At 36.8% G+C, this 552,854-nt stretch overlaps 2 protein-coding genes across 2 annotated transcripts; one reads left to right on the top strand and one right to left on the bottom strand.

The window, feature by feature from the left end:
• Positions 1-329: 329 nt before the first annotated feature.
• On the top strand, positions 330-39,641 carry LOC150091337 (uncharacterized). Its single transcript, XM_090383265.1, has 3 exons — positions 330-429; positions 19,917-20,043; positions 39,204-39,641. The coding sequence occupies exons 1-3, from the start codon at positions 356-358 to the stop codon at positions 39,588-39,590; spliced, it is 588 nt and encodes a 195-aa protein (XP_090239391.1). The 5' UTR covers positions 330-355; the 3' UTR covers positions 39,591-39,641.
• A 49,713-nt stretch (positions 39,642-89,354) lies between these two features.
• LOC150091336 (mitogen-activated protein kinase kinase kinase 4-like) lies at positions 89,355-439,729 on the bottom strand. Its single transcript, XM_090390030.1, has 25 exons — positions 439,572-439,729; positions 433,576-434,125; positions 407,240-407,419; positions 376,706-378,061; positions 368,928-368,981; positions 368,450-368,692; positions 353,681-353,833; positions 337,233-337,394; positions 327,528-327,553; positions 327,134-327,155; positions 286,229-286,312; positions 253,756-253,798; positions 243,358-243,563; positions 228,968-229,117; positions 222,547-222,708; positions 211,530-211,663; positions 204,529-204,614; positions 178,530-178,700; positions 168,993-169,063; positions 139,560-139,676; positions 130,783-130,942; positions 116,251-116,370; positions 107,173-107,279; positions 89,781-89,960; positions 89,355-89,399 (listed from the first exon to the last, which is right to left on the bottom strand). Exons 1-25 carry the CDS (start codon positions 439,706-439,708, stop codon positions 89,355-89,357), a joined length of 4,719 nt encoding a protein of 1,572 aa, XP_090246156.1. The 5' UTR covers positions 439,709-439,729.
• Positions 439,730-552,854: the final 113,125 nt, after the last annotated feature.

Genomic DNA, 552,854 nt, shown 5'->3' with positions numbered 1-552,854 from the left:
AAAGTAGTAGTAGATTTTAAGTTCTAAGTCACCATGTATTAGTGACCTGGAAACATGCAATTTTTTATTTTTTTTTGTTTTAATAATAAATTGAAAATTTTTTAATTTCAGGAATTTTGTAAAAGTTACTGTCTCAGTTAATCAGTCTCTTTTATTGACTGAGTATTTTAAAGTTATTTTCTTTCTTTGTCTTATTATTTTAACTAAGAAGTCCATATTTTGCTTAATTTAGTACTTTATAGGACACTGGTTTAAGCTGAAAATAGTTAAAATGTTAATATTTTAAGTGTACAAATTTATTAATATTTCTTAATATTTTGTAGTTCGAACAGCATTATTGGCAATTATAGGTTTCATGCCTACTCATGGAAATGGTGCTATTGGTTCATTAGATTTTACCAGTGAAGAGCGACAGTCATTAGCAAACAAGTATGTTTTCTTTTTATACATTTTTTTTTTTTTTTTTTTTTTTTCATATGTATGAAGTAGAGTCAGAAAGTTCTAGAACTTGTTCTCTGGTGTAGGATTGCCTATTGTGATGGGGAGTTTTATTGTGCACCACCTTTAAAGTAGTTTGCTGTTGTTAGATACTTCTTTGGGGAACTATCATTGTTAAAAGAAATGTTGCATGCAATTACTTTTTTGTTTTTCGTGATGTCTCTCTTAGTGCCTTTGTTGTTGCATATTTTGACTTCTGCAGAATTGAACCTACTTCCCTTTAGGAGCTGTTGCATTGTGGGGCACTTTTAGTAATTTCTTATGACCTATTCATCTTGATAAGGGTGGTCATGAGGCAATCTTAGCATGGGTTTGTTAAAGGGAGAGCATGCCTCACAAATTTTATTAGCTACTTTGATTTCACTGAAGCACTTTGATACTGCATCATATATATGATTATTATATAAATTGAAGCAGTAGGTGTTAGAAGGGGATTACTACTATGATAAAGTTATGGTTAAGTGGTAGGAGATTATAAGGGACCACTACTTTTCATGGACTAATGTGATGAGTGGAGTTCCACCTAAGTTGATGTTTTGTGCCCATTACTGTTTTTGTTTATTAATGACATTGATATAACCGTTTCTGGTTTTTATGTCTAAATTTGTTAATGATAGTAATTAGGATATATGCTACTTAAGAGGATCTAGATGAATTAAGAAAATAAAATGGCAATTGAGGTTAAACAGTAATAAAAGCAAGGTTATTAATATTAATGCATTTGGTTAGCAGTAATTCTAGAATAATATGCCATTTGGGTGGTATAAAACTGAAAGTAGTGGAATATGAAAAAGATCTAGGGGTAATTATAGTCTGACATGAAATTCTCTCTCTGCAACGCAAACAAGTGACTAGAACAGCTCATGGGTTTCTGTTAGTATTATATATAGTAATGTATATTAGTATATATACAAGAATTTTTCCAGCAGGGACAAGGAGGTGATTATCCCATTGTATAAGGTAGTTTCCCAAACTTTTGCTTGCAGACCCGTTTGGCTTCAAAAATAATGACGGATCTCACATCATAGCTCACTTAAATATGGGGTGTCTGGATGATGATAGATATCCAAAATTAAAAATTTATATCTCAGAACTGATTCATTATATTCTACCTTTAGATTTTATATTTATTTTATATTCATTACAGTCTACCTTTTTCAGACTGACACAAAAAATAACTGAATAATAAACTGTCATTATTTGAGTATACAATCAATTGTACCTCATAGGCTACTAGTGTGAAGAATGGTGTTATTTTTCCATCTCACAAAGTCCTTTAAAGTTGGGAGTGACTGTAGACAACTGAATTCTCACATCAGGTATGACATCCAGTCTGTAATGATATCTAGATTTTGTTTAAAAAATAAGAAATTCAAAGTAGCCATTACAGAAATTATCCACGGATCTCCTGGGAACTGTTTGTGGATGCGTTGGGATTTGGGGGGGGGGGGGGGTTCAGTTGGGAACCACTGGTATAAGGTAGTAGTTAGGCCATATCTGCAATACTGCATACAGGTTAGTTCATTTTAGAAAGGATATAGATCTGTTGTAAAGGGTACAGAGACAACTAACAAGATTAGTGGGAGCACAGAAGGATATTCTCACTAAGAAAGATTGATTTTCTGTAAATTGCAGTCTGGAAACTAGGCATCTGCTTGGTGATCTAATTGAAGTGTATAAGAGTTTAAAAGAGCTTAGTAAACCAAATGCTGATGGCATATTTACTTTTTCTGAGATGAAACACGCAAGGCAGATACATTTAAATTGGAAAATAATAGCTGCAGAATAGATATACAGAAATATGCATTCTGATAAGAGTAGTCAATTAAAGGAAGGGTTGAACAAATTATTGGAAGGAATGGGAAAGGAAATTATTTTTATTTATTTATTTTTTTTTTTGTGTGCTTTTTAAGTGATTCTTCCATGTATCATGTTGCCAATACTAACATTAATTGGTGAGAGCTACCTGATTAATTAGGGCAGTCACAGAATAAAAGGAATGCCATGTTTTCTCAGGAATAACAGTCACAGAATAACAGGAATGCTATGTTTTGTCAGGAATAAAATAAATTGATTATACAGGGTAATATATTGATAATAAATATTGCAAAGCAATTAGCACTCACTACAGCCATGGGAAATAAACTGTAAAACTATTAAGAAGAGTAAAAATAAAGCATAAAGAAATAGAGAAATGACTGTGAATGTAAGTGGCTGCATACACACTATTCAACAACATGTCACAAAATATATAATGTATGATAGGCAATAAAGAGGTGATATGGAAAATGTGTGGAAAAAAGAGCGAAGAAACAAATAAACAAGGACAGAAACAGTATCATATTTGTAATATTTCACACTTTTTTCTTCTGGTTATGAGTGCATATAGTGAGAAAGCAATATACCATATTAAACACTACTTACAAATTAAAAATATAAATTATTATTTTTTAACAGTTTGTTCTGATATCCATGTATTATGTCTTTTATTTTGTCTCTAAAATGGATTATTTAATAAATCCATTTTTTTTTTGTCTATAAAAGTGTCTTCGTGAGCCAATTAACATGTGTGCATTTAAAAACCCGGAATAACTCACAGGGAGCAAACCCCTAACCCAGAAACCATCTAACACTCTTCAGTTCCAGTAACCAACAGAAAACTGAATCCAGACCTCTCGAAATGAATGGCAGATGGAAATGTATTGTGCCAATTAAGATGTCACAGAAGACAGTTTAGTGTTCCAAACATTTCAAGGTCTAGGCTTCTGTCTGAGCAATACAATTGTTGTTTTCAAAAATTATCTGTACATGCAGATTTGTCACTTTGCCATGGAGTGAGAACAAGTGTTGCAATTCTCATCATGGAAGATTCTGAAGAGACCTTGTATAAAAAAATTACATGTTGTAACATGCAATTTTGACATTAAATGTTTTTACTGACGTTATTCCAGAAATTTTGTAAGGAAAAACTGTCGTGCGAAAAGCGTTACAGACATGGACTGGTGAAGACATATCCAATTCGATTACTCTTTGTGAATGAAAGGAAAGAGATCTTTAAAGGTGTATCTCTGGGGAAATGTTATTGCGGGAGGGCAGCTTTCAGCGATAGCAGCACCAGTGACAGGCACATTGGGGTGTGTGTGTGTGTGTGTGTGTGGTTCCCTGCTGAAAATAAAAATAAAAATCGTGATTAACAGGAGAGATTGCTTCTACAGAGATGGGATACACTTAAATAGAAAGGGTGCAAGAATATTTGCTGATGCTATCGAGGCAGTGTTAGGTGGGTCGGAAAACTGCTAGCTTGGGGGGAGACAAAGACCAATAGATTGACAGTAGCCACTGGCAGAGGTGAAAGAGATTCTTGCACTGCTTCTATTGGAATGAGCAGAAGCCTGAAAAACAAGATGCAGGATATTTCAGAGACTGCTGGGAGTCATTGCAGTACAAGTAAACACATGGGTTGTGTTAGGGTAGCTAAGAATAGAAATAGGTGCATGTATACTTGCGTGTACACCAATGCTAGGAGTTTAGTAAATAAATTTGATGAATTTGAGGTATTGCTCAAAACATCAAAGGCAGATATTGTTGGGATATCAGAGACGTGGTGTCACACAGATATAAGGAATGCAGAACTGGAATTTGGGGAGTAAAACGTCTACAGAAAGGATAGACTGGATAGGAAGGGAGCAGGGGTTATGCTATTAGTTAAGAAATACATAAAATCCAAGGAAGTGAAGCCAGTGGACATCACTGGACAGTGCAGTGTCGATTCAGTTTGGTGTGACATAAGCATTGGGAGATCAAAATTGAGAGTAGGAGTGTGCTATAGGCCTAATGACTCTGATGAGTATAATAAGAAACTGTACAGGGAAATAGAGTGGGCCAGTAAATCAGAGTCTCTTATAATGGGAGATTTTAATTTCCCAGATATTGACTGGAATTTGGGGGCTGGTCACTCACACACTAGCAAGGCTTTTGTGGATTTATTGGATGATTGTTTTCTACATCAGCATGTTCGGGAGGCAACTAGAGGGAGGAATACTCTTGATTTGATTATCAGCAGTGATTCTTCATGCATTAAGAATCTGCAGATAAATGAACCACTAGGTGGCAGTGATCACAGTGTGCTGAAGTGGGATTTACTCAAAGAGGTAACTACCATTAGGGGTAAAGGGAAGGGGTATTGCTTTCGTAAAGGTGACTACGATGGACTGAGACAGTATTTAAATTCTATACAGTGGGACCAACTGATGATGTTACCAACAGCAAATGCAAAATGGGAAGCATTCAAAGAACTTATCTTGGAAGCTACTAGGCTTTACATACCAACTAAGAAATATAGTTCAATGTTTAGGCCTAAATGGATGTCAGATGAACTAATGAGGCATATGGCAGAGAAGAAACATGCATGGCATACATACAAATTGACACATGACACAGAAGCCTATGATAGATACAAGTTGATCTGTAACCAAGTTACAAAGGAGGTTAGGCAGGCGAAGGCAGATTACGAGAAATCACTGGCAAGAGATGCAAAGAAAAATAGCAAAGAGTTCTTTACTTATGTAAACTCTAGAAGGAAGGGGATGAATCAGATTGGTCCACTTGATATCGATGGGTCAACTGTTGATGATCCTGCTCAGGTAGCTAACAAACTAAATGAATATTTTGCATCGACATTCACACATGAGGAGTTATTTAGTGAGGGGAATGCCAGAGGTGTATTCAACTCTAGCAGTAAGCTAGAGAATCTTGTAATAACTGAGAGTAAAGTGGAGGAGAAATTGTGGAAGATAAACACAAGAAAGGCACCCGGGGTGGATGGGATCTATCCAGTTATATTAAAGGAGTCAGCAGAGGAAGTAAGCAAACCCTTAGCCATAATTATGAGACTTTCCTTGGACTCAGGGGAGGTACCCACAGACTGGAGATGTGCAAATGTGACCCCAATTCACAAAGGAGGATCAAAGGCTGACACAAGTAATTATAGACCTGTTAGTTTAACTTCTGTTCCACGAAAATTAATGGAGGCACTAGCTAAAGAAACACTGCAGGATCATTTAGACAAGACTTCAGTTATAGCTTGGACACAGCATGGTTTTGTTAAGGGGAAGTCTTGCCTGACCAATTTGATTGGATACTATGATGCAGTCACAATGGAACTGGATGCAGGGAATAACTTTGATATTATATACTTGGATCTTAGAAAGGCTTTTGATACTGTTGCACATGGAAGACTGCTGCACAAATTGGAGCAGTGTGACATTGGAGGCAAATTGCTGCTGTGGATAAAGGAGTGGCTGAGGGGGAGAAGACAGTGGTAATCAATGGACACTGCTCGTCGTGGACTAATGTTATTAGTGGAGTCCCTCAGGGCTGGGTCCATTATTGTTTTCTGTATTTATAAATTATATTGATGATGGTATATCAAGCTTAATGTCGAAGTTTGCAGATGATACAAAGGTAGGCAGGGTTGTCAAGGACACTACTGACACTATGCTGCTTCAACAGAATCTGGAAAGGTTGAGCAGATGGGCTGAGAGGTGGCAAATGAAGTTTAACATTGACAAATGTAAAGTACTACACACGGGAAACAGCAACCCCAGAGCAACGTATCAACTCTGTGGTACTATACTGACAGTGGTAGAGAATGAAAAGGACCTGGGGGTGGTTGTGCAGGCAGATATGAAGTTCTCTGAGCAGTGCAGATGGGCTGCAAGAGTAGCTCATGGTGTATTGTCAATGATATATAGGAATTTTTCTAGCAGGGATAAGGAGGTGATTATTCCCTTGTATAAGGCAATGGTCAGGCCACACCTAGAGTACTGTATACAGGTCTGGAGGCCTCATTTCAAGAAGGATATAGAGCTGCTGGAACGAGTACAGAGAAGGGCAACAAGATTAGTGAATCGAACAAAGGGGTACTCTTACGAAGAAAGGCTTAAGTTTTGCAAATTACAGTGTCTGGAGACTAGGCACCAGCGAGGTGATCTGAAAGAGGTGTATAAAGCCTTGAATGGTTTGAGCATGCTCAATGCTGATGGGGATTGTTCCTCTCGCTCAGAATAATCACCTGAGAGGGCATAAATTCAAATTGAGGAAAGACAGATGTAGGATAGACGTGCGGAAATTTGCCTTTAGCCAGCGGGTGGTTGGTTGGTGGAACAGACTTCCATCCCTTGTCGTGGAAGTTGATAGCCTAAATAAGTTTAAGGCTCAGCTGGACAGGTATTTCGAATGAACAGACGGGTGAAGTGGAAGTGGTGTTTTTTTTTTTTTTTTTTTGGCTGATGCTGCATAAGCTTGCTTTCTTGCATCAAATGCCTCTACTAATGCTAATGCTAATGATGTTGGTGGCCTACATGTGCATATGTCGTAACCCAGTTTACGGTGGTTTTGTGTAAACTGTTGCTGTGAGCTTTGACACAAAGCTGCATTTTGAATTCCATTTTAATTTATCTTCTGCTAGACCAAATTTAATGAAATTTTGCACAGAGCTTCATCTTAGCTCTATACTAGAGGGAAAACTTACAAACCTGTGAATGCAGTAGTTTTTTCCAGTATAGTGGAAAATATGAACATGTGATCAAGGAAAGTATCCCGTTTATTACGTGAGAAAATGTGGAAGCATATTGTTGGAAATCTAAGGAATTTAGAAACAGAAATAAGTACCCCACATATTTGCGCAACATACAAATAGCAGTTCATTGACTGCTGTATCAGATAAAGTTTGAGACATTTGTGGATCTGCATGTAACCTCATTGAGGTTACATACAGATCCACAAATGCCTCAAACTCCAGGAACATTGCTAGCTGATATTTGTAAATTTATATACAGAAATCTATTGCCATATTCAATTGAGAGCTTAAATTACTAGAAGAACCATTGGATCGTTTACCTTTTGTTCTTGCTGGTGATTTCAATATACAATTAAACTCTGATGCTGGAAAAGAGTTCTGCACATCTATGAAAACATTCTTCAACTTGGATGTATCATCAGATCTTTTGATAAATACTACACACAATGTAACAACTATAGATGGTGTGTTTAGTCGTGAATTAAATATTTTCAATGTAAAATTATATATCCTACTTTAGTCATCACAGACCAATACTTTCAGTAACTGATATGTAATTATTATTAATAAAATAGAAACATTGTTATATTATTATCCGTGAATTTTATTAATATCTATGAAAATTAAAATGCTTTTAATGTTTACCAATGACTCTTAAATGTAAAACACGTTAAATATGCTAGTGGCAGGACACATTATGTACCTGATACAGAATTTTTTTATGCTTTTTTAATATTTCTAAGCTTAAAAAAACCCCTCAATTAAACTGAACAGATATGTGGAAACAATTAAACAAAAAATTAGATGAGGCAGCTTTTTGCATTTTTGAAAATTGATTTTGAGAGATGCTTTCAACAGGGGCAAAGAGGATAGAATAAGTTGTTCATGCAAAAGGAGCCTACTGCAGAAGGGTTAACATCTGTTCCTTTACACTTCTTGATTGACTCTCATATACTTATATTTATAGATATGTAGTTTCAGAAGTTTTGAAACTTTTTGACTCTGCTTCTTTTTTAATTTTATGGAGTTCATTCTAAATTTGTATTTAATTGCCATAGTGGGTTTGGCCTAATGATTTAGAGCAGGCACCAAATTTGTGGCTAGCTGTAAACCATTTGGCTACCAGTGAAGCAACCAATACAGTCAACTCTTACAGTAAACCATTGTTAAACTTATATAAAGGCAATGGTAAATGATGAAACTTAAAGAAGATACATTAATATATAATAAATTATATAAACCTTCATGATTGTGTCCAGTTACAAGATTATATATATTTGTGAATTAGAAAATGTGAAAATATTTAATGATATATAATATTTAATAAAAAAAAATATATATATTATTTATAATATATATATATATATTATTTATATTAAAGATATTTAATGTTTTTAATATACTAAAGATATATTTGACATTACTTTCAGTAATGCAACACAACAGTGCTGTGATAACCTCAACACAGTAATGCAACACAACGGCATTAGCATTAGTAGAGGCATTTGATGCAAGAAAGCAAGCTTAGCAGCATCAGCCAAAAAAAAAAAAAAAAACACCACTTCCACTTCACCCCTCTGTTTGTTCGAAATACCTGTCCAGCTGAGCCTTAAACTTATTTAGGCTATCAACTTCCACGACAAGGGATGGAAGTCTGTTCCACCAACCAACCACCCGCTGGCTAAAGGCAAATTTCCGCACGTCTATCCTACATCTGTCTTTCCTCAATTTGAATTTATGCCCTCTCAGGTGATTATTCTGAGCGAGAGGAAGAATCCCATCAGCATTGAGCATGCTCAAACCATTCAAGGCTTTATACACCTCTATCAGATCACCTCGCTCGTGCCTAGTCTCCAGACACTGTAATTTGCAAAACTTAAGCCTTTCTTTGTAAGAGCAACCCTTTGTTCCATTCACTAATCTTGTTGCCCTTCTCTGTACTCATTCCAGCAGCTCTACATCCTTCTTGAAATTAGGCCTCCAGACCTGTGTACAGTAATCTAGGTGTGGCCTGACCATTGCCTTATACAATGGAATAATCACCTCCTTATCCCTGCTGGAAAAATTCCTATATATCATTGACAATACTCCATGAGCTACTCTTGCAGCCCGTCTGCACTGCTCAGAGAACTTCATATCTGCCTGCACAACCACCCTCATGTCCTTTTCATTCTCTACCACTGTCAGTGTAGTGCCACAGAGTTGATACGTTGCTCTGGGGTTGCTGTTTCCTATGTATAGTACTTTCACATTTGTCAATGTTAAACTTTATTTGCCACCTCTCAGCCCATCTGCTCAACCTTTCCAGATCCTGTTGCAGCAGCATAGTGTCAGTAGTGTCCTTGACAACCCTGCCTACCTTTGTATCGTCTGCAAACTTGTATATTAAGCTTGATATACCATCATCAGTATCATTTATGAATACAGAAAACAATGGACCCAACACTGAGCCCTGAGGGACTCCACTAATAACATTAGTCCACGACGAGCAGTGTCCATTGATTACCACTCTCTGTCTTCTCCCCCTCAGCCACCCCTTTATCCACAGCAGCAATTTGCCTCCAATGTCACACTGCTCCAATTTGTGCAGCAGTCTTCCATGTGCAACAGTATCAAAAGCCTTTCTAAGATCCAAGTATATAATATCAAATTATTCCCTGCATCCAGTTCCTTTGTGACTGCATCATAGTATCCAATCAAATTGGTCAGGCAAGACTTCCCCTTAACAAAACCATGCTGTGTCCGAGCTATAACTGAAGTCTTGTCTAAATGATCCTGGTGCTTCTTTAACTAGTGCCTCCATTAATTTTCCTGGAACAGAAGTTAAACTCACAGGTCTAGAATTACTTGTGTCAGCCTTTGATCCTCCTTTGTGAATTGGGGTCACATTTGCACATCTCCAGCCTGTGGGTACCTCCACTGAGTCCAAGGAAGCTCTCATAATTATGGCTAAGGGTTTGCTTACTTCCTCTGCTGCCTCCTTTAATATAACTGGATAGATCCCATCCACTCTGGGTGCCTTTCTTGTGTTTATCTTCCACAATTTCTCCTCAACTTTACTCTCAGTTATTACAAGATTCTCTAGCTTACTGCTAGAGTTGAATACACCTCTGGCTTTCCCCTCGCTAAATAACTCCTCATGTGTGAATGTCGATGCAAAATATTCATTTAGTTTGTTAGCTATCTGAGCAGGATCATCAACAGTTGACCCATCGATATCAAGTAGACCAATCTGATTCATCCCCTTCATTCTAGAGTTTACGTAAGTAAAGAACTCTTTGCTGTTTTTCTTTGCATCCCTTGCCAAAGATTTCTCGTAATCTGCCTTCGCCTGCCTAACCTCCTTTGTAACTTGGTTTCAGATCAACTTGTATCTATCAACTTGTATCTTGCATGACACAGAAGCCTATGATAATAGGCTTCTGTGTCATGTGTTAATTTGTATGTATCCCATGCATGTTTCTTCTCTGCCATATGCCTCATCAGTTCATCTGACATCCATTTAGGCCTAAACCTTGAACAATATTTCTTAGTTGCTATGTAAAGCCTAGTAGCTTCCAAGATAAGTTCTTTGAATGCTTCCCATTTTGCATTTGCTCTTGGTAACATCATCAGTTGGTCCCACTGTATAGAATTTAAATACTGTCTCAGTCCATTGTAGTCGCCTTTATGAAAGCAATAACCCTTCCCTTTACCCCTAATGGCAGTTACCTCTTTGAGTAAATCCCACTTCAGCACACTGTGATCACTGCCACCTAGTGGTTCATTTATCTGCAGATTCTTAATGCATGAAGAATCACTGCTGATAATCAAATCAAGAGTATTCCTCCCTCTAGTTGCCTCCCGAACATGCTGATGTAGAAAACAATCATCCAATAAATCCAGAAAAGCCTTGCTAGTGTGTGAGTGACCAGCCCCCAAATTCCAGTCAGTATCTGGGAAATTAAAATCTCCCATTATAAGACTCTCTGATTTACTGGCCCACTCTATTTCCCTGTACAGTTTCTTATTATACTCATCAGAGTCATTAGGCCTATAGCACACTCCTACTCTCAATTTTGATCTCCCAATGCTTATGTCACACCAAACTGACTCGACACTGCACTGTCCAGCGATGTCCACTGGCTTCACTTCCTTGGATTTTATGTAATTCTTAACTAATAGCATGTTGTGTTGCATTACTGAAAGTAATGCAACACAACAGTACTGTGATAACCTCAACACAGTAATGCAACACAACAGTGCTGTGATAGTGTGGCCCACAAGTTCCTGAGAGCCATTGGTTAACCCTACAAGCACTTTTGACATCCTCTGTTTTAAAACCCCATGGTTTAGATATTAATATAGATTATTTTCTATCTATCACCATTAACAACTCAAATTCAAATGATCACCTACAAAAACTTTGCTCCATCCAGATCTACCGAGAAAGTCTGTTAATGAGCATTATAAACTGACTAGACATTTCATTAGGTGCACCTACCATTTTCTCAAAATGGTATGCTATAAAGTAGGTGGTAGTAGTAGTAGTGGCATGTGATGCAAGAAAGCAAGTGTATGAGCTTATGCAGCATCAGCCAAAAAAAAAAAAAAATCACACCATTCCCTCCAAATGCCTGTCCAGTTCCTCCTTAAATTTATTCAACCTATCAACTTCCACAACAACAGATGGAAGTTTGTTCCAGCAATTAACCACCCGCTGGCTAAAGGCAAATTTCCGCCCTTCTATTCTACATAACCTTTTCTTAATTTGAATTTCTGCCCCCTTAGGTTCGTAATCTGAACAAGTGAAAGGATCCCATCAGAATTCAGCGTGCTCAACCCATTCAAGGCCTTATACACCTCAATCAGATCACCATGCAGGTGCCTAGTCTCCAGCCACTGCAATTTGCAGAACTTAACCCTCTCTTGGTAAGAGGATCCCTTCATTCCCCTCACCAATCTTGTTGTCCTTCTCTGTACACGCTCAAGTAAATCTACATCCTTCCTAAAATGACGCCTCCAGACTTGTACGCAGTACTCAAAGCGTGGCCTGACCATTGCCTTATACAGAGGGACAATCACCTCCTTCTCCCTGCTAGCAAAATTCCTATATATCATTGACAAAACCCCATGACCTGCCCCTGGCAGCCTGTCTGCATTGCTCAGAAAACTTCATATCTGACTGCACAATTACTCCCAGGTCGTTTTCATTTTCTACCACCTTAAGTGTAGTACCATACAGTTGGTACGTTTCTGTGGGGTTACTTCTACCCAAACGCAGTACTTTGCATTTGTCAAGGTTAAACTTCAGTTGCCACTTCTTAGCCCATCTGCCCAAATTATTTAGATCCTGTTGCAGTAGCACACTGCCATTACTGTCATTAACAACCCTGCCAACCTTTGTATCATCTGCAATCTTCGACATTAAGCCTGATATACCTTCATCAATATCATTGATAAATATACAAAACAACAGTGGACCTAACACTGAACCCTGTGGGACTCCACTAATAACATTAGTCCTAGAAGAGCAGCACCCATTGATTACCACCCTCTGTCTTCTCCCACTTAACCATCCTTTTATCCATTGTAGCAACTTACCCTTACTACCATTCTGCTCCAATTTGTACAATAAGGTGGACAGATATGTAGTGGTGCTGTATATGTACACAGTGCAAGATTGGCAAGACAACAGATTTAAGTGACTTTGAACATGGCATAGTCATAGGCACTAGATGCACTTGTATGAATATCTTGGAAACTGCAACCCTGTTGGGGTTTTCGCATGTGACTGTGCCTTAGGCCTAACAAGGTTGTGCCAATAAACAAATAACACACAGCCAACAGTGACTCTGATCAGAAACAGCTTGTCGATGAAGAGGCCAATGGAAGCTGACAAAATTTAACACAGTAACAGAAAGGCACGGTCAGTTAAATAACAGTCCAATAAAACAGTAATCAAGAAGGCATTTTAGAATGCATTCATCTTACCTTGTCATAGATGAGGTTATTGCAACTGATGACTGAATCAAGTTTTACTTCAGTTAGCTGATAACAAGGTATAGTATGTTTCATGTGGACTCAGGAATTCCAACACCAGCTAGTGGCAAATTAGAAGAAAGTTTCTTTCTGTTTCACACTGATGGGATTAGCAAAATATGGCAAAAACAGCACCAGTTCATGGACCCATTTTACCAATTGTCAATAGTGCAGACTGGTGGTGACAGCATAATGGGGAATGTGTTGATGGTGCACATTGGGCTCCTTGATAGCATTTGTGATGAGGCATGTCCCTTTATGGCTGCATTGTATCCATCTCTGAATAGATTTTTTCAACAAGGCAGTGTGCCATGTCATGAGGTCGTCAGAATTGTGCAAAAGTGGTTCCAGAAATGTGAAAGTGAACTGAGTTGGCCTACTGCAATGGCTTCACCCTATCACCAGATCTCAATCCAACTGAATATCTGTGGGATGAAGTTTAAAAAGCTCTTTGTAGTAAAGATCTGCAACCATCCAGTTTACAACAACTGTGGGAAGAAATTTAGTCAGCATGGACCAGTCTCTGTAGTATGCTTTGTACACCTCATTGAGTCCATGCTACAATGAATCTAAGCTGTTCTGGAAGCTAAAGGGGGACCTTAATATTAGCAATGTACTGAATAAGGTGGCTTCTGAGCAGAAAAAGAAACTTTTTTTCTTTTTTTTTTTTTTTTCTAAATTCACATTTCAGCTTGGTGAATGTACACTATAAAATTATTTCTCTAGTGTATTCTATAAAATTTACCAAGATCTGCCATCCTGAATGCTTTGAATGGACTTGGCCAGTATTTAGGTTCTTCTCATCCGCACTGACTTTCACAAATTTATAACAACCATCAAAATAATAAAGCATATTCTATTTCTAGATAATTTGATTACTTGACTTCAAGACTCATTTTTAACATTTATAGAAAGTAAGTATTGTGTATGACATACATGAGTAGTCTATGCATGTACTAGGTCATTTATTGAGTGCACAATGTTGTAACTAGAAAAAGTGGACCCCAATGCAAAGTTTAGTGTGGGGTCCCCCCGAAAATTTTTGTTTTTGTAAAAATAAAAAAATCCTTTAAAACTGCCCTGGAAGCAGCAGCTATGCTAATACCATTTCATCTCTATTCACTGCAGTTTCACTTGTGTTAGTTAACAATAAACATGCTTCATGTGAAAAAAAATTATTGTTCGTAGACAGTAAATTTTATCATAAACATAACTAAAAAACTTAAGTTTTTACTCAATTTTTTTCTGTTTTGGGCAGGAGGCCAGTGGGCCCCTCCTTTTGGTTGTGGGGCCCCCAATGCACTGCATTGGCATAGTTATGCCACTGATATTGCATGTGTAGTGTACTGTGTTCTATAAATGGCAGTATAAATAAATGGTTTGAGCTCATGTGACTGCTAATTAAAATTAAATAATATTGTCAGAATGCTTACTTAAACTCCTCTGATCTGTTAAGTTTATTTATTGAGGTGGCTGTTAAGGCTTAACAAGCAGGATCCTGTTTTCTCGGGATCCCATGATAAAATTGACAACTCATTATCCCCAGAAAATGTCAAATCCCAGGATAATCATTTTTTTGCATAAGGTTAATTTACAAATTATTTTTTATTAATAATTTAATCAATCAAATTGATAAAATGAATTTAATTAATTAAACTGAGAATAAATGAATTTATTTAATAACTTACACAGGTTAAAGGATTTTTGAGGATAAGTGATGAATAGTATTAGATCAAACAAATACAGTTATTAACTAAAATAAAAATAAACCTTTACAAGAAAAGCATGTGCATTTTAGCTGTTACAATGCTCAATCCGAACCCTGTCCTTTTTAGGTGACATTAACATACAACACAAAAGACAAATTGTGCAAATGCAGCTATACAAGTTTAAAGGTTAGACACTTGCCCTTTAGCCTTTTAAGCAAGAACAAAGCAATTATACATTGTTATGTATTTTATAATTATAAAATATTAAGTTTAACCCATGTCAAGTGCAATAAATTGGAGTGAATTTAAAGCATGGAAATGCTTTGGATGAGGACATCATAACCCCATTATATCCAAGGCTATTGTTAGACCACACTTGGAATACTGTTCTTCTTCCAGTCACATAGCTCCCTGAGTAGCTGTTGTGGCCACCAACGAATTCCTCCAACTGCATCGATCGTGTGCTATGCGAGCAGCATCACAAAGTGTCATGCCCAGAAGTTCACTAATCGCATCCTTCCACCTAGTTGCAGGTCTTCCTCTGCACTTCTTCCCCTCGGTTTTTCCTTCCATTATATTCTTCAACAGAAAGTTTTCCCTTCTTACTGTACGACCAAAAAACTTTTCTTTTGTTGGTGCTATGAAGAAGAATTTTAGGCCTGCCAATTTTATTCAGTACCCACTCATTTGTTCTTCGATCCAAGTAAGAAATACACAGTATTCTCCTATAACACCATGTTTCAAATGCCTCAATTTTCTTCCTGCCAACTGTTTTCAGATTCCATCCTTCACATCCATAAGTGGCAACTGGAAAAATTAATGAATCAGTGATTCTCAGTTTCGTCTTTAGGAGCAGATCATGATCTCTCCATAATTTAATCAGATCAGCAACCAACGTTTTAGCAATTGCCTGTCGTCTCTTTACATCGTTTGAGCAGTCACTATTTTTATTTATTCTTGACCCTAAGTAATCAAATTCATCAACTTCTTTGATATCTTTGCCCATTAACCTTCACCTTACCGGAATCAAGATAATTGCCATAATTTTAGTTTTACACACGTTCAGAAACAATCCTTTTTTCTTACTTGCTTCACATACTCTCCTCAGAGTTTCTTTAAGATGATCCTTAGAATTACAAATTAGCACAGTATCATCTGCATAACGAAGGTTGTTTATCTTCAGTCCTCCAAGTTTGATGCCAGTCTAAATCTTCCAAATCTTCATGCATGATATCTTCAGCATAAAGATTAAAAAGGTGAGGTGACAAAATACAGCCCTGCCTGACACTTTTACCTATTGTAAAAAAGTATTTCCCATGTTCGTTCTCAGTTCCTTCCTGTTCCTGGTATAGTAGCTTAATCAGCTGAATTATGTGGATTGGGAAACCCATAATAGTCATCGTTTCCCATAATTTCTCATGTTGAACACAATCAAATGTTTTTGCATAATCTATGAAACACAAAACGACTGGAACATTGAATTCTTTGTATTTTTCTATAATCAGTCATAGGCTTAAGATCTGATCTCTGGTTCCTCTACCCCTTCTGAAACCTGCTTGCTCTGCTGGCATTTCTTCAAGTTTTCTTGAGATTCTGTTCAATATGATTTTAAGAAGAATCTTGCTAGTGTGAGAAATTAGGCTAATAATCCTGTAATTTGAGCAAATTTTCAGATTCCTTTTTTTGGTAAGGGGATGAAAATTGATTTATTCCAATCTTGATGGCCACCTTCCCATTTCCCTGGAATACTGTACTGCACCTAAAAAAAGAACTTAGAGCTTCTTGAAAGGGTCCAGAGATGGGTAACTCGCCTGGTGAGATCGGCAAAAGGGCATCCATGTGAGGAAAGACTTTGAATGTGGGTTGCACAGCTTAGAAACTAGGCACCTTAGAGGAGACTTGATTAAGGTGTTTAAGGCTCTGAGAGGTAAAAGTAAAATGAATGAGGATGAAATTTTCAGTTTTATAAATGATTCTAGAACTAGGGGCCATAAATTCAAGTTGGGGGAGATGTTTAGACCGGATTGTAGGACGTTTTATTTTAGCCAGCGAGTTAAGTTAGCTACATGGGTGGTTGAGGCTGACAGTTTGGGGAAATTCAAAGGTCAGCTGGATAGTTGCCTATGGGAGGAGAGAAATGCATAGGTTGTATATTTCCTTTTCTTTTATTAATTATTTATTTTGTTTAATTTAATTTTATTATTTTAATCACTTTTTTTTTTTTTGGCTGGTGCAGCATAATCCTTAGGCTTCCTTGCATCATGTGGCCATTACTAATGCTAAATATTTTGTACACTCAAAAGGAAGTGTACTACACTAAATGTTACTTTTAACATGCTGCAGTTTCTGCAACATGTAAAAGTGTAACACCATAATACAATGTAAAGGATCTTCTAAGAGCGGACTTTTTCATTTAAGAAGTACTCATAAGGAAATAACAAAGTGAATTAGTAAATCAAAAAGACCACATGAAGATTGTGCATTGGAAACAAGGTAAATGCAACTGAAACTAACATGCTTTATTAAAAAATGTATAGAAGAAATCATTGCAAAATTGGTTTCTGTCAATAGATTTTCTGTTGATGTGATTACAAACAGAGTTCATAAGAAAATTGCTGTCTGATAAAGGTTTGATTTTGCCCAAAAACCCATATGACACAATGATTATGGTACACAAGCATTATGCAATTGTGAAACAAATTGTAATAAAAAAAATAGCTAAGAAAATTTGAGTTAGTGAAAGATTTACAATTTCATTGGATCACTATACATCTCTAAGAAATCATCGGCTACTTAAATATCAATGTGCATTCGAATGCAAAATTATGAAATTTGGGTATGGTGTGAATATTGGGGTTACTTCCAGCAAAGAAAAGTCTAGATATTTTAGAAAATAAATTGGCCAAGTTTAATCTATTTATGAAGAAGCACATTATTGCTGTTGTAACTGTAATTTTAACGTTGACGGTGGTGCAAGCATTGTTAAAATTTTGTAGCATAAGTGGCATTCATCACCAGCTGTGTTATGCACATGGGTTTCATTTGGCTCTATGCTATATTCTTTAAAAAGAAGTATTTAAAAAGTTCTGAATTTGAACATGAAATGAATACCGAATTACCAAGAAATGAAACTAATGAAGAAGAAAGTGCAGATGAAATAACAGAATACAATAAATTTGCAACTGCTATAGAAATAAGCAACAATGATTTAGATCAGGGGTCCCCAACCTACTGCCTGCGGGCCGGATCCGCCCTGCTAGATGATTTCATCTGGCCCAAAAGACTATTTCATCCGCCTCGTGAAATTTATTCTATAGAAATCTTTTTTTTGGTTGCTACATATCATATATAAGGATATTTTTAATCAAAATATGATGTAAATGCGTCCAAATATAATTTTGTAACATTGTTGCAACTCTGTGCGCTTCCACTTGGCAGCAGTGTTTCTTGCGATGTCGGAAATCCCAACAGTGCAAGTGCCCAAATCTATAAGTTTATAGCCTTGAGTATTTCCGGTGAACACGAGTTGTCAAAAAGTGAAATAGTAAAGTTAAAATAAGCGACTGTTAAAACAGTTGCTAAACACTAATCTAAATATTAATCAAGTAAGTATTAGTGAAAGAATTGTGTGCAATGTGTTCTTTGCAGTTTGCAATGTAAAGACGAGTACGCATATTAATCTTTCTCCTGGTCAGTTATTCTCATTCAGACCGTAGTCATCGGGCCGCTGCACCGATTATCATGTGCAACAATTTATTAGTGCTATTTGTATAAATGCATATTATTTTTCATTTTATTTAACTTTGAATTTTTAATTTTAATTTTAGTGAATCAAGATGTTAAGGAAAAGAAAAATTGATTCCGAATGTTGTCTTCAATGAACTTTGGTCGATTAATTATTTTTTTATAAGGGACAATAACCAATGTACCTGCCTTATATGTAAGGAAGCAGTTTTTGTGTTGAAAAAATATAATTTGAAACGGCATTATATGACAAAACATGCCTCAACTTATGATAAACTTCAAGGAGATTTGCGAAACAAGAAATTACAAGAGCTGAGCTTTGATTTCAAGAGGCAACAACAACAGGTGACATGTTTCACTAATCAGAATTTAAATTTAATTAGAGCTAGTTTGCGAGCATCTCAAATCATTGCTGAAGAAGGGAGGGCTTTTACTGATGGCGAGTTTGTGAAAAGAGTGTGCCTATCAATTGCAGAAGAAATATGCCCTGATCAAGTTAAGCACTTCGCTGCTATAAGTTTATCAGCATCAACTTTAGCAAGAAGAATCAAAGACTTGTCTGCTAATGTTAAAGATCAGCTGAAACAAAAGTTACAGATTTTATAAATTTTTTCTATTGCAATTGATGAAAGTGAAGATATTACCAACACAGCACAGTTACTCATTTACATATGCAGTATAAATCAAAATTTTGAAGTCACAGAAGAACTGGCTGCACTTGAAAGCTTGAAGAATAGAACCTCTGGTGAAAACATATTTTATTGCGTATCAAAAGTGCTTGATGACCTGCAGCTTGATTGGGAATTGTTGACAGCAATTACGACCGATGGTGCAAAGAATATGGTTGGAAAAAATTGTGTTATTCACAAGCATCGTTGTGCGGTAAATTTTTGTCTTTGAACTCAATCATGTCGACTATAATTAGCATTGTGAATTTTATACGCAAAAATGGCCTGAACCATCATCAGTTTAAAATTTTCTTGGAGGAAATCGAAAGTGAATATGGTGATTTGTTGTATCATAAGGAGGTGTGATGGTTGAGTCGTGGTAATGTGTTAAAAAGGTTTTTTCAACTCAAAATAACTTTAACAATTGAAGTTATTTTGTTTTTAAAATTGTTTAAGAATTTCTGTTTATTCAGTTTTAGAATTTTATCTTTGTTTCACACTCTTTTGAATTCACTTATTTCAGTTTGGTACATGTACACTATAAAATTATTCACTTATTTTATTAGATTTTGTTATGGACATTATGAAATATACTTAAAGTGAAAAGTTTCTCTTTATTCCCTCTTTTTGTAATAAATTCTCATGAAAATAATTTTACATTTGAAGCAATCCCTGTAGTAATTTCATTAACTATAGATCACACTGGTGGAAATGTCAGACCTGTGGACCAGTTGACCCATTATTATTAGAAAGATCACAAGGACCTGAAACAGCTGCAACAAACCAAGAAGCTAAGGAATTAGCTTTACAGATATCCTTTAAAGTGAGTGAAAAAGTTTCATTAATCTGATGGTAAAGCACATTTTTAGTGTTATTTATTTTACTTTATATTCAATAAAATTCCATTACAGTGGATTTTGGAGTAGGGATTACTTTGTTACTGAATACTAATTAGAGCATAGATTCATACCAAATTCATACCCATTGGCATACTGGGATTACTGCTTCCCATTGGTATATGCAGGTATCTTGCGTTTACCAATATTAAACCTCAATTGCTACTTCTCAACCCATCTACCTGATTTTTCTAGGCCTTGTTGGCACAGTATGCCTTGATTCCTGTCATTAACCACCTTGTCAACTTTTGTATCATCTGCATTAGTCAGTAAGCTTGATATGCTTTCATCACTATCATTAATAAATATTGTAAACAGTGAAGTACTCAGTACTGAACCATAAGGGACATCACTAGTAACGTTAGTCCAAGAAGTCTAGTGCCCACCTATCCCCCTTATCCATGGCAGTAACTTGCCATTAATGCCACACTGCTCTAGTTTGTAGAACAGTCTTTCATGTGAAATAGTGTCAAAAGCTTTATTGAAATCTAAATGTGATGTCAAAATTATTTGCATACACTTTTGCTGTTTCATAGTAGCTAATTAGGTTGATCAGACAGGATCCTCCCTTAACAAACCCATGCTGTTTGATTTCCATATAATTCCGTTTCTTTTAAGCTAGTCCTGAAATACTTCTTCCACTGACTTCATTATTTTCCATGGGAGAGAAGTCAAGCCTACAGGTCTATAATTGCTCATGTCACCCTTTGATCCTCCTTTGTGAATAGGAGATACACCTTACACCTCCAGTATATAGGAATTTCTTCTCTGAATCCACAGATACTTTCATAATTATGGCATAGGATTTGCTTACCTCTTTTGCTGCGGTTTTAATATAACTGGCTAGATCTAATCAGTCCCAGGTGGTTTATTACTTTACTTTTGCAATTTCCCTTTTGTCTTATTCTCAGTCATAATAAAATAATTCAGCTCCCATTTATAACTTGGTGTGATACTGTAGATGCAAATTATATATTTAGTTTGTCAGCAAACTGAACAGGATCATCAATAGTTATACCATTTCTGTCTTGTGGGCAAATGTTGTTCATCCCTTTTCATAATATATTAGCATTAGTAGAGGCATATGTTGCAAGAAAGCAAGCTTATACAGCATCAGCAGAAAAAAAAAAAATAATAAATAAATAAATTTCACACAACCATTCACTCTAAAAGTTTGTCCAGTTCTTCCTTGAATTTATTTAAGCTATGAACTTCCACAATGACAGATGGAAGTTTGTTCCATCAATCAACCACCTGCTAGCTAAAGGCATTCCAAACATCTATTCTACAATTCTTCTCTTTGCAGAGGTTAGCTGTCATCTTTTGCAATGGATGAACATGAGGTAGACGCCCTAAACAAACCCTCATTACTCTGATTATACCACTCTGAAGTTAGCTAACAAAGATTTCCTTCTACTTCTTTTTTCTCTTGATCTTGCCTTAGATTATCAATTGCAACATCTTATATTTGTCATTCCTCATCAAATGTCTTAAATATTTTTGTTGCCTCTCCTTAATGGTGTTAATTATTTCTGTCTTTTTCTTCATTCATCTCATGATTTCATCATTCTTTGCCTCATCAGTCTATAACACTCTTAATGTTTGTGTAACACCACATCTCAAAAGCATTTAACTTATTATGGGTCTTTTTCAGTGTCCAGGACTCAGCTCCATAAAGGAAGACAGACAGAAAAGACAAAACATCTATTTTTGCTCTTAAAGAAAGTGTAAGGTCACTGTTGCATATATTCTTCATTTTAAGGAAGGCTGCCTGTGCTTGTTCAGTTTCTTGAGCATACTTCAATAGACTGGTCCCAGTCCTCACTCAGCATACATCCAAGATAGCAATAACTTTTAATCCTTTCAATTTCTTCATTATTGATTGTAATTTTTGTTTGCACTTCTTTCTTACTGATAATCATCAGTTTTGTTTTCTTGATGTTTAACTTCAGACCAAAATTTTTGCTTATTCTATTAACTCTATCCATTAATGCTTGTAAATCCTCCTCAGAGCTAGCCAGCAATATAGTATCATTTGCACATCTGATCATATTTATTGTATTGCTGCCATTAATCTTTATCCCTTCTGTACATCCCTCTAAAGTTTCTTTAAAAATTTTTTCAGCATACATGTTGAACAATATAGGTGATAGAATACAACCTTGTAATTTCTATTTCTTCCGATTCTTCTCCTTCTATGCATACCTTTTGCTGATTGTCATGCATACCAATACAAATTCACCATTATTCTGATGTCTTTGCTATCAATTCCAATCTTCTCTAAGATTTGGCAGTCTACAACTGTCCTTCTTTGCCCGTCACCACCAAATACGGAGGATGCGGAAAGGTCAGGGAATGACCACCGCATATCCCGGAGCAATATGGCCTTAGTTGCTAATGCTCCTAAAAACCACATAACAACAACAACAGCTGTCCTTCCTCAATTTGAATTTATGCCCCTTCAAGTTTGTAATCTGAGCAAGAGGAAGAATCCCTTCAGCATTGAGCCTGCTCAACCCCAAGGCCTTATATGCCTGAATCAGATCACCTCGCCTCGCAGGTGTCTAGTCTCCAGAACCTGCAATTTGCAGAATTTAAGCCTTTCTTGGTAAGACCACTCCTTCGTTCTCCTCACCGATCTTGTTGCCCTTCTCTATACTCATTCTAGCAACTCTACATCCTTCCTAAAATTTGGACTCCAGTCCTTTAAGTATTCAAGGCATGGCCTGACCATTGCCTTATACAAAGGAATAATCACCTCCTTCCTCTACCAAAATTCCCGTATATTATTGACAAGACACCATGATCTGCTCTGGAAACCTGTCTGCACTGCTGAGAAAACTTTATATCTCACTGCACAATTAGATCTTTTTCATTCTCAACACCACCCTGAGTGTAGTACCACACAGTTGGTACGTTTCTCTGGGGTTACTTCTACCCATATGCAGTACTTTGAATTTGTCAATGTTAAACTTGTTGCTACTTCTCAGCCCATGTGCCCAACTTTTCTAGATCCTGTTGCAGTAGCATACTGTCATTAAAAACATGCAATCTTTGTATCATCTGCAAACTTGGACATTAAGCCTGATATAACTTCATCAATATCATTGATAAATATACAAAACAACAATGGGCCCAACACCGAACCCTGGGGAACTCTACTAATAACATTAAGGCGCCTCTGTAGCCAGGTGGGAAGGAGCAGCAGTGCGTAGCACACGCTTCTTGATTAGACCGGGGCTCGAGCCCGTCACCACCAAATACGGAGGATGCAGAAAGCTCAGGGAATGACCACCGCATATCCCGGAGCAGTATGGCCTTAGTTGCTAATGCTCCTAAAAAAAAAAAAAACCAAATAACAAAATAACTAATAACAGTGGTCCATGAAGAGCAGTGTCCATTAATTACCACTCTGTCTACTTTGACTTAACGATCTCCTTATCCATAGCAGCAACTTGCCCTTAATGCCATACTGCTTCAATTTGTATAGTAGTCATTCATGTGCAACAGTATTAAAAGCTTTCCTGAAATCCAAGTACAGGTAGCCCTTCCTGAAATCCAAGTACAGGTAGCCCTTGATTCATGCAGGGGTTAGGTTCCTTGGGGGACAGGCGCAAATGGAACACTTTATATCATGGAGTTAATGGGAAATCACACAGTTAGGTTCCAGGCACCAAAAAATTTTACCTACCCTCTTCAATACTGGTATATTTAATGCAAAGAAAAACTTTTTTAATTAAAAAAGTGTTTTATTTTTAACCTTCATAAATATAATTAGTACATACATGTAAATAAAAAATAAATTAATACATACATAAAACATTTTGACAGTGGCATAATGTTTTAGTTGGCTCTTTAAGGTCCTGGTTGAGGATCTGCTGTTGATGGCCCTGGTTGAGAAGATTGCCTTTTTTTGAAGAAAGGATCAAGTGTTGATTGCCTGGATTTCTTCCTCCTTTCTTTAAGAATTTCAAAATATGGGCTCAGGGTTGATATGACACCCCTTTTAACTGTGGCACTCTTCAAGTTGTGATCAATGTCACAGAGCTCATTACTGAGGGACTCTACACTTGTAAGGATCTGTTGTAGATCACTGGTCTTCATAATTTTTAGAAGAGTCTTCTTCTGTCTCTTCCTCCTGCTGTTGGCTAAGTTTTGTAGCTAACTCTTCAAGGTCTTCTTCAACTGTAACTTCTAACCTGCCTCTTGTGCCAGCCTTCTGATGTTTTTTACAACATTCTTTTGTGGCTTGAATCCTCCAGAGTCATGCATGAGATCTGGGATAAGTTTACGCCACACTCCGTTTAGACAATTGACAGTCACTTCTTGCCAGGCTGTGTTAATGTGATTAATGCCCTTTAATACATCAAACAACTGCCAATATTCTCTGATGGTAATGTTGGACATGGCCAAAGCTTTCACCATTTCTGTAAATATTTGCTGCAGGTAATAAGCTTTAAAGGTGGCTATTACTCTCTGGTCCATGAGTCTGATGTTTTATTAGGGGGCATGTAGACAATATTAACTTTAAGAGGTGTTCTGACTTCACCCAGATTTGCAGGATGTCCAGGGCATTGTCCAAAAGAAGAATAGCCTTAGTTGGTAAATTTTTGTCATTGCAGAATTTGAGAACAGTGGGGCAAAAATAGTTGGTGTACCAATCCAAGATGTCCTGTGTCGCCTAAGCTTTCTTGTTTGACTTCCAGTACACAGGCAACATGGCTTTGTTTAAACATTTCATAACACGTGGTATTTCTGAATGGTACACCAATATTGGCTTCAATTTTAAATTGCCTGACACATTTGCTCCCAACAAAAGCGTCAGCCTGTCTTTTGATGTTTTAAATCCAAGCGCTGACTTTTCTTCATGGGCAATGAAGGTTCTTGAGGGCAACTTTTTCCAATAAAGGCCCATTTCATCGACATTGAAGATGAGATCTAAGAGCAATCACCTCCTGTACTATGGCCTGAAACTTTGCAGGTAATGCGGCAGCCTCCTCAACATCTGCACTTGCTGCCTCGCTAATAATTTTCACACTTCTGCATTTGGTTCTTGCTTTAAATCTCATGAACCATCCCTTGCTAGCCAAAAAATATTTCATTGCACTGATCTTTAAAAATGGACAGTTATTACAGTTTGGGTCAAGGGAATGTTTTTTTTTGGTTCAAATCATTGACCCAAAGTGTCAGCAATTGCTCCATTTTTTTCCAAAAGCTTATTTCTGCTGTACTTGTGTAGCTGGCACTGACAACTTTTCTGCTGAGATTCTGAAGGAATTCTTCAGACACTTTCCTGACTTATTATTGTCGCTGTATAATGAGTGCCTCGAAGAGTGCATCTTTCCACAGAGTTGGAAAGAAGCCAGACTTGTCGTACTCCTGAAAGGAGATGATCGTGAGAGGATGGATCCGTCTTCTTATAGGCCGATTGCCTTGCTATCTGTCTTGGGAAAAACATTTGAGAGACTCATAATGAGTCGACTGAATGCAGTGTATAGAGACAAGCACCAGGAGTCCGATCGGCAGTTTGGCTTCAGACAGGGCCGTTCTGCTGAGGATGCCGTGGTGAGACTGCTCTCGCTGGTTCGTAGCTCTGAGAGCAAATACATCCTGGGCATTTTTCTTGATTTTAAGGGAGCTTTTGACCGCCTCTGGTGGGAAAGCATCTTATGCCGATTGAGACTTGTGGACTGTCCGAGCGATATCTGTCGTCTCATGCGTAGCTACTTTCAAGATCGAAGAGTGGTGGTCTACAACCGCTTCGAGAAAGTTTGTCACATGGTCTCCAGAGGAGTTCCACAGGGCTCCATTATAGGCCCTTTTATGTGGAACTTCGTCTTGGACGAGTTATTGAATCAAGACTGGAATGGTGTGGAGATTGTAGCTTACGCAGACGATGTTGCCGTACTTGTGTGCGGTGATGCCCGATTAGAACTGGAGCAAAAAGCCAGTTGGGTGTTAGATCGGATACAGACTTGGGCCTCGGTTCACAAGTTAATGATATCGCCGACGAAGTCGCAGTGCATGATGCTGAAAGGACTTTTTAGTCCTAATAGACATCCCACAGTAGGCCTTGGTGGGCTTTCCTTGGGTTTTGTGCCAGTGATAAAGTATCTGGGAGTCAATCTAGATCAGAGACTGAGCTTTATTCCTCATGCGAAGTTCATGAGGGATAAAATTAAGAAGCTGTATGGGAAGCTTAGGAGAATCACCCGAGCTGACTGGGGTATCAAAGGAAGGAACTTGGACATGCTTTACAAGTGCCTCTTTGCCCCTGTAATTACCTATGCCTGGGGATAGGCTATAGACAGATGCTTAGTGAGGCGCCACTTGATGGCTGCTCAGCGGTTTGCATTGTTAAGTGTGACCAGAGCTTGCCGCACTGTCTCCACAGAAGCCCTACAGATTCTTGCAAGTGCGGAGCCAGTTGACTTGCTGATTCTGGAGAAACTCCTACGATATCGAACCAAGAACAACTTACCTATGGAGTTGATGGGTGTCCGTTGTTGCCCCGATGCGGGAAGAGTTTACGGCAGACCCGACTTGAAGGTTCTGGCAGGAGCGTTGGACGACGTCCTCTAAGGGCAGAGTGACGTATGAGATGATGCCTGACATCTCACGCTTAGAACAGATACGCAGGTGGCCTAAGCTTGGAGTTTTCCAGGCTATGGTTGTCACTGGACATGGACTTCGGTTGCGGCTTCATTAACTGGGCCTTGCGGGCAGATTGAGGATAGCCAGCATGTAATTTTTCAATGTCAATTATATGACGTCCCAAGGCAGAGGCTGCTTGGCCAATTAGGTGTATCCTCTCCTCATGAGATGCAGAAGCATTTTTGAAAATGAAAGTATATATAAAGTTTTCATAATGTATCTTAAAAATGTAAATATCATACGTAGTGCTCAGGGCACTACTTGAACTATTAGGTTCAATTATTCCTGCATGCTTGCAGATGTTAGTTTTATATTGCAACTGCTTGTAGTTGCTGAATTGTATATTATGTACATGGTACTTTTGATCTCAAAATTGAAATATAAACTTTTGATTTTAAATTGTATAGATTTTGATTGTGGTTTTGATCAAAGCAATCAGAATTCTACTCACTTAGAGTGTTGTAAAAATGGTGCATATAAGGGTAGTAGCGACCTGCCTCCACGGGGCTAGGGATGGTAACTTCCTAGCAGTAAGGAGAGTCTTTACGGCTTGGAAGGCTAAATAGGTCGATGTAAATAGTTAAATTGCGTTGTTGAGCTTTTGCTCGGGGAACGTTTCAATGAGTGTAAATATGATGATGTACTTGTGTAGCACTTACTCTTGTAGCACTTTGAATCGATTGTTTTATTTTATCAGCATTCATAATTGTGGTAACAGTTGATGGAGGCATATTCATAGCTCTACACACATTAGGGCAGCTTTCACCAGCTTCCATCCTCCAAATAACCTCCATCTTATTTTCCAATGTGATAGATTGATGTGCCTTTTTCATGCTTTCATCTTCACTAGTATTTATTGAACTTCTTTTACCAGACATGGCATCTCTTTATTCTAATTAAATTAAAAACTTAATAACACGACTGGCAAAAACTGCACGCAGCTATCACGATTGGCAAAAGCTGCACACTGCTATCACTATTACATAATGAAAGGGATTACCATTACCTTCTTGGGGCATACAATAGAACCGGAAAACGGAGAAAAACAAGAGAAACACGATTGCAGACACACCTGAAACAAACGTGGCAGACCAGATGGTCCACCTCGCACAAGGGCGAGGTAACGAGGAAATTCATCCCCCTCAGGCCTCTGGGTGGAGCCAAGAGAATGAGGTAAGCAAAACCACACAAGGACAAGACATCCCAAGAGACATTGAGTACGACTCGACTAAATTATCGATTCTCCTGAGCCCTCAAAGACATTGAGATAACCCAACCCAGCTAAACAATGATGGTGGATGCAGCGCCTGCCTGACAGTGATTTGTCATCAGCTGAGACAAATAAGGAACCAATCTCTCCAAAGAAAACACCTAAAGCAGGAATAAGAAAACACAAGGATGGGGCTAACCCCATAAATGATGCAACTAGAAACGACAAAACAAAGTGTAGCTTAATTGCCAATTGCCAAATGGTGACCTGAAGAGGGCACCCTAGCCCCCTTCATCTTTGAATTACAATCCCCCCAGGTTAATTCAAAGATGAAGGGAGGGGAGGGGACGGGTTTTTTCCCCTCGCCACCCCCACTTTTCCTCTCTAGTGGTGCATGGGCCTGCCCCACTGAACCTGGGGCCACCTTCTCTATTGGCCCCATACTTCTGCCTTTCTCCCTCCATCCTTCACTCTCCATCTGTACGCTAGCGAAAACCCCACACACCTAAATTTAAGCATGTCAAATCACCTTTCGCCATATTTTGGCCTTTTAAAATTCAAGCAACACCACCATCTCGCAATCGATTAGTTAAAAAAAATTTTTTTTATTTATTTATTTTTTATAGGTCCTAGCCGCAAAAATCTCAGGAAACTACGCAGCAGACCTGCCAGAGTAAATGAGTCTACTGGTTCCTGGTCTGCCTCCACAAGGCAAAAGTGGTGCAATGTTGGGCCTCAGCAGAGGACCAGATGAACAACGGTACACGACATCAAACAGATACAAAGCGCACACACTTTTTAAATCTCTGGCATTTCCCAGTGAACTGGTACACCCACAATGAAAGCAAAGCGGAGATGGGGGAAACCCCTGGTGCTGTTAGACATCAATTCACTTCAACTGCTATCACTACTATTAATGATTTTTTAACTTATTAATAGCACAGTTAGTATTAAACAACCAACTGAATGCTTTACCTCCTGCTTCCACGAGTGGCTACTTTGAGGGCAGGAAGTTTTCTCGTCTTTGATATGGACATGCTAATTGCTGATTAACTCAATTGTTCTTGATCATGTGAACAGTGTATGATACATAGTACAGTACGATTCCCATAAATTTTGTCTGACGATTTTAAACTTTCAATTTATAAAAAAAAAAAAAAAAAAAAAAAAATGGCCTTGTGGTTAGTGACTGGCGCAAAACGAGGGCTACCTGTATATGATATCAAAATTATTTTTTGCATCCAGTTCCCTTGTAACCACATCATAGTATCCAATCAAATTGGTCAGACAAGACTGCCCCCTAAACACATCTATGCTGTGTCTGAATTATTACTGGCGTAGTCTTGTCAAGATAATCCTGCAATGCTTCTTTAACCAGTGACTCCATCATTTTCCCTGGAACAGAAGTTAAACTAACAGATCTATAATTAATTGTCACCCTTTGCACCCTCTTTATGAATTGGAGATGCATTTGCACATTCCCAGTCCAGGGGGACCTCCTCTGACTCTGAGGATGCTCCCATAATTATGGCTAAAGGTTTGTTTACTACCCTTGCTGCCTCCTTCAATATAATGGGATAGATTCCATCTTCTCCAGGTGCCTTTTTTTATGTTTAAATTCAACAATTTCTCCTCCACTTTGCTCTCAGTTATTACAAAATCACTTAGCTCCCTGTTAGAGTTTGATAAACTTCTGGCATTCCCCTCCTTTAATAACTCCTCGTGTGAATGTAGATGCAAAATACAGCCAGGCCTCTCATAACGTGAGTTTGATTAACGCGATTTTCAGTTAACGCTATTTGAAAAATTATACCACTTTTCACTTTACACGATGCAAATTTCCAGTTAACGCGATCAATCTTTTTTTTTTTTTTTTATGTGATAGTTGGAAAAGATTTGTATCACGCATTAAGCTTACTGTGAGTCATACGGTCAATAAACAAACGTTTGCCTGCTGCCCGCCTCGGTGTGTTCCATAAACCATCGGAAAAAGACGTGTTACTTGTTTTTCTCCTGCTAATAAAGTCAGTGCAGACTTGCATAAAAATTCAAATTTTTAAATGAGCCAGATAAATGTTACCGCGAAGGAGATAACAGTAAAAGAATTAGATGAAATCTTTCATATCGCATAGAACCTCAAACAAAAGGTTTGAAGTTATCTGCTATTTATTTTGCCAGGGCCCAGAGAAGATTGTTGTTGGCTATCGGAAATTGATTGATGAAAAGAGAAAGTCAACACTGTTCAAATATTTCCACAACAGTCATTTCTTCATTGTGTATTTTATGCCAGAGGTTCCCAAACTTTCTCGGTTTACGGCGCCCTTAGTGTCTCAGTAATTTTTTTCAAGGCGCACCCAGACCAAAAGAAATACCTATCAGTTCCATTTAGTAGTTAGGTCCAAACAACTTAATAAGAAATGCTGAAATTGTGAACTACCTCGAGCTAGTAGTTCGTGCGGTGTCCGACAGATGTCGAGTATCGCTGTGTTTCCCTCAAAAATTTTAAATATTCCGCAGCACACAGTTTGGGAACCGCTGTTTTATGCAATAAACATGCAATAAACATTTAATTCCATAATTATTTTCATTATCTTTTACATTGTATACAGTTAAAGTTATTTAAAAGGTATTTTTAAAATTCTTTATGGACATTCCAGAAGGTCAAGGACCAATTATAATTTTTCCTATTGATTATTATATTCGATTAACGCGTTTCCATTTTGCGCGATGCGCTTGCGGGATGAATTAATCGCGTTAATTGAGGCCAGCCTGTACTCATTCAGTTCATCAGCTACTTGAGCAGGATCATCAATAGTTGAACGATCTATGTTAATTGGACCAATCTGATTCGTTCCCTTCCTTCTAGACTTTACATAAGTAAAGAACTCTTTTTGCTGTTTTTCCTTGCATCCTTTGCCAAAGATTTCTCGTAATCTGCTTTTGCCTGCCTTAACCTCCTTTGTGACTTGATTACAGACAAGCTTCTTATATCTGCTTCTGAATCACCTGATAATTTATATGCATCCTATGCATTTTTCTTTTCTGCCAAGAGTCTCATTAGTTCACCTCATCCATATAGGCCTAAATCTTGAACAGTATTTCTTAGTTGGTATGAAAAGCCTAGTAGCCTCCAAGATGTGAAGCCCCTGAAGGCTTTCCACTTAGGTGTCTCCATAGCCAGGTGGGCAGGAGTGGCAGTGCGTAGCACACGCTTCTTGATTAGACCGGGGTTCGAGCCTATGACCGCCAAATACGGAGGATGCAGAAAGGTCAGGGAATGACCACCGCATATCCCCGGAGCAATATGGCCTTAGTTGCTAATGCTCCTTAAAAACCAAAATAACAACAATAACAATAGCTTCCCATTTAGAATTCACTGTTGGTAACATCATTAGTTGATTCCACTGTATAGAATTAAACTGTTTGAGACCACTATAGTAACCTTTACCAAAACCCTTGATGTTAGTTACATTTTTAAGTAAATCCGACATCAATACAGTGTGATCGTTGTCACTAGTGGTTCCTTTATCTACAAATTCTTTGTGCGCGAACAATCACTGCTGATAATCAGATAGTATTACTCCCTCTGGTTGCTTCTCGAACATTCTGCTATAGAAAACAATCATCCAATAAATCCACAAAAGCCTTGCTAGTGTGCAAGTGACCAATCTACAAGTTCCACTTAATATCTGGAAAGTTAAAATCCCCCATTACAAGACATTCTGATTTACTGGCACACTATTTCTCTGTACAACTGTTCTTTGTACTCATCAGAGTCATTAGGCCTATAACACATTCCTACTCTAATTTTCCTTTTATCAGTGTTTGTCACACCAAACAGACTCAACATTGCACTGTCCACTCATGTCAACTGGATGCACTTCCTTAGATTTTGTGTGTTTCTTAACTAACAGCATAACCCATTCTCCCTTCCTACCCTGTCTATTCTTTCTGTACACATTGTACTCCCCAAATTCTAATTCTGCATTAGCATTAGTAGAGGCATATGATGCAAGAAAGCAAGCTTATGCAGCATCAGCCAAAAAAAAAAAAAAACTTCACCCCTCCGTTTGTTCAAAATACCTGTCCAGCTTAGCCTTAAATTTATTTAGGCTATCAACCTCCACAACAAGGGATGGAAGTCTGTTACACCAACCAACTACCTGCTGGCTAAAGGCAAATTTGCACACATCTATCCTACATCTGTTTTTCCTCAATTTGAATTTATGCCCTCTCAGGTGATTATTCTGAGCAAGAGGAAGAATCCCATCAGCATTGAGCATGCTCAAACCATTCAAGGCTTTATACACCTATCAGATCACCTCGCTGGTGTCTAGTCTCCAGACACTGTAATTTGCAAAACTTAAGCCTTTCTTCGTAAGAGCAACCCTTTGTTCCATTCACTAATCTTGTTGCCCTTCTCTGTACTCGTTCCAGCAGCTCTACATCCTTTTTGAAATGAGGCCTCCAGACCTGTATACAGTACTCAATTTGTGGCCTGACCATTGCCTTATACAAGGGAATAATCACCTCCTTATCCCTGCTAGAAAAATTCCTGTACAGTAATACCCCGATTTACGCGAACTCGGAGTTACGCGGTTCTTGATTTTTTTGTTTGGTGTATATCTAAAATTAGCTTACCAGTGATTTGGAAGTCAAATCATAAAGCTTGGGTGATAGCTTCCGTTTTTTGAGGACTGGTTTGGTCACCACTTCATACCCGAAGTCGAACGTTATTGCAAGTCTAAACAGATTCCATTTAAAGTGATGCTTCTTATTGACAATGCACCCGGTCACCCTCCTGCCACCCTAATTAATTTTGACCCACGTGTGAAAGTTGTGTTTTTGCCTCCAAACACAACCAGCTTGCTTCAACCGATGGACCAGGAAGTCATCAACACATTCAAGGCTTACTGCACGAGGCATTCGTTTGCATGTCTGAATGAAGCTATGAGACAAAATAGTGAGATATCTGTTAAAGACTTTTGGAAACAATTCAATCTTTTAGATACCGTAAGAATCATTGAAGAATCTTGTGATGAAATTCACAAAAAACATTTAATAGTCTCTGGAAAAAACTTTGTCCATTTTTTTTCAAAACGAGACGAAAACAACGCCAGAAACTGATCATGTCGCTCATGTGATAGAAGAAGTTGTCAATCTTGCCAGGCAATTAGATTTGGAAGTCAATGGTGGTGATGATGTCAACGAGCTGTTGGATTCACATAGTCAGGAGCTGACAATGAATGAGCTCATAGAGATGTGTGAGCAAAACGTCAGTGAAGTATCCGACACTTCAGATCCAGTTCCACCAGAAAAGCACATGACAATTGCAAGCTTGACAGAAGGTCTCAGCTCAATTGAAAAGGGCTTAAAAATTTTAGAAAACATAGACTCCAACGAAGAATGCGTTATAGCTACAAAGCAAGAAATAAAAAAATTATTAGCTTGCTACGAAGAAATTCTGCGTGAATAAAAGAAGGCGCTGTGTCGTCAGACGAATTTGTTAGATTTTATGAAGCCATTGACATTGAAATAACTTTTTTACGTAACTCATTTATTTTTTAATACATATTTTGTATTAATATTTATAAAGAACTACAATTTTATTAAATATTTTTCTTCTAAATTAGTGTTTTTGTTAGTCCTTAGTCCCAATTAAACAAAATTTATATGTATTTATATGCAAAGTTGTACCCCGACTTACGCGAATTCGACTTAAGCAATTTTCATTGGACCCACCTATCGCGTAACTTCGGGGTATTACTGTATATCATTGACAAGACACCATGAGCTACTCTTGCAGCCCGTCTGCACTGCTCAGAGAACTTCATATCTGCCTACACAATTACCCCCAGGTCCTTTTCATTCTCTACCACTGTCAGTGTAGTACCACAGAGTTGATACATTGCTCTGGGGTTGCTGTTTCCCATATATAGTACTTTACATTTGTCAATGTTAAACTTCATTTGCCACCTCTCAGCCCATCTGCCCAACCTTTCCAGATCCTGTTGCAGCAGCATAGTGTCAGTAGTGTCCTTAACAACCCTGCCAACCTTTGTATCGTCTGAAAACTTGAACATTAAGCTTGATATACCATCATCAATATTATTTATAAATACAGAAAACAATAATAGACCCAACACCGAACATTGAGGGACTCCACTAATAACATTAGTCCACGATGAGCAGTGTCCATTGCCACTTTTTGTCTTCTCCCCCTCAACCACCCCTTTATCCATAGCAGCAATTTGTCTCCAATGCCACACTGCTCCAATTTGTGCAGCAGTCTTCCATGTGCAACAGTATCAAAAGCCTTTCTAAGATCCAAGTATATAATATCAAAGTTATTCCCTGCATCCAGCTCTTTTGTGACTGCATCATAGTATCCAATCAGATTTGGTCAGGCAAGACTTCCCCTTACCAAAACCATGCTGTGTCCGAGCTATAACTGAAGTCTTGTCTAGATGATCCTACAGTGCTTTAACCAGTGCCTCCATTAATTTTCGTGGAACAGAAGTTAAACTCACAGGTCTATAATTACTTGTGTCAGCCTTTGATCCTCCTTTGTGAATTGGGGTCACATTTGCACATCTCCAGTCTATAGGTACCTCCCCTGAGTCCAATGAATCTCTCATAATTATGGCTCAGGGTTTGCTTACTTCCTTTGCTGCCCCCTTTAATATAACTGGATAGATCCCATCCACCACAGGTGCCTTTTTTATGTTTATCTTCAACAATTTCTCCTCCACTTTACTCTCAGTTATTACAAGATTATCTAGCTTACTGCCAGATTTGAATACACCTCTGGCTTTCCCCTCGCTAAATAACTCCTCATGTGTGAATATCGATGCAAAATATTCATTTAGTTTGTTAGCTACCTGAGCAGGATCATCAACAGTTGAACCATCGATATCAAGTGGACCAATCTGATTCATCCCCTTCCTTCTAGAGTTTACAAAAGAACTCTTTGCTGTTTTTCTTTGCATTCTTTGCCAAAGATTTCTCATAATCTGCCTTTGCCTGCCTAACTGCCTTTGTGACTTTGTTACAGACCAGCTTATATCTATCATAGGCTTCTGTGTCACATGTTAATTTATATATATTCCATGCATTTTTTTTCTCTGCCATGTGTCTCATTAGTTCATCTGACATCCATTTAGGCCTAAATGGATGTCGGATGACCTTGAACAATATTCCTTAGTTGGTATGTAAAGCCTAGTAACTTCCAAGATAAGTTCTTTGAATGCTTCCCATTTTGAATTTGCTGTTGGTAACATCATCATTTGGTCCCACTCTATAGAATTTAAATATTGCCTCAGACCATCGTAGTCACCTTTACAAAAGCAATAACCCTTCCCTTCACCTCTGATGGTAGTTACCTCTTTGAGTAAATCCCACTTCAGCACACTGTGATCACTGCCACCTAGTGGCCCCTCTATCTGCAAATTCTTAATGCATGAAGAATCACTACTGATAATCAAATCAAGTATATTACTCCCTCTAGTTGCCTCCCGAACATGCTGATGTAGAAAACAATCATCCAATAAATCCACAAAAGCCTTGCTAGTGTGTGTGACTAATCCACAAATTCCAGTCAATATCTGGGAAATTAAAATCCCCCCCCCCCATTATAAGACTCTCTGATTTACTGGCCCACTCTATTTCCCTGTACATTTTCTTATTATACTCATCAGAGTCATTAGGCCTATAGCACACTCCTACTCTCAATTTTGATCTCCCAATGCTTATGTCACACCAAACTGACTCAACACTGCACTGTCCAGCGATGTCGACTGGCTTCACTTCCTTGGATTTTGTGTTTCTTAACTAATAGCTTAACCCCTCCTCCCTTCCTATCCTGTCTATCCTTTCTGTAGACGTGTACTCCCCAAATTCCAGTTCTGCATTCCTTATATCTGTGTAACACCACGTCTCTGATATCCCAACAATATCCGCCTTTGATGCTTTGAGCAATACCTCAAATTCATTAAATTTATTTACCAATCTGCTAGCATTGGTGTACACGCAAGTATACATGCACCCGTTCCTATTCTTAGCTACCCTAACACAACCCACGTGTTTACTTGTACCGCAGTGACTCCCAGCACTCTCTGAAACATCCTGCATCTTGTTTTCCAGGCTTCTGCTGATTCCAATAGAAGCAGTGCAAGAATTACTTTCACCTCTGCCAGTGGCTACTGTTAATCTATTAGTCCTGGTATCCCCCCTCCAAGCTAACAGTTTTCAGACCCACCTAACACTGCCTCGATAGCATCAGCAAATATTCTTGCACCCTTTCTATTTAAGTGTATCCCATCCCTGTAGAAGCAGTCTCTCCTGTTAACAAGTACAGACGAGGCAGAAAATTCTACCCCTTGAGCCTTGCACAATCTTTCCAGGGCCGAATTGATCGACAAGGCTCTAATCATACACTCCCTCCTATCGTGTCTAGTCAGAATTGCAGACACTTTCAAATTCAACCCTAATTCAAGGTTTTTTTTTCAACAGTGACCTGTACTGCTTATATCTGTGTGACACCATGTCTCTGATATCCCTGCAATATCTGCCTTTGATGTCTTGATAAGCACTTCAAATTTATCCAATTTATTTACTGTACTTCTAGCATTACTGTATATGCAAGTATATATACCTGTTCTTACTATTAGTTACCCTAACACAGCCCACGTATTTACTTGTTTCATGATGACTCCCAGCAGCTCTTGAAATCCCCAGGAACTTGCTCTCTAGGCTGCTGCTCATTCCAATAGAGCAGTGCAAGAATCACTTTCTCCTCTGCCTGCGGCTACTGTTATCTTTTAGTCTGTGAATCTCTCCCAAGCAATAATTTTAATATATAACAAAATTATCCAACTAATGCTGACCTAATTGATTCAAACTTTAGAGCTACCTATATACCACAATTAAAAATTTGAATTCCCATACCACTCACTCTATACTATAACAATGGCAACAAGATTCAAACAAAACAGTGGTTTTACTTATGTGAAGTAGTAATCTACAAGATCGCTAGCTAAATTTAAAATATAAAATAACGAGAGTGACTAGGATTATAAAGCTACTTATAGAGTACGATTTAATATGACAGTTAATTCAATAAAATGGCCAAAGTCTTCAAAAACTTATGATTTCTTGATACTTATGTTTTTGTAACTAAATTCTTACCATAAGCAAAGATTTTTTTGCATTCTTCTTGTGATCTGATTTCAGACTAGTTTGTATTTTCTGTAGGATTCCATATCCCCTGCTAATTTACAATCGTTTTTCATTTTTCTTTTTTGCCACTAGTCTCATCAGTTTGTGATATCCATTTAGGTCTAAACCTTGAGCAGTATCTCGGTTGGTATTAAAAGCTTCTATGATTACATCCCTGAATGCCACCAATTTAGATTTTGCAGTTAGTCCCAGTGAAAACAAATTGAAAAACTGTCTAACACAGCTGTGGTCACCTTTACTAAAGCAAAATCCCTCCCTTTTAAAAATTATCAAAAATATTTAATGAAATTCAAAATTATTTCATATGTATAATCTAACCTCAGCACAAGCAAAGAAAATTGTATACCAAATCTTTATGGTACATGATTGGAGGGAGGGAGAGAGAGAGAGTGAACAAAACAAGGGTTTCAAATAGTTGCAAATAGTGAATGATTTAGTCAGTATGCAGTGCATTCAAGTTACAAGATCTCCAAATTTATTTCTCACAAAATAACCAAAAGTATATGCTTGAGACTGATTTTAGTCCAACTGCCAGTTAGTTTTTAAAGTTTTCAAAGGATGGCAGCATAATGCAGTACATCACATTGATCGCACCACCCCAAATGGTATACCATGTTTATAATACTTAAAATGGCATTCTTCGCTCATCAAGGACATGTCATCCAATTTTTGTATCTTACCAGGAAAATTACAATTGAAATCCATTGGCAAATGTCAGAAACGTCCTGTAGGCTTTATGGATGTGAAAAATGTTTGTAGCTGGATATGTAAGTTTCGTGAAGGATGGGAGCTCTGCAAGAAAGGAGAACATAACCAAGATGTTAAGCCAGTCATTCTGAGGCTACAATGTTGATCTCCTTTGAGGATCCCCATGCTCCTTGAAGATCTCAAAATGAGCAAGATGTCAGCTTGATGGGTTCCAAGGCATCTTTCCTAGGAACAAAAAACAATCCTGTCAACTTGTGTGTGTTGCAGTGAATGGATCTTTCTTTTCCTCTATCAATGGATGAAACGTAGGTTTCACACTTCAATCCAGAAATGAAACTTCAGTCTGCCCAATGATTCACTGCTGATTTGCCACCACCCAAAGTTCTGTGTTGCTGCAAGTTCAGAGAAAATGGTTGCTGTTTTCTGGGATGTTGATGGAATAATCCTTACACATTGTGTAACAAGGGCACTGTGGTGACAGGAAACTCGTATGAAGATCTGAAGAGAAAGTACCAGCACTTCAGAAAAAACATCTACACGGACCGTATCACATTTGTTTCCTCTAAGACAACGCTTCACCCCCATTCATTATTTTGGAAATGTGCAAAATTTTTATTTAAAGGAAATGTTGAGGTTATCCCACATCCTTCATACTTTGCTTGACCTTGCACCTAGTGACTTTTGATTGTTCCCAATGAAGGTTGCTCTTTGTAGCAGAAAATTTCCTAGATGACAAGCAGCTGCTTCTACCATTTACCAGCCAAACATACCTTTAAAGAAAGCTTTGCTGCAGCCGTCACAGCTTGGAAGAACAGGTGTGAAAAATGTGTGCAGCTTCTAGGAGACTTGCAATGAAGAGCGAGGCAAATATCACCTCTGGTCCTTGTGTACTTTATGAGAAATAAATTTGAAGACCTTGAACTTGAACAGTTGTTAATTTCATGTGTTTTTCCTTTTACAGCATTTTTTTATTAAGAATGAAGGCATATATGCATCAAGTCAAATTAATTTGGTTTTATTTGATTCATACACGTACTAGCCACAGCGATTGTGTTAAAATGAGCTTTTAAGTATTATAACTATTTTCTGCATGACCAAACACTGGCCTACAGCTTCATGACATTGTTTTATAGTTATCCATATGATTAAAGTAATTTACAGATAGTGTAAAGCTTATATTCTTATTCGTAAATTAAGTATTTTATGAAAATGAATATTTGCACAGTATTTTTAAATAAAATAATATAGAAAAATTAACAGTTTTCTCTAATGAACCAGGGGGAAATAGAAAGACCAAATTTTACAAATGGAATCCCATCATCAAACTCAAGCTCATTTGGTGCCTTCAAATCTTCAGTGGAATTGGACTCTCCACCTTCTTGCAGTTCTTTGACCGGTACATCGTTATCTTCAAGTATGCCAGATTCATCCCAAAAGGATACTGTTGCGTCATCTGGTGACTGTGATGAGAGACTGCATAAGTCAGATATGAGACAGAGGCATGTGAATGTACAAGAAACTGAAATTTCTCAGAGCTCAGAATATCACTCAGTAAGCAGCCCTGTAAATGAGTCATCATCATCCAGCATGCTGTCTACGTCCCTTATTTGGATTTTAAGTCTTACTATTATCGGTCTTCTGATAAGGAGATTATTTTTTTTATAGCCAAAATTTGTCAACCTTTCCTCCCACACCCTTTTACTATTCTTGAAAATGTTTTTGCAACTAAATACTATTGTATATGCTGTTCTGAGAGTTGAAATGAACATATAAGGTAAAAGAACTGTCCAGAAGAGGCTTGTAGGATACTTGTCAGATTTCTTCCAGCTGTGAAAAATGTTTATTTAAAGGCATATATAATCTGTTATAGATATGTTCTATTATGTGTGTATTGTGTGTTATTATCTTTGACTGGCAACAGTAATTCAAGAAAAAAGTGTGCAATTTACTTGGCATTTGGTATTGCCCTGACTTCAGCAAAGAATTTGAGCAGCATAGTCACTTATTTTTATTATAACTCTGATTATTATAATATTTTTACTTATCAAAGGGGGGGAAACAATGTGTGACAGTCTTTCAGAGTTAAACATTTGTGGATTTAGAAGTATTTACACAGTAGTATTATATCCAGAAGCAAATACTCTAAAGAGAAAAACTTGTATTTTATAATATAGATTTTTTTTTTCTTCCCCCCCTCTCTGAAAAGTGTTTTATTGAACTTGGAAAAGTTCAGTTTTTACTACCAGAATTCTATCTGTTGTGTCTGAATATGTTTCAGACATGTTACTGGAATTTTAGTATTACATTGAGCTATCATTTTTTCTTTTAATTATGAGGGATGATCATTTAATTTGTGGTGCAAGATCTTAATTGTCATCATCTGAATTTTCTGTGGATTTCTCCTTGAAATACTCTTTCTTGAACTTTACACACTTTCACCATGCATTAAATCAGTGGTTTTCAACTGGGGTGCCATGTAATTTCAGTTTAAGTTACTTAAAGTTATTATTATTATTTTTTAAAATTTATACATTTATTTCATTCTAAAAAGGTGTACAGTATCCATTGTACTGTATCTTTTTAATTTTGTGGTGATCTATAATTGATCTTGGTTTAGTACCTCTATATAAAGAATAAAATTATTATATAGGTATATATTAAAAGGTCAAAAACCACTGTGTTAGGTATTTCTTTTGGCCTAGGGGTGGCGTGAAAAAATTACTGGGCCACTAAGGGCACTGTGAACCGAGAAAGTTTGGGAACCTCTGCATTAAATGCTTCTTGTAAGCCATTTTTTTTTCCAAAAGACTGAAGTGCTTCTGTTGTGGCTCTACGTGCATCACTGTTGGATGCAAAATGCTTGCCTTTCAGTTTTCTTCAGACGTGGAAACAGGAAGAAATCACACGGGGTTTAAGTCCGGGGAATATGACAGAACCTCTGCATCTATGGCAGTGATCACAACTATGAATAAGTATGCTTCCTTATTTATAGTTGTTCCACAAGGCACAAAATGTGTAACAAGAATGCCTTTTATGTCAAAAAACACAAGAACCATTTGTTTATCAGCCGAACAAGAAGCTCAATTTCTTAGGTCTTGGTGAATCGGAATGCTTCCACTCACTCAGTTGTTTTGTCTCTGGATCTTAAGAAAAATCAAAAGTTTCATCACAAGTTACTATTTGATTTAAGAAGTTTTGACTCTGTTTCAAAACAATCAAACATTTCTTTGAACAAGTCTACTCTTTGCTGTTTATGTTCTGTAGTCAAATTGTGTGGAATCCAGTGGGCACAGATTTGTGACATTTTCAGGTGATTTTTCACAATATTGTGAGCACTACCATATGAAGTGGATATTCTAATAGGTAATACGTGAAGTGTAATTTGCCTGTTTTCGTCCAAGATTTCCTGGGCTTTTGCGATTTGCTCAGGTGTTGTCGAGGAGGAAAGCTAACTAGGTTTTGAGTCATCTGCAACAGACTCGCGGTCTTCACTGAATTGCTTGTGCCAAATATTTAAATATGGCCGTCCTACCAAGACACTCAATACCATATGCTTCGTTCATCTCTTTTACTGTTTCTGATGCATTTAAGCCCCATCTGACATAATAACAAATCACATGTCACTGTTCAATCTGTATGTCCAACATGATACTTGCTTCAAAACAATCGCCTGTGACATGTGGCTAAAAAACTCTTCACGCAACGCTAGCTCAAAAGTACTGGCATGCACACAGTCTGTGTAGTAAACATAGTCTTGCACCAGTCTGCGAATTAAATCATCACTCCTTGTAAATTGTGGATGTATGCTAATTTAGTGGATATTTAGGTTGCAGAGTATATTACTTTCAGAGTAGAAAAGTTACTGTAGTTTGTACTTATAGAAGTACATTTGTGCATATACATGTATTTTTAGATTCAGGAGTTCACCAAAATTAATGTAGAAATTTTTTATTTTTGGAATAATAAAAGGAAAAAAAATCTATTTTTATATGCCAACATAATCTTAAATTTTAATTTAAACGAAATAAATTAATTATGACAAATATATATGGGCTTGCTCGTGTAATAACATTTTCCATAACAGCATTTAATATTTCATATGCAGTGATGGCATTGATTTCAGATCTTCTGTCATCTCTGAATTCATTAAGTGTTAATTTTTTTTGATTGTTATATCCCCTCCTTTAGGTACCATTCATAAGAAAATTCAGGTCAGGTCAGGTCAGGTGTTGTTAAATCTGGAGATTGGGCAAGTTAGTTAACATTGCAGCAGTAGGGCTTGACCTATGAGGTTCCTATCGAAAATAACGAGCCCATGTTGATTGGTTAGCTAACCTAACCTGGTTGAAGATAAAAATCAGATTTTCTGTACCTTCCTAAATATAAACACTTTTTACTTGACATGATTTTTGCAATTTGTTTACACAGTCATGTGTGTGTAAAGCTATCCAGTTCCGTGCCACAACATTTATTTTGCTTTTAATAACACAATGCTAGTGGGAACCTGATGGGAACTGGAACTATAAAGCTGAGAATTGATTCTAGTTAAAGTTATTTGTAAAGCTCTCCCATGTGATCTAGCAACAGTTTTATTGGTCTTACATGAGTTATTTTTGAAAGATAACAAATATATTAGTATTCAGCAGGGAAGGCGTATTCACTTATGATGGAAAGTTACATGTCCATAGCAATTTTGCATGCTTCCTGGTGTGCCACGTTTGAAATAAATTTTTAAAAGATTTTAAAATTGAAGTGAATAAAATAAAATTGAATTAAAATTGAAGTGTATAGAGTTGTGTATTTACAAACTATTTGTACATGCATTTAACAATTCTTTAAACTGATTAATAGAAGAGGCTAATGGTTGATATTTTAATTTTCAGTACAATTAACTTTTTTTTGTTCTTTTAAAAATACATTTTGCTAAATCAGAGCATTTTTTTTAAAATATTTATTTTTATTGTAAATTTAAAAAAATAATATACCACAAATATCCTGCACAGCACTGATAATTGGTACTGAAACTGTTTCGTGTTATGTGATTGAGGTATAATTATAATGGGTTTTAATTGAATGCGTACCAGAGGAACAGTCTATAAACAAATTATAAAAGATCTATAAACAATTTGTGCTTGATAGTCAAAAGGATTTGAAACAAAAAATATTGCAAAAATTTTTTTTTGCAATATGAGAGAAACTTTTAGATATTTCAATAATAAAGTCTGAAGTTCTCTTCTTTTTCTCAGTGTACAAGTCTTTGTAGCATCGAATCCCATCTTGTAATATTTGCCATATCTTGATGCTACTTCAACATCCGGATCTCCATCCATAATTGCCTTGCAGGCCATGTTAACCTCCCGAAAAACTTCCAATTCTTCTGTTGAAAATTCGTTTGGTGTCACTTCAGTGTTATCCACTTCAGAATTGTTTTCCTCTTCTCCATATGCAGTCTGCTTGTCAAGTTCAAGGAGAGTTGCATCATCAAGTCTTTGCATGTGAGTCAATGCAGTCACATACGTTGGCAGTGTCCAAAGTTTCAAATCCCAAGTCTTTTCCGATCTTCACGATGTGTTCAGCAATTGGCGATTCAAAACCAGTGAAATCATTTGCCGAATGGGGCAAAACATGCTGCCAAACAGAACTCCTGCTGTTGGCAATGATTTCTAGCCAAGATGCAAATATATTTTTGATCATATTTAAAGGGGTCAAAAATTAAATTGTGAAATGAAAAGCTATCATGTAGTCTTGTCATAATGGAATTAAGAACACTGTTGCTCGTTGCCACTGACTGCCTGAGGGGAGCTATTGGTACATGTTTATGTGAAACAATAGAATTGGCACCACAGCATATATGCACGTGTCTAGGTTGTTGAATGAGTTTTAATATGTGCAGTAACTTTTCAACTTATACTTAATTGAAAACAGTTATGGTGAAACCTATGCTGTTTGAAGCCATGCTAAGCGAAGTATTGTTGTACATATATGCACATACAGAATTATTATTATTATTGGCCATATAGTGCAAGGAAGCTTGAGGCTTATGCTGCCCCAGCCCAAAAAAATTGAGTTACCCTGAGAGAGAGAGAGAGAGAGAGAGAGAGAGAGAGAGAGAGAGAGAGAGAGAGAGAGAGAGAGAGAGAGAGAGAGAGAGAGAGAGAGAGAGATGATATCCAGCTCAGGACCCTATGGGTGTGCCATACCCATACTCACCAGATGTGAGCCTGTGGGGGTTAGTAATAATTATTGTAGTCCATTACAAAAACATGAAATGTTTGTATACTCCAAGCAGAATTCAAAAAAACCCAAAAGCTTTTTCCAAAAATTAAAAAGAAAGTTTGTCACCTGTCAGGTTCTCTGCCACTACCTTTGTTTTGTTCTGAAGTGCAACTGCTGCAGGGTTAATATCTCCATAATGTAAAATTAATTTTTTGAGAAACATTTCTGTTAACATATTAAAGACAGCTCTTACTGTGTAGCAGGTGGTTCCATCTTGTTGGAACTAGTGTCTTCAAATTCTGGTTGAAGAAACTGTTTTTATCATGTTCTGGTGTCTTTCATTGTTATCACAACCCAGTTACTCTGCTTTGTATAATTCTGTATCACAATCATGTTTGTTCACCAAACTACTTTGAAATGAAAATGCACCTTATCAGGTATTATTTTGAAATCCCATCCTCTGGAGAGTTCCAGTTGACTCTTTGTAAATGATAACCAAGTAACATTTGCCATTTGGAAAAATTTCTTGAACAAGTTGTACTACTAGAGATTTTTTTCATCTCAGTGGAATTTCATTGATTTGAAATTCTGTCAAACATCTAACTGATTTTTGCAGGCTGTTCAACCAAAACACTGGTATGCAAGCTGAATATTGCCTCTATTCTTGCAGATCTCTTTCCTTCCTGTTCATTGACTGTCACCATACATTACATTTTGTTGAAAACTTGTGTTCAGAAGGAGCAATAGTCATACCATTTTCCCTTTATGCTCTTAAGTAGCAGCAGCAGCAGTACAGCAATTTTTAAAATTGCTTTTCCATGATAGAAATTTCATAGACCAATTTATTTCCAGTAATGTCTGTTTATATATAAATTGTCTCAATTTTCCATTATGGCGCTATTATCTGTTAACTAACTAAATTTGGTTTTTAAAGTGATTGGATTGCTGAAATGTTGCACTACATACAGCTCATATTAAAAAATATTGGTCCATAACACCTATATCAGAGGCACAATTCAAGCCTATGACCTTTATTTCTTAGGCAAGCACCCTATCCACTGAACCTGTCTGGCAGCACAGTTTCACATTTTGGCTATTGCCCTGTGGAGATAGAGAGCAGAGCACAGCTACTGTTTTATCTAATAAAAATATTTGATATGTTTTTCATTGTTTTTAGATTATTTAGTTAGCAAAAACCATATGTACTTCATTACGCAACTGTGAAGGTTCTCAATTCATACTGGCAAAATTAATTTTGTCTCCAATTATGTGGCTGCATTAAATTATGCTGTCAATTATAAAATACATACATATATAATATAAATGACCCCAAATAGCTAGGTGTATAACTTTAAAAAAATGGAATTTAATTTTTTTAGAATGTTCTATGGCCCAAGAATGCCACATTTTGACATTCTACTGTATTTAACATCACTGCACTAATTTTGGTGGATCCTGTATTTGTATGTATCTGAAAATAACAGTTAACTGTTTATAATTTTTACTAAGCTTAAAATAGGAAATATCCTTTTTTTTTTTTTCAGATTCTAATGTCATTCATAAATTCAAAGCTTATTCAGATCTTAAGTTATGCCTAGATCATACTATCATGATAACTTAGATAGGAGGAATCCAGAATGTGAAAATAAAGTAACTTGCTACCACTTTGTAAAACTATTATTAAAGATGAATAGCTGATATAAAAAAAAATTGTTTTGTTTCAAATTCTGACAAAATCTGATATGTAGAAAGATGAAATTTTAGCAACAATTCAAATGATGGATAAATAAAATTATCACTTCAATTAAAATTCAATGATCTTGTATATGCCAAAATAGTATCATTATTTATTCATACTTATTTTAGCATATACAGAGCACTGGATGTTAATCAAAGAGATCATTTCATTTATCCATTGTTTGAATTCTTAAGCTCTTCAATCAGAGCTGTAGTTAACTAATCTCAAGCAGAGAGAAGATCTCCCCCATTAGTTATTTTGGGTTTTCAAGCCCCTCACAATATGTAAATCAGTCTGTGAACACACAGTAGAACATTGCCCTAGATGCTAATGTGCTATATAAAAAACAAAAACTGGATATTAAAATATGAATAAAAAAAAGTATTGTGTATATGGTATTGAGAAATATATTCAAGGTGGTAGAGAATTTTTGGGAGACTTTTTTTTTTTTTTTTTTTTAAATAGAATTATTTTATTTTTTAAAATAGCCAAGTCATTATTTGAGACACCCATTGCATGGCTGTGAGGTCTTATTACATTGAAAAAATGGATATAGTTTAATACTGATGAGTTAATTAATAAAATATTACCTAGTTTGCATATCACATTCATAAGAGCAAATTAGAAAAAAAAAATTATACTTTTTTTTTTTGACAGTTTTTGGAAGGTTATAGTGCTCCCCTCACAGGTAGTACAGTAGTTATGATCACTGGTCTTAGACTTCAGTGGGAAAATGGGTTTATTCAAACATAAGGAGGAATTTGCTTTCCCCCCTCTTCACTGAGATTTTAGAGCTAAATTAAAACTAAACTTTGTGATGGATATCTGATTTGTCTGCAAAACCCAGGCTGTGGTTATATTTAAATGTCTACATTGAAATATAACCCTTGACGTTTTCTCCTTTGCTTATCAAGTAAATATGGCCCAGTAATAGGGATTTAATGTTTGCTGCTACTGCCACACATCTGAGAGTGCCATTATTCAGTGTGCCGTCATTTTCGGAACATTGAGAAATAACATTTTGAAAATTCATAATGGTTGAAAAGTAAAAGGCTATAGTTCATAATTAAAATTGAACACTTTTGAGCTGGGTGCTTTAAAGCAGAACAAAATTCTAAATTTTATATGCATATAAACTAACCTGATCACAAGCAAACACCAAATAATAAAAAATAAACAAATGAAATAAATAAAAATAAGTTATAAACAAGTCTGCTCAGAGTTCAGCAGTGTGCTGACAGAATTGAGCAGTTCATTTTGTGTGCCTTTACTTTTTACACCATTTGTATATTGGCTGCCTGTATTCAGTATGGAATGGCACTTGGTTACTGCTGAATGCCTATAAGCATCTATGCAGTGAACGTGTTAAGGTGCGTTTAATTGGAAAGGTGATTTCTTTCATACACCACTTGGCTGCTCACTTTGACTTTGCATTATTTATTGCTCAGCATAAGTTTGCTAATTGAGGCTGTGTCAATTGGTTCAAGACTAGCAGGTCTCTAAATAGTTATCACGGTGCCTAGGTTTTTAAATAGTGTATTCACATTTTGGCATTATTTATATTAAAACAATTTAGGTAACTTTCTGCATAATACTTTTATATCTAATGAGCATGGCTGAAAATCTGTCTTATACTGTGGAGGACCTAAAGTGTGTCCAAGAAAGATATTGAACCCAGAAATGTGTAAAATTTTAAAACTGTTTTTAATAGTTTTTATTAAAATCTATACATCTTGAATTAAGATATGAATAAGCTTTGTTAAACTTAGAGGTTGTATATTTTTATTATTGGGTTCAGTGAAAAGCATTACTAAGCATTGTTGCCTCTGATCTTTTATAAAAATTGGAGATTTCCAGGCTAAATAAACAAATTTCACATAATTGGAAATGTTATATGAAAACTCTGGGTTACTATCTCTTATTTTAGGCATGTCACAAAAAGTAGTTCAACCATTTAATTTACCCTAAGGTTGTTCGGTATGGAATGAGTTTTAAAATATTTACTTTAAAAACATGCGTAGATTTTGGTTCATTCATTGATTCTTATCATTAAGAATCAATAAAAAGATTTTTTATATCAAGACTCCAGTCTGATATTATAATGCAAATGTTTTGCTCAGTGATCAAGTAATATTTTTCTTATTTCTGCTGATGGGTAGAAGGCTCTTTTAAAAAAAAAAAAAACTAATTATTCTATAGAATAAACAAGTTGTGATGGTTTCACAAGGCAAACAAGCAAAAATATGATCCTATACCATGATTATAATTTAAGCAATAACAGCAACTTTAAAAATTGTAAAACAGCTTCCACTTTAGTCTTCTTGAGAAAAGTTCTGTTAAGTATAGCTTAATATGTTTTATAAACAATATTTTTATTTATAATGCATATTTGGAAATGATTTTTAAATATAATGGTTTTATTTATAATGCATTTTTGGTAGATTGAAATATGTAACTTCATTTTGTTTTCTTTTGAAAAACTAATTTTATCCTTAGATCTTGTGTTTCATTAATAATAGAAGCAGCCACAAAGTTTGTATTTCAAAACAACGTAATATATATTGAATAGTAAAGTTAATGACAAAATTTGTTTTTTCATTTGGATATTATTTTGCACACATTGAATAATATGCAACATTACATTATTGGAATGGATGTTTCCTTCATATATTCATTACATTTAATCAATGCTGAGGATTTTCTTTTTTTTTTTTGTGTGTGACCACAAATCAAAACATTATTAGAACCTGTGGCACTTTAATATTGTGAATGGGTAAGTAAGTGTTCTTTTTGTATATTTGTTCTAAAAACTCCATGTACATAAGCATTAATGTATCCAAATTGTGTTCATAACTTTCTTTTCTGCTGAAAGCATAAAAATTGTAATTTTTTACTTCTGTATTTATAGCATTGCAAAAGTTATGATTGTGAAGTATTGTTGTGTGGTTGTTTTTTTTCTAAGATAATTATAATAATAGTCCTGTCAATAAGAGTACATGTTATGTTGACACATTATTTTTTACAGAGTAAAACTTTTAAATGTTTATTTTTCTCACCTGAGCATGATACAACAGTGTCTGTTGTTTACAATACAGGTTGTGAAGTGTAAGGTATATTTCTGATGTTATCAGTAATTAGTACTTCAATATATAAAATAAGATTACTCAGTCTTATTTTCCGAGTGACCATTGGTTTCCTACTGGCTGATGCTTCCTGGGTAAAAATAAAATTACCACTAGAAAAACGAATAACTGGTTGTAGATGCAAAATTTATAGTAGCAACTGTTGTGTATTTTGTTTTTTAATACTTCTGTTACAAATGGGAAATTTAAAATGCATGACATATTAGATAGAAATTGATTATTTTTAATTAAAAAAATAATTATCCTATGTGATAAATTCAGTTTATTCACTTTCTTGTTTCGAGTACATGATTAATTATTAACCTGTGTCAAGCCATGCTGCCTGCCCATTATGAAAACCATCTCGTGCATATTAGTTTTTTCACATAAAGCATCTGCATAAAGTTTTCGAGAATGAACTTGAAACGGGCTGAAAAAAAGTTTACTAATTGAGAGCTGTAGTGGGCTAACTTTACTAGGAAATTCAAAACACTATTTATCACATGGGTAGTTTCTTAACTTAAACTCCCATGTAATGTTATTTATTTTATAAATATATTAGAATGTGCTTCTAATATAATTATGTCATAATATAGTAATAGGGCTTAGATCATTAAGCTTGCTCTTATTAAAAAGTAAATGTTCTAATTTTTGTTAGAACATTTATTTTTCAATCCTTTCAATGTCATAAAGGAACCAAAAATTCTGGAAAACATCTTTGGAGAACAATTAGGAAATGGATAAACTGAAAAAAATAGTAGTTCCAGACATTAGACAAGAAAAACTTATGAAATTCCAATTGCCACCACAGACAACTTAATCCCGATACAGTGTGTGTCTGAATATGTTTTCTTATATTCAGAATCAAAGTTGCATTACCACAACTGTATAGAAAGCAATTAAACATCTTTACATGATATAATTTTCTTAACTTGGTTTTGAAATCAAAATAGTTTTATTATTAAAAGAACAGTATTTAAGAACACTACAATTTCTTTCCACATGGTATTAGTATCAGTTGATATGGTAGGTAACTCTGCAGTCTGCATTATATGTATATCTGCTGGTTGTATGTGACATGGGTGCATAATTTATTCAATGTACCAAATATTAATACCAAATCACGTGACACTTTCTCTGATGCCAAAAAAGCTTTCAATTGTGTTCAAAGCACAAAGAAAGCCTAGCTTGTTGCAGTCTATCTGATAGAATTTCATTCACTGTATGGCATATGGCTTGCAACAGGTGAAAGGTAAAAATACTTCAGCTATCTCTTAAAAAATAAGTACAGGCTGGCCTTGATTAGCACGATTAATTCATCCCACAAGCAAAATGGAAACGTGTTAATCAAATGTAATAATCCATATGAAAAATTATAATTGGTCTGTGACTTTCAGGAATGGCTATAAGGGATTTTAAAAATAATTTTAACTGCATAGCATGTAAAAGATAATAAAAATAATTATAGAATTAAATGTTTATTGCATAAAATACATAATAAAGAAATTAACTCTTTGCTACAGAAATATTTGAACATTATTAGTTTTGGTTTTCTTTGTTTCATCATACAATGATAATAGCTGAAAACAAGCTTCAATAGGCAAAAATAATGCTTCTTTCGATGTTAGGATCAACATCCATTACCTTTTTGTTTAAGGTTCTCTGCGATACGAAATATTTTGCCTAGTTCTTTTACTGTTATCTCTTTTGTGGTAACATTTTCACCTTCGTACACGTGTGTGTCCTTTGTTTGAAGGAGATCATTGTCACTTAGCTGTTCTGAATGTGAATTCAGTGATTCTCGAACATTAGCCATATCCAAGCCTTGAAACAAGGTCATTACCAATATTAGTTATGTCTTCAATAACTTTTTGAAGCCAGTAAAATCTTCCCATTATGCATGAATGTTTTCAATGGCCGGCCACTTGTATATTATATTTTTTTTCTGGTACAGAAATTGCATTATCTCCTGTTGTAGCTTCAAGTGCCTGTGCAAATGTTTTACAGCGATAGTAAGTCTTGAAAGTTGCAATCAATCCTTGGTCCATGGGTTGCAATAACAAAGTCGTATTCGCCGGTAAAAAACAACTTAACATTTTCATTTGTCACCAAGTACAGAAGGATGTCTAGGTGCATTATCTTACAGCAATAGAGCTTTAAAAATAAGATTTTTCTTGCAATGGGCTTCAACTGTTGGACAGAAATAAGATGTAAACCAGTCTTCAAATAGGGCTTTGGTCATCCATGCATTTTTATTTGAATGCAAAATGACTGGAAGAGTTCGATGGCTGTATCCTTTTAAAGCCCTAGGATTTTGTGTACAGTACACAAGCATAGGCATCACTTACTTCCTAATAAAAGTGTTAGTTGATCTTTTGAGACTTATACCCAGGTTGTGATGCTTCAGTTGCAGCCAAATAAGTTGGCATCCGTTTCCAAAATAAGGCTTCGTCTACATTAAATATTTGCCAATCATCGTATTCACCATCCTGAATGATTTTTTGCAATTCTGCAGGAAATTTGGCTGGAGCATTGTCATCAATACTAGCAGTTTCCTCTGTTACTTTAACATTATGCAGTCCTGCTCGATTTTTGAAATCTTCAAATTAAACTGAACTAGCAAACGGTTCAGTCATCCCTTGATATTTTGTTTCTTTGAGCTTAGTAAAAATGTTAATAGCTTTGCTCTGAATATTGTCCTTAGATAATGAAATTCTTTTTTGATTGCAATCTTCTATCCAAATTGATAAAATACTTTCCATTTCAATCATTATTGGACTTCTGTTTCTGGAATTTTGTAAAACAAAAGTTGAAGCTTTACCTTTGTCTTTATATTCGTCCTTACAGCTCAAGTATGGTTTGTACCACTTTGTTTTTAATAACTTCAACTTTTTCAGCTAAAGTAACAACTTTTAGTTTTTTTTTTTTTATTGCAATCAACTTGTTTTTCACTCTTTTATCAATAGAAAATTAAAATATTTAAATATGGAACGTGACTTTATTAGCAGGAGACACACACGTAACACATCTACTTCCGATGATTGATGGAACTTTCCACAGCAGGCAAATGCTTGTTTATTGGAGTCAGATGCTTAGCGCACGATTAGAATCTTTTAAGTATCACAAAAATAAAAAATCGCATTAACTGGAAATTTGCATCCTGTAAAATAAAGTGGTATAATTTTTTCTCAAATCATGGTAAGTAGCTCCGTTTGGTTTTTAGGAGCATTAGCAACTAAGGCTATATTGCTCCATGAAAGACACGCTAATGAAACTCTCATTATGTGTGAGGCCTGACTACACTGATCGACTATTAACAACTACTGATTAAATTTATAAAGAAATTCTAAATCTCAAAAATTTAACAATTAGATCTTTAAAGTGAACAGCAACAAGATGAAGACCAAAAAAAATTGTGCCGTTTTAAAACATTTCCTGTCAGATATGTCACTCACAGTAGTTGATTTGAACATTCCTTACATAATTATAGGACATAATGTGTTCATTTTAAATTACATTTTACATGAAAATTTGATATTAATTTTGTTCACAAAGAAAAGTCAGACTTTTTTTTTTTTTTATATTCAAGAGATTGTGCTGTTGCTAATTTTTTCAAAAAAAAAAGGAAAAAGAGTATTTCAAAGTATGTAACAAGAAAATGGAATGATATTAGAATTTGAAGAATGATATTCAGGGTTTTTTTTTTTTTGAGATGAAGTGCTGAGCCACTCTATCAATTGCACAACTTCAGATACAGCAAACTACAGTCAACAGCACTTGTTTCATGAACAACACATTTTATTTTTAACTGATATGAAAATCAGAAATAAAAAAATTATTAAACTATCCAGATTTTTCTTAACTGGTGTAACAGTTTCATTATGATCAGTTATGCATTGAGGGAATGAAAGACAGTTGCAATCAATGACATTTGATAAAGCATTAACAATGTCTAACATAATATTTTAATTACTTAAACCAGTCAAATTTGTTCTGTATATTTTGCCCTTTAATCTTAAAAATCATGAGTGATGGCTGTGGAATGAGGTGTCCACAATCAGAAACTTTATCTTTTTACTGAATGCACTTCTTAGTGTCTGCATTATGTGATTCAAAGTATGTTTGGCAGCAGACTTCATAGAACTTTTTCTTCATCTGTTACTTCCTTAAAAAATGTTTCTCTCTATCTACAGTTTCTTATTGCTAGAACTGGAGAGAGAGAAAAAAAACATGCATTTTCTATAGATACTTCCATAGACACTGTTCTTCTGAGGTGGCTTCTGGAATTCCTGCTCTCTCTCTCTCTCTTCCAAAGCAGTCCAAATATGTGTCCAAACAACCAGTCAACATTCTTTTACTATCCAACTTCAAAATCACAGAACCAACTTTTCTTATCTCATTTATTCATTCAACTTCTGTTTTCTGGAACAACTTCCTACATATGTATTTCCTGAAATTTACAATCTACAGAAATTCAGGTACTTGGTCCTATGTACTTGGAAATGTACTTGGTCCTATAAGTTCTAGTATCTCTCATGTTTGGGGTTTCATAAAAAAGCTGACACAATAGTACAATGGTGGGCAAATGCGGCTCTTCGTTCAGTTAAGTGCAGCTCCCATTGAAAATTAAAATTTTTTTTATTATTATTTCAGAACTTTTTTTTACTGAATCTCGTTAAATTAACTAATATTTTGTTATAAGGGTTTTATGCTGTGTTTATTTTTTTTATGTCTAGATATTTTGCTATTTTTATTTTGAAATTACAAGTGTAATTTTTCTGCACTGTAAATTAATTTAATTATTTTGTTTCAATCAGACTTTGGAATTAAATTTATTTAAATTTTTTGATAACAGACCTCAGAAAATATCAAAAAACGAAAATACAAACAAGAAAATAGAATCTTTCCAGAAGAATGGGTAGAAAATTTTGCTTTTATTGACAATAATAGAAAGTCGTCTTATTTGTAAAATTCTAATTGTAAACTACAAAGTAAAGAAATGTTTGAGGAACATGTAAATAGAATCATTTATTCAATTTTTTATTTCATGTGCAAGAAAAATTACAAAAGTGTACGTATTTCAAAATTATAAAAGAAAGAGAGGAGACAGGCATAACGTCAGCAAGTTTTGCCTATCAAGTATCGTTACCAGCATTAACTGTCCAGCGGATAAGCACACAGCTGCAGAAGTTTACTTGAACCTATTAAACCATACTTATCCTTAATATTTTCATAAATACTTCTTGCTTTTGCTTGAATGGCCATTAGATTCAGGGATACTCACTTCTGAATCTGATTTTCCATCCATATTAATAGCTTTTCTATCTTCGAAATAGCACCTGAACGGCATTTTGTGATCACTGTTGATTTTAAATGCATTGATCTTTTAACATGTTCATTCATGAATTAACATGTTCTTCCGAGACCTAATTCCGTGCAATAGATGACAAACTTTGTCCTGCTTTGTACTTAATTAATCATCTTCATTTCTAAATCAATTTTGTTTTGTTTCCTACCACTGCCAGCAGTTCCACTTTCCATTGGTCCCTTTCTCTTCACCATTGGAAAAAGGAAATAGGAATGAAGAGAAGATTTTGAAAATTTGTTTTTTTTATATTATTGAAGATTTCAGTGAAGGGGAACTCATTTCACCATGATATCGTTGTTGTTATTTGGTTTTTAGGAGCATTAGCAACTCAGGCCATATTGCTCCGGCAATATGTGGTGGTCATTCCTTGACCTTTCCGCATCCTCCGTATCTGGTGGTTACGGGCTCGAACCCCGGTCTAATCAAGAAGCGTGTGCACGCACTGCTGCTTCTGATCATGGCAGTGCCACCATGATATCGTAATGTAAAAACCCAATGAATTCCAGTTATTGGTATTATTGCAAATGCAATAAGATAAAGTTTACCACACAACTAAGATAAAGTTTACCACTGTTTATAATAAATTATGCTAACAGAAAAGCCCAATAAGCTAGAAAGTGCAAATTGTTTTATGGAAGTAATTACCGCCAGAAATGTGTTTTAGAAAAATATCAGAGGCATTCAAAATTGATTCTTATAACGGAACATGTGATAACGACAAAAGTGTAGTGCAATTTCCATTATAAAAATGACCTTTTACAGAGTTATATAGCAAAAATTTCACCTTCCAAGGTTACCAAAGGAATTACCAAAAACACGATACCTCCATTTATTCCTATGGGATGCAAAATACGTTTCCACGATTTTTTTTAAAATTTGCACCAGAAAAAAACTTGTAATTTCCATCAAACACACACAATACAGAGTGAAAATAGCATTCATTATTACAGAATACACAATTTTAGTGGATTGTCAGTGTGGTCACGAATTAAATATTCTCTAGAGGAGTGTTCAATTCAGACTGTAAAACTGAAACCAGTCTCATTTAATCCTGTAAAAGTTGGAAGGACGCAGGCCAGATTGGAAAATATCCCATGATCAATTTTGATCACTTAATATCAGGTGCTTCTACATTGCAAGTAAATGAGCCTAGAACACACGATTTAAGGACATATGCTATTGATGTCTCATGGCTACAGTTGTCTTTATGCTTACCTTAAACAGTACATTCCAAGCTGTCTGTCTGCAAAGAAATCTGGAGACTTAGTTGTGGCCTGTTATGTTAATGTTTCTTTTCCTCAGAAAAACTAACAGACAGTAATGTGGTATCACTGTTTTATCTTTTATTCACTTTTTTAAAGCAAATATTATTCCTAAGTTATGTTGTGAAAAGTGAAGCTATTTAAAAACCAGATGAGTTTGTATATATATATTATTTCTAATACATTTTTAATATGTGGTATGCTAAACTTAAACTAATCCACATGTAAATGCATCAAATGTAGGTGTAATGTATATGGTTCAGTGGCACAGTATGAAACTTATAAAAATCCCAGTTTTACATATTTAGAAATAAACCTAATGTCGTGGGCTATGCATACAATGTTATTTCTTGGATGTAACAATCAAAAATAATCTGATTCATAGAAAGGCTAACAATAACCTGCTTGGAAATTTTTAAAATCAGATCTTATTGGTATCTAATTAGAATGACTAGTTAGTAATTTTTTTAGTCAAAAAAAAGTAAAACAATTCATGTAATTTAAATTAGTATATACTTATTGCAAGTAAATATGCTGCTGCTATTTTTTCTGGTCAAATACAATTAAAAAAAAAAGTTGCTGTAATAATATTTTTGAAAAGTTTTAAATATAAATAAAAGACAATAAAAAGTAGCAATTTTTGACCTGTTTGAAAAATACAGTAAATAATAATTACATCTAGTTGTCTAATAATGATGCAATAAACTTATTAAAAAAGTGTAAAATGAATTTAGAAACATTTCCATTGTGATATAATTATACTGATAAGTAAAAGATTTAATAAGAATAAGTCTGGTGGAAAAGACTTCCATCTTACGTTGATAGCCTAAATAAATTTAAGGCTGAGCTGGACAGGCATTTTTCAATGAAATTGGAGAGTATTTTTTTTTTTTTTTTTTGACTAAAGCTACTAAAGTTTGCTTTCTTGCATGGTATGCCTCTACTAATGCTATTTGGAGACCAGACTGAGCTACAAATACAAAAAAAAAAAGTGTGGACTGCAAAATTTTGGTCTACAAATATAAAACTGCATTATCTCAAATCCATGGTTGGGAAAGGATTCCTGCAGAAAAGATGTAAAATGAAATCAGTTATTTGATTTGATTTGGGTTTTATTGGCGCAATAGCAACTTAGGCTATAATGTGCCAAGAAATCAGTTATTAAAAATATACAAAACATAGTATGGGAAGGAGACAGATTACTCAAGTTCTTAATTTGATTCCACAAAATATGAAATAAAATCCATCTCCCCCCCCCCACCCCCTCTTTTTTTATGGTAACTCTCAAAGACCATTGTTGTTATATTCAGGATTTTTGGCACAAGGGCCTCCTGGGCCATATTGTTTCTGTTCAGTAGCATTAGTTGAGGCATATGATGCACGAAAGCAACCTTATCAGCAAAAAAAATAAAAAAAATAAACCAACCTATTTCACCCATCCAGTCACTCCAAATCTTTGCCCAGTTCAGCCTTAAATTTATTTAAGCTATCATAGTTCCAGCAATTAACTACCCACTGGCTAAAGGCAAACTTCCACACATCTATTCTACAACTATCTTTCCTTAATTTGAATCTATACCCCCTCAGGTTCTTAATCTGAGCAAACGGAAATATCCTGTCAGCATTGAGCCTGCTCAAACCATTCAAGGCCTTATACCTCAATCAAATTACCTTGCAGCTGCCTAGGCTCCAGAGGCTGCAACTTGCAAAACTTAAGCCTTTCTTTGTAGGAGCACCCCTTTGTTCCTCTCACTAATCTTGTTGCCCTTTTCTGTACTCGTTCTAGCAACTCCACATCCTTCCTAAAATGAAGCCTCCAGACTTGTATGTAGTACTGATTATAAAAAGTTTTTCTTCTTCAGTTTATACATTCACAGGTTCTTTTGATCACATAGTTACTTTAGGCTAAGGATTCACAGTGAAACTTCTGGTTTGGGAAAATAGAAATAATGTAACCTGCGACAGAATCTGTGCTTTTTTTTTTTTATTTATTTATTTAACTCTTGCTCCATTAAAATTTAGTGTTAATTTAAAAGAAAACCCCGATCACCAAAATCAAAAAATTTTAAAAACATTTGTAAATAAGAGTGTAAACACTTATTACTCATATTTACAACTCACTCACTCTTATGAGGGAGTTGTATATATTCAGTTATTTTGATAACTATCAAAATTATGTTACCTTTTAAAATGTTAGGAATTGAAGAGGAGTTCTCTTTCAAAAAGGTGACCCATTAATGGTTTACACTAAACATTAATGCTGTTTCAATTTTTTTTTTTTCTAAATAAAAATCAACTGAATTCCAGACAACTTTTTTTTTTTTTTAGTTCTTTTACACTCTAAAACTAAATGTTTGCTCATTGTAAACTCAATTTTATTTAGTTTTACATAAGGAGATCTGGGAAAAAAGGTCAAAGATCATGTAGTTAAGTTTTAAAATTTTAAACTAAATTGCCAGTTTTTTTTTTCGGGTGTGCTACCACAGTGAAATGATTTATACTTACATGTTAACACACTCATATCAGACAAAGAAATATTCAATGAATGCAATTAAAATGATCTTGCATGATTTTGTGGACAAAATTTGACCTTCCCAACATTCTTCCATTTATGTAAATGATATAAAATTTTAATGAATTTGGAGGAAGGAAGGGAAGCAAGTACTTTATTCTAACTTTGTAATTGCACATTTTAGGGAAAGCTAGATGATTTCCTTTGCAGCTTGGTCAGTCAGGGGAAGTAAAAGGGTTTATACACATATATATATTATTAATGAGAAAAAAAAATTGCATAATCTTGTAATTTCACCTACAAATGGCTGTATTTATGACATTGTAATATCTGATAGGGGTTGCCAAAATTAAAATTTTAACAAACATACCCATTTGTGTTTGTTATAATTTTAACAAGCACTAAAATTTTAATGTATCCTGCTCTATTTGTGGTAGAATTGGAGAATTAATGGTAAGTATGATGCAATGTGTATGAATGGGGCTTTTGTCTTTTCTATTCATAACATGCTTTGCCTGTACGTGTTGGTTTTTATTCTGAACTATTTTTTTCTCCAAAAGTTAATAAATCTCAATCTGTTATAACTCTCCTAGAGGTGTTTGGGGTAATGTGAGGAATAACTGTATCTGGGAGTCCTGTAAGGGATGTTTAACAAGTTTATGGCTTGGGTGGCCGACCGGGCTAGCCGGGTGGGTAAAGTGCCTGCCTGGCAACCCAAGGGTTGCAGGTTCGAATCCCACCTTGGGCTTGGATCAAAGTACTGCAAAAAACCTTGGGAGGTGCACTATGGCCACAGAAGCCGATGTGCCAACAACTACCGAAAAAAAAAAAAAAAGGCTTGGGTAAGATGTTTCTATTTGGAAGGATGTGCAATCTTTTTTTTCATCATTTTTGGTAGAATCAGCATGCTCTATTAGTGGAAAAGATGTCAAGTTCATTTTTACTTGTTTTGGCCTGTGACACCGTCACATCCAGGATGCCATATGGCAGCGATGGCTTGACTAGTGAGCAGCTGGGTAAAAAAATGTTGATAGTGAGTGGCAATGTATTGCAAGCAGACTTTGAAAGTTAAAAACTGTGAAAAAAAAAATGTTGGGAAAAATCACTGTTTTTTGGCACCTGGGGCAGAGCATTATTAAAGGAGTCCTTTAATTCAAGAAACTGATAGGGTCACCTTTGACCTGCACGATAACCTCAGTCATAGCTGTTAATGGGTGTTAGAACTAGGCAAATGGGTGAATTCTTTTACTTATGCAGTTCTAAGAAGATAAATCCAACTCCCACTAACATCTGTATAGGTGTTCATTTCCAGCCCTTACCTCAATCCTCCTGAACATAGTTTCCATCAACTTCTGGTAGGTGCCAGGCCAGAAATTACAGTCATTCCTCTTGCAAACCATCAGAGCTGATTTGAAAAGAAGGATATCTTGGCTGCAGTCTAATCCACACTAATTTTTTTTTAGGACTGAAGAAGATCAACCATCCAACCCAATCTAGCACCAGCAAACTTTTTCCTGTTTCCCAAGGTTAAAAGTGGCCTCAAAGGAAAGATTTTAGGATGTTGAGGACAAATAAAAATGTAGCCACCAAACTAAACACAGTCCCTTTTCAGAAACTTTTAGAGTGGAGTATTAACCCCTTCATGGATTATCCCGAGATATCTCATTTTTAGTTTTAAGTTATTTGGAACTACACGAAATATCTTGGGATAAAAGCAAACAAAAATATCTCCAAATTTAGGACTGAAACGTATTTTCTTGGGCATTTATCTGGCTAATTTTGCAATAGCCAGATAAATCCAAAGATTTCTCAGGATTTTCTTACATCTGGCAGCAGACAACTGGCTTTCATTTTACTTATAGAATATAAGTAAAATGAAAGCCAGTTGTTTCATTTTACTTATATGCTACTGTTCTGACAGCAATGTCAGAACAGTAGCATGCGTTCATATGTGCTGCCAGTAAGCAAAATAAAATTTGCCTTGCTGAATACTGATAAGCATCAACCAATCAGTAAACAATATTGAAAAATATCGTGGGGCCCTCTTGAACTGCCGCCTGTATGCGAGGCTTACCTCGCCTATCCACTTGCGGCAGCCGTGTGTCAGAATGAAGTTAGTTCATGATTATTGCTTGTACGTAGTCCACTTGATTTTTTAAAAATTTATCTATATAATGAGTAGTGAATAAGAGATTAGTGATGATTCATATAGTGAATTGGAAATTTCTGATGAATCTGTTTCAGGTTTTGATTCAGATGAAGATGTCAGTGTTTTAGAAGCTAGACAGTGGTGCAAACTTTAACTAAACATCAGCACACCCTTCCTTATCAAGAGTTAACAAAACTAGGTGTCAATTTCGTTGATGTTCACATAATAATTAAAGAAATTGAGGCAATTCATGGCAAAGTGTCTCCACAATATGAGGTCAATGCACCAAGTATCAGACCCAGTTTTCTTACAGCTATGTACAGGAGGCTATACCTTACATGTGTAAAGTCACACAGTAAAGTGAAAGAGAAGCTGTGTAACCAAAAATTGTTTTAAAGAATTCAAAATAGATAAAATTAAATAGTGTTTTGTAGTATAATTTTATTTAAGTACTTTTAAGTTACAATTTTTTAAGGTAGTGTTACAATTTTGTTACCTGAGGCTCTTTAACACATTACAAAATACTTTGATTACAAGGTTACATATAATGTACCACAAAAATTGGAGGCACATAATTACATTAGCAATGTCCAATGCATTTTTCATAAAAGATGCAAAAAGTGCATACAATCATATACACATAAACATGATTGAACATAATATCCATTTTTAAAATATAGCATATATAGATCTATGATGGAGTTGCTCATGAAATATGAAAGACAATGGTGCACAACCTGATACATCACAGTTATTTAAAAATAAAATTTTGCACAACTTCACCAGTTGTAAAATCTTTGAACAATCACAGTGATGAAAATTTGCAACAAATGTACAATAATAAGAATACTCTTATAAAAGATTCCTTAATGTGAACATAACAGACAGTATGTCACCAAAACAGAAGACACTATTGAATAGCATATTTGATGTGAATTGTTCATGATGAAAATATTGTAGAGTATAGTGGGACAGTATATAACCATAAATGAAGCTGGAGAAGGTAGAGATAGTTATATCTCTCCCACCTATTTTGCATATCCTTCCCAGTGGTATACCACTGGGAAGGATATGCCAAAGTTGCCAAAGAATCATTCAAGAGGTACAGGAATGTACAAAAACTATTGTCAGCACTATACACATGTGATTGCATCAATCAACTGTTCCATGGATGAGATTGCTGCCCATAAACTTTTATTCACAGAAGTGATGAGTGCAATGACATTATGGAAGAACTGGCCTCTGCAGGAATGGAAAAGAATTCTCTGCAGTGACAAATCTCATAGACTATTTCCATTAGATATAATTTGTGGCAATCTTTTGCCTTGGATTTTTTTTTTTTTTTTGGTATGGTGTTACATTATTTATAATTAGCATAGAAGCTACCCAAGTCCAAGAAGTATCAATATGACATCTGTAAAGTGTCTTCAATCATCAGTTTTTAGCTAGTTTGCAGGAATTTTTTCATACCATGGTGAATAAAAGTCCATAAATGTCTCCAGTTGAGATGAGATTTGAGCCAAAGCCTTTTCTATAGTGTAAAGGAACAGTTACTGTAGCGATTATTAACAGGTTTGTGTTGGATTGCAATTTTTATGAATGGGATCTTCCAAGAGCAATACTGTGACAATCATGATAAAACTAATATAACAGTTTATTTGCATGGTCATAACACATTTCAAAAGGACAGTGTTCTCTGTTACAATTTTTACTTTGGTATGGCTCAACAGAACCACCATAAGATGCATAAGTTAATGGCAGTGGACTGGCTTGACAAGGGCTCATCCATAACCTAAAAACTGTTCTGCTGGAGGAATGATGAACTTTTTCTACTGATATGTCATATATTGGAAAGTATTTGTTGTAGATGCACATGGCTGCCATGTGCATCTACAACAAATCAAAATCTGATTCTTCAATAGTCTTACTTTTTGGTAACATAATGTTGGTATGCTATGCTCCTGAGGTTTGTTTCTTTGTATATGTTTCAGTATTAATCTAGCTAAGCAAAATTCAGAGCTTCACCTCAAGAACATTTATAACAGCACTGAGGAACCAACTTTTCATAATTCACTAAGTACAAAAATGCTATAATTATAATGATAGATAGTATGGTTTTTAACATAGTGAATAATGGAACTGTCCTGTTAATTTGTCACTAAGTTCACCATTCCTGTTGTTCATTATGATAATAAGTTTGTTGAACTGAGCAAATATGCAAAATTAGGAAGAAGTGCCAATGCTAAGACTCGCTATACTGCAAGTTTTGATTAGAAAAAGATAATGGCTTTGACATCTATATATTACAAACCTCATATTCATCAACTCAAAATATACAGATACAAATATATTTACCAAGGCAGTATGAACCAGCACACACTACTGATTCATGCTGAATATGAAATTGCAAATTTTTTTTTAAAATCAACATTTTTCTTTCACATGCCAAGAAAAAATTTCAGTGGTGTCCAAGACTTTTTTCCTTGCTATAATTTTTGATGCTGTTGCAGGGACCTAAAATTTGAATATTAATTTTTACACAGGTCTGTCATTAACATAAAATGGTACTTTTATGACAGTTACTGATGTGGTTGGTCAATTCCTCCATCTAACACTTTTATTCATTCCAGGAAAAACTATATGAAATTTTTTTTTTTTTTTTTTTTTTTTTTTTTTAAATTTCACATGAAAATCTCATTTGATTTCTGCATTTGTTGCTTGTCTGACTTCATTATCTGATGATTAAATTACAATAAAGCTTCAGTTTAGTGTGGACTACAGTATATGGGGGGGTAAGATAAGTATAGCATTTTAATTACAAGTTACTTTTGTGGTCTTAAAAAAATACACACACAAATGCTTCATACAGTGTTTATTTTTTGCATTAGCTTATTCTATATTGATATATGAAGGCAAGGCCAGCCTTGGGTTAAATTTTTAATGCTTAATAAATGCTTTAATGTTAATTAACTGCTGGTAAATGCCATCAGACTGAGGCATTTATGTAATGCAGTCCCATACACACGAAAAGCCTGATTTAGTAGATCTTTTATTCCTGAAATCCATTAAAGCAAGGGTTTACTGTATGTAGAATATATATAAATGCATATACATGGGTGCCACCTGTAAGTTGTAAAAATGGTATATAAATGCTCCTAACAATAGTAAGACCTTTTCTCACCAGGTGGATCCACCCACACACAGTAATTTTTATCATATGCCATTCTACATTCAATATGTTTGTATTACTGAATGTGTATAATGTGCTCTACACTATTTTGAAATGATTTGAAAGAAAGCAAAAAACTTCAGAAAGACATTTTATGAATAGTCTCTGAAGATGCTTTATCAAAAGCAAAAATGCTCAGGTGTTAAGATTTTTTGATATCAAATTCAGAGCACTTGCACTGTTCTCTGACAGTTTATGACCAAGAACCAAATCTCCCATCCCTTTTAGTCTCCAGAGTTTGTCACTAAGTTTATTAAGATGACAAGTTTGTTGAACTGAACTAATGCTCCCTGCAACTTGGAATTTGAAGCTGAAAGGAAAGATTTAAGGATGTCCTGGATATTCAGTAAAATCTGAAATTGATATTTGACAGTAATAATATGAAAATTTCTAGAATGCTTCCACTGATGGCAGAATCATCAGCTTCACTATTCTCCCTCAGCTGTGAGGAGTACTGAAACTAACCAAAATTAGGCAAGTTAAAGAAATCTTTATTTTTAAATACAGTCCATAGCTTTTGGGTATTATCTTATATAGACAACACGGCTTTGAGCAATTTTATCTAGGACCTCATATACAAGTCCTATGGACTGAATCAGCAACTGGTATCTAGCACTCCTGCTGCTTACTTGAAAGGGGGAGAGGCACTCTGTTATAAACAAAAATTTAAACGTTTGATTTTAATTAGTGGGATAAATACGAATATATTTTGCATCCATCATGCAGAGATAAATTTACATTCGCTTTTTGCATTTTACACAAGGGCAAAATATTGCAAAATCCACAAATGGATTAGTGCTAAAAGAATACTGACCATAACATGCCTTGTATAATAACCATATGCACTAAAAGTTACATTGTGAAGTGGAAACTTCACAATGTAATTTTGTGATTCGAACTCTTCTTTTCTTGGTAAACAAAGTGCATTCTTTTGAGTGTAATATTATTTAGAGTGCAGTATTAATCAGGTTGGATAAATTCTCCTGCTTTAGAACAGTAGGAATTATCCACCAATTTTGAAGTATAAGTAGCAATGCAAGCATTCTAGAAAATCTTCTGCCAACAACCTGAGTGAAAAAGGTGTAGAAAAAAGGTTTTTTCCTGGCAAGAGGAAAAATTTTTAAAGGAAGGCATTTGAATTTTTCAAGAAAGGCTTATAGATTAAGAAAAGAGAAACAGTAAATGGTTTATAAATAATACTGATAGAGTTCTTTGGATTCACATTAAACATGATCAGTGACAAAGCTTTTGTGCTAGCAACAACTGATCAGAGGACTGTACTGTTGTTTATTTGGGAAAGGGATAAACTGCAATAATGTTTATACAATGCCCAAGTAATATCTCCAATGTAATTAATTTGAGATTCCTATATTAAAATAAAGTTAAATTAATTAACAGTAGTTAATTTAGTTCTTGGCATATGAAAATTTAACATGCTTAACCCTGTATATAAGTTCAGTTCTGTTATTTTCTAAGCACCTCTTCTGGTGGATAACACTCAACATTCATTCATCTATTAAGAGACTAATACCTTAGGGATATATGTTCTTTGTTAGAAATAGAGAAAATTGCATTTCTTTCAAAAAAAAAATAAAAATTTGGCATCTTTCTCCATTGTGCTCAATTGAATTTTCTACCAGAAAGTACTCTAGACGAGTACCACAATGCTTACTGCTTTTGCAAAAAAAACAATTATTGTTAACTACTATTGAATGGGCTATACAAAAATATATAAAAAATTCATTTATTAATTGCAGAAAAATTTCAAAAAGTCATGAATACACTGTTTTCTTTTGTATTGTTTAGTGTAGACAATGTTGCAGCCCTTTTATCATCCTCCTCTCTTGGCAACAAAAGATGACTGGGTGGTTATATATTTTTATTATAATTTGCTTGAATAAGAAAATAAACTGTGGTAAATGAAAAGGATCCAAGTCTATAGAGTGGAAAACCAAATTACAGTGACCACATATTTTTGTTTGTTAAATATTGTGCATTCAAACTTGCTACAAAAATCTTCTTCATGAAGTTCTCTATAATTATATTTAGTGAGTTTGCTTCCTTCAAAACAAAATACCAGGTCACTTAATATGCTACAGCCATATGAATAAAGCATCTTCATTATCCATACTACTCTTCCAGGCTGTTATGAAAGATTCTTGCCTCCACTTATCCAAAATATCAGTTGAATTTGGTATGCCCTGCCAGCCTCAGGAAGAAAAGTTAACATAGAGTAAAATATCATTTTCCAACATATGAAAAAAAAAAAAAAAAAAAGGTATTCAAAGTAACACATATATGTGTTACTTTGAATCTTTAATTGCTATCCTTAGTCCTGAAAGAAATGAAATTCACTAAATATGAGATTCACTAGGATGCTTTAATACATACATTTGGAATGCATAACTGAAGTTCAATTAACAAAGCATAAGATTACAAAACAAAGAATAACTGAAATTAAGAGTACATAATTTCTTGTGAACTTTTTCACTTTGATTAAAATTTAATTTAATTATTCCCCATGTTTTGCAATTTTATGCTCAGTTAATTACATTGAAAGTATGCAGAATGCAGTGAAACATTTTTTAATACTAATTTGAAATGAGTTTCTTCCCTATATATATAGGGGGGGGGGAAATATATATATATATATATATTTTTTTTTTTTTTTTTTTTTGAGATCAGTTACTTTGGGCTAAATGAAAGATTGTACTGTATCATAATCGCACAAAAAGCTAAAAAATTTTAAACAGTTTATACACAAATATTTGACTGAGATTCATTAATTTGAGTTATTCTAGGTAAGTACTGAGGCAGCTAAGGGCAGCATTATCTGTTGGCATATTGTATATGCCAACACATGTTAATTGTGCAGTGTGTGGGTAGATGACTTTCCAGGAGAAAAATAACATAACCTTAGAGCCAAAAAAAAGAGTTTTATAAGGATCTTCCAGTTTGAAATGAGAACTGAATCCAGACCTTTTCCAATGGGCAAAAGAGCTTTTCTACACCATTATAGAAGACAGAATCACAAAGCCTTCATGTATTTTCAGTCACGTATTTGTTAGATACATTTGATTTTAGAAAAATATCATAAATAAAATATTACTCTGCTTTAGGTCGGCTCTGCAATTAATATTTTTTTTATAATATTATCACAAATGAACTTTGTATACAATCAGACTCAAATTTAACTGGAATTCGACAAAGACTTTCAACATCCTTAAATACTAAGTGTTTCATAATCATTTTGTAACTTATTAAAAAGTTGGATTTGGTCTCTTAGTGAAAAATTAACTTTCACAGAAACTTCATGCCATATAGTAAACATTTACTCAAAAGCAGCTGCTAGTGCTGATCTTATATCATATATATGGTAAATACACGGGACAAACTTGATATGTGAAACTTATCAAAAATAACAGAATAAACTGTATTATGATAACAAAACTGACTTTTCTTATTTGTCAAAAGTATTTACAAATTGTCTAAGTGTACTTCAGCTTCTAGCTTTCATTATTCTTTTGAATTTCATTTGTAAAAAACAAAATCCCAATAAAATTAAAAGGAGATTGGTCAAAAATTAATAGGAATGCATAACAGAGAATCCAAGCCAGGATATAGAAATATATCTTTGGTTTCTACAATTGACTATGTTAATTTAAAAAAAAAAAAAAAATTTTAAAGATAACTCATCAGAATATTAACCGTATAGAAAGTGTATGTGTTTATATTTTTACAGTTTACTACTAAATTTAAATCTGAATTAACGTTTCTAAATTTACAAAAATATCTTTATACAACCTAAAAATAGTTATATTTTGCTATCTTTGCTAGATATATGAAAGATACCTCTTTTTTTAAAATATAAAATTAAGGTATTTGTCAAATAGAAACTTGACCTTTCTGGAAGGAAGATTTTTTTTTCCCTTTTCCTCAACCTCTTCTTTCTCTTTTGGGACCTTTAAGAGTATGCTGTTGAGCCTAACTAACAGCTTACCCTCTCTGTCAAGGAACAAAAATTAGCTACCACTTTTGATATACACGTCTGACTGCTTATAAATTAGATCATTTGTTACTTCAGTGATGCCGATGTCAGCTGTCTTCATCTTCATTTACCTGAAGTACAAAATAATTCTAAATTTCTATTTTATGTTATATGTAATATACAAAAGATGCAAGCAACGGTTTAATAAATCAGTTTCTTAAAAATATTTGAACGATGTCCTAAAAACAGCAACAGTAATAATTCTCATTAGCCTGGCATTGATACTGAGAATTATTACAGTTCACACAACATTTGGCTAAAGTGTGATTACAGTGTGAAAGATTTTATTAGTATCAGCAACAAAATGCAAGGAAACAAATGCACCTTTGCAACATCAGCCTTGGAAGAGGGGAGGGGAGGTCCTGATATAATTAAGAATACAAATTGTTTGTTTGTTTTGTTATTTGGTTTTTAGGAGTATTAGCAACTTAGGCCATATTGCTCCGGTGATATGCGGTGGTCATTCCCTGACCTTTTCGCATCCTCCGTATTTGGTGGTCACGGGCTCAAACCCCGGTCTAATCAAGAAGCGTGTGCTACGCACTGCTGCTCCTGCCTACCTGGCTACAGAGGCACCAGAATATAATTTACTGCTGATATGTGGAATATTGTTTTATAAGTATAAATAATATCTTTCAAATTTTCTTGAGTGATCACAGTAATAGCAAGATGGAACCTAAAGGAAGTAGTACTCCAGTAATGCTGTTCCTTTAGTGTGGCTAAAAGTGATAAATGATAAAAGTGCTTTAGCAATGCACATAATATCTCACTATGGATGTTTTTTTTATGGTTTGGCCTTTATGCTGTTACTTCGGAAGAATGCACTTAAGCATGATATCAGATACAAAGCCATGTGGTAGTTATACTTACATAATGTAATATTTGAAGCATGACATGTGAACCTGCCTCTGAGAAATTGAGAAAATTGTCTACATAGCATTTGAGAAGACAGTAATTTTTTAAGGTAGAGTGGTATGCTCCTGCTTTTCCACTTCTAACCAACAACAAATAAATTGGAATGTAAGATCAAAATATAATCATAATTATTTCTGGAACAGCATGGCATATAACCTTGTAAGAGAACTGTTTCAGCATCAGTTGAAGAATCTTTTATAGACAGTGAATTACCATTGCCTATGATTATTGATATAAGTATCAGTGTTTGAAAGTGAGCCAAACCACCCATATCATGGTTACACATGAATTTTTTTATCGAAACTGTATTCACACTTGAATGTGAACTTTGGTGGAGCCAATGTGGCCTCATATAATATTGTTGTAGTATTTCCATTAGTATTTTAATCCTAAAGATTAAAAACAATGTTGTGTAAAACTTAGGTGGGGAGAGATGTCTACCCCCCTCTACAAGCATAATTGTAAGTGGTTGTGAATTCAGTGTTAAGGAAAAGATTCTCTTTTTGCTTATTATTACAATTATTTATCTCTTGTTTTGTCAGACCACTAAGATACCATTAAATAATGAAATGACAATCTTAGTGCTGGGTATTTGGTGCAAAAGGTGATATGCCAGTCCCTCCAACTTAATTGTTAAAGCTATTGTTTTAGTAGCAGTAGTTGTGAATTTAGGGTTAGTAAGAAAAATTTACAGCTTAAAATATCATCATTACAGTCATATTTTCCCCCAGTTTATCTCATATAAACCAGTGTTTAAAAAAAAAAAAAAAAAAAAAAAAACCTTTCCCCCCCCCACATGGGCAACAGAGGAGAGGCCATGGTGCACCTATAAAAGTGAAAAATACAATTTTCTTTTCTATACATATAAATGTATATTGCTATAAAAAAAGAGCAAGTTTTATAAAAATTTTGAAGTTTTGTGTCTAATTTTGATAAATAGCAAATTGTATGCATACCCCCTTTCTCCCACAAGGTCTTGTAGCATTTACTAATTAATAAAAATATAAAGTTTAAACAGCATCACATTTTCATAACAAATAACATGCTCTCTATGCATCATATGATTATATTCAATTACTTTAAATATATAATTACACTGATCCACAAAATATGGTAATATTCTTGTATTTTCCATCTTGTAAACTCCAATTAATTAATTTTTTTACACAGTTACATAAATTAGCATTAGTTGAAGCACATGATGCTAGAAAACAAGCTTATATAGCATTAACAAAAAAAAAAAAAAAAACACAACCCTTTCCCATTTTACCCATCTGGTCACTGCAAATGTTTGTCCAGTTCAGCCTTAAATTTATTTAAGCTATCAACTTCCACAACAACAGATGGAAGTCTGTATCAGCAATCAAACTACCTGCTGGCCAAAGGCAAACTTCTGCACATCTATTCTACGACTGTCTTTCCTCAATTTGAATCAATGCCCCCCTCAGATTCTTAATCTGAGCATGTGGAAGTATCCCAAGAGCACATTGAGCCTGCCCTGCTCAAACCATTCAAGGCCTTATACACTTCAATCAGATCACCTCACAGGTACATAGTCTCCAGATGCTGCAACTTGCAGAACTTAAGTCTCTCTTGGTAAGAGCACCCCTTTGTTCCTCTCACCAATCTTGTTGCCCTTCGCTGTACTCATTCTAGCAACTACATCCTTCCTAAAATGAGGCCTCCAGACCTGTACACAGTACTCGAGGTGTTGCCTAACAGGGCCACATCTTGAGACAAGGAGGGATAATCACCTCCTTGTCTCTGCTAGCAAAATTCCTATATATCATTAACAAAACTCCATGAACTGCTCTGGCAGCCCATCTGCACTGCTCAGAGAACTTCTTATCTGACTGCACAATTACCCCCAGGTCTTTTTCATTCTCCACCTGCCTGAGTGTTGTACCACACAGTTGGTATTTTCTCTTGGGTTACTGCTACCGATATGCAGTACTTCACATTTGTCAATTAAACTTCAGTTGCCACTTATCATCTACCTTACTTTTCTAGATCCTGTTGCAGTAGCATACTGTCTTTACTGCCATTAACAACCTTCCCAACCTTTGTATCATCTGCAAACTTGGACATTAAGGCATATATATACCTTGGACATATATACCTTCATCGATATCATTGATAAATATACAAAACAACAATGGGCCCACCACAGAACCCTGGGGGATTCCACTAATTACATTAGTCCACATTAAGCAGTGTCCATTTATAATCACTCTCAACCATTAACCATCCCACTCAATCATCCTTTTATCCATTGTAGCAACTTGCCCTTAATGCCATACTGCTCCAATTTGTACAGTAGTCTTCCATGTGCAACAGTATCAAAAGCTTTCTGAAATCAAAGTGTATGATATCAAAATTATTTTTTTGTATCCAGTTCCTTTGTGACCACATCGTAGTATCTAATAAAATTATTATTATTATTAGCTATATGGTGCAAGGAAGCCTGAGGCTTATGCTGCACCAGCCAAAAAAAAAAAAAAAAAATTCCCGTTACCCTAAGAGAGAGAGAGAAAAGTAAAAGGGACTCACCAAGAAAGGGAAGAATGACGATATCCAGCTCAGGACGCTGGGTGTGCCAAACCCATACTCACCAGATGTGAGCCCCTAGGGTTAAAATTGTTCACACAAGACTTCCCCTTAACAAACCCATGCTGTGTCTGAACTATTACTGCAGTCTTGTCTAGGTGATACTGCATCACTTCTTTAATCAATGACTCCATTATTTTCCCCAGAACAGAAGATAAACTAATAGGTCTATAATTATTTTTGTCATCCTTTGTGAATTGGAGATACATTTGCACATCTCCAGCTCACAGGGACCTCCCCTGAATCTAAGGGTGCTCTCAATATTATGGCTAAGGGTTTGCTAACTTTCCTCACTGCCTCCTTCAATATAATTGGATAGATTCCATCTGCCCCAGGTGCCTTTTTTTATGTTTAACTTCAACAATTTCTCCTCCACTTTGCTCTCCGTTATTATAAAATCATTTAGCTCCTTGTTAGAGTTATTAAACTTATATCCTCTCCTTCCTTACAGAATTCCTGATTTGTGAATGTCGATGAAAAATACTCATTCAGTTTGTCAGCTATCTGAGCAGGATCATCAACAGCCAAACCATCAACATCAAGTGGACTAATGCGATTCATCCCCTTCCTTCTAAAGTTTCCAAAAGTAAAGAAGTGTTTGTTGTTGTTTTTTTTTTTTTTTTTTTTTTTGCATCCTTTGCCAAGGATTTCTCATAATCAGCCTTTGCTTCCCTAACCTCATTTGTGACTTGATTACAGACTAGCTTATATCTGTCATAGGCTTCTGTGTCACCTGATAATTTATATGCATCCCACACATTTTTCTTCTCTGCCATGAGCCTCATTGGTTCATCTGACATACATTTAGGTCTACATCTTGAACAGTATTTCTTAGTTGGTATAAAAAGCCTAGTAGCTTCCAAGATTAATTCCTCGAAGGCTTCTCATTTAGAATTCACTGTTGTTAACATCATTAGTTGATCCCACTGTATAGAATTTAAAAACTGTCTGAGACTACCTTTATGATACCAAAAACCCTTCCCTTTAACCTTGATGGTAGTTACATCTTTAAGTAAATCCGACATCAGTACACTGTGATAACTGTTACCTAGTGGTTCCTTTACCTTCAAATCCTTAATGCATGAATAATCACTGCTGATAATCGGATCAAGAGTATTACTCCCTCTGGTTGCCCCTTGAACACGTTGCTGTTGAAAACAATCCTCCAATAAATCCACGAAAGTCTTGCTATTGTGCGAGTGACCAATCCACAAGTTCCAGGCAACATCTGGAAAGTTAAAATTTCCCATTATGATACATTCTGATTTACTGGCCCACTCTTTCTCTGCATAAGTGTTCATTGTAATCATCAGAGTCAATAGGCCTATAACACACTCCTTCTCTCATTTTCCCTTTCCCAGTGCTTATGTCACATCAAACTGACTGAATTGCACTGTCCACCCATGTCAACTGGATGCACTTCCTTAGATTTTGTGTGTTTTTTTAACTAACACCATAACTCCTCCTCCCTTCCCACACTGTCTATCCTTTCTGTAGACAGTGTACTCACCAAATTACAATTCTACACTGCCTACATATCTGTGTGACACAATGTCTCTGATATCCCAACAATATCTGCTTTGATGTCTTGATCAGCACTTCAATTTCATAAAATTTATTTGCTATCATAATTTGATAATTTGATGAGCTACATGATGTTATGTAATGTGATTTAAAATTTTAGTTGGTATAATTTATTTACTTAGTTACATAATTTTACCAATTCCATTTGGTGCCAAGAGCTTATGTCTGCCATGCAAATTCTTTAATAGGTAATTTGCAATGCTTATCTGATAAAGTGATTCATTTCTAAAGTTTCAGCTTTTTCAAGCAATAACTGGGAAGACATTATTCACACAAAACCATTGTTATTATAATAATTTCATATAAAGACAAACCTGCTGTTCAGGGATAATTGAATTTATTTTATAAAAATAAATACAGGCAGTTCATAATTTTCAGACATTACATATTAATACCCACAATCTACTTCTGAACTAAGCCTTCAGTCTCTCAGACATTGATGAACCAATGAATGAACCTTGCAAACAGTTCACCCCATGTCACTAAGCCCACCTGCCAACAATTTTGGCATTGTCATCGTTATGGTCTGTACAGTAGTATTTATGTCTGAAGTTTTAACAATTTTAGTGCACTCTGTCCTTATCTTATGAAATGAGTGGTAAAAGGAAAGTGCCAAGAACAGTGATAACAAGTATAGGTCTCATAAAATTAATACATTCGAGGGAAAGCTTGAAAAGCAACATATCTTTAGCCTAAACTGAATGCTCGGTAGACTTAAGCTGGTTGACTATGTATTTGAATACAAAAGAAAGGATAAAATTGAAGGCCATGTACAAAGCACTGGAAATATGCAATCAATAATGAGAGGAACAATGATTTAGGAAATGGAAAGATCTTTGAAATTATGGATTTAGGGCCAAATAAAAAAAAAAAAAAAAAAACACCTTTCCAGCAAGTCTTTCAATCATTCAAGGTAAAGCTATGTTTTTGTATAATGGCCACAAGAAATGTTTGCAGTGAAACTATCAAACCAGCTTTTGCTTGCATGATTTGCAGAGTTAACTCTAGAATTTCATGCAAACAAAAGCTGGTCTGATGGTTTCAAGATTAGGGCTAAGTTGCACAATAGAATTATTTTGTAAAATGACACTTACATGACCTTATCTGGCAAAGGTGGAGAAAACTGAAACTCGACGCAAGGTAGCTAAGAACAGTTTATGCTGCTTAGTGGCAACGCAGTAGGTGGCTTTAAACTCAAACCTACATTAGTCTATGAATCAGAAAACCTTAGAACTTTGAAGGGAAAGGACAAAGGTACATTTCTGGTTATTAATCCAGTTCTGGTTGGAAATCCAGTTCAAATGCCTGGGAGTAATTTTTCAAGATTGGCTTAGCCTTGATTTTGTTCAGCAGTTAGACCACGGGTGTCCAACTTTATGAGCGAGGGGCAAGATTCAGAAATTTAACTCTTTGGGCCAGTGAGAAAAATTTACAAAGATATATTGCAACTATCCAGCTATATTCTCATAGGTATGCCACACCAAGATGCCTGTGATGGGTCTTTAAAAATATTTATGTAAATGGACCTCTAAAAATATTTTTATCATTAAAATTACAAATGCAAAGAAAAAAAGTTTAATGCGTTATTATTTATTCAGTATGCAAACTCGCAAATTACATTTTTAGTGAGATATTTGATATTGTTTTTGCTTGTACAAAAATTCAATATTCACTGGCACACCTGACATAGTAATATGTACATTGCATAAATGCTCATCTATCAATAATGACCATAACTTTGGTTGAGAATATCATTCTCAACAAAAGCTCTCCTCAAATTACTGCTGGCTTGAACTTCAAATTAATTCTAGATGAAAGGTATTTTCTATTTCAACATTTATGCTAAATGGATCAGCAAAAATTAACTTCAGTCTATGATTCCTGACATTGAAAATTTCTGATTGAATTCATTAATGAGTTATTATTTATTCAAGGCAACTAATTAGTGCTAAGTATTTTTTAAACTTTTAATCATCTCAGTACATCTTACCGAAAGTGTTATGAAGTGGTTAGTTTTCTTTAAGAAGTAACTGTTTATGAAACAGCTTTAATTTCTCGGTAAAAGTTGTAACATGATCATAATACTAAACGATCTACTAAATGATCCTTTCCTTGTAGCTTTATGTTCAATTCAGAGATATTTGGTCGCATCTACTAAGAAGGCAAAGAACTGGTGGAGATGTTTCTTCAACACCTATTTGCGAATCCAGTAGCCACTGAGGGTATCACCACAGGTAACAGCTTGCCACTGAGGCAATGCCACCTAGATATACGGCCTGCAGATTGAAATGGATTGCATTAGTGAACTAAAGTAATCTATTTGGCACTTACGTATTAGCTGCAGGACCAAAAGGCACTGAACTGCAGTACGACCAACGTAGAATGTCTTTAATGAGCTATACTGGTTATATAAACGCATAAAAGTTTTTGTACTCTAAATTTATCTACCACATTTAAGGAAGGTTAGCAGGCCAGATGACAACCTTTAGAGGACCACATTCTGGAATGTGAGCTGTATGTTGGACAACCCTAAGTTAGACAATATTGCAGCAGGACTGATTTAATTGGACAATGCTCCTGGGCATCCTTATCCTGCAATTTATTTAAATATACCCCTGCAATATTCAGCTTGTGGATCAGACAGTCATAGCAATCTTCAAGTGGTAGCTATGACTGGAGTAGTAGACAAGTGATAGCTCTACATTGAAGGAATTCTTGAAGGAACAATACTGGAAACCCTTGGGTTGAGATAAAGAAATAAATCATGAATGATTGCTGGAAGCAGTTGTGGCTAGAGGTAGTTACAAATTTTGAATGTTTTAAGGAGAGACCCCTAAAGTGCCTAGTTTATAAATCAACTGGACTTGGAATTCAACACTGAAGATGCGAATGAAATGACTGCATCTCATTCAGATCCTAATCGGATGTCCAATGAAGGTCTGCATGCCATGCAAGAGGCAAATAAGGCATCACTATAAATCATTACACAAAGACTTAATCATTAAATGTGTTTCTTCTATAAAAGGAGAAACACATTTAATGACTGGAGTGAAATGCTGAAGCGTGCAAAACACTTCAAATTTATACTATACTTATGGATTTTTATTTATTTTTTGGTTCTCTGGGAATAGATCCCCCCTTACAGTGTGTAAGTCTATTACTCAACTTTTGGACATACGGCAGACTCCCGATTTTCCAGGATAGATGGTAAAAAAACAAATCTCGGATAACTGATTTCCCAGTTAATCCAAAAATACAGAAGTCTCTGACACACATAAGAGATACATTCCAGGACTTCTTACTTCGTCGAGTTTTACGTAACTCGGGAATGACTAGTAATATATTGCTACTGTATTATTATTGACAAATCTGAATTCAGCGTGATACTTGTTAATTTTTGACCATTTTTATGCATTCTTATTAGTTTAATTTTCTGATCCAAATCGATCACTTTCCTTTTCTTGGTAGATTTACTAGTACCGCTGTCACTTAATCTCTTGGTCGGCACCATGATAACGGTCAAAATTAATTTCTGAAAAGAACTTTACAGGGTTAAGGCGAAAACTCACTATTATCACCCCGTGCGAGCTCACATTTTACTAAAGCACATTTCTGGAGGTCAACAAAAAACAATAAAAACAATTTGCACTTTCCGTTTTATTGGGTTTTCTGTTAGCGCAATCTATTATAAACGGGTAGTAAACTCGATCTTATTGCATTTGCGATGATACCTATAGCTGGAATTCTGTTGGTTTTTACGTTATTATGGTGAAGTGTGTGTCCTCTTCACTGAAATCTTCAGTCATATAAAAAAAAAAAACCATAAATAATTGTAAGAATCTTCTCTTCATTTCTATTTTTTTGCTTGTTACTCTGATCTCACTTGTGCAATTTGTGTGTGCCGTGATCATCGTTATTGATTGCTTATTATTTTTTTGTTGTTGTTTTAAATTTTACAATCCTAAAAAAAAAAAAAAAAAAAAAATTGAGTGAAAACAAATTTAAGTAAATCTGTAGTTGCGTAAGTCGGGGAATTACTGTATCAAAAAATGTTTGGCGACCTACGTAAAAAAGTATGGCGATAGATAAAAAAAAAAAAAACTTACCACGTACTACTCCTGTGCCAATACGCTGCTTCCCTTTATTTTTTGCGATGTCAACTTTAAATCTAATAGCTTCCCTTTATTTTTTACAATGTCGTGTATGGTTTGGTCATCAACATTATAATGATTCATTACAGATTTAACGGATACACCGTTTACACACTTTTGAATAATTTCAAGTCTTTGTTTAACTGAAAGTGCAACTCTTTTGTGATTTCTAAGCAAAAAAAAGAATATATTTACTATAAAAAAAAAATTAAACATCCCTGACATAAATAACGAAACAAAATTTGTCTTTTTGCAGTGTGACAGAACACAACAATTGACGCAACACACTAAAACAAACAAACTAAGCATTTTTTTCTCTTTTTTTTTGAGCGGTGGATGTGAAGACAGTGGGAGTTGCAAGATAATAGGCACATTAATCTTCCAATGACAATTTATGACGCCGCTTCTTGTTGCTTATTTCCGACTTGCAAAATATCTGTTTATACCTATTCTAGTTATTACTTGAATTTTATGATTTCTGGTTGATTTTTTTTTTTTTTTTTTTTTTTTTTTTTTTAAATTTGGGGTCTTGAAGTGTCCCGGTTAATCCGCTTTCCAGTTAATCAGATCCCTGTAAATTGAGAGTCTGCTGTATTTTCAGAATGTTTAAAGAATGGGCAGGCAGTTCTTTTGAAAGAAGATCGCATTAGATGTATTACAACAGCATTTAAATATTGGTAGTAGTTTACAGGTTGCTTGTTTGTTCAAGGATTTTTACAGGTTGCATGCATAAAATAATACCCACTGTTTATTTATTGAGTTGCTGGTAGGTTTACTGAAAGATGTTGGGATTTGCTGTAACGTACGATGCACATACTGTACATGGAATCACGACAAACAGCTTTCAAGTTGTAAGCTTGAAAACAGCAAGCTCTCATCTCACAGCAGCCATTAGGAATAGGTGTGATTTAGATACAAGAAAAAAGAATAACTTAATAAGCAATTAATAAGCAATTCTTCTTTCATTGTTTTTAATCTCAATGAAATCCAAAAAAAGTTGGTTAGAATTTTTTGAGGACAAAAGAAAACAGACTAGTGTTGTACCATGTTTTGACAAATCAAATGTTAAAAATTTAGAGGTAATGAAAGATGGAATCATGGAACTGAGTACTGATAACAGAAGATTAACTATCAACAAAATTTAAATCTTGAGATCAGGTTGGTTACAAATTCATTGGAAGAACTCCAAAAAATCATGATGATGATAATACATGTCAAAAGTAAGTACAAAGCAGTAGTAAGTAATAAGTGACTTTGAAAAAAGTAAGCTTGTAATACATGATGCCATACCCAACTTCCAGCATTTTGCAGCTTCAGATTTACTATGATACATAATTGTATGATACATGTACAATCAATGCAATTAAAGTGCCAGAATTCCCTGCCAAGGAAATTGTTTTATAGTATTAGTGATGGAAAATGATGTAAGAACAAGTGCCTATACATCAACAACTATAAAAAAAAAAAAAGTACCTGCATCATTTATCCATCATCCCATGTAATAATTTATCTAGCCATTCCCTGAAGTTATTCAACTATCCACTTACTTCCACAATATTAGATGAACGTCTGTTCCAACATTCAATAATTGAATGTTAATTCCTTTTTCAATTTAAGTTTATGTCCTCTTGTGTGTTGTTCAAGCAAGTGATGCCAGCATTTATTTTATTCAATCCATTTAAATGCCTCATATACTTTAATTAAAATTAAGGTTAGGTTCAGGATAACCATTGATACAATGGAGAAATCCAAGAAGAAGAAGATATAACTTTTATTAGGTCTCTTCTCACAGGTGTGTAGTTTTCAGATATGGTACGGTACTGCAATTTGCAGAACTGACACATTTGCATCCATTGCAACAGATCCATATCCTTTCTGAAAGGAAGCTTCCAGACCTAAATGCAGCACTCAAGATCTGTTCTAATCATTGCCTTATACAATGGGATAATCATCTCCTTCTCCCTGCTGGCAAAATTCCTGTATAACATTGCCAGAATCCCATACGCCGTCCTAGCAGCCTTTCTTCAATGCTCAGAGAACTTCATGTCAGACTGTACAATTACCCACGGGTCTTTTTCTTTCTCCACTACCTTGAGTACGGTACCACCCAATTGGTATGTTAAAAGTATTCCAGGATTACTGCCAACCCTTGCAGTGTTTTGCATTTATCAATGTAAAGCCTCAATTTCCACTTCTCAGCCTATCAGTTTAATTTTTCTAGCTCTTGTTGAGTAGCATACCCTGATTCCTGTCATTAACCACCATGCCAACCTTTATATCATCTGCAAATTACATCAAGCTTGACATGCCTTCATCAATATTGTTAATAAATATTGAAAACAATAAAGGGCAAAGTGCTAAAACCCTGACAGACTTCACTAATAATATTAGTCTAAGAAGAGCAATGCCCATTAATAACCATTCTGTCTTCTGCCACTCAACCACACCTTTAACCACAACAACAGCTTGGCCACAGTGCCGCCGCATTACTCTAATTTGTACACAGCAGTCTTTCGTGTGAAATAGTATCAAAAACTTTGCTGAAATCCAGCTCTGATATTACAAATCAGATTGGTCAAACATGATTTCTCCTTAACAAATCCATGCTGTGATTGCATATAACTGTATTCCTGTCAAGGTGATCCTACATCACTTTTGGTCCACTGACTTTCATTATTTTTCCTGGAACAGAAGTCAAGCTTACAGGTCTACAATTACTTTGTCCTTTGATACCCCTTCATAATTAGGGGAAGCATTTGCACATCTCAATCTGAATAGACCGCTCCTGAATCCAAGGATGCTCTCATAATTATGGCTAAAGGCCTACTTACCTCCTCTTTTGTTGTTTCTTTTAATATAATTGGATAGATTCTGTCAGCCCTCAGGTGCCTTATTTACTTTTAGCCTCAACATTTTTTCTTCACTTTACTTTCAGTTATCACAAAGTCATTTAGCTTCCAGTTATAACTTGGTATACTTCTGGTATCCCCATCCCTAAAATATTCACACACGAATGTAGATGCAAAACATTAAGTTTGTTAGCTACCTGAACAAGGTCCTCAATCTTGTTGAGATTGCTGACCAACTGAAGATTATACAATAAATGTAATGTAGTTTAATAATGCATTTTTCAAAATAGAAATGGGCATTACATTATGAATGTACGTTTTTTATGCTTTCCTTCGTGCATACAAGATACCGCACATACCCATGTGGGTATGCGAGGCTGGTGGTAATGCAAGGACAACATTACAGGCACATACTGAAGAAGTGGTACAGGAAGTACCATGAAAAGTCTGAGAATAAACTGTAATTCATTAAAAAATTAAATGCAGATTACACTCTATTCGGGTTTAAGTGCTCATAATTTCACCAACTTCCAGGTTAGTCTACTGCTGGAAAAAAAAAAAAATGTAGATTGGAATATGGAAAAAAAGGCGTTTGCTGCTTCATTAATAAGGGTGAGATTAACTTGATCTATTTCTTGCTCTAAGTTCACCACACAAATTTATTTCAGGAGGATCCCCACAATAATGTTGTTGTTGGGTTGGTTTTAGGTGCACCAGCAACTCAGGTCATATTGCACCATATATAATATGTCTGTAAACTGCATGTGTTCTGTGGTTGGTTTGCTGGACAAAAAAACCAGAGTTTCTGAGAGAGAAAAACCATGCTGCCCTTGTCCACGACTGATTAACTCAGCCATGTTGTGAAAAAGACTAAAAAGTTCCTCGCTTCATTGATGGGATTCAAATCCAGGTCTTTTTCACTGGGTGTGGGGAGGACAGTGATTATACCAACTGTGCTACCCATGAGGGCTTCCCACAATGTCTGTTAAAGTCTTCTAATGTGCATAAAAGGGTTAAGACCTGGATAATAAGTTTATCAGTTCCCAATGGTAAGAAACAAAACTTCTAATCACACAGCTACTGCTTTTAAACTGCCCTCAGACCTTCTAGGGTCTAATTACAAAGCAAAAAAATATACAAGTATACAAGTATCACAACACTAAATATGTCAGATAAATTGTTAGAGACCTTTTTTTCCTTTATAAAAGAAGTATGTGTATCAAAGCAATTGTGTATACAGAGAAGAGGACAGATTTTTAATTTCATTTTTTAAATCTGCATACTTCAAAATTTGGAAGGGCAAATTTGAAGGTGGGTTAAAAATATTTTTGTTTTTTGATCACATTTTATTACTGAGAACAATAAAACAAAAACCACTAGTAGCAACCACCTCCTCAAAATGACCACCTCTATAAGTGACCAAAATTTGATGAAACAGTTTAAAAAGATACCATATTCATGCTAGTTATCCTCTCTAAGCTAACCATCAAGTACCTAACACCCTGTCTCCACAGCCACTATTCTCACAACCAATTGAAGAAAAGGTTGGTTTAGATGTATAATTTGAGGGATTTTTCCAGGTATAAGCGGTGTGGCTGGGGAAGCTAGCTATTGATTATGTTACTATTTATCGTCTTATTGTTACTAAGTATTGGATGGCCACATTGTCCACTGGGGGGGGGGGGACACATGTAAATTGCAAATTAGAAATGTCAAAAAAAATAATGGATAATAACTAAGACTGTACTTTATATTATTTGCATCTCATCTTTCAGGGTCCATGGATTTTTGATGTGTTTTTATCCAAAGTATTCTCTTTGATTGTAGTGTCAAGGCATTAATTTCACGTACTGGACTAAAGGGAACGAAACACTCGTAATGTAATTTACGTTACATAAACAAAAAAAAAAAAAAGTCACGCCACAGTTTACAAGTATGGAACAAGACCTCCTGTTTATGCTGCAATTTGCAAGTATCCTTCTCTAGATCACTTGTGTCAGTTTTTGCTAAGCAACTAGTTAGCAAATATCAAAGATATCAACAAACAAGAGAGTGAACATGTTAGAGTTACAAACAAAAATCAAAGTGATAGAAGATGCAGAAAGAGGACTGTCTCAGAGAAGACTGGCTGAAAAATACCAGTGCTACAATGAGGTAAAAGTAGAAATGGTTTGAAAATGCCAACAAATATTCAGAGGGACTATCATCAAACCTTCAAAGGAGATCAACAATATGACTGTTCATGGTTCAACAGTGCTCGTGCAAGAAATGTGTCGATAAGTGGATCAATATTAAAAGAGAAAGCAAAGAGTTTTGCTAAAGTACTAAACACTGATAATTTTACAGCTAGTAACAGGTGTCATGAAAAGTTTTGTAATAGGAACAATATTGTGTTCAAGTCTGTTTATGATGAAGGTGCATCAAATAATCCAGACACATTCAGGATTGGATTTCAAGATTAACAGATTGGACTAAGAACTATGAACCAAAGAACACTTTTTTTTTTTATCATTCTTTGCCCACAAAATCATTAGTTTTAAAAGGGTCTAAATACCAAGGTTTTAACAGTTTACATTTACAAATGCACAAAACAGTGCATTTGTACACAATTTTGTTGTATACAAATGCATGAAGTCTTGCTGCTTTAAAAGAATAAACAAGTCCAATCTTGGAGTTGAATGATGCAAAAAAAAAAAAAAAAAAAAATGCTTGGATGAGTAATAAAATTTTCACTCAGTGGCTAGAAAGCTTTAATGAGATTAAGAAAAGGGAAAATAAGAAAATGTTACTTTTCTTAGATAATGCACCATGCCATCCAAAAATGTATTGTCAAATATTACATTTGGTGTTTATACCTCCCAATACTTCAAGTTCCCTATAACCTTTGGACCAAGGTATCATTCAAATATTTGGCTATCATTCAAACATTATAGGAAACAGATTTTGACAACATTAGTGGTGAAAATGTACCTTTTGGAAAATTTAGAACTGATAAAACAAATTAATCTTTGTGATATTTTTGAATACATCAAAGAGGCATGGTAAGCAGCTTCAAAAAATCCTATCAAAAAGGTTTGAAAATCATGGAATTAATATGGAAATTGACATACAAGAGATATCATCCCTTGAAAAGGAATTAATGCAGCTGGGAGAAGTGGCAAGTTTCTAAGTAAATTTAACTTTTGAGATTGATGCAATAATAATCTTAAAAACTGGAAGACCTGAAGATAAACTTTGACTGCCAAAATATGGAACCAGATGACAGCAGACAAGAGGTCAAGCATAAAGATAATGAGGCAAGGAGTGAAAGTTTAACAAATGATGATGGATAAAAGGATTTGTCAATGCAATTAGGAAATGAATTAGGAGTGCTGTGGCTCAGAAAAGAAATGAGGAGGGCAGTTGTCCTCTGAATCACAGCCTTTTCAAATGTACTGTTTGTTTGATGTTTGTGGGTAATCAGGAACAGGACATGACATTGCCAGGGGGGGGGTCTGTGTGGCAGTCTGTGTGCATGTGCAATGTAAGGACTGTGAGAAAATCAGGCACCATCTCAGCATTGCTATGAGCCTATATGAGAGATTGAAGGACAGGGTGGACGCCCCCAAATGATTTAAATTGTGGGGCTCATCAAGCTCTCAGCTGCCCACATGAATGCCAGAGCTTGCACTTGAGCATGCAACACAGCGGCAACCCCCAAGGCAGAATAGTTCCAAAAGTAACTACACTGGTGTGCAAAACTTAAGGACCAACACTATTTCTAAAGGTTACAACCACAAAATCAAACAAAACAGCCTGTGGTGATTTGCATAACTGTGGCCGTTCAGTAGAAAGCTGGTGCACATGCAAAAATTTGAATCATAATGAGAGAGGGCTAACATAAACTGATAAAATCAGCAGTTCAGCAGTTATGTGCAAATTACCAAATGGTGAGCACGATTGTTACAGACGTTCGATTGGTTTCATACAGTGCTACAGATAACGAAATGGTCAGTAGGCAACATCTGGATGACTTTACCCAGGGTTGAATAATTGGAAAGCTCGAGGAAGGTTGAAGTGTGAGGAGTGTAGCTGCAGAGTTCGATATCGCACATAGCTTCGTCTCCCGTGCGTGGTCGGCCTCCAGAACGACAGGTACAGCTGTTCGAAGGACCAGTGGTAGTCATCCACAAAAAACAATGCCCAATGATTACTGCTATATACTCCTACAGGCCAAGAGGGACCGACACCAGACAGCGGGATCCATTGCAAGCCAGCTGCACAGGATGCAGGATATCGTGGTTTACCATGGCCAGGCGACTCCACAAAGGTGGACTGTTTGCCCGACAGCCAGTACACTGCGTCCCTTTAACACCTGCCCATTGGAGACACCATTTACAGTGGTGCATCGAACACAAGAACTGGACAGCAGCGCAATGGGGTAAGGTACTCTTTATTGATGAGAGTAGATTTGGCCTCAGCAGCGAGAGGTTGGCACACAGTATCACCCTGCAAACATCACTGAAAGGGATCGATATGGCAGTTTAGGTGTTCTCCTCTGGGAAGGCGTTATCTTGGATGGACAAACACAACTCCAGATACTGGAAGAAGGTACTGTAACAGGTGCACACTACTGTACTGAGGTAATCCTTCCCATGTGTGTCTGTTCCGAGGTGCAATTGGCCCCGAGTTAGAGTTTATGGATGATAACGCCATACCCCATCGCACTGCAGCTGTGATATGCTTTTGGAAAGTGAGGACACTGTTCGTATCGATTGGTCTGCCCGTTTCCCCTGATCTAAATCCCATCGAACACATATGGGATGCTCTGGGGAGATGCCTAGCGGCATGTCCACACTCACCAGAAAATATTCACCAGCTGAAGATGACGCTGACAGAGGAATGGACAATGTTACCACAAGAACTTATCAACAACATTGTTCTAAGTACGGACAGGCGGTGCAAAGCCTGCATCGACATTAGGGGTAGCCATATCTCCTACTAAGGACTACCTCTCCCCTTTGTTCCATGTTTGGCAGTGATATGTTGCCATTTTTGAATAAAGTCCCTCCGTACCATTTTGTTTCTGTTGTGTCGGTGTTGTTTCCTTCATCATTTCTATATCCTTCATTTTCCTATATCCAGGCCACTCCTATGAGAGCTACAGGTGAAAATCTGACTGTTCCTTAAATTTTGCACACCAGTGTAGTTGTCAGTGACTATTGTCAGGGAAACGGGGAACATATTTTGCAAAAAGGATAGGTGGAACAGGACCAGGGTATGTCTGCCAGAGGCAAAGGTTGATGACGTTGTAGAGCAGATATCATCTTTTAAGGGCACAAAAGTTGTACACATTGGCACTAATGATATTAAGAGTAGGAGACCGTCAGAATTATTTAATAAGTACAGGTGAACGTTGAAAAAAAGCCGTGAGTTAGGGACGAATTTAAGTGTCTGCAATTCTGCCAAGACACAATAGGAAGGAGTACATGATGAGAGCCTTGTCGATCAATTTGGCCCTGGAGAGACTGTGTAAGGCTCAAGGGGTAGAATTTTTCTCAGCCTGGTCTGTGCTTGTTAACAGGAGAGACTGCTCCTACAGGGATGGGATACACTTAAATGGAAAGGGTGCAAGAATCTTTGCTGATGCTATCGAGGCAGTGTTAGGTGGGTTGATAAACTGCTAGCTTTGGGGGATACACAGACTAATAGATTAACAGTAGCCGCTGGCACAGGTGAAAGTGATTCATACACTGCTTCTATTGCAATGAGCAGCAGCCTGGAAACTAAGGTTCAGGGGTTTGTTATTTGTTTGTTATTTGGTTTTTAGGAGCATTAGCAACTAAGGCCATATTGCTCCGGGAAATGCGGTGGTCATTCCCTGACCTTTCCACATCCTCCATATTTGGTGGTGACAGGCTCAAACCCCGGTCTAATCAAGAAGCGTGTGCTATGCACTGCTGCTCCTTCCCACCTGGCTACGGAGGCGCCCTAGGTTCAGGGGATTCCAGAGTCTGCTGGGAGTCATTGCAGAACAAGTAAATACATGGGCTGTGTTAGGGTAGCTAAGAATAGGAACAGGTGCATGTACACCAATGCTAGGAGTTTGGTAAATAAATTTTATAAATTTGAGGTGTTAGTCAAAACATCAAAGGCAGATATTGGGATATCAGAAATGTGGTGTCACACAGATATGAGGAATGCAGAACTGGAATTTGGGGAGTATAATGTGTATAGGAAGGATAGACAGGATTTGTAAGGGTAAAGAACTTCTGTTTTTCCAGTGTATGGTTTTCTTGTATGTTCTTTGCAAATATTTCTAATATTGTTTCTTCAGCTGCTTGTTTTCTTTTATTTCTCATTTCTTCTAAAGGGGCTGATGAGGTTGATGGTTTTTCTTTACTATGCGGTTTAATCCTTTCACAAGTGAGTCTTTCAAGTGTGTGCATGTTCCAAGCAGTGAATTTCTGATAATAGTGGCCTTTATGGGGGTGCATAGCCACCACTAAAGTAAAATTGTCAGAAATAAAATCAGAATAGAAAAAAAAAAAAAAAAATTATATATTGTCCAATTTTATTTTATTAACTTTTGGATCTTAATTCCATACCATATCTTAAATTTAAGCTTTTGTAAACACAAATGATATAACTGAATTCTGTATTCTGTGTTTATAAAAAGTTTCTTTAATTCGACATACCTCTGTCCTACGTATGGAAGTGAATTAATTTTTTTTGCAATATTGTTATTTGTAGGAGTGTTATTTCATAAACAGTCTATTACTTGGTCCTTTATTTTATTTATAAGATAAGAGGGGTGATCATTTAATTTGCAGACTGGTGCAAGAACTTATCTTAATTGTAATCATCTGAACCTTCTGTGGAATTTTCCTTCTCGAAAACAGGTGAAATCTTGCCCCCAAATTTCAATATTTTTGTGCTGCCATCTATTATAAACTGTATACAGTAAGTTGGAAACACAGAAAAGAGAGAGAAATATATACTGGAAAAATTAAAACGATTCATAGATTAATGGACATGTTGTCTGAAGAACTCAACTCTTCAAAATGTAGATCTAGGTATTAAATTAAATTGAATGAAGAGGCTTACCTCAATATTTTCTTACAAACCCTTCAATTCTGATTCTCACTATATTACTTAAGTTAAAATTTTAAAAATTACTTAAATGAATTTTTTCAACACTGAAAAGTAAATAGATCTACAATATCCGGTATCAACAATTGAAGACTGCAATTATTTAATGAAATGAAGAAATAAAGCTGACGAAGCTTTTTCGACTTAGTGTCATGTTTACAGGTAGTATAGAAGCATAATGCGTACAATATTTAAAAGGAGAAGAGAAGAACACATAAACGACCAGAAGTCCAAAATGAAAAAAAGGGCGACAAATATTAATGCAGTTTGTGAAGTTTCATTTCAATGGTTTTGGATGTGAGTATTTTTGTGTAATTACATTGAATAAGGATTTTGGCCTCAATAAGAAGAAAGGCGTGTTGTTCAGTAATCATGATATGCTAATTCGGACACAGTAGAATGTGAAGGTCACACTGACACAGAATGCTGCTTAACCCTTTGTTCTAAAGTATACATGTTGAGTAGTGATATGAAGAATTACAATCCATGCATGAAATTTTATAAACCAGATCATTTATTTGTAGCAAATTATGACCAGAATGTTTGTTTAAAACAGAATGTAACTTTCTCATAGGTTTAAAAACAACTCTGTATTCTCTGTTTATAAAAAATTTCTTTAATTCGACATACCTCTGTCCTACATATGGAAGTGAATTAATTTTTTTTGCAATATTGTTATTTGTAGGAGTGTTATTACATAAACAGTCTATTACTTGGTCCTTTATTTTATTTATAAGATAAGAGGGGTGACCATTTAATTTGCAGACTGGTGCAAGAACTTATCTTAATTGTAATCATCTGAACCTTCTGTGGATTTTTCCTTCTCGAAATACTCTCCCTTGAACTTTACACATTTTCACCATCGTCATACCCACACATTTAAATGCACTTGCAAGCCATTTTTTGAAAGACTGCAAAGTGCTCCCATTATGGCTCTGCGAGCATCACTGTGTTGGATGCGAAACACCTGCCTATTAGAGCTTTCTTCAGACATGAAAACAGGAAGAAATTACATGGGGCCAAGTCTGGTAAATAAGGGCCATGTGGCAGAACCTTGGCACCTATGGCAGTGATTACTGCCTGTGCAATATTAGCCATATGGGGCTTGGCATTGTCCTCATGGAGACACCACTTCACACCGGAATATGGCCACCCTACCAAGACACTCATTACCGCATGCTTCATTCATCTCTTTAACTGTTTGAGGCATTTAAGCCCTGCCTGACACAATAATGAATCACATATCACTGTTCAATCTGCATGTCCAACATGATACTTTCTTCAAAACGATCGTCAGTGACACGGGTAAAAAAAAAAAAAAAAAAAAAAAGCTCTTCACACAACACTAGCTCAAGTACTGGCATGTGCACAGAGTCTGCTCAGTAGTGATCAGGGAGAGCACCTCTAGTGACAGTGATGGAAAGTTTGCATGGTAAACATCTTGCACCATTCCGTGAATTAAATGATTACCCCTTGTATAATGATCACCCATTTATGACACTTAACTCATTTAGGAATATGTATATATTCCTAAATGAGTTAAGTGTCATATCCTTGATGAAACTGAAATATACATATTCACCACCTGTTCTTTTTTGTCAAGTTGTGGTGGATTTAATAAGCATTGTTTGTACATAGGAAGGGAAGCATTTAAATGGTGGTGTCATGTTTGTGTACCTCCAAACATTTTCTTACTAGTTGGGCATATGAGATGTTTTTTTTAAGAGTAGATGGCTGAAGGAGTTCTTTGCCTCTTTATATGAGATATTTATACTCCTGTATATTTTATTTTCATTTCCCTCAACATGAATCATTGAGGAGGCTTCCATCCTGCAGTGGGCTGATAATGGCTGCAGTTTACTTTTTTTTTTTTTTTTTTTAATATTTTATTTTCACATATTTGAGAATAGGCTGGGTGTTCCTTCCAATTAGGATATGTTGGTCAGAAGGCTGTGCATCTTTTATAGTAGTAGTGCTCTTAAACTGGACACAGATGGATGTACTTCTCCAAGCCATTTGAGAGTGGTTTTTTTGACATCTGTGCAACATCTCAGTAGATATATAGCCTCATTGGACAATTTAAGTACGTTTCTTGCTTTTATATCAACTGGAGACGAGAGGCATATTAAAAGTGAGAATAAGATTTCTGATAGGAATGATATTTCAGCCTCTTCATATTAAGTATGCCAAGAACCAGACTGACTGGATAACATATATTCCTTTGTATGAAGAATCAGAAGCAAAACTTTAATCCATGCAGTAAAGTAAGTCTGAGGTCAGTAAGCAGTAACCTTTTATTTTTTTATAAATCATTATTAAGGATGAAATATTAAATCAAAAATAAAGATTTTAACAGCAGAGCAAATCAGGAGGTAGATGCATGGGTGATGTATGTTTCTTTGTGTGTGTGTGTGTGTGTGTGTGTGTGTGTGTGTGTGTGTGTGTGTGTAACTGGAAGAAAAACAGTATCATCTAATAATATGGGTGGCAGTTTGCTTGTGACAAAGTGAACTGTTATAAGTCAATTACCACCCATATATACATTTCTTTAACCCTCAAATGAACAATGACTCATCCACTCAAACTTGTACAGCTATTTAATCGAGTAAACAGTTATTTTAAAATAACTTTTAAAATAAACAGTTTATAAATGTTAAATTTTTAAGGAAAAAACTTAATTGAGTAAACAGTTATTTTAAAATAACTGTTTACTCAATTAAGTTTTTTCCTTAGAAATTTAACATTTTTGAAAGTGTGAAACTTATTTTTTGTAGGAAAAACAACTTTTAATTTGTAAATTAAAAATTTCTTCCTAATGCTCTGGTGAACCAAGAATCACGAGATGAAATGGCACTGTTAGCATTGTCTTTTTATGGAGAATCAAACCAGTGGTGATCTTTTAATGATTTCTACACAGAAATATTTTAATAAGTTGTGCCTCATGTGATGGTCAATGTTTAATTTTATTTCTTACCTTTGTAAAGGGATGATCAAGAAGCTGACTAGCGGTCCACCGTTGTCGTGGATCATGTTGTAAACAGTGATTTAGAAAATCATGACCCTCTTCACTGAGAGTATCTGGAATATCTGGAATTTCTCCCATTCCTACTCTAAACATGATTTGATAGCTGTTTTCTAAATCATGCCAGGGTCGCTAAAGGTAAAAAAAAAAGTGATAGTATTAAATGGCTAATTAATTATAAGACTTGTACAGCTATTAAGTAATGTGCATACAAGAAAAGTAGTGTAGTAATAATAATACTAATTTATTATTTATATATTAATATGGAAGCCATTTTCTTGAGATGGTCACTGTGAATGATAGGCCTAACTGATTGGGCTGAAAGTGGCCTCAAATTGAAGATATTTCTTCCTAGATGTGCAGAAAGAAGGTAAAATTTAAAAATTCCAAATAGTTTTATTTTACAGAATGGGCCAGTTTTGTCTACTAGTGTTGCCTACCATAGCCCCGCTACGGCGCCATACTAACTGGTCGTGTTTGAAGATAGCTTCTGGAAAAGAAGAAACATGCATTTCCGTGCTCCTGTAAATGCATCCAGGATCAGTCTGAAATGTGCATTTAAGGATATCCAAAAAATTTAATATGTCCATAGCCCCACTATGGTGCCATGCTACTATAACTGGTCGTGTTGAAGATAGTTTCCAGCAAAGAAGAAACGTGCATTTTTGTGCTCCTGTAAATGCATCCAGGATCAGTCTGAAATGAGCATTTAAGAATCCAAAAGATTTAATATGTCACAGTATTGGCTTACTTAGTGAAAGGTGTGTTCATTGTCAAATGTGAAAAGGTTGGGAATCATTTTATTTTACTGCGGAATATGGAAATTTCTGAAGGATTAATCAATGGAACGAGACTTATAAGTCAAAGTTATACATCAGAATTGTTTGGATCTGGAAATAACAGGAGAAGCTAAAAGAAACCAAGTACTCTTACCACATGTAGATTTGATTCCATCCGATTCGACTTTGCCATTTTCTTTTAAGAGACTGAGTTAATGTACCCGCTGTGAAATTTTTGCAATGGGTACAGATAGTTAGTATTATTACTATACCAGTTAGTTGAATATCAGGTTACGGTTTCACTTTCCTGTATCATTCATAGCATTCATAAATTGTCCATTTACTTACAAAACTAATTAATTAAAGATCATGATTTGTCTTTTTTATTCAGTCAGAGAAAAGTCTCAAGCCTGCAGCTGAAGAACTTCTTGATGTGTATAAACAAAAAAAAAAAAAAAAAAAAAAAATTTCAGGGATGAAACGAATATTTAGCAAATGAAGCTCACCAACTACTCAGCTGAATCTGCCTTGAAGTAGTCTCCTCGACACTGCATACACTAACTACAATGCTTCTGCAACTTCTAGAAGCATTTCTGATTGGTTTCTTTGGAAGTGCTAAATTCCTGTCACATTCTGAATAATTTCTACAATCATTACAAACCTCTGACCTTTCAAGGTCACAGAAGTCCAAGTCACATTATGAAATTCTGAACAATTTCCACAATCACCTTTAAAGGGAGCATTATGGGAAACAAAAAAATAAAATAAAATTAATACCACAAGGCTACATAGAAAGCAATTAGCATGCTTTTTTTTTTTTTTTGATTTGGTAGTTGTTGGCGCATCGGCTTCTGTGGCCATATTGCACCTCCCAAGGTTTTTGCAGTACTTTGATCCAAGCCCGAGGCGGGAATCGAACCCGCGACCTTTGGGTTGCCGGGCAGGTACTTTACCCACTCGGCAATTAGCATGCAGGTGTGTTCCCAATGCAAGCTCCAATTCCCTAAAGCCCACTTTTCTGGCTATTTTTTCCAAATAAGATTGTGCAATTGTCTTTACAGCTGTTTTTTTTTAGCATTCCTGATTCATTGTTCAACCATACAGGACAAATTCATAATGAATAATGCCCTGCACGTCAAAATATACAATAAGCACAAACTTCACATTTTATCGAAATTGTGTTACATTTTTTTTAGGCTTGAAGACAGTCTTCCAATGAGAGGATTGGGTCTTTGTTTTCAGATCATAGTGCACAATAATGATTCATCATCAGCAGCAGCATATTGACAAAAATCCTGACATGCAATTATTCACCACTCTCTACGATGAGATGAAATTAGTGATGTGATCATTAGTAAAGGACGTGACGCACAAACATGGCTGAAATGCCAATTTCACTAGAAGTTTTGCAGATAGATATCAACCACTCCTCATATCATACCATAAACATGAGAAACTGAATCACTGGCTCTTGAAACTGAAGAGCAGCTACAGTGAGGTAATCTTTGATGGACAAGGAGCCCTCTTTACACTTTGAGAATCACTGAAAAGCCTTTGAATGACATATGGCATCTTCTCCAAAAGCTGTTTTTAACATTTTGTGGTTTTCCTAAATTGAGACAAAGTTTGATGTAAATTTGCTGCTCAGTAAAAATGTGATGAAACGCACAAAACACCTTCTACTCAATGCCCACAATGCAAATTGATTGCACATAAATGGCTGAGTCATGCATTATTATGATAAGTTATTCATGCATTATTTAGATAAATCACCAAACATGTTGCAACAAGTTACAGCTTGTTAAAACACTCAGTTTCAAGATAGTTATTCACAAACCTTTTTGATTACACCCCATATATATTTAAGTAAGAGCGAGTATATATATATGAACACATGCACAATGTAAAATTAAATGCATAATGGAAACAATGAAAAAACTGCAAATTAGAAAACTGTATTGGATGCTGTAATATAAAATAAAACACTATCAAATAATAGATCTTTAAGTGTGAAAAAGTCAGGGATCATCTTATTTTACTGTGGAATATGGCAATTTCAGAAGGACTGATTAATGGTACAAAACTTATAGTCAGGCTCACAAATCTTATTTGCGAGGTTTTTATATAAGTAATTTGCACAACTACTCATCTATCTTGCAACTGGCTGAATAGACAGAGCTAGTAAGTGTGTATATATATATATATATATATATATATATATATATATATATTTATGTAAATGTTGTGTATTATAGTTAAAAAACTTTTTAGCTAATGAGAGGCAAAATTAGGATAGAAATAGACACTCCTGCCCCTGTATTACACTGATATACAGTAATGGTATGATAGATCTATGCATTCAGGAGTGGTTGTCTGTATATCTATATGCACCAAAATCTTATACAGGTAACCCTTGTATAACACGGTAGTTAGGTTCCTATAAAATGTCATTTGCGAAACAGTGTTATAAGGGAATAATAAAAAGTACAAAAAGGAAGGTTACGTTCCAAAAGCTAACAAAAATACACTATTTCGTTAACAAAACTAACAAAAATACATCATTCTATATTTCGTGTATCTTCTGCTCTCTTTAAAAAAAAAAAAAAAAAAAAAAAAAAAAATCGGTAATCTGGGTTTGTTTTCTTTTGCTTGATAAATCTTTGTGAATTTCATCACAATGGAACTAAGCATTTTTGAAGCTCCCTTTTGAACTTTGGGTTCCTTTCATTCAAGAATCTGCATTCAAAAAATAAGATTCTAATTGCTTGGCTAACTTTATGCATTCCCATATGCTTTTTAGTGTAAAATTTGGAAGTTTAGAATTTTCATCTGCACTATCATCCTCTGAATTGATTTGGTTTTACCTCTGATGCCATTTCCACCAAATCTGCTTCGCCAGCCTCTTTTTCTACCAGTAATTCTTTAACGTCTTCAGTAATCATATGTTTTTTTTATTATTATTTTAGGAGCATCGGCGACTAAGGCCATGTTACTCTCTGTATATTGTCTATAAATTGCATGTGTCCTGAGGTCGATTTTCTGTTTTGCTGGACGAAAAACCAGAGTTCCAAGGAAAAAAAACATGCTATCCTCGCCTGAGCCCGATTAACTCAATCATGTTGTGAAAAGACCCATAAAAATTTCTCCCATCATTGACTGGATTTGAACTCAGGTCTTTTCCACCCAATGTGGGGGAGGAGGGCAATTCTATCAACTGTGCTACCCACGAGGGCTTCAGTAGTCATATCATCAAAACCTTCCCCTCCTACTGACGTAGCAAGTTCTACTATCACACCAATTCCGTTTTCTGTGGTTCGGCCATATTTCCTGAATGAACTGACTCTGGCCATACATTTTCCCATGCGCATTTAACATTGACGGTTTTACTTCTTTCAGCAGTAAAGCTATGGTCCACAATTGAGAAATGTTTCCATGCCTCCATTATTTCAATAGATTCGGAATAAATGTTTTCCAAAATCCATTGTAACAATTTTCTGATGGAATGAGTTTTAAAGATGGATATAATGTCTTGATCTAATGGCTGAATGAAAGAAGTATTACCCTAATACAACTATGGTGGTGGGAACAAAATTTCAACATTTGGATGACTTAAATCTTTTGGATGGCCTGGTGTGCTATCCAATAGTAATAAAACTTTGGAATCTAGATTTTTCCACAAGTTAACAAGCACAAGTTCAATAGCACAAAACGTAACGCAGCATTTCCCAACAAAATAAAATACAAGGATTTATCAATAATTTTTTTTGAATAGTGAGTCAACAGTAGGGACTCAAAAAGAGTGGAAATGTTGAAAAATTACATTCAACATAATAGCAGGGTTTCCCCACACAAAACCTCAAAAATACCCTGTTATGCGAGGTTTTCCGAAATTTTCTAACCATGTTAGAGCGAAACTATGTTATATAAGTACTGTGTTGTGTGAGGACAGCTGCAATTTATCAATTGTGTTAGAGCGAAACCGTGTTATATGGGGGTTGCCTGTACTTATAATTAAAATTATACTTCAAATTAAAATTCTATTTAACATTACTGTATACTAATAGCTCTGAGTGTGGAAGAATTTTAGTTGTAGGAAAGTAAACAGTATATGATGAAGAATATAAAGCTGGTGCTCAAGGTTATCTGAGAGCGCGATTTCCTGTCCATATTAGCAACGGCCTTGGACATGGTAGATCTATGCATTCAGGAGTGGTTGTCTGTATATCTATGTGCACAAAAATCTTATACTTATAATTAAAATTCTATTTAACATTACTGTATACTCTTATACTTATGTTGTTATAATTTTAAACTTAAATTAGTGGGTAAGCGGCTGAATATGTGAAATAGTCCTTTACGTATACCTTAGTGTTGTAGCCAAAAAATTATTAAAACAAAATGATTTTATTTATATATGTACAGATAACTGTGGCATCTACGTTATGTTACCTTTACTTAAAAAATAAAATCAAATAATTATAATGTGAACTTTCTTAAAAATAAAAATTAATCAACAGTACTAGTCGAAAATAATATCAACAGTATTATTTAAAATTAATTAATAGTTATTAAATAAAAATGTGAAATGTCGATATATGATATCCAAGCCACAGCAGGGACTTACCAGGCCTCACGCTGCCGACTGTACCTTTTTGGTTCAGTCAGCATACAGATATACAGACAACCTCTTCCAATGCATATATCTACTATGTCCAGGACCATTACTAACACGAAGGGGAAACTGCTCTCCCATATAATCTGGTTTATATTCTTCAATCATATACTGTTTACTTTCCTACAACTAAAATTCATCCACACTCTGAGCTATATATATATATATATAGTTCAGACCCATATCTGATGACAGCTATCCCACCTTTTATTTTATTTGTTTAATTATTTGATATTAATCATTTTACTTTGCAGTTCCCTTACATCTAATTGATTGGCTTTGCAATTCAGCCTATAATTCTCTTAATTCTTACAACTTATAGGATATTCACATTCTTTCTTCTTTTACAAACCTACATTACTTGTTTTTTCTGCTATCCTCACCCTTCTAGTACTTGGCACTTTGTGCATTTTTCACTTCCATCTATGCAAACTTTATTAGGCTTTTCAATTATTACATACATGTAAAGGATACTACTGCAAAGATAAAAAATAAGTATGACAAGTTATTATTTTTCATTATTTTTTTTAACACAATAGGCTCTCACAATACCCAGAGCTAGGTTCCTGGTGCCCCTGCATAAGTTTGTTTGTTTGTTATTTTGGTTTTTAGGAGCATTAGCAACTAAGGCCATATTGGTCCGGGGATATGCGGTGGTCATTCCCTGACCTTTCTGCATCCTCCGTATTTGGTAGTCACGGTCTTGAACCCCGGTCTGATCAAGAAGCATGTGCTACGCACTGCCGCTTTTGCCCACCTGGCTACCCACCTGCATAAGTGAGAATTCGTGTGAGTTGGGTTCTCCCCTATAAATCTTGTGCATATGAACTTAGTGTAAATTGAATGTATACAAATCTTAAAGTACAGCCAGGACAAGTACACCTTTATACAGGGTGCACCTTCATATATTTAATCCTTATTAAGGTATCTTAATTCAGGTAGAGAATTCTTGCTCATCTAAACAAAAAGGTAATACTATGCATCTGCTATGACATTGACCTTTCCTTTCTATTCCTTCACTTCCTCTCGCATGCATTGCCAATCGTTATCACAGAAAAGACAAACTAACTAGACGTCATGAACATAAGTGTAAATTAGGGTGTCAGCTGTGTATAAGTGGGGCTGAGCACTGAGTTTGCTTATTTTGCACAAAGCACAAGACTACATGCAAGATTCACTAGTGAACGGATTAGTGCCATTGTACCATGTTTTGTTTGTAGTGAACTGCTGAAGTAGACAACTGGCATAGTTTTAATTGTATCTCATATTGTGGATACTTTCACAAGTTTCCATGGTATTGCACTACCTCGAATAAGTAATGCTTCACCAATGGAGAAGACTAAATAAATTTAGCCACTTATTTTCAGCAGGTACCACTACCCAGATGGCACTGTTTCAAGACTTGTTGGCCTCTCCTCAGTTGGCTGGTAGGTATTCTGGTGTTGCAATCGTGACAATCCAGTTATGAATTGTAACTCCACAACATTGCCTGATGGTGTGCAATAGTATAAACTAAGGCAATTATTTTGCATAAAGCATGATACTATGCATAAGATTTGCTAGTGAATGGGTTAGTGCCATTGCACCATGTTTTGTTTGTAGTGAACTGCCGAAGTAGACATTTGACATTGTTTTAATTGTATCTCATATTCAAGGTAGTTGCCATGGTATTGCACTACCTCGAATAAGTAAAGCTTCACCAATGGAGAAGACTACTGTTACTTATTCTCAGTGGATACCACCACCCAGATGGCACCGTTTCAAGCTTGTTTCTCCATGGTGGGCGGAAGGTACCCTGGTGTCGCAATCATGACAATCCAGTTATGAAGTAACTCCACAATATGAGTGATGCCTGATGTGTGCAATAGTATAAACTAAGGTGATTATTTTGGACAAAGCAGAGTTTGCATATTTTGAGATCCTACTGTGCTTTCTTACAATTTTTAAATGAAATTTTTATTTCTTTTTGATAATAACATCTAGAAGAATTTATATACACAGCTTTTCAATTACTATAAACTTAATTCCTTGAAAAAATTCATTCTGGTCAGTGTGCATGGTCCAGAAGATCACTTGCAAAAGAGTTAACACAGTGATGTGCACAGAATCTATACACTGCTCAATCAATAGCTTATGTTGTTCAAATTCTGAAAGCTTCAAATCTCCTGCATTTATCAAGTCAATTCACCTTTCGTGGCAGGTATGATAACATACCTTCAATCTTCTGCAAATTTATCATCAGAAACTGTTATGACTATGGAATAAATCTTTACCATTGTTGAATTTTAGATATGTCAACAACTCAGCTTATTGTGATACTGTGTATTATGTCTGTAGAAATGCATGTTAACTGATCTGCATGACAATCATGATGTGCAAGATTAAAAAAAATTACTCCTCTATCCGAGATCAGGTAACTATAGCCCCGAATGAAGAGGCCTTTAGAAATTCCTCAGTCTATAATGGAACTCAATCTGTGACCTCTCCAAATGAGTGAGAACTGGCAAACTCTACCCTCACAAAGGACCATAAATTATTAAATCTGTATCATCACTGCCAAGAGTTGAAACAGAAATGGTCACATTACAAACAGAGCACAGCACCAGAAATTATGTCGGATGCAATTTCATTATAAACACAGCTTTTGTCTTGACAGGTATTTTTGTTTTGTTGACACCTTACACTGAGCATGTTTTGTATACTTTAGATGGTCAGTAATATCAGCTTTTCTGCTATCTGCAATATAATAATTGTCAGATCAACACACACACACTACAAAATCTGTATCATCTGTAGCAAACCTACTTCTTTTTTCTGCCTTGGAAATAATATTTATTTTTTTTATCACCTGGTATTGTTGTTTATGCCGGAAGTAATGCAAATGTCGACAAGCACAAACCATTTCTTTGTTGCATGAAGTCAACCAGCACTCCAGCTAGAGAGTTCAAATCAGGGCATGAATTCTTAATACTCGAAACAAAATTGATCAAAATTGTCAAGATCTGTTATTTCCAAAAATGTGTTCATCAACTGTGCAAATTCTCTCAATGTCTGAATATTTAGATACTTGAAATGAGAGCACTTTACTGTGTAAAATTTAAAATCTATTTATTAAAGACCAAACCGAAAAAAATCTGCAAAACATGATTTTTTGACTTTACTAGCATAAAAAAAAAGATGCTAAACTAATTTATTCTAAATTTTACACAGGTGAAGTGATTTTAGAACACAGTGTGCAGTAGCATTTCTCTGTGGTTTTAGTTTCCCAATATTTTGATCAAGGTGAAGTGCAATATGCCACACTGCACTTCATCTTGAATCAGGCCACCTTTGTTTCGAGTAACAGCAAGTGTGTGGTGCACCATGGATTCTATAAGGTGTTTTAGTCTAATTGTAACCATTCTTCCAGCAAAATATTGTGTAGCTGTAACAAAGTTGAAGGAAGAGGATTTTGTTGTTGAATAGCTTCAGGTCCGAGATAAAGTGAATGTGGGGACCTGGGAAGATTGTGGAAATAGATGTCATGTTCCCCAAACAATTCTTGCACAATTCTGGGATGATGTGCTTCCATTGTCAGACACATTGCAGACCTGATACAAAATTCAGGCACTCCCTAAATGACATTCGACTTTTTAATGGTATTAATGGATGTCCATGCCAAAACATTCTCCATACAATGATACCACCTCCAGATGCTTGGGTTGTCTTACGAAGGCAAGCAGGATCCATTTCTTTGTGAGGTTCTCACCACACACTCTGCCTACTATTAGTGTAAAACAAAAAGTCATCATAATTCATCTTCACATAATATTCTTCCACTGTTCAATCATGACATTTTTGGCAGCACTGCAAGTGGATTTTCCTGTTTTTCTCTGAAACAAGTGGCTTTCAAATAGGCAAGCAACTGCCAACACCCAATTTCATCAATTCTTCGTGCCCAGTATGGGTTGAAATAGGGCAGTTCTGGACTTGACTGAATTCAGATGTTATTTGTTGCACACTGGATGTTCTATTTTTCTCCATACTGTCCTCCTTAGAGTACAATGGCTTCACTCCTGGAGTACAGTTTTTCTGCCACATTTACACCTTTGAAATATGGAAGAACCACTTGCTTTCCAGTCATTAAAAACCTTTGAGATGGATGCTTGTGAAAAACCACTCGTCTTTAATTTCTTGAATCATGGCTCCTACTAAGCATTCATCTACAATAAGACCTTTTTCAAAGTCTGATAGATCACATGTTTTCCTCATTCTGGAGCCAAACAGTCTGTATACTCAACAAGGCAATATCATCACTCCATGTCACAGTTTTCTTTGTACATATTTGCATTTATTTAAATTTCTTCTGTCTGTAACTGCCTTAATACAAAGGCTCATTCTTTTTGGCCAGCATATATTATCTGATTATTTATTACTAAATGTCTCTTGGAATTGAAATCAATTCAGAAGTATTGATAATGGAATTTGTCTTCCATCATTCACACAATTCTAAATTCATTTGTTTTATTTTTTAAATAACTTGATTTAATTGATGAATAAAAATAACTGCTCAAAATTTAGAACATATTGAATCTCTGCATGTTCTTTCACTATGCAAAATTTATAGTGCAGAAAAATTCCACTTAAAGCATAGAAAATTGTATAATCATATAGGCAACTGCCAAAAACATTCTTTTGAAAGCTTTCACCAAGCATTAGTGAAATATGCAGAGCTATCAGCTTCCTCATTTTGATTTTCTCTAGCTAACAAGGCTAGGGAAGACCGAATTAATTATACTATTTACATACACAAACAGAAATGTGCTATTATGTACAAATCAATTCTCCTTTAAATTATAGGCATAAAGTAACAAATAATTATGTAACTAAACACTTATTACAGGATGTAAAACATATACTTCTCCCTTCCCAGTACACTAAACAAACAAACAAACAAAAAAAAAAAAAGCTTGCAATTCAGTATAATATTTAATACATTTCCAGTTATTTCAAATATTACTAAGAATTAATTTATTGATGTATTAATGTAATTTCATTTATTTGCGTGTGTTTCCCAAATTAGCCCTCCTCTAGTAGGGCTAATTTGGGAAACACACTTCATAATACATAAGGGTACAGATTAAGTACAACTATGACCAGACTGAGAAGTACAGCAAATAGAAAAAAGAGGCCCATTCATTTTAAAGCTATAGTTTTTCATACTTTTAGTGATTTTTCTCCTGCATTTTTATTTTATTTTTTAATTTTCTTCTACTAAATTCATATTTTATAGACAGTGTTTTACTCATCTTTTAATGTATACAATTGAAGAGAATAATGCCTCTTATAACCTCAGAACTAGATAGTGCAGCAAGTTTTTGAACTAGGTTCCTGAACGTAGATAAGTTTCTAGCTAGTATTTGTGCAGTAGTATTTCTGTTAGTTTACAAGTTGCACTGTTTTTAATGGTAGCAAATTCAAATAGCAGAAGACTACTATAGAGAATTATACAAGGAGCGAGGGAATGATACCAGCAGTGGGGAACATGGATTGCAAAGTAGCAACACATACGACATACCCGATATTCTTCCTGATGAGGTAGAACATGCATTGAAGAAAATGAAGAATCGGAAAGCCCCAGGGGAAGATGAAGTTACTGTAGAGTTGTTAAAATTGGGAGGAAGAGACATAACACTAAAACTGGCAAGGCTCTTCACAAAGTGCATTAGAAAAGGTGTGATGCCCAAGCAGTGGAATAATGCAATCATAGTTTTGCTGCATAAGAAAGGAGATAAATCAGAAATTGGAAATTATAGACCAATTAGCTTGTTATCCCACATCTACAAGTTGTTCACAAGGGTCATTACTAACAGATTAGAAAGAATACTTGATGAGAATCAACCGAAAGAGCAAGCTGGCTTTAGGACAGGATTCTCAACTATGGATCACCTTCACGTAATATCACAGCTAATGGAGAAAGCAAATGAATATAAAACACCATTATGCCTGGCGTTTGTGGATTATGAAAAGGCATTTGACTCCATACAGCATAAGGCAATGTTCTGGGCACTGGAAAGACAAGGCATAGATACTCTTTGCAGATGACATTGTGGTCATAAGCCACGATCCCAAAGAATTAGAGGAAAATCTTAATCAGTTATGCACAGTTAGTAAGGATTTTGGACTAAAGATGAATATGGCTAAAACAAAAGTAATGATGAACAAGTACGCCACGGAAAGGGAAATAATGATTGAAGGAGCAGTAATTGAAAAGGTGGAGTCATATACTTATCTGGGACAAGTTATTAGCTGTAATAATGATAAATGGCTGGAAGTCAAGAGAAGAATAAATTTTGGATGGATAGCATTCAGGAAATATAGTCACATACTGAAGAGCAATATCCCAGTTTGTCTGAAACGTAAAATAATGAATCAATGTATACTCCCCACCATGACTTATGGAAGTGAAACTTGGGCACTCACCAAAAGAATGGAAGAGAAACTAAGAACTACACAGCGAAGAATGGAACGAATTATATTGGGAATCAGACTGTTAGATAAGAAGAGAAACACATGGATTAGGCAGCAAACTCAAGTAAAGGACATTCTCATCAAAACTAAAGAACTAAAATGGTCTTGGGCAGGACACATAGCTCGAAGACATGATGACAGATGGACTAAGAAAATAACAGAATGGTACCCAAGAGGAGCTAGAAGAAAACCTGGAAGACAAAGGCGGAGATGGATAGATGAAATTCATGAGTTTTTGAGTAGTAAATGGATGGCCAGTGCTCAAAACAGAAGGAACTGGAAAGTTGCTGGAGAGGCCTTCATCCTGCAGTGGATTGAAAATGGCTGATGATGATGATGATAATGGTAGCATCTTTAACTAATGGTTTGGCAGCATCTTTGACTAATGGTTCAAAGAATAAGCAGTTAGTGAGTTCTGGGTGTTGTATTATAAGTATTATTAATACTAAATTTTTAGGAAAAGGGACCATAATCAATTCAATCTGGTACAATTAAATAGTGGGAAAGCTCTAAGCAAGAAAGAATTCAGTAAAGATCTGGCAATACAGTTACTTCAATACGAAAACATGCAGTCTCACTGCAATCAAACAACATTAACAAGAATTTCACCACTGCGATTTGAATGCAATTTCATTATAGCCCTCATTTGGCCTAAGCAACTTATGACTCTAATGAAGAGCTGTTCCAAAAGTAGCCAGTAGTAGTATTCAAGGAAGGCTCAATGCTGTTCAACATCATGCTAATCAGTAGTCCTGAAAGCTGAATATTGTTTTTGCAGAGAAATATTCATTTATTCAGCATAGCACCCACCCCATTTCTGCTATAACCATGAAATATAAGTGAAGCGCTAATGATGGGGGGTTAATTTATGGCAAGAAAAGTTAGAATATTGTCTAGGGCCCATAATTTGGTAAGGCCCACAATAACAACCAACTCAGAGCAATAACTTGTCAAAATTACTTTTGTGTAAACAAAACCAGTTTATGGTATCTACAATGTAAGTGAAATCTGAAAAACATCTTTCTGAAGGATGAGCTGTTAAATTAACAAAAGAATAAAAACTTTTTATAAGTTGTTTATGTACACTCCCTTGCTCTCCATGGGATTAAGGTTAGTTGCAATTGTTATACCAGTTCAAAGAGTCTTTTGCTACAGTATACAATAATCTATTTTTTGTGTCATTTTATCTGCGTTGATGTCTATTTTGAATCTTGTGTCTTTATATTAATTTAAAGTTTGTTTATATTATATCTCATCTAGCAGTGTTATGGCGAAAAAATGTAAACGGACGGAATTAAGCCTGGAAATTAAACTGAAAATTATACAAGAGGCTGATAGTATGAATCGAATTAAAATGGACATTGCAAAGGAATACAATATCCCTTTACCTACTTATTCTACAATACCGAAAATGTTTGTTTGCTCTTGTTTATTTGGTTTTTAGGAGCATTAGCAACTAAGGCCACATTGCTCCAAGAATATGCGGTGGTCATTCCCTGACCTTTCCGCATCCTCCGTATTTGGTAGTCACGGACTCGAACCCCGGTCTAATCAAGAAGCGTGTGCTATGCACTGCTGCTCCTGCCCACCTGGCTACGGAGGCGGCCAATACTGAAAAACCAAAAAAAAAAAAAAAAAAAAAACTTGAAGAAATGCATGACATTGGAGCAGCGATAAAAAACAGGAAACGAATTTGTGGTGCAAAAAACAAGGAGCTTGAAACAAAACTTTAAGTGGTACCGACAAATGCATGCATCTAATTTGCCAATATCAGGTTTGATTTTGCAAGAAAAGGCAAATTATCTAGCTCAGCAACAAGGAATTAGCGACTTCAAATGCAGCAATGGCTGGCTCCAAAGATTTTTAAGACAGGAATAACTTGGTTTTGCGAAATGTTTGGATTAGTCAATGAAGAAAAGGGTACAGACAAATTGTGTTCTGTACAGTCCATTCTTGAAAAATATGAGGCAAAGGATATTTTTAACCTTGTCGAGACAGGTTTATTTTATAAGTTGCTGCCAAACAAAACATTTGCTGTTCGAGCAGACTCTTTTCATGGTAGATAATTAAGTAAACAAAGACTCGCTGTTTTGTTATGCTGCAATTCAGATGACAGTACAAACTACACCCACTTGTGATTGATTGGTAAGTTTTCCAAGCCGAGATGTTTTAAAGAAGTTAACCAACTTCCCTCTGATTTATGAGGCCAATAGCAGTGCTTGGCTTATGGTCAAAATTTCTGTCTTGGTTATCAAAAGTGGGCAGAAGAATGGATTCAGAAAAAAGGAACATTTTGATGATTCTAGATCGTTGTACAGCACATTCTGCTGAGACACTTAAGATGACAAATATACAGCTATTCTTTTTACCCCCCTTTCTGTACAGTCCATTCTTGAAAAATATGAGGCAAAGGATATTTTTAACCTTGTCGAGACAGGTTTATTTTATAAGTTGCTGCCAAACAAAACATTTGCTGTTCGAGCAGACTCTTTTCATGGTAGATAATTAAGTAAACAAAGACTCGCTGTTTTGTTATGCTGCAATTCAGATGACAGTACAAACTACACCCACTTGTGATTGATTGGTAAGTTTTCCAAGCCGAGATGTTTTAAAGAAGTTAACCAACTTCCCTCTGATTTATGAGGCCAATAGCAGTGCTTGGCTTATGGTCAAAATTTCTGTCTTGGTTATCAAAAGTGGGCAGAAGAATGGATTCAGAAAAAAGGAACATTTTGATGATTCTAGATCGTTGTACAGCACATTCTGCTGAGACACTTAAGATGACAAATATACAGCTATTCTTTTTACCCCCCCCCCGTTTTATGCAGACACTGGATCAAGGCATTATTTATAATCTCAAGAGAGCACATATAGAGCCGGCCTAATAAGGTACTTGATCCGCAACATAGGAGGGAACAATTTGCAGCGAAATTGGAATGTCTTGGATGCTATCCGCAATCTTGTTATTGCTTGGGACAGTATTGCATTAAGTGTAATAATCAACTGCTTCAGAATGAGTGGCTTTTGTGAAAATATCATCGAAAAATGGTCCAGAAGTCGAATGTGATAGCAACATTGAGGAATTTGAAGGAGCATATGGATTTTATTGGCGAATTTGAAGAGTTTGTGAAGGTGGAAAGCAACTAAAATATTGTATATATAAATATTGTACAATATTATCATTTCCATTAATTGCTTTTCTCTTAGTTTATCTTACAATTTAAATAAAATTTTTAAACTCGTTATTGCAAAAGGTGAAAATTTAGGCCCCTTGAACTTTGTATTAATGAGATTCGACTGTAGGTAGAAGTGTTTAAGTATTCATTCTGTGACATGGAATACTGTATTCAAGCATGGGCACCTCATCTGAAAAAAGACACTGAGCTTCTTGAAAGGGTCCAAAGATGGGCAACTCACATGGTGAGATCAGCAACCATGTGAGGAAAGACATTATGTGGGCTGCAGAGCTTGTCAACTAGGCACCTCAGATATGACCTGATTGAGGTTTATAAGGAACTGAAAGGGATTAGTAAAATGAATGAAATTGGAATTTTCACTTTCACTGTTACAGAGAATTCCAGAAACTTGTGGGCATAAATTCAAATCACACAGGAAGAGGTTTAGACTAGACTGAAGGAAGCTTTCTATTAGCCAGCAAGTTTTTTATTGTTGGCTAAAATTTTATTTTATTGCTGGAACATGTTGCCGAGTCGGACAGTTCGAATCAATTCAAAGGTCAACTAGATAGTTACCTACGCAAAGGAGGGAAACAAATAATTTGTATTTTCCTATCGACTTTTTTTCCTTTCCCCTCTTTCTCTCTCTTTTTTTCTTCTGGCCAGTGCAGCAAAAGCCTGTGGCTACCTCGCGTAATATACAGTAAACCCCCACGAATAGCGGGGGTTATATTCCTGAGAAATGCCGCGAATACCGAAAACGCGAATACTGAGTTATGGCTCCCATAGTAATAAAGGGGTTCTGTTCCAAAGTATGAAATATATAAGAAAAACTAGTCTAAAATTTTGTCTATGTATGTATTATATGTACCTTCATAATATGACTATGTACATAGACAGTACATAGTGAAATGCAAGCATATGGCATCGAAATGAAAATAAGAAACAATTTAATATTAAATGTAATTTATTAGAAATTTCAAACAAATCTTTCAAACCAGCGCCTTTGCTAGCTAAAAAACTTATCCCACCAGTGCTATCACCAGTTTCGCTAAAGTGTTGATAAAGGAGTTTTGCCTTTTCATGAATGATGAGTGAACTTAACGGAATTTTATTTTGAGTTCGGTCTTCTATCCACAGATATAAAGCTTTTTCCATTTTTTCTAATTTAACATCACGAGTTACAGAGCAAATTTTTGAAGCAATTAGAGCATTTTCACGGACACTAAGGCGAATTTTTTCTTACGATTTTTTGATTGATCGTACGGTTGACTCATTGATTTTATAATGTTTTGTCACTGAGGAGACACTTTCACCATTAGAAATTTTGTCTAATAACTCAATTTTATTTGCTAATGTCATCACCTTCTTTGATCTTTTCACATTTCCCTTGTTATTCGCAGCCATATTTTTGTACAGGTTAGAAAGAACTTGTCCACAATAAAGTCACTTTCTTCCGTTAACACTCTCGAAAAAGTCTGTTTTACACCGCAAAATGGTAGATTTATCACTTTTGTATGCATATCAATTTATAAATTGATAAATTTATTCAATTTATAAGCAAACGACGAAACCTTCCATGACAAACGCCTAACACATACTGAACAATGATTAGCTAGAAACATCCACGCTCGTGATTTTGTCACCCCCTCTCCCCCACCCACTGAGCGCTGTTTTGACAGGGAAAGATAATTTTAGCCACACCCATGTGTTTTTATGGCAGCAAATGTTCACGGCGCTTTAAAATTCACATTTGTTTAGGTTTCATTTTATATTAAATCAGCAACCGCAAATAGCAGGGGTTTACTGTAGTTATTAGTATTACTTTCAGTATCTTACAGCAATTACCTCTTAACTTGTTTTAATAAGTGGGAGGGATAAACCTAAATGCCTGGCATTTAGGACAGTGATTTTATTTTTTGTAAATCTATGATATATCTGCACTATATTAGGGATTGAGCATATCCGTTTATATTTCACTTCTTACAAGATATTCGGGGTGTGTGTGTGTGTGAGAGAGAGAGAGAGAGAGAGAGAGAGATTTCTATGCTAATTTTAACTACTGGAAACATATGCACTGGTAATGGTATAAATTGAATGCCAAGCTATTTAATATCCTTTATGATCAGTCATACATTTATATTTTCTGGAAATTTATTATTACTCTTCCCTAGAAAATTACGATTTTTTTCCCAAAAATCAAATACCTGTCCAGAGGCTAATTCCAGCACAACACAACCTATGCTCCAAATATCTGCTGCTCTTCCATGTCCCTCCATTATATTTCTTGTAAATACTTCTGGAGCCATATAAGCTATAAAAAATAGACATGTTTTAATTAATAAAATAATAGTCATTGCCAAAATTTTATCCTTCCCTGGGATGACTGAAAGTTATTTCTCCCTTCACGTATAAAAATGAACAGACATGAATAATATATAAAGAGATTCAAATGCAGTAGAACCTGGATAAGAAATTCCCACATAAGAAGTTTTGCCCCGTACTAGGTTTGGTTTCTTAAGTCCCAATTTCACCTCTATATACTGTAACGTATTATTTTCCCATGTAAGAAGTTTCAGGGGTAAAATGTTTACCCGGGAAAAAGTTTGTGATAAAGAAATCAGTGTATTTATTATAATATTTAATATTAGATAAAAAGTATTTAATATTAAATAAAATGTGTATTTAATATTAAATAAAAAGTTCGTGATAAAGAATACACAGTGTATTTATTATAATGATGTTTTCCCATTTAATACATTTAATTACAAATATAAATATTTGGTAATTCGAACAAGTTATTGCCAAGCATCATTTTAGTTCGTAGTAAACCACCGAAGTATGCAAAATGGCATCATTTTTTACATCTCATATTGTGAATGCCTTCACAATGAGTTTGATATTGAACTACCTATTATAAGTAGTTCAATATCAAACTCATTGTGAAGCATTCACAACATGAGATATCACAAAACAATGCCATCTACTTCGGTGATTTACTACAAACTAAAATTATGCTACACACTAACTTGTTCGATTAGTCAATTTTCCGTAGTCTGATGCTTTCAGCTTTAAAACCTTTTTAGTATAAAAATTTGAATATAATGTAAGTGACATATTGCAATTGTTTTCATCGATATCCATAATTGGATAGATTCGACTACGTGAAGCACAGTGAAGCATTTACCATTAAGTTCTGATTTTTCTGAACAGTTCTGAATTACTTATTGGATTGCTCTCTGTCTTATTGTAATTGTGACCTTTTAAGGTATGTTGAAACTCCAAAGGAGCTCGTCCCTCCAGCTTGGTAATGAGTTTAATGAACAGAATATTTAGCAATTAGAAATCCTCAGTTTTAAAATGTTTCCCATAGATAGAGTAAAATATTTATAAATTCTGAAATAGTACTTAAAATCATCTTTAACTTATGTATGTGTATCTTTTCATTTTTATTTGGTAAGTTAATATTTCATACTCTTAGGTTATTTTCCCTTCTAAGAAGTTTTCCTGCATAAGAAGTTGTAAAAGTCCAGTCCCTTGGAAAACTCCTTATCCAGGTTCGACTGTATTTATAATATTGTACAGGGTAAGCCACAAAGCCATGAAACACTTTCTTTCTGATTGGCGAGCAAAAATTAATTGAATACTTCCTTATGTTTGATTTACTGAATGTTTTCCATCATTATTATTATTATTATTTATTCATTTTAACTTTTTTTTCACATAATGTATTATCATTGTTAACCCCTGGCCTGCTAGCTGTGAAGGGCAATATTGCAGTGTTTTGTATCTATTATTATTATTATTATTATTAATTAATAGATATCAGAGCTGCAAAGGCTCACTGTGTTCTACATTATATATCAATTAGGTAAGAAAAGGAGGAGTTACCTCTATGAGGTCTTGTAGAACATTTCTGTGGTGATACTCTCCATTGTTGAATCAACTATACAAATAGTTTTCACGTATTTCCTCACACTCACAGACAAAATCAATGATCAAATGCACCCCGGAATCGGAGGCCCACAGACCCCAAAATACATCAAAACCACCAACCTTTATCTTTGAGTGAGGGAAGACATGATGAATCCATTCTTTTAACACTTTAAAAACAAATATTAAAACAAAAAACATTAAGAATCCACTGAGACATTAAGAAACTAAAAGAATTTTGTTACTTCCCTGGAGTGGATGGGGCTTTGACTAGATGTCTTTTGTCCTTTCAATTAGATTTCTAGTCAAAGCCCTGTCTGCTCCAGGGAACTAACAAAATTCTTTTAGTTTCTTATTGTCTCAGAAGAGGATTCTTAATATTTTTTATGTTTTAATATTTGTTTTTAAGTGTTAAAAGAATGGATTCATCATGTAAATTGGTTTCAAAGCAGTTAATTTGTTTTTAAAGTATGGACTTTATTTATTGTCTTCTCTCACTCAGATTAGGGCTGGTGGTTCGACGTATTTTGGGGTCGGGCATGGGGTCGGCGGGCCTCCGATTCCAAGGTGCATTCATTCATTGATTTTATCTGTGAGTGTGAGGAATACATGTAAACTATTTGTATAGTTGATTCAACAATGGATATATCAGCACAAAAGTGTTCTACAAGACATTATAGAGGTAATTCCTCCTTTTCTTATCTATTATTATTATTGCAATAAAATTTTCTTAATCGTGATATTACAATTTTAAAATAATTCAAAATTAGTGTGTTAAAGCTATGTGTACGGGGAACTAAATAGTTGTGGTGATATTAAGGTGTTCGTGGTAGCACAGTGGGCATGCTTGTTCTGGAATAAAATGTTGCTAATATTTGGGATTTTTTTTCTTTGAGTTAAGCAATGGATTTCACAGAGATGGTATGCACTCTACTCTTTAGGATGAGGGAAATATAATGCATAAAGCAGTAATTGGCACATCCAACAGTTATTCAAAGATTCACAGCCAATTTAAAGAAGATGGGGCAGCAGCCCCAGATCCAAGCTGTGGTAGAAGTGTCTCAAATTTCATTTATATTATTTAAAAAAAATTAATAAATAAAATAAAATAGAAAATTTAAAAACAAAAAATAAAATAACATACAGTAAAATCTGATCTGATTGTATGTCTTAATGACTTATATAATATCACAGCCTCTATGTTAAAATATTCTAAAAATTTTTTCGAGCAAGTGGACTTCAAAAAAATTCTCAGGATTGGCCTTTTGGTTTAAAACTTGTCCCACTGGCTGAACCATAAAGTCAGACATAATGACTATATCTTACTGCATGACACTGAAATAATTCCAAATAATCTAAAAATCATACCCAGTCAAGGAAGTAAGCAAATATTTTATTACTAATGTGCACATGAACATGAACAAATTAAAACATGTGCATCTCATTCATATAGGGATTACATCGTTTCAGCTGCTGAAACAAAAAAGACTGCCTGTGCAGTCTCACATAAAGTAATGTGTTCCATCCAAGCAGCTGTTATAGGCCTAATGACTCTGATGAGTATAATAAGAAACTGTACAGTGAAATAGAGTGGGCTAGTAAATAAGAGTTATAATGGGGGACTTTAATTTCACAGATATTGACTGGATTTTGTGGGTTGGTCAATCACACACATCTATTCCATTGGACCCACCCACCCACTTTAAAGGACTTTTGTTGTTTTTTAAAAGTAATTCTATACACAATACAGAGTTTTCCTGAGCTTTAAAGTTTTTGCAATATTGTTTTTTTTTTTTGGTCTTTAGGAGAATTAGCAACTAAGGTCATATTGCTCCGGGGTTATGCGGTGGTCATTCCCTGAACTTTCCGCATTCTCTGTATTTGATGGTCATGGGCTCGAACCCCGGTCTAATCAAGAAGCGTGTGCTACGCACTGCTGCTCCTGACCACCTGGCTACGGAGACGCTTAGCATTAGTAGGGGCATATGATGCAATAAAGTAAGCTTATGCAGCATCAGCAAAAAAAAAAAAAAAAAAAAAAATGCTCCCATTTCACCCCTCCGTTTGTTCCAAATACCGGTCCAGCTCAGCCTTAAATTTATATAGGCTATCAACTTCCACAACAAGGGATGGAAGTCTGTTCCACCAACCAACTATCCGCTGGCTAAAGGCAAACTTCCGTCCTCTGTCCGGCATCTGTCTTTCCTCAATTTGAATTTATGCCCTCTCAGGTGATTATTCTGAGCAAGAGGAAGAATCCCATCAGCATTGAGCATGCTCAATCCAATCACGGCTTTATACACCTCAATCAGATCACCTTGCAGGTGCCTAGTCTCCAGACACTGTAATTTGCAAAATTTAAGCCTTTCTTCGTAAGAGCAACCCTCTGTTCCATTCACTAATCTTGTTGCCCTTCTCTGTCCTCGTTCCAACAGCTCTACATCCTTCTTAAAATGAGGCCTCCAGACATGTATACAGTACTCAAGGTGTGGCCTGACCATTGCCTTATACAGTCTGTCCTCGTATAGCACGATAGTTGTGTTCCTAGAAACTCTCGTGCAATGCAAAATCGTGCAATATAAACAACAGGCCCTATGGGAAAAGTGGGATTAGGTGCCGACCACCCAAGATTGAACACACATTTGGAACCAAAACATTACCAAACACAATAAATAATCGGGTAATTTTAATCGTTATAAAATACTTACGTATTTTATAACGATTAATATACGTAATAAAAAATACAATATATTTTTTATTATAATATAATAAATAATAAAAAATAAATATTTTTTATTATATTATAATAAAGTATTTTTAGTATTTTTTAATACTAAAAAAGTATTTTTTACAAATAAAATACGTATTTTATTCGTAAAAAAATTATTTTTTTAAATAAAATAGTCGTAATAAAATACTTACGTATTTTATAATACGTAAGTATAAATTATAATACGTAAGTTGTAATAAAATGGTTACGTATTTTATTACGACTATTACGTAATAAAATATTGCTAACGCTTTTGCTTCTATCGTAAGCAAACTTTTTTTTTGCTTGATTTTCTATCCAAACAGATGACAGCCGTTCCATCCCTTCCAATTCTTGTGTCTTAATCTAATGGATTTTAATTACACTTTGAGTTGTTCCCGCTATGAAAGTTGTTTTTATTTTCTCCGCATTCTTTGTAATTCTCGGCGTCGCCTCATTTAGGTCTGCAGCACGTGCAATATCACACGGTCTTTCATTTCGCTCAAAGCGTTTCACAATTTCATATTTTTTTCTCTATCGACAGAGGCGGACTGGCCATAAGCCTTACCCGGGAAATCCCGGTGGGCCGGAGGCCGGTGTGATTTTGGCCATAAACCGTAGTATGAGGCCACTATAAATTTTCCCGGGTAAGAATTTTTGACCCAGTCCGCCTTTGTTTATCGATATTGCTTTTTTTTTTTTCTCTGAATCTGCAGTGTCTTCACCAGGACGCTTCCTTTTCACACCTTTTAAGTATTTTACTAATTTTTAGGGAATAAAGCACAATTACAAAATGTGGAGGCACGCTTGATACACATAAACAAAGCTGCACGCGGGTAGCAACTGAATAAACAACACCGTAAAGGCCGAGATACACTATTAACACCCCACATTTTACTAAAGCACATTTCTGGGGGTTACTACCATAAAACAATAAAAACAATTTCCAGTTTTGTTTCAGCTAGTGGAATCTGTTATAAACTGGTAGTAAACTCCATCTAATTGCATTTGCGATTATACCGATAGCTGGAATTGTGTTGGTTTTTACATTATTATGGTGAAATGTGTTTCCCCTTCACTCATATAAAACACATAAATACATTTTCAGAATCTTCTTCATTCCAATCGTGTTGCGTTCTGTTCGGGTGATTCTGCGTTCGACTGCCATTTCTTGTAAACACAAAGGCGAATTGTGCATAAGCGAATTCGGTTCGTGTTATATAAGATAACGTTCCCCTATTTATAAATCGTATATGATCGAATTCGTGTAATGTAAACACGTGTTATACGAGGACCGACTGTACAAGGAGATAATCACTTCCTTATCCCTTCTAGAAAAATTCCTGTATATCATTGACAAGACACTATGAGCTACTCTTGCAGACCGTCTGCACTGCTCAGAAAACTTCTTATCTGCCTGCACAATTACCCCCAGGTCCTTTTCATTCTCTACCACTGTCAGTGTAGTACCACAGAGTTGATACATCACTCTCGAATTACTGTTTCCATATGTAGTACTTTACATTTGTCAATGTTAAACTTCATTTGCCACCTCTCAGCCCATCTGCTCAACTTTTCTAGATCCTGTTGCAGCAGCGTACTGTCATTAGTGTCCTTAACAATCCTGCCAACTTGGATATAAGCTTGATATACCATCATCAATATCATTTATAAATACAGAAAACAACAATGGACCCAACACTGAACATTGAGGGATTCCACTAATAACATGTCCACAATGAGCAGTGTCCATTGATTACCACTCTGTCTTCTCCCACTCAACTATCCCTTTATCCATGGCAGCAATTTGCCTCCAATGCCACACTGCTCCAATTTGTGCAGCAGTCTTCCATGTGCAACAGTATCAAAAGCTTTTGTAAGATCCAAATATTTGATATCAAAGTTATTCCCTGCATCCAGGTCCTTTGTGATCACATCATAGTATCCAATCAAATTGGTCAGGCAAGACTTTCCCTTAACAAATCCATGCTGAAGTCTTGTCTAGATGATCTTGCAGTGCTTCATTAACCAGTGCCTCCATTAATTTTCCTGGAACAGAAGTTAAACTAACAGGTCCATAATTACTTGTGTCGCCCTTTTGATTCTCCTTTGTGAAATGGGGTCACATTTGCACATCTCCAGTCCATGGGTACCTCCCCTGCATCCAAAGAAGCTCTTGTAATTATGGCTAAGGGTTTGCTTACTTCCTTTGCTGCCTCCTTTAATATAACTGGATAGATCCCATCCACACCAAGTGCCTTTTTTATGTTTATCTTCAACAATATCTCCTCCACTTTCCTCTCAGTTATTACAAAATCATCTAGCTCACTGCCAGAGGTTAACTCACCTCTGGCATTCCCCTCCCTGAATAACTCCTCTTAGGTGAATGTAGATGAAAAATACTCATTTAGTTTGTAAGCCACCTGAGCAGGATCAACAACAGTTGAACCACCAATATCCAGTGGACCAATCTGATTCATCCCTTTCCTTCTAAGTTTACATAGATAAAGAACTCTTTGTTGTTTTTCTTTGCATCCTTTGCCAAGGATTTCTCATAATCTGCCTTTGCCTGCCTAATCTCCTTTGTGATTTGGTTACAGACAAGCTTATATCTATCATAGGCTTCCATGTCACCCATTAATTTATATGCATCCCATGCATTTTTCTTCTCTGCCATATGTCTCATTAGTTCATCTGACATCCATTTAGGCCTAAACCTTGAATAATATTTCTTAATTGGTACGAAAATCCTAGTACCTTCCAAGATAAATTCTTTGAACTTCCCATTTTGAATTTGCTGTTGGTAATATCATCAGCTGGTCCCACTGTATAGAATTTAAATACTGTCTCAGACCACCGTAGTCACCTTTATGAAAGCAAAAACCCTTCCCTTTACCCTTGATGGTAGTTACCTCTTTGATTAAATCCCACTTCAGCACACTGTGATCACTGCCACCTAGTGGTTCCTTTATCTTCAGATTCTTAATGCATGAAGAATCACTACTGATAATCAGATCAAGAGTATTACTCCCTCTAGTTGCCTCCCGAACATGCTGATGTAGAAAACAATCATCCAATAAATCCACAAAAGCCTTAGTAGTGTGTGAGTGACCAACCCACAAATTCCAGTCAATATCTGGGAAATTAAAATCCCCATTATAAGACTGTGATTTACTGGCCCACTATTTCCCTGTACAGTTTCTTATTATACTCATCGGAGTGATTAGGCCTATAACACACTCCTACTCTCAATTTTGATCTCCCAATGCTTATGTCACACCAAACTGACTCGACACTGCACTGTCCAGAGATGTTGACTGGCTTCACTTCCTTGGATTTTGTGTGTTTCTTAACCAATAGCATAACTCCTCCTCCCGTCCTATCTATCCTACCTGTACACATTGTACTCCCCAAATTCCAGTTCTGCATTCCTTATATCTGTGTGACACCATGTCTCTGATATCTCAACAATCTGCCTTTGATGTTCTGAGGAATACCTCAAATTAATCAAATTTATTTACCAAACTGCTAGCATTGATGTACATGCAAGTATACATGCACCTGTTCCTATTCTTAGATACCCTAACATAACCCATGTGTTTGCTTGTACTGCAATGACTCCCAGCAGTCTCTGAAATACCCTGCATCTTGTTTTCCAGGCTGCTGCTCATTCCAATAAAAGCAGTGCAAGAATCACTTTCACCTCTGCCAGTGGCTACTGTTAATCTATTAGTCCTTAGTCTTTGTATGCCTCCCAAGCTAGCAGTTTTCCGACCCACCTAACACTGGCTTGATAGCATCAGCAAATATTCTTGCACCCTCTCTATTTAAGTGTATTCCATCCCTGTAGAAGCAGTCTCTCCTGTTAACAAGTACAGACCGGGGGGGAAAAAATTCTACCCGTTGAGCCTTGCACAATCTTTCCAGGGCCGAATTGATCGACAAGGCTCTCATCATATACTGCCTCCAATCGTGTCTGGGCAGAATTGCAGACACTTTCAAATTCAACACTAATTCATGTCTTTTTTTCAACAGTGATCTGTACTTGTTAAGTAATTCTGCCGGTCTCCTACTCTTAATATCATTGGTGCAAATGTGTACAACAATATCACATTTTGTGCCCATAAAAGATGATATCTGCTCTACAAAGTCATCAACCTTTGCCCCTGGCAGACATACCCTGGTCCTATTCCAGCTATCATTAAACCTATTTTCATTAAACAAAGGCTTTCCATTATTAACAGCTTTTACAAAGTTTATTTTAAGGTTGCACTATTTGCTGCAGGCCTGAAAAGAAGCATTCTACTTAGTGTATGTAAGAAAAAAAGATCATAACTTGGAATTACGTAAACTATAATTTTTAAGAAAATTCTTCTAACATCATTAATTAAACAAAAAATATAAAAACTGAGTGAATATACTGAACAAAGGAAGATAGCTTAATTATTATCATCCTTTTCTATGATAATAATTTTTATGATAATTTGACTTCTTATGATCAAAATACGCTTCATATAAGTAATTTTTTGGTGAAATTTTTTTATAGTGTAACCCAAACCAGTTAGTAATTTCTAACTTCCACTATTGATATAAAAAACATTACCAGGAGTTCCGACAAATGAGCACAGTTCTCCAGGCATAGTAGAATGATTCTTTAATTTTATACTACAGCCAAAGTCTCCAAGTTTTAGTCTGCCATCTGATGTCAGGAAAATATTGGCACCTAGTGACAGAAAACACTAAGATTTTTATGTAAACATAAAAATTATAAATTTATGATTGCTTTAATATTAGATCAAGTGAAATGTAGAAGCTGAACAGTGAAAGTTCCTAACTATTACTGTAAAAAATTGTTTGGAGTTTTTAGTTAAAAACCAATTTTGTTGCTTATAATATTTCTCCTAATTTTTTTTTTTTTTAGGATTAAATATGAACAGAGAAATTCTTAATTTTAGACCAATTGAATTATGTATAGTTCACAATATCACAAATGATATTATTTCACAGATACTACAGAATATTCAGGAGAGAGAGAGAATAAGCTTCTCTTTACAATGCTAGAAAGAAAACCTCTCTATACAGCTGGAGATAAGGTGTGCCTATTTTCAATAGAAACATTTCATCCAAAGATATTTGTATATTTTCTAATTCATAAATAATATATTTATGAAATATTTATTGATAATATTTTTTCCTAATATCAATGATCCATCAGTCTCACTTGAAGACTTATGCACAGCACAAATCAAGTAGTAGAGTAGTAATGGGAAATGATGCAAGAAAACCAGCTTATACAGAATCAGAAAAAAAAAGAACACAGTTCACTGATCTGTACACTCCAAGAATTTGTCTAGTTTTTTTCTTGAATTTATTCAACTCATCCACTTCCAACAACACCAGATGGAAGCCTGTTCCAACAATCAACCATCAGCTGGCTGAAGGCAAACTTCCACACACACATCTATCCTACAACCATCCTTCCTCAACTTGAATTTATGCCCCCTCATGTGTGTAGTCTTAACAAGTGGAAGAGTACCATTAACATTCAGCTTACTCAATCTGTACAAGGTTTTAAACATCTCAATCAGATCTTCCTGCAGGGGCCTAGTCTCGAGATACTGAAGCCTTTTTAAGTAAGAGAACCCTTTTGTTCCCTTCACCAGTCTGGTTGCCCTTCTCTGCAGAAGATCTACATCTTTTCTAAAGTGAGGCTTCCAGACCAGTATATGGTACTCAAGATGTGGCCTAACCATGGACTTGAACAAAGGGATAATCACCACCTTTAGCCCTGCTAGCAAAATTCCTGTATATCATTGACAAAACCCCATGAGCTGTCCTGGCAGCACGTCTGCACAGCTCAGAGAATTTCATGTCTGACTAGGGCTTACAATACCAGTCAAAATCTTAATACCGCTATTTTGGTATTTTTAATTTATGAAATCGGGATACTGGTATTCCAAAAAAAAAAAAAAAAAACCATTTTTCGCAATAAATTTTTATGACAATTAGGTGCAGTAAAGTAAGGAAAAAACAAGTAATTACTTGAATTCACATTTTAAATCAAACTTTTATTACAATAATAAATATTCTAGCAAAAATTAGTGAGCTCTTAAGAAACTCAATAGCGTTATTGTTCAAACTGGATCTAATTTGGGTAGATATTTAAGTAGCGACAGAAAACGTCCTTTTGGATTCTGTGCTGGTGCTCTGTACTGAGATAATCACAGACATGTTGCAGTTTAACCCTCCCCCCCTTATTCCCTCATATTCAAAAACATTTTATTTCCTTTTTGACATTTTATGGCACTATATCCACATTAACGAAAGAAAGTGACTGACAGTTAAGCTTGGTGAGGAAACCAAATCTAAGTTGTGTGTGTGTGTGTGTGTGGGGGGGGGTTATTTATTTATTAATTTTAATAAAAATTGTACAAAAATCATAAGCTGTACAAAAATCATAACAATGGTCAGTGGCCATTGTTATGATTTTTGTACAGCAGCTCCCCTCAAGCACTAAGCCCCACAAGCTACCTGACTGCATTAAAAAATGAGAATTTCCAGGAGCTGAGGGATATTCCTCACCTCCACGAGTATATATATTATACGTGAGCTGCCAGTTTCTCAAGAGTAATGGCACAAATATAAAACAAAAGTCATTTATCATGCAAATCTACTAATAATACATAACTGATGTTCATTTACATCTAATCATTAATTTTTCTCATTTAATCTGTTAATACATGCTATCATTTCCATAAAATCTCTCAATTAACAATTTCAACTCTATCTCTACAGATTCAAACACTAAATAATAACACATACAGTTTACTCACCTCAACCTACCTTTAACACGTTGACTGCCAAGCTAGTTTAAGAAAAAAATTTCCCAGGGGCCAAAAACTATTTAGCAATTAATTTGATTAGTAATTCTAAAATAAATATTGTAATGTCAGTGTTGTTTTTTCACTTAAAATATATATATATATATATATATATATATATATATATATATATATATATAAAAAAAAAAAAAAAAAAAGAGTATTTTTTTATGTCGCATATATGTGACCCAGTAGGTTACTTTATTTCTTGAGAAGCCGTGTCAGCCACATATGTGTAACACTATTACGGCATACATATGAAGGTCGTTTGTGATTAGTTTATTGCATGCACGGCGAGTGCTGCAATAAAACTAATTGCAATAAAATAAACTCTCAAATGTCGCAATAAGTTCATTAATGCACTATATTATCCATCATATTGTGTTGTGTTGTGTTTTTCCGCAAGTTTGTACAAGTGTGTTGTAAAAAAAAAAATAAATCTAAAAAGGAATGGCTAAAAGAAAATTACTAAAATAAGAGGAACTGAGAGAAATTGCTGGAATTTACAATTAAGCAGAGTTAAACTTCTCACAGACACACCGCCATTGAGTTTTTTCAGAAGTTCAACTTTATCTGTTATGGACAATGTACAGTATTTGTGCTTTACACCACGAGAGGCACTTCCTTTATGCACTGGAACCATGGCTGGGGCTAAATGTGAGCAGGTTATAATAATAAATGCAGAAAAACAAGTGGGAATGGCTTGCCAGTGTTTATGAGTTCGCACCAACAGCTGATGCTGCAATCAACGCCACCAAAACAGTAGCAGCAGGTCGGTGTGCCGACCCAGGAAATTATGTCCAAATTAGCGGTGGAACTGGATTACCGGTGGTCAACCTGTACTGTCTTATTTCGAGATTTCGAGAAGAGTTCTCTGTTAATACTGAAGGAAATTACCAAAGCAGTAGTAGAAGCCAGGGCACTATTCGACTGGTTTGTTATTCAACTTCCGGATTAACTTCTAGCAAAGGAACATGCCCGGCAGACCCCTTCACTATATAGCTGGACACTCCCAGAACTGGACCCAAACTGAACCCAGAACTACCACTGGAAGTCTGCAACTCCTAACAACCACAAACCCCTCTTTTGGTGCGAGCACCTTTAAACTCACTCTTCTTCCTTTGGTGGGAAAAACAGAATATTTTTCCCACACAACGAAACGCTTTCATCTTTTACCTCAAGATCATCTGTTCGCAATACCTTTGAACTGTTTCATACTGACACCCTTTCCCAAAATGCATTAAGTGTCTCATCCTCAAGTAGTGGTGTAATAGAGGGATTAAACTATTGTTCAGAAGCTTTTAATTTTAACCCTTCCGCACCTGTCATACCATTGTTCACCATATTCCTTAATTGCACTACCAGGCTTACTGCCACTAATCCGTAATGATGTTTTCGTTATTCCTTAAGTGCTTTACTTCCACACATTATACTTACTAAGAGAAATATATTTGTAAGATTATGTCTTACAGTTTCATGACGTTTTCAGGTTTCCGTTGCATTTGTATTGCGTACAACAATTCCTCATTTGCAAATTCAGCAGTATTAATGATTTAATGTTGTCGATTTTATAACTTTTATGTGACTAAATCATGGATAATTATTTTTTAAATTAGTACTGAAATCCAGTATTTTTGTATCAAGATTCCGGGATCTCAGAATATTGTAAGCCCTATGTCTGACTGCACAATTACTCCAGATTTTTTTTCATTCTCCATTACTCTGAGCATAGTATCACATAGTTGATAAGTTACTCTGGGGTTACTGCAATCCATATGTAGTACCGTGCATTTGTCATTGTTAAACTTCAACTGCCATTTCTAAGCCCACTGAACCAATTTTCCCAAATCTTGTTGCAGCAGCTCATCCTGATTACTGTTGTTAATCGCTCTGCCAACCTTTATATCATCTGCAAACTTTGATAGTAAGCCTGATGAATCTTCATCAATATCATTAAAAAAATATTGAAAATAACAATGGGCCCGGCACTGAAACCCCAGGGAACTCCACTAATAACATAAGTCCACAAAGTGCAGCGTACATTGATAACCACTGTCTTCTTCCACTTAATCATTCCTTTATCCATAGCAGTAACTTTCTCTTAATATCACATTGCTCAGTTTATACAGCAGTCGTGTGTGTGTGTGTGTGTGTGTGTGTGTGTGTGTGTGTGTGTGTGTGTGTGTGTGTGTGTGTGTGTGTGTTATGGGGGTTTAACGGTGCATAAGCTGTTGTGGCTATAAGGCACCTAGCAGCAACAGTCTTTTATGTGCAATAGTATCAAAAGCCTTCCTGAAATCCAAGTATATGATGTCAAAATTATTTTTTTCATAGTAGCCTATCAGATTGGTCAGACAACAACAGCTCCTTAAGAAATCCATGCTGTGATTGCAGTATAATTGCATGCCTGTGCAGATGGTCGTGCATTACTTTTTTAACCAGTTTATTTTCCCTGAAACAGATGTTAAGCTAACAGGTGTGTGGACCTACAGGCGATGTGTAAGTATACATGTCGCCTGTTGATCCACCTTTATGAACTGGGATACATACATGCATCTTCAGTCCATACGGACCTCCCCCCTCAATCCAAAGGATGCTCTCATAATTATGGCTAAGAGTTTTCTTACCTCCTTTGCTGCCTCCCTTAATATACTTGAATAGATTCCATTCACCCCAGGTGCCTTTTTTTTTATGTCCATCATCAACAATTTCTCATCCACTTTCCTTTCAGTTATCACCAAGTAATTTAGTTCCTCGTTAGAGTTCGTAAACTTCTGGCATCCCCTTTCCTAAAGAATTCCTCATGTGTGAATATAGATGCAAAATACCTATTTGTCTGCAACCTGAGCAGGGTCATCAACAATTAATCTGTAGACATCAAGTAGCCCAATGTGATTCAACCCTTCCTTCTACTGTTAATACGAGCATAGCAGTTTTTCTTTGCATTCTTTGCCAGAAATTTCTCACAATCTGCCTTAGCATGAATAATCTCCTCTGTGACTTGCCTACAGACCAATTTATATCTACTATAGGCTTCTGTAATCAACTGATAATTTACATGCATCCCATGCACTTTTCTTCTCTGCCACATGTCTCAATAGTCCATCTGACAATCATTTAGGTCTAAGCTTTGAACAGTATTTCTTCATTGATATGAAAAGCCGAGTAGCTTCTTTGATTACTTCCCTGAATACTTCTCATTTAGAATTTGCTGTTGGTAACGTCATCGGTTGGTTCCGCTGCACAGTATTTAAAAATGTCTGAGACCCCTGTAGTCACCCTTATGAAAGCAAAAGCCTTTCCCTTTATCCTTGAGAGTAGATATGTCTTTAATTAAATTCCACATTAGAATACTTTGATGACTACCACCAAGTGGGTCTCTTATACATGCAGATTCTTAATGCATGAAGAATCACTGCTGATAACCAGATTAAGAGTAATGCTTCCTCTTGTTGCCTCTCCAACATGCTTCTGTAGAAAACAGTTATTTGAAAAATCCACAAAAGTCTTGCTAGTCTGTGAGTGACCATCCACAAATTCCATTCAACATCTGGAAAGTTAAAATTTCCCATTATGATACATTCTGATTTACTGGCCCACTATTTCTCTATTTAGCCGTTTGGTATTCTCATTACAGTCATTAGGCCTATAACACACTGCTAGTCTCAATTTTGTTTTCCCAGTGATTATATCATACCAAACTGACTCAACAGCATACTCATCACCCATGTCAACTGGGTGTACTGCCTTACATTTAATATGCTTCTTAACTAAGAGCATAATCCATCCACCTCTCCTGTCTATCCTTCCTGTATAGAATGTACTCATCATTTTCAAATTCAGCATCACTTATGCCTGAATGACACCATATTTTCACTTACTTAAAAACATTAGGATGTGGATGAATCACATTGGTCCACTAGATAGGAATGGCTTAATTGTTGATGATCCTGCTCAGATTGCTGACTCACTGAATAGTTATTTTTCATCTACGTTCAGACATGAGGAATTTTTTAGGAATGGCAATGTCAGCAGTTTTATGATAACTGAGAAGAAATTGGAAGAGAAATTGTTGAAAATAATGTATAAAAAAAAACCTTTCGGTTGGATGGAATCTATCCCTTTATATTAACATAGGCACCAAAAGAAGTATGTAAACCTATAGCCACGATTGTGAGGGAATCCTTGGATATCTCTATAGATATCCGAGCAGTAATCCCAGAGTAACTTATCACCTCTATGGTACCACACTGACAGTGGTAGAGAATGAAAAGGACCTGGGGTTAATTGGGCAGACAGATATGAAGTTTTCAAATGACCACGATTTTCCTGCTCACAAATACAGGCTCTTTCCACAGCATTTTCCATGACCGTACGCAAGGTTTCAGGTCGTAAACGTCGGATTTTGGCTAGAATGTTCTCCTTAAGTTCTTGAATTGTTCGAGGTTTATTTACGTAAACCAGTTCTTTCAAGTAGCCCCACAAAAAGAAGCCTGGAGCCATGAAATCAGGTGAACGCGGAGGCCAAACAAATTCAGCATTTTTTGAAATTATTCATTCACCGAAAATTTCTTGCAGGACGTTCAATCGTCACCCTGGCAGTGTGCGCAGTAGCTCCATCCTGTTGGAACCAAAAAATCCTGATTATCTTTGACCGCTGGGCGTAAAAGATTTTCAAGCATTTTCCTATACAGGACCCCGTTGATTCTTTCTGGGTGACCTTCCTCATTTTCAAAGAAATAGAGGCCATTAACTCTTTCAGTCATAACACCGCACCAAACAGTGCATTTTTGGGGACGCAATTGATGCTGATGTAATTCCCTGGGATTCTCAGTATCCCAAAATCTGTAGTTTTGTTTGTTGATGTACCTGTTTAAATGAAAATGGGCCTCATCACTCATTATCAAGTTATTCAAAAAGTTATCTCTGTCTAGGTGTTGAAATCAAATGGCGTACTGCAAGCGCTGCTGAGTATCTTGGGGTAGTAAAGCTTGGACCATTTGGATCTTGTATGGAAATATTTTTAAATCCAGTTTCGGAATCTTCTGAAGCAATGTTCTGGCAATGCCTAGTCGAGAAGAGCGACGACAGGTAGAGGCAGATGGATCCTCAAGGACACTCTGCCGTACAGCTTCCGCTGCTGCATCAGTGCGCTTAGGACCTCTTCCCGGAAGATCGCCGACTGATCCAGTTCTTTCAAAACGGGCGATTAGGTTCCGAATCATGTTATCACTAAGAGATACTCTTACTTTAAAATGTTGCCGGTATTTTCTCTGAGTTTCAATAACTGATCTTTCACTGGAATAGAAAAACCCAATCAGTTTTACTCGTTGCTGGACATCATACATAGCCATTTTAATCTCCAAGGGATCCTCTATAACCTGCAAAAAAATAAAATAAAAAAGATTGAAAATGAACAAGTTATGACTTTTTCAAACCCTTCAGTCTTTCAGTGGCCACCCTGTGTAAGGAACTGGTCAGGCCACACCTTGAGTATTGTATACAGGTCTGGAGGCCTCATTTTAAGAAGGATGTAGAGCTGTTGGAATGAGTACAGAGAAGGTAACTAGATTAGTGAATGGAACAAAGGGTTGCTCTTATGAAGAAAGGCTAAGTTTTGCAAATTACAGTGTCTGGAGACTAGGCACCTGCGAGGTGATCTGATTGAGGTATATAAAGCCTTGAATGGTTTGAGCATGCTCAATGCGGATGGGATTCTTAAAATGAGGCGTCCAGACCTGTATACAGTACTCAACCTACACCTTGAGTACTGTGTACAGGTCTAGAAGCCTCATTTAACTTGTATACTTGGTGATGTTGAACTAAAGTCAGTAGTGGAAGAAAGGGACTTGGGATTTATGATACGGTCAGGCATGTAGTTCTCCGAACATTGTAGACAGGTTGCAAGGAAGGTCCTTGGTGTCTTATTGATGATTTATGGAACATTTGCTAGTAAAGATAAGGACATTATAATCCCATTATATAAGGTTATTGTTACACCACACTTGGAATACTGTGTTCAAGGATGGAGACCGCACCTAAAAAAAAGATATCACGTTTCTTGAGAGGGTACAAAGGATTGATAGCTCTCTTGATGAGATTGGAAAAAGGGCATCCATATGAGGAAAGACTTCGAATATGTGGGTTGCAGAGCTTGGAAACTAGGCACCTTAGAGGAAACTTGATTGAGGTATTAAGTCTCTGACCAGAAAAAAAGTAAAGTGAATGAGCACAAAATTTTCACAGTTATAAATGATTCTAGAACTAGCTGCCATAAATTCAAGTTGGGGAGGGGGGGGGGGGCAGTTTGGGAAAAGTCAAAGGTCAGCTGGATAGTCACCTATGGGAGGAGGGAAATGCATAGGTTACCTGTTTGATTTTCTTTTTTTTTTTTTAATTAATTATTCATTTTATTTAATTTTTCTTCTTATTATTATTTTACTCTTTTTTTTTTTTTTTTTTTTTGCTGGTGCAGCATAAGCCTTAAGCCTTCTGGCACCATATATGGCAGTGCTTCTGTAGCCAGGTGGGCAGGAGCAGCAGTCCGTAGCACACGCTTCTTGATTAGACCGGGATTCGAGCCCGTGACTCCACCAAATACAGAGGATGTGGAAAGGTTAGGAATGACCACCGCATATCCCCGGAGCAATATGGCCTTAGTTGTTAATGCTCCTAAAATAAAACCAAATAACAATAACCATATATGGCCATTACTAATACTAAATAATTTCCAATCATATTGTGTCCCACTTTGCAAATACTGAAGAACCTGTGATAAATGTGTATGCCTCTGTGCAGTACGAAGTTTCAATGCTGTATCTAATTCTGTTTCCGAATTGGATACAGCATTGAAATAGCTATTTCAGCATTTTGATTGCCAAGAACATGAGTTTCATCATACTCTTGATGAAATACAAGTTATCTTTTAATCTTTTAACTGCTAATTTTATATTAACATAAAATTTTATGTTAGCATCTGCAGTTAAAAGATTTACTTCTTTGCGGCATAGCGCATCTACTGCTAACTTTATACGAATTAATGTAGATATAGCCGCAGCTAATAAATTAAATTCATCCTCACAAAAATAAATGCTTGAATCTAAATCAATTAAAGCTATCTGCACACAATATCTCAACTAAAAAAGCTTTCAAGCACGGATGATAAACTGTTCCAACGAGCTTTAGAATCTAATTGCATAACAATTTATTTGCCAAATTCTGCTGCCGTATACTTTTCTAAATATTTATCATTTTTATGATTAAATCATTAACAATTATTTTTTAAATCAGTACCAAGAAACCAGTATTTTTGTATCAATACTGGTATTTGAATACCAGAAAAAAATTACCAGGATCCTGGGATCTCAGTTTTGTAAGCCCTGAGAGAGTGATAATCAATGGATACTGCTCTACATGGAGTAATGTTATTAGTGGTGTCCCCTCAGGGGTCGGTGTTGGGCCCATTGTTGTTTTGTATATTTATCAATAATCTTGATGAAGGTATATCAAGCTTAATGGAAAAGTTTGCAGATGATACAAAGGTTGGTAGGGTTGTTAATAACAGTAATGACAGTATGCTGCTGCAACAGGATTTGGAAAAGTTGGGTTGATGGGCTGAGAAATGGCAACTTAAGTTTAACATTGACAAATGCAAAGTACTGCATATGGATAGCAGTAAGCCCAGAGAAATGTACTGACTCAGTGGTGTTACACTTAGGGTAGTGGAGAATGAAAGAGACCTGGGGGTAATTGTGCAGTCAGATATGAAGTTTTTTGAGCAGTGCAGACAGGCTGCCAGAGTAGGTCATGGGGTCTTGTCAATGTTATACAGGAATTTTGCAAGCAGGGATAAGGAGGTGATAATCCCCTTGTATAAGGCAATGGTCAGGCCACACCTTGAGTACTGTGTAAAGGTCTAGAAGCATCATTTAATGAGTACAGAGAGGGGCAACAAGACTGGTGAGGGGAATAAAGGGGTGCTCTTACAAAGAAGGCTTAAAGGCTTTTGCAAATTGCAGCTTGTGAAGACTAGGTACCTGAGAGGCGATCTGATTGAGGTGTATAAGGCCTGGAATGGATCGAGCAGGCTCAATGCTGATGGCATTCTTCCTCTTGCTCAGATTATAAACTTGTGGGGGACATAGATTCAAACTGAGGAAACACAGTTATAGAATAGATGTGCAGAAATTTGCCTTTAGCCAGCAGGTTGTTGATTGCTGGAACAAACTTTCATCTGTTGTTGTGAAAGTTGATAGCTTAAATAAATTCAAGGCAGAAATCGAGTTTGAGTACCCAGCTCAGACCGCCAAATGGCTTGTCGGCAGTGGAGCTGCAGTAAGTCTCCATCAATGATTGTTGTCAGGTCTACGTAAGTGTTGAATCCAGTAGGATAATCAAACTGCCCATCCTACCCCAGGAGTAGGATATGTAACTGGTAGTGGGGGGGAGATTACTCCCCCCACTTCCAGGGGTGGGTGGTAGAGACATTTACTACATCCGTAATCTGCATTCTCATTCTATTTGCATTCTATTTTTATACTTTTTTCTTTTATATATATATATATATATATATATATATATTTTTTTTTTTTTTTTTTTTTTTCTGTTAAGTTTATATATATATATATATTTTTTTTTTTTTTTACTCACTCATTCATCCTTTTCTCACACACCAGGGGGAATGCAATGGTGTGTAATGTTAATTTAAATACTAATGCACAATAGCTAAGCTAAATAAGCAAGAATATAAAAGATTAAAACAACTAGAGTTAGTGTATACTTAAATGTAACATTTATGATTTGTATTCTTTCTCTCATACTCTTACACTCTCGTTCATTCTTCCGGCATCTCAACTTACTGTTATTCTTCAGTTGTGGTGCAGGCCTAGCCACAAATTTTTTGCAGGCCAGAGGAGAATGCAGTGATAGTGTTTGTGCTGTTAGTAAATGTTTATTAGTATATATAAAGTAATGTAAGTTATTATTAACTTTATATTCTTTCAGCCAATTACATTTGCCCTTCCACTCATTCCCATTCACCATAACACTCATTAACTTTCTCTTTCCCTCATGCTGAGTCACTCTTTCTTTCACCTAAACTGACATTTATTCCCTTTTACCATAATTCCTATTTCATTCTTTCACTCAGTGCCCAGCCTATTCATTCTGTCTTTCATTCTCATTCATTTTCCTCATTCATTCTACATTGCATCCCCTTGCTACTAGCTTACTGATATTTTTCAGCTGATCTGCATTACAGTACAGCACAAGCCCAATACTCATAAAAATAGTCTAATTAGGGCCCTATTGGATAGAACTGGGTTCTAATGCAGCACCTTCAAGGATAGCTTGGAGGAGATTAGATGTATCCCAGTGGAACTCCAAAAATGCTGCTAGCCCAGATTTTGGACAAACATATTCGGGAAGCTGAACATGGGCAGAGAGAGAGGTTGTCACCTGCTGATACCACATACATTCCCTACTATCTAGGATGAACAGAACAGATCTCAAGAATATCATGGACTTGTCAGACACAGTGTGCAGCAACCAGGGGTGGAGACCACACACAGTACAAGTGGAATCTTATATGAGATCAAATGTCCAGATTGTGGGAGTGTTGTGTGTGTGTGTGTGTGTTGCGGAGACAGAATGAGGGTTTAAAGATCATACAGGGGCGTGGACGTACTAGAGCAAGAGAGACCGCAAATTATGGGAAATATACCGTGGCTAAGCACTTATTGGAAGAGAACCATCAAATTTCTCCAGGCAATGATGTCATGGTCAATCGTTCACATGGGTATTGGCAGCAGAAATGGCTCAAGAGTTTGTGGATTTTTTCTTTAGAATATAATTCCATCAACAGAGATAGGGCAGTCCATATTCACCCCCACCCCTTTGATATCATAATTCGCTGCATTTCAATCGCTATACAAATCATCACAAAGGTGAAAAGATCTAAGTACCAATCCACCCTTTCCCCTCCGATCGATCCACCAATGCAGATGATTTGCACGGCGGTGGTCCTTATGCAGCGAAAAATAAATTATAGAAGACAGCACTCTAAAGCAGAGCCACACCACTGACATAATGTGAGCTGAACCAGCTTATATAGAAGAGAAAGCAAAATAGATGGCGGCACAGGCGCTGCTCAACCCATTACTACCATTGAATTATATTTAAATAATGACAAAAGTTAAAATATAATAAAATAAATAAATATTGAGCTTTTATTAGAGGCAGCGACACGCAAATGCTCCATATAAAGCCAAAATATATCCAATATTTTAAAAAATAAATAAAAAATAAAACATAAGCCAGTAGTATGGCAAAAACTGTAGAGCAAAAATTAACATAAAAATAACCCAAAAAAAAACAAACGAACGGATTCCATGACCATTATTGGCCTCATGGTCCTCTATCGATATGGGGCATAATGGTCAGTCTATTTTATTTTGATTTTGTTATCTTTTAGTAGTTCCTTTAACCCTTTCTGGTGATATTTCACGTCTTTCGGAACCGGTACCTCTCGGGGGGTACCGCTAAATTATTATGTAATTGGCATTATTTTAAATTTATATCGGTTTTTTAATAATTGGATTTAAAGTGCGAAATTATATAAGGGTTTTTCGGCTACTGTTTACATCTTACCTTTACTCTCCTTTTTCTGTTCGTTTGTTTTATTTTGGGTTATTTTTATGTTAATTTTCGCTCTACAGTTTTTGCCATGCTACTAGCTTATGTTTTATTTATCATTTTTTATTATTTTTTTAAATATTGGATATATATATATATATATATATATATATATATATGAATAAACAAATGAGTAAAAGATATGACTGCATATGGGTATGTGTGTGTTTCCTGTTCATGCTGGGTGGGAAATGTGCCCAATTAACCTGCAACAATAACAAAAAAAAAAGGTTGTGTGTAAATGAAAATGAATAAAAGGAAAGGAAGTAAGAAAGTAAGCTGATGCAGTCCCAGGCAGCCAATGCTGAATTTCAATAATGGAGAAGAAAAACAAAGAAATAAGGGAGAGAAAAAGAGCAAGTAAGAAATAATGAGAAGAGATAAAAAGGGAAAGGGGAAAGAGAGGAAAAAGGACAGGTAAAAAAAAAAAATGTAAAATACATACAAAATATATACATTTAATCAAGAAAGGATGTTGATGTACAACTCACAACCCCAGTGTCTTCATCAGGTGTCAACCACCAGAATTGCAAAAAATAACAGCAACATAGTGTCTATTTCTAATGTAAAATTCATGCTAATAAGTGCAAAAAACCTATTCTATATATATGGAATGTATTTTGACAGTTGACACAATAGAGACAAATATAGATCTGAAATTTAAATAAAAAAATTACAGTGGTAAATGTGTGAAAGATAAATAAAGATGGAGTTAGAGATGAATATAGAATGAAAATTACATAAAGATATAGTTCTAAATTTATATTAAGTGAAAAGAAATGAAAAGAGAACTAACATTACATTGTTGTAACGGTGCAAACAGTAAATAAGTTAATGGAAGTCGTAAATGCACAAAACATAAAAAACCTAGAGATGAATACAGATCTGGAATTATATAAAAAATGTAGTTCTGAAATTATATAAGAAGAAAAAGGACTAAACTTACATCACAGTGAATGTGCAAATTATAAATGAATTTAGAAACATCAAGATAAATAGAGTTACATTTTCAAGACATCTAACAAAAAAAGGGAGGTGGAAAAGAATCAGAGAAATCTTAATCATTTCATAATGGATGTCTTGTGGTCAAAGAGCACTTATATGGTAAATGGCTGTTTTATTGGTAACAAACTCTATGATGTGAAATTAAATGTTTGTTTTTGATTTCTCTTTCAGGACCAGGAACTCTGGAGAGTAAGATGATGTTGCAGTTTTGCTACAATGGCATGACAAGATTGATTGCATAAGATATCCTATGATAGCTCCCTGTTGGAAGTCACCATGCTACCATATATTGTATTTCAATGATCTTACTCGTAACATAATTGCAATTGATTTCAAACCTATTCTTGACAAATGAATAAGGCAGATGATGTTCATTTTTTTCAACTACCAGGGGTGTTTAGATACTTTTGTCATATAGCACATATTTAACAAAACCTCATGTCACTCGAGTATACTAACAATTGCACAAACGTAGTATTGAAAACAAACATGTAATATGTTATTTTTGATTCAAATTTGGGGAGGTCATAATTTCATTCAAAAATACTTATGCTTACTTTTTATATCTCTGTGAACAATTCCATGCTCATGAAGTACATTAACAGCTTCCAAAATCTGCCTAGTGTATTTGCGAACAAGAGACTCTGGAAGTTGTAGCTGTGAAGCACTTTCTAATGATCCTTCATTGCAGTATTCCATAAATATAAGCATTTCTGCCTAAAATGATAAATATATAGAATTAAAACAAAAAGTATGGGAACAGAAGGAACCTAATGATAGATAATATCAAAAGATGTTATGCTTTAAAAACATAAAATTAGTCAACATTTTCAAAAATTACATCTTTTGATGTTAGTTTGATTTTAAGACAAGTGGTATTGTAACATTTGTAGACTTTATGTAAACCGGTTACATAAGGAAACTAGATTTGGGGTAAACAGCCTACTGCACAAAGTTATGCAGTTTGCAGAATAAACCAGAAGACTGCCCACAGATGATGGCATTACACAACATATCCATTAAGTAAGGTTTTTGATATTACAACCCTTCCAGCTTTGTTTTGAAGGAATGCATAGCTATTTCTCTTTGCTTGACAAAGCAGTCTTCACTCTGAGAGTCAAGCTTTCACTTAATGCACTTGTTCTATAACTATGTGGGGGAAGTATTCACTATTTAATGACTTTGCTACATTTAGTGTCCTCTGTAACTGCTCACAGATGACCAATGATGTAGTGTCTCAATTAGCTAATGTCAGGTTAGCAACTCCAAACAGTCAGTTTTTTTGAGGATGCTGATAGACATAAGCAAAAGTAACATCAGGGGGAAAAAAAAAAAAAAAAAAAAGAAGAGTACCATAAATCCAGTGCTACCTTCATACAATGCCTATTGTGTCTATTTCTTTCTATATTTTAGTATTTTCAAGTCTCTTTTATAGTATATTATATTAGCTCCACTCATGGTACCATAAGATCACCACATCATGGTAACATACTGTAAAGGTGATCAGTCCATTTAGTAACAATAACTGGACATGAATACTTTGACAAGACTACAATTAAGCATTTAACCTTCTGAAATAACTATTCCTCTAGTGTTTATACTATTGGGAAAAAAATAACACAAATGTTTTGGTAAATATTTCCTACGCCTTCTTTGGTGTGACAGTAATGATAATTACACAAATTTCTTTCAGCCTAGTCTATGCTTGTTGACAGGAGAGACTGCTTCTACAGGGATGGAGTACACTTAAACAGAAAGGGTGCAAGTATATTTGCTGATGCTATTGAGGCAGTGTGAGGTGAGTTGGAAAACTGCTAGCCTCGGGGATACAAAGACTAAAAGTTTAACAGTGGCTGAGGCAGAGGCAAAAGTGATTCTTGCACTGCTTCTAATAGAATGAGCAGCAGCATGGAAAGCAAGGCAATGGAGATTTCCAGGACTGCTGGTAGTCATAGTGGAACAAGTAAATACATGGGCTGTATTAGAGTAACTAAGCAAGAAACAGGTGCATGTGCACCAATGCTAGGAGTATAGTTAATAAATTTGATGAGCTTGAAGTGCTAGTCAAGACATGAAAGGCAGATATTATTGTTGGGATATCAGAGATATGGTGTCACACAGATATAAGCGGTGCAGAATTCGAATTTGGGGAGTACAATGTGTACAGAAAGGGAGGAGGGGCTATGCTGTTAGTTAAGAAACACACAAAATCAAAGGAGGTACACATCCAATTGATGGTTTTTTTTTTTTTTTTTTTTTTATGTAAACCCCAAACACTAGAGGTATTAGAACCTATAGTACTTATTATCGTGCTTGGGTTGGAGGTTGAGAAGATGAAAGAAGATATTTGTTGACATTGGACTCGAACTTCTGTCGATTGTAATTTTCAGGAAATACGTATGAGCGAAGGTTGTTCCAGAAAACGGCAGTTGAATGAATAAATGAAGAAGATGAAAATGGATGTTGGCTGGTGGCTGCACGTGTTTGGACCGTTTTGAAAGGGAGAGCGGGAATTATAGAAGCCAATTCAGAAGAACAGTGCCCATGGAAGTATCTGTAGAAGAGGCATGCAGCAGAAACAGTACGTCTATGAGAGAGCGAGTGGAGAGACTCTGTTAGAGATGAATCATTAATTAACCTAACTGCCCTCTTCTGAATGGAATCAAGAAGCCTGACAGAGGTTTTGGGGGCACCACCCCAGATGTGGGAATAATATTCCATGGCAGGGCGGATTTGCGATTTATACAGAGTGAGCAGCTATTTGGAAGAAAAGTAACGCCGAGAGCGAAAGAGAAAACCAAGTTTTTTAGATGCAGAGGAAGCAATATTTGTAATGTGCTTGTGCCAAGAGAGATTAGAAGTCAGGGGGGTAATCCCAAAATGAGATATATCATTTTTCCTAGAAATCGGAATGTCACTAAAGATAAGCATAGGAGCAGAAGAATCCTTTTTGCGAGATATAAGACAAGACTAGGTTTTAGAAGGGTTGAAATCAACTAAGTTGTCTTTGCCCCACTGGAGAATTACCTGAAGATCGGCATTTAAGGAATTGGTAGCAGATTTTCGAGAAATAGAAGCTGATTGAGCAGGACAAGGTTTCCCAAAATGGAAAGTGGAATGAAATGTGCTATCATCGGCAAAACTATGGATAGGATTTCCAGTCAATGGAAGAAGGTCATTAATAGTAAGAGGAAAAGAGTGGGGGAAAGAACAGAACTGTGGGGTACACCGGCATTAGTGGAGAAGTTAGAAGACAGAGAGCCATCTACCATCACCCTCAGTGAGCGATCACAGACAAAACTGGATAACCAATTACTAAAAACAGTTGTCAAACCATAAGATGGAAGCTTGTTTAGAAGACCTTTATGCCAAACACGATCAAAAGCCTTTGAGATGTCAAGAGCAGCTACTTGTGTTTCACCGAACATTTCCATTGAATTAGTCCATAAATGGGTAACATAAGCAAGAATATCACCAGTGGATCAACACTGACGGAATCCATACTGGCGACCGTTGATCAGACCGAAGGTTTCTAGGTAGTTTAAGAGTTGGCAGTTAATTGATTTCTCCATTACTTTAGAAAGAGTAGAAGTAATTGTAATGGGACGATAATTGGATGGGAGGGATTTGTCACCCTTTTTAAGAACTGGCTGGATATGAGCAAATTTCCAAGCAGAAGGAAAAACTCCTTTGGAATAAGAAAGTGAAAAAAGGCGGCAAAGAATAGGAGTAAGTTCAGGAGCACAGGTTTTGAGAACAAGTGGAGAAATACGATCGGGACCTGGAGCTTTCTTAGCATCAAGATTCGTCAAAATCCTTCTGACATCCTTTTGACGGAAGACGACAGAAGGCATTGAATGGAGTGTGTTGGGAATGGTGGGAGGTGTTTTACCAAGATCATTAATACATGAGTTGGAAGAAAAAATGGGATGCTAGCAGGTCAGCTTTATCCTTGGCTGAAGTGGCAACAGAACCATCTGGTTTGGACAGAGGTGGGAGCAGAGATGGGCAAAAGTTGCGGCCAATAGCTTTGACAAGAGACCAGAATGCTCAGCTACCATTAGGGCAAGAAGCAAGTTTTCTACTCTTAGCCTGTTCAAACTCTAGTTTGGACTGTTCAATAACTGCTTTACAATTGTTCCGAGCTTTGGTGTAGGCAGAAAATGAAACTGGAGAATTAGAAACGAGCCAATTACGATATGCAACATTCTTCTCTTGAACAACCTTAGCACATTTATTGGAAAACCAAGGTTTAGTTAAAGGACGAGATTTTAAAGTGGAGTGTGGGATAAAGGATTCCATTCCTGCAAGAATAATTTCACTGACACGATCTGAGCAAATGTTGACATCAGAAGTTTTGAAACAGTAATCCGACCAAGGAAAAGAAGAAAAGAAGTCTTGAAAGTCATCCCATTTTGCATTCTTGTAATGCCAAACAACACGAGGTTGGGAATAGCCATGAGATAAAGGTTCCATTGGAGAAGAGACAATCACCAAGTTGTGATCTGAAGTGCGTAAAGGACCTCTCACTTCGACCGTGTACTTAGAAGGGTTGTTTGTGAGAAAAAGATCAAGCGTATTGGCTGTATAATTAGGATTGTCCGGTATACTTGTAGGTAAATGAACAATCTGTGCAAGGTCATTAGTAATTGCAAAAGCCTCAGCATCTCGACCTGCTGGGTCGGTGTGACTAGAAAACGGAAGCCAGCTGGGGTTGTGAACATTAAAATCACCAAGGAAAATTACCTCACTGTTAGGAAAGTTGGACTGGAGAAAGTCGAGTTGCAAAGAGAGGAAGTCAAAGAGCTCCAAGTGATTAGTGGAATTGGGAGAACGGTAGAGACAACAGATGAATTTGACGCAATGAGGCAGAGAGATTTTAAGCTAGAGAAGATCAAAGAGAGGAGATTCCAAATTGCCAAGTCTCCGGCAGGGAATATCAGAACAGACATATGCACAAGTACCACCTTTGAGACGAAAGGAATCATAAAGCGAATAATTTGGGCATCTGAGATGAGCAGTAGTTGAATCAACCGATAACTGAGATTCTGTCAGAAAAAGTACATGGGGTTTGGCAGACTGCAAGTGGAAATGGACATTGTTGAGATTAAAATCGAGACCATGTATATTTGTGAAATGAATCAGGAAGTGCTTGGGAGGTTTAGATCTCTTCGCAGATAAGCTTGCTCTATTAGTTTGACAATTCATGGTGTATTCAATAGTAAGAAAAAGTGGGTGGGACATGCTGTATGAAGTAATGAAATTTTTGATATGGCGTAGATAGGGTAAGAATATACCCAGATCCTTGACATAACGTGGCCTCGACAATGCTCCCCGCATACACACTACTCGGACTCCCTCCAGTCACTATCTGGCAGAGTAGAGGTAACAAGATTATACAGTAGCTGATCCGGAAGCCTCCTAGAGAGTTGCCAATAGGTTAGGTCCAGTTTGGGCCGGCCTGCGAACTTGCGGCCGGCCTGCGAACACCGTTTTAGAGCTGTACCCTCGAAATGTAAAGAATACTGGATCACGCCACGATGTTCATCAGAATCTCAAAAGTCATCAATCAAACTGCATGATGGAAGAGATAGGGAATGGTTGACCGGAACTTAGCTCTAGAGACTAAACATGGGTTCCACCACTTCAAGCCTCCAATAAGCAAAGTGGTGGTATTGCACCAGTTGATGAGAGTCTTCTACCACCTAGTACTGCCTGGTAACATAGAGAGGCGGCGTTCCTCCATGTGGTGTGGGCGCTACATCTCGACCCCTGCTTACGTTGGTTCACACCTGGGTGGTCACTCACTATGTACTTGAGCATGGAGGTTATTCCCAGGATTATTAACAGCCCCACCATCGTGAAGGTGCAAGCAGAGGATTTGGTTGTCACAGACTGTCCAGACTTCGCCGAAATTGGGTCCACTTGACTTGAGTGTCACCCGAACGTTGTTGGACAATGCAATGTTGAGTCTTTTTGGTGTGACATAAGCACTGGGAAAGGAAAAATGAGAGTAGGTGTGTGTTATAGTCCCAATGAATCTGATGAGTATAATGAGCAATTGTGCAGAGAAATAGTGGGCCACTAAATCAGAATGTCTTATAATGGGGGATTTTAACCCTCCAGATATTGACTGGAACTTGTGGGTTGGTCACTTGCACACTAGCAAGACTTTTCTGGATTTATAGGATGACTGTTTTCTACAGCAGCATGTTCGAGGCACCTCCGTAGCCAGGTGAGCAGGAGCAGCAGTGTGTAGCACACGCTTCTTGATAAAGACCGGGGTTCAAGCCCGTGAACACCAAATATGGAGGTGGCGGAATACATAAACAAAAAAGAAATGTGAGATGTCATCTGTTTCTATGAGCAGCAGGAAATAGAGAAAAATCCAAAAAGAAATTATGATTGTGTGGAAGCAGCAATATCTGAAAAAAAAAGTGTTAATGAGTGATGCTGACTGTTTGAAAAAAGGGAGAAGTTTCATGTTTTTAGAAATTTTTAGCATTGGCATTAGTAGAGGCATTTGATGCAAAAAAAGCAAGCTTATGCAGTATCAGCAGAAAAAAAAAAAAAACCCACTTCCACTTCACCCGTCTCTTCGTTCGAAATACCTGTCCAGCTGAGCCTTAAACTTATTTAGGCTATCAACTCACACGACAAGGGATGGAAGTCTGTTCCACCAACCACCCACCCGCTGGCTAAAGGCAAATTTCCACACATCTATCCTACATCTGTCTTTCCTTAATTTGAATTTATGCCCTCTCAGGTGATTATTCTGAGCAAGAGGAAGAATCCCATCAGCATTGAGAATGCTCAAACCATTCAAGGCTTTATATACCTCTATCAGATCACCTCGCTGGTGCCTAGTCTCCAGACACTAATTTCAAAACTTAAGCCTTTCTTCGTAAGAGCACCCCTCTGTTCCATTCACTAATCTTGTTGCCCTTCTCTGTACTCTTTCTAGCAGCTCTACATCCTTCTTGAAATGAGGCCTCCAGACCTGTACAGAGTACTCTAGGTGTGGCCTAACCATTGCCTTATACAAGGGAATAATCACCTCCTTATCCCTGCTAGAAAAATTCCTATATATCATTGACAATACACCATGAGCTACTCTTGCAGCCTGTCTGCACTGATCAGAGAACTTCATATCCGCCTGCACAACCATCCCCCAGGTCCCTTTCATTCTCTACCACTGTCAGTGTAGACCCACGGATTTGATACATTGCTCTGGGGTTGCTGTTTCCCATATGTAGTACTTTACATTTGTCAATGTTAAACTTCATTTGCCACCTCTCAGCCCATCTGCTCAATCTTTTCAGATCCTGTTGCAGCAGCATGTGTCCATTGATTACCACTCTCTGTCTTCTCTCCCTCAACCACCCCTTTATCCCTAGCAGCAATTTGCCTCCAATGCCACACTGCTCCAATTTGTGCAGCAGTCTTCCATGTATCACAAGCCTTTCTAAGATCCAAGTATATAATATCAAAGTTATTCCCTGCATTCAGTTCTTCTGTGACTGCATCATAGTATCCAATCAAATTGGTCAGGCAAGACTTCCCCTTAACAAAACCATGCTGTGTCCGAGCTATAACTGAAGTCTTATCTAGATGATCCTGCAGTGCTTCCATTAATTTTCCTGGAACAGAAGTTAAACTCACAGGTCTATAATTACTTGTGTCAGCCTTTGATCCTCCTTTGTGAATTGGGGTCACATTTGCACATCTTCAGTCTACGGGTACCTCCCCTGAGTCCAAGGAATCTCTCATAATTATGGCTAAGGGTTTGCTTACTTCCTTTGCTGCCTCCTTTAATATAACTGGATAGATCCCATCCACCCCAGGTACCTTTCTTGTCTTTATCTTCAACAATTTCTCCTCCACTTTACTCTCAGTTATTACAAGACTCTCTAGCTTACTGCCAGAGTTGAATACACCTCTGGCATTCCGCTCGCTGAATAACTCCTCATGTGTGAATGTCGATGCAAAATATTCATTTAGTTTGTTAGCTACCTGAGCAGGATCATCAATAGTTGACCCATCGATATCAAGTGGACCAATCTGATTCATCCCTTCCTTCTAGAGTACTTGTACATATTACATAAGTAAAGAACTCTTTGCTGTTTTTCTTTGCATCCCTTGCCAAAGATTTCTCGTAATCTGCCTTCGCCTGCCTAACCCCCTTTGTAACTTGGTTACAGATCAACTTGTATCTATCATGGGCTTCTGTGTCACGTGTTAATTTGTATGTATCCCATGCATTTTTCTTCTTTGCCATTTTTGGTAATCATTTTGTCAGATCATGATATGCTAACTCCAATGGTAATCTATATCATATGATTTTCCATGTCCATATAACTGTGTCTATAGGCCAACTTTCATTGCCCATTAATTATTTGAAAAAAATCAAATAATTAATCGGTTTCATGGAGCATCATATCAGAAAATATGATGCTCCATAAAATAGCTCTTCTTCTATTATGTCTATATAAGAGAAAGAGTATGTTTAGGGGTCAATTTGTGTGTTTTGCAGTTTAAAAAATAAGGAATAAGTCAGGAGGGAAAAATCTGCTCCTGAAAGTGGCTAACCACAGCTCTGAGTGACAAGGCCTTTAAGAATTCCACTGTGCCAACAGGATTCAAACCCAAGCCTCTCTAAAAAGTGGCAACTTGCAGAATGGAAAATGGCCTGGTTGCTAGCAAACACTGCTGTTAAAGCTGCAGAAGCTGAACACATAAAAAAAAAAAAAAGAAGTGTTGTGTAACTGTAAAAGAAATTAGAGAAATGCTTGACATTTCTTATGGTACACAACACAATTTTTTCCCCCTCTTAAAAATAACAAGTATCTATCAGTAGCATAATACTGGCCTTACCTATGTCATAACACATTCCTGCAGCAAGGTTTCAAAACTTTCATCAATGTTGGGATAAATATCTGAATATTCATATTATGCTGACTACATCTTTCTAATTACCCGATTTTATTTTATTTTTTGTATCTCACTACCTTTCGAAAATGCAACACCAGAGATCTTTTCCAAATTGCTCTCACACATAATTTTATTGTTCTTGGAAGACTGAGTTTTTAAGTGGGATATTTTGGATTAAAATTATGATCTTGTGTCAGTGGATTTGTGTACATTTTAAGTTACTCTGATGGTTTGTTTATTGAATTCTGTCATTTCTAATAAAAAAAAAAGACAATTTTAAATATTTTACGTATATTTAAAAAAGTAAGTCATATTTTCAAAAGTTATATACAGCCACTTTTTTTACAATAAGAAAAACTATCTTAAAAATGAAATGAACTAATTCATCATGAAGTCCACATACCCTATGAACCTCTACTCCATAGTACCGGACCAAATTGGGATGCTTTATACCTTCAAAAGTACATATTTCATCAATTGCCTCTTTAACAGCTCTGTGGTCATTAGGCTGAAGGTGCATCTGCGTCATATAAAAAGGTAATTATCTGATTAGATGTCAGTGTACTGCAATGAAATAACATAATTTCAAAAAAAAAGTTAAGTTGAATAATAATTTCATATTATTTGTTAAAAAATCCTTCCAATTCTTTTGAATTAGTATTGTATGTTCAATGACATCATACCAAAACATGTACCTCTTACAAGTTTAGTAATTCCAAATCTTCAATTTTATTTGACCATTTACAACTTATTTTCATGGTAAATACAAAAGAATGTTGTCAAGACCAAAATCACTTAAAACCTTTTATTCTAAATAAATTAATTAAGAATAAATAGAAAGTAATATAACCATGTGGATGATTTTAGAGTAAATGACTATCAAAAGGGCAAGTAAATAAACTTCCCACAATACATTACTTTAATAAGCAGTGATTGCTGAGTTATGTTAAATTTGAATGTTTAATTTACTAGGGTCAGCTTCTTTCTTTATTTCATATCATAGTTATTAATTTTGAACATTCCTTTTTAATTTTAGTGAATATCTAATTTCGAAGAAAGTTTTTTCAAACTGATTCTCATTCCAATTTCAGTTTTATACAGCTTTTATTGACATGAAGGTTAATGCCTCTTGACTGAATCCATTATTTCATTTTATGACTACAGTCCAGTGGTCAGCAAGAAAGTACAGAGTTATGCACACTGCATGTTCAAATCCAATTCCATTAAAAAAATATATATATTCTTGGAAATCACTGTAGTTGTAAGCTCCACTGACTTTTTCTACCCTAGAATAGAGAGAAAAATTTTAATGCAATAATCTCAAACAGTGCAGTTATTTTTAATACAAAGATAATCACAAAAAGGAGTGAATTTATTTAAAAAAAAATATATTACTGAATAAGAAAACTATTTTAATTTATAAATAGTAGGTGGTATTTTGATTTAACATGTGCAAAAGTTTAGTTTTATCTGTTGTAGACAAGTAATTTTCCAGGGTTTTTTTTTTTTTTTCACTTTTTGGGGGAAAAAAAAAATCTATGGTTAAATTGTTTTTGAACAAAGATATCCATAATTTGAATGGTTCAAATACTTTAAAAATTGGCACAATATCACTGAGGATAATACCAGATGTGGAAAAACTGGTATGTCAACAAAGGACAGACTTGTCATCTAAGCTGGCATTATTTGAGCTGATCATCCAATAAGAATTTGAAGCTAGCTTCTTAAGTTGGAATATCATATGATAGTTGCCAAACCTTCATATTTGATATTTTAAACACAACAAGATTATGCAACTTCTTTGTTTCCAAGTTTTTAAAAGCAGATCAAACAGAATCAGGGGATGAACTTTTAACTGAAGAACTAGCTGAATTTATGACCCACAGACAAAACACCAATTCTAAAAAAAAAAAAAAAATTCTTGTTTATACTCCAGCACAACTACCAAGTCAGTGGAGTTTACAATAAATCATGAAATACAATTGTCAATCATATTTAGCAGTCACAGACTTGAACCATGGTCCACTACTCACTTGCTCCTGACCACTCAGCTACAGTCTCTCAATGGAAGTCTCCTAATGTTTCCAAGAATGAAATAAATAAATAAATAAATAAAAAAAGCTGTATTAACAGGTCTAAAGATAAAGTTATGCCAGAATTATTTTTTTGACTAAAGGACAAAACTCATTATGAATTTAAACCAACTGATAAAAAGTCTATGTACTTAGAAATCATTATGCACTTGAAATATGTGATCAGAAGACACCTGATAAAGAAAAAATTGGAAATTAACCTTGAATATGGTGCTCCTGCTCATCAGGAAACAATTTCTGAATACCTTTCCAAGGACCGTAACTCTCTTAACAACATTCTCCTTATTTACCCAAGATTTGCACTGTTAAAAGAATAATAATACAGCGTATCCAGTGACAAAATTTAAAAATTTTCTCACTGGATATGCTGTATTGTTACCCTTTAATCATGGAATCCAGTACCACAGGCCCATTTGACTTCATTTGCACTATTTCATTATTTTCTCAAAATAAAGAACTCATTAAAAGGATGACAATATTCTGGTGATGCACAAGTTATGGCGGCTATGATAACTACATCCAAGGAAGTTTAAAAAAGATTATTGCATAGAAGCTCTTTTGCAATTATAAAATTGAGAAGAAAAATGTGTTAATACCAAAGTCATTATTTTAATATGCTGTGTAACTGTGCATAAATATTATATTTATTTAAATAAAAATTCAGTATTGGAACTTTTTATATCCTACTTTTTAAATGTTTAACTGTTTCATACAAAAGTGGAGTTTTTAAAAACTAGGATTTGCTAATTTTTCATGCATTTAGAGAAGTAGAGAAAAAAAAAAAAAATATATATATATATATATATATATATATACAGGCATACCTCGAATAACGAATAGGATGCATTCCACGAAATTACTTCGTTAAGCGAAACTTCGTTTTCAGAGGTAAAAATACTATGGCCAGAATAGGGATACGTTCCCACTTAAAGAAAATGAAAAGCTTTTTTTTCGAACAAAGAAAAGTTTTATTAAATAAACAGTCAACTTACATACAAAGTGAAATCTCATTTTAAAATATGAGTCTAAAGTTGATTGCTTATGCTTTTTTTTTTTTCATTTAACAATTACCTATACGGAGTTACTGCATTTAACACTGATCGCTTAACAATAAAACTTCTTCCTAAATCAGGATCATTTTCACTAAAAAAATTTAAAACCTTTTCAATGTCATTTAAGCACCTTTTTAAATCTTTGGTTGTTAACACTTTTTCGGCAGGAACTTCTTTAACTTCGTCTTCATTATCTTTGTCTTCGTTGCTAACAAGATTTTCTAAATCTTCCACTGAAAAACCATCATCTTCTGCATTCAATAAATTTCTAACATCCTCTTCATCGACATTTTCGAAACCTATTGATTGAGCCATCTGGATAACTTCATTTCTAATTTCTTGGATGTTATTTTCTTCTTCTAGTACAACTTCTGGACATATTTTGCGCTAAACTCCATTTAAGCATTTCTTAGTGACTTCTTTCCAATAACTATCAATGTTTTCAATTGCGTTTTTAATGGTGTAGTTTTTCCAAAAAATTTTAACTGTCATTTCCTCTTTATCCTCTAGTTCAGTTAAATTGCTTAATGTTCGACGCAGATAATAAGCTTTAAATGATGCTTTTCCTCCCTGATCCAATGGCTGAATCAGGGAAGTTGTGTTTGCTGGAAGAAACACAACTTTGACAGGAATGCATGTGTCCAACGTGTTAAGATCAGTAGGATGTCCCGGAGCATTGTCTAACAACAAAAGAGCTTTTTCTTCAAAGTTGTTTTTTTGACAATACCGTTTTACTTCAGGACAAAAGTGGTTAACAAACCAATCAGTAAATAACTCTTGGTAACCCAAGCTTTTCTATTTGCTTTCCATATTACAGGTAAATTCATTTTTATGTTACCTTTTAACGCCCTCGGATTTTCTGAATGGTAAACTAATAACAATTTTAATTTATAATCGCCAGAGGCATTTGATCCAAAGAGTAACGTTAAACGGTCTTTGGCTGCTTTGAACCCAGCAGCTGATTTTTCTTCAATAGAAATAAAGCTTTTTGTTGGTAGCCGTTTCCAGAACAAACCGTTTTCGTCAACACTGAACACCGAATTTGGTGGAAAATTTTCACGTTCAGTTATTTCCTTTAGTTTTTCTGGAAACTTATTTGCAGTTTCTCCTGTTAATTTTACACTATGAATCCTGGCCCGTTTTTTAAATTTCTCGAACCAACCACGAGAAGCCCCAAAGGTTTCCGTAATTTCTTCAGTTTGTTTAGATTTCAGGTGATTAAACTGGAATATTTTTTTTTATGTTAAATGGGGCTTGAAATTGCGGACTTCGTTATATCGAAGCTTCGTTATCAGAGGTAACGTTAACCGAGGTATGCCTGTATATTGCAATTCAACATTTGCACGCATTTACTATAGCCTGGGTAAATGCCTAAAAATGACAAATCTCAATTACTTTTATCAATTGTTAACTACTGAAAGTTTTCTAGACTTCCTAGAAATACATACCCAGAATGGTCACTTATGACTCAAGTTTGAGAATATAATTCAAATGTGCAGACAAAGGATTTTGATTTGGACTTTACTTTCGGTCACATAATCACAATACAAAAAAATCAGGAAAGGGAGCATTTGGAACTCATTTAGTACTGTCTACAGTTACCACACAGTAAAGCTATAAATTATCAGAGGATCCTTTTTCTAGCTCCTTAATGTGAGCCTTGATATTTTACTTACACATATTTATAACCGATAGTGTCGTTTTATCACCCAGTAAAACACTAAAAAAAATAATAATAAAAAAAAAAAATAAATATATATATATATATATATATAGGGCTAGTCTTCAATCCTAAACAGCAGTCATGATTTATGTTGGGAAGCTCTGACTTATGAGTTGTCCATGGATGTATTATCTGGCTATAGAATTTACCTTTGACATCAGAATTGGAAGGAGCTGCAACAAGAATAGTACAACAGCCCTTCACCAACTGCAAGGGATATATTCTTGAACAGTATCGCATTCAGAAAAACTGCAGTTAGTAAGACTAAGGTAAGACTTCTACAGAAATTAGGGGAAGGGAAAAAGAATAATTATGACAAAAAAAAAAAAATGAGGAAAAAAAAAAAAACCATAGTAAATTTTATTTTCCATTTATACAAAAATACAATAAGACTGTCAATATGACAAGAAACAAAAGTTAAGATGAAGGTGAGAGGACAAGATATAAATAAACATATAGTAGAACCTGGATAAGAAATTCCCGCATAAGAAGTTTTGCCCTGTACTAGGTTTGGTTTCTTAAGTCCCAATTTCAACTCTATATGTTGTAATGTATGAAGTTTCCAAGGTAAAAAGTTCATGATAAAAAATACAGTGTATTATCATGTTTTCTCACTCAATATTTTAAATATAGAAACTATTTATTTTTAATATTACAAAATATTAAACAAAATAAACATTTGGTAATCGAACAAGTCCTTGAGGTTGTCACAGACATTCTCTCAGATATGCCAGACAAGCTGTACTTGCTACCTGGAAGTCTAAAACGCTGAAGGAACTGATATTCGGGTGACACTCAAGTCAAGTGGACCCAATTTCGGCAAAGTCCGGACGGTCTGTGACAGCCAAATCCTCTGCTTGCACCTTCACGATGGTGGGACTGTTAGTAATCCTGGGTATAACCTCCATGTACAAGTACATGGTGGGTGACCACCCAGGTGTGAACCAACGTAAGCAGGGGTCGAGGTGTGGCGCCCACACCACATAGAGGAATGCTGCCCCTCTATGTTACCAGGCAGTACTAGGTGGTAGATGCCTCTCATCAACCAGTGAAATACCACCACTTTGCTTATTGGAGGCTTGAAGTGGTGGAACCCATGTTTAGTCTCTAGAGCTAAGTTCCGGTCAACCCTTCCCTATCTCTTCCATCATGCAGTATGATTGATGACTCTTGAAGTTATGATGAACGTCGTGGCAAGATCCAATATTCCTTACATTTCGAGGGTACAGCTCTAAAACGGTGTTCGCAGGCCGGCCGCTAGTTAGTACACCGGACCGAACCTATTGGTAACTCTCTAGGAGGCTTCCGGATCAGCTAGTGTATAATTTTGCTACCTCTACTCTGCCAGATAGTGATTGGAGAGAATCCGAGTAGTGTGTATGCAGGGAGCATTGTCGAGGCCACGTTATGTCAAGGATCTGGGTATATTCTTACCACGTGTACGCCATATCCAAAAATTTCATTACTTCATACAGCATGTCCCACCCACTTTTTCTTCCTATTGAATACACCATGAATTGTCAAAATAATAGAGCAAGCTTATCTGCGAAAAGAGCTAAACCTCCCAAGGACTTCCTAATTCATTTCACAAATATACGTGGTCTCAATTCTAATCTCAACGATGTCCATTTCCACTTGCAGTCTGCCAAACCCCATGTACTTTTTCTGACAGAATCTCAGTTATCGGTTGATTCAACTACTGCTCATCTCAGATGCCCAAATTATTCGCTGTATGATTCCTTTCGCCTCAAAGGTGGTACTTGTGCATATGTCTGTTCTGATATTCCCTGTCAGAGACTTGGAAATTTGGAATCTCCTCTCTTCGATCTTCTCTGGCTTAAAATCTCTCTACCTCATTGTGTCAAATTCATCTGTTGTCTCTACCGTTCTCCCAACTCCACTAATCACTTGGAGCTCTTTGACTTCCTCTCTTTGCAACTTGACTTTCTCCAGTCCAACTTTCCTAACAGTGAGGTAATTTTCCTTGGTGATTTTAATGTTCACAACTCCAGCTGGCTTCCGTTTTCTAGTCACACCGACCCAGCAGGTCGTGATGCTGAGGCTTTTGCAATTACTAATGACCTAGCACAGATTGTTCATTTACCTACAAGAATTCCGGACAATCCTAATCATACAGCCAATACGCTTGATCTTTTTCTCACAAACAACCCTTCTAAGTACACGCTCGAAGTGAGAGGTCCTTTAGGCACTTCAGATCACAACTTGGTGATTGTCTCTTCTCCAATGGAACCTTTATCTCATGGCTATTCCCAACCTCGTGTTGTTTGGCATTACAAGAATACAAAATGGGATGACTTTCAAGACTTCTTTTCTTCTTTTCCTTGGTCGGATTACTGTTTCAAAACTTCTGATGTCAACGTTTGTTCAGATCGTGTCAGTGAAATTATTCTTGCAGGAATGGAATCCTTCATTCCACACTCCACTTTAAAATCTCGTCCTTTATCTAAACCTTGGTTTTCCAATAAATGTGCTAAGGCTGTTCAAGAGAAGAATGCTGCATATCGTAATTGGCTTGTTTCTAATTCTTCAGTTTCATTTTCTGCCTACACCAAAGCTCGCAACAATTGTAAAGCAGTTATAAATCAGTCCAAACTAGAGTTTGAACAGGCTAAGAGTAGAAAACTTGCTTCTTGCCCTAATGGTAGCCGAGCATTCTGGTCTCTTGCCAAAGCTATTGGCCGCAACTTTTGCCCATCTCTGCTCCCACCTCTGTCCAAACCAGATGGTTCTGTTGTCACTTCAGCCAAGGATAAAGCTGACCTGCTAGCATCCCATTTTTCTTCCAGCTCATGTATTAATGATCTTGGTAAAACTCCTCCCACCATTGCCAACATGCTCCATTCAATGCCTCCTGTGGTCTTCCGTCAAAAGGATATCAGAAGGATTTTGATGAATCTGGATACTAAGAAAGCTCCAGGTCCTGATGGTATTTCTCCACTTGTTCTCAAAACCTGTGCTCCTGAACTTACTCCTATTCTTTGCCGCCTTTTTTCACTTTCTTATTCCAAAGGTGTTTTTCCTTCTGCTTGGAAATTTGCTCATATCCAGCCAGTTCCTAAAAAGGGTGACAAATCCCTCCCATCCAATTATCGTCCCATTACAATTACTTCTACTCTTTCTAAAGTAATGGAGAAATCAATTAACCGCCAACTCTTAAACTACCTAGAAACCTTCCGTCTGATCAACGATCGCCAGTATGGATTCCGTCAGTGTCGATCCACTGGTGATATTCTGGCTTATGTTACCCATTTATGGACTAATTCAATGGAAATGTTCGGTGAAACCCAGGTAGTTGCTCTTGACATCTCAAAGGCTTTTGATCGTGTTTGGCATAAAGGTCTTCTAAACAAGCTTCCATCTTATGGTTTGCCAACTGTTTTTAGTAATTGGTTATCCAGTTTTCTCTCTGATCGCTCACTGAGGGTGATGGTAGATGGCTCTCTGTCTTCTAACTTCTCCACTAATGCCGGTGTGCCCCAAGGTTCAGTTCTTTCCCCCACTCTTTTCCTCTTGTATATTAATGACCTTCTTCCATTAACGGGAAATCCTATCCATAGTTTTGCCGATGATAGCACATTGCATTCCACTTTCCATTTTGAGAAACCTTGTCCTGCCCAATCAGCTTCAACTTCTCGAAAATCTGCTACCAATTCCTTAAATGCCGATCTTCGGGTAATTCTCCAGTGGGGCAAAGACAACTTAGTTGATTTCAACCCTTCTAAAACCCAGTCTTGTCTTATATCCCGCAAAAAGGATTCTTCTGCTCCTATGCTTATCTTTAGTGACACTCCGATTTCTAGGCAAAATGATATATCTCTTTTGGGGATTACCCTGACTTCTAATCTCTCTTGGCACAAGCACATTACAAACATTGCTTCCTCTGCATCTAAAAAACTTGGTTTTCTCTTTCGCTCTCGGCACTACTTTTCTTCCAAACAGCTGCTCACTCTGTATAAATCGCAAATCCGCCCTGCCATGGAATATTGTTCCCACATCTGGGGTGGTGCCCCCAAAACCTCTCTCAAGCTTCTTGATTCCATTCAGAAGAGGGCAGTTAGGTTAATTAATGATACATCTCTAACAGAGTCTCTCCACTCGCTTTCTCATAGACGTACTGTTTCTGCTGCATGCCTCTTCTACAGATACTTCCATGGGCACTGTTCTTCTGAATTGGCTTCTATAATTCCTGCTCTCTCTTTAAAAACAGTCCGAACACGTGCCGCCACCAGCCAACATCCATTTACTGTCCAACTTCAAACCCACAGAACCAACTTTTCGTCTTCCTCATTTATTCATTCAACTCCCGTTTTCTGGAACAACCTTCCTTCATATGTATTTCCTGAAAATTACAATCTACAGAAGTTCAAGTCCAATGTCAACAAATACAGTGGTACCTTGGATTACGAGTAACTTGGTATGCGAGTGTTTTGCAAGATGAGCAAAAATTTTTAATAAATTTTAACTTGATAAACGAGCGAGGTCTTGCAATACGAGTACAGTCAGTCCTCGTATAATACGTGTTTACACTACACGAATTCGATCATACACAATTTATAAATAGGGGAACGATATCTTATATAACACGAACCGAATTCGCTTATGCACAATTAGCCTTTGTGTTTACAAGAAATGGCAGTCGAACGCAGAATCACCCCCAACCGAACGCAACCCGATAGGAATGAAGAGAAGATTTTGAAAATGTATTTATGGTTTTTTATATCAGTGAAGGGGAAACACATTTCACCATAATAACGTAAAAACCAACACAATTCCAGCTATCGGTATAATCGCAAAAGCAATTAGATCGAGTTTACTACCAGTTTATAACAGATTCACTCGCAGAAACGCAACTGGAAATTGTTTTTATTGTTTTATGGTAGTAACCCCTAGAAATGTGCTTTAGTAAAATGTGAGGTGTTAATAGAGTTGTCTCGGCCTTTACGGTGTTGTTTATTCAGTTGCTACACGCGCAGCTTTGTTTATGTGTATCAAGCGTGCCTCCTCGTTTTGTAATTGTGCTTTATTCCCTAAAAATGAGTAAAATAATTAAAAGGTTTGAAAAGAAAGCATCCTGGCGAAGACACTGCAGATTCAGAGAGGAAAAAAAAAAGCAATATCGATAAACAGAGGCGGACTGGGTCAAAAATTCTTACCCGGGAAAATTTATAGTGGCCTCATACTACAGTTTATGGCCAAAATCACACCGGCCTCCGGCCCACCGGGCTACACGCGTGCAGCTTTGTTTATGTGTATCAAGCGTGCCTCCTCGTTTTGTAATAGTGCGAGCGATGAATCTGATTTCCGTGAAATCCTCAAAAGGAGGCAAAAGCAAGTGTCATTGGAAAAATTCCTTGTTAAAGGCGCACAAAAAGAAAAAATCAACAGATAGCAGTGATTCCGTTAGAGACAGTGAAAGTCGTCCTACCTAATAATTAATAAATTCGATTGCTTTATGTATATTAAATTTAAATATTAAAAATATAAAAAGGTATGTATTTTGTATTAATCATTTTTACAGTATATGAATATTTTTGAGTTTTGGAACAAATCATCTGGGTTTCCATTATTTCTTATGGGGAAATTCGCTTTGATATACGAGTGCTTTGGATTACGAGCACGTTTCCGGAACGAATTATGCTCCTCCAACCTCCAACCCAAGCACGGTACTGAGTACTATAGGTTCTAATACCTCTCGTGTTTGGGGTTCACAAAAAAAAAAAAAAAGTTAGGTGCCAAGCATCATTTTAGTTCGTAGTAAACCACCAAAGTAGGTGAAAGGTCATAGTTTTTGATATACATGTATCTCATATTGTGAATGCCATCACAACGTGTTGCCCTGATATTGCACTACCTCCAATAAGCAATGCTTTGCCAATGGAGAAGACTAATGTTACTTATTCTCTAATGTTACTAATGTTACTTACCACCACCAAGGGGGTGGTGGTATCTGCTGAGAATAAGTGGCACTAACGTTGGATTAGTGAATTTGTCGAAGTCTGAGGCTTTCAGTGCTAAAATCTTTTTAGTATAAACATTTTGATATAATGGAAGTGATATATTGTAATTGTTTTCATTGATATCCATAACTGGATACATAGACCATGTTAAGTTCTGATGCATGTGAACAGTTCTGAATTACTTAGTGAATTGTTGCTTTGTCCTATTATAATTGTGACCTTGTTGTTGTTATTTGGTTTTTAGGAGATTTAGCAACTAAGGCCATATTGCTCCGGGGATATGCGGTGGTCATTCCCTGACCTTTCCACATCCTCCGTATTTGGTGGTCACAGGCTCAAACCCCCATCTAATCAAGAAGCGTGTGCTACATACTGCTGCTCCTGCTCACCTGGCTACGGAGGCACCAATTGTGACCTTTTAGGGTATGTTGAAATTCCAAAGGAGCTCATTCTTCCAACTTGGTAATGAGTTTAATGAACAGAATGTTAAGCAATTAGAAGTCCTCAGTTTAAAAATGTTTACCCATAGGCAGAGTAAAATATTTATAAATTCTGAAATAGTACTTAAAAATCATCTTTAACTTATGTATCTTTTCATTTTTCTTTGTGTAGTTAATATTTCATACACTTAGTTCATTTTCCCTTCTAAGAAGTTTTTCCGCGTAAAAAGTTCTAAACCTCCAGTCCCTTGGAAAACTTCTTATCCAGGTTCTACTGTATAAGTGGAGAAAAAAAAAAATGATTGCAAAATTTTGGTATACAAATATAAAATCATTCTATCTAAAATCAGTAGTTGGTAAATCCATGGTTAGGGAGGGATTCCTGTATAATATGAATTTTGACAACTTCCAGGTGGATATTAGGAGACAGCACTGTTCCTCTTCCCACAGTGAACAGCATTATTTATACCTTTATCCTCAAAGGTATACTTGGATGCTCATGATATGCCTAATGTACTTTATCGCACAACTGTCTACAACCACAATATGTCCGCTTGGGCAAGCTAACTCAGATGCCCACGGAACTCCCACATGTAACCTCAGCATAGCAATGCAGTCCTCCACTAACCACTTCTGCCCCCACCCCCAGGGGGTGTAGAAGCAAACAGATGACATATTTCCTACTAAATCTGCCAAAAATGTTATATCTAGGGTGTGAGAATGCATTTCACTCTTCCTTTTACACATATACCACTATATAAGTAAAAGTTCTCAACCTGAGAGCAAATACAGTAAACCCCTGCTAATCACGGTCGCTGATTTAATATAAAATGAAACCTAAAAAAATGTGAATTTTAAAGTGCCTTGAACATTTTCCGCCATAAAAAACATGGGCATGTCTAAAATTATCTTTCCCGGTCAAAACAGCGCTCAGTGGGTGGGGGGAAGAGGGGTGACAAAATCGCGAGCGTGGATGTTTCTCGCTAATCCTTGTTCAGTATGCGTCATGTGCTTGTCATGGAAGGTTTTGTCATTTGCTTTTAATTTATATGCTTAGCATCATAATACACAGCCATTTCTGAATAAACAGAAAATTTTTAAGGTGGCATCGTTTTAGGTTATATCTCATATTGTGAATACCTTCACAGCGAGTTGCCATGATATTGCACTACTTCGAATAAGTAACGCTTCACCTAAGGAGAAGACTAATGTTACTTATTCTCAGATAGGTACCACCACCCAGACAGCACCGTTTCAGGGCTATTTGGCCCTTCTTCAGTGAGTGGGTAGGTACCCAAGTGATGCAATGATGGCAAAAACAGTTATGAAGTATAACAGTTATGAAGTACTTGGGTACCTACCCACTCACTGAAGAAGGGCCAAATAGCCCTGAAACGGTGCTGTCTGGGTGGTGGTACCTATCTGAGAATAAGTAACATTAGTCTTCTCCTTAGGTGAAGCGTTACTTATTCGAAGTAGTGCAATATCATGGCAACTCGTTGTGAAGGTATTCACAATATGAGATATAACCTAAAACGATGCCACCTTAAAAATTTTCTGTTTATTCAGAAATGGCTGTGTATTATGATGCTAAGCACTTTATATACATAGTCTAAATTTGTTCGCAGCTTGAGGCTCTAGCCCTAAATGTGCCTTAGTCTTTATATGCTTATAAATTGAATAAATTTATCAATTTATAAATTGATATGCTTACAAAAGTGATAAATCTACCATTTTGCGGTGTAAAACAGACTTTTTCGAGAGTGTTAACGGAAGAAAGTGACTTTATTGTGGACAAGTTCTTTCTAACCTGTACAAAAATATGGCTATGAATAACAAGGGAAATGTGAAAAGATCAAAGGTGATGACATTAGCGAATAATATTGAGTTATTAGACAAAATTTCTAATGGTGAAAGTGTCTCCTCAGTGGCAAAATATTATAAAATCACTGATTCAACGGTATGATCAATCCAAAAATCGGAAGAAAAAATCTGCCTTAGTGTCCATGAAAACGCGCTAATTACTTCAAAAATTTGTTCTGTAACTCATGATGTTAAATTAGAAAAATGGAAAAGGCTTTAAATCTGTGGATAGAGGATCGAACTCAACATAAAATTCCATTAAGTTCGTGAAAAGACAAAACTCCTTTATCAACACTAGCGAAACTGGTGATAGCACTGGCGGGATAAGTTTTTTAGCTAGCAAAGGCGCTGGTTTCAAAGATTTGTTTGAAATTTCTAATAAATATTACATTTAATATTAAATTGTTTCTTATTTTCATTTCGATGCCATATGCTTGCATTTCACTATGTGCTGTCTATGTACATAGTCATATTATGAAGGTACATATAATACATACATAGACAAAATTTTAGACTAGTTTTTCTTATATATTTCATACTTTGGAACGGAACCCCTTTATTACTAGGAGCCATAACTCAGTATTCGCGGCATTTCTCAGGAACGTAACCCCCGTGAATAGCGGGGGTTTACTGTATATGGAACTATCCCCCTTCTTTCGCTCACTGCTCCCTTGGCTGTCTCTCCACCCGACAAGAACACACAACTTGATATATCCATTACTAGAAACAAATAAGTGAACACAGCCAAAAGTACAAATCAGTAAGCATCACTAAAAGAGAAAGTTTTCTCTCATATGAAATATTCAGAGTAGTAACCAGAGCAGCAAAAAAAAAAAAGGCTCAAGCTAATGGGAGTGCTGTGGCTCAGGCGAGAAGTGAGGGTGGCGGTTGTCCTCTGAATCACAGCCTTTTGAAATGTACTGCTTGTTTGATGTTTGTGAAGCAATCAGGAATGGGACATGATATAGCCAAGGGTGTGTGTGTGTGTGTGTGTGTGTGTGTGTGTGTGCGCGCGCGCGCAATGTAAAGAGTGTGAGGAAATCAGGCAACAACTCAGCATTGCTACAGGCCTACACGAGAGCTTGAAGGACAGGGGCGATGCCCTCAAAGGATTTAAACTGAGGGGCCCATCAAGCTCTCATCTGCCTGCATTAACGCTGAGCTTGCACTTGAACATCACACAACACAGCGGCAACTCCCAAGGCAGAATGTGCTGGTCCCACAGGAACTAGTTGTTGTCAGTGAACCTATGTCAGTAAAACAGGAAACATTGTGCAAAAAGGATAGGTGGAACAGGACCAGAGTAGGTCTGCCAGCGGCAAAGGTTGATGACATTGTAGAGCAGATATCATCTTTTAAGGGAACAAAAGGTGATATTGTGGTACGCATTGGCACTAATGATATTAAGAGTAGGAGACCAGCGGAATTACTTAACAAGTACACGTCACTGTTGAAAAAAAGCCCAGAATTAAGGTTGAATTTGAAAGTGTCTGCAATTCTGCCCAGACACTATAGGAGGGAGTATATGATGAGAACATTGTCGATCAATTCAGCCCTGGAGAGATTGTGCAAGGCTCAAGGGGTAGAATTTTTCTCAGCCTGGTCTGTGCTTGTTAACAGGAGAGACTGCTTCTATGGGATGGGATACACTTAAATAGAAAGGGTGCAAGAATATTTGCTGATGCTATCGAGGCAGTGTTAGGTGGGTCAGAAAACTGCTAACTTGGGGGTGGATACATGGACTAATAGATTAACAGTAGCCACTGGCAGAGGTGAAAGTGATTCTTGCACTGCTTCTATTGGAATGAGCAGCAGCCTGGAAACCAAGGTGCAGGGGATTTCAGAGACTACTAGGAGTCATTGCAGAACAAGTAAATACATCGGCTGTGTTAGGGTAGCTCAGAATAGGAGCAAGTGCATGTATGCCAATGCTAAGAGTTTGGAAAATAAATTTGATGAATTTGAGGTGTTGGTCAAAACATCAAAGGCAGATATTGTTGGGATATCAGCAATGTGGATGATTTCTGCATACCTTATATCTGTCACACAGATATAAGCTATGCAGAAATGGAATTTGAGGAGTACAATGTGTACAGGAAGGATAGACATGATACGAAGCGAAGAGGGGTTATGCTATTAGTTAAGAAACACAAAATCCAAGGAAGTACAGCCCGTCGACATGGATGGACAGTGCAGAAAGTACGGACACAAAAGCCCTTCCCTTTACCCTTGATGGTAGAGAGAGAGAGAGATAATCTTTATTACCCTTCACGACCATAAAGCCAGGGGCTTACAGTTTCCCAAACTTCCGGGAAAATTGAACAATTATTTACAAAAAGGTAATTTTACAAAGAAAACATTATAATACAAAGGAGAGAACTCCTTACGAGAGTTAAATCTGATTGAGCTGGCTTAACATAGAGATAAGAGCACCAGCTCAATCAGACAGGAACAGATGCAAAGTATACATCAGTCATTGCTGATTAGTCCTACTTGTCATAATTTTTTTCCGGTAAGTCCAGTCAGCAGCGAATTTGTTCAGGTCGGCGTCCAGTGCCTGGGTTTGCTTGAGCATCTGCTGAGGAAGGAACCTGTCTGAGAGATGGAGTCGTGCTGAATGCAAGTGGAGCATTCAGTGACGAGTAGGACTAATCAGCAATGACTGATGTATACTTTGCATCTGTTCCTGTCTGATTGAGCTGGTGCTCTTATCTCAATGTTAAGCCAGCTCAATCAGATTTAACTCTCGTAAGGAGTTCTCTCCTTTGTATTATAATATGTTTTCTTTGTAAAATTACCTTTTTGTAAATAATTGTTCAATTTTCCCGGAAGTTTGGGAAACTGTAAGCCCCTGGCTTTATGGCCGTGAAGGGTAATAAAGATTATCTCTTTAAGTAAATCCCACATCAGTACACTGTGATCACTGCCACCTAGTGGTTACTTTATCTGACAATTCTTAATGCATGAATAATCACTGCTGATAATCAGATCAAGAGCATTATTCACTCTGGTTGCCTCTCACACATGTTGCTGTAAAAAACAGTCATCCAATAAATTCACAAAAGTCTTGCTTGTGTGCAAGCAACCTATCCACATGTTCCAGTCAATAAATGGAAAGTTAAAATCCCCCATTATAAGACATTCTGATTTACTGACCCACTATTTCTCTGCACAATGACTACATTCCTTCCGTAACCAATCCTCTAGTAACAATTTCCACATTAGTGACCCAAAAACAGATCCCTTCGGACATCCTCGAATAGCAGATCTAGTTACCGAATTCCAACTAGCCTTAACTGTAAAAGATCTTTCCTTAAAATAATCCACTATGATGATACAAAGCTGATGGGAGCATTATGCGAGGCAAAGCATCAATAACACTGCCCCAAGAGATATTATCAAAAGCCACTTCAAAATCAATGAAAATGGCAAGAAAATATTTTGCATTTGAATTTCTAATCAATTTAACCAAAGATTTTAAAGCATCCTCTGTACCACGACCAGGAGTAAAGCCATATTCTTTATTTGAGAATCCCAAATTTTCTTGCATATATTGCAATATTTGCTGTGAAAGCATGCATTCATAGACCTTGCCCAAAACCAAGTGCAATTGGAAGATAAGAAGAGGGCTCAGTTTTAGGTTTTTCAGGTGACTTCGAAATTATCTTAAGAAGAGCATTCTTCCAATGCGAGGGAAAAATTCCTTCAAGTAGGCATTTAAACAACAAGAAGATGCTCAGTAAACAGTTCCATTGAAAATGGTTCCTCTTGAATATCGCTAACACATCCACAATCTAACCAATCAGTACTATCAGAATGCTCCACCTCATCCATGTGATGATGAGATCCATTGACTAGGTCAGTGGTTTTCAACCAGGGTGCCGCAACACCTTAGGGTGCCACAACAACATTCCAGGGGTGACATGTAATTTTGGTTTAAGTTACTTAAACTTATTTTTTTTTTAAAATTTATATATTTATTTCATTATAAAAAGGTGTACAATATCTTTTTAATTTTGTTGTGATCTATAATTGATGTTTACTGAGTATTTCTATATAAAGAAAAAAAAAAATACTGTATATATATAATTTTTATTATGAAATGTAATTTTTATAATTATATTGTTGTAATAACTATCATATAACATATATATTTTTTAATATTTTATATATATATATATATATATATACAGAGAGAGAATCGGATCTAACAGGCAGAAAATTGAGTAGGGGTGCTGCAAGACAAAATAAATTACTTAGGAGTGCCATTATTAAAAAAAGGTTGAAAACCACTGGACTAGGTGATCAAGTATAACATTAATACTGCCAAGCCAATCTATAGTTTCAGTCTCCACAACACATAGAACTTATCACAGCCCCAGATGGCCTTAATTTGTGCAAACACAACTTATAAACAATACCCCATGGATCTTCATTACCAGCTGTTTGTACTAAGTTTTTCCATGCATCAAATTTCCTTTTAGCTATTAAATGGGTATATTTTCTTTTGATTAATTGATACTCAATTTCAACCTAGCAGTAGATAGTTGAACAAAATCAAATGCATTAATCCTTAGCTAACGACATTTTGCCAAAAATTGTCCTAACAAATCTGTCAAACTTACCCCAGTCTGAGTGCTTAATCACAAATCTTCAAAGTTGTAATGAATGAGGCTCAATAAATCTACTTCTAGCACAGCCTAAGTTGAAAGTAATCGCTCTGTGATTGCTGTTAATCTTATCTGGTTTAACCTGCCAATTAGATATGATATTGAAGGCCATACTATTGGCTAACATTACACCTATGTTAGACTCACCATTAATAGTCCAAAAAGTCAGTTCATTACCAGGCTTATTAATGATCTCAAGTTTGGATGAGGATATTAGCTCTTCCAATAACCTGCCTCTGGCATCTGTAAATCTTGAATGCCATAAAAGATTTTTAGCATTTGAATCCAGACATACAATCACTTTTCTGCCTTTCAATCCGAATAATGCCTCTTCCAAATAGCTAAGAGAGCAATGAAGGTCAGCATCAGGCAGACAATACACAGATATAATGAAAAATTGTCCCCGACTAGCTTCAATACCAATACAGACTGCATGCGATGTACATAAGGAATCAATTCTGGTCACAACCAGATCAGAGCTGAAAATTAGTATAGCAGCCCTTAGTTTGTCACACTTCTTCGAGAGAGTTCTAATAGAGCTGGGATATCCAGTTAGCTGACCCCTATAAACATAAGGTACCTGAACATAAACAATGCCAATCCTTTCACATTCACAAATTAATCTTAGTTCTTCTAAGATTAATTTGTGAATTAATTATGAATTTACCCATAGAAGAATTAATCTTCTATGGGTAAGAGTGCTACTGCTCATTACCATAAAGTGTTGAATATGTTCTTTCCTTAGTAACTTTCAGTGCAAATATGTATTCAGGACACTTCTTATCTCTAACCGAATGAGAGCAAATCTATTTTTTGCACTACAATTGGAACAATGCTGAGGTTTGTTTTATCACACCACAATGACTGCAAACCGGCCTATCACTTCTACATGTCTTAGAAGTGTGCCCGTACCTCTAACAATTATAACACATGGTAATCAAATGAAATTCCTTAAACCTGTAGGATATCAATTCAATAAAGATCCATGTTTGTTTATAAAGAAACTTTTTAACTCTACAGGATATTTCCAAGATCCAGTTAATTCCATTTTTGTTTTTGTTTTCATTAGAAAAACATATTTTCACCTCATCACTGATATCATCTCTGCATAGACCCATATGTATTAGGTTTCTTTCATAACTCATTAAGTAGATCTTCTTTATGTCCTTAATTACATCATATAATATTATTTTTAAACCACGTTTCTTAGGCTTAGTAATATTCAATCTCAATTTCTTTATGAAGTCATCTGTCCTAATAACCTCAAACTCCTTGTTAGACTCAGTCTCAATTGCAATACCCTTGTCAGGTAGTCTTCACATTCTCCTAATTTGTACCCTTTTAAGTGAATTTTCCATGATTTTAGAGACTGCTTTTTCTACATCCATGCTAGACTTAAATTTAGAATCATGCTCAGGCCTCATCAGAAGTACATTATTAGATCTAACATTATTTCTAAGCCCATTATTCTGCTTTGCATAGCTGTCATAATTAGTTATGTTATCCTTCCAATTTTCCTTAACACCTTTTTAAAACCCCACTGTATAGCTTGCCAGTGCACCCCAAACCAAAGTACACCTCAACTTCAAGGCCAAACTTTCCAGATAATCCCATCTAGCCAATATTTGAGAGATAGCATTATTATTGATTCCGTGTTCTTTAGCAAATAAAAATTCTTCTAACTTTCTTCTCATATATGTAATGACAACACTGACTGGTTCATTATGGTGTTTGCTGTTGGTGTCAACGTTGACAGAATTATTAAAATTGTCAATACCCTCAACAGAACTCATATATTTACTGTCAATGTTTAAGTCCATTTCGATATTCCTGTTGACTTGTCTCATTCCTTCATCATTATCCTTAAACACCTCTACTTTATTTAATACATTAGTCAGATTTTTCTTATGTTTATTGCTACTCCTTTCTCTCCTTCTCAAAACAAGAGATTTACTCTTAACCGAAGTAGGAGTGCCCACGGAACTCTCTCCATCACAATAAACACATCTACCACTTCTTGTCATAATATAATTCTCAAGGGTTCTGCCAACTGTGATCTTGAAATTGCAAGATCACAATTTTCTAAGACTGACCATGGGATGGCAGAAGCAGTCTCAACACATTTGGCAATATTCAAGAATCTGGGCCCAACTATCACTCTAGTATTAGGTGAATTCACAACATCAGTTTGAAGCAGGTATTCAGGAATGCAAGGATAAGATCCAGTTGGCTGTTAACTCTGGTTGGGTGATCATCAATCATTTGTAAATCTATGCAAGCTAGGTAGGAACTAAAAAAAAATCTATGCAAACTAGGTAGGAATGCAAGCTTTGATAGGAACATTTGCTGACAGTCAGCTAGCTGGGGAAAGTGCAAGGTTGAAGGATGAAGCTGATTAATGATCTAGTTTGATATCTCATGGATGGTTATATATTTATGAGAACTCTATGGTAGCTGAGAGGTTCATATGCTGGTGTTTTGCTGGAAAATTCATGAACAAGTGAGGCCTGTGGGCATTTAAAGAAACTGCAGCACCACCTCTCCTTCACCTAACTCTAGAAGTAAAAGGAGAATTATAGCTTGCTGGAGCACAGGATATAAACAATTCCTGATCAATATCAAGACAGGAGTCGGTGACACAGGGATTTCAATATCACTAACAAGGATTAATAAATTTGTCCTTTACAGCAAACAGTATCTGGTTTGTTGCAAAAGCTTCTAACATACTGGTATAAGACTGATCAATGTAATCGCTAGGGATTTTTTAAGGCAAGGACCTTTAGTAATTCTATTCCAGGCAGGCTTTCAAGTTTGTCAATTCATGACCCATGTTGGGACAGGCATCCAAGAACTGTTTATTACTGGTGACTGCAGGCTGATGGTATCAGTTTGGTAATTATGCCAATGGGAGCCTCCACTGGCATAACTATGGATTATGCTGTGCACATTTTGAGATAATACCTAGAATGTGGGTATTCATGCTTGTTTCCTTGAAGCATTAATTGCTATTGAGTAGAGTGGATTAGTTGGGGTTATTGATGTGATGTGATGGTCTCTATTCCACAGAATAGGGTCTGATTACATGCCTTGGGGCCAGAAGGTGGGATCTACAACCAGTAGACAGCGGTTGAATACATTATAAGAAAGGAGGCATAGCCTGTTTGCAAAGTTTTAAGTTGGTTAACCTCAACTAAGATACTGTGTTCCTTAATAAACATTCTCCTAATAGATTCAGGAAGTGTTTTAGGTGCAAACTGGGAGGTAAAAACCTTGGTTCCAGTGGAAACTATAGAGATGTTATATTTCTTAATTAGTGTAATGAGATGAGGTATGTTGGCTGTTACTTGCTGGGGTATGCAGGTCTGGCTAGGAATAAGAGGGGGATGGTGAAGGAAATCAAGGTTGGAAGTTAGATGGCATGCTAAGGTACTGTAGGTGGGGCTGGCCATGGTAATCAGGGTATTTTGTATATTTCTAGGACTGTTGGTAAGCATATTGGTACATTAGGTTGATGGAGCATGATGGGCATTAGTTGAATTACTGTTTAGTTCTTAGGCTGCAGGGAATCTTTGTTACTTCCGGGTGGGTTCTTTGGTTAAGACAACTCTTCAAGAGAGTGTAGCCATGGTTGGTCACCCAGCTTCTAAGGGTGTGAGGATGTCTCTCTGCTGAGTACACAACTGGGCCATGCTAACATGATCGTTCAGAGTGTCTGCAGACCTTTACTACTTTATAGCGTTAGAAGCAATTTTTTTTTTTTTTTTTTTTTTTTGCTGAAGCTTTATAAGCTTGCTTTCTTCCTTCATTTACCACTATCAATATACGCAGTGTAGTGTTATCCCAAAAATTTAGATTTCTATAAATAATAGCTGTCAATGCTGCGGCATCCACAGTATCCAACACTTTGACAATTATTGCCAGTTCTTTCATTAGAAAAGATTTGCTGTTCATCAAGACTTGTTTAGTTTGAGTACTCTAATGTAACTAATGTAATTATTCTATAACTGAAGTTGAAACAAACTTTCTTTGAGCAGTGCAATTAAAGAGGTCGAGGAAGTTCAGTTTAAAATAAATTTTTTTTTGTTTTCTTATTTTGTTTCCTATGTCCTGGAGACATAGGAAACAAAATAAGAAATAAACCAATAATGCTTTAGAAAATAACTCTGGATTTTATATTTTAAGAAAAATAGATGACTTTGTTAATAGAAATGAATAGGAATTTCCATTTCAAGCAGAGCTTTGAAGGCTCACAGCCCAGTCACTTCCACTGATAAGATCATCCACTGCCTTTAAAATGTTTTTGGGAGATAAATGCCACTGAATTACAATGGACTACAGGAAACAAGAATAGCAGATTAAGATGGTCTTGTGCCCTAAGCACCAAGTCTTTTGGGTGGCATCATCAGGCCAAAATGTTCGGAAAGGTAGTGTGGAAGCATAACAGCTTATGATATAGTTATAAATAAATTTGCATGCATTAGTCAGCAGGGATCAGTTTCATGAGTGGACATGTTTGTTTGTTATTTTGTTTTTTTCTTTAGGAGCATTAGCAACTAAGACTATATTGCTCCGGGGATATGCGGTGGTCATTCCCTCACTTTTCCGCATCCTCCGTATTTGGTGGTCACGGGCTCGAACCCCGGTCTAATCAAGAAGCGTGTGCTATGCACTGCTGCTCCTGTCCACCTGGCTACAGAGACGCCAAGAGTGGACATGCAACAGACAAGTAAAGCAGGTGCCAGAACTGTACTGGTTAAATCAGATGTCAGAATTATATGCAGACATTATTGTATTAATTATTGTATTTCAAATAGTTAAACATTTCACAATGTCTTTAATTTATAAAACTTGTCTCAATTAACAACTCTATTTATTTCTTCTTTTTGCTTTCAATTACACAGGTCCCCTATGGGAATGTAGCAAACCCCAGGTGTGTCTACTGTGCCTATTGGGCAGTGAGGAAAAATATTGTTTACTGTACCAAAAGTTATTCCATGTGGTTGGTTGAGTTTTATTGGCGCATCAGCAACTTAGGCTATAATGTGCCAAAACCTTGTCAAAAAAATAAGTAAAACTTTCAGTGACCTAATGAATTAGGTCACTAAGTCAGGGTATAAAAACAAGTATAAACTGTAAAAGACAAATATCAGTAAACAAGTAACAATAGTAAATCTTAAAATAATAAGATTTTTTTTAAATATGAGTAAAAAGGTTTACTGATTTTAGGAAGCTAAAAATAGCAGACACATGGTCATTGTCGGATAAAATCTGACTGAGTGTATACGGCTCAGTCAGATGGTTAAAAGCGGTAAAACGAGCATTTCTAAAACTGGTACAGTCACATAAAATATGTTGAACGGATAGAATGGTGTTGCACTGCTCGTACATAGGCGGGTCATCAGCCCTCAGCAAAAAGGAGTGTGTAATATGACAGTGTCCTATGCTGAGCCGAGCAAGAACAACTTCCTCTTTGCGATCCCTGCGTAAGCTGGACCGCCAAGGATGGATCACAGGCTTAATTCGACATAGTTTGTTTGTAGTAATCAGTCGATGCCACGAATATTGCCACTGAGATTGTAAATTATTACGGATCACTTACCTGTAGTCTGTATAGGGGACTAGCAGATCAAGATTATCCATCAGGGCTGCCGATTTGGCTGCAGTGTCAGCCAAATCATTTCCTCTAATCCCGATGTGACTGGGGATCCAGCAGAAGCGGATATCGAATCCACTTACATAGAGGCTGTATATTATCTGCTGAATTCGGGACAGGGTTGGATGATTAATGTGTGACATCGCTGATAAAGCCTGTAGTGCACTCACTGAATCAGCATATATAATACACTGTTGGTAACGGTGTTTTCTTATGTGATCTAGAGCTAACTCTATGGCATGCAGCTCTGCAGTGTAAATGCTGCAGTCAACGGGTATCTCCTCTGATATGGTATTATTTTGAAAGACAGCAGCAGATCCCACATACGATTCTGACTTCGAGCTGTCTGTGTAAACTGGCAAGAAGTCAGAATGTTCTGCACGGTGTTGTGAATAGAGCTGAAGGTAGACAGAAACTGGAGTATTAGACTTCGTCGCAATCTTGAGCGAGAAGTCACATGCTGGTGTTTGTGCATGCCAGGGTGGAAGGGGCTCCTTTGGTGATCGAGCAACCTTGTCTACCGAGATGTTAAGCTCATTGAGTAGCTCTTGAATACGAATGCCGAATGGGCGATTGGCGGTCCGTCGTGTGTTATAAAGATTTTCCCATCGTGGCTCGAAAGCGGATGTCCACGTGGGATGGTCTGGCAGGGACTTCAGCTTGAAGGCATATTGTAGAGACAACTGCATTCGTCAAAGCGATAAGGATGGTTCGTTTGCTTCGACATACAGACTTTGGACAGGTGATGTTCTGAATGCACCAGTAGCGATACGAATGGCTTGGTAATGGATGGGGTCAAGCCAACAAACAGCGCTATTTCTGGCAGATGCATACACCTGAGACCCATAATCTAATTTTGAGCGTACAAGTGCATGGTATAGACGTAGTAGAGTGCATCGTTCTGCACCCCAAGAGGTAGAAGAGAGAGAGCGGAGGATGTTAAGCCCTCTTGTGCACTTTGTACGTAGCTGATGAATGTGTTGAACAAATGTAAACTTTTTGTCAAAAAAGAGTCCGAGGAATTTTGCCCCTGATACAACTGGAATGGTGTTTTGTCCAAGTCGTAATTCAGGCTCGGGGTGGAGGTTACGTTTGCGACAAAAATGGACACAAATGGTCTTCTCTGGTGAGAACCTGAAACCATTGGCCATGGCCCAGGTGTTAAGATGGTCAATAGCTTGTTGCAGTTGTCTCTCAATAACCCTCATATTGCATGATTGAGAGAATATGCTGAAGTCATCGACATAGAGTGCACTGTTTATAGTTGGAGGAAGTTGTTCTGAAATAGAATTTATTTTAATGGCAAAAAGCGTAACACTTAAGACAGATCCTTGTGGTACCCCCTCCTCTTGGCAAAAAGGCCGCGAAACGGAGGATCCTACACAAACTTGGAAATAACAGCAGGATAAAAAATTTTTAATAAAAATGGGAAGGTGGCCTCTCAGACCGAGGTTGTAAAGGTCTTTTAAAATACCAAATCTCCAAGTTGTGTCGTACGCTTTTTCCATGTCAAAGAAGATGGACACCAAGTGTTCTCTTTTTAGGAAAGCATCTCGGATTGATGTTTCCAGTCTAATTAAGTGGTCCAGTGTGGACCTGTTTCTTCGGAAGCCGCACTGAAAGAGGGAGAGAAGGTCGTTCGATTCTAAATACCATAAGAGACGAGCATTGACCATTCTCTCCAATATTTTGCAGACAGCTGGTCAGAGCAATAGGACGATAGTTTTTTGGACATTTAGGATCCTTTTCTGGCTTAGCAAAAGCAAGAATAGATGCCTTGCACCAGGTATCCGGAAAGTGCTCTTCAAGGAAGATTCTGTTGTGCAGGAAGAGCAAACAGTCCATGGATTCTGGTGAAAGATGTTTGATCATTTCATAATGGATGTTGTCTGGTCCAACAGCGGTAGCCTTTGTACAGGCAAGTGCCGTTTTCAGCTTGTGGATAGTAAATGGCCCATTATATGGGTGGGAACCCTTCGATGTGAACTTAAGGGCCTGTTTTTCAGTGTTGCGCTTTAAGACCAGAAATTCTGGGGAATAAGATGATGTTGCAGAGATGTTAGAAAATGTTTCCCCAAGAGCATTGGCTATTGCAGTAGAGTCTGTAATAGTACATCCATTATATTCAAGGACCGATGAGGGGTGTGCTGTGTATTTTCTCTTCATTTTCCGGATTTTTTCCCAGATCACCTTAGTACAAGTGGACTGAGTAATTGATGAAGTAAAACGGATCCACGATTCCTTTTGACTCTGACAACGGATGTAGCGTGCTTTGGCTCGTGCACATTTAAAGGCTATAAGGTTGTTCGTGGTAGGATATCGGTGAAATATCCCCCATGCTTTGTTTTGAGCCTTTTTTGCTGTTGTGCATTGTGAATTCCACCAAGGTTTGGGAAATGGTGGAAACCGGGCAGATGTTTTTGGAACAGCATTCACAGCTGCTTGGACGATAATTTCTGTGATGTATATTACTGCATCATTGATAGGCTCCTGACTGACGGTACTGAGGTCAAAATTTGCCTGATGTTGGAAGGCAGACCAGTCAGCCTGATCAATCTTCCACCGTGGTAACCCGAAAGGAAGAGAAGGTCTCGCACTGTATAACGAGGTTATCACAGGGAAGTGATCACTTCCGTATGGGTTCTCCTCCACTTCCCAAGTGAGTGAAGGGAGTAGAGAAGGGAAGCAGATAGAGAGATCAATGGCAGAAAACGTACGGGTAGGCATGTGGAAGAAGATATTTGTTCAAGTATTTAGAAGGGAGAGGTCACTGTCATTTAGCATATGCTCTATGACTCGTCCCCTTCCATTGATGTTAGCACTACCCCACAGGGTGTTATGTCCATTACAATCCCGAAAAGTAAGAAAGGGGGAGGCAACTGCGTTACAAGATCATCAAGGTCTTCCTGGGAGATGTCAGTCCCAGGTGGAAAATAAATAGAGCACACGGTTAATAAAAATCCCACTGCAAGGCGAATTGCAACAGCTTCTATGCTAGTTGTAATTAGCAAGGGCTGAACTGGGGTCTGGTTGCCCACAAGGATAGCCACTCCTCCATGAGCAGGATCATCCGCAATTCTATCCTTACGAAAAATTGTGATGTTAAGCATTGTGGGATCATCATTTGCCTTTAGACAAGTCTCCTGCAAGCAAAAGCAAACTGGCTCGTGCTTTTGCAGGAGGGCCTTGATGTCATCAGTATTTCGCCGGAATCCACGACAATTCCACTGTAGGAATTTAGCCATTATTTTGGCTTGATGGGTCCATCAGGCGGCTTCCGAGTTGCTGAGGGCTTACTTTTATCAGTCTTGGGTTTATCTCTTTTGGGGAAGTATGGACGCTGTCCAGTGTCCATTTCCTCCTCCACGAAGAGTTCCAAGACTGATTCGTCCGTTACCTCCTTGTCCTCTACATCCATTGTTTCTGTTATTATTGGTTTCTCTTTTTTACCACTTGGTTTTGGTAGTGGTGGAGCACTAGGAGGTACGGATATAGGAGTAGCAGCTGACTGCGTTTTTTTGGTGGGCTTTTGTGAACTTAATAAATAGCGTGCAATCGGCGTGAATGACTCTCTTGGTGGTACAGTCATCTCTGTTTGTGTACCGATAGTGCACTTCGCAGAAACCTTCTGAGCATACGAAGGCTTCCCGCTATTTATTGGTTGTATGCGTTTTCTAGCCTCTGGGTAGGAGATGTTTAGCTTCGTTTTTAATTTTTGTATCTCTTTTTTGTACTTCCACCGCTGGCATGCTCGAGAGTATGCAGGGTGGTCTCCTTGGCAGTTAATACAATTAGGCTTAGGAGCTATACATTCCTTGCTCTCGTGATCTTTAACACCACATCGAGCACAAGCAGGGTTACCACGACAAGCTGTTTGTGAGTGGCCGTACTTTTGACATTTAAAACACCTCAGTGGGTTTGGAACGTAAATCCTCACTGGGCAGTTTAAGTACCCTGCCTTGATGGAACTAGGAGGCCGTGGGGTGTTGAATGTTAGGATGAGAACTCTGGTAGGGACGAGATTCCCATCCTTACGCATGGATATTCGCTTGACAGCTGTTACTCCTTGTTCGTTTAATTCAGAGCAGATCTCTTCTCCAAAAACATGAAGATCCCACTCTGATATGACACCTCGTGAAGAGTTCAAAGTTTTGTGAGGGGTTACGATGATGGGTATTCCCTCTATAGATGTGGCTTTCAAAATTTTTTCTGCTTGATTTGTGTTTGATGCTTCAATTAGAATATCTCCAGAACACAGCCGTTTTACGGATTTGGGTGAACCTGCCATCCCTTCTAATCCTTTCTGGATAAAGAAAGGTGACATTTTCCCTATTGACTGCTCTCCGGTGGAATGGAGAATGAGGAAAAGAGGTGTCACAGATGGTGTTTTCTCCTCAGTTCTGGCTCTTTTAGCAGAATTGCTCTCATTTTCATCCGACGATCGATTAGGTAGGGACCTTGTTGGGGCCTCAGAAAAAGAGGGATTTAAATTACCCATCAGAGTAAAGAGAAAGTGTCTGATGCCTAAGTACCTCACCCACCACGGAGCCCTACGAGGGGACGCCCACTCGTGAACTAGCAGGTACTGTGTATACGAATGGGACGCTGAGTTCGCTTAGGAGCACCATACCCACGTTACCAATAAGTCTTTATCCCGTCCCAGGACCAAAGGGAGGGAGACTTATTGGAACACAGTTGATCCTAGCAGTAAAAAACCACTGATCCCAGTCAGACCGGTCCGGGACCTCCCGTCTTGTCGAAGCAGAGGCCAAAGTGGTGTATTAAGGCTGGGCCCCTCAACCACCAGGATCCCCCTTTCCGAAATCCATGGATCGCGGCACACGGCTGCACACGCCGGATTCCAAAGATGTAACCCTGGAACCAAGGTATGGGCATTAGATCCCAGTGATGCTAGTCTGGAAGTCCAGCAGCGTCACTGGGAGGTCCCCTCACCACGTACAGGTGCCCACATAGAGGGGTATTCCATGTGATTTATAAAATGACCCACATTCTAAAACTTTTCTTCAATGGTTTTATTACTTTTAAATACTGAATACATTGTAATTCAATTAACTGTGATAAACTGGAAATAAATGTAAAATGTTATTGCACATAATAGATCCTTGGTAGTTATTTTGATTTATTTTACTGCATATTATCCAATGTTTATTAATTATAATTCTTGTACCAGAGCCAGATAAGTGACTGTCGGGCTGGTGTGTTTTATCTTATCTTCACTAGAGAACAACAGTGAGTTTATTCTATCACCATCAACATCCATATTTGGTTGAGGTGGATTGTTTACATTTGTGCCAAGGAAACAAAGACCACAAGTCATTGTATGTCATCTGTAAATTGTGAGTATTCTGTAGTTTGTTTGTTTTATAGGATGAAAACCAGAGTTTTCAGGAAACCATGCAACCAAAAAAAAATCAAATAATTCAGCCATGGGAGGGGGAGGGGGCAATAAATTTCTTCTATTCTAATATGAATAGCCTGAACTTCAACAGGTAATGGGAATAAAAACCAGGCCTTTTCCGCAGGGTATCAAAACAGCAGCACTATCCACTTGTGTTTCTTGCACGGAATCCAAACCTTGTGAATCTCTGCAGTAAGGCTTATTTCAAATGTTGAAACAAGCCACATATAACCAAATATTGAAATTTTGTTGATGAGGTCTAACTGAAAAAACTGCAGAATTTAAATGGAATGTTGTTTACCAGAGTTTCAGTTAAATTTGGGCAAACTTTAGAGAAGTGAATATCACCCAGAAAAGTTAATTAGGTATAACTTATTATGGTCTTATGTCTTAAGTTTTCTAAGTCTGAGACAGTGGTTAGGTATGCACTATGGAAAAAAGTTAACTGTTTCACAGCACGAAATATTTTTCTAACTATATATCTATGGAAACTTTCTGAGAGTTCTTCTGCAGATTGCATTCCTGGTCATCCATTTTAATCTAATAAACCTTTTATACACTTAATTGTGTATGAGACAAAAAAAAAAAAAAAAAAAAAAAAAAAGAAGAAAAAAAAGAGTGGTTTGGCTATTCTTCTAGTCCTCCCAAATTCCTTCAAGTTGAAAATGGGTAATATTTTATCCCTAACCTATTTTCCCCCTTATCTCTGAATTTCATAATTCCAAAGGATGTTCACAAGTGACAGTTTGGAAAAGGATTTTAGATGGAAAGCCACAAATGCACTACTGCATGCCCAGGACAACAGCTCTACAAGTAGAAAAACCATCTGTGACCCGTATGATTCCAATAAGTCCATACAAAAAATTTAATACTCAAAAGCTTATTTTGTAATTCATGACTGCAACATTTAAACTGTACACAATCTTTAATTGTCATGAAACCTACCTCTTTCATTGCAATTAGCTCTCCAGTTAGGTTATTTACAGCAGTATACACCTTTCCAAATCGACCCTCACCTAAAGATACAGATAAAACAGATCATTATTTAAAGAACAAGAATAAAGGAAAATCTCTGGTAATTTTGGTGAAAAATTACATGCAGCCTTGTTTATTTATTTATTTTAGCATTAGTAGAGACATATGATGCAGGAAAGCAAGCATATCCATGATCAGGAAGGAAAAAAAAAAAACCCTTCCCATTTCATCCATCCATTCCATCCAATTGTTTGTCTGGTTCTGCTTTCAATTTATTTAAGTTATCAACTTCTACAACGACTGATGGAAGTTTGTTCCAGCAATCAACCACCAAAGGCAAATTAAGGCACATCTATTCTACAACTGTCTTTCCTCAATTTGAATTTATGTCCCTTCAGGTGATTAATCTGGGCAAGAAGAAGAGTCCCACTAGCATTGAGCTTGCTCAAACCATTCAAGGGCTTATAAACCTCAATCAAATCACCTCACAGGTGCCTAGCCTCCAGACACTGCTATTTACAGAACGTAAGAGCAGTACTTTGTATAATTTACCAATCTCGTGGACCTTGTCTGTACTTGTTCCAGCAGCTTTACAGCCTTCCTAAATTAAGGCCTCCATACCTGTATACAGTATTCAAGGAAAAATCACCTCCTTATCCGTGCTAGAAAAATTCCTATATATCATTGACAAAACACCATGAGCTACTCTTGCAGACTGTCTGCACTGCTTAAAAGACTTCATATCTGACTGCACAATTACCCCCATGTCATTTTCATTCTCTATCACCCAGTATAGTACCAAACAGTTGACATGTTACTCTGTGGTTTCTGCTTCCCATATGCAGTACTTTACATTTATCAATGTTAAACATCAGTTGTGACCACTATACAGTATAAAGTCTTTATTGTCATTAACAACCCATGCACACTTTGTATCATCTTCAAAATTGGATACTAAGCCTGATATACATTCATCGATATCATTGATAAATACACAAAACAATAATGAGCCCAGCACCAAAATCTGGGGGACTCCACTAATAACAACAGTCCATGAAGAGCAGTGTCCACTGATTACCACTCTGTCTCCCACTCAACCATCACTTTATCCACTGTAGCAATTTGCCCTTAATGTCATACTGCCCCAATTTGTACAGTAGTCTTCCTTGTGCAATAATATCAAAAGCATATCAATAACATCAATAACAATATAAAGGAACCATTAGGTGGTTCCTTTATATTGTTATATAAAGTGCGATTTACTCAAAGACGTAACTACAAAAGTGGTAAAGGGAAGGGTTATTACTTTGTAAAGGCGACTACGATGGTCTGAGAAAGTATTTAAATTCTATACAGTGGGACCAACTGATGATAAATTCAAAATGGGAAGCATTCAAAGAACTTATCTTGGAAGCTACTAGGCTTTACATACCAACTAAGAAATATTGTTCAAGGTTTAGGCCTAAATGGATGTTAGATGAACTAATGAGACACATGGCAGAGAAGAAAATGCATGGGATACATATAAATTAACACATGACACAGAAGCCTATGATAGATATAAGCTGGTCTGTAACCAAGTCACAAAGGAGGTTAAGCAGACAAAGGCAGATTGTGAGAAATCTTTGGCAAAGGATGCAAAGAAAAACAGCAAAGAGTTCTTTACTTATGTAAACTCTAGAAGGAAGAGGATGAATCAGATTGGTCCACTTGACATCGATGGTTCAACTGTTGATCCTAGTCAGGTAGCTAACAAACTAAATGAATATTTTGCATCGACATTCACACATGAGGAGTTATTCAGCGAGAGGAATGCCAGAGGTGTATTAAACTCTGGCAGTAAGCTAGATAATCTTGTAATAACTGAGAGTAAAGAGGAGGAGAAATTATTGAAGATAAACACAAGAAAGGCACCTGGGGTGGATGGGATCTATCCAGTTATATTAAAGGAGGCAGCAAAGGAAGTAAGCAAACCCTTAGCCATAATTATGAGAGATTTCTTGGACTCAGGGGAGGGACCCGTAGACTGAAGTGTGCAAATGTGACCCCAATTCACAAAGGAGGATCAACGGCTGACACAAGTAATTATAGACCTGTGAATTGAACTTCTGTTCCAGGAAAATTAATGGAGGCACTGGTTAAAGAAGCACTGCAGGAAAATCTACACAAGACCTCAGTTATAGCTCAGACACAGCATGGTTTTGTTAATGGGAAGTCTTGCCTGACCAATTTGATTGGATACTATGATGCAGTCACAAAAGAGCTGGATGCAGGGAATAACTTTGATATTATATACTTGGATCTTAGAAAGGCTTTTGATACTGTTCCACATGGAAGACTGCTGCACAAATTGGAGCAGTGTGGCATTGGAGGCAAATTGCTACTATGGATAAAGGGGTGGTTAAGGGAGAGAGAAGACAGAGTGGTAATCAATGGACACTGCTCATCGTGGACTAATGTTATTAGTGGAGTCCCCCAGGGTTCAGTGTTGGGTCTGTTATTGTTTTCTGTATTTATAAATAATATTGATGATGGTATATCAAGCTTAATGTCCAGATTTGCAGATGATACAAAGGTTGGCAGGGTTGTTAAGGACACTACTGATGCTATGTTGTTGCAACAGGATCTGGAAAGGTTGAGCAGATGGGCTGAGGGGTGGCAAAGGAAGTTTAACATTGACAAATGTAAAGTACTACATATGGGAAACAGCAACCCCAGAGCAACGTATAAACTGTGGTACTACACTGACAGTGGTAGAGAATGAAAAGGACCTGGGGGGGGGTAATTGTGCAGGCAGATATGAAGTTCTCTGAGCAGTGCAGACGAGCTGCAAGAGTAGCTCATGGTGTCTTGTCAATGATATACAGGAATTTTTCTAGCAGGGATAAGGAGGTGATTATTCCCTTGTATAAGGCTATGGTCAGGCCACACCTTGAGTACTGTATACAGGTCTGGAGGCCTCATTTCAAGGATGTAGAGCTGCTGGAATGAGTACAGAGAAGGGCAACAAGATTAGTGAATGGAACAAAGGGTTGCTCTTACGAAGAAAGGCTTAAATTTTGCAAATTACAGTGTCTGGAGACTAGGCACCGGCGAAGTCATCTGATAGAGGTGTATAAAGCCTTGAATAGTTTGAGCATGCTCAATGCTGATGAGATTCTTCCTCTTGCTCACCTGAATAATCACCTGAGAGGGCATAAATTCAAATTGAGGAAAGACAGATGTAGGATAGATGCGCGGAAATTTGCCTTTAGCCAGCCAGTAGTTGGTTGGTGGAACAGACTTCCATCCCTTGTCGTGGAAGTTGATAGCCAAAATAAATTTAAGGCTCAGCTGGACAGGTATTTTGAATGAACGGAAGGGTGAAGTGGAAGTTTTTTGTTTTTTTTTTGGCTGATGCTGCATAAGCTTGCTTTCTTGCATCATATGCCTCTACTAATGCTAATGCTAAAAGCTTTCCTAAAATCCAAGTATAGGATATCAAAATTATTTTTTGCATCCAGTACCTTTGTGACCACATAATAATATCCAATCAAACTGGTCAGTCAAGATTACCCTTAACAAATCCATGCTGTGTCTGAACTATAACTCCAATCTTGTCTAGATTATTTCACAGCACTTCTTTAACCAGTGTCTCGATTAATTTCCCTGGAACAAAAGTTGAACTAACTGGACTGTAATTACTAACATCCCCATTTGATCCTCCTCTATGATTTGGGATAACATTTGCATATCTCCAGCCCATGGGGACCTCCCCCGAGTCCATGGAAGCTCTCATAATTATCACTAAGGGTTTGCTTACTTCCTTCGCTGCCTCCTTCAATATAACTGGATAGATTCCATCCACCCCTGGTGTCTGTTTTATGTTTAACTTCAACAATTTCTCCTCCACTTTGCTCTCAGTTATTACAAAATCATTTAGCTCCCTGTTAGAGTTTAGTAAACTAATATCCTCCTCTTCCTTTCAGAATTCCTGATGTGTGAATGTAGATGCAAAATACTCATTCAGATTGTCAGCTATCTGAGCAGGATCATCAACAGTCGAACCACTGATATCAATTGGACAAATCTGATTCCTCCACTTCCTTCTAGAGTTTACATAAGTAAAGATCCCACCTGATCATTTATATTAATCCCATGCATTTTTATTCTCTGCCACAAATCTCATTAGTTCATCTGACATCCATTCAGACCTAAACCTTGAACAATATTCCTTAAAGAATTAAATGGGAAACATTTAATTCTTTAAATTCTTCACATTTAGAATTTGCTGTTGGTAACATCATAAGTTGGTGCCACTGTATAGAAATTAAAAACAGTCTCAAACCATCATAGTCACCTTTACGAAAGCAAAAACCTTTCCCTTTATCAATGATGGTAATTACATCTGAGTGTTTGCCATTTTATTTACCTAATTGTTATTTTATATTGAACTTTTTTAATTTAAGTAGCCATATAGTTCTAGATATGCTGGTTATTTGTATTTTAGATAACAGTTTTTGTAGATTACTACTTAATATACGTAAAACCGTTGTTTCGTTCAAATCTTGCAGCCATTGTTTTTGTATAGAGTGGTAGGGAATTCAAATTTTTGATTGTGGTAACTAGGTAGCTCTAACGTAAAATTATATAGCATAATTCACATCTCTGAATTTAGGTTTGTTGTTGTTGTTTGTTATTTGGTTTTTAGGAGCATTAGCAACTAAGGCCATATTGCTCCGAGATATGCAGTGGTCATTCCCTAACCTTTCCGCATCCTCCATATTTGGTGGTGACGGGCTCGAACCCCGGTCTAATCAAGAAGCGTGTGCTACGCACTGCTGCTGCTTCCCACCTGGCTACGGAGGCACCTCTGAATTTAGGATTCTATTAGATAGTGTAGTATTGACAATTACTTATTTAAATTTATTGACCTTATTAATTTAAAATATCATGCCCCAGACTAGAGCAGAAAAGCAATGGGCACAAAGTGGCAGGAATGCTGTTACTCGGGGGGAGAACTGAGTGGGGTGGTTCTCCAACACATCACAGCCTAAAAAAATGTGCAACATGAAATGTTTGCCAACCTCTCTGGAATGGAACATGATCTAGCCAAGGAGGATGTCTTTGTGTGTAGTAGGTGCAGAGAGTGTCTAGAAATTAGGCGTCAACTCAGCGTTGCTATGGGCCTACATGAGAGCTTGAAGGACAGGGAGGATGCCCTCAAAGGATTTAAATTGAGAAGTCCATAAAGCCCCTCAATTTAAATCCCTTGAGGGCATCCTCCCTGTCCCTCTGGCGCTGATGTGGGCATGGCATCTGCCCACATCAATGCCAGAGCTTGCACTTGAACATCATGCAACGCAGTGGCAACCCCCAAGGCAGAATGTGCTGGTCCCACAGGAACTAGTTGTTGTCAATGAATCTATTGTCAGGGAAACGGGGAACATATTGTGCAAAAAGGATAGGTGGAACAGGACCAGAGTAGGTCTGCCAGCGGCAAAGGTTGATGACATTGTAGAGCAGATATCATCTTTTAAGGGAACAAAAGATGATATTGTGGTACACATTGGCACTAATGATATTAAGAGTAGGAGACCAGCAGAATTACTTAACAAGTACAGGTCACTGTTGAAAAAAAGCCGTGAATTAGGGTTGAATTTGAAAGTGTCTGCAATTCTGCCCAGACACGATAGGAGTTTTGTCAATCAATTCAGCTCTGCAGGAAATGTGCAAGGCTCAAGGGGTAGAATTTTTTTCGGCCTGGTCTGTGCTTGTTAACAGGAGAGAGACTGCTTCTAGAGGGATGGGATATACTTAAATAGAAAGGGTACAAGAATATTTTCTGATGCTATCGAGGCAGTGTTAGGTGGGTCAGAAAATTGCTAATTTTGGTGGGATTCACAGACTAAAAGAATAACAGTAGCCACAGGCAGAAGTGCAAGTGATTCTTCATTGCTTCTATCAGATTGGAGGGGTGGGTGCTGGAGTTATCAGGGATTGGTGGGAGTCATCACAGAACAAATAAATACATGGTCTGTGTTAGGATAACTAAGAATAAGAACACATGCATGCACACTAATGCTAGAAGTATAGTAAATAAATTTGATATTTGGGATACACTTAAATAGAAAGGGTGCAAGAATATTTACCGATGCTATCGAGGCAGTGTTAGGCGGGTCAGAAAACTGCTAGCTTGGGGGGAGGGATTCACATACTACAAGTAGCCACGGGCAGAGGTGTAGTAGGTGACTCTTGCACTACTTCTATTAGAATAAGCAGCAGCCTGGAGCGAGGGGTGTTGGGGGTTTCAGGGACTGATGGCAGTCATCGTGAAACAGGTGGGTATATGGGATGTGTTAGGGTAACTAATAATAAGAATAGGTAATGTATATTTCCATGTATACCAATGCTAGAAGTATAGTAATAATGAATTTGAAATGTTGGTCAAGACATCAAAGGCGGATTTTGTTCAGATAGCAGAGACACGGTGTAACACAGATATTAGGAATGCAGAATTGAAATTTGGGGAGTACAATGTGTACAGAAAGGATAGACAGGATAGAAAAGGAGGAAGTGTTATGCTGTTAATTAAGAAAAACAAAATCAAAAGAAGTGCATCCAGCTGATATAGATGAACAGTGCACTGTTGAATCAGTTTGGTGTGATATAAGCACTGCAAAAGCAAAAATAAGAGTAGGAGTGTGTTATAGGCCTAATGACTCGAATGAGTACAATGAACAATTGTATAGAGAAATAGAGTGGGCTAGTAAATCAGAATGTCTTATAATGGGGGATTTTAACTCACCAGATATAGACTAGAACTTATGGGTTGTCACTCACACACTACTAAAACTTTTCTGGATTTATTGGATGATTGTTTTCTGCAGCAGCATGTTCAAGAGGCAACCAGAGAGGATAATACTCTTGATCTGGTTATCAGCAGTGATCATTCATGTATTAAGAATTTTCAGATAAAGGAACCATTAGGTGTGGTGATCACAGTGTACTGATGTGGGATTTACTTAAAGATCTAATTACCATCAGGGGTAAAGGAAGAGGTTTTTCTTCCGTAAAGGTGACTACAGTGATCTCAGACAGTTTTTAAATTCTGTACAGTGGGACCAACTGATGATGTTACCAACAGTAAATTCTAAGTGGGAAGCATTCAAGGAATTAATAGTGGAAGCTACTAAACATTTCATACCTATTAAGAAATATTGTTCAAGGTTTAGGCCTAAATGGTTGTCAACTGAACTAATGAGACTTGTTATTTTTGTTTTTTTTTAGGAGCATTAGGCCATATTGCTCCGGGAATATGCAGTAGTTATGCAATAGGATCTTGAAAATTTGGGCAGATGGGCTGAGAAGTGGCAACTGAAGTTTAACATTGAAAAATGCAAAGTACTGCATATGGGTAGAAGTAACCCCAGAGAAACGTACCAACTGTGTGCTACTACACTTGTGGCTACTTAAATGAAAAAGACCTGGGAGTAATTGTGCAGTCAGATATGAACTTTTCTGAACAATGCAGACAGGTTGCCAAGGGCAGGTCCTGGGATGTTATCAATGATATACAAGAATTTGCTAGCAGGGAAAAGGAGGTGATTGTCCCTCTGTATAAGGCAATGGTCAGGCCACGCTTTGAGTACTGCGTACAGGTCTGAAGGCCTCATTTTAGGAAGAATGTAGATTTGCTTGAGAATGTACAGAGAAGGGCAACAAGATTGTTGAGGGGAACGAAGGGATCCTCTTACCAGGAGAGGCTTAAATTTTGCAAATTGCAGCAGCTGGAGACTAGGCACCTGCAAGGTGATCTGATTGAGGTGTATAAGGCCTTGAATGGGTTGAGCACGCTGAATTCTGATGGGATTCTTCCACTTGTTCAGATTACGAACCTAAGGGGACATAAATTGAAATTGAGGAAGGACAGATGTAGAATAGATGTGCGGAAATTTGCCTTTAGCCAGTGGGTGGTTAATTGCTGGAACAAACTTCCATCTGTCATTGTGGAAGTTGAGAGATTAAAGAAATTTAAGGAGGAACTGGAAAAACATTTAAAGGGGATTGTTTTGTAAATTTTTTTTTGGCTGATGCAGCATAAGCTCATATACTTGCTTTTTTTGCATCACATGCCACAACTACTACAACAACATCAGGACACTGTGATCACTGCCACCTAATTGTTCTTTTATCTGCAGATTCTTAATGCATGAACAATCACTGCTGATAATCAGAACAAGACTATTACTCAGTCTGTTTGTCTCTCAAATATGCTGCTGTAGAAAACAATTATCCAATAAATTCACAAAATCCTTGCTAGTAGGGAGTGACCAACCCACAAGTTTCCAATCAATATCTAGGAAGTTAAAATCTCTCATTATAATACAATCTGATTTACTGGCCCATTCTATTTCTCTGTACAATTGTTCGTTGTATTCATTAGAGCCATTAGGCCTATAACACACTCCTACTCTCAATTTTTCAAAAAGCAAAATATAAGATTCATATTTACAACTGTCTTGTCCAACATGTTGTAGTATCAAGTTTGAGACAACAGGATTTCCATAATGTTTTATGTGATGTCAACAAATTAATCAGATGACTAGAGCACCCTTATTACCACCAAGTGCTCAATCTCCTCTTTTAGGCCTGACATACTAGGGAATAATCTATACCAAGTGCCAGTCTTTTAAAAGAATCTTATATGCTTCCAGGTTGTTTAGAATAAGATGACCAATACTGTATCTGTAGCATCAACAGTACTCTCTCAATGGCTCTGAGGAGGAGCGAAGCTCCTTTTGATTTAATTTGTGTGTGTGTGTGTTATAAATTTAAAGCAAAGGTCACTACAATGTGATAAATCTTGGGATCACTTTGATTACTGCCATCTGTAACAACTGTAAATCACATATTTTGAAGCAGTGACAATGCAATTATTTTTAAAATACACTTCCATAGTTTGAGAATGATATTAGACTGTCCACATGACAGAAAATTCATTCTTCACTTTTTTATCTGGGGGGGGGGGATCACCAATTTAAGAAATATAAAATCATCACTACACTAATTTTAGACATTATACATTTAATCTGCTGCCAGCATCAATGATGTGTTTTAAAACTGACCACTCATATCTTATATGAGTATGCTCCTGAACCATTAATGTTTATGAATGAATAACCCTATGTTTTCTTAGATACAAGATGACCGACCATCCACATTAGAGAACAAAGAGATTTCATACTGAACTTCTAGACACACGGATTACATACCTATTTTAAATCACCAATTTAAGAAATATAAAATCATCACTACACTAATTTTAGACATTATACATTTAATCTGCTGCCAGCATCAATGATGTGTTTTAAAATTGACCACTCATATCTTATATGAGTATGCTCCTGAACCATTAATGTTTATGAATGAATAACCCTATGTTTTCTTAGATACAAGATGACCGACCATCCACATTAGAGAACAAAGAGATTTCATACTGAACTTCTAGACACACGGATTACATACCTATTTTAAATCCTCTCTGCCAAGGAAAAGTAACTCTTCGTGCACTAATATGAAATGGAGTCTGTTGAATAACAGAGCTGACTTCTCCAATTACATTTTTTTCCTTTAGTTTAATTTGCTGTTTTTCCTCAAGGCTTTGAATGGCCCTCCTCACACGAGATATAGGAAGCTCTGCAAAACAAAAATAGTCTGTAAAAAGATTTCTTCTAGGAAGCTAATATTTATAGTAAGAAATAATATATAAGAATATTTAAGTTCCATTTTTACATTAAATATATGAACTGAATTATGAATGTAAAAATTATCCAAACAGTAAATATCATTTGTGTTCTTTTATGTCAATATTATTTTCTAACACAAGTAACTACTTTCCTCTAGTTCAAGAGGTTGCAATTAAACATTTTAATTTGTTCATTTATTTTTACAGAAAAATGAATTAATTTTTTTGCTGTAACATAATTACTGAAATAATTACTGTAGTATTCAAAAATTATAAAGTAAACATAATTATCTGCAAATAATAAAAACAATAATTAATTGTTTTTATTATTTACAGGGCAACAATTAATAAGGGAAAAAATGGAATAAAAATGCATGCAATTTAAAAATAAGAACAATAGGTTTCAGTTTAAAACATATACCTATACAAATTTCCAAAACTACAATTAACACATTGCCGCTGCATGCAGAAAAAAGTGGCACGTGTTACCTACAAATTCTGCATAAAGCTAACGAGATTATTACTTATAAGTGGATAATATTCATACTTAGCACTTTAGTATTCCTGATATTCTAAAACAGGTCTAGAGTACTTTTTCCTGAGAAAATTTTGACATGATCTCTGCCAATGCACATAGCAAATTATTCATTTTTAACATCTTCACTGCCTTGATGCATGTAAGCATTCACCAGTACCCTAACTGTTATGCTGTCTTGCATATAGGGTAATTCTTAAATGATCAATATAAGAGTGGTACAAAAGTAAAGGCACATGAAATGAACTCTTTGATTCTGTCAGCACAATGAACTCTGGGCAATTAGTATCAATGATTCATTTTTCTTTATAGCTTGGTATTTAAGGGCACAAAAGGTGATATTGTTGTACATGTTAGCACTAATGATATTAAGAATAAATCAGAGGACTTATTTAACAAGTACAGGACAATGTTTGCAAAAAGTTGCAAGTTAGGATTGTATTTGAAAGTGTCTGCAATTCTGTCAAGACATGATAGGAAGGAGAATGTTGAGAGCCTCGTCAATCAATTCGGCCATAGAGAGGACTTGTATACTTGCATGTACACCAATGCTAGGAGCTTTGTAAATATTTTGATGAATTTGAAATACTGATTAAGTCACTGAATGCAGACATTGTAAGAAAAGTCTGGGGACAAACGATATTAAACGTACATGATCTGACGATTTGTTGGAAAAATACAGGACCATGCTGAGGAAATGTCGCGAGCTAGGCCATAATGTCTATGTGTCTGCAATTCTGCCCAGACACGATAGGAGGGATTATATGTTAAGAGCCTTGTGGATTAACTCAAGACTTGAAGGAATCTGCAAGGCTTTAGGGGGTAAATTTCTATCAGCATGGCCCACACTTGTAGGTAGAAGGAATTTGTTTTGTAGAGACGGGATACACTTAAACAAAGGTGGTGCAAAAGTTTTTGCCAGTATTATTGAGGATACCTTAAAGGCTCAGGGAAACTGCTAGTTAGGGGGGATGTGGGTAATACTGACACGCGTTTATCTGATAATATTGGTAAATGTAACTCTTGCACATACCTTAAGAGTTCTTATCTGTTACCCCAACTGGACGTATTATCTAGATGTTCTGGGGGCAAAGACGTTTCATGTGAGCAGGTAGCTAATATCAGGGAAGAGAGCCTAAAAAACTTCAAGGGTTGTGTTAGGGTTGTTAAATATACAAGAACAGTAAATCTTAATTGTTTATACAGTAACGTTAGAAGTGTCGTCAATAAAATGAGCGAATTCGAACTGCTGGTTAAAACAAGTAACGCGGACATAATAGGGCTTACGGAGACGTGGTGCCACCCGGAAATTGGGGATGATGAGTTTCAGTACGGCTTGTATAATGTATTTAGGAAGGATAGAGTAGATAGAAGGGGTGGTGGGGTAATGCTTCTTATCAGAAGCAGCCTGAGTGCGACGATAGCTTTCCCAGATTCAGACATTTCACATGCTAGTATAGAGTCTGTATGGTGTGAGATAGTTGGAAACAAAGGTACAATGCGAGTAGGCGTAATCTACAGACCAGGTGATTGTGAAGACTATGACAAAAGCCTCTACATGCAAATGGAATGGGCAAGTAAGCGTCAATGCCTTATTATGGGTGATTTCAATTTGCCTCTAATTGATTGGAGTAAATGGGAAGGAAACTCGACATGGGGAACAAAATTTTTAAATCAACCAGATGACTATTATTTGTATCAACATGTCAGGGAAAGTACTAGAGAAAAGAATATCCTAGACCTCATCATGACACATGAATCAGATGACATAACAGGGCTGACAGTAGAGGAACCAGTAGCAGGAAGTGACCACGGAGTTCTACGGTGGATGATGACGAGAGAGGTAGCAGAAGTAAAAGGCAAAGGAATGGGTTTTAATTTCAGAAAAGGAAATTACGATGCCTTAAGGTACTACATGGCCTCTATTAACTGGGTACATATCGCGCAGAGAATGAATACAATTGAACTGTGGTACGCTTTTAAAACATTAATCACAGATGCCTTGAATGCGTATATACCATTAAAAAAATACTCCACGAGAAGGGTTCCAAGTTGGATGAATAGTGAAGTTGCCACATTACTTGAGCAGAAAAAGGTGGCATGGAAACGTTACAGAGCAATACAAAGTACTGAAGCCTATAACAGCTACAAGGTGATGTGTAATAGAGCCACAGAAAAGGTTCGACAGGCAAAGGCAGTTTATGAGAAATCACTAGCAAACAGAGCAAAGAGGGGGGATAAAGAATTCTTCACATATATAAATGCCAAGAAGAGCAGGACAAACCAGATCGGACCTTTACGTAAGGGAAAGGGGATAGTAATAAATACACCAGCTGCCGTTGCAGATGAACTCAACAGTTATTTTGCATCGATATTTACAAATGAAAAGCCTTTTGTGGCAATGGGAAATTGTGGGAGCGAAGTTAAAAAATATGTAATTAATGATATTGAAATTTCGCAAGATTATTTAATGAAAAAACTTTCAAGCCTACAGACTAGTAAGGCTCCTGGAGTTGATGGAATATACCCTATAATCTTGAGAGAGGCGGCAAGCGAGTGCATTGAACCACTGAGGCTGGTTATGCGAGCATCACTAGACTCTGGGGAGATTCCCTTGGATTGGAAAAGTGCAAATGTATCTCCCATACATAAGGGTGGCTCTAAAAGTGAAGTGGGAAATTATCGACCTGTCAGTCTGACTTCAGTAGTAGGGAAAATCATGGAGGCATTGATCAAGGGTGGAATTCAGGATCATTTGGATCGAATTGAAATTCTCAAGGATACTCAGCATGGTTTTGTAAAGGGAAAATCATGTTTAACAAATCTGGTTCGCTATTTCGAAAGGGTCACTCACGAGCTGGATTTAGGGAATAATTTCGACATTGTTTATTTAGATTTCAGCAAAGCTTTTGACTCAGTCCCACATGAGCGGTTGCTTTATAAGCTGGAACAGGTTGGAATCACTGGGAAAATCCTTAGATGGATAGAAGGATGGCTTCAGGGCAGGAGGCAGAGGGTTGTGATAAATGGCTATTCCTCAGATTGGGTTGATGTAAGAAGTGGGGTTCCCCAAGGATCAGTATTAGGACCACTGTTGTTTTTAATTTTCATAAACGACATTGATGAAGGGATAGAGGGCGTGATGTCTAAATTTGCAGATGATGTTAAAATTGGTAGAGTAGTTAATGATCACTGTCAAGCTGAGCTTCTTCAGAGAGACCTAGATAGACTTCAAGAATGGTCAGAAAAATGGCAGCTGTGCTTTAATCCAACAAAGTGTAAGGTATTACACCTGGGAAACAGTAATCCCAAAATAACTTATTCACTTGGTGGAGTTCAACTAAACCCAGTACTGGAGGAAAGGGACTTGGGTGTTACGATACGGTCAGACATGAAATTCTCTGAGCATTGTAAACAGGTTGCAAGGAAGGCCCATGGTGTCCTATCGATGATCTATCGAACTTTTGCAAGTAGAGATAGGGACGTGATAATCCCATTATATAAGGCTTATGTTAGACCACACTTGGAATACTGTGTTCAAGTATGGAGACCGCACCTAAAGAAAGACATCGAGCTTCTTGAAAGGGTGCAAAGAAGGGTAACTCGCCTGGTGAGATCGGCAAAAGGGCGTCCTTATGAAGAAAGACTTCGAATATGTGGGTTGCAGAGTTTGGAAACTAGACACCTTAGAGGAGATTTGATTGAGGTGTTTAAGGCTCTGAGAGGCATCAGTAAAATGAATGAGGACAAAATTTTCAAGATTATAAATGATGCTAGAACTAGGGGACATAAATTCAAGTTACGCGGGGAAATGTTTAGATTGGACTGCAGGAAGTTTTATTTTAGCCAGCGAGTTATAAATTACTGGAATAAGTTGCCTTCATGGGTGGTAGAGGCCGACAGTTTGGGGAAATTCAAAGGTCATCTGGATAGTACTTTCGGGTAAGGGAAGCGCATATGATGATAGGATTAATTTCCTTTTTATTTAATTTTTAATTTCATTTTATTATTTTTATTTATTTATTAATTATTATTATTTATTTATTTATTTAATTTTTGTTTTTATCATTGTTTTGTTCGGATTTTTTTTTTTTTTTTGGCTGGTGCAGCATAAGCCATAGGCTTTCTTGCACCATACGGCCAATACTAATACTAAGTCGAGACATGGCTTCACTCAGATATAAGTGATGCTGAATTTGAATTTGGGGTGTGGCACAATGTGTACAAGAAGGACAGACAAGGCAGGAGAGGTGGAGGTGGTTGTTGTTTGTTATTTGGGTTTTAGGAGCATTAGCAACTAAGGCCATATTGCTCCGGGGATATGCAGTGGTCATTACCTGACCTTTCCACACCCTGCGTATTTGGTGGTCATGGGCTCGAACCCTGGTCTAATCAAAAAGCGTGTGCTATGCACTGCTGCTCCTGCCCATCTGGCTACGGAGGCATGAGAGATGGAGGGTTTATGCTCTTAGCTAAGAAGAATATTATATCTAAGGCAGTGCGCATCCAGTTGACATGGGTGATAAGTGCAATGCTGAGTCAGTTTGGCGTGACACAACCACAGAAAAATAAAATTGTGTTACAGGCCTAATGACTGTGATGAGTATACCGAATAGCTATACAAGGAAATAGAGTGAGTCAGCAAATCAGAATGTCTCATAATGGGGGATTTTAACTTTCCAGATGTTGACTGGTTGTTGTTGTAGTTCGGTTTAACTACACAAGGGCTACTAAGGCCAAATTGTGGCTCTTCATCGTTAATTGACAAAAAGCGTATTGTTAGAGAGATTAAATTATATGCTTCTGTACAAACCAATATGTTTTAGATATAATAAAAGTTTTTCAATATTTGCTTAATTTCCTAAGATGCGAGATAAATCAGGTGATATATTCAATGTAGAGAGTGACTGAAAAGTGTTTGACCGGATGGTTGAATGTAAGGGACAATCAACCAGCAAATGACGGACTGTAAGTTGCATCTGACAGGATGAGCACTGTGGTGGGCTTTCACCCAATAATAGGAAGAGATGAGTATGGTGAGTGTGTCCAATTCTGAGTCTTGCCAGTACCACTTCCTCTCGTCTGTTTCTTCGGAAGCCAGATAGCCACAGCTTTGGATCTTCTTTTATCTGGTAAAGTTTATTGTTAGTGTCACTTCTCCAGGTCTGTGACCATTTATCGTAGCAGGCTTTGCATATGAGAGACTTAAAATCAGAGAAAGGAACCTGAGGATGTTGTGAGAGAGCGGATTGAGGATGTTTAGGGGCAAAGTCAGCACTTTCATTTCTCGGAATGCCTGAATGGCCAGGGTTCCAGCAAAAACTGATTGCCTGATTGGACACACTGCAAGCGAATAGCTCGGAATGAATCTATTTCAATGTAGGGTGAGAAATGGAGGAATTCTTCCTTATGGCAGAGACAGCACTAAGAGAATTTGTGTAAATTGTGGCAGATGAGACGGAAAGCTCAATTATCTTACTAAGTGCTAACTTAATGGCATATAATTCACCTGTGAAGATGCTGCAAGCAAGCGGTAGTGTGGCTGAACTTGTACATAAAGGAAAAACTGCCGCAGCACCTACCATACTCTCAGTTTTTGAACCATCCGTATAAATTTTACAGGCATGGTTTTCATAGCATGAGCTGAATGTAACTGTCTGATATTGCAGGAAGGTATATTTTTCCCCCACTGGAGGAAGTGTGTATCTTGAGAGACAGACACATATGTCCAAGGAGCAACTGGTGTAGTTGTGTCTTGGAAAATTTCATTTAAATTGACATTCCAAGTCTGAACAAGCTCTTTGATACTGAGAGAGGCAGGTCTATTTTCATTTGGCTTTCTCTCATAGAGGGCGCCTCCGTAGCCAGGTGGGAAGAAGCAGCAGTGCGTAAGCACACGCTTCTTGATTAGACCGGGGTTCAAGCCCGTCACCACCAAATACGGAGGATGCAGAAAGGTCAAGGAATAACCACCGCATATCCCGGAGCAATATGTCCTTAGTTGCTAATGCTCCTAAAAACCAAATAACAAACAAACAAACAGCTCTCATAGAAGGCATCCCAACGAGTATTATAGAGATACTCCCAACTTGGGTGCAATGATGGTAGACTCTGGATCTTAGCAATGTAGTGAAGCAGTAGTGTTCTTCTACGCAGGTGTAATGGGGGATCATGCATTTCAATATACAGACTTTGGATTGGAGAAGTCCTGAAAGATCCCAGCGCAGTCCTCAGAGCACTGTGATGGATCATATTTAGCCGTTTTAAAGTAGTGCTCCTGGCAGAGTCATACACTGGACAACCATAATCTAGCCGTGAACGGATTAAACTTCTATAAAGATGCAGCAAAGTACACCGATCAGCTCCCCATGACATAGATGAGACCAAACGAAGTATATTCAAATGCTTTAAACAAGAAGTTCTCAAATAAGTGATGTGAGCTTGGAAATTTAGTTTGCAGTCTAATAGTAGTCCAAGAAATTTAACAGTATTAACAAGCGGGATTGGAGTATTGTCTATTTGTAATTCAGGTTCGGGATGGAGAGCTCGCTTCTTGCAAAAGTGAGTGACAGTGCATTTCTTTTCTGATGGTCTATAACTGTTCCGTGAAGTCCAGGATTCTATTTTGATTATGGCAAGTTGTAGCTGCCGTTCAATGGTATTCATACTTTGAGATTGACAGGAAATTGTAAGATCATCAGCATACATATAAGTTTGAACAGTTTTTGGGATATTGCATGTCATGCTGCTAACTTGGATTGAAAACAGTGTTGGACTGACTATTGATCCCTGCGGGACTCCCTTTTCCTGAATGTGAGAGGTAGAGAGGACATTTTTGTAACAGACTTGAAAATAACACAATTGCATGAAATTTTGGATTATTTCTGGCAAATGACCCCTAAGCCCCAGATGGTAAAGGTCCATAATAATACCATGCCGCCATGTAGTATCAAATGCCTTCTCAAGATCTAAATTGACCATGACTAGATGTTGTTTCATGACAAAGGTATTTCAGATATGAGACTGCTTTAATGAGCACATCTAGGGTCGATCTATTTTTTCAAAAGCCATACTGGTGATCTGGAAGGAGATTCTCTGACTCCAGGATGTAAGTGAGCCTAGTATGAACCATTCTTTCGAAAATTTTTTCCACGCAGCTCGTAAGAGATATTGGCCTGTAGTTTTCAACACAGGAAGGATTTTTTCCTGGTTTTGGTAAAGCGATAATGAACGAATGGCGCCATGAAGATGGATAGGCATTTTCAGAGAAGATCCGATTGTAAAAAATTAATAGGGTTCTCAAGTCTTTTCCAAGTAGAAGCTTTAACATAATGTAATGAACTCCATCTGGACCTGCAGCACTATTGGAAGATCTGTTTAATGATTCTTGAAGTTCTAATAACGTAAACGGTTGGTTGTGTGGGAATGAACGGCGTGCATGGAGAAGTTAATTTTATACCGTTCTGCACCTGCTTTGATGTTCTGGAAGGTGGAGGCATAGGTGGCAGAAGCCGAGATTTTTGCAAATGATTCTGCTAAAGCATTTGCAACTTCGTCGGGAGTAGAAATATCTTTCCCTTTCCAATGAAGTTTCGGAGAGGGCTGCCGAGCAAATTTGCCATTTAGTGCCTGTATTCTTTTCCAGATGACCTGTGTATCCGTGGCTTTGGTAATGGTGGAGGCAAAAGCAATCCATGAATCCCGTTTTGCTTTCCGCCTAACTTGTCTAGCTTTTGCTTTTAGTCTTTTAAAAGCAATTAGGTTACTAGTGGTGGAATACTTGTGGAAATTATTCCAAGCGCAGTTTTTTTCCTGTTTGGCAATTAAACAATCTGTATTCCACCAATGATTTCTGTGTTTTCTATATGGTGCGGATTTTGGAATGGAGGCGTTAGCTGCAGTCAGAATCTGATTTGTTATGTAAGTGTTTACATCATCTATATGTTTTCTTTGAACATAAAATCTGTCTAAGCGTATCTGGGCAGAATAGCCACCCCAGTTTGCCTTTTTAAACTGCCAAGTGGATCGTTGATTGGGATTTGAAGTTACCCCTGTTTGTAGCGAGCAAATAATTGGAAAGATCACTGTTAAAGGGATCAGTTAATACTGCCCATGTCATGATTGGAAATATGGAGGGTGAACAAATTGACAAGTCTATTGTGGAAGCAGATACGGTTGCTAAGTGGATGTAGGTAGGAGATCCAGAATTTAATAAATTAAGATCATTATTATGCATGAATTCCTCCATCAATTTGCTCCTTCTATCCATTGTGGTCGATCTCCACAATGGATGGTGTCCATTAAAGTCACCGAAAAGACAAATTGGAGTTGGGAGTTGTGCAATGAGGTTGTCAAGTTCTGAAAGCAGAAGTGGTGCGGAGGGCGGAACATAAATGGATACAATGGTAAATGATGTACCAACTGCAACGCGAGCTGCCACAGCTTCTAGGGTAGTTCTCAATTGGATCGACCTGGATGGTATGTTAGCGTTAACAAGAATAGCAACTCCTCCACGTGCAGGTGATTCTGAGTTCCTATCTCGTCTGTAAATGGTATAACTTGAAAATTTTGGCAAAACTTGGGGTGACAAGAATGTTTCCTGTAAGCATACACCTATGGGATTAAATTGAGCTATGAAATCTCTTAAGTCATCAGAATGATTGCTTAGTCCTCTGCAATTCCATTGTATGATCTTATGAATTATTTAGGTTTACCTGAGGGTGATTCATCTGACTGTTTTCTGTATGTGGGACATTTTTTCCGGTCCTTTTTAGAGAATGTGAGGCATCCAGTATCCATGGTGTCATCTGCATGGAGTTCTAGAATGGGTTCGTCATTTTCTAGCAGCTCATCTACATCCATGCTTTTGGAGGGAGATTTGTTTTTTTAGAGACTGTTTCAGATTTTAATTGTTCTTTTCCAACTGGGACTGATGGGGTATGAATAGGAATGCTGATTGGAGTATTTGTGGCTTCGCTAGTTCTTTTTGGAGGATTATCTTTCTTTGAGGTTGAAAGCATAGATTTGAGCCAGTTCGCTAGAGAGGTGTTAGGTGGAACTGATACATCTGTTTGAGCTGCAGTAGAGACTGAGTTCCAGGTGCGAGTTGCATAGGAAAGACTACTAGGCATGGTCAACATAACTTGTCTACGTGCCTCAGGAAAGGTGACTTTATTTTCTATTTTGTATTTTTGTAGTAAGATTTAGTAGATTTTACTTTTAGTAGTAAGATCTTCAAAGAAGATCTTACTACTAATAATGGATGGAAGGTGTTTCATTAATGAAGAATGGGAAAACATTATTGTAAACTCATATACAAAATTAAAAAATTTAAAGAACTGGTGGATGTGACAATTGTAAACTACACATACACAGGGAAAGTATTTGTCCAGATATTTTGCCATCAGATCATTAGTGAAGAAAAATATGTTCTGAAATACTGTACGGAACAATGACCCTGTTTGCAAGTTATCATAAATTAAAGAAGCCAAAATAAAATACAGGCTTTGCCACACAAGTGTTGTTCTAAACAGGGTAGCCAATCTTAGTCAACTTTTCTGAAGTTCATTAATTGTTTAAAAACTACAGTAGAAGCTCTCTTAACTGACTTGCTGGATTAACCGACATGCCCCCCAAAACACTGTATAATGACCATGGCAACGTGTCATGGGTACTAGTCCAGTATGCTTGCAGCTAGTATAGTACACAGTGCCCCCCCCCCCAAGTTAAATTGTATGCTTCCTGGCAGATCAGCTGTGTACATGTGCCAAAAACTGTGTTTGCACTAATTATAGTATGTAATGTAATTAAATAGTATGTCAATCAGTGAAATATACTTGAGAAATGAGAAAAGAGAGTTATTTCTAAGAAAATTAAGTTGGTTTCTCTAGAAGGGCCCAATAAAGGCAGGTATCTCTATTAAAAAAAAAAAAAAAAAAAAAAAAAAATGCTGTTGAAATTAGATGTGAGCAAAACAACTGTAAAAGACAGCACACGGGGGAAAAAAAAAAAAAAACCTAGGGGTATTTTACATTCGTCGGGGACAAACATATTCAAGAATAGTTTTAATAATGCTTGTCAGTTTATAAAAAATATCTTTTTTTTTTTTTGCAGTGCATGTGTATGGTTTATTTTACTTAGAAGTGAGCAATCTGAAGAGATGTTTGAGCAATAGCACCTTGCATGTATATTAATATCCAAATTAGCCCTATCTGCTAATAACAAATCACAATTAGAAATCAGTATAGCAACTGAAAAAAAGAGGAACATAATGCATTTTCAATTTAAAAACAAAGACATATCACTCAACCTATGGATTGAATAGTGGTTCCTGCTTCTCTCTCTCTCTCTCCATGAATGATGTGGCTTGGATCTGAAAGCAGTGCAACTGCCATACAATCTTCTTTTGGTGACCTAATATATAGTTCATAACTCACGTTACATTGTAATTAGAGCATATAAAAGTAGAATCACCATACACATGTAATTATAATTTCATAAAGCACTTTTCATAAAATCATGAAATTTCATGACATTTTATTTATATCTATTAATATTAGATTAATAAGTTGGTATCTGGAAAGTTAACTTCATTCATTATAAGACAGTCTGATTTTTAAAATAATAAGAGAAGTTATTATTTTACAAATCAGACTGTTAACTTCTCTTATTTTATAATAAGAGAAGTTATAATAAGACTATATTGAGGTAAATTAAGGTATTCTATGTACCATATTGAGGTAAACTTCTCTTATTATTTTACAAATATTGATATCAACGTAGAACGTATTGAGCATTACAGCTCTGGTTCATACTATTTAAGACAGTCTGATGTAATGCCACACTATTTCTGTATAGCTTCATCATAATCATTAGTCATTAGGCCCATAACACACTCCTATTCTCATTTTTGTTTTCCCAATGCTTTGTCACAAGAAACTAACTCAACGTTGCGCTAGCCACCAATATCAACTGGATGCACTGCCTTAGATTTTATATGCTTCTTAATTAAGAAAATACTCTTAATCAAGACTAAGAGAATCCCTCCCATCTAATTATCATCCCACTGCAATCACCTCAACTCTTTCCAAAGTAATGAAGAAAACAATTAACAGCTAACTCTAAAATTATCTAGGAATCTTCCATCTGATCAACAATTGTCAGTATGGATTCCATCAATGTCGATCCACTGATATTCTGGCTTACGTCACCCATCTTTAGACAAATTCAATGGAAAAGTTTGGTGAAACTCAAGCAGTTACTCTTGACATTTCAAAGGTTTGGCATAAACCTCTCTCTCTCTCTCTCTCTCTCTCTCTTCTAAATAAGCTTCCATCTTATAGTTTGCCAACTGTTTTTGGTAATTGGGTATCACGTTTACTCTCTGACTGCTCACTGCAGGTGATGGTAAATGGCTCTGTCTTCTAACTTATCCACTAATGCTGGTGTTCCCAAGGTTCAGTTCTTTCTCCCACGCTTTTGTTCTTGTATATTAATGACCTTCTTCCATCAATGGAAATCCTATTCATAGTTTTGCTGATGATAGCACATTGCATTCTACCTTCCAGTTTGAGAAACCTTGCCCTGCTCAAAGAGCTTCAACTTCTCGAATATCCATTACCAATTCCTTAAATGCTCCAGATAATTCTCCAGTGGGGCAATTATAACTTAGTTGATTTAATTCCTCCTAAAACCCTGTCCTGTCTTATATCACATAAAAAGGATTCTTCTGCTCCTATGCTTATCTTTGATGACACTCTGATTTCTAGGCAAGATCATATATCTCTATTGGGGATTACACCAAAAGAGAAAACTGGGTTTTCTCTTTTGCTCTTGTCATTACTTTTCTTCCAAACAGCTGTTCACTCTGTACAAGTCTCAAATCTGCCCTACCATTGAATATTGTTCCCACATCTGGGGCAGTGCCCCCAAAACCTCTCTCAGGCTTCTAGATCCCATTCAAAAGAGGACAGTTAGATTAATTAATGACTCATCTCTAACAGTCTCTCCACTCTGTCTCACAGACATCCTGTTTCTGATGCATGCCTTTTCTATAGATACTTCCATGGGCACTGAATTGACTTCTATAATTCTCTCTCTGTCTCTCTCTCTCTCTTCCAAAGCAGTCTGAACACATGCCGCAATCAGTCAACCTCCTTTTACTGTCCAACTCGAAATTCACAGAACTAACTTTTCTTCTTCCTCATTCATTCCTTCGACTTCCATTTTCTGGAACAACCTTCATATGTATTTCCTAAAAATTACAATTTATAGAAGTTCAAGTCTAACGTCAACAAGCATCTTCTTTCATCTTCTCACCCTCCAACCCATGCATGGTACTAAGTACTATAGGTTTTAATACCTCTCGTGTTTGGGCTTTTCATGCCCCCCCCCCTCTTCTGTGCTATCTGTCCTTTCTGTACACATTGTACTCGCCATATTCAAATTCTGCATTCCTTATGCCATAAGTGACATTATGCCTCCAATATCCCTCAACATCCTCATTTGATTACTTAACCAGTACTTCAAATTCATAAAATTTATTTACTATGCTTCTAACCTTAGTGCACATGCACGTATACAAGCACCTGTTCTTACACTTAGTTGTTTGTTTGTTATTTGGTTTTTAGGAGCATTAGCAACTAAGGCTCCATGATATGCGGTGGTCATTCCCTGACCTTTCCGTATCCTCCGTATTTGGTGGTGATGGGCTCGAACCCCGGTCTAATCAAGAAGCATGTGCTGCTATGCACTGCTGCTCCTTCCCACCTGGCTACAGAGGTGCCCTTACACTTAGTTACCCTAACACATCCCATGCATTTACTTGTTCCATGATGACTCCCAGCAGACCTTGCAATTCCCAACACCTTTGCTTTCCAGGCTACATTTCCCAATAGAAGAAGCACCAGAATCACTTACACCTCTGCCTGTGGCTATTGTTGACCCACTGGTCTATTTATCTTCCCAAGCTAGCAGTTTTCCGACACACCTAACTCTGCCTCGATAACATCTGCAAATATTCTTGCATCCCTTTTATTTAAGTGTATCTCACCCACATAAACTAGCCTCCCTGTTAACAAGCACAGAACATAATGAGAAAATTCTACCCCACAAGTGCTGCAGTCTCTCTAGGGTTGAATTAATTGAGAAGGCTTTCATCGTGTGCTCCCTCATGTAGTGTCTTGTCAGAATTTCAGATACACACTTTCAATCTTAACTCAACTGTTTCTTAGCATTACACTATACTTGCTAATCATATCCTAAGATCTCCTACTCTTAATATCATTTGTACCACTGTGTACAATAGTATCACCTTTTGTGCCTTTAAAAGATGTAGCTGCTATTCAGCATCAGCTGTTGCCCTAAGCAGATATACTCTGGTCCTATTCCACCCATCCTTTTTTATAAAGCATGTTTCCTGACAACTGAGTCACCAACAACAGCTACCTACTATGGGACCAACAGTAGATAGTGCTGGTAAGTTTCAATACAGTAATAGCATTGCAACACTATCAGTTGTCAACACTGTGCATAACATTTAATATTAACATAAATAAATTGTATAACATAGATATAGAAAACCAAGTTTTACATGTTTGTAAGTTTTTATTTTTATGCACCAGAGTTGGCCAAAATATGCTCTGGGATTGACAACTTGCTAGTCCCCTCCTTTAATGCATTTTTAGGCATGTTTACATAGATTAAAAGAACATATATGTTTTCACTATATCCATCATTATCCACATATAACAATTTTGCTCCCAGTAGACAAATTTTCATTCAATTTTATATTTGGTATATTGTAATTAGAAAGATTTCTCCATTTCAATAAAATCAGACAAACAGAAATCTATCAATTATTATATAACTAACTTTTTTCCTTTTTTTTTTTCACATGTATCACCGGCTATTAATACTACGTATTACAGCTGAAGCACCGTCTGCCTGTCTGTTGATGTGTGTTGACTGAGGGAATGAACAGGCAATATGATAGATGGGTAGAAAAGAAATGAAAAGTTCCCAGTTTAAGCAATGCTAATATTTGTTGCTTTCTCGAGTGCTTGTTTTTTATCATCAATTTGCTAAATATATAGGTAATGAATTATTCCCATTTAATTATTACATTAATCACAGCAAAAATGTGAGATGTATGTGTTGTACACGGTTTGATCAAAAAGTCTGGTGAACGATTTTATAATTATTGAATACGTAGCATTAACTAAAAGATTGTGAGTAGAGCCTACAATATTTTGAGCATGTTCACAGCAGATTTTAACTTGTTATGCATGGTCAAGCAGAAAGATGTTTTGAGTGAACACTTGTTTTTCTTATTAATCATATGTACCAAAAATTATGAAATTTCAACACTATGCAAACATATTTTGTTGTAAACTTGTCAGACACAAAAATACATGAAATGCTTATTAAAGTTTATTATGTTCACTGCCATCTTGACCTGCATCCTTAATGAACTAAAATCCAGAATGGGATTTAGACAATCTGGACTGAGAAGTACATAGGCATTTTTGGGCTTTCTTATCGCTATAGCTGAATTAGTCAGCCACTTCCAAAAGTTGCTTGACAAACATATCTGGATTTTCTTTAGTGAAATCAGTAGAAAATGGTTCTTAAAGTCAAGAGGTTTCTCATCCATGTAGATTAAAAATCCTTTCATGCTTATGTGTCAACATGCAGTTAATGCGTTAAGACAAGAATGCTACGATGTTTAAAAAAAAAAAAAAAAAAAACAGTTTAAGTGGTTTCATAAGAGAAATCTTTTGCTTGAAGATGAAGGGATCAAAACATCAATGGCATCCACATCATCATTCAATCATATCAACAACTGACCATTTGAAAACTTGCACTAAGGAGGTGTGCTTTTGTTTGGTTTGGTTCAGGTCATTTTGAGTGAGACAAAGGCAAGCACCAAGTTTGGTACATGCATTCTTTCATGAGAAAACTGTCCGATTCTGCAATTTTTAACAAAAATTATAACAGCTGATGAAGCTTGGTGGTGGGGGAGGAAATGGTTACGACCAGGAAATCAAAGTTCAAAACTCCTGAAGGAAAAATATGTTGTCAATAAAGTCAAAAAGGCATGGAATTCTTAATGCAATCAGCATGAACTTGAATGTTTCACATGACATTCATGTGAAGGTCACGCTGATTGCATTTGTTCTGCAAGGTTAATGCAGCCTACTACCAAGAAGTTTTAAAACGGTTGAAAGATGCAACCTGCACCAAAAAAATAAAATGATAATAAAAAGCAAATGGCTGGCTCCTTCACAATAATGATGCAAGATATCACTCACTGCCCAGCAATTTATGTCCCCACCCCAACAAAAACATTCTCATTCAACTGCACTCGCTTTATTCTCCAGCAACATTTAGCCATTCATAAAATTAAAACAGGACATGAAAGGGGAACAATCTGAATTGATTTAAGAAATCCAAACACAATGGACCAACTAAAAGCATTTGCAATAAGGATATGGGTACAATAAGGAGAGTACATCAGAGAATATTAAAAGTGTAAATTATTTTAAATTAATGTAAATTCTTGAGAGAGATGCAATCTGCAACAAAAAAAAAAAAATAAAAATAAATAAATAATAATAATAATAATAAATGAATAAATAAAAAGCAAAATGATTGGCTCCTTCACAATAATGATGCACCATGTCACTCACTGTCCAGCAATTTCTGTCCTCCCTAACAAAAACATTCCCGTTCAGTTGCACTCACTTTATTCTCCAGCAACAATTAGCCATTCCCAAAATTAAAACAGGACATGAAAGGGGAACAATCTGAATTGATTCAAGAAATCCAAACACAATGGACCAACTAAAACCATTCACAATAAGGATATGGTTGCATGAGATTACATCAAAGAATATTAAAAATGTAAATAATCACTGAATAAAATTAATTTTTTGATCAAATTTTGTACTTAACGTGTTACTGAAATATAACATTTCACAAAAATGTTGACTGCACACCACGATCTGAAGTATGTGTTGCTATTTGTTTATTTTATTAAATCACAAAATTCAAGAAACAAGTGCTGTATTTCAATTTTTATTAAAAATCTAGGAGGAAACAAGTAAAATATTATAAAAAGCTGAGTGGATATTACATTGTGAGATGTGTGCAGTGAAGTAAAAACAATCACTTTTATATATTATTAGTTTATTAGTAATTAACTGTTAACAAGATATTTATTTTTCACTTCCATTAGAATAATCACCTGAGAGGGCATAAATTCAAATTGAGGAAAGACAGATGTACGGAAATTTGCCTTTAGCCAGCGGGTAGTTGGTTGGTGGAACAGACTTCCATCCCTTGTTGTGGAAGTTGATAGCCTAAATAAATTTAAGGCTCAGATGGATAGGTATTTCGAACGAACGGAGGGGTGAAATGGTTTTTTTTTTGGCTGATGCTACATAAGCTTGCTTTCTTGCATCATATGCCTCTACTAATGCTAATGCTAATTAATGAGAAAAAGGAAAAAAATTCAAGAAATAAAAACCAAATGCAATCATAATACTGCTGCTCCTTCCCACCTGGCTATGGAGGCGCCCTGAACACATGACTGATCTTTATAGTTTCCATTTCAAGTTCTTTAGCAATCATCCTTAATTCGCGTTGGTTTTTTGGAGATTGGTGATAGTTTTTTTTTTTTTTTAATAACTGCCTGTATGCCATTATATTTTAGAACATTTTCTACAGTGAAAGCCTTAACAAAGTTTCAAAATCTGCCAACATTTCATCTTCGTAAAATTTATATAATATTTTAGTTGCCGCAATCCCCCTCCCCTACGTTGCTACTGTCACTAGTTCTTTGAATACAGTGCAAAATGTCGGAATCACATGGATATTCAGGTACTGTGACCATGTAAACATAGACAGGAGAAATTTACTGGAAGGTGTGGATCACCCACTTCTCCAAAAAACATATGTCCGTTTGCCGGAGTAAAGGGGAACCACAACACAGGTTGACCAGAGGCTATAATCCATCTCGGGAATCCTCTTAATCCTCTGACTGGCTATGGAAAACATTGACTAGTGTGACTTCTTGGTATGTGACTGCATAGGTTTTACAGACACCACTGTGTGAAGTGGTAATCCCTTTCACCCTTAATTTGTACTTTCTAATTACCTAAACTGCCTAAAGGCCAGAGGTGAGAACAATGTATACAAAGTTATCTCTCCTAATACGTTTGTTACATGGAAATTTTCTTTGTTCAATGGAAACTATTTTAAATGTAATTACCAAGTGGAATTAAAAAAAAAATTGCTATAAAGAAGTTCATTAAACAGAGATCTGGCTATAATTAAATAAAAAAATTAGCAATTTTAAAATACATAACCAATTGATTGCGCCATTAAAATGCTCGGAATGGGGCCCCACTCACCCCACCATAGTTTCGGCTCTGGATACACAATAACTGCATTCAGGATTTCATCATTTGTAAAAATAAATGATTGTCTCAACAATGGGCTCCCAAATTTTCAAAAAAAAATAACAATAGGCTCTCGCGAGCCCACTACAGCTCACCACTGTTCTCACACATAAACAGAAAATACACATAAACATAAACAGAAAATAAACTGAGTAACACACAGCTGGTATGTTACTCTGGGACTACTGCTACCCATATACAGTACTCTGCATTTATCAATGTTAAACTTCAACTGCCATTTCTCTAACTTTTCTAAATTCTACTGCAGGAGCATATCATCATTACAGTCATTAATCACCCTGACAGCCTTTGTATCATCTACAAACCTGGACATTACACCTGATATGCCTTCAGTATTGTTGATAAATATAGAAAATAACAATGGGCCCAAAACCAAACCCCGGGGAACTCCACAAATAACATTAGTCCATGAAGGGCAAGTCCACTGATTACCACTCTCTGTCTTCTCCCACTAAACCATAACTTTAGTCATAACAGCAACTTGCCCTTAATGCCACTCTGTACAGCAGCCATATGTGCAAAAGTATTAAAAGCTTTCATGAAATCCAAGTAAATAATATCAAAATTATTTTTTTGCATCCAGTTCCTTTGTGACCAACATTGTAGTATCCAATCACATTGCTCAGACAATATTTCCCCTTAGAAACCCATATGCATCTGATGTATAACTGCAGTCTTGTGTAGATGGTCCTGCTTACTTCTTTAACCAGTGACTCCATTATTTTCCCTGGAAGGGAAGTTAAACTAACAGGTCTGTAATTACTCACACCGCCCTTTGTGAATTAGGGATACATTTGCACATCTTCCATCCGTGGGAACCTTCCCTGAATCCAAAGATGCCTTCTTATTAATGGTTAAGTGTTGGATTACTTCCTTTGTTACCACCTTTAATATAATTGGATAGATTCCATCTGTCCCACGTGCCTTCCTTACATTTAATGTCAGCAATTTCTCTTCCACTTTCCTATCAGTTATTCAAAAATAATTTAGTTCCCTATTAGATTATGATAAACTTCTGGCATCTACTTCCCTAAAGAATTCCTTATATGTAATGTAGAAAAATAATACTCATTCAGTTTGTCAGCTATCTCAGCAGCATAATGATCAACAGTTGAAACACTGATATCAAGTGAACCAATGTCATTCATCCTCTTCTTTCTAGTGTTTCCATAAGTAAAGAAGTCTTTACTGTTTTCCTTGGCATCATTTGCCAAAGATTTCTCGTAATCTACCTTCACTTGCTTAATCTCCTTTGACTTGATTGCAAACTAATTTTATATCCTCTATAGGCTTCTGTGTCAGCTGATAATTTATATGCTTAATCTTAACTTTCACTTGCTTAATCTCCTTTGACTTGATTGCAGACTAATTTATATCCACTATAGGCTTCTGTGTTGGCTGATAATTTATATGCAGCCCATGCATTTTCCTTCTGTGCAACAAGTCTCATCAGTTGATCTGACTTCCACTTAAGCCTAAACCTTGAAAAGTATTTCTTAATTGGTATGAAAAGTCTAGTAGCTTCTATGATTAATTCCTCGAATGCTTCCCATTTAGAATTTGCTGACGATAACATCATAGTTGGTCCCACAGTATAGAATTTAAAAACTGTCTGAGACCACTGTAGTTGTCTTTATGAAAGCAAAAACCCATTTTTTTTAACCATTGATGGTAGTTATATCTTTAAGTAAATCCCACATGAATACATTGTGATCACTGCCACCTGATGGTTCTTTTATTTGTAGATTCTTAATGCATGAATAATCACTGCTCATAATCAGATCAAGATCATTACACCCTCTTGTTGCCTCTCTAACATGCTGCTGTGGAAAACAGTCATCCAATAAATCCAAAAAAGTCTTGCTAGTGTGTGAGTGACCAACCCACAAGTTCCAGTCAATATCTGGAAAGTTAAAATCACTCATTATAAGATATTCTTATTAACTGGCCCACTCTATTTTTCTGATTTATAAAATACAACAAATGCACCTGCTATAAGGTTAAACTTGAAATATTTATGACTACCATTTTAATCAACAATATTTTAAAATTACTAGTGACATCCAGTGAGTGCTAATGAACTTTAAGAAAATAGTCTGTTAAAGCAATGCTGTCATTCTGAACATGAATATTATTAGTATAATATTTAATACATATGAAAAGAAATTGTAATATATAAGTTGCAACCTGCGTTTGGATAACCAATCTTCTGCACTCATCAAAGGTACGGAGGAAGTATTTTCAACTCGATATGATTGATGTGGCCACGTAATTTGCTGAATACTCATCTTTCCTGATGATGTGATTGCTGAATTCAGTGAATGCACAGCATTCAGAGAAGTTTTATCAGTTGAGCCAATAAGATGAGTAACACAACCATTCATGCTATGTTTAAGTTCCTGTCAAAAGAAGATAGTGAAAGATTCAATATTAACTAAATTTGGTTACAAATTTCAAGTTAAATTTTCTACAATTCAAATATTTTGGTTCCCAATACCATTACATATTTTGTCTGTCTATATATTTAACATAAATATATTTAAATAATTGTGACTTATAATTCGAGGGTTTAGTGTCAGACAACATTAACTACAAAATTGCATTTTTGTTTTGAGACAACTTTAGTTTAACTTTATACAAATAACAATGCATATCATGTCACAGAAATGTATTTCACTTGTAGTTTTTAAGTTAGCTTGGACTATAAGCACATTTCCAGTAAACCAAGAAAATATCGATTGACTTTTTATTAGTTAATTACAAAAATGTTTACTACAAAATGATTATGTAGTTAACACTGTCTGACACTAATTATTTAAAATAATTATTTATTTTTATTTACTAAATTTTATTTATCAAAAAACCAGATAATATTCAATGAAAATAACAGAAAACATGGTACAGTGTTACAGTAACAATTCAAAATAACTTGAGAAAATTCAAAATGAAAGGGTGCAATGATAGAGCTGACAGTATAACAAAAACTAGAAATGTTTATAAGAAAATATTTACATAATAAATTACAATCAAATTCATAAGGGTTGTAACCACCAGCTGCTTCCAAGTTTAATCATGTGCAAGTTCAATTCATAAACAATTGAAGACACAAGAAGAATATCTACACAACACAAATTTCGTTACAATGAGCAGGCAAACAGAAGTCCAGGAGAGATTAACAATATTAAGGGGCAAAAAAGAGGGGAAGAAAATGTTAAAAAGGTTTGAAAAACTGATAACGTTCAGAAGAGGACTTGAATAACTTGATTTTAAATATTTGATACCTGTGCACTTTGTCAGTTCCCAACTGTACATCAACTCTTTCTTCTTCACAACAGCACCTGAGTAGGATCTCACACTGAACTTGGCAGAACTGACACTGTAAAACTTCCATTGCTTCATTTTCAATGATATTGAGAGTTGCTGGAAACTAGTGCATAAAAAATTTCAAATTTCAAAATAATGCACTGCCAATTAATCAAATTTGTGCTACACTGGCATTTATAAGAACATTTTTCAAGGGAAACTTGTACACATGTAGTAACAAACAGCAATAAAGTATTTCTCTACTGAATAAAAGAGCAAGTGCTTCTCAGTGGAAATGCCCACAAGTAAGTCAATCATCTTGTGATTTAGTCTAGTTGAACAATCTACTTCCAGAATGGAAGTAGAAGACTCAGCAACCATTTACAGTATGGGCTAGCTACTATGTGTTTTTGAATTCTCATGCTGAGTATCCTTCAGAATTCCATTTCTATCTAAATGATCCTGAATTCCACCTTTGATCATTGTCTCCATGATTTTCCCTACTACTGAAGTTATACTAACTGGCCAGTAATTTCCTACTTCACTCTTAGAACCGCTCAGGTATTGGAGACACATTGGCACTTTTCCAATCCAACGGAATCACTCCTGAGTTCAGTATGCTCTCATAGTTAGCCTCAATGGTTCAATGCACTCACTTGCCGCCTCCCTTAAGATTATAGGGTACATGCCATCAACCCCACGAGTTTTACTGGAAATGCTCGAAAGTTTTTTCATTAAATAAACATGTGAAATTTCAACATAATTAATTACATTTCTTTCAACATCATTAATTACATTTCTTTCAACATCATTAATTACATTTCTTTCAACATCACTCCCATAATTTCTCATTGACACAAAGGGTTTTTCTTCTGTAGACATTGATGCAAAATAACTGTTGAGTTCATCTGCAATTTCAGCTGGAGTCAAGTCAAATGAGAACTTGAAAAAGGATTTATACCCGCCCACACACACACACACACACACACACACACACACACACACACACACACACAATATTGACTAGCATACTATGGTTAATATTCAAAAATAAATAGAAATTTGCAGAATTTAATGGCAAAGCTGCAGTTTTACTGATTTTTTTGCAAAAAAAAAAAAAAAAATAAATAAAAAATACAGAGAAAAACTGCAATGATAGTGAAGGGATCAAAAAGACTGAGTTACCATTGTATATCCTGAGAGTTTGCATGTATGCATTTTGGACTCCTTCCAAGTGCTGATAGTTTTACTTGATTTTTTTCTTTTATTTAGTAATTTTTTTTATCTAATTCAAAACTGACTATTGTGTTGTATTTTACTTTTGTATTTATATTTTGTTTATTTATATATCCATTTTATCATAATGTTCTGGTCCTTCTGGTCCATCAGTGTATGGAATCAATATTGTTCCATCCCACTACTTATTCAATATGTATTCCATCTCATTAGGGTCAAACCTGCCTTCTTTCATATGTCTATTTTCTGTACAAGCTGGAAGGGCTTCCTTAAAAATTCTTGACAACTGATAGTAATAGCCATACAGTGCAAAGAAGTCAGAGGCTTTTGTTGCATTGCCCGAAGGGGAAAAAAAAGGGAAAAAGGATGGATAAGAAAATACAAATTATTTGCTTCACTCCTCACATAGGTAACTGTCCAGTTGACCTTTGAATTTATTCAAACTGTCAGTGTCAAGTACCTGTTCCAGTGATCGATGACTCACTGACTAAAAGAAAATATCCTGCAGTCTAGTCTAAACCTCTCCCCTGTAATTTAAATTTATGCCCACAAGTTCTGAATTCTTTGTAACAGTGAAAATTTTGCCCTCGTTCATTTTACTAACCTCTCGCATAGCCTTATAAACTACAATCAGTTTACCTCTGAGGCACCCGGTTGCCAAGCATTGTAGCTCACACATTCAGATTCTTTCCTCATATAGTTGCCGATTTGCGAATCTCACCATGCGAGTTGCCCAACTTTGAACCCTTTCAAAAAATTCACTGCCTTTTCTCAGATGAGGTCTTCCTACTTGAACACAATATTCCAAATGTGGTCTTACACAGTGGGACTATGGCTTCCATAAAGTATAATTTTCGATAAATCATCAATAGTACACCGTAAGCTTTCCTAGCTACAAGTTTACACTGCTCATAAAAGTACACACCTGCATGTATTATAACTCCCTTTCTGTTTCTATTGTTTTTAATTCAACCTCACCAAGTGTATAATTTATTTTGGAGTTGCTATACCCCAAGACCTCCATTTTTTGCAGCATTAAAACATAGTTGCTACTTTTCTAACTATTCTTGCAGCCTGTTCAAGTCATCCTGCAGGAGTGCTGCTTGGTAATGATCATTAACTACTCTACCAATCTTTACATAATTTGCAAATTTTGACATTAAGCCGTCTATCCCATTGTCAATGTTGTTTATGAAAATCAGAAACAATAGTGGTACAAGAACCGGTTCCAGGGGAGATATCCATTATTCACACCCTCTTGCCTTGCAGCCACCCTGCAAACCATCATAGAATTTTTCCAGTAATACCAACAAGGCTCCAGTTTATACAATAATTTCTCATGAGGAACTGAGTCAAAGTCTTGCTAAAATCCAAACAAACTATGTTGAAATTGTTCTCTACCTCCAGCTCAGGAGTAACTGTGTCAAAGTTAGTTAAACATAATTTTCCCTTAACAAAACCATGTGGTGAGTTATTCAGAATGCCATATCTAACTTAATGTCCCTGGATTGTACTCCACTGTTTCTAAGATTTTCCCTACCCTACCACTGAAATTAGACTAACCAGTCTGTAGTTAGCAACTTCACTCTTAGAACCACTTTTATGTACAGAAATATCTCGCATAGTGTAGTTTCGAACAGCTCGGGTTTCGCTATAGCACGGTTTACAAATTGAAAAAAAAAATTAACTGCATTATGCACCAATACATTTGATATGTATGTATGTATTATAATACCAGCACGTATGTCAATGCATTATGGATTCAAGGTCACGCTGACTGTTGTCACAACTCCCATTATATACAGACTCTGCTAGAATTCATACATTAGTAAACACTCTAGATTCCAAACGGTTGACTGTGCATAAGCTGTACAAATACTTTTTGCTGTGTATTTTTTATTAAAGATTATTTTTTAAAAACTTTACCCCTTTATACGCAAATATGAGTGTAAAGAAGAAATGTAATGGCGCCGAGTGTTCTTCTAGATCCAAACATCGAATGAGGTATGAAAGTAAGGCAGGCGTTGCAAAATGACATTCGATGTTATAAAGAGATATAGGCAGATAAGAAGGAAAAAACTGTGCAAACTAAGCTGATCAGTTATTTTTCAAAATAAAAATACAGTACATACTTCACTTATATTCTTTTGGTATGTACATACTGCAATAAAAATCATTTGTACCGTACTTACTAGTATTTTTCATTTTTATCGTTTTAGTTTCTTTTTTTTTTGCAAGAACTTCTTGTGCATCGATTTATAGTAAACAAACACCTATATTTTTGCAACTCGACCCATATAATCAAATTGTTGGAACGCATTACATTAAAATACATACTAATAATACCTCGATCAGGGTGGTTGGTGCCTCCGTAGCCAGGTGGGAAGGAGCAGCAGTGCGTAGCACATGCTTCTGGATTAGACCGGGGTTCGAGCCCGTCACCACCAAATACGAGGATGCAGAAAGGTCAGGGAATGACCACCGCATATCCCGGAGCAATATGGCCTTGGTTGCTAATGCTCCTAAAAACCAAACAACAACAATCAGGGCGGTTTCGCAGAGAGCGGTATATTTTTGGCACGAATTAACCGCACTATGCAAGGTATTCCTGTATTGGCAATACACTGACACTTCTCCAAGCCAAAGGTATCTCTCGAGTTCAAAAAGACCCTCCCCCCCCTCATAATTAGTGGGTATATGCCATCAACTCCAGGAGCCTTACTTGCCTTTATGCTCGAATGTTTTTCTAATAAACAGTCATCTGCAATTTTGAAATTGCTATTTTCACATAACTCAGGCTCACTTGCACAGCCTCTTTTCAGCATGAAGGGTCTTTCTTTAGTACAGACAGATGCAAAGTACCTGTACCATTCATCCACAACATCAACTGGATTATCTAAGACTTTCCCACACTTGGTGGGTAAGGGTCCAATCTGATTTGCTTTCTTCTTTGTTATATTCAGATACATCCTGACAACAACTAATCTTAGTTTAGCATACTTTAAGACTCAGCAGAAGTAGTATATGCTTGCGATATCTTTGGTAATTCAGTAAAATATACATGACGATCTAACACAAAAGAAGCAAAAAGGAAAAAAACATGCTAAATATAAAATATAATTTATCATTGACTTCTTAATTTATCATCAGTTGTGAAAACAACTGATCTAGACAAAAGTCTAGATCAGTTGCTAAATTATGAATAAACATGCAATAATTTACTTGCCTCGAATTCTTTTTCAGTTAGTCCTTGAAGGTATTGTGGATCACACACAGACAATAAGAATTCCAGACCCTGACTAGCCCACCTATAAATTAGATGTTTATAATAAAATAGTTAATAAGGTTAGAGCAAAGAACTCAGTTCAGCCTGAAAATAAACGTTTTACTTCTTTTTTTTTTTTTAAATTGAACTAAGTACTTGGCTGAACATTTATTTATATTTTGGCAATTTATATAAAATACAGTGTCTGGTCAAAACCACCTACCTAATAGTGGGTATGTCCTCCTCATGCCGCCAGTATTACTGTCACATAGAAAAGCATGGACTCTGTATGGCCCCTGAACACAGCAGGAGGTACGTTGTACTGTATCAGCAGGACTGCATCCCTTAGATCTGCACGAGTCAGTGATAAAAGAACCAAATGCCATATCTGTTGATGCATGTAATCCCAGAGATGTTCTAGGGTATTCATGCCAATTGAATTCAGTGGCCAGGGTAGCACCTCAAAGTCACTTTCATGTCAGTTAACCACTTTAGAACAATATCTGCAACATGGCAGAATGCACATTACCCTACTGGAACACACCTCTGCCATCCGGGAGGTCAGTCACCACATAAAGGTGTACTGAATCAGCCACAATAGATAGGTAGTTTTTTGGCATTCAGAGTGGTCTAGGGGTATGAGGCACTAAGCAATTTCCAGGAAAACATCTCCCATAACAAAGCACCGCCACCACCTGCCTGATTCCTCTCTGCAGCCTGTCACTGTACCCTCCATCTACTGTCCACACAGCAAGCAGGAACATGATTCACATGATTCTAAAACTGAGGAAAGGCAGTTTTAGAATAGATGTACGGAAGTTTGCCTTTAGCCAGCGGATTGCTGGAACAAACGTCATTCTGTTGTTGTGGAAGTCGATAGCTTAAATAAATTCAAGGCACAACTAGACAAACATTTGGAATGAATGGATCAGTGAAATGGGAAGATTTTTTTTTTTTGGCTGATGCTGTATAAGCTTGCTTTCTTGCATCATGTGCCTCTGCTAATGCGATTGCAACAGTACCACCAGAAGAAAGGTGTCTCTGGTTTGAGGAGAGCACCTGGAGAAGGTTCCAGGGGGAATGTATTGACAATGCCTGGAATCTTCTCCAGGTATTGTCAACATTTCTGGATGGTAAACAGGTGGAGATGCTTTGAATTTATGAATGTACATTTATTATCATGTTACAGAAGGGACAGATTAAGGATGAAAGAGACCCTCATTCATATTTAAATTTGAGTCCCCTTTAATATACATATATATAACACACATGCATACAAATACTACATAGGTTTTTATATTTATACTGTGAATAATAATTCCTTGATAAAAAAGTAAACTAAGAGGTAACAAATGTTTTTTTTTTTTACTTTAAAAATAAAGTAATAATAAAAACAATTTTAATAGAAACTTAACTTATTTTTCGTACAATAAAAAGATATAAGAATAAAATTTAATCGCCTAACAAGTTTAAAAATGCTTTTAAATTATGTGTTTTTTGGTTTATTATTATTGTTTACACTGAAGAAGCACCCTGTATTTGCTGTCCTTATATTAGCACTTTCTGTCCTTCTAATAATAATAAAATTACGAGATAACTAATGCCAAACAGGTGGATCAAGCAACTTTCAGTTCAGAACAACCATAAAATAATAATAAATAATGAAAAAAATTATGTGGATAAGCATGATCATCCATTCTCAAAATGCAAAGTTTTCTGAGTACTCTTATAGTCATACACTGGTTTGCAAAACTTAAGGACCAACACTATTTCTAAAGGTTACAACCACAAAATCAAATGAAACAGCATGTGCCGATTTGTGGTGTAGGCACCACACCTCGACCCCTGCTTACGTTGGTTGGTCACCCACCATGTACTTGTGCATGGAGGTTATACCCAGGATTACTAACAGTCCCACCATCGTGAAGGTGCAAGCAGAGGATTTGGCTGTCACAGACCGTCCGTACTTCGCTAAAATTGGGTCCACTTGACTTGAGTGTCACCCGAATATCAGTTCCATCAGTGTTTTAAACTCCCAGATAGCAAGTACAGCTTGTCTGGCATATATGACAGAATGTCTGTGACAATCTCAAGGACCAATTGCAGTCATTAAACAGAGAAACCTCCTTTCTAAAAAGTTAAATGGATTCTTGACACTTATAACTTTACATAAAGTATGGCAAAAATTAAGAGAACTTTAATGGAAGATGAAAAAAGGTATGTGAGGAGATCTTGTAATGGCAAGGAATTCAGAACACCAAAGTAAACCCAAGTTAGAGGCAGTTAGAGAAAAGAAAAAAAGTTATAAATTTTTGGCAAATAAAACTAATATAATTACTGGAATATAAAAATGCAAGAGGGTTAAGACATGTACGAAAGAGAATAATAAAAAAAATCTTGGGAAGATTTTGAGAAGGATATGAAAACAAGTATCACAAAGATGGAAAAATATTCTGGTGTTCTGTCAAATATCTTAAAGCAGGAAGGAAAGCCACAGCTAAAGTAATCAAAAATAAGATAAAGTTAAAGTGGAAGAGAAGGATATTTTACATGTGTGAAGTAAATATTTTGATGATTTGCTAAAAGAAGAAGATGAAAGCATTACTGAAGAGAAAAGATTAAATGAGAAAATTTTGGCTATTACAACCACTCCCCGGCTTATGTAATACTTGATTTGCAGAAATTCGTCTTTACCTAAGTTTTTGCCAGCCAGTGCAAACTTAAAAAAAATCATGGAAATGTATTTTGCATCCCATAGGAATAAATGGAGGTATTGTGAAAATATCGTAATGTGAACCCAATAACACTTTTTTTTTTTTTTGTTAATTCATTCCAAGACCTTGGAAGTTGAAATTTTTACTATATAACTAAGCTATTTATCTCCTAAAAGGTCATTTTTATAATGGAAATTGCACTACCCTTTCATAGTTATATGTTCCATTATAAGAATCAATTTTGAACGCCTTTGTTGATATTCTTCTAAAGAACACATCTGGAGGTCACTACCATAAAACAAAAACAATTTGCACTTTCTGGTTTAATGGGCTTTTCTGTTAGTGCAATCTATTATAAATGGGTAGTAAACTCTATCTTATTGCATTTGTGATAAGACCGATAGCCGGAATTGTTTAGGTTTTATGTTATTATGGTGAAATGTGTTCCCCCTTCACTGAAATCTTCAATCATATAAAAAACATAACTAAATTTTCAGAATCTTCTCGTCATTCCTATTTACTTATTACAATGTTGAAGGGAAAGCAAACAACGGAAAGTGCATGTGGTGGCAGTGCTAGGAAATGAAACAAAATTGATTTAAAAATGAAGATCAAAATGATTAAGAAGTACAAAGCAGGCCAAAGTTTGTTATCTATTGCACAGAATTAGGTCTTGCTGCTTCAATAGTGAATACTATTTTAAGGGACAGCGCGTGTATAAAAGAACATGTTAAAGGATCAACGCATTTAAGATCAACAGTGATCACAAAACAGGGTTCAGATGCCATACTGAAGATGGAAAAGCTATTAATAATATGGATGGAAAATCAGATTCAGAAACAAAATGTCCCTGAGTCCAATGGCCATTCAAGCAAAAGCAAGAAGTATTTATGATGATATTAAGGATAAATACAGCGAACCCCCAAGCCAAGTTCAATATGTTTAATATAAGCATCGAGTTAGGATAAAAATGGTTAATATCAAATATGTTAAATATGTTTAATATAAATATGTGGAATTTAGTGTAGGATTTAATTTTGTATAGATAAGAAATCAATGTACAGTGGATTCAGGTTATTTGGGCCACCGGTTAATCGGGGCAGCCGTTTATTTGGGGCAAATCTTAAAAAACAGAAACCAATCGAGAAAATAGTCAGGGTTTACTTCGCTTAATTGGGACAGCATGCCGTTTAATTGGGGCAAGAGACCGCAGCACTGCAGATCCTACGATTGTAGGGTCTCCAGTGGTTCGGTTGAAATTCTGGAGGTCACAACCATAAAACAATAAAAACAATTAGCAGTCACCTGTTTATTGGGCTTTTTTGTTAGTGAAATCTATCATAAATGGACAGTAAACTCGATCTTACTGAATTTGTGATAATACCGATATCTGGAATTCTGTGGGTTATTATGGTGAAATGTGTTTACAGTTCCATGAAATCTTCAATCATATAACAAAATTAATTTTCAGATCTTCTCTTCATTCGTATTTTTAAAGCTTTGTAACTCGTTACTCGGTTCTCACTTGTGCGTATTGTGTTACTTGCAATTTGTGTGTGCCATGCTCTTTGTTACTGATTGCTTATCTTTTTACTGTTTTAAATTTTAACCCCCACCCACAAATGTCAGTGAAAGAAATGTCAACTAGTTAATATGTACATATTACAGTACATATTAATTATTCCAATTATTACGTATTTTTTAATTGGTAAGGTAAAAAAGGATAAATTTCTGCTTAATATATCTTTGCTTTTATAACCTGTGAATGATATTCCTCCTATTTTCACTAATTAGAATCACTGTTTAATAGAATTAAAATTCGATTCACAAACGTGACCACAATGACTGGCGCTTACTGCACATCGTATAGTGAATGGTACTTTACTATGTTGAGTTTGTCGTAACGTGATTTGATTGTACAGTGAACCAATTGTAAAAAAAAAGGGGGGGGGGGGAGTGGAGGTACATTGTATTTTTAACTATTTATGTGAAAATAACCGATGTGTCCCAAATAACCGGAATGGACTGTATTTTAAAAATAGATTTGGAACAAGCAAATGGTATAAGGGTGAGGTATTAAATCGAAGAATGGGGAAGAAAGAAAAAGGAGTATTTTAAATAAATAAAGACGAAAAATAGCAATAGAAGTAGGATAGTAGGAATGTTTCAAAATTCATCTTTATTTATTTAAAATATTCCTTTTTCCCTTCGCCATCCTCAATTTAATACCTCACCCTTATAGCATTTACTTGTTCCAAATCTATTTTTAAAATACATTGATTTCTTATCTATACAAAATTAAATCCTACACTAAATTCCACATATTTATATTAAACATATTGATATTAACCATTTTTATCCCAACTCTATACTTATTTTTACCTAAATAAATTAAAATGACACAGTGTATTATTTACCTAAATAATACACTGTGTCAGGACTACCTTGTCCATACTGTATTAGAAAGTGCTAATTTCATTTTTGTTCCTTTTTGGCCTTTCCCTTTTCTTCTACTACTATGGACAAGTATAGATACGCAGTTCCTGATACATGGTCAGGTGTAGGCCCCTGATGAAATACCTGATCATGTATCAATATTTATTTCAGCTGACATCAGATCAAACATTTTTGCATTACCTATATTAGACCATTTACTAATGGCAGCTGCACCATTTTCATTTTATTAATATTTTGTTGTACTAATTTTACTTTACAGCTCCCCCACTTTATATTGGCTTGGCAATTCAGCACTTAATTTACTTAATTCATCATAACCTCTAGGATATTAACATTCTTTCACCTTTCACTAATCTACTACTCCTCTTTTTCTACTTTCCTACTCACACTTATAGTTACTGGCACCTTGTGTAACTTTCACATCCATTTATGCATACTTAATTTAACGTTAATACAACTTAAAACAGGGAAATAAAGCACAGAAGAATTTCTCACTCCTTAGCGGTGCATGTAAAAATCTATGCAAGTATTTTAAAGAAAAGAGTAGAAGTACTGCTGAATGTAACTTGGGGGAAACACAGTCAAGTAAGATGGGATGCTAGTATCAAATATTTATACTAAGAAAAACTACAGCAAAGTCATGGAAATATAACGTTCTATTTTGGATATATTGATCTTGAAAAGCATACAATAATGCACATAGTAATCTGTGCTATGTGCATTATGATGCAATGGCATCAGGCATAATCTTTTAAGAGGAATAAAAAGTTTAATCTGCAGGGGTTTGAAGAATGAATCCTGTCATCACTTTTTATAACTTTTATGGACCATTTAATAAAAGAATATAAGTTACTGACAGAGTTTAGTGTGAGAAATGTAAAAAAATTGATCTATTATTATATGCACATGATACTGTGCTGTTAAATAAGAATCTCTGAATAAATTAGATATAGTTTGTAGATAATTTGAAATGAAAATTAGTAATGCAAAAACAAAATGTATAAAAGTTAGGAGAGAAAAGGAAAATTTTAGAGTGAAGAAAAATTCAATCCTATAATATCAAGCATTTGTCAACCTAACAAGAAGCTCAAACTCATTGATTTTGTTTAAAACACTAGAATTAAAGGTAGATGATAAAAGTTAAATTTTGTAATAACTTGTTTAATGCTACTTTGCTCCAATATATATAAAAAGTCATTCATGTGGAGCTGTATCAGCTTTGCTAAAATTTAAATAAATGAGGTAAAAATTATTTTCAATATATAGTATTTGTGGAAATCTCAAATTTCAATATCTAGTATTTATGAAAACTGGTTATACAAGATCTCCCTTTGACAAAGCCATGCTGTGATGCCCTTTCAATTCCATTCTTGTCCAGATGACAAGAATGAAATTGAAACAATTGACAGTAATTTCTCTTAAAATCTGGTTTTTATTTTATTTTATTTTTAAAAAAAATCATCCAACTCGCAGCTAATATTAACTAGGCAATTATTATCCGTATTTAGCCTATATTGACAAAGGTGAAGATATTTCTCTTGAAAAAGATCTAAGTAAACTTCATCTCATCTTTTAACTCATTACTTTTTACATCTCCAGAAGAATTTTGGAAAACCTTGCATCTCTCCTTGCTGTATGCTCTATATAAATGCTTTTCAAATTCTCTTTTAAATTCAGCTTTAAGTTTGGAAAAATATTTATTGCCTACTATGCAAAATAGCATTATTTAATAATTATATATTAAATAATAATTAAATTTAATGTCAAATGTAATGTAAGCATTTTACCTTGACTTTAATCCTCTTCCTCTTTCACATTTTTCTAACACAAATTTCATCCACTGAAATGCAAATCTGATTAGTCCTTTACCAAGTTTTATTCTTGCTTCTCCTGTGATCAAACGTGGTAAAGCTTTTTGGTACTGCAAATACACATATACTTTCATGACTTAGGTAAAAAAGATATGCATAAATGAATTTAACTACCTATGTATAATCCTACAGCAACTAATATTCAAATCAGAGAGAGAGAGAGGGAGATCCTCAATTTTGATGACACTATTAATCTCAATCAGCCAGGGTGACAATTTATTCCAGCAAAGGCAAAAACATGTTGATCAATATATTAATTTTATAGTTTGAATTTTTTGTGTCCCATTTCAATGTAAAAATTCCACTGTCATTCACAGCCCTCACCCCAACCCCACAAGAGGCTTAGTTTTCAAGCACTTTAACCCACATCTTCATATGGATATCCCTTTTCTATTCTCACTGGAAAAGTCACCAGTCTTTGTACCCTTTTAAAAAGCTTAATGTGCTTCTATAAAATGTGGCATCCAGACCCGAACTCAATATTCCAAAATGCAGTCTCACCACTGGCTTGCATAAGGAACTATAACTTCATTCTCCCTAGGCAAAGGCAGAGAAAATCATTGATAAGACAACGTGCACTTTCCTAGTCATTTGCTTAGATTGTATGGTAACCTTCATTTTCTGATTGTATCATAACGTCCAAGTTATGATTGTATCATAATGTCCAAGTTATGTACCATTTATACCTTTCACCGTCCTTCCCACAGAATATAAGTTATTCTCAGCATATTTCCCATATTTCCTCTGAAATTCAGAATGATTTTCAGAGGCTTCATTTCCCTGATAATCCATGAAGTCTCTTCAACCTTCTGCCATCAATAAATATCAAATATCATTTAATCTACAATGCTTAGGTACATTAGCATATTACCCAAACCAAAAGGGCCTCTTTACTGTGAAGATTGACACAAACTATCTCTTTAACTCAACAGCCACATGGACTGGATTATCTATAATACCAATTCTACTGCACAAAGATCCTATCTAGTTTACACTTTTCCCTCTTCACATTTATGTTCAAATGAAACCTTTCTTTGTCCCCATTCTTGGCTGGTCCTCTTTGCTAGTGATTTTTCACAATCAGTTTCACCTGCTTAACTCATCTGTGGTGAGGTAGGTGAACTCTAACAAATCAACTTTTAATTATTATACAAATCTGAGTCTCTCATCATCATACTGCAATTGCTCATGCTGCCTTTTTACTATCAGGTTCACTAAATCTACTTTCATCTCCCTACATTCACCTTCTATGAAATGGAATGAATTCGATTGTGGTTTCGATGATAATGCCCTGACAATTACTAAAAGCCAATAGTACTTTCTCTCTGTGTAACTTTTTGGCAGGATCCCTTTATTAAATATTAATGGTCAGAGTTAATAGGTTAAATCAATACTGTCTGCAAAAAGCACAGTTAGCACTGCTCAAAAATTGTGGTTATTTAGTGGCTGTTCCCATAGTGTTATAATGCACGCTATGGGATTAGTCTCTGGATCTTGGTACTTGGGTCTCTGTGAGGCCCATCCTAAACTCAAAGCATTTTATATTAGGAGTCTATCAAAAAAAAAAAAAAAAAAAACACCATGACCACCACAACAGATGGAAATTTGTTCCAGCAACCAACCAGCATTCCAATGGTTAAATGTAAACTTCTGCACGCTTATTCTGAAACCATACTTCTCAATTTGAATTCGTGCCCAGTGTGTGGTCTGAGTAAGAGGAAGAATCCCATCAGCATTGAGCTTGCTCAATCCATTCAAAGCCTTTAAACACCTCAATCAGATCACCTCACAGGTGCCCAGTCTCCAGCTGCTGCAATTTGCAAAACTGAAGCCTTACTTGGTAAGAGCACTCCTTTGTTCCCCTCACCAATCTTTCTGTACATGTTCCAGCAGTTCCACATCCTTCCTAAAATGAGACCTCCAGACCTGTACATAGTACTCAAGATGTCTTGGCAAGGCAATGGCTTGACCATTGCCTTATACAGTGGAATAATCACCTCCTTATCCCTGCTAGAAAAATTCCTGAATATCATCATAAAAAAAAAAAAACAAACAAGCTGTCTTGGAAGCCAGTCTGCATTGCTCAGAGAACTATATATCAGACTGCACAATTACTTCCAGGTCCTTTTCATTTTCACAGTTGGTAGGTTACTCTGGGGTTACTGCTATTCATATACAGTAATTTGCATTTACTCTGCCAAACCCCATGTACTTTTTCTGACAGAATCTCAGTTATCGATTGATTCGACCACTGCTCATCTCAGTTGCTCAAATTATTCGCTGTATGATATGATTCCTTTAGCTTCAAGGATGGTACTTGTGCATATGTCCATTCCGATATTTCATGTCAGAGACTTGGCAATTTGGAATCTCCTTGTTTCGATCTTCTCTGGCTTAAAATCTCTCTACCTCATTGTGTCAAATTCATCTGTTGTCTCTACCGTTCTCCCAACTCCACTAATCACTTGGAGCTCTTTGACTTCCTCTCTTTGCAACTTGACATTCTCCAGTCAAACTTTCCTAAAAGTGAGGTAAGTTTTCTTGGTGATTTTAATGTTCACAACTCCACCTAGCTTCCGTTTTCTAGTCACACCGACCCAGCTGGTCGAGATGCTGAGGCTTTTGCAATTCCTAATGACCTTGCACAGATTGTTCATTTACCTACAAGAATACCGGACAATCCGATATTTGGGTTTTAACCCAAAACAATTCATTAGAGATGAACCATATTCTCAGTGATGCCGCAAATTTATCCGATTTATTTAATTTTTTAAAACAAATTCATTTATATGAACTTATCTGACATATGACTGGAAAAAAAATATATCATTTGCAGAATTACTGTGACAGGCGCAATTTCGCCTTAGTTGCCCTTGTGCCAATAAACTTCCATTTAAACCAACCAAACCAGTCAAAACCTGTGCTCCTGAACTGACTACTATTCTTTGCCATCTTTTTTCACTTTCTTATTCCAAAGGTGTTTTTCCTTCTGTTTGGAAATTTACTCATATCCAGCCAGTTCCTAAAAAGGGTGACAAATCCGTCCCATCCAATTATCGTCCCATTGCAATTACTTCTACTCTTCCTAAAGTAATGGAGAAATCAATTAACCACCAACTCTTAAGCTACCAAGAAACCTTCCGTCTGATCAACGATCAGCAGTGTTGATCCACTGGTGATGTTCTGACTTATGTTACCAGTGTCGATCCACTGGTGATGTTCTGGCTTATGTTACCCATTTATAGACTAATTCAATGGAAAGGTTCGGTGAAACACAAGTAGTTGCTCTTGACATCTCAAAGGCTTTCAATCGTGTTTGGCATAAAGGTCTTCTAAACAAGCTTCCATCTTATGGTTTGCCAACTGTTTTTAGTAATTGGTTATCCAGTTTTCTCTCTGATCGCTCACTGAGGGTGATGGTAGATGGTTCTCTGTCTTCTAACTTTTCCACTAATGCCGGTGTCCCCCAAGGTTCAGTTCTTTCCCCCACTCTTTTCTTCTTGTATATTAATGACCTTCTTCCTTCTTCAGCAAATTTACTGAGTGCTGATGGCATCCACACTCTCTCGGACAACACACATAAGAGAACACAGATTTAAACTGAAAAAGGAATGCTGCATGATAGCTATACAAAAATGTGATTTCAGAGAGAGTAACTGACTGTTGGAATAAACTTCTATTTGGTGTTGTGAAAGCTGGTGAACTGGTGGTCTGAATAAATTTAAAGATGGGGATTGGATAAATTATCATCTCAAGAACTAGCATGTTTTGAAAGCTCTTGAGCTGCTGAAATTATGATACCAGAGCAGGTCATTATACACGGAGCTTGGATAATTTGAATTATTTCTCCTTGAACTTCCTACTCTATACAGAAAGAAAGAATTCTTTAATTCAAATTTTAGTTTCAATGTTGTTAAATAATTCTAATTTTATGTTGCAGTTTTAAAATTCTAAATCAGTCAGGGCAAATATGTTCATGTTAGGAATTTGTTTACTGCAGTGGGAAGTTTTTTTATTTATTCTTTACAAACCCATCCTTTCTGACATCGATAGTCAGGAGTGGAAGTGCAGCAGCACACACTCTTTGAGCAGACCTGGATTCAAGCCTCTGACTGATAAATATGGTTGATCTGCCACTCGAGCAGAGTGGTAGATTATGGTTCACTTCCCTCAACATGAATCACGGAGGCTTCCATCCTGCAGTGGACTGGCTGCAGGATGGAAGCCTCCGTGGATAATGGCTGCAGTTTACTTTTTTTTTTATTGAAAAAGACTACAAAAGGAATGCACTAAACCTTTACAGTTAATTGAGATTGTCATTACATTGGACTGTAGAAGTGGCAATGTTTCCCAATACACAAAAGGAGGTGGAAGACTAAAGATCAAATGAGCAACTAAAAACTCAGTTTAATCTCAGTGGCAGGGAAAGTCAGAGTCTACGGTCAAAAAAGCATGACAAGGTCATCTCGAGAATTATAAGGATCACAACATGGATTTGCAGAGGAAAACTCTTGTTTGACCAACCAACCAACCTAATAAATTATTATGATGTGGACACATGATTTTAGATGCAAGAAACATTTTTAATATTAAAAGTGTTTTAATACTTTTAATATTAAAAGTGTTTTAATACTTTTAATATTAAAAGTGTTTTAAAACACTTTTAATATTAGAGACTTGCTTGTGTCCAGTTCCTTTTTACCTATAAGCAGAACCAGTATTCTTGAGTTTGGATACTCACTGTTGCCTGATTACAAGACACTCTATAAGCAATATGATGGGAAGAATATTCTTCCCCAAATAAAGCCACAAAAGCACTGTTTTTTGTTTGTTGTTTGGTTTTTAGGAGCATTAGCAACTAAGGCCATATTGCTCCGAGGATATGCAGTGGTCATTCCCTGACCTTTCCACATTCTCCGTATTTGGTGGTCACGGGCTCGAACCCCGGTCTAACCAAGAAGCGTATTCTACGCACTGCTGCTCCTGCCCACCTGGCTACGGAGGCACCCACTGTTTCTTCATGGTGTCAACTGCACATAACTCGCCATCTTGACACAGGCAAGAAATTACTGCAATTCTTGCAGAGTGTGCTTATATAGCTGAAAGTAACAGCTGATGCAATATTACATCACCTATGTGTGTCAATCTTATCTGATGCAATCTGTAAGAAATATTGCCATATACTTACATTATTCAGACGACAATTAGAATTTTAAGGGGCGATGCACTTTCTTTGAACACCAGCGTACTTGGACTTCAGCAAAGAGATGACATAGTTCTATGTGAGAAGTTGTATAAGCTAGAGTCTGCCAAAGTTACAGGAAAAATCACGATGTGAATTTTAGGGATAGTTGAATGAACACAAGGCAAAATGTTATCATAAATGCCGATTCTTCAGAATGGGCCAGAGTTACAATTGGGGTAGCTCAAGGTTCAGTGCTACAGCCACTCTTATTTCTGATCTTCTTGAATGATACAGACGAGGGAATAAAGCAATTTTGAAATATGCAGGTGTAGAAGCTGAAAGGATGGTTAACAATGCAAATCAAACTGGCCTTCTTCTTCAGAATGATTTGGAAGAGCTTTATGGATGATTAAAGAAATGGCACTAACATTTTAATACTGCAAAATGTTAAGGTTCTACATTTGGCAATGGTAACCCGAGAGTAACTTACATACCTGAAGCATGACATAAATGAGGAAAGTGTTTAACAGGTGCATGGTGTCTTATCAATGATTGAGCATAATTTTGCATTTAGGAAAGATGCAGAATTAAGGAGGATATAGCAGCATTATATGAGTCGATGGTGAAACTGTATATGGAATACTGCATTCAGTTTCAGAGGCTGCATTTGAGGAAAAGACACTGAGCTTCTTGAAAGAGTCGGTCCAAAGATGCGTAACTTATCTAGTGCGAATAGCAAAGAGGGCATCCACACAAGGAGAGATTAAAAATATGTGTATTATAGAGCTTGGAAAAAATGTATCTCAGATGAAATCTGAGTGAAGTGTATAATGCACTAGGGGATTGAATAGTGGTGGAATTTTCATATTGAAATGAGACAAAAATTTACATGGTCAGCATGATGATGACCACAGAAATAAACTGCCTTCTTAGGTGGTTGAAGCTGAGAGCTTCGTAAACTGGCAATGAATAAGTCTGGCAATGAGATGCAGAAAAAGCCTAACTTCTTTGCACTTTACAATCTATATTAAGAACTCTTATAATCTATATTAAGGACTCTCATTAAGAACCAACTTTTTATCTCTTATCAACACCAGAGAGGCAAAACTTTGGGCCACTTAATATAAACAGTTATTTTAAGATTAATTATTGGTGGCAAGGCTATACTGGAGGAAGTGAAGGAAATATGTGTATGATATGTTCACTCATAAATGTGTATTAACCCTTTAGAGTCTGATATTGTGCCCACCATAACATAGTAAAAATCACTTCCAGTCCAATGCCGTGGCACCACAAACGCTGACATTTCCGAAATTGGTTTTTCCCACCGAACTGGCTCAATTATTGTACTGCCATTTATTTACATTTCACATAAACAATCTGAAAAAATAAATCTATGGTTATTTTCAACTGGTAATGGCAGCAGTGTGATTTTTTTTCCCCCCTTTGATCCTCTCCAATCCCAAAAGGTCTCAACCGGTGCAATTTTTTAGATAACTCTTATCAATTGGTGCAATACCACAACTGCTTATTGGAGGCTTGAAGTGGTTGAACCCATGTTTAGTCTACAGAGCAAAGTTAAATTAAATTAAATTTTCTGTTTATACTCCAGCACAACAACCAAGTCAGTAGAGTTTACAATTAATCGTCGATACAAATATTTACCGTATTTAGTAGTCACAGTCTTGAACCCCGGTCCACTCAAGGAACGAGTGCTATGCACTCTCGCTCTGAACCACTAGGCTACGTTCTGGTCAATACGCCCTGTCTCTTCTATCATACAGTATGATTGATGTCTTTTGAGGTTAGGATGAACACCATGGCGAGATCCAAACTTCCTTACATTTCGAGGGTTCAGCTCTAAAACGGTGTTCGCAGGCCAGCCGCTAGTTAGTACACCAGACCGAACCTATTGGTAACTCTAGGAGGCTTCTGGATCAGCAAGTGTATAATCTTGCTGCCTCTACTCTGCCAGATAGCGACTGGAGGGAGTCCAAGTAATATGTATTCAGGGAGCATTGTTGAGGACACATTATGTTAAGGATCTGGATATATTCTTACCATGTGTTTGCCATATCCAAAAATTTCATTACTTTATACACATGTCCCCCCCCCACTTGTATTATCTGTAAACTTACTACTGAATACATCATGAATTGTCAAACTAACAGAGCAAACTTATCTGCGAAAAGATCGAAACCTCCCAAACACTTCCTAGTTCATTTCACAAATATATGTGGTTTCAGTTCTAATCTCACTGATGTCCATTTCCACTTCCAGTCTGCCAAACCCCATGTACTTTTTCTGACAGAATCTCAGTTATGGTTGATTCGACCACTGCTGATCTCAGTTGCCCAAATTATTCGCTGTATGATTCCTTTTGCCTCAAAGGTGGTACCTGTGCATATGTCCATTCCAATAATCCCTATCAGAGACTTGGTAATTTGGAATCTCCTCTTTTCAATCTTCTCTGGCTTAAAATCTTTCTACCTCATTCTGTCAAATACATTCTCCGAACTCCACTAATCACTTGGAATTCTTTGACTTCCTCTCTTGGCAACTTGACTTTCTCCAGTCAAACTTTCCTAACAGTGAGGTAATTTTTATTGGTGATTTTAGTGTTCACAACTTTAGCTGGCTTCCGTTTTCTAGTCACACAGACCCAGTGGGTCATAATGCTGAGGCTTTTGCAATTACTAATGACCTTGTACAGATCGTTCATTTACCTATCAGAATACTGGACAATCCTAACCATACAGCCAATACGTGATCTTTTTCTCACAAAAAACCCTTCTAAGTACACAGTCGAAGTGAGTGATCCATTAGGCACCTCAGATCACAACTTGGTGATTGTCTCTTCTCAAACGGAACCTTTATCTCATGGCTATTCCCAACCTCATGTTGTTTGGCATTACAAGAATGCAGAATGGGATGACCAGCGAGATAACTTTCTCCTTTACCTTGGTCGGATTACTATTTCAAAACACCTGATGTCAACATTTGCTCTAATCATGTCAGTGAAATTATTTTTGCAGGAGTGGAGTCCTTTATTCCACACTCCACCTTAAAATCTCGACTTTATCTAAACCTTGGTTTTCCAATAAATGTGCTAAGGCTGTTCAAGAAAAGAATGTTGTATGTCGTAAGGATTGTTTCCAATTCTTCAGTTCATTTTCTCGCAACAACTGTAAGCAGTTAATAAACTAGATTTTGAACAGGCTAAGAGTAGAAAACTTGCTTCTTGCCCTGATGGTAGCCGAGCATTCTGGTCTCTTGCCAAAGCTACTGGCTGCAACTTTTGCCCACCTCTATTAAAACCAGATAGTTCTTGTCACTTCAGCCAAGGATAAAGCTGAACTGCTAGCATCCCATTTTTCTTCAAACTCATGTATTAAGGATCTTGGTAAAACACTATCCACCATTCCCAGCACACTCCATTCAATCCCTCTTGTGGTCTTCCGTCAAAAGGATGTCAGAAGGGTTTCGACCAATCTTGATGCTAAGAAAGCTCCAGGTTCTGGTGGTATTTCTCTAGGTGTTCTCAAAATCTGCACTTCTGAAATTACTCCTGTTCTTTGCCAGCTTTTTTCACTTTCTTACTCCAAATTTGCTCATATACAGCCAGTTCCAAAAAAGGGTGACAAATCCCTCCCATTCAATTACGTCCCATTGCAATTACTTCGACTCTTTCTAAAGTAATGGGCAGATTAATTAACTGCCAACTTTTAAACTATCTAGAAACCTTCCGTCTGATCAATGATTGCCAGTATGGATTCCGTCAGTGTCGATCCACTGGTGATATTCTAGCTTAAGTTACCCATCTATGGACAAATTCAATGGAAAAGTTTGGTGAAACACAAGCAGTTGCTCTTGACATCTCAAAGACTTTCATCATGTTTGGCACAAAGGTCTTCTAAATAAGCCTCCATTTTATGATTTGTCAACTGTTTTTTTATAATTGGTTATCCTGTTTTCTCTCTGACCACTCACTGAGGGTGATGGTAGATGCCGCTCTATCTTCTAACTTCTCCACTAACGCTGGTGTTCTCCAAAGTTCAGTTCTTCCCCCCACTCTTTTCCTCTTGTATATTAATGACCTTCTTCCATTAACCGGAAATCCTATCCGTAGTTTTGCTAATGACAGCACATTGCATTCCACTTTCCAGTTTGAGAAATCTCGCCCTGCTCAATCAGCTTCAACTTCTCGTATATCCACTACCAATTCCTTAAATGCCGATCTCCAGATAATTCTCCAGTAGGACAAAGACAACTTAGTTGATTTGATCCTTCCAAAACTTATTCTTGTCTTATATCTCGCAAAAAGGATTCTTCTGCTCCTATGCTTATCTTTGGTGACACTCCGATTCTAGGCAAAATGATATATCTCTTTTGGGGATGACCCTAACTTCTAATCTCTCTTGGCACAAGCATATCATATATTGCTTCCTCTGTATCTAAAAAACTTGGTCTTCTCTTTCGCTCTCAGCGTTACTTTTCTTACAAACAGCTGTTCACTCTGTACAAATCACAAATCCCACCTTACCATGGAATATTGTTCCTGTATCTGGGGCAGTGCCCCCAAAACCTCTCTCAGGCTTCTAGATTTTCTTCAGAAGAGGGCAGTTAGGTTAATTAATGACTCTTCTCTAACAGCATCTCTCACCCTGTCTCATAGACATACTGTTTCTGCTGCAAGCCTTTTATACAGATACTTCCATGGGCACTGTTCTTCTGAACTGGCTTCTATAATTCCCACTCTCTCTTTCAAAACAGTCTGAACATGTGCTGCCACCAGCCAACATCCATTTACTGTCCAACTTGAAACTCACAGAACCAACTTTTCATCTTCCTTGTTTATTCATTCAACTGCCATTTTCTGGAAAATCTTCCTCCATACGTATTTCCTGAAAACTACAGTCTACAGAAGTTCAAGTCTAATGTCAACAAATATTTTCTTTCATCTTCTCAACCTCCAACCCATGCACAATAGTAAGTATTATAGGTTATAATACCTCTTGTGTTTGGGATTTTCATTAAAAAAAAAAAAAATTGTTTTCTTAGTGTGCTGGCTCAATCATGGTATTGCTACCAATTTATGCTTTGTATAAACAATCTGAGAAATCAATTCGATTTTTATTTTCAATTGTTAACAGCAAATGTCCCCCCACTTCCCGAATCCAATGTGGAAACTGGTGCAACTATTAATGTTTCTGGTTATATTAGAGCTTTTAAAAACTGTTTTTTTTAACTGTTTTAGCTCATGTAACCCTAAAAATGAATAATTTTTGAACATTAACATTAGCTAATTATTTTTTTTTTATTGTTAGAAATAGACTGCATGGGAAAGACAGTGAAAATAATGCTGGACTACAAAGGGCTAAGATCAAGTGCAAGGGGGTACAAGAGTTTATGTATAATCGGCATGCACATTTAAATTGCAATTTAAAACAGACAATGGATTATAACAAAAGGTAAGTAAAGATGGCAACAAGAGGTAAGTAGAGGCAAGTATTTCCAATAGAGATCACATTTTAAAAATTATGCCCAGTAAAAAATTCCATGCTCACGTTGCATCCTTAATACAAAAAAGATAATTCAAGATAATTTAAGTCCCTTCAGCTTCAAATTCAACCTTTATTGCATTATTCATTTGATTACATTGTTTTGTTAAGAACCAACCCCAAATGAAACTCACAGCTTTTAGTACAATTATTAGATGAAATTTACTGAACAAAGAAAATTGTTTACCTCAAAGCCAAATTTATATCCCTCTTGCAAAACTTCTCTGCATCTAGCCTGAAGAAAAAGATAATCCATATTGTTTGGGTTTGCTGATAATTGTGCAGATAAATGCTCTTCTACTTTGCTAATTTCTTTTGCAATTTTTTCCTGTAGTTCAAGTGCTTCACCCTGTCATTAATAATATAAAAGATTAGTACAAATATGTTCAAATTTAAGGTTTGGATAAATATTATAATAAGATTTTGATGTGGTTACAAAAATTAACAAAGTGCATTATATTTCAGGCATGTTTGATATTTATTTCTTCAATTAATTTAATTTTTTCCTGTAATTAATAGAGGTAAGAAGTAAATTGCTAATTACCTTGTTACAAATTAATTACTAATTAACACATTAACTGCATGTTGACGCATGTGCATCATGGGATTTTTACCCATTTGGAGGGAGAAAACACCTGACTTTTGATTTGACGATAGAAATACTGGATATTTTTGTCAAGCAACCGTCACCAGCAACTGACTAATTCAACACAGTAGAAGAAAGCCCAAAAATGTGACTGCCCCTTCCAAACCAAATTGACTCAATCCTGTAATTTTTTTGGTTCATAAAGGTTTTCAGTAAAGCCAACAGAGAAGGACTTAAAATATCTGCTGTCAGTTGGAATGGAAATCAACACAGGCAAATCGGTGCAGAAAACATTCTCTAAAAAGAGAATGAAGATATATACATCCCAGTATATATAAATGGATCATGCATTCAAAGAGTCACACATAAAAAAAACCTAGGGATAATGTGGGACACTAACCTTTCCTTTATTCCTCACTTCAAAGACTTGAGGGCTAAATACTACATGGTCCATAAAACAAGAGCTCACTGGCTTTCGCAAAACTGAACTCACTGTCCAATACTCTTCAGAGATGCATGGTTCCTATAATCCTCAATGCATCTGGGGTGGTATCCCCCTTCATCTCATCTGAAGTGACACCTAAAATTAGAATAGTGGTTCATGAGATGGCTGGATTGGGCTGCAAGGAAACAGTTCAAAATTTTTAATCAGAATTATGCTCTAGACTCAACATTATACCATGGAAGTTCCTCATACCAGCTCATGCACTTAATTCTCCAAACATAGATGCCATCATCTCAACTGGTAGGAAGAGAGGAGATCAACATCCTGCAGCAGCCAACTACTGTAGCACACTGCAGAATTTAGCCTGGATCTCCTGCATATTCCCAACTAACACAATAGCCCTGTATAACAATCTACAAAACCAGCATCCTGACCAGTATCTCTTTGGGCAAACTCTATTGAGGTAAAAGTGAGCAATATTATTGGAACCTGAAAGCAAGTCATCCGAAATGCTTAGAAAGCTCCACAGCTGAGCAGAATCACTTGACCCTTTCAGAAGTCAACTGTTTGGACTTTCAGTCTCTCTCTCTCTCTCTCTCTCTCTCTCTCTCTCTCTCTCTCTCTCTCTCTCTCTCTCTCTCTCTCTCTCTCTCTCTCTCACTCACTCATTCAATGGATTTGTAAGTATTATTTGTAAACTGTTACTGTAAATAATTTGTAATATTGTTGCATGTGAACACTAGCACATTTTGCTGTGTTGGGGTAAGGCCATGTCCAAATCTGAATAAGTAAGTAAATAAAATAAATAAATTTATTTTCTGCACATCTGTCATATTGTCCATTCCTCCAATCAACACACAGTGTTGATTGGAGCAATAATATCCAATGCTACAACTATGATACACAAGCTATGTCACAGTCTATCCATATACTGAAGTTTTTATTGCTCCAGCTAATAGAGAAGTTTCTTAAATTTTTACCACTTTATTGACTAAATTGGCATATTAATTTATTTTCTAGAAGTAGCTTTATATTCCTAGTTATGATACTTAATTTATTTTGAACTTAGAGATTTTGTGGGTTATTACTTAGTATCGGTAAAACTTGTAACGTTCTTGTTTAGTATCAATACGGAATAGCATTACGTAAAACTAGACAGCATAATACGTAGCACTGTAGTAGGAATCTGTTAACTTAGTATAGCATTGGCAATTAATCAATTAAATTTATAAATCCTTTAAATTTTTATTGTTAATTAAATTGTATTTAAATGGAAATCATGCCCCAGACTAGAGCAGCAAAGAAACTTGCACAAAGTAGCAAAAGTGCTGTGGTTCGGGGGAAAACGGAAGGGGAAAATTTTCCAACGCATCACAGTCTAAAAAAAATGTGCAAAATGCAACATGTTTGCGGATCTCTCTTGAACAGGACATGATCTAGTCATGGAGAATGTTTGTGTGTGTGCGTTCTACATGCAGAGAATGTGAAGAAATTAGGGCCAACTCAGTGTTCTGATTGGCGTCTATGAGAGCTTGAAGAGTCGGGTGGATGCCTATGAAAGAATTAAAATGGGGTAGCCACATCAAGTTCTCAGCTGCCCAACTCAATGCCAGAGCTCACTCTTATGCACCAGGCAACACAGCGGCAACCTTCAGGGGAGAATGCGCTGCTCGCACAGGAAGCAGTTATTGTTGGTGACTCAATTGTCAGGGAAATGGGAAATATATTGTGCAAAAAGGATAGGTGGAATAAGACCAGGGTATGTCTGCAAGGGGCAAAAGTTGATGATGTAGAGCAGATATCATCTTTTAAAGGCACAAAAGGTGATATCGTTGTACACTTTGACACTAATAACCTTAGGAGTAAGAGATCTACATATTTACTTCACAAGTACAGGTCAATGCTGCAATAAAGTTGCGGGTTAAGGTTAAATTTGAAATTGTCTGTAATTCTGCCCACACATAATAGGAGGGAGTATATGATGAGAGCCTTGTCAATCAATTCGGACCTGGAGAGACTGTGCAAGGTTTGCGGAGTAGAATTTTTTCAGCATGGTCTGTGCTTGCTAACAGGAGAGGCTGCTTCTACAGGGATGGGATACACTTAAATAGAAAGGGTGCAAGAATATTTGCTGATGCTATTGAGGCAGTGTTAGGTGGTTTGGAAAACTGCTAGCTTGGAGAGGATTCACAGATTAAAAGATTAACAGTAACCGCAGGAAGAGGCAAAAGTGATTCTTGTACTGCTTCTGCTATAATGAGCAGCAGCCTAGAGAGCAAGTTGCTGAGGATTTGAAGAGCTGCTGGAGTTATCATAGAACATGTAAATACATGGGCTATGTTAGGGTAACTAAGAGTAAGAACAGGTGCATGTATACTTGCATACACACCAATGCTAGAAGTATACTAAATAAAATTGATGAATTTGAAGTGCTGATCAAGACATCAAAGGCAGATATTGTTGGGATATCAGAGACATGGTGTCACACAGATATAAGCAGTGCAGAATTGGAATTTGGGGAATACAATGTGTACAGAAAGGAGAGACAGGGTAGGAGGGATTATGCTGTTAGTTAAGAAACACAAAATCAAAGGAAGTGCATCCAGTTGACACGGGTGAACAGTGCAATGTTGAGTCAGTTTGGTGTGACATAAGCACTGGGAAAGCAAAAATGAGGGTAGGAGTTTGTTATAGGCCTAATGACTCTGATGGGTACAATGAATAATTAAACAGAGAAATAGAATGGGCCAGTAAATCAAAGTATCTTATAATGTAGGATTTTAACTTCCCAGACATAGATTGGTTACTCATACACTAGCAAGGCTTTTATGGATTTATTGGATGACTGCTTTCTACAGCAGCATGTTAGAGAGGCAATAAGAGGAAATAACATTCAATCTGATTATCAGTGGTGATTATTCATGCATTAAGAATTTACAGATAAAGGAACTACTAAGTGGTAGTGATTACAGTGTACTGATGTGGGATTTACTTAAAGATGTAACTAATATCAGGGTCAGGGATGAGTCAACCACTTGTGCAATGTGTGCGACCCACATGGGTGCAAGGAGGCCAAAGGTAAAATTCATTGAATTTTAGAATATTATTTTCTGATGTTTTTAACTAATGGGGCACCATATAAATATTTGCACACAGGTGCTGCACACTCCTGATCAGGAGTAAAGGGAATGGGAAGCATTCAAGGAAGTAATTTTGAAAGCTACAAGGCTTTTTGTTCCAACTAAGAAATACTGCTGTAGATTTAGGCCCAAATGGATGTCAGATGAACTAATGAGAATTGTGGCAGAGAAGAAAAATGCATGGGATTCACATAAATTGTCAGGTGACACAGAATCAAGTCACAAAGGAGGTTAGGCAAGCGAAGGCAGATTATGAAAAATCACTGGCAAAAGATGCAAAGAAAAACAACAAAGACTTATTTACTTATATAAACGCTAAAAGGAAGGGGATGAATCAGATTGGTCCTCTTGATATCAATGGTTTGACTTTCGATAATCATTCTCAGATAGCTGCAGAACTAAATGAGTATTTTGCATCTACATTCTCACATGAGGAGTTATTCAAGAAGGGCCAGATGTTTATAAAAATCTAACAGGGAATTAAAAGATTTTGTAATAACTGACAGCAAAGTGGAGGAGAAATTGTTGAAGTTAAACATAAGAAAGGCGCCTGGGGTAGATGGGATCTATCCAGTTATATTAAAGGAGGTGGCAAAGGAAGTAAGCAAACCCTTGGTCTTAATTATGAGAGCATCCTTGAACTCAGTGGGAAAGTCCCCACTGAGTTTAAGGATGCTCATGTGCAAATGTATCTCTAATTCATAAAGTGGGATCAAACAGTAATTACAGACCTATTTGTTTGACTTCTGTTGCAAGTCTGATGGAGTCAGACTTGCAACAGAAAGTTGCAAGTCTGACTCCATCAGACTTGCAACTTTGCAAGTCTGATGGACTTGCAAAGTTGCAAGTCCATCAGACTTGCAAAGTTGAAATATAATAATATTTCAACTTTGCAAGTTGAAGTTAAAGACGCATTGCAGGATCATCTAGACAAGATGGCAGTAATAATTCAGACACAGCATGGGTTTTTCAAGAGGAAGTCTTGTTTGACCAATATTATTGGATATTATGTGGTCACAAGGGAACTGGATGCAAAGAATAATTTTGATATCATATACTTGGATGTCAGAAAAGCTTTTGATACTGTTACACATGGAAGACTGCTGTACAAATTGGAAGTATGGCATTAAGGGCAAGTTGCTACAATGGATAAAAGGATGGTTGAGTCGAAGAATACAGAGAGTGGTAATCAATGGATATTGCTCTAATTGGAGTAATGTTTAGTGGTGTCCCTCAGAGTTCGGTGTTGGGCCCATTGTTGTTTTGTATATTTATGAATGATATTGATGAAGGTATATCAAGCTTAATGTCAGAGTTTGAAGATGATACAAAGGTTAGCAGGGTTGTTAATAACAGTAATGACAGTATGCTGCTGCAACAGGATCTGGAAAAGTTGGGTAGATGGGCTGAGAAGTAGTAACTGAAGTTTAACATTGACAAATGCAAAATACTGCATATGGGTAGCAGTAACCCCAGAGAAATGTACCAACTCGGTGGTGTTACACTCAGGGTAGTAGAGAATGAAAGAGACCTGAGGGTAATCGTGCAGTCAGATATGGAGTTTTCTGAGTAGTGCAGACAAGTGCAAGAGTAGGTCGGGGTCTTGTCAATGATATACAGGAATTTTGCGAGCAGGTATAAGGAGGTGATTATCCTCTGTACAAGGCAATGGTCAGGCCACACCTTGAGTACTGCCTACAGGTTTGGAAGCCTGATTTTAGGAAGGATGTAGAGTTGCTAGAACGAGTACAGAGAAGGATGAGATTGGTGAGTGGAATAAAGGGTTGCTATTACCAAGAAAGGCTTAAGTTCTGCAAATTTCAGCTTCTGGAGACTAGGCACCTGCGAGGTGATCTAGCTGAGGTGTATAAGGCCTTCAAAGGATTGAGCAAGCTCAATGCTGATGAGATTCTTCCTCTTGCTCAGATTATCAACCTGAGGGGGCATAGATTCAAATTGAGGAAAGAGAGTTGTAGTATAAATGTGTAGAAGTTTGCCTCTAGCCAGCAGGTAGTTGATTGCTGGAACAAACTTCTATCTGTTGTTGTGGAAGTTGATAGCTTAAATAAATTCAAGGCACAACTAGACAAACATTTGGAATGAATGGATCAGTGAAATGGGAAGGGTTTTTTTTTTTTTTTTTGCTGATGCTGTATAAGCTTGCTTTCTTGCATCATGTACCTCTACTAATGCTAATGTATGGTAAAAAATAATCCTAATTTCTATTTGTCCAATTTTAATGAAATTTGGATGGATTAACAAATCTTCCTAAATGAGCCAAATATAAAATTCATGAAAATCTGTTCCGTAGAGTTAACAGATGTGGATAGAGGATAGGAAGGGACTTATGCACATGTGGCAAGACATGGAACAAATAAAGTTCCCTCATAAAATTAAACATCATTATCAAATTGAGAATAGCAATTTTGGTACTCACTTTTAGATGATTTATAGCTGCAGCAACAGCATGGTTACAAGATGTTTGTGGCTTTTCAATTTGTAGAATGTTAATCATCATTTTTTGAAACTTCCTGCACTGTCCCATTAGCTGTGATGCATGATTCACCACTAACAAACAGCCTTCTACCTAATTTTAAAGATGCAGATGTAATTACAATTAATCTTTTTTTTAAATTAAGTATAAGTGCAGCAAAGCTCAGTATGCTTTACGTTATAACTTAAAGACATTAGTATCATTAAATAAAAGAAATATGAATATTATGTAATTACAGTTTTCTCTTATTTTTTTTCTTTTTTCACTCGTAATTATTGGTTCATGTGATATGATGTATTTTTGGGGTCAAGTTTGGAGCTCTTAGACCACTGATAACACATATGTTGTACTGTCAATTTTCCTTCAGGTGTAAAGATAAATTTAAGTAATTTTACTAAATTCATTTGTACAATAGAGAGTGTCGATATTGGAACGTTTTACAAGAAATTACTGAGGCAATCCTCTTATTCATTTTTTAATTAATCTTTTTTTAATAAACAATATATGACCTATTACTTAACTTCAATAAAGTCTTAATAAGTAGCTGGTATTTCTCTGATTACTACACTAAAAGAATACAAAAGCTATGACTTAAAACAAATGAATGCTAATGTTTAAATTCTCCACTTGCTAATGTTTAAATTCTCTCACTCTCTGAGCATGACTCTCATCAAAATGTTTGGGTCTTTATGTTCCTATTTTACCTTTTAATCTTGATTAAATTACTGATTATCTCCTCCTAAAATGTTTAGAGCTTTCATCTGTTAATTTTAAATCTTACTTTTGTTATAATTCAGTCTTCCACTGAAAATTGTACTGAAATAGAACAGAAACAAATCATAATAAGGCAGTTAATTTTCTTTTGCTTGTTATGGAGGAGGGTTTACTTTTCATTTTATTTAAGGATATATTATTCATTTTAATGTACTGTTTTGTGGCAGCTTGATTTAAAACTTTGAAGTACAGAACTTTTTTTTTTTTTTTTTTTTTTTTTGTAGTTGTTGGCGCATCGGCTTCTGTGGCCATAGTGAACCTCACAAGGTTTTTGCAGTACTTTGATCCAAGCCCGAGGCGGGATTCGAACCCGTGACCTTTGGGTTGCCGGGCAGGCACTTTACCCACCCGGCTAGCCCGGTCGGCAAGTGAAGAACTGCAGTATAACAAACTATTATTATAGAGGCTTTCCACTTTATAGAGGAATCCCAGCACTACAGTGAGAATAAATACCAAACATACAAAGTTCATCCTATACTTAAAAAAAATACTACATTAAATAAGCTGAGTGTCAGTAAACATGATTTAACAAGATTCATTAACAACAAAAATATTGATGTCAGAACTATTAATTAGTTCCAGTGCATACAAGTGGACTATTATACAGAAAATTCAAATAATTCAAAAGTAGTTTCACAATTCTACAAGCGTATACTCTTGTGTATTTTGAATGTAATTAAATGCCATGGTTTTGAAGATTTTATTGCTGACTAACATCTCAATATTACCAAAGCCACTACCATCACCAGTTATGTGGCAGAAACCTGAACAAAAGTCAATGTTCCTCCACACCTTCTCTAATAAGACAAGTGTTACATGACCAGTAATAACTCTGTTGTAATTTAAATTTGCAGGAAATTGTAACTTTTGAACCTGATCCTTAATGATGTCTCAGAGAACAAAGATCCAATAGTGTGTAGTCCAGTGACCATGCTATCAAATCAGACTGCCTCATCCCATTCACTGACATTAAGACAAATTAGGAGTTCTGCCATCTTACTGGTATATGGCCTAGTGATCATAGTTGTTTTCAATGATGAGTGGTAAAAGAAGGTCACCATTTTACTAATTACATCAAGTGAGCACAACAACTACTACAGAAAAACATGTAACCAATTGCCACTAAAAAAGCCTGTCAAAATATATTACATAATATGCATTTAAAACTATACGAAGTAATGGTAGCCCAGGAATTACACCTGAACAGACTTCTATAAGTTGAGGAATTGCACTTGACAGGTTTCTACAAGTGCACCCTATACTGCAATCTGCTCAATAATTCCACTCTTTCATATCTCATAAGATGTGGTCTCATCCATCCAGATCTGCAACAGCTGTTTGACATTGTTATGTAATCAGTAAACTAGATGTGCTGTTCCAAGTCTGTTTACCACTGGTCCTACATTCCCCTCCCACTAAGATAATCACTATTCAAGGTCTCTGTGGCAGACCTAACAGATTAACAACTGATGTGTTAGCTCCAGCAGGATGGTGCTAGTACACTAAAAACACCAAATCGTGGCTGCTCTTTCACACAGTATTTAACAAAGATTACACTATTTCAACAAGTGTTTTGCTTCCAAAAATCACTCAATTTGAGTAAGTGCAATTTTTTCTTGAATATCAAGAGTAAAGTGTTATCAGAACAATCTAATAACAAATCTAAAAAAATTCAAATCATCAAGTATCTTCTGTATTCTCAGGTTTCGACCCATATATGGTACTAGAGTACTAACTGGTCATAATACCTTAAACGTGTGGATTTATCATAAAATAAATAAATAAATAATATGTATATATATTGCTCAGTTAGAGGGCAATAGGCCTGGTGCAACTATCACCATTTTACCATTTCTAAGAAATTGCAAAGCTGAAAATTTAATGACTTGCATAGGATTCACACATACTGCTGCAGAGAGGTGTGTGTGTGTGTGTGTGTGTGTGTGTGTGTGTGTGTGTGTGTGTGTGTGTGTGTGTGTGTGTGTGTGTGTAAGCCAAAATATATTCTTTATTTCAGACTATTTCCTCTTTCACAATAGATAGAGAATTCTTCTTTAAAACAAGGATTTGGAGAGTCAAGCAAGACAATGCCAACAGTTGAATACATTGCTATCTATCATAATGAGATAAAAATATACATGAGAAAATATCAACATATATTCCATGAGCAAGAAGCAAAATAACTTTTGTTCTGAGGAATTTAAGATGCAATCATAGCTAAAAGTTTCAATTAGCTACAATGCTTTCACAAAGGAAAACAAAACTGGCTTATCTTAGAACTTTTAAAAGCCTGGATTCTTTAATCAATGTATATTCATGTGTATGCATTTTCTTTATTTGAACCCTGTAAATGAAATTATATTTAAAATTCTAGAGGATTGTATACGTCTTTACAGAAGGAAAACATTTTTGCAAAATCAACAGGAACAACATAACTAAAAGTAATTTCTCATTTCATTTTCTTATGAAATATAAGATTTTTTTTTCACACCAAAAAAAAAAAAAAAAAAAAAAATTGTCGAAAGCTTAACCCATATTTCTTGCAGAACATGTCAAAAAACAAATTGCAAGAAGTAATCTTTTTCACTTGTATGAAGCAATGTTACACAAACATAAACACAATTTTTTAATTCTTTTGATTCTCATTAAAGGAGCAGCATTAACAATCATTGTAGTATTATTTTTTTAGCTCTCTTCTTCTGTTACCAGGTGATCATATCTTAATATATGGCCAAGCAATGGCACAACTAGCAGAAACCGCGTTACGGCACCCTCATGTTAACAAACAACAAAGTAACATACATAACGAAGTTTCTTTAGCCAAAATATCAAAACACAAATATCAGGAAATTCTAATAACAGGGAAAAAAAAAAAAAAAAAAAAAATTCCTCATGTACAAAATTATGCTAAAATTAATCTACTTATTTACATTTCGCCTTCCTTTTCTTAACTTATAACTAGACATTGTATTATATGCATTTTGGTTATTAGCGCAACGTGCCAGCTATATGGTACCACAGTCAGGTCAGCACAGAATGAAAAGACCTAGGGATAATTGTGCAGTCAGATATGTTCTCTGAGCAATGCAGGCAGGCTACCAGAACAGACCACGGAGTTTTGTCAATGATATACAGGAATTTTGCCAGCAGAGATAAGGAGGAGCTTCACCCTTTGTATAAGGCAATGGTTAGGCCACAACTTGAATACCGCATACTATCAAGAAGTCTCAGGAAGAAAGTGGATCTGTTGGAACAGGTGCAGAGAAAAGAGACAGGTAAGAAAACCCTCAGCCATATTTATGAACACATTCTTGGATTCAGAGGACATTGCATTAGCAAGGGCACATGATGCAAGAAAGCAAGCTTATATAGCATCAGCAAAAAAAACCCTTCTCATTTCACCCAGCTCCAAATGTTTGTCTAGTTCTGCCTTGAATCTATTTAAGCTATCAACTTCTACAACAACAGATGGAAATTTGTTCCAGCAATCTACCACCCACTGGCTAAAGCCAAACTTCTGCACATCAATCCTACAACTGTCTTTCCTCAATTTGAATTTATGTCCTCTTGGGCGATTATTCTGAGCAAAAGGAAGAATTCCATTGGCATTGAGCATGCTCAAACCATTCAAGGCTTTATACACCTCAATCAGATCACCTTGCAGGCGCCTAGTCTCCAGAAACTGGAATTTGCAAAACTTTTTAAGCCTCTCTTTGTAAGAGCAACCCTTTGTTCCATTCACTAATCTTGTTGCCCTTCCCTGTACTTGTTCCAGCAGCACTACATCCTTCTTAAAATGAGGCCCCCTGACCAGTATTACAGTACTCAAGGTGTGGCCTGACCATTGTCTTACACAAGGGGATTATCACTTCCTTATCCCTGCTAGAAAAATTCCTGTATATCATTGACAAGACACCATGAGCTACTCTTGCAGACTGTCTGAACAGCTCAGAAAACTTCATATCTGCCTGCACAATTACCCCCATGTCTTTTTCATTCTCTACCACTGTCAGTGTAGTACCACAGAGTTGATACATTACTCTGAGGTTACTGCTTCCCATATGCAGTACTTTACATTTGTCAATTTTAAACTTCAGTTGCCACCTCTCAGCCCATCTACTCAACTTTTCTAGATCCTGTTGCAGCAGTGTACTGTCATTAGTGTCATTAACAACCCTGCCAACGTTCGTATCGTCTTCAAACTTGGACATTAAGCCTGTTGCTGTAGACTGGAGATGTGCGAATGTGTGCCCAATTCACAAAGAGGATCAAAGAGTGAAACGAGTAATTACAGACCTGTTAGCCTAACTTCTGTACCAGAGAAAATAATGAAGTCATTGGTTAAAGAAGTAATGCAAGACTATCTAGACAGGAGTGCAGTTATACTTCAGTCACAGTATGGGTTTGTTAAGGGGAGATATTATCTGGCCAATTTGATTGGTACTATGATGGAGTGACAAAGTAACTGTATGCAAAAAATAATTTTGAGATCATACACTTGGATTTCAGGAAAGCTTTTGATACTGTTGCACAAAAATACTGCTGTACAAATTGGAGCAGTGTAGCCTTAAGTTCAAGTACTGCTATGGATAAAGGGATGGTTGAGTTGGAGAAGACAGAGTGGTAATCAATGGATACTGCTCTTTGTGGACTAATGTTATTAGTGGAGTCCCACAGGGTTGCATGCTGGGTCCATTGTTGTTTGCTGTATTTATTAATGATATTGATGAGGTTCAAAGGGGATAATGACAGTAATGAAGGTATGCTGCTGCAACAAGATCTCAAAAAATTAGGCAGATGAGCTGAGAAATGACAATTCAAGTTTAACATTGACAAGTACAAGTTACTGCATATGGGTAGTAATCTCAGAGTACTCTAACAACTGTGTGGCACTACACTCAGGATAGTGGAAAATGAAAAAGACCTTTGGGGTAATTGTGCAGTATAATATGACATTCTCTGAGTGGTGCAAACAGACTGCCAGGACATCTCATGAGGTTCTGTCAATGACATACAGGAATTTTGTCAGCAGGGATAAGGATGTGATTATTCCATTGCATAAGGCCACATCTTGAGTACTACAAACAGGTCTGGATATGCAGAGAGATGCTGGAATGGGCACAGAGAAAGGAAATGAGATTGGTGAAGGGAACAAAGGGGTGCTGTTACCAAGACAGGCTTCAGTTCTGCAAACTGCATCATCTGGAGACCAGGTACCTGGAAGGTGAATTGAGGTGTTTAAGGCTTTGAATGGTTTGAGCAAACTCACTGCTGATGAGATTCTTTCTCATGCTGAGACTATGCCCATGAAGGGACATAAATTCAAACTGTGGAAGGATGGTTGCAGAATTGATGTGCAGAAGTTTGCCGTCAGTCAATGGTTGGTTGATTGCTAGAACAAGCTTCCATTCATTGTTGTGGAAGCGGAGAGATGAAATCAGATTTTTTTTTTTTTTTTTTTTGGCTGATGCTGTGCTTGCTTTGTTGCATCATTTGCCACTATTAATATTAATAGAAATAAATGTAATATGGTATACTGATCTGCACCCCCAAAGAGACTTCTAGTAATGTTTAATTTTTTCAATCGCACTGCTTGCAAATATCTAATATGTGCAGAAAATGTAAGTCTGTCGTCTACGATTAATCCTAAGAAACAAACAGTACTGGTGATCCAAATGACTTGGGCATTTAACCTCAGTTCGGATTTTGGACATATCCTGCATTTCTGTTCTTATAAGGTGATAACCATTACATTTCATCCAAAATGCTATTTTGTTAATCGTAGCCTGAAGCTCACTCTCAATGGTCGGCATGTTCTGTGAATAGCTTGAGACAGCCAGATCATCTACATACAGATATGTATGCAGATGATCTGATATTTGGTATATCCTGTATCATGTTATTTATCCAGAGTGAAAACAGTGTTGCACCGAGTACTTAATCTTGTGGAACACCTTCTTCTTGTATGAAAAATTGAGCCAAAGCCTTCCAATGCCATACCTAGAAGGTTCTGTATAATAAAAATTTTGTATAAGACAAGGTAATTTTTCATGGAATCCAATGGCATGAAGGTCTTGAAGAATGCCAAATCTCCACATGGATCAAGACTCACCATGACTAATGTTCCTTTCTGATAAATGCATTACAGATATCCAGCTCTGTTTTGACCATCATGTCCAGTATTGATTGGTTTTGACTGAAACAATATTGGTTTTCATTCATTAAATTATTAGTTTCAAGAAACCCTGTGAACTTATAATTCATTTTTTCTAATACCTTGCCTAACTTGAGAGAGAGAGAGAGAGAGAGAGAGAGAGAGAGAGAGAGAGAGAGAGAGAGAGAGAGAGAGAGAGAGAGAGATCAGTCTATAATTATGTAAATCTGACTGATCTTTGCCAGGCTTTGGGAAGACTAAAAAATTGAATTGCCTCCTTAAGATTGTGGATATGAGTTTTCCAAAAAAAAAAAAAATAATAATAATAATAAAGGGGGGGGGGGAAGAACTGCACTGCAGGATGGAAGTCTCCTCAATGATTTATGTTGAGAGAAATGGACCATAATCTTCCATGCTGGTTCAGTGTGGGTTGGCAGATCGACCATATTTAGCAACCAAGGGCTTGAACCCCGTTCTACTCAAAGAGTGTGTGCTACTGCACTCCCGCTCCTGACACCTGGAGACCATACTTGATTATAAAAAATAAATAAAGAATTCAGTGCTGTTTCATTCAACTGTTTTAGCATGATGTTTTAAATACCATCTTGACCGCCGACCGGGCTGGCTGGGTGGGTAAAGTGCCCGCCTGGCCACCCAAAGGTCACGGGTTCGAATCCCGCCTCGGGCTTGGATCAAAGTACTGCAAAAACCTTGGGAAGTGAATTATGGCCACAAAAGCCGATGCGCCAACAACTAACTAAAAAAAAACCATCTTGACTGCACTGCTGTTGTGTGTTCTGGATAAAGACTCTATAACCTCATGTATTGTTGTTGTTGTTATTATTATTTGGTTTTAAGGAGCATTAGCAACTAAGGCCATATTGCTTCGGGGATATGCGGTGGTCAATTCCTGACCTTTCCGCATCCTCCGTATTTGGTGGTCACGGGCTTGAACCCCAGTCTGATCAAGAAGCATGTGATACGCACTGCTGCTCCTGCCCACCTGGCTACGGAGGCACTCATGTATAGTGAATGCTGATTGTATGAAATGAATATTTGGTGTTAAAGTTTATCTTATATCATTTTACTATGATTTTATTATTAGTATTAGCAATGGCCACACCGTGAAAGAAAACCTTGGATTATGTTGAACCAGCCAAAAAATAAAAATAAAAAAATAATAAAAATTAAAATAAAATAAATAATAATAAAAATAAAATAACAATAATAAGAAAATAAAATAACAATAATAATAATAAATAATTAAATAACAAAAACATTCAAAATGTTAGTGTTTTGAAAGATGGTTTCTATGCAGTTATAGCAAATACATTCAATCCATTCCAACAATTCAGATCTCCATCTGGTGCTGTGAAATTGGGTGGTTTGTATAAATTCAAAGAACTGGACAAACTATTAGAGGGGATGGATGGGAAATATGGGAAGGGTTGGGTGGATTTTTTTTTTTTTTTTTTTTTGATGCTATATAGGCTTGCTATTTTGTATCATTAGCCAGTACTAATATGGTGATGGATGGTTCCAAAATTCCAAAGGGAGTAATCGTGGAAGCTACTAGGCTTTTCATACAGATTAAGAAATACTGTTCAAGGTTTAGGCCTAAATGGATGTCAGATGAACTAATAAGACTCGTGGTAGGGAAGAAAAATGCATGGAATGCATATAAAATATCAGGCAATGAAGAAGCCGATAATAGATATAAGCTAGCCTGTAATCAACTCACAAAGGAAGTTAGGCAAGCAAAGGCAGATTACGAGAAATCACTAGCAAAGGATGCTAAGAAAAACAGCAAGGACTTCTTTAGTTATACAAACTCTAGAAGAAAGGGGATGAATCAGATTGATCCACTTGATAGATGGATCGACTGTTAATGATCCTGCTCAGACAGCTGATAATCTGAATGAGCATTTTGCCTCTACATTCACACATGAGGAGTTATTAAGGGAGGAAAATGCCAGAGGTTTATCAAACTGTAACAGAGTGCTTAATGATTTTGTAATAACTCAGAGCAAAGTGGAGGAGAAATTGTTGAAGTTAAACATAAGAAAGGCACCTGATGGGGATAGGATCTATCCAGTTATATTAAAGGAGGCAGCAAAGGAAGTAAGCAAACCCTCAGCCATTATTATGAGAGCATCCTTGGTCTCAGGGGAAGTCCCCACGGACTGGAGGTGTGCAAATGTATGCCCAATTCATAAAGGGGCTCTATGTGTGACACGAGTAATTACAGACCAGTTTGCTTAAGTTCTGTTCCAGGGAAAATAATGGAGTCACTGGTTAAAGATGCATTACAGAATCATCTAGACGAGACTGCAGTAATAATTCAGACACAGCATGGGTTTGTTAAGGGAAAGTCTTGTGTGACAAATTTGATTGGATACTATGATGTGGTTACAGAGGAACTGGATGCAAAAAATAATTTTGATATCATATGCTTGGATTTCAGGAAAGCTTTTGACACTGTTGCACATGGAAGACTACTGTACAAATTGGAGTAGTATGGTATTAAGGGTAAGTTTCTACAATGGATAAAAGGGTGGGAGAAGACAGAGTGGGAAATCAATGGATGTTGCTCTTTGTGGACTAATGTTATTAGTGGAGTCCCCAGGGTTCAGTGTTGGGCCCACTGTTGTTTTGTATATTTATCAATGATTTTTATAAAGGTATGTCAGGGTTGTTAATGACAGTAATGGCAGTGTGCTACTGCAACTGGATCTAAAAAATTTGGGCAGATGGGCTGAGAATTAGCAACTGAAGTTTAACATTGGCAAATGCAAAGTAGTGCATATGAGTAGAAGTAACCCAGAGAAAAGTACCAACTATGTTTTACTACACTTAGGGTAGCAGAAAATGAAAAAGACGTGGGAGTAATTGCGCAGTTAGATATGAAGTTTTCTAAGCAGTGCAGAGAGGCTGCCAGAGCAGGTCATGTCAATAATATACAGGAATTTTGCTAGTAGGGAAAAGGAGGTGATTATCCCTTTGTATACAGCAATGGTCAGGCCATGCCTTCAGTACTGCACACAGGTCTGGAGGCCTCATTTTAGGAAGGATGTAGAGTTGCTTGAATGAGAACAGAGAAAAGGCAATACGATTGAGCAACGAAAGGGTGGTCTTACCAAGAAAGGATTAAGTTCTGCAAATTGCAAAATTGCAGCGTCTGGAGACTACACACCTGTGAAGTGATCTGATTGAGGTATATAAGGCCTTGAATGGATTGAGCAGGCTCAATACTGATGGGATTCTTCCTCTTGCTCAGAACCTGAGGGGGCATAAATTCAAATTGAGGAAGGACAGTTATAGAATAGATGCGCAGAAATTTGCCTTTAGCCAGAAGGTTGTTGATTGCTGAAACAAACTTCCAACTGTCGTGGAAGTTGATAGCTTAAATAAATCCAAGGAGGAACTGGACAAACGTTTAGAGGGATTGGATGTTTGAAATGTTTTTTTTTTTTATTTTTTGAAGTGTGACAAAATTTTGCTGATGCTACATAAGCTTGCTTACTTGCATTATAAGTCTCTACTACTGTCATGGTTTCACAATTTAAAACTGTTGGGGGGGGGGTTGTTAGATCCCAACAAAAGAAAAATCTTTTGTTGGGATCTAACACTGCTGGTGACTGTAATCTTAAACTATTGATGCTTTACCATTACAAGAACATCAGAGCATTAGAGGGTTTCTCAAAAGCAGAACTCATCTTTTCACTGTAGGTCAAGCAAATAAGGTTGGGTCACAAGTACTTTGTATGTAGACTGTTTTACCAATCTACTTTATTCCTGAACTGAAAAAGTATTGTGAGATGGGAAAAGTTCCTTTAAAATTTTAATACTAATTGACAATGCAGCAGGACATCTGCAGACTGCTGGAGACATTAATGAGGCCATTAAAGTGCTATTCTTGCCATCAAACACATGACTAATCCAGCCTTTGAATCAGAGAGTAACAAACTCACATTCAAAAGTTATTACCTTTAAAGAATACTGAAGAAAATGATAAGGGAACTAGATGCAAAAGATAAGGAAAATGTCAAAGAAATTTAGGAGAAATTTTAATATTAAAATGGCTATTGACATTATTTGAGAATCCTGCACTCCAGGAACACAGATTTGCTTAAGAGGCATATGGAAAAAAACTTTGGCCTGATGCAATGAGGGATTTGCCAAAATTACCAATAAAAAAGTTAACAAATACAACATTGGAATAGTTAAATCAGTAGGCTTTGATGAAGTGGATGAAGAAAATGTTGAAGAAATGTTAGTCTCATTGTCAATAATTAACCAATGAAAATTTGAGTTATTAGATAGCCAACAAAAAGAAGAAAACATTTAGGAAGATATCAAGGGCAAGAAACAAAAACCGAAAATAAGTGGAATGACCAAGGCTTCTGATATGAGTTTTAGAACACTGGGAACATTATTCATCACATTTAATTGAAAATGATTTATACAAAGAAGTGCAAAGGTTTCAAACATTGATGAAGGAGGCAAACACATTAAGAAGGTCACTGGGAGAAACAGTGCTGAATGTATCAGACAATGTTAGATACCTTCAATAGTAAGCAGGCTCCAAAGCCTTCACATCATTCATCCATTTAGTGAAGATGAAAAATGACTGAGTGTAGTAGTTCTAGTACTAATAGAGCCATGTGATACAAGAAAGCAAGTGTATGAGCTTATGTAGCATCAGCCAAAAAAAAACAAAAAAAAAACAAATCAATTTCACACAACCATTCCCTCTAAAAGTTTGTCCAGTTCCTCCTTGAATTTATTTAAGCTATCAACTTCCACAACGACAGACAGAAGCTTGTTCCAGCAATTAACCGCCCACTGGCTAAAGGCAAATTTCTGCATATCTATTCTACAACTGTCTTCCTTCAATTTGAATTCATGCCACCTGAGGTTTGTAGTCTGTGCAAGCCAAAAAATACCATCACAATTCAGCATTCTCAACTCATTCAAGGCCTTATACACCTCAATCAGATCACCTTGCAGGTGCCTAGTCTCCATATACTACAATTTGCAGAATTTAAGCCTTTCTTGGTAAGAGGATCCCTTCATTCCCCTCTCTAATCTTGTTGCCCTTCTCTGTACTCATCATCAATATCATTGATAAATATAAAAAAACAACAGTGGGCCAAACACCGAACCCTGTAGGACTCCACTAATAACATTAGTCCACAAGGGGCAGCATCCATTGATTACCACTCTGTCTTCTCCCATTCAACCACCCTTTTATCCATTGTAGCAACTTACCCTTTTATCCATTGTAACAACTTACCTTAGACTTTCCCTTAACAAACCCATGCTGTGTCTGAATTATTACTGCAGTCTTGTCTAGATGATTCTGCAATGCATCTTTAACCAGTGACTCCATTATTTTCCCTGGAACAGAACTTTAACTGGTCTGTAATTACTCGTGTCACCCATAGATCCCCTTTATGAATTGGGCATACATTTGCACACCTCCAGTCCGTGGGGACTTCCCCTGAGTCCAAAGATGCTCTCATAATTATGGCTAAGGGTTTGCTTACTTGCTTTGCCACCTCCTTTAATATAACTGGATAGATCCTATCTACCCCAGGTGCCTTTCTTATGTTTAACTTCAACGATTTCTCCTCCACTTTGCTCTGAGTTATTACAAAATCATTAAGCACTCTGTTACAGTTTGATAAACCTCTGGCATTTTCCTCCCTTAATAACTCCTCATGTGTGAATGTAGATGCAAAATTCTCATTCAGATTATCAGCTATCTGAGTAGTATCATGAACAGTCAAACCATCGATTTCAAGTGGACATCTGATTCATCCCCTTTCTAATATGAATTTTAAATCTAATATGTCTGATATGAGTTTTAAATTTTTGCTATTATATGTATGTAATTTTGTATCATGATAAATTACAAAGTATTTTGTACATTTTTAAACTAAATCAATCTTTTATAAAAACTTTAGGCTACATGAAATCTGCATTTCAGTTATAATTTTACAACTGTGTATAGTAGAACCTCATAAATCAGGCATACAGATATCTGGTACTATCAAAATTTTGGCACTCTAACTATTTCTCTGAGAGTAGCTGGCAATATAAGGGCACAGGAAAACAGTCTGCTAGATTAAAAAAAAAAAAAAAGTGCCAGATTTATTTTCCATTAATAATTTCTGAATACCCATTATTTTTTTTACCTACTGTGGATATTTCCTAGACTACTTCATTGTTACTATGAAACATATGAAATCAGCAATTCTGTGAGACAGTCAATATTAATTCACAGTATAGTACTTAGTAGTACTATACTGTACTAAATATATATTACTATAGTAATATATATATTTAGCTTTTTAAGAAGATTCAATTTCTGAAATCATATTGCACCACTTATAATTAATAAAACAGAGCTGTGATGCTCAATGAGTTCTGCGTTGTATATTAATTCATAGAAAATTACCTCAATATTTTGCATAGAACACATCAGTGCAACATTCTTCAAAATTTAACCGAAATATTTCACCATTTAAATATCATATTTCACCGTTGTAATCACTCTTTGCTTGATTTTATTATTGGACATAATGTCTTCTTTCACTCATGGTTGCTTGCTGGTGATTTGATGTGTTTTGGGGTTCAGGTTGGGGAACCTTAGCCATTGCATTAAAATCTTGCTATTCTATCAAACAAGGAGGAAGGAAAGTGTTTCTAAATTGTTTTAAATTATTTTAAATATCATATTTCATTGTCGTAATCATAATTGAGGTAAATTTCTCTTAATTTTCTATGCACCATTTATATGTCATGTAAAAAAATAGTGGACAACTGCAACACCCATACTGGGGTTAGGATTCAAACCTGCAACCTTTATTCCTTAGGCAAGCGTGGTACCCTCCAGACCAATCCAGCAGCAAGAGTTCACATTTTGGCTTAATGCTGATAGCTATCGCTCTGTGGAGATTATAGGGATCACAGATACTATATTATCCATATATTATAAAAATGTGATTTCCAACAATATCTTTTGATTATTTAGTTAGTAAAAAGTGTACTTATTTTACTGTGAAATCAAAAGTGCTCCTTGAATTCATATAAAAAAATTAAAGTTTTCTCTGATTATGTAACTGCATTAAATTATACTACCAGGTCACCTTGGCTTGCCAAGTAAGAATTCATACAAAATGCAAATTACCCCTGAATGCATATGTTTCACGCATAATTTTCAAAAAACAGTAAATTTCAAAACTCAGCATGTACTGTGCATGCATCCAGCATAAATCTGGCATCACAAAGATGCCAGATTTATGAGGTTCTACTGATGGAGCATAGCTGTGTCCTGTCCATCGTCCAGCTCTCTTTTGCATGTAGGAAACGTTATTTCATTTTTAAAATGAATGCATACCTCAACATCAGTCAGAGTGATAGCAGCTTCAGCAGTAGGTTCTAATATAATAGTTGGTCCAATCCACTCAATCTTCTCTGAAGTCAAAGCAGTGTACTGCATCATTAATAGATAGCCATCATAATCATGCATTACATCAATACTTTCATGACCACAAGTTAAGTCAACTAACTGCCATATATATGTTTCATTCACTTGAAGATAACCTAAAATAGGAAGTAAAAAATAAATAAATTAAATAACCAGAGCTTGAAGTATAAACTGATTACATAAATACTGAATCTATAGAAAGGCTAGTTAACTTAAATAAATAAAAATAATAAATAAATTACAAAAAAGGTATCGCAGGTGCCAGATTTATGCGTTATGTTCCATCAATTAATAATTTACAAAAGCCCATTATGTTTCCATGACTTTTACTATGTATTTCCTTGCATCTTCACAGAAATTATACTAATTATAACACTATTAATTATAATATCTAGTATGGCATTTGCCCAGCAGTTTACAAAAGTAGATATTCTACATCTACATTTTGTTTCCACACTAGTTATTCATAACTGGCAGAGCTTTAGCCCTAATTATTCATGTTATCCATGCATTGTTAAAACCAGAGGTCACTGAAGTGATATAAACACTTGTTTGATAAATCATTAATTGAACATCTTAGGAACCTTCCTTGCCATCTGTTTATACCTGAATAAAGAGATTCACATCAGCCTGGATTGTAACCTCTGAAATCCTTTTTTCTCTGGTATATTTTTAATTCAACCTTTCCAAGTACAGGTGCTCCCCGACTTACGGAAATCCAACCTTAGGTAAAAAATTTCAAAAAAAAAAAAAAAAAAAGTCCTCGTGGAAATCAGCTGTAATTGACAACTTCAAAGATACCTCAGCCCAGTCTCCAGTGGGAACTTTCCAAGGATGCCAGACAATAACATTGCCCATGTACATAGCTCACGATGATTTATCACATTACATGCAACAACTTGTATATATCTAGAATGGGAGCCTCTTGTTAAAACTATTTCTTCTTTCATCTCGTTTTTACACCCCATTATTTATACTATCGCTCTACCTCACAGATAACTTCTTTTTTTTTTTTGCATGTTATTTCAGTCAGCATAGCAGAAAGCATGTCAGTGGAACTGGCAATATCGGTGTTTCGAAAAAGTGGCATACTTATGTTAGAGCAAAAATTAGAAATAGTGAATATGCATGAAGGCGGAAAAACAATAAAGATCATTTCATGTGTTTTAAAGCTGGCAACATCCAGTGTGAATACAACAGTAAAAGATAAAGAATGAATAAAAGAACATGCAAAATGTTCTGACTTTAAATTCTATTGTGAGAAAAAGAAAGCATTTGTTCAAACCTCCCTACATAAATTCACGAGAAAGACTGAGCAACCTCCTTAAGTAGCCGATTCTCTGACTCCAACTTCAGTAACATACTTCTATGGGCCTTCCACTTCTTCAGCTATTTTAGAGCCGGAAGAGGAATCTGATAGCTCTCTTCAACTCATCCTCCTCCAATTAATATCAGTGTCATATATACCCCCCGCCACCAGAAATAAGTTGTATGATTACATACTTTAAAAGTTTTGTTTTTAAATAATATGCTAATGTATATGATATGAGTATGTAATTGTAATATAAAAATGTTATAAAACACAAATAAAGTGATTTTTTATGTCGTGGACTTATATACAGATTTTGGGTGGTTTCCGAGTTATGTAAAATTTTGACTTTACATACAGGTCTCCAGAACCCTTACATAAGTTGGGGAGTGTCTCTAGGTGGTTTTTTTTTTTTTTTTTTGGGATTTTATTTCTCAGGCTTAGATTTTGCAGCATTAAAAATATACAGGAGGATTGTCAAGAAAAGATGCAACAGTTTTGAATGCCTATATACTTTCCTTTATTTTATATGATACTCTGGGATTTGTGAGTCACGAGTTGGTGTCTTTTTTTTTTTTTTTTTTTTTTTATGTGAACCCCAAACACGAGAGGTATTAGAACCTATAGTACTTAGTACCGTGCTTGGGTTTGAGGTTAAGAAGACGAAACAAGATATTTGTTGACATTGGACTTGAACTTCTGTAGATTGTAATTTTCAGGAAATACGTATGAAGGAAGGTTCTTCCAGAAAACGGCAGTTGAATGAATAAATGAGGACGATGAAAAGTTGGTTCTGTGAGTTTGAAGTTGGACAGTAAATGGATGTTGGCTGGTGGCGACACGTGTTCAGACTGTTTTGAAAGAGAGAGCAGGAATTATAGAAGCCAATTCAGAAGAACAGTGCCCATGGAAGTATCTGTAGAAGAGGCATGCAACAGAGACAGTGCGACTATGAGAAAGCGAGTGGAGAGACTCTGTTAGAGATGAATCATTAATTAACCTAACTGCCCTCTTCTGAATGGAATCAAGAAGCCTGAGAGAGGTTTTGGGGGCACCACCCCAGATGTGGGAACAATATTCCATGGCAGGGCCGATTTGCGATTTATACAGAGTGAGCAGCTGTTTGGAAGAAAAGTAACGCCGAGAGCGAAAGAGAAAACCAAGTTTTTTAGATGCAGAGGAAGCAATATTTGTAATGTGCTTGTGCCAAGAGAGATTAGAAGTCAGGGTAATCCCCAAAAGAGATATATCATTTTGCCTAGAAATCGGAGTGTCACTAAAGATAAGCATAGGAGTAGAAGACTCCTTTTTGCGAGATATAAGACAAGACTGAGTTTTAGAAGGGTTGAAATCAACTCAGTTTTCTTTGCCCCGCTGGAGAATTACTTGAAGATCGGCATTTAAGGAATTGGTAGCAGATTTCCAAGAAGTTGAAGCTGATTGAGCAGGACAAGGTTTCTCAGAATGGAAAGTTGAATGCAATGTGCTATCATTGCATTCAACTTTTGGATAGGATTTCCAGTCAATGGAAGAAGGTCATTGATATACAAGAGGAAAAGAGTGGGGGAAAGAAGTGAACTTTGGGGGACACCGGCATTAGTGGAGAAGTTAGAAGACAGAGAGCCATCTACCATCACCCTCAGTGAGCAATCAGAGAGAAAACTGGATAACCAATTACTAAAAAACAGTTGGCAAACCATAAGATGGAAGCTTGTTTAGAAGACCTTTATGCCAAACACGATCAAAAGCCTTTGAGATGTCAAGAGCAACTACTTGTGTTTCACCGAACCTTTCCATTGAATTAGTCCATAAATGGGTAACATAGCCAGAATATCTCCAGTGGATCGACACTGACAGAATCCATACTGGTGATCGTTGATCAGACGGAAGGTTTCTAGGTAGTATAAGAGTTGGCGGTTAATTGATTTCTCCATTACTTTAGAAAGAGTAGAAGTAATTGCAATGGGACAATAATTGGATGGGAGGGACTTGTCACCCTTTTTAGGAACTGGCTGGATATGAGCAAATTTCCAAGCAGAAGGAAAAACACCTTTGGAATAAGAAAGTGAAAAAAGGCGGCAAAGAATAGGAGTAAGTTCAGGAGCACAGGTTTTGAGAACAAGTGGAGAAATACCATCAGGACCTGGAGCTTTCTTAGCATCAAGATTCATCAAAATCCTTCTGATATCCTTTTGACGGAAGATCACAGGAGGCATTGAATGGAGCGTGTTGGGAATGGTGGGAGGTGTTTTACCAAGATCATTAATACATGAGCTGGAAGAAAAATGGGATGCTAGCAGGTCAGCTTTATTCTTGGCTGAAGTGGCAACAGAACCATCTGGTTTGGACAGAGGTGGGAGGAAAGATGGGCAAAAGTTGCAGCCAATAGCTTTGGCAAGAGACCAGAATGCTCGGCTACCATTAGGGCAAGAAGCAAGTTTTCTACTCTTAGCCTGTTCAAACTCTAGTTTGGACTGATTAATAACTGCTTTACAACTGTTGCGAGCTTTGGTGTAGGCAGAAAATGAAACTGAAGAATTAGAAACAAGCCAATTACGATATGTCCTCTTGGACAGCCTTAGCACATTTATTGGAAAACCACGGTTTAGATAAAGGACGAGATTTTGAAGTGGAGTGTGGGATAAGGGATTCCATTCCTGCAAAAATAATTTCACTGACACGATCTGAGCAAACGTTGACATCAGAAGTTTTGAAACAGTAATCCGACCAAGGAAAAGAAGAAAAGAAGTCTTGCAGGTCATCCCATTTTGCATTCTTGTAATGCCAAACAACACGTGGTTGGGAATAGCCATGAGATAAAGGTTCCATTGGAGAAGAGACAATCACCAAGTTGTGATCTGAAGTACCTAAAGGACCTCTCACTTCGACCGTGTACTTAGAAGGGTTGTTTGTGAGAAAAAGATCAAGCGTATTGGCTGTATGATTAGGATTGTCCGGTATTCTTGTAGGTAAATGAACAATCTGTGCTAGGTCATTAGTAATTACAAAAGCCTCAGCATCTCGACCTGCTGGGTCGGTGTGACTAGAAAATGGAAGCCAGCTGGAGTTGTGAACATTAAAATCACCAAGGAAAATTACTTCACTGTTAGGAAAGTTGGACTGGAGAAGGTCAAGTTGCAAAGAGAGGAAGTCAAAGAGCTCCAAGTGATTAGTGGAGTTGGGAGAACAGTAGAAATAACAGATGAATTTGACACAATGAGGTAGAGAGATTTTAAGCCAGAGAAGATCAAAAAGAGGAGATTCCAAATTGCCAAGTCTCTGACAGGGAATATCAGAACAGACATATGCACAAGTGCCACCTTTGAGGCGAAAGGAATCATACAGTGAATAATTTGGGCATCTGAGATGAGCAGTAGATGAATCAACCGATAACTGAGATTCTGTCAGAAAAAGTACATGGGATTTGGCAGACTGCAAGTGGAAATGGACATCGTTGAGATTAGAATTGAGACCACGTATATTTGTGAAATGAAGACAATGAAGTTGATTATTTGAGCAAGAGGTGTCCTCCACATCAGATGTGATTTCACCTTTTAGTTCTGTGTTCTGGTTCTGTACATCACAGAACCATACTGTCAAAACTCATTTTTTTTTTACTAACCTTGGTAATGTTATCAGTCTGGACCCAAATACTTTAACAAAAATGTACTGTAACAAAACTACCAGTCTGACACATGAAAAACTAGCTGCTCCTTAGTGTACTCCATCTTGCCTACTGAATTTTCCTGGTGGGTGCATCACTAACTGTTAAAAAAAAACTCCCATGTCTTACATTTAATAAAAACTCACAAAACTTATCTAATGATCCAATAAGTCAAAAAATATGGCATTCAAAGTTGTTACATTTTTTGATGACCCTTTAGATACCATTTATTTGACCATCCCTCAAGCCTGCCTAAGCCATTCTAAAGAAACACCATTAACCATTCTCTTAATCTTCACAGAACCTGCAAATTTTATATCACCCTGTATCGCTTCGATGTCATGTAGTAACATCAGATTACAGCCATCCTATAATCTGCCTAAGGATTTTACTCATAATCTTAATATTTTCCAGATTACACAGTAATTTCTCATGCAGTTCTGAGTTAATGCTCTGGTAGAGTCCAAATAAATAATGTCAAAGTTATTTCTTACATCTATCTCATGATTGGCACTGCCATAATAGTTTCTGATTAGTTAAACAAGAATTTCCATTTACAAAACTATGCTGTGTTCAGCTGAGAATATCATTGTAAATAGATGGCCCTGATTGACCTCAATCAATCCCCCATGATTTTTCCTACAACAGATATCAAATTGACCAATCTATAGTTACCTACTTTGTTCTTAGAACTAACTTTATGGACTAGCAATACATTATCACTTCCTCAATGTAAAGAAATCACCCCTTATCTCATAATTAAAATTAAACTAATAAATGAAACCTTCATATTAAATTTGATGGTACGAGATTCCATAACACTTATCTCAAAAAAAAAAACTGAATATATGCCACCTAACCATACTGGCGTCTCTTACCTTTGGTCTCAAAAGTTTTTCTAGTAAAGAATGCTCTGTGATTTCAATATTCAGATTTACTGAGAGAGGGGAGAGAGAGTGAGCGAGAGAGAGAGAAGACTACAGCACTTATTCAAATTATAGCTTTCAGACGACATAAGATTACCATAATGATGAATGGCATAATTCATTAGTTCTGAATGATGGTGATGGAGCAGAGATAAACCACCATTCTGGCCAGTTCTCCTCAGATGCTGAAAATGATCACTTCACTCTCCTTCAAACTTCAAGTTGCAGATGGAAGAATCATTTTGTTGTGCAAATTATATGGATGATTTTTCTTTATTTTTATAAGCTGCCTCTACCACTAATGACAAAGTTTTCTCAAGAACATGTGCAATGTCTCAGCCAAGAAATGCACAAATGTCTAAAATTTACAGTCTTCATGCATTTGAAAACTCCTCTGCTCTCTTGTCTCTTGATACACTTTTTTTATTTCAAAATTTGCCAGTTTAAACCTGTTGATTATTAAAACTGTTTCAAAATGGTTTAAACTAACGAGAGCAAAGCACACTTGACAGTACTAATGAGAATATTACCTGCTTGGTCAATAATTGATGACACAGGATAATGTAAAGATTTTTACAATATATGAATAAAAGAAAACTATTAGCATTAGCAGAGGCACATGATGCAAGAAAGCAAGCCTATGCAGCATTAGCCAAAAAAAAAAAAAAAACCCTTCCCATTTCACTGATCCATTCATTCCAAATGTTTGTCTAGTTGTGCCTTGAATTTATTTAAGCTATCAACTTCCACAATAAAGGATGGAAGTCTGTTCCATCAACCAACTACCCACTGGTTAAAGGCACACTTCTGTACATCTATCCTACAACTGTCTTTCCTCAATTTGAATTTATGTCCTCTCAGGTGATTATTCTGAGCAAGAGGAAGAATCCCATCAGCATTGAGCATGCTTGAACCATTCAAGGCTTTGTACACCTCAATCAGATCACCTCGCAGGTGCCTAGTCTCCAGATACTGTAATTTGCAAAACTTAAGCCTTTATTTGTAAGAGCAACCCTTTGTTCCATTCACTAATCTTGTTGCCCTTCTCTGTACTGATTCCAACAGCTCTACATCCTTCTTAAAATGAGGCCTCCAGACCTGTATACAGTATTCAAGGTGCGGCCTGACCATTGCCTTATACAAGGGTAAATCACCTCCTTATCCCTGCTAGAAAAATTCCTATATATCATTGACAAGACACCATGAGCTATTCTTGCAGGCCATCTGCACTGTTCAGAAAACTTCATAACTGCCTGCACAATTACCCCCAGGTCCTTTTCGTTCTCTACCACAGAATTGATATGTTACTCTTTGGTTACTGCTTCCCATATGCAGTATTTTACATTTGTCAATGTTAAACTTCATTTGCCACCTCTCAGCCCATCTACTCAACTTTTCTAGATCCTGTTGCAGTAGCATACTGTCATTAGTGTCCTTAATAACCCTGCCAACCTTCATATCGTCTGCAAACTTGGACATTAAGCTTGATATACCATCATCAATATCATTTATAAATACAGAAAACAACAATGGACCCAACACTGAACCCTGAGGGACTCCACTAATAACATTAGTCCATGATAAGCAATAACCATTGATTACCACTCTGTCTTCTCCCACTCAACCATTCCTTTATCCATAGCAACAATTTGCCTCCAATGCCACACTGCTCCAATTTGTTTAGCAGTCTTCTATGTGCGACAGTATCAAAAGCCTTTCTAAGATCCAAATATATGATATCAAAATTATTCCCTGTTTCCAGTTCCTTTGTGACCACATCATAGTATCCAATCAAATTGATCAGGCAAGACTTTCTCTTAACAAAACCATGCTGTGTCCGAGCTATTAAATACATTCATATACAATATTTCTTAGTTTTTGTTAACTGCTGGTAAAAATCAAAAAAGGAGCCTATACAACAGAATAACAAACACAAAAACCTGCACAACACAGAACTAGCTATGAGAAAGGCTACAAACCTGGATGACAATGGTGTATTGTAGGGGAATCCTCCCACAACTAAAGAGTGAATACACATCACACATGTCAGTACATATTTCAATGTGGAAACCAAAATGGATGAAATTAGTATCAGAAAAGAAGACTACATGAGATGTCAACGCATTATAAAATGACCCCGTTCAGTATGAAATATATAAATTTTAGTTGTGTTCATATTACTTGGGGGGGTGGGGTGAGCTAAGCTAAGGCAGATATAAAAGATATTTGGCTTTTTATCTACAGGGTGTCTCATAAGTACACAGAACCACAAAAAAGAATTTGTTTATGAGTTTTCTTTCATTTTTGTTAATTATGAATTTGTAAATTTATTACCTCTTGTGTATATTAGTGAGAGGCTGCAGCGTTCAATGAACATCAATCCAAACAACCTCTAATTGCCCATATTGGTGTGTACAAGTTGCTGGAAAAATTCAAGGACACAGGGTGAGTGTTGGATAAAGAATGAAGTGAACTTTCAAAGAAAGATGAAGAAATAATGACAATGCTTGTAAGGTTTGCACTAAGCCCAAAGAAAACTCTATGCAACTTGTCTAGAAATTGGGATATCAAATTCTATTATTCACTGCATCTTGATCTAAAGTCAGTTAGCATCCTTACAAACTTAAAATTCTTCAGGCAATGAGTGAGAATAATCCAATCAATGCAGTGGAGTTCTGTGAACAGAACAAGAAAATACTGGTTTCAGAACAACTGTATTTTCGGTGATAAGGCATACCTCTTTGTGCTGGATCAAAGTTAATTGACAAAAGAAATGTTACTGATAAAAAAAAAAAAATCTACTGGATCAGTCCATATAACTAGCATGGAACTGGAAGTATTATGGTGTAGTGTGGCATCCCTGGAAGTACTGAATAATTAGTCCATTCTCAGTGGCATATCTTAGTGCTTACTGCACTGAAATATAGCCTCATTCCTTAATGTGGCCTGCAATGGACTAATGCAGCTTGGCACACCAAGGAGTTAATATTCATGACTTTTGTTACTTTTTTTAAATCAAAAATTTATCTTCCATGCACTGCTCGGCTATTCATTTAGATTCAATAAAGCATTCACTGCTTGAAACATGGTTGCTAATTAGGTCACCTGTTGTATGATGAGGAGAAACTTCTGAAACTGGTATATTCTATGGTTGGTTTGTCTGTTTTGTAAGATAAAAGAGCAAAGTTTCTGGAATGAAAAATTATGTAACCTTTGCCACTCTGGGTGGCAAAATTCCTCCTACCTTGGACAGGATTTTGCCTCAGGCCTTTTCTACACATTGTGGAAGAACAGCAATTACATGCTTTTTCCCTTCAGAAAATGAAGTTTTTCATCTTGCAAAACAAACAAATACTACACATAATACACCAAATAGCTAAATTCCTTCCACCTTGACAGAATTTTAACCGAGGCTTTTTTTTCTGCACACAGTGGTAGAACAACAATTGTAATCATTACAAAGATCAATATTAATAAATTGTTAAATCTATATGGTATAAATATCAACAAGTTTATAAAACAATTCAAGACAATTTAGAGTTTACATAAAAGTTGCATATGAATAAAGGAAATTAAACTAAAATAAATTAAACTGATTAAAAAAGTGCTACAGAGTAATTTTCAATAAATTAGTTAAGGGGTACTTCAATAAATATGTTTTGATAACTCTTAAGAATGTTCATCAAAAATGTCAGAAGCATTTCAAAACCATTTTTATTGTTTAACTGTTCCTAAGCCCATAGGAAATATAGCAGTTTTCATAGGAAACCTATATTTTCTAGATCTGTTTCAGGAATAAGCATTTAGGAAAATTAACATGCTTATTCCTGAAACAGATCTCATCTCTACCATCCTTTTGTTTGACAGCCATTTAACTCGTTCCCAAGTAATGAAGAAATCCATTGACAGTCAGTTAATGACTTAATGGATTTCTTTCTAAACTTGCCTTGTGACTTACCACATAATCATCAACAATAAGGATTCTATTATTGTTGATATACAGGTGACTATAAGATATCAGAAGCTTGCTTAAAGCCACCCTTTCTTTGAGTGACAAATATTCTGAAAACTGTAATCCTCAGAAATTCATCTTCTACTCTCTATCATTGATGGTACTAAGAATAAGAGGTGCCTCCGTAGCCAGGTGGGCAGGAGCAGCAGTGCATAGCACATGCTTCTTGATTGGACCAGGGTTCGAGCCCATGACCACCAAATACGGAGGTTGCGGAAAGGTCAGGGAATGACCACCGCATCTCCCCGGAGCAATATGGCCTTAGTTGCTAATGCTACTAAAAGCCAAAATAACAACAACAACAACTAAGAATAACATAGGAGTTAACATAGGTTTGTTAACCTTGTTTAGAATTATCACAATGAATGACTAAAAGAAATTAAAAATTCACACTTACCTGGTACGAACATTATATGACTTGAGCTATGAGGAGCAATTACCTAAATAAAACACCATAAATGTAACCAAGCATTTATTGAATGATACTTATTCAGAAATTGTTTTATATATATATATATATATATATATAACAGTGACAATTATCCTGAGAAAAATGTAGCATATTGAGAAAATAAATAAATAAAATAAAATAAATAAATAAATAATAAGAAAATAAATTGTTTTATATATATATATATATATATATATATATATATATATATATAAAACAGTGACAATTATCCTGAGAAAAATGTAACATATTGAGAAAATAAATAAATCGCACCCTGACTGTTCCACTGGGTTTTGAAATCACAGATATACTGCTCAGAGAAATTAGTTCAAGATGAACCAAACTCAGTTGTAAAAATGAAGTTGTTGCTAGTGAATAAAATTAATTTTAAATTTTTACTGAACTAAATAGATGCAAAAGATTAAACTTTATGAAGACATTGGGACTGTAATAATGAATAAACAAAATTAGAGAAAACACAAATTATATTATCATCAGTAACCACATGGATACCATGAAGATGGATCCCTAGTATGGAGTGCAGTCTACTGTCATTGTTAGGTGAGTTTCACACTCGAAATCGATAAGTATGTAAGAGACCTTGAAGGTTCACAAATTCTTGTTGAGCACCTTCTCCAAATATAAGAAGAATCGCTGAGGATGCTGGCTGAGTAGCACTGCATCGGCTCTGAATGTTAAATTGGATTCAAGTCAAGAAAACAAGGTCATAAGGTCTCTTTAGAGACAGTGGCAGTCAGTGGAACTATATAATAGAGTGAAATTGGTTATAATGAAATTGAAGGGACTGAAGAATTATGCACATTTACAAAATAAAAATCCCTTTTGATTAGATTATTAATGATTTATTGAATGTTAATCATGTATTATTAAAAGTATTTTAAAATCATTTTATTGAAATACACTATATAAAATTTTCAGTAACCAAATCTTTGCTTGCACAGCTTAAAAAGTCTTAATTTTGCTTATTTCAATTTTATTTTCAGATGAAATTTATAAATTACGTTCTTTATTTTATTAAAGTGAACCTGAAATTATGGATTGATGTTGACTTCATAAAACATCAGTTGAGTTTTTAAAGCAATTTTAGAGATTATAAGATGAAATGAATTTTTCATTAGAAGCAACTTCAAAAGTTGTAAGCCTCATAACTTTGCAGTAAAATCTCACTGGCTAGTTCTCTATAGCACATGTGTACCGATACTGCTTTGTCTAAACATTCGCCATTCTCTTCTTCTCTGCTAACATTTTCAACAACTGGTTGTTTAAAGGCAGAAATTATATCTTCAATCTGTCAGAGCTTCAGTTGTCACAAATTGGTCATCCACATTTTAAGTCATCTATGTGTGGCTCACCTAAGCTATAATACTTCAGCCACATTGACAATACAGTGTCATCAACATTTCAATTTCTTGTTCATCAAGCTTCTACACAATTTAGTACTGATTTTTCAAAGATGATTTTGATGGTCTGAGATTTAACTTTATTCCATGTTACATTCATATAGCATCAAGAATGGATATTTGATGTATATCTCGTTATTTTGAATTAGGTCTATTATTATTTTCCTAAAATGGCATTTGGTTTCATATAATTCATAATGCCTTGATCCATGGGGTGGAGAACAGAAGTTCAATTTAGTGATAAAAACAGAAATTTGATGTTGATGACATTGGAAAGATTAGAATGTGATGGTCACTTGTCTAAAGCAACATATTTGTTTCTTTTCTTTCTTTCCTCACTCACTCACACACACGCCATTGATGTTTAGTATTCCTTTTACCTATTTCTCCTTCAAAAATCAAGATTTGTCATCCAGTTTTTTTTATTTGACTGGTAATTGACCAGAATTTTTTAAAAATTTTATTTCAAAGCACCTAGGATTTTTAAAATTATTTATCCTAGTTCCAGCTCCACACACTTCAACAAAGCAAGTCAGTCAAATTGAGCATTAGAGAGTTTCCCACTTGTGCAAATTTACCTTTAAAGATATTTGTCAATAAATTGTCAGTCACGTCTCTCTTTACATCACCACTGGCTTCAACACTTATCCCACTATAAACAATCTGATCTCAACTCAAATCTATTGAGCTATCTAAAATCCATATGTCCTAGTTGATGAGTAAATTTTTCAGCTTGAAGTTTTAGAACACTGCCACTAACTAGAATACAGTCTAAGCTCTATACAGGGTGATTCACTACCAGTGCGACAAACTTTCAGGAGGTGTAGGGGAGGGGCACAAAGATGAATCGGAATCACATAGCATTGCAGGGTCCAAAATGCCTTCGTCATGCGGTAGAGGGCGTTGAACGGGAGGTCGCGTGAACAGCGATCCCGCTGGAAGTCAGCATTTGCGAACCGGTTCCCGAGGCAGTGGAATGGACGAGTATTCAAACATTGAACTGGCCAACATGCACCTCGCATATGGAGCTACGGACTGTAATGGGCGTGCCGCTCTGCGCTTGTACCAGGAACGTTTCCTGCACAGGTGTGCTCCTCATCATACGATTTTCGCACGTGTGCACAGAAGGTTACGTGAGCTGGTTGTTTCACGAGAGGTACCATGAATCGTCCTACGTCTTGCAGAAGGCAATCCGAGTACCAGTACTCGAGCGATAAGCCAATGATTGGGTATTTCCCAATCCACTGTATGGAGGATACTGTCAACAAACCAAATGAGTTCATACCATCTGCAACCCGTCCAATCATTGGAGCTGCGGATTATCCACTCCAGAGGACTTTTGCTACTTGGTTTCTTCAACAGAAACAGTTCGCAAATGCTGACTTCCAGCGGGATCGCTGTTCACGTGACCTCCCGTTCAACGTCCTCTACCGCATGACGAAGGCATTTCGGACCAACTCCAGGGGGTTCCATGAAATGGGACCCCTGGAGCTGGTGTCAAATTACTCATTCTGTGTATAGCAAATTTATGCTAAATAAGGTTATTATTATATATTTATATAAAAATAAGAATAAAGTTGAGTTGTTTTAAACATAAAACTGAATTTGCTTTTCAGAAAACCCAGTGTTCATACATTTCATACAGAGTGTACTGAATTAGGAGGATCTACGAAGTATTAGGTAGGTGATCCTGAACACTTTCAACAAGATGTTGGAAGTGTTCAGGAGGTATGGCCAACCAAGCTGTGTGTAATGTGGTCAGCAATGCAGGTATGGAGGTGATTGGTGTATCCAGATACCTGATATGCCTTTCCATAGTGTCCCACAAGTGCTCTATGGGATTGATATCGGCGGAGTTCAGAGGCCAATCGATATGCTGGAAGTCAGAACTGTGTTCCTCAAACCCTTCCTGCACAATAAGTGCCCAATGGCTCGGCACATTGACATCTTGGAATACACCATTGCCATTCAGGAAAAAGTGTAACATAGCGGGATGTACACAGTCAGAAAGTAGTTGATAGCGGAGACCACTGATACATTGTTCCACATGCACCAGGGGTTAAGTTCCTACAAGTGAAACATGCCCCACACCATACAACCACCTCCACCAGCCTGCACTTTAGCATTTTAGCATTAGTAGAGGCATTTGATGCAAGAAAGCAAGCTTATGCAGCATCAGCCAAAAAAAAAAAAAAAACCCACTTCCACTTCACCCCTCTGTTCGTTCAAAATACCTGTCCAGCTGAGCCTTAAACTTATTTAAGCTATCAACCTCCACCACAAGGGATGGAAGTCTGTTCTACCAACCAACCACCCGCTGGCTAAAGGCAAATTTCCGCACGTCTATCCTACATCTGTCTTTCCTCAATTTGAATTTATGCCCTCTCAGGTGATTTTTCTGAGCTAGAGGAAGAATCCCATCAGCATTGAGCATGCTTAAACCATTCAAGGCTTTATACACCTCTATCAGATCACCTCGCTGGTGCCTAGTCTCCAGACACTGTAATTTGCAAAGCTTAAGCCTTTCTTCGTAAGAGCACCCCTTTGTTCCATTCACTAATCTTGTTGCCCTTCTCTGTACTCGTTCCAGCAGCTCTACATCCTTCTTAAAATGAGGCCTCCAGACCTGTATACAGTACTCTAGGTGTGGCCTGACCATCGCCTTATACAATGGAATAATCACCTCCTTATCCCTGCTGGAAAAATTCCTGTATATCATTGACAATACTCCATGAGCTACTCTTGCAGCCCGTCTGCACTGCTCAGAGAACTTCATATCTGCCTGCACAACCACCCCCAAGTCCCTTTCATTCTCTACCACTGTCAGTGTTGTACCACAGAGTTGATACGTTGCTCTGGGGTTGCTGTTTCCCATGTGTAGTACCTTACATTTGTCAATGTTAAACTTCATTTGCCACCTCTCAGCCCATCTGCTCAACCTTTCCAGATCCTGTTGCAGCAGCATAGTATCAGAAGTGTCCTTGACAACCCTGCCAACCTTTGTATCGTCTGCAAACTTGGACATTAAGCCCGATATACCATCATCAATATCATTTATAAATACAGAAAACAATAATGGACCCAACACTGAGCCCCGAGGGACTCCACTAATAACATCAGTCCACGATGAGCAGTGTCCATTGATTACCACTCTCTGTCTTCTCCCCCTCAACCACCCCTTTATCCATAGCAGCAATTTGCCTCCAATGTCACACTGCTCCAATTTGTGTAGCAGTCTTCCATGTGCAACAGTATCAAAAGCCTTTCTAAGATCCAAGTATATAATATCAAAGTTATTCCCTGCATCCAGTTCTTTTGTGACTGCATCATAGTATCCAATCAAGTTGGTCAGGCAAGACTTCCCCTTAACAAAACCATGCTGTGTCTGAGCTATAACTGAAGTCTTGTCTAAATGATCCTGCAGTGCTTCTTTAACCAGTGCCTCCATTAATTTTCCTGGAACAGAAGTTAAGCTCACAGGTCTATAATTACTTGTGTCAGCCTTTGATCCTCCTTTGTGAATTGGGGTCACATTTGCACATTTGCAGTCTATGGGTACCTCCCCTGAGTCCAAGGAAGCTCTCATATTATGGCTAAGGGTTTGCTTACTTCCTTTGCTGCCTCCTTTAATATAACTGGATAGATCCCATCCACCCCGGGTGCCTTTCTTGTGTTTATCTTCAACAGTTTCTCCTCCACTTTACTCCCAGTTATTTCAAGATTCTGTAGCTTACTGCTAGAGTTGAATACACCTCTGGCATTCCCCTCGCTGAATAACTCCTCATGTGTGTATGTCGATGCAAAATATTCATTTAGTTTGTTAGCTACCTGAGCAGGATCATCAACACTTGACCCATCAATATCAAGTGGACCAATCTGATTCATCCCCTTCCTTCTAGAGTTTACATAAGTAAAGAACTCTTTGCTGTTTTTCTTTACATCCCTTGCCAAGGATTTCTCGTAATCTGCCTTCGCCTGCCTAACCTCCTTTGTAACTTGGTTGCATATCAACTTGTATCTATCATAGGCTTCTGTGTCATGTGTTAATTTGTATGTATCCCATGCATTTTTCTTCTCTGCCATATGCCTCATTAGTTCATCTGACATCCATTTTGGCCTAAACCTTGAACAATATTTCTTAGTTGGTATGTAAAGCCTAGTAGCTTCCAAGATAAGTTCTTTGAATGCTTCCCATTTTGAATTTGCTGTTGGTAACATCATCAGTTGGTCCCACTGTATAGAATTTAAATACTGTCTCAGTCCATCGTAGTCGCCTTTACGGAAGCAATAACCCTTCCCTTTACCCCTAATGGTAGTTACCTCTTTGAGTAAATCCCACTTCAGCACACTGTGATCACTGCCACCTAGTGGTTCATTTATCTGCAGATTCTTAATGCATGAAGAATCACTGCTGATAATCAAATCAAGAGTATTACTCCCTCTAGTTGCCTCCCGAACATGCTGATGTAGAAAACAATCATCCAATAAATCCACAAAAGCCCTGCTAGTGTGTGAGTAACCAGCCCCCAAAATCCAGTCAATATCTGGGAAATTAAAATCTCCCATTATAAGACACTCTGATATACTGGCCCACTCTATTCCCCTGTACAGTTCCTTATTATACTCATCAGAGTCATTAGGCCTATAGCACACTCCTACTCTCAATTTTGATCTCCCAATGTTTATGTCACACCAAACTTACTCCACACTGCACTGTCCAGCGATGTCAACTGGCTTCACTTCCTTGGTTTTTATGTGTTTCTTAACTAATAGCATAACACCTCCCCCCTTCCTATCCTGTCTACCCTTTCTGTAGACGTTGTATTCCCCAAATTGCAGTTCCGCATCCCTTATATCTGTGTGACACCACGTCTCTGATATCCCAACAATATCTGCCATTGATGTTTTGAGCAATACCTCAAATTCATCAAATTTATTTACTAAACTCCTAGCACTGGTGTACACGCAAGTATACCTGCACCTGTTTCTATTCTTAGCTACCCTAACACAACCCATGTGTTTACTTGTACCGCAATGGCTCCCAGCAGTCTCCGAAATACCATGCATCTTGTTTTTCAGGCTTCTGCTCATTCTAATAGAAGCAGTGCAAGAATCTCTTTCACCTCTGCCAGTGGCTACTGTCAATCTATTAGTCTTTGTCTCCCCCCAAGCTAGCAGTTTTCCGACCCACCTAACACTGCCTCGATAGCATCAGCAAATATTCTTGCACCCTTTCTATTTAAGTGTATCCCATCCCTGTAGAAGCAATCTCTGCTGTTAACAAGTACAGTCCAGGCTGAAAAAAATTCTACCCCTTGAGCCTTGCACAATCTTTCCAGGGCCGAATTGATCGACAAGGCTCTCATCATATACTCCCTCCTATCGTGTCTGGGCAGAATTGCAGACACTTTCAAATTCAACCCTAATTCTTGGCTTTTGTTCAACAGTGACCTGCACTTGTTAAGTAATTCTTCCGGTCTCCTACTTTTAATATTATTAGTGCCAACGTGTACAACTATATCACCTTTTGTGCCCTTTTGTGCACTTTTGATACAATGCATGACAGATCAAGAGCCTCATTTTATTGACGTCAAATCCGTACATAATCATCCACAGTGTGGAGTAAATAACATGACTTATCCGATTGGCGCACCTTCTTCCAGTCTTCTAATGTCCAACTTGCATGCTCTTTGCACCAGACAAATCTTTTATGCTGATAAACCTTGGTTAGGAGAGGATGCCATAGGGGTCGTCTGCTGGTATAGCCTATACATGCAACGCATGGTCACGGCAGATATTGTTCCGGGTTGGCCCATTTTGTATTGGGTAGTCAACTCTTCAACGGTGCTGTGCCTGTTCGCCTATACGAGTCATCGGATCCGGCACTCACCGCTAACATCAACCTTTCACTGATCTTTGCAGTTTTGCCGTCGGGTTGTTGTTTGACCATTTTGATGCCAGTTCTGGTACACTTTAACTACGGCAGCTCTCAAACTCCCCACCAGTTCAGCCATTTGGGAAATCAAGGCACCAGCTTGTCGAGCACCCACAATCTGTCTTTTATCAAAGTCCAATAAATCCTTCCTTTCACCCATCAAGCTTGGAATTTTACTACCCACTGACACCTTATCTATGCTACATAGGTCAACTAATTCCACACTCTCGTATCTCATGTGGTCAGCGGGATGCATTCAGTTTTAATTGGGGTGGTCATAATTCAGTGATCACTCAGTGTATATATACACACACAAAGAGAAACATATGCTATATATGTGCATATGAAATAGAAAATAGTTCCACATTTACAGCTTGTAGTCTCAATCCTACTTCAACTATTAAAAAGTGTACAGTTTTGCACAACAAACTACATTCTAAGTTAGGAAAAAACTCCACTCTACCCTTTCTATATATGATATCCAGATTTCATAAACAACCAGTTGGCTTTAGATTCATTACCAGCACTAAAAACAGTGGCTACTACCTCCCAGGTAAACATTTCTTCAAATTACTCAATACTATTTTCAATAATCTTTCATCTACATGGATTATAAACAATAACCAAGCTGTCATTAACACCTTCAGATCTGATATCATCATATTCAGCATAGAAACTTAAGGTTTCACAAATCTTTTTACTTCAATACCTCACAACTCACTTGTATTTGTGCTTAAACAGTTTTATCACAAATACAAAGATAAATTAAATATAAGGAACAATTATGTCAATCTCTGCTAACTTAATTTTTTTTTTTTTTTTTTTTTTTTATGGCAAACATACATATAAGCAGACCACTGGAGTACCTATGGGTTCTCTAAATTCCAATTTAGTTTCTAATTTATTCTTACACTACTATGAAGATGTATATACACCACCCACAAGTAACCCTAATCATGACTTTCTGGAATTTCCATATGTAAATGACATCCTTGTTTTGAACACAAACTTTGAACCCATAGCTAAAACAATTTACCCCAGTGAACTTATACTCAATAAACAGAACAGAGTTAATCATGCTGCCAATTTCTTTGACCTTAATATTACTCTCAGCAATACTTCTCTTCCACACAGTATAAACTCGTTTGATAAAATAAATAAATTTAATATCATTTAGCTTACCAATTGGAATTCCAATATTTCTAGCAAAGTGTATAAAAATATTATATGTACTCAAATTATCAGACTTGCTAACATATGCAGTAACCATTTTTTGCTCACCAATGCCCTACAAACACTTTACAATAAATTAATTAAAAACAGTATCCCTATCTATTTTATCAACTGCAGTTTCAATATTGTTGCTCATTTTATCAAACAAAAATTTGGTTAAAATTTACTTTGATCAGGTCAGTTCTAATGAGTATTTGTACAGATGTAATATTATATGGTGGTATTTCCACTACTTGGAGAGTAATAACTTCACATGATTTCCTATGGAATGATCTCTCTGCTTCTTTACTCACTAAGTTTGTCACTCTTTTTATATACATTTACTTTATAGGTTTAACAAAATCCTTCTTAAAATCACACACAATTATATTTTACTGTCCTTTTTAAGGGTCTTAATAATAATTGGTATTAAGTTTTCAAGTGCTGATGCAGATATAGTTTGGTTAGTTAAAATTTGTATCTATCTTGGATTTTCAAGTGCTTTTATATTGAATTCCACCACATACTACTCTAAAGAAATATCTTCAGTTTTACTGATATTAATGGAACATGAATATAACTGTTATACTTTAAGTAATCGAACATCAAATTCAAAAATAAAATTAACGGATGGAAGAATATACACTACTTCACAGTAAAAAATATTTTTCTGTATATACAGAATAGTAGCTGAGCAAAATACTATATTCTTTGTTTCACTTAAGAAGGAAAATATCTCAAATGCCTCTTGAAGATGTAATGGAGCAAAGAGTGAAAGTCTGCATTTATTTTATCATTAGTACTTAGATTAACCTGAGACACATCTCACAACTTTACCCGTTACTGCTTGCAAAACAGCAGTTTAAGAACCTTAAAATGCACATACACATAAGCTTTCTGCTAAATATAAACAAACATTAATCTGTATTTACATATTACGATATTTTTTATATCAGTATCGTAACAAACATTATTCTCAATGACTATGAATGAAGGCTGAGCAGTTTGTTTTGATTATTGTTCAGTTATTGAACAATTCACCTTTTCATCTTGAATTTACCTATTTTTCCCTAATGCTTATATTCCTTTTGAATACCAGTCTGCTCCTGCTCTTGCCAGCATTGTTTCCTTAGAATTCCATGATGTTTGTTACTTGTTATTACTAAATATTTCACTTTTGGATCATCTTTGGATTTATTCACCATTGCCACCACTCTGTCACTTTTGTGCTACCTGTTTGTGACTTGTTATTACCCAATATTTATACTGGATTTCACTCTTGGACCACCTTGGAATTTATTCACCACTGCCACCATTGGATTTATTTACTGCTACTTGTTTGTGATTTGTTATTACCCAATATTTATACTGGATTTCACTTTGGACCACCTTTGGATTTATCCACTCTGTTGCCATTGGATTTATTTATTACTGCTAGAATTATCTTCTGTACCTGTTCACCCCCAATTAGGTGAATAGTTCAATCTTGAAGCTTCAATATAATTTACATACTGCAGTAAGGCTTCCCTTATACAGTCTTCATAACATTTGTTGCATTATAACCCTACCATTTGGACTTGACCTACTTTTATCCTTTAGGTCATTTATTTCCTTTCCATTTAAGGATTTCATTACTTGTTATAATCTAAAAATTTTTTTTGCTGTCATATTCCTCAATCACCATTAGGTATATAAACTGTTCACTTTAAACATTTCTAACTCAGATTTTTTAAAATATTTTTGTGTGCTTTAATAAGGCTTTACTTATACAACCTACATAGTTTGGATGCATAATAACCCTGCCGTTTGCTTTTCTGTCAATTAATTTTGACCTACATTCATTCTATATGCTCTTATTTTTTAAGCTGGAACCCTTAACAGCCATTTTATTACTTCTTAATCTACTGGACTTAACACTACTATATTCAATCACTTATATGAAATATGTATTGGACAGTTTTTTTTTTTTATTTTCCAAATACCTTCAACCTTTCTGACTACAGAATTTAATTATTACAAATATATTTTCCAATTTATATAGTTCATATTATATAGTGCAAATATCTATTTGCACTATATAATTTCCATTGTATTCTTTTTCCGCTCTACATAGACTTTCTCCTGGCCAACGTTTCACTTATGTATTTATATGCATTTATTTTAGAAAAAATGACTATAGTGAGAGTCACTAATTCTATCTTCTTTTTACAGCTTTCTTTCAAGTCCATCTCCTCACTATGAATTATTATGAGCTCCAAAGCGCTCACACTAATGCACTACTGCCTTAGCTTATTTTATTAATTAACTCGATGCTTTCTCACTTTTATTTCCTGCCTCAACTTTTTGCTATGCACTACTTGAAAATTCCAGGTATTGATTTTATAGTCCATTTTAGTAACTCTTTCTCATAATGCTTTCAATTTATATAGTTCATATTATATAGTGCAAATATCTATTTGCACTATATAATTTCCATTGTATTCTTTTTCCGCTCTACATAGACTTTCTCCTGGCCAACGTTTCACTTATGTATTTACTTATGTATTTCACTTATGTATTTCACTTTTTTCTTATTTATTGATTTGAAATTATTGTTTTTCTAAAACTTTTGATTTAAATTTAGTAGTATAACATTATTTTGTGATTTTCTGATTAATTTGGTGTATTTATTCTTTACTCGGCCTTGTAATTGCATAAAAGTATCGGTAAAGGTTTCCACGTGTTTCAACTCCGCTAACCGTTCGTAATTTTCCCGCCTTTGTGATACGATATACCGTACTAGATAGCGTTAGTTGAACTTCGTTAGCAGTTAAATTGTACGTTTAAATAAATACATATAACGACTTAGATTACAAACGTAATATAATTAATTTTATTTAACATAATTAATTATACATATAACCACTTAGGTTACGTAACATAAATAATTAGTAAAAACAAATAATTAATACATAACTTGATACGAAAGTTATATAAAGGGATTTCGCAGATAACACTCGTTACTGAAACGTAAATATTTCGTAGATAACACTCGTTACTGAAACGTAAATATTCCGTAGATAACACTCGTTACTGAAACATAAATATAGCGTTATAACTGTGTTTGGATACAAGTTTAGGATTTAATTTTGTACAGAAATCGAAATTTTATTGAAAGTAACTCTAAATCATGACTCACACCAGAGCAGCAAAGCAAAGGGCTCAAGCTAATGGGAATGCTGTGGCCCAGGGGAGAACTGAGGGGGGCAGTTGTCCTCTGAATCACAGCCTTGTAAGATGCACTATTTGCTTGATGTTTGCGGAGCAGTCAAGTATGGGACATGATACTGCCATGGGGGATGTCTTTGTGTGTGTGCGATGCAAGGAGTGTAAGGAGATAAGGCGACAACTCAGCGTTGTTATGGGCCTATATGAGAGCTTGAAGGATAGGGTGGATGCCCTCGAAGGATTACAAGTGAGGGGCCCATCAAGCTCTCAGCTGCCCACACCAATGCCAGAGCTTGCACTTGGTCATCGCGGAACACAGCGGCAACCCCCAAGGCAGAATGCGCTGGTCCCAAAGGAACTAGTAGTTGTTGGTGACTCTATTGTCAGGGAAACGGGAAACATGCTTTGTAAAAAGGATAGGTGGAATAGGACCAGAGTATGTCTGCCAGGGGCAAAAGTTGATGACGTTGTAGAGCGGATATCATCTTTTAAGGGCACAAAAGGTGATATAGTTGTACACGTTGGCACTAATGACATTAAGAGTAGGAGACCGGCGGAATTACTTGACAAGTACAGGTCACTGATGAAAAAAAGCCGTGAATTAGGGTTGAAATTGAAAGTGTCTGCAATTCTGCCCAGACACGATAGGAGGGAGTATATGATGAGAGCCCTGTCAATCAATTCGGCCCTGGAAAGATTGTGCAGGGCTCAAGGGGTAGAATTTTTTTCAGCCTGGTCTGTACTTGTTAACAGGAGAGACTGCTTCTACAGGGATGGGATACACTTAAATAGAAAGGGTGCAAGAATGTTTGCTGATGCTATCGAGGCAATGTTAGGTGGGTCGGAAAACTGCTAGATTGGGGGGATACAAGGACTAATAGATTAACAGTAGCCACTGGCAGAGGTGAAAGTGATTCTTGCACTGCTTCTATTGGAATGAGCCGCAGCCTGGAAAATAAGATGCAGGATATTTCAGAGACTGCTGGGAATCATTGGGGTACAAGTAAACACATGGGTTGTGTTAGGGTAGCTAAGAAAAAGAACAGGTGCATGTATACTTGTGTGTACACCAATGCTAGGAGTTTAGTAAATAAATTTGATGAATTTGAGGTATTGCTCAAAACATCAAAGGCAGATATTGTGGGGATTTCAGAGACGTGGTGTCACACAGATATAAGAAATGCAGAACTGGAATTTGGGGAGTACAATGTCTACAGAAAGGATAGACAGGATAGGAAGGGAGGAGGGGTTATGCTATTAGTTAAAAAACACATAAAATCCAAGGAAGTGAAGCCAGTCGACATCGCTGGACAGTGCAGTGTCGAGTCAGTTTGGTGTGACATAAGCATTGGGAGATCAAAATTGAGAGTAGGAGTGTGCTATAGGCCTAATGACTCTGATGAGTATAATAAGAAACTGTTCGGAGAAATAGAGTGGGCCAGTAAATCAGAGAGTCTTATAATGGGGGATTTTAATTTCCCAGATATTGACTGGAATTTGGGGGCTGGTCACTCACACAGTAGCAAGGCTTTTGTGGATTTATTGGATGATTGTTTTCTACATCAGCATGTTCGGGAGGCAACTAGAGGGAGTAATACTCTTGATTTGATTATCAGTAGTGATTCTTCATGCATTAAGAATCTGCAGATAAATGAACCACTTGGTGGCAGTGATCACAGTGTGCTGAAGTGGGAGTTACTCAAAGAGGTAACTACCATTAGGGGTAAAGGGAAGGGGTATTGCTTTCGTAAAGGCGACTACAATGGACTGAGACAATATTTAAATTCTATACAGTGGGATCAACTGATGATATTGCCAACAGCAAATTCAAAATGGGAAGCATTCAAAGAACTTATCGTGGAAGCTACTAGGCTTTACATACCAACTAAGAAATATTGTTCAAGGTTTAGGCCTAAATGGTTGTCAGATGAACTAATGAGGCATATGGCAGAGAAGAAAAATGCATGGGATACATACAAATTAACACGTGACACGGACGCCTATGATAGATACAAGTTGATCTGTAACCAAGTTACAAAGGAGGTTAGGCAGGCGAAGGCAGATTACGAGAGATCCTTGGCAAGGGATGCGAAGAAAAACAGCAAAGAGTTCTTTACTTATGTAAACTCTAGAAGGAAGGGGATGAATCAGATTGGTCCACTTGAGATCGATGGGTCAACTGTTGATGACCATGCTCGGGTAGCTAACAAACTAAATGAATATTTTGCATCGACATTCACACATGAGGAGTTATTCAGCGAGGGGAATGCCAGAGGTGTATTCAAATCTAGCAGTAAGCTAGAGAATCTTGTAATAACTGAGAGCAAAGTGGAGGAGAAATTGTTGAAGATAAACACAAGAAAGGCACCTGGGGTGGATGGGATCTATCCAGTTATATTAAAGGAGGCAGCAAAGGAGGTAAGCAAACCCTTAGCCATAATTATGAGAGCTTCCTTGGACTCAGGGGAGGTACCCATTGACTGGAGATGTGCAAATGTGACCCCAATTCACAAAGGGGGATCAAAGGCTGACACAAGTAATTATAGACCTGTGAGTTTAACTTCTGTTCCCGGAAAATTAATGGAGGCACTGGTGAAAGAAGCACTGCAGGATCATCTAGACAAGACTTCAGTTATAGCTAGGACACAGCATGGTTTTGTTAAGGGGAAGTCTTGCCTGACCAATTTGATTGGATACTATGATGCAGTCACAAAAGAACTGGATGCAGGGAATAACTTTGATATTATATACTTGGATCTTAGAAAGGCTTTTGATACTGTTGCACATGGAAGACTGCTGCACAAATTGGAGCAGTGTGGCATTGGAGGCAAGTTGCTGCTATGGATAAAGGGGTGGTTGAGGGGGAGAAGACAGAGAGTGGTAATCAATGGACACTGCTCATCGTGGACTAATGTTATTAGTGGAGTCCCTCAGGGTTCAGTATTGGGGCCTTTGTTGTTTTCTGTATTTATAAATGATATTGATGATGGTATATCAGGCTTAATGTCCAAGTTTGCAGACGATACGAAGGTTGGCAGGGTTGTCAAGGACACTACTGACACTATGCTGCTGCAACAGGATTTGGAAAGGTTGAGCAGATGGGCTTCGAGGTGGCAAATGAAGTTTAACATTGACAAATGTAAAGTACTACATATGGGAAACAGCAACCCCAGAGCAACGTATCAACTCTGTGGTACTACACTGACAGTGGTAGAGAATGAAAGGGACCTGGGGGTGGTGGTGCAGGCAGATATGAAGTTCTCTGAGCAGTGCAGACGAGCTGCAAGAGTAGCTCATGGTGTATTGTCAATGATATATAGGAATTTTTCTAGCAGGGATAAGGAGGTGATTATTCCCTTGTATAAGGCAATGGTCAGGCCACACCTAGAGTACTGTATACAGGCCTGGAGGCCTCATTTCAGGAAGGATGTAGAGCTGCTGGAACGAGTACAGAGAAGGGCAACTAGATTGGTGAATGGGACAAAGGGGTTCTCTTACGAAGAAAGGCTTAAGTTTTGCAAATTACAGTGTCTGGAAACTAGGCACCAGCGGGGTGATCTGATAGAGGTGTACAAAGCCTTGAATGGTTTGAGCATGCTCAATGCTGATGGGATTCTTCCTCTAGCTCAGAAAAATCACCTGAGAGGGCATAAATTCAAATTGAGGAAAGACAGATGTAGGATAGATGTGCGGAAATTTGCCTTTAGCCAGCGGGTGGTTGGTGGGTGGAACAGACTTCCATCCCTTGTCGTGGAAGTTGATAGTCTAAATAAGTTTAAGGCTCAGCTGGACAGGTATTTCGAACGAACAGAGGGGTGAAGTGGAAGTGGTTATTTTTATTTATTTATGTTACTTTTTTTTTTTTTTTTTTTTTTTCTTTTTTTTTTTTGGCTGATGCTGCATAAGCTTGCTTTCTTGCATCAAATGCCTCTACTAATGCAAATGCTAATGCTAATTTTTTTTTTCGGCTTTTTATTTTTCAGTTTTTATTCTCAGCCCTCCATTTTTTGGCTTCTTACCATGCAAGCATTTGGTATTAGTCTTTTTCCTACTAACTCCTACACAATCACGGCCCTTACTAAAGAATGAGTTTTACGATCCCGGCTAGCTCATTAACTTTAATATCTTTTTCTTAACTTTTTAGCTTTACGAACAGGAAAAGGTAGATGTAGAAACATCTACCTTTTCCTGTTCGTAAGACTATTAGTGCAATACAAGGGTGATACGAACATTTATGCTGTCCTTAATCTCTTGCTATCCTCGCTTTTTTTATTTTTATTTTTATTTACACTTTTATTCCTTCCCTATTCTCAATTCACTCCCTTGCCTTATACCAATTGCTTGCACTAAATCTTAAATTTTATACATATTCTCCTTATATTATATACATATTCTAAATACAGTAAACCCCCGCTATTCGCGGTATCTGTATTCGCGGTTTCGCGTATTCGCGATCGCCGATTTAATATAAAATGAAACCTAAAAAATGGCAATTTTAAAGCGCCGTGAATATTTTCCGCCATAAAAAAACATTGGCGTGGCTAAAATTATCTTTCCCGGTCAAAACAGCGCTCAGTGGGTGGGTGGGGGGAGAGGGGTGACAAAATCGCGAGTGTGAATGTTTCTCGGTAATCCTTGTTCAATATGTGTTATGCGCTTGTTATGGAAGGTTTCGTCGTTTTGCTTTTAATTTATATGCTTATAAATTGAATAAATTTATCAATTTATAAATTGATATGCTTAAAAAAGTGATAAATCTACCGTTTTGCAGTGTAAAACAGACTTTTTCGAGTGTGTTAACGGAAGAAAGTGACTTTATTGTGGACAAGTTCTTTCTAACCCCTACAAAAATATGACTACGAATAACAAGAGAAATGTGAAAATATCAAAGAAGGTGATGACATTAGCGAATAAAATTGAGTTATTAGATAAAATTTCTAATGGTGAAAGTGTCTCCTAAGTGGCAAAACATTATAAAATCAATGAGTCAACGGTACGATCAATCAAGAAATCAGAGGAAAAAATCCGCCGTAGTGTCCGTGAAAACGCGTTAATTGCTTCAAAAATTTGCTCTGTAACTCGTGATGTTAAATTAGAAAAAATGGAAAAAGCTTTAAATCTGTGGATAGAAGACCGAACTCAAAATAAAATCCCGTTAAATTCACTCATCATTCGTGAAAACGCAAAACTCCTTATCATCGCTTTAGCGAAACTGGTGATAGCACTGGCGGGATAGGTTTTTTAGCTAGCAAAGACGCTGGTTTGAAAGATTTGTTTGAAATTTCTAATAAATATTACATTTAATATTAAATTGTTTCTTATTTTCATTTCGATGCCATATGCTTGCATTTCACTATGTACTGTCTATGTACATAGTCATATTATGAAGGTACATATAATACATACATAGACAAAATTTTAGACTAGTTTTTCTTATATATTTCATACTTTGGAACGGAACCCCTTTATTACTATGGGAGCCATAACTCAGTATTCGCGTTTTCGGTATTCGCGGCATTTCTCAGGAACGTAACCCCCGCTATTCGCGGGGGTTTACTGTAGTGTCATTCTCTTACAACCACTTATTTTTGCATTTAGTTTGCAACATAAACATTTATTTTTATTTTTTCAATTTTAATATTATTACCACTATACTTCTTAATTCACCTTAATTTATTTTGCTATAAAGCATACACTGCATTGGGACTATCTTCTCCATATTTTGTGAGAGTTATACTACTTTATCCCTCTTTTGACCTCACTTTGTTTTATTCTTAAATTTGCTTATCCTTCACACGTATGGACAAGTATAGAAACGCAGTCCTTGATACATGATCGGGTATTGTTGTTGTTATTTGGTTTTTAGGAGCATTAGCAACTAAGGCCATATTGCTTCGGGGATATGCGGTGGTCATTCCCTGACCTTTCCGCATCCTCCGTATTTGGTGGTCATGGGCTCGAATCCCGGTCTACTCAAGAAGCGTGTGCTACGCACTGCTGCTCCTGCCCACCTGGCTACGGAGGCGCCTATATGATCGGGTGTACTCCATCCCCGATGAAGTACCCGATTATGTATCAATTTTTACTTTTAGCTAACACCAGATTTAATTTTTATATTTGCTCTATCCCCTTACCTTTTTGGACCTTTACCAAAATTACTCACACATATCTTATGCTGGCTATAACTCCTTATTTTAATTTAAAAATTTTTTGCTCTACAGTTACCTTCTTTCTAATTGGCTTTTCAATACAGCCTATAATTTTGCTTAATTCATAATAACAAATAGGATTTTCACATTCTTTCTCTTTTTTACACCTACAATACCTCCTTTTTATGCTATCTTTCTCCTATTAGTTATGGCATTTTGTGTAATTTACACTTCTATCTTCACTTTTTTTTTTTTTTAAACATACCTATTAATTCAACCTTGCATATATAACCTTTGCAGCTGCCTTGTGCACTCAAGTGCATTTACATATCTTCTTTATTTTTATCTCTCTATTGTCACTTTTTAACCCAGTATAATTATTTCATATATATATATATATATATAATGTGTGGTTTGTAAAATAGATAAAGTGTCTGTGAAAATGGAAATGAAAAGTACACATGGTGCCTGAACTAAGAGAAGTTTAAGGGATAGTAGAAACTGGAAGTGAAGTAGTGGTGAAAAAGTGAAAGAATTTGAAAAACCTAGTACAAAAATGAACTGGGACTAAGGAAGCAAACAAAAAACAACAAAGAAACAAATAAGTAAATAACACTATATTCAAATATGGGAGGGCCAATTTTTAGAAAGAGGTCGAATCAGGGGATGGCAAATATGCAAAATCTGAATATAGGAGATGAAAATATGATACATGGTTGGTTTGTTTTAGGAGCATTAGCAACTAAGGCCATATTGCTCCGGGAATATGCGGTGGTCATTCCCTGACCTTTCCGCATCCTACATATTTGGTGGTGATGGGCTCGAACCCCCGTCTAATCAAGAAACGTGTGCTACGCACTGCTGCTTCTTCCCATCTGGCTATGGAGGTGCCTATATATGATACGTAGTCAGGAAATTCATCAGGGGACTTACTCCTGACAATGTATGTCAGGCACTGCTTTTCCAAACTTGTCTGTAGTATTAGAAAAAGGGGAGGGGGAAAGCAAATATGCAGCCTTTATCGTAATACTAGTAGACAAGGTAGTCCTTACGCAGTGTAAAAATAAAGTTAATAATGTAAATTAAAATAAATACAAATTTATTTTTATAAAAATAAAGCAATTGGCCATGGATGAAGTATAGCTGCAAATGACCTCACCAGGTTCCATTACCGGCAGCTAAAAACAAGCAGCTATAGTGGAGATAGGAACACTTACAGCAGCATAAATTAACAGACCCATGTCAGGGCAGCACTGCAGGATTGTGGTAGAAGAGTAATGGCATGTGAGGAGTGTCAACAGACCCATGTCAAGGCAGCACTGCAAGATGGTGGTGGAAGAGTGATGGTGTGTGGGGAGTATTTTCATGGCATATTAAGGCTGCTGATTACTGGCAGATCAACATCTAAATGTTATAACCTATTTGAATGTTGTTATTGGCCAGCAGCCTTTCATCCTCACTGTTTATCAACTGGTAATGGTTACTTCCAGAAGGATTATGCCATGTCATGAAACAAACATCATTTGGAAATGATTCCAAGAGCATGAGACTAACTTTACATGGCATCCACACCACTGTGGATGCTATGTCTCAACCATATGCAATACTCAGCAAAACTAGGTGATAGATGACTTTCAAACACCCAGTGTAATAACATCATTTTGCCTAATAGAGGACTAAAGTGGAAAAAATAAATCATGTTTGGCCTCCAAACTAAAGCTCTGACATCTCTTCTGTTATACATAAGTTGCTGAATACAAAAAATAATGACACAGATAATGGACTGACTAATCAAACAACAAATATCAATAAGGGGAAAATTTTAAATATTTAAATCAAACTGCAAAAAAGAAAAAAGGGCATCCCCAGGGATGTGTATTATATTGGCTGTCACACCACTTTCTCTTCACAGAAACTGAGAGAGAGAGAGAGAGAGATGACCAAAATGGATGTTTGTTTCATTACTGTGTAGTGCAACCAACACAGTCACAAGTTTGTTCCAATATCTTCTTCCTTAATATAAGAAAATGACACACTAATAAAATTAAAAAACCAGTAATAAAAGAAATGCAAGTCTAGCAAAGTTAACAAAAATAGTAATTTGACAAAACTGGAAAACAAATAGTAAATTCATAAGATTGAAGGAGAAAAAAATTCATTAATAGCATGGAAATAAAATTTAGGTCAATGTTCCTATATAAATGCCAAAGATCAAAATTAATATTATCAAAATATAGGTGTAGGTAATTTATTAAAAAGATTACTTGAAAATAAATAACATGAGAGCAAACAATACAGTGAACCAAAACATACTAAACAAAAAAAAAAATAAATAAATAAAATAAATAAATAAAAAAAAAATATAACAGAAACGGATAGCTCGTTAATATGGTTGATACATTAAAAGGGTTAGCCCTTGAAAAAGTCCCTTTCAATGTATCTGATCGCCTATAATTAACATTTTGATTGTACATTTGTATTGCTTATTTTATATTATTTTTGGCATATATTTTATTCAGGTTACGTTTAGCACCCGTATAGGTTTTTGGTTTTTCTTGAGTAGCGATCTTACTAGCTTTCATTTCATGTTATACATTATAACTTAACTCAAATAATATAATATATACATACATACAGTCCATTCTGGTTATTTGGGACACATTGGGACTAGTGCATTTTGGCCCGATTAAGTGGCTGCCCCAATTATCCGAAGTTTCACGTAAATAGTTAAAAATACAATGTACCCCCCCCCCACAACTGATTCACTGTACAATCAAATCACGTTACAACGAACTTGCGCGTGTGTGTGTGTGTGTGGTATGGTTGTTTATTGGCGCATTAGCTGCTATGGCTATAGTGCGCCTATTCGTAGTTATATCAGAAAATAATAAAGAACGTAACAATTCAAATTCATTTCAGTTCTGAGAGCTATTCATAAAAGATTATACACTCTAATTTGTTTCAGAAAGCAGAAAAGTTCCTTAATATTTGCCTCCTCTCCTATGATATGATGTAGTGTCAGCGGTTCTTGAAGATTAGCCAGATTTTGAAGTGTTGAAGTACGATGTGGTTGATAGTGTGGACAGTCAATCAAAATATGTTTGACTGTTAGATGTTCAGAGCAGTGTGAATACTGTGGAGGATCATTGCCGGTAAGTAAATGGAGGTGAGTCAGATGGGTATGCCCTATTCTTATCCGTGCGAGTACCACTTCTTCTCGCCGAACTGTCTGAGTGCATGAATGCCATAATTTTGGGTCCTGTTTCAATTGAAAAAGTTTGTTATTTGTTTCTTTATGCCATAGCGCTGTCCACTGTGCATGGTATGCTGTTTGAATTATAATATTATAATCAGATGCTGGAATGAAGGCAGAGGTTAAGTCTAAGGTTGATGGATTTTTAGCAGATATATCAGCTAGTTCATTTCCTTTTATGCCTGAATGTGCCGGAATCCAGCAAAACTTCACTAGTTGTTGACGGTTGTCAATTTGCAATAGCAAACTCCTGATTTTAATTAAAATATGGTGATTCTGTTGAGGGGGATTCTGCATTACTCTAATTGAGCTGAGAGAGTCAGTGTAAACTATATATTTTGCAGATGGGTGTAGAGTCATATTTTCGAGGGCTAATTGTATTGCATACAGTTCTGCTGAAAAGTTGGTATACTCAGGTGGAAGAGAAGCTGATATGATAGCAGAGGGAAACACTGCTGCTGCTCCAACAGTTGAAAAAGATTTGGAACCATCCGTATATACCGGCAAGAAGTCAGCACAGCTTTGAAGATGGCTAGCATGGAGTTGTTGCACATTCAGTGTCGGTAGGCGATTCTTTCCCCATTGTAGAAAATAAGTATCACAAGTTAGTTGAGGAAACGGGGTCCACGGAGGATGAGAGTAATTTTCTATCTGTTGCCTATTGTGGAGAGGAACATTCCAGTTCTGTGATATTTCAAGAAGCCGTAGGCCAGCTGGTCGGATTTTACCTGGTTTATTTCTATAGAGATTAATTAGTGGTTGATTAAAAAGGTATGGCTGAATAGGATGCAAAGAGCAAGTCTGTATTTTGGCTGCATATTTAAGTAACAGCATTTTTCTGCGGAGATGCAGAGGGGGGCTCATGAGCTTCAATGTATGGACTATGAGTTGGAGATGTCCTATACGCACCAATTGCAATCCGCAGTGCATTATGTTGAATAGGATCCAGCCAGCGTAGTACACTCTTTCGGGCAGAATCATAAACTGGAGCACCATAATCTAAACGGGATCTGATCAATGCCCTATATAAGAGCAGCAAAGTTGTACGGTCTGCTCCCCAAGAATGGGCAGATAAAGCTCTTAGCATGTTGATCTTTTTGAGACAGGTAGTACGTAACCATTTAACATGCTCAAAGAAATTCAGCTTACTGTCCAGGATTAGTCCCAAGAATCTGATATTGCTGGCAATCGGAATGGTGGTATTTGATATCCGAAGTTCAGGATCCGTATGCAGTTTGCGTTGATTGCAAAAGTGAATCGCAACTGTTTTTTGTTGGGAAAGACGATATCCATTGCGCTCAGCCCACTTTTGTACTTTATTGAGAGATATCTGCAATTGCCTTTCAATAGATCTCATATTCTGTGAATGGCAAGAAAGAGAGAGATCGTCAGCGTAAAGGCACGCCTTTACAGTATTTGGAAGTTCTTTTGTGATAGAATCAATTCTGAGGGCAAAGAGGGTTGCACTCAAAACTGACCCTTGTGGTACTCCTTCTTGCAAGAATGTAGTAGAAAGGGAATTTTGATATCGCACCTGGAAAGATCTGCTCTTGAGGAAGTTCTTAATAAATATAGGCAGGTTGCCACGGAGACCATGATTATGGAGGTCACGAAGAATTCCATAACGCCAGGTGGTATCGAATGCCTTCTCTATATCTATGGAGACCATAACTAGGTGTTCGTTTTTAACAAAGGCATTGCGAATTTCGGATTCAGCCTTGATCATCAGATCAAAGGAGGACCTGTTTTGGCGAAAGCCATGCTGACTATTACTTAGTAGATGTTCGCTTTCAATGATCCAAGCGAGTCGACTGTGGATCATTTTTTCAAGAATTTTACCGAGGCAACTGGACAGAGATATTGGTCTGTAACTATTAGGATTGGAGGGGTCTTTTCCAGGTTTCAAAAAGGCCAGAACTGTAGCATGGTGCCAAGAAGTGGGATAAACATTTCCCAGGAAGATTCGGTTAAAAAAGGCTAGCAGCATTTGTAAGTTTTCCTCATCAAGGTGCTGTAACATAACATAATATATCCCATCTGGCCCAGCGGCACTGTTGCGTGTTGTTCTGATGGCTTGCATAAGTTCACATTTTTGGAGTGGCTGGTTATATGGAAGTAGCAGTGAAGTTCTAAAGTTGATGTGTCTCTGTTCTGCGGTGCTCTTAGTTTTCTGAAATTCCGGAGAGTAGGTGGAAGCAGCTGAGACGTCAGCAAAAGTTTTGCCTAAGGCATTTGCTATATCCAGAGGAGCAGAAACGTTTAGACCATTGCAGGAGAGAATTGGGGAAGGAACAGTTGGAAACTTCCCGGAAAGCTGCCTAATTTTCTTCCATATTAATCGTGGGTTCGTGTTTCTATTGATAGTGGATGCAAACCGAGTCCAAGAATCTTTCTTGGCTTGTCTTTGAATGAGACGAGCTTTTGCTTTTAGTTTCTTGTATTGAATAAGATTAACTGTAGTTGGAGTTCGCCGAAATAAATTCCATGCTTTATTTTGTTCTTTCTTCGCTTTTGTGCATTCCTCATTCCACCAACAGTTGAAATGGCGTAGAGTCTTTGAATTTGATATTGGAATTGAGCTTTTAGCTGCAAATAAAAGGCAGGAAGTGATATAGTCGGTAACTTCATCTATGGGATGTAGTTGTATAATTTTTTTGTCCAATGTGATTGCTGATTGAAATTTGTCCCAATTAGCTTTAGAAAATTTCCATTTCCTGCAGGGTTCGTCTAATGGTGGTTGTGTAGTCATCAGATTACAAACAATTTGAAAATGGTCGCTGCCCATGGGATTATCCAGAGCGGACCATTGCATGACTGAAAACAGTATCGGGGAGCAAATCGATAGGTCAATGGCAGAAGTCTGTCCATTAGGTAACTGTATATGGGTGTGCGAACCACTGTTAAGAAGAGTGAGGTTTTCTTTATCCAGCAAAGTTTCGATCAGTCGGCCGCGTCGGTCTAATTTAGTTGATCCCCATAAAGGGTGGTGGCCATTGAAATCCCCTAGCAGGCAGATAGGGGAGGGTAGCTGTAATAAAAGTTCTTTAAGATCAGTATAAGAGTAAGTATGATTTGGTGGGAGATAAACTGAGACTAGAGTTAAAGCAGTCTGACTAATCAGACGCACAGCGACAGCTTCGATTTGGGTTTGGAGAGTGATTTGCCTAGCTGGAATCCTTGTGTTAATTAAGATAGCTACACCACCTCGAGCAGAATTGGATGTATTCCGATCTAGTCGATAGATTGAGTAGTTTTTTATGGAAATGGAAATTTGAGGAGTTAAATAGGTTTCTTGCAGGCAGAAACCAACTGGAGAGTAGCGGTTAATTAAGTAATGAATGTCGTCAATGTTGCCACGAAAGCCTCTGCAATTCCATTGCAAGATGTTAGGCATTACTTGAATTTAGAAGAAGAAGCTGTACCTGACGTGGATGTCTTATGGCGTTCTGGCTTTGGTTTGTCTCTTTTTGGAAATGTAGGGCGACCTGTGTCCATATCTTCTTCTTCTACAAATATTTCCAGAACCGGATCTTCCTGTTTGGGAGAATACTCTGAATGCATCGATGTGTCCTGAATAATCTTTTTTGTAGATGAATTAAGATTATTTGAAGTAGTAGCAATCACTGGTGGAGGAGGAGATTTTGCTGGAATTTTAAGAGGCGTATTACTGGCTTGGTCTGAGTGCTTCAGGGTATTGGACTCTTGCGAGAGAGGACAGCTCGAGCCCAGTCGGAGATTGATATGTTATGTGGAATGGTAACATCAGTTTGCGTGGCTATTGTCTGATATTTTTTTGCGATACTGGCATAGGTACGGTTATGTATAATGGGTGCAACTAATTTTCTTGCTTCCTGATAACTAACTTTATTTTCAACTTTATATTGCATAATTTTTTTCTCTGTTTTCCATCTCTCACATGTCTTAGAGTAGGCCGGATGGTTGCCTTTGCATTTGGGACAGATCATTTCTTTCACTGAACAATCACTTTGAATGTGATCAGAGGATCCACAGTTGGGACAAACTGGGTTGCTTCTGCATGTCGTTTGAGAGTGGCCATACTTTTGGCATTTATAACATCTCAGCGGATTTGGTATAAAAGGACGAGTGCGGCAAAGAAGAAATCCTGCTTTTATTGATGAGGGCAGATTTGGACTGTTAAAGGTGAGAATTATATTTCTGGTAGGTATCAGTATATTGTCTCTTTTGACCATAATTCTTTTTACAGCAATGACATTTTGTTCCTTAAGTTCTTCTTTAATTTCTTCCTCCGTCACATTCATCAGGTCCCAACTAGATATTACACCCTTTGATGTATTTAGGGTTGCATGTGGAGTTACGTTAACTGGAATACCAGCAAAAGTTGTCATTTTTAGTAGTTTTTCAGAATGCCTGTGGTTTAGAGTTTCAACAAGTAAGTCCCCTGATTGCAGTCTCTTAACCGTCTTGGGAGACCCTGCAATATTTTCCAGATGTTTTTGGATTAGAAAAGGGGATAGCTTACTGAGAGGCTGTTCTGATAGTGAGTGCATTATTAAAAATGCTGGTAAGTCTGTCACCGAGGGATTTGTTTTCAACCTCTTTGCTTGTGACGAGTCATGTTTATTTTCAGTATCTGGTCGACAGCTTGTCGACTCTATAGTTGGAAACATATTTTTTTCCATGTTGGCTCCTCTTAGCCCCTGGCAGATGGACTTTTCTGCCAAGGTTACCGGCCCCGCCACGGGGAGGCAGGAGCAGTGCCTGGTGTGACCAAGCGAAGTTAGTAGTGATTAGTCTATTAAATATGAAAAAAGAAAGGTTACTTTCCTTTCTTGCTCTCGATCAGTACTTTTGAAAAAAGAGCTGCTATTAAATAAAAGGATTTATTAAGGAGAAGAACGTAAAAGAGAACTAGAATTCACCTTTTGAGAATCGCAGTGAAAGCACAGAGAAATCGCTTAGTCACAATCGCTTGGCACCCGGGGCCAGACGAACTTGCATAGCAAAGTACCGTTCACTATACGATGTGTAGTAAGCACCAGTCACTGTGATCACGTTTGTGAATTTAATTTTAATTCCATTAAATAGCAATTCTAATTAGCGAAAATAGGAGGAATATTATCCACAGACTATAAAAACAAAGATATATTAAGCACAAATTTACCCTTTATTACCTTACCAATTAAAAAATTAAATGATATGTAAAAATTGGAATAATTAATACGTACTGTAATATGTACATACTAACTAGTTGACATTTCTGTTCACTGACATTTGTGGGTGGGGGTTAAAATTTAAAACAGTAAAAAGATAAGCAATCAATAACAAAGAACATGACACACACAAATTGCAAGTAACACGATATGCGATACGCGCAAGTGAGAATGGAGTAACGAGTTACAAAGCTTTAAAAATAGGAATGAAGAGAAGATTTGAAAATTAATTTTTTTATATGATTGAAGATTTCATGGAAGTGTAAACACATTTCACCATAATAACCCACAGAATTCCAGATATCGGTATTATCACAAATTCAGTAAGATCGAGTTTACTGTCCATTTATGATAGATTTTGCTAACAGAAAAGCCCAATAAACAGGTGAACGCTAATTGTTTTTATTGTTTTATGGTTGTGACCTCCAGAATTTCGACTGAACCATGTGGTACTGTCGGAGACAATCATAGGGTAATCTCCAGTGCTGCGGTCTCCTGCCCTAATTAAACGGCATGCTGTCCCAATTAAGCGAAGTAAACCCTGGCTATTTTCTTCTTTGGTTTCTGTTTTTTAAGATTTGTCCCAAATAAACGGCTACCCCGATTAACCAGTGGCCCAAATAATCGGAATCCACTGTATATATATATATAATTATACATATATTTGAATAGCGTTCAAAATAGTTGAAAATGGAATCTTTCATAATAAAATAAAATAGTACAGCATACATCAGAGGCAGCAAAAAGCATATTCCTCTACATGATGCTTGAAATATAACCATATAAATAAGAATAAGAGTTAAAATAAAATAATGCCAGCAGTATGGTAAGACAAGAGCGAAAATAATCAAAATTAAACCTAAATCAAACTGGGGGGGAAGAGAAAATAAACCAAAAATAGACTGACCATTATGCCCCATCTCGACAGAGGACCACAAGGCCAATAATGGTCAGGGAATTGCTGCATTTCTATCGCTGGACAAATCGCCGCAAAGGAGAATCAATCGAAAGATCAACCCGCCATCCAATCCTCAGATCAAACCACCAATGCAGAAGATTTGAACAGCGGTGGTCCTGATGCAGCGAAAATTAAAAAACAGAACAGCTACAAGCACTCCAGTGCAAAGCCACACTACTGATAAAATAATCTCAACCAGATTATATAGACGAATAATGAACTATGTCTATTTTTGGTTTATTTTATTGTAGTGGTTAACACCTGTTGGTAATATTTCACATAAATTTGGACCTGGTACCCATCAGAGGGAGTACCACTAAATTTCTATTTAATTGGCTTTCAAAATTCAATGAATTATTATTCTTTCATTTAGATTTTCTAAATAATTTTAGAGAGTTTCTACTGCAATATTTTTACTCTTGTTACCCTTCTCTTCCATATATGCTATACAGTTTAAAGCAGTTTTTAAACTTAATGCTTAGAAAATGACGCATACAATTTTTTTGGTCGCTGTTTCAGCTATAATTGCCCACAAAAAAGCTCCAGTGATCTCTGGCATTGTATTCTAACCTATGTCATTCAGATGGGAGAGGAAAGATGGGGGGGGGAGGTCGATCACTTTCTAATCTACTTGACAGTAGGTTAGGAGAAACCAATGAAAGCCATATATTTGAGTTTGATATATGTTTATCTGCATTTTTTGGCATTTTGTTAAAAATTTGTGTATACTAATTCCACATATGACTTTAGTTTTTACATGGCATCAATGATTTTCCCAGAAATTAAAGAAAAGCAAATATATAATAATATTATATTAGATTTATAATAAAAAAAAAAAAAAAAAAAAATTTTACATCTGTAGAAATGGTATTAATATTTGCAACAAAACATTACTGTACAAGCAGGGCATAGCCTCATTCTGTACATAGCAATGAGCAAACAAGGTTGCTAATTGGTGCACTCATCTCACATTGTGGAGGCATTTTGCCACAAATTGCCTTGGTATTGCACTACTCTAGATTAAAAAAAAAAAAAAAAAAAAACACTGCCCCAATGAAGAAGTGTATGGATAGTTATTTATAGATATGACATTACCCAAACCACTGGTTTCAAATCATTGGTGAGCATATATGCACTGTGAGACCAGAAAAATTCAGTTTCGGATGCAAGATGATGCAAACAAGCAAAATAAATTGAAGTAATTTAGGGCAATAGTCTCTCATGCTGCAAGAATAGGGCATAGCATGGTGAAGAGTCTCTACAACGTGAAATTGATGCACTAAATAGCAAATCTTGCTCATCACTTTGTAGAGAATGAAACTATGCCCCTTCTTCTAACTAATTGCAGTGTAGCTTACACTTACTGTAGGATTCTTCTGTGTACCATTGATAATTTGAAATTATCCCATACTTTTTTAAATTTTGGGACTCTACAGCAAAGTCTGCTTGTCTTTTAGAAGAATTTCTGGAGTCCCATGTCCCACCTCTTGTAAAATTTTCCTGAAGTACCAGATTTATAAGGTTTTACTGCAATTTATATCTGAATATAACAATTTTTGAATTATTACATCAGATCTAAAAAGATTAATACTAAGTTCACTAAAATTTATTTTGACAAGAGATAGCTCAGTAGGATGTATACTAGATGTAATTTCTTCAAACAGCAGATTTATTTAAATCCGGTAAGTCTTCCACATATTGTAATGTTGCTATGTTTAGATAAGTACTATTACATTTAACTTAATTATACAGGAATAAATCTTTAATGTATCTCTCTATTACAGAAGATTTAGGAGAAGTCCGGTTGGCCTGCCTCCCTAAAATCCACTCATGAAAACCTTCTCAATGGTAAGCCCTGTTACGTCACTTAGGTGGCAACGAATGTGTAGAGTGGTTCTCTTCAAGATGCCTGGTCAGCGTGAAGAGGAAAAGACCAAACCCTCCAGCATATGAAAGCATGACGAAACAAATGGCCCTCAGTCCCCAGCAGCTTTCACTCTCCCTCTTACGGCAGCGAGAGGATCAGAGTGGAAGCAGAGGGTGCTAAGAATCTCTGGGTAAGACCAGGCTGCCATGCACGGAAACTGAACTTGGCCTGTTATAACGTAAGAACACTCATCAGTGAAGACAGGATATTAGAGCTGGAAAAGGAATTAGAAAATGTGAATTGGAATATCATCGGTTTGGCTGAAACAAGAAGAAGAAATGAATCACTTATAAGTTTATCAAGTGGAAATCTGCTGTACACCAATGGAATCAGTGAAAGGAGTGAAGGTGGAGTTGGGTTTCTGGCCCATAAAGATTTTAAAAACAACATTTAGGAATTCAAAAAGTATATCACCAAGAGCGTCAAGACTAATACTCAAGATTTCTAAGAGATACAAGCTAAAGATTATAATGATTTATGCACCAACATTGAGCCATGATGATGAAGAGGTTGAAGAAACGTACACCGAAATTGAGAGTCTTCTAGATGAGCAGAAACCCCACTACACTATTATTATGGGAGACTTCAATGCTAAGGTTGGAAAAAGACAAAACAGTGGCAGAAAGGGGAAATATAGGAAATTTTGGAATTGGTGAAAGAAATGAAAGAGGTGAAAGACTTGTGGAATTTGCAGAATCTCAAGGACTGTCAGTAATGAACACTTTTTTCAAGAAAAGGGTGAACAGAAAGTGGACATGGAAGAGTCCAAATGGATTAACTACTAATGAAATCGACTTCATCCTCACTAACAGAAGATATATTGTGAATGATGTTACTGTCCTGAATAAGGTAAATGTTGGAAGTAATCACAGAATGGTAAGATGTACACTTGATATAGATGTAAGAAAAGAAAGGAAAAAGCTGACTCGAGTAAATAATACAAAGGTCTTTGAGATAACAGAAGAGGAGAAAAAGCAGTATGTACTGGAACTTAAGAACAAGTTTGAGCTTCTGTAGACTGCTCAGGACCAAGATATCGACGAGGAATATTACAACTTTCTGAAAGTGATAAAGCCCAAGAAACCTATAGGGAAACAGAAATCCAAAGAAGAAAAAATTAGTCAAGAAACACTTGTCATGATGAACCAAAGACGACAAATGAAGAGCAAGAAAAACACTGACAGGGAGAAAATTGAGTATACTGAGTTATGCAAAGCCATTAGAAAGAGACTCAGAGAGGACATAAGAAGATTTAACACAAGAAAAGTAGAACAGGCATTAAGGGAAAACAAAGGATTTAAATCAGCAGCCATGAGCAGTAATACAGAAAGACAAATGATACTGAAACTGAAGAATAGCGATGGTTTACTTATAAACAGCAGACAAGGCATAATTCAAATAGCAGAAGACTACTATAGAGAATTATACAAGGAGCAGGGGAATGATGCCAGCAGTGGGGAAGATGGATTGCAAAGTAGCAACACATATGACATACCCAATATTCTTCCTGATGAGGTAGAACATGCATTGAAGAAAATGAAGAATCAGAAAGCTCCGGGGGAAGATGAAGTTACTGTAGATTTGTTAAAATTGGGAGGAAGAGACATAACACAAAAACTGGCACGGCTCTTCACAAAGTGCATTAGAAAAGGTGTGACGCCTAATGAGTGGAATAATGCAATCATAGTTTTGCTGCATAAGAAAGGAGATAAATCAGAAATTGGAAATTATAGATCAATTAGCTTGTTATCCCACATCTACAAGTTGTTCACAAGGGTCATTACTAACAGATTAGAAAGAATACTTGATGAGAATCAACCGAAAGAGCAAGCTGGCTTTAGGACAGAATTCTTAACTATGGATCACCTTGACGTAATATCACAGCTAATGGAGAAAGCAAATGAATATAAAACACCATTATGCCTGGCATTTGTGGATTATGAAAAGGCATTTGACTCCATACTGCATAAGGCAATGTTTCGGGCACTGGAAAGACAAGGCATTGATACCCCATATATTATGATTTTGAAGAAAATATATGAGAGTGCTACCTCCTTTATTAGACTAGACAAAGACAGTAGGAAATTTAAAATTGAGAAAGGAGTTCTACAAGGAGACACAATATCTCCGAAGCTGTTTACTGCTGCCCTTGAGGAAGCTTTCAGAAGATTAAACTGGTTGCAGAAAGGAGTCAATGTGAACGGAGAGTACCTAAACCATTTACGATTTGCAGATGACATTGTGGTCATAAGCCATGATCCCAAAGAATTAGAGGAAAATCTTAATCAGTTATGCACAGTTAGTAAGGATTTTGGACTAAAGATGAATGTGGCTAAAACAAAAGTAATGATGAACAAGTATGCCACGGAAAGGGAAATAATGATTGAAGGAGCAGTAATTGAAAAGGTGGAGTCATATACTTATTTGGGACAAGTTATTAGCTGTAATAATGATAAATGGCTGGAAGTCAAGAGAAGAATAAATTTTGGATGAATAGCATTCAGGAAATATAGTCACATACTGAAGAGCAATATCCCAGTTTGTCTGAAATGTAAAATAATGAACCAATGTATACTCCCCACCATGACTTATGGAAGTGAAACTTGGGCACTCACCAAAAGAATGGAAGAGAAGCTGAGAACTACACAGCGAAGAATGGAACGAATCATATTGGGAATCAGACTGTTAGATAAGAAGAGAAACACATGGATTAGGCAACAAACTCAAGTAAAGGACATTCTTATCAAAACTAAAGAACTAAAATGGTCTTGGGCAGGACACATAGCTCGAAGACATGATGACAGATGGACTAAGAAAATAACAGAATGGTATCCAAGAGGAGCTAGAAGAAAACCTGGAAGACAAAGGCGGAGATGGATAGATGAAATTGATGAGTTTGTGGGTAGTAAATGGATGGCCAGTGCTCAAAACAGAAGGAACTGGAAAGTTGCTGGAGAGGCTTTCATCCTGCAGTGGATTGAAAATGGCTGATGATGATGATGAAATCTTTAAGTAAATTACAATAAAAGTTTATAATTAAGATAATAGTCATACTATGAACATTACAAACATATTCTACATTACACTGATAATATTCCAATTGGACCACTAGTCTGCAATTAAAGTTTACAATCAAAAAATTATCTTATCTGAATCTGCCCTTACTCTTATATGTCCAGATTCTTTTAGCTTTAGGAGTAGTACCTGAGGAGAGACCAGAACTTTAAATTCTGCAGCAATTTCAAAATCCTGTTTGGAAATTAAGTAAATATTATTCCTCTTCAAAAATTTGATATCCAAAATTTTACAATGCTCACTCAAACAATTTTCACCAAAACACATTACATTAATTTATCAAGTTATGAACTTTCAATCATATGAACGAATTGAAAATTCAATATAAAATTCAACATAAAATTTAATATGCATACTCAAAGTTCGATCTTCCAAACTTGGCTCAACTTCAGATATTCAACAAAACATGATCCTTTACACATATTTGAATACTATACATAATCTTACACATACAGGATGGATCATATGTCAGTTTACAGAAAAGATATACAATTTACTAAGAAGTAATTTACTGAAAACATTTTGAAAAATTCACCTAAATGTCATAAATAACATTGTGTGGATATAATATTAATAAAGTAATATAGGAATGAAATTTACGATATGATATAAATTGCACAAATTATCATACGGTTCATCCTGTACCACACAGTTTTTTTTTTGTTTTTTTTTTGTAAAATTTATTTTGTTACTGAGGTATTGTTGTTAGTTAAGAAACACAAAATCTAAGGAAGTGCATCCAGTTGACAGATGGACAATGCAAAGTTGAGTCAGTTTGATGTTACATAAGCACTGGGAAAGCAAAAATGAGGATAGGAGTTTGTTCTAGGCCTAATGACTCTGATGAGTAAAATGAACAATTATACAGAGAAATAGAGTGGGCCAGTAAATCAGCATCTTATAATGGGGGATTTTAACTTCCCAGATATAGACTGGAACTTATGGGTTGGTCACTCGCACACTAGCAAGGCTTTTGTGGATTTATTGGATGATTGTTTTCTACAGCAGCATGTTAGAGAAAATAAGAGGGAGGAACACTCTTGATCTGATTATCAGTAATGATTATTCATGCATTAAGAATTTAGAGATAAAGGAACCACTAGGAGACAGTGATCATAGTGTACTGATGGGAATTTACTTAAAGATGTAACTACCATCACGAGTAAAGGGAAGGTTTTTGTTTCGTAAAAACAACTACAGTGGTCTCAGTGATTTTTTAGGTTCTATGGAGTGAGACTAACTGATGATGTTACCAGCAGAAAATTCCAAACGGGTAGCATTCAAGGAAGTAATTTTGGAAGCTACTAGACTTTTTGTTCCAACTAAGAAATACTGCTCTAGATTTAGTCACAAATGGATGTCAGATGTACTAATAAGAATTGGGGCAGAGAAGAAAAATGCATGAGATGCACATAAATTGTCAGGCGACACAGAAGGCTATGGCAGATACAAGCTAGTCTGTAATCAAGTCACAAAGGAGGTTAGGCAAGTGAAGGCAGATTACAAGAAATCACTGGCAAAGGATGCTAAGAAAAACAGCAAGCACTTCTTTAGTTATATAAACTCTAAAAGGAAAGGAATGAATCAGATTGGTCCACTTGATATCAATGGTTTGACTGTAGATAATCATTCTCAGATAGCTGCCAAACTAAATGAATATTTTGCATCTTCATTCACACGAGCAGTTATTCAAGAAGGAGAGGGCCAGATGTTTATCAAACTCTAACAGGGAGTTAAATGATTTTGTAATAACTGAGGGCAAAGTGGAGGAGAAATTGTTGAAGTTAAACATAAGAAGGCACCTCGGGTAATAATTAATTGTAATAGAAGCATGTGATGCAAGAAAGCAAGTGTATGAGCTTATGTAGCATCAGCTAAAAAAAAAATTCACACAACCATTCCCTCTAAAAGTTTGTCCAGTTCCTCCAATTTATTTAAGCTATCAGCTTCCACAATGACAGATGGAAGTTTGTTCCAGCAATTAACCACCCGCTGGCTAAAGACAAATTTTCGCATATCTATTCTACAGCTGTCTTTCCTCAATTTGAATTTATGCCCCCTTAGGTTCGTAATGTAAGCAAGCAGAAGAATCCCATCAGAATTCAACGTGCTCAACCCATTCAAGGCCTTATAGACCTCTATCAGATCACCTTGCAGGTGCCTAGTCTCCAGCCGCTGCAATTTTCAGAACTTAAGCCTCTTTTGGTAAGAGGAACCCCTTCGTTCCCCTCACTAATATTGTAATATAACTTGATAGATGGGATCTATCCAGTTATATTAAAGGAGGTGGCAAAGAGAGTAAGCAAACCCTTAGCCATAATTATGAGAGCATCCTTGGACTCAGAGTAAGTCCCCATGGACTGGAGATGTGCAAATGTATCTCCAATTCGCAAAGTGAGATCAAACGGTGATACGAGTAATTACAGACCTGAAACAGAAATGAAACTAGTTAAAGATGAATTGTAGGATCATCCTGACAAGACTGCAGTAATTATCCAGACACAGCATGAGTTTGTTAAGGGAAAGTCTTGTGTGACAAATTTGATTGGATATTATGATATGGTTACAAAGGAACTGGATGCAAAAAATAATTTTGATATCATATACTTTGACTGTAGGAAAGCTTTTGATACTGTTGCACATGGAAGACTACTGTTGAAATTGGAGCAGTATGGCATTACGGGGAAGTTGATATAATGAATAAAAGAATGGTTGGGTGGGAGAAGATAGAGAGTGGAAATCAATGGATACTGTTCTAATTGGAGTAATGTTATTAGTGGTGTCCCTTAGGGTTCGGTGTTGGGCCCAGTGTCATGTATATTTATCAAGGATACTGACGAAGGTATATCAGGTTTAATGTCCAAATTTGCAGATGATACAAAGGTTGGCAGGGATGTTAATAACAGTAAATGACAGTATGCTGCTGCAACAGAATCTGGAAAAAGTTTGGTAGATGGGCTGAGAAGTGACAACTGAAGTTTAACATTGACAAATGCAAAGTACTGCATATGGGAGGCAGTAACACCAGAGAAATGTACCAACTGGATAGTTACAGACCTGGGGATAATTGGGCAGTCAGATATGAAGTTTTCTGAGCAGTGCAGACAGGCTGCCAGAATAGGTCATGTAGTCTTGTCAGTGATATACAGGAATTTGCGAGCAGGGATAAGGAGGTCATTATCTCCTTGTGTAAGGCAATGGTCAGGCCAAACCTCGAGTACTGCGTACAGGTCTGGAAGCCTCATTTTAGAAGGATGTAGAGTTGCTATAACAAGTACAGAGAACGGCAACAAGACTGGTGAAGGGAACAAAGGGGTACTCTTATGAAGAAAGGCTTAATTTCTGCAATTTGCAGAAATTAAGGCACCTGCAAGGCGATCTGATTGAGGCATATAAGGCCTTGAATGGATTGAGCAGGCTGAATACTGATGGGACTCTTCCTCTTGCTCAGATTACAAGCCTGAGGGGGCATAGATTCAAACTGAGAAAAGACAGTTATAGAATAGATGTGTAGAATTTGCCTTTAGCCAGCAGGTAGTTGATTGCTGGAACAAACTTCATTCTGTTATTGTGGAAGTTGATAGCTTAAATAAATTCAAGGCAGAACTAGACAAACGTTCGGAATGAATGAATCAGTGAAATGGGAAGATTTTTTTTTTTGGCCGATGCTCTATAAGCTTGCTTTCTTGCATCATGTGCCTCTACTAATGCTATTTTCTTGTTATTTAAGACTACTGTCCTGTGAAACTGAAGATATTTTTTTTCCAGGTCATGGGGGGGAGAGAGAGAGGGGGGGACCTTAAAGGATGCACCAGGAACATAGGAGGCGTTTTTGATAACTGCTATCACTATTTCTGGTTACAATTTACAGTGGAAAGTGATATGAATTGAAACCACCAAAAATCTCTCTTGATCACTTGTTCTTTTATAGTATAGAAAAGAAGCATGGAGATGATTTGGTACTTCAGAAATTTCTGAAATACTCCATACTTCAAAAATTAACTAGAATATAAGCATGTTTTGAAATTTTAGTATAACATTTTTTAACATATTGCACATTTCTGAACTGAAAGTGGATCAGCATCACTATTATGCATGTCTTGTTGAAATTTGAATGAGACATGTATAATGTGATATAGAGTGACCAAATATAAAAAGAATGTGCACTTTATTCAATTTTTATCTGTTTCTAAAGCTTTGCTGAAAACAAAACTAGTTGCAGCACAAACACTTGATGACGTAACATTTCTATGATGCTTTGGAATTATGCTCAACTTTTTTTTTTTTGGCACTTTATGAGCACCTTATTTGGCAATGTACATTCATGTATATTGCCCCAAGACCACAGCTAGTTCATTTATCACTCAGTAGCAATCATTATAATGTGCAGTACTGGACCTAAATGCTTAGAAAATAATGTGTAATCATAATGATAGGCAAAGATTTTTTTTTTTTTTTAGTAATGACAAGAGAGAATGATTAAATTGAACAATGTATGTGGCCCTACTTATTTTAAATAAATTTTTTTTCTGTTTATACTCCGGCACGACAACCAAGTCAGTAGAGTTTACAATAAATCGTCAATACAAATATTTATCATATTTGGTAGTCATGGGCTTGAACCCCGGTCCACTCAAGCAACGCGTGCTATGCACTCTCGCTCCTGACCACTGGGCTACGTTTCGTAGTAGTAATGATAGCAGTAATTCTGTCTTTCAAGCAAAAGAAAGAATCCATTTGGCTAGAGAGTGGAACACTTTGCACACAAATAAAAACTTGTCCACAAACATATATACAACTGTCACAGGAATACTGCCATACAAAGAGGTTCAATGACTGTGTATATATATATATATATATATAAAACATGTAAAATAGATAAAATGTCTGTGAAAATGGAAATAAAAAAATACACAAAGTGCCTGAATTAAGAGAAGTTTAAGGGATAGTAGAAACTGGAAGTGAAATAGTGGTGAAAAAGTGAAAGAATTTGAAAAACCTAGTACAAAAATGAACTGAGACTGAGGAAGCAAACAATATACAAAAATAATTTTATACAAATAAATAAAAAATAATAAATAACAAATAAATAAATAACACTGTATTCAGATATGGGAGGACAATTTTAGCAAGAGGTTGAATCAAGGGATGGCAAATATGCAAAATATGAATACCGTAAATGAAAAGATGATACATTATTTTCCAGGTCATGGGGGGGGGGGAAGAGACAGAGAGAGAGGAATTTCATCAGGGAACTATTCCTGACCATATATCAGGCACTGCATTTCCAAACTTGTCTATAGTAATAGAAAAAGGGTGAGAGCAAATATGTGGCCTTTATCGTAATACTAACAGACAAGGTAGTCCATACACAGTGTAAAAATTAAATTAATAATGTAATTTTTAAATTTAATACAAATTTACAAAAGTGTAATGTGAAATATAATGCAACTGTTTGTACCGTGCAGAAGGGATAAAAAGTAATTAAATTAACGTGGTTAAAAAATGCAAAAATTCAAATATACAGCAGAGAAATTTGATCAAAAAGTGTGAACAAGCAAATGGTATAGGGAATGGTAAAATTCTTGGGGTGGGAAAGGGGAGAAAAAAGATGGTCAAAAGAAGGTGAAAATAGCGATAGGATGCAGGATAGTCAGAGTGTTCTTATCACCCTTGTATTACACTAATAGTTTTCTGAATGGTAAAAAAAACAGAAAAAGACAGTACAAAGATAAAAAGTCATAAAAAATACTGAACTCACTGGGTGTGTAAGGCCCAACCTTACAGAAAAGGTTCTGATATAATTCCAGTTCCGGTATAAAGGGTTCTGGTATATTTTTGTACTAGGTGAAAGAAAAGTGAAAGAATTTTTCAAATTCTTTCACTTTTTCTTTTTCACTTTGCATTTCACAATGCAAAAATGCTTGATCTGATGTCAGCTGAAATAAATATTGATACATGATCAGGTATTTCATCAGGGGACTATTACGGCTGACCAGTTTATTTGCAGTTCCTGATACATGGTCAGGTGTAGTCCCCAGATGAAATACGTGATCATGTAGCAACATTTATTTCAGCTGACATCAGATCAAGCATTTTTGCATTACCTATATTAGACCATTTACTAAAAATGTTTCCCCCCCACATCTGATGACAGCTATACCATTTTCATTTTATTTTGATGTATTAATTTTACTTTACAGTTCCCCCACTTTATATTGGCTTGGCAATTCAGCCAATAATTTTCTTAATTCATCATAACCTCTAGGATATTAACATTCTTTCACTTTTCACAAATCTACTACACTTCTTTTTCTACTTTCCTCACCCTTCTGGCTACTGAAACTTTGTGTAACTATCACATCCATTTATGCATACTGAATTCACTATATTAATACTACTTTATATACACATACATACATATATATGTATATGTTAATTAATTGGGATAAACCTATTATACATATCAAACATATTCATGATATTATCTTTTGGTTGAAACATAGCAAACTCAGAGCACTCACCAAAATCAACTCTACCTATAAACATAATAATATACACTTAAACCACCTACTTAAGGATATCTTTAAATTTATGTTGAATAAAAAAACTATGGTTACAAACGAATACATTAATATTAAATTCAGCAACACACTATTGGATCATATATGCTTAGATAAGATTATCAACATATACAAACACGAAATTGCCTATTACCAATGCACACATTTACACCAGATTCAACTATAATAAACCATTTGGACTTACAGTTTGTAATTACAAGAAAACGGCTTGCAACCTAGTTAATAGTGATATTGAGGCCGAATGCTATTGCCATTTACCTCAATATCAGGCCTACGTGGACAAGCACCATAAACATATCATCACCGGAGATCTGAGTATTATAGGCTACCCCGATCTGTGCGAAAATCTTTCATTTGGTTTTAAATTTAGGCCTAATACTAACATCAATACCACAATGGTTAATAAACAACTACACTTAGATTTAATGCAGTTCTGCTTAAAATTATCTTACAAACATTACATACCTTTAGAAGCTTTCCACATTTGGCTTACACTTACATACCAGGCAATTGAAAAATAGATAATGTTAATATACAATAAATTACCACCTACTAAGGTTTTCAATCTAGTCAAAATTAAACAGAATCTAAATAAGATATAAAATAGGTTTATAATTACAGCCTAATTTATAAAAAATTTTACACTGCCATATTATTAAATGAACTAAACAATAGTCCCAGATATAAATTAATAACCAACAACCGCAACGCCATTACAAAGAAAATACTGGCCATGCATAAAAAGTTAAAAGTTAACTAACCATAACACTAAGTATCCATACATATACTGCATACCTAAATTTCATAAAACACCTACTGGTTTTAGATTTATCACTTCATGTAGAGACAGCTACGCTAAGATTCCGCATCATAAACACCTACTTAAAATTATTTTCAACAATATAGATAATTCAAATATCATACTCAATAATAGCCCGATATTAAATTACCTAAATACCAATAAAGACAATAATACTATAGAATATATTAATACGTATGACTTTAATAACCTGTTTACCAGTATCACACATAACAGTCTAAAAACCATGTTTAATAATTATAACAATAAATATAAAAATATATTACCGTGTCAGCAATACTACTGGGATGACCTTATTAACCTTTGCATTTTCAGCAACTACATCTTTAATGGCAGTAACATATATAGAGTAACATATATAGACAGCTCTTGTCTAGTCACTAACCTATATCAATTTGAAAATAACTTTAAACAGGACATTATACTATACAGATATATAGATGATTTGATTGTTATTAACAAACCAAACTTCCACACAGAAGCCACTAAACACTACCCACCTGAATTAATATTAGAATGTACTAACACAAATAGTTCCAAATCAGCTACCTTCCTAGACTTAGACATATGCATAGTTAATAGTGCTATACACACCAAACTATATAACAAACGAAACAAATTTCAATTTAATTCCATAGACCTCACTAATTGGAACTCAAACATCTCCAAACGGATTCACAGAAATATTATAGTTGTGCAAGGTATTAGAAGAACTAACATATGTAACATGGTAGATTACATTATAGATACCCTTATCGATTTCAGATCTAAGCTAATAAAAAATGGATTCCCACACTATATTACTGCACGATACCTACATAAAGTTATTTTGATAATTATTAACAAAAGACACAATGATAACCTTAACCCACATCTTATTATGGATAAAGTCTTGAGCTGCACATATACAGCATAGATTATGTAGGTGTATCTCGTTATTGTTACTATTGGCATAGGTAACTTTTGTTGGACATGTATATATGTATATAGTAGGCACTGCCCATGGAGTAAATCATATATAGCTTACACTCACTGAAAAAGTCGTACCTATATTTACTCCATGGGTAGGAATTTATTCTATTATACTCTACAGTGACTCCGAGTGCCATCTATTTGTTGACATTACTATATGCTAGTTCCATATTAATATACAAAATTACAGAGGGCACTATAGAAATTTGAATTAATTATGGCAATTTTAGTGACATTAACTACAGAACCTAGGGGGAGCTTCGGTCGGTTAGTGTCACATATACTATACATGCGGAATTATTCGGTCTTTCTAACATTTCTTTTACTGTGGTAAGCAGTTTATATATATATATCTTATACTTACTGACTTTTCTTGTTATATTTAATAACCAGGATCCCTTACTATAAGGGACGGGAAGTTACACTCCCGGTTTTATCCTAAGTAACATTAAGCTTCGCCTTTTTCTATACTTTTTATCTTCAAACAGGCCTATGGGGCTGGGAAATTCCATACTGCAATAATTAAAGACAAACACCAGCCAAGGAATTAAAAATTTACTATAAAAATAAAATATACAGAAATAAAATATAATGAAACACTATCGGAAGACTAAAATATTACAATAAATTACGATAAAATAAACTATGATAAAAACATTAAAAATATAGTTAAAAATACCGAAGCAATAAAATTATCTAAAATAAACTGGATTAAAAGCGATAAAACCTGAAGCTTTCGGAGACTGCTGTCTACTTCTTCAACAGTATACTATTACTGCAATGACACATCCTTAAGAAGCAGGCCCATGGCACTCATGCACATGGTCCATCAGACACATGGTCGGCATTCCCCACGTGCGTATCGGAAACGGAAGTGGCTCGGGAGAGTATCAAACAGAACCGGTCATCCCGTCTGAGGACAACCGCCTCAAACAGGGGGTGTAAACGTGTCCCCCTGTCCCTGTTAGTATTACGACTGGATGAACCGATTCACAAGCTCTCGAGCCACTTCTGTTCCCAAAATCCATGGGCACGGTCTGTAATGACCGCATCTTCAGGGGACATCCGATGATGCTTCTCCCAGAAATGCTCTGCCACAGCAGACCTCGCATAATTAGCAGTCTTAATAGCGGTCATGTGCTCCCCCAGACGATCTTTTAAACGTCGCCCCATCTCTCCCACATAACACTCCTCACAATCCGGGCACTTAATCTCATAGACCACACTACTAGTATAGTCCTGGGCTACGGGATCTTTAACTTGAGACACCACTGTGTGCAATCTTCATTACAGCTCTGCACAGGCTTATCATCATAAGAATAGTGTAGCCAGGGCATTGTTGAATAGGGTGGGGACCCACTGTAGTACCCCCCTAGGATAAGGAAATGGAAATTTGCAGTCACGGCAGACCTCAGGAAGTGTGGGTACCCCCAGAGGGTCTTGGACAAATATATTTATAGGGTAGAGTCCAATCGTAGGGAGTCGCCTGCCCCTGTGGCTACCGCATACATTCCTTACTATCTGGGCCTTTCAGAACGCATTGTATGGGCACTGCGGGAGTGTCAGACCCGCTGTGTGCAACTTCCGGGATGGAGATTGCACACAGTGGTGTCTCAAGTTAAAGATCCCGTAGCCCAGGACTATATTAATAGTGTGGTCTATGAGATTAAGTGCCCGGATTGTGAGGAGTGTTATGTGGGGGAGACAGGGCAACGTTTAAAAGGCAGTCTGGGGGAGCACATGACCACTATTAAGACTGCTAATTATGCGAGGTCTGCTGTGGCAGAGCATTTCTGGGAGAAGCAGCATCAGATCTGCCCTGAAGACGCAGTCATTACGGACCATGCCCATGGATTTTGGGAACGCAAGTGGCTTGAGAGCTTGCGAATCGGTTCATCCAGTCGTAATACTTTTAACAGGGACAGGGGACACGTTTACACCCCCTGTTTGAGGTGGTTGTCCTCAGACGGGATGACCGGTTCTGTTTGATACTCTCCCAAGCCACTTCCATTTCCGATACGCACGTGGGGAATGCCGACCATGTGTCTGATGGACCACATGCATGAGTGCCATGGGCCTGCTTCTTAAGGATGTGTCATTGCAGTAATAGTATACTGTTGAAGAAGGAGACAGCAGTCTCCGAAAGCTTCAGGTTTTATTGCTTTTAATCCAGTTTATTTTAGATAATTTTATTGCTTCAGTATTTTTATTTTTTTTTATTTTTTAACTATATTTTTAACGTTTTTATCGTAGTTTATTTTATTGTAATTTATTGTAATATTTTAGTCTTCCGATAGTGTTTTCATTATATTTTATTTTTATGTAAATTTTTAATTCCTTGGCTGGTGTTTGTCTTTAATTATTGCAGTACTTTTTACTGTAATAACCCTACTTTTCATACCTCATGAACTATTAGAGCAATTCGAGGGGGACTGAGGTACTACAGCTATACTTTACCCTGCTTCCGTTCGCCTTCTTTTAGCTTATGCTACTTTTGTTAACTATATGATATATAATATACCCCATACGTATATGTTTATCAGTGGATGGATCTCTTTCTATATAATTCTACATAATGCTATGTATTACTCTTTTGTAATGCTAGCTATTATTATTTTGTAAATTAGCTATCCGTCAGGCTAATAGTCATCTAGCCAGCTAACAACTAAATTGTGATATACTTTGGTGGTTTGCAACCTAATTATATTAAATTTAAGCTAACATATACTACTTTACCATCATTTGGAATTGCTATCATATACCACCTTACTTTCTTTTGGAATTGCTATCATAAACTACCTAACTATCATTTGGATATGGTTATGCTGGACGATGATAACAGAAACGGATAGCTCGTAAATTATGGTTAATACATTGAGAGGGTTAGCTCTCAAAAAAGTCCCTTTCAATGTATCTATTTACCTATAATTAATATAATTTCAATTTTAATATAATTTTTATATGTGCGGTTTACCTTACTTTGTATTGCATATACAAAGTAAGGCATTTATGTTTCTTGGGCCGTTACGTTGTACTGGTTTTTCTCGGTTTGCATTATAACCTGCAATCTTTGTGTAAATTACACCATTAGCCTCTACCACTATTACTAACATCTTTAACAGATATTATACTTCATCATCATCATCAGCCATTTTCAATCCAATGCAGGATGAAGGCCTCTCCAGCAACTTTCCAATTCCTTCTGTTTTGAGCACTGGCCATCCATTTACTACTCAAAAACTCATGAATTTCATCTATCCATCTCCGCCTTTGTCTTCCAGGTTTTCTTCTAGCTCCTCTTGGGTACCATTCTGTTATTTTCTTAGTCCATCTGTCATCATGTCTTCGAGCTATGTGTCCTGCCCAAGACCATTTTAGTTCTTTAGTTTTGATAAGAATGTCCTTTACTTGAGTTTGCTGCCTAATCCATGTGTTTCTCTTCTTATCTAACAGTCTGATTCCCAATATAATTCGTTCCATTCTTCGCTGTGTAGTTCTTAGCTTCTCTTCCATTCTTTTGGTGAGTGCCCAAGTTTCACTTCCATAAGTCATGGTGGGGAGTATACATTGGTTCATTATTTTACGTTTCAGACAAACTGGGATATTGCTCTTCAGTTATACTTAGACGATATTAAATAATATACAGACGGATGTAATGTTTAATCTTATATAAATGGCATTAATCAGATCTGGAATAGTTTATTTATTAAATTTAGTTTTTGATTAAATTCATTTATTAAATTTATTAATGCATTTTACTTACTTTGGAAATATATATATATATATATATATATATGTTCCGATATTAAAACTTATAATAACAAATCCAGTAAGAAAACAGGTAATCTGGAACATGATATTGAATTCAGACATTTCCAAAAACATACTTTTGGTAATATTTTCATTTCAATACTTAACGTAATTAACAACGCAAATGAAAGATTACTGCAAGAAGAAATTAGCATGTTACAATATAAAACACTATATCCATACGGTCTAAATAATAAATTTAATCAAAAATATATGACGAATAATTTAAAAGATATTTGTGTTTATAATATGTTTCAAATTGCCAAACTTCGTAAAGATAATCGCAATAGGAAATATAGTAAATCCAACACGTATAAAAGCAACCGAGAACATCTAGGAGACTTTATAGATTTATTCAAAATGTGGGATACGGATCCTATAAATATTAGTAAAATTCACAACACACTTTTCAGTATTAAACTTAGTGTACTCAAAGCACTATATAGAAAAACCAATGATTACGTCTTTGCATCCTCCCACCTTATGCACATTATATTGGATATTTTTAAATTCAGAATTAATATTTTGAATGTTAGCAAGCAGCCTGAAAACTCTGTCCTCATCTTATACTTTCAAAATAAAATGATGGATGATTTAGATATACATAAAACTATTAATTTACGTAATGACTTGCTGCCTATTAATAACTTACATATTAATATCAGATTTAGATATTCTAAACCATTTGGTCTTAAAGCGTGTAACTATAAAACAATAGCTACAAACCTTCACAATATTAACATCGGACAGGATACATGTGTTTGTCACAAACCTTCATTTCATAGATACGTGGATCCTAACCATAATCACATTATAACTGGCAATTTAGATATAATCCCATATCCCGAACTTAGAGATATTTTATCACTGGGTTTTAAATTTCGACCTAATCCACCTATTAATAAATCTAATTTTAAAAAATTGTTATATCTAGATTTACTAAAATACTGCATAAGATCAGCATACAAACATAATATACCGGTTGAAGCTTATCACATGTGGTTATTTATAATGCTTAATATCATATCTAATAAATATAATCAATTGAAATTCGTACAGGATAATCTATATAATACCAAATTAATAAATATGCATAATTAATAAATATTTATTAATAAATTAATAAATAGCTTGAGGCTTATGCCCTAAACGCTTGAGTCTAAATAGGCAGCTCAAAGATATACATGAACATTTTATAATAACTCCCGTTGACAAAGCTGCTTGCAATTATGCAATCATATGTAAATCATATTATATAGATATTATAAAAAATGAACTACAGTCTAGCCGTACATATAAACAGATAACATCTTCTTCTAATATAATAATCAAAAAAAAAAAAAAAAAAATTAATTGCATTGCAAAAAAAAAAAAAAAAAAAATTAAAGTTAAAGTATAATAACCTAAAATATCCATTTATATATTGCATACCCAAATTTCACAAAACACCAATTGCTTTTAGATTCATAACATCATGTAGAGATAGTTATGCTAAATTTCCCGGAAAAACATTAGAAAAGTTACTTAAAAGTATATTAAATAACTTAAATAAAACTATTATAATAAATAATAACTTACCTATTATAAATGCTCTAAAAAATAATAATATTCATCAAATACAAACTTTTGACTTTAACAGTCTATTTACGAGCATTAACCTTAATAACTTAGAAGTCGTCCTCCAGAAACTATATTTAGAAAATAAAAATGCTATAAAGGTTGATTTAACCTATTGGAATTCTCTAATAAAATTATGCATCTTTAATAACTATGTATATGACGGAACATCGTTATATTTGCAAGTCACTGGCACCCCTATGGGAAGTCCAGCATCAAGCATAATCGCAAACCTTTATCTGTATTATACAGAAAGAGAATTTCAAGATAACCTACTTATATACAGATACGTAGATGATATATGTGTTTTTAATTGTCCACATTTTGTCCAGGATTACAGTGGATTAAATCCAGGGGAGCTTGTGTTGGAAAAAACTAATAGTTCCGATACTATAGCAAATTACTTGGATCTTCATATAGAAATATTACATAATAATAAAATAGACGTAAACGTATATAATAAAAGAGATGCATTTAATTTTAACGTAGTCAGCCTTACAAACTGGAAATCAAATGTATCAAAATCAGTGCATGCTAATATAATTTTATCGCAATGTTTAAGGATTGCTTATATCTGCAATAGTAATAAAAATTGTTCAACAGGCTTAACAGCGTTGTACGGCAAGTTGATTAATAATAATTTCCCTATCGCTTACCTGAAATATCACTTCAGGAAAGCAATTAGCATAATTAATTTCAAAAATTTGTTTTCTGAACCTATCGTTTCAATATAATTTTCAATAAAATCGTTATATTTAGTGCCATGTATATATGTAAATAGGATACACTTTGCATTCTTGGTGTCTTACGGCGTAGAAAACTTGTACCCACCGGCTTGCAAATTACAGTGTATCATTTTTTTTTTTTTTTTTTAATACATATAGTTAATTTCATTTAAATTTACTTAAATTCACGCTGAGATAACATGCAAATTCAGCTCAGGGTCCTACTATAGGAACGGGTTTGCGATCCCGGGCATACAACTTATATCTTGTAATGCCTTTAAGCTGTCCTACACTCTTTATTTTTATTTCTCCGAAATTATTAGGGCAATCCGAGGACGTAGGAGAAACTATTTCTTATCTATACCACTATTTTTCGCCTTTGTGGAGTTCAGGTTCTATTTTTCCTACTCCTTTAGTTTTTTTTTTCTTTTTTTTTTCTTCTTACTATCTGCATGTTTCTCTTTGCGTTAATTTAATTTAATTATTTATTTTTACCGTATCCATCACATAGGGGGCACCACATATTATTTTGACGACTATTACATTATGTCCTAGATACGGTCAAATGTAGTATGTATTATATATTTAATCTTGTTTTAATCCTTAAATTACGTTCTCTGTCGGGTCAACGATGATTAATATATGCTTACATTTATATTTTACTTATATTTCTTACCTTTGATTCTAATATTTCAAAATTTTTCTTAATTAATTATCTTCATTCGATTTATTTATATTCGATTTATGTTCGGCCTATACTGGTTTATATTTGGTTTAGATTTAAATTACTTAGCATATATTGATCATCACAGAAACAGAGAACTTCTTGTCGTTTTTTGCCTTCATTCTGGGTGGTTGGCCCCAGTTGAAGTCATCTAGATTGTCGGTAAAAAGCGATAATAATAATTTTTTTTTTTTTTTTTTTTTTTTTGCGTTTTCTTAAGTCCTTGATGGTATTCTTATTATTGGATTGATTTACTTTTTCTAATGATATTCTATAGACATTGTGGGTGTATTGCATGATTGCTTGCAACTGCATTAACCCATAAATATTAGTTATTGTCTTTTAACTTTCTTGCTTTGCTTTATTTCTTGCTTTCCTTTTATCACTAATATAACTATTAATATATATATATATATATATATATATATAAAGAAAAAAAAAAAGAAAAAAAAAGTGAGATTGTTTTTAGCAGATTTTTTTTTTTTTTTTGCAGGAATCAAAAAACAAAGGTTCTGCCTACCAAATTATAAACATTATGAGAAAAACTTGCAGCATGATGCCTGTATTTTATGTTAGGCCTGTTATAGGCTACGATCAAGACTTAGAATCATTGACATTTGTAAATAGCAAACTATTTATTTCGATGGTTGTATACTTAAAGGTATTTATTTTGATGCATATATGTTTTGTTCAGGCTTACTAAATTAGATATACAAATTTTTCATATACAAATCTGTCTTTTATACAAGTCTTTTGTAGGATGTTATCAAATTTTGTTGGATGTTTCTAGGTTTTAAATAATTTCTAAGTATTCTTTGCCTCACATAATTTCCTTTTAACTCTTTTTATTATTACCACTGAAGAATATCTCCAAGGCAGGATCATGATGAATGGTTGTATTATATTTTTTCATTAATAAACTACATGCAAAAAACTATTTTTCTTGTACTGCAAACAACTATTTCATTAACTTCCTTCTTTCTTTCATTTTTTGATTTTATTTTATTAACATCCATTGTAATCCCACACAATATCCTTCTGGAACCAATCATGATCCCGCTGGCCGTGAACAACTAGCTTACAATATTAATTCCGCAGGTAAGAATGGTGGAAGAAATATTACACAAATGTATGTAAGTTAGAATGTTAAACACCCTGACTTAATTAATCAGGTTACTTCCTCTAAATTTTTTTTTTTAAACCAATACCATAAAAATAAGATTTTTTGCAGTGTTATTGACTAGCAGCTGTTTATGAGAAACATTTGAAAAGTCATGCTATAAATGTTTAAAAGTTGGAGGCAGTATTATACAAAATAATTCAGTGCGCTTACTGATGCGTTAAAGAACTACAAAGGTTAGTATGTAATGTTGTGTAATGTTATGCAATAATAACTAAAATCAAACTATGGTTGCAAGACAAGTCATTACAAAAAGAAATCCACTGATTTATTCCCCTTAATCAGATTCAACTGAGAAACAAAACTTAAGTTCAGAAAGGCTATTCTCATTAGTGAAATAAACAATTTATTTTATTGAAATGAGGGTAATTACAGAAGTTCTTATTTACCCTATCTTTACTTAGATATTAATTGTCAAGACAAGTGTGACAGTTTTATATGACAACATTAAACCTAAACTTCAAACGTCATGTACTACAGGTTTTTCCGTTCAAATACAGTGCTTCAGTATTAAGAAGACAAACTCTAATTGGACAACTACTTCATCAATAATCAAGCTGCTAAAATTAGAACTTTTCACTAATTGTCAATGTCATGGAGCATAGACTAAAAAAGGATGAACATCTATCAGGCTCTTTATAAACATTAGATTTTGTATTCTTCACAAGGAAAAGTTCTGTAAACCATAGGGTTTCACTTTAGAAAATAAATAAATTCGTATACCTCTATTTTCTTATGCACAGGGATCACGTGTAATGACATGTGAAAGAATTTTATTTATGAATTATGCTGTGCCTTACTAAATAATTTGTTGTTAACAATTCTGCTAAGTGAACAGCATCAAATGCATTCTGCCTGATCTCTTTTAACATGAAATTACTTTTACTAATTTTCATTTAAGTGACTACAATAACATAATTCCCAACTGTACATTTCATCAGGTTTTCATCACACAGATCAAGTTACAAACTTCACTCTCATTTAAATACAAGATTAACATTTAAGTCAAATTACAGGGTTTCCCTCCTCTTTCACAGTTAAAGGTTTCTCTCCATCTGTTTATGTTTCAAGCATCTGCATGTGAAGCTTAAGAAGCAATTATGTGTTTCATTCTCTGAACTGCATTAGAGTCGTTGACTGTATCTTAATGGTTGGTAAAACCTCTAAGCCAATATATTGTGTTTTCATTAGTTTGCAAGTGTGAGATGAATTACTCAGTGAAATAACCACAGTAATAATAAATTATTTCACCCTTCTTTTACCACTGAAAGTACAAATAATATTTTATTTCTGTTGCTTAAACAATAACAAATTGTTCAAAATAAGAGGTTCAAAACTATCATATTTAACTAGTAAGGGACATTATTATGATTTCAACGTCAGACAATAATGTATCACCTTATTGCTTATGTGGAAGAAATCATTGTTACCTAACATTTAATATTTAAACAATAACATAATACAAAAGATTTCTTCCACAAGTACGATGGCACCATTTCTAGTAAAAGCCTAGTTGCTAGGAACTTGAAGGTTTATGTAATATTTAAGCCTATGTTTTATATATATAATAAAACAATGTATTATAAAATACAGTTTTATTTTAAGTTAAATTACCTTACGTAGGGTTTTCGCAAAAGCAGTTGCCTGTCTTGTTCTTTTTGAACACTCATTAAAAAAACTCTTAAATTTGCGGCATGCATGGAGGATATCTTTTCTATAAGAATGAAGGAAAAAGGAAAAAAGAAATTTAAAAACTAATACTACCAAATTTAAAAAAATACTCAGTAAATGAAATACAAGCATATCACTGAATATAAACACTTTCTAGATGTTTTAGTGTGTGTGTGTGTGTGTGTGTGTGTGTGTGTGTGTGTGTGTGTGTGTGTGTTTTAAACTGCCAGGTAAAATATTTCATGAGCTGATTACCTACTATGTCATAATATATTAATAATATTTGCATTATTAGAATACATGTTTTATGGAATATTTCACTATAATAAAATAACATTATGAACTGGTTTTTATAAACCCACATAACATTGCATAGAAAAATAAAATGAATATTAAAATAAAAAAATAACATGTATAACTAAAAATGTCTATATTCCCTGGGACCTTAGGAAAATGTTCTCAATTTTTAGAAGTACAATGAAAAAAAAAGAAGGAACTTATGTAAATGGAGCATTACACAAGATAGATAGTTTTGTTTTCTTATAAGAGCAAGGTTCCATGTACTGTGAAAACTCACTGAATGGTCACTTCATAACATATATTAGTATTAGCATCAGCAACTAATGCAGGAAAGCAAGCTAATAATACCACATGAGCAAAAAAAAACCACAATCCAAATCATCTGTCCATCCCCTCTAATAATGTCTAATTCTTCCTTAAATTTGTTCAAACTACACACTTCAAAAATATTAGATTGTAGATTGGCCCACCAATCAATTACTCTCTGGGTGAAAGCAAATTTTCACAGATCTAACCTGCGGCCAACTTTTATAATTTAAGTTTGTCCCTTTGTGTGTGTGTGTGTGTGTGTGTGTGTGTGTGTGTGTGTGTGTGTGTGTGTGTGTGTGTGTGTGTGTGTGTGTGTGTGTGTGTGTGTGTGTGTGTGTGTCGCCTGAGAAAGAGTAAGGATCCATTAGCATTTAGTTTACTCAATCCATTTAAAGCCTTAAACACTTCAATCAGGTCCCTAACAGGTCTTTAATTTCTAAGTGCTGTAATTTGAAGAACTGAAGTCTTTCATTGTAAGAGTACCCTTTTGTGTCTGGTTACTCTTCTCTGCTCTTGTTCCAAGAGAATCATATCCTTCTTAAAATGATGCTTCCAGGCCTGTATGCAGTACTCAAGATACAGCATAACTATTGGCTTATAGAATGGGATAATCAATTCCTCCCCTGCTGGCAAAATTCCTGTACATCACTGACAAAAGCCCATGAAGAGTTTTATCAATGACGCACAGGAATGCCCCAGTAATCTGACTGCATTTCTCAGGAAACGTCACATTGAACTGTACAATTACCCCTAGATTTCTTTAGTTTTCCACCACCCCAAGTATGGAACCACCTAACTGTTATGTTATTCTGGGATTAATGCTGCTCATATGGATTTATCAATTTATCAAACCTCAACTGAAAACTTCCCAGCACACCTGGTAATTTTTATAGGTCTTGTTGCAGTAGTATGTCTTGATTCTTGTCATTAACTAGCCTGCCAACCTTTATATCACTTGCAATCTTAGACAATAAGCTTCAATATGCCTTCATAAATATCATTAATGAAAACATAAATTGTGATTTTAAAACCAATTTAAAATAAAATAAATCAAAATTAACTTATTGCAACTTTATAATTATATAAGAAAATCAAAGTTATTGATGACAGAGGGAAAGCAGGGCATATCTGAAGGTTCTGGATTTTTTTCATATTTCACAATAGTATGAATGTGCAGAATGATTAGTATTAAAAAACAGAACCAATGTTTATGCAGCATCTGCCATAAAAATAAATAAAATATAATAAAAATGAGGAAATATCTACCAACTTTCCTCAACCTCTTTCAAGATATTTTACTACTCTTCCTTTAATTCTACATAAGCTCTCCACTACCACTATGAGACTAACTGACAATTCTTACAATAGTTGATTGCTCTTTAACTAAAGGAAAATTTTCTTGTATCCAGTTGATAAATACTTTTTCATAATTTCCAAAATAATAAAAAGGTCAAATCCATTATACTCCAAGATAAATGCATCCAAAGGAATCTCAAGGCTGAGCAAACTCAAATTGCCTCAACTACACTGTAATCTTGGAATAATTTTTTTTTTATATGGTTAAGGCCATATTTATAAATTGGATAATATAATCATTGCATTATATTTCACGTGCATTCAATATTTTTCTATTTTTCATAATTAATGACAAACAGAAAAATCAGAAGAGAAAAGTATTTAACTAATTAATTTTTCATCAGTTAAGTAAAAAACTTCATGAATAAAAAATTCACCAATAATTAAAAGAATTTTTTTTTGCTACACATCTTACAATGTAATCTTCACTCAACTTTTATTAAATGTATTTTATCTATTTCCTCCTGTTTTTTAATAAAAATTAACATTCAATACATATTTCAAGAATATTCTGTGATTAATACAATTAAAACACAACAGAATCTCATATCCAGAAACCTTCAGAACTGATTTCAGCCTTACCAGATTTTCGAAATCTAACATTATAAACACTGATAGTAAAGTGCACAACTACCAAAAGATCATGCAACGTTCCCATGATGCAATGAAGCAATGTTGCCACTATGACAATTACAGCATATTGCACTGACCACGAGTTTCCCAAGTGATGGATATATGTAATTAAAAATATAAATAATGTCAAACTATTTCATAATAGTAATGCCTCACACTATTGAGTTCATTAAAGAGTGTTGCACTAGTTTACCAGAAACTCCAGTAAATACATACCAGCTGTAAAGCTTTGGTACATATTTACTATGTCAATTTGATATAAAGGGCCAGATACTAGAATTCCTGTAGTGACAATTGTAATTTACCTGATAACCATTGGAAACTTTGCCTTAGTTTTTGTTTCCCATTAACAATAAACTCACACCATAATAGGACCGAATGTTCTATTGAATAATAATAATAAAAAAAATAAAAAACACCTCTGCAATGTATAACCCTTGGTGGTTTTTCTGAATCACATCTTGTCAGATGTGATTTGGAACAACTACCGAAGGTTATACATTACATCAAATTTTAAATTAGCATGATTTAGAATGCCATAATTAGGCAACTTTCCCATGGCTCACTTTGATAGGCACAGGAAGATTTCCACCAAGTAATAAATCATAATAGCAAAATTTAAGATCACAATCAAAACTTATGAGAAGCTCACAATCAAGAAATCATATGAGCAATGAACTTGCTGAACGAATTTCTTGCATCATGTTCTATAAAGAGTTTATCTACAAATCATATCACAGCACGGGCTTTATTGACATCAGAAAGCTATAACCAAATTACTTATCAATGTTAGTCTTTATCAATGATATTGATGAAGGTATATCAGGTTAACGTCTAAACCCTAAGTTTGCAGATGATATGAAGATTGGCAAAGTTGTTAATGACAGTGCACTACTGCAACAGGATCTGGAAAAGTTGAACAAATGGGTGAAAGGTGGCAACTGACGTTTAACATTGACAGATGAAAACTACAGGAATACCTCGCATAACGCGGTTAATTTGTGCCAAAAACATACCACGATGTGCGAAACCGCGCTGATCGAGGTATTATTAGTACGTATTTTAATGTAATGTGTTCCGACAATTTGATTATATGAGTCGAGTTGCGAAAATATGTAGGTGTTTGTTTACCATAAATTGATGCACACGAAGTTTTTGCAAAAAAAAAAAAGAAATTAAAACGATAAAAATGAAAAATACTAGAAGTACAGCAGAAATCATTTTTATTGCAGTGTGTACATACCAAAAGAATATAAATGAAGTATGTACTGCAATTTTTTTGATTTTGAAAAATAACTGATCAGCTTAGTTTGCACAGTTTTTCTTCTTCTTTTTATCTGCATACATCTCTTTATAACATAGAACGTCATTTTGCAACGCCTGCCTTACCTTCATACTTCGTTCAATTTTTGAATCTAGAAGAACACTCAGTGGCATTCCATTTCCACTCATATTTGCGTATTAAGGTGTAACGTTTTTAAAAAATAATCTTGAATAAAAATACACAGAAAAAAAAAATTGTACAGCTTATGCACAGTGAACGACCTCACCGCTCAGAATCTAGAGGGTTTATTGATGTATGAATGCTAGCAGAGTCAGTATATAATGGGAGTTGCAACAACAGTCAGCATGGCCTTGAATCCATAATGCACTGGCCTACGTGCTGGCATTATAATACATACATACATATCAAATGTATTGGTGCGTAACGCAGTTAATTTTTTTTTAAATTTGTAAACCGTGCTTTAGCGAAACCCGCGCTGTTCGAAACCACGCTATGCGAGGTATTCCTGTACTGCATATGGGTAGCAGTAACCCCAGAGTAATATATCAACTGAGTGGTACTACACTCATGGTAGTGGAGAATGAAAAGGACCTGGGGGTAATTGTGCAGTCAGATATGAAGTTTTCTGAGCAGTGTAAAAAATGCTGCAAGAGTAGCTCATGGTGCCTTGTAAATGGTACACAGGAATTTTGCTAGAAGGGATAAGGAGGTGATTGTTCCCTTGTATAAGGCAATAGTCAGGCCACACCTTGAGTACTGTATACAGGTCTGGAATCCTCATTTTAGGAAAGATGTAGAGCTGCTGGAATGAGTACAGAGAAGGGCAACAAGATTGGCGAGTGGAACAAAGGATTGCTGTTACCAAGAAAGGCTTAAGTTCTGAAAAAGTGCAGCTTCTGGAGACTAGGCATCTGCAAGGTAATCTGGTTGAGGTATATAAGGCCTTGAATGGATTGAGCAAGCTCAATACTAATGGGATTCTTCCTTTTGCTCAGATTACTCATCTGAGGGGACATAAATTCAAATTGAGGAAAGACGATTGTAGAACAGATGTGCAGAAATTCAACTTCAGCCAGCAGGTGCTTGATAGTTGGAACAAACTTCCATCTGTTATAATGGCGCCTCCGTAGCCAAGTGGGCAGGAGCAGCAGTGAGTAGCACATGCTTCTTGATTAGACTGGGGTTCAAGCCCATAAGCCACCAAATATGGAGAATGCAGAAAGGTCAGGGAATTGACCACTGCATATGCCTGGAGCAATATGGCCTTAGTTGTTAATGCTCCTAAAAAAAACCAAATAAAAGAGAAACCATCTGTTATAGTGGAGGTCAGCAACTTAAATAAGATCAAGGCAGAACTAAACAAACATTTGGAGTGAATGGATGGGTGAAATGGGAAGTTTTTTTTTTTTGGCCGATGCTACATAACCTTGCTTTCTTGCATCATACGCCTCTACTAATGCTAATACTATAGCCATTACAACTTCAACTTTTGCTGAGGCGTATTTTTTTAAGTATAAAATTTTCAAAAGTGCAAAATTTATACGATTTTACAATACTTTTAATTATTCATTTTTACATATTTTATAAATTAATAAAAACTGAACTTCAAATTGACTCATTGGAAGTTAATTTGTTGCACATGAACAGGCAGATATGCTAAAGCTAACAGGTGTTTTGGAATTTAAGTTCATAAACTGAATCAATTTAAATTATTTAATATTCCAAAACTATACAGAATATTAAATTAGTGAATTAAGTCAGTTTAATAATTTATTTTTTATTTTATTTTTTTAATATATACAACTCCGACTGTAAGGGTTGCGTTCCACGGAACTCTGTGTAAGTCAGAATTTCCCTAAATGCTTATGCAGCACTCGCAAATTTGATTGGAGCAAAAAAGAAATGTTCAACGAACATGTAAATCGAATTATTTATTCAATTTTTTTTTGTCTCATGTGCAGGAAAAATAAGTGTACAAAATTACAAAAAGAGAGGGGGACAGGCATAACGTCAGCAAGGTTTACCTTTCAAGCATTGTTACCAGAATTAACTCTCCAGCTGATAAGCACAACACTGTGGAAATTGAGGGCTGTGAAGATTTAGAAGGGGGGGCCTTTTCCAACACATCACAAAATTTCTCTGCAGCTGCAGAATTGGCACTGGTGACTTCACTGCATACTTTAATGTTTTGGAAACAAGCGCGATGCTTGAACCTATTAAACCACCTGTTGCTTGCCACGAACTTGGCTTGGGATTCACCGTACTTATTCTTAATATCTTCATAAATATTTCTTACTTTTGCCTGAATGGTCACTGAACTCAGGGGCACTTGCTTCTGAGTCTGATTTTCCATCCACATTATTAATAGCTTTACCATCTTTGATATAGCACCTGAATGCTGTTTTGAGATCAACGATGATCTTAAATGCATTGATCCTTTAACATGTTCTTTTATATGCACACTGTCCCTTAAAATAGTATTCAATGTTGAAGCAGTGAGACCTAATTCTGTGCAATAGATAAATAAACTTTGTCTTGCTTTGTAATTCTTAATTAATCATCTTCATTTCTAAATCAATTTTGTTTCATTTCCTGGCACTTGCACTTTCCGTTGGTCCCTTTCTCTTCACCATTGTAATAAGTAAATAGGAACAAAGAGAAGATTCTGAAAATTTTTTTTTTTATATGATTGATGATTTCAGTGAAGAGGAACTCATTTCGCCATAATACTGTAACATAAAAACCCACAGAATTCCAGTTATCGGTATTATCGCAAGTGCAACAAGATCGAGTTTACTACCCGTTTATAACAAGCGCTAACAGAAAAGCCCAATAAACCGGAAAGTGCAAATTTTTTTTTTTTTTTTTTTTTGTTTTATGGTAATGACCTCCAGAAACGTGTTTTAGAAAAATATCACAAAGGCATTCAAAATTGATTCTTATAACGGAACATATGATAATGATGAAAGTGTAGTGCAATTTCCATTATAAAAATGATAAATGACCTTTTAGAGAGATAAACAGCTTAGTTATATAGCAAAAATTTCGACTTCCAAAGTCTTGGAACAAATTACCAAAAAAAAAAAAAGTTATTGGGTTCGCATTATGATATTTTCATGATACCTCTCCATTTATTCCTATGGGATGCAAAATATGTTTCCAAGACTTTTTTTAAGTTTGCACGGGCCGGCAAAAAATTCGTAAAGTCGAATTTCTGTAAATCGAGTATTATATAAGCTGTGGAACGGCTGCATATGAAACCCCAAACATAGAAAGTATTAGAACCTACAGTACTTAAATAAATATTCTGTTTATACTCCAGGACAACCACACAGTCAGAGTTCACAAGGTAGAAAGAGAGAGAGAATACAAGAAACAGTAATGTATTTAGCAGTAACACATGAACGTAGTACTGTGCATGAGTTGGATAATGAAAAGACAGGATAATTTGATGTTAGATTTGATTTGATTTGTAGGTTGTAATTTTCAGAAAATTACATGTGTGTCAGGGGAAGGAGGGGAGGTTGTTCCAGATGGCAAGTAGAATATATAAATGAGGAATAGAAAAATTTGTTCTACGAGTTTGGAGTTGGATGGTGTCTGGTTACGGCGTGTGTTTGGACTAGTTTGAAAGAACGTAGAGGAATCACAGAAACCAATTCAGTGTCCATTGAAAAGGCATGTAGCAGAAACAGAACATCTATGTGGCAAATAATGCAGCAATGGGTCATTAGTTAACCTGACTGCTTTCTTCTGAATGGAATCTAGAAGCTTGAAAATGTTTTGGGGACATCATCCCAGATCTGGAACAATATTCCATGATAGGGTGGATTTGGAAGAGAGTGAGTAATTATTTAGAAGAAAAGTAATTCCAAAAGCAAAAAAAAAAAAAAAAAACAGTTTTTCTGATAGAGAGAGAGATTAGAATGCAAGGATGATCCCCTTAACAGAGATATGTGATCTTGTCTAGAGATCTGAGTGTTATTGAAGATGACTACATGAGTTCTTTTTGAAAGAAATAAGACAGGACCTAGTTTTAGAAGGATTGAAATTCACTGAGTTTTCTTGGCCCCATTCAAGAACTATCTTGAGCTTAAGATAGTTCTTGAATATCTGATACCGATTTAAAGAATTGTTAGTGGATATTCATAAAGTTGAAGCTGTTTGTGAAGGGCAAGATTTCTCAAACTGGAAGATGGAATGATTTGTGCTGTCATCAGCACAACTATGGATAGGTTTTCCATTCAGTGGAAGCTCAATAACATAAAAGAGGACTAAGAGCAAGAGAAAGAACTGAACTTTGGGAGATGCCAGCATTAGTGCAGAAGTTAGAAGATGGATAGTCATCAACCAACACAATCAGTGAGCAATCACACAGCAATCCATAAGATGGCAGCTTGTTTAGAAGACCTTTATGCCAAACGCAATAAAAAGCCTTAAAAATGTTAAGAGCAACTGCTTGAGTTGCAACAAACTTTTACATTTAATCTGTCCAAAGATATAAGTAACATAAGCCAATATATCACCAGTGGATTGACATTGACAGAATTCATATTGGTGATCATTGATCAGAATGAAGGATTTGAGATAGTTTTAAGAATTGGAAGTTGGTGGATTTCTCCATTATTTTGGAAAAAGTACAGGCAAGGACAATAAATGAACAGGAGGGATTTGTCTTAATCAAATATTTTGCCACCAAGGCATGCCTGTACATCTATATAATTCTGAGCAGCTTCTGGTACCACCAAGTATCAACCACTTGCTACTGACCAAATGTTTTGCACTGATTGTTCTTTTTCTTGACTATAAGCCATTCCTAATATATTCTTTGTCAATGTTAATATGCACCCCCCCCCCATCATGGCTGTGAATATAGATAAACAAGCTTAAACATATAGCAACATATTTGTGACAGATATTTTACTATAGTGGAGGAATCATAGAAGCTAATTCAGAAGAACAGTGTCCATTGAAAAGGCATGTAGCAGAAACTGAACATCTATGTGTTGTTTAAGAACTTAAAACACACACACACACACACACACACACACACACACACACACACACACACACACACACACACACACACACACACACACACACACACACACACACACACACACACACCACTTCATTTCCAACCTGTGATCAAGACAAATAGTTGAAAAGCATTGTCTGCTTAGAGGAGGAAAATACAGTACATTTCATTTAATTTGTATGTCGATGTGTTTATCCAAATTTTATAAACATATTTTATAATCTATTTAAATTATTTATTCTCGTACACGGTTTTCCGACTTTAACTATTTTAATTATTCTGACAAAATGTCTTCTTGCACTCATGGTTTTTCCTGAGTTGGTTTGATATGTTTCGGGGTTGGGTTGGGGCTCTCAGCTTTCGATTCTGTTGTGTGTTGGATTGGTCATGTCTCTACTAGTGAAAGAATTCATTAAAATTATTTTATTTGTTTTACATTCGGAGAGCATTTGCTGGAAGCATTCTATGCAAAAGATTGAGGTAATCTCTTACTCTTTGAACTATAGTGGAATGCACTGATAGTCTTGTGCATTTCCAAGAGAGAGAGAGAGAGAGAGAGAGAGAGAGAGAGAGAGAGAGAGAGAGAGGGCATAAATCTGCGAAGAAAAAACTGCATGCAGCAGGGGGGAGATGGAACTCACAGCATGGTGTTATTTTTGAACTAACTGTTCATTTTGCCTAGCAGGCAAAGTGCCATAAAAATACCTCAATATTGTGGAAGATTATGCACATTACCAAAATGCTGCTTGCTCTCTCGCTCTCTCTCTATCTGAAAATAGATGCTTTCAAAATTAAAATGACAGCATCAATGCTGGAAGTGTTCATAACCCATTCAAGCATCATGACTGAGCAGCAGAGCCCATTTTCCATTTTATTCATGTAAACTGCTTTTAGTAAATTGAGGGAAAGCTTATCCTTCTATGTATTTGGTCACCAGAAGAATATTAACTGTCATAAGCAATCCTAATGTTTTAATACTAAAGACAAATCATAATCATGAGATGCCTTGAGAAGCATTATTTTTAAACAACATCACCCAAAACAAGGCAAAGTTATGACAGCCTGTTTCTGCAAGCCACCAAATACACAGAGGAAAACTGTTTTCAATTTACTTATCTACTTTACAGGCTTCAGTGTTATGCAAACTTTATGCATAAATAACGGTTCATAAATATTAGTAGATCTTGTGACTACTAATGTCACTTAAATCACACATCTATAGTTATGGTTAATAAAGAAAAATTCCTGACAAAAAAAGTAATGGTTAACGACCAATTACTTAACACACACTTTCACAATGATACTATCACAGTCTTGGGTCCTGTCATGCTGCGAATACCACTTGGCACTTTCTACATAATTTTGTTTAACAGTATCAATTCTGTCATGCTTGGATGAGACTGCTGCTTTGTCAGCTACTAGTTAAGAGATACAAAAGTGATTTACCATTTGCAGCTATAATATTTCTTTGTATATAAAAAAAAAATTAAATTAAGTAATGAAGAACTGGAAGATCTTTTATACTAAGATTACAACAAAACAGATTCTGTTGGCTTCAGCAGGAGAAAACAATTAGCTACTGCCTAACAATGATCTAAATTAATACTACTAATCTAGTTCTGCATAATGGCTGTTGTTATGTTGTTGTTATTTGGTTTTTAGGAGCATTAGCAACCAAGGCCATATTGCTGCGGGGATATGCGGTGGCCATTTCTGACCTTTCCGCATCCTCCGTATCTGGTGGTCGTGGGCTCGAACCCCAGTCTGATCAAGAAGCGTGTGCTACGCACTGCCCACCTGGCTTCTCTCGACTTGGGCCGCACTTAATAAGTTGCATATCAACCCAACGAAAACTAAAATGATGCTATTTAAGAATAGACTGAATCTCAGGCGCCCACCGCAGGTAAAGATATGTAACGCTCAACTGCCAATCATCACCGAAACCAAGGTACTTGGAGTGATTATTGACCACAAACTCAGCTTTCTCTCACATCTTGTTAATCTAAGAAACAAAGTTAAGAGATTCTCAGGAACCATCATACGCATCTCTAAGAATGATTGGGGACTCTCCAAAAGGTCCCTATGGTTGTATTACAATGCAGTATTTTTACCAATTGTGACCTATGCAGCCGGAGCCTGGTTCCATCGGGTAACTGTTGTAAAGTTGAGAGACAAGCTTGGAACCATCCAGAGGTCAATGTTAATGGCAATCTGCCGAGTATGTAGAACGGTCTCCACTCCTGCCATTCAGGTCACTGCGGGAGCACTTCTGCGCTCGATCTACATGTCATCTTCCGAGGGTTGTGCTTCCGAATTATGAGAAATATCCCAACAAGGATCCTCAACATTGAGGTTAATCTGGATGCTGACCCCAAGGCTGAGATGACGCGTTGCTACAATGAGCTCTTCAACAGTTGGCAAACTCGATGGCATAATTCAACACTGGGCATTGTCACAAAAAGATTCCTACCTGATGTAACCTACACTGCTACTAAATCTGTATAGTCTTGGTTCACCCCTTCACTAGAAACATCGTACCTAATTACTGGACACGGATCCATGAATGAAAAATTACACCATCTGGGTCTCCACCCAACAGTTCTCTGCCATTGTGGAGCCAAAGAGAACTGGTGGCATGTAATGTTCGAGTACATTACGTATGCTGATCTGAGACACAACCTTGTCAGCTGTACACAGAGCTCTGGCGACCATCTAGAGCTCTTCCTACAGAACCCTAATAACCTCCCTGCACTGCAAACCTACTCAGCTGAAGTCTTTAAGCGCAGACGAAGGATTAACAGGCCCCCAGTGGCAAACATCGAGGACCCAGCAGTGAACTGAAACCAACCATGTATCCCCCCCCCTCTTTTTTTATTTTTATTATTTTTCTTTTATTTTATATTTTTTTATATATTTATTTATTTTATTTATTATTATTTTTTATTATTTATTTATTTATTTTATTTATTTATTATTATTTTTTTTTCTCTTCGCATTCTACAATCAGTCACATGGTTGTTTTTTTGTTGTTGTTGTTGTTTTTTTTTTTGCGTCCTTCAGGGTTGCTGTCACTTTTTTTTTTTTTTTTTTTGTTTCGCGTTTTACAGTGACATTTTTTTTTTTTTTTCTTTCTTTCTTTTGCACCACGGGAAAATCTAAATATATATATATATATTTTTTTTTTTCTCTCTCTCCTCTGAAGTGGGCCCTTAGAGGAATCTGGCCCACCTTTTGGCAACATCAGGTGGATCAGAGTCTCGTATTGAGACAGTACGTGTTTAGCTGAGACTGGCCCACCTTCCCGTGGTGTGGATGAGTACCCAGAACCATCTGTCCAGGTGACTGATGCTTCTGGGTAGCCACGTGGCCAGAACAGAACAACAGAACACACACACATAATACACACAAACCGATGTCACACACATATCTGGCCCATTTGTAGTGAACTGATCTTCACAGAGATACGAGGCAGAGTTGAACTAACGTTCTAGGAGCCACTCATTACAAAAACACATGCCCACCTGGCTACGGAGGCACCGACTGCATAATGGCCTCAAATTTCTTAATAATAAGAGGATTCCGAGAGAACCTCTGAGAAACTCAGCCTCCTCTGGTGGCTTTGCTGGGGTCATTGTTACACTCACAGAATCAAACACAAAAATACTTATTTTCTCTGAGGATTTTTTGTTCCAACTTGATCCCCCAACTAATCTGTCAGTACTGTCAAATGGCACTGCAAGTTTCTTATTACTAAATGGGATCAAACTTGACCAGGAAGATACCAAGTAAATTCTCTTGGTGGAGGGAGGCTTACTAAGGTTATGGACAGACTTTCTTTCAATCTAACCCTGTTACTAATTCATCAATACCACCAAATAATGGCAGAATAATCTTGATATAAATCTGGCAACACCATTTCAAGTGCACAATAGGGCATTATGATTAGCTGTACAATGGCAATACACGTTCACAATGGTGTCTCAGTAGCCAGGAGCAGCAGTGCATAGCACATGCTTCTTGATTAGACTGGGGTTCGAGCCCACGACCACCAAATACGGAGGATGCGGAAAGGTCAGGAAATTACCACCGCATATCCCCGGAGCAATATGGCCTTGGTTGCTAATGCTCCTAAAAACCAAATAACAAACAAACATAACATGTTCACAAATAAATTTGCATCTACATGCACTACATAATACATTTGAAAAGCGAAAGTGTTAATAAATAAAAAATTTGTAAGAAACAAACATTTATAAACATGCTACTATACAATTAATTCATATATTAAAATATATTTCATACGAAAAATTATCAGTCTCTCAGAACAGCAAATTGTATTGTAATAAATAAAATAAGAAGGTACAAATAGCTTTGCTATAATAAGAATGATTACAAACTCTTTCTTTTAGAAAATGCTGCATTAATTCCACACCGGAATTAATATAAAATTTTTAAAATAAAAGTGCTCATCAAATATTGGTTGATTGGGTTTCAAAAGGTAAAAGGTATAGTTTGAAAACTGGAGATGTATCATGACCATAAGCAAACAAATGAATAAGATTAAATTCTGCATAAATGTACATAAAGCTTTTTTTATTATTTAATATCCATTACCAGGTCCTGGTAATACCAATTACCAGGTCAATCTATTTTCTATAAAATATTCTTATCTGTAAAACACAAACCTGGATGTAGATGATAATTCTTCATTACTGTTATCTCTTTGGCAAAAACAACTTATACATTCTTTCACACCAATATCCAAGAACTCTCTAATTGACAGCAAAAGATTACGGGCCATACCACTATAAGCAAAATTCAATCGCCAATAAATTACATTATCACAATAAAACAAAATTTACACTAAATATCATAATATATATATATATATATATATTAAATTACTTATGGCTGAATGAAAATATACTATTGCCTAATATGAACAAGTATTCTGCAAATTTTGAATATACATAAGGCAGGTTTAATAGAAACCTATTCAGAGTGCACAGATTTAATCCTCTAACCCTCTATGAAAATATAACATGAGCATGTGCATGATGGACTGTCCACCATTCAGTTATGTTTGAGATAATAGTAAGAAATAATATAAAATTGCGCACTTTGTAATGTTATTCTTAATTTTAACATTAAAATGTATACAAGAGCAAATAATATATTGAAAAAATATTTTATTAATTAAGAAGGATTAAAAAGAGGATATAAGAATAAAAAATTATTGGCGCAATACACCAAGGATTCTGGTTCAAGGGTTCAGACACAGTGCTGTAGTTTGAGAATTTACAGCTGTTGAAAACAAGTTCTTCTAAAAAATTCTGCTCTCTTTTATTTACTTAACATACTAAATTGTGTTGAATAAATAATTTTAATAGTCCTGGTCACATTTGTTAACTTATGTTTAAATTTGTAGAAAAGTGTAGCAAAGGATTTATTAAGTTGCAGCTTAATATTCATAGAGCCTTTGTTATCTGTGATTTTGGCACAAATACTGTATTTCGTAATTCGTAACTTGTAGTACAGTGCAGCACAGTGGCAAATGTATGGTTTTAAATTATAGTAAATAAGCGGCTCAAAGGTTCTAACCACATAGGTTGGCTTTTTTTTTTTTTTTTTTGTTAAGAAATAAGAAAGTCAGTAGTGTTATTTAGAAATGAAAATAGCTTAGCACCTATTATATAACAAAATCTGGCAATGCATTGTTATATGCAAAGAACATGCAGCAGTCACAGCATTCTGATAGGTTTATATGAGGACTTGAAAAACAGGGTTGATGCCCTGAAAGAAATTAAAAAGGAGGGACTATTTCAAGCACTCAGCTGCCCAGCCCAACGTTAGAGACTACCCTCATCCAACACAAGACACAACAAAATCCTTCACAGCAGATTGCACTGGTCTCATAAGAGGTAGCTGTTGTCGATGACTCTGCTATCAGGGAAATGGGAAATATGCTCTGTAAAAAGGATAGCTGGAATAAGACCAGGATATGTCTGCTGGGGCAAAAGTTGACAATGTTACAGGCCAGCACAATCTTTTAAGGGCACAAAAGTACTAATGATATTAAGAGTAGGAGACCTGAGGATTTACTTAACAAGTACAAAGCAATGTTGAGCAGAGTGCAAAGTTATGATTACAATTCTGCCTATTATGCACTCCTATCATGTCTGGGCAGTGTTTGCAATTCTGCCCAGACAAGATAGGAGTACATAATGAGTCTTGTCAATTAATCCAGCCCTGAAGAGACTATGCAAGGATGTGGCAGAGTTTTTCAGCAAGGTCTGTGCTTGTCGATAAGACTGCTTTTACACCAATGGGATACACTTAAACAGAGGGGTACAAGAATAAAAACTGCTAGCTTGGTGGGGGGGGGGACATACAGACTAATAGATTAACAGTAACCACAGGTAGAAGTGCACGTGATTTTTACACTTCTGCCTGTGGCTGCTTATAATGGAACATGCAGCAACCTGGAGGTTTTGGGGATTTCAAGGACTGCTGGGGCTACTCATGGAACAAGCAAATACATGAGTTGTGTTGGGGTTAGTAAAAGTAAAAACAGGTATATGTGACCTTTGCTTGTACACTAATAGCATGGGTATAGTAGATAAATTTGAAAAATTTACTGGCAACCAAATATATTGGCTAAGTCAACAAATGCGGTCATTGTATGCATATCAGAGATGGTGGCACAGACATAATGGATGCAAATCTGAATATGGTCAGAACATGTACAGAAAGGACAAGAGGAAAGGATGAGTTATGCTCTAAGTTAAGAAGCAAAGAAAATCTAAAATAGAGAATCCAGCTGACATAGGTGGCCAGTGTAATGTTCAGTCAGTCTGGTGTAATATACACTGCTGGTAAAACAAAAAATAAGGGCAGAGTGTGTTATAGGCCTAATGACTGTGAACAGTATAATGAACAACTATATAAACAGAGTAGGCCAGTATCACAATGCCTTATAATGAGGGATCTCAACTTTCCAGATATTGAATGGAACTTGTGGGTCAGTCACTCACACAGTAGAAAGATTATGAATTTCTTGGATAACTTTTTTCTACACCAGCACTTTAGAGAGGCAATGGAAGAGTGCAATGTTCTGTTCTTCATCTGAATATCAGCAGTGACTCTTCATGCATTAACAATCTGCAGATAAAAGAACCACCAGTGCAATGATCAGTATACTGATATGGGATTTACTTAAAGATTTAATCACGATAAGGACAAAGGAAAGGGCTTTTGCTTTCATAAAGGTGACTGCAGTAATCTTAAACAACTTTTAAATTATATTCACTGGAACCAACTGATAATGCTACCAACAGTGAGTTCTAAATGGAAAGCATTCTGGGTAATAATCACAGAAGCTACTAGGCTTTTTTTTACACTAACTAAGATATAATGTTCTAGGCTTAGACCTAAATGGATGCAGGATGAACTGAAGGGACTTGTGGCAGAGAAGAAAATTGCATCAGTTGCATATAAATTATCAGGTAATAATTTAAATGCATCCCATCACAGGGCTTACAGTTGGGCTTAACTAGTATGCAATCATGTCACAAAGGAGGTAAAGCATGCTAAGGCAGAATATGAGAAGTCTCCAGCAAAGAATGCAAAGAAAAGTGTAGCAAAGGCTTCATCATTTATACAAGGATTAGAAGAAAGGGGATGAATCACATTGGTCCTCTGGTCATAAACAGTTTAAATCTTGATGGTCCTGTTGACAAACTGAATAGATATTTTGCACCTACGTTCATTCATACATGAGGAATTTTTTTGAGATGGGGATGCCAGAATTATATCAACGTAGACAATGTTGCAGAATCAGGAAGCTATATGGTTTTGTTATAATCAAGAGGAAAGTGTTAGAGAAACTCTGAAGCTAAATGTAAATACAGCATATACAGGGTGTCTCAAAAATATTGGTACAAACGTTTAGGGGAGGTAGGTAACACCTAAAGGAATGTGAATCGCATAGGAATTCACAACCGGAAACTTCACCGTAAGTCAGTACACTGCGCTGTTCATCAGTTCGCAGGAGGGAAAATTTCTGGTTTACTCATTCAAGTAGTAGTCGCTGCACGAAGAGCATGCATCGATATACAAACTGTGAGCTGGCAGACAGGCACCTAGTGTATGGATTAGCAGAGGGCAATGGACGAGTTGCTCAATGAATTTATGGAGAGTGCTTCCCAGACAGACATGTACTGGACCACCGTTTGTTTGCACGTGTGCATCAAAATTTGTGCGATTATGGGTCATTTAGAGGTAACAGGAGTAGTGCAGGCAGACCACATTCGACGCAAACTCCCGCCATGGAAAAAAGTCCAGAATATTCCTACTACCAGCACACGTGCCGTTGCCTCTGCCTTAGGAGGGTCTCGTTGCAGCGTACAGCATGTCTGGCATGACGATTCCTTACACCCCTTTCATCTCCAAAGGTTACTGCTCCCCCTGAGATCATCCCTGCATGTGTGGCTTTTGCACAGTGGTTTCTCCAAGAAAGTGTTCAAGACTTGAATTTTCCAGCCTATGTTTTGTTCACGGATGAGGCTTATTCAATCAGCACAATGCTCATGTGTGGGCTCACGACAACACACACGGTGTGTGCCCCCCGTGTGGCACAACATCGCTTCGCAATAAATGTGTGGGCAGGTATGGTCGGTGTCTGCTTAGTCGGCAGTCACCGACCATACCTGTTACCATCCCGCATGAACTCCGCGAAATATCAGATCTTTCTTGAACAAGTTCTACCAGGGTAACTTGATGATGTTTCAGAAAATGTGAGACGCAACATTTGGTTTCAACATGATGGGGTGCCTGCCCATTATGGAAGGTGTGTTCGTGACCATTTGAATAGGCATTTTGGGCGTCGATGGATTGGCCGTGGTGGACCCGTTGCCTGGCCCCCACGTTCACCTGATTTATCGAGCCTTGGTTTCTTTCTGTGGGGGACCCTCAAATCTATCGTGTATGAATCGCCTGTGGAGATGGAAATGGATCTCGTGGCGAGACTCGTCTGCGCTGCTGCTACTGTCAAAAAAACTCCAGGTGTGTTCAACCATGTCCGACAATCCATGCTGCGTTGGTGTCACGCATGCATCGCATCTCATGGTGGAACCTTCGAGCATCTGTTGTAACATCATGAAATGCATCCATCTCTTACTCCATTGTTAATATTATGTCAAATAAATGTTTGCCACTAATTACTGTCTTGTGTCATTTCTGCTTTTTGTGCCTCTGCTACTACTTTCCCGTGACGTTTCCGGTTATGGGTTCCTATGCGATTCACATTCCTTTAGATGTTACCTACCTCCCCTAAACATTTGTACTAATATTTTTGAGACACCCTGTAGAGTGGATGGGATCTATCTAATTATATTAAGGGAGGTAGCAAAAAATTTAACCAAACATTTAGCCATAATTAGGAGAGCATCACTGAATTCAGGGTTGTTTCCTATGAAATGGATGTGCATGAACATATCCCCATTTCACAAAGGGAGATTAAAGGGTGAAAGGAAGTAATTACAGACCTGTTATCTAGACTTCTGTTCCATGGAAAATAGAGTCACTGGTTAAAGAAGTAATGCAAGATCACCTGTACAGGAATGAATGAAGTTGTACTGCATTCAGACCTGTAACCATGCAGTCACAGCATAGATCTGTTAAGGGTGATCTTGTCCAACCAATCTGATGGGATACTATGATGTCACAACAAGGAAATGGATGCAAAAAATAACTTTGACATCATACATATAGATTTCAGGAGAGCTTTTGACAACACTGTTCCACAAAAAAGACTGCTGCACAAATTGGAGCAGTGCAGCACTAAGGGGCAAATTTCTGCTATGGATAAAGGGATGGTTGGGTGGGAGAAGAGAAAGAGTAATTCTCAATAAGCACTGCTCTTTTATTTCTTTTTTTTTTTTTTTTGGTAGTTGTTGGCACATCGGCTTCTGTGGCCATAATGCACCTCCCAAGGTTTTTGCAGTGCTTTGATCCAAGCCCAAGGTGGGATTCAAACCCGCGACCTTTGGGTTGCCAGGCAGGCACTTTACCCACCCGGCTAGCCCGGTCGGCGCACTGCTCTTCTTGGACTAATGTTATTTGTGAAGTTGCTCAGGGTCAGTGCTGGGCCCATTGTTATTTTCAGCACTTATTAATGATAATGATGAAGACATATCAGGTTTGATGTCTAAGTTTTCAGATAACATGAGAGGTTGGCAAGTGGTTAATGACAGTAATTAGGGTATGTTAGTGTAAAAAGATCTAGAAAAATTAGGCAATATGGCTGCATATGTGTAGCAGCAATCTCAGAATAATATATTAAATGTTTGGCACCATACTCAGGGTAGTGGGGAATGAATAAGACCTGGGGGTAATTGTGCAGTTCTCTGAGAAGTGCAAATGTGCTGCTATGACAAAGGAAGTGATTAATCCTCTTTATAAGACAATGGTCAGGCCACATCTTAAGTATATATACATGTCTGAAATCCTCATTTTAGAAACGATATAGATCCATTGGAATGGGCGAAGAGAGAGGGCAACAAGATTAGTGAGGTAAATAAATGGGTGCTCATACCAAGAAAGACTAATTTTGAAAATTGCAACATCTGGAGACTGCACCTACTAGGAGATCTCATGGAGGTGTTTAAGACTTTGAAGAGATTGAATAAGCTAAATGCTGATTTCCAGCTCAATGCACATGAGGGATTATAAATTTAAATTGAGGATTTTTTTTTTTTTTTTTTATTGTTAGCGCATCATCTTTATGGCCATAACACACCTCCCAAAGTTTTTGCATTTTACTGTGATCCAAGCCCGAGGCGGGAATCGAACCCGCGACCAGAGTAAACTAAGTCTACGGAGTTCCTGGGCTGCCTCCACGGGGCATAAGTGGAGCAACGTTGGATTCCAACAGGGGTCCAGCGGCTAAATGGCCAGAAGAACAACGGTACACGACATTACACAATCAAAGATCCACACACTTTTAAATCTCTGGCATTTACAGTGTACTGTAATACACCACAACGTAAACTACACGGAGATGGGGAGAACCCCTGGTGCTGCTTGACCCTAAAAACACTTATACTACACACCTTTGGGTTGTCAAGCATGCACTTTACCTACCTGGCTAGCCCAGTCAGCTATATTGAGGATGATTTAAATTAATGATTGAGGATGGATGTAGATTGCTAGAACACTTACATTTGATGTTGTGGAAGTGGATAATTTGTATAAATTCAAGAAACTAGAAAAATTATTAGAAATAATGAATAGGAGATTTGCATTTAAAAAAAATGCAAATTTTTTTTCAGGCACATTAGCAAATATGCATAACATTCCTATTGTCTTCACCATGTCTATATGTCTGCCTGTCTGTCTGCATGTAATAACTTTACTCCTAGTGGATGGATTTTCATGAAATTTTATAATTGGACCTTTTAAAAATATCTGTCAAATCAACTCAAATTTATTAAAATTAGACCCAAAGAGATGTTACAATTATTATTTCTTTGTCCATCTGTCCACATGTAATGATTCGACTCCCAGCATTTGGATTTTCTTGAAATTATTTCACTCTTGTAGAATAATTTATCAAGCCATTCCAAATTTTATTAAAATCGAACCAACAGAAATACAGCAATTACTATTTAGTTTTATTTCATACATATCACATACACTATCCATATGTATATTGTAGTGGAAGCACTGATATTATATTTGTTGACACATGTGGAATGAAACACAGAAATGAAATGTTCTTGGTTCACACAAAGGTCACTGGTCTTTTTTTTTTTTTTTTTTTATTATTATTATTATAAATCATGAATTATTACTATTTGTTCATCATCATCATCATCAGCCATTTTCAATCCACTGCAGGATGAAGGCCTCTCCAGCAACTTTCCAGTTCCTTCTGTTTTGAGCACTGGCCATCCATTTACTACTCAAAAACTCATGAATTTCATCTATCCATCTCCGCCTTTGTCTTCCAGGTTTTCTTCTAGCCCCTCTTGGGTACCATTCTGTTATTTTCTTAGTCCATCTGTCATCATGTCTTCGAGCTACGTGTCCTGCCCAAGACCATTTTAGTTCTTTAGTTTTGATAAGAATGTCCTTTACTTGAGTTTGCTGCCTAATCCACGTGTTTCTCTTCTTATCTAACAGTCTGATTCCCAATATAATTCGTTCCATTCTTCGCTGTGTAGTTCTTAGCTTCTCTTCCATTCTTTTGGCGAGTGCCCAAGTTTCACTTCCATAAGTCATGGTGGGGAGTATACATTGGTTCATTATTTTACATTTCAGACAAACTGGGATATTGCTCTTCAGTATGTGACTATATTTCCTGAATGCTATCCATCCAAAATTTATTCTTCTCTTGACTTCCAGCCATTTATCATTATTACAGCTAATAACTTGTCCCAGATAAGTATATGACTCCACCTTTTCAATTACTGCTCCTTCAATCATTATTTCCCTTTCCGTGGCATACTTGTTCATCATTACTTTTGTTTTAGCCACATTCATCTTTAGTCCAAAATCCTTACTAACTGTGCATAACTGATTAAGATTTTCCTCTAATTCTTTGGGATCGTGGCTTATGACCACAATGTCATCTGCAAATCGTAAATGGTTTAGGTACTCTCCGTTCATATTGACTCCTTTCTGCGACCAGTCTAATCTTCTGAAAGCTTCCTCAAGGGCAGCAGTAAACAGCTTCGGAGATATTGTGTCTCCTTGTCGAACTCCTTTCTCGATTTTAAATTTGCTACTGTCTTTGTCTAGTCTAATAAAGGATGTAGCACTCTCATATATTTTCTTCAAAATCATAATATATGGAGTATCTATACCTTGTCTTTCCAGTGCCCGAAACATTGCCTTATGCTGTATGGAGACAAATGCCTTTTCATAATCCACAAATGCCAGGCATAATGGTGTTTTATATTCATTTGCTTTCTCCATTAGCTGTGATATTACGTGAAGGTGATCCATACTTAAGAATCCTGTCCTAAAGCCAGCTTGCTCTTTCGGTTGATTCTCATCAAGTATTCTTTCTAATCTGTTAGTAATGACCCTTGTGAACAACTTGTAGATATGCGATAACAAGCTAATTGGTCTATAATTTCCAATTTCTGATTTATCTCCTTTCTTATGCAGCAAAACTATGATTGCATTATTCCACTGCTTAGGCATTGCACCTTTTCTAATGCACTTTGCGAAGAGCCTTGCCAGTTTTTGTGTTATGTCTCTTCCTCCCAATTTTAACAACTCTACAGTAACTTCATCTTCCCCCGGGGCTTTCCGATTCTTCATTTTCTTCAATGCATGTTCTACCTCATCAGGAAGAATATCGGGTATGTCGTATGTGTTGCTACTTTGCAATCCATCTTCCCCACTGCTGGTATCATTCCCTCGCTCCTTGTATAATTCTCTATAGTAGTCTTCTGCTATTTGAATTATGCCTTCTCTGCTGTTTATAAGTACACCATCGCTATTCTTCAGTTTCAGTATCATTTGTCTTTCTGTATTACTGCTCATGGCTGCTGATTTAAATCCTTTGTTTTCCCTTAATGCTTGTTCTACTTTTCTTGTGTTAAATCTTCTTATGTCCTCTCTGAGTCTCTTTCTAATGGCTTTGCATAACTCAGTATACTCAATTTTCTCCCTGTCAGTGTTTTTCTTGCTCTTCATTTGTCGTCTTTGGTTCATCATGACAAGTGTTTCTTGACTAATTTTTTCTTCTTTGGATTTCTGTTTCCCTATAGGTTTCTTGGGCTTTATCACTTTCAGAAAGTTGTAATATTCCTCGTCGATATCTTGGTCCTGAGCAGTCTACAGAAGCTCAAACTTGTTCTTAAGTTCCAGTACATACTGCTTTTTCTCCTCTTCTGTTATCTCAAAGACCTTTGTATTATTTACTCGAGTCAGCTTTTTCCTTTCCTTTCCTACATCTATATCAAGTGTACGTCTTACCATTCTGTGATCACTTCCAACATTTACCTTATTCAGGACGGTAACATCAGTCACAATATATCTTCTGTTAGTGAGGATGAAGTCGATTTCATTAGTTGTTAATCCATTTGGACTCTTCCATGTCCACTTTCTGTTCACCCTTTTCTTGAAAAAAGTGTTCATTACTGACATTCCTTGAGATTCTGCAAATTCCACAAGTCTTTCACCTCTTTTATTTCTTTCACCAATTCCAAAATTTCCTATAGTTCCTCTTTCTGCGCTGTTTTGCCTTTTTCCAACCTTAGCATTGAAGTCAATTTCAGTGTACATTTCTTCAACCTCTTCATCATCATGGCTCGATGTTGGTGCATAAATCATTATAATCTTTAGCTTGTACCTCTTAGAAATCTTGAGTATTAGTCTTGACACCCTTGGTGATGTACTTTTGAATTCCAAAATGTTGTTTTTAAAATCTTTATGGGCCAGAAACCCAACTCCACCTTCACTCCTTACTATTTGTTAATGTTCTTGAAATGTAACGTACTGTGCACATTAACTTGTTGTTTTTGGCTAATGCAGTATAATCTTACTTCCTTGCATAATTTGCTACTACTAATATTAGGTGCCAAGTATTATTTGTTGTCCCTCTGTTAGATATTTATTGCAATTCCACAAATTTGTTACATAGAGCAGGCAGGCAGGTTTTGACAACACAATTTGTGATATAGATTTAAAGATAAAACCATACTGAAGAAATACTAAAATTCATATCAATGTAATTCTAACAGATATTTTAATAATGTATGGGTTAGTGCAATTGCATAATTTTTATGTAACAAACTTTTTTTTTTTTTTTTTTTTTTTTTTATGAAAACCCCAAACATGAAAGGTATCAAAACCTATAATACTTAGTACCGTGCATGGGTTGAAGGAGGAGGAGTATGGCAGGGGCGGGGGAGATGCCGGAAACTTTGCTCTAGAGACTAAACATGGGTTTCACCACTTCAAGCCTCCAATAAGCAAAGTGGTGGTATTTCACCGGTTGATGAAAGTCATCTACTACCCAAAATAGGTAAATGGCACTGTTTTTAATTATATCTCATATTATGAAACCTTCAGAACAAGTTGCCATGATATTGCACTACCTTGAATATGAAATGTTTCACCAATGGAAAAGACTGTTGTTACTTATTCTTGGCAGATACTACCACCCAGACGGCACCATTTCAAGGCTTTTTTTCCCTCCCTTTGGTGGGTGGGCAGGTACCCTGATGTTGCATTCATCACAACCCCACAATATGAGATGCCTGATGGTGTGCAGTAATTAAGACTAAAAATCATAAATAACTACACACCATCAGGCATCTCTCATATTGTGGCGTTATACGAGGTGTGACAAAATTTCAAGAATAATTTTGTTTCTGTCAAAGTGCCCACACTGTAAACCGTTACGTCCTCCCACTGTGCAGCCTGAACCCCCCTCTACCTGCATGCAAAGGGTAAACATCTTCAGTCGTTTCAGTCATTGTACGTTAGTTCGTGTAAAGACGTGTTTCAGTTCCATGTTACGTGAAAAATGGAACGCAATTTAGAGCAAAAAGTTGTGATAAAATTTTTGATGAAAACTGGTGAATCATCAATTTATATTTATGAAAAGTTGACCACAATTTATGAAAATGATACTGTGTCGAAACTATGCATTTTCAATTGGGCAAAACAGTTTCGAGAAGGACTTGAATCCGTCGAAGACGATGAATGTTCAGGGCGTCCTTCCATGACTCGACATGATGAAAACATTGTTCGTGATCTTTTTCGAAGTAATAGGCGGTGAACCATAAAAATGATTGCCGAAAAACTAAACATCAATCGGAAAAGTGTTAGATTAATTTTGACTGAAAATTTGTTGATGAGGAAAGTGTGTGCAAAGCTGGTACCGAAAAACCGCTCTCATGAGCAGAAAGAAATTTGGTTGTGACATTATCAGGAGATGTTGGAAAGCACTGAAGATGTTCCAGATTTGCTTTCTCGTGTGATTACGGGGGATGAAAGCTGGGTATTTTCTTATGACCCCGAAACAAAAAGGCAAAGTCAACAATGGAAGGGAGCTTCCTCATCAAAACCCAAAAAAGTGAGAATGTCAAAGTCAAAACCATGTTAATTTGCTTTTTTGATCAAAAAAAAAAAAAATTGTCCACAAAGAGTCTGTTCCACCTAATGAAACTGTCAATCAGCAATTTTACCTTCAAGTTTTGGAAAGGCTTCACAAGCAAGTCAACTGGATTCGACCTGAAATTGCTTAGTCATGGATTTTGCATCATGACAATGCTCCTGCACATTCCACTATTGTAACGAAAGAGTTTTAACCTCAAAATCAATCACAACGTTGCAGAACCCTCTGATTCACCTGATTTGTCTCCTTGTGACTCTTTTTATTTCTTCAACTGAAAGGAATCATGAAAGGCACGTATTTCCAGTCAGTTTTTGAAATTCAGAGTAATGTAATGCAGGTACCAGAAAGTGAGTACCAGAAATTTTACAATCAATGGATCCTACGCTGGAATGTGTGTGTGTGTGTGTGTACAGTCTGAAGGGGACTACTTTGAAGGTGATGGCCTCACATCTGTATAATTTTCAAAATAATTTTTAAATGAATTATTCTCAAAATTTTTTATTGTCACACCTCGTACTTCATAACTGAGTCATCATGAATGCAACACCAGAATACCTGCCCACCCACTTGAAGAGGCCAAAAAGCCTTGAAACGGTGCCATCTAGATGGTGGTATCTGCTGAAAATAAGTAACAACAGTCTTCTCCATTGGTGAAGCATTACTTATTCCTAGTAGTGCAATATCATGGCAACTCATGAAGGTTTTCACAATATGAGATATAATTAAAATGATGCCATTTATGTATTTTGGGTAGTTTGCTACGTATAAAAATGGTGTGATTGCACTAACTCCCACGTAGTAAATTTTTCAAATGGATTTTCTCTACCGATACACCTGCTAGAGAGTTAAGAAAGAACACTGTTGTCTGATACCATATACCCATCAGCAGGTATATGATGTCATTTAATCATATGACATGCATGAGAGGTTAATGACATGAAGGTTACAGCTGCATGATTATGGGAGGTCAAAAATTATACCATGTAAAATTCACAAATATCAAAACAGCAACAATGTTAAAAGGCAGGAATTTTGTTTTTGTAGAGGTACTTTCAAATGGTCCTAGACAATTCTTTTCAGTGGGCCTAACTTATATTAAAAAATGCAAATGACAAATAAGTTTTCTTCAGGGAAGTAATCGTAGAAGATACTAAGAATATTACACCAACAATGAGATATTGCTCAAAGTTCAGACCAAATTGGATGTCACATGAACTGAAAAGTTCATGTGGAAGAGAACAAAAATAGATAGGGTGATTATAAATTATTAGAGGGCACAGAATCCTACTGTAAGTATAAATTTGTCTGTAACCTAGGGACTTAGGGACTGGTGGACAAAGGAGGTACTCGCCAATACATATGGGGTGTTTATTGCGGCAGCGGGAAAACTAATATTGAGACAGCAAATCTCACATGCTAGTGCCTGTGCTGACAAAGGGTAAAAAACACTACACGAATCTGCAGTTTTGTGGATTCCATGGATACTCCACTTCCTTGAAGCATCAGATTCAGGTATTGTTTATATCTTTCAATCTGTCAGCATAGGCACTTGTATGTGAATATGGAATCTGTTGTATCAACATCAGTCTCCCACTGCCACAATAAAAATCTCACAAGTACTCAAGAGCACCTTCTTTATTCATTAGTGTAACCCCCCCTCCAATGCAAATGTCATTCAGACCACATCTCAAACTCACTCAGGGAATTTAGCTAAAACAAATTATGAAGTTTTTGTCAAAGCATGCAAAGAATTCTTTGCTTAGGTTAACAATGGAAGGAAAGCAATGAACTACATTGGTCATCACTTTACTTCCTATTGATGTAAATGGAAAAACCACTGATGATCCTGTACAGATTGTCAACAAAATGAATAAATATTTTTCAGAAATATTCACATATGAATTTTTTTGAGATTGGGATACCAGATGTTTACATGGCTTGAGTGATTAAATAATTTTATGGAAAAAAAAAAAAATGGAAGAGAAATTTTTGTAGCTAAAAGTGAACAAAACACCTTGGCTAATGAAACTGGATAAATTCCATCAGCCATAATGTTTGTTTATCACATTTGTGCTTATTAAAAGAAACACAAATGTGATAAACAAACATTTAGCAATAAAACTGAGAGAATCCTGGGATTCAGAGTAAGTCCTGAGAATATGGAGTTGTGCAAATCTCTCTCCTTCACAAGAGTGGTTCAGTGGGTGGGGGAGGGAAAGAGAGTAATTAGATTTTGACTTATATGCCAGGAAAAACACAATGAAAGTAAGGCAAGGATCTTGAGAATAGAGCAATAAAGCAATCTCAGCTTGAATTTATTAGTGGGAGATCTTGTTTGAGCAATGTGATTAGCTACAATGAAGTAGTCATAGAAGAGTCAGATGCAAAAAACAATTCTGACATTGTACTGTTTAAATTTCAAAATTTCATTAAAATAGTTGGCATCATTCCAAGTTTGGTTCTACCAAAACCCCCAACATTCATGCATACTACCATTATAATAGTCTTGGAGGTTTTGGTAGAACCAAACTTGTAGTAGTACTACCAATATTATATACTACCAAATGTGGTTCTACCAAAACCTCCAACACTCGCGAATCTACTACCACTGTAATAGTCTTAGATCGGGACAAGATAGTACAGAACTCACAATACATGCTCAAACCCACAATCACACGCCTTTAATTGACTCTGCTATCACTATTATAAGACTTAAAACCAGCCACAAAATTCTTCAATATGAAGCCCTCATTATCGAATGGTTCTGACACAATACTAATCTCAACATCCTAAACGCAAAACTTCCCTTTCACCTTTCTTCGGCTTGGAATCTCTCACATCTGAGATTCCCACGTGTTCCAAAGAGCATCACAAGAGTATAGAAATTTCTTTAAAAATACAGCACACATTACTTCTCACTTAACATCGCCAACTGAAGACGTTATAACTTAACGGAAGTCTGTCGTCATGACTATTGGCATTTTCAACTCTTATGTTCCAGATTAACTATTTTCTACTTTATGACAACAAGGGACGGAGTAGTGCACTACTGCTTCCTTGCACTTATTTTAAAATTCCATTAAATTAAATTTCATCCCACCTTAATGCATTAACTCAATCATTCCACCTTAAATTTAGCCATCAGTCTTTTCATATTGCAGATTATATTCAAGGTGAGTACCGTACTTTAAGCATTTTGCTATTTTTATTCTTAGTCTATTGTCACGGTATTATAAGAATTCTATAACTTTATAAAACAAAACTATTACAAGATTGATGCTGCAGTCTGTTTTCCTCACAGTAGTTTAGCATGGCTGTCACCATTTGTTCTACAGATATCTCTCTCTAAGCATTTCGAGAGTGACTTTTTAAAATTCAGTGATTCTAGTCAGTAACTCAAATCTGTCAGTAACAGTAGAATATGAACTTCATCCTTAAGGAACCTCTGTTGAACCATCCCTTTATCAGTAGTAGTGTCTTCCTCCTAATGCCATTTCCTTCCACCTTAAATTTAGCCATCAGTCTTTTCATAAAACTATTGCAGATTATATTCAAGGTGAGTACCATACTTTAAGCATTTTGGTATTTTTATACTTAGTTCCATTTTTTAAAGTGCAAAATAGAGTTATAGAGAGCAAGTTGTGAACCTTCCTTTGAAATACTTCTGTCCAGAGGTAGAATTCCCACTTTATTTTATTAAATATCAATTTAAAATCAATATATTAAATGGCAAAATACATAATACAAAAGTAAACATATTTGTATAGATATTGTCATCATTTTGAAAGCATATTTTTATTAGAATAAATACATCACATAAAACCTTATTAAACCACATATTCAGAAATCTGGTACTGTAAATATAACTTACTGTCCACATATTAAATATATATTCATATGTTAAATTTTTTTTATTGTTCATTTTTCTGCACATATACAAAGAATAAACTTTAACCCAATAACAGCAAGTGAAACAGATGACTATTTTTCACTATGGTTCTGTACTTAATTTTTGTATATTTTCTTTCATTGGAGCATTTTTTAAAATTATATCAGGGTGAGGGGGAAAAGTAACTAATGGTATGAAAACTTGTCATCTGCATTATCACACATTATCTGATTTTTTATCATTCAAAAATGTGTAAATACAGAGGGCATGATACTGAATTTATTATCAGCTCCTAATCTAAAACATAGGTTAAAACAGCACTCCAGATAACAAGTTGAGACAACCTCAGGTAGTGTATACAGGGCTGGAGGTCTCATTTTTGGAAGGATGTAGAGCTGCTGGAACAGGTACACATAAGGGTAACAAGGTTGGTGAGAAGAACAAAGGAGTGCTCTTACCAAGAAAGACTTCAGTTCTGAAAATTACAGCATCTGGAGACTAGGCACTTGCAAGGTGATCTAATTGATGTATTTAAGGCTTTGAATGGTTTGAGCAAACTCAATGCTGATGAGATCCTTCCTCTTGTTCAGATTATGCACATGAGAGTATATAAATTCAAACTGAGGAAGGATGGTTACAGGACAGATGTGTAGAAGTTTGCCTTCAACAATGGGGGTGGTTGATTGCTGGAGAAAGCTTCCATCCATTATTGTGAAAGCAGATAATTTGAATAAATTCAAGGAAGAACTAGAAAAACTATTGGAGCAGATGGATAGGTGAAATGATTTTTTTTTTTTTTTTTGGCTGATGCCGTAAAAGCTTGCTTTCTTGCATCGTTTGCCACTATTAATACTAAAACGAAACTAGTGTATTATTTGTTCCACAATTTTCACATATAAGTTTTCCTCATTTTTAAACCAATTCATTTTTTAGTATTAGTAATAGCAGCGGGAGATGATGCAAAAAAAGCAAGATTATACAGCATCACCCAAAAAAAAAAAAAAAAAAACCCAAACCCTTTCCCTTCTCATTTCACCTATCCATCCCCCTCCAGTAGTTTGTCTAATTCTTTCTTGAATTTATTATTCAGACTATCCACTTAATGTCAGACAGAAGTTTCTTCCAGCAATCAAACACAAGCTGGCTAAAGGCAAACTTCCACACATCTATTTTGCAACTGTTCTTCCTGAATTTGAATTTATGTCCCCTCATATGCATAGTCTGAGCAAGAGGAGAATCCCATCAGCATTCAGCTTGCTCAATCCATTCAAAGCCTTAAACGCCTCAATCAGATCACCATGCAGGACCTAGTCTCCAGATACTGCAATTTGCAGAACCTTTCTTGGTAAGAATACCTCTTTGCTCTGTGTACTAATCTCATTGCTTTTCTCTGTACTTGCCCTAGAAACTATACATCCTTCTTAAAATGAAATCTCCAGAACTATATGCAGTACTCAAGAATGGCTGACCATTGCCTTATACAATGGAATAATCACCTCCTTATCCCTACTATAAAGACTCCTGTATATCACAGACAAACCCCCATGTGCTGTCCTGGTAGTCTGTCTGTACTGCTCAGAGAACTTCATATCTGACTACACTATTACCCCAGATCTTTTTCATTTTCCACTACTTTGAGTGTAGTACCACACAATTGGTATGCTAATCTGGGATTACTGCTACCCATGTGCAGTACTTTGCATTTGCCAATGTTGAACCTCAATTGCCACTTCTCACCACATCTGCCTAATTTTTCTAGATCTTGCTGCAGTAGCATACCATCATTACTGTCATTAACTACCCTGCCAACCTTCATATCATCTGCAAACTTAGACATTAAGCCTAATACACCTTCATTAATATCATTAATAAATACAGAAAACTGGGCCGGCACCAAATCCTGTAGTTCTCCACTTATAACATTAGTCCACAATGAGCAGTGTCCATTAATATCAACTGTATTCTCCTACTCAACCATCCCTTTATCCACAGCAGTAACTTGCCTTTAATGCCATGATGCTCCAATTTGCAAAGCAGTCAATTATGTTCATCAATGTCAAAACCTTTCTTGAAATACAAGTATATGATATCAAAATTATTTTTACCATCCAATTCCCTTGTTACTGCATCATAGAATCCAATCTAGGCAAGACAAGATCACCCCTTTACAAATCCATACTGCAACTGAAGTATAACTGCACTCTTGTCTAGATGATCCTGCATTACTTCTCTAATCAGTGACTCCATTATCTTTGCTGGAACAGAAGTTAAGCTAACAGGTCTCTAATTACTCATGCCACTCTACATCAGATGTGTGGCCAGCCTCAAGGAAGCAGATATTAGCCAGAAACAACTATTGTGCAGTATGTTTCATTACTGGATTCAATGAAGAGTTTTGTGAAAGCAATGGGTAAGATTAATTCAAGAGGATTCTATTACTTAAGTGAGAAATTTATAGATATCAGTGCTGCAAAAGTGAAAGAAAGAACCATTGCAGTGTCTCACATCACAAAGTTTCAGAGAAAGCTTTCATCCTGCTTCACACAGTAGGATGAAAAATTTGAAAAATGCGTCAATGTATTCAAATGGCTTGTGGAAACTTCTTGGGTAACCACAGGTGTCCGCTCACAAAGCATTCAGAAACTGCTTAATGCATATAAAGAAATGGGATGTTGTCGAAACTTTGTTTCTTGCATTTGCATTAAGACTTCTTTCCTGAAAACTTTGGCCTGGCAAATGATAATCAGGAAGAACAATTCCATCGAGATAATAAGTCAATGGTAAATCACTATTAAGGTTTCTGGAACAAAAAGATTGGCAAACTACTGCTGCATGATGTATCGCAATGTATTAGACAAAGTGCACCAAAGGAAATCATCTGCACAACATTTTTAAATTGTGCATATTTTTTTACAGTAGTGTATTGTATGATTTCAACAATGTTTATAAAGTGCACTGGATTTAAACTGAAAAAGTGATAAAAACATATTTCAAACCAGTCTCGTGTATTTTATAATTAAATCACTTTAATTAACTTGCAATAATATTATCAACAGTCTTATTGTTAAAACTAGATGTGTTATAAAAAAAAACTGAGAACACATTTGAAGTCACGGTGCAAAACTGATTTAGAAGTGTTTATGTTTTTGATGGCGGAAAAAAAAAAAAAGTTATTTTGTTGATCAGTGTAATCTGTTGTACCAAATTTTTCTTCAGAACTATTTTATTTGAATATGCTATAAAAGCATCATTAACATGGGAAGCCACCATGACCTGAACTGAACATAATTTTCATTACAGTGAAATTCTGATTAAAATGGTATTCATTGTAAGGAATTTCAATGTACATTTAAAGTGCCAATGGCTATTTTACACTTCCTTCATAAGGAATTCTTGTGCTGATCAATCTCTCTTGCAGGGATTGTTCGATAAAGCTGAGATTTATACCACATTCAGTTTCAGAAGAAATTTGCATATAGTCTGTGAAACAATACTGAAAACAAATAACTTGGATAAATAATAATCATGAGAATGTTTTGCTCATTTCTCGTGTCTCATTATTATTCAGCGCTTTCTTTTTAATCAACTAACTAAAGTCTGATTACAGCAAAATGTTTAAAAGACATTACAATTTCACTAAAAAAAGAAAAGAAAAGAAAGAAAAATAGAGAAAAACACATGGAAGGAGGAGCAAGAAGGTGCAATGTTAAGTAGTTTTACTTAAATACATTGCTCATAGGCGCCTCCATAGCCAGGTGGGAAGGAGCAGCAGTGCGTAGCACACGCTTCTTGATTAGACCAGGGTTCGAGCCTGTCACCACCAAATACGGAGGATACGGAAAGGTCAGGGAATGACCACCGCATATTCCCGGAGCAATATGGCCTTAGTTGCTAATGCTCCTAAAAACCAAAATAACAACAACAACTGCTCATCCAGTAAAACTTATTGACATCACTTCCATGTTCATTTTTAATGATCACATAATTAATTGCTTACATCATATAATCATATAAGCTCCTAAAAACGATTATATTATCTATACCCACCAAAATCTTTTTGCTGCAACAGCCACTCCACCTGGAATATGTGGTCCTGTAGCTCTCACAAATGCCCATTCTTCTTCAAGATATATTTTCTGACGAAGAGTTACTTGTGAGACTTTCTGCATCATCAGAATTCTTCTTTCTAAATAACTTAAGTACACCTTTACATAAAATAAGAATAGTGTATTAAATAATATGTTTTCTAACTAGTAGTACGAAATATATATATAATAAAAACTCTAATTCAGCACATTTTCTGAAAATTTTAGATTGATAAAAGAACCTACAATGGTGCTCATAAAATTGCATCAATTGCACAATTCCCTGAATTTCTGTGAAATTTGGCACTATTTCTATATTTGTAATAGCATTACCCTGTTGCTTTATCCATCTCTAGCAAGCTCTATTAGATGATATCATATATGATTGCGTCAACCTAGCGGCAGTATAAATACAGTGCATATAAGATAGTAATAGTATTTGCCATATAGTACAAGGAAGCCACATGCTTTTGCTGCACTGGCACACACACACACAAAAAAACCAAAAAAAAACCCAACACGAGTGTGCCGAGCATGTGCAGTAGATGGTTTTATGTGAAACAGCCTTGGCTTGGAAGAGGTTAGTGAAATCCAAGCCAATAGCCTAATTACCCATTTGATTGCAGCTATTTGAATAACTACAATCAAATAGCAGCTGTAGAAAGTATGACTGTAACAATACAAGTATTTGATTACAAATACTTGTATTGTTGAAATGTTTGATTACAAATACTTGTATTGTTGCAATCATACAAGTTATGATAATTCACCTCTGGGCTGCGGATGACATCACTTCCACATAGCATTTTTTGTGACCGATCAGATTTACTTGTTTCAGGTGCCCCCAAGGATGGTTCACAAAAAAAAAAAAAAAAAAAAAAGACAACACCCAAATAGATATGAAAATACAAATTATATGCTTCCCTCCTCACACAGCTAACTATCCAGTTGACCTTTGAATTTATTCAAACTGTCAGCGTCAACTACCTGCAAAGGCAACTTTTTCCAACAATCAATGACTCGCCAGCTGAAAGAAAATCTGAACATCAACTCCTGTAATTTGAATTTATGACCCCTAGTTCTGAATTCTTTATAACCATGAGAATTCCACCTTCATTCGTTTTACTAATCCCTCTCAGAGCCTTATAAAACCTCAATCAGGTCAACTCTGAGGTGCCTGATTGCCAAGCTCCGCAGCCCACATAATCAGGGTCTTTCCTCATACAGTCGTCTTTCTGCCAATTTCACCATTTGAGTTGCCTGTCTTTGGGCCCTTTCAAGAAGCTCAATATCTTTTTTCAGATGAGGTCTCCATGCTTACCAAATTGGAAGACCCAGTATTCCAAATGTAGTCTTACAATTGCTTTATGCACATTATAGCCTTAGTCGCTAATGCGCCAATAAAACCCCAATTGTTTTATACAATGGATTACGTAGCCAGGTGGGCAGGAGCAGCATGCGTGGCACACGCTTCTTGATTAGACTGGGGTGAGAGTTCGTGACCACCCAATACGGAGGATGTGGAGAGGTCAGGGAATGACCACCGCATATCCCCAGAGCAATATGGCCTTAGTTGCTAATGCTCCTAAAAACCAAATAACAATAACAACAATGGATTACGCCTTCCCTATCCCTACAGGATAATGTTCGATAACTCACCAATAGGACATCATGGGCTTTCCTGACTGCCTGTTTATACTGTTCAGAAAACTTCATATCTACCCATATTGTAATGCCCAGATCCCTTTCCTCCTCCACTGTTTTTAATTCAACCCTACCAAGTGTATAATTCATTTGTGGGTTGCTCTTTCCCAAATGTAAGACCTTGCATTTAGAAGCATTAAAACATAGCTGCCACTTCTCTGGCCATCTTTGAAGTCTTCAAGTCATCCTGAAGGAGCGCTGCTGGCACTGATCATTAATGACTCGCCAATCTTTTCACCATCTGGAAATTTTGACATCACGACTCCTATCCCTTCGTTGATGTCTTTTATGAAAATGAGAAACTACAGCGGTCCAAGAACTGATCCTTGAGGGATCCTGCTCCTGACATGACACCAATCTGAAGAATAACTATTAATCACAACCCTCTGCCTTTTGCTCTGCAGCCACCCATCTTAGAATCTTATCAGTAATCCCAACCTGTTCAACCTTATACAAGAACCTTTTGTGAGGGACTGAGTCAAATGTTTTGCTAAAATCCAAATAAACTATGTCAAAATTATTCCCTAATTCCAGCTCATGAGTAACTGTGTCAAAATAGTCTACTAAGTTAGTTAAGCATGATTTACAAAGCTATGTTGTGTGTCCTTTGGAATACCATATCTATCAATGTCCCTGGATTACACTCAATCATTGCCTCTGAGATTTTTTCTACCACTGAAGTCAGACTAACTGGTCTGTAGTTACCAACTTCACTTAAAACTACTTTTATGTATTGACAATACAGTGGCACTTCTCTAATCCAAAGAAATCTCCTGAGTCTAAAGATGCCCTCATACTCAACCCCAATGGTTCAATGTACTCCCTTGAACTCTTATTCATATGCATGAGCCCAGTACAACACAGAAGAAAAAAAGTGTTGCTGCTGCTCATGAATGTAGAGGGACATTCTATGCATGAAATAGCTAAAAGGATTCATGTAATCGGTCAATAGTGCATGTTTATTATGAAATTATCAGAAGCTGAAAGTCTAAACAAAAAGAAAGAAAGTGGACATCTATGAATATCTTCTGCAGCGCACGACAAGTTTCTGGTCTGTCGGTCTGTGTCCAAAATAGAAGGTCCTTATTGACAGATCTCAAAACACCATGGGAAGAGAATACAGGAGTAAAGGCAACTACACACCTTTTTTCATCAGGATTAGTAGTAAGCCACCCAAGAAAAAAACACTTTTGATGCAAAAATTGAAATCCCAGCATCTAAAGTGGGCAAAGGGGCATGCTAGTTGATCTGAGAATCAGTGGAAATGTGTTATTTTCTCTGATGCATCAAAATAACTTGCATGGTTTGGATAGCCAACAGACTGTTAGACAAAGAATTTCATGGGGCTGTTTTTCACATAAGAGGAGTTGGTCATCTTGAATTTGTGAAGGGTACAGTGAACGCTGAGGAAGTAGTACATAGAAAGACACCCTTGAGACAAAATTACTTCCCACAATTAGAGATTGCGGGAATGGCAATTGCACATTTTCAGGACAACTCTGCTCCACATCATAAAGCAGAAACCGTAAGTACTATTTTATAAAATTAGCAAAAGTTTTAAATTTATTAAACGCGCACTCTTGCTTAAATAAATGTAATTTATTTCACTGTCTTTTACTGTTCACAGATGTAAAAATGGTTGAAGGATAAATCAATTCACACAATAAAATGTCCTGGGAACATTCAGACCTTGATGCATTTGAAAATTGTTGGAACAAAATGGGTGTTTCAGTAATGCAAAAGAAAACAAAAATACTTAAAGAGAGATGCGGGAGACATTAATTTGTGCGACGATGTGCAGCAGTCATCAAAGCAAGGGGCCAATGAAATATTAGTGGGCATTTTGTTGTATTTTTTGGTTATGTAGCTGCTTGTCATCCTAGTATGAGCAAAATAATGGTGGGGGGGGGGGGGAATCACTACTTTCATACAATTTTTGTTATTATATAAACCATAAGCAACATGCTGTTATTTTGGAGAAAAGTACTTAATTGTATATTTACCCATAAGGCATAAAAGTAAATTTTTCTGCAATTAATAATTTCGTATATTACAGAATAGTTTAGAGCTAAAGCCTCAGGTTACGAAAGAAGTTTACTAACATACAAGTTAGTGCAATTGCATCATTACGTAGCCAACAACTTAAGGAGTTACAAATTGGCATCCTTAAGTATATCTCATATCGTTACTACCTTCACACAATGAGTTACCATAATATTGCACTACCTTGAATAAGTAACGTTTCACCACAGCAGAAAACTACTGTTATCTATTCTCAGCAGATACTATTGCCTATATGGCACTGTTTTGGATCTTATTGGCTCCTCATCTGTGGGTGAGCAGATACCCTGGTGGTGGTGCAATGATGACAACCCCATTGCGAAGTTTAACTACACAATATGAGAGATGTCTGATAGTGTGGGGTAATTTAGATTACAGAGTAGTCATGGCAACTCGTTGTGAAGGTATTCACAATATGAGATATACTTAAGGATGCCAATTATAACTACTTGAGTAGTTGGCTACGTACAGAAATGATGCAATTGCACTAACTTGTACGTTAGTAATTTCATATATGTATTGTTATTACTTATGTTCTTTCAGCTATTTATAAAATATTAGCTACCAGTAACAAAGACAAAAAACCTAAAAAATAAGGTGATAATCTTTTGAGCACCACTGTACAAACAGTAAATGATAAATTACTTCATAAATTACTTCACTCACACTTCACTAAGTGCTATTTTTTTAGCACTTGTTAATTATATATGACCGTAGAAAATTTTGCTGCTACATACCAGGGAGCATGTTTCTCAATAACACAAACTCACAATATGATATAATTGATCATTTGTTGATAATAAGATTTTGTAATGCAAGTCATTTACTGATTATTCCTAATTACAACTGACTGTTACTTTATAATTCAACTAAATGTCATAAACTTTTTTTTTTTTTTTTTTTTTTTTGGCTTAGGATATGATGCTAGAAATTTTTTCAGCAACTCTGTTGTCCCCCTGTTAGTAGGCCATTACCAATAGGAAACAGATGAGTATTAGTTCTCCTTTATTGTAATTCTCAAATTCTGTCACTTACATAAAGTTTTTTTTTATTTACATGACAGTTATGAAAATTCAAAATTTTTATCTCTAAAGCTAAGAGTCCTCCAAGTAAAATTATTATAAACTTAGCAAATCTTCCACTTCAAAAATCACAGTGTCTAATTCATGGAGAAAATTACTTACGGGTTATGAAGGTATCAAATAACATATACATAAATAAAAATCAAGATTATTGTCTTGACCTAATATGTGAAGAAAGCAAGAGTTTACACCATTGTGTATTATAAAAATTTCACTCACAATCAGCCCATTTTTATAAAAATTAACTATGCCATCCCGCTTCTAAATCTTAAAATACCAATTTCATCATCCCTAATATCCATTTAAAGTAAAATAAGAAAGGAAAATTATTCCACAGGAAAGGCAGTAACAGCACACAGGACCAGTTTTCCCTTAAAGACCCAATAATATTTAAAGTCAGAAAAGACAAACAATATGATGCTGGAAAACAATCATTATACTTTCATGCTATATTTAATGTCACACAAGTAAAATAAATGTAATACAGACTTGAATATATCAGTTTCCTCAATAGGTTACTGAAGGGTTAGTGGCTATCTAATCAGGAGGAGACCCTACATCTAAGCTAGGCTTATGGGAACTAGATGGGGTCCACAGCCAATATCCATTCCTCACTTTCTCGTGGCGCAACATGTTATTTTATCATTTCATTATTTTTTAAAATGGTGTTAAAGCTTGTTACTCATATCGCTATGATATATTTTGATATATTTTGTCTGCAGAAGCATGTATTCACAGAGTGATTTACACATTATGTGGGCTGAAAAATCCAAAGTAATTCACAGGTAGGGGAGCCATACTCCCTCCACCTAAGATCAACTGACTACAGCCTCGATTGATGAGAACTTTAAAAATTCCTTCAGTCACTGATGCGAGAGAATCAAACCCAGACCTCTCCAAACAAGTAGCAGATGCTGATGTATATGCTGACTAAGACTAAGCTGCCATGGAAACTAACAATGTTAGTAAGAAGTGAGTTATATGGCTAAATAGATGAATGAGGTTGGACTTTCAATATGAGACTAAGCTGTCCAAACTGGATACATTATAGCCTGAAACCTCAAGACAATAGTAATAGAGGCATGTGATGCAAGAAAGCAAGCATATGAGCTTATGCAGCATCAGCCCAAGAATCCCATCAGAATTCAGAATGCTCAACCCATTCAAGGCCTTATACACCTCAATTAGATCATCTTGCTGGTGCGTAGTCTCCAGCCACTGAAATCTGCAGAACTTAAGCCTCTCTTGGTAAGAGGACCCCTTTGTTTCCCTCACCAATCTTGTTGCCCTTCTCTGCACCTTCTCTGTCTCAACATAAAACTCACAACAGTTGGGGCAATGCCCAGGCCATCAAGGTATCTCACTGAACTTGTCAGGCCAGCAGAGGGACACACTGCTAAATATGCTGCTAGAATAATCATTAAGATAAGCATCATCAAAATTACAAAAATTAAAAGAAACAAAATTAGCAAAGAAATTATATCATTATAGCAAGCAGTTTCATAAAAAAACAAGAGGATGAATACAGATGAGCTGTAACTGAAGAATATTATAAACTAATTTATTCTAGAAGTAAGAATGCAGCATAAGAAAAATGTGGCAAAAGCATTTAAAATTAGATTAAAATGAAGTTTAACTTTATTTTAATCTAGTTTTAAAAGAAAAACTCAGAGTAATAATAATATTTCTCGGATAATACTTCCTGATAGGAAGTATTATCCGGCTGAGTTATACAGGAATGAAGGAAAAATATAAGATGGAAAAGTTTGCTGATGAAATTACAACTAAAAAAAAAAAAAAAAAAAGAATGAAATAGAGAGTTCTCTAATAAAGGAGCAATGGAAACTAATGAAAAAAAAAAGAATAATAATTGCCAGAGACGGAACCATCAATGTAGGAAACTACAATTATATCCATAGAATTATCTTTGAGAAAATTTGGAGACAGAGTAAAACTAAAATTATGGTTTTCTTGTTTCTATTAGTATTAGCCTGTGGTTTCCTTGCACTATACTGCAAGGAAGCCATAGGCTTTTGCTGCACTGCCAAAAAAAAAAAATAAATAAATGAATAAATAAAATAAACTGTGCTTCCCTCCTCATGTAGTTAACTATTCAGTTATCAACAATTCACTGCTAAAAGAAAAAACTTCCTACAACCTAGTTTAACCCTCTTCCCCTGTAATTTGAATTTATCACACCTAGTTCTAGAATTCTTTACAGCAGTCAAAATTCTGCTTCAGTCATTTTACTAACCTATCTTAGAGAATTATATACTTCAATCAAGTACCCTCTAAGGTGCCAGATTGCCAAGCTCTGTAGCCTAAATAATCAAAGTCTTTCATACAACAGTCATCCTTTTGGAAATCTCACCATGTGAGCTGTTCAATGTCTTTTTTTTTTTTTTTTTTTTTTTTTTCAGATGAGGTCTCAATACCTGGACAGAGATCCCAAATACGGTCTTACAATTGCCTTATATAGTGGGATTATGACCTCCTTATCTCTATAGGATATTATTCAATAGGACACCATGGGCTTTCTTGGTTGCCTATTTATACTGCTCAGAGAACTTCATATCTGCCCATATCTAACTCTCCCACATCCCTTCCTTCCTCTACTGTTTTTAATTCAATCCCACAAAGCGTATAAGTTGCTATTCCCCAAGTTTAAAACCTTGCATACTGCTGCATTAAAATACAGTTGCCACTTTTCTGAGCATTGCTTGTTCAAGTTATCCTGAAGGAGCACTTCTTAGCACTGATTAATAATGATTCTCCCAATCTTTACATTGTCTGCAAATTTTTACATCATACCCGCTATCCATTCGCCAATGTTGTTTATGAAAATCAGAAACAAAAAAGTGGTCCAAGAACCAATCCTAAGGGCAGCCCCACTTCTGACATTAACACCAATATGAAGAATATCTATTAATCACAACCCTCTTCCCTTCTGCTCTGCAGCCATCCTGTGATCCATCTTAGAATCTTTCCAGTAATCCCAACAAGTTCCAGAGTATACAGTAACCTCTCATGAGGGAATGCATCAAATGCCTTGCTAAATTCCAAATAAAGCTATGTTGAAATTGTTCCCTATATTCAACTCATGAGTAACTATATCAAAATAGCTCACCAAGTTAGTTAAACATGATTTTCCTGTAACAAAACATGTTATGTCTTTCAGAACGCTATTTCAAAATGTCCCTGGATTGAACTCTTAATTATTACCTCCAAGATTTTGCCCACCACTGAAGTCAGACTAACCAAGCTGTAGTTACCAATTTCACTCTTGGAACCACCTTTATGTGTTGGCACTTCTCCAATCCAAAGGAATCTCTCCTGGGTCTGATGATGTCTTCATGATTAACCTCAATGGATCAATGGACTCTGGCTGCCTTCCTCAAAATTACTGGGTACGTGCCATCAACTCCAAGAGGCTTACTTGCCTTTAGGTGCTTGAAAATTTTTCTAATAAACAGTCATCTGTAATTTTGAAATCACTAATTTCACATGTCTGTCTCACTCACACAGTCTCTCCTCAATACGAAGGGTCTTTTATCAGTAAAGAACAATGGGAAATACCTATTTAATTCATCAGCAACATCAGCTGGATTACCTCTTCCACACCCAGTCCACAAAGGGTCCCTGAGCTGATTAGTTTTCTTCTTTGTATTTATATACATGAACAATTCCTCATTCCCATCTTTGCACTCTGAGCCAGTGCTTTCTCATACTCTCCCCTGGTCTCCTTAACCTTTTCTGTGGTAGACTACAGATTAATTAATAGCTGTTGTAAGCCTCTGTGGAATAAGTTTTCATCACTCTGTAACTTTCCCATGTTATCTTTTTCAGCTGTATTGGACTGGCCAGCTCCATATCCATCTATCCCAGCAATCCCTCATGCAATATTTTCTTAATGGTATATATGCATTCATGGCTTCTGTGATTATTGCTTTAAAGGCATTCTATAATTCTATTGTATTTGTCCTCCCTCTGCAATCCTCCCAATTCGTAGATTCCATGTGACACCTTAAACTGCCATAGTCCCCTATTGTGAAATTTGCCTTTAACTTTAACTACTGCAACATCTTTCTTCATCTTCAAACAACAACTTCGTCATCACTACTGGTCAATGGTTCCTGTATTGTAAGCCCTATGATGCCATCTGATTCACGTGTGATGATAACATCTAGACCAGCCTTTCTCATTCTCATTACCATGGAAGAATCCTTGAAATAATTTTCAGGTCTCAGGGAACACTTTTATAGAAATTATTATATCTACAGCTCACAGTACATTAACATGATCAGTATGTAGATATAATAATCCAATAATAATTGTCAATGCTCTTTTGAGTAAAGAATGATATTTTTCTGTGGATTTGTTTATTTTGGCCAACTTATTAGCCTACTCCTTTTGTGTGGTTCCCCTCCCCACAAAGGATATCACCTCTAATGCAAGTCAGTAGTGTAGGTAGAGGAAACTTCAGGTTTTTCCATTTTTTTAAAATTTCCTACTTGATTCTTTTACTTTATCTGAGTAGGCCTAAAAGTCTTATCACAAATTTATACTATACAAATGCTAGTGAGGTATGGTATGTGCAAAAGTACTTTTTTCTCTATTTAAAACTAAAAATGGCTTTTTAGTCAACCTTTCTTGAAAAAAAAAAACAAACAGATGGTTAAGCTTAGCTTACCTTTCTTGAAATTAATCTTTCTTTCCTTTTCATAAATTTTAAAAACTCATAAGGCAAACATAATAAATTTCTATCATATAATCGGCTTAAGCTGAAATGGGATTTAATTTTTCTAAAGGCTCAGCATATTTAATTTAAATAAAAGTTGTAAATTGATTTTAATTAATGTTATTTACAATGTGAAAATTTATTGACAATGTTGAATAGTAAAGCTACTAAAACCCTAAGCCAGAGCAATATGAATAAAAATACAGCCTAAGATAATTTCATACAAGACTTTAGAAAAACATTTCCTTACTGATGACATCAGGCTATACAAGTGAAAATTCTCAAAAACTGAGAATGGACTCAACCAAATGAGCACGGTCCTACTGCACACTGCCATACAGGGATGAAAGACCTCTGGCTGGTGGCACCCCAACCCAAAACACAATGTCACACGGGCTGAAAGACTTCTAATGAAATTGCCAATGAGGCTGCTCAGTCACTGTCCATCACTGCAAGCGCTAGCATGCGAAGTTCAGAAAACAATGTTTATTTTTTTTTTCAATCACGATCGTTCGCAGAACCCCTAGTGACATTGCACAGAACCCGGTTGAGAAACCCTGGTCTAGACTATTTCCAGTTCTAGTACTTTCTATAATATGCCAGTATAAATAACAACCTAGTTTATTTAAAAATTGTTTCCCATGGTTAACACCATGGAAAACAAATTTTGGTGAGTCCCACCCCCCACACTTCTCCCAATAAATTAGTTGCCGATTGAAATCACCTATTCACAGTTGCTTGCCAATTCCATTTGTATGTGGATGAAATGGGCAACTTCTGTGAAATTGTGAAGTGTGATGAAAGTCTTTTCATCATACTCTTCACAATCCTCTGGTTTGTAGATTACTCCCACTCTCATTTTACCTTTGCTTAAAACCAACTCACACCACACAGATTCTTTGCTGGGAGGTGAGACTTTTGACTCAGCAAAAGTCTCCTTTTGTGCTTTGATAAGAAGCATGATGCCACTACACTTTGTATCTTTCATAAATACATTATACATAACATAGAGGAACTATGTATAAGTATAGTGCGAAAGCATCAATAATCATAGTGGAACTTGTAATCACCACATTTCTGTTAGACCTATTATGTCAGCATTAGTTGTCCTAACCAGAAGTCCAAATTCACCCATTTTATTGAAAATACACCTGACATTACTGCAGACATATTTGAGACTAAGAATTCTTCTAAAGTTTACTACATTGACATAACCCCTGCAGTTATTAAGGCTTGCTTCCCTAGCTTTATCTTCCCACTCATTTGAAACACTGCCATATTGTTTGAAATCTTGCCAACATCAGCTATTGTGGCAACCATCAAGAATTCTTGAGAAATGTGTAAGCATAACTTTGGCCCATAATCTCAGATATACAAGTGTCTATATTACTCTTCTCCCCCTCCTCTCAACTAGCAGTTCCTTGAACCCTTAGGGAATCCCCAGTGACAGTGGCAAAACTCTTGCTGAATCTTTGTTCAAATGAATACAGTCTATAAAACAGATTCCTTCTACCTACAAGTGTGGGCCATGCTAATAAACTCCTGCCTCCACCCAAAGCTTCAGTCCCTCAAGTCTTGAAGTAATCCATAAGGCTTTCAGCATATAATCCCTCCTATCGTGTCTGGGCAGAATTGCAGACACATACACACTGTGATTCGTGGCATTTTTTTTTAACATGGTTCTATATTTATCCAACGAATCTTCAGGACATGTTTGTTTAATATCATTAATCCCCACATGAATAATAATGCTCTCTTTGCCTCCTTAAAATCTGACCATCAATCTGTTGGTAACATCAACAATTACTACTTCCAGCAAACACACTCTAGTTTTGGTCCACCCATTTTTATTACAAAAAATGCTACCCATTTCCCTAATAACAGTCTCCCAATAAACCAATCTTCTTGAACCAGATGCATGTAGTTACTATTCTGTTCTAGGATCTGAATTGAGGGTGCATCACTTTGCAGGTCACAAGATAGAGCCCTTGATGAACTCCTAGTTATTTGTTTTCAGGCAAGCACCTGTTTCTTCAGCAACTCCAATTTTTCTAGTAATGTATTTAAGTTTTAATTTTAGATCTGTATACTCCTTACATCTGGTACAAAGAAAAGAAAAGAATCATCAGTTGAGCTTTGTTTGGATACTAGACCGATCTTAAAATACATGATACAGGTTATACAAGCAACAAATTCATGACTTGCACTGCGAATGCATGTGGGCGTTTCTATCTGAAGTCATAGCATTCTTGGATGATGTACTGAAAGTGGATCTTGTAGCAACTATTATTTAGGTAAATTTTGAACTTAAGAAAGATTACAAAATTTTAAATTTACAATATGTTACAGAATTTAAATTAACAAAGTGTTATAGAAGTTGAACTGTTACCAAAATTTTATCCACTGGTGACATTAAAATTAAGCTACTGATGTTACCAGAAATAATTTAACTTAACAGATATATATTTTAGAAAAGTTAAGAATTAAAAATTTACATAATATTTTAGAAATTAATTTCACAAAATAACTGAAATAAAATTTACAGAAATTAAAGTAAAACAAATTTTAAACAAAAATTTGGACCCCCCTCCTTATATACAGGGTGTCTCCAAAATATTGGTACAAATGTTTAGGGGAGGTAGGTAACACCTAAAGGAATGTGAATCGCATAGGAACCCATAACCGGAAATGTCACCATAAGTCGGTACACTGCACTGTTCATCAGTTTGCGAGAGGGAAAATTTCTGGTTTACTCATTCAAGCAGTAGTCGCCGCATGAAGAGCATGCATCAATATACGAACTGTGAGCTGGCAGACATGCACCTAGCATATGGATTAGCAGAGGGCAATGGACGAACCACTCAACGAATTTATGGAGAACACTTCCCAGACAGACATGTACAGGACCACCGTTTGTTTGCGTGTGTGCATCAAAATTTGTGCGATTATGGGTCAATTAGAGGTAACAGGAGTAGTGCAGGCAGACCACATTCAACGCGAACTCCCGCCATGGAAGAAAGTGTGTTGAATGCTGTCCAGAATAATCCTACTACCAACACACGTGCCGTTGCCTCTGCCTAAGGAGTGTTCGCTGCAGCGTACATGGGAGAAATCCCAGGTGCCGCCTGACATGAACATACCTTATGCAGTGTACAGCGTGTCTGGCACGACGATTCCTTACACCCCTTTAATCTCCAAAGGGTTCAGTTACTGCTCCCCCAAGATCATCCTGAATGTGTGGCTTTTGCACAGTAGTTTCTCCAAGAAAGTGTTAAAGACTTGAATTTTCCAGCCTATGTTTTGTTCACGGATGAGGCTTATTTCACTCGGGAAGGCTTATTCAATCAGCACAATGCTCATGTGTAGACTCACGACAACCCACACGGTGTGCACCCCATGCGGAATAAATAAATAAATTCACAATAAATGTGTGGGCAGGTATGGTCGGTGACTGCTTAGTCGGCCCATGCCTGTTACCATCCCGCATGAACTCCGCTAAATATCGGATCTTTCTTGAACAAGTTCTACCAGGGTTACTTGACGATGTTCCAGCAAATGTGAGATGCAACATTTGTTTCAACATGACGGGGCACCTGCCCATTATGGAAGGTGTGTTCTTGACCATTTCAACAGGCGTTTTGGGCATCGATGGATTGGTTGTGGTGGACCCGTTGCCTGGCCCCCACGCTCACCTGATTTCTCGAGCCTTGATTTCTTTCTGTGGGGGCGGCCCTCAAATCTATCGTGTATGAATCTCCTGTGGAGACGGAAATGGATCTCATGGCGAGACTCGTCTGCACTGCTGCTGCTACTGTCAAAGAAACTCCAGGTGTGTTGGACCGTGTCCGCCAATCCATGCTGCGTCGGTGTCACACATGCATCACGTCTCATGGTGGAACCTTCGAGCATCTGTTGTAACATTATGAAATGCATCTATCTCGTACTACGTTGTTAATATTATGTCAAATAAATGTTTGCCACTAATTACTGTCTTGTGTTATTTCTGCTTCTTGTGCCTCTGCTACTACTTTCCCCTGATGTTTCCGGTTATGGGTTCCTATGCGATTCACATTCCTTTAGATGTTACCTACCTCCCCTAAACGTTTGTACCAATATTTTTGAGACCCCCTGTATAAACCTTGGGGCTATCTTGAGAGTTATGTTGAGAGAATGCAGAGGGAATTTTTTAAAGCAATAATAGAAGCCATGAACACACATATACCATAAGAAAATATAGCACCAGGAGGATGCCAAGATGGATGAATACAGAGCTGGCCAGTTTAATAAGGTAGAAAAAGATGGTATGAAAAAGTTAGTGATGAAAAATACTGAAGCCTACAACAGCTACAGGTTGATCTGTAATAGTACCAGAGGTACTATTAAGGTGAGACTGGCACTGGCTAAGAAACCAAAGAAAATGGATAAGGAATTTTTCATGTATATGTAAATAGAAAGATAAAGAAAATTAATCAGATCAAACCCTTGTGTGATGAGTATTTCAAATCTCTGATAACCCAGATGTTCTTGATGAGTTGAATGGGATTGATCTTTACAGAAGAAAGACCCTTCGTGGTGAGAAAAGACTGTATGAGTGAGGTTGAGATGAGATACATGAAATTAGTAATTTAAAAATTATGGATGATTATTCATTAGAAAAATTTCAAGTTTAAATGCAAAACTTTTGAGCCTAATCATCTGAAATTGATTGCATATACATGGAAATTGGGAAGGAGACATAAAACAATGCATTGAATCACTAAGGTTATTTATAAGGGAATCGGTGGACTACGGGGAGATTCCTGTGTACTGTGGAAGTGCCAATATAATGCCAATACACAATGGCAGTTCTAAGAGTAAATTAGGAAATGCTTGAAGGCAATTATTAAAGAGTGCAATCCAAGAATCCAAGGACATTTAGACAGAAATGGCTTTCTAAAGGACACACAACATAGTTCTGTTAAGGGAAAATCATGTTTAACAAACCTGGTTAGCCATCTTCACACAGATGTTCCTAAGATATCTGAGGCTTCTGCATAGTTCATTTGAATTTCAGTTATTGTATAAACTGGAACATTAGAATTAGTAGAGGCATATGATACAAGAAAGCAAGCTAATGGCGCATCAGCCAAAAAAAAAAAAAAAAAACCAGCTCCCATTTCACCATCCATTCTTTCAAATACATGTCCAGCTCAGCTTTAAATTTATTTAGCTATCAACTTCCACAACAAAAGATGGAAATCTGTTCCACCAATCAACTACTCGCTGGCTAAAGGCAAACTTCTGCACATCTATCCTACAACTGTCTTTCCTCAATTTGAAGCTATGCCCTCTCAGGTGATTATTCTGAGCAAGAGGAAGAATCCCATCAGCACTGAGCATGCTCAAACCATTCAAGGCTTTACACACCTCAATCAGATCACCTCGCAGATGCCTAGTCTCCAGACACTGTAATCTGCAAAACTTAAGCCTTTCTTCTTAAGAGCAACCCGTCGTTCCATTCACTAATCTTGTTGCCCTTCTCTGTACTCATTCCAACAGCTCTACATCCTTCTTAAAATGAGGCCTCCAGACCTGTATACAGTACTCAAGGTGTGGCCTGACCATTGCCTTATACAAGGGGATAATCACCTCCTTATTCTGGCACCTCCGTAGCCAGGAGCAGTAGTGTGTAGCAAATGCTTCTTGATTAGACCGCGGTTCAAGACTGTGACCACCAAATACGGAAGATGCGGAAAGGTCAGGGAATGACCACTGCATATCCACGGAGCAATATGGCCTTAGTTGCTAATGCTCCTAAAAACCAAACAACAACAACCTCCTTATCCCTGCTAGAAAAATTCCTGTATATCATTCACAAGACACGATGAGCTACTCTTGCAGACTGTCTGCACTGCTCAGAAAACTTCCTATATGCCTGCACAATTACCCCCAGGTCCTTTTCATCCTCCTACCACTGTCAGTGCAGTACCACAGAGTTGATACGTTGCTCTGGGGTTACTACTTCCCATACGTAGTACTTTATATTTGTCAATGATAAACTTCATTTGTCACCACTAAGCCCATCTGCTCAACCTTTCTAGATCCTGTTCCAGCAGCATACTGTCATTAGTGCCCTTAACAACCCTGCCACCCTTGTACTGTTTGCAAACTTGGATATTAAGCTTGATATACCATCATCAATATCATTTATAAATACAAAAAACAACAACAAAAAACAACAAAAGCTAAATACAAAATACATTTTCTCTTCAATTTTTTTACTAAATAAAAACATTGTGAAGAGAAAAGAAAGCATTTAACTCACAGACCAGAAATTCCTGAAAAAAAATTTAATTTCAAATGTATATATATCATTCCTTCAAAAAAATTAATTTTATTTTTCTGTATCCCCTATATGGTTTTGCCACTTATCACTCATTTGCAGAGAGAGAGAGAGAGAGAGAGAGAGAGAGAGAGAGAGAGAGAGAGAGAGAGAGATCTGTATTCAAATGCCATCAGATTGGAGGAATTCCTAAACTTCTCTTCAATCAGGGCTGCAGTTGGCTGTTTCAAGCAACAAGGGTTCCCTGAGTTACTACAGTGTCTTTCAGCCACCACCACACAACATGAAAATGAGCAAGTGAACACACACCCATACAAAAAAATATACGCAGCACAATTTTTCCTCTATATTTTTTTTTTCATACATGTCCTTTAGAGATGTCAAATGTAAGTAATTTTTAACCCCAATAAATACAAAATATCTTAAGAAATAATAACCACGTTTATTTTGTTAATCACTATCTCATTTTGGTTAATCCAAAATGCTATTTTATTTTTACCTCTAACATCATTTTTAGATCCTCATCAAATGTATCCAGTTCAGCTTCAATTACATCGCTTCCTCCTTCACCCAAAACTGCTTGAGCCAAGTTGAAATACTGTTGTCTGATCTGGATACCAGCTCTCAGTACTTCTTTACATTCCTTGATAAGCTGTGAAGAAACCCATGAAATTTTTTGTAATCATTTTGTCACTTTATATAAAATATACAATAAACATCTGATACCATCAAGTTATCTCAATGGTAAACAGATTCAATATCATATTAGACTTCAAATATGAATTATCTCTCTATACATTAAAAACGTTTTCCTCCTAGTGATATTTATTCGAGCCAATGGGAGAAGAAAGTGAGGCAATTACGTCACTGCAAATGCAATTAATTATTGACAACTGCCTCCATAATGTTCACCAACCTCATGCACACGTTTCGCTGTCTAACGGTTTGATGTTCCATTGTAACGTTTTTTGTATATTAATAAATATTGTGTACTGTATTTGTAAATGGTTTAGTATTTTGTAAATATTTTAAATATTAGTATAGTTTGTAATATTTCAGTTAAATATTTTAGTCCTGCTCTTTCGGATGCAACAATACTCCTCATGCATTATAGGAACCCAAAGCAAAAGGCCTTTTCTTAAGTGACCTATGTGAATGCAAGTAAATAATTACCTAGTGATATTTATTCGACATTGAAAATGTCGTGCACTACAAATGCACAGGTAAATAATTATATAGGTCATTTCCTGATTAGATGTCAATCACAGCGACATATTGTTTTTTTTTGTCTGGAGGCATGGGGGTCTCCCCCAACTCCACGTTTTTACTCTATGTAGAATACAATACTCTGCATAAGGCCAGGATGCATGTTAGTGTGTGTTTTGTGAAGTACAGTGGATTCCGGTTATTTGGGGCAAATCTTAAAAAACAGGAACCAATCAAGAAAATAGCTAGGATTTACTTTGCTTAATTGGGACAGCATGCCGTTTAATCGGGGCAGGAGACCGCAGCACTGGAGATTACCCTACAATTGTCTCCGACGGTACCACGTGGTTCGGTCGAAATTCTGGAGGTCACAACCATAAAACAATTAGCCATCACCAGTTTATTGGGCTTTTCTGTTAGTAAAATCTATCATAAACAGACAGTAAACTCGATCTTACTGAATTTGCGATAACACCGACAGCTGGAATTCTGTGAGTTATTATGGTGAAATATGTTTACACTTCTATGAAATCTTCAATCATATAAAAAAATTAATTTTCAGATCTTCTCTTCATTCCTATTTTTAAAGTTCTGTAACTCGTTACTCCATTCTCACTTGCGCATATGTGTTACTTGCAATTTGTGTGCCGTGTTCTTTGTTATTGATTGCTTATCTTTTTACTGTTTTAAATTTTAACCCCCACCCAAAAATGTCAGTGAACAGAAATGTCAACTAGTTCGTATGTACATATTACGGTACGTATTAATTATTCCGATTATCACGTATATTCTTCCGATTATCACGTATATTCTTCCGATTATCACGTATCGTTTAATTTTTTAATTGGTAAGGTAATAAAGGGTAAATTTGTGCTTAATACTGTATATCTTTGCTTTTATAGCCTGTGGATAATATTCCTCCTATTTTCGCTAATTAGAATCGCTGTTTAATAGAATTAAAATTCAATTCACAAACGTGATTGTAATGACCGGCACTTACTGCACATCGTATAGTGTATGGTACTTTACTATGTTGAATTCATCATAACGTGATTTGATTGTACAGTGACCTAATTGTAAAGGGGGAGGGATTACATTGTGTTTTCAACTATTTACGTGAAACTTCGGATAATTGGGGCAGCCACTTAATCGGGCCAAAATGCACTAGTTCCGATGTGTCCCAAATAACTGGAATGGACTGTATTAGCGTGGGCTGTGTACTTGTGTTGTTCCTCTGGCCACTTAGCCTGGGGGGGGGGGGGCTGTGGAGAGCCACTAACAACTGCAGTTTCCATCACTGCCATGGGGAAGTGGGCCAGGACACATTAGGAGAGAAGAAAGCTCTGGTGGGGTGAACCCTGGGATAGCCTAGGCATCCATAGAGAACACACAAAAAAAGGGGGGGGGGGAATTTTTATTGGAAAGGAGATAATGTGGAAATAGGAAGAGGGTGGGATAAAAGGGGTAGAGAACAGAGAGGGCAGTGTTGAGACACCTGATTTAAAAGGGGGAAGACAGTATGGGGATCCCTGGTACAGGATGCCCATCCTGGTCCAGAGGGTGGGAGTTGAAATTGGGTGGTAGGATGAGCCACAAGGCAAAAGGGGGTAGGGGTAGGGGAAGGAGCCTAAACTACCCCAGGTAGTAGGAATAAAAGAACATAGGGAAAGAGAATCCTATGGTGGAGTGTGCTTTTTGCAGCTCTGTCCCACACTGGCTTGGCGGTTACCCTAAAGGCCAGTGTCAGCATGCCACACCACAGCTAGGGAAAACTACAGCATGGTGTCAGCTTGGATAACCATGAGGCCCCTGAGGGCCTGCATAGCCATCAATCTGTCCAGTGAAGAGGCTAAGACAGCACAGGCAATTAATAATAACTTTCGTTCACTCAACATTCACACAATTTTACTTTTTATAGTTTTTTCTTACACTTTCTATTTTTTTTTATATATTAGATTAGATATCGATCAGTGCATTTCGACAAGTGTGTCTTTTACGTAGAAAAGATATGACTTATTCTGTCTACCTCTACATATTATGTAGAAAAGTGTGCACAGGGGTTGGCGAGCAAAGCGAGCAGAGCCCCCTAGTAATTATTATTAAAACTTATTCTGGTTTGTATTAAACACAGGTTATAAATAGTATAATAAATGAAATACGTAAAACTTTTGTATTTATTTTGTTTTAATGTGATTAATTTAACACATTTTTTAATAAACAAAAACAAAAAAAAAAAAAGAAGGAAAATAAAATATACATTTTTATTATTATAACAAAAAAGGTTCATGACGAGAATTACAGCATACATAGATAAATAAAAGTAGTTATAATACGAGTTTTATTTTTTTTAAACACCATATAATAAATTAGGAGGGATCTTAAAACTTTATATATATGAAAGTATCTAAAAAATTATGGTTTATTTCAAATTAATTTCATTTGGCCATTGCCCAAAAGGGTTGCCCACATGGTTTACAAATTAATCATGACTTTACATACATATTGAATTATTGACGACAGCTAGATTTTTCAGTGCCACAGTCACAATCGGCTGTGTGATTTTCATGGCAGTAGAGCTCAAACCCACAACCTCCTTATTTGAGGCCAAGCACATTAATTGACCTGTATGATAATTTGACCAGACTCTTTGGATCGAACCTGTATGATAATTATTATTTTAACAGTCCTTGGGAACTACCCAAATCCATATCTATATAGAAGCATATTTCATGGGCCAATATGTATGTATGTATGCAGACCAAAAAACATTAGCATTAGTAGAGGCATTTGATGCAAGAAAGCAAGCTTATGCAGCATCAGCCAAAAAAAAAAAAAATAAATAAATAAAAAATAACCACTTCCACTTCACCCCTCTGTTCGTTTGAAATACCTGTCCAGCTGAGCCTTAAACTTATTTCGGCTATCAACTTCCACGACAAGGGATGGAAGTTTATTCCACCAACCAACCACCCGCTGGCTAAAGGCAAATTTCCTCACGTCTATCCTACATCTGTCTTTTCTCAATTTGAATTTATGCCCTCTCAGGTGATTATTCTGAGCAAGAGGAAGAATCCCATCAGCATTGAGCATGCTCAAACCATTCAAGGCTTTATACACCTCTATCAGATCACCTCGCCGGTGCCTAGTCTCCAGACACTGTAATTTGCAAAACTTAAGCCTTTCTTCGTAAGAGCACCCCTTTGTTCCATTCACTAATCTTGTTGCCATTCTCTGTACTCATTCCAGCATCTCTACATCCTTCTTGAAATGAGGCCTCCGACCTGTATACAGTACTCTAGGTGTGGTCTGACCATTGCCTTATACAAGGGAATAATCACCTCCTTATCCCTGCTAGAAAAATTCCTATATATCATCGACAATACACCATGAGCTACTCTTGCAGCCCGTCTGCACTGCTCAGAAAACTTCATATCTGCCTGCACAACCACCCCCAAGTCCCTTTCATTCTCTACCACTGTCAGTGTAGTACCACAGAGTTGATACATTGCTCTGGGGTTGCTGTTTCCCATATGTAGTACTTTATATTTGTCAATGTTAAACTTCATTTGCCACCTCTCAGCCCATCTGCTCAACCTTTCCAGATCCTGTTGCAGCAGCATAGTGTCAGTTGTGTCCTTGACAACCCTGCCAACCTTCGTATCGTCTGCAAACTTGGACATTAAGCTTGATATGCCATCATCAATATCATTTATAAATACAGAAAACAATAATGGACCCAATACTGAACCCTGAGGGACTCCACTAATAACATTAGTCCACGATGAGCAGTGTCCATTGATTACCACTCTCTGTCTTCTCCCCCTCAACCACCCCTTTATCAATAGCAGCAATTTGCCTACAATGCCACACTGCTCCAATTTGTGCAGCAGTCTTCCATGTGCAACAGTATCAAAAGCCTTTCTAAGATCCAAGTATATAATATCAAAGTTATTCCCTGCATCCAGTTCTTTTGTGACTGCATCATAGTATCCAATCAAATTGGTCAGGCAAGACTTCCCCTTAACAAAACCATGCTGTGTCTGAGCAATGACTGAAGTCTTGTCTAGATGATCCTGCAATGCTTCTTTAACCAGTGCCTCCACTAATTTCCCTGGAACAGAAGTTAAACTAACAGGTCTGTAATTATCTGTCTCCCCCTTTGATCCTCCTTTGTGGATTGGGGTCACATTTGCACATCTCCAGTCCATGGGTACTTCCCCTGAGTCCAAGGAAGCTCTCATAATTATGGCTAAGGGTTTGCTTACTTCCTTTGCTGCCTCCTTTAATATAACTGGATAGATCCCATCCACCCCAGGTGCCTTTCTTGTGTTTATCTTCAACAATTTTTCCTCCACTTTACTCTCAGTTATTACAAGATTCTCTAGCTTACTGCCAGAGTTGAATACACCTCTGGCATTCCCCTCGCTGAATAACTCCTCATGTGTGAATGTCGATGCAAAATATTCATTCAGTTTGTTAGCTACCTGAGCAGGATCATCAATAGTTGACCCATTGATATCAAGTGGAGCAATCTGATTCATCCCCTTCCTTCTAGAGTTTACATAAGTAAAGAACTCTTTGCTGTTTTTCTTTGCATCCCTTGCCAAAGATTTCTCGTAATCTGGAACATGAAAAATAATTCTATTATGTTCAGCTGAGATTGAAATTGACCGCTGATAATTTAATTTAAACACATTTATACAATCACTAAAGAGTCCATCGTAAAGTGATTTGAACTGTAAAGTGGGATCCACTGTACTTGCTTGACACTGATCCACCTTCCTCTTTCTCGGCCTCTAATTTTGCTTTCAGATTCTATTTAGTTTAATCTCCCTTCTTCCATCCTTTCTACTTGTCCATACCATCCTAAGTTTGCTTCACTTATCTTTGATTGGATATTAGTTACCTAGATTTTTTCTTATTTCCCCATTTGTAAATTTGTTTTGCTACTATATCTATCAATTACTTATATTTATTTTTCTTACAACCCTTATTTCTGAATATTCTAGTTTTTGATGAAATTCTTTTATTCCTTATCCAGCTCTCAGCTCCACAGATTAAAAGAGATTTAAAAAATTATGTTATGAACAACAAATTGTGTCTTTGGCTAATTTCAATTTTGCTCCAAATGAATTTCTTTAATTGGCTTCCTACACTTTATCCTGATTCTTATTTATTCTGTTGTATATTTCCATGGCTAATCTTCCACCTTCATTGAAAATTCTTTTTGATATACAAAATTTACCTTGTTTCAATTTTTAGTTATTTAATTTACACTCTTAAATTCTGCTTGTCTCTCCTAAATTTCATAAATTTTGTTTTTGTGTAACTAATTTTCTTGCAAAATTGTCTAAATCTTTATCTAAATTATAATATAGCTAATGACATCAGAGAAACTATAAGAAGTTAGGACTACCTTGTCCTTTCTTCTCATTCAAACTCATGCCAGGATATGAACACAGATTCTGGTTGAGGAGGAGAGTAATTGCATTTAGGAACAAAAATTGAAGTGTTTTAAATTATTTCACATAATTTATTTATTCTTTACATGATCACATTATAATAAAAAGAAATAAGCACTGGGAAAACAAATACGAGAATGGGCCTCTGTTATAGGCCAAATGATTCTGATCATTTACTGGTCCATTCTATTCACACAAACAGATTGGGCCAGTAAATCAGAATGTTTTATAATGGGGGGGACTTGAATATTTTCAAATACTGACTGTGGGTCAATCAATCACAAAGAAGCAGAACTTTTCTGAATTTACTGTATGACTGTATAATATTAACATCAAAAATAAATTAATTTAAATGAATAAAATAACAAAAATAATAAATAATAAAAACAAAAGCCTTGTCTAACAATACAGTAATAGGCATAACACATTTATTATAGATTTTATTTTATTTGTAAGATAAACTAAGAGAAAAGTAATTAATGGAAATGAAAATATTGTACAGTATATAGTTTGATATACAGTAATACCCCGAAATTACGCGATAGGTGGGTCTGACGAAAATCGCTTAAGTCAAATTCGTGTAAGTCGGGGTACAGCTTTGCATATAAATACATATAAAGTTTGTTTAATTGGGACCAAGGACTAACAAAAACACTAGTTTAGAAGAAAAATATTTAATAAAATTGCAGTTATTTATACATATTAATACAAAATACGTATTAAAAAAATAAATGGGTTACATAAAAAAGTTATTTCGATGTCGATGGCTTCATAAAATCTAACAAATTGGTCTGACGACACAGCGCCTTCTTTTTTTTTCACGCAGAATTTCTTTGTAGCAAGCTAATAATTTTTTTATTCCTTGCTTTGTAGCTATAACGCGTTCTTTGTTGGAGTCTGTTTTCTAAAATTTTTAAGCCCTTTTCAATTGAGCTGAGACCTTCTGTCAAGCTTGCAATTGTCATGTGTTTTTTGGTGGAACTGGGTCTGAAGTGTCGGATAGTTCAGTGATGTTTTGCTCACGCATTTCTATGAGCTCATTCATTGTCTGCTTCTGACAATGTGAATCCAACAGTTCGTTGACATCATCAATATTGACTTCCAAATCTAATTGCCTGGCAAGATTAACAACTTCTTCTATCACATGAGCAACATGATCAGTTTCTGGCGTTGTTTTCGTCTCGGTTTTGAAAAAAAATATGGACAATGTTACTTCCAGACATCATTCAATGTTTTTTTGTGAATTTCATCCCAAGATTCTTCAATGATTCTTATGGCATCTAAAACATTGAATTGTTTCCAAAAGTCTTTAACAGATATCTTCACTATTTTGTCTCATAGCTTCATTCAGACGTGCAAACGAACGCCCCGTGTAGTAGGCCTTGAATGTTTTGATGACTCCCTGGTCCATCGGTTGAAGCAAGCTGGTTGTGTTTGGAGGCAAAAACACAACTTTCACACGTGGGTCAAAATTAATTAGGGAGGCAGGAGGGCAACCGGGTGCATTGTCAATAAGAAGCATCACTTTAAATGGAATCTGTTTAGACTTGCAATAACGTTCGACTTCGAGTATGAAGTGGTGACCAAACCAGTCCTCAAAAACGGAAGCTATCACCCAAGCTTTATGATTTGACTTCCAAATCACTGGTAAGCTAATTTTAGATATGCATCAAATGTTCTTGAAAAAAATCAAGAACCACGTAACTCCGAGTTCGCGTAAGTCGGGGTATTATTGTATACACTATTTTAGTATCACAGTAAAAAGAATTACAATCTTAATATAAAGGAGACATACAAACCATTAAATTTTTAATAAATTAATCTAATTTAAAGAAGAAATACAATGTTTGCACAGTTTTTTTTTTTTTTTTTTTTTTAACTACAGCATAGACATTATCAAATGCAATAGTCGTTTCTTTATCAATGTTACTGCAGGCCAACACATTCTCTATTATGCTCAATGCATTTTGGGCATCTTTTTTAGATGGCAGCATGTGTGCTTCCTCAGTTTTGTTGTCACTGGTAACAAAAACAGTTTTGCTTGGTGCTCAGCAGTTCTTCTGGCATTGGCAGTGCAGCAACTTCATCATCCACCTTCACAAATGCTTCAAATTCACCAAAAAAATCTAAATGCTCCTTCAGATTCTCCCCTTCTCAATGCTGCTATCACATTCATCTGCTGCCCCATGTTTTTTGATGATATTCTCTCCACAGCAACTCTTTCTGAAGCAGTTGATTATTATGCTTGAAGCAATGCTGTCCCAAGAAATAATAACAAGATTATGGATAGCATCCAAGACATTCCAATTTGGATGTAAATTGTTCCCTGCTTTATGTTGGGGATCAAGTACCTTATCAGGTGGGCTCTATATGTTCTCTTGAGATTATAAATAATGCCTTGATCCAGTGGCTGCATAAAATGATGGTACTGGGAGGTAAAAACAACAGCCATATATTTGTCAACTTAAATGTCCCAGCAGAATGCAGTGTACAATGATCTAGAAACATCAAAATGTTCCTTTTTTTCTGAAGCCATTCTTTTGTCCATTTTTGATAACAGAGCCCGAAAAAGTTTGACTGTAAGCCAAGTCCTTCTATTGGCCTCATAATATCGTCATTCTTCTCTTTCTTGTTGATTCTCTTCTACTTCTGACTGACTGACTGACTGTCTCTCTCTCAGGGTAACTCAGAAATTTTTTTTGGCTGTGCAGCATAAGCCTTAGGCTTCCTTGCCCCATATGGCTAATAATAATCACAGGGAAGTTAGTTAACTTCTTTAAAACATCTTGGTTTGGCAAACTTACCAATCATAAATGGGCATGGTTTTTGTACTGCCATCTGAATTGCAGCATAACAGAACAGCGAGTCTTTTTTTACTTAATTTTCCACCAATGGATGTGTGAAATGGGAAGGAGTTTTTCTTTTTTGGCTGATTCTGTATAAGCTTGCTTTCTTGCATCATATGCCTCTACTATACAGCCTATATTGCAGAGGAGTGCACAAATTCCTCCAGTCATCAATTGTTTTGTTTGGCAGCAATTTTTATAAAATAAACCTGTCTCGTCAAGATTAAAAATACCCTTTACCTGATATTTTTCAAGAATGAACCTTACAGAACACAACCAGTTTGTAGCCTTTTCTTTGTTGACTAATCCAGACTCACCGCAAACATTTTGTGAAACCAAGTTATTCCTGTCTTTAAATCTTTGGGGCCAGCCACTGCTGAATTTGAAGTTACTTCAATTACATGTTGCTGAGTTAGATAATTTGATTTTTTTGCAAAATTGGATCTGATATTGGCAAATTAGTTGCATGCATTTGTTGGTATCACTTGAAAAGTTTTGTTTCAAGCTCCTCATGTTTTGCACCACGAATTTGTTTCCCTGTTTTTTTTTTTTTTTTTTTTAATTTAAATTGCTGCTCCCATGTCACGATTTCAAGTTTTTCTCTGTTTTTCAGTATTGTAGATAAAGTAGGTAAAGGGATGCTGCATTCCTTTGCAATGTCTGTTTTGCTTCATTCCATCCTATCAGCCTCTTGTATAATTTTCAGTTTGATTTCTAGGCTTAATTCCGTCTGTTTACCTTTTGTCACCATACACCATTGTTGTTCGTTATCTGGTTTTTAGGAGCATTAGCAACTAAGGCCATATTACTCCAGGGATGTGCAGTGGTCATTCCCTGACCTTTCCGCATCCTCCATATTTGGCGGGCACGGGCTCAAACCCCGGTCTAATCAAGGAGCATGTGCTACGCACTACTGCTCCTGCCCACCTGGCTACGGAGGCACCCCATAATACCGTAGATGAGATTTAATATAAACAAACTTTAAATTAATTTAAAGATACAAGTTCCAAAAAAAGACATCAGCTCAGATAAAATGGCACAAAAAATAGATTATACTGTACTGTAGCAAAAGACCCTTCAAACTGGCGTAACAATTGCAACTGACCTTAATCCCACAGAGAGTGGAGGAATGTATATAAACAACTTAGAAAAACTTTTTATTCTTTTGTTAATTTAACAGCTCATCCTTCACAATGATGTTTTTCAGAGTGCACTTACGTTGAAGCTACCATAAACTGGTTTTGTTTACACAAAAGTAAATTCTAACAAGTCAGTGCCATCCTTCAAACCATGAAGCAGGAAACTGGGTAGCCAGAGGCAATAATAGGACAACTGTGCCAAGGTTTGTAGTAACCATACAAAATAACAATATTTATTTCTCACAGGATGAAAACAAACTTTGTGATACATATTAACCGAATTTTGTAATAAACAAATATATTTATATAGAAAAGCCTATCCTTTCGCAGGGGAATGGTATGTGTTTCATATAAACGAGTACTTTGTATATTGTTGTTGTTTTTTGGTTTTTAGGAGCATTAGCAACTAAGGCCATATTGCTCCGGGGATATGCGGTGGCCATTCCCTGACCTTTCCACATCCTCCATATTTGGTGGACAAGAGCTCGAACCCTGGTCTAATCAAAAAAGCGTGTGCTACGCACTGCTGCTCCTGCCCACCTGGCTACGGAGGCGCCCCTACTTTGTATAAATTGAATTTGTATTAATGAGATTTTACTGTATTGTCAATAGTAAAAGGAAGGGATTTCTTTTCAGTGATAATGACTGATCAGGTTACCAACTGAAAATTTTAAATGGGAAGCATTCGAGGTAGTAATCATTGAATTACTGGGCTTTTTATAACAACTAAGAGATACTGTTCAAAGTTTTAGACCTAAATGATGCCAGCTAAAGTGATGAGACTAGTGGCAGAGAAGAAAAATAAATGGGATGATTATTAATTATCAGCAGACACAGAAACCTACGGTAAATACACTATTGTCTGTAATCAAGTCAGTAAAGGTGTTAAAGAAAGCTAAAGCAGATTATCAGAAGTCTGGCTAAGAATGAAACGAAAAGGAGCAAAGAATTCTTTGGCTACTAGATGTGAATGGCATAAATATTGATGATCCTGTTCTGATTGCCAACAAACCGAATGAATATTTTGCATCTACATTTATCATAAAGTTTTTAAGGACAGGAATACCAGAAGTATACTAACTAATAACTGGGAGCTAAACAACTTTGTAATAACCAAAAAGAAGGTGGAAGAGAATTATTGATGGCAAAAATAAATAAGACACCTGAGGCTGAGAGAACCTACCCAATTATATTAAAAGAAGAAGGGTTAAGAAAACCTTTGGACATAATTATGACTTTTTGGAGACATCTGCACATCTCCCAGCAGATGATGTGCAAATGTCTCCACTATTGACAAAAGAATTGAAATGTAGAGATTTTATGTAGAGATTTTAAACTGGCAAATATTATGTAACTGAACAGAACAAAAAAAAGTTAATTAATGAAGCAACAAACTTTAAAACACGGTTCACTGCATTTCATGATGACAACATGTTGTTGCTGTTATCATGGGTTTTAGGTGCAACAGCAACTGAGACTAAATGGTGTATTTTGTCCATACAACTGTGTTCACAGGCCAATTTGCATGTTTTGCAGACTGAAAAACCTGGAATAACTCACAAGAAGAAACCTCTACTTCATCCAAGTGAGATCAATTAACTACAGCCTCAACTGAAGAAGACTTTGGAAATTTCTCCAGTCATAGATGGGAATTGAACCTATACATCTCCAAATGAGTGATAAGTGACAAACCACTATAGTTCGCAAAGGCAACATCACATATGATTTCCCAACTGCAGCGTATGATGTGCATAAATTATTCTCCTTCCTTTCTGCATTCACCTTGTAGCTTGTTGCATATATTCAGTTTTTCAGCCTGATTGCATCCTTCCATTTTAAATAAGAAAATACAAATTATTTCTTTCCTACCTCACATAGGTAACTATCCAGTTGACCTCTGAATTTACTCAAACTGTCAGCCTCAACTACAATGTGAAGGCAACCTGTTCCAGAAATCAATGACTTTTTTCTTTCTTTTTTTTATGAAAACCCCAAACACGAAAGGTATCAAAACCTATAGTACTTAGTACCATGCATGGGTTGAAGGATAAGTATGGGGGAGGGGGATGCTGGAAACTTTGCTCTAGAGACTAAACATGGGTTTCACCACTTCAAGCCTCCAATAAGCAAAGTGGTGGTATTTCACCAGTTGATGAAAGTCATCTACCACCTGAATTTGCTGTATAAAAGAAAACTTCCTACAATCTAGTCTAAACCTCTTTCCCTAAATTGCATTTATGCCTCCCCTCACCTGGAATTCTCTATAACAGTGAAAATTCCACCTTTGTTCATTTTACTAACCTCTCAATCAGGTCTGAGCTGCTTCGTTGCCAAGCTCTCTGTAGCCAACATATACAGAGTCTTTCCTCATATGGTCGCCTTTTGCCAATCCCACCATGTGAGTTTCCATCTTTGGACCCTTTCAAGAAGCTCAATGTCTTTTTTCAGAAAAGGTCTCCATACTTGAATACAGTATTCTAAATGTGGTCTTATAACTGTCTTATACAGTGGGACTATGACCTCCATATCTGTAGAGGATAACATTTAATAAATCATCAATAGGACATCATGGGCTTTCCCAGCTGCTTGTTTAAATTGCTCAGAAAACTTCATATCTATAATTATAATTATACATATATTGTAACTCTCAGATCCCTTTCTTCCTTTAGTGTTTTTAATTTGAACTCACCAATTGTATAATTTATTATGGGGTTGCTATTCCCTAATTGTAAGACCTTGCATTTTTCTGTATTAAAACATAGATACCACTTTTCTAAACTTCTTGCAGCCAGTCCAAGTCATCCTGAAGGATGCACCACTTGGTACTAATCTTTAACTACTCTACAAATCTTTATGTTACCTGCAAATTTTGACATCACGCCTTCTATCCCTTCATAAATGGGATAGAAGGTATGAAGGGTTGTTGTTTTTGATTTTCATAAATTAAAAGAAGAAACAACAGTGGTCCAAGAACTGATCTTTAGGGGATTCCACTTCTTACTTGACACAAATCTGAAGAATATCCATTAATCACAACCCTTGCAATCCATCTTAGAATTCTTCCAATAATCCCAACATGTTCCACCTTACACAGTAACTTCTCATGAAGGACTGAGCCAAATGCCTTGCTAAAATACATATAAACTATGTCAAAATTGTTCCCTACTTCCAGCTCATGAGTAACTGTGTCAAAATAGCTTACTAAATAATTATATAGGTCATTTCCTGATTAGATGTCGATCACAGCGACATATTGTTTTTTTTTGTCTGGAGGCATGGGGGTCTCCGCAACTCCACGTTTTTACTCTATGTAGAATACAATACTCTGCATAAGGCCAGGATGCATGTTAGTGTGTGTTTTGTGAAGTACAGTGGATTCCGGTTATTTGGGCCACCCGTTAATTGGGGCAGCCATTTAATTGGGGCAAATCTTAAAAACAGGAACCAATCGAGAAAATAGCTAGGATTTACTTTGCTTAATTGGGACAGCATGCCGTTTAATCGGGGCAGGAGACCGCAGCACTGGAGATTACCCTACAATTGTCTCCGACGGTACCACGTGGTTCGGTCGAAATTCTGGAGGTCACAACCATAAAACAATTAGCAGTCACCAGTTTATTGGGCTTTTCTGTTAGTAAAATCTATCATAAATGGACAGTAAACTCGATCTTACTGAATTTGCGATAACACCGACAGCTGGAATTCTGTAAGTTATTATGGTGAAATATGTTTACACTTCTATGAAATCTTCAATCATATAAAAAAATTAATTTTCAGATCTTCTCTTCATTCCTATTTTTAAAGTTCTGTAACTCGTTACTCCATTCTCACTTGCGCATATGTGTTACTTGCAATTTGTGTGCCGTGTTCTTTGTTATTGATTGCTTATCTTTTTACTGTTTTAAATTTTAACCCCCACCCAAAAATGTCACTAAGTTAGTTAAACATGATTTTCCCTTAACAAAACCATGTTGCGTATTATTCAGAATGCCATATCTATCTAAATGTCCCTGGATCACACTCTTAATCACTGCTTCTAAGATTTTCCCCACCACTGAAGTCAAACTAACCAGTTTATTTAACAACTTTGCTCTTAGAACTGACTTTATGTATTGGTGGTCTGTTGGCACTTCTCCGAAGGCGCCTCCGTAGCCAGGTGGGAAGGAGCAGCAGTGCGTAGCACACGCTTCTTGATTAGACCGGGGTTCGAGCCCGTCACCACCAAATACGGAGGATGCGGAAAGGTTAAGGAATGACCGCCGCATATCCTGGAGCAATATGGCCTTAGTTGCTAATGCTCCTAAAAACCAAACAACAACAACAACAACTTCTCCGATCCAAAGGAATCGCTCCTGAATCCAAAGATGCCTTATAATTAACTTCAATGGTTCGATACTGCCCCCCCACCCAGCATCTTTCTGTTATTAACAGAATAAAAGAGCAAAGAATCTAAAAATTTAAGTATGTTTTATGCTAAACACTTTTAAAGTTTTCTTACAGTACTTATTTTAAATACCACAAAGAAAAAGAATATCAACTTGAAAATCATATAAACAAGGTTACAAATTACTCAATGGCAGTGATTATTTATATTTTGTTTTGAATAACTTGATACCTGACCAATGCTTAAAGCAGAAGGTTCATCTGGTTGTTGGGAGAGTCTTAACTGTAAACATGCATGTACAACATCCAAAGGCACACGTAAAAGAAACAGAAATGGTCTGTAAAAGGTTGGCAGTCCAATCTGCTGAAAAGTGTCAGACCATACTCCATATGTTGCCAATTCTTCAGTACAATCCTTATTCAGAGGCAGAAAGGTATCAGAAGTTTCATTAGTTGGTAAAGTATCTATTACTACCTAAAAGGAAAATATAAGGAAGCTTTAAAATACTTTTATTTCTCATTCAGAATAAATTTAACTTTCCAACTTTATATATTCAAGAATTACATATTCTGTTAGATGTTACAGACTTATTATATTACAAAAGGATGAATTCCTTTTGAATTATTTTTAATCTTATATTTATATTTTAATCTTACGACAGTTTATCTAGTGTGTATGCATATACAAATAAATTTTATATAAAAATTACATTATGATGTATTAGATTCTTTGGATGTGATTTTTCATCACCACAGTTAAGGCACTGAAAAAAAACAAAAGACAAAATAATATAGGACTATTTCAACATTCAAAATTTATATGCACCTAGTACAGCAAATATTTTTTTTTTTTTTTTTTTTTATTTCGTGTTACATATTTGAGATTTTATTCCTTACAATACTGGCTGATAAGTGAGAAGTTTTTAAATTTATATTTTTAAAATTAAAATGTTATATAAAAACAACTAATTTGGAATGACATAAATTCAGCCTGCCTGTATGCTGCAGCACTAACTCAATCAAAATGTCTAATTAGCATCAAACTCTTGCTAATGAGTTTGCTGTTCACCATAACAGTCTATCAGGATTTTACCATGTTTTTTTTCAGTATGATTTAAGCTATCACTTTTGTTCTTGGACAGAACCTATTGATGATGATGATGATGATTGTGATCCCCGTCCCCCTGGAGATGTAACACATAGCACCAGCATATTTTTTGCTAATAAAATAATTGGACGCAGGCTTATACGAAGTTTAAGTGCTGCTTGATTTCATACATTGTCAATTGTTGCTAAGCTGGAAATTTTACTGTAGTTCAAAAAGTTATGTTTAATTATACTAGCATTCAAGACTTTATATAGTTTAGATAATATTTTAACTATTGATACTTACACACATTTGTGGATTATGAAAAGGCATTTGACTCCACACAGTATAAGGTAATGTTTCAGGCACTGGAAAGACAAGGCACAGACACCCCATACATTATGATTTTGAAGAAAATATATGAGAATGCTACCTCCTTTATTAGACTAGATAAAAACAGTAGCAAACTTAAAATTGAGAAAGGAGTTCGACAAGGAGACAAAATATCTCTGAAGTTGTTTACTGCTACCACTGAGGAAGCTTTCAGAAGATTGGACTGGTCACAGAAAGGAGTCAATGTGAATAGAGAGCATCTAAACCAGTTATGATTTGCAGATACATTGTGATTAAAAATCACAATCCTGAAGAACTCTGGAGGAAAACCTTAATCAGCTATGAAGGGTTAATAAGGATTTTGGACTAAAGATGAATATGGCCAAAACAAAAGTAATGATGAACAAGTATGCCAGAGACGGGATATAATCATTGAAGGAGTAGAAATTCAAAAGGTGGATTCATATATAGTCAGTCCTCGTATAACACGTGTTTACACTACATGAATTCTATCATACACGATTTATAAATAGGGGAACGGTATCGTATATAACACGAACCGAATTTGCTTATGCACAATTCGCCTTTGTGGTTATGTGAAATGGCAGTCGAACGCGGAATCACCCCAACTGAACGGCAACGCGAAGAGAATGAAGAGAAGATTCTGAAAATGTATTTATGTTTTTTTATATCAGGGAAGGAGAAAACACATTTCACCATAATAGCATAAAAATCCACACAATTCCAGCTATCGGTATTATCACAAATGCATTTAGATCGAGTTTACTACCAGTATATAACAGATTCCACTAGCAGAAATGCAACTGGAAATTGTTTTTATTGTTTTATGGTAGTAACCCCCAGAAATGTGCTTTAGTAAAATGAGATGTTAATAGTGTATCTCTGCCTTTACGGTGTTGTTTATTCAGTTGCTACACAGGCACAACTTTGTTTATGTGTATCAAGTATGCCTCCTCATTTTGTAATTGTTTTATTCCCTAAAAATGAGTAAAATACTTAAAAGGTGTGAAAAGGAAGCATCCTGGTGAAGACACTACAGATTCAGAGAGAAAAAGAAAAGCAATATCGATAAATAGAGGTGCACTGGGTAAAAAATTATTACCAAAAAATGGAAGAGAAGCTGAAAAGTATACAGCAAAGAATGGAATGAATTGTTGTTGTTGTTTGGTTTTTAGGAGCATTAGCAACTAAGGCCATATTGCTCCAGGGATATGCGGTGGTCATTCCCTGACCTTTCCGGATCCTCCGTATTTGGTGGTCACCAGCTTGAACCTTGGTCTAATCAAGAAGCATGTGCTACGCACTGCTGCTCCTGCCCACCTGGCTACAGAGGCACCATTGAATGAATTATATTAGGAATCAGACTGTTAGATAAGAAGAGAATAAGATACTTACGTAATAAAATACGTAAGTATTTTATTACGATTATTTATTGTGTTTGGTAATGTTTTGGTTACAAATGTGTGTTCAATCTTGGGTGGTCGGCACCTAACCCTATTTTTCCCATAGGGCCTGTTGTTTATATTGCACGAGGGTTTCTAGGAACACATCTATCATGCTATATGAGGACTGACTGCACTTATCATGGACAAGTCATTAGCTGCAACAATGATAAATGGCTGGAAGTCACGAGAAGAATAAATTTCGGATGGATAGCATTCGGGAAATATAGTCACATACTGAGGAACAATATCTCAATTTGTCTGAAACATAATGTAATGAACCAATGTATACTCCCCATCATGACTTATGGAAGTCAAACTTGGGCACTCACCAAAAAAATGGAAGAGAAGCTGAAAAGTACACAGCAAAGAATGGAATGAATTGTTGTTGTTATTTGGTTTTTAGGAGCATTAGCAACTAAGGCCATATTGCTCCAGGGATATGCGGCGGTCATTCCCTGACCTTTCCACATCCTCCATATTTGGTGGTCACCGGCTTGAACCTTGGTCTAATCAAGAAGTGTGTGCTACGCACTGCTGCTCCTGTCCACCTGGCTACATAGGCGCCAGGGAATGAATTATATTAGGAATCAGACTGTTAGATAAGAAGAGAAACACTTGTATTAGGCAGCAAACACAAGTAAAGGACATTCTTATCAAAATAAAGAACTGAAATGGACTTTGGCAAGACACATAGCTTGAGGACATGATGATAATAGACTAAGAAAATAACAGAATGGCACGTAAGAGGAGCTAAAAGAAAACATGGAAGACAAGACAAAAACAGAGATGGACAGATGAAATTCAAGAGTTCATGGGTAATAAATGGATGTCCATTAAATAAAATAGAAGGAACTGGAAAGTTGCTGGAGAGGCCTTAATATAATAAGTGTAACATACTGTTACAGAAAATTGTTTTTGGACTAAGGCATACTCTACTTCTATTGTTGAAGTGGAAATGTCTCAGTGATCCACAAAGGAAGAGCTAAGGATGAGATGGGTTGTCACAGAGTCTTATGACAAAGTAGTATTATGGAGGGTGTGTTACAGGATCATCTCGAGAGGTATAACATCTTAAATGGATCACAATACTACTTTGCCAAAGGAAATTCATGATAAATACTATGATATGGTTGTTATAAGTGGCTCTCCATTTTGATTGTTTGTTTGTTATTTGGTTTTTAGGAGCATTAGCAACTAAGGCCATATTGCTCTGGGGATATGCAGTGGTCATTCCCTGACCTTCCTGCATCCTCCATATTTGGTGGTCACGGGCTCGAACCCCATTGTAATCAAGAAGCGTGTGCGATGCACTGCTGCTGCTGCTGCTGCTGCCCACCTAGCTACGCAGGCACCTCTCCATTTTGAGGCCTGATATATACTATCAGGTCACAAAATGGAAAATTCTATGAAACATAACACGCCTTGTTAATAAAAATGTCTTATTTTTAGTAACAAAGTATGTACAAGGCATTACCAATGCATGAAAGAAATCATAACTTATTATTTCAGTCTGTTCCAAGCCCTAGGAATGGACTGGAATAATAAGTATGGTTATATGTTGGGTCCCTTAAAGTTCAGTGCTGGGGTCAGCAAAATAACAGTTTTGTTTTACTGCTGCCAAATGTATAGTTTTGTATTCAAGAAATAACTCCAGGGAGGGGACAATGGGTGAAAGATATATATAACAAGTGGGAGAGACAAAGAGAGACTTAGATGTTTATACATGAACACAAGGGTTACCACATATAGATTATGAAATGTTTCTATGGAATGTCAAAACAACATTACAGCTATGAAATTATAACATATAGCTCACCCCAAAAAGTTTCCCAAACATAACATGCCAAGACTGTGATTCTATCAGGTGAAATGCCACCCTGTGGATCAAATCACACAGTGACTTCTGTTTCAACTAATGGTGTTAGAGTATTGTGTAATCATATTCACATTCCAACTGCATTTGGGACATAGAAAATGTGCAACTCAATTGCAAAATGCATTTGGGGGGGGGACTAACTCATCATAGTCAGTGTAATTATAAATCATAATTTAATGTGCAAGATAATGCTTAAATAAAATATAAATGCTCAAGGCATATTGTGGAAATAACTTCACAACTGGGTTGGCATGATTGCAACACCAGGGTACTTACTCACCCACCAAGGATAGGCCAATAAGCCTTGATACGGTGCCATCTGGGTGGCAGTGCCCACTGAGAATAAGTAACAATAGTCTTCTCTATTAGTGAAGCGTAACTTATTTGAGGTAGTGCAATACTTGGTTAACTCTCATTGTTCACAATATGAGATACAATTAAATCGATGCCTTTACACTATTTATGTAGTTTTTTATTTTGAGTTAACTATGGTGTATATAGTGTATCTTAAACTCATAATATATTATGCCATGAGCATTTACATATTATTTAAGTATTATCTTGCACACCTTTTGGCATCTCTCATATTATGGAAATAACTTCACTAAAATTAAATCGATGCCTTTACACTACTTATGCAGTTTTTCATTATGAGTTCACTACGGTGTATTTACACTGATATTTTATAGAGTATTCTGGTAGGTAAATGAGCAATTTATCTTGACCAGCTGGGTCCATGTGACAAGGAAACTGAAGCAAGCTGGAGTTGTTAACATTAAAATTGACAAAGAAAATTACCTCACTGTTAGGAAAGTCGGACTGGAGAAGGTAGAGTTTCAAAGTGATCAATGACGTTGAGAGAATAATTGAAGCAAAAGATGAATTTGAGGCCGACCGGGCTAACCAGGTGGGTAAAGTGCCTACCTGGCAACCTAAAGGTCACGGGTTCAAATCCCGCCTCGGGCTTGGATTACAGTAAAATGCAATTGGGAGGTGCATTATGGCCACAGAAGCTGACACGCCAACAACTAACAAAAAAAAAAAAAAAAAAAAGAATTTGAGAGAATGGAGTACAGAGAGATTTTAAGCCAGAGAAGATGGAAAAAGGGGAGATTCCAAATTACTAAGTTTTTTATGTGGTATATCAGAGTAGACATATGCACAAGTATCACCTATGAAGCAAAAGGAATTGTACAGCAAATAAGATAATGAGATGAGCAGTGGTTGAGGCAACCAGTAATTGGGATTCTGTCAGAAAAAATAAATTGAACTTGGCAGACTGTAGGCAGAAATGGACATCACTAAGGTTTGCATCAAGACCAAATACACTTGTGAAATGAATGAGGAAGTTCTTGGGAAGTGGAAGTTTAGATATTTTTGTAGATAAGTTTGTTCTATTAGTTTGACTATTCATGATACATTCAGTAGACAAAGTTGGGGGGAGGGAACATGGTGTATGAAGTAATTAAATTTTTGGGTATCACAAACACAGCAAGAGCATATACCCAGATTTTGAACATGACGTGTCCTTGACAATGTGACCCACATACACACTACTCTGACTCCCCCAGTCACTCTCTGGCAGAGTAGAGGGAGTAAGATTATACACTATCCAATTACTGACCAATAGAAATATATATAATTTCTTGTTATCCACGTCTTAGAAATTGTCAGTGTAAGACTTACTGACAACTTCTAGGTAACTCAGTAAGGTTTGAAAATTAATTTTTTCTTTATTGCCCTAACAATATAAAAATAATAATTTCCTTTTAGGATTCATATAATATTGGATAAACAGAATAAAAATTAATATTAGTGAGAAATATTCAAAAATGGTTTACTAGTCATGGCCACAAGCAACTAACTAGCAAATTTATTTTTTGTCTAGTGTTTAATTAAGAATTCATTTTTTTATACTTTCTTTTATGGGATATTGCTTGTCCCCAATTTCAAAATTAAAACCATATTCAAGCACCGATAAGTCTTGATTAGAAAATGTCTTCCTTGAAACATTTACAACTGATGCAAGTTGAGGGGTGTTCTGTATACGTGTGAGTACATCCCATTTTCTATCATGTCTCATAGTTACTGATTGTTGTATAGCAGCAATACATATTTGATTTTGGTTAACTAAATTAGACAACAAAATATGAGACATGTTCCTTTTTAACCAAAATTTGAGGTAATGAATTTCTCTGAATAATTCATGTTTGTCATAAAATCTATTCTTCAGTTCAATTTTCAGTAAAATTTGAAAATCAAATTTTAGATCTTTCCCATTGGACATCAAATTATTCATATGTTATGCTGATGACATTTTGCTAGTTGCTGGTTGAACTACCATTAATAATCTCTTACAGAAATTTAATTCTATGCATGATAGATTGAAATATACTCTAGAACTAGAAGAAAATCAGAGTATTAATTTCCTTAATCTTAACTTTTACAAATGTAATCAAAAACTTAAAACAAGTATTTACAGGGAAAAAAAAAAAAAAAAAAAAAACCCTACAAGTTGAAAAAAAATCAGTATTGTACAATGCCATAAAATATTAGGCACAAAAAGATTTAGAAACAGAATTACGATATTTAATTAATGCCTTTACAAAAAAGGAAATACCTAATTCAGTTCATACATAATATCATTGCAGAAGCAAGAAAAATCCTTTTACTTTGAAGTCAGCCCAATGGCTTCGTGGAATATTTTCAGGTACTAGCATATTTCTAATTTTTTCTTCATATAATAGACAAAGCACATTATTTAACAAGTATAAAGAAAGATAATATTCAGAATACAAACAATATAATATATTTTATCCAATGTCAACATGACTATAATGCATGCTATATAAGCAGCACAACTGTAAAATTTGGATCAACCAAAACTGCAAATACTAGAGCCTATTATCATAGAAATAGTCTTCAATATAATTATTCTGAAAGAACTTAGCCAACATGCACAATCAAATAACCATAACCCTCAAATAGATTCAGCAAATAGAATCAAAACTCAGACTTAATGAAATTAAATTCATAAATTATTATTATATGAAGCTTTAGCTATTGAATGGTTCCATCAAAGCTTGCAAAATGTGATTCTCAATACGAAACTACCAGCCAACCTTTCGCCAATACGGATTTTAATACATATATTTCCAACATGTGCTTTAGCTATGCATTCTGGGAGTTAAATTTCATCTATAAAAACACAACTTTCTTTTCATGTAATAACCAACTGATGACATTTTATTCCCATCAAGACTCTTGGTTACCATACATAATTAAAACCGTAGTGAACTGATTACCCAGTTCACTAAGGTTTTAATTATGTATGACAACCTAAATAAAGAGAAGTGCACTTCTTTTTCCTTGCGACATTTTTAACTTAACTTTCACTTTTTAAAATTCATATCTTTGAACTATATAGTGGCGAGTACTGTAAAAAACACAAGCTCTTGCTAAAACTGAATAATATTACTTACCTTTGCTGGGACATCATTACAAGAAGTTGCTAATGGTTCTTCAGAGCAGCATGAACCCTATACAACACTGATCTCAGAATTGCAGACAATTGTCGGGGATTCTAAGATCAGTGTTATATATATACATTCTCAGTTGAGAATATATATATATATATATATATATATATTGTGATCATAAAAATGATCAAAATATCATTATATAAGATGTTAATATCATAATATAAATAGCAAAAATATTACATACCTTTGCAGGGACATCATTACAAGAAGTTGCTAATGGCCTCTTCAGAGCAGCATGAACCCTATACAATACAGGTCTCAGAATCCCAGACAGCTGAGAATATATATATCGAAGTCCTTTGTGCCTAAGAGATTTATCCACATACCGTCGATATATTGATGCCCTAAATGTATTACTATGACAGTTATCAAGATCTCGTATTAAATGACCACCATGAGAGCCTGGATAAGAAGCAGACAACTGTTCAAAAGGACTTCCTCCTTGAATATCTGGTGACTGAGGGATTGAATTTTTGCTGTGCTCACTTCTGTCAGAACCACTACTATTGGGACTATTCATTTCTGAAGGCACATTCATAAAATGAACCATTTTAGTTGAGACAGTTTTTTTATCTTGTATTTCATTTCTTCTGTTTATTTCATTACCAGCCTCTTGGTGATACTCAGGATTATAACATGGCCATGCTTCTTTTACTCTGTCTTTAATACCAAACAATTTTGCCAAGAGGTCAATTTTCTGATGCAGATCTCTTGTAATATTCATCCACAAATTTAATGTCTTTATTCTAGCTTCATATTCTTCTGTTTTGTATTGTGGGTATTCATGCCCAAGAATACTAGTACATGGAAAGAAATGTTCTATTTCATCCACTTTATTTAAAATTGAAAATACTTGTTCCATTGCATCTGTCTCTTTGTTGATACAATTTTGACATAGCTTGCTTAACGTATCACTACATTCGCAGGAGTCATCTTCAACAATATACAATGAATAAGAATTTGAAGAAGTTTCCTGAGTATGCACAGCAGGTCCAATATTATGCCTTTCTTCATTTATATGTTCTCCACCAAGCATATCTGTCTGTGCCTTCTCTAGTGATTCTACAATGCTCTGGATTGTCTTGGTTTCTTTTTCATCACTAGATTTCCTTTGTAGAGTTAAATAATCAACTGAGTCCATTTGCTCTTCATTATAAACTGCCGATACAACAGATGGAGCGTGTGATGTAATTTCATCGTGCAACAAAGATTCATTAGCGTCCATTTCTAAAATTTTTGTACATTTGTAATTTGGGGATTGAACACTGACAGCTTCTCCATTTCTATCTGATTTTAATTGTGAATTATTTTTGTGTAAAATATATTTGGCATCAAGTTTACCATCATCATCAGAGATGTCCCTAGTCTTATCTTGGATGCAAAAATTTAAAACTTCTTTCAATATTTGTGGAATACTGTTACGACGTTCTTGAAGAATGTGTTCCTGTTCCTTTACCAAACACCCATTATGCCATGCCATCAACTCAAGCCAAAGGAGATTCTTTAATTCCTTAGGTGGGAGTTGTTCTTCTGAACTATCCTAGAAAAATTTTAAAGTACATTATATGAAAAGTCTCTGAAATATACCTCATATTATTTATTGGTTAATAAATACCCAGCTTTGCATGGGTTGCAATAATAAAAATTACCTTATTTTGATTAATTACTCATTTTACAAGTAATTATCTCATTTCACCTGTGTGATGCAGGCCAAAACACCTGAGCTATTAATCAAGCTAAAAAAGTTATTATTTTAAATTTAATTTTTTTTATTGAAAACCACTAACATGAAAAGTATTAGAACCTACAGTATTTTACTGTTCATGGAATGAAGACAGTAGATTAGTAGATAACTTGTATTAAAATCAACAGAAGGTAATTTGTTACATTAGACTTGATTTCTAGATTGCAATTTCAGGAAATATGTATGGAGAAGGCTGTCCCAAAGAACAGAAGAAGAAAGAGTAAATAAGCAAGAGGAAAGTTGGTTCTGTCAGTTTGGAGTTAAACAGTGAATGGATGTCAACTGGTTGAGGCATGTTTCTGGACTGGTTTGGAAATTATAGATGCCAATTTAGAAGAACAGTATCCATGGAAATATTTATAAAAATGGGAATACAGTTAGCCAAAACAATGTCTGAGACAGAAAGTAGAAAGAATTTGTGAGATATGGGTCATTAATTAACCTGGCTGTTCTCTTTTCAATAGCCTAGGAGATGAGTGAGGGGTTTTGAAGGCATCATCCAAGATGTAAGAATATTTCATGGTTAAAACAGGATGAATTTTAAAGGGAGTGAAGTTAACCAAGTTTTCACTGTCCCAATGAAGAACTACCTGGAGATTAACATTTAAGGAATTAGTGCTGGGATTTGAAATGAAGCTATTTGTGCAAGCACTGTATTCAAAAAGAAATTAGAATGGGTTGTTTATTTATTACAGTGCTGAACAATATTTTAACACAGAATTCATGTATATATGTGTTTTGTCACTTGGGCTTTTGACAGGAAGGCTTTTGCAATTACAAACTCCACAGCAGCCATCAGATAGTTGGCTATGAGAAAAACATGCTTTGTAAGTTAAGGTCAACAACTTTGAATGTCTGAACCTGTAACTTGTTGATAACAAATGCAAATTTTAAGCAAACAGGGACTGCTGCAGAAGCTGAAATGACAGATCAGAGGGGGATGATTAGTAAGTGTGGAATATCCTGACCGACTGCATGGCCATTACAATGTTTATTTCAATGACAGATGGCAAAAGCTTCTTAACAATCAATTATATATTCAACTGAAAAGCATCAGAGGGTCTAGGTTTCAATGAAATGTTATGGGAGCACAGTCATCAGCTTATTAGCATTAACATTAGCATTAATTGAGGCATATAATGCAAGAAAGCAAGCTTATACAGCATCGATCAAAAAAAACCTTCCCATTTCACCCACCCAGTCACTCCAAATCTTTGTCGAGTTCAGCTTTAAATTTATTCTGCCTTAAATTTATCGGCTTCCACAACAAGAGATGGAAGTCTGTTCCACCAATCAACTACCCACTGGCTAAAGGCAAACTTCCACACGTATATTCTACAACTGTCTTTCTTCAATTTGAATCTATGCTCCCTCAGGTTCTTAATCCGAGCAAGGGGAAGTATATCGTCAGCATTGAACCTCCTCAAACCATTCAAGGCCTTATACACCTCGATTAGATCACCTGGCAGGTGCCTAGTCTCCAGATTCTGCAACTTGCAGAAATTAAACCTTTCATTGTAAGCGCACACCTTTGTTCCTCTCACCAACCTTGTTGCCCTTCTCGGTACTGCTCAAAGAACTTCATATCTGACTGCACAATTATCCCCAGGTCTTTTTCATTTTCCAACTTCCTGAGCATAGCAAACATACCAACACAGTTGGTACATTTCTCTTGCGTTACTGCTACCCATATGGAGTACTTTGCATTTGTTAATGTTAAACTTCAGTTGTCACTTCTCAGCCCATCTGCCTAACTTTTCTAGATCCTGTTGCAGTAGCATACTGAAATTACTGTCATTAACAACTCTGCCAACCTTTGTATCATCTGCAAACTTGGACATTAAGCCTGATATACCTTCATTGAAGCGGTATGGCATTAAGGGCAAATTACAGCAATGGATAAAGGGACGGTTGAGTGGGAGACAGCAGAAAGTGGTAATAAATGGACACTGCTCTACGTGGACTAATGTTATTAGCGGAGTCCTCCATGGTTCGATGCTGGGCCCATTGTTGTTTTGTGTATTTATCAATGATATCAATGAAGGTAAAAAGTTTTTTACTTTTTACCTTCATTGATATCATTGATAAATACACAAAACAACAATGGGCCCAGCATCGAACCATGGAGGACTCCGCTAATAACATTAGTCCACGTAGAGCAGTGTCCATTTATTACCACTTTCTGCTGTCTCCCACTCAACCGTCCCTTTATCCATTGCTGTAATTTGCCCTTAATGCCATACCGCTCCAATTTGTACAGTAGTCTTCCATGTGCAACAGTATCAAAAGCTTTCCTGAAATCCAAGCATATAATATCAAAATTATTTTTTGCATCCAGTTCCTTTGTGACCATATTGTAGTATCCAATCAAATTGGTCAGACAAGACTCCCCCTCAACAAACCCAAGCTATTTTTTTTTTGGTAGTTGTTGGCGCATAGGCTTCTGTGGCCATAATGCACCTCCCAAGGTTTTTGCAGTACTCTGATCCAAGTCCGAAGCGGGAATCGAACCCGCGACCTTTGGGTTGCCAGGCAAGCACTTTACCCACCAGGCTAGCCCGGTCGGCAAACCCAAGCTGTGTCTGAACTATTACTGCCATCTTGTCTAAGTGATCCTGTCTCACCTCTTTAACCAGTGACTCCATTATTTTCCCCAGAACAGAAGTTAAACTAATAGGTCTATAATTATTTGTGTCACCCTTTGAACCCCTTTGTGAATTGGGGATACATTTGCACAACTGCAGTCAAAGGGGACCTCCCCTCACTAACTAAAGATGCTCTCATAATTATAGCTAAGGGTTTGCTTACTTCTCTTGCTGCCTCCTTCATTATAACTGGATAGATTCCATCTGCCCCAGGTGCTTTTTTTATGTTTAACTTCAATTTTTCCTCCACTTGGCTCTCAGTTATTACAAAATCACTTATCTCCCTATTAGAGTTTGATAAACTTCTAGCATTCCCCTCCTTGAATAACTCCTCATGTGTGAATGTAGGTGCAATATACTCATTCAGTTAATCGGCTATTTAAGCAGGATCATCAATTAGCTGACCCATCTATGTTAAGCGGGTTAATCTGATTCATCCCCTTCCTTCTAGAGTTTGCATAAGTAAAGAATGCAGGCGCCTCCGTAGCCAGGTGGGAAGGAGCAGCAGTGCGTAGCACACGCTTCTTGATTAGACCGGGGTTCGAGCCCGTCACCACCAAATACGGAACATGCGGAAAGGTCAGGGAATGACCACCGCACCGGAGCAATATGGCCTTAGTTGCTAATGCTCCTAAAAAAAACCAAATAATAACCAAAAAATAATAAGTAAAGAATGCTTTGCATCCTTTGCCAAATATTTCTTGTAATCTGCCTTTGCCCACCTAACCTCCTTTGTGACTTGATTACAGACTCGCTTATATTTGCCATAGTCTTCTATGTGTCACCTGATTTTTTTTTTTTTTTTTTTTATGCATCGCATGCATTTTTCTTTTCTGACACGAGCCTCATTAATTCATCTGACATCCATTTAGGCCTGAACCTTGAACAGTATTTCTTATTTGGTATGAAAAGCCTAGTAGCTTCCAAGATTAATTCCTTGAAGGCTTCCCATTTAGAATTCACTGTTGTTAACATCATCAGTTGATCCCACTGTACAGAATTTAAAAAATGTCTGAGACCACTTTTAAGAAAACAAAAACCCTTCCCTTTATTTGATCATAGTTACATCTTTAAGCAAATCCCACATCAGTACATTGTGATCACTGTTATCTAGTGTATCCTTTATCTGCAAATTCTTAATGCATGAATAATCACTGCTGATAATCAGGCCAAAGGTATTACTCCCTCTGGTTGCCCCTCGAACATGTTGCTGTAGAAAACAATCCTCCAATAAATCCACAAAAGTCTTGCTAGCATGTGAGTGACCAACCCACAAGTTCCAGTCAATATCTGGAAAGTTAAAAACCCCCATTACAAGACATTGTGATTTATTGGCCCATTCTATTTCTCTGCACAATTGTTCATTATACAGTTTGTGCAGAACTGTTCATTGTACTCATCAGAGTCATTAAGCCTATAACATACTCCTACTCTTATTTTCCTTTCGCAGTATTTAAGTCACACCAAACAGACTCAACATTGCACTGTCCACCCATGTCAACTGGATGCACTTCCTTAGATTTTGTGTTTCTTAACTAACAGCATAATCCCTCCTCCCTTCCTACCCTGTCTCTCCTTTCTGTACACATTGTACTCCCCAAATTCCAATTCTGCACTGCTTATATCTGTGTGACACCATGTCTCTGATATCCCAACAATATCTACCTTTGATGTCTTGATCAGCACTTCAAATTCATCAAATTTATTTACTATAGTTCTAGCATTGGTGTGCACGCAAGTATACATGCACCTGTTCTTACTCTTAGTTACCCTAACACAGCCCACGTATTTACTTGTTCTATGATGACTGCCAGCAGCTCTTGAAATCCTCAGCAACTTGCTCTCTGGGCTGCTGCTCATTACAATAGAAGCAGTGCAAGAACCACTTTCGCCTCTGCTTGCAGCTACCGTTAATCTTTTAGTCTGTGGGGAAGCTGTGTTTGGCACAGCATCAGCAGGCTTAACACTTTTACTGCTAGCTTTTCTGATGACCTTTTTAGACCCAGGATTGAAAGCCATGGGATTGAGCCAATCTGGATTGGAAAGGGCAGGGAACATTTTTGTACTTTATTCTCACTATAGCTGAATTAATCAGCCTCCGATGAAGATTGTCTGAGAAAAATATCTAGTTTTTCTTTTGTCAAATTGGAAGAAAAAGTTCTAAAAGTAGGGTGATTCCCCTCCAAGGGGATTAAAATCCAAAGCCACATATATTTGTGATAGAAGCAGGAATGTATTAATTTGGTACAGTTCCAGGCAATTCAGAAAGCTCACTGTGGTACTAACTGCATAATTTTTGGTACCAGGATGGCCCTTTGACTTATAGTTATAGAAGTAATACATAACATTTGGAAATATGCTACTTTCCATTCATGAAGTGTTGAAACATTTGAATTGTTGAAATTTTTTTTACTGAAATAATTCCAGACATTATCAGATAAAATAGTCTTATTTCTCAGTTTCTATTGAAATGAAGCTCACCATCAAATGCACCCAACTGTTAGATATATTTGTACTTTTACTGTTAGGAAAAATTGCTGAATGTTATTGTAAACATATAAAGCTTTGAGGCAGCCCTAGTTCATCAGCTTTGATTCCATATGAAACAACCAGCAGCAGTAGATATGTATCTTCCATTTCTATTTGTAAAAGAATAAGAGAAGTTTACCTCAATATGATACGTAGAACACTTCCAGAAATTAAAATGAAAACAATTAAAAAATCAAAAATCTTACATTACAGTAAGAAATGATTAAAAATCAGTAAGAAATAATTAAAAAAGAAAGTAAGAAATAATTAAGAGAAGAAATAATTAAGAAAATTAAAAATCAATTTAATGCAATTAAAAATTTAATAAAAAATTAACAAAAAAAATTGCAAAACGATTTTCCTTCCTGAAGCTGACAATGCTTTGACTATGTTGTGATCACAGGAATGAAAATTACCGAATAGGGGTGTGCATGAAACTTCAATAGGGATTTTGTCTTTGTGCATGCGCGTAAAAGACCCCGAATCCGAGATTAGATATGGACAGCGAACATTAAAAGAATTCTCATGTAATTTAATTTCAACAGTTTCTGCAATTAATAGTCTTGTATAATTACATTGGACATTAAGTATTTTAGCCTCATTAAATAAAAAATGCATGTCTTTCATTAACGGCATGAAATGCTACGTCTGATGCTGCTGAATGAGAAGCACGAACTGGGGCCACATGTTGATTATCACGAAAATTCAGAGGAAACTGCGTAGAACCTCAGTAAGACGAGTCGCAATCACATCAAGAAGTGTTGTATAACAGGTCATTTATTTGTGTTGCGAATGAGGAAAGGACTGAGCGATTGTTCAGTATAGTGTGTAATTTACATACTGGCTTGGCTACAATTTTAAATTCGGTATCTTTTAAGAATCTGTTAAGTTGTTTGTGCCGCTGTTCAACATATGGGACAGAAATAAAGTATTTTTCGATATTACTATTGTTGGTTGGTGTAGGTCTTTGTATCCTATCCTAAGCTTGTATCCTAATTCGGTTTATTGTAACAAGGGGGAAACCCCTGTTTAAGAATCTGCTGGTTAATATTTGTATTTCTGAGTACAAAACAGATTCTGTCATTGAATATTTATAAGCATTGAGAAATTGATTAAAGACAATCGATCTTTTGTAGGTGAAGGGGAGATAGCTGTTATAATGCAGGAGCATACCGGTGTTTATAGGTTTATGACAGATGTTAAATTGGATTCTATTCGATTCCCAAGTAAGTGTGAAATTTAGAAAATTTAATGGCTTAGCATCCGTATTCTTCCTTTCCAATGTAAATTTGAGTCTAGAATGAATATTATTAAACAAATGTAAAATGCCTTGGATAGTGCTACTATCAGCAATAACTAGAACATTGTCTAAATAGTTCCCATAGTATACGATACGGGGTAGAAAAGGCATCAAATGTATACGCTCAATCATTGAGAGATAGATTTCCAATTTTAAGCCACTCGGGCTTAATCCTATTGGCAAACCAAAAATTTGTTTCTATACTTTGTCTCGAAAGGTAATATAGTTAGCTTCAACTAAGAGTTTAATTATGTGAATGATTTCCTTAATAGGAAGCTTCGTATAATTAATCAGTATCAAGTTATTATTTAATATATCCTAAAGAATATCGAATGTGTATTCAACATTTACATTCATATATATAATGAGGTAACATTTAGTGAGAATAAATTATTATCACCAAGTCTTTAAGGTTATTAAAGTCACTAAGTCGTTAAAGTTATTAAATAATGTATCGTAGTTCTTAATCCCAAATTGCCTAAAGGGTTTTATTATTATGCTATATAGCCAAGGATGAAAATTTTCTATAGGAAACAATAGGCCGAATAGGAAATCTGGACTTATGTAATTTTACCTGACTGAAAAGTGCAGGAATATTGTATGTTCTGGTCTTCAATTCCTTTAACTGAATCTTATTAATGTAGTCATTTTTTTTGATACATGGTTAACGTTTTATTGTATTGATTGATCAAATTGGTAAATAGTGCTGGGTCTACTTCATGATAAGTGTAGGTATCTGATACAACTGACTCTAACTTATTAATATAATCCGGTTTATCGAGTATTACCACTGTATCTCCTTTATCAGCTGTCTGAATAATGTCTTTATTTTCCCGAAGTTCACGTAAAGCTGAACTGTCGTGTATTCAATTTAGGAAGTTGCGTTTGTTTTATGTTATTCACCACTTGGTTAACTTGTTCAATAAATAAATCATTACGAAGTCCAAATTCAATATCAATTTCACACTGTTTTTTTAGGTAGTTTTCGAGATGGTAAATTATAATTTAATCCTTTGGATAAAAGTGAAATCTGGTCCTGCGATAATGTATACGAGGAAAGATTTGTAACCTGTTGATATGTCAGTTTGATGAATGTTGGGCAAGGGGGTGTTCGCATACTAGCTGAAGTATTCTGTGGTAGCACGTTGTGTTCACACTCCTGATAATGTATTTAATCTGTGGGGAGTCGTCACCCAACTCATGTGCATTTGATCGGAAGCTTGCGACAATGTGTTTGAACTCATATGAACGTGTCTTGACACTCCCGATAATGTATTCAATTTGTTAACATGTCTGTTTTTTTATTTCTGAGACCTGTGCTTCACATCACAAATTTATGGAGGTCTTCAATACAGACCAAGCATTAGGATGCAGATAATTTTTTAATTTATCGCGAAGTTTCCTAACTTAAGAAAGGTATTTTTGTTTATTAGAATACCAAGATCTTAAGGCAAGTTTAACTATATTACGCGACGTGGCAAGTGCTAGTTGCTTAATGCCCAAAATTTTATGATTTAAATTTTCCCTGGCAAACTTCGGAATGATGTTGTTTCAAAAGCAATATTTTAGAAAAGAAATGTGGTAACTTTGGGCCGAGTATCTTAGTGTTAATCTAATGTAATTTTGTACCAAGGTGTTCAAAAAATCTCCCATAAGATTTTTGATTTTTTAATTGTTCTCATTTTAATTTCTGGAGAGTATCATACAGAAGACTTCTATGTATCATACTGAGGTAAACTTCTCTTATTCTTTTACGAATATTGATATCAATGTAGAACGTATTGAGCATTATAGCTCTGGTTCATACTATCAAGTATCTTCCCATTTCTTTCCTATTCATTTATCAAAGGTGTTGTATGGTTATTAGACACTGTACACTCATCTCAGACAATTAGCTAGCATTACTGCATGACCTACACTGTGCAAGTGCCCATGGAAATTTTGCAGTTTGGTGCCCTTTTACTTGCAAGATTTAAATGCAACTTACAGACTGAGTGAGCTGTTCTAATTGTTAGCAGTGCAGCAGCAATGCACAATGAAGCCACCTCAAGGATAATCATTTTCCAAACAAATTGATTTAAAACTTTCTTTTACTTATCTTAGCAAATTCAAAATATCAGTCAGATAAGCTGCCAAGCTGGAGTGTTCCATCCTGAATGTCTAATATGAGTATTCAACCAAACCAAAGCTTTCTGTCACTTAATTTATAGCACCCACTTTCATTTTTAAGAAATTGCAATTAATTAATGTTAGCAATTTTCCAAACTGATTTGATTAGTAGCATATAAAATTTTAAAAATTCTAAGAAACTTTTTTCATTTTACATTTATAAAAGTTTACTCAAGTAAAACCTTTAAATCAGTTTGAAAGTTTGAGGAATTTAAAGGTTGTTTATCTTTTGAGTTTTTGAGAAATAAAACAATTTTCTGTTAATTTGCCTCCTTATAGATTACCTTTTTTAACATGTACAATCAAGCTGAACATTTAATGTGAATGATCATTCAGTTCAAGGTTTACTTTCATTTACTTTATGGTTCCTTCTTTCATTTATAAAACAGATATTAATTAGCACTGCAAATTTTCCAAGTTCAATTTAAAGCTGATATTTCATTACAAGACCTGAAATATAATGCTTACATTTACCAAAAGAGAACAGTAACTGTACTTTACAGAAAATTGTTTTATAAGCAATAAGTAATGTACAATTAGTCACACAAACACACGTGCATAAGGAAAAGGGAGGGGGGGGGGTTATGATGTACACCTGTTGTATTACCAATTATCCATTAACACACCTAATATCATTTGTCTGGTGTTTTAGATCTGAAGATATAGACAAAATGACTGTTGTTTCGGGTAATGGTGTGCGATGGAGTTCCTGTTCATATTGGGTGATCAGTCAGCCACATCTATCCACAGAAAAATCCTAACAGTCTATAGGGACCAGAAAATGATCAAAGTAATGTCCACAGGTGGCTCTAACAGTTTTGGGAAGGTGATTTTGAAATAAAGGGCAAACCAAGAGCCAGAAGACCAATGCCTGTCACAAACAGTGAAAGTGAAGAATTCATTGACCAGCTCATTCGAAATGATAGCTGCATAACCACCAGACAAGTGATGGATGCTACGAAATTGTGAAGAGGAAGTGTTTTGACCATCATCAACAGACTAGGGTACAGAAAATTCTGTTCTCAGTGAGTACCTAAGCTGCTAACGCGAGAGATGATGGATGTGAGGAAAGAGATCTGTGAAGATATTCTGGAGAGGTGAGGTGTTGGTGGTTGCTGAATGTTTTAAAGGGGGTTGTCATATGTGATGAAACATGGCTCTTCCATTATGACCCACAAACCAAATGACAGTCTATGAAATGGGCATACCCGACATCACCTATACACAAAAAGCCAAAACTTTCTAAATCATCAACAAAATTTATGACCACCTTCTGGGATCAAAATGGCATTATTTTTATTGATTTGCTGGAAAGTGGAACAACAATCAACAAAAAAAAAAAAAAAAAGACACTGCTTTTCCCTGGAAAAGCTTAATCAAGCTTGGAAAACCAAAAGACCTGAACTAAACTGGTAGGACATCAAGTCTCATCTTAAGACTGCACCCAGCACAGATGACTGTCAAAGATTGCCCATCTGGGGTGAAGCACAATGCCTCACCTGCCCTATAGCCTTGACCTCATTCCATCAGATTTTTTTTTGGTTGGTAGACTGAAGGCATACCTGGTGATAAAGTGTTTGACAGTGATAGGGAATTCATCTGACATTAAACACTGGTGTAAACATTGGCCTCCTAATTTTTACCAAAGTGCATTCACTGCCTAGAAAAAATGTTGGAGAAAACAAAGCAAGCATGGAGGTTCTTACATTGAGTGATATTTTCATAAAGTTGAAAGATTGTACTTTATGTATGAGAAGTATGGTTTCAATAACTCAGATAATACAGGTGTTACAGCTTATAGTGTGTTACTTATTGACCTACCCTTTTACAATTAAGTGATTTTTAACATTGACATCAACTAACAAATTAATTTTCTTGGGAAATTTTCAGTAACACTTTCTTTTACTTAGCTTTATAAATTCATAAAATGACAATTATGACTCTTTCATATGTAATATAATGACATTTAATTAATATTGGAAACAATACTGGCATCGGTTAGAAATAAGAAATTTTAATAACACTTGGAAAGAAATTGTTTAAAAAAATAAAAGGTGACTAGTCCTAGGGTTCCCTTAGTATGCATGCAAACAAAGTATACATGCAAAGTTGCTTGTTAACAGGAAGACTTTCTACAGAGATGGGATACACTTAAATAGAAAGGGTGCAAGAATATTTGCTGATGCTATCGAGGCAGAGGTAGGTGGGTCAGAAAACTGCTAGCTTGGGGGGATACACAGACTAGTAGATTAACAGTAGCCGCTGGCAGAGGTAAAAGTGATTCTTGCACTACTTCTATTGAAATGCAATTGAGCAGCAGCCTGGAAAGCAAGGCAATGGGAATTTAGAGGACTTCTGGGAGTCATAGTGGAACAAGTAAATACATGGGCTGTGTAAGCGTAACTAAGAGTAGAAACAGGTGCATGTATACTTGCATGTACACCAATGCTAGGAGTATAGTTAATAAATTCGATGAGCTTGAAGTGCTAGTCAAGACATCAAAGGTAGATATTATTGGGATATCACAGACATGGTGTCACACAGACATAAGCAGTGCAGAACTGGAATTTGGAGAGTACAATGTGTACAGAAAGAATAGACAGGACAGGAAGGGAGGAGGGGTTATGCTATTATTTAAGAAACACACAAAATCTAAGGAAGTGCATCCAATTGATGTGGGTGGACAGTGCAATGTTGAGTCTGTTTGGTGTGATATAAGCACTGGGAAAAGAAAAATGAGAGTAGGTGTGTGTTATAAGCCTAATGAATCAGATGAGTATAATGAGCAATTGTGCAGAGAAATAGAGTGGGCCAGTAAATTAGAGTGTCTTATAATGGGGGATTTTAATTTCCTGGATATTAACTGGAATTTGTGGGTTGGCCACTCACACACTAGCAAGGCTTTTTTGGATTTATTGGATGATTGTTTTCTACAGCAGCATGTTCGGGAGGCAACTAGAAGAATTAATACTCTTGATCTGATTATCAGTAGTGATTCTTCATGCATCAAGAATCTGCAGATAAAGGAACCACTAGGTGGCAGTGATCACAGTGAGCTGAAGTGGGATTTACTCAAAGAGGTAACTACCATCAAGAGTAAAGGGAAGGGTTTTTGCTTTCGTAAAGGTGACTATGGTGGTCTGAGACAGTATTTAAATTCTATACGGTGGAACAAACTGATGATGTTACCAACAGCAAATTCAAAATGGGAAGCATTCAAAGAATTAATCTTGGATGCTACTAGGCTTTTCATACCAACAAAGAAATATTGTTCAAGATTTAGGCCAAAATGGATGTCAGATGAACTAATTAGACATGTGACAGAGAAGAAAAATGCATGGGATACATACAAATTAACATGTGACACAGAAGCCTATGATAGATATAAGCTGGTCTGTAACCAAGTTACAAATGTGGTTAGGCAGGCGAAGGAAGATTATGAGAAATCTTTGGCAAAGGATGCAAAGAAAAACAGCAGAGTTCTTTACTTATGTAAACTCTAGAAGGAAGGGGATGAATCAGATTGGTCCACTTGATATCGATGGGTCAACTGTTGGTGATCTTGCTCAGGTAGCTAACAAACTAAATGAATATTTTGCATCGACATTCACACATGAGGAGTTATTCAGCGAGGGGAATGCCAGAAGTGTATTCAACTCTGGCAGTAAGCTAGATAATCTTGTAATAACTGAGAGTAAAGTGGAGGAGAAATTGTTGAAGATAAACATAAAAAAAGGCACCCGAGGTGGATGGGATCAATCAAGTTATATTAAAAGAGGCAGCAAAGGAAGTAAGCAAACCCTTAGCCATAATTATGAGAGCTTCCTTGGACTCAGGGAGGTACCTATGGACTGGAGATGTGCAAATATCACCCAAATCCATAAAGGAGGATCAAAGGCAGACACAGGTAATCACAGACATGTTAGTTTAACTTCTGTTCCGGGGAACTTAATGGAGGCACTGGTTAAAGAAGCATTGCAGGATCATCTAGACAAGACTTTAGTTATAGCTCGGACACAGCATGGGTTTGTTAAGGGGAAGTCTTGTATGACTAATTTGATTGGATACTATGATATAGTCACAAAGGAACTGGATGCAAAGAATAACTTTGATATCATATATTTGGATCTGAGAAAAGCCTTTGATACTGCTACACATGGAAGACTGCTGCACAAATTGGCGCAGTGTGGCATTGGAGGCAAATTGCTGCTATGGATAAAGGGATGGTTGAGTGGGAGAAGACAGAGTGGTAATCAATGGACACTGCTCTTCGTGGACTAATGTTATTAGTGGAGAACCCTCAGTGTTGGGTCCATTGTTGTTTTCTGTATTAATAAATGATATTGATGATGGCATATCAGGCTTAAAGTCTAAGTTTGCAGACAATACGAAGGTTGGCAGGGTTGTTAATGACACTAATAACAGTACACTGCTGAAACAGGATCTAGAAAAGTTGAGCAGATGGGCTGAGAGGTAGCAAATGAAGTTTAACATTTGCCACCTCTCAGCCCATATGTAGTACTCTACATTTGTCAATGTAAAGTACTACATATGGGAAGCAGTAATCCCAGAGTAACGTATCAACTCTGTGGCACCACACTAACAGTGGTAGGCAGCAAAAAGGACCTGGGGGTAATTGTGCAGGCAGATATGAAATTTTCTGAGCAGTGCAGGCAGTCTGCAAGGGTAGCTCATGGTGTCTTGTCAATGATATACAGGAATTTTTCTAACAGGGATAAGGAGGTGATTATCACCTCCTTATCCCTGTTACAAAAATTGGTCAGGCCACGCCTTGAGTACTGTATACAGGTCTGGAGGCCTCATTTTAAGAAAGATGTAGAGCTGTTGGAACGAGTACAGAGAAGGGCAACAAGATTAGTGAATGAAAGAAAGGGTTGCTCTTACGAAGAAAGGCTTAAGTTTTGCAAATTACAGGGTCTGGAGACTAGGCACCAGCGAGGTGATCTGATAGAGGTGTATAAAGCCTTGAATGGTTTGAGCATGCTCAATGCTGATGGGATTTTTCCTCTTGCTCAGAATAATCACCTGAGAGGGCATAAATTCAAATTGAGGAAAGACAGATGTAGGATAGACGTGCGGAAATTTGCCTTTAGCCAGCACGTGGTTGATTGCCGGAACAAACTTACATCTGTCGTTGTAGAAGTTGATAGCTTAAATAGATTCAAGGCAGAAGAACCTGACAAAAATTTGGAGCGAGTGGATGGGTGAAATAAGGGTTTTTTTTTTTTTTTTTTTGGCTGATGCTATATAAGCTTGCCTTTTTGCATCATGTGCCTATGCTAATGCAAAGTTAAGTTTTTAACTTTCTTGACATAGCATGAAAGTCAGTCCTCAAGATATCTTAGTCTCAAGCACTAATACACCCACAACATATTTTATTGCTATAGATGCAATCATATCCATATATATATATATATATATATATATATATATATATATATATATATATATATATATAGGAGGTTATGCTTTTAGCGTGGAGAGAGAACAGCAGGTACCGTAATCAACCAACAGGTTAGATAACATGGAAAGGCAGTCATAAAATAACATAATTCAAACCTGCAACACAAAGTCAAAAATTTTATATTATAAGTACTTAGTGCAGTACTTCAGATGATTTCAATGTTGTTAACGAGGGCCAGCTGTCAAAATCAATCAAAATGCAGCAAAAAGGAAGGCCTCTGTTTCTAACATGAAATATACGTAACGTGGTAAAAATATACCAGGTTTTTAGTTTATTGTTAATGTTCGAAAGCCAGGTTAATCGTAATCCTAACGTATATATCATGGCTGACCCGACAGAGGCGGAGAAATGATAGATAATAAGAAATATATCTAGTAAAAATATATAGGTAGTAAAAAATTACTAAAAATCATTGAAAGTTGAAATCACGAGATGGAGCAGATGGCAGGAATCGTACTTACTGATTTTGCAAGACGGAGAAGTGGGGACGGTCTTCCGGTGTACTGCGGGAGAGAAGGAATGCTACGTGCTTGTTTCAATGACTATATGGTATGTAGAAGCGACCTCAGGTGTTGGAATGCAGTAAGACGTGTGGGGTTGACGGAGGGATTAGACACAATGAGGCCACACATCCCAGGATAGAGGAGAAGGCATAACATACAAAACAGTGTGAAAAAGACGCTGAATTTTGTACGAGGCAAAGTCAGTATGTATAGCAGTAAAATAGCAAATTGATATTGCTTCCGAAACCTAATCGCGCACAAGAAATAAAAGATAGGGATTCAGAATAGTAAAAAGGAGTGAGAGGAATTAGTAGTGCTTGGGTAGTCCAGGGTCGCTAGCCCGTTGCTGTAGTAGGACTCTGAAAGTAATTTCTGGGATTGTGTCTCATGTGTTTAAGTCAATAATGTTAATAATGGTGGAGGCAGACCATTATATTACCATTTAGGTTTTATCACCATTCATGATGAAAATATAATTACATATAATGACAATGAAAATAGTGAAAAATTGTAAAAAATACTCCTATGATAACCAATCGGTGGGCACAGGTTTTCCAGATCGTGAGACACCAAAAAGGTTAAGGGGTATTGCCTATACATTATTTACACAGCCTGGATGTAGAGGATGTCATTATGCTAATATATTTGTCATATTCTAGAGGTTGGTTAATTATATTCTTATATTTTAAGATTTGGAATGCTTTGTTGAAGTGGTAGTGAAGGTAGGCTGTTGGAAACTGATTGTTAAATAGCTTGTTATATAAAGTTATTATATTACGCTTTATCAGCCAGTCACTGTTAAAATTTTAACTATTCTGATGCATTGTGAAAGGATAATGTTCGCATGTACTTTTATCAAGATATTAGAGTGCCAGTATTCTTACACAATGCATCAGAATATTTCATAGGTATATTTCATGTTAGAAACAGAGGCCTTACTTTTTGCTGCATACTGATTGATTTTGACGACTGACCCTCGTTAATGACGTTGAAATCATCTGAAGTACAGCACTAAGTACTTATAATATAATATTTTTGACTTATGTTGCAGGTTCGAATTGTGTTATTTTATGACTGCCTTTCCACGTTATCTAACCCATCGGTTGATTACACTACCTGCTATTCTCTTTCCACACTAAAAGCATAACCTCCTATCTTTTATTTATTTATAGTCATTGGGTGCCTTCTACTCTACATAGTAGTAACCCAGGTCTATATGTCTATATTCCTCTTATTACAACTCCCATACCTATTACTTCTATTATATATATATATATATATAAAATATTGTAGGTAGAACATGTTAACGTGTTTTATGTAAAAATTAAAACTGATGAATATACGGTATACCCTGGGAGCGATATATGTTGTGAAATAAAGGGGGGTAAAATGAACAGGAAAATAAAATGATAAGATTTGCACCAATTTTGAAAACTTGAAAGATTTTGAACGAATGATCAAGGTGGAAATAACATTGCAGTGTCTTTCATAATTTTTGTGTCTTCATCAGAGGTCATCCACCAAAATAATGAAAAAGACAGCAATGCTCTTACTTCTGTTTCCGACATGCTCTGTATGCATAGGTACACGTGCGAAAAGACACTTGGTAATTTACAAATTTAATTTTAAAATTTTGAATATAATTATACTAAATTTGATATAACGTTAGTGTGCTAATAGAGGTGTTGCATACAGATCATGGATGACCTTACAGAAGTAAGTGAAACACTAAGACAATGAAAAAAGTAAAGCCAAAAGTAAGGAAAAACAGTATATACTTATAACTATATTAAACTATCTTACAACTATATTAAAGTTGAATGCATCACGTTTGTTGCACAGGTTGATGGAGGCTATGTTGTTCTTTAACTAAATATCCAGATTAAAGAACAACATAGCCTCCATCAACCTGTACAACAAACGTGATGCATTCAACTTTAATATTAGCATTAGCATTAGTAGAGGCATTTGATGCAAGAAAGCAAGCTTATACAGCATCAGCCAAAAAAAAAAAAAAAAAAAACCCACTTCCACTTCACCCCTCTGTTCGTTCAAAATACCTGTCCAGCTGAGCCTTAAACTTATTTAGGCTATCAACCTCCACCTCTATCCTACATCTGTCTTTCCTCAATTTGAATTTATGCCCTCTCAGGTGATTTTTCTGAGCTAGAGGAAGAATCCCATCAGCATTGAGCATGCTTAAACCATTCAAGGCTTTATACACCTCTATCAGATCACCTCGCTGGTGCCTAGTCTCCAGACACTGTAATTTGCAAAACTTAAGCCTTTCTTCATAAGAGCACCCCTTTGTTCCATTCACTAATCTTGTTGCCCTTCTCTGTACTCGTTCCAGCAGCTCTACATCCTTCTTGAAATAAGGCCTCCAGACCTGTATACAGTACTCTAGGTGTGGCCTGACCATTGCCTTGTACAATGGAATAATCACCTCCTTATCCCTGCTGGAAAAATTCCTGTATATCATTGACAATACTCCATGAGCTACTCTTGCAGCCCGTCTGCACTGCTCAGAGAACTTCATATCTGCCTGCACAATCACCCCCAAGTCCCTTTCATTCTCTACCACTGTCAGTGTAGTACCACAGAGTTGATACGTTGCTCTGGGGTTACTGTTTCCCATGTGTAGTACTTTACAGTTGTCAATGTTAAACTTCATTTGCCACCTCTCAGCCCATCTGCTCAACCTTTCCAGATCCTGTTGCAGCAGTGTAGTGTCAGTAGTGTCCTTGACAACCCTGCCAACCTTTGTATCATCTGCAAACTTGGACATTAAGCTTGATATACCATCATCAATATCATTTATAAATACAGAAAACAATAATGGACCCAACACTGAGCCCTGAGGGACTCCACTAATAACATTAGTCCACGATGAGCAGTGTCCATTGATTACCACTCTGTCTTCTCCCACTCAACCACCCCTTTATCCATAGCAGCAATTTGCCTCCAATGTCACACTGCTCCAATTTGTGTAGCAGTCTTCCATGTGCAACAGTATCAAAAGCCTTTCTAAGATCCAAGTATATAATATCAAAGTTATTCCCTGCATCCAGTTCTTTTGTGACTGCATCATAGTATCCAATCAAGTTGGTCAGGCAAGACTTCCCCTTAACAAAACCATGCTGTGTCTGAGCTATAACTGAAGTCTTGTCTAAATGATCCTGCAGTGCTTCTTTAACCAGTGCCTCCATTAATTTTCCTGGAACAGAAGTTAAGCTCACAGGTCTATAGTTACTTGTGTCAGCCTTTGATCCTCCTTTGTGAATTGGGGTCACATTTGCACATTTCCAGTCTATGGGTACCTCCCCTGAGTCCAAGGAAGCTCTCATAATTATGGCTAAGGGTTTGCTTACTTCCTTTGCTGCCTCCTTTAATATAACTGGATAGATTCCATCCACCCCGGGTGCCTTTCTTGTGTTTATCTTCAACAGTTTCTCCTCCACTTTACTCCCAGTTATTTCAAGATTCTGTAGCTTACTGCTAGAGTTGAATACACCTCTGGCATTCCCCTTGCTGAATAACTCCTCATGTGTGAATGTCGATGCAAAATATTCATTTAGTTTGTTAGCTACCTGAGCAGGATCATCAACAGTTGACCCATCAATATCAAGTGGACCAATCTGATTCATCCCCTTCCTTCTAGAGTTTACATAAGTAAAGAACTCTTTGCTGTTTTTCTTTGCATCCCTTGCCAAGGATTTCTCGTAATCTGCCTTCGCCTGCCTAACCTCCTTTGTAACTTGGTTGCATTTCAACTTGTATCTATCATAGGCTTCTGTGTCATGTGTTAATTTGTAAGTATCCCATGCATTTTTCTTCTCTGCCATATGCCTCATTAGTTCATCTGACATCCATTTTGGCCTAAACCTTGAACAATATTTCTTAGTTGGTATGTAAAGCCTAGTAGCTTCCAAGATACGTTCTTTGAATGCTTCCCATTTTGAATTTGCTGTTGGTAACATCATCAGTTGGTCCCACTGTATAGAATTTAAATACTGTCTCAGTCCATCGTAGTCGCCTTTACGGAAGCAATAACCCTTCCCTTTACCCCTAATGGTAGTTACCTCTTTCAGTAAATCCCACTTCAGCACACTGTGATCACTGCCACCTAGTGGTTCATTTATCTGCAGATTCTTAATGCATGAAGAATCACTGCTGATAATCAAATCAAGAGTATTACTCCCTCTAGTTGCCTCCTGAACATGCTGATGTAGAAAACAATCATCCAATAAATCCACAAAAGCCCTGCTAGTGTGTGAGTAACCAGCCCCCAAATTCCAGTCAATATCTGGGAAATTAAAATCTCCCATTATAAGACTCTCTGATTTACTGGCCCACTATTTCCCTGTACAGTTCCTTATTATACTCATCAGAGTCATTAGGCCTATATCACACTCCTACTCTCAATTTTGATCTCCCAATGCTTATGTCACACCAAACTGACTCAACACTGCACTGTCCAACAATGTCGACTGGCTTCACTTCCTTGGTTTTTATGTGTTTCTTAACTAATAGCGCAACCCCTCCCCCCTTCCTATCCTGTCTATCCTTTCTGTAGACGTTGTACTCCCCAAATTGCATTTCTACGTCCCTTATATCTGTGTGACACCACGTCTCTGATATCCCAACAATATCTGCCATTGATGTTTTGAGCAATACCTCAAATTCATCAAATTTATTTACTAAACTCCTAGCATTGGTGTACACGCAAGTATACCTGCACCTGTTTCTATTCTTAGCTACCCTAACACAACCCATGTGTTTATTTGTACCGCAATGGCTCCCAGCAGTCTCTGAAATACCATGCATCTTGTTTTTCAGGCTTCTGCTCATTCTAATAGAAGCAGTGCAAGAATCTCTTTCACCTCTGCCAGTGGCTACTGTCAATCTATTGGTCTTTGTCTCCCCCCAAGCTAGCAGTTTTCCGACCCACCTAACACTGCCTCGATAGCATCAGCAAATAATATCGTCAACCTCACATAATGGACTTCAAATATTTCCAAAGGAGTACATGCCAATGTTATTCTAGCGCAAAGCATCAGGATAACAACAATTTGCAGTAATAATGAAACAGCTATTGATAACATCAGGATATTAGTAAATAAATTTGATGAATTTGAGGTTTTGCTCAAAACATCAAAGGCAGATATTGTTGGGATATCAGAGACATGGTGTCACACAGATATAAGGAATGCAGAACTGGAATTTGGGGAGTACAACGTCTACAGAAAGGATAGACAGGATAGGAAGGGAGGAGGGGTTATGCTATTAGTTAAAAAACACAAAATCCAAGGAAGTGAAGCCAGTCGACATCGATGGACAGGGCAGTGTCGAGTCAGTTTGGTGTGACATAAGCATGGGTAAATCAAAATTGAGAGTAGGAGTGTGCTATAGGCCTAATGACTCTGGTGAGTATAATAAGATACTGTACAGGGAAATAGAATGGGCCGGTAAATCAGAGAGTCTTGTAATGGGGGATTTTAATTTCCCAGATATTGACTGGAATTTGTGGTTTGGTCACTCGCACACTAGCAAGGCTTTTGTGGATTTATTGGATGATTGTTTTCTACACCAGCATATTCGGGAGGCTACTCTTGATCTGATTATCAGTAGTGATTCTTCATGCATTAAGAATCTGCAGATAAAGGAACCACTAGGTGGCAGTGATCACAGTGTGCTGAAGTGCGATTTACTCAAGGAGGTAACTACAATCAGAAGTAAAGGGAAAGGTTTTTGCTTTCGTAAAGGTGACTATGATGGGCTGAGACAGTATTTAAATTCTATACAGTGGGACCAACTGATGATGTTACCAACAGCAAATTCAAAATGGGAAGCATTCAAGGAACTAATCTTGGAAGCTACCAGGCTTTACATACCAACCAAGAAATATTGTTCAAGGTTCAGGCCTAAATGGTTGTCAGATGAACTAATGAGACATATGACAGAGAAGAAAAATGCATGGGATACATACAAATTAATGGGTGCCACGGAAGCCTATGATAGATATAAGTTGGTCTGTAACCAAGTCACAAAGGAGATTAGGCAGGCAAAGGCAGATTATGAGAAATCCTTGGCAAAGAATGCAAAGAAAAACAGAAAAGAGTTCTTTACCTATTTAAACTCAAGAAGGAAAGGGATGAATCAGATTGGTCCACTGGATGTTGATGGTTCAACAGTTGAGGATCCTGCTCAGGTGGCTAACAATCTAAACGAGTATTTTGCATCTACATTCACACATGAGGAGTTATTCAGGAAGGGGAATGTCGTAGGTGAAGTAAACACTGGCAGTGAGCTAGACGATTTTCTAATAACTGAGACGAAAGTGGAGGAGAAATTGTTGAGGATAAACATAAAAAAGGCACCCGGGGTGGATGGAATCTATCCAGTTATATTAAAGGAGGCAGCAAAGGAAGTAAGCAAACCCCTAGCAATAATTATGGGAGCTTCTTTGGACTCAGGGGAGGTACCCATAGACTGGAGATGTGCAAATGTAACCCCAATTCACAAAGGAGGATCAAAGGTTGACACAAGTAATTATAGACCTGTTAGTTTAACTTCGGTTCCAGGAAAATTAATGGAGGCACTGGTTAAAGAAGCACTGCAGGATCATCTGGACAAGAATTCAGTTATAGCTCAGACACAGCATGGTTTTGTTAAGGGCAGGTCTTGTCTGACCAATTTGATTGGATACTATGATGTAGTCACAAAAGAACTGGATGCAGGGAATAACTTTGATATTATATATTTGGATCTTAGAAAGGCTTTTGATACTGTTGCGCTTGGAAGACTGCTGCACAAATTGGAGCAGTGTGGCATTGGAGGCAAATTGCTGCTATGGATAAAGGGATGGTTGAGTGGCAGAAGACAGAAAGTGGTAATCAATGGACACTGCTCAACGTGGACTAATGTTATTAGTGGAGTTCCTCAGGGTTCAGTGTTGGGTCCATTGTTGTTTTCTGTATTTATAAATGATATAGATGATAGTATATCAAGCTTAATGTCCAAGTTTGCAGATGATACAAAAGTTGGCAGGGTTGTTAAGGATACTACTGATGCTATGCTGCTGCAACAGGATCTGGAAAGGTTGAGCAGATGGGCTGAGAGGTGGCAAATGAAGTTTAACATTGACAAATGTAAAGTACTACATATGGGAAACAGTAACCCCAGATCAACATATCAATTCTGTGGTACTACGCTGACAGTGGTAGAGAATGAAAAGGACCTGGGGGTAATTGTGCAGGCAGATATGAAGTTCTCTGAACAGTGCAGACGAGCTGCAAGAGTAGCTCATGGTGTCTTGTCAATGATATACAGGAATTTTTCTAGCAGGGATAAGGAGGTGATTATTCCCTTATATATGGCATTGGTCAGGCCACACCTTGAGTACTGTATACAGGTCTGGAGGCCTCATTTCAAGAAGGATGTAGAGCTGCTGGAATGAGTACAGAGAAGGGCAACATGATTAGTGAATGGAACAAAGGGTTGCTCTTACGAAGAAAGGCTTAAGTTTTGCAAATTACAGAGTCTGGAGACTAGGCATCGGTGAGGTGATCTGATAGAGGTGTATAAGGCTTTGAATGGCTTGAGCATGCTCAATGCCGATGGGATTCTTCCTCTTGCTCAGAATAATCACCTGAGAGGGCATAAATTCAAATTGAGGAAGGACGGATGTCGGATAGATGTGCGGAAATTTGCCTTTAGCCAGCGGGCAGTTGGTTTGTGGAATAGACTTCCATCACTTGTTGTTGAAGTTGATAGCCTATACAAATGTAAGGCTCAGCTGGACAGGTATTTCGAACGAATGGAGGGGTAAAATGGGAGTAGTGGTTGTGCTTTTTTTTTTTTTTTTTTTTTTTTGGCTGATGCTGAATAAGCTTGCTTTCTTGCATCATATGCCTCTACTAATGCTAATGTTATACAAAAAACTTTTAAACAACAATTTTCGTATAGCATATCTTTGCCATCACATTAGTAAAGCCCTTAACATCTTAAGGTACAAAAACACTAAAAAAAAATTAATATAAATAGCATTATCGGCAAATAATTATTCCCATACGCATCAAGTATGTATACAGGGTGTTTCAGTTAAACGTTTCAGAACTTCTAAGAGGGGTAGGGTACATCCTGACAACTCGAAATCATATAGCAATGTGGGGTCGGAAATGCTTTCCTGAAGCGGTGTTGTACACAGAAGCACCATAAAAAGAAAAGAGACCGTAAGTGAGAAATCGTTTTAATAATACATGAAAATAAGCAAAAGGTACATGGATTAAAGTAAGTGTTCGAAGTTTCTTCCACGGGCTACAATGCACGCTTCACCTCTCCGACGCATGGACATCCAAACATTCTGGAATACTCCAGGAGAATTTCGAATTTCTTCGGCAGCTACTGCGATTCTTGCAACCAGCTCCTCAGCATTGTCAACAGAGGTGTCATAAACTAACGATTTCATATGACCCCAGAAATAAAAATCAAGACATGATAGGTCGGGTGACCGAGCAGGCCAACGCACGGGACCACCACGTCCGATCCACTGTTGACCAAATGTGACATCCGGGTAGTTACGAACATCTCCGCTATAATGGGCAGGGGCTCCATCGTGTTGGAACCACATTGTCTGTTGCATCGAAGCAGAAATCTGTTCATCTCTCAAAAGTTGTGGCAATACTTGCTGCAGAAAGATCAAGTAGATAGGTCCGGTTAGACGACACGGTAACAGGTAAGGTCCGATGAGGTGATCTCCCATAATACCGGCCCATACATTGATCGAAAATCGAATCTGTGGTGCACGACGTCGTATTGCATGCGGGTTCTCGACCGCCCAGATATGGTCGTTATGCGTGTTGAAAATTCCTTCCCTTGTGAAGGATGCCTCATCGGAAAACAACACTTCAGCAGGAAAAAGGGGATTTGTAGCACATTTTCCAAGGTACCACTGTGCGAAAGCAATACGAGGTTGAAGAAACTTCGAACACTTACTTTAATCCATGTACCTTTTGCTTATTTTCATGTATTATTAAAACGATTTCTCACTTACGGTCTCTTTTCTTTTTATGGTGCTTCTGTGTACAACACCGCTTCAGGAAAGCATTTCCGACCCCACATTGCTATATGATTTCGAGTTGTCAGGATGTACCCTACCCCTCTTAGAAGTTCTGAAACGTTTAACTGAAACACCCTGTATAGTGTAAATACAATACACTAGACCTCTGTGGTGTCTTACAGTCTGGAAAACTCGTACCCACCAATTGGCCTATCACAGTGTATTAATCTTGTAATTATTTAATTATAATTATATTTAATTATATTCTAGCTTACCTTTATTTAAATATATTCAAGCTTATATATATTCAAGCTTAACTTTATTTCATTTTACATAGTAAAGTAAAAAGTAAAGTGCAGCCATTATCAACCCACTGCAGGATGGAAGCCTCCACAACAATTCATGCTGAGGGAAATGGACCATAATCTGCCACGCTGGTCCAGTGCGGGTTGGCAGATCGACCATATTCAGCAGTCAGGGGCTTGAACCCCCAGTCTACTCAAAGAGTGTGTGCTACTGCACTCCTGCTCCTGCCCACTCGGCTACGGAGGCCTCATTTTACATAACTGACTTTAAATACATGATGCACTCACTCCCAGAAATTCGTTCAGGGTCCTACTATAGGAACGGGTTTGCAACCCCGAACCACCCGAGCCCTACTACTTATCTCTACCATAACCATCTTTCTACTTTACTAGACTCTACTTCCTATGTTCTGTGAGCCATTAGTTTATCGAACACAACAGCAGGACTCTATTTTCTAATTTGGCCCAATCTATTTTTCGCCTTAACCTACTTTGTCAGCTATTATATTTCTTAACTATCCTGGGCAGTTTGGACATCATGCATTTAACCTAGTGCATCACCGCACATTTAAATCAAAAATATGCACTTTTTTTTTTTTTTTTTTTTTACGCCAGCAGCTGCTAGTGTACCCACACATAAATATACGGGTAACCCGCGAAATCAGTCTTTTGTTCAGTTTGGCTAGTAATGGTAAGTCCTTGTCTTACGGTATATACTGTTTTTCCTTACTTTTGGCTTTACTTTTTTCATTGTCTTAGTGTTTCACTTACTTCTGTAAGGTCATCCATGATCTGTATGCAACACCTCTATTAGCACACTAACATTATATCAAATTTAGTATAATTATATTCAAAATTCTAAAATTTAAAATTAAATTTGTAAATTACCAAGTGTCTTTTCGCACGTGTACCTATGCATACAGAGCATGTCGGAAACAGAAGTAAGAGCATTGCTGTCTTTTTCATTATTTTGGGTGGATGACCTTTGATGAAGACACAAAAATTATGAAAGACACTGCAATGTTATTTCCACCTTGATTGTTCGTTCAAAATCTTTCAAGTTTTCCAAATCTTAAAATTTTTCAAAATTTATTTGGTATTGTTTCAATCGGTGCAAATCTTATCGTTTTATTTTCCTGTTCATTTCAACCCCCTTTATTTCACAACATATATATCGCTCCCAGGGTATACCGTATATTCATCAGTTTTAATTTTTACATAAAGCTCGTTAACATGTTCTACCTACAATATTTTATATATACATGTACACATTATGGTTGTAGGGTATTTTTTGCTATAGCAATGTCCCTGATCCATAAGTTATGTTATTGTAATTCAGACTTATCTAATTTTAAACTTAATTTTCCTCCCATATCATATAGCTTCTCTATATCATTATTCTTGACTATATATACATATATATAAGTATTAGGCGAAGAATTTATTTGTAAATATTATATCTAAATTTTAATATAGAAATCAGCACCAATTAATGCCATCTAAGTGACAGATTATGCATTACAGTGGTCTGTGTTGATATGTTCTAGATATGATAGAAAAATAAAAAATTTATCAGATTGGCAATGAGGTAGCAAGTTAAGTGAGATTAGGTGCAGTCTGCAGAAAACCTGTGCGTCAAAAAACACCCAAGTAACATGCAAAGTCCCAACGAGATGTCAGAAAGGCAAAATATTACCAAAAGGATGAAAAATAAGCTAGGAATGACAGACCAACTGAAATAAAAGGATACGTCATCTAACAGATCATCTTTAGTGTCATAAGTAAAGTCATGAAAATTAAATCATTTAAAGTCAAAAATTAATCTAGACTCATTTAAAACCATTATTAAAGACAACTTTGCATTTTACAACAGTGTTTATTCCACCCTTACACCAGGAAATAATAAATCAGACTATCACACTCATTATTCTTAATATGACTATTCACAACACAAAAACAAAGTATCATACAATAACATGCAATTTAATGAATAATTTGGATGAGGTAATAATAAGGTAAAGAACACTTCGAATGAAAAACAATATCTTTACCACCAATAAAACGAAAAGATTTTTCCCATCAGCGCTGTCTAACACCTAACATATTTAGAGAAATCGATAGTCGTAGAAGAAACTCTGTTCATAGAAGAAACTCTGTTCTACAACTCTGTTCTTTCCACACGAGTTTTCCCTGCTCAATGGAATGAATACTCTGGGAGGCCACTACCTAAGGTTAAAGCACCAACAAGCCTAAAAGATTTCAGACCAATCGCAACTTCTTCCACCCTCCTCAAACTTCTAGAAAAGGTACTCTTCCAGCATTAAACAAACAGCTGATGCCACAGAAGCCGAAACAGTTCCATTTCGCAGTCGAAAAATAGATCCACCATAACAAACCTTATGGCCGCCCAGACGACATCAATTCTTCAAACCTTCGAAACTAAATCTGAATTAGCTATAGTGTACGCCGATATTGAAGCTGCTTTTGATAGCCTAGACGTCACAGCCCTTCTCAGTCTTCTGCAATTCTTCTTCAGGATTAATGAAGACCTACTAGCTTTCCTCACTGCCTTATTGAGGAATAGAAGTGCCAACCTCACTTTGAAGAAGACCCACTTTACAAGAAAAATCAATGCAGGAGTCCCACAAGGTGGTGTCCTGTCTGGCCTTCTCTTCTCAGCCATTCTGATTCCTTTCATGAGTCCTCGGGATGATGCTATAATATATGCCGATGATATAAAGTTTCTTACATTAATCCCACCGTCTGCAAACCCAATGACAATTACATCTTCCATCACAGAGAACTTGACCGCCCTTTCAACTTACTTGAAGATGTTTGACTTAAACCTTAACCCTTCAAAATCTGCAATAATGATTTACTCATTGAAACATCAACCAACAATAATTCAACCTTCAGTTTTAGGTACTCATCCCAGTAGTTACCTGCCATAAGGATCTCGGTGTCTATTTTGATCCGAAGCTGAAATTTAATATTCACACAGACTACCTCCGGAAACGATTTAACATCCTACGCTGGAGAGCGAAACAACACTCACTTCATTGCAACAATGCTGCAACCACTACCAGATATCTTCAAACCACTGTTTATTATCCAGCTATTTTATAGGCTGCTGAGATTTGGGCATCTGCGTCGCCCTCACTTAAAAAACCGGTGTTCTCGTGTGAATACTGGACCCTGAAATGGGCCACAAATAAGCATCGCCGACCCCCTCAATTGAGAACAACTGACAAGGCTGAGCAGCTAAATGTACCCAGGCTCCCGAGGTTCATTGACAGCAGGCATTTAATGACTTCAGTAAAAATGTACACAGGAGTGATAAACGCCCCAAACATCTGGGATTTCTGTCAGTGGCACAATCCTCCACCATCCTTGAGGTCAGAGCCCACACTAACCCTCAAATACAACCAGCTGAAACTGTGTAGTCGGTTCCTGCCTGCCCAGGCACTCCCCAAAATTCAGGCACTGCTCCGTCTTGGAGTCGACCTTCAGAAATTGGCTACTGACTACAAATATCGTCACATGCTCCTCGAGTGGATTACATCTGTGGAACTGGGATAATTTCCTCCATATGACGTCAGTCCTCATATTTTCATTATTATAATTTCATTTTTATATGTTTAATTTTGTGTAACTAATAATTTCCATGTAACAGTAAAAATTTTTTTTGCCAATTAATCTCATTTATAATGTAAAACTCCTGGCCATATCGCCGTGATGAGTATTATTGTCTCTAGTACAAATTCTGTACTTATCAGCAATAAAGAATTTATTTATTTATTTATTTAGACCAATCCTCAGGAAAGATTAGGAGAATTAACCATTTACAAGTAAAAAAAATCACACAACTTGACACTGTTACTGTTCAGAAAAGAGAAAATCACTGGGCTAAATGTATATACTAAACACGAACAGAGAAGTCTAATCCTGATTTCTGAATTCTATATCAATGAATAAAGTGTAACTTAACATAAGTAAATTTTCAGGGTGAAAACTTGACTAAAATCCAGAAAACAAAACTTTATGGAAAAATCATAAGATATGTGATTACTAGAAATCTACTGACAAGGTGTGCAACACCACTATTATGACAGCTGTTTCATAGTCATTGCTACCACAACATCTGGAAGAAAGCATCCTATCAGATAAGCCCCTCACAGCCCATAACTTAAACTACAAAAGGTTGGTTGAATTTCAGTTAAAAAGGAAATAGCTGTATAAAACTTTAACCTTGTCCCAACAAGTACAGAGTTAACAATCATGCAATTTTTTTATAGAATGGAAAATAAAAGAGCAGAATCCTTACACTGACACTGAATTTTCAGTTTACATTGCTTAGTTGCCATAGTACTGTAATACAAAAAAATTGTGCTTCCCTTACAACTGCCACTAATTTGTAATGTCTTTCACTAATATCAATATCACAGTATAAGAAATATTATCTTGTGCTATCTAAGGGGGGAAAAAATTTTAAACTAACTATTAACAGCATAAACTCTAATACATTACTGGGTTTTGTGCATAGATAATCTAATGTGTTTTGTTTTTTTTTTTTTTTAAATCAATATGTAGTCAGTGAAAATGTGCTAGGAGTTAATATCAATAAAGACAAATAGTAAATGTTTTTGCTAAAATTCAGTTCAGTTTAACAATGCACATAAGATATTCTCTCTTAAAATGTGCGCTATGCTAACAAGTTACCTTGAGTTCATACAGGAAATCAAAATTACTACTCTCAGAAGCAATAATAAACTTAAAAAATCTCTATGAATTCAAAATTCTGCACTATCATATATAGAGCAAAACAATTAGAGATCAAAATAAATTATCACTTATTAGTGTTTACAAAATTTCACGAGACAGATTTCTCAATGTTTTTAGGAATAATATTTAATAATTGTTTACAACAGTTTAGTTAAATTACACAAGTTACTATGAAATATTAAAAATTAACCTTACCAATCTTGTAAAGTCTTTACCAGTGCCACGATTTTTTTTCCCACCCATTCGGATCATTGTGGAAAATGCTTTATAAAACTGAAGACGTTCAGATGGACATTCTATGGAATAAGCAGAAGTCCTATGGGAGGAATGGCCTCCACGATGATTATTATAACGAAAATTCCCAGGTATATTTTCCTAAACAAAAAAAAATAAATAAGACTAAAGCCTTCACATAGTCACCTTACACATAACATGGTTTAAATGTTATCTGTGTGTGCACCTGTGCACCTGTGCACCTGCACACACACACACACACACACACACACACACACACACACACACACACACACACACACACACACACACACACACACACACACACACACACACACAGGACAAGTCATGACTATATCAGGAGCTCATTCCTAAGTTAATTTATGTTGTTGTTTTTGTTATGGTGGCTTAATGGCACATAAGCTGCTAAGGCTATAACATGTCTATTCACTTATTATATTAAGAGATGAGAGATTTCCATAAAGTCAGAAGAAAATCGGAAATCAGAAATTATTAAAAAGCCCAGTTTGTCTGAGGAAGTAAAAAAATTCAGAAATATTTGCCTTATCACCAATGAGATTTTCAAGAGTTATTGGTTTACAGAGATTAACCAGTGAGATCAAGGATGAAGTTCTGTCTTGTTTATAGTAGGGGCAGTCAATGAGAATATGTTTAACAGTCAAATTGTTAGAACAATGTGTACACTGTGGTGGATCATCTCCTGTGAGTAAATGAAAGTGGGTCAGATGGGTATGACCTATTCTTGCCCTTGAAAGGACTACTTCTTCTTCTTGTCTTGATGTACGGACACTGGAGAGCCAAATTTTTGGATCTTGTTTAAACTGAAAGAGTTTATTATTAGTCTGAGAGTGCCAGAGTGCTGTCCATTGTGATAGGCAAGTGGCATGAATGGTTAGTGTAGTGCCAGATCTGATGCTGGAACAGGGATATTGGTTAAATCTAAGGTAGTTAGATTTTTTGCAGCTTTATCGGCCAGTTCATTGCCTAAAATACCGAAATGTGCTGGAATCCAACAAAAAATGACCAGTTGGTGGCATTCTTTAATTTGTAGTAATAAGTTTCTGATTTCATCTGGAACAAGGTGAACTCTATCTGAAAAGTTACATAACGAGATGATTTAGCTGAGGGAATCAGTGTAAATAACAGATTTTAAGGAACAGTCAGAATAGTGATTTTCTAAAGCTAGTTTGATTGCATTCAGCAGAAAATATACTAAATTCTGATGGAAGGGATACTGATACTGATATTGTATTCGGAAACACTGCAGCTGCTCCAACATTTGAATTAGATTTAGAGCCATCTGTATAAATTAGGGACAAATCAATATATCTTTGAGTGTGAACTGCATGAAGTTGTTTGACATTTGATGCTTGCAAAATATTCTTTCTCCATTGTCAGAGGTAAGTGTCACAGGTTGGAAGAGGAGGAGGAGGAGCCCATGGTGGTTGAGCATAAGTTGTTACCTGTTGGTACTGGATGGAAATATTCCAAACCTGTGCCAGTTCAAGAAGGCAAAGACCAGCTGGTTTTACTATGCTAGGTTTGTTTCTTTATAGGTTTTCTAACGGTGGGTTGAAAAGGTATGACTGAACAGGATGAGAAGCACAACTTTGTATCTTGACAGCATCAATGTAGAGACTATGTGCTGCTGACATTCTGAATGCAGCAATTGCAATTCTCAAAGTGCTGTTTTGAATGGGATCAAGCCAACATAATGCACTCTTTCTTGCAGAATCATAGATGGGAGCACCATAATCGAGACGGGTTCTGATTAATGCCCTGTATGACCGAAGCAGGGAGGTATGATCTGCACCCCACGTTTGGGCAGATAAAGCTCTGAGTATGTTTAACTTTTTTAGACAGGAAGTCCGTACATTTTTAATATGATCTAGAAAATTTAACTTATCGTCAAGGGTTAATCCCAGAAATTGGTTATTACTGGTGACCGGGATGGAGACATTAGAAATTTGAAGTTCATGGATGAAGATTGCATTGTCTACAAAAATGGATAGCAACTGTTTTCTGGTGAGAGAGAGTTGATAGCTGTTGAAGCTTGCCCATTGTTGCATTTTATTAAGTGATATCTGAAGCTGTCTTTCAATAGATCTCATATTTTGGGAATGGCAGGAGATGGAAAGGTCATCTGCATAAAGGTAAGTATCAACTGTATTTGGAAGCTGCTTAGTGATAGAATCTATTCTAAGAACAAAAAGAGTGGCACTCAGTACTGATCCACCATGTGGAACACCTTCCTGGATGAAAGTTGCAGAAAGGGTATGTTGGTATCAAACTTGTAATGATCTAGTATGTAGAAAGTTCTGAACAAATATAGAAAGGTTGCCTCGTAGTCCGAGAAAGTAAAGATCACTAAGTATACCATACCACCAGGTGGTATCAAAAGCCTTCTCTATATCTATTGAAACCATTACTAGACATTCATGTTTGACAAAAGCATTACGAATGGCAAATTCAGCCTTGACCATAAGATCTAAGCATGACCTGTTGTGACGAAAGCCATATTGACTATGGCTCCGACTCAATGATCCAGACGAGTCTTCTGTGGATAATTTTATCAAGGATTTTGCTGAGAGAGATATGGGTCTATAGCTATAGGGGTTGGATGGATCTTTTCCAGGCTTCAGGAATGCCAAAACTGTAGAGTGATGCCAAGAAGTTGGAAAAACATTTTCTAAAAATATACGATTGTAAAAGACCAGGAGGAGCAAAGCTTTGTCATCAAGATGTTGTAGCATGACATAATAAATCCCATCTGGCCGAGCAGCACCATTGCAGGCTGTTCTAATGACATGTAACAGTTCAGAATATTGCAGAGGTTTGTTATATGGGAGAAGGTGGGCAGTTTGAAAATTAATAGCATGCTTTTCTTTAGTGTTTTTAATTCATTGGAATGAGGTAGTATAGGCTGATGTTGCAGATTTCTGCAAAAGTATTGCCCAAAGCATTAGCCATATCTACAGGATTAGATAGATCTTGCCCATTCCACGAGAGGATTGGAGAAGGTATGGTAGGAAACTTACCAGACAGCTGTCTAATTTTTTTCCATATTATTTTGGGATCAGTGTTTCTGTGAAAACTGGATGCAAAATGGGTCCAAGATTCTTTCTTGGCTTGCTTTTGCCCTTAATTTCTTATAGTTAATGAGATTCACTGTGCTCTGACATTGCTGAAACAAATTCCAGGCTTTATTTTTTGCTCTCTTTGCTTTGGTGCATTTCTCATTCCACCAGTAATTATAATGCTTTCGGCCCAGTGGATTTGATAGTGGTATTGTGTCTTTAGCCACATTTAGAAGATGTGACATGATGTAATCTGTCACATTATCAATATGCTGGAGGCGGATTTTTTTCCTCGTCAAGGACAATTGATCACTGAAATTTTGCCCAGTCTGCTCGGACAAATTTCCATTTTCTGCAGTATTGAGTTGAAGGAGTCTGTGCTATCAAAAATTTGCATTCTATTGGGAAGTGGTCACTGCCCATGGAATCATTTATTACATGCCACTCTATGGTTGGGACTAGTACTGGTGAACAAATTGGAAATTTATTGCTGAGGTGTGTCCTGTTGGGAGCGGTACGTGTGTCGGTACGTGCACCAGTATTGAGTATAGTGAGATTTAGTGCCTCTAAAAAGCTTTCAATTAGGCTACCCAGCCTATCTAATTTAGGAGAGCCCCATAAGGGGTGGTGCCCATTAAAGTCCCCTAATATACAGAGAGGTGGAGGTATCTGTATAAAGAGGTCTTCAAGATCTTTTAAAGAGTAAGTACAGTCTGGCGGTAGGTAGATTGAGACAAGTGTTATTGCACTATGGAGAGTTAAATGAACAGAAATAGCTTCCATTTCAGTTTGAGGTGGGATATGTTTAGTTGGGATCTTCGAATTTACTAGGATTGCTACACCACCATAGGCAGCATTAGCTGTATTTCGATCTCTTCGATAAAGGCAATAGTTCTTTATCGAAGGAGAAATTTGTGAGGTTAGGTAAGTTTTCTGTAAACAGAAGGCAACTGGAGAATATCGGTTAATCAGGTATTGAATATCGTCAGTGTTGCAATGAAAACCTCTGCAATTCCATTGTAAGTTGCTGCGGTTCATTTAGGTTTAGTTGAGGATGATTCGTCTGAGAATCATCCTCAACTTTTGGGAGGGTGGGGCATCCAGTATCCATAGTGTCATTTCCGTGAAGTTCTAGTATGGGTTCCTCGTGATCTGAGTGTACATCTACTTCCATACTATTGGTGAATGATTTTTTTTTTATGAAAACCCCAAACACAAAAGGTATCAAAACCTATAGTACTTAGTACCATGCATGGGTTGAAGGAGAAGTATGGGGAGAGGGGGATGCCAGAAACTTTGCTCTAGAGACTAAACATGGGTTTCACCACTTCAAGCCTCCAATAAGCAAAGTGGTGGTATTTCACAGGTTGATGAAAGTCATCTACCACCTATGCATCAGCTGGGATACTGATTGGAGTGTTGGTCAATTCACTGGTTTTAGTTTGATGTGCATCTTTTCCAGAGTTTGATAATGTATTTTTAACCCAGTTAACTAGAGATGTGCTGGAAGGTATTGATACGCCTGTTTGAACTAAGTTCATTTATAGTAAAAAATGTGTTATACACAGGTCCAATTTTCTTAATGGTCAAGGGATTATCACTGCCAAAGTGCTAAAATATAAGAGTAAGGGAACAAGTACTATTATAAAATTTGTATTGCTAAATTTACAGTAATTGTTTATAATTGTTAAAGCATCTAGCTTATTTTGTGAATGGAGCATGTAGCTTGCATCCATTCACGTGGTTTGCCCTTTATTGGTGGAATCCCCAAAGTTCTTGCACCGCAGTTGTTTCTGATTTTCATAAATGGCATTGAAGGGATAAAGGGTGTGATGTCAACATATGCAGACAACGGACAATGTAAAGATCAGGCGCATTGTTGATGATTAATACCAAGGAGTGCTCTTTCACAATGACATGAACAAGCTTCAAGAATAGTCAGAAAAGTGGAAGCTACGTTTTAAAACAGCAAAATGCAAGGTCTTAACATTTGAGGAATAGCAACCCCAAAATAACTTATATACCCAGTGGGGTTGATTTTAAAACAGTAGTGGAATTTCAAAATGGATCTGAGAGTTACAATACAGGTAGATATGAAGTTTTCTTGTTGAGGAGCTGGGTACATTCTGGCCATGTCTACAACATGTCCAAGAATTTCATTAGTTCATACAGCATGTTCCACCCCTACCTTTCCTTACTACTGAATACATCATGAATTGTCAAACTAACAAAACAAACCTATTGCAAAAATATCTAAACCTCCTAAATACTTCCTTGTTAATAGAACAAACCTATTGCGAAAATATCTAAACCTCCTAAACACTTCCTCGTTCATTTCACAAATATACGTAGTCTCTCCAATCTCAATGATATTCGGTTCCACTTGCAGTCTGCCAGACCCCATGTCTTTCTGACAGAATCCCAATTATCAATTGATTCAACTACTGCCCATCTCAGTTGTCCAAATTATTTCTTGTACGATTCCTTTCACTTCAAAGGCAATACTTTAACATATGTTCACTCCGACATTCTCAGTCTGAGATAGTCATTTGGAATGTTGTTGTTATTTGGTTTTTAGGAGCATTAGCATATTGCTCCTGGGATATGCAGTGGTCATTCCCTGACTTTTCCACATCCTCCATATTTGGTGGATCACAGGCTCGAACCCCGGTCTAATCAAGAAGCATGTGCTATGCACTGCTGCTCCTGCCCACCTGGTTACGGCGGTGCCGGTCATTTGGAATCTCCTCTTTTCAATCTTCTCTGACTTAAAATCTCTCTGCCACATTCTGTCAAATTCATCTGTTGCCTCTATCATTCTCCAAACTCCACTAATCACTTGGATTGTCGTTGTTATTTGGTTTTTAGGAGCATTAGCAACTAAGGCCATATTGCTCCAGGAATATGCAGTGGTCATTCCCTTTGCTACCTTTCCGCATCCTCCGTAATTGGTGGTGACGGGATCGAACCCCGGTCTAATCAAGAAGCATGTGTTATGCACTGCTGCTCCTTCCCACCTGGCTATGGAGGAGCCACTAATCATTTGGAATTCTTTGACTTCCTCTCTTTGAAACTTGACTTTCTACAGTCCAATGTTGCTAACAGTGAGGTAAATTTCCTTGGTGATTTTCATGTTCACAACTCCGGCTGGCTTCTGTTTTCTGGTCACACAGACTCAGGCGGTTGATATGCTGAGGCTTTTGCAATTACTAATGACCTCACATGGATTGTTCATTTACGTACAAGAATACCAGACCATCCTAACAATGCAGCCAACACACTTGATCTTTTTCTCACAAACAACATGGTCGAGGTGCATGGCCCTCTATGTACCTCAGATCCATAACTTGGTGATGATCTCTTCTCCAGTGGAGCCTCTCTCTTGTGACCATTCTAAACCTTTTGTTGCTTGGCATTACAAGAATGCAAATGAGATGATCTGTGAGATTTCTTTTCTTGTTTTCCTTGGTTGGCTTAATGTTTCAAATTTTCTGATGTCAATGGTTTTTCACAGATTGTGTCAGTGAAATTATTCTTGTAGGGATGAAATCCTTTATTCCACACTCCAAATTAAAATCTCATTCTTCATCTAAAACTTGGTTTCAAATAAATGGACTAGGGCTTTGGATTTGACTTATACCCAAATCTCCAGCATACACCAAAGCTTGCAACAATTGTAAAGCAGTTATTAATCAGTCCAAACTAGATTAGAAACAGGCTCAAATTAGAAACCTTGCTTCTTGTCCAAATGGTAGTCAACCATTATGGTGTCTTGCCAAAGCTATTTGCCACAACTTTTGCCCGTCTCTATTTCCACCTGTCAAAACCAGATGGTTCTGTTGCCACTTCAGCCAAAGGTAAAGTTAATCTGCTAGCATCCTACTTTCCTTCGACATTATGTATTGATGATGTTGGTAAACTACCTCCAACCATTCCCATTACGCTCCATTCAATGCCTCCTGTGGTCTTCTGTCAAAAGGATGTCAGAAGGATTTTTAACAATCTTGAAGCTAAGAAAGCTCCAGGTCCTGATGGCATTTTTCCACTTGTACTCAGAACCTGTGCTCTGAACTTACTCTTGCTCTGTGTCGCTTTTTTTTTTTTTTTTTTTCTCTTTCTTATTCATAAGGCATTTTCCCTTCTTTGAAATTAGCTATATCTAGCCAGTTCTCAAAAAGGGTAACAAATCCCTCCCATACAATTATCATCCCACTGCACTTATTTTATCTTTCTAAAGTAATGGAGAAATCAATTAACCACCAACTCTTAAACTACCTAGAAACCTTCCAACTGATCAATGATTGCCAGTATAGATTCTGTCAATATTGATCCACTGGTGATATTCTGGCTCATGTTACACGTCTGTGGACAAATTCAATGGAAAAGTTTAGTGAAACTCAAGCAGTTGCTCTTGACATTTCGAAGGCTTTTGATAGTGTTCGGCTTAAAATACTTCTAAACAAGCTTCCATCTTATGGTTTGCCAACTGTTTCTTACAATTGGGTATCCCACCACTCACTGCAGGTAATGGTAGATGGCCCTATCTTCTAACTTCACTAATGCTTGTGTTCCCCAAGGTTTGGTTCTAACTTCTACTCTTTTCCTCTTGTATATTAATGACATTCCTCCATTGACCAGAAATACTACACATAGGTTTGCTGATGATAGCACATTCGGTTCCATTTCACCTCCCAGTTTGAGAGACCTTGTCCCGGAAAAAACAGATTTAATTTCTTGAATATTCATATCTAATTCCTTAAATTGCAGACCTCCAGGTAATTCTCCAGTGGAGATAATTTAGTTGATTTCAATCCTTCTAAAACTCAGTCCTGTCTTATATCTCACAAAAAAGATTTTTCTGCTCCTATGCTTATCTTTGATGATACTCTCATTTCTAGGCAAGATCATATATCTCTATTAAGGATTACTCTGACCTCTAATCTCTCTTGGCATAAGCACAGGGTTCGAACCCGTGACCACCAAATACAGAGGATGCGGAAAGGTCAGAGAATGACCACCGTATCCCCGGAGCAATATGGCCTTAGTTGCTAATGCTCCTAAAAACCAAATAACAACAGCATAAGCACATTACAAATATTGCTTCCTCTGCATCTAAAAAAAAACTGGGTTTTCTCTTCACAACAGTTGTTCACTCTATACAAATCGCAAATCCGCCCTACCATAGAATACTGTTCCCACATCTGATGCAGTGGCCTCCACCCAAAAACCCTTATGCATCTAGATTCCAATTAAGAGAGGGCAGTTAGGTTAATTAATAAGTCAATCTCTTAGCAAAGTCTCTCTACTCCCTATCTCACAGAGTATTTCTGCTACATGCCTTTTCAACACGTTCTTCCATGGCACCGTTCTTCTGAATTGTCTTCTATAATTCTCGCTCTCCCTTCCAACCAATCCGAATGTGCCGCAACCAGTGAACATTCTTTTACAACTTCAAATTCACAGAGCCAACCTTTCTTCTTCCTCATTTATTCATCCAACAACCTCCTTTCATAAGTATTTCCTGAAAACTACAATCTACAAAAATTAAAGTCTAATGTCAAGTATCTTCTTTCATCTTCTCAACCCATTCACAGTACTAAGCACAATAGATTCTAATACCATGTGCTTGGGGTTTTCATAGAGAGAAAAAAAAAAAAAAAAAAAAAGACAACTATTAGTTTATCAAAACAAAAATCTGAAACTGATTTAAACCATTACTGGGAGTAATGGTTTAAACCTCTGACTCATGCACGGTACTCAGCACAGTACTATTAGTTCTAATACCTCTTGTGTTTGGAGTTTTCATAAAAAAAAAAAAAAAAAAAAAGCTGAAGTTATTTTTTCAGACAGACGGGGGAGGGGGTGGAGTTAGTGTTTTTTTTTTTTTTTTTTTAGAATTAGCACAAGAAAGCAAGCTTATGCAGCATCAGCAAAAAAAAAAAAAAATCTCCCATTTCACCATTACCTGTCCAGACCAGCCTTAAATTTATTTAGGCTATCAACGTCCACAACAAAGGATGGAAGTCTCTTCTCCACCAACCAACTACCCGTTGGCTAAAGGCAAACTTCCGCACATCTATCCTACATCTGTCTTTCTTCAATTTCAATTTATGTCCTCTCAGGTGATTATTCTGAGCAAGAGGTAGAATCCCATCAGCATTGAGCATGCTCAAACCATTCAAGGCTTTATACACCTCAATCAGATCACCTCCCAGGTGCCTAGTCTCCATATACTGTAATTTGCAAAACTTAAGCCTTTATTTGTAAGAGCAACCCTTTGTTCCATTCACTAATCTTGTTGCCCTTCTCTGTACTGATTCCAACAGCTCTAAATCATTCTTCAAATGAGGCCTCCAGACCTGTATACAGTATTCAAGGTGTGGCCTGACCATTGCCTTATACAAGGGGATAATCACCTCCTTATCCCTGCTAGAAAAATTCCTATATATCATTGCAATGACACCATGAGCTACTCTTTCAGGCCATCTGCACTGTTCAGAAAACTTCATAACTGCCTGCACAATTACCCCCAGGTCCTTTTCGTTCTCTACCACTGTCAGTGTAGTACCACAGAGTTGATATGTTACTCTGGGGTTACTGCTTCCAATATGTAGTACTGTACTTTACATTTGTCAATGTTAAAGTTCATTTGCCACCTCTCAGCCCATCTGCTCAACTTTTCTAGATCCTGTTGTAGCAGCATACTGTCATTAGTGTCCTTAACAACCCTGCCAACCTTCGTATCGTCTGCAAACTTGGACATTAAGCTTGATATACCATCATCAATATTATTTATAAATACAGAAAACAACAATGGAAGCAACACTGAACCCTGAGGGACTCCACTAATAACATTAGTCACACAATGAGCAGTGACCATTGATTACTACTCTGTCTTCTCCCACTCAACCGTCCCTTTATCCATAGCAGCAATTTGCCTCCAAGCCACACTGCTCCAATTTGTTCAGCAGTCTTCCATGTACAACAGTAACCAAGGCCTTTCTCAGATCCAAATATATGATAAAGTTATTCTCTGCATCCAGTTCTTTTGTGACCACATTATAGTATCCAATCAAATTGGTCAGGCAAGACTTTCCCTTGACAAAACCATGCTGTGTCCGAGTTATAACTGAAGTCTTGTTTAGATGATCCTGCAGTGCTTTTACCAGTGCCTCCATTAATTTTCCTGGAACTGAAGTTAAAATAACAGGTCTATAATTACTTGTGTCGCGCTTTGATTCTTCTTTGTGAATTGGGGTCACATTTGCTCTTCTCCAGTCCATGAGTACCTCCCCTGAGTCCAAAGAAGCTCTCATAATTATGGCTAAGGTTTTGCTTACTTCCTTTGCCACCTCCTTTAATATAACAGGATAGATTCCATCCACCCCAGTTGCCTTTCTTGTGTTTATCTTCAACAATTTCGCCTCCACTTTCCTCTCAGTTATTACAAAATCATCTAGCTCACAGCCAGAGTTAAATTCACCTCTGCCATTCCCCACCCTAAATAACTCCTGTGCGAATGTAGATGGAAAATACTCATTTAGTTTGTTAGTCACCTGAACAGGATCATCAACAGTTGAACCATCAATATCCATTGGACCAATCTGATTCATCCCTTTTCTTCTAGAGTTTACATAGGTAAAGAACTCTTTGTTGTTTTTATTTGCATCTGTTGCCAAAGATTTCTCATAATCTGCCTTTACCTGCCTAATCTCCTTTGTGACTTGGTTACAGACCAGCTTATATCTATCATAAGCTTCCATGTCACCCATTAATTTATATGTATTCCATGCATTTTTCTTCTCTGCCATGTGTCTCAGTTCATCTGACATCCATTTAGGCCTAAATCTTGAACAATATTTCTTAGTTTGTATGTAAAGCCTAGTAGCTTCCAAGATTAATTCTTTGAATGCCTCCCATTTTGAATTTGCTGTTGGTAACATCATCAGTTGGTCCCACCATATAGAATTTAAGTACTGTCTCAGACCACCTTGGTCGCCTTTGCGAAAGCAAAAACCTTCCCTTTACCCCTGATGGTAGTTACATCTTTGAGTAAATTCCACTTCAGCACACTGTGATCACTGCCACCTAGTGGTTCCCTTATCTGCAGATTCTTAATGCATACTACACAGTTATTTTAGTTTTTAGGAGCATTAGCAACTAAGGCAGAATTGCTCCGGAGATATGCGGTGGTCATTCCTGACCTTTCCACATCCTCCGTATTTGGTGGTCACGGGCTCGAACCCTGGTCTAATCAAGAAGCACTGCTACTCCTGCAGGGGGGGGGGGTCAGCTGTCCATAATACCGTATATGGAAAATAAAAGTCAACTCAACACAGAAATTTAAAAATAAGTTAAATTAACATCAGAAGTTGTTTAATATTGATTATGCAACCTGACACTTTTATATGGATTTTGAGTGGAAAAACAGATTAAGGGGAAAAAATAGTCTTTACCCATAATAATCACACTTCATGTAGTAGTAGAGGTATGTGATGCAAGAAAGCAAACTTATGTAGAATCAACCAAAAAAATAAAAAATACACTTCCATTCCCTCTAAACGTTTGCCTAGTTCCTCCTTGAATTTATTTAAGCTTTCAACTTCCACAACAACAGATAGAAGTTTGTTCCAGCAATCAATTAACCACTGACTAATAGCAAATTTTAGCACATCTATAACTGCCATTCCTCAATTTGAATTTATGTTCCCTCAGGTTCGTAATCTAAGGAAGAGAAAGAATCCCTTCAGAATTGAGCCTGCTCAACCCATTCAAGGCCTTATACACCTCAATCAGATCACCTAACAGGTGCCTAGTGTGCAGATGCTGCAAATTGCAGAATTTAAGCCTTTCTAGGTAAGACCACCCTTTCACTCCCCCTCACCAATCTTGTTGCCTTCCCTGAACTCACTCAAGCAACTCTATATCCTTCCTAAAATGAAGCCTTCAGATCTATGCGCAGTACTCAAAGCATGGCCTAACCACTGCCTTATACAAAGGGATAATCATCTTTTCCCTACTAGCAAAATTCCTCAATATCATTGACAATATCCCATGAACTGTTCTGGCAGCCTGTCTACATTATCCAGATTATTTCATATCTGACTGCACAATTACTCCCAGGTTGTTTTCTTTTTCTACCACCCTAAGTGCAGTACCACACAGTTGGTACATTTCTTACATTTCTCTGGAATTACTTCTACCCAAATGCAGTACTTTGCATTTGTCAATGTTAACCTTAAGTTGCCACTTCTTAGCCCATCTGCTCAACTTTTCTAGATCCTGTTGCAGTGGCACACTGCTATTATTGTAATTAACAACCCTGCTGACCCTTGTATCATCTGCAAACTTTGACATTAAGTCTGATATATCTTCATCAATATCATCGATAAATATACAAAACAACAGTGGGCCCAACATCAAATCATGGGGGACTCTACTAACAACATTAGTCCATGAAGAGCAGCATCCATTCATTACCACTCTCTGTCTTCTCACACTCAACCACTTTTTATCCATAGCAACTTACCCTGAATGCCATACTGCTCCAATTTGTACAGTAATCTTCCATGTACAATAGTATCAAAAGCTTTCCTGAAATCCAAGTATATGATATCAAAATTATTTTTTGCATCCAGTTCCTTTGTAATCACATCATAGTATGCAATCAAATTTGTCGGACAAGACTTTACCTTAACAAACCCCAGCTGTGTCTGAATTATTACTGCAGTCTTGTCTAGATGATCCTGCAATGCATCTTTAACTAGTGACTCCACTGTTACCCCAGAATATAAGTTAAACTAATTGGTCTATAATTGCTCGTGTCACCCTTAGATTCCCCTTTGTGAACTGGGGATACATTTGTACATCTCCAGTCTGTGGGAACTTCCTCTGAGTCCAAGGATGTTCTCATAATTATGGCTTGCTTACTTCCTTTGCTGTCTCCTTTAATATAACTGGATAGATCCCATCCACCCCTGGTGCCTTTCTTATGTTTATCTTCAACAATTTTTCCTCCATTTTGCTCTCAGTTATTACAAAATCACTAAGCACCTTGTTACAGTTTGATAAACTGCTGGAATTTTCTCCCTTAATAACTTCTCATGTGTGAATATAGATGCAAAATTCTCAATCAGATTGTCAGCTATCTGAGCAGGATCATCAACAGTCGAACCATCGATATCAAGTGGACCAATCTGATTCATCCCATTCCTTCTAAAGAAGTCCTTGTGGTTTTTCTTAGCATCCTTTGCCAAATATTTGCCGTGACAGTTCGGTCACGGCAAACATCGTGATGGAGGAGTTAGAGGGACGTGCGTTTACACACGCACCAGATCACATCGCCTTTTGGTGTCGCTATGTAGACGATGTGTTCGTAGGTATCCCTAGAGACTCAGGTCAGCGAATCCTAACCCACCTCAACTCACTATCGCCCTTGATAAAATTCACGATCGAGCTGGAGTCGAACAACACCATACCATACCTAGATACCCTCGTCCGGCTTGAAGACAACAGTTTATCGTAAACTTATGTGTCCTGGCCAATTTACCAACTTCCGGTCAGCACACGCATGGGGTCACCTCCTCACCACTGCCCGAACCTTGTTAACTCGCGCCTGGACACACTCTAGCTCCGCAGGTGAAAGACACACAGAGATCACCAGGGTCAAAGTGGACCATGCAAGGTGTGGCTATCCCATCGACATCCTTGACAGGTGTGACCTACAGGCACGCGACAACGTGACGACCAACAGCAACGCCAACAGTGGCGAGTCATCCACGAGGGCATTTATCCCATATTACCCCAATCTGTCACAACAGATCGGTAGAATCCTAAAATCACATGGGACAAAGGGCATCCAACTCCCAGGCAAGAAACTGTGTTCTCTCATTTCCAACGTGAAAACACCTGTCCCCACCCTTCTGCAGAGCGGTTTGGTCTATCGCATCTCTTTCCTGGACTGCACTAGCTGCTACTTTGGAGAGACTGGACGTCGGCTCGAGAAACATCTCTCAGAACATAAAAAGGGCGATCCGTTTGGCAGATGTGGAACACTCAGCTATCGCCGAGCATGTCTGGACAACCCACCATGACACTGACCCACACCGCGATGTCGTAGTTGTGGACAGGTCCCACCATTACCTAAGGCGCACCTGGTTGGAATCGTTAAACATAAAATGCTCAGATACCTCTTTGAACAGGAACAGTGGTTGTCAAGTTAACCCCATCACAGAAGCAATAATTCTGTCCATAGACAAATGCTGGCCACGTCACCACCATACGTCACAGCCACAAACTTCAACCTCAAACAATTAGCCACGCGCCACAAGCACCATCATGGCAGTGCACATCTCCATTCCAACTGCCATTTTAATATATTTTCTAACTGAAGAAGGCTGTCCACTCAGCTGAAAGCTCTTTATATTTATATATTAACCGTACTTGTATGTGTATTCTGAAATTAAAAAACTGCTCTGAGGAATTATAATTTTTCTTTCAATAATTGTCTAGATGATCCTGCAATGCATCTTTAACCAGTGACTCCATTATTTTACCAGGAACAGAAGTTAAACTAACTGGTCTGTAATTATTCGTGTCACCCTTTGATCCCCCTTTGTGAATTGGGGATACATTTGCACATCTCCAGTCCGTGGGAACCTCCCCTGAGTCCAAGGACGCTCTCATAATTATGGCTAAGGGTTTGCTTAGTTGCTTTGCCGCCTCCTTTAATATAACTGGATAGATCCCATCCACCCCAGGTGCTTTTCTTACGTTTAACTTCAACAATTTCTCTTCCACTTTGCTCTCAGTTATTACAAAATCATTAAGTATCCTGCTACAATTTGATAACCTTCTGTCATTTTCAAACCTTAATAATTCCTCACATGTGAATGTAGATGCAAAATACTTATTCAGTTTGCTTGCTATCTGAGCAGGATCATCAACAGTCGAACCGTCAATGTCAAGTGGACCAATCTGATTCATCCCCTTCCTTTTAGTTTATATAAGTAAAGAAATCCTTGCTGTTTTTCTTAGCATCTTTTGCCAAGGATTTCTCGTAATCTGCCTTCGCCTGCCGAACCTCCTTTGTGACCTGATTACAGACTAACTTATATCTGCCATAGGCTTCTGAGTCGCTTGATAATTTATATGCATCCCATGCATTTTTCTTCTCTGTTACGAGTCTCATTAGTTCATTTGACCTAAACCATTTAGGCCTAAACCTTGAACAATATTTCTTAATAGGTATGAACCTTTTAGTACCTTCCACGATTAATTCCTTGAATGCTTCCCACTTAGAATTTACTGTTGGTAACATCGTCAGTTGATCCCGCTGTACAGAATTTAAAAACTGTTGGAGACCACTGTACTCGCCTTTACGGAAGCAAAAATCCTTTCCTTTACCCCCGATGGTAATTAAATCTTTAAGTAAATCCCACGTCAGTACACTGTGATCACTGCCACCTAGTGGTTCTTTTATCTGCAAATTCCTAATACATGAATGATCACTGCTGATAACCAGATCAAGAGTATTACTTTCTCTGGTTACCTCTCGAACATGCTGCTGCAGAAAACAATCATCCAATAAATCCACAAAAGTCTGACTAGTGTGTGAGTGCCCAACCCACAAGTTCCAGTCAATATCTGGGAAGTTAAAATCCCCCATTATAAGACATTCCAATTTACTAGCCCACTCTATTTCTCTGTACAATTGTTCATTGTACTCATTCAAGTCATTAGGCCTATAACACACTCCTACTCTTATTTTTGCTTTTGCAGTGCTTATGTCACACCAAACTGACTCAACAGTGCACTGTTCATCTATATCAACAGGATGCACTTATTTTGATTTTATGTTTTTCTTAATTAACAGCATAACACCTCCTCCCTTCCTATCCTGTCTATCCTTTCTGTACACATTGTACTCCCCAGATTCCAGTTCGGCATTCCTTATATCTGTGTGACACCACGTCTCTGATATCCCAACAATATCCGCCTTTGATGTCTTGACCAACACTTCAAATTCATCATTATTTACTATACTTATAGCATTGGTATACATGCAAGTATACATGCACCTATTCTTATTTTTAGTTACTCTAACACATCCCATATACCCGCCTGTTTCACGATGACTCCCATCCGTCCCTGAAACCCCCAACACCCCTCGCTCCAGGTCGCTTCTTATTCTAATAGAAGTTGTGCAAGAATCACCTTCACCTCTGCCTGCGGCTATTGTTAAACTATTAGTCCTTGTATCCCCCCAAGCTATCAGTTTTCCGACCCACCTAACACTGCCTCGATAGCATCAGCAAATATTCTTGCACCCTTTCTATTTAAATGTATCCCATCCCTGTAGAAGCAGTCTCTCCTGTTAACAAGTACAGTCCAGGCTGAAAAAAAATTCTATCACTTGAGCCTTGCACAATCTTTCCAGGGCCGAATTGATCGACAAGGCTCTCATCATATACACCCTCCTATCGTGTCTGGGCAGAATTGCAGACACTTTCAAATTCAACCCTAATTCACGGCTTTTTTTCATCAGTGACCTGTACTTGTTAAGTAATTCTGCCGGTCTCCTACTCTTAATATCATTAGTGCCAACGTGCACAACTATATCACCTTTTGTGCCCCTAAAAGATGATATCTGATCTACAACGTCATCAACCTTTCCCCTGGCAGACATCTCTCTGTATTCATTCCAGCAGCTCTCTCTGTATTCATTGCCCTCTCTGTATTCATTCCAGCAGCTCTACATCCTTCTTGAAATGAGGCCTCCAGGCTTGTATACAGTACTCTAGGTGTGGCCGGACTATTGCCTTATACAAGGGAATAATCACCTCCTTATCCCTGCTAGAAAAATTCCTATATATCATTGACAAGACACCATCAGCTACACTTACAGCCTGTCTGCACTGCTCAGAGAACTTCATATCTGCCAGCACAAGCACCCCCAGGTCCCTTTCATTCTCTACCACTGTCAGTGTAGTACCACAGAGTTGATACGTTGCTCTGGGGTTGCTGTTTCCCATATGTAGTACTTTACATTTGTCAATGTTAAACTTCATTTGCCACCTCTCAGCCCATCTGCTCAACCTTTCCAGATCCTGTTGCAGCAGCATAGTGTCAGTTGTGTCCTTGACAACCCTGCCAACCTTCGTATCGTCTGCAAACTTGAACATTAAGCTTGATATACCATCATCAATATCATTTATAAATACAGAAAACAATAATGGACCCAATACTGAACCCTGAGGGACTCCACTAATAACATTAGTCCACGATGAGCAGTGTCCATTGATTACCACTCTCTGTCTTCTCCCCCTCAACCACCCCTTTATCAATAGCAGCAATTTGCCTCCAATGCCACACTGCTCCAATTTGTGCAGCAGTCTTCCAGGTGCAACAGTATCAAAAGCCTTTCTAAGATCCAAGTATATAATATCAAAGTTATTCCCTGCATCCAGTTCTTTTGTGACTGCATCATAGTATCCAATCAAATTGGTCAGGCAAAACTTCCCCTTAACAAAACCATGCTGTGTCCGAGCTATAACTGAAGTCTTGTCTAGATGATCCTGCAGTGCTTCTTTAATCAGTGCCTCCATTAATTTTCTGGGAACAGAAGTTAAACTCACAGGTCTATAATTAATTGTGTCAGCCTTTGATCCTCCTTTGTGAATTGGGGTCACATTTGCACGTCTCCAGTCCATGGGTACCTTCCCTGAGTCCAAGGAAGCTCTCATAATTATGGCTAAGGGTTTTCTTACTTCCTTTGCTGCCTCCTTTAATATAACTGGATAGATCCCATCCACCCCAGGTGCCTTTCTTTTGTTTATCTTCAACAATTTCTCCTCCACTTTACTCTCAGTTATTACAAGATTATCTAGCTTACTGCCAGAGTTGAATACACCTCTGGCATTCCCCTCGCTGAATAACTCCTCATGTTTGAATGTCGATGCAAAATATTCATTTAGTTTGTTAGCTACCTGAGCAGGATCATCAATAGTTGACCCATCGATATCGTGCACCAATCTGATTCATCCCCTTCCTTCTAGAGTTTACATAAGTAAAGAACTCTTTGCTGTTTTTCTTTGCATCCCTTGCCAAAGATTTCTCGTAATCTGCCTTCTCCTGCTTAACCTCCTTTGTAACTTGGTTACAGATCAACTTGCATCTATCATAGGCTTCTGTGTCACGTGTTAATTTGCATGTATCCCATGCATTTTTCTTCTCTTCCATATGTCTCATTAGTTCACCTGACATCCATTTAGGTCTAAACCTTGAACAACATTTCTTAGTTGGTATGTAAAGCCTAGTAGCTTCCAAGATAAGTTCTTTGAATGCTTCCCATTTTGAATTTGCTATTGGTAACATCATCAGTTGGTCCCACTGTATAGAATTTAAATACTGTCTCAGTCCATCGTAGTCATCTTTACGAAAGCAATAACCCTTCCCTTTACCCCTAATGGTAGTTACCTCTTTGAGTAAATCCCACTTCAGCACACTCTTATCACTGCCACCTAGTGGTTCATTTATCTGCAGACTCTTAATGCATGAAGAATCACTACCGATAATCAAATCAAGAGTATTACTCCCTCTAGTTGCCTCCCGAACATGCTGATGTAGAAAACAATCATCCAATAAATCCAAGAAAGCCTTGCTAGTGTGTGAGTGACCAGTCCCCAAATTCCAGTCAATATCTGGGAAATTAAAATCCCCCATTATAAGGCTCTCTGATTTACTGGCCCACTCTATTTCCCTGTACAATTTCTTATTATACTCATCAGAGTCATTAGGCCTACAGCTCACTCCTACTCTCAATTTTGATCTCCCAATGCTTATGCCACACCAAACTGACTTGTCACTGCACTGTCCAGCGATGTCAACTGGCTTCACTTCCTTGGATTTTATGTATTTCTTAACTAATAGCATAACCCCTTCACCCTTCTTATCCTGTCTATCCTTTCTGTAGACATTGTACTCCCCAAATTCTAGTTCTGCATTCCTTATATCAGTGTGACACCACGTGTCTGAAATCCCAACAATATCTGCCTTTGATGTTTTGAGCAATACCTCAAATTCATCAAATTTATTTACTAAACTCCTAGCATTGGTGTACACGCAAGTATACATGCACCTGTTCTTTTTCATAGCTACCCTAACACAACCCATGTGTTTACTTGTACCCCAATGATTCCCAGCAGTCTCTGAAATATCCTGTATCTTATTTTCCAGGCTGCTGCTCATTCCAATAGAAGCAGTGCAAGAATCACTTTCACCTCTGCCAGTGGCTACTGTTAATCTATTAGTCCTTGTATTCCCCCAATCTAGCAGTTTTCCGACCCACTTAACACTGCCTCTCTAGCATCAGCAAACATTCTTGCACCCTTTTTATTTAAGTGTATCCCATCCCTGTAGAAACAGTCTCTCCTGTTAACAAGTACAGACCAAGCTGAAAAAAATTCTACCCCTTGAGCCTTGCACAATCTTTCCAGGGCCGAACTGATCGACAGGGCTCTCAGCATATACTCCCTCCTATCATGTCTGGGCAGAATTGCAGACACTTTCAAATTCAACCCTAATTCACGGCTTTTTTTCTACAGCAACATGTTTGACAAGCAACTGGAGGGAGTAATACTCTTGATCTGATTATCAGCAGTGATTATTCATGCATTAAGAATTTGCAGATAAAGGAACCACTAGATACCAATATACTGATGTGAGATTTACTTAAAGATAAATTACCATCAAGGGTAAATGGGATGGTTTTTGTTTTCATAAAGGTGACTACAGTGGTCTCAGACAGTTTTAAATTTTATACAGCAGGATCATGATGTTAAAAACAATGAATTCTAAATGGGAAACCTTCAAGGAATTCATCTTGGAAGCTACTAGGTTTTTCATACAAACTAAGAAATACTGTTCAAGATTTAGACCTAAATGGATGTCAGATGAACTAATGAGGCTCGTGGCAGAGAAGATAAATGCATATACATTATCAGGTGACAGAAGCCTATGGTAGATGTAAACTAGTCTGTAATCAAGTCACAAAAAAGGTTAGGCAAGCGAAGGCTGATTATGAGAAATCCTTCGCAAAGGATGCAAAGAAAAACAACAAAGCCTTCTTTATTAATATAAACTCTAAAAGGAAGGGAATGAATAGATTGGTCCACTTGATGATGGCAATTCGACTGTTAATGATCCTGCTCAGATAGCTGACAAACTGAATGAGTATTTTGCATCTACATTCACACATGAGGGAATTCTGTAAGGAAAGGGAGCCAGAAGTTTACTAAACTCTTACAGGGAACTAAATGATTTTGTAATAATGGAGAGCAAGGTGGAGGAGAAATTGTTGAAGTTAAACATAAAAAAGGCACGTGGGGCAGTTGAAATCTATCCAGTTATATTAAAGAAGGCAGCAAAGGAAGTAAGCAAACCCTTAGCCATAATTATGAAAGCATCCTTGGACATATGGGATGCCCCATGCAAATGGAGGTGTCCAATTCACAAAGGGGATCAAAGGTTGATGTGGATAATTATAGACCTGTTAGTCTAACTTCAGTTCCAGGGAAAATAATGGAGTCATTGGTTAAGGAAATGATGCAGGATCATCTAGACAAGTCTGCAGTTATAGTTCAGAAACAGCATGGGTTTGTTAAGGGGAAGACTTGTCTGGCCAATTTAATTGGATACTACAATGTGCGCCGACAGGGCTAGTCGGGTGGGTAAAGTGCCTGCCTGGCAACCCAAAAATCGTGGGTTCGAATCCTGCCTCGGGCTTGGATCAGAGTAAATGCAAAAATTTTGGAGGTGCATTATGGCCTCAGAAGCTGATGCGCCAACAACTAACAAAAAAACAACAAAAAAAAAAAACACTACGATGTGGTTACAAAGGAACTGGATGTAAAAAATAATTTTGATATCATATACTTGGAAGTCAGAAAAGCTTTTGACACTGTTGCACATGGAAGACTGCTGTACAAATTGGAGCATTATGGCATTATGGCATTAAGTGCAAGTTGCTGCAACAGATAAAGGGATAGTTGAGTGGGTGACAGCAGAGAGTGGTAATAAATGGAAACTGCTCCGTGTGTGCTAATGTTATTAGTGGAGTCCCACAGAATTCGGTGCTGGGCCCATTGTTGTTTTGAGTATTTAACAATGATGTCGATGAAGGTATATCAGATTTGATGTCCAAGTTTGCAGATGATACAAAGGTTGGCAGGGTTGTCAATGACAGTATGATATTTCTAGATCCTGTTGCTACTGCAATAGAATCTAGAAAAGTTAAGCAGATGGGCTGAGAAGTGGTAACTGAAGTTTAACGTTGACAAATGCAAAGTACTGCATATGTGTAGCAATAACCCAAGAGAAATGTACCAACCGTGTGGTACTACACTCACGTGTTACTGAGGGAGGTGGAGAATGAAAAAGACCTGGGGTTAATTCTGCAGTCAAATATGAAGTTCTCTGAGCAGTGCAGATGGGCTGCAAGAGCAGGTCATTTTGCTAATAGAGACAAGGAGGTGATTATCCCTTTCTATAAGGCAATGGTCAGGCCACACCTTGAGTACTGCAAACGGGTCTGGAGGCCTCATTTTAAGAAGGTTGTAGCATTGCTAGAACGACTACAGAGAAGGGCAATAAGATTACTGAGGAGTACAAAGGGGTGCTCTTACCAAGAGAGACTTAAGTTCTCAAGTTGCTGCATCGGGAGACTAGGCAACTGCAATGTGATTTCTGATTGAAGTTTATCAGGCTTTGAATGGTTTGAGCAGACTCAATGCTGATGGGATGCATCTGCTTGCTTAGATTAAGAATCTGAGGGGCCACAGATATGAATTGAGGAAAGACAGTTATAGAATAGATGTACAGAAGTTTGCCTTTATCCTCTGGGTAGTTGATTGCTGGAACAGACTTCCATTTGTTTTTGTAGAAGTTGGTAGCTTAAATAAATTTAAGGCTGAACTAGACAAACATTTGGAGTGACCGGATTTTTTTTTTTTTTTGACTGATGCTATATTAGCTTGCCATCTTGCATCATATGTCTCAACTAATGCTAACCTTCAAGTTCCAGTCAATATCTGAGAAGTCTCCTATTATAACACAATCTGATTTACTGGCCCACTCTATTTCCCAGTACAGTTGTTTGTTGTACTCATCAGAATAATTAAGCCTATAACATACGACACTCTCATTTACTCTCATTTTTGCTTTCCCAGTGCTTACATCACACCAAACTGACTCAAGATTGCACTGACCATCTATGTCAACTGGATGAACTTCCTTAGATTTTGTGTTTGTCTTAACTAATAGCCTATCCCTCCTCCCTTTGTATCCTGTCTATCCTTTCTGTACACATTATACTCCCAAAATTCCAAATCTGTACTGCTTATATCAGCGTGACACCATGTCTCTGATATCCCAACAATATCTGTCTTTGATGTCTTGACCAGCACTTCAAATTCATCAAATTTATTGACTATACTTCTAGCATTAGTGTACACGCAAGTATACATGCAAGTGTTCTTATTCTTAGTTACGCTAACACAGACAATGTATTTATTTGTTCTGTGATGACTCCCACCAATCCCTGAAAACCCCAGCACCTGGCCCTCCAATCTGATAGAAGCAGTGAAGAATCACTTGCACCTCTGCCTGTGGCTACTGTTATTCTTTTAGTCTGTGAATCCCACCAAGCTAGCAGTTTTCCAACCCACCTAACACTGCCTCGATAGCATCAGCAAATATTCTTGCACACCCTTCTATTTAAGTGTATCTCATCCCTATAGAAGCAGTCTCTCCTGTTAACAAACACAAAGCATGCTGAGAAAAATTCTACCCCACTAGCCTTACACAATCTCTCCAGGTCCAAACTGATTGACAAGGCTCTCATCATATACTCCCTCCTATCACGTCTGGGCAGAATTGCAGACACTTTCAAATTTAACCCTAACTCACGACTTTTTTTCAACAATGACCTATACTTGTTAAGTAAGTCTACAGATCTCCTACTCTTAATGTCATTAGTGCCGACGTGTACAAAAATATTACCCTTTGTGCCCTTAACAGATGATATCTGCTCATCAACGTCATCAACTTTTATCCCTGGCAGACATATCCTGGTCCTATTCCACCAATCCTTTTTACACAATACAGTAAACCCCCGCTATTCGCGGTATCTGTATTCGCGATCGCTGATTTAATATAAAATGAAATCTAAAAAAATGTGAATTTTAAAAGGCCGTGAATATTTTCCGCCATAAAAAAACATGGACGTGGCTAAAATTATCTTTCTCTGTCAAAACAGCGCTCAGTGGGTGGAGGGAGAGGGATGACAAAATCGCGAGCGTGGATGTTTCTCGCTAATCCTTGTTCAGTATGTGTAATGTGCTTGTCATGGAATGTTTCGTCGTTTGCTTTTAATTTATACACTTATAAATTGAATAAATTTATCAATTTATAAATTGATATGCTTACAAAAGTGATAAATCTACCATTTTGCCATTTAAAACAAATTTTTTCGAGTGTGTTAACAGAAGAAAGTGACTTTATTGTGGACAAGTTTTTTCTAACCCGTACAAAAATATGGCTACGAATAACAAGAGAAATGTGAAAATATCAAAGAAGGTGATGACATTAGCGAATAAAATTGAGTTATTAGACAAAATTTCTAATGGCGAAAGTGTCTCCTCAGTGGCAAAACATTATAAAATCAATGAGTCAACAGTACGATCGATCAAAAAATCGGAAGAAAAAATCCGCCATGGTGTCCGTGAAAACGCGCTAATTGCTTAAAAAATTTGCTCTGTAACTCGTGATGTTAAATTAGGAAAAATGGAAAAAGCTTTAAATCTGTGGATAGAAGACCGAACTCAAAATAAAATTCCGTTAAGTTCACTCATCATTTGTGAAAAAGCAAAACTCCTTTATCAACACTTTAGCGAAACTGGTGATAGCACTGGCGGGATAAGTTTTTTTGCTAGCAAAGGCGCTGGTTTGAAAGATTTGTTTGAAATTTCTAATAAATATTACATTTAATATTAAATTGTTTCTTATTTTCATTTCGATGTCATATGCTTGCATTTCACTATGTACTGTCTATGTACATAGTCATATTATGAAGGTACATATAATACACACAGACAAAATTTTAGACTAGTTTTTTTTTATATATATTTCATACTTTGGAATGGAACCCCTTTATTACTATGGGAGCCATAACTCAGTATTCGCGACATTTCTCAGGAACGTAATCCCCGCGAATAGCGGGGGTTTACTGTATATTACCTGTCTCCCTTACAATGGAGTTACCGACAATATCTCCTGAGGGACCAGTGCATTCTACCTTGGAGATTGCCACTGTGCACTCTGATGCACAAGAGGGAGCTCTGGCATTGAGTTGGGCAGCTGAAAGCTTGATGGGTCCCCACTTTAATACCTTTGAGGGCATCTACCCGACTCTTCAAACTCTCATAGGTGCACATCAGAATTCTGAGTTGGCACCTAATTTCTTGAAACTCAACTGCACCAAGCGCACACATAAAGCAATCCTCCTTGGCTAGATCATGTCCTGTTCCAGAATGATCCGTAAACATTTCACAAGCCGCACAGTTTTTGAGGCTGTGATGCATAGGAGAAATGCCCCCCCCCCCTTTGGTTCTCCCCCAAGCCACAGCACTCCTGCTACTTTGTGTTCATTGCTTTGCTGCTCTAGTCTGGGGCATGATATTGGATTGAATACAACAAAAATTAATAAGATTAATCAATTTAATTAATCAATCTAGTAGATTGATTAATTAAATTGATCAATTATCTACACTATCTAGTAGATTCTAAATGCAGTGATACGTACTACGTTATCTAGTTTTATATTAGCTACCTATTTACCACAATTAAAACTTTGAATTCCATACCACTCACTCTATACTATAACAATGGCAGCAAGGTTCGAACGAAACAATGGTTTTATATATATTAAGTAGTAATCTACAAAACCTCTATCTAAATTAAAAATAAAAATAGCAAGTGAACTAGTTCTATTAAGCTACTTATAAAGTACAATATAATATGACACACAAGTAAATAAAATTGCAAAAAAAAACTATATTTCTTGGAGCTCGAATTTCATTGTATCCAATTGCAATTTCACTCAGCACCTTCTCAATATGCTAAATACAAAATAACATATTCATACTACATCAGTTTTTATTTTGAAAATAATTTTTTAAGAAAGTGGACTTTTGTGATGCCTAACACCTCGATTTTAAAAGCGAATAGCATGGAAATAAATATTTCTCATTTAATTTTTTTATAATCTTTAGAACAATACAATCTTTCAGAATACCTAATATCTTAAATATCTTATTCATATCTACAGCAGTTATTGTTAATTAAATTTTCAAATATACAACTCTTAAACCAATTATGACACAGCAGCATAGGAAGAGTCCACAAAAAAAAAAAAAAAAAGGTAAAGATACCGTTCTTATTGAAAACAAAATTTCAAATCATTGCTGCAATAGTTATTTCTTAGGAATAAATCATACCATTTTATTTTTTAATAAAATTAATCTGGCATTCTCTCAGTAGGAACAATGGATCCATAGCCCTAACCAAAAACTTCATATGAAACAGAATAAACCATAATTAAAAGGTTTTGATTCCAATATCACAACCTATGAAAACCTAATAAACTCAAAGAATCTACAGGTAAGTGTTAATTTATTAAAATGCAGGTACTGAGTAATATGCTGAAAACAACAACTGTTCCAAGTGTTTTCTACTGTATAAACTTTTTCCCATTTTTCAATCTTTCCTAATTAGGCCTGATGACATAATTCATCTTGGAATCCAGAATCATCACCATTAAGTAGGTATACTCGGTTAGAGTTTAACTTACTGTAATTTACAATAAGTAAATTAAAGTGAATTAGTGTCTGTACACAATAAAATTCACTTGATAACAATTCACAAGGTTTTATTATTGTTATTCATATTTTGCATTAATTAATTCAAAGTTTGCTAGTTTTGTAAAAAATAAAGTTCTGAAATTTATGAGATTATCATAATATTTCTTTGAAGCTATTTATTTGACTTCATTATAAAATTCAATAAATGGAAAAGCAAAATAAAAGAATAAGGAATTTCACATATCAGTATAAATATTCAGAATCTACACAATATAAGACATACCTCAGTGCAATTTTTCTCTGGTTCAATTGAAAGTGAAGTCAGTGTTTCCATATTGAGCTTTGGGTTATAATGTGATTCATTCACTTTGTTTTCCTGAGTTATCATCTGCTTTTCTGCATTTGAACCAAATGTCAAAACAGAAACATTATCTAATAATTTCTTTTCAATACCAGCTGCAGACCATGAGAGAGGAGTGATATGTGAAAGTGGTGAAGTTGGAGAAATAAGATTAGGAGAAACTGATATCCCAGAACTCTGATTATTAGTTGATCTTGTCTGAGAATTAGAAAGCTGCCTCTTTCCCTGAGCTTGCTGGCAGCTAAGTTGCAATGTAGCTGCCTTAATGGTTTTTCCAGCACCTTCTTTTTCTTTAAGTTTCTTTGTAGCCCAGTCAAGCTGCAATGTATCATGCCCATGATCAACATATTTACTAACAAAACGTTGTGCTGTAGGACCTCTCTTGTCACCAGCCAAGGAATGAAGAGGTGAGTCCTCTGTATCATCATGGCCAATTTTTTTACCTGGAGTAATGCATTTTTGTTTAGGATTTCTATGAAATAAAGAAAACAAGATTAATAAATTATGATGGCTTCTTTGAATCTATAATAATATATATTATAATTTATTTACTGTCACATACTGGTTACATAACATCAGAGACACAAGAATTTCTGAAATTTTTGCTAATAATAAATAAACTAATAATAAAACTGAAAATAAAACTAATTAGCAATTAAAAAAATTGACCCATCACAGTATATTCAAATATAAATACCAAGTATACCTAATATACTGTTAAAACAGTAAACATAACATACTGTTTTACTTAAAATGTTTTAGCCCCCACCCTAATTAACTGTTCATGTCTCCAGGGACACAACTCACTTTTCAAAAACTGCTCAACAGGATTAAGAAGTGGTACCTACTCTGCAGGACATGGGTCACTTTTGGCATGAAAAGCTGTTCTTGTTAAAAAAAAAAAAAAAAAAATGTACTTTATATTTTTCGTAGTCTATTTTTCAGGAAATCATTTAAAAAACAATTTTAAAATTGTCAGAACTAATAGTAACCTGAAAGATATCTTCTGAAATTTCTATTTACCTAAAAAATAAAACAAAAACAGTTCATTTATACAGTTTGCTGATATACATACAGCCATGAATATATTGTGTTATATACTTTATATTTTGCAATTAAAGATAATACCACAAATTGAGTCTGGCCACCACTGTTATCTAGCATGATCAAACAGGCAGACACCTGTAACACAAGCTGAGAAAGAATGGGCACTATTTGATATCTTTAATATTTGGCATTGCAGACAGTAGAGCAGTATCCATTGATTACCACTCTGTCTTCTCCCACTCAACCATCCCTTTATCCATAGCAGTCTTCCATGTGCATAATTAATACTCTATACTGGAAACCTTCGTTATTACACTTGAAGAAGACAAAAGTGTTAATTCAAATGATTTAAATTCAAAATATGGGTGCTATTCTGAACATTCAGTCTGTTCTACATATTGGCTATATTAAGTTAAATGAAAATGTAACTACTTTAAAAAATATATATATCCAATGCATTCTAAATATAAAAAGTACCACAAAATTCTTTGAAGAGTATTTTAAATATATAAATGAAAATTTAAATTAAATTCACAAAATATACATTTTTTTAAGAAGGTACTTAAAAATTATTAATTAAAATGTCATAGTCGGTGGTAATTTTATAAAAATGCATATTACATAACTGAGCCAGAAGTTATAACATACAATTTTTAAAAAAAAATGAACTTAAAAAATATATTTGGAGAGGTTTTTTTATTTATTTATTTGTTGTAGGAGGAAAAAGTTTTATATGTATAATGTCTGAAATTATTGTAGTAAAACTTTAACATAAACATTCAGAATGTGACAATCATCTGAACAGAATAATCAAAACATTTTAACTCTCCATTAACCTCAAAACATGCAACCTATTTATTCTATAAAGCAGCAAGTGTTGTTAATTTCCCCAGAAGCAGAAGACCAAGTTCAGTTCAAGCAGAAAATAAGCTACATGTGTTAAGCAAACTCTAGCTCAAATTCCAAAAATCTACAAGAAGGGTTTCAAAGTGAGCTAAAAATACCTCAAACTTCAAAAATCAATGAACCTCAAACTTCAGTAAGAATTTTAAATTCAGGTTACAAGGCTTACATTCCAAAATTGCATCATGCACTTAATGATAATTATCCAGACAGGAGAGTTTGATTTAAAGCAGGGATTCTCAACAGGGGTAAGTTCCGAAGTTCTCGCAATACACTGTAATGTGCACCGATATCATCTGGTTGCAAAAAATATTAGTCCAGTTTTTTATTAATCTCTCAGTATAGTTATTAAAACCATCAATAAAATAAAGTCACATAGCAAATATGATTGCCTTTTCAGAAATTTTTGTGTTGATAATGAAGAACAGTATGTGAGGCTTCTTTTACATACAGAAGTCAGATGGCTTTCTAAAGTAAACTGTAAAACAAGATTTGTAAACCTTTTTGATATGATTAGTTTTTCAGAAAGCAAAGGAGACACAGATGTAGCAAAGGAGATCAGCAAACAAAAAAACAACTTATACTATATGACTTGGATTTTTTGAAAACTTAACGAAGTATAACTTCAACTTCAAGGGAAATTAATTACAGTGATAGACTGCAAACACATTAAAAGCCTTCACTGAAAAAACTAAATATTTGAAAGCAATTTAATGAGAAAATAATTTCATGGTATGCAAGAGTTAGCTGAAATCAATGAATCTCTCATCAAGAATGATCTTAAGAATTATACAGATCATTTGTAGATTTTCAGATTTATTTTCTTTTGATGTGAAGCCATGGATGTTAGATACAATTGGATGTGATTTTAGGTTTGCTAGTGAAGAAATTCAAGGACTCACTGAATTAAAATATAACGAAGAATGTAAATATAAATTCGAAAAAGGTGGCATGGTTGAGTTGTGGGGATCAAAAACAACTAAACTTCTTAATCCAACGTCTTATATGGTTGAAAGTGGTTTTAGTTCAGTATACAAATATTAAAAAAGTGATATTTCTTTCCTTTGTTAAAAAATATTAACAAAGGAAAGAAACATCACTAACATCATATCGAACATTGAACTTTTAGCTAAGAAGCATCAGGCTCAGGGATCCCATTTAAAAAAAAAGAGTAAGTATAAAGTATTTTCTTGTTTAAAATTTCATGAGGGGAAATTAGGAAACAAAAGTTGTCTAAAAAAGCCCTTTTGGGGGAGATAATTAAAAAAAAAGGTTGAGAAACACTAATTTAAAGAAAGTTTTCTGCAGTTGTGCAAAAATAATGAATATTTGAACAAAGAAATTATGATTTGATGAAGTAGTTTTTAAGATGAATGGATATGTTCACCAATACAGTTGTGTTTTCTGGGCCACTGATAACCATAATATTCAAACTAGAAAGGAAGTAAATGATCCATATGTTGTTTAAAAGAATTTGCACTGAATGAATTGCTGGACCATATATTTTCAATGGAAATATTAAATCATACTATTTAACAATGTTAAAAGATTTCTGCTTATTCTAAAAATGAATGAAAACCACTTTTTCATGCAGAATAGTGCTTCTATTCCCTAGAAATAAGAAAATTCCTAAACTAAAAATTATCAAGCAAGTGAGCCAGGCATCATGATCCTATCGAGGTGGTACAAATCTGAATACTCCGCCGCCCCTCAAGTACCAAAAAAAGAGGACCAGGTAGAGAACCTACAAAACAGTGATTAGTATTCACCAAAACCGATCATTTGTTACATTTGAAAGTTAGCAAAAATGTGCTAAAAAGATTGCTTTCATGCACAAAGGCTAAAGAACACCTTTTTTGAAGTTTAACATACTCAACAGAAAGATCTGAAAATATTTAATACCAAACTTAATTTTCATGCCAAATTCTGATCCATTCATCGTATGATTCAGTCAGTTGAGATGGGCTGCAAAGCAACATCTGCTTAATGTCAGAGATAAAGAGCTGTCACTTGTAGCCGAGTGGTCAGGAGCGAGAGTGCAGTAGTACACGCTCTTTGAGTAGACCGGTGTTCAAGCCCCTGACTGCTGAATACGGTCGATCTGCCAACCCATACTGGACCAGCGTGGCAGATTATGGTCCATTTCCCTCAGCATGAATTGTTGAGGAGGCTTCCATCCTGCAGTAGGTTGATAATGGCTGCACTTTACCTTTTTTTTTTTTTACCACTTAAATATATTTAGAGTTATTCATCCAACAGTTATGTGCTTCAAACATTTTGGCTTCCACTGCAACCCTATGGTCTCTTTTCTGGAGATCAGCATTGGCTTCTGAAACAGCTGAGCACCAGTTGCCACCTTAAGTCAGAACCAAAGAGTTGGCAAAGAACCTGTGGTATAGAAGGCTACACACCAAAGTCTGTGCACCACAGTAAAGATGTCTCATTCACAAATCATTATGGAGATAATATGATTGCTACAGATCATAAGTGGGATGGAAAAAAATAGTGAACCACAGTGAAGATGACAAGCACCTGGGAATTATGCCATGGGTGGATCTCTCTTCACACCCTTAGGGACTTACCATCCTATAGGTCACACCTGAATCACCTTCATACTGAAGATTCCTGCTTCCTGACAAATTGATGAAGATTCCTGATCAAATGCTTCAGGCAGCACAAGGCCAAGCTAGATGCAGATCAGAAACACTTTGAGGAGGATAGCAAATATAGGTAGGCTATCCTTCCATAAATGACATGATTTTTTCCATAACTGTTTACCATGTCCAAACCATTCTTAGAGATGAGTAAGCAAATTAGTGTTCCAATCAGTGCTTCATCCGCAAGTTAGGAATCTGCCTTGTCAGAATTGACTCAGCAATCAGTGAAGTATTTTTTTAAATCTGCTTACAGGCAAAAGTTTTTCACTCTCTTGTTTACTATAATCGTATTACAGATTGTAATACGATTCATAGGTGGTGTTCTCATAGGTGTTTAATAGATATCCATGTATTATTTTGGTAATGAGGTATCCATCATAATTGTTAATATAATTTTCTTTATATAACTTGTAGAACCCTAGCTGCACAGCAGTAATGGTTTTTTGTCTATTATAATAACTATATAATAAAGATTCAAACATACCTTTCCACACAGCCATAAATTTTTTTGGGTTTGTTAATCAACAAAAGCTTAGTTTCTATTATGTTTCTGCACTGTTCAGAAGAACTTAAAAATCATATCTTGACCTATTGGGTCAGAATAGGCTTTTTTAAGTTAAAAAAAAGTGTGCATGTAGCAGAATGAATAGCATAAGGCTAACAAGTAAGTCAAGTAACAACAGTTTAAAAGAAATTGGCAAATTCTGATTCCATCACAATATAACCTCAATTTAAAAATCAAGAAGCGAATTTCTTTCTCTAATATTAAAAGTGACACTCATCAAACAATGCATAGTGGCTTTACTCATTTTAAGCGGCGAAACTACCAAATGCAAGGTGCACAATCAGGGGTGGGAAAGTGGAACCTTCAGCAACCATACCAACGGCTGGTTGGCATGTATGGTTATAAGAAATCATGTGACAAAGTTCGGAAATCAGGCAGGGGAGAATTTATATTTTTGCTCATGCTCGTCTTCCTCACCGAATGGCAACTTTATAAACTGTTCTGGATAGTGGGGCATTTTTTTTTTTTTTTTTTTTTTCAGCGTACACTTCTATGTCTTTACATCGCGAAAGGGAAGAACTGCCGTACTAAACCACCCGTTTCCTATATCGACATTTGGTCAACTTTTTTTTTTTCCCCTAACATGCCCTACAAATGACAATTTTCAACATGTTTTTATATTATTGCTGCATAACTCTCCGAATTTTTATTCAAAATTAAAATATTAATTTCACAGCTGAATGCAACTCAAACTAAATACGTGAAATACTTCATTACTCTTTAACGAACTAAGAAAAAAACAGCACCTCTTCGTTTCTTCTTCACTGTCACTGTCAGATCCCGTCCCATCTTCTTCAGAACTACTACCGCTAGAATCAATAAGAAAAAACTGTGCACTGTCGTCATTTTCACCAGTTCGAACACAATCGTTTGTTATATCCATTGCAATGCCAGCAGCGGGTAATCAGATTACCCGCACTTTGAATTTCGGGTCACCTGACGAGTTGCCAGCTCCTAACTTTGATCTGCCGCTCAGTTGTCAACACAGACACGTTCAACAAGTTGCCGGCAGTCAGAACAACGGGGAGAATGGGGGGAAAGGAACATGTGCTAAAACGCCCTCTAACGATTATTATATTTAAGCTCTATGAAATTCTACTAAATTTAAGCGCTATGAAATTCTACTAAACATCAAGTGGCTTAGCATCTAGGAAACGACGACACATTTCGTAGCGAAAATTACATAATTCTTCTAAAACTCCAGCACGAATTTAGATAAAATTTCATTCTAATTGGCATTAAACTCGATAGTTCAACTTGTCTACAATTTACCTGTTTATGATAAAAATACCATAACCCCGGGGGCTCACATCTGGTGAGCATGGGCTTAGCACACCCAGGATCCTGAGCTGGATATCATCATTCTTTTCTTTCTTGGTGATATCTCTCTCTCTCTCAGGGTAACTCAGGATTTTTTTTTTTTTTTTTTTTTGGCTGGTACAGCATTAAGCCTCAGGCTTCCTTGCACCATATAGCTAATAATAATAATAAAAATATGGCAACTTTTACCATAAACAGGTAAACTGAAAATTAAAAATTTTACATATGGTAAAAATTAGTATTACTAGCGAGCTGTTGAATCCGATTACAAATGATTAGCAAGCTGATTTGAAGGCATCAATCAATTAATAATAATAAATAAATTTTCTGTTTATACTCCGGGACGACTAAATGATCAGAGGAGTTCACAAGATAGACAGAATACAAGAAACAGCACCGTATTCAGCAGTCACGGGCTTGAACCCCGGTCACTCAAGGCACGTGTATTCATGCACCCACGCGCCTGACCACTAGGGTACGGCGGCCTTCTTTTTGTTTTTCTGCTTTCAATATGCAAAGAAGCAGAGGTTTTGTCTTATTATTATTATTAGCCATATGATGTAAGGAAGCTTGAGGCGTATGCTGCACCAGCCGAAAAAAAAAATGTCTGCATTACCCTGAGACAGAGAGAGAGACAGAGAGAGAGAGACAGAGAGAGAGAGAGAGAGAGAGAGAGAGAGAGAGAGAGAGAGAGAGAGAGAGAGAGAGAGAGAGAATCACCAAGAAAGCAATGAATGATGATATCCAGTAAAGGACACTGTGTGTGCCAAGCTCATTCTCACCAGATTTGAGCCCATGGATTATCTGAGCTATCGTTTTATCGAAGCGCATTTAAGGAAGCCCTCTTTATTAAGAGTTTCAGAAGTTCAGCAATTAACAAGCAGCAAGAAATTTAACTTCAATCCGGCCTGTTACAACTGATATCGGCGCCTCCGTAGCCAGGTGGGAAGGAGCAGCAGTGTGTAGCACACGCTTCTTGATTAGACCAGGGTTCGAGCCCGTCACCACCAAATACGGAGGATGCGGAAAGGTCAGGGAATGACCACTCCATATTCCCGGAGCAATATGGCCTTAGTTGCTAATGCTCCTAAAAACCAAACAACAAACAACTGATATCAAGGACCATTCTTGCTACAACTAAAGATTTCAGTTCATACGATCATACGAAATATTGTAAAACATCAAAAACTTACGTTTTTTTAATCAGGTTTCAACCTGATCAAGTCTCAAATATTCAAAAGTTTCAGGTGACTACACGCCCTAAGCTTAGAGTTCAAAAAAAGTCCCTAAAGCTAGCGCTGAAAGAGAAGATATTACGTTTCTGTTAAGCGCCAAAACAACTGAGGCTACCCTGTGTCAGTATATTGTCTATGCGTGATTCTTCGGTTATTTTCTGAACGAAACATCTGAGTCTTCTGAAGATCTGGAAAAAAAGCCACCACGCAATCCTTTCCGACTGAGACCGACTCAGGAAAGGGTTTGTATGTTCTGAAAAAAAAAAAAAAAAAGACTATAAAAACTCTCAGCGTCACTAACAAGATTTGAACACGGGTCTTTTCCGTCCGGTGCAGGAAGAAGATGATTCTAATCATCCTCTTCCTGCACCGGGAAGAGGATGATTAGAACACGTAACTCGGTGCAGGAAGAGGATGATTTTAATTATCCTCTTCCTGCACCGGGTTACGTGTAGAAATGATGATTTGCAGAACAGCCCACGGGATTTTAACAGTCATACCAAACTGGCCATTGAACCCCAACAACTGAGCCTGCTCCACGGTGGTAGACTTGGCTGTATGGTGCTTTCGCCAGTGATGGGCAGAAATGGCGATAAGATAAGTGAATATAATTTTGGACGCCCGCTATTAGGAAGATCTCTAAACATATATACACATCTGGTGAGTATGGGCTTGGCACACTCAGGGTCCCGAGCTGGATATCATCATTCTTTTCTTTCTTGGTGACTTTCAGGGTAACTCGGAATTTTTTTTTTTTTTTTTTTTTTGGCTGGTGCGGCATAAGCTTCAGGCTTCCTTGTACCATGTGGCTAATAATAATAATAATACAATACAATTTTATTACAACACAAATAATAATAATAATAATAATAATAAATAATATACTCGGTGGTTTGTTTCTTTCCGAGCTAGATCACACTACGACGCTTCAGCTGAGCTTATCAAAAATTAAAATAAATAAAGCACAAAATGTGGTAATCATACTTCCTTCTGGATTGTCTGTCCCTGCTATCAATTTAGTGTAACTGGTGAGATTTTTGTCTGGCTTCTAGGCACAATTGTTATGCTTTTTGGTAACCTGGAAAACACTGCAATTATGAGTCACTTCACAAGATCATGAATGCAATCCAGTTGACTATGAATTATCTCACCACGTAACCAGATATCGAATTTGTCATCCATACTCGTAACGCTGTTTCATAATCCTGTCACTTCACGTCATCCCTAGAGGATCCCATAATCTCTTATACTGAAGTCATTAAAATGCGCCTATACGAAATTCAAGAGTTGCAGCCGGTACCGCAAGTCTAAGCCAACTCATATAATTTTCCTATTAATACACCCATGTGTATTATGTGCTAGCATAATAATCGCTTCCCAGAATGCGCATCACTTGTACAATTAACTGTAAACCATCGAACAACTCCTGTTTCCACGTGAAGTTGATATTATCTATCATACAGAAACTAGACTCAATGGTGATAATACCAGCAAGTTGTCGGTTCGTCACTGCATTAAGGGGTGGTATGGAAATCATTTTCAAATTTTACATATATTAATTATCTCCACCACTCAGTCACTGTTGTTTCCAATCTTTTTAAAAGCCATCATTGTCACCTCTCTCTCTCTCTCTCTCTCTCTCTCTCTCTCTCTCTCTCTCTCTCTCTCTCTCTCTCTCTCTGAATCATCTTAATCTTGCTTAATCTTGTCCTTGCATCGAATTCCTGTGGGCTCCGAGACAAAAAGTGATATATTAGGGTAATCCCAGAACGTCTTCCACCCATGTGTACTCTGTCAATAGATTTGTTCTTTGGGAAATTTGCCAGTTTTTTGGAAGAAAAACTAGAGTTTCACGAAGAAAACCTTGAAATTATCGCCTAAAACTGTCACACTGTGAAAAAAAACCCATAAAAGTTCCTCGAGTCATTGACAGGATTCCAACGAAGGCCATTTTCATACCGTGTGCAATGTATGGTAAATATAATCACTCTGCTACCTGCGAGGACTGAGCTCTGCAACCTATCTAGCTATTTCAATCTGATCGTGATAAGATTCTGTTTGTCTTCAAACATTCCAAAAATATATGTTAATGCACCATATTGTGCACAGTCAATCTGAGCACAATAAGAATCACTGCTCCAAGGTTCCTTTGTCCAGTTGCATTTGGACAGCCTCTGCCAATTCACAGAAGGTTCTTGCAGACTGCAATTAGCTGAAGACCATCTTATCATCTCATAAGTAGAGATTCTCTAGTGATATCACAGAGACACTACCTTTTTAAGGTCGAGAGTAGACTTCAACCGACTGAAACATGTTGCAATCGATAAACATATGGGGGATTCTCTGAAGAAAGAAAGACCCCTCTATAACCCATAAATGGTTAATATTACTCATTACCTCGTCGTTGATATGTAACTTTGCAATGATCTCCACTCATACCGTTCATGGGAGACTTCCAAACTATATTTCCCTCCATCACACTGAAATCTGTTAATGCCATTCATATTTCTGAACAAAGCAAACAAATGTCCCCCTCCAGTAATCGCTGGTGATGAGTGTTCCTGTTTTTACCTAACGATTTTATTTTATATTTTTATTTTTTTTTTTATTTCTTGTGTGAAGGCGGTCCCAAGTAGACTATGACAATCCACAGTGTGTATGTGAATATACTATATCCATATCCAGCAAAGGCAATCAATGTAGTGGTGAACATGTTTGTGTTGTGTAGTGTTCGATTGTGTTATGCTCAGTGATTGGCCTCTTAGTGCAGTGAGGAGCAGAATTTCCACCTCATCAGTTTCCTTCCTTGCTCCATTTGGGAAAACCATTTACCATCATTGTTCCAAGTGCTTACTAGTGATAAAAGAATAATCCCGCCTTATGTTCCACGGGAACAGGGTCAGCTAAAAAAAAGCGTACTCAGTTGAAAAGCACAGCATCACTACCATCATCACCAGCTGCTGAATAACAGTCCTAAGTCTTCTCAGTCATCTTCAAGCCAGACGGCACAAAACGTCCGCGCATGTAGCACAGTGGTTAAAATTACATTCCTGCTCACACCGGGTGGACAAGGCCCTTGTTCGAATCCCGTCAATGACACAAGGAACTTTTATGGCCTTTTTTCACTCCGTGGTTGAGTTAATCAGTCTCAGGAGTGGACAGCAAGGATTCCGCTTCCCCAGGAAACTCAGATTTTTCATCCGAAAAAACAGAGAAACCGACCAGAGAAATCAGTTTTAGGGATAACACTCAGTGATCACTGAATTATAGCCACATAACTCACAGTATATAAAGCCGAACAGCTTCGTACGCTAGAGCAGTGATAATTTACATCTGACTGTGCAAGTTAAAGTGATAAAGTAACAATTATGAGACGTAGTAAAGATATCACGGAGTTTTAAAATGGCATGATTGTGGGATCTTCCATAACGGAAACGGCACGTCTTGTCGGTTGCTCAGGGCCCACTGTGGTTAAGGTATACCCCCAGGGGCTCACATCTGGCGAGTATGGGCTTGGCACACCCAGGGTCCTGAGCTGGATATCATCATTCTTCCCTTTCTTGGTGATTTCTCTCTCTCTCTCTCTCTCTCTCTCTCTCTCTCTCTCTCTCTCTCTCTCTCTCTCTCTCTCTCTCTCTCTCTCAGGGTAATAAGGAATTTTTTTTTTTTTGGCCGGTGCAGCATAAGCCTCAGGGTTCCTGGCACCATATGGCTAATAATAATAATAATAATAATACAAAGAATTGCATCGAACGATCAAACTACCTTCCGCCGACAGAACTATAAAGGATTACACAAGATGGATATTCATGGTGAGTAATAGATACAATGCGTTTTGCAGAATCAACGGCAGGTCACTGTGCGACACTTGACATCGTAATACAGTTTTGGGAATGAAAGTTGTTGTTGTAATAGAGTTTTACGAGCTTGGCGACTAAGGCCATATTGTTCCGTATATAAATTGCGTGTCTGTAAATTGCGATGTGAAGGTGGTCCCAGGTGTTCTGAGGTGGATTTTCTGTTTGCTCGTCGAAAAACCAGTTTCCAGAAGAAAAAACAATGCTACTCTCCCTGAGACCGATTAACTCAGCGACACTGTGAAAAAGGCCCATAAAAATTCATCATCGACGGGATTCCAACTAAAGTCTTTTCCACCCGGTGTGGGGAGCATAGTGATTCTACCAACTCTGCTACCCACGAGGGCTGGGAAAAAAAAAAAAATCAAATTACTATATTAGGGTTACCCGTAAATGATTACATTAACCCGTATTCGTGTCTGTAAATTGCGTGCGTTCTCTGGTCTATTTGCCTGTTTTGCTGGACGAAAAAAACCTCAGTTTCTGAGGGGAAAAACCTTGCTATCTACGCCTGAGACCGACTAACTCAGCCACGGAGTGAAAAAAGCCCACTAAAGTTCTTCGCGTCATCGACGGGATTCGAACCCGGCCCTTTTCTACCCCGTGTGGGGAGGACGGTGACGATACCACTGTGTTACCCACGCAGACACGGCTGGGAATGTAAGAATATCTCAAATGACAATGCACCACACCAACTGTGCCCATAAGAACACGGACGCCTTCGTGTGTCGCGCAAGCAACACGAGTCCTTGGATCCATTGTACGTGGTGCCCACTATCTAGTCTGTGTGGGTAGCACAGTGGTATCGTCACCTTCCTACCCACACCGGGTGGAAAAGGCCAGAGTTCTCTCAGGAAACTCGATTTTTTTCGTACAGCAAAACAGGTTAGTTAGTTTGTTATTTGGTTTTTAGGAGCATTAGCAACTAAGGCCATATTGCTCCGGGATATGCGGTGGTCATTCCCTGACCTTTCCGCATCCTCCGTATTTGGTGGTGACGGGCTCGAACCCCGGTCTAATCAAGAAGCGTGTTCTACGCACTGCTGCTCCTTCCCACCTGGCTACGGAGGCGCCCAGCAAAACAGGCAAATCGATCAGAGAACATATGCAATTTACAGACACATTACGTATGGTTAGATGAAATGACTTTCCGGGTGACCCTAATGAAATATTTTTTTTTTTTTTTTTTCATTTATTTACAAAGGTTGATAGGATGGTTAACGACAGTCATCAGCGTGAGCTACCGAAAAAAGATCTAGAAAAATTGGGTCGATGGATTGAAAAATGGCAGTTGAAGTTTAACATTGACAAATGCCAGGTACTGCATATGGGTAGCAGTAACTCCAGAGTAACTTATCAGTTGTATATAGTAGTAGTAGTAGTAGTAGTGGCATGTGATGCACAAAAGCAAGTGTATGAGCTTATGCAGCATCAGCCAAAAAAAAAAAAAAAAAAAACTTACAGAACAATCCCCTCTAAATATTTCTCCAGTTCCTCCTTAAATTTATTTAACCTATCAACTTCCACAAAGACAGATGGAAGTTTGTTCCAGCAATTAACCACCCGCTGCCTAAAGGCAAATTTCCGCACATCTATTCTACATCTGTCCTTCCTCATATTCAATTTTTCGTAATCTGAACAAGTGGAAGAATCCCATCAGAATTCAGTGTGCTCAACCCATTCAATTATACACCTCAATTAGATCATCTTACAGGTGATCTAATTGAGGTGTATAATTGAATGGGTTGAGCACACTGATACACCTCAATTAGATCACCTCACAGGTGCCTAGTCTCCAGCTGCTGCTATTTGCAGAACTTGAGCCTTTCCTGGTAAGAGGATTCCTTCATTCCCCTCACCATCTTGTTGCCTTCTCTGTACACGCTCAAGCAAATCTACATCCCTCTTAAAATGAGGCCTACAGACCTGCACGCAGTACTCAAGGCGTGGTCTGACCATTGCCTTATACATAGGGACAATCACCTCCTTTTCCCTGCTAGCAAAATTCCTGTATATCATTGACAACACTACGATGAACTGCCCTGGCAGCCTGTCTGCATTGCTCAGAAAACTTCATATCTGACTGCACAATTACTCCCAGGTCTTTTTCAATTTCTACCACCTTACGTGTACTACCACACAGTTAGTACGTTTCTCTGGGTTACTTCTACCCATATGCAGTACTTTGCATTTGTCAATGTTAAACTTCAGTTGCCACTTCTCAGCCCATCTGCCCAAATTTTCTAGATCCTGTTGTAATAACACACTGCCATTACTGTCATTAACAACCCTATCAACCTTTGTATCATCTGCAAACTTCGATACTAAGCCTAATATACCTTCATCAATATCATTGATAAATATACAAAACAACAGTGGACCCAACACCGAACCCTGTGGGACTCCACTAATAACATTAGTCCACTAAGAGCACCACCCATTGATTATCACCCTCTGTCTTCTCCCACTCAACCATCCTTTTATCCATTGTATCAACTTACCCTTAATACCATTCTGCTTCCATGCGCAACAGGGCAGCTCATGGGGTTTTGTCAATGATATATAGGAATTTTGCTAGCAGGGAAAAGGAGGTTATTGTCCCTCTGTATAAGGCAATGGTCAGGCCACGCTTTGAGTACTGCGTACAGGTCTGGAGGCCTCATTTTAGGAATGATGTAGATTTGCTTGAGCGTGTACAGAGAAGGGCAACAAGTTTGGTGAGGGGAATGGAGGGATCCTCTTACCAAGAGAGGCTTAAGTGCTGCAAATTGCAGTGGCTAGAGACTAGGCACCTGCGCCGTGATCTGATTGAGGTGTATAAGGCCTTGAATGGGTTGAGCACGCTGAATTCTGATGGGATCCTTTCACTTGTTCAGATTACGAACCTAAGGGGGCAGAAATTCAAATTAAGAAAAGACAGACGTAGAATAGATGTGCGGAAATTTTCCTTTAGCCAGCGGGCGGTTAATTGCTGGAACAAACTTCCATCTGTTATTGTGGAAGTTGATAGGTTAAACAAGTTTAAGGAGGAACTGGACAGGCATTTAGAGGGAATGGTGTGATTTTTTTTTTTTTTTTGGGTGATGCTGCATAAGCTCATACACTTGCTTTCTTGCATCCCATGCCACTACTACTACTACTACTACCTATCTGGTACCTCTGCTCACTCGTGGAGGAGATCGTAACTATATTTAGAAGCACTTGTGTTGTAAATTTAAATAAAGCTAATACCAACAATAGACCTAATTACAATAATTAAATAAATAAATTATCTAATTATAATAGGGCATGGTCTATGCAATTAATTTTATTGATTTCTTGTTATGCCCTCGCGGTAGCACAGTAAGCACCGCCCTCCCTACACTCAATGGAAAATGTGCGGGTTCGAATCCATCATGGCGCGTGGAATTTTTATGGGCTTTTTCACAACATGGATCGGTCTCGGGAAAGAGTTGCATGATATTTCCTCTCGAAAACTCGGTTTTTTTGTCAAAAAAACAGGCAAATCGACCACAGAATTCATGCAATTGAAAGATGTAATATATACGGTGCAATATGGCCTAAGTCGCCGATGCACTTAAAACCTTACACTACTACCCTCATTCACAGTACACTTATATCTGATATATAATACATGTTGATAATTGTGTTTATGCACCTCCTGCCCAGTAGAATACTGATGCTATCTACGGTGGATGTAATTTTCTCTTTATGTGAAAAAAATGTTTCTAGGCTAGGTTCACACCTCGTGCAATCATTAGAAAGTCCTAATACAATACAACAATAATACGTTAGTCGTGTATTAATCGCCAAAGCAACTAAGGCTATGAGGCGCCATTATATTATTTCTGTAATTGCATATATTCTTCGGTCGGTTTGTTGTGTGCTGGGTTTTTTATTTTTTGTCTGTTTCTGGAGAAGGAAAAACACTAGCCTGGCCTGAGACTAACTAACTCAGCTACGTTGTGAACAAATTCGAATCGTCTCATTGGGGGATTCGTGCTTACCCTTTCCCACCCAGTATGGGAAGGCACTGGCTATAACCACTGTGATGCGAGGGCAGTATAATAATAAGAATATCAAAGTTTAAAAAAGATTTTCAATGCAGATTATATTATAAAAACTACACAATGCATTTATGCTTAAGGATACAAAGATATAAACATTAGAAAAGTTTGAATTTTACCGGTGATGGGAAATTATGGCTTTGTGAAGTTCATTATTAAAAGACCTTGTGCGTCCAGGTTCATATCAGTAAAAAAATTATTGTTATGAATAACAAAGAATATAAAAACAAAAAAAAAAAACCAACCAATTTTCTGTTTATACTCCGCGATGACCACACCGTCAGAGGATTTGCCAAGACAGAATACAAGAAACAGCACCCTATTTAGTAGTCACACAGGCATGAGGAGTAGTAGCAGTAGTCGGATTTTAGGAACATAAAGGTCGATTTTCTGTTTCGAAAAACCCGAGTTTCCGGGAGAAAAAAAACCATGTCACCCTCGCCTGAGACCGACTAACTCAGCCACGTTCTGAAAAGGGTACATAAAAATTCCTCCCGTCATTGAACGGACTCGAAATGAAGTATATTTACACGGTGTGGAGAGGACAGCGATTCAGAAAACTGTGATACCCACGAGGACCACAGGCTTGAACCATGGTCACTTAAAGCACATCTACTTATTATACCCTCAAATCTGACAACTCAGATATTCTTTGGGATAAAAATACACAGAGTAAGATGAGTTAAAATCACGGGGGATATGAGCGGATAAAACAACTTAAAATCACGAAATGTTAATAAGAAGCTTTCAAGGCGGAGTGCATCTTTGTCATGTAAACCAGTGCATATCACAGCAGGACATAAATAGCAGGTTTGTCATGTGACAGAATGAAAACCAGAACACGATGATGCTTAAGAGAGAGAGAGAGAGAGAGAGAGAGAGAGAGAGAGCAATTAATCAGAACCTGGCGGCGATAAATAATGTGCATTGATAACAATATTCCGAGTGCGCCAGTGCTCGTCAAATTATAGGACAGAAGAGTCAAGGGGTGGATGCAGGTACTTTTTTTTTTTTTTTTCGGATAAAATTGAGGCCCGCCGTAAAGAACATTACTACGGGGGGGGGGGAATCAAGCTTATCATGTGGTTCAGTCCAGTAATGCTCAGCAAGGGCGGATCGCGCAGAATTAGATGCTCATGGATGCAGTCTTCCAATCCTCTCCCAGATTCACTAAACTAACGACACACACCACACAATCTGGGTACTTTATATGGTAAATAAATCCACTTTGCATGAGCAAAGAAAAGGGAGTTTTTACATTAGTGATGAGAGATTGCAACTTCCTGCCGGAAAATTTACACATCAAATATGGTAATTCCGTAATATCCTGGCAAGAAGCTTGGAAACACCCGGATAATGGGGAATGTTTTCAGTTTCAGTTCAGTTCAGTTTCGCGAGGGGAAGGATGTTGTAATGTGCCATCACGAAGTTTGAACAAATTAGTTACAAAGATTAATAATTTACAAGTCACTGCCATAACAAAAAAAAGTTTGTTTAAATTTAACTGTTCCTTATATGTACTTCGTGGATTGAATCCAATATTCCACCCAATAATGAATCCACCCATTGTCTAATTGCCTTTTTCTATTGTGTCCACATTTTGCGGCAATATTTCGCCTGAAGATTCAATGTTATTGTGGTATTTATATATATATTACATAAATATATACCTATACTGTTATATATAAGAGCTCATAGTATTCGATCTAATAAGCCACAGCATTTTGCTATGGCCATCAAACAAGGGCGTAAATTATCTCCAGACTCGTTAGGCGCATTAGCATATATGCCTAAAGTGCCAGTTGTCTTCACCATATCCGTGAGTCCGTCCGTCCGTCTGTCTGTCTATCTATTCATTCGCATGTAATAACTGAACTCCTGCTGGATGGATTTTCATAACATTTTACATTTGGCTCTTTAAGAAAGATTTGTCGATCTTTCCAAATTTCATTAAAATCGGAACAATAGAAATCTAGCAAATTATTATTTATTTGTCTGACTGTCTGTATGTAGAGAGAGAGAGAGAGAGAGAGAGAGAGAGAGAGATAATCTTTTATTACCCTTCACGGCCATAAAGCCAGGGGCTTACAGTTTCCCAAACTTGGGATAACTCGAATTCGAACGGATAGGTTTTCATGAACTTTTATATCTGACTCTTTCAGAACGATTTATTTCGTCTTTCCGAATTTCATTAAAAACGGACCGAAATCCTGAAATTTTTATTTCTGTACAAATCGCAAATCCGCTCTACCATGAAATATCGTTCCCACATCTGGGGTAGTGCCTCCAAAATCTCTCTCAGGCTTCTAGATTCCATTCAAAATAGGGCAGTTAGGTTAATTAATTACTCATCTCTAATTGAGTCTTTCCACTCTCTGTCTCATAAGCGGTTCTTGTATTCCATATTTCTATCTTGTGAACTCCTCTGACAGCGAAGCTGTTGGTTCGGACTGGTCTGCTACTCAACTGCGTATTCCTTACTAATTAATAAAAGAATTCCGCAGCTCGTCTTCATTCCATTATTGCATGGACTTGTCATTATCAATATGGATGTGTTCCATTTCCTGAGCAGTGCTCTTCTTGATACGGCTTCAGCTGCATATTTTGTTGTGATTACAAAGTTCTTGACTAATCCTGATTGCGATTTTATGTAGTGAATGCAAATTCGACTTGCTGTGGTGAAGTGAACAGTTAAATATTCTCTAATGAGAAAGACTAATCTTCTAATCAAGAACTTTGTAAAACTCATGACCAACTTTAGTGGGAAATAGCTGTTTCATTGAAATATAAATTAATAAACTTGCATACCTTCCAAATTAGGGGTTTCATATTGATGCTGTGTATGATGTTATTAGCACATTGGCAGACGATCCCTAGCTGTCTCCATGTTCCAGGAATGATAACCAACTTGTGGTAGTGTATGTTATGCTAGAATTTACCTGTACAGTACTGCAATATATGGTGTAGTTCCCAGGAAACCTGGCTAGAATCGCCTTTAATAAATAAATTAAAGAAAATTGCCGTGTGGTCATTCTAGAATATAAACAGAAAATTTATTTATACCGTGTGTTGTGGGTGTAGTACTAGATACAATGCTCGCTGCCATGCGCTTGTTGGAGGAATGAATACGCAATATGTCGGATGCCCAGAAAAGAAATGTTCTCCATTCGCGCTTAAAAGTTTATTATTATTATTAGCCATATGGTGCAAGGAAGCCTGAGGCTTATGCTGCACCAGCCAAAAAAAAAAAAAAAAAATTACTGAGTTACCCTGAGAGAGAGAGAGAGTCAGAAGAAAAGGAGTCACCAAGAAAGAGAAGAATGATGATATCCAGCTCACAGTGGCGGATCCAGAAAAAAAATGATAGGGGGCACCATTTTATGCACTAGAGTCGCAATCACATTAACATCAGTGTTGCCAACTGTAGTCAGTTGAAAATAGCTGAGCCACAATACAAAAATAGATAAAATCCTGTTAACAATGAATAAATAAAATACTTTTTTTAGCTAAAGGGAATTTAAACGATTGGTGTATATTTTCCGAAAAACGACAGGGGGACACGTTCCCCGGTGACCCTATCCTGAATCCACAACTATCAGCTCAGGACCCCGAGTGTGCCAAGCCCATACTCACCAGATGTGAGCCCCTGGGGTTAAGTTTATTGTTTTTTTTTTTGCTCATTTTTAATAAACATCATGGATTATTACTATTTGCTAACGTGCTTGAAATGAAATGTAACGTACTGCGTACATTAACTAACATGTTCTGCTATGTTTGAGGATACTATATTGGCCCAAAACGGGTGAAGCATAATATTGCTATGAGGGGAGAACATCTTTAGGTCTTGGTTGGGAATGGTCACAATGATTACAAAAGACAAAGATGTTTAAATAAACACTTTTAAGGAAAAAAATTAACCCAAGGAGAGTTTCTACTTTTTAATTTGTAATCTGTTTTAGTTTGTTGTTCTTATGGCAAAAATTAAAACTTTGAACCTGTACAAAAGTTAAACATTGTTAATAAATTTAATACAAAACATATTACATATTTAATTTTCTTTAATTTCTGGGCAAACAATTGGTTCTATGCAAAAACCATGGTCATATTCGGAATCAACATATACAAATTCATAAACGTATTGAAAATTTGTTACACAGTATTATATACAAGTGATCTGAGATTCAGATACAAATAAAATGCTTTGCTAATGCAAACTGACGATACAGAAACAAAACATTAAGACGAACATGGAACCAAAGCTCAAAACTCACAAGATTCATGATTAGGCAAGTAAAGTGACAGCGAACGACGTCAATACATCAAAATGATATAAGAAATAACATGTGATTTAAAAAATCAGTTAATAATAACAAATATTACTCATGCTACTATGATGCTAGATGTGAAAGTAACAAAATATAAGTAAGGTGACAAAGCGTGTCCTGTAGATAAACAAGATTGTTTCAACACAAACCCGCTTAGGAATTATTGATTCCTAATGTACTGAAGAATAGGGGCGATATACTTTTTTTATTCGAATTATGTAAACGTGTCCTCAACATTGATATTTTAAAAAAAAATTGCCGAGGGAGACAGTTTAAACAGCACTGGAGTACAAGACAGTATTAAAACCATGAAATTATATTTACCTAGATAAAGTTTATATTTATTATGTGATCGGCATTTCAAGTCACGTAGAGAATTAAATACAGGGTTGTTAAAATTAAAGCATCCCTATGTAGAGGCCTCTGCAGCGAGTTCTAAGGCTCGTACTCGAGAGAAATTTGGACAACAGGTACAATAAAGAATGCGCTCGCCATTTATTGAGGAAAAAAATTAGTTACAAAATTTGTCACTATATGGCGCTGTGGTAATACACTTGAACAGCGCTACAATTGTTCAATGTGTCCTCCATTTTGGTCAACAACAATTTCCTTTCGAAGAACAGTATTTTCTACAGCAGAACGTAACTGGAATAGCCAGCACATGTCTAATGCTGTCCGTCAGATCTGCCATAGTTTGATATCCTTCCCGATACACCTGGTTCTTCAAAAAACCCACAACCAGAAGTCGCATGAGATCGGTGATCGGTGTGGCCAAGATGTCTGGAAATAACGGCTGATGACCCGTTCGTCTGTAAAGTGTTGCCTTAACAATCTTTGGACACAACGGTGAATGTGGGATGGCTCACCATCTTGCATGAATATGGTATCATGAAGGCACCCACGTTGTTGCAGCTCTGGTATTGCGAAATTTGCCAACATTTCATAATATCGCTGTTCAGTGACGGAACAGGTGCAGGGTCCAGTCGGTGTTACCTGTTCAAAAAAAATATGGCCCAACCATGAATGTGGCCGTAAATCCACACCACACTGTCACTTTTGGAGAATGCAACGGGACCTCTTGGATAACTCGAAGGTTTTCTGTTGCTAAATGCGACAGTTGTGTGTATTCACTTGTCCATTTAAGCAGAAGTGGGCTTCAACACTCCAAAGGATGTTCCATGGCCACGTGATATCCACTGTCATTCGCGCCAGAAACTGACGTGCGTATGTGAAACGAATATCTGCATCACCACGCTTTAGCTGCTGTAGCATGTGCACCTTGTAAGGATAGTACCGCAACACCTGACGCATTACTAGCCTTACAGTGGAATACGGTATGTCCACTTCACGAGAAACACTTGCGCTACCACATGGAGATTGATTTGATAAATCCACGACAGCCATAGCCACATCTTCAAGACGAGAGGCATCCACTCGTTTTCGACCTCTACCCGGTTGAACACCAAGTACAGCTTCACTAATAGCGCCTTTACCTGCAACGTTGTTGGCATTGCTGCTGTAGTGCAGGCAAACATCTATTGTATGATTTTGAAGAGACTGCTTTGCTTTTATACAGTACAGTAGAGCTGAGTAGTGACGCTGTGGCAATAACTTACGATTATGCAAATAACTTACTTTATTTGCATAATCGTAACTAAGATAGTTAAGCGCCATACAGTGACAAATTTTGTAACTAATTTCTTTTCCAATAAGTGGCAAGCGCATTCTTTATTGTACCTGTTGTCCAAATTTCTCTTCAGTACGAGCCTTAGAACTCGCTCCAGAGCGCTCTAAATAGGGATACTGTAATTTTAACAACCCAGTACATCTAATAAAAGGTTTGTCTATCCCTTCTTTATCTGCTTGGATTTCGGGATGAATGAGGAATGAAAACCTATGCCAAGTCTTGCTACCCTGGCTCCTATGTCAATGCGGCAAGATTGGGCATAGATTCCTCTTTTACCCAGGAGAAAGTCAGCCTATGTTTGTATCCAAAATTTTAACCACTGCGATACTTTAGTCATAGGTATCAGTTCCATAATTATTTTTATAAAGTGTCCTTCAAACACATGTTTCAAAAAGAGAAAATCATCTTACCGAGAATTTTTTTTTATCTGCAGTATTCTAGTTTAGTACCACAGTTGCCTTATAACCTCCATTTCTTTTTTTTTTTTTTTTTTTTTTTTTGATTTGGTAGTTGTTGGCGCATCGGCGTCTGTGGCCATATTGCACCTCCAAAGGTTTTTGCAGTACTTTGATCCAAGCCCGAGGCGGGAATCGAACCCGCGACCTTTGGGTTGCCAGGCCATTTCTTTGTAAGAAACTTTCGATAACTCATCAACAAGACACGATGGGTTCCCCCCCCCCCTGTCACCTTGTCCGTGCAGCATGCCTGTCGGCAACTCTATTTTGCAGATATAGAATGCATTTGAAAAAAGGTGGTGAAAAGGTCTTTTCGCCTCGTTTAGAAACCATTAAAGATTCAGGAAACTATTGGTCGGGGGGGGGGGAAGGAAATAATATGCTTTTTTGCAATTACACGTGGGAAAGGTCTCTAAGACGACACAAAAATAGATACATTAATAAAAAAATTAGATACATATAGAAAACAGTCCAAATTCCAGGTTATAAATAATTTTCAGTTCATTTCAATGTCCGAAGAGTCATAAATTAATATGGCCATGGCAAACCAGAGGCAAAAAAAAAAAAACAAAATCTTCCATGGCCGTGGCTGACCATAACTGAGGATCCAGTAGCTTTCCGAGTCTCATTACTCCTCGATTCAGCAGTTGTTGCTCGGGCATTGTACATCGAGAAATTCAAGACAGACTATACTTCCTCTTACTATTCCGTTCCAAACTGTCTTGCCCAGTACGTACAGCCCTCACTTACATTGAAGCTTCTAATGAATAATGTAGCTTCCCCACAAGTCGCCACTGCCACTGAGGGTAGCTGTCTTCAGTTTCCTTGTGCGTTGCCTCTTTTGTGCTTGGATTTAATTTAAATTCCTGCTGACTATACTTGGCGACCTGCACATAACCCACATTGCTTTGTAGGAAAAGCAAATTTTGATTCTCGCCTTTCTCTCGTGACCTCACTTCCTCCCCCCCCATACCAACAACGGTACAAAACATTACACACCACAATATCCATACACTTTTAAACCTCTGGCCTCTACAGTGTTCTATATCACACCACAATGTATACTACGCAGAGATGGGGGGAACCCCTCGTGCCGTTAGACCCTAAACACACTATACAAGTTGGTAATTGGCCGATTAACTGTTTCTTATTGGCCTGTAAAATCGCAATCGTAGCTATTGTGACCAGGCTATTTAATAAAAATAAAATTACAGTCATAAAAGCTGAGATAAGAAAAATATGTACTTGCTGAAATTCTATCAATTCTTTGGTGGAGGAGTATTATTAATATTGATATGACTCAGATAAATTGCGTTTTATGGGATGGGGTCACAGTAAAAGCGAAAATTGAGAAAGTTATATAAAAAATCACGTTGCACCAGCTCGTATCATCACGAGCCTAAGTTCGTGATGAGATGCTACTGTTTATGAGATAATGAAATCCCACTATAACATCATACCTCATGGAAAGTTTTTGGAGGAGTTCAAAGTGCCAAAATTAATTCTCCTGAAGCATCCCAGACATTCTAAACCAGATTCAAGTTCGGAGATTTGGCCACTCTAATGGAAGAAAATTCTCTCTCGACCAACTGAGCTCTATATCAAAGAGCATTATTATTCATAAAAATTAAATGGGAACACATGCTATTTTTAAAATGCCTTAAATAGTGTTTGACCAGCGTTCAGTAATCTCGTTTCTATACTTTGAGCAGTTTGTTTCTTTTAGGATTTTATGGCGCATTAGCATATAAGGCTATAATGCGCCAAGTCAAACTCTGAGCAGTGTGTCTTCCTCAGATACATAGAGAGAGAGAGATGCCGCCGTTAATCGAGTAGCTCTTAAGGCTATAAAACCACGGTTAGTATTGTGGTCCCATTTTCTGATATCTTCTCGCAGGTTTAACAGTGGTTACGCTCGCTCCTTCTTCTGCACAACGTGGAAACAGCCTAGGTTCGAAAACTGTTCTTTTAAGGGTTTTTTTTTTTTTCCAGGCTGTGACATAGTTATTTGATCTTGAGCGAGGGTTGCATAGTTTCTTCTCCCTTCCCTCTAAAAATTCGAATTTTCATCGAGAAAACAAGTTAATCGACCACAGAACACTTGCAATTTATTCTATCCAAAGGAATTTATTATAATACACTGGAGCTTCATAGTTTTAGTTTCTTTGATGCGAAAACAAGGGGGGGTATGGAAACGTATTTCGCGAAACAGTACCAATTCTCTCAGTTTATTGCAGGCTTTGTCATTAATGACATTTAAGTAGCCAAAGACAAATCTTCGTATTACAGGATAAGAGCAAAAGATTGATTTTTTGCGTTTTATGGGAATATATGCCTCTTTGCCTCTAGCCTGTGCCATTACATCTTCATACTATATCACGGCTAAACGTAAAATAACAAATGGCCGAATTTTAAAACAAGACACCGCATACTGGACATAACTGTAAAAACTAATTCGCAACATGTATCAACGTGTAACGATCAGCAGGCGTGTCTTGATTTGCTATGTTCAAATTGGTTCTAGAATTCGCGCCTTTTGTTGACTTTTTTGAAAAATTAGGCTCGATTGACTCAATATTTATAAAATTCATTAAATATAAGTTAAATTAAATATAAATATAATCTCGCAAATACAAACATCTGACTTTTTTTTGTAGGCCTTACGTTTTTCACGATCAGGTTTAGTACGTCATTTATATAGAGAGTAGACACTGCTCTTCGTGGACTAATGTTATCAGTGGAGTTCCTCAGGGTTCAGTATTGGGCCCATTGTTGTTTTGTATATTTATCAATGACATTGATGAAGGTATATCAGGCTTAATGCCCAAGTTTGCAGATGACATAAAGGTTGGCAGAGTTGTTAATGACAGTATGTTACTGCAACAGGATCTAGAAAAGTTGGGTAGATAGGCTGAGAAGTGGCAACTGAAGTTTAACATTGACAAGTGCAAAATACTGCATAAGGGTAGAAGTAACCCCAGAGAAACGTACCAACTGTATAGTACTATACTCAGGGCGGTTAAAAATGAAAAAGACTTGGGGGTAATTGAGCAGTCAGTAATCAAATTTTCTGACAGTGCAGAAAGACTGCCAGAGCAGGTCATGGGGTCTTGTAAAGTAAATATGTAGGAATTTTGCTAGTAAGGAGGAGGTGATTATTCCTTTGTATAAGGCAATGGTCAGGCCACGCCTTGAGTACTGCGTACAGGTCTGGAGGCCTCATTTTAGGAAGGATGTAGAGTTGCAGAACGAGTACAGAGAAAGGCAACAAGATTGACGAGGGGAACGAAGGAGTGTTCTTACCAAAAAAAAAAACAAGCTTAAATTCTGCAAATTGCAGCGTCTGGAGACTAGGCACCTGCGAGGTGATCTGAATGAGGTGTATAAGGTCTTGAATGGGTTGAGCAGGCTCAATGCCGATGGGATTCTTCATCTTGCTCAGATTACGAACATGAAGGGGGGGGCATAAATTCAATTTGAGGAAGGACGGTTGTAGAACAGATGTTCGGAAATTTGCCTTCAGCCAACGGGTGGTTGATTGCTGGAACAAACTTCCAACTGTCGTTGTGGAAGATGATAGCTTAAATAAATTCAAGGAGGAATTGGGCTTTTTTTTAGAGGGAATGGATGTGTAAAATGGATTTTTTTTTTTTTTTTTTTTGGCTAAATGCTACATAAGCTTGTTTTCTTGCATCATATGCCTCTACTAATGCCAATTTCACTATACTACTGCTTAGGTAGTTGTGTAAATATTAATTTAAGCCACAAAAATAGTCAATGTTTGTATTGCAAAACTGATAATACTCTTAATGGCGGTGGCGTAATTTCGCCTGTACGGAAACTGAATGATGGTGTGTTTAAGCAAAAATGGCAGGCAAGCTTCTCCGGGAAAAAAAAAAAAAAAATTAAAAGTGCGGTTTTCAAAAAGTACTGGATTTTCGGATTTATATGGTTCTACTGTATTTGTATTGTTAAAAACGCATTTATGGCATGTTTATCAATGTGATAGATTAGCTTAATTCTTTGCTGTGTGTGTGTGAATATGGTGGCTGATTAGTACGGTTCGCCTGTACGCCACTCAGTACATACATAAATAAATAAACAAATAAAACACGTTCAAAATATGTTTGGGAAAAATAAATATAAAAACACGAAAATCTGTAGAAAGGCGACATATCTGCCCGCAACGAGTGTACATGCGAAGGATAGAGCGTGAAGAAATTCCATCCCTCTGAAATATCTATAGATCCCTCCATGATCTACAGAAGGCGAAGCAATAATTGTGGGGTTCGTTAGTTTAAGGAGACTGGACTGAACAGCGTATATACACTCTGTGGCATTGAAATTGCAATATACAGAAAGAATGATCAGAAATGCATGCATATAGGGACTCACATCTGGTGAGTATGGGTTTGGCACATCCAGGGTCCTAAGCTGGATATCATCGTTCTTCTCTTTCTTGGTGATTCCCTTATTCTTCTGACTCTCTCTCTCTCTCTGGATAAATCTTGCTTATTGAAGGAAATACACGGATGCAACTAGAAACCAGGTCACAGCAGGTTTTGTTTGAACATAATAACTGGTGTAGAAAAGTAAAGTGCAGCCATTATCAACCCACTGCAGGATGGAAGCCTCCTCAGCAATTCATGTTGAGGGAAATGGACCATAATCTGCCACGCTGGTCCAGTGCGAGTTGGCAGATCGACCGTATTCAGCAGTCAGGGGCTTGAACCCCGGTCTACTCAAAGAGCGTGTGCTACTGCACTCCCGCTCCTGCCCACTCGGCTACGGAGGTGTAGGTTACATAAACTGACTGTATCAGGAACCAAAACAAGAACAATGGTCTTTAAGGATCAAATTTCGAGTAGAAGACCCCTGGTTGTTAGAATGAATGGGTCGAGCCTAAAATCGGCAAGGCAATTAAAATATCTAGGCATTATGTTTGACGGATCTTTGACTTTCAACTCACATGTTACTTATCTATCAGAAAAGGTGAGGAAATTTATTGGGATGATTACACGAATCACTAGAGTTGGCTGGGGAATAAAAGGTAAGGCGCTGAACTTGCTATTCTTGCTATATGAATGTGTATTTATCCCCATGATAACGTATGGTGCACCAATTTGGTTTGAACGTGTAAGTAGAAAAGTATTTACTAGAAAGCTCAATTCCATTCAAAGAGTAATGCTCCTTAGGATGTGCATGGCATGCAGAACTGTGTCGACTTCAGCTTTGCAGATTGTGACTGAAAAATTTCCTATTGGTCTGCATTTATTGTATTATGAAATATACAATAAATTATGAAATATACAATATCCGCCGTGGCATTCCCTGTTCTTTTCTGAATATACAAGTGGATATTTTGGCAGATCCCAGGAAGCAAAGGGCAAGAATCTGGGATACTTTGGTAAAAGTCTGGCAAGAGCGTTGGAGTGTTTGTGATAAAGGGCACAAAATTTTTTCCCTGATTTAAGAAATGCAGCCTCGATAAAATTCAAATGGTTTGCCCCAAACTTACAAGCTATGTATGTTCTTATTAACTGGTCATGGTTCGATTAATGGAAAAGTTGCATGATTTAGGAATTAATGAAAGATGCAGTTGCCATTGTGGCGAAAGAGAATCATGGGAACATATTATGTACAACTGTGAGGAGTACTGAGATCTACGAATTGAATTGGTATCTCTGGTTAGTAATCTCAATCTTATGACAGAAGGCTGCGAGACAGTTCTAGTTGATAAACAGGAGAACTTTTTGGCTTTCCAAGCCTTTGCAATTGCAATATTTCTTAGGCGGAAGACTCTTCTGCATCTGGAAGCCTTGGATTTGTAATGCGGTATGGTGTATGCCGAATTACCTAGAATTCTGTGAAATCGTGGAGGCTTGAGTCTGCTATATCCACTGCAACTCCAGCTCCTTGTGCTCAATTACCTAAAGTTTGTGAAATCGTGGAGGCTTGAGTCTGCTATATCCACTGCAATTCAAGCTCCTTGTGTTGGCATTTCTGTTCTCGGCAGCTCCTTGTGCTGGAATTTCTGCTCTCGGCAGCTCCTGGCGCTGGTATTTCTCTTCTCGGCAGTTCGTAGCTCTGCTGGCTTTCCAACAGACTGTGAACAGATGCAGATCTTTCCAATGAAGTTTGGACTTTGTCTGAAATTTAATTATATGTATATTTTATTTTTTATGTAATTTGATTATTTTTCAATTTGTTCATATCAATCTTTTTTGATCATGGCAGCTTTTTTCCCTCCCTATACTTGGGCAAACAGGAGAGGGAGTATATAAGAGTACTGCTAATTATGTGTAACTGACAGCGGAGTTGCCATTGGTTGGCTGGGACCGCTTTAAGTAATAAATATCAACCTCTGGATAAATCGGGAATTTCTTTTTTTTTTTTTTCTTTTTTGCTGGTGCGGCAAAATCCTCAGGCTTCCTTGCACTATATAGCTAATAATAATAATAATAATATTATTATTAATAAATCAACAGGCGGATGAGTTGCGCCGAGATATACAAATGTTTAAAACATGGGACAATCGCGTGGAAGCTTTGGCTGATATAAAAACGAAAGTAGAGATCTTTAATATCAAAGTAACGCGTGTGACGCAGTTAACAGGCTTCCGTCTCACAGGAACCGACTTCAGAGCGCAAGGAGATTGTAAAGAATGCTGAGACGTTATGTTCGACACTAATATCAGCAACTCAACGGACGAAGGGTGGATTAACGGTCTTCGAGAAGCTAGATTGTCATTCGTCGTGTAGCAGAACGTGTTGGCTGTGACACGTTCTGCTTAACCATTGGCTTGTAGCCGTGAAGGGAGTTGTATACAGCAATGTGCTTTCTGTATATAATAAAGAGTTCTTCTTCTTCAATACCACAATACACAGATGTTGGCGATAGTGGCTGAGGGAAGGTACGACTGTTCGTCGAATGGTCGTGGAGTACAACGGAGGGCTACATAACGGGAGGATCATCTTATCCGTCGACAGGTTCATAAGAGTAAGGTGTGTTTAGGGTCAAACGGCACCAGGGGTTTCCCCCCATCTCCGCGTAGTATACATAGTCATGTGTTACAGTACACTGTAAATGGCAGAGATTTAAAAGTGTATGGATATTGTGGGGTGTAGTGTTGTATTCCGTTGTTCATCTGGCCATTTAGCCACTGGATCCCTGCTGAGGCCCAACGTTGCCCACAGTAAGCCCCGTGGAGGCAGACCAGGTACACCAGTTATTTTTAGATAAGTACTCTGGTAGGTCCTGCCAGCTAGTTTCCTGAGATTTCAGTGGCTAAGACCTATTTGTAAAAAAAAGAAAAAAACGAGATAAGACGCTGTTAGGATTGAGAGGCCAAGAGAGTTTGAGCGTTAATTTGGATGCTTTAAATGTTGGTTGTGTGGAACATTCGCTGTTGACTTAGGCAGAGTAGAGGGGAGAGACAAGACGGGGGAAAGTCAGAGTAGGAGGTCGATAGGGAAGGTTACCCCTGGGAAGATCAGTGGGGCATGCCCATACCCCACTAGGAAGACGACAGGTTCATACCGCACCTACAGCCAAGCGCGCTACCATCCAACCAGCTGTAATATCAGCTGGCTGTCATCCCCATTACCCACTGACCCATTGCACGCCAAATGGCAGAAGGGGCCGCCGCGTGTACCGAACATTGCGTCGATTACTCCTGACCGCGGCGCCTCCGTAGCCAGGTGGGCAGGAGCAGCAGTGCGTAACACATGCTTCTTGATTAGACCGGGGTTCGAGCCCGTGACCACCAAATACGGAGGATGCGGAAAGGTCAGGGAATGACCACCGCATATCCCCGGAGCAATATGGCCTTAGTTGCTAATGCTCCTAAAAACCAAATAACAACAACAACTCCTGACCGCTGTCCATCGTCAACAGCATCTGGAATGGTGCAGTGCATGGGCAACCTGGGATACAGCATGGCATCGAGTGGTCTTCAGTGATGAATCACTTCTTCTTGAGGCCCGATGATCACCGCATACACGTGTGCCGACGACGTGAACGCAATAACCCGAGAACCACTGAATGCCATACTGCATGCCCTAATGGCGTTATGGTGTAAGGAACGATCAGGTTTGATTAGTCAGTCGTCGTTAGTGTTCTTCAACGGTAATCTGACTGCTCCGCTATGTCGCGGAGATTCTGAAACCCATCGCTCTTCCCTTTCTCACTGGAGTGCCTGACGCCATTTTCGGCATAACAACACCCGAAATCATGCAGGGGTTTCTTTTCCCCTGAGTGCTTTCATGGCGTGGACATACTGTCTTGGCGGACAGGTCCCAGGATTTCTCCCCATCGAACATGTGTGGGCCACGATTGGACGCCATACGCAGCCAACATAGACCACGAATGTTCTGCGGTACCAGGTGTAAGGGTACCGCAGAACATTCGGTGGGAAATACCGCGGCAGACTATTCGACACGTGCACGACTCAATTCCGAGACACTTAGCTCAATGTGTCCGCGACCGTGGTGGTACATCATATTGATCTGTCCATTGTAAGCATAATTTTGTCATTAAATGTGTTCAGACATAAGTTAGCGTCTACAACTTTTATCATTTGTATCTTAACTCCTTAGTTATCATTGCTCTTATCTTTTTTGTATTCCCGTTCCTTCACGATGCTGCAATTTCAGTGTCAGAGAGTGTTTGTACAAACACGTACTCTCTGTGCAGTTTTGGTACGCAAATTAAAAACCGCGTTATCTGAAACCTGAAATGTTCTATTACTACGTCGAAGTGTCAAAAAAGGCCCTCATAATAATTTCTGATAATTCAAGTCCTAATAGTTTCCCATTTAATGTTCTGATGCATAATCTCAATAAACAGTTACATAATGAAAAGTATAATATTTTATTTGTATAATTTATTTGTATTGCGGTACGGATCTGGTGATTTATTTTGCCAATGGTAAGGTAAATCAGATCAGTGTAGCACCTGAGATACCACATGTTCTAAAATAAAAATAAATTTTCTGTTTATACTCCGGGACAACCAAACAGTCAGAGGGGTTTACAAGATAGACAGAATACAAGAAACAACACCGTATTCAGCATTCACGGGCTTGAACTCCGGTCACTCAAGGCACGTGTACTTATGCACCCGCGCCTGACCACTAGGCTACGGCGGCCTTGGTTAGTTGCTTGTTGTTGTTGTTGTTGTTGTTGTTGTTGTTGTTGTTGTTGTTGTTGTTGTTGTTGTTGTTGTTATGGGAGTTAAATGGCGCATAAGCTACCATGGCTATAATGCGCCTTGTTTAGTACACTAGCAGAGTTACCTTTATATCAGCTTGTGTATTGTGCCTGGCGCAGTTGCTCCGCAGAACTAAGGTCGAGGAGGACTCAATTTTATTGTTGGGGCCTCGATTTATGAGGCACCAGGGCCACAAAACACCTAAATCCGGCATTTCCTGAACAAGTGTGAGTACATGAGCCGATGAGCATTTTGTGGGGGACTGAAAAACCGGGAATAACTCATGGGGAAACTTTATTTCCACCACCTGAGATCGGCTAATTACGGCCCGACTGAAGGTTCTTTTAAGAATTCCTCCAGTCCCCGACGTTATTCGAATCCAGACCTCTCCAAACAGAGAAAAGTGGCGAAACTACTATATAGTCACGAAGAATTACATGTTCCAGACTTTATTATTAGGAATGTTCACTGTTTCTGAAATACATCCCATATCCGAATTCGTTGAGCTCGTTTTCTGCGTAGTATGGTGATTTTAAATGATTATTCTTCTTTTGCAACTTACACAATACATCTGTGCTACCGCACTGCCATCTACAGAATTTGCATAACCAACAATTTACACACAATGCGGTTATTCATTAGTCTCCCAATATTTCGAGTAACAGCGTACACAGCAATCCATGTCGTCATCTGATTGCAAAACAAGCGGCGATTATGTTCCATCGATTATTATTGAGATTTTTTTCCCAATAACGTTGACCTCTGCAAAGAAAGCTATAACATAAAGAGCAAATGATTTTAATTGTTCTTACTGTTCAAAACATAGTTACACTTCTACACGCATTGCTTATTTTAAGTCTTTAAAAATAATTTACGACCATCAAATATCTTTTTGTTTTCGTTTCACGGGATAATTAATTCCCAATACAGTATATGAATAGAACCTAAAGCGTGTTGCACAAAACGGTTACTCTGGGATAAGCTCGTAATGGACAACTTTGGGAAAGAATGCTATATTATCTCTCGAGACAGTCATTTGTCATGTCACAGCGACGCATTTCCTACTTGTTGTCGTCAAAAACGGAGAGCATTGCCAACATTATTGGACTGCAGAAGAAGCCATAAATCTTCGTATGGCGGACTCTAATAGAACTAGGGTGAAATGTTTCGCGATCAAGGTCTCTCCTAAGTGAAATGACCTGAGCATACTTGAAAGGACAGTTGTTTACATTAACCTATGAAACTGCAGATCAAATGTGATAAATATAAGTGCAAAGAGAAAATTACGGGAAAACAGTCGACGAGGCGTTTTGAAATAAAATCATTCAAAACTAAATACAGATAGAAACACAGTGCTTCAACAGGGGCGGTCAAAATAATGGAAACACCTGAAAGTAGTAGTTTTTGTAATTGTTGTATGAACGAACGTGCAGTCATGATTTGTTTTTTGTTTCTTGCAGTGAAGAAAGTACGAGTACTGTGAAGAAAAAATAATAAAAGCTGATGTTTATTTAGAGGTGACATAAAAAAGGTACACGAAAACATAATGACCGAACTGTCTGAATTTCAAAGAGGTCAAGTTGTTGGTGCACGTTTAGCAGGGGCATCAGCGACTAAAACTGCTGATTTGTTTCACGTATCCAGAACAACGAAAGTGATGACTACATTCACCAAGTATGGAAAAATAAAATCTGACAGACAAATTGTGGCAGAAATTCGAAGCTGACTGAAACAGAACGCCGAACACTGAAAATGATTGTAGCCCGATAACAAAAACTACTGCCTTCAAAAATAACTGCAGAATTGCCGAGGCTCACTGCTGTGAGTCTCAGCAATCCAGTTTCTAGTAAAACAGTTCAGCGAGAACTTCACAAAAGTGAAATTTATGCACAGCCGCTATAGCTAAGCCATTCGTATTACTGATGGTAAGCCAGAAAGAGGATGCAATGATGTTAGGAGCACAAAAACTGGACACTTGATGATTGGAAATATGTCATATTTTCAGACGATTATCATTCCCACTTTTTCCAACATCAGGGAGAGTTTACATTTGGCGAATGCCAAAGGAAACGCATCACCTTGACTGCCTTGTGCCAACCTTCAAACGTGGAAGAGGATCAATAATTGATTGGACAGCTTGGTATACTTTAGGGTCTATCATCACCCTGAACAGGCGAACTACTGCCACTGATTACTCTGATATTCTAAGTGACAAGGTTTATCCCATGGTGCAAACATTTGTTTCCAGCAAACGATGCCATGTTTCAAGATGACAATACTCCTAAACACACAGTCAGAAGTGACCAATCTTGGTTTTAGGAGCATGAAACTGAGGTTAAGTATCTCACATGACTTGCACAATCACCAGACGTAAACGTGATTGTGCAAGTCATGTGAGCATATTTAGAAAGGAGTGGAGAGTTAGAAGCAGATTTCCTCCACATTCATCACTCAAGAGGTGCCTCCGTAGCCAGGTGGGAAGGAGCAGCAGTGCGTAGCACACGCTTCTTGATTAGACCGGGGTTCAAGCCCGTCACTACCAAATACGGAGGATGTGGAAAGGTCGGGGAATGACCACGGCATATCCCGGAGCAATATGGCCTTAGTTGCTAATGCTCCTAAAAACCAAATAACATAACATCACTCAAGGAGCTTAAAATTTCCTACTTGAAGAATAATCCAATATTCCCCAGTTCAAGATTTATTTGAATCTATTTCGCGTAAAACTGAAGCTAAGGGTAGTCCAACACCATATCTGTGTATACCTGTAGCTCTTATCACAGGTGTTTCCACTATTTTTCACCCTTATATATTCAAACGCTTCGTACAATGAGTGCGGATAACACTGAACATATTTTATGACAATGTTTTGCCTTATTTTACCTGTTTCGAATTCTTTTTTGCAAACAAACAAAAACTATTCTGGAATCGGGAACATGAAATAAGTTGAACCAAAGTGACTTGACAACAAAAATTACAATTTTTTTTCTTGTTAAATTTTTAATCTTTGTATGTACCGTAAGACTTCTAGTCTTAGAAGTATTATATTTTTTGTATGGAAGAGAAACGGGAAGATACCGTATTTCCCCATTTAAGACGCACCTTTTTTCGAAAAAATTGGGGTATAAAAACTGGGTGCGTCAGTGGTTGTAGATTTTTTTTTTTACTTGCATTTCCCGCTTTTTCGCACTTGTTGTCTTTGCGCTCATTGCTTCGCACTTGTTACCAGTACATTAGGTTACGTTTTGCCACGTTCTGCCCAGAAATGGCTGAGAAAAGATTTTCGTACAGTGCTGAATTCAAGTTAAAAGTGATCCAGTTTGCAAAAGTGAATGGAAATCGTGCTGCTGAATGTAAGTTTGGTCCTCCTCCAACTGAGAAAACAATCCGAGACTAGCTACGGGAAGAAGAAACCCTACTGAAAACGCCAAGGCAGAAGAAGGCCATTAGAGGCAAGTCAGCAAAATGGCCTGATTTAGAGAGGGAATTGAAGATATGGATTGAGGAGCAAAGGGCAATTGGAATTCCTGTGTACACAGAGATGGTTCAGCATGAGGCAAGAAGAATTGCTCATGAAAAAGAAGTTACTGATTTCAAAGGAGGACACAATTGTGCTTCAGGTTCATGAAACGGAATGGACTAAGCATGGCGTACACGCACCAGACTTGCCCAAAAGATGCCTGAAAGCTATGAGCAGAAGGTCCTTGAATTTCATCGTTTTGTCATTCGATGTCGGAAGACACACCAGTTTGAGTTGAGACAGATTGCAAATATTGACGAAGTCCCCCCCTTCAATTTGATGTCCCAAGTAACAGAACTGTTGATAAGAAGGTGTGAAAACTATAACTGTGAAGACAAGTGGACATGAAAAGAGCCATTATACAGGTGTTCTAGCTTGTTGTGCCGACGGAACCAAGCTGCCTCCTATGCTGATTTTCAAACGCAAAACAATACCAAAAGAAGACATTCCTCGAGGAGTGATTGTCCACGTTCATGACAAGGGTTGGATGGATCAGGATGGGATGAAGATATGGTTTGAGAAAGTTTGGAGCAGGAGACCAGGTGGGCTCTTACGCAAACCTGCCTATTGGTGCTTGATCAGTTCAGGGCACACATAACAAAAAATACAAAGAAGATTGCTGCAGAGCAAAAAACAAAACTTGCCGTCATACCTGGAGGCTTGACATCCCAGCTCCAACCACTTGATGTCAGCATTAACAAACCTTTCAAAGCTGCCATGAGAGACGAATGGAACCAATAGATGAAGTCTTCTGGGGACAATTTGACACCAGCAGGAAGAGTGAAGAAACCAACTAGAGGAGAAGTTTGTACCTGGGTGAAAAGATCCTGGGATAATATCAAGATTGAGATCGTTGTCAAGTCATTTAAGAAGTGTGGCATTTCAAATGCCATAGATGGAACTGAGGATGAGGCAATATATGAAGACAGTGATTCGTCATCAGACACAGATGAGGACAAGCTAATGGATGGGAGTTTTGACAGTGATGAGGAGTTGTATGAATTTTATGATGAATAAAACTTGAGTTCAATAACTTTATGTAATACATTTTTTTTTTTCAAATTTCGGGCCCCAAAATTAAGGTGCGTCTCATACATGGGGAAATACGGTATATAGAAGAGCCTCAAAAATCCTCGGAAAAAAAATATATTCCTACTAGGCTAGTCCACCATACAAGGGCAGAGGGAAAATAAGACTTAAAAAATTCCAAATGCCAATTTCTTTCTGTTTTACACATTTCCTAAATTGTATATCATTATTATTATATATTTGTAACATATAACATTATTCATTTTGTGAGACATTGAATACTAATTCACAATCTAGTTCTTGATAGCAGAAGAATATGTATTTAGTTTTTAAGGAGATTCGATTTCTGAAATCACATTGCGCCATTTATACCTCATATTAAAAAACATACTGGAGAATCCCAACATCCATATCGGAGGCACCATTCGAACCCGAGTCCTTTATTTCACGCTACCCTCAGGATCAATCCAGGAGCAAGGCATTTTAGCTAAATTGCTGGCGTCTATCGTTGTGAAGATTACATATATCAAAACTGCAGGGTGGTCATAAAGTCTTGCACCAGTTTTAAATTTTAATAACTAAAGATATATAAATAATAGAACTATTTAGTAAAACTTATATGAAAGTACAAATCTTAAAAAGTTTTATTCTTAATGCAGTTTTTAATTATCACACTTCAATATAGCCGCCATCACTGTAGACTGATTCGGGGTCTCTCAGAATCAGTCTACAGTGATGGCGGCTGATTCGGGGTCTCTCAGATTTGCACACACAGATTTATACTGGAAGCATTTAGACTTCCGTAAAAACAACCAAACAAATGAAGTAAGTTTAAACTCCCAGCTTCCTTTCAGAGGATTAAGTAGCGAAGAAAACAGAACTTTCTACAATGACTTTAAAAAGTTATTATAAGAGCTAGGCTGTTCTAATAACTCTTATACATATTCAGAAATATGTATAAGCCGACCCCTGAAAATCTAGAATGTCGGAAATAGAGGCGGTTTACCTAAAACGGCTCTTAATTAATTAGGAGAGTGATTTAGAACAGGCACCTTAGTGTACATCAAGCGAGCAGCTTGAGTATAGAATGGGATGCAAACAAACATGAGAAAATACTTTCGGTAAACAGAAGACGCTGTAAACAAAGCGATTTGAACTGAAATGAGAGTTCATAAGAGCAGCAAAGGGCAGCAATTCTGTAGTGGTAATTCTCATTGGACAATTTCTAAGTGATGAGGCGGAGTTATGATATTTAAAAGTAAATTTTATATGCAATTTTGCCGCGAAATCAAGGAATGTGGGGCCGAGTTAGCATGTGGAATTGAGTTGAGCCTGATTTTGAAGGGTGAAGATTTAGTTTTACGGTACAAATCGCGCAGGGAACACACACCAGTTCTACTTTGCCTTTCGTTAAAAAAAAAAAAAAAAAGAAAAAGAAAGAAATGGAAAGTAATATTTTAATATGGAACGGCAGTGTTAATAGCGAAAGGCAGTAGCTATATAAGTACACGTGCCTTGAGTGACCGGGGTTCAAACCCGTGACTGCTGAATACGGTGCTGTTTCTTGTATTCTGTCTATCTTGTGAACTCCTCTGATCATTTGGTCGTCCCGGACTATAAACAGAAAATTTATTAATTTATTTATTATTATTAACAGTTAATAGCAAATCGAAAAAAAATATGTGATTTGATGCGGTGAGTAAGATGGTGGGGAAAATCCAGCTGAAGAGAAAGAAAAAGAAAAAAAAAAAGATTATGGCAAGAGGCAACAGACGGCCGAAATCGTGATGTAGCATTCCATCGATAGATTGTGGCCTGCTGTGTATTACGGACCAGATATAAGTAAACTGAAACTGCTTAGGCTTCCAGCTCTATTAACCAGAAGATTTGGAAATGAATTTTCAATTCATTTCCAAATCTTCTGGAAATGAATGGGCAGATGATAGCCATTGATCCCATACATCAGCTATGGTAATTCCACTCAAAACTGTTAAAGAAATTGTTATTCTTTTCGCAAATTATACTAGATTTCGGGGATACTTAGAGAAGCTTTCCTGCATTAAGGGTCAGAAGATGCAATTAAAAAAGGGAAATGTAAGCCCTCAGAATTGCCATAAGTCTGTAGTATGGTGAAAGAACTGATATTATTATAGAAAAGAATAGGTTAATGTATGATCGTTATTTTAATTTATCAGAAAGTGAATATTAGGTAGTAGATATTATCATTTATTGGTCGGTTGGATCTTTCAGATTGCAATTAATACGAAAAATATAAGTTGGTGTACTTCGGGTAAGTATTATAGTTGTAAAAGACAGAGGGAGTCTTCTTCTTCTTCTTCTTCTTCTTAATAAGGCTTAACGAAGTAATTGGTAAAGAGAGAAGGTAAAATAAATATTAAAAATGATTATAGCAAAGATAAGTTGAAAAATAAATATAGTAAGCAAGTAGAATTGGAAAGTAATTTCATTTTTTCATGTGTTGGATCGTTTCTGAGGCCAGTTGGCATCGTCGACATATGTCATCTGACACTCCGAGCTCCTATGCGATGTAATTTCTATAGTTCCTGGTATTGATTACCTGGTCTTGGCGAGCATGAATCGTTCAGTCTTGAGGATGAACGTCCCGCTTGTAAGCCATGTATTGGAAGCCATTTTATCTATGCAGTCTTGATGGACATCACAATAGTGTCTCCCATGGAGTGCCTTCTTTGCCCATCTTTCTAGTTTCGTTTGTTCCGTCTGAGACTCCTCGCTTAGGCTGAGTGGGGGTATGCCGCTTGTCTACCTTCCTTATGGCTTGGTAGGGTGCTGCTGTGTTTTTCTGGAAGTAAGCCAGATTAGCTCTTCGCTGTCTTCTGTTGCACGATGAGGTCTATCAGGCCCTTCCTCCTTCTCTCCAAGCTATTGTCAGTCTTTCCGCGGCTGACTTTGGGCGGTGTCAGCGGCTCTTGGTCATCAATGTCCTTGTCTTTCTCATGATATCCTCCAGCTCGGTGTTAATCCACTCTATGATCCCGAAGGAGTGTTAGCACTGAGACTGTATAGGTGTTTATGAATTTTATCTGTTCCCTCCGTTCTGCCTTGCTTTGAGCAGGCTTCTCAGTCTCTGATGATATTTTCCGGTCGGGCAGGCTTTAATCTCCTTGTGCTTTAACTGCTAAGCCTGCATCATCATCACCGGGTATTTGTAGGTCTCTCCCTCTGTCATGGCTTCGATCACTTTACCAGTTTGTAGCTGGTAGTTTCAGCCCGCTAATTTCCCCTGATGCAATCCGTGGGCCTTGCATTTGTCTAGAACAAATTCCATTCTGATATCACTGCTGAATTCTTCGGTGATCCGGAGTAGTTGCTTCTCGGTTGCCGCGTAGAGCTTAATCTCTCCCACCTGATGCACATGTCATCCATGTGCATCAGGTGGGAGAGAGTGTACAGGTTTTTCCTTCCTTCCTCGAGGTTATATCCATACTTGTTGTTGAGCATGGTCAATAGCGGTTGAATGCTATTATTATTATTATTATTTTATTTTATTTAACAGGGGATCCTCGTTATCCGAGGATTCCAGAAAATTCCACTTAAAACGGGGATCAATTTTCGTAACGTTTATTATTTAAATAAAACTAAATGCAACTAGGCATAATATTTTTAAAGTTTAAGATTCTATATCTATATAATATCGGTGTAGATACACCATTGACAACTTTTAAAGAAAAACTATGATAGTAGTGTGAAAAGCATCATTTCATCTGTATCTCATATTATGCTAATCCTTCACAACGAGTTGACGATGTATTGCACTACCTCGAATAAGTAACTCCTCACTAATAGAGAAACCTATTGTTACATATTATCGGTGGGCGCTACCACTCAGACGGCACAGTTTCAAAGCTAGTTGGCTTTTCAGGGCAGATACCCTGGTATTGCAAGTGAAGCGTTACTTATTCGAGTTAGAGCAATACATCGGCAACTCGTGAAGGATGAGTAGATAAGGTGTATCTACACCGATATTATATAGTAATGTTTATTATGTACTTGTATATAGTAAAAAATGGATGAAGGAAATGAACAATGAGAAAATTATTTTATTAGACATTTTTATTATAATATGTTACACAATGTAAGGTTAAGTAAAGTTCATTGAAGTTGCACTATTTTTCAGTTGTACGAATAAAGAATGAATAGAGTTGTTCGTGTTTTTTTTTTTTTTTTGGTCGTAATTTTTCTGATAAAATTGTGTCGTAGCATTTAGTTATGTCGTTAACTTCACGCTTAACATTTGTTGCACACCATCATGAAAAAGATCGTTCACGCAAAAAATATTCAATTGCTTGGTCAATTTTCTCAAGCTTCAATTCTTTAATTTTCAAATTCTCGTAAATGCGGTAAATGCGGGGACTCGGAAACCGGGGACCCCCTGTATTAATAATATTATTATTTTATTTTCTTAATCTTATTATTATTTTATTTTGAATTGTATTTTCACACAAAATGTGAACAGTTTTCATTCACACAAATGAATACTTTTCATCTATTTATATGATGATGAAATGTGACAATTTGCAGCACAACCCCCCCCCCCCCTTTTTTATTAAACACCACAAGTTGACTACTGAATCAAGGGCAGGTTTTTGGTTTTTTTAACTGCTACATCAGACATTTTTGGCTGGATTTGAACATCTCTCATCTTCATACGTATTTAGACTTATCTAGTTGTTTTTTCACAGCTTGTATGATTTCTGCATCGTCCATAAATTCATTTTACAACAAATCGACACCATGAATCTGTTATTGCTTATCTTCTCGCTGTAAATCTTCGGAACTTTCAATTTGCCTGAAATCAGTTAGTAAACTATGTTCTTCATTGTCTTCTTGTAGTTCAGGACTTTCAATTAGCTTTGTCAATTTCGGGTCAAAGTTTTCTCCAACACTTAACAAATATTGTACTTGAAATTTCGTTCAACGCTTGTGCGATATTCTAAACACATCTTTGATGTTTATGGCTTTTAACGATTTTATCAGACCTGCAACTGGTATCGTCTATTTTTCCCAAAATTGAATTCAAAAACTTTCGCCGATGTCGTCTCTTTGGTTATTCATGAACCTCCTTGATCCATAAGCTAGCTCAAAGATGTAACAAGCAGTGGTAAAACCATAGCCTTTATATCTCCTTTGATTCCTCACAACTGGGCTGGAAAGGAGCGTTATAAATAAATAAAATAAATTTTCTGTTTTTACGCTGGGTTTTACGAGTTCATCATATTTAGTAATCATGGGCTCGAACCATCAAGTGAAAAGCACTCCCGAGAACGACTACTCGGAGGCCGTTACCTCGGAAAAGAGAACAGCCTTTTAATTGCAATTTAAACTTGAATTACGAATAAACACATAATGCCAAGCTTTACAGAATTAATGCGATGGTCTATATGCCCAGAGCAGAATAAGTTTGCCTTCACAACAAGTTACATTGGTACTATACTACTTTCGAGGAGCACTATAGAGGTTCCTGTGCGTAATTTACTAGGAAAACTGTAAAAATATTTTCAAAACCATACCATTTTTCTATATTTAGGAAGGTATAGAAAATTACAGATTTTTATCTTCAACCAACAGTTAATGTGGGGGCTTGTCTTTTTGAGAACCTCACAATGTCCTCGCAATGTCGCTCTGGCACCGGCACAGCGAGGAAGAGTCTTAAGACGGTGTCTACAGTACCACGATAAAATAAAGATTATATAATATAGCATTAATGTATTAATATATTAGTACATATGCCAATAGAATTTTGGAAATCAGAAGACCAGTGAACTTTTTATAAAAGGATTTTTTTTTTAGACTCATTGCTATATTTATAATTACACTAACGAACGAGTCTTTTAAATTCTCACTTTTGTATAACGTGCTTCTAAACAGTTTTATCATTAAAGTATTGTGTATTTAAATTATATTTGAATTTAATTCATTCATGAGAAATAGTTACAAGTAGAAGAAAAAAATCTTAAAAGGTACTCAATCAAAGAAAATAGTGAAGCCGGATACTCAGCTTCACTATTTTCTTTGACTGGTTGTATATTACGGAGGGACAATAAAGATCGCTTATTATGGTGGATGGTGACTGGTTCTGACCGGATTCAGTGTTGCGTGTAGACCAACCACTATTTTTATTGCTAATCAAAGAGGATATGGCAGGTACAAGGGTTTCAGTTCATTGATTTTTCCATTTGTCATTACACCGAATGGACTGGCTTTGTTTGGTCTGTCAGTAGAGAGGAGTAGACTTAACCGTAAAAGTCTCTTAACATTTGTTTACTGCGTAATCCCAGACAGACAGACAGTCTTTGCTTGGATGGAGAACAAGTTTCATAGTGAAGGTGGTCTGAACGCCGTCTAACTGGAGTACAATAAGGACACTGGAATACACATAAGGCACCAACAAACAAACAGCAGTAACAATAACAGTTTCAAGTCTAGTCGCAAGGTTCCGGGATTTGCAGAAAGACGAAAGACAACCACAACAGATAACCTCTTTTGAAGTATTTTCCCATAGAATGTTCTGTCAGAAAAAAAGTGGTACACCACAGCAAAAAAAAAAAGTAGTTTGCGGAAATATAGCAATATATATAAAAATTTTAAAAATAAATAAAAAGTATTTTTTCCCTACCCCTTTATCCCTGGAGTTTAAAACACTAATACAATATACCTTATTTGCGTCACCGCAGTGTTTCTGAAATTGGAAGGGGCTGTCTTACTGAAAAGACCACAGGAATTTTAGGTGAAACGCGATATAGCTAGATAAATTTTTAATGACACTTAAATTAATACTTTTGGTTTATTTATATGGTTTAGATTTACTCTCGTTTAATTTCATTTAAAAATGATTGTCTATTATAATTTTTTTTAAATTTTTATATATTTTAAAATTGCAGTCGGTGCTTCTTTCTTATACTGAAGTCAAATTTTTTTATTAATATGATTAATAATAACATTAATATTATTGTAATATTATTTTTTTTTACAATACAATACAATACAATTTTATTTATTAAGAGAATTCGTTTACAATAAATGAACTTGTTAAGAAAAGTAAATTTCTTGACAACAAGTTGTAGTTCTTCCTTTACAAGTTTTGTACAAATTTGTTATCTTACAGAAAAGACTATGAAGTCACTACACATAGTATATTCCACACTGTAAACAGAGGTAGTTTATCTGCATATCAATTCTAATGTACTGTGTCATTGAGTATCAAGAATTTTCTTATTAGGAATTTTAATTTGGAGATGGGATTACTTCTCCTGAGCCGGAAATCAATGCTAGCCAACAAGTTGTTTATTACATTCATTGTGTGCCTATCTCCAAATCTATTTAGTATCCTAGGGTGAGGCAAAGTAATTGCTTTTGGGTTCCTTAAATTATGTGAGACATTTCTTTGCAGATTCGACTCTTCAAAAATAGTGTTAAGATTTTTTAAGAATAGATTTAACTTCAGTTTTTGAACTGGATACAATATTTTATGTTTCAACAAAAATTGCCTTCTCTTATTCAGGTCATTCCAAGAGTTTGTCCCCATTAAAAGTTTCAGAATCCTATTCATTAAGTTGTCTATTGCCCTTATTTCTGTTTTATTTGCTTGTGCCCATATATTTACTAAATAATTGAGTTGGGAGTCCACTAATGCATAATATAAGGTTACTTTTGTTCTAAGATTTAACTTATTCTTAATGTAGTAGAAAAAGTACACATAAAATCTCATTTTTTTTGTACAAGTTTGTTATATGCATTATCCAACTTAGACTGTAGTCGATCCATAATCCAAGGTAACAATGATTTGAGACTTCTTCCACAGTTAGACATTCGCAATTCTGGAAATTCTGTTCATGTAGGCAATCATGTTTGTGCAATTTGATAGAGGGTTGAATGTCCAAGGTTTGATGAGGAGGCCTTATTACCAAAAATTTAGTTTTTTCAAAGCTGAGTGCTAATTTATTATCGTGCAGCCAAGATTGTAAATGTATTGCATCCTGTTGTAAATCATTCGCCATTTTTGTTAGGTCCTTTCCTATTGTATATAAGATTATATCATCTGCATAAATTTTTATAAAGGAGTTCTTAATTACTTCGAATATGTCATTTATATAGATGTTGAACATGATTGGCCCAGCATGAGTGCCCTGAGGTACTCCTCTCTTTACATTATAAGATTTCCCCTTTGTAGTTTCTACTTCTACTGTTATTTTTCTCTTGGTTAAATAATTTGCTAGTAGTTGATTGAGTCTTCCCCTTATACCATATTTCAGTAATTTCTGTTGCAATATTGGGATATCAATTAGGTCATATGCTTTGGTCAAATCTATAAATAAAATCAATATGAAGTTATTGTTGTTTAAATGTAAGTTTAGAGAGTCTATTAAGTTCTCTAATAATGTCTGTGTGCTCTTGCCCTTCTGATAGAGAATAGAGAGTTGTTTAACAGTCCATATTGATGTAAATATTTGCTTATATGGGAAAATATATAATTTTCTATTATCTTATTTAAAACTGACTGTATTGTTATTGGTCTGTAGTTGCAAAAGTCATCTGGTGGTCCCTTTTTATATATAGGAATTATCTTAAATGACAGTAAGTTTGTAGGATAGCTTCCCGACTCTAACATCCGTGCTATTAGCTCTACCAAGAGAACAGAGAACTGTTCTTTGTTTCTCTTTACCTCGGTAACTGTAATACAGTCCAGTCCGTAAGATTTCTTGTTATATTATTATTATTAATAATAATAATAATATTTTATTAATATTAATATTAGTAGTGGCAAAATGATGCACGGAAGCAGCTTACTCATCATCAGCAAAAAAAAAAAAAAAAAAAAAATCCATTTGTTCACCCTTTCTATTAATTTGTACAACCTAATAATAGAATAGCAATTGCTTAAAATTTAAGCAATTGCTATTCTATTATTAGTCCACCAATACGGTATTATAAGATTTCTAAACTTTTATATTTGTACAACCATTAAATTTATTTACTAGGTGGAAGTTCACCACTCTCTGACAGAAGGTACAGCTCGTAAATTTCGTACATGTAATCTGAAGCATCCTTTTTAAACTTAATTTTGTCTCCTTGCGTATGCTGCCTGAGAAAGGGCAAAGATGCCATCAGCATTTGGTTTATTCAATACTTTTAAAGCCTTCAACACTTCAAATGGGTCATCACGTCTAGTTTCCAGATTTAGGAATTTAGAGACTCCCTTCTTTCACGGTAAGAATATCCTGTGTCCTCAAATAATTCATTCTTTGCACTCTTCGCAACACTTCTACATCCTTCCTAAAATGGAGGTTTCCAAATCTGTCGATGAAGTCCGTAATTAGGAATTACATAATGAGGCTTAAATGCAAAGTTTAGGAGAAGCACTGACGACCCTATAAATTTCTTCCCTTCATATTAAAACTAATTTTATAACATTTAAGGAAAATCACCATAAATTTAAAAGGACTTCCGTCCTACAATCCGTTTCCACAGAAGCTCAAAATTTGTTAGACTCTTTAATCAAATAGTAGTACATTATATATTCACAATTTTCGCATGCACAGAAAAATCAGTATCATACAGCTGTTGTTGTTGTTATTTGGTTTTTTTTAGGAGCATTAGCAACTAAGGCCATATTGCTCCGGGATATGCGGTGGTCATTCCCTGCCCTTTCCGAATCCTCCGTATTTGGTGGTGACGGGCTCGAACCCCGGTCTAATCAAGAACCGTGCGCTACGCACTGCTGCTGCTCCTTCCCACCTGGCAAAATATCATACAGCAAGCTTCAAATAAAAAAAACAGGTTAAAAAACATTAAGTAATTATTAATAAAAAAACAGTGAAGAGGTATAACATGCGAAAAGAAATATATTGTCCATCACAAGGAATTTGTAATATTATATCTCTGCCTAAAATGTAGATATACTTACTATATGTGTATATGATTTTCGTGCAATTTCAGAAAGACTGTTACAAAACAAGTAATTCATATCAAAATTAACGTAAAATATCTGTGTGTGTATTTGAAAACAACCTAAATTTACAATTCCGATGATATCAGATGGGAAACCTAAATGACAAGTGATTGATCCATTTTTTCATTCATCATTTGATTTGATGACTTGCAAGAAAAAAAAGTCTATTTCTTAGGGATTCTCTTTCAACATATCCAAATATCGCAACTAAGGGTATTAAGGTTGACGCCAATATGCGACCATTAGGGCATAACACAAACATGATCTGCAAATTTATTATTACAAGTGCATATTGCTATCATATCTTGAGGAATTTCGAACGTCCTTTCAATTAGCTCCTGGGATTGACAGGAAATTCAAGATCCCTGGTTCACGTATAAACACATGTTAAAAAGTCATTGTACACGTCAGCTACTAAGAAAGCAAACAGAGACTAATGGTAAAGAAACACATCGTAGCTTCTTTTATTTTTAATCAGTACCAAGTGCAATATTAAAGAAATATGTTATAATTTTCTGGTACTTACGTATTAGCATGGAACCCTCGTTTGAAAAAAATAAACAATAATATTTCAGATTTTTGGTTGTGCTAATTTTAGGTGATGCGATGGCATCACATTTTAAAATGTTAAAAATAATAATAATAAACAGAGGATTGGTTTTAATAATCACTGACTTTGAGTAACCACAAACCACAAAGGAGTAAGATGTAAGATAAAAAATCTTACAAGAAAAACATTTTATGCACAGGACAGTTTAATTAAAAGTAAAGCTTCTGGTATAACAATATGGGGCGACGAAACCTTACCAGTCACAAATATTATTTAAGATAGGTCACTCGCTAGGGATTAAATTAGACAAGGTTACAAGAAGGGAGGGATAAGCATGGGAAAGTCTAGTAGCAGATGGGGTGCGTTTCAGCTCCGAGTAATGTACACGGGAATAAACCAAAACAACGGGAACAGGTAGCAGCGGCTGTTGGTGAATAGGTGTGAAAAATTGTGGCTCTGGAAAACAATAGGGCAGAGGACCGAGTTTGTCGGAACATTCCTTTGATCGGTGACACCGGGAGACGAGACGGGAAGTGGATACTTGACAAGTGCTCGGATTAGAATTAAAACTGGCGTGTCTGGCTGTCGGTGATGGCAAGTTTGGTGGATCTCGTGAAGTAAAGGTGCTAAGATATAACCAGATGGTTGCGGAAATAGTCGGTCGACTTCAAAGGAACAGGCAGCCTGGGAAATTTACAAATTTATTAAAATGAGAGGTTGGATCGAGCACTGAAGGGACAGCTTGGGAAAGGATAACATGGGTGAATAGGACAGTGAGAAAGGTTTGATAAAATGAGAAGATTGGTTAAGACCCGGAACTAGGGCGCACCTGGAATATAGAAGCGGTACAGGATTGATATGAACAAAACGAGAGAACCGGGGGGGGAGTGAAAAGAGAGACAAAGTTGAGGTTTTTGTCGGTGTTTATGAAAATGAGTTAGTCAGAGACAAAGTTGATATATTTGTCAGAGTTAGTTAATATGAGTTAGAAAGAGACAAAGATGAGATATTTGTCGGAGTTAGTTAGAATTAGTTAGTACAGACAGAGTTGAGATTGTTGTCTGTGTTAGTGTAAATGAGTTTTGAACAGGTGGAGCGGAGAAATGAGAGAGAGATGCCCTGTGAAATTTTCTTCTTGTGAATGAGTTTTTAAAAAGATGGAGCAAGGTCGTAAGCGGAATTAGTAGCCCGATCAGACGGAGCGAGGTAGCGAATGGAAAGTAGCCCGATCAGGTGGAGAAAGGCCGCAGAAGGAAAGATAGCAGTCCCCGTAGCGACGGAGTAGGACCGTACGACAAAGTGCCAGCTAGGGCTTGCATAAAACCGAGAAATTTCAAAACCGAGTTTAACCGAAGTTTACTCTTAAAACCGGTTTTAAAACCGATTTTATCAGACTTAGGGAAAATAATTAAAAGCTTATAACACAGGTATTTATTTTATCTTGGGTAGATTGTACAAATCGTAATCAAATCTTTTAAACAAAATCTATCACTTCTTATAGTAAAATAAATAAAAAATTTAAAATGCTCCAAAAAAGTAACCAGCTTGAGATTATACAAAATTACAAATTGTATTCAAATCCTTTGAATAAAAACTATCTTCTCGTATAGTAAACAAAAAAATAATAAGCCATATAATAATAATAATAAATAAATAAATAAAAATAATGTGAAAAAAAAACAGCTTGGGGAAATTACTTTACTATTTATTGCTCAGCTTTTTTCTGAAAATTATCCTTTAAAAAACGCAGTATATTAAGCATTTTTCCTGATAGACTTGACCTTATTCAATTCCTACTATTAGTTCACACTCTCCCTATATATATTTATATATCTTGTTCAAATTTTCAATCGTTAATAAAATACTTTTTATTCATCCACTCAAGTTCAAATAAATTTTTTTAAACTTGTGGATGACACTTGATGTTAATATAGTTTTTTCAAATATTAATTCATTAATTAAATTTAATTAATTAATTTTAGTTTTATATGGGAGAAAAAAATTTCTCTTATATAAGATATTTAGCAGGATATAAATTTAGGAATAAATACCGTCAGTGGCGAAGCGTGTAGATCGCTGGAAAAAAATTTCTTTTTCAGATTCTTTTTTAATTCTGGGTTCTAATCTGAGTCAAGGAGGGAACAAAATGGAAAATGAAACATGTGAATAAAAATAATAGTCCAACACCACATATAGAAAGGAAAATAGAAAATTGCAAGGAAATTCGCTTTCTATTTTGCCACTTAATATTGTGATTCTGTCTTATGTATATACATATTTATATTAATTGTAATTATTTAATAAAAAGTAACTAAAATAAAATTTTTCTTTGTTGACCTAAGTAGGAATTGACTTTAAATTTTTTTTTTTTTTATATTACTTGTTTTTGTGTTAAAGAGACCAGTGATCGAAAACACTCTCTCAGATTGGACACTTGTTGGTTTAATGGTCAGCAGTGCTCTATAAACTTTCTCCAGCTTTTCACTTCTACTGCTAGTTGCCTCCAAAATTTTAAATTCTTTTCTGATTTCCAATTCACTCGGATATTTTGAAGGCTCTTCAGTTAATCTTTTTATTACACTATCATACTCTCGCATGAGTGAATCTCCAACATCGGAACTAGACGAGTCTTTGTTTTCTTCTAAAAGAACAGTTCGTTTATTTTCAGTTTCTTCATTCAACGCTAAGACTCCTTCGGAATGTTTTGCAAATAATATCTGATAAATCTCTTCAGCATGCTTTTTCAAAACTTGCTTACTTGGAAAATCAAAAGTTCTTGAACCTGAATCTTCTCTCCTAAACTTTTTGGGGTTGTGTACATAGCTCAGCAAAGCCACAGTTTGGCAATTTCGTCTTGCATTGTAACGCTGCAAAAGGCTTTGGTGAAACTTTAAAGCAAATGGGTTTTCTGCTGTATCAAGCTTAGCAAGCAGAAATTCTATTGAAAACTCTGCTTTAAGTAAGTCTGTATCTTCTGAGGTTATAGCCTTCAGAATAATTTCAACTGGTCGCAGCAAAGTTTCCCATAGCAATTCAAGTGTTTCCCAGTCATCGTCAGACACAGCTTCAGTTGACAGTACTGCACATAGAGCATTTGGAATGCAATTTTTCAATTTCAAAAATCTCTCAATCAAATAGAATGTGCTATCCCATCTAGTCTTGCAATCTAATATAAGTTTATATTCTTTCCCATTAAATTTTGTTTTAACAAAATTTTGTAATATGTCATTTTTGGTAGGCGATTTTCGAAAAAGCTTGCAAATTTTTCTGACTTTGTTAATAGTTTGTGCAATATTGGCCATTGTATTGAAGAATTAAATGAGCTGATCGGTAAAGTCGGTTTGATAAAGCATGCCTTGCTGTCTTTCATCAACTTCTTCATCATCACTACTTTATTCATTATTTTCATTTTCTTCATTGTCTTTTGGGAGACTCAGAGACTGTGGCACCATAATTGATTGCTTTTTCATAAAGTACATCTATAACTGACAGATGTATACAATGGGCTATACATTGTTGATGATTAGGCGTAATTTGCTTGCCAAACTTAATCATCATTGCTGCTCCATCGGTGGTGCAGGCAACAATATCCTCATCCAAGTTCAAACCAAATTCCTTCAACTGTCCATTCACAGTTTGCTCAGTTCTTCTGCTATTAAGTGAACCATTAATCTCAATAAGACCTAACGACCAATGATTGTCTTTTGAATGCACATTTATATTCATATACCTTTTATTTTATATAGACGTATTTCGTCTAGAGTCAGTGAATACCGTGCACCCAAAACCAATGAATTTTTGAAATGCTAAATGAGTTCTTCTTTCTTAGTTTTATAATACTGTAATTCAGAACCATATTTTTAATTCCATTCACTGAGGCTGGTGGTAATTTATCGTATTTATTTCTCTGAAGCTTGATTGTATAAACTCACTCTTGGCAATTGAATTAAAAGAAAATCCATCTAAAGCAGCTAATTTTGAAATCTCTTCTTCCATAGATTTTTTAACGATAAAGTTTTCTAATGTTCTTACCATTTTTACGGGAGGTTCACTGTTATCTTGTTTAATGTCAATCTGATGCATTTTCTTTAAATGCAACATCAAAGATGATGTAGATCCTCCAGACGACTTCATTATCTTCTAACATTTCAAACATTGTGCTTCATCTTTGCTTTTTCGAGCAAAATAATTCCATACATTTGATTTCATCTTAGACATATTAAGAGTAATAAATATTAATTAGTAGGAATTTATATCACCGACAATTTTAAATAAAAATATTGAAGATAACAAAGGCACAATACTATGCGTCACTCCTGCAAGCACTGAATGAAGAGTCTAAACCAGGCAAGTTTCAAAATTTTCACGAAAGAAATTTTTAATTTATTTATTTGAAATTTTTTTTCCCCCAATTAAATCTATTGTATTTTGAAAATTACATAAAAGCTAAATTTGGTGAAGCTGCTTTTTGGAGAACATTTGATCGCAAATTTAATAGGAATAAAGAAGCAAAAAACTTTCTACGATTGAAATTTGATGCAATATTCAGCGAATCTGTTTCCAGTGGGTAACCATCAATAAGGCGCGTTCCATAACTTGCCTGGCGAACAAGATAGATGGAACGGAGAAATGTTGAGCATTTTCTTTTACACTATCGCACCGACTCACTCAGTCGTAAATGAGTACACCTGCATCCTGCCATGATACAGGTGGGAAGATAAAAGGTACCCCTCCTAGATTTGGGCCACTTGCCCATGAGATTCGTACCTAAACATAAAATAAAATAAAAAACATGTTTAAAACATAAAGCAGTTGAACGATCCAGACAAACGAACAAACAAAAGAAAATGTACGTTACAAAAAACTATATTCGAGGACTAACTAAGAAAATATTCGAATCGGTTTTAGAAGCTCGGTTTCGGTTTTAACAACTCAATATGAAAACCGATTTTGACAGGTATAACTACATAAATTGAGAAAGGGACTAAAGGGGAGGAAACGGGTGCTTAATGATAGTTATGGTTTTCATTAATGTATAATTAGACATATGTAGAAAGGTAAAGGAGAGAAATTTGATATTTGTTAATAGTTACTATTTAACATATATATATGATAAATTTTGGAAGGGAAGGGTAGAGAAATACAGAGAAAAGAATAGCCTTCTGAATGTAGCTAACCCGTGGGACAAGCATTAGTCCAGAAATTGATGTTAAATGTACGATTTATCTTGATTAGAGAAAGTTTGTGAAATTGTATTCCCCAAGGCAAAAAGGGGCACTAAATAAATCAGAAGTTGAGTGAAATTCCTAAATAAATTTATAAAGTAAGAATTTTACTTGCATAGGAGAAAGAGTGTTAACTAAACCTCTTAAGTATTTATTGATCATGTGTGAAGAAAGAAGAAACTTTAGCAGTTTTCTGTAAAGATATTAATTATGTTGTGTAGAAAGAAATAACCCTTCTAGTGTAAACGCAATGTACTAAATTGCATATATATATCTGATGCTACATAGGCAAATTTGAATAATATTAGTATGTGCCTGAGTTTTGATCACTTTATCATGTTGTATATATATGTAAATAAACTATGTTATTTATTAATTAGTGAGTTTGTTATTCTTGAACACTCAGCTTTCCGAAGGGAATTATACATAATTGAGAAGTCCCCTTGAACCTGGAATTCTTCTGTGAATCCAAAGTCAGATGTGTAAGTGGGGATATAAGACAAGGGGTCTATATATATATTTATCAGGGAACAAAACAAGATATTTAAAATAAATTTTTAAATTAAAAGAAAAGAAACCCCCACAAAGATATCTTACTACTCTGCCACAAACCATCCAACAATATCACAGAGTAATTTTGACTAATATCGGCAAACACGCAGTTTCGAAACTGAAACCTTGGGGCTGATAAGTTAAACATGCAAAAAAGAAGGCTAATTATACTACAAAACTAATGCAGCACGTTAATGCAACAAATAGATTATACTTTGCAAAATACTGTTAGAATATATTTCGTGCACAGACAACAGACACTCACCTTGGCAAGTATAACCCTAATCGTTGTATTAATTTAGTGGCACAATTATTGTTCGCTTTTTTTTCAATAGTCTTGATTGGAGCAAACGACTCGCTCCCGAGTCTCGTGGAAGGCACAGAATTTGTAGCGAAACTACAAATCGGGCCCTCCGAGAGAGAGAGATTCAGCTACAGTTCTATCCCCCTCGTGGTGGCTTACCCCTAGAGGTATGATAGTTTCGGCACTGTTGGGGACATAACCGCGTTTGTCTGTCTGTGAAGTAAAGGTCCCACGTTCAATTTCCGTTGCCGACCGGAAGAATTTTCTAATTCTTTTTTTTTTTAATTCAGGACTATAGTTAGCCAGTCTCAAGGAAGGTCACAGTTTTCTGTCTCGAAATTTCGATTTTTCCCTTATACGCGCGCTTTACATAACAATCAAATAACTCCTCGTGACCCTAGTCGCCTCAGTGTATATCTTTTAAACATCCTAGCCTCGTTTAATAATGCGTTATCTAAATCTTAAGAACAATAATGCTAAAGTCCAGAGCAATATTCTTTAAACAATTATTTACCTTTCTTTTTCTTCCCCCCCCCCCCCCAGTAAGATTCTTCACGTCAGCGTTCCCTGTATATGCATTTGGCCTTCGCTGTTAGAGTAAATTACGCACAATCTAGCTGCTATCATTTTCATAATCTTGTTTCAAACCGCTACTGTTATAAATTACTATCCGGTCCCATCTTGCGAAACTGTGTTCCTTTTCTTTCCCCTGTTATTAACCCGTTTCTATTTATCACGGATGAAAGATTGGTAAGGTGAAGGGTAGACGGGCAGCTGTAACCAAATTTGATGATACGTAGGTGGATGGTAATAGTTTAAATAACTTAAGAAGCTCTTTTAAAATGACAAAGAGAAAATTCATTTGCATTTACATGCGAATGAATATTAGTGTTTAGCCTTTGCATAATCCGTTTCAAGCACAGCCTCTGCATAGTTTTAATTAAGTGTATACGTCGAAGAGTAGAGACAGGCCCATTCAATGCTTATAATAAAGAAGCAAGCTTTGGGATAAGCACTGTAGTCTTTTAAAACAGTGCAGAAGGGGCGATGAAAGCTAACGCGAGCCCCACCCCCTCCCCTTCCATTGTGTTTGTATTAGGCGGAACCCGGTACGAAGTTCATGACGAGCTCCCCTTGTGTTTATATACTTACGTGCTTGTGTGTGTGCCCAGTGTGAAGGTGAGGTTTAAAAAGCAACGAGTCAATTCTAACATATAATAAATCAATAAGATAAAAAATTATAAACTTAAAATAAATACATTTTATTTTAAGTTTATAAAATTTTTGTTGATTATTAAATATCAATTTAATTAATAAAAATGTGATATTAGATCTCGGCCAAGCCTGCTAAAAAAATTGCGGACCTGGGTATTGTAGACACCCTAATCCCCCCCCCCCCCCACTTCTCGTCGGGACTGCAGTGCAGCATTATTTAAGGAAAAAAAATGCGAAGATATTATTATTAGCTTATAACAACTGCCGAGTATAGAGGGAGCTAGCAAACAACTGTCAAAAGAAAGAAAAAAAAAATATATATATATATAGTAGTTCATGTAATGATTTATCATATTAAATACTTTTTTTTTTTTTTAACACGTACAAAATTGCTATTAACTGCAACAAGTTGTACTTGTGATGTGCTAAAGCTATCCGCACCTAAACAATTAATAACTACTCAGATGCAGGTAACGATATGTGGCAGCAGGTGTGCGATTTATATTTTAATTAGATCGTTCGAATGTTCGTAATAATCAACACTTTTGAAAGAACAATCTGTCATGATCATTAACAATTTCTTAAAAATAAGCATTAATAGTTTACTTATTTATTTAGATATGTCCTCCGTGTCAGTATAGTGATTTTGCCATTTTTTGCTACTCGTTTGGAGAGGTTTATATCAGAATCTCATCAGCAAAACTGCCAGGTTCGTGCTTCTTGAAAAGACCTCCCATATAAAAACAAATATTGCTCCTGGATCTACTTTTGTTATGAATTTCCATCACGGCGTAAGTTAAAAGGGCTTTGTTATGCTCCTACATGCACGATAATTTCCTTGATGGACACGATGGAAATGCAACAACAATTACAAAAATAAAAAGAGATGTACTGATGGATTATGAGCAGAGCATTCCTAGCGACCATAGACAGTTACTACTATCTTCGTCTCAAAACTAGACTCGAGTATGGCAAGCAACAGCATCCACGGCACCGTGGTATTGGCGCCTCTGTAGCCAGGTGGGCAGGAGCAGCAGTGCGTAGCACATGCTTCTTGATTAGACCGGGGTTCGAGCCCGTTACCACCAAATACGGAGGATGCGGAAAGGTCAGGGAATGACCACCGCATATCCCCGGAGCAATATGGCCTTAGTTGTAATGCTCCTAAAAACCAAATAACAACAACCGTGGTATTAACTGATTTTTACAAAAACAATGTTTAGCTATCGCTGCCTTCAGACCGTCAAAGCAGCAACTACCTGTCAAATAGGCTAGTATCTGTAGTGAAGATATCAATTGCTCAATTTTATAACGGGTCCACGAGCTGATACGCAGGCGTACTGGTGGCACAGTGTAGGCCCTCACCTACGACATGAAGAGTTCGGCACCTGCAAGTTAACCAAATTCACGATTGGCTTCAGCCGGTGAAACACTGATATGTTTAATTAGGATATGTCCTCCATGTCAATATAGATTCCAACTTTTTTCTACTCGTTTGGAGAGGTTTATATTAGAATCTCGTTAGAAAATGAATGAATTCTTAAATACCTGTTTAATCGGGAACTAATCTCAGGCAGTAGGAGTAAGGCTCTTTGCTCCTCATGAGTTATTCCAGGTTTTCCAGTTCGCTCAATATGCAAATCGGACCGTGAACACATACCGGTTCAAGCCAACTGCACTTCAAGCATATGAAATATAGTACGTACCGTAAAAACAGATGCAGTATCGCGTGAGCAATCGATGCTCCAAAACAGCTCAAATGACATTCACCTACAAAAAAATAAAAATAGCATATGCATTGGCTTATATGGAGTATCAACCAAAAAGTAAGATATCAGCGTCATCAGCTCCACAAACACACCTCAGAAACTTCCTTAACATTGAAGCGTTGAGAACAACACTTAGCTTTGCCATAACTCTGAATACTATCCTTCCTTAATATTGAATGCCGTTATGCTGGTTGAGCAAGTACTTCATAAACAATTTACCATCTATGGAGGGCTTTTTTATGCCAGCCTTGAATGGACACTATGGAAGCTGATTTTAAACAAATATAATATTGTAACTCTGGCGATACTCCTCACTGCCAGACTAGACTTGTCACACCTTCACACAGCAAAAGAAGAATGCTAAGATCTGCAACCAGACCTGTTGAACATAACGTGCCTTATGAAAAATGTTGGATTTTTGCTGCTCCACATTCAGATTTTTGGTTATTATATCCATTTATATGGATCCATGCTTCTGGAGGAAGAAAAAAAAAACTGAGTCCAAGTTGTCGATACCTATATGCATTCTGCTGTTATGCATAAGAACGATGTGTAACATATTGTTACATGATGAATATGCATTGCACCTGCAAATAATTCATTTTTACTGTAAAATGGTTTAAGTATTATTAATATGCTTTTAGGTGCATCAGCGACTTAGACAGGTTATACTGAGGCATATACACTGGTATATTATATCTGTAAATTGCATACATTCTGGTCGAAAAATTCAAGTTTCAGGGAGAAAAAAACTGTGTAACCCTCGCCTGAGACCAATAACTCAGCCACGTTGTGAAAAAGGCTCATAAAAATTCCTCGTATCACTGACGGAATTCGAACTCAGGTCTTTTCCACCAAGTGTGGAGAAGACGCTGACTATATTAAACTGCAACCCGCGAAGACGTACAATGATTTAACTACTATTACAGTGGATATATAAAGTTTTACAGTGGATGTAGACTCGCGAGTTTATCTGTTCCTGTTCAACTCAGCTCGGATTTCAAGTGCAGTAAGTATAACACTGATTTCTAAACTCGACTGAGTTTAAAAATCAGTGTTATGATCTCATCCTGTGCTTCCGTTGTTACGCACGGCCGACTCTTCCTGATCGTGGTTTGGTCTTTAAACTGCCTATCTCCTTTAATCGTCGAATGGTAGTTTGTACTTCTTTATGAAACACGTAGTTTTTTACCAATACTTCTCATGGAATAACTTTCTTTATACGGAGTTATAATAGCACTTCTTTTTATGACAGTCAGTTCCTTATTACCTGCCATATTTATTAGGAAACACAACCTACAACAAACACTCTTTCTGAATGACGGATGTTCGATTTTACAAGTTACAGCTCTTAATCCTCGATTTATATTATTGCAAAACACTCTAGAATCATTTACTATAAATGATTTACACATACTATAAATTTCTAGAATATTCTAAAATCATCTACAACGTTCCATCACATTCAGGAATCTTCTGTACCTTTCTGAAATATTCTCGAATATTCTAGAAATTCCTTAAATATTAATTTTTTTAAAATTTTTATACATAATAGAAAATATTTTTAAAAAAATTGGTAAACAAGTTGGTTCTGTTTTAATTAAAAAAACTTTGAGAATTAAGAAAAACGAAACGTGATTCCAAACTTTTACGCGGGAGTGTATTGACACAAATACATTTCATTGCTTCCTAGGAGAAAATGAGGTCAATAGTACTAGCGCGACTTTACGATCACTCTACAATAGACACAAGGACAATTCAAAAAGTAATGGAAATTTGGAAATGTAATGGAAATGCTTTAACACAATGTGTTAAATAGGAAAAAGCATTTATTTTACTTTATTTCAGTATTAAACAGCTGATAACATTGTTTTGCAATATATTTTAAAATTTTCAGTAAGCTGCGCGAGTTGTTCATTTATAACGTGACATCTCCCTTACCAACCTTCAGAAATTTATCGAAAAATGAGGCAGAAGCACGAATGAATTGCCGAAAGAACAGTTTAGGCATGTATTTACCGGATAAAAAAAAAAAAACATATTATGTCGAGTAAAGGAGCATTATTGCAGCATGAAAATGCTACGCCACATGAGTCCTATAAAAGTCCTAATACCATTACGAAATTTTAATTTCAATTTTTAAACCCCCCTTGTCCCCCAATAACTGTTCTAGTTCCCTCTGGCTTTTCGCGTTTTGATTGTTTAAGAAATCGAATGAAAAGGTGTTGAATGTCACGAATATATTAACCAAGTGATAGAAGCGGTATAAACTAGTGATGGGCATAATCGAGAGGTCATAATCGATTCTTTCCATTACAGTAAATCATTTTATTATTATCATTAGCCATATGGTGTAAGGGAGCCCGAGGCTTTTGCTGCACCAGCCAAAAAAAAAAAAAAGTTTCTGAGTTACCCTGAGAGAGAGAGAGAGAGAGAGAGAGAGAGAGAGAGAGAGAGAAAAGGGAATCACCAAGGAAGAGAAGAATAATGATATCCAGCTGAGGACCCTGGGTGTGCCAAGCCCATACTCACCAAATGTGAGCCACTGGACTTCGATTATACTGATATCATTCGAATGATTTATTCCATTATGGAAAATCATTCGATGACATTCATTCAATTATTTTATTCGATTACCGGTATATCATTAAACGATATAATCGAATGATATACCGGTAATCGAATAAAATAATTGAATGAATGTCATCGAATGATTTTCCATAATGGAATAAATTATTCGAATGATATCAGAATAATCGAAGTCCAGTAACTACTAATCATTCGATTATTTCCATTATTGAAATCTCTCAATTACTTATTCGATTATGCTCATCATTAATGTAAAACTGACGAGACACAGCAAACGGTTCTTGCAGGAAATAAAAATAATCGCAGTTTTGAAGCTCTTTTTCGGGTTCATTAATTTTCATTCTTTTCACTCTTGTATTAAAAAGAACGAAAATGAACCCAAATAACGAATATGAATAATGAATCCAAAAAAGAGCTTCAAAACAAAAAGAAACTTTTTTTTTTAAAGTGTGTCCCCTTAATTTTATGTATAAGTTTGTATACTCTATGCAATATCCTTTACTCAATACATTAAATTATTTTTGTTGCAAACAACGGTGCTACGCAATTAAAATGCCAAGAAAAAAGAAGGCTGTGGAATTATTCTGATATAAATTTGTCTGGCTACCTTGTGGCATTAAGTCCTGGTTATAGATAGGGCATTCCTCGCTCAGACAGTAACTAACAACTTCACCTACTCATTTCATCGATAACGCGAGGAAAACAATATGGTTGTCAAAATCAAAATTCAAGCGAGTCTGTTAGATTTTGATAAGTTCACCCAGCCCGTTCTTATTACAAGTTATGTGTGATGAGTAGTGGTTTAAGCGTGTTAACTGAGCTCGGAGCTTTCCCTTAACACCAGATTCTACTGACACCAAAGTCACGTGCTAAGGGAGAGCGAAAAGAGCAATTGCTGGGACCTACATATGGTCCCACACTCAAGGGCAATTTCAGGAAATGTTATGGGCACCTCTTGACATCGGCGTCCCTTAAACATTCAGATTTGCGCTGGCCCTAACCAGGGTGAGGGCACTCTGACTCTGAAGGTCCCTGCACTTGATGTTCCTATCCTTCAAGCGTAGTCTTCGCGGATAACACAGTTGTTATAATCCCCTCCTCCCCCACACCGGATTAAAATCCTGTCAATGACACGAGGATCTTTTATGGGCTTCTTTCACTCCGTGACTGAATTAGTCGGTCTCAGGCCTGATAACTGGGTTTCCCCAACCACGGAAACCCGGGTTCTTCGTCCAGAAAGACAGGCAAATCGACCAGAGAATGCACGCAATTTATGGACACATTACACATGAGCAGATGAGTTGCTCTCGGGTGACCTTAATATGAGAGGGGTTTTTTTTTTGTTGTTGTTGTTCATGCTTGGTCTTTGCTAGTAGCAGAGTGGTTATAATCGCTCTCCTTGCCACATCGAATGGAGGGAACCATAAATCGTTAATCGAGGGAACTTTTATCGGATATTTCACTCCGTGGCCGAGTTGATCGATCTCAGCCGAGGAGAGCAGGGTTTTCCCCTCCAGAAACTAGTTTTTCGTCCAGCGAAACAGGCACCACTACAGAACACAAGAAATTTAGAGACAAAGCACACATGGGTAGATGAGGTAATTCTCGGATGGTCCTAATATGACTTTTTTTTTTTCTTTTTTTTTTTTTTTTGAGAGTTGTCCTTGAGGTTAGCGTAGTGGTTATCATCGTCGTACTTCCCGCACTGGGTGGAAAAGGCCCGAGTTCACATCCCCTCAATGACGCGAGGAATTTTGCTATTCTCGCGTTTCTGAAGCAAGGACAGCAAAGTTTTTTTCTACCGGAAACTCCAATTTTTTTGTCCAGAAAAACAAGTAAACCGACCAGAGAATCACGCAGTTTATGGATAATACGTACACATGGTTGATGAGACTGGGGATTGAGAATGTTCTTGAATCGTTCTTGAACCCTCAACTTTCTCGCCAACTTCGACTGTTTGTGAGACTGCTTGAATCGAAGAAAACTGCGATGTTTTAATTCTATAACTCAAATGATTTATTGATTTTACTAAATCCGCGATACGTCAATATGCTGACGTTGTCTTTGCACTATTTATAATTCTATTTATCAAAATGTACTACAACGTGAGAGAGAAAATTTATCATAAAATTTAATACTAAATCCGCGATATGTCAATATGCTACCAGGAAGTAATGATTTCGTATAATTTTTTGAAAAGTAAAACAACGAAGTTCGCTTTTTATCTTGAATTGTCTTCCTGGGATGGTATTGCGTAAATGTCAAAGCATCATCTTGTCAGCAACAGTGGCGCCTCCTTTTCACACGTCGTCGAGTAGACTCATTAAGTTGTCACTGTAGCGACTTTTTCATGTTTATTGATGAGGTCAAATTTTTATTCAATAGAAAGAACAACCCTTTTCCGGTGTAACAAATAAAACAAACAAAAAAAATGGAGATGTTAAACCTAATGGTACAGCAGTAAAAAAAAAAAAAAAGGTCATATCAGGGCACAGTGAGAACAAACTCATCTGGCCATGTGTAATAATGATGTTTTTTAGTCGATTTTCCTGGACTAGACACCACGTTTACAGGAGGAAAATCCCTACTCTCCACGCTTACGTTCCACTAAGTCAGCTACAAAGTGAAAAAACCCATAAACGTTCCTTGCGTCATTATCCGAATTCGGGCCTTTTCCATCCAGTGTGGAGAGGATGGCGCTTATAACCACTATGCTACCCGCGCGTACCTAACTGTATAGCAGCAAAGGAACATTACAAAAATGTAAAGAAATAACAGCTGTAACATATTTCTTTTTTGTTACTGCATTTAGACTGACTTAGCTTTCCGTAAGCTGCTACAGCTTAATTATGATTAATCTGCAATTATAATCCGGATAATTGACGATCTATTGTAAAGTCACATCCATAATTAATAAACTTGTTAAAAGACATACATTTCCAGTCCTTTTTTATCCCAAACAGTTTTAAGGGCCAGCTTATACTGAATTTCCACTCTCCTTAAGTTAAAGAGGATTTACAGACAGTGGATAAAAAAAAAAAAAAAAAAAAAAATATATTAGTCACGTGTGTACGCGGGCAGCACGAATCATTGTAATGTCTAGTCACTTTTAATCTACTTTTGCTCTCAAGTAAAATAAAACTCCGCTCGTAAAATACACGTTCTATATCTTTTGAGAGAGAATAAATGGATTTGTTTGAGTGGCTTACGGATAGTGCTACAAGTATATGGAAAATAAACGTTTTATGAAAATGCTATTAATCACAGACAAAATCTGAAAGGGGATATAAATATGACGATTCGCCTAGCAATTAAAGAGTAGACTATCTGTAAATTCTATTGACTTGGTCAAAGTTTATATTTCAGCAGACATCTATTAATTACACTTTAACGATATATATAAAGGACATGCATGAATTTTTTAGTTAGTTGTATACTATTTTAGCTTTCCAGTGATAGATGGCGCCAGCTTATACAGTATTTGTGCAGCGGTTTGCCTCTTGTTTTGGGAGTCTATAAACTTCCATCTACTCGTATTTTGCGAAATTATGGCAATTCATGAAAATAAAGAAATATAAAATCAAAAGAGCATATATTAATCAAGATTAGTTATATCAGATATAATCATTGTCAACAACGTCTCTCTCCATCTAAAATCTGTCATGTGCATTTTCACTGGCGTCATGGAATTGTTTTTCTCGTTTCCGTATGAATGTGGTTTTGCAAATCTCGTGCAAATCTTGAGTAATAGCACTCGTTAAACTACGTCCGAACGATGCTCGCGTAATGATGAACCTCCATCTTATGGAAAAAGCAGTGTTGAGAACACCACCTAGCTTTGCCTTAACTCTCAGTTAAGGGGAAGGAAGGTAAAGGGGGCAATTTGTCATGGGTTTACAGAAGATGCATCGAAATTGTAGTTTCTGCAAAGATTTACAGTCTCCGCTAACACTAAAATTTTCTTTGGTTATTTGTAAAAATTCAAAACAATTCTTCGATTTACAGTCCCCTTTTTTGATATCTGTGAGATTTGCAGATCGTTGATGAATAAATCAAAGCAAAATTACAGACAGCGGCAGAGGAGGGACCCAATATGATATGACTTTAATTTTAAGGGTACGAGAGGCTTGTTCGAGAATATCACCGGGGTGGGTAAGAATTTGCGGTTTCGCCTCTCCATACAGACATTAACTTTGGGTAACATGCTCCCCCCTCCTCAAGTGTGTCTATTTTTCGACCATCCTTCTCTACGCTGTTCCTACTCTCACTATTTCTTTCTTAGAAAGCTATTATCTCTCTCGCCTTCCTCTCCTTCGCTCTTAAAACTCATAACAATGTCTTTTACTAAATAACTGGTCTTTTACTAAACCAAATTCAGCAACTGTTTCGATTAACCTTTCCAAAACATGTGTTTCAAGCGGCCTCAGTCCATTACATTTTAATTATTAATTTGTTCATCCAGTTTCGTACATATAGAAGCTCACGTAAGCTAATTTTTGTATGAATTAATGCAGCAATTAACTGTGGTAACTTTTGTTTATTAATGTTTAATTTAAAATTGTCTGAACAGCTACGGTCGGTATATCCAATATACATCACAATGATCTGCAAGGTGGCATCCATTTCAAAAGTCGCTTATCTCTTATCTGTATCATCTCTAAACATCCACGGAGATAGAAAAATATTTCAGGTTCGCATTACATACTCCCTGCTGGAGATATTAAGAACAAATTCCTATATTTTTAAGAAACAGCAAATAAAACTGAAAGCCGATTTATCCTTCTTTGTTGCTCAACTTCACAAGCAAATTCAGGACAGATATTGTTTCATCGCATTGCGCTAATAATGCTAACGTGAACTGTAGTATTGCAATTCTGCAAGTTTTTGTAAGAATAAAATCCTAAAAGCTAATTGGTCTATGGATGTGTTTTTTATTTTTTTATTTTTTCGCAATAAGCTTACTACTCGAGGCGATGAACATGATGTTGACACTGTGGTCCACTGCATAGAAAGTGTGCAGTGGAGCCTTTTTTCTGCTAAACGCTCAGCGGAACAAGTACTTTTTTTCCCTTTAGAATTTATCGATTTAGAGTGTAGTGATCTTTAACAGGTCAACAAACACCACCTTGTAGTGAAAACCTCTGCAACAGAAGGTCCAATAAATACCTAGGATGCATTTAAGAGTTATTTCAACAGCAGTTCAGATTCAGATTGTCCAAAACCTTTGAAGAAAACATTTTAATTAATATGGATGAAAATGAAAATCGTAAATTTAATTGTAAAATGCACCGCTTGACAAAATGAACAGAACACGTAAAAAACGTGGTGTAACTCGTGCAGCTTGCGATGAAGCTGTAGCATAGAATAACGATGAAATGAGGAGACAGCGAGAAACTTCGGACAGGTATAAGGGACATTTATAGGGATTGTATAAGAATTACCAAAAAGGTCACATTACAGAAATTTATAGAAGATGCTCGAAAATATGGTCACCTGACAATCAATACGGCTTAAGATTCGGGAATTGGCTGTTGGCTTGCAATGCGATGCCCTTGGCAGTGATGATGTTGTGCACGATAAGAAAATCTGGGCCAACCGCACCCCTAAAAAAGTGTCACATATGGTTCGAGGATCTGTGCTCGATATCTCTGCACAGTTACAATACCTCTATCAAAAACATGAAGAGGGGTGCCGCCGTTGATGATTATTCCGCCCCATACGAGAACACTGCCTCCACCCTAAGTGTCCCTTTCTCTGATGTTGGAGGGACGGTACCGCATCCCTCCAACCTCGTTGCCTCCAGATGAAATAACGTCTAGAATCTGTTAGTAGGCTAAAACGAGACTCATCAAAAACAGAACTGTACCCCATTGTCAGGGCTCCAAGTCACATGTTCATGGCACCAGCTTCAACAAGCTCTGTGGTGGTTTTGGGTTAACAGGATTGTATTTAAGGTATTTGTGTTTATATGGCGGTCTCCAGGGTTTCCCCTATAGGCCGCTGTAGCTTCTGAAGGCACTAGGCCAAGGCCGGCAACTGTGTGTGTGTGTGTTTTGTTATGTTTGGTGTTGAGTGCCGGCGCCTGGAATTTCGCAGTCAGGGGGCATGGAACACCTGGTCTCCTGCCCCATGACTCCCAGGCTTAATGGAATACAAACCACTGGTTTCCTTGCCCAGAGTCCACTTGAATTGAGCCTTCTTGACACAGTCCGGTTGCAAATGTTTTCATCTGTGGCCGCAGCAACCTCAAGAGACAATTGATGACAGGACATCGTAGAGCTCCATCTTGCTTTTAGAGCCAGATAGCGGTCTGTTCTGGTTGACGTAGTCGTCGGGAGACCTTGGTCGGCTCGCCTTGTAATAGTTGCCGTCTCCTGAAACTGCTTCCATATTGCTCAAATGATACTGCGTGGCACATTAAGCCAACGTACCACCTCCACCTACCTGGCTTTAAGTCGTCCAAAGGTCCATCTCAAAGAATCATCTAAGCGACGATGACTTGCCATCCTGAGTACTGGAGATGTGGCTATCCTACTGAGCAAGCCAATAAACGGAAAAGAAGTGATTTGGTCGCAATCCGTGATTTTATAGATATGAATAATTTTGCATAATGTGATACTCTGTAAGGTGGTAGAAGGATTTCTATTGGATACTCGGAATTTGCATGGACAGCCAGGATGCCTATTATATCAAATACTCGCTTTCAGCAACACTGTTCATAATAAATTATTTAAGAAAAACATTCTGTTCTGTTAATTTTGTCGAGCATTATACAAATTTTTTTGTATATATATTTTCATATCTATCATAACAATGAAAACTACCTGTCTGCTGAAAAATCTAGAAACTGAATAGTTTTTTTTTTTTAATTGATACTATTCTAAAGCATTCTTGACCTTTTTTAAATAACGGCATCCCTAAGTAATTTATTTTATTTTGTGGCACCCCTACTCAATTTTCTGCCTGTTAGATCCGATTCTCTCTGTGTGTATATACAGAGTGATTCACTACCAGTGCGACAAACTTGCAGGAGGTGTACGAGGCACAAAGACGAATCGGAATCACATACCATTGCAGGGTCCGAAATGCCTTCGTCATGCGGTAGAGGACGTTGAACGGGAGGTCACGTGAACAGCGATCCCGCTGGAAGTCAACATTTGCGAACCGTTTCTGTTGAAGAAACTAAGTAGCAAAAGTCCTCCGGAATGGATAATCTGCAGGCTCAAATGATTGGACGCGCTGCAAATGGTATGAATTCATTTGGTTTGTTGACAGTATCCTCCATACAGTGGATTGGGAAATACCCAATCGTTGGCCTATCGCTCGAGTACTCGTACTCGGATTGCCTTCTGCAAGACGTAGGACATTATCCTCATTGTCTGGCGTCCTCGTCGTTCGCTCTCGATTCATGGTACCTCTCGTAAAACAACCAGTCTCACGTAACCTTCTGTGCACACGTGCGAAAATCGTATGATGAGGAGCACGCCTGTGCGGGAAACTTTCCTGGTACAAGCGCAGAGCGGCGCGCCCGTTACAGTCCGCAGCTCCATACGCGAGGTGCATGTCGGCCAGTTCAACGTCTGAATACTCGTCCATCCTACTGCCTCGGGAACCGGTTCGCAAATGCTGACTTCCAGCGGGATTGCTGTTCACGCGACCTCCCGTTCAACGTCCTCTACCGCATGACGAAGGCATTTCGGACCCTGCAATGCTATGTGATTCCGATTCGTCTTTGTGCCCCCTACACCTCCTGCAAGTTTGTCGCACTGATAGTGAATCACCCTGTATGTATATATTGTTATATATATGTATATTAAAAACGTTTTCCTGCTAGTGATATTTATTTGAGCTAATGGGAGAAGAGGGCGAGGCAATTACGTCACTACAAATGCAATTAATTATTGACAACTGCCTCCATAACGTTCATCAACCTCGTGCACGTGCTTCCATTTGTCTAACATTTGAACATTGTAACTTGTTTTGTTTATTAATGAATATTATATATTTGTAAATATTTCAGTGAAATATTTTAGTCCTGCTCTTTTGCAACAATTTTCCTCATGCATTATGGAACCTGAAGCAAAAGGCCTTTTCCCTAGTGACCTATGTAAACGCACCTTAGGTGTGATATTTATTTCACCTTGAGAATGCCGAGCACTACAAATGCACAGGTAAATAATTACATAGGTCATTTCCTGATTAGATATCGATCATAATGACCTAGTGTTTACTGTCTGGTGTCTCCTCCAACTCCGTCTTTTTACTCTGTGTAGAATACAATACTTTGCATAAGGCCAGGGTGAAGTTTTGTGAAGTATTAGTATGGGTTGTGTTGTTCCTGTGGCCACTTAGCCTGTGGGTCTGTGGAGAGCTACAAACACTCCAGTTTCCATCACCGCCCAGGGGAGGCGGGCCAGGACAAATTAGGATAGAAGAAAGCTCTAGCGGGGTGAAGCTTGCAGTAGCCTAGGCATCCAAGGAGAACCCAAAAAATTATTGGAAAGGAGATAATGGGAAGATAGGAAGAGGGTGGGATAAAAGGAGCAAAGAACAGGGGGGGGGAACTAGTTGAGGCATTAGCCTGATTTGAAAGAGACAGTAAGGGGGATCCCTGGTACAGAACGCTCATTCTGGTCCAGAGGGTGGGAGTTGAAAGTGAGTGGTGGGGTGAGCCACCACGCAAAAAAGGAGTAGGGGCCACCCAGGGTGAGGAAGGACCTCAACCACCCCAGGTGATAGGAATAAAAGAACATAGGGAAAGAGATGCTATGGTGAAGCGTGCTTTTTTGCAGCTCTGTCCCACACTGGCCTGGGGTTACTCTAATGGCCAGTGTCAGCATCCCACACCATGCCAGCTAGGAAAAGCTACAGCATGATGTCAGCTTGAATAACCATGAGGCCCCTGAGGATCTGCATAGCCATCAGTCTGTCCAGTGAAGAGGCTACGATAGAAAGTGCAATTAATAATAATTTTCATTCACTGAACATTCACACAATTTTACTCTTTATAGTTTTTATTTATACTTTCTATTTTCTTTTATATATTAGATTAGATACCGATCAGTGTGTTTCGACAGGTGTCTTATACGTAGGAAAGATTTGACTTACTCTGTTATACCTCTACACATTATGTAGAAAAGCATGCAGGGGGCGGATCCCCCTAGTATAATATTAAAAAAATATGTTATATGATAGTTATTACAATAATATAACTATAAAGAAATTTACAATTCATAATACAAATTATATATATATATATAATAATTTTATTCTTTATACAGAGGTACTAAATAAACATCATTATAGATCACCACAAAATTAAAAAGATACCGCAAACCTTTTTATAATGAAATAAATATATAAATTTTTAAAAAATAAAACCCCTGGAATGTTGTTGCGGCACCCCGATTGAAAACCACTGTTCTAAAGCAATGGCCTCCGATATTTTTATAGAAAAAGCTTCAAATATTGTATCGAACCTGGGCAACTTTGAAAAAAAGGAAGTAACTATTGTACGGAAAAATATTGTGTGTGCGTGCAATTAATGCTTCAGCCCTCTAATATTTCTACAATTAGGAATATTAATCAGCAACGGTAGAATTTACTGAAAATTCCAGTTATCTCTGTTCTGCCCAATTTGGATCTCCTTAAACAGTGTCATTTCAAATATCAACACTGTCCCATTGCACGCACGAGCGTTTTCTGTATTTTACTCTTTGTTCTTTTACACCAAACGCAATAAATATAGTTACTACATCAAACATTTCACCTTGGCTCTCTTTCTAATACAAATATTTTAAAAGTAGATTCATGCATACATTCATTTTTCCAGCTAATAGTTACCAACCAGCGGGAAATTGAAGAGCTTACAAGGACTACCAGCAGCGCACCTAGAGAGGAGAGAAGAGAAGAGAAGAGAAGAGAAGAGAAGAGGGGAGTAATCTGTATGGGGCGCTAGTAAAAATCGTAATACATTTACGAAAGACTGATGATGTATGATTATTTATAATAATTATATGGCGTAATTAAATAAAAACGTTAATAAATTTTCGCCAAGAAACTAATCTAGGCGAAATTTCGCCAAAAAAAAAAAATAATAATAATAATACTTATCTTTCTGTCTTTGTGATTTAAACTGACATTAGCATTAGCCATATACAGTACTGCAAAGATGCTATATCGCCCTTCCACTATATAGTTAATTTCTGCAATCGCCACTATATGGATTTTTCCGCAACAGCCAGAAACGTAATAATAATAAATATCAAAAAAATAAAAATATATAAAAAGTTACTTATGTGTTTCTTCCCTCATGTAGGTATCCATCCAGATAAAGTCTGAATTTCCTCAAGCTGTCAGCTTTGACTAGCGACGGAGGTAACTTATTCCATGAATTAACCTCTTGCTGGCTAAAAGAAAACTTCCTACAGTTTGATCTAATTCCTTCTCCAGTAACATTAATTTATGGTAAGGTGTTCATTGTCAAGCTCTGTAGCCCAAAAATTCGAAGTCTTTACACATATGGTTGATCGGTTGTTGTAGAGTTTCAGGCGCATCAGCAATTTAGGCCATATTGCCCAGTATATAATGTCTGTAAATTGCGTGTGTTCTGTGGTCGATTTGCTGTATTGCTGGACGAAAAACCAAAGTTTCCGAGAAAGAGCCATGCTATCCTCACTTGAGACTGACTAAACTCAACCACGTTCTGAAAAAGACCCATAAAATTTCCCCCACGACATTGACGGGATTCGAATTCGGGTCTTTTCCACCCTGTGTGGGTATGCGGCGATTCTATGCTACCCACGAGGGCAACACATATGGGCAACCTTCTGGATGCAGTATTCCATGTAGTTATACAGTTAGCTTATACAGTCGGATTAAAAACCTGCAGCCATTGTCAATCCACTGCAGGATAGAGGCCTCCTCAACAAGTCATGTCGAGGGAATGGACCATAATCTGTTACGCTGGTCCAGTGCGGGTAAGCAGATCGACCGTATTTAGCAGTCAGGGGCTTTACCCCCGGTCTACTCAAAGAGCGTCTGCTATTGCACTCCTGCTCCTGACCACAGGGCAACGGAGGCCGCTATGGAGGGGTGGAATTATGACCTCCTTATCTCTACAAGCAAATATTCGACAAATCATCGGCAGGACACCGCTGGCCTTGTGCACAGTCACATCGGCTCGTATCACAACTCCTAAATCCTTCGCTTCCTCTACTATTTTTAATTCAAAAACACTAGGTGTATAAGTAATTTTTGGGTTGCTATTCCCCAAGCTTGCATTTTGTTGCTTTAAAACATAGTTGCTACTTTTCTAACCATCCCTAAAGCATATCCAAGTCATTCTGAGGAGCGCTGCTTGGCACTAATCGTTAATCGCTAATCACATCATCTGTAAATTTTGACAAACTGCCCTCTCGGTTCGTCGATGTCATTTAAGAAAACTAAACAACAGTTGTCCTAGAAAAGATCCTTGGGAAATCCTACTTCTGTTGTTACCCCAATCTGAAGAGTAACCATTAATCACAACTCGCTGCCTCCTGCTCTGCAGCCACCTTGCAATCCATCTTAAAATCTTAGAATCTTACCTGTGATCCCAACACGTTGGGATCAGAGGTAAGATTCTAAGCCTTCTAACGAGAGAATGAATTAAATGCTCTCGTAAAACCGAAATAAACAATGTCGAAATTATTTCCTACATTCAACTTGTGGTGACAGCGTCAAAATAACTAATCAGGTTAATCAGGTTAGTTTAACATGATTTTTCCTTAACAAAACCCTGTATATACTTCAGAATTCTAATTCTCTCTAAATGGTCATATGCTGATACTACACCAATCCAAAGGAATCTCTCTCCTGACTTCTGTGATGCCATAAGAATTAATCTTAATGGTTCAACACGCTCTCTTGCTGCCTCCCCCTCAAAATTACCAAAATTACATCAAGATCACATGCCATCAACTCCAGAAGCCAACGCAGTTCTGGAGGCTGATGTTCTAATAAACAATCTTCTGTAATTTCAATATCTCGAATTTCAAACTGCTCAGCTTCACTCGCATAGCTTGTCCTCACTATGAACTGTCTTTCGTCTAAAGATCGATATGAAGTACTTGTTGATAAAATCAGAAGTCTATGTGAACTGACATTTATCTACACCTAAGGGCAGTCCCAGGTAGGGACAAAAGGAGATATAGCTGCCCATCGTAAAAATAATGTTGATTGTTTTTTTCTGTTATATGATTATTAAAGCTCAATGATTCCCCGGAAAACTACTGTAGCTTTTCTTTTAACTACTTTAGCCCCCTTCTTTAGAAAATGGATTCCATTTTAGAAGGGGGACTTCGCCCCTATCCACACCTATTACGCAAGAGTCCTATCTAATTCGTTTTCTTCTTTGAATTCATATACAAGAAACGTTCCTTAGCCAGTGATCTTTCAGACCCAGCCTCTGCCAGTCTAACGTTTTCTATGGTAATATTACAGATTAAACCAGCTGTTATAGGTTTCAGTACTTTTTATCGTCCCATGCCATCTTTTCTGCTCTATTAAACCAGTCAGATATCCATCTCGGCATCCTCTTCGTGCTATATTTTCTTAATGGTATATATGTATTCATGGTTAATGTTACTATGGCTTTTAAAGATGTTCCATAATTGTATTAAATTCACCTTCCCTGTGCTAACTGCCCAGTTGATAGTTGTCACACACCATCTTACACTTTTACATTTTTATATCTAAACCCATTAATGAAAACCCACCTGTTTACCTTTAACAACTGCAACGTTCTCTTTCATCTTTCTACGTAGAATTGTGTGATCTCTTCCTGCTACTGGTTCCTATACATTCAGCTCTAAGATGTACTCTGGCTCGTGGATAATCTGATCAAATTACTTAACACCTAGTATTTTATTTATCATGCTAATAGAAATGATTGTGATTTATTTCATTTAAAAATTTTGTCCCCCACACTGAAGTTCCCTCCTAGTTGCCCTCATCAATAAGGGATGCAGCGAAATCATCCATAAAAAGATATTCACCCTTTTTCGTCCATTCCATCTGCATATACTTTTGTCATAATCCACACCGTGAATGGTCGTATACTGGAAGACTGGTCGGATGAGTCACGTTATTTACTCCACACCGTGGATGGTCGTATACGGATTTGGCATCAACAACGTGAAGCTCTTCATCCATCATGCATGGTATCAAAAGTGCAGGCCGGTGGAGGCGGTTGTATGGTGTGGGGAATGTTTCACTGGCAGGAACTTGAACCACTGGTGCATGTGGAACAACGCATCAATGGTCTCCGCTATCATCAACTGCTTGCTGACTGTATACACCCCGCTATGTTACACTTTTTCCCGAATGGCGATGGTGTCTTCCAAGATGGCAATGCGCCGAGCCATTGTTGTGCAGGAATGGTTTGAGGAACACAGTTTTGACTTCCAGCATATCAATTGGCTTCTGAACTCCACCTATATCAATTCCATAGAGCACTTGTGGGACACTATGGAAAGGCATATCTGGCATCTGGATACACCAATCACCTCCACACCTGCACTGCTGACCGCATTACACACAGCTTGGTTGGCCATACCTCCCGAACGCTTCCGACATCTTGTTGAATCAATGCCACGTTGGATAGCTGCTGTACCGAGGGCAAAAGGAGGACCTATGAAGTATTAGGTAGGTGGTCATAATTCAGTGATCACTCAGTGTATATACTGTACATATTTCAAGCAATAGATGATCATCTTGTAAGACACAAAGTCTTACAAATTAAATTAAATGTCTATATAATCAATGATAGAATGCTAGATAGAGTGATATTGTAAACCTTACAAGAAAACACTTAAAGTCACAAATATTGTTTAAGATAGTGGGTCTCACGCTAATGGAATTTAATTAAGTGGAGTCTATAGTTAATGTAAAAGCAAATATACCGTGGAAATAAACATTAGAAAGAGTTCTGAATCAGTGCCCACACCTGAAACAGCAAGCGAAGATAGCAAGACGGAACAGTGGGGGGTCAACTGATAGAATGGCAAGGGACGGATTGCTCCAGAGATGATAATAGGGGTACCAACGGGGGGCGTTCTTGTTTACTGCAAACAGAGCGGACATGGCGAGACGAATCAAGTAAATGGACGCAGGTGTTTTCTGGATGATACTGAGCTCCGAAATTTCGATCACCTTCCAGAATATTCGAGAATTCTCTAGAAACGGAAGTCCTCTCTACACCGGAAGGGGCTCGACCATCGTGTCATGGGTCATAGGCAAATGAGAATGGAGACGATGATGGTCGGATAGAAATGATTGGTCGAGGAAAGGAGGGGCGTTACGAAATTTTGGGAAATAAAGGGGGAAGAGCGCACGCAAACAAGGAGTGATAAAGTTTTTTTCGGGAATGATAAAGTTTTTTTTTTGGCGAGAAAGGTGTTTTTGGAGAGAAAGGTGTTTTTGGAGAGATAGGCTCAGGAAACAGTCCCCGGAAGCGATCCACCAGTAGAACCAGTTATGGTGAGTTGACTAAGTTCTGATAGCTTTAATAAAGTGTAGATAAGTTACAGAAAGGGGAACTTTCTCGAGATGGAACATAGAAGTCCGAGAGCGTCCACCGAGAGATATATTTGAAAGGAGGACAGCGAGATAATGCTTACGGAAGAACACCGTACCGTCCTGTAGAAATAAAGTTATGGGAAGCGACTCCTACTGAATGATCCGGCACAGCAAAGAAGGATACGACACCAGGATGATCGGCAAAGTGAATAGTGTCCCTGGCAGAAGTTAGCATTCCGGAATCGGGGAAGAACGTTCCCAAACCAATGGAGGACCCGATGCAGAGCAGAAAGTCACAGGCCAAACATTGTATTAGCGGTAGGATCCAAATCCCCAGAAGTAAGTGGTTAAACAACGAATATACCTCTATGTAATTGCAAAGGACTGCAGGGAAGATTAGATAAATATTAATTGAGATTTAGGGAAACATACAGTTAATTCAATGCATGTTGTATAGATAAGCAAGGAAATATCATAGAAATAGTTTAATGAAGGATTGTTTACAGGTGTGGTCTATTTACTGATCAATTAATGGAGGGAAAGTAATAATTTTGGACGGGTTAGCCTATAGAGCAGGTACAGTTGTATGTTACTTATATATTATTACTGAAGTAGAGAAATTAGTCGCTAAATGCTGAAGTTTACCTGAGAGGATGAAGAAATAAATAAACCAATGTATATTTCATTAACATGTAATTTTAATGTGTTAGGGTGAGAATAGAATAGAATAATGTGTAAAGTGGACATTAAATTCCAGAAGAAGAATTGTGTTAACCATGAAGAAGAATGTAGGATTGTGCTAGATAAGTATGATTAATAAATAAAAAAAATGTCAATTGTATTTAAGAAAGAGTTAGGTGAAACTGATCGTACGAATGTGTTAGTTGCCGAATATTAAGAAGATGATGATAGGAGAGCCTAATGACCAGGAACGTAATCCATGCCATGTACCTATATATGAAGAGAATAATGCGTAATGAAATGCTTGATCTTTTATTTGTAATTATGTATAATAAACTAATTGTATCTAACTTAATGCAAATAGTGTTTGGTCATTTCTGAACACAGCAAAAATCCAAAGGAGGAGTGCACTAATATAGGGACTCCCACAGAACCGGAATTCTTCTGTGAGATAACAAGTCAGTTCAAAGTGGGGATTTTTAAGAATATAAATAATAATAAATAAAATAAGTAAATAAAGACAAAGAAACAATATAGAAATAATAAATAAGAAACCCCGACCCCCACAATCTATTACTTGAAATTCTCTCTCCCTTTAATCAAGAGAAGAATGATTACAGGGCTTTTCACAACGTAGCTCAGTTAGACGCTCTCAGACTGCACGATTTTATTCTTGGAAAGTCGGGTTTTCGTCCAGAAAACAGATCGAAAGATACACGCAATTACAAAGGCAATATAATGATATGAGTGCTGGGTCCGACGACTCGTACAGGCAAACAGGCGCAGTACTGTTGAAGGGTTGATTACCCAATACAACATGGACCAACCCGGAACAATATCTGGCATGACCATGCGTCGCACGCTGGCACGTATGGGATATACCAGCAGACGACCCCTACGGCATCCTCTCCTAACCAAGGTTCATCGGCGAAAAAGAATCGCCTGGTGCAAAGAGCATGCAAGTTGGACGTTAGAAGACTGGAAGAAGGTGCGCTGGTCGGATGAGTCACGTTATTTACTCCACACCGTGGATGGTCGTGTACGGATTTGGCGTCAACAACATGAGGCTCTTCATCCAACATGCATGGTATCAAAATTGCAGGCCGGTGGAGGCGGTTGTATGGTGTGGGGCATGTTTCACTGGCAGGAACTTGGACCCCTGGTGCATGTGAAACAACGTATCAGTGGTCTCCGCTATCGTCAAGTGCTTGCTGACTGTGCACACCCCGCTATGTTACACTTTTTTCCCGAATGGCGATGGTGTCTTCCAAGGTGACAATGCGCCGAGCCATCGGGCACTTGTTGTGCATTCCTGCACAACTTGGAAAATTGAAGTTTCTACCTGTAAATTATTCCGTGTTTTCTTCTTTCGCCAAAGCAACTGAGGCGATGAGGCGAAATGTATTATGTCTGTAAATTTGTTGTATTCTATGGTCGGCTTCCTACATCTGATGGAAAATCTGAGTTTCAGTGAAGTGGAATTGTAGAACTCCCTCCACGAAACAACTTACTAGGTGACAAGGGGCAAAAAAAAAAAAAAAAAAAAAAAAAAAACATAAAAAATTCTTACGTCTTATGTGTTTTACGCACATCAGTGACTTAAGCCATATTGCGCCATATATATTATGTCAGTAAACTGCATGTTCTGTAGTCGATTTTGCTTGTTTTACTAGACCAAAAACGTGAGTTCCAGGGAAAACAAAACATGTTACCCTCGCCTGAGACCGACTAACTTAGACAATCGCGAAAAATAAGCATTAAAATTAAAATTCCTCGCGTGATTAACGAGATTCGAACGCAGGTTCTTTCCACACGATGTGAGAAGAACGTTTATCACATCGACTGTACTATCCGTAAGAGTGTGAAAGTACTGCGATTGTAATCATTGTGCTAGCGAGGAGAATCCACACAAATGTAAATCAGCCGGTGAACTCACATTTGTACATCCATAATCATAGTTGGGTAAAGGTATTTTTTCACCAAAAGCAACCCCTGCTCCTCAACTAACTATGTCATATGCACTTACACTATTAAATCTCTTAACTTTTGCTGTCGGTCTAGTCTTGCGCTCGAAATAGACCCCACAAACGATTTCACCATCGTCCCGACTCTGGACATCACACGCAGTAACATATAAATTGTTGTATAGCAACTGGCGCACTTCGTCCAAAGTATTCGATATACCAAATTGTCACTTGTCCAAAGGATTCGACAAATGACAATAACAACATTCTTCTCCGTTCTCACTTTGGTATTATTTAACAAAAATTTTGGAAATCTGGTCGGGGTCGAAATCGCACTTAGTGAAATTCAAAATTTACTTCCGCCAATCAACTAGCTACAAACTAAAAATACTTTTTGGGGGAAAAAATGTTGATCACAATATGAGTACAGTATAACATTTCTGCTTCTTTGTCGATGGATTACTTTGTCGATGGATTACTCAGTTAATAGTTGCTCCTGATGTAAAGTCACTCAAAATCAATCTTCGTTTGCTTTAATTACTTCGGCCTCTCATTAATTACTGTTATTAATGTTTGCTTGCTAAAAGCTGTAGTTTGTAGATCAAACGATTTGCCTTTAACGCTGAATGCAAACCTTCCTTGGCTTTGAAACCTTACACCGGTTTACTTATTCTTAGGAGAATTCGAAAGAGGAACCAGAAAAACAGAGCAGGAAAACATTGCTGGGCTAAATATTTCAAAGAAGAGCGAATCCGGAAGTGATTCCATAAGCAGTGCGACTGTTCTAGGCCACGTCTCTCTAGGTAACCCGAATAGCTTCTGAATAGCTGGATGATTTATATCTGCGGTTGCATAGGTCATGTAATTATAAATCCCTTCTCATCTCCTCCATGGTTTCTTTACCATTTTTTACGATTTTATATTTTCATTTTCAATGTTTTGCTTTATTTCAGATTCATTGTCATTTCTGCTTTATTCTTTCTACCATTTCCTTTTTTTTTTTTTTTTTGTATTTCTTCTTTTCTTTAATTCACCGTTTCGTTCCTTCCACCCGCCGTATTTTTCTAATTATCTATCTCCTTAATATATTATTTCTGAAACCCTTGCATTTAATTGCGGATTTTAATTTTAATCTTCTTCCTATCGTTATCTTTTCTTTTTACAGCTCACCATACATTTTTCATTAATCTATTCCCTCTTTCTCGTTTTCGCTTGGGTCGACTAATTATTCATTTTTATTTCTTTCTCATTAGGAAGAGCTGGTCTAGAACTAGACTAGTGTAAAAGCTGAATACACGTGTATGCCTCGGCAACTGTGCGTTGTCATGTTTGAAAATAAATAATTCAAACATACACGCTGTTTGCTGTGGGTGGAATTGTTGAGCATTGCCAAAACTCTAATATGATATTTTTACATGGGGCTATTAATGACTCTCAGAAAACTGTTCTATTTTGTCGTTCTGGCACTTCTGTTTTCTCCACATCATTTATAAAACAGATTCTCTTTTCTATTTACAATTCTATTTTAAAATGGGATTGTAAAGCTTCATAGCAATTTGGCACAAAATTATAAATAGACAAATTGTATATATTCTTCAACTGGACAAAAATCGCTTTAAATAATAATAACAGTAATAATCTTTTATCAGTATTATTCTGTAGAACAAGAACTAAAGAGGCAAGTTATAGACACCAAAGGATGTAGATTTTTTTGTCCATAATTCGAAGTCAGTGACCAGAAAGAAAGTACCAATCACCGGCATCCGCCACACAGCAAATAGGCTGCAATTTGTAGAACGAACAGTGGGTTAAAAATATCAAACTAAATATTACACCACTGGGGGCCTCCCTACGCTTGCGGTGCTTGTGCATATTTTCACCACACACCTTCTCTGTTTATTAGGATGTAAATAAAAATATAAAAAAATAAAATGCTACCGTTCAAGTTTTTTCGCGTTGGGGATCTCAGTTGAGCAGTATTAGGAACACAATGCGTACCATTTTGGTAAAACCCACTAAAGAGATGTAACTGTAATATTTAAAAGCAATCTGTTTCACATTTGACTTTTAGATATAATTCTTTCTTTCTTAAAACCTTTTATCTACCATCTGATAAGAACATTCTTTTTAATATAGTTCGTTTAAAACTGCGTGCTTATAATGCAGGCTCAATGAAACTGTAATCGCTTGCTTGTCTGTGATAGCAACTGTGTCAGTACAAATTAAAATGAGTCTGCACATACTTCTGGCTCGGTGAAACAGCACATTGGTAAATTTCTCTCCAGAGAAGGTATAATAAAGCCAAAAATTCATCGCAGGCTTCCAGCACAGTACGAAAAACCTTGTCTGTCACGGTTCTCAATGTTCGAGTGGTAGAAATGATTCAAGAAAGTTCGCTAACGCATGGAGAACGATCTATCATTCAGTGGCGAAACTACTATTTCGCCAATCCACCATCGCGGCGGGGGGTGAGTCCTAAAGCATCAGGATGCTCGGATGGTTGGTTTGGTACGATTGCTAAAAAGTATGAGGGGAAACCCTGAATTTGTAGTTTCGATATTGAATGAATGCTATGGTAATCGCCCAGCTAGATGAAACCATGCGGTGCAATAGAAACTGTCACTTGATATTGTTTTAAATAAAAAAAAAAAAAAAACACTGTCACAAGAAAAAAAAAAGGCGATGCAAATTCACATTTCAGCGGTTTTGAATGAACGATTTCAAAAAAAGGAAAACACTTCTTTGAATTGCATCATAACTACCAATACATTCCTGAAAGCAAATGCTTCCAGTATGGTATTGCGATACGTACATACACCAAACCCTAAACAATTTAGAAAGGTAGCTATTACCTTGGTATTACCAAAACATGGTAGTATTACCTTGTCAGCTGAGACAGACAAGATAATAGCTACTACGTGTTGGAATGTCAAAAGTTTTATCGATTTCCCAAATCAAGGTCAATAATATAATTAAAGTTGATTATTATTGTGACGTCTTATCAATAATATAATTAATGTTGATTATTATTGTGAAGTCTTAAATCTCTGAAAGTAGCTCTATAATAAAGTCCAGTACTTGTGTTAAAAGGTATTTCTTTTTCCAAAGACAACATCCATCCACATCAGGTTAATTAGATAGTGAATATGCTGATCGAACTGGTTAGGATATTTTTTACATCTGCTTTGTATTTATGATTTGTTGCTTTGTGATCTCCATCTGTTTGAGCCGCTGGAAAAACATTTAGGTATAAATAAATTAAAATCACACGATGAGGTGAAAGATGCACCCTTAAAGTGGTGTCGGCACAAAAACATCAAAACTCCCAAAAAAGTTGGCCAAACGATCTGGAAGCTGGAGAGTACCTCCAAAAGAGACTGCAATTTTATTATGTTGCTATCTGTACGATTTAAAAATGATTATTAATCATTATTTCTAGGTCAAACTGCGCCACCTCCGCTCCGGTATTATACAGGGTGTTTTCAAATTACATCTACAAAATTATAGGGGTAGATCTATGAAATGCTTAATTTACAAGTTACTGCCTTTTTTATGTGTTTGAAAATGGGTGAGCAAGAACGCTTTTAAAAATGAAAAACTCTTGATCCAAGTCTGTCTGAATTATTGCAATATGTTCATATGAAAATCGGATAGAACATGTGGTTCCACGCTGAAATGTTCTCACCCATTTCAGCGTGGCGGCGATAATAATCAGAATAATAATCAACAATACTGCGATATACTACGAGAAACAGATTGGAAATGGTGGTCCTGAGCCATGGCCAGCGCGGTCCGTTGACCTGAATCCACTGGATTTCGTTTTATGAGTACTCCTTAAGATTCTAATGCACAACAACCTGTTCAACACGAGAAAGGTCATGTTCCCAAAATTCAGTATGCCTGTAATTCAACTCGGCATTCATTCATTCTCGGATTTTTGAATATGTGCACCTGCCAATGGCAGATCGATGCAGGCTGTTACCAAGTTCGAGCAATCACTTCTGTGATTATTGAAAAGGGTGAAAGGCACTTGAAAACAAGCATAAAAGAACTTATTACGTTCAGTATTTTAACAATGCCATTTAACAGAGATTGGAGGTACATGATGCTTGTAAAAACTTAACGTATGCTACATGGTAAGCATGAGTACATATCATTGTATTTAAAAATAGTTATTAAATATTTGCATGCATAATTTAACATTTTTTCGTAGCCTCTACCTCAAAAATAAAAGTAACCTTAGTTTTCTTCACCATCTAAAATTTATATAAAGGTGGTCCTATCTGAAAATAAAATTGGGAAACAAGAGCACACCTATTAAAAGCGCTTTTGCCGATCGATTGAAAAAAAAGGGCTATAACTCGGGGAGAAAGCATTTCCGGATATATGTTTATATGAACTTTTTTATTTGTTTTTATACGTAGAATTATCCCTACTGCCCTACTGCTGTGTCGGTGTAAATTAGAAACACCTGTCTAGGAAGCAGACATTTTAAATTACAACTAAATGAAAATCATAAAGAACGAAATACACTCAGATACTGAGTGAAGAAGTCAAAATTCTAGATGCTATAACTCCTCTCCCTTCCCGATTGTGGCTCCCTTGAGTTTCAGCTAAATACAATACAGTACCTTCATTGATTAAACAAGATGTCTAATTTGGAATTTTAATTTTTTTTTTCTCAACATAGTTAAAACTAATTTAAATAAGAAAAGATTGCTACAGTTATATTTTAAATAATATAATCAGTAGTAAAAGTAACGTTTTTGTACATAAATAACTAATTAAGCAAAATAATAATAATAATAATATTTTATATAAATCTATATTGATAATAATGATATTTAAAATATAATATTTAAAATACTGTACATAATATAGAGCACTTTCAATCAAAGCAATAATGCTGCCATCTCTTAGCCAAATGTGAAAGATCTGAAAAATAAATATCTAATATATACTTAAGCAAGCGGTAATTATGAAGTAGATATTAGTAAATACAGTATATAGTGGCTATCAACTTTCACTATTACATATGAATTTCACATTGAACTGGAATGTATCATTCTTATTTTGTATACAATATAAAATGCTAAACAATATTATCTCATCAATATATAAAAGTATTTGTATTAACTCTCATTATTGCATATAAATTGAATATTAGACTGTAATGTGTCATTATTATTCTGCATATAACGTAATATACTAAACACTATTATTATTTCTTCACTATATAAGCTAGCTGATACTCTAATTATTTTTGTGTTTTATTGAATCATAATAATCATTTATAATTGATATGGAATCATAATAATTATTTATAATCATTTTCGCCTTTTACATTTTTAATTTAATTTTCAAGAGAAATTCGCTTTTTGAAATCACTATTCAAATTACATAAATTAAAATAAATACTGGAATTATTATATCATTTTAATACATTAAGTTATTATATTTTAGAAACAATAATTTTTACATAAGAATTACCTCTGCTGCTTCAGCTTCAGAGAGAGAATTTTTTAACATTGCAGTTCAAAAACTTTTCTGTTTGAAGGCATACAATAAAATTTGCATAGTTCTAAAACGTTATTATGCATAGTTCTAAAATGTATAAATATTATCCTTAAAAAAAAAATAATGACGAAAAAGAGCATAAGCCTAAATACAGCAATTTAAAAAAGACATGCGCGTATTGCACCTTGTACAAATTGCAAAGTGTTTTCCAAACTGTCATTTCACTTCCACGATCAGTGGCGCAGCTTATAAATTAAAAATTGCTCTGATATTGGGAATGTACGCTGCTGCCAAACAGTTAAATTAAAACACCGTGTGAACTTTCTATCCACAAATGAAGGAGCTGATTTTAAATGATATTTTATATCTAATAATATATTCATGAATAGTATAAATACTTTTCCCTAAATTGATAAATCAGTTATACAGGGCGATTAAAAACCGACAAAAGCCAAAATAAAAGAGCTAATTTTCTAATTTTCAAGCAGTTCTTACAAAACTACATCGGTAGCAACATTGCATACTACGGCATGCAAAAGAATGCAGTGGTATACAGCTTTGTTGTACTCAGGTGGTACACAATAAGGTTACATTTACACAAACTCATCCATCGCAGTTTATTCGTTAAAAAACATCACAACATATTTTCTGTCTGAAGGGGTGTTTATTATAGAATAATACTTCGGTCAAAATGGAATGGGAACTTCAAAACTGAATTTCGACAAAAATACTCCCATTCACCAGATTGTCAGAGAGAGAGAGCAGATAAATTGTTACGATGCGCTGTTTGTTGGTGCGAGCACGGCAAACGTTGCTAATAATAATAACTTCTTTATTGCTGCTAAGTACATGTACTATTAACAATAATTCTCATCACGGCGACATGGCCAGGAGTGTTACATTATATATGTGATGAAATAGGCAAAAATTACAGTTACATGGGAAATTATGAGTTACACAAAATTAAACATGTAAAAAGGAAAATAAAATAAAAATAGGAAAATATAAAGAGGTACTGAACGTCCCAACCCAGTTTGGAGGAATTTATCCAAGTTCCACAGTTGTAATCCACACGAGGAGCATGTGACTGTATTTGTAGTCGGTAGCCATTTTCTGTAGGTTCACTCCAAGACGGACTCCAGTGCCTGAATTTTGGGGAGTGCCTGGGCAGGTAGGAACCGACTACACAGTTTCAACCAGTTGTATTTGAGGATTAGTGTGGGGTCTGACCTCAAGGATGGCAGAGGATTGTGCCATTGACAGAAATCCCAGATGTTTGGGGCGTTTATCACTCCTGTGTACATTTTTACTGTAGTCATTAAACGCCTGCTGTCAATTAACCTCGGGAGCCTGGGTACATTTAGCTACTCAGCCATGTCAGTTGTTCTCAATTGAGGGGGCCGGCGATGCTTATTTGTGGCCCATTTCAGGGTACAGTATTCACACGAGAGCACCGGTTTTTGAAGTGAGGGCGACGCAGAAGCCCAAATTTCAGCAGCGTATAAAATAACCGGATAAACAGTGGTTGAAGATTTCTGGTAGTGGTTGCGGCATCGTTGGAATGAAAAGTGTTCCTTCGCTCTCCAGCGTAGGGTGTTAAATCGCTTCCGGAGGTGTTCTGTGTGAACGTTAAATTTCAGCTTCGGATCAAAATAGACACCAAGATCCTTATGGCAGGTAACCACTGGGATGAGAGTACCCAAAACTGATGGTTGAATTACTGTTGGTTGCTGTTTCAATGAGGAAATCATTATTGCAGATTTTGAAGGGTTAAGGTTTAACCCAAACATCTTCTTCAAGTAAGTTGAAAGAGCGGTCAAGTTCTCTGTGATTGAAGACGTAATTGCCATTGGGTTTGCAGACGGTGGGATTAAGGTAAGAAACTTTATATAGCCGGCATATATTAGAGCATCATCACGGGGACTCATAAAACGAATTAGAATGGCTGAGAAAAGAAGGCCAGACAGGACGCCACCTTGTGAAACTCCTGCATTGATTTTTCTTGTAAAGTGGGTCTTCTTCATTGTGAGGTGGACACTTCTATTCCTCAATAAGGCGGTGAAGAAAGCTAGCAGGTCTCCATTAATCCTGAAGAAGAATTGCAGAAGACTGAGAAGGGTTATGACGTCTAGGCTGTCAAAAGCAGCCTCAATATCAGCGTACACAATAGCTAATTCGGATTTAGTTTCAAAGGCTTGAAGAATTGACGTCTGTGCGGCCATGAGGTTTGTTATGGTGGATCTATATGCGACTGCGAAATGGAACTGTTTCGGCTTCTGTGACATCAGCTGTTTGTTTAATGCTGGAAGGAGTACCTTTCAAGAAGTTTGAAGAGGGTGGAAGAAGTTGAGATTGGTCTGAAATCTTTTAGGCTTGTTGGCGCTTTAACCTTAGACAGTGGACTCAGAGAGTATTCATTCCAATGAGCAGGGAAAACTCGTGTGGAAAGAACAGAGTTGTAGATTGAAAGCAATGCATCTAGGATGTATGGGCTAAAGCACTTAATTATGAAATGGGGTATCTTATCTCGGCCTGCGATACTAGATGGACGCAGGGGTAATAGCATATATCAGTTGCTGTCTTGCGATGGAAATTATGGAAAGGTCATCGGTAGGGGCAAGTTGAGAGTTTTGGAGAGGAATTTCAGCAGAAGCGGAATTGGCTTTGAATCTTGAAATGTAGCCCATCCAGTTATCTAGATCAAGATTTGAATTAATGAGACTGTGTCTGGATGAGTACGGTCCTTTTCCTTTGGACAAGGTAGCATCGGTGTATCTCTTTATTGCTGATGCCTTGAGTCTGTTGAAAATAGCTCTTGCTCTGGAGTATAGGATTCGATCTTGGGTTGTGCCAGAGCTTTTCCACTGCCTGTGAAGGTACTGCTTGTTGTGGAAACTGCGCGCTAGTTCTTTGGCCCACCAAGCTCTAGTCCTTGGAGATTTTGTTTCATAAAAATAAACAAATAATCCGAATTGAACTGGAATATTTGATAAATCTTATATTTAACAAAACATTGTTTAATAAAGCATAACCGTAAACAATATTAGAATTATTTAAAAATTCAAGAAGCATTAAAAATCTCAGAAGGAAAGCAGTCTAATAAAATTTTAAACATTTAATTCTCTATTTCTAAATGATTTGATAATTTAGAAATAACGAATTAAAAAAGCCTTCATAAAGTCTTATGAAAATGATAAAATAAACAAAAAAGTGACTGCTTCAAAAAGCTAATAAATATATTTCAAATAAAATTTTAACTGATTGAATATACTTGTACAGATACTCATCAATGGAAAGTGAGGAATTTCCATTGATTAATTTACACATGATTATTGTAAAACAATAATCATGTGTAAATTAATGAAAATAAACGGTGCACCTAAATAGGCCTAAACAGCTCCAACACCACTGAAATATATTCGTGTTTGAAAGAAAACAATAATAATTGTAATTATTATTTTAATACATAAACACATTAAAGCAGTGCTTTTTTCTTCTGATTTTTTGACACATCCAGCAGTTACATGGGATTTTCCGACTCATCAGTGAGTGGTCCTTTTATTTTCCCATTAGTTTCTTTTTATTCGTAAAAATATTCCAAAATTATAGCACTTACTAACCCACTTCACAAATTGCCGGTTTTCTAAAAGCATTGGGAAAATACTGTAGATTAGAATTCTAGATAATAATAATATATTTATAAACATCAAGCCAATCTCGGTTGTAAAAGTGAGAGCTGAATCCGGCTCCTTATTCATGTTTTTCACCAAAGAAATTTCAAGTATAAATTGAAAATAAAGAGGAACGTTCAATAAATGATCGTTTTTACTCTCTTTACCCTTATCATAGAATTCATTGTATGTAGCGCTACAATAAAATTTAACGTCATTTAAAGCAATTTAACAGACGGTTAACTTTTAGGAGTCTTTCTTGGACATGATAACTTGTACTTTACAACTAAGCTCTGGAACCTTGGCAAAGAGACTTGAAAAACATTACAAACGATGATGAGAAAACTCCCACTACAGTTTTGCTCATGCTACCCACGTACTTGCCAAAGATAGTCTCAGCATCGCGAAACATGCGCCCAAAGCAGAGTAACGGAGTAGGAGAAGTCTGCTGAACCTTGGCATCTTGTAAAACCCGTCATAACATTGGTATCTGGTGAGAAAGTCCTAATTCTTGGAAACTGCGCATTATATCTATTGCTTCTTGTCTAGTATATCTACATTTGGATGGCCAGTTTAAATTTCTCTTATAAATCAGATTTGAATCTCAGATTCAATAAAATAAATAAAAATTAAAAATTTTAAAATAAACTTTTCTATGATGAATTAAAACTTGTCTTTAAAAGTTTTGATCCGTCTCTAAGAAAATCAATGTTGAAGATTTTATGTCGAGAGCACATTTTCCCATACTACAAAATCTAATTCATTTTTTCCATTTAGCTTAATTTTTCTTTTCGTTATTAATAAAAATTGGAATAATGGTCGATGGAATTTACCGAAACAGCAAACTTAAAACAAATAATAATAAAAAATAAAAATAAATAAAAATAACAGAGAATGCACTAGAGAAATAAAGAAAATGATTGTTTTGAGTGGTTTCAAGCTGTAAATTTTCTATGATATTATAAATAGATTGCTTGGCATGCTATTCGATTGCCATTATATTTTTTATATATATACAGTATATCAAAATACACAACTGACCTGTTCAAAAAAAAAAAAAAAAAATCGTACAAACAGGCAAGCAGAAAACACATGAAATATATATGTGCCATATACAAATATGCTTACATTAAATTAATAACATGGATCAACGCAAACTCCTGGTTTCCGACTTGAGTATATCGAGTTCTAGATAAAATATCTAAATAAACAAAAAAACATTTTTTTTAAAAATTAAATTTTGATATAATATTTGTACTGCGATGTAAGCAATCGTTTTCAAGCACCTAATTTCAAAAATAATTTAATTAATGGGTAGGAAATTGCGATGGATTCTACTAAATTATAGGCATCAGTCAACTGCGTTGTTTGTCTAGGCGTAAATTTGACCCAGCGAAACACTACTGATTTCTTCTCCTTGGTAAGGAACAGATTATTTGGACTAGTTCCAAGGAAAACTCCGGCCATGAATAATCAGTGTATCGAGAGAGAGAGAGAGAGAGAGAGAGAGAGAGAGAGAGAGAGTGTGTGTGTGTGTGTGTGTGTGTGTGTGTGTGTGTGTGTGTGTGTGTGTGTGTGTGTGTGTGTGTGTGTGTGTGTTAAGACGGGTTTGTTTGTAGGAGTGAAAACAACCACGGAAAAACGCTGCATCTATGCTAGACATCAGACAAATCTTCACTTTTGTAAACTCTCAATAAATTCCTTGTGTCGAATCCAGATATCGACAGAATTCAAATAGAGAGCTTTTCAAAAGAAAGGAAGTGGGGGGGGGATAAGTGACAAATTCATTCAGCTACAGAGAACCCTTTGCTCTTAATGTTACAGGCATTGTTTCGAAACATACTAATTAGGACAATTAAAAAAGAAAACTTCTTGAACAATCGGTTTTTAATTCAAAATAAATGTACTGATTATCTGTTCGGTAGTATATCGAACACAAAATTAATCCGAACATTTTAACGCCCTAATGAACCAAGGTGTAGACAGAGCTTACGTCAATATTTTCCAATCAGTATATGATCATTTTAACTCTCTTTACCCTTATCATAGAATTCATTGTATGTAGCGCTACAATAAAATTTAACATTATTTAAAGCAATTTAACAGACGGTTAACTTTTAGGAGTCTTTCTTGAACATCAGTACCTGGCTGATGAAAAGGCGACTGCATCGATACGGGTGAACAATACATTGCTAAAGTTCAGTTGAAAATTAAAAAAAGGCATCCGACGAGGAGACACAATCACCCCAAAACTATTTTCCGTCTGTTTAGAAGAAATTTTTTGCAAGCTAAATTGGAATAATAAAGGATTCTAGATAAATGGATATTACCCGAATCGCTTACGATTTGCAGATGATCCGGAAGATTTGCAGAAAAACATTGAAAGACTGCAGCATGAAAGCAAGAAGTTTGGTTTGAAGATGAATATCAAGAAAACACAGGTTATGTTCAACAAATTTACCAGACCAAAGAAAACCATGGCTGATGGACAAGAATTAGAAGAAGTGGAAAGGTATGTTTACCTTGGACAAGAAATTTCAACAGATGAAAATTGAACGGCATGTAAAATTGGGATGGGATGGCAAGCATTTGGAAAGATTAATATAGTCTTTGAGACAAGCTTGCCAGTCTGTCGCAAACGAAAAGTTTTTGATCAATGTACCTGTCACTTGCTTTTCACAGTACGCGTATTGTACTGTGAAAAGAAACGGTTATCGCAGACATAAGTGTAAAGTGTAAAGTGCATTTAGGGTCAAACGGCACCAGGGGTTTCCCCCATATCCGCGTAGTTTACATTGTAGTGTGATACAGTTCACTGTAAAGGCCAGAGATTTTAAAAGTATATGGAGCTTAAGGTGTGTGGTGTCGTGTACCGTTGTTCTTCTGGCCATTTAGCCGCCAGACCCCTGCTGAGGCCCTAAGTTGCCCAGACACAACACCATACTCATATCTGACCATTGTACAGAGTTCTGTATTCATCGCAGTGTACCATGGCGGAGTTGAACTAACGTTTAGGTGCCGCCGTACATAAGACACAACACATGTCCACATGATCAATATATCCTTCCTGTCCTAACATATGGTTGTGAAACATGGATATTGAATGTCAAAGCTTGACAAAGACTGAGGGGCCACAGAGAAGTATGGAGAGCGTTGAAGTTTAAACATAACCAAAAGAGACCGAAAAACACGTACATGGATTCGCCAACAAACCAAGGTCTATGACATTATTGAAAGAACAACGTGCTTAAAATGGAAATGAGCAGGTTGCATATCAAGAACTGACGATACATGTCAAATGAACTTTGAAATGGCTACCGCTTGACTCTAAACGTCGAAACCAAAGATGAGGTGGATCGATGAAATTGTGAAATTTGCTGGTGTAACAGAAAGCACAAGACCCCACTGTTGCTGGAAACGTGGTGAGAAGGCATTCATCCTACAGTGGATCAACAATGGCTGAAGATGATAATTTAATACTAGTGTTAAATCGTAACAATTACTTTGTTAATGGTATAAAATAATTAAAAACTAGTTATAGGAGTGTATATCCACTAGTAAAGTTGTGAACATAGATTTTTTAATTTTATTTGGTTTTTAAATATAATTGCGCAATTTTGTAATTTTTAGACCCTTCTATAAAGCGGTATAGCAGTTTTGCTCATTTCGTTCAATTCTTCTGTTTTTTTTTTAGTATACATTGCTTTCTCTTCTCCTGTGGTTTCCAAGCCAATTCTTGGCACACCCTTTTGGTTTCCGAGGAATATGACTTGATGCTCGGACGTCATTTAATAATAAATAGGGATATGATCAGAAGTTACAGAAAGTGCAAATCAAACGAGCTATAAAGTGCGCACTTCAAAAGTTAATTTCTACTATAATGCGGTACAGAAGGCATCTGCGCCTTTTTTCCCTCCCCTTCTGTAGAATGCAATATGATTCAATAATAAATATGTCATATATGATAATTTCAAGATTATTGCATAACATCAAGGCACAAGAGTAGTGATTTGAAGGCAAGTTCAAGGTCGACTAGAGTTGCAGCAATGGATAAGTGCTGCTGGCTCTAATTGTAATAACCACATTATGCCAGTCATCTGCATGTACCTTTTATTCCCCGCCTGCATTGGTGAACAGCTGACGGTATATTAGTTTTGTCGTGGCATAACCACGAGATGCTGCTGTCAATTGATGGTAAACTTTCTCTCTCTCTCTCTCTCTCTCTCTCTCTCTCTCTCTCTCTCTCTCTCTCTCTCTCTATACAGAACTCTACATCTTCAATTGGTCACAGTAATGAGAATATCATGACAAAGAAAACTGTATAGAAACGGTTTTACAAATGGGGATTATATGCGTTCTCAACCTCCCACTTCTCCCACACAGGAGATAATCATTTGGCTTGAATATCTCCAGAGCTAAGGCCAATTTTCTTCTTAAATTCTTAATGATTATTCGCATCGAATTCGATAGCTTTAAGGAAGGCGTTTTGCTTTGACTGCTCAAATATATAGGGACGAGATCTTAGAGTCTTTTTCGAGATTTTCCACAGGAGTTGTAGATCCTGAATTTGTTTTCGTTTACGATAATGGTCTTTACATAGGGCTCAGCTGACCGACGAATTCCTTCAGAATGAGGATATTCTTCGAAAGTAACGGCCTACCAGATTTCTAGCCTGGACCTGAATCCGACTGGGGAATATCTGGGCAAATGTAGAGAGAGGAATTAGAATAAACCTTGCCTTGCTTACCCTACCTTAATCCTTTTCACTACTACTGGAGCATAGGACATCTACCATGTTTTTCAGTCTGACTCTATTCTGTGTTTCTGCTTTAGCTTGTCTCCAAGTTTTCTCCATTTCATTTAATTCTTCTATTGATTGTCTCCATATTATTTTGGTCTATCTTATTTTCTCTTCTGCTGTTGGTTCCAATTCAATGACTGGAGCACTCTAAACTTTTCTTGTTTCCGAAAGACATGATTTATCCGTTTCCATTTTCTTATTTTTATATCATAGTTTACTGGTTATTTATTGGTTTCAATATTTTCCTGAGACATTCATTAACAAATATCAAATTTATTTTTAACTTTTCAGTTGTGTGCCAGGTTTCTGCTCCATTAAGAAATATTGATTTCACATTCGAATTAAATATTCTTGATTCGGTTTTCAGTACAATAATTATTAGACCAGATTTAAGTCATGTTGTTTACAAATCTAAATCCTTGTGGACAGCATGAGTTAAACGCACGAATCATGCAGAAGTGGGCTTCTTCGTTTCCGATTATTGTAAGAGTATTATTACACTCATCACAAAAGATCATTTTATCAATTACATATTTTTCTTGATATCTCCGATTTCATGGTGGTAAATTAGCTTTTAAGCAACCGGGTAATTTTTTTTATGCTGTTAATATTCTCGTGAATTTTCGTTAGGCGAATTTAAGGCAGAGACTGTAGGGATTTTTCAAGAAAAAAAAAACAGCTAGAAAAGCAGTCTATAAAAATACAGAATTTAAAGACACAAGGAAACTCACATGGCGTGTACAACAGCCCGATTTTATAGGTCGAGAGTAAAATACGATGAATATTTTTATGATCGGTATTGGCAAAAATATTTACCTGACATGTTTCTTATTTGTTCTAACATATTGTGGCTTTAATTTCCTCTGAGTCTAGAAGTATGCAATCAGCCAAACAAACTATGAGAATTTAATAACTTGAAAATTTGATAGAATGATAAAGCTTTCACAGTAGCCTCTCAGAAAGTGAAACTAATGCACTGGCTAGTTTCGTCATCCCCAATGTCAACTAAATCTTGGTATTCATAAAAACACAAATAAAAATAAATAAATGAAGTATATGAACTTTTGGGAAATCATTATAAGATCCTAGCAAGCATTCACAGTTTTCATTCAACAAGATTCTTGGTTCTTTTTTATTTGGTGACAGAAGAGTTAGTAAGCCTAAGAACATAAGAAGAAAGACAGTTCGATTAGAACAGGAATATAATTAGTTTTTAGCTGTTGTGTAGATGTTGATGTTTTATTTTCACTAATTCTAACTGTATTCTGCTTTCTAAATAACCACACCGATAGCACAGGAGTGACTATCGTTATCCTTCCATGATGTGAAAGGCAACGATCTATCCCATCAAGAGCAGGAATTTTTATGGACTATTTACAGGCCCTACAATTTAGTCATTTTCGGACAAGGGTTGCCCAATTGTTTTTCCGGAAGCTCGGATTTTCATCCAGCTAAACAAGAAAACCAATCATAAAATATGCATAATTTATATGACTAATACACTGACGTGCCATAGACTGAGTTTCTCTGGAGAAAAAATAAACATTTGGGAACCCAATTTTAAGATGATATCATATTCACACAAAAATATTTTTAGTTTGATGAGGACCTTCTGAAATGATATGCAAAATGATAATGTCACAGATCTTTTGGGATGTGTGAGATTTTGATTTTTCATTAATATTAGGTTTGAAGCACCAAATCTAATATTAACGAAATTCCAACTGCTTTGGCTGGCCCAGTATTACAAAAATAATAATAAATTTCGGTTTATATTTTAATACGACCCCAAGGGACAGAGGAATTAGAAACTTCATTATTATTGCTTTATTGCAATCCAATACTGCTGCACTAGAATCAGTGTCAACTATAGACAAAGTGGAGAAAAATAAAAATTGTGTAATACTTGAATATAATTTTTAATTGCATAAGTACGTATTACTATTTCTGCCAGAATGAACAGTTTCATTCTATTCAAATCGGTGTCAGGATTACTCAATGTAAATGTCATAAGAGGGATACGGGTTTAAAAAATAGTCTATTTTGTAATTGCTAGTAATACGCCGTCGGACACATTCACACCCGTACAGTAGAAACTATAAATGAACGTTTGCAATGACATTCATAAAAAACACAATGTCACTCTAAACGGTATGTCTAGAATACAAAAGAAGATACCATGATGTAATCGTTTCCTCAGCAGGTCACTGAACAGAGGAGAGCGCTTTTGAGAGATTCGCAGAAGCTAACGCATTTTTTCCTTCTTTTTAAGAGGAAGGTAGAGTATTGTCATTATCTTTCTTTTAAAAGTAATGCAATTGAGGCATTTCAGATGAAAACCAAAGCTAAATTCCAGAAAGGAAAGCAAGCAAGGAAACAGTTTAAAACAGTTTTTAAAATTGTGCTGTGCTAATAAAATTTTTGAGTTCGTTTGAGTTCGAAATCGTCTGTTTTAACTTCATTCTTAATTGATAATTACTATTATTTCTCTTTTTTTTTCGCTTTTTCTTTCTAGTTACTTTCTAGTTCTTATACGAATTGGATTCTCCGTCAACAACACATGTATAAAAATATTATCAGTCTTCCTGAAAATAATTTTCTTCATGATTGTTATAAGCTTACAAATATATATCATCTTTATGTGTACTTTTGATTAATATCGTTGAGAAAGTTTATTTTGTACTTTCCATAGCAAATGAATTTATAGCATTTATTAGCAAATAATAAATAACAAATTACGAATGAACGTAAGCCCAATTATATGAATGTAAACTTTTCGTACATTAATTTAAAAATTAAATATTCGTGAACCTTCTCTAACCTTTTTTTATCAGAAGATTAATGTTAAATATAAATACAGTTTTACCTGGTAAGCTTTTTTTTTTTTTTTTTTTTTTTTTTACAGTTCCTATTAGTGTTTCTGCAAAAGTTCCAATTTCTGCTTTCTATAGATGTCTCGTCCTTGTGTACATCTGAGAGATGGGTGTCCTTCATCCTCAGAATTTTCTGAGGATGAAGAGAATCTTGGCCACGTTTCCTTTGGCTGGGAAATTTGCTTTGTTATTGACACAAAGTGAAGGCAAGTGCACTGCCAGAACAACCTGACGCTCGTTTTGAAATTGCACTCTAAGCAGTTTCTTTGTACTGTGGAGGTCGGGCTGATTTCGAGTTTCCGGAAAAAACAAAACAAAACAAAAACGTCATTCTCGTAACAGTAAGTACAGAATGCCCGTGCAGCCTAAGCTGAATATAGGCGAACTTTGAAAGACAATATGAACATTGGGTATATGTACCGCATATTAACAATGTTTTGTAAACACGATAATATAGAGTTATAATTATGGGTGAGTTTCTAGTGACAGTATTTTAAATGGAAATGCTTTAGGAATGAATCAATTTATTTTAAATTATTATTATACTTTTAAAATAATATGTTTTTATCGAATGGAAGAAGTGAGGGGGGGAAGAGCGGGCTGCGGTTAGGGTATCCTAACTTGTCTATTTATAGGGTTACTCTAAATGATAATAAATCTGAAAATTTATTTGACTTGATATAAAAACATGGTGTAGAAAAATGCAAGTTTTTTAAGTATAATTATTTGTTTGAAAATTCTTTGCTGCAGCACATGTCAAAAATAGCTGCTTCAGTTAGAATAAGTTTGCTTTTTTTTTACGCTGCCAATCCATGAAACAAAATCTGTTACCATTATCCAAAACGGTAATGGACAAAATTTAAATGAGCACTCAAGGAAAGTTTAGTACCAAACAATGCAATACATTTACAAATATTGGATATCTCTGTAAGGGTAGGAGCACTGTCAAACCAACTTAACCAAGTGTTAGTGATGCGACTATGGAGGTGTTTGTGCAGTCTTCGTGAGCAGAGAATAGTTAAATGTGTTACAACAGACAATATGTAAAATCCTCCGCAAACAACTTCAACAAGAATGCGCCAGAAAAATCCAATCCAATCCATATTTCAACAAGCTCTTAAACCGAATGATAAAGAGATATAGTAAGTTTTCCACTGTAACTTAAAAAAGCAACTTGAAAGATATGAAGATCTTCCCCCAAGCTAATACTGTAGGCATTAGTGACAGTCCGAGGAGTAATAATTATTGTCCTCTTTGGAAACGAAAGGTGTACAGTCCGTCCCTCTTCTTTGTAGAACAAATAGACTTAAGGATAACATATCACGATATGGTAGAGCAATGGCTTTTGCTATTGCTATTAGAAGAGGACTTCAGTGAAAGCTTTTCATCCAATAAGCACGTTTCCTGAACCAGCTGCTGAATAGACAATGAGTTGGTCAGGGTAGTCCAACAGAATGTCTTTTTTCAAGGTCCATTGGCTGACTTCACTAGACTCTTTCTGTAATACTATGCAAAAAAAATTACATATGTGCCATCTTTACCAAGAAATATGAATGATCACAACAATCAAACACAACAGACCCATGGAGCTCATATACAGTAAAATGCCGTTTACGAATACTGTTTTAATTAAACAGTATAAAGAAAATATTTCTAGTTCCCGGAATATTTCTTTTATTAGTAGTGCTTTATAAGTTCGCATTTGAAAGAAATAGATGAAAAATTCAGTACAACGAATTAGTTTAGAAGTATCTGGGTTACAACGAAAGAAAAACATTATTGCAAACTTATGAATGGTTCTGTTACCCCATATTGCAAATACAGCTATGGAAGCATTCCTAAACGGAAAAAAAAATTAAATTTCAAAAGGATTAGTTTTATAACCGTTATTGTTTCCACATTTTTGAATCATTGGGTTTCATTTATTTTATGAAGAACAAAAGTTTTACTTTTGCGACACTACAAATTTTTATATTCAATCTGAAAACACCAGGCGAATTGAAACCAGATACGTTTTCGAATTAACGCATTTCCCAGTTTCCGAAAGTTATTTTGTATCTTAAAACCTTAATATTTCTGTTTCTATATTCCTTAGCTTTCCAACGATATGCCATACGTCCACATTATCAGGTTTATTACGTGAGAAAATTTCTTTGATCACATGCTCATGTTTTCCACTATCCTGGAAAAACTACTACAATTTTCAGAGGTTTGAAACTTGTTCCTCTAGTATAGAGCTAAGATGAAGCTCCGTGCAAAATTTCATTAAATTTGGTCCAGTAGAAGATAAATTAAACTAGAACAAATTATTTTCGTAACACTTTTCGCATGACGGTTTTTTGTTACAAAATTTTTGGAATATTTTAACGTGAAAAGAACAAGAAATTTTGCTACTGGTCTTCATAGTTTGAAACAATCTATATACGGCGCCAGTTGTGAAATGACGCTGCTTCAAAAGGAGTGTTGAGAATTCTGAGGAAATTTCTCTTCCTCATTTAAAACTGTGACTATTGCAATAAGTCACATGTCCAATTAAAATGCCTTAATTGGCATGGCTTTAGTTGCTTCGGCATCTAACGCTGTGTTAACCTGCTATTGCAAGCTTGCACACACACACACACACACACACACACACACACACACACACACACACACACACACACACACAGACTAAACATCTATGGATATTATCGAGTCCAGTCAAGTCAAGCTAAGACGAATAATGTTTGTGACAGGAACTAGCCCTAAACTGGTCTTATTGAGAGTGGAAATTTTATTAAGAACTCCACTCTTCACAAGAAATTTGAATGTTTCGCTATAGACAAATAGACACACACACACACACATACATACACCCACACACACACATACACACAGACTAAACATTTATGGATATTATCGAGTCCAGTCAAGTCAAGCTAAGACGACTAATGTTTGTGACAGGAACTAGTCCTAAACTGGTCTTATTGAGAGTGGAAATTTTATTAAGAACTCCACGCTTCACAAGAAATTTGAATGTTTCGCTATAGACACACACACACACACACACACACTAAACATCTATGGATATTATCGAGTCCAGTCAAGTCAAGCTAAGACGACTAATGTTTGTGACAGGAACTAGCCCTAAACTGGTCTTATTGAGAGTGGAAATTTTATTAGGAACTCCACTCTCCACAAGAAATTTGAATGTTTCGCTATAGACAAATGTCTATGTTGTTTGTACGAAACTATAGCAATGATATACAAAATTGTGGCACTGGAGAAGGGTTATCTGGTTATCCTGTGGATCGCATGACCAAAGTATGTATGAAAGAGAGCAACATGAAGGCATTAACTCATTAACCTTTTTTTTTAGGAGCGATATCGTAGACCAGTTTGTGCATTTTTTGGCATAATTTCATCAAATATTCGGGGTGTTCTATGGAATAAACTAAGTTCCTTAATTCATTGGACTAATGCCTCGATGGTAGTGTTTAAACATCGCTGTCGATCACATAATATTCCCTGTCATGATGCTACCTCCGATGATGGCTATTTTCAGCGGGATAAAGCATTACGTCTTCTGACTGCTTCGTGCAAGAGTTAAAGAAGCATTGCACTGAGTTCTCCTTACTTTTGTAGACCACACGATTGCTAGATTTTGACTAATTGATTAGTTCACACTTCATTCGCTTTTTGTTCATAACCCAGAAATCGAAGGGTGTAATTTAGACTGAATTGCTAAATTTTAGCCCGAATTGCTGCTATCGGGTAAAAACTATACCGAGGAACAGATGCGTAATTAAGATTTTTGGAGCTTCTGAACAAATATCAGAAATGTGCTTTGCCATTATAAAATTTTTATTCAATTATTAAATAGCTAAATAAAATGAAGCATGCAATTTACATACACAATACTTTGATGCCTCATAGCCTTAGCTGCTTTAACGGAAATATTTTTATATTTTTTATATTTTTAATACTCGAAAATTTTTTTTTTTTTTTTTGGCTGGTGCAGCATAAGCCTCACCATAAAGTTAATAATAATAATAAATGGATGATGTCGCAGAGAAATATTAATCATACTGCATCGAGTGTGGCGCAGGATAAAGTCACTCACGTTCAGGCCTTAGGCAGAGGGGTCGGTTCGAAAAATCAGAGACGTCACCCGAGGAATACAGTGGAGTGAGTGGCGCTGTCCGCCGTATGGCTACTACAAGAAAAGGGCAAGACTATCGAGCCCCACCAACTGGAAGTGCTTCCTGCGCAACTGCGCTAGTGACCACCCAGGAAGGGAGAAAACGCCAAAGCATGAAGTGGAGCATCGAAATGAATACGTACATCATGCAAGCATACTACGAAATAACGAAGCTGGAGACTGATATGACAACTTACAGGGCGAGACTATATACCAAGTGGCTGGAACGATTCCCGGATATTCAGGTCACCAAACAGTGAATAGCAGACCAGAGAAGGACCATCGTCACGAAGAACCTGATAGCTCCTACAATCTTGGAAAAAATCAAGCAGGACGTGAGCGATCAACTACAAAGGATAAAGAATACGGAATCAGAGGAGGAAGAACATACAACCACCGAACCAGAGGAGGAAGAGCAAGAAGAGATACAACCCGCAGCTGCTGAAGTGGAAAGAGACGAAGTCATGATATCTAGAATAGAGGACGAGTGAAAGAAGGCCCTAACAGAATTTGAAGGAATGGACCCCACGAAGGCTCACGTGATACAGAAGCAGAGGCCGAATAGAATCTTGTGGATAGTGACAGACCACCTGAATCGGCACATAATACCGCATTACCTCGACAGGAATGGTGCAACACTGGAAGCCATCCACACAGCCGTGTATTGTGCTGCGGTAGCAGCCATGAGGATTAATGGAAGAGAAGCGAGAGACCAGCAGCAGAAGAACCGAAAAGAGAAGGAACCATCAGCTTAGAAGAAAGAAGACTTCAGCAGAAGATAGAAGAATTAAGAGTCAAGATAAGCTAATTGACCCAGTAGCAAGGGGGGCAATAGGAGTAAGAAATTAATTGGAAAAGTAAGTGAATAGCATCCTCAAGAGAGAGACAGAGTCGACAAAGTGTAAAGTGTTCGATGTCTAACGGCACCAGGGGTTCCCCCATCTCCGCGTTGTGTACTCTGTTTGTGTAGCACAGAACTCTGTGAAGGCCAGAGGTTTAAAACGTGTAATGTGTGTGTTAGCGTCGGTAGTGTCATGTTATGTTGTTCTTTTGACCATTTAGCCGTTGGGTCCCTAGTGGAACCCTCCGTTGCCCACACTTACTCCCGAGGAGGCAGGTCAGGCACTAGAGGGATCGCTTAAATACTCTGGTAGGCCCTGCCACCTAATTTCAGAAGATTTCAGTGGCAAGGGCCTAAAAAAAAATAAATAAATAAAATAAAAAATAAATAAATAATAAAAAAAAATGCGAGACAAGTTAGAGTCTGAAGGAGGGGGGAGACAGGTAGAAACATGGGGATGATAGGGAAGACAACCCCAACTTGGTCAGTGGAGACAAGCCCCACCAGGAGAAAAGAGGAGAGCAGGGAGGAGAGACGGAAAATCGCCCCCTCCCCCCTGTCCAAGGGATGGGGATTAAAAGTGAACTGGGTAAGAGTGCCCCGTTCAGCGTCGACAGCAAACATGAGACAAAAAATCAGAGAATAGGAGAGTACTTGGACACATTGAAGCAGAACCTCCTTGCTCTCAGCAAGAGACTACATCGATACAAAGAGAGCTTCAAGAGGAAAATAAACAACCGAATCTTCAATGAGAACCAAAGAGGTTTCTACAGGAATCTCGGAGAAGACGGGAAAGAAGAGAACAGATCACCCAAGAAGAAGACGATTGAGGAGTTCTGAGGAAACACATGGAGCAGGGAAGTAAGACATAACAGCCGAGACACCTGGATAGAACTAGAACGCAAGAAAACCAAGGACGTACAAGAAATGAGAGGGTGGGAGATTCGGGAAGAAGAAGTAAAACAGACGATCAAGAATTCTCACAACTGGCGAACTCCAGGAATAGATAACGTCCACAACTACTGGTACAAGAAGCTCACTTGCATACACAAGCACCTGGCAGAGCAGTTCACCCGAATGATAAGGCACCCAGAGGCTATCCCGAAATTTCTCACTCAAGGAATCACATATCCGAAGCCTAAAGACGAAGATACAAAGAAACCCGGCGAAATATAGGCCAATCACCTACCTCCCAACAATACAAGATCCTGACCAGCTGCATAACCAGAAAGATATCAGACCACTTAGAGAGCCAAAACATAATGGCCGAACAGCAGAAAGGATGTAAGCGGTTGAGCAAAGGATGCAAGGAGCAATTAACCATAAATGCCGCGGTTATGGAGCAAGCCTACAAGAAGCGCCGCAACATGTACACAGCCTACATCGATTACCGCAAGGCCTTCGACTCGGTGCCTCATAGCTGGCTAATAGAAGCGCTGAACATCTATTCTACAAAGTCAATCCGATAGTGACAAACTTCCTAGGAGAAACGATGGCGAAATGGAGTACACCATTAAGGTCGAAAACATCACATCCAGGCCAATCGCCATCAGGAGAGGAACATTTCAGATAGATGCCCTGAGCTCATTATGGTTCTGTCTAACACTGAACCCGCTATCCACCATGCTCAACAGTAGCAAGTATGGATATAACCTCAAAGAAGGAAAGAAGAACCTGTACACCCTCACCCACCTGATGTACATGGATGACATCAAGCTCTACGCGGGAACTGAGAAGCACCTCCAGCAACTACTCCAGATCACCGAAGAATTCAGCAATGATATTAGGATGGTATTTGGTCTAGACAAATGCAAGACCCACGGATTGCACAAGGGAAAATTAGTTGGCCGAAACTACCAGCTGCAGACTGGTAAAGAGATCGAAGCCATGGCAGAGGGAGAGGCATACAAATACTTGGGGATGACACAGGCTCAGCAGTTACAGCACAAGGAAATTAAGGCCTGCCTGACGAAAAATACCATCAGAGACTCAGAAGCTTGCTGAAGGCAAAACTGAACGGAGGGAACACAGTTAAAGCCATAAACACCTACGCAGTCCCAGTGCTAACATACTCCTTTGGGGTCATAGATTGGACTAACACCGAGCTGGAGGATATCATGAGAAAGACAAGGACAGTGATGACCAAGAGCCGCCAACACCACCCGAAATCTGCCGTGGAGAGACTGACAATTGCCCGGGAAGAAGGAGGAAGGGGCCTGATAGACCTCATTGAGCAACAGAAAACAGCGATAGTTAACATGAAGGATTACTTCCAGAAACACACAGCAGCACTCAACCAGACCATAAGGAAGATAGACAAGCTGTATACCCCATTCAACTTAAGCGAGGAGTCCCCCCCCCCCAACCAGGGGGTACAAACGAAGCTAGAAAGATGGGCAGAGAAGACACTCCATAGTAGACACTACAATGATCTCCATCAAGAATATATAGATAAAATTGCTTCCAATGCAAGGCTCACCAGTGGGACGCTTTTCCCCGAGACTGAAGGTTTCATGCTCGCCATCCAAGACCAGGTAGTCAACACCAGAAACTATAGAAAATACATCGCCAAGGAGCCCGGAGTGTCCGATGACACATGTCGGCGATGCCACTTGGCCTCAGAAACGATCCAACACATCACCGCGGGGTGCAAGGTGATCACCCAGACTGAGTACATTCATAGACACGACCAGGTAGCCAGGATAATACATCAGAAGCTAGCAAGGAAATACAAGCTGATAGAAGAAAGTGTACCATACTACAAGTACGAACCCCAGGCAGTACTAGAGACCCCAACCCACAAGCTGTTCTGGGACCGTGCCATAATAACGGATAAGACAATCCCGCACAACAGACCCGACATAACCCTTGTGGACAAGAAGGAAAAGGCTACCTATCTGATTGACATAGCGGTACCCAACACTGGCAACCCGCAGAAAACCCATGGGGAAAAAATCAGGAAGTACACGAAACTAAGACAGGAGATCAAAGAGATGTGGCATATGCAACAAGTAACGACCATCCCGATCATCATGTCAACCACAGGTATGGTGCCAAAGACCCTACACAACAGCCTAGCAGCAATAGGTCTCCCAGCGAACACCTACAAGAAACTCCAGAAAGTCGCAATACTGAACACCTGTAGGATAGTCAGAGAGTTCCTCGACCAACAGTAACACCAGACATTACAACCACCCAAAGTACTTGGTAGCAATACCCGTCACTTGGTAGCAATACCCGTCAACGAGGTAGAACCCCAATCAGGGAAAAATAATATAAGAGCAACAACAACAATAATAATAAGACGCTCCCTTCCGATTCAATATTCAGTATTTCCAAAAATAGAACAAAGGAATATCTACTAAATAGCTGATGTGAAGAAAGGACCTGAACTGGAGTACATCATTTTGCTATATTTGTAATGGAGAGAGAGAATAAAATTGTTGTGAAGTTGTACAGGGAGACGTGTTATTCAAAAAGTTAAAAAAAAAATTCTCCTTCTGCTTTTCGTAAATGGCCCATAATCTTTTACATATAGATTAACGCATGCATTACATATTTGTGATTATACGGTTTTCAGTATTTCTTTAATTTCATAAATGTGTATGTATTTTTTTTTAAAATTTCAATTGTGTGTATTTTACAAATTAGATGTGATCCTTATAGTACAGTACATTTGTATTGAAACATTTAAATTTTTCTTCGATATATTTTTACATAAACGTATTTTTTTTTTTTTTTTTTTTTTACAAATTAAAAATCGCAACACCAGAGATCGTCTTTGATTCTCACGTGATATCTCTAAAAGCAGAAGAAAGTTGTTCATGAAATACAGTATTTGCATTTGAGGTGCCATATATAGCAAAGTTTTCGCTTCGATAATTGCAAAATAGAAGCACGCAACATGTTCAGTTCCAACTAGTTTTCTGGTTACGTTTTTGGATGAGCTAGGTAAGCTTCTGTGAACTTAACCCGGTTTTGGTTCCGTCCTTTGACAATACGTAATTATCACCGTTTATATATAATCGTTTATATATAAACCCGTCGGAAATGATTATCTTCGAAAATCATTTCCGACGGGTAAAATATAAGTACTACTGTAAATAAGTTATACAGAGTAAATATTTTAGAACTACTTGAATTAACGGTTCTCACATTGTGTAGCTTCCTAGGTCGAGAAATACAAAACCCTTGTAAAATATATATGTGTGTAGGTGTAGTTTTGTGTATGTGTGCGCGCGCTCAGTAAATTTGCTCTTGTATCGTTAGTTTATCGTCACTAAAATTTATATTTTTTAGTTTAATATATTTTATTAAAATTAGTTTCTGCTGTTTTGCGTGTCCTATTTCATTATGATTCCACATTTTTCCTAGTTTTCATACATTTTAGGCTTTTCAGTTTAGGATATTGGATAGTGTTATTTGTAACAATAATAATGTTAGATATTTACGGGATAGTGTTATTTGTAATAACACTAATAACACATCGGGTTATATATAAAGTTTATGTACAAAAGATAATATATATATATATATGTATTTATTTAATATATACCCAGTGGTATATATTAAATAAATACATAAATAAATTAAATAAATACATAAATAAATAAATGGTATATACCCAATGGTTTTTAGACTTTAAAAACTAAGCCACGTAAAAAGTTCTCTTCACAGAGAATTTCACTGCAATAGCTTAGAAAAATTCAAAATTTATAATGGAAATACTCGTGAACTTGTAATAATCTGCAACAAAAGATTATACAATTTAAGGGTTGCCTACTTAATCAAGTGAATACGAGAAAGGTTTGTTAGGTTAAAATTGAAAATAAAAGCTTCGGCTCCCAGGTAAAGTTCAGTGGTGTTCAAAGAAAGTGACCCTTAAAATTGTAATTCTCGTTCGAATAACGTAGGTATATGGCAATATTTCTTACAAATTGTATTAGATAAGATTGACACCCTTAGGTGATGACTTGAGGCTGCGGTAGCCGAGTGGTCAGGCACGTGGGTGCATAAGTACACGTGCCTTGAGTGAACCGGGTTAAAGCCCGTGACTGCTAAATACGGTGCTGTTTCTTGTACTTTCTCTACCCTGTGAACTTCCCTGACCGTATGGTCGTCCCGTAGTATAAGCAGAAAATGTATTTATTTTAATATTGCATCAGCTGTTACTTTCAACTATATAAGCACGCTCTGCAAGAGTTGCATTCATTCCTTTCTTGTGTCAGGATGGCGAGTTACGTACAGTTGACGCCACGAAGAAAGAGTGCTATTGTTGCTTTACGTGAGGAAGGATGTTCTTCCCCTCATACTGCTTATAGAGTGTCTTGTAATCAGTCAACAGTGAGTAGATTTCTCTCCAAACTCAAGAATACTGGTTCTGCTGAACGCAAACGAGTCTCCACGCCAAAACAGTACCGCGTTTTGAAGCGCTTATGCCTTAAAAACCGTAAAGCTTCTTCGTCTGAGCTGAAAAGAGAATCTGAAGAATATACAGGAGTGGTAGCAAGTGCAGTAACAGTCAGAAGACGCCTCTTCAAAAATGGACTTGTAGCTCCACCTCACGCAAAAAATGAAAAAGGCCCGATTAATTTGGTGTAAGGAGCATGTCAAATGGACCCCCGAGCAGTGGAAGTCAGTTATTTTCTCGGATGAGAAGAAATTCAACCTGCATGCTTCTGATGGGAGACAAACGATTCGCCGTAGACGTGGTGAAGAATACCATCCAGACTCTATGGTGTCTACAGTGAAATTCCCCACCAGCCAAATGATATGGGGGTGCATTTCGTATCGCAGAGTAGGTCACCTGCAGTTTATAAAAGGTTCCGTAAATGCAAATGGCTATACTGGAAGGAAAATTGCTGCCAACCATTAGAGACAATTTCAACCTGCCAAATAACTGCATCTTTCAGGACGACTCTGCTCCTTGTCATTGGGCGAAAAATGTATATGGGCACTTCTGTAGTTACTTTAGCTTCATTTCTGCATTAGACGTTCTACAGTAATAATGTGTTTACATTTGTTACAGGTGAAAAAATGGTTGGAAGAACGGTCCAATTTACAACTGTTAGCTGGCCATAAAACAGCCCGGATCCTGAATCCTATAGAGAACTGTTGGCATCGTGTGGAATCTGCAGTTTCCAGAAAGAAACCAAAGACCCATCGTGAACTTCAGGAAGCCGTAATTCGTGTTTGGAACCACGAACTATCAGTTGATTATCTTCAGAAATTGATCTTGTCAATGCCTCGACGGTGTGCTGCTATCATCAGGGCCAGAGGCGGTTCAACTAAATATTATTTTGCACCTGGTGAACTTTTCATTTTGTTTTCCATTTAAAATGATAAACTGAAGCAAATTGAGGGCTTCTGATTACATTTCAGCCATAATTGTTGTGTTTACCAACACTGTTGTATAAAGGTTGCAAATGCTCATTTTGAATATTTTGAGAGCACCTGTCAAATATTACTTATCTCTGCCTTAACTATTAAAAAATATCTTTTGTTTATATTTCTGTTTGTGATGCTAGTCATTAATGTAACATACCATCGCGAAAAAGGGTTAGAACTGTGAAATTCCTAGATGATGCACTTTCTTTGAACACTAGTGTATCTTCTATATACAGTATTTAATACAGCCGTTTTCTTTTGACAGTCAGTGTGAACCATAGGCTTAACCGATAGGACTAGAAGCGGTGTCTCAAATTGAAGATATTTCTTCCTAGGTGTGCAGAAAGTTGTTAAAATTTAAAAATTCAGAATAGTTTTATTTTACGGAACAGGCCAGTTTTGTGCTACAAACGAGAATAGTTCAACATTCAATTCATAGAAGACGCCACAGGAAGATGTTAGCTGTTACACAAACAGTTGTCTAAGTTGATGAGGCATTTTTTTTCTGATTAACAATTTGCACTTTAACTATTTAACCGATTGACAGTTTGCACGTTCGCACAATCTTGTCCTTTGTTCCGAAAAAAAATAAAATAAAATAATAATAATAATAATTCGCTACCAATTGCGAAATTTTCGCAACGGGTAGAGCTAGCTGTAACCATTGCGTTCGATAGGCCAAACCGTTTTCGTCTCAAATTGAAGATATTTCTTCTTAGGTATGCAGAAACATATGAAAATATAAAAATTCCGAATAGTTTTATTTTACAGAAAGGGGCCAATTTTTTCTACTAATGCTGCCTACCTTAAAAGAAAGAATAGTTTTATCTTACAGGTTTAAGAAATGAGAAAGGATTCGATGCGTACTGGGTTACCTGCTCACGACCAAACACGGACTAATTTCTTTAGGACAGCTAGAGAAAAACTCTGCTACCAATTGCAAAATTTTCGCAAGGAGTACTGCTAGTAAACATTAATTGTTAACTGTACATATACCCTTTTCCTCTTTCAGCCTTACAAATTTTCTTTAATGACAGAGCTCTGCTCTCATTCAAAACTAGCACCTTTACAAATTTTCTCATAAGGAAACCTTCAACATTATCATGTCGGACGCCCCCCCCCCTTGAAATATCGCACACGAATAGATATTATACAGAAAAGATAACATTTTAAAAATTAGCTAAAAAAACAAAGAAATCAAAAATTTAATGGAAAAGTAAATCCTCGCTTATCGACCTCAATTTAGCGTAGTTAGGAAAAACGGGCATCATCCATTAAACCAGGTTTTTCGTCCTTACGGGATCCGGCGACATAACTAGTTCAAATCTGATGATAATTGCCATCAATTAAAATATTTAGTGACTGGACGGTGCAAAATGCTTGGACCACGTCGGATCACCGTACCATCACCTACCGGATACAGAGAACCACAGCAAGAATCGCAACAGAAAGGACGATGCTAAACAGATTTGCAATCTCCAAAGCCAATTGGGAACTCTACCGAGAACAGCTTATTAGTAGAGCCCAACATGATAGAATTGGGCAAACCAGACAATATGGCCAAGAAATAAGAGAGGACCCAGACGAACTGCAACAAATAATAACAAACATCATAACCAAGGCAGCTGAAGTTGCCATAAAAAGAAAAACGCTTTCGAGCAAGACCATGCCCTGGTGGACCCCAGAGCTGCAACGACAAAGGAGATTAGTCCAACAAAAAAGGAAGGTATATCAGAGAGCACGGAGGTCGTGGCCACCCGCTGAGGTCACTTACCTGCGCCGCCAATATACAGTACTGAGAAATACTTATACCGAGAGTATAAAGAAAAGTAAAAAGTCCTCCTGGGAACGACTGGTCTCAACTAAAGGTAATGAGAATCCCTGGGGAGTGGTCTACAAGATCACAACAAATAAACTCCCCAGGGGGGAAATAACCACAGCAACTATAACGCCGCAACGCACCCTCACCACAACATGGGACGACTCGGTGGCCAACATTTTGAACACCATTATAAAAGACCCACCGAATATACTCACGGAAGACCAACAAGCTATCATACAGGCAAACGAGACCTATAACACCCAACAAATGGAGCCGCCAATTACCATGGATGAGCTGCAGGAAGCTGCAACACAAATGCGCAACAAGAAATGCCCTGGCCCTGACCTCTTGGACCCAGAACTCGTTAAGAGGGCGGTGGAGCACATACCGGAACCCCTGCTGCACCTCTTCAACTGCTGCCTCAGAGTGGGCCATTTCCCAACTAGCTGGAAAACAGCACATCTCAAGCTCATCCTGAAAAACCCAACTAAACCACCTGAACAACCAAACTCTTACCGTCCCATAGCGCTGCTATCAACACTAAGTAAACTCCTGGAGAGAATACTACATCGAAGAATACTCAGCCACTACAAAGAAGCTAACCTAGAGTCACCCAGACAATATGGGTTCAAACCCGGACTCTCCACGATTGAAGCAATTCGGAACCTCCTAGAAAGCGCAGCACAATGTAATGAAAAGTACTTCCTGGTAATTGCGGTCGACTTCGCCGGGGCGTTCGACACCCTCTGGTGGCCGAGCGTCCTGGGCAGACTCCGCAAGGCAAAAATCCCCATGAATTTATATAATTGCATTAGATCCTACCTCTCAGATAGAAAAATCAGGGTAATGGCACCATTTCGGAGCCTGACAAGATCGGTCCGCAGGGGCTGCCCGCAGGGATCTGTCCTGGGGCCGCTCCTGTGGAACATTGTTTTTGATGAATTCCTGGCACTCGACTTGGGTAATGTCAACGCACAAGCTTTCGCGGATGATCTCGTCCTAACGGTGGCAGCGAGCTCTAGATCACAGTTAGAAGCCCGTGCAAACCATGCACTGCAAGTGCTCCAGGACTGGGCAAACCTGCATACACTGGAGATTTCCCCGACCAAAACGAACTCAATTCTACTGAGAGGAACACTCGACATCAGACGGCCGCTCCAGATAAAAGTAAGGGGAAGCACAATCAAACTGGCAAAACAGATGAAATACCTAGGCATTATCCTAGATTCCAACCTGTCCTTTAAACAACACCTCTTATATCTGAAGGAGAAGCTGAGAAAATACGCAGCGCTAGTAGTCAGAGTAACACGCAGAGACTGGGGACTAAACAAAAGAACATTATCCCTCTACTATAAAGCAATTTTCGTCCCAGCAATTACTTATGGAGCCCCAATATGGTACGTCAAAGCAAGAACTGCAGTAAATAAAAGAATCCTCGATACAATACAGCGAAAAATACTCCTCACCATCACCAGGGCGTGTAACACGGTGAGTACCTGTGCGTTGCAGGTCCTGGCGGGAACTCTCCCTCTGGACTTGGAGGTGGCGAGATGTGGGTTGATGTACTACCTGGCAAAGGGAACACCGACCACGTTTGACACTTTTACACTGGACCCTACAAACAACCACCGAATGGAAAAACAGAAAATCATGGAACACCTGAAAGAAACTTGGCAGAGGAGATGGCAAGAGACGACCAAGGGTGAAGTCACACGGAAATTTATACCCTACGTAGACAAGACCTATCCAAAAGCCCCCAAATGGTTCTACCCAGGACTGAACACCACCTTCCTCCTGACGGGCCATGGGCCCTTTAACGCAAAACTGAATTCATTCGGACTGACCGAGGACCCAACTTGCACCTGTGGCAACATGGAGACGTGGCAACATATCATGCACAAATGTGAATGCTATGAGGAACAAAGATCAGTACTCATCACCAGTATAAAATTTGTACCAAAAGACAATGAGCATCACCTCCTGGATTCGGAAGACGAGTACACCGCGTTCAGCCGCTACGCCCAGGACATCTTTAACAGAAGGAGAACAGAAATCGCTATCCGCAACAATATGGAAACATCTGAATAGAAGAACTCCATTGAAACTAACCAAGGAGGAGACTACAGCATGAACATACCGCATGACTACAACCGATCAGAAGAAATTACCAACAAAGATAACTCTCCATTCATGACCTGGTGCAAATGGCCAGGACTGATGCTCTCAACGAATATGACTACCTGAATTGACATCAAAGCAGTACTACAAACTGACCAGAGTCATCACTCCTCTTCCTGATCCCATAAGATGAACACGAGACAAGTGAGACTGAACCAAGACTGTGACCTACCTGAAGCGACACTGAACTGAATATCCAAAAACCATGACTGTGACTGCAGCTACGCTGTTGCCTCGCCTTTTGGCAATCTGGGTTGGACACCTAGTCTGGCCCACTTTCTCTCCATATCCTGGCGGTGGGAGGGGCCGGGACCGTCCCCTCTCCCGTCTGCCCCGTTTACTTCTCCTGGTGCGGCATGGGCATGCCACACTGATATCTGGGGTCGTCTACCCTATTGGCCTCATACTTCTGTCTTTCCCCTCCAGTCTTCAGTCTTTCCCCCCCCCCCACTCTCTCTCTATACATCACAGTGTACGCCCCACACGACAAAAACTTAAACTTCCAAATTATAACAGCCAAATCGTGCATCAATTCCGAAACTTAACCTCATTAGCGAACCATCCCTTAAAATCGCGTTATTATTATTATTTTTATTTATTTTATTTTATTTATTATTACTTTTTTTTTTTTTTTTTTTTTTTTTTAGGCCCTAGCCACTGAAATTTCAGGAAATTAGGTGGCAGGGCCTGCCAGAGTAAATAATTATGCTGGGTGTACCTGGTCTGCCTCCACGGGGCTGAGTGTGGGCAACGTTGGGCCCCAGCAGGGGTCTAGCGGCTAAATGGCCAGAGGAACAACGATACACAACACAATACTTCCAAATCCCATACACTTTTAAATCTCTGGCCTTAACAGTGATCTGTTACACCCACAAAGAAAACCACGCGGAGATGGGGGAAACCCCTGGTGCCGTTTGACACGAACACACTTTACACTTTACACTTTACTTGTCCAATTTTAGCAATACGTTGTTATATGGCGTTAATTCCGAGTACAAGACTAAGTGCAAGCATATAGAAAGAAAGATATAGGGCGTCTGCCAGCAAACGCCCTATATCTTTCTTTCAAGACTCCACTTAGTTACCAGGTGTCTGGGTGGAAATCCCATACCATGCACATCTATTTCGGGAACTCAGAGAAGTTAGATAAGATGCCTGCTGTCTTGCGAAATGATGGATTTTGAAGTGGTGGATTTTTATGCACATTCTCGCTGAATATGCATCAAGAAAGCTACTGTTGCTATATTACAACGCTATACTTTTTTGTATGGCCACCACAGATCGGGACGGTGGCAAATTTAAGCAAAAGAGGAGTAAGGGACCGCTTAAGGCCTCGTTATTTCGGCGACCACGGAAGTCATTGTCTGTGCAGCTCAATGTCAAGAGCTAACACTCCTGACATTGGGCCTCACATACAAATTTAAAATTTTTTAAAAGAAATAATTATCTTAATAAAACTGCCGTTATGTTTTATGCGAATAGGCTTATGGACTATATAATCATGTATTTTTATATCATATGGACCTCGGACAAGTATCAATAAATAAATACGGACAAAAAATTACGATTTACATAGCTAATTGCTTATTTACAGACGACGTTACTGAATTCACTTTGGCATGCTTTTGGTGATTTCATAACAGAATTCCAAAATGGATCCAGAATATGCAATTAGCTTTAGTATATCAAATAGTCTGGGTGTAGAATTTCTCAACATTATGAACCAATAAACTGTTGCTTTCAAAACGTGGCGTTAAAGGTTTTGATTAATTTTGAATTTAATAAAATTTTAATATTAAGAAATTTTTACACACTATGAACGACGCAGGTGATCACTGTCAAGTGTTAGTAGTAGTAGTAGTAGTAGTAGTAGTAGTAGTAGTAGTAGTAGTAGTAGTAGTGGCATGTGATGCAAGAAAGCAAATGTATGAGCTTATGCAGCATCAGCCAAAAGAGAAAAAAAAAAAAAAAAAAATCACACCATTCCCTCCAAATGCCTGTCCAGTTCCTCTTTAAATTTATTCAACCTATCAACTTCCACAACGACAGATGGAAGTTGTTCCAACAATTAACCACCCGCTGGCTAAAGGCAAATTTCCGCACATCTATTCTACATCTGTCTTTTCTTAATTTGAATTTATAGGTTCGTAATATGAACAAGTGGAAGGATCCCATCAGAATTCAGCGTGCTCAACCCATTCAAGGCCTTATATACCTCAATCAGATCACCGCGCAGGTGCCTAGTCTCCAGCCACTGCAATTTGCAGAACTTAAGCCTCTCTTGGTAAGAGGGTCCCTTCATTCCCCTCACCAATCTTGTTGCCCTTCTCTGTACACGCTCAAGTAAATCTACATCCTTCCTAAAATGAGGCCTCCAGACCTGTACGCAGTACTCAAGCCGTGGCCTGACCATTGCCTTATACAGAGGGATAATCACCTCCTTTTCCTGCTAGCAAAATTCCTATATATCATTGACAAAACCCCATGACCTGCCCTGGCAACCTGTCTGCATTGCTCAGAAAACTTCATATCTGCCTGCACAATTACTCCCAGGTCTTTTTCATTTTCTACCACCTTAAGTGTAGTACCACACAGTTGGTACGTTTCTCTGGGGTTACTTCTACCCATATGTAGTACTTTGCATTTGTCAAGGTTAAACTTCAGTTGCCACTTCTTAGCCCATCTGCCCAAATTATCTAGATCCTGTTGTAGTAGCACACTGCCATTACTGTCATTAACAACCCTGCCAACCTTTGTATCATCTGCAAACTTCGACATTAAGCCTGATATGCCTTCATCAATATCATTGATAAATATACAAAACAACAGTGGACCTAACACCGAACCCTGTGGGACTCCACTAATAACATTAGTCCAAGAAGAGCAGCACCCATTGATTACCACCCATGTCTTCTAGCACTTAACCATCCTTTTATCCATTGTAGCAACTTACCCTTAATACCATTCTGCTCCAATTTGCACAATAGTCTTCCATGCGCAACAGTGTCAAAAGCTTTCCTGAAATCCAAATATATGATATTAAAATTATTTTTCGCATGCAGTTCCTTTGTAACCACATCATAATATCCTATCAAATTTGTCAGACAAGACTTTCCCTTAACAAACCCATGCTGTGTCTGAATTATTGCTGCAGTCTTGTCTAGATGATCCTGCAATGCATCCATTATTTTACCCGGAACAGAAGTTAAACTAACTGGTCTGTAATTACTCGTGTCACCCTTCGATCCCCCTTTGTGAATTGGGGATACATTTGCACATCTCCAGTCCGTGGGAACCTCTCCTGAGTCCAAGGATGCTCTCATAATTATGGCTAAGGGTTTGCTTAGTTGCTTTGCCGTCTCCTTTAATATAACTGGATAGATCCCATCCACCCCAGGTGCTTTTCTTACGTTTAACTTCAACAATTTCTCTTCCACTTTGCTCTCGGTTATTACAAAATCATTAAGTATCTTGCTACAATTTGATAACCTGCCATTTTCAAACCTTAATAATTCCTCACTTGTGAACGTAGATGCAAAATACTCATTCAGTTTGTTTGCTATCTGAGCAGGATCATCAACAGTCGAACCATCGATGTCAAGTGGACCGATCAGATTCATCCCCTTCCTTTTAGAGTTTATATAAGTAAAGAAACCCTTGCTGTTTTTCTTAGCATCTTTTGCCAAAGATTTCTCGTAATCTGCCTTCGCCTGCCGAACCTCCTTTGTGACCTGATTACAGATTAACTTATATCTGCCATAGGCTTCTATGTCGCCTGATAATTTATATGCATCCCATGCATTTTTCTTCTCTGTTACGGGTCTCATTAGTTCATTAGATAACCATTTAGGCCTAAACCTTGAACAATATTTCTTAATAGGTATGAACCTTTTAGTAGCTTCCACGATTAATTCCTTGAATGCTTCCCACTTAGAATTTACTGTTGGTAACATCTTCAGTTGATCCCACTGTACAGAATTTAAAAACTGTCTGAGACCACTGTTAGATGGGCTTTCCCCTCCCCCCCTGTCCCATCGGAAACTTAATTTTTCATTCTGTGAAAGAGGCAAACACGTAATTTATAACCGATATGAGGGTAAATCAAAAAGAAAAAAAATTGAGGCAATTTACTTTTTTATTAATCAAGAAAAAGAAATTTAGCAAAACGTTTAGTGTTATTCTTCCAAGTAAATCCCCTTTCTTTCCTCAAGCCTTTCTGACATCGATTCGCAAGCTTTTTACTGCTGTCTAAGAAAAAACGTTTTCGGTTGTTCGAAGCCACTTCTTTGACTTCCATATCGTTTGAAAATCGACATCCATAATACTTCCTTTTTTTTTTTTTTTTTTTTCCAGTGCCATAAAGGTGACTTCTGATGGATTACCACACAAAGTATTCAAAGTATTTTATTATTTTCTGCGGGCTCCAGGGTTTCCCCTATCCGCTGGATTACCACGCATATAACTTAACATAACTTATTATTCTAACATGTTTTACTGCTTTTTTTCATTATAACGAATCTTCCGTGACAATGTAGTGGTTTCGCCAGTTTTCAAGTTTGGAAAGATCTGGGTTCGAGTTCCCTCGACGACTGGAGGAATTTCTAAAGTCCTCTTCAGTCGAGGCTGTAGTTAGCCGATCTCAGGCGGAGAGTATAAGGTTTCCCACCGTGAGCTATTCCAAGTTTCTTCAGCCCGCACCACATACAAATCGGCTCATTAACACGCACACACTTTTACAGAAACGATACACATCCGGGGAACATTAAAATAGTAATTATTATAGTTATATCTTTCTATACATTAAAATAATTTTCCTCCTAGTGATATTTATTCAGCCAATGGGAGAAGACGGATGCGGGTTACATGATAATACGTAACAAATACTAATTACGTAACAGAAGCTTGTTTTTCTGTTTAGGCGTGGTCATGCTAGATAAATCTCGTTCGCGCGCTTTGTTTATCTAGCATAACCACGCTGTACCATTCTTGATTTCCATATGTATCGTATTTGTGTATTCATAGCTGGGAAAAAACACACAGTGTCGAAAGCTTTTGTAAGTATTTTATTTTATCAAAAGGAGCGAGCGCAGCGACCAACCGGGGGACGAATCCCCCCTGGTAATTATTAAAATAGTTATAATAACGAGTATATTTTGATCGCGCTCGTGTCTCTACTGGCATGTCACTGTATTAATGAAATGTCTTTCCTGGTTAAGAAAATAAACATTTCAGTTCTGTCACTTAGACAGAATTTAAGTATTCTTGAATATTCTCAAAGTAAATAAAAAACAGATAAAAACGTAAACTTTTGTTTTTTTAATGCATTTGGGAAAAATAGCTGCCGTAGTTACATTTTGTAAACGCATGGTTGCATTTGTTTGTGTGAAAGCTACTAAGATTTCGGTTTCTAGAACAGTCGAGAAGGAACAGCAGCTTTCTAATGTCGCACGGCATCCACCCACCTATAGGATCAAGTACTGACAGATACTTGGCTGTCGAAATGTGGCGATGACGCATTTCTCATGGGGTGCTCAGAAGTTTTATTTAGCTTCTTACTACCTTTAGAACAACGCCTAACTATATTTATCACAACGAAACGAAACTATCCGACTACGTAACGGTTACATGTAATCTGTGTTACCACAGAAATTGGGATTAAACGTAATTAGATTAAAAAATTTGTCGTTCACATGATACCAGTGGTTAAGACAGCCCACAATTCAGATTCACAGATGTTCCATTAAAATAATAATATTTAAAATAAAAAATAATAATATTCATATGCATAAAACAAAGTTTTACGAATATTTAAGAGCTCCAATTTTTTTTTTTTTTTTTTTTTTTTGGAATTTTATTAATTTTAATTTTTATTGATTTTAAACTATTTTTTGTGGTTGGTTTTTACTAATGAAGAGCAGTAGCCATTTCTATCTACTCTCTGTCGTCTTTTATCATTTAGCCATCCGTTTATCCATTGTGCTAACTTGTCCTTTTAAGGCTTTAAATTCAATCACGTTTATTAGTTAAATTTTAAATTCACAAAATTTTGGAGCAGTAGAGATCCCAACTAATCTATAAGTGGCACTGTTTAGAAGGTTCATTTTGCGTGTAGGTTAGAGTGACCGTATTTAAAAAAAAAACAAAAACAAAAAAACGGGACACACCTGTAGTATAAATAATCTGAAACGTGTGGTTGCACACTGCGCATGCAAATCGCGAATATGTAACTGTCATATAAATTATTTTAGAAACGTGTAGTATCTATCACAGATGATGCTTTGCTTTGGCTTACGTTACTGTTGTGCTTTGCAGTCTCATCCTATTATGAACCGATGATGAATCAGTAAACACTTTTATTATGACGTTTTCTTTAAATACATAGTTATTAAAATATCCCTATGTAGAGGGCTCTAGAGGGAGTTCTAAGGCTCGTACTGAAGAGAAATTTGGACAACAGGTAGAATAAAGAATTCGCTCGCTATTTATTGGGGGAAAAAATTAGTTACAAAATTTGTCACTATACGGCGCTGTAGCAATACAAATCACTTGAACAGCGCTACAGTTGTTCAATGTGTCCTCCATTTTGGCCAACAACAGTTTCCATTCGAAGAACAGCATTTTCTACAGCAGAACGTAACTGGAATAGCCAGCACATGATGTCTAATGCTGTCCGTCAGATTTGCCATAGTTTGACATCCTTCCCGATACACCTGGTTCTTCAAAACACCCACAACCAGAAGTCTCATGGGGTGAGGTCCGGTGATCGGGTGGCCAAGATGTTTGGAAACAACGGCTGATGACCCGTTCGTCTGTAAAGGGTTGCCTTAGCAATCTTTGGACACAACGGTGGATGTGGGGTGGCTTACCATCTTGCGTTGTTGCAGCTCTAGTATTGCGAAATTTGTCAACATTTCATAATATCGCTGTCCTGTGACGGAACAGGTGCGTGGTCCAATCGGTGTTACCTGTTCAAAAAAATATGGTCCAATCATGAATGTGGCCGTAAATCCACACCGCACTCACTTTTGGAGAATGCAACGGGACCTCTTGGTTAACTCGAGGGTTTTCTGTTGCCCAAATGCGACAGTTGTGCGTATTCACTTGTCGATTTAAGCAGAAATGGGCTTCATCACTCTAAAAGATGTTCCATGGCCAAGTGATATCCACTGTCACTCGCGCCAGAAACTGAAGTGCGTATATGAAACGAATATCTGCATCACCATGCTTTAGCTGCTGTAGCATGTGCATCTTGTAAGGATAGTACCGCAACACTTGACGCATTACTAGCCTTACAGTGGAATACGGCATGTCCACTTCACGAGAAACACTTGCGCTACCACATGGAGATTGACTTTATAAATCCACGACAGCCATAGTCACATCTTCAACACGAGAGCAGTCCACTCGTTTTCGACCTCTACCTGGTTGAACACCAAGATGTCCTATTGCTTGAAATTTCGCAATAATTTTGCGGACAGCACAAGCAGTCATGGGTGATCGGGTGCGTCAATAGGGCGGTCAACGCCTATTGACGCCGGAATTCTCTGATAGCCGCAGCTGCATTGTTGCTGTTCTGATAGTACAGCTTCATTAAAAGCGCCTTTTCCTTCAACGTTTGCATTGTTGTTGTAGTACAGGCAAACATCTACTATATGATTTTGAAGAGACTGCTTTGCTTTTATAGAGTACAGTAGAGCTGAGTAGTGGCGCTGTGGCAATAACTTACGGTTATGCAAATAACGTAAGCTATTTGCATAATCGTAACTAAGATAGTTACGCGCCATACAGTGACAAATTTTGTAACTACTTTTTTTTCCCCAATAAATGGCGAGCGCATTCTTTATTGTACCTGTTGTCCAAATTTCTCTTCAGTTCGAGCCTTAGAACTCGCTCCAGAGCTCTCTACATAGGGATACTTTAATTTTAACAACCCTTTACTTTAACCTGAAACATCATCAGCATTATACATCTTACTTATAAAACCGAATGTAGTAGTATTAGTAGTAGTAGTGGCATGTGATGCAAGAAAGCAAGCGTATGAGCTTATGCAGCATCAGCCAAAAAAAAAAAAAAAAAAATCACACCATTCCCTCCAAATGCCTGTCCAGTTCCTCCTTAAATTTATTCAACCTATCAACTTCCACAACGACAGATGGAAGTTTGTTCCAGCAATTAACCACCCGCTGGCTAAAGGCAAATTTCCGCACATCTATTCTACATCTGTCCTTTCTTAATTTGAATTTATGCCCCCTTAGGTTCGTAATATGAACAAGTGGAAGGATCCCATCAGAATTCAGCGTGCTCAACCCATTTAAGGCCTTATACACCTCAATCAGATCACGGCGCAGGTGCCTAGTCTCCAACCACTGCAATTTGGAGAACTTAAGCCTCTCTTGGTAAGAGGATCCCTTCATTCTCCTCACCAATCTTGTTGCCCTTCTCTGTACACGCTCAAGTAAATCTACATCCTTCCTAAAATGAGGTCTCCAGACTTGTACGCAGTACTCAAGGCGTGGCCTGACCATTGCCTTATACAGAGCGACAATCACCTCCTTTTCCCTGCTAGCAAAATTCCTATATATCATTGACAAAACCCCATGACCTGCCTTTAAATCTGTAACATTTTAAATGTTACAGATTTAAAAGGATATAAACGCTTTAGTTTCAACACTAGGCCCTGGTTATAATTACCATCCTCCCGAAACTGGTGGAAAAGCATCAATAACGTGAAGAATATTTATAGGCTATTTTCACAGCATGGTTGGGTTGATTACAGCCTAGGGCTGTGGCCAACTAACAATGTGGTTTTTCTCCCGTACTTTTTTTTTTTTTTTTTTTTTTTGGGCGGTAAACAGCAAACCGACTACGAATAAACGCAATTTACAGACATAACGTGCTGACCCCCTTATAACATTAGTTGCTTTGACGTTTACACACCCATAACCTAACCCAATTGCGTTAAAGTTTTTTTTTCCTGTTGTGCAGTCAATATGACCAAAATTGGAAAAAAAAAAAGGGACTATTTGGCAACGGGATATGTCGCTCAAAACGGTCACCATAATATAGGCATCTACCTTACAATAGCCGCCGAAGTTGGGGGGATGGGAGAGAAAGAGGAGCATTTTCCTTTGGAATTTTACGCATTAATACGCAATCTATTTGGAAATGTCACGCAACGTGCCACAAAAATTCTTTATTGCAAAGCATTTTGGCTATCGAAAGGAAGGCTCTTTTTAAGATTTCGGGAAGTAAAAAGAAATGTTAAATGTTTTAAAAAGAAAACGGTTGTTGAAGAGTACATACGGTTTGCTCAAAGATAAGGTTTGATTTAGTAATATATTATCATATTAATATTATATATATTTCTAATAAAATAATAAAGAAATATGTAACCTAAGGAATATTTTTCTTGTTATATCTCATCTAACTATTTAAAGTAAAACTACAGCTGTTTGTAAATGCTTTTTGGCGGAGTTAAAAAGAATATTGTCGCAGCTGAATTAATTTAAGGTTATGCTTTGAAGGTTAAATATGTTTTTTTTTTTTTTTTCATGATGAATTAAAAATATAATACTCTGCATTCGTTTTCTCTCATGCCAGAATAGACAGTTATTCCTCATGCAGAACTTTCAGAAATAAAAATCATTCCTTTGTTGCACTGAAAAAAATGTACATTTAAAAAGCAAATGTATGTTTTTCTGCACTTAATTTCGTACTGATAAATGATTGCAGATATATATCCACTGATGAATCCAGGTAGAAAATAGTATAATCAGGGCAATCACGTTCAAAAGGTACATTAGTAAGATTTTGTTAAATTTAATTTTTTAAGTTGGGTAATTATTAAATGCATAAATAATTGCATAAATAAATAATAGAAGGCTTTAAATGATGAATATAAATAACAAATTTTAGTAGTTTATATTTTTAAATGCAATTTTCAGAATTGCATTTATAATTTTTTTTTCTGTTTAATGTTTTACGTGTTTAACAATCGACTACTGGATTGGTAAACACTGAAGATGTCTTTAGGACAGGATTCCCAAATGTGGATCATCTTCATGTAATATCACAGCTAATGGAGAAAGCAATGAATATATAACATCATTATGCCTGGCATTTGTGGATTATGAAAAGGTATTTGACTCCAAACAGCATAAGGCAATGTTTCGAGCACGGAAAAGACAAGGCATAGACATCACATACATTATGGTTATGAAGAAAATACTGTATATGATAACGCTACCATGGGCGCTGGCAGCATGGTGCAAGTGCATCACCTTTGGATTTCGAAGTAATACACAATTTTTAATATTTTTCTTAATTTATTGAAACATAAGATATTGCATATATTCGAAAATTTGGTGAACAAAAAATTTATTCCCACATGCACCACCTTGCAAAATATCCTGCCGGCGCCCATGAACGCTACATTCTTTAGTAGACTAGACAAAAAGAGTAGCATATTTAAAATTGAGAAAGGAATGCGACAAGGAGACACAGCATTTCCGAAGTTGTTTATTACTACTGCCCTTGAAGAAGCTTTCAGAAGATTGGACTGGTCGCGAAAAGGAGTCAGTGTGAATGGAGAACATCTAAACTATTTACGATTTGCTAACGACATTGTGATCATAAGCCACGACCCCGAAAAATTAGAGGAAAATCGTAATGAATTATGCACAGTTAGTAAGGATTTCGGACTAAAGATGAATATGGCTAAAACAAAAGTAATGATGAACAAGTACGCCACAGAAAGGGATATAATCATTGGAGCAGCAATTGAAAAAAAGGGGGATTCATATACTTATCTTGGGCAGGCCATCAGCTGTAATAATGATAAATGGCTGTAAGTCAAGAGAAGAATAAATCTGGATGGATAGCATTCAGGAAATATAGTCACATACTGAGGAGCAGTATCCCAATTTGCCTGAAACGTAAAATGATGAACCTGTGTATACTCCCCGCCATGACTTACGGAAGTGAAACTTAGGCACTCAGCAAAAGAATGGAAGAGAGGCTGCGAACTACACAACTAAGAATGGGATGAGTTATATTAGGAATCAGACTATTGTATAAGAAGAGAAACGCATGGATTAGGCAGCAAACTCAAGTCAAGGACATTCTTATTAAAACTAAAGAACTGAAATGGACTTGGGAAGGACACATAGCTCGAGGAGATGATGACAGATAGACTAAGAAAATAGCAGAATGGTACCCAAGAGGTAAAAGAAAACCAGAAAGATGGACGGATGAAATTCAAGAGTTCGTAGGCAGTAAATGGATGGCCATTGCACAAAGCTGAAGATGATGAAGATGTCATTCAGGCACATCAGCAACTCGGGCCATATTGTGAAATTGCGTTGTTATATCTGTCTACGTTTGTGCTCACAGGCCGATTTGCATGTTGCGAGGGGTGAAAAATCCAGAATAACTCTCGCGAAAAATTCTAGCCTCTCCTAAATATTCAAGAGCACTATTTATAGCGACTCCCTGTTCCACAACAATTGAGGGATTTTTTGATTTCCTCTCATCTCATCTTCGTATGAAAGGTATGATGATAAGCATCTTCATATCTGCACGCAGAGAGATATGTACGATTATATTATAGGTGCCGAGTACCTATGATACGTTTGTGGAAGGGATCAAGGGATAGAATTT

The sequence above is a fragment of the Mastigoproctus giganteus genome, chromosome 1 (assembly GCF_048544385.1).
Source record: "Mastigoproctus giganteus isolate SK-2022 chromosome 1, ASM4854438v1, whole genome shotgun sequence".
In the NCBI taxonomy this organism is placed as follows: domain Eukaryota; kingdom Metazoa; phylum Arthropoda; class Arachnida; order Uropygi; family Thelyphonidae; genus Mastigoproctus; species Mastigoproctus giganteus.
The sequence above is the reverse complement of the archived record's forward strand: the minus strand, read 5'-3'. Positions and strand labels throughout refer to the sequence as shown.

What these genes read in the sequence shown, in the direction of transcription:
- LOC150091337 (XM_090383265.1), top strand. Translation starts at nt 356, where the DNA reads ATGCCTACTCATGGAAATGGTGCTATTGGTTCATTAGATTTTACCAGT. An exon ending in CGACAGTCATTAGCAAACAA is followed by an intron (nt 430 to 19,916) that starts GTATGTTTTCTT and finishes CATTAACTATAG; the next exon opens with ATCACACTGGTGGAAATGTC. An exon ending in CTTTACAGATATCCTTTAAA is followed by an intron (nt 20,044 to 39,203) that starts GTGAGTGAAAAA and finishes CTAATGAACCAG; the next exon opens with GGGGAAATAGAAAGACCAAA.
- LOC150091336 (XM_090390030.1), bottom strand. Translation starts at nt 439,708, where the DNA reads ATGGATATAACAAACGATTGTGTTCGAACTGGTGAAAATGACGACAGT. An exon ending in AGTGAAGAAGAAACGAAGAG is followed by an intron (nt 434,126 to 439,571) that starts GTGCTGTTTTTT and finishes TTTATTTCATAG; the next exon opens with AAATCCTAAACAAAAATGCA. An exon ending in TGTTCACAGAGATATAAAAA is followed by an intron (nt 116,371 to 130,782) that starts GTAAGCATAAGT and finishes TTCTGTCACTAG; the next exon opens with GTGCCAATATTTTCCTGACA.